Consider the following 520,509-nt stretch of genomic DNA (forward strand, 5'->3'; position numbering starts at 1 on the left):
TAATTTACAACTTTTATAAGTACCTCATTTTTCCTTTAATCATTTTCTACTTACAATAGCTATGGTGATTTTTATTTCCTGCACCTAAAGCTTACCCATATACCCATCTTTGCTTGAGCTCATTTAAAAGGCTTCTGGTTCCTTGTAGCCAAGTGATCCTAGTCTAAGATACCAATGGGGTCATTAAGAGTTGATGGTTGCAACAAGGGGATACTGAGGAGGTCAATGAGGCAAGGCTAGGGTTAATTCATTCAGCCAACACAGTTCACTCATCCCCTGCTCTGTGTCAGGGCCTGAAAATAAAGAGCTAGATCATGAGCATCCCTGCCCTCAAAGAGCTCAAAAAGCTACTTGGAGAGACAGATACATATATGAGTAAGTCATAGTAAAACATGTTATGACCTGTAAAGGAATTAGTTAAATGTAGTGAAAGCCTGGAGAAGACAACAATAATCTTGCCTCCCCAGGGGTATTAAGAGATGGCATTTGAGCTTGCTTTTACAACATGAGTAAGTCTAAAAAGAAGGAAGAGAAAACAGACCCACTATCTACAAGTCTTGGTGGACCCAGAGTAACTCAGTCACTTACTGACTTTTAACCCTCACAACATTCCCATAGATAGGCATTATTATCTCTCTCTCTCCCTCTTTTTTTTTTAATAAAAGAGGAGGCTCAGTCCCAAAGAGTTTAATAATTTGACAGTGTCACATAACTGAATATAATAGAAAAAACACATAGGATCTACTGTAGATAATGGATAAAAATGAAGCATAAGAATATTTATTTCAGGGTATGAAATCACCTGAAGAATCATTGGGAATGCTAAAGACTCCAGGCTGAGCTTTCAGGAGTGATTCCCAGGTCCTACTGGTGGGGGCCACCACAGGAGCTGTGGGCCTCCCACAATCAGAAAGCCGCTCTTAAAGCTGCTGACTCCAGAACCATGCCATCTCCTGCACTTCATCTCGGCACAAAGGGTTACCTTATGCTCTGCCTCTCTCCGTACTTAACTCAGTTCCAAACTCAGGTCTTACCAAGGTAGATCTGATTTGTGGTCCTAGCTGGAAACAAGTCTGGGAAATATGATTCGGTTTTCCAATCTCCAATTCAGGAAGACATACCAGAAGGCAGTAGCATGGGATGTTAAGTGAGCCAATCAATCATTTCTGCCTCATTCAGCCTGATAGGATTAAGAATATTGATTCATCCTTTTCCCATTCATAATATTGAGCAGAGCTCCCTGTGCTATACAGTAGGTCCTTGTGAGTTATCCCTTTCATAACTTATTTATTTATCTACCGTTTGGCTGTGCTGGGTCTTTGTTGCTATGCGGGCTTTTCCCCAGTTGCAGAGAGCAGGGGCCGCTCTCTAGTTGTGGTGCACAGGCTGCTTGTTGCAGTGGCTTCTCTTGTCTCGGACCACACGCTCAGCACGTGGGCTCAGTAGTTGTGGCTCCTGGATTTATTTATTTTTAGTTGGAGGATAATTGCTTTACACTTTGTTTTCTGCCATATATCAACAGGAATCAGCCATAGGTATACGTATATCCCCTCCCTCTTGAACCTCCCTCCCCATCCACCTCCTATAGGTTGTCACAGAGCAACAGACCATTTTAAATACAGCAGAGTATACATGTCAATTCCAAACTCCCTAACCATCCCTTCCCCCCTCCAACTCTTTTCCTCAAGAATAGATACATGTGAGACTCCCTGGTGGTTCAGTGGTTGAGAGCCCACCTGCCAATGCAGGGGACACAGTCCAATTCCTGATCCAGGAAGATCCCACATACCAGGGGGGAGCCAAGTCCATGAGCCACAATTACCAGTCCCACGCTCTAGAGCCTTCGGGCCACAACTACTGAGCCTGTGTGCTGCAGCTACTGAAGCCCAACAGCCTAGAGCCGGTGCTTGCAACGAGAGAAACCACCACAGTGAGAAGCCTGGTCACCGCAACTAGAGTAGCCGCTACTCACCGTAATAGAGAAAGCCCTCACGCACCAACAAAGACCCAGCAGAGCCATAAATAAATAAAAGTTTTAAGTAAAAGAATAGATACATATATAGTATAACCGAATCACTTTGCCGCACACCTGAAACTAAGACAAATTGTTAACCACTTATGCTCCACTATAAAAGAAAAGCTAAAAAAAAGGAATATTGCTTTAAAAATACTCAGTGAGTTCCCTGGTAGCCTGATGGTTAGGATTCTGGGTTTTCACTGCCATGGCTTGGGTTCAATCCCTGGTCAGGGAACTGAGATCTGGTGTGGCTTGGCCAAAAAAAAAAAAAAAAAAACAAACAAAGAACACTGCAATGATTGATAGTGCCAATCATGTGGACACCCTCATACACTATTGGTGGAAGTGTAAACTAACATAAACTTATTGGAAAGTACTTTGACAACATCTAGTAATATTAGAAACATGTATCTTTTATCTTTTAAGAAAACAGCACTTTTTTAGGAGACCATCCTACCAAGAAAAAAAAAGGAGCATAAATACATAAAGTTCAAGAACTCTTATTACAGTACTGTGGCTACATAAATCTGGAAACAACCTAATATCCATCAATAGGTGAATAATTAAATAATTGAATGATATATCCACACAGCAGAATACTATACAACATTAAAAGGAATTAGATGGATCTCTATATACTACACTAAAAAGATGCCCTTTATTGTTGTTGAGTTGTGAAAAAACAAGTTGCGAGAACTTTGTATAATATGATCTTATTTTTTGTTTTTGAAAATGGAGGTAAATGTCAGTATAAATATAGGGGAAATTGATAACAGTGCTTACTCTTGGGAACTGAAAGGGCAGAGGTAAAGGAATTGGACTTTTACACATTTTACTCCATATAATTTTTTTAAATGCAGTTATAGGTAAGATTTGCCTTTATTGGTTGAGATTTCCAGTATTTTTCATATATACGTATAGGGTGTGTGTATGTATCTTAGAAACTTTTTTGAAGAATAAACTATTTTCATATTTTTTAATTGAAGTATAGTTGACATAATATGTTAGTTTCAGGTGTACTACATAGTAATCTGACAGTCAAATGCATTACAAAATGATCTGTAAATCTGTTTTGTTTTGCTTTTGTTTTTTGAGACTCCACATGTGAGATTAAATAGCATTTGTCTTCTCTCTGAGTTACTTCACTTAATTTAATACCCCCTATGGCCATTCCTGTTGCTGCAAATGGCAAGACTTCCTTCTTTTTATGGCTGACTAACATTTCATTGTATGTATATACTGCGTCCTCTTTATCCATTCATCTATCAATGGACATTTAGATTACTTCCCAGAAATAAGAAAAACTGAAATGGGTAGTTCTCCAGTAAGTAATTAGGTCCATGTTGAGATCCAAATGTGCAAGGTCAGGAAGAGCTAATCTAGCTTGACTCTGCCCTGCTAAGTGGAAGAACAAGATGAGGGAGGTACACTTTTGGGAACTGCATGAACATCTGCAAGTCCATAGAGGGGAAGGTGTGCCGAGGTCCTTATGTCTCCCTAGAGATGAATCTGCCATGAGGGCCTAGGCATGGTTATAAGACCTACAGTTATGAAAATATGTAATATGATCCTTGTTCTCAAAATGTTTACCATACAAAACAGAATAATACCAATGAAAATTCATATCAGAAATCATAATTTTTATATAGATCTTTATTTTTTATTTTATTTTTTTTAGTTGCTCAGTCATGTCAGACTCTTAGCGACCCCAAGGACTGGAGCCTACTAGGCTCCTCAGTCCATGGGATTTTCCAGGCAAGAGTACTGGAGTGAGAAGAAAAGTGTTTTATAAATTAGTAAGTAGTTATACAGATCTTACTAATTTATAAAACACTTTTCTTCTCACTTGATTCTCTCAACAGCCCTGAGAGGGAGCCAGGGCAAGAGTCATGTCCCCATTGTACAGATGAGGAAGCTGAGGCCCAGAAGAGATAATGACTTGTTCAAAGTAAATATATCAACTGCATTTTACCAACTGCTTTTATAACCATTAGTTAATTCACTAAGGACAAAGCCAGGCCCAAGAGAAGGGCCTGGGGAGAGTGGTACTGAGTTTAGCTACTGTTTATAGTGTGTTCCTATGATGCATCCCATCCACCTGCTTGATTCAAGAACACCGTCCAACTCAACAACATGCAAAGGGCCAGTTACAGTCTATTCCAAAGGAGAAGGCTGTTCAGTACATCAGTGTAGGGAAAATGAAAGGATCACTCTACTCTGCTCTGTCCTCTTAGTTCTACTCCTGTGTTACTTTGCATTTCCTGACTTTGCACCAGTGTTTATATTATTGTATTCAAATGTTTTGTTTTGCTTTTAACTAGAATATTAATCTCCATAATGGCAAGAATGCTTAATTCTTTGGTGTCTTTTAACACTATGTCTCTTACTTTTTTCAACAGCCACTTTCAGTGAAACTACAACCTATAGGACATGTAATGGAAACAAGTTCCACACAACAATACTTATTCTTAATCTGAGCAATGTACCCTGATATTTTGTATTGTTTATACAGTTTCAGTTTTTACTTGACTCCCACATATAATCCAGGATTGGATTCTAAAACAGAAAAAAACATCAGTGAAAGAACACATGGAAGTCAAAGAAAATCTATAGTTTCATTAATAATATTGGACCAATGTTAATCTCAGTTTTGATAACTGTACCATGGTTATAGAAGATGTTAACATTTTAGGGAAAGCTGGGTAAAAATATTCAGAAACTTTCTGAAGTATCTTTGCAATTTATCTGTAGATCTGAAGTTATTCCAAAAGAAAAAGTTTATTTAAAAAAGAAAACAGATATGAGGGGTAGGAGGTATTGAAATGGGTGAAAGGGGTTAAAAGGTACAAACTTCCAATTATAAAATAAATCATGGGGATGTAATATACAGCATGGCAAATATGATTAATAACACTGTATTGTATATTTGAAAGTTGCTAAGAGAGTAAATCTTAGAAGTCCTCAGTACAAGATTAAAAAAATGTATAACTATATATGGGGGTGGATGTTTACTAGACTCATTTCACAACATATATCAAATACTAAATAATTGTGTTACATACTTGAAACTAGGGCTTCCTAGATGGCTCAAGTGGTAAAGAATTCACCTTCCAATGCAGGAGGCGCAGGAGACACAGGTTCAATCCCTGGATCGGGAAGGTTTCCTGGAGAAGGAAATGGCAACCCACTCCAGTAGTCTTGCCAGGATAATCCCGTGGACCAAGGAACCTGGCAGGCTACCGTCCATGGGGTCACAAAGACTCGGACACAACTGAGCAACTGAGCACACACACACATACACACCTGAAACTAACATGATGTTATATGTCATTATACTATAATAATAAATGCATAAATAAATAACTTACATAAACATGAAAAAACGTTCTAGCTTGACCATTTAAACTGATTTAATGACCCACTAATGGGCTGCAATTCCCTTTGAATGTTGTAGGTATTTGCTATCATTTTAGATAATGCTGGTGGGAATAGTTGTAGTGATCCATGGAAGTGCAGGATTGTTCATTCTCTGACTCTCATCACTCCCAGAGTGCCGCAGCCAACCTCTCTCCCAGCCCTTGGCCTTCTCTGCCTTGTCTTATGCTCACGTTCATCTGTATGACCTGTCTTTGAAGGGATCTCTTTGCCTGAATTCTCTGTAGACCTTGAAAGGGATACATGATGTATATTTATTAAATAAATGTTTGAAGGAATAGCTGTGTTTCAACACTCTTATTTGAGTTTTTCTGCCTCTTCAAATTGTAGGAAATCTTTATGTATACATAGAAATCTACTATAAAATCTTTTCTGAAAGCCTTATATAAAATAAAAATGTTCAAACTTGGCAGAAAGTCTTTCCTGACAAAAAACCTTCATGACCATCTTTGGGAATTTCAATAAGAAAGGAAGACTTTCAATTACAAAGCTCCTCTGAAGAAGGTTTAAACTGTTTTTTAACTTTTACTACTATTTTATTTCACAAGTGACACTCATTCACTACTGAAAAAAAAAAGATTAAAATGGATGAAAATAAAAAATGAAATCCTATAAGGTCACCTATAGTCCCACCATAAATAAGTATTACTAACATTTTAATATATAACTCCTTTTGTATCTGCATACGTATAAACAAATACAAATACTTTAAAAATAAATGGTCCTGTTTTCCATAAAATTTTAGAGGTATCTTTCCTCAGGTTGTTCCCTCATCCTGGAATGCATTCCCTCCTTTTTGTTTTCCATCTGAATATCTCCTGCTCATCTTTCTAGACTCAACACATGATCACAACAATGGGAAGCCTTTTCTTTCCTCCCTGCTTTTCTCTACCCTAGATAGATTAGGTGATACCTCTCAGGTTTTCCAACGGGCCTTAAGTTATCTCTTTATTACATTTTGTATTTTAATTAGTTTTTTACATGCCTCACTGTCCCAAGAGTCAGGGAGCTCCTCAAAGGCAGGGATAATGGCAAGAACAGGTTTTGTTGAATGGTGTATGGATGGATGAAGGAATAGAGGAATGGACAGCTGAATGAATGATGGATGGAAAGAGACACATGATTTTTCATCTGCTGTGGAGAATATCCTTAGCTTTTTGGCCTGTGGTCTCAGCCTCAGTTACATTGCCATGGAAGGGTCATTGGTAAAGAGAATATGGATGATTCAATCACCTTATTACTGGGGCTACAAAGACAACTCAAATGCTTGTGTTGAGTGCTTCCACAAGGAAATTTTCCAAATCCCATCAAAACTTTGAGCAAAGTCCTGGACTCTGGCCTCTCATTCACTGGAGAGGCAACAGACCAGCTTAGCCATCCCGAAAATTAAGCATCAGGGGACCAACTTTCAGTCTCAGTTACATGAGAAAATTGCTGTGCATGGCCTTGGATACACTGCTCCCCAGCCAAAATCCTCAGTTTTCTCACTTTACAACAAGAGGAGTAGACTAGATGGTCTCTAATTCTCCTTTCAACACTCACTTTCTGTGGTCTTGTGATTTTCTCACAACTGATCCCACTCAGAGAAGAAACAGGATAGAGGCCATTGCCCACCTTGACTAAGCTCTGCTCACTGCCACTACTTCACCAGGTGCCCTTGGGGAAAATCTTTTTACTTCCCAGGGCCTCAGTTTCTTCATCTGGAATGGGAAGATTAGGTCAGCTTTTATACACTGAATGTATGCTCTAGGGTGACTATAAATGCAATTTATTTGTTGTTGTTGCTCAGTCCCTCAGCTGTGTAAACTATTTGTGACCTCATGGACTGCATAAACCAGGCTTCCCTGTCCTTCATCATCTCCCTGAGTTTGCTCAAACTCATGTCCATCCAGTCAATGATGCCATCCAACCATCTGATCTTCTGTCATCCCCTTCTCCTCCTGCCTTCATCAGCATCAGTCTTTCCCAGCATCAGGGTCTTTTCCAATGAGTCGACTCTTCCCATCAGGTGATGAAAGTATTGGAGCTTCAGCTTCAGCATCAGTCCTTCCAATGAATATTCAGGACTGATTTCCTTTAGGATTGACGGGTTTGATCTCTGTGCAGTCCAAGGGACTCTCAAGAGTCTTCTCCAGTATTGCAGTTCAAAAGCATCAATTCTTCAGCGCTCAGCCTTCTTTATAGCCCAACTCTCATATCCAGACATGACTACTGGAAAAACCATAGCTTTGACCAGATGGACTTTTGTTAGCAAAGTAATGTCTCTGCTTTTTAATATGTTGTCTAGGCTGGTCATAGCATCTCTTCCAAGGAGCAAGCATCTTTTAATTCCATGGCTGCACCATGAAATCACCATCTGCAGTGATTTCAGAGCCCAAGAAAATAAAAGTCTGTCACCATTTCCATTGTTTCCCCATTTTTTGCCATGAAGTGATGAGACCAGATGCAATATTTTTAGTTTTTTGAATGTTGAGTTTTAAACCAGCTTTTTCAGTCTCCTCTTTCACTCTCATCAAGAGGCTCTTCAGTTCCTCCTTTGAGCATTTTGAGCATTACCTCACTAGCATGTGAAATGAGCACAATTGTGTGATAGTATGAACATTCTTTGGCAGTACAATGAAAACTGACTTCACCAGTCCTGTGGCCACTGCTGAGTTTTCCAAATTTACTGGCATATTGAGTGCAGCACTTTCACAGCATCATCTTTTAGGACTGGAAACAGCTCAACTGGAATTCCATCACCTCCACTAGCTTTGTTCATAGTGATGCTTCCTATGGCCCACTTGACTTCACACTCCAGGATGTCTGGCTCTAGGTGAGTGATCACACCATCGTGGTTATCTGGGTCATCAAGATCTTTTTTGTATAGTTCTTCTGTGTATTCTTGCCACCTCTTCTTAATATCTTCTGCTTCTATTAGGTCTGTACCATTTCTGTCCTTTATTGTGCCCATCTTTGAATGAAATGTTCCCTTGGTATCTTTAATTTTCTTGAAGAGATCTCTAGTCTTTCTCATTCTATTGTTTTCCTCTATTTCTTTGCAGTGATTATTGAGGAAGGCTTTCTTATCTTTCCTTGCTATTCCTTGGAACTCTGCATTCAGATGGGTATCTTTCCTTTTCCCTGATATCTCAGTTGGTAAAGAATCTGCCTGCAATGCAGGATACTCCAATTCGATTCCTGGGTCAGGAAGAGCTGCCAAAGAAGGGATAGACTACCCACTCCAGTATTCTTGGGCTTCTCTGTGGCTCAGCTGGTAAAGAATCCACCTGCAATGCGGGAAACCTGGGCTTGATCACTAGTTTGGGAAGATCCCCTGGAGAAGCCAAAGGCTACCCACTCCAGTATTCTGGCCTGGAGAATTCCATGGACTGTATAGTCCATGGGGTCACTTAGAGTCGGACACGACTGAGCAACTTTCACTTTCACTTTCTCTTCTTTTCTTAGCTATTTGTAAAGCCTCCTCATACAACCATTTTGCCTTTTTGCATTTCTTTTTCTTGGGAATGGTCTTGATCACTGCCTCCTCTAAATGTCACAAACTTCCATCCATAGTTCTTCAGGCATTCTGTCTATCAAATCTAATCCCTTGAATCTATTTGTCAATTCCACTGTATAATGGTAAGGGATTTGATTGAGGTCATACCTGAATGGTCTAGTGATTTTCCCTACTTTCTTCAATTTAAGTCTGAATTTGGCAATAAGGAATTCAGATCTGAGCCACAGTCAGCTCCCAGTTTTGTTTTTGCTGACTGTATAGAGCTTCTGGAGAAGGAAATGGCAACCCATTCCAGTATTCTTGCTTGGAGAATTCCACAGACAGAGGAGCCTGGCGTGCTGCAGTCCACAGGGTCGCAAAGAGTCGGATATGACTGAGCAACTATCACTCACTGACTCACTCATAGAGCTTCTCCATCTTTAGCTGCAAAAAATATAATCAGTCTGATTTTGGTACTGACCATCTGGTGATGTCTATACATAGAGTTGTCTTTTATGTTGTTGGAAGAGGGTGTTTGCTATGACCAAAGTATTCTCTTGATATAACTCTGTTAGCCTTTGCACTGCTTTATTTTGTACTCCAAGACGAAACTTGCAAAATGCAATTTTTGGAAGCCCCCCATAAAAACATTTATTTCTGCTTTATTGACTACACCAAAGCCTTCGACTGTTTTGATCACAATAAACTGTGGAAAATTCTGAAAGAGATGGGACTACTAGACCACCTGACCTGCCTCTTGAGAAACCTGTATGCAGGTCAGGAAGCAACAGTTAGAACATGGACATGGTTCCAAATAGGAAAAGGAGTATGTCAAGGCTGTATATTGTCACCCTGCTTATTTAACTTATATGCAAAGTACATCATGAGAAATGCTGGGCTGAAGGAAGTACAAGCTGGAATCAAGATTGCCGGGAGAAATATCAATAACCTCAGATATGCAGATGACACCACCCTTATGGCAGAGAGTGAAGAGGAACTCAAAAGCCTCTTGATGAAAGTGAAAGAGGAGAGTGAAAAAGTTGGCTTAAAGCTTAACATTCAGAAAACTAAGATCATGGCATCTGGTCCCATCACCTCATGGGAAATAGATGGGGAGACAGTGGAAACAGTGTCAGACTTTATTTTTTTGGGCTCCAAAGTCACTGCAGATGGTGATTGCAGCCATGAAATTAAAAGACGCTTACTCCTTGGAAGGAAAGTTATGACCAACCTAGATAGCATATTAAAAAGCAGAGACATTACTTTACCATCAAAGGTCCATCTGGTCAAGGCTATGGTTTTTCCAGTGGTCATGTATGGATGTGAGAGTTGGACTGTGAAGAAAGCTGAGTGCTGAAGAATTGATGCTTTTGAACTGTGACGTTGGAGAAGACTCTTGAGAGTCCCTTGGACTGCAAGGAGATCCAACCAGTCCATCCTAAAGGAGATCAGTCCTGGGTGTTCACTGGAAGGACTGATGCTGAAGCTGAAACTCCAGTATTTAGGCCACCTCATGCGAAGAGTTGACTTGTTGGAAAAGACCCTGATGCTGGGAGGGATTGGGGGCAGGAGGAGAAGGGGACAACAGAGAATGAGATGGCTGGATGGCATCACCGACTCGATGGGCATGAGTCTGAGTAAACTCTGGGAGTTTGTGATGGACAGAGAGGCCTGGTGTGCTGCAGTTCATGGGGTTGCAAAGAGTTGGACACAACTGAGCGACTGAACTGAACTGACTGAATAAAAAGAGAATATTTCATTTAAAGATAAACATTCAATGTCTCTGAGTAAGATTCCCTTTGTTGATGTTCTCTCCTCCGTTTATTCTTGGAGGCCACCATGTTGAGCTGAAATGTTTTGCTTTTACAAAAATCATTATGATTTGGAGCAAAGCAGTTCCTTAACTCATTGCAACAGTAACTACCAGCTCACACTGAATTTTAGAGCTGCAAACAAAATAATGGTTAATATCAAGACTACAACTGCTACTAAATTTTCTGCTGCTTCAGAACTTTTCATCTTTTATTCATAAACTGATAACAGTTTAGAGCTGTCTAAAGGTTGGAATTCAGTAGCAATGTTATATCAAATTTGAAGCTACTTTTCCATTAGAAAAACACCATAGTTATTACATTAATTATGACAGAAATATTGACCACCAATACGAAATTTCAACAATGAACAAAAATTTGGGAAAGCATTTCTCTCCATGTAGTAAAGGATTAATAAAAAGAACAGAGAGAAGACAGGAAGGAAATACATTAAAATGTTAACAATATATGACAAGTTGCTCAATATCGTTAGCCATTATGGAAATGCAAGTTAAAACTATGATGAAATATTACTGTTTACTTTTCAGAATGTAAAATATTAAAAAGACTTACCAAACCATGTGTTGGGCAAGAATTTGAAAGAGTGGTAATACATACAAGATTGGGAAATTGTTTCTTAAAAAAAATTTGGCAGTGTCTTAAAAAGTTAAATATATACCTACTAAATGATCTAGTAATTTTAACCCTAGATATTTTCTAAGAGAAAACATAAAAGCTATAGCCATAGCAAGTCTCACATATGCATATTCATACTAGTTTTATATGTAATAGCCAGATGTTAGAGATAAACTTTTTTTTTCCCATTTATTTTTATTAGTTGGAGGCTAATTACTTTACAATATTGTAGTGGTTTTTGCCACACATTGACATGAATCAGCCATGGATTTACATGTTTTCCCCATCCTGAACCCCCCTCCCACCTCCCTCTCCACCATCCCTCTGGGTCATCCAGTGCACCAGCCCCGAACACTTGTCTCATGCATCCAACCTGGGCTGGTGGTCTGTTTCACACTTGATAATATACATGTTTCGATGTTGTTCTCTCAGGTCATCCCACCCTCGCCTTCTCCCATAGAATCCCAAATTCTGTTCTATACATCTGTGTCTCTTTCTGTCTTGCATATAGGGTTATCCTTACCATCTTTCTAAATTCCATATATATGCGTTAGTGTACTGTATTGGTGTTTATCTTTCTGGCTTACTTCACTCTGTATAATGGGCTCCAGTTTTATCCATCTCATTAGAACTGATTCAAATGTATTCTTTTTAATGGCTGAGTAATATTCCATTGTGTATATGTACCACAGCTTCCTTATCCATTCATCTGCTGATGGGCATCTAGGTTGCTTCCATGTCCTGGCTATTATAAACAGTGCTGTGATGAACATTGGGGTACACGTGCCTCTTTCAGATCTGGTTTCCTAGGTGTGTATGCCCAGGAGTGGGATTGCTGGGTCATATGGCAATTCTATTTCCAGTTTTTTAAGGAATCTCCACACTGTTCTCCATAATGGCTGTACTAGTTTACATTCCCATTTTGGATAGCAGCCATTCTGACTGGCGTGTAAAGGTACCTCATTGAGGTTTTGGTTTGCATTTCTCTGATAATGAGTGATGTTGTGCATCTTTTCATGTGTTTGTTAGCCATCTGTATGTCTTCTTTGGAGAAATGTCTGTTTAGATCTTTGGCCCATTTTTGATTGGGTCATTTATTTTTCTGGAATTGAGCTGCAGGAGTTGCTTGTATATTTTTGAGATTAATCCTTTGTCTGTTTCTTCATTTGCTATTATTTTCTCCCATTCTGAAGGCTGTCTTTTCACCTTGCTTATAGTTTCCTTTGTTGTGCAAAAGCTTTTAAGTTTCATTAGGTCCCATTTGTTTATTTTTGCTTTTATTTCCAATATTCTGGGATGTGGGTCATAGAGGATCTTGCTCTGATTTATGTTGGAGAGTGTTTTGCCTATGTTCTCCTCTAGGAGTTTTATAGTTTCTGGTCTTACATTTAGATCTTTAATCCATTTTGAGTTTATTTTGGAGATAAACTTTTGACAGTGACGGGTATCTTGGTTGGAGCAATGGCTCTATGTGTGTATATGTATGTCAAAACTTACCAAATTGTACCAATGTTCATCAAAATGTGAATGGATAAACAAATTGAGGTATATTCTTACAATGGAATACTACTCAGACATAAAAAGGAATAAACAACTTAAGAATCTCAACAAATTATTCTGAGTAAAAGAAGCCAGACAAAAAAGAATATACAGCATATGATTTCATTGATAAAAAATTAAAGGAAATGTGAACTAATCTATAGTAGCAAAAAGGAGATCAGGTGTTTTCTAGATTTGGGAGAAAGAGCAGGAGGTAGTGATCACAAAGGGCACTTTGGGGGGTGGTGGATATGTTTGTGATCCAGACTGACAATGACTTCACAAATATACCTATATGCCAACACTTATCAAACTGTACACTTTAAATACATTCAAAGAAAAAACTACATATTAACAAAGTTATAAAATATGTTGTTAGGTATCATATTTATTGCATATATTATATCAATATCAATATATAAATAAAATATAATAATAAATATAATAAAATATCAAATACATTTATTTAAACTAAACTGAAGTTTATTTTATTATTAACCAGTTTAAAAAGAAAAGAAAAAGGAAATAAGAGCTCAACCATTCTCAGTACTTATTTGTGAGGAAAATACAATAATGTGCTTTACAAGTTTTGTGGAGGAGCTGCTCTATGGGACAACATAGACATATGAACCAGAAGTATTCATCAAACCAGCTAGCCCAAGTGGGAATGTTAATTTATGTGAGCTGACATGGTCCTGAGCGCATGCTGCTCCCTCAAACATCGAGTTGATATGTGCTGCCACCACACACAGACACACAGACACACACTACTGAATCTTCTGACACTTTGGGGCTTCTACAGACAGGACACATTCTGGTTGCTATATCTTGTCCCCTTGACTTTTTCTTGCACTCACCTTGCAAATCTACCTTCCTACATCAGCCAACACTTCCATTCTCCACTTCTACATCTGGTTCTGAGAGTGACTGGAAGGCCTTTGAATACACATGTGCAAGATAAGCAAGCTCTGTCCATAAGAAATTGAAAGAAGTCTGTTCAGTTGGAAAAACTACTTGTAATCAGTTCACAAAAGTGAAAATAGATTCAAATAGCAAAGATGAATGTATGTAACTCAGTTCAACTGGAGACTGCTTTTTCTGAAAGGCTGAGATAAAATTGGACTCCTCTTCTTGAGAGGAGTCCCTAATTCAACTACCTATCTTGTGAAATTCCAAAGCCCTCTTCAAGATTTCCATTTCTTCTCAGTGATCTTCTGTTACCATAACCACCTGGCCTCTGGTCTCCTGGCTTCACACCTCTTCCTTTGTTCTGCAGGGCATGGATCCAGACTCAATCCTATTCTGTTTCAGTTGTTCTGACATCCTCTGTTGCGCTGCAATTCAGTTCTGACTCTAAGCACCCAAAGTTATTGTCAGACTCCACAGCACACAGTCCCCAACAAGACTCCCTCCCCTTGAGACACCAGCAGCAAGTGGGGTCCTAGCCCCCCCATACTTCTGACCAAGTTGGCTACAAATCCAGACAGTTCCTAAATGTCCCTCGGGTTTTATAATCCAGTAAAATGACACAAAACTGAGGATAGCACTATACTTACAGTTAGAGTTTTATTATAAAAGATTCAAATCAGACCAGCCAAATGAAGAGACACATAGGGCAGGGTCTGGAAGGGTCCTGAATACACAGCTTCTGTGTGATCTCTCCTCATAGGATGAGGGCACCTCATCTTCCCAACATGAGTTCTTCAACAAGAAACGTCCACTGAGCTTTGCTGTCCAAAGTTTTACAGGAGTTTCGCTGATTAAATCATGGACCACATGCTTGAACTCAACCTCCAATCCCTCTTCCCTCCCTGGAGGTTGGGCTGGCTCAAAGTCCCAACCTTCTAACCAGTGGTGGTCTTTCTGGTGACCAGTCTCTATTCTGAAGCTACTGGAAGGTCCCACCATGAGTCCCCTCATTAACATGAACTCAGCAGTGATCCAAGGGACTCATGAATAATAAAGACACTTTAATCACTCAGGAAATTGCAAGGGTTTTAGAAGCTCCATGCCAGGAATTGTACAAATTATTTTCTGGAACTTCCAAATGGCTTGAGTAGTGCTGACCCCCATCCTATTCCAGTGATCCAAACACTGTCAAATCCAAGTCACTAAACACAGATAATTGGTGCATCCCATATCCACGGCCAGACTGCCATTCAGGTATAAGCTTGTGGGAACTCCTGTGAGTGAAGGACTCTTATCCCTGGGGTCACTGAGCTGGTAGAAAAGTCAGTCTAGCATCACTAGTGCCCATTTTTGCCACCACATGTAAAGAGCCTGCTTGAGAGTGGATGATTCAAAGGAAAAGAAAAGAAAAGAAAATCAAGAGATGGAGAGAGAACACAAATATGAACAACAAAGATTGGTCCCTGAATCCAGCCGTGTCTAACTAGATATCAGGGTTTTCCCCTTAGGGCAGTCTGGGTTAAATTTATGTCATTTGCAATTGCAAGAGCATTGACCAATACCTTCTTTCTTCCCCTTCCTTTTTATAAGCAATAAACCATGCTACTTTCTTTGTTTCATGCAAAGCAGCTTCCCCATGTCTAAACTGGGCATATGCTGACATCTGTGCTGGCAGGGCATTTCAGAGTTTTTGCAAAGACAGTTTCCTCCATATGAGATATGTTGGTGCCAACCATTAAGATAAACTTCTTTTCACTTTGTAACTGAAATATTTATGTATTCAAAACTGTACTGTATATACAGTTTCTTATCTGCTATTTTCAATAAACAAATATTTATATAAAAACTGTATGCTAGTCATATAGTAAGCAACTAACTCTATGTTGAGAATTTTCCCACATCATTCAAAAGATTTTTGTAAATGTCATTTATTACTAACTGGCAAAGAATATACAAGCATATAGACAGGTGTTTTTTTTCAAGATTTTCATTTTTTAGAGCAGTTTTAGGTTCACAGCAAAGTTGTGAACCCCTATTCCCATATAACCCCTGTTCCCTTACAGATAAGTTTTTAAACCTGTATTGTAGAATATTAAGCTTACTTCCAAGTTTAAGTTTTATGAATAATAATAGATACCTAATGCCATCTACATCTCTCATGATTTTCTTAGGATAGATTCCTAGAGGTAGAATTTTTATAAGAACTTCATTTTTATCCCCCAAAAATGCAGGAAAAAATTACCAGTTGCTTCTGTAAAACAGCATCTATCCCCTCTGACCCCATATAGCCTGGAGAGATCGGGCCTAAAGTGCCTCCAGATATCATAAGAATCACGTTCCTTGAGTTCCCCTTCTCAGCTGTCCTTCAAGAGCTGGGGACTGACCAGGCAGCAGGCAGCCTGTCAACCCGAGAGACCTCTGGAGACATAGTTCACATAACTGCTTGTAGAAATTGTTTGAAAAGAATGTCATTCAGGGTAAGCCTGAAAAGGAGCTGGATGCCAAGACAAGAAAGTCAAGGTTAATCATGACCCTATTTTCATTTTTAAGTCTCTTTTTCCCCTACTTTTCTTTATTTTCCTTAAGCATGTGTGGTTTATAATGGAAATTTTTAATTTATTGTCAAAAATAACAACAAAATGAGTTGCTCACATTCACTATGGGACTGGAGATAATCTGGCTCCTAGAAAAGCAGCTGTGAGCTATCTGGGTTGGCAATGCTTCCGACAAATCACTAGCTGACTCAGAAAAATACATATGCACGTTAGTCACCAGAAGAACAGGGTGAGTGCCTCTGGGGCCACCACAAAAGGCAATTGATGACAGTCTTCCAGACCTGGAAGAGGGCTCCAAACTGCAAAGTGTGAAAATAAGAGGTGAGTCTAAGAACAGTCAATGGGGCCTCCAAAATAAGGATTTTTGATTCCTTGCAACAACTTTCTAAGAGGCGGAGTAGACCAAAGATAAAGCCAGCTGTTCCAGGAAGTGATGACCTCCCCATCCTGTGAAGTGTTAAGGCCCACACTGGAGGCCAGCTGTCCTGGGTGGGATGGTAGGGATCCAGCTGCAAGGCAGAACAATGGTTCTTGATCATTCTGGTCTCAGGAATCATTTATGCTCTTAATTACTGAGGATCCCAAAGAACACGGTTTAAAAGTTTCTATCTATCAACATTTACCATATTAGAAATTAAAATGGAACATTTTAAATACTTATTACCTTATTTTAAAATAGCATTAGTGGGACTTCCCTGGTGGTCCAGTGGCTAAGACTCTGTGCTCCCAGTGCACGGGGCCTGGGTTCAATCCCCGTTCCCACATGCTGCAACTAAGAGTTCACATGCCACAGCTGAGTTCCATGTTGCAAATGAAGACTCTACATGCCCTCACAGCAAAGACGGAAGATCCCGAAAGCCCCAACTAAGACCCAGCACAGCCAAAAGTGGAGGAAGGAGAGATAGGAAGAATTGAGAGTAGCATTGAAATATATACGTTCAGTTCAGTTCAGTTCAGTCACTCAGTCATGTCTGACTCTTTGCAACCCCATGTATCGCAGCACGCCAGGCCTCTCTGTCCATCACCAGCTCCCGGAGTTTACTCAAACTCATGTCCATAGAGTCGGTGATGCCATCCAGCCGTCTCATCCTCTGTCATCCCCTTCTCCTCCTGCCCCCAATCCCTCCCAGCATCACGGTCTTTTCCAATGAGTCAACTCTGTGCAAAACAGATAACTAGTGGGAAGTTGCTCTATGACACAGGGAGCTCAGCCTGGTGCCCTGTGATGACCTAGAGGGGTGAGATGTGGGGGGGGAGCAGTGGGAGGGAGGTTCTAAGGGAGGAACACGTGTATACTAATGGATGATTCATGTTGTTGTATGGCAGAAGCCAACACAACATTGCAAAGCACTCATCCTCCAGTGATTAATAAAAATTAATATTTAAAAATAAAATAATGTTATTTATTCCTTTTATTAATACATTAACATAAAGAAAATATTTTATGGAAAGTATATTTACTCAAAAAAACTCTAGGAAGAGTAGCATTGCCTATTTTCTTTTCAAATCTTATCACTATCTAGTTCAATAGAACACAGCTGGATTATTTTATCTATTTCTATACTCAATCTTTTGCAATATGTTCTTCAAGGTTGGTTGCAAGGTGGAATCTGAAACCATATCACTGAACCTGGGATACAACTATGATAGGATACAATCCCTATGGCCAAAGAGATCACAACTGAACAATAATAAGAGAAAACACTTATTAAGTGCTTACCATTATCCAGTCATGTGTCAAGTACTCTACACACATTACTTCAAGCAACATCTATAAAGGAAATCTACCTATTTTTGTATATGAAGAAACTAAAACTTAGAGAAGTTATATACCTTATACCAGGTCACACAGCCTGGCAAAGGCAGGATTTAGAGCAATTTAGCCTAATTGTTCTAATCTTGGCTTATTTTAACTAGCATAATGTTTTTGAGGTTCATCCATGATGTACTTCATTCATTCTTAAGACTGAAAAATAAATATCCCACTGTATACATATATACCACACTTTGCTTATCCGCTTATCCATTCATCTGTTGATGGATGAATCATAGTACATTTTAAATAAACAATTACTAAGTTCTGTGATGGAAGCAAGCACAGGTTCTTAGAGGGAAGTAACAGAGGAGGAGCCACTGATCCAGCTTGGGCTGGGGCAATCAGGTGCTGGTGCCTGAGCAGTGACTTGAAGGATCGATGGGAGACACCCAGGAAAAAGACAGGAAAAGGGAGGAACCATGGCCTGGAGGTGTAAGAGAACCACAGCCAGCCCCTCTGGGCTAAGTCGGGTTTGTATGGAAGAGGGACAAGAAGTAAGGCTGGAGAGGCAACAACACTGATGTTTGCTGTTGCTGTAGTTCAGCCACTAAGTCGTGTTCGACTCTGTAGCCCCGTGGACTGCAGCATGTCAAAGTCCTCTGCCCTCCACTATCTCCTGGAGTGTGCTCAAGTTCATGGCCATTGGGTTGGTGATCCTATCTAACCATCTCATCCTCTGCCTCCCTCTTCTTTCTCCCTCAATCTTTCCCAGCATCAGGGTCTTTTCCAATGAGTCAGTTCTTCACATCAGGTGGCCAAAGTACTGGAATTTCAGCTTCAGCCTCAGTCCTTCCAATAAATATTCAGGGTTGACTGGTTTGATCTCCTTGCTGTCCAAATGATGCTAAAGAGTCTTTTCCAGCACTACAATTTGAAAGCATCAATTCTTTGATGCTCAGCCTTCTTTATGGCCCAACTGTAACATCTGTACCTGACTACAGGAAAAACTATAGTTTTGACTATATGAACCATGGATGTTACAGAGCATTTAAGACAGGCTGGGTACTGTGCAAAGTTTTTTAGATGTTTTAACTTATTTAAACATTACAGCAATCATCTTAAAAAAACAAAAAACCAAAAACAAACCCAGCACTTCTTGTGTATATTCTGAGGATCAGGCACTTTCCCTTCATTCTGGAATAAAAAGATTAGTTTTCATTCCAATCCCAAAAAACTGCAATGCCAAAGAATGTTCAAACTACCACACAATTGCACACATTTCACATGCTAGCAAAGTAATGCTCAAAATTCTCCAAGCAAAGCATTAACAGTACATGAACCAAGAACTTCCAGGTGTTCAAGTTGGGTTTAGAAAAGGCAAAGGAACCAAAGATCAAACTTCCAACATCTGTTGGATCATAGAAAAGGCAAGAGAATTCCAGAAAAACATCTACTTCTGCTTCATTGATGATGCTAAAGCCTTTGACTGTGTGGATCACAAAAAACTGTGGTAAATTCACAAAGAGATGGAAATGCCAGACCACCTTACCTGCCTCCTGTGAAACCTGTATGCAGGTCCAGAAGCAACAGTTAGAACCGAACATAGAATGACAGACTGGTTCTAAATTGGGAAAGGAGTATGTCAAGGCTATATATTGTCACCCTGTTTATTTAACTTACATGCAGAGTACATCATGTGAAATGCCAGGCTGGATGAAGCACAAGCTATAATCAAGATTGCTGGGAGAAATATCAATAACCTCAGATATGCAGATGACACCACCCTTATGGCAGAAAGTGAACAAGAACTAAAGAGCTTCTTGATGAAGGTGAAAGAGGAAAGTGAAAAGTTGACTTAAAGCTCAACATTCAAAAAACTAAGATCAGGGCATCTGGTCCCATCACTTCATGGCAAATAGATGGGGAAGCAATAGAAACAGCGAGAGACTTTATTTTGTTGGGCTCCAAAATCACTGCAGATGGTGACTGCAGCCATGAAATTAAAAGATGCTTGCTCCTTGGAAGAGATGCTATGACCAACCTAGACAGAATATTTAAAAGCAGAGACATTACTTTGCTGACAAACGTTTGTATAGTCAAAGGTATGGCTTTTCCAATGGTCATGTACATATGTGACAGTTGGACCATAAAGAAGACTGCGTGCCAAAAAACTGACTCTTTTGAGCTGTGTTAGAGAAGACTCTTGAGAGTTCCTTGGACGGCAAGAAGATCAAACCAGTCAATCCTAAAAGAAATCAGTCCTGAATATTCATTGGAAGGACTGATGCTGAAGCTCCAATACTTTGGACACCTGATGCAAAGAGCTGATTCATTAGAAAAGACCCAGAGGCTGGGAAAGATTGAAGGCAGGAGGAGAAGGAGATGACAGAGGATGAGATGGTTGGATGGCATCACCAACTCAATGGACATGAGTTTGAGCAAGCTTCAGGAGATGGTGAAGGACAAGGAAGACCGGTGGGCTGCAGTCTATGGGGTTGCAAAGAGTCAGACACGACTGAGCAACTGAACAACAAGGCACTATTCTTAGCGCCTTGTGTGCAATAATACATCTAATTCCCATGACAACTCTTGAAGTCGGTACGATTATCATTGCCATTTTATAGATGAAGAAGTAAGGCACAGAAAGGACAATTTTACCCAACGTTATGCTGGTAAGCAGGCATGTGAACCCAGATTTCAGCAGCCACGCTCATGATTTGACAGCTGCAAACATGAGGACAAGGTAAGGAATTTAGACTTTCATCTGGCAGGGCCACTGGACAGGTTCAGGCAGAATGCAACTTGTTCTGGTTTGCATTTTATAGTCATTCTAGCAGCTATATGGAGAGTGACAGGCAGGAAAGAGACTGGAGGCAGAGGCCAGTTAGTAAGCCAAAAGAAAAAGAATGAGAACAGGGCTAGGCAGTGCAAATACAGACAAATGGAAGGTTTTGAGAAATATGCAGGTCACAGAGTAGTCAGCCTATCGTGATTTACTAAAAAGGGGTCAGGGATGACTCAAGTTTCTGAGAAGATGATAGTGGAATCGTGGAGATGGGGGATGCATGGTAAAAACAAGTTAAGGAGAATCTAGGGGTGAAGATCATGAGATCATTTGGGACATCTTGAATCTTTGTATGCCTAGTGAGAGAGACCTGGGCAGGAAAGCTCCATGAAGGCAAAGACCTCTGTCTGTTTTGTTAATTAACATGGAATAGTGCCAAGAACAGTACTTGGCATAAGAAAACACCCAGTAAGATAAACCAATGTGTAGTTGCTGAAGTAAAGAATATGGGTCTAGAGGAGAAAAGGGTGTGATCTAGAGGTTAGGAAATTGTGTTGGGAGTTGGAGCTACAGAGATTATCAATAGAATGTAAAGTGAGGAGAAGTACAAGGACAGAACTTTGGGGACACAACACTTACAAGACAGGCAGAAAGAAACTAGGGGTACCCTAGATAGACTGATGAGTGGCCAAAGAGGGAGAAACTAGAAGGGGGTTGTCAAAGGCATCTCAGATTTTTAAGGCAAAGGAGACTTTGCACTGCTTCCTAGTTTATAAGACATACTTTCTCAGATATTTCTTTTTCTTTTAATTTTAGTACAGTATCAGTTCAGTTCAGTCACTCAGTTGTGTCCGACTCTTTGCCACCCCATGGACTGCTGCCTTCCAGGCTTCCCTGTCCATCACCAATTCCTAGAGCTTGCACAAACTCATGTCCATCCAGTCAGTGATGCCATACAACCATCTCATCCTCTGTCGTCCCCTTCTCCTGCCTTCAATCTTTCTCACCATCAGGGTCTTTTCCAATGAGTCAGCTCTTCACATCAAGTGGCCAAAGTATGGGAGTTTCAGTTTCAGCATCAGTCCTTCCAATGACTATTCAGGATTGATTTCCTTTAGGATGGACTGGTTGGATCTCCTTGTAGTCCAAGGGACTCTCAAGAGTCTTTTCCAACACCACAGTTCAAAAGCATCAATTCTTCGGTGCTCAGCTTTCTTTATAGTCCAACTTTCACATCCATAAATGACTACTGGAAAATCCATAGCTTTGACTAGATGGACCTTTGTCAGCAAAGTGATGTCTCTGCTTTTTAATATGCCGTCAAGGTTGGTCACAGAATCTCTTCCAAGGAGCAAGCATCTTTTAATTTCATGGCTGCAGTCACCATCTGCAGTGATTTTGGAGCCCAAGAAAATAAAGTCTCTCACTGTTTCCATTGTTTCCCCATCTGTTTGCCATGAAGTGATGGGACCGGATGCCATGACCATCGTTTTTTGAATGTTGAGTTTTAAGTCAACTTTTTCACTCTCCTCTTTCACTTTCATCAATAGACTTTTTAGTTCTTCTTCACTTTTGCCATAAGGTGGTGTCATCTGCATATCTGAGGCTATTGATATTTCTCCCAGCAATCTAGATTACAGCTTGGGCTTCATCCAGCCTGGCATTTCGCATGATGTACTCTGCATATAAGTTAAATAAACAGGGTGACAATATATAGCCTTGACATACTCCTTTCCCAATTTGGAACCAGTCTGTTGTTCCATGTCCGGTTCTAACTGTTGCTTCTGGACCTGCATACAGGTTTCACAGGAGGCAGGTAAGATGGTCTGGCATTTCCATCTCTTTAAGAATTTACTTTTTGTTAAATTTTTATTGAGTAAAAAGTACTTTTATTATAAGGTGCAATGATCTTAAGTGTGTTATGTGATGAACTTTTGCATCTGTGTAACCCCCATCTGGACCACAGTAGGGACACTCCAGCACTCAGATGTTTCCTTCACATCCCTTCTCAGTCACCACTCTTCTTCCCACTGGAGATAAGCATTCTTCTGGCTTCTATAATCTTCTATCAGTTCTTGAACGTCAATCAGTTCTTAAATTTCATATATATCAAATAATACAGTATATATTATTTTATATCTGGCTTCTTCCACTCAATATGATAGCTATGAGAGTCATTTGTAATATTTTGAGCTTTATTTTTTGGGGCTCCAAAATCACTGCAGATGGTGACTGCAGCCATGAAATTAAAAGACGCTTACTCCTTGGAAGGAAAGTTATTACCAACCTAGATAGCATATTAAAAAGCAGAGACATTACTTTGCCAACAAAGGTCCATCTGGTCAAGGCTATGGTTTTTCCACTGGTCATGTATGGATGTGAGAGTTGGACTGTGAAGAAAGCTGAGCACCGAAAAATTGATGCTTTTGAACTGTGGTGTTGGAGAAGACTCTTGAGAGTCCCTGGGACTGCGAGGAGATCCAACCAGTCCATCCTAAAGGAGATAAGTCCTGGGTGTTCATTGGAAGGACTGATGCTGAAACTGAAACTCCAATACTTTGGCCACCTCATGTGAAGAGTTGACTCATTGAAAAAGACCCTGATGCTGGGAGGGATTGGGGGCAGGAGGAGAAGGGGACGGCAGAGGATGAGATGGCTGGATGGCATGAGTTTGAGTAAACTCCGTGAGTTTGTGATGGACAGGGAGGCCTGGCATGCTGCGATTCATGGGGTTGCAAAGAGTCGGACACGACTAAGCAATTGAACTGAACTGAACTGAACTGAATTTGTTCTCAGGTATTTCCAAAAGTGTACTTCTCCAAAAATGTAACATCTACCTCTAAAGGAATTAAACAGGATTGTGCCTAGTAGCCACCCTACAAAATGGATGTTTATTGATTATATAGCTTTGGTTCAGTATCAAAATAATTTAATTCTTATAGAGGAATCATTATTCCCTTTTAGCAGAATTTAGTAATAGTTTGGAGGGGAGGGAAGAATGAAACAATGGTATGCTGGTAAACCAGTTTTCTAGGGGGGGGAAAGTTCCTGACTGGAGATCTAAATAGACACTCTTATAGAGAAAACAGGCAGAGGGCCAACAGGTACTCAAAAAGGTGTTCAACGTCACTAATTAACAGGGAAATGTAAATTAAAACCACAATGAGATATCACCTCATGCTTCTTGGAATGGCTGTTATCAAAAAGACAGGAAATAACAAGTGGTAGAGAGAATGTGGAGAAAAGGGAACCCTTGTGCCCTGTTGGTGGTGTATTTATATACATGGAGAAAGAAATGGCAACCCACTCCAGTGTTCTTGCCTGGAGAATTCCATGGACCAGGTGGAGCCTGGCAGCCTACAGACCATGGGGTTGCAAAGAGTCAGACACTACTGAGCAACTAACACACACACACAAATATATATATATATATAATAATACTCAGCCATAAAAAATAATGAAATCTTGCCATTTTTGACAATATGGATGGACCTTGAAGGTAAGCCAGGCAGAGAAAGACAAATACTCTATGATTCTATTTTTATGTGAAATCTAAAGAACAAAATGTACAAACAACAACAACAACAAAAATCTCCTCATAGATCCAGAGAACAGATTGGTGGTTAACAGCAGTGTTAAGGGTTGAGAAATTGGAAAAATCGTTGCAGGGGTAAACTGTATGGTGACAGATGGTAACTAGAGTTATTGTGATGATCACTTTTTAGTGTATATAAATATTAAATTATAACATCATGCTTCTGAAACTTATATATTGTATACCAATTTTACTACAATAAAAATTTAAACCATCTGAAAAAAATTCCTGATCTATAGTGTTTGCTGATTTTTGTAGTATAATATTCCCATTGTGGCGGATATCAAACTATTAATGGTTTAACAACTGGTCTGCAAAAATTTTGGAAATTAAACTATCAGCTTTCCAGCACTGACATGAGTCAGTTCTGTGCATACCACAGAGTGATTCACAGACTCTGAAACTCAGTCCAGCTAAGATTCTTGCTCGAGGTCTCACACTTGGAAAGATCAACCTTTTAAAACCAGCCTTTTCTGATCCTAATTCTTTATGCTTTTTCCCCCTAGATTCTTTAAAAATGAGTTGGCATCTACTGATGGATCTGAGACTTACTGAGGGGCCTCAAAATAATGCCTAAATTCATAATTTTATAAACTTTCATTTTCATTAGTCACCTACTAAGTGACTAATTATCCATTAATTAGTGGAATTATCCATTAATGGATAGTGGAATTATCCATTAATAAAATGTGATATTCATAAACTGAAATTGGGCTGCTATTAAAGATTATAAATTCAGGATTCCACTAAGAAGTCAGAGGCCAATCTTCATAGCCACACTTTGCCTCCTGCTGCTTATTATTTTTTCATCCAGATAGCTGGAATACTATTAATTTGGGGAATAGACTCCCTGTGATCAGAGTATTAAATCCTCATAGTAGTATTATCTTTGGTTTGTTGTGATGTTTCAATTGCTGATATTCTTTCTCTTTAATTTAAAATTACTGTTAGCTCCCCCTTTTTTGTTTGTTAAGGTTGTTAAGTGACACATATTTGCACCAGCAGCATTTTTGAGCTATAATTTTCTAATAATTAGACTTTAAGTATATATATACATCATGGTTCAATCATGACTCATCCAATACCCATGTGGCTGAAGCTGATGTAAACGTTATCTCTCTAAATTTCATTTTTGCACTCACCCTTCTGTGGTGATATGTGTGGTTGCCTCTGAAGTGGTGCTGTTTAAACAATTTGCAATACACTTTCAATATAAATACAGTTAAATTACAGGGTTATTATTAATTTACAAGGAGATAACGTTTACATCAGCTGTGTACAAAGCTAACTGGCCTTGGTCTTGCAACAATTTTTTGAAGAAAAACTGTCAAAGCAGTTGACAAAAACAAAAGCAAAGTGGGACTATATAAAACAAAAAAGCTTCTATAGCAAAAGAAATGATCAACAAAATGAAAAGGCAAGCAGTGGCACGGGAGAAAATATTTGCCAAACACATATCAGATAAGGGGCTATCTATCCAATACTTACACAACTTAACAGTAAAAAAGACTAATACTTTGATTTTAAAATGGGCATAGATGTGAACATCTTTCCAAAGAAGATGCACAGATGTCCAACAGGTATATGAAAATATGCTCAACACTAATCATCAGGGAAATGCAAATCAAAACCACAATGAAATATCACCTTACACCTCTTAGAATGGTTATTTTCAAAAAGACAAGAAACAACAATGGTAGAGAGCATTGGAGAAAAGGCAACCTTTGTGTATTGTTGGTGGGAATGTAAATTCAGTGGAAATGTAAATTGGTACAGTCAGTATGGAAAACAACACGGAGGTTCTTCAAAAATTTAAAAATAGAACTATTATATGATGTAGCACTTCTACTTTTGGTGATAAATCCCAAGGAAACGAAATCACTATCTTGAAGAGATATTTGCATCCTAATGTTCATTGTAGCACTATTTACAATAGCCAAGATGTAGAAAAACCTGAGTGTCTGTCAACAGATGAATGGATGAATAAAATGTGATATATATATATATATAGAGAGAGAGAGAGAGAGAGAGAGTGAGTGAGTTTTTAATTCAGCTGTAAAAAGAAGGAAATCCTTCTACTTGCAATATAGAGGGACCTTGATGGTATTACTGTAAGTGATATAAGTCAGATAGAAAGACAAATACTGCATGATCTCACTTATATGTGGAATCTTTAAAAAAAAAAAAAAGGTCAAACTCATAGAAACAGAGTACAGAATGATGGTTGCCATGGCTTTGAGTGAGGAGTAAAAAGAGATGTTGGTCAACGTTAAAACTAAATTTTTTTAAATTAAATGAGATAAGGAGATTGGGATTGACATATATAAACTTTATTACTGTTTAAATGCTAAATCATGTCCAACTCTTTGCGACTCCATGGACTCCATGACTCCGTCACTCCCACCAGGCTCTTCTGTCCTTGTCCCAGGCAAGAATACTAGAGTGGGTTGCCATTTCCTGCTCCAGGAGATCTTCCCAACCCAAGGATAAAACCCGCATCTCCTGCATCTCCTGCATTGCAGGCAGATTCTTTACCACTGAGCCACTAGAGAAACCTCAATATATATACTACTATGTACGAAATAGATAACTAATGAGATCCTATTGTATAACACAGGGAACTCTACTCAATGCTCTGTGGCGACCTAAATGGGAAGGAAATCCTAAAAAGAGGGGATATATGTGTACATATAACTGATTCACTTTGCTGCACAGCAGAAATTAATACAACATTATAAAGCAACTATACTCCAATAAGAATTTTTTTAATTAAATGAGATAATCATACACCCAAAATAAAGTAAATGATGTCTATTATTATTTTCTTTGTGTGGCCTCCTATCAAGTAAATTCATGAACCTCTTTTCCCTATTGCTTCTCCAAGATTTCACCAGATACATGAAAGTTATTTTGGCAGGTTGATAATATAATCTGTCAAGCAGCCAAAATATATCTATCCTAGAAAATCTGAGCGAACTCATTCTATTGTAATAACTGGTCACTCCTGTGGATTTATTTTCTTACCCCAAATCCAGAACTTAACAGTCCTACTCTTTTTCAGTTTGAAGATGTGCTATATGCTAGAAATAATTGGCAGGGTGTTAACTCTCTGAAGGAGCATGTTTTTAAGAGAAAGTCATAGTTTGAGGAAAGAAAAGACATGGGTAGGTACTAGGTATAAGAAGTGATGTTGCATAAGAAGAGAGTAACTTTTGTTGAGCACCATAATATGGCGATTCAGAGTGAGTGTCATGGAGAGTAGAGTGGTGGTTACCAGGAGTTGGGGGTGGAAGTAAGGGGGAGATATTGTTCAAAGGGTACAAACTTTCAGTGATAATATTAATAAGTTTGGGGATCTAATGCACAGCCTACTGATTATAGATAATAATGCTGTATCACATACTTGATACAGAGTGTATCTCAAATGTTCTTACTACAAAAAACAAATGGCAACAATATCAATGGATGAAGGTGGTGACAAGTACTATGATGGTAATCATTTTGCAATTTATAAATGTATCAAATAACATATTTTTACACCTTAAATTTGCACAATTGTTATTATGTGTCGATTATACCTCAATAAAGCTGGAAAAGTTTTTGTTTTGTTTTTTTTTAAGGTTGACGGTCACAGAGGCAAGTGATCTGGGTTGGAGTCCAGATTGGTAAAATCTAGCCTTCTCTGTGCCTGTTTCATCATCAAGAAACTGGTGATAATAATACCTAATAGTAATACTTAATACAGTTGACGTGAAGACTAAACAATTTAATACATGTAAAGTCCAAAATCATTGCAGATGGTGACTGCAGCCATGAAATTAAAAGATTCTTGCTCTTTGGAAGAAAAGTTATGACCAACCTAGACAGCATATTAAAAAGTAGAGACATCACCTTGCTGACAAAGGTCCATCTAGTCAAAGCTATGGTTTTTCCAATAGTCATGTATGGGTGTGAGAGTTGGACTATAATGAAGGCTGAGCACCGAAGAATTGATGCTTTTGAACTGTGGTGTTGGAGAAGACTCTTGAGAGTCCCTTGGACTACAAGGAGATCCAACCAGTCCATCCTAAAGGAAATCAATCCTGAATAGTCATTGGAAGGACTGATGCTGAAGCTGAAACTCCCATACTTTGGCCACTTGATGTGAAGAGCTGACTCATTGGAAAAGACCCTGATGCTGGGAAAGATTGAAGGCAGGAGGAGAAGGGAACGACTGAGGATGAGATGGTTGGATGGCATCACTGACTCAATGGACATGACTTTGAGTAAACTCCGGGAGTTGGTGATGGACAGGGAGGCCTGGCGTACTGCAGTCCATGGGGTTGCAAAGAATCAGACACAACTGCCTACTGAACGGAACTGAAAGCCCAAGTACCCAAGATATGATAAACAGCCAGTGAACGTTAGCTATTACTACCATGCATCAGGTTTGTTCTAGGCACTAGGGCACAGTGAAGTATAAGATAGACAAGGTTATTGCATTAAACAGCATAACTCCCAGGCAAGGGGTGTGCCAAATTTCTTGTTAGTTCTCCAGATCCTCTTTCCACACTTTTCCAGTCTGCTCTGTGCCTCCAGAACTGACTATGAGACCACATCAATGAGTTTCCTTGTCTTCTGGCTTCTAATAGTGTACCCAGGCTATCTACACTTTTTCCCAGGAGGTTATAAATTCAGTGGTTCCCATAATACCCTTGTTCAGGTTTGATAATTCACTAGAATGACTTATAGAACTCAGGAAAGTGCTAAACTTATTCCTACACTCTATTATAAAGGATACAAATGAACAGCCAGATGAGGAGGTACATAGATTGAGGTCTGGTACATAGTAACCTCTGCGCCCAGGGAGTCAGGCTTTGCCACTCCTGAAAACAAGGATGTATTCACCACCTCAGAAACTCTCTTAGTCTTGTGGTCCAAGAGTTTTTATAACCCAGTCTCTAGTCCCTATCACTTTCCAGGAAGTCAGAGACTGGGGATGAAAGGGGAAATAAAATTGATTGTTCTTTCTGCTGACTGGCCTCTATTCCAAAGCCACTTAGGAACCCCATTCTGAGTCATCTCATTAGTATAAACTCAAGTGTGGTTGAAAGGGGCTCCAATGAACAACAAAAGATAATCCGATCACTCAGGAAATTTTCGATGGTTTTAGGAAATCCGTGCCAGGAACTAGTGACAAAGACCAAGTACATATTTATTATACCATAATCTGTATGAAATTGTACACACATCCAAATTAGGACTCATTTCTCTTTTTTTTTTATTAAAACCTTTAAAAATATTTTTTCAAATTTCAGTTAAAAATGATATATTAGGGGGAAATGACATATTAGAGTTTCATCAACTTTTTGAATAAACTTTCTTCATTTTGTTTGCGTTCAGGTTTCTCAACCAAGTTTTGAAAATATATTTTAGAATCTTGAAATGTTTCTGTATCTACATGGTAAAATTCGAACAACTTTATAATGGGTAGGCTCTCTAACTATACTTTGACTCTTTAAAGAAAAATCCATGTTAGTACATGTGTTTAAACTACTACATCCACAAAATAATGCAAAATAGAAACAACTGTTATAATTCAAACAATTTAATTAGTATCCTCACAGAAGACAAAGCATCTATAAAATAAAAACAGGATGCTATGAAAAAGGGAAATAATGTCAGAAAACAAAAATATAAGTGCCAAAGTTTTTAACCAAAGTGTTGTAAGGTGGAAAAGAAACCTCCCATAAGATGGGGGGTGGACTCTTACACTGTTGGTGGGAATGCAAACTAGTACAGCCGCTATGGAAAACAGTGTGGAGATTTCTTAAAAAACTGGAAATAGAACTGCCATATGACCCAGCAATCCCACTTCTGGGCATACACACTGAGGAAACCAGATCTGAAAGAGACACGTGCACCCCAATGTTCATCGCAGCACTGTTTATAATAGCCAGGACATGGAAGCAACCTAGATGCCCATCAGCAGATGAATGGATAAAAAAGCTGTGGTACATATACACCATGGAATATTACTCAGCCATTAAAAAGAATTCATTTGAACCAGTCCTAATGAGATGGATGAAGCTGGAGCCCATTATACAGAGTGAAGTAAGCCAGAAAGATAAAGAACATTACAGCATACTAACACATATAAATGGAATTTAGAAAGGTGATAACGATAACCCTATATGCAAAACAGAAAAAGAGACACAGAAATACAGAACAGACTTTTGAACTTTGTGGGAGAATGTGAGGGTGGGATATTTCAAAAGAACAGCATGTATACTATCTATGGTGAAACAGATCACCAGCCCAGGTGGGATGCATGAGACAAGTGCTCGGGCCTGATGCACTGGGAAGACCCAGAGGAATCAGGTGGAGAGGGAGGTGGGAGCGGGGATCGGGACGGGGAATACATGTAAATCCATGGCTGATTCATATCAATGTATGACAAAACCCACTGGGAAAAAAAAAATAATAAAAATAAATAAATAAAAAATAAAATAAAATAAAAAAAAGATGGGGGGTGGAATCTGCATAAAATGTGAGACAAAAATACAAAGTTTAACATTTGACTAACAAGAGATCAAGAAAGACAGCAGATTAAAAAAAGAAAGAAGGACAGCAGAAATGGCAAGGACAAAATTGACAGAGAACTAACAGTAATGAAATATTTGGAGCTGAAGGACATGAGTCCTCAAGTTGGAATGTTCATGAAAGTCTAGCATAAGGAGGGACTCAAAGTCCATGCTCAGACAGATTGTTCTGAAATAGTAGAACCACAAAGAAAAAGAAAGGAAAATCAGGTCACCTGCAAAGGATGACCTGAAAACCAGAAGACTATCAACAATGCCTTCCAAATTCTGAGCGAATCTGACTACAACTGTACAATTTATGGAGAAGAGAAAATCACTGAGAATGAAATAATATCCACATGCCCACCATTCAAAGTAAGTACATGCTAACATTTTTTTCATTTTTGCTTCAGAAAATAAGTAAAAAATAGAGCACTCCATACTTCAAAGCAACTATCCTCACAAATTGGATGTGCATCTCCTAGTCTATATTTTCACACTTTTACTACCTGTATATGTAGCTGTAATCAATAGTGAGAGCTCTGGGCTTCCTAGGTATCAAAGTGGTAAGGAATCTACCTGCCAATGCAGAAGACGCAAGAGATGCGAGTTCGATCTTTGGGTCGGGAAGATCCCCTGGAGTAGGAAATGGCAACCGACTCCAAAATTCTTGCCTGGAAAATTCCATGGACAGAGCAGTCTTGTGGGCTACAGTCCGTGGCATCACAAAGAGTCAGACATGACTGAGCAACTGAACACACACACCATGAGAGTTGTGTATTTGAAAGGTATTTGAATTGAAATCTTGTGGTATATGCCCTTCTGCAGTTTGTTTGGCATCTTCTCTGTTCTATCTGCAGGCAATGTAGCTCACTGCCAGGGGCACACCCAGGCCTTGTGGGCCCTGAAAGTTAGACAGTTGGTGATGAGAGGAAGGGAAGCCCTCTTTAAGAAAAGAATATTAAATTGTGAATATAAAATTATATCTGACAGAAAATTTTTATTTAGAGTGAGAAAAAAAATTACAACAAATCACAGATATTAAACGCTGACACACCTGTTTATACTTTTTTGCCTACAACTTTATTTCTCGATAACCTCTTCATAGGACAATTATCTTATAATATCATTTTCAATAGAGAGAAAGATAAGTCAGTCTTGCCTTTTTTTTTTTTTTTTGGAAATTTATTTATTTATTTATTTATTTTTATTATTATTTTTTTCCCAGTGGGTTTGTCATACATTGATATGAATCAGCCATAGATTTACATGTATTCCCAATCCCGATCCCCCCTCCCACCTCCCTCTCCACCCGATTCCTCTGGGTCTTCCCAGTGCATCAGGCCCGAGCACTTGTCTCATGCATCCCACCTGGGCTGGTGATCTGTTTCACCATAGATAGTATACATGCTGTTCTTTTGAAATATCCCACCCTCACCTTCTCCCACAGAGTTCAAAAGTCTGTTCTGTATTTCTGTGTCTCTTTTTCTGTTTTGCATATAGGGTTATCGTTATCACCTTTCTAAATTCCATATATATGTGTTAGTATGCTGTAATGTTCTTTATCTTTCTGGCTTACTTCACTCTGTATAATGGGCTCCAGCTTCATCCATCTCATTAGGACTGGTTCAAATGAATTCTTTTTAATGGCTGAGTAATATTCCATGGTGTATATGTACCACAGCTTCCTTATCCATTCATCTGCTGATGGGCATCTAGGTTGCTTCCATGTCCTGGCTATTATCAGTCTTGCCTTTATGGTGATCAAAATTCACTCTCTGTAGCTGATAGTTTAGAAAAGTTTCTTTCTGCCTCACATATCATTATCTGTAAGGTCATACAAATTGTCAGGATTATTGTCGACTTTAGGAAAGCCTCAATTTTGCACTCTGACATTTTCCTTTTTCATATCAATCTGTTCTTATTTTGTGGATGTACCATCTTTTATGAGGATACTGATTAGATGATTCTTTTAAATGTTTATTTCATGTTTTGGTTTGTTCCCCTGAGTTATCTCTGCTTCCTACAGTATTATTATTTTATCTGTTAGCTTATCTTGTCCTAGTCATCTTTGATTGTCTATACACCCTTGAGAATGAGGAGAGAGGAGAGTTGCCTGTGACTTCTGTGTGGGAGGGTGGTTGGGAGGCTTAAAGCTTTGTTTCATAAATAGCAGGTAGAGAATCAGCCATTATATTTGGAGAGTCTAAAATCCAAACACCAGAGAAGAGTCCTAATTCATTCCCTTTCTTTAAAATAAACCACCAACTTCCTTGCAAGCTTTGGAGGGATATCCTGGCAACCAGATTCTCTGTACCCAGGGATGGGATGGGAGGACTGATGACTGTTTCGACTCTATAGCTCATGTCTATCATGAGGGTAATGGCGGCAAAAACATTGAGAACACAGCATAAAGAACATCCTCTCTTATTTACCTCTAAAACTCATCTATTTATAGAGGTCTATTTTACCATCTTCCTTTCAGGATGTGAAGGTAAATCTCAGGAACTGCTATGCCTCTGGAATTTTGCTTGAGAGCTGATCAATGCTTTCAGCAACAATGCCCTTCCTCCTCCATATGCTCACAGATCAGAAAACACTTCTCAACACTCATCTTACAAGAGTGTGAGCAGGGTGCAAAGATGTGACAAACACCAGTCCCACATTTTTAATAAAAACTGGGTCAGTCACAGACCTGAATAGCACCAAAACACAGCTGCTTTCTTCAAGTTTTTTTTTCCCCCTGACAACAAGATCTAATTATAAGTTGTAAGAACAACTACATCAGAAATGTTGATTATAATATGAGTGTCATCTTTGGCAGGTGAATTTTGCATTGACTATATAACTCCCATTTCAGAATCAGAGTAGCTTCCAATTTGACTTAGAAACACAGAGCCCTAAATCCATACTGTTTGCAATTTGCAATATAGATAAAAAGAGGGGAGGATATTCCACCATCATTCCAACACAGAGGCCTGGTCAAACTGGTTCTGTCTAGTCCCACTTTTACAAGGGGGTAAGGATTTCCCTTCAGGACATTATAACTCCTCCAGGAAGCCACATCTCCTCTCCCTATGTTCTGGGGCTGACAAGAGTCAATGTTGTAATATGTGAAAGGTCAGATGGGAAAGGAGAGCTTGCCATGACCTCCAGGGCAAAAGAACTCATTCCAAATCAGATGCTCAGGGGCAGCCTAATTCTGCAGGCTGTGCAGGGTTCACTCCAGAGAGCAGCATGAGGGACAGCTGATCACCAAAGCAGTTTCCACTTCATGGCTTCCCCACCTCCACCTCCCCCCATTTCAGACTTCGCCACATCTTCCTCTTCTGTGATCTGTGGTGAATGCCACCCCCACTCTCTTCTCATCCTACTCTGGCCTGTGGTCATTTATCTGGTCTCGGAGCAGAAAAAATCTGCAAGGCTGCAAACCAAACTTTATGTATGGAGCAGAATTTCTGGACTTTGTAGGTAGGTGACTCATGTCTATCACACAGGCCAGGAATGGGGATGGGAGCTGCTATTAGGGATGAAGTTAATAGGTCCGATGAACTCAGTGGTACTGGGAAGGCATGGGGAGGGAAGGAAAGATTGTATGTTATTTTTTTAAGATTTCCTGCTTTAGAGACTTCCCTGGTAGTCCAGTGGTTACAATTCTGCGCTTCCAGTGCAGGAGGCACAGTTTCTATCCCAGGCTGGGGAACTAAGATCCTACATCATGTGTGGCACGGCCAAAAGATTTTTTAAAAAGATTTCCTGCTTTAATCAACTTTTTTGATCACTTGACCAACTTTTAGTTTAGATAGAGGCCTCCTACTGTAACTAGCCACAATCCACCAAATATCTGTGAGGGTCAGCACTGTCTTACATGTTTTTCATTATTTCAATTCTTTTCATAATTCTTGCAAGGTTGGCAGTTGTATCTGCATTTATAAACAAACTGAGGCTGCTAGAGGCTGATTATTTCACTCAAGACAATCCTGCAAGCTAAATAATGGAATAAGAATTTGAGTATTAGTCATTTCCACTGGAAGACTAAGAAAAGACTGTGTGCAGGGTCAGACCAATGGGCTATCCAGACTAGAGTCTTTGTGATGACAGCAAGAAGAAAGTGTTGAAGAAAGGCTTACTTGCAATTCCTTAGCTCACAGGTTAGCTGTGTGCCCACCACATTCCTATCTATTTACATTCACCTATTAGAAACTAACATTTATTAGGTATTGACCATATGCCAAGTACTGTGCTCAACACTTGACACGTCATCTCATCTGCTTCTTGTTACCTTCTATAAAGTGAGAATCATTAACCCCCATTTTTCTGAGGAAGAAATTGATACTCAGAATTATTGTGTAAGTTTCCTGAGGTCAAAGAGCCATGCTTTGAATCCAACCTGGGGAAATTCCAGAGCCTGCTCCATGTAGCCTCCATGATTTGGAACCTGTGCCTCTTGAAGCCATTCCAATGGCCTCTTTAGGCTTCAGGACAGATCATTTAGTGACAAAATATAAGAAAGCCTCTGGGGACTTCCCTGGCAGCCCAGTGGTAAAGAATCTGCCTTGCAATGCAGGGGATGCGGGTTCATGCCTGGTCTGCATCCCCTGATCCAAGAAGACATGCCTTGGGGAAAATTAAGCCTGAGCACGGCAACTAAGACCCAACCTGATGCAGTCAAATAAGCAAATAAATTTAAAAAAAGAAAGAAAAGAAAGCCTTTGTGCCAATGCATTTCAGGCCTTCAGGATGTTATTCAAATGCTGAGAAGCTGGATGACATAATGGTGTCAGCATCTGAAAACATCTAGAAGAGTTTCCAATTACATTTGTGAAAATCTGCTTCAACTCACCACAGGGCAAGTGGAGCCGAAAGCAGACAGTCCTGTGCTGGTCTTCGGGCTTCTGGAGGCAGGGACTATCTTGTTCATCTGTTTCCATAGCCCCCAGCACAAGAACAAGCACACCATATATATATATATATATATATTTTGCCATTTGTTGAGTACTCACTATGGACCAGATAAACCCGCTTAATTTCTACAACTATCCTGAAAGGTAAATATTATTATTGCCATCTCACAGATATACAGACTCTAAGGTTTAGAGAGATTAAGCAACTTGCTGCTGAGTCACAGAACTAGTAAAACTCAGTCTACCTGAGAAGTCTTCTCAGACGAGATCAATCTGGAGGAAAGCATTTGAAGGAGAAAAACAAGAGACAAGGGGTTCTAAACAGCAGCACTAGGCCAAGTCATAGAGACAGGAAATATTGGTTGGTCTTGCTCAGACCTAATTCAATAGCAACCTTTTTTGAAACTCACCTTTATCAAACCTTTCCAAAACATTCAATTTTGTTTTCATAGAAATAATAGCTCAAAAAAAAAAAAAAAAAAAAGAAATAATAGCTCAATCTCTCTTTATATTCAGACTTCACAGATTTACACTTTATTTAGTTAAATTATACCATGTGTGCCTGGCAAAAATCAGTCTGTTAGCAAACATCACTGAATCCTGGTAAGCATCTAACTCAGTTGGCGCTGAGTTATTTAACTTCCTTATGCCATATTATTCTCGCTTGCAAAATGGTGTTGTTCTAAGTATTTAACGAGTTAATCTGTATTAAAAAACTTGGTAAGTGCTCAGTAAACATTGGATACAGAAGCACACATGTATACCTTCACTGATACATTTTCCAGAAGGAATGGAGGGCATCAATTACTTTCATGAGTTGGTTACATGGAGTTTTATTAGATAAGTATGCCTGTTAGGGATCATAGAAAATCTGCCCCCTCCTCCAAACACTGTCTTCTGCTCCCTGGTTTTCTAATTAAACATGTAGTTTGTCCTCAGTATACCTGACACATACCTTATCCAAGAGACTTACTCACAGGTCTTGTCTGAAGGCAAGAAACAGAACAACAGCAAGTTGCTCCTTCAACACCTGAATGGCTACCACAAAAATAAACAAATAACATCCACTTTATTCTCTCAAAGAGACACTTCAGTGAGTTTCTTAATCTCTCTGTATCTCTCTACAGCAGATACATTCTCAGGGCCATCAGGCTGCAAGGTATACACAAATTCCAAGAGCACCACTGTGGACAAAAAATACTACACTCTCTGGCAATGAAGGGCTCCCACTGTTGGCTCCATTCCCCAGTTACTGGCAGCCAGTCATAAGCATCCTAGCCATGTGACATCTTGCTAAAAAATTATAGCTAGAATTTAATGTACCCAGCTAGAGTCATGTGCCCATCCACGTGTTAACTTCTGCGTTCAAGGAAATGGGGAGTAATGTGGTTGGTTAGGCCTGCACCCCATGTAGAAGAGAAGGGGCAGACCTATGCAAACAGACATATTTTCTTAAAGTAAAGAATATTCTGTTATAAGGAGGATAGGCAGGCAGAAGCACCAGATCACTAACATAGGGTGAAAGATGGTTGTCAACCTCATTAGTCCTAGACCATTTCAGACAGTAAGAATCTGCCCAGTTTTAAAAGGCCTTTTAAGAAAATTAACTTAATAGTTCTAATACTTATTCACAGATTTCAGTCTCCTCACCTGAGGCTCTTCCTCAAATCCAATCTAATCTAAATTCCATGAGTTCCTATTAAAGGTATTTTTCTCCTTGTTTGTAAAAGTTTAAAAAAAATAGTTACACAAATGCTTTACTCCATAATCTAGTCTGAAGATGTTTTTGAGTAGGAATTGTTTTGTAGCCGAGTAAGACCCTATAGGACCTTCCCAGAACAGGACAGCCCATCACCCAATGTCCTTTCTCTGCCTCTTGTCTATAGGAAAATTTTAGCCTCCTTCCCCAAGTGTCAAAGAATACATTTAATCAAAGAAGTGAGGAAATGCAGAAAGAAAACAGCAAGTAAGACAAAATAATACTTTAGCCGTTAAGTATGGCTAAAAAGTCAAGGACCTTTAATTCTTCCTAAAGGGCTATAAGTAATATTCTGAGCCCTACCCTTTGAGCTGTTTTGCAGATACTGAAACTCCCACCAGGTAGAAGAAGTTATCTGTGTGCAGTCCACAAGCATGTAGACCTTGTGGGATGGAACCAAAAGACTGATCATGTTGATTCCCAACTACCTTACTGCCAACAAATCAGAAGAATGCCTAGGACCTGATCATACACCCCATAGCTCCCCTTCCTTCACCCTGTCTTTAAAAATCTTCTCCTGAGCACACTGGAGAAGCCAGGTTTTTTAAACTAGCTGCCTGGACTCCTTGCTTGGCCCCTGCAATAAACTGTACATTTTGCTTCATGGCAACCTGGTGTCAGTAGATTGGCTTTACTAAGTGCAGTCGAGTGGCCCCAAATTTGGTTTGGTAACAATTTCATCAATATGGTGCTACTTGGAGTAGCATGGCAAGAAGAGTCCAGAGAAAGAAAACTGTGATCATTTTGTGATGTCTGCCTACTCCAGGTTCTGGAATGGCGAGGGGGCCACACACTTGGCTGCATTTGCATCCCTGATTTTTATAATCCATCTGAAAAAAAAAAAAGTCTTCTTCCTTCATCCAGCACCCTTACTCAAACAGAGCAAGCATAGAGGAACTGTCAGGAAAAGTGGGATACGGACAAAATGCTTGTTAACTTCTCCAAAGTCCCCATTTAAATCTTGAGATCTATTTACAGGGTCAAAAGCTCTTCCTCAGTGAATCAGCAAAGACATTGAGTGTGATTAGCAGTTTTTGGATGCAAAAGAACATTTCAAACTGCTCTGTACCCTGCTTGGAGGTGCTGAGGTGCCATCTCAGGTGTCAGCAAAAAAAGATGTGAGAGAGAAAGAATTGTTACACCAGCAACAGCCCTTCCTTTCACCATGATCACATCACCCAAGGTGTGATCACGGACATCAGATGTGCTTTTACCAAATAGTGTGAGTTGACAACTAAAGAACAGCAAGATAGTCTGTTCTGCAAAAAAGTTTTTCTATTTATTTGCTCCATTGACTTTCAAGGGTCAGACTGAATTATCATCCTGAAGATTTTTTCTTTTTGGCCATGCTGTGAGGTTTACAGGTTCTTAGTTCCCCAACCAGGGACTGAACCCTAGGCTAAAGCAATGGAAGCGTCAGATTCTAAACACTGGACAGCCAGGGAATTCCCTCCACTATCTTTTTTAATACAAAAAAATTTCAAATAAATAAAATTGGAGAGAATAGTACAAAATATACCCATCATCCAATTCAATAATAATTAGGATTTTGCCACACTTGCCTTATCTATCTTCTTATTTTTCTGTGAAAGTACTTTAAAGCCCTCATTATTTCTCCTCTAGATACTTCATTTCACATTTCTAATATATGAATATTGTCTTATAAAACCACTCTGCCAGAAACACACCTAACAGGAGTGGTAATTCTTTGATATCATCTTATTCTTGGACTATATATCTAAAGAAATATATATTTTTATAGTTGGCTCATTAGAATCAGGATCCAGGTGAGTTCTATATTTTGTGTTTGATGGTTATATCTTTTGAGTCTTTCTAAATCTAGAACAATCTCTCCTCACCTTGCCCCAACTTTTTTTTTTTATTATTACTCAAAAATGGTTCATTTTTTATTTAGCTTTCTGACTCTGTGCTTGTGCTTTCAACACTTTCACAACGATCTTCTGCTCTTCAATAAGGAAAGCACGCTTGATCCTGTCCCGGACACATTTAGCACACACGGAACCACCATAGGCTCGGCTGACGTGTTTCTTCGTTTTAGAACTTCTAGGTCTCACAGCACGAACGCCTCTGAGTCAGCCTGGGCACACACCACATGAGGATTTTGGTGCTTTCCCAACCTTCTTGGTATAAAGGTAAACAATTCTATTACCAGGGGTTCGGGACAGCCTGGTTTTGTTAGAAGCTGTATTGTAGGACAGCCTACGACAGTACGTCAGACGCTGCACCATCCTGAATGCCTCTAGATGCCTTCCCCAGAAGAGGAAAAACCTTGCCCCAACTTTTAATTTTTCTTTATGCCATTGATTTCCTGATTAAATTAGTTCAATTGTTCTATAGACTATCCTATGGATATATTCTGAGTTTATCTGTTTATGTCCTTGTGGCATCACTTAAACTTGAGGCTCTACCTCCTGTATTTCATGTAAACTGGAGGTTAGTCCTAAAAGGCTTGTTAGATTCAGGTTCTGTTTTCCATTGGGGGGAATCTCAAGAAGCACATACCATCTGGTGATCTCACTGTTAGCAAGTTAAGACTGATCAGCAGATTCAGGTGGTGTCAGCTAGATCTCTCCATTGTAAACTTCTCCATAAGCTGTTTTTTTCTAGGGAAGGGCCAAGATGTCAGAGTAGGAAGGCCCTGAGCTCACCTCCTCCCAAATTACAACTGTTTACAGAGCAACTATGAGAACTACTTGAAGACTAGCAGAAAAGATCTTCTACAACTAAAGATATAAAGAAGAAATCACAATTAGATAGGAGGGGTGGAGCTGCATTATACTCAAGACCCATAACCCACAAATGGGAGGTTAGTTACAATGGCAGAGTTTCTTCCCAAGGAGAAAGTGTTCTGAGCCCCTGACCAAGGGTCCTGTAACAAGAAGATAGGGCCCCAGAACATGTGACTTTGAAGGCCATCAGGGCTTACTTTCAGGAGAGTCAGAAGGCTGTGGGAAATGGAAACTCCACTCTTAGAGGGCACACACAAAATCTCTCAGGCTCTAAAACACAGGGACACAGCTCTACCCACCAGCAGGCCAGCTGCGCGGTTAGCTGTGTAGCCTGGGAAATCCCAGAATTGGTGCCCACCAACTGGTGGGCCCATTCAGGTCCAGGGACTAATAAACTATAGGAAGGACTCCAACATGGCGCTTGCCAACACCAGTGGCCTCATGATAGAATAAGCTCCCCAAAATGTGATGGGAGGAAAAACCCTACAAGCAAAAATATTCTGCAAAGCTATCATTCAGGTTTGAAGGAGAGATCAAGAGATATACAGACCAGAAAAAGCTAAAAGAGTTCAGTATCAAGAAATGCACTAAAGTCCCCCATAAGCCTCTCATCTAATGCTGTCATCCTTTACTGATCTTTGCCTTAATCGGTTCTATCATTAGGATAACAAAATGGTGATTTTTCTAATTCTGTCATTCCTTTCACATTTATTAGCTGGGAACAGTCTGTATAGAAGAACTTTTCTTCAGTAATTAGGGCTATTTGGTCATCCTGAAATACAGACCGAATTGGAAAAGCAGGAAAATTCTTACTTATTTCTCTTAAATTGCTAATTTTCAGGGTAAGGTCCATGACCTAGTTACACCAATGTTACCCAAAGAGTTTGTTAATCTGTTTAAGATACTCCTCCACCCCACCCACTCATGAACTCATTAGGTTTTACATATTCTATGTATTTCAATCAAATTCAATCATTACTTTTTTTGTATACTTCAGTTATTCCATCTTTGACCAATTGGAGCCCCTTCATGTTAGCTCTTGAGTCCTTTTGATAAAAAGAATCTTTGATAACTTCATAGTTTTGGCTCATCAAGATGTGTAAACTTTATCTTGTATATGTACTGCCCCAAACTTGTAATCAGTCATCCAAGATCCTAATTCTTTTAAACAACGAATGCCATTTGGGGACCACAATCTGGGCACTAGACATTGCCCATTGCTCACGGGGTTTTAATATTTCTAGGCCTTTCTGAAAAGTATAGAAATAGTAGAAACTATCATAAGCAAATACTGATACGTCTAATTCAAATTTAGTACTCAAATTTATTTTTAGTAATGCTTTTGACTTTATATTTCTCTTCTCTTACACTAAAAATCTTGGTTCCTAAAAATATCAACATAATTATTTACTACTTTGTGCTACACTATATAAAAAATGTTGAAAACACTAATATAAAAACTTCTATTATACCTATGGCTGATTCATGTTAAGGTTTGGCAGAAAACAACAAAATTCTGTAAAGCAGTTATCCTTCAATTAAAAAATAAATTAATTTTTTTAAAAAGACTTCTATTAGCAATATAACGAAGAAGTGTTAGATTTCTTTACAGCTCTCTTTGCCCTTAAAATATACTCCACTATGTATGTATAGCGAATGTACCATATTTTAGAATCTCTTTAAATTTTTTCTCTCTGCAGTCACTTAATTAACTTCATATACAGTTAAGATCATTGTTTTGGGTTTGTTTTAAAATCTTAGGAATTATTATTTTAAATTAAAATTTGAATTTGTAACAAACATTTACGTGATTCCAATGTCAAAAATTCATAACAAATACATTCAGAAAAGTCTCTTTTCTGTGCTTGTTTTCCTCTGCCCTATATTTTGTTGAATTGTGCAAAATTGCCAAAGATTAATTATTTTATCAGCAAAGATGCAATTTCTGTGGTTGAGCCATATATAAATCCCCACACATTGTACAGAAAAGATAGCTACTATATGTATTATTATCCACTTTGTTTTTTTCACTTATATATTCTAGAGATCATTTCTCCTCCTTCATTCAGGTGCACTATCTTCCATGTGTGTATTGATGTACCATGATTTTTATTCAACCAAAACTCTATTACAAAGCATTCAGTTTCCAATCTTTTGCTATTAAAATAATGCCTCCATGGGAAATAGACATAGAGAATAGACTTATGGAAATGGGGAGAGGGGTGGAGAGGGTGAGATGTATGGAAAGAGTAACAAGGAAATTTAACATTACCGTATGTAAAATAGATAGCAAACAGGAATTTGTTGTGTGGCTCAGAGGCTCTGTGTAAACCTAGAGGGGTGGGATGGAGAGGAAGATGGAAGGGAGGTTCAAAAGGGAGGGGGTAAATGTATACCTATGGCTGATTCATGTTGAGCACTGACAGAAAAAAACAAAATTCTGTAAAGCAATTATCCTTCAATTAAAAAGTAGATAAAATTTATAAAAATGCCTCCATGAATAACCTTGTAAGTATGTCACTTCATATTTTAACTCAGTCCATATTTTAATTAACAGACATAAGTCCACCCTATCTATAAGAGAACACCCCCCTGCCACACCCAGCCTAAGTCATTCATTCTGGTAAAAAACTGTCCTGGTCTTTGGGTGCCCAAGAGCTCCCCTTGTGGCTCAGCTGGTAAACAATACGCCTGCAATGCGGGAGACCTGGGTTCGATCCCTGGATTGGGAAGATCGCCTGGAGAAGGGAAAGGCTACCCACTCCAGTATTCTGGCCTGGAGAATTCCATGGACTGTATAGTCCATGGGGTCACAAAGAGTTGGACATGACTGACCGACTTTCACTTGGGTACCCAATGCCTTTGAACAGCCTTCTGGTGTTAGGAGAATTTTCCCTTTCTGAGTTCCACAAAGTTAGAATGCAAGATACTCATTCCCCTTCCCCCTCCTTTGCAGTTAGGGCAAGGGCATGTGACTTCTTTTCCCCTAATCAAATGCATTTGTGTGAGATTCTGGTGAAGAAAGGGGCAGTGAGAGGGGAAAGCCTGCACAGTGCACTCCTTTTCCGGTGAGGGGTGGGTGGCAGAGCCAAGTGGTTTGGGGGAACTGGGGTGGTCTGTAAGGTTGAGGTTCCGGTGCGGAAGTTGCACTGATGCTTTCGGCAGCAGTTGTTGTTCAGTTGCTAACTCGAGTCCAATTCTTTGCGACCCCATGGACTGTAACCTGCCAGACTCCTCTCTCCACAGGATTTCCCAGGCAAGAATACTGAATTGGCTTGCCATTTCCTTCTCCAGGGGATCGTCTCGACCCAGGGATTGAACCCATGTCTTCTGCATTGGCAGGCATATTCTTCACCACTGAGTCACTTGGGAAGCCCCTTTGGCAACAGTGGCTGTACCTACAGTCAAATTGAGTTCTTGGCAGCATACAGTGGCTGAATGGTGACGGGGCAGTGGCCTCAGTCTGCTCATTAGGCCAGCTATGCTACTAATTTGGGGGGATTCTCTTGGAAACTTAGCCTCACAGTTGTTTCCTCCAGTCTTCCCAACAATTCTATGAGCTACCCATTATCCTCTGAATAAAACTCTTTTCTGTTCAATCTGCCAGCATCAGCTTCTGTTACTTGTGGCCAGGAAATAATTTATGCAACAAATCCTGGGAGTTAGACCAGTGCAGCTTTAGTACCACAGGGGCCTGACCATCCTCTGATTTGCACTTTTGCCCTTCCTCCTTCCTCCTCAGAATGCTTGTGCGTTCAGGGATAGAAGGTCTGTGGTCTAACAAAATTAACTGGGTCATCAGGAACCCAGAGCTCTTTTGCATGAAATCCCTTTGAAAATCTTATGACTTCAAAGTCATAAGAAGTAGAGGGACCTCCCTGGTGGTCTAGTGGCTGAGACTCTGCATTTTCAATGCAGGGGTCCCAGGTTCACTCCTTGGTCAGGGAACTAGATCCCACATTCCACAACTAAGAGTTTGTATGCCACAACTAAGATCCAGCACAGCTAAATATATATATATATATAAAAGAAGTAGAGAGTGCTTTCCTGTTAGTTAGAGGAGAAGAAGAAAGACAGATGTCAGTGGTGGGGAAGAGGTCAGCAGTGGCCCAGCAGACTTCCTGAGGTCAACAGAGCAGAAGGATAGTGAGACCAACAGACAGAACGGAGGGACTAAATGCTAAGAATCTTGCCCTCAATTCCTAGGCTTCTCAGGTGAATAACTAGGGCAGGAGATCTTGAAAAAAAAATACAATTTCTAGATCATATGATATATGATATCATTATATGTGGAATCTAAAAAATGGTACAAATGAATTTGTTTACAAAACAGAAATAGAGTCACAGATGTAGAAAACAAACATATGGTGACCAGAGGGGATGGTTGCTGTTCTTCAGTCGCTCAGTCGTGTCTGACTCTGTGACCCCACGGACTGCAGCACACCAGGCTTCCCTGTCCTTCACTATCTCCCAGAGTTTGCTCAAACTCATGTCCATTGAGTCGGTGATGCCATCCAACCATCTCATCCTCTGCTGCTCCCTTCTCTGTTTGACCTCAATCTTTCCCAGCATCAGGGTCTTTTCCAATGAGTCAACTCATCAGGTGGCCAAAGTTTTGGAGCTTCAGCATCAGTCCTTCCAATGAATATTCAGAGTTGATTTCCTTTAGGATTGACTGGTTTGATCTTGCAGTCCTAGGGGCTCTCAAGAGTCTTCTCCAGCACCATGATTCAAAAGCATCAATTTTTTTGGTGCTCAGCCTTCTTTATGGTCCAACTCTCACATCCATACATGACTACTGGAAAAATCATAGCTTTGACTATAAAGGCTATTGTCATCAAAGTGACATCTCTGCTTTTTAATACACTGTCTAGGTTTGTCATAGCTTTCCTCCTAAGGAACAAGCATCTTTTAATTTCATGGCTGCAGTCACCATCCACAGAGATTTTGGAGCCCAAGAAAATAAAATCTTTTACTCTTTCCACTTTTTCCCCATCTATTTGCCATAAAGTGATGGGACCACTTCTTTTAATTTCATGCCTTTAGAGTGGTATCATCTACATATATGAGGCTGCTGATATTTCTCCTGGCAATCTTAATTGAAACTTGTGATACATCCAGTCCAGCATTTCACATGATGTACTCTACATAGAAGTTAAATTAGCAAAGTGACAATATTCCAGGGAGGGAAGAGGGGGATAAATTAGGAGACTGAGATTGATATATATACACTACTATATATAAAATAGATAACTAATAAGGACTTACTGTATACTGCAGGGAACTCTACTCAATACTCTGTAGTGACCTATATGGGAAAAGAATCTAAAGAAGAGTGGCTGTATGCATACATATAACTGATTCACTTCTCTGTACGCACGAAACTAACGTAATGTTGTATATCAGCTACACTCCAATAAAAATGTTTTTAAAAAGAAGATAATGACTTAGAGTCATCTTGTGAGTGGACCCATCTGGATCCAGTGACAATCTACATGAGGCAATGTGTTAAAGCTACTAACTATTATCTCTCATAGATGGCAACTATTTCCCCCACTCAGTTTATCATTTGTCCTTTCATTTTGTATTTGCTGACCAAAAAGTTTTAACAGGATATACTTGATTTTATTGATAGTTTCTTTGTCATATTTTCCATTCGTTTTCTGTTTAGGTAACATCATCCCTTTCCAAGAATATGTTCAATATTATATTCCCTTTTAGTTTTTTGTTTGTTTGTTTGTTTTATTCATTCATATTTAACCCTTTATTGTATCTAGAGCTCATTTTGATATATGGTGTGATCACCATGTGTCTTAATGGTCCTAATGAATAAAGCTGACAGGCTAAAAACAAGGCAACATTAGACATGCTTTGCAAATTAAAAGAGAATGTTGTGCAATAATGAGATACCATTTTGTACCTTAAAAATTATCAAGCATTAAGAAAAAAAACCTCGTGAAGGTAAGCATGAAGGAAATGGCACCCTAAAAGTGTTGTTTTCAACTTATCCATTATGTTAAGAGCCTATAGTTAAATAGCAAGCAAGGTAAGAACAAAAAAAGAGGGAACCTGTTAATTAAAGGAAATTTATACAAACCAATACAAATGTGAACCTTGTTTAAATTATGATTCAAATAAGTCAAATTTTTTAAAAAAATGAGACAACTAGAATTTTAGCTCTGACTATATATTGATGGCAGTACAAAAATACCTCTTTGTTAGTTATAATAATCATGGATATGTTTTTAAACAAGTTCTTATCTTTTAGAGATACACACAAAAAGATCTGATGTCTTGGATTTACTTCAAAATAATGTAGTGGTTGGGAAAAGAAAAGAATATAAATGGGACAAGATTGGCTCTAAGTTGTTAATTGTTGAAGTTGGCTGATGGGTGCATGAGAGTTTATTATACTATCCTTTCTATTTTTACATACATTAATATTTGGATTTTTCCATAATAAAAGGTGAACAAAAATAGAGATTAAAAATATATAATGGCAGGGGGAATTGCTAAATATTCCCAGGTAGGTAATAAAGCTCCAGTTTCTCAGAGTGGCACAACTGGGCCAGATCATGGCCTCACCTAAGGTCCATGGAATTTCAAAAACAGCAAATCTTTACAGAGAGCTTTCTGGATGTCAGGCCCAATGAAAGAAAAAGGTCCTTCCACTGTGAAGCAGAAAGAGATGGGCAAAGTACCATTTACAAAAATAGCACACTGAAATCATTGTTCCCACAAAAAGTCCCTGAAGAGTCATCTAAAATGAACATCTGTCATTTGTGGAATTTTTAAAATATGTTTTAAAAAAGTCTTCTGGCCACACTATGCAGCATGTGGGATCTTATTTCCCTGACTAGTGTTCGAACCCGCACCCCCTGCATTGGAAGCACAGAATCTTAAACACTGGGTCATCAGGGAAGTCCCTAATGACCCAGTTTTTTTTTTTAAAGAAAAGAATAAAACAATCAGACCAGGTCACATTGCTGTTTAAAATGATCCATGAATCTTCTAATTGTCATGAGGATAAGGCTCCTTAGCCAGGCCTACCTCATGCCCCAAGCCAGCCCCTTTCCCAGCTCCATCTTCTGCTCCTCATCCGCACACACTTTAAACTTCAGCTTCGGTAAAGGACTTGCAGTTCCCAGAACATACCTCATGGAGTTTATGTTCTTCTGAGGAAGTTCCCTTCATTCATTCAACAGCATTGATTGGTCTCCTCATCTGGCCCAGGCCCTAGGCCATGCTCTGTCTCATCACCACCAGGATTGCCTTTTTCCCCCATCAGTTCATTCTCCCAGCCTCGACTTGTTTGTTTACATGTTTCCCTGAGAAACATTCTTCAAACCACTCAAACTGAACAAGGTGCCCCTCCTCTGTGCTTTCTATACAGAAGGATATAAGGAGGGCAGCAGAGGAGGAGAGGGGACATATTGTATTGTATTGTATTTCTCCCACTAGATTTTCAGGGCAAGGATAAAATCCTATTTAGGCAGAGTATGTGGTTTAAGGCCTGAGTCATATGAGAAGATGAGTAAATGCTTATGGAATAAATGAGTGAATGAATGAATGAAACTTCCCAACTAGCATGTAAACCCACAAAGGCAAGGATTTTTGTTGTTTTGTTCTGTTTTATCCTTAGCATCTAAGACAATACCCGGCACATTAAATATTTGTCAAAATAATTAAAGTTGCCTGTCAAAGAAAAACAAATGAGATTACATTAAGGCTCTTATGCAAATTTCCCATTTGCTGTAGTCAACCTATCTGTCATAGCAAAAGACTGATTCACGACTAAAACAGGAATTAGAGGCAAAAGGTGTTTTGGAGATCAAATGCAATGAAATGTTGTCCATACATTATTGAGTTAGTAACCTGGATTTAAAACCTATCTCTGGGATTTCCCTGGTGGTCCAGGTGTTGAGAATCCACCTGCCAATGGAGGGGACATGGGTTGGATCACTGGTCCAGGAGGATCCCACATGCCTCGGAGCAACTAAGCCCATGCACCAAAATTCCTGACCCTGCATGCTACAACTACTGAAGCCTGAGCACCTAGAGCCCATGCTCTGAATCAAGAGAAGCCACAGTAGTGAGAAGCCCACACACCACAGCTAGAGTAGCCCCACTCACTGCAAGCAGAGAAAGTCCATGTGCAGCAGCAAAGACCCAGAGCAGCCAAAAATAAGTTAAGGAAAAAAAAAAAAACCAACCTATCTCTTCAGTCAAGAAAAACCAGGGCATCTGTTTATTTAATTGTTTTTACATGTATTGTTTTAGAAGACACTAAGCAAGATGTTGATTTTACTTCACCTTAAAAAAAAGTCAGTATTTTGGGGACTTACATAGATTCTCATCTGACATAGATCACTTTCTCTGTGGCCATACAGCCTGTGGATCTGGAGAAATATATCCAGCACTGGGGTAGCACATGATCTCCTACATGTGAGACAGCTGGGACCCAAAGCCATCCGTCATAAATGACATCACCCTTACTGATCTAACTTAAAAAAAAACAACAACAATAGAATAATTTCTTCTTGCCCAAACCTTACTACAGTGGTTTGGACCAGCAACTCCATAGCGGGATGATGGGAGGGCTGCATGGACAAAGGACAATTGTTGGCCTCCCACAGCAGAAGAATGGTTTACAAAATGATCTTTCTTAGGAGCTCTGCCTGGGACTATTGTACACCACATGGCAGGTGCTCTGACATAAGTAAGGCCAAACTGGTTTCCATTTGGATTTATTTTCTTTTTGAAACCATCCTTATCTAGAACTGTCCTCTCTAAAAGTCACTAGAACAACAGGAGGGGACAGGGAGATCTTGAACTCCCCAGGGAATCAAGGCAGACTTTCCTTCCCCTTTCTTTACTCATCCATCTTTCCATGACTGCCAGCCTCTCGGACCTCATTTGAGAGGAGGTTTTATTGGTAAATAAATAAAATATTGCTTTCTTTCAAGATTCTGCCTCAAATAATCCTCACTGGCTTTCAATGAAGCAAAGTAGGACTCCTATTTACTTTATCCAATACACCCCTACATTCAACCTTGACAACAGCATGCAGTGAATTATCCTCTATAGGAACAAATAGCAGAATGGAACCTGACTCTTTTCTATCAGGCTGATTTTTGCTAATCAAACACATTTATTTTCTGAAACACTTTCACTGCCTGCTGAGAAGTAAGAAAGGATATACCTCCCAGAACACAACTTAGAAATGTGTAGAAAATAGATAATACTGAGGTCTTCATGTGACAATAATTTGTGGAGGGGCAGTAGGACCATTTTGGAGCACCATCATACACACTACACACCCTCTCCCTCCTAACAATTTCATATCATTCTATCTCACAGAAATGTTCATATCTGGGAGTAAAGACATATGAATGGCATTACTGATTGAATCACATGTAAGTGCCACATGAACTGACAAAAAGAGAAACTATATATTGTAATGCGATAAAAGTAAATTGCCAAATAATGTGTAAATAACATAAGATTCCAGTTTTGTTTAAAAAACCCACATTTTATTTATGTAGGTGCATATACCTATATATATTTATAGATGTAAAGAAAAAGCCTAGAAAGATACCAGAACCAAACTGTTAACAGTGGTTCCTTTCTCCAAGAGTATAACTGGGGGAGTTTCATTTTTTGCTTCATATACTCTGGTATTATTTAAGTTTATTTTTTAAATAAAGGAAATAAATAACTAGATTAGTGTAAGGTGGCTAACACTTACAGAGTTTTTATTTACAGAGTTTTTATTCTCTGTTGGGCATGTGATGGACACTTTGTATATCATTTTACTTATTCTGCAAGCCATCTGGAGTAGGTAATAACCATCCCTGTTTACAGACAAGAAAATAAGTTCAGAGAAGTCAGTAACTTGCCCAACCTAACAGTGTTAGTAAGTAGTGGAGTTGGAATTCAAACCCAGGACTTTCTAACTCCAAGACCCAAGATCTTCCCAATGGTCCCACAAAGCCATCTTCTGTGACATAGTCTTGACTCAGTAGATGGGCCATTGCCACAAGGCTGCTGAATATTAGGTTTACTATTTAAAACTTTTTTTCATGGAAATTTTCAAACATACACAAAAAGAGAAGGAATAGTAAAAATGAATCCATGTGCTTGCCATCATCCAGAGTCTACAATTATTAATATTCTGTGTCACTGTTTCATCTATTCCAACATACACTTTTTAGAAAGCATTTCATGCAGATTCAAGACCATGCCATTTCATCATTAATATTTCAATTTCTGAGTATAAGAACATAAAAAACATAATAGTATGTTGTAAATCCTCTATACTTCAATAAAATAAAAAATAAACCTTAGAAAAAATAATGGTGTAATAGATACTGCTATCAAAAATAATAAAGTTCACAATAATTCCTTAATAATATCAATATCCAATCTATGTAAAGTTTTCTAAATTGTCTGAAAAATATCTTTTTAGGTTTATTCAAAATTTGTCTCTTAAATCTTCTTCTCCTTGAATTCTAGTTTTTCCCTCCTTTTTATTTCATACAATTAATTTTTGAAGAAATTGAATCATTTGTCGTATAGAATTTCCCATCTTCTTGATTTGATTTCTCATATATCAATGGGGTCATTTAACATGCTCCTCTTTCCTTTATCCCCTGGAGAAGGAAATGGCAACCCACTCCATTCTTGCCTGGAGAATTCTTGCCTGGAGAATCCCATGGACAGAAGAGCCAGGCAGGCTACAGTCCATGGGGTTGCAAGAGTTAGACACGACTTAGCGACTAAACCACACAACCACAACTTTCGTTTACATTTCTCACAACATAATGGTGAGAGGCTTGTTAAATTCAGGTTCAATTTTTTTGGCAAGACTGTTTCTTAAGTGGTAATATATACTTCCTATTGCACCTTATCAGGAGGCAATAAATGTCTGTCCCACTTTTAGTAAACGCTAAGGTTCAGTAGTTGCCAACCTGGTATACACATTATAAAGTTCCTCATCAAATTTTTACCTAATAGTTTCAGCAGCCATTGATGATTTTTTTTCCTCTTATATCCATGATTTCATTAGGAGCTTAGGTTCATTTAAAATCCATAAGACTGACTTCCCTGGTGGTTCAGAGGTTAAGAATCTGCCTTGCAATGCAAGGGACACCAGTTCGATCCCTGTTCCAGGAAGATCCCATATGCCACGGGGCAACTAAGCCCACGTGCCACAACTAGTGAGCCTGAGCTCTGGAGGCCTCCAGCCCCAACTGCTGACCCCACATGCCACAACAACAGAAGCCCACGCACCCTGGAGCCTGTACTGTGCAACAGGAGAAGCCACCACAATGAGAAGCCCTTGCACCTCAACGAGAGAGTAGACCCCGCTCACCACAACTAGAGAAAGCCAGTGTACAGCAAAGGAGACCCAGTACAGCCAAAAAATTTTAAAACAAATATATAATATTTTTTTTAATCCTGTAAGGCTTAGGTATTTTTAAAAACCATCCTACAGGGACTTCTCTGGTGGTCCAGTGGTTAAGAATCTTCCCACCAGTGCAGGGGACACAGGTTCCATTCCTGGTCTGGGAAGACTCCACATACCACAAGGCAACTAAGCCCATGTGCTGCAACTACTGAAACCCGCGCACCCTGGAGCCAGTGCTCTGCAACAAGAGAAGCCACTGCAATGAGAAGCCCATGCACCACAATGAAGAGCATCTCCTACTTGCCACAACTAGAGAAAGCCTGTGAGCAGCCACGAAGACCCAGCAGCCAAAAATAAAATAAAAAAACAAATGAAATTTTAAAAATAAAAACCATCCTAAGATAGCAATAGGGCATCTTAGTTTTGAGGTAAGGTATCAAAAAAAAAAAGAAGAAGAAATCTCCTTTTATCTATTACCTATCATGGGTTTGGATTGTTTGTTTGTTTGTTTTTAGTTTGTTTTCACTTTTGGGCTCTTTTCACAAAAATGATTGTGTTTTTAGCCTTACTTTCCTAAAACCATCAGTATTCTGCAACCCTCTATCTTCCATGTGGGACCAGTTTGCTACTTAGATTGACAGTTTTATTAACCTATTATTCAGAATTTTTATCTATGCTTCAATCCCTAAATAATCCATAAAAAGTACGAAGAAAAAGGAAAGATATCCTGTTCCTCTATATAAATACTACAGTAAGTCAGTCAAACATTTCTGAATCATTTTCAATTTCATACCCAGGATAACTACCTGTACCTGTTTTACTTTAGAAAAGCTTGTTATTTTCAGTGATTTTAAATCTGTTATTCATTCTACATTCATTATTGCTTCTGTCCTGGGCCAAGTTTTGAAGCTAAAGAGGGGAAAAGCCCAGATTCTGTCCTCCTAAGATTCACAATCATCTACACTGATAAAATAATGTCCAGAAGGTTCTTGGGACCTGGAGAAGAGGCATCTGAGACTATGAAGTCAGAGTAAGCTGAGTTTTGAAGGATGAGTGGAAAGTAACTAGGGGAAGTGTATTCCAAGAAAAGAAAAGCCATACAAAGTCACAGAAGCAGGGAAGAATAGGCCCTTTCAGAGCACTGAACATGGTTTTGTATGACTGGGGAGTAAGGTTTACAGGAAGAGGTGGCCGTGGTAGAGCAGCAGAAGGGCCAGAGATGAACAGCTTTATCTGCTAAAGAGTAAGGACGTCTCTGAAGGATTCTAAGCATGAGAGTGGCGGACTCTGATTTATGCTGTATGTTTTTCTCCTCAGTAGATTTCTTTTTTTTTCTGTTGAGGTGCAATTCATGTAACATAAAATTAATCATTTAAAGTGAATAACTCAGTGGCATTTAGTACATTCACAGTGTTGTACAACCACAACCTCTGTCTAGCTCTAAAACATTTTCATCTCCCCGAAAGGAAACCCATACGCATTAAGCAGTCACTTCCCATTGCTTCCTCCCCCGAGTCCCCGGCAACCACAAGTCAGCTTTTTGGTGGATTTGCCTATTCCCTCAGTACATGTTTTTTCTGTTTTTTATAATTTTATTTATTTAGTTATTAAATTTGACTGTGCTGAGTCATCATTGCTGTTTTTTGTTTTTTGGGGTGTTTTTTGCTCAGGCTTTCTCTAGTTCTCATGAGCAGGGGTCTACTCTTCATTACGGTCCTAGCTTCTCATAGCAGTGACTTCTCTTATTGTGGGGCACAAGCTCCAGGCACACGGGCCCAGTAGTTGCAGCTCCTAGGCTCCAGAGCATGGGTTCAGTCTTTGTGACCCATAGACTTAGTTGCTCCACAGCATGTGGGATCTTCCCAGGCCAGGGATTGAAACTGGTGTCCCCTGCATTGCAAGGCAGACTCTTAACCACTGGACTACCAGGGAAGCCCATCCCTCGGTATACTTTTTATTCTAAAAATTATAAAAGTAATATGGATTCATTATAGAAGTATCAAAATACAAGTGAGAAAAGAGGAAAATATTGTTCATAATTTTAGCATTTTAGGTAACTTTTTATGCTCTGTATCCTTCTAAACTGTTTTCTCTGAGTTCCCTCTCCCCATGTACTTTACAGGTCTTGCCAACTTTTGAGATGGAAAAAAATTCTGCTCAAACCTCTATCTTATGAATGGGTGTGAAACCCAAGTCTCTACCAATATCACTGAGAGTTCCGGGGGTTTTGTGGAGGTGGGGTGGGAATATGTTTCTTCTGATTATCTCTAACTCTGATTTTTTTGCCTTGATCTCCACCACTTATTTCACCTGCTGGGTGTGAAATGTCCTGTCTACATTTCCACAACCCTTTTTCCCCCAAGAATATGGCCTAAACAAGGTCGTGTGTTAGCAAACATTTAGGGAAGATTTGGGAGCAAGAAAAAATGGCTTACACTGAAGTTTGACATAGAGAATAACTTGAAACTGCATACTAGAAAGCAGTTCTTTTAAGAGTCCATTAGTCACTTTCATCGCTGGAAAACTCCCACTGGCCAACCCTCCAGAGGTACTACAGTAGCACCAGCTGCCCAGTTCTCTCCTGGAGAAGATAATGAATATCTTTTCCATTTTCCGAAGTCAATTCCCTTAGCTATAAACTCCAGAGCCGTCATTTCCAGTTCCCTTTCTCTTTTGCACAAGGCAAGTTAATACGTCTTTTGCTGTATTCTAAATCACAAAGATAGAAGTTATCTTACTAAATCAAAACAGTCCCTCCCTATCTGAACTCTAGTGTCAGGTTGTCAAAATAATAACTTCTTTCCCCCTATCGACTGCATTTTCATTATTACTTTGTTATTTTAAATAATATTCCTTAAATATCTTTTGTTCCTAAATATTTTTCTATATCTTTTAAAATGTCTGCACACATCCTCTGTTTTTGGACATTTAAGTTGTTTACAATTCTTTATTATTATACAAACTGCCATGTTACATACTATATATATTTTCCTTATTATCCTTCTTATACCCTATATATACTTTATATCCTTACTATTATATGTATATCCTATCCTTAATTATTTCTTTGCTCTACATTCCTCGAAGTATCAACAGCATTCCTAAACTAAACAGTAAATCCTGTCATATATGGTTTTTTTGTTGTTTGTTTAAACTGTGTGCATGAGTTTTATTATGTTTTTCTCTTTTTGGTTTGTTTTTTGCTTTGGGGGCTTTTTTGGCCACACTACACGGCCTCTGGGATCTCAGTTCCCTGTCCAGGGCTTGAACCCCCCACCTCCTGCCACGGAAACATGGACTCTTAACCTTTGGACCACCAGGGAATTCCCTGTATAAGTTTATATATCCAACAATGTTTGAAATCCAAACTCTTGTTAATTGTACATATATTTATCCTTATTTTTTTCTTTACGGATTAAATTTGCATTTATTAATTAAATTAAATTAATTAAAATTTGCATTAAACAGTGAAGTTTAACTTTTTGTGTTTATTGGCCATTTGAGGTTTTTTCTTGTGTAAAATACATTTCCTGCTCAGTTGTATATCACATTTCTCTGTTATTGATTTGAAAAAGATCTTTGAACATTAAGGATACAAATCTTTGGTAAAGGATACTTTCTTCCAATGTCATTTGTCTTTTAAGTTGGTTTATGGTGAATTTTGCTATATAAAAGTTTTATGTTTTATATAACCACCACATCTATCATCTATGGGCTTCCCTGGTGGCTCAGAGGGTAAAGAATCTTCCTGCAATGTGGGAGACCTGGGTTCCATCCCTGAGTCTGGAAGATCCCTTGGAGAAGGGAATTGCTACCAACTTCAGTATTCTTGGACAGAGGAGGCTGGTGGCTACGGTCCATGTGGTCAGTCGCAAAGAGTCAGACATAACTGAATGACTAAGGCTTTCACTTTCATCATCCTTTATGCTTCCTACATTTTTCGTTGAAGGTGATCAAAATAATCTTCATTTTATCTTTGCTGTTGTTGTTGTTCAGTCCCTAAGTAGCGTCCTACTCTTTATCACCTTATGGACTGCCACACACCAGACTCCCTCATTCATGTCTAGTGAGTCAGTGGTGCTATCTAACCATTTCATCCTCTGCGATTCCCTCTTCCTTTTGCCTTCAATCTTTCCCAGCATTAGGGTCTTTTCCAATGAGTCATGTTAGTTGGCCAAAGTATTGGAGTTTCAGCTTCAGCATCAGTCCTTCCAATGAATATTCAGGACTGATTTCCTTTAGGATTGACTGGTTTGATCCCCTTGCTGCCCAGGGGACTCTCAAGAATCTTCTCCAACACCACAGTTCAAAAGCATCAATTCTTTGGTGCTTAGCCTTCTTTAAGGTCCATCTCACATCCATACCTGACCACTAGAAAAATCATAGCTTTGACTAGATGGACCTTTGTCAGCAAAGTGATGCCTCTTGTTTTTAATGTGCTGTCTAGGTTTGTCACAGCTTTCCTTCCAAAGAGCGTCTTTTAATTTCATGGGTGCAGTCACCATCTACAGTGATTTTGGAGCCCAAGAAAATAAAATCTGCCATTGCTTCCACTTTTTCCCCCTCTATTTGCCATGAAGTGATGGGATCAGATGCCATGATCTTAGTTTCTTGAATGTTGAGTTTTAAATCAGATTTTTCACTCTCCTCTTTCACCTTCATCAAGAGGCTCTTTAGTTCCTCTTTGCTTTCTGCTATTAGAGTGGTATCATCTGCCAATCTGAGGTTGTTAACATCTCTCCTGGCAATCTTGATTCCAGTTTGTGATTCATTCAACCCAGCATTTTGCATGATGTACTCTGCATAGAAGTTAAATAAGCAGGGTGACAATATACAGCCCTGATGTATTCCTTTCCTAATTTTGAACCAGTCTGTTGTTCCATGTCCTGTTCTAACTGTTGCATCTTGACCTGCATACAGGTTTCTCAGCAGACACATAAGGTGGTCTGGTAATTCTGTCTCTTTAAGAATTGTCCAGTTTGTTGTGATTCACATAGTCAAAGGCTTTAGCATAGTAAATAAACAAAAGTAGATATTTTCCTGGAATCCCCTTGCTTTTTCTAAGATCCAATAAATGTTGGCAATTAGAACTCTAGTTCCTTTCCCTTTTCTAAATCTCACTTGCACATCTGGAAGTTCTCAGTTCACATACTCCTGAAGCCTAGCTTGAAGGATTTTGAGCACTACCTTGTGAGCATGTAAAATAAGCACAATTGTTCAGTAGTCTAAACATTCCTTGGCATTGCCCTTCTTTGGAACTGGAATGAAAACTGACATTTTCCAGTCCTGGGACCACTGCTGAGTTTTCCAAATTTGCGGACATATTGACTGTAGCACTTTAATAACATCATCTTTTCAGGATTTGAAATAGCTCAGCTGGAATTCCATCACCTCTACTAGTTTTGTTGGTAGTAATGCTTCCTAAGGCCCACTTGACTTCATACTCTAGGATGTCTGGCTCTAGGTGAGTGACCACACCATCCAGGCCATTGAGACCCTTTTTGTATAGTTCTTTTGCATAGTCTTGCCACCTCTTCTTAATCTCTTCTGCTTCTGTTAGGTCCTTATTATTTCTGTCCTTTGTCATGTCCATCCTTGCATGAAATGCTCCCTTGATATCTCCAATTTTTTTAAGAGATCTCTAGTCTTTCCTATTCAATTGTTTTCTTCTATTTCTTTGTACTGTTCATTTTAGAAGGCCTTCTTGTCTCTCTGCTATTTTCAGGAACTCTGCACTCAGCTGGGTGTACCTTTCCCTTTCTCCTTTTCCTTTTGCTTCTCTTCTTCTCTCAGATATTTGCAAAGCCTCCTCAGACAACCACTTTGCCTTCTTGCATTTCTTTTTCTTTGGGATGGTTTTTGTCACTGCATCCTGTAAAATATTATGAACCTCTGTCCATAGTTCTTCAGGCACTCTGTCTAACAGATTTAATTCCTTGAATCTATCATCTCCACTGTGTAATTGTAAGGGACCTGATTTAGGTCATACCTGAATGGTCTAGTGGCTTTCCCTATTTTCTTCAATTTAACTCTGAATTGTGCAATAAGGAGCTCATGATCTGAGCTACAGTCAGCTCCCAGTCTTGCTTTTGCTGACTGTACAGAGAGATTCTCCATCTTCAGCTGCAAAGAATATAATCAATCTGATTTCAGTATTGGCCAACTGTGTGTTATCCATGTGAAGAGCCACCTTCTGTATTGTTGGAAGAGGGTGTTTGCTATGACCAGTGAATTCTCTTGAGAAAGCTCTGTTAGCCTTTGCCCTGCTTCATTCTGTACTCCAAGGCCAAATTTGCCTGTTACTCCAGGTATCTCTTGACTTCCTACTTTTACATTCCAATCCCCTGTGATGAAAAGGACATCTTTTTTTGGTGTTAGTTCTAGAAGGTCTTGTAAGTCTTCATAGAAGCATTCAACTTCAGTTTCTTTGGCATTAGTGGTTGGGGCATAGACTTGGATTACTGTGATGGTGAATGGTTTGCCTTGGAAACAAACTGAGATCTTGCTGTTGTTTTTGAGATTGCACCCAAGTACTGCATTTCAAACTCTTTGGTTGACTGTGAGGGCTCCTCCATTTCTTCTAAGGGATTCTTGCCCACAGTAGTGGACATAAAGGTCATCTGAATTAAATTTGCCCATTCCAATCCATTTTAGTTCACTGATTCCTAAGATGTCAATGTTTACTCTTGCCATCTCCTGCTTGACCACATCCAATTTCCCTTGATTCATGGACCTAACATTTCAGGTTCCTATGCAATATTCTTTACAACATTGGACTTTACTTTCACCACCAGACACATCCACACTGAGCATTGTTTCTGCTTTGGCCCAGCCACTTCATTCTTTCTAGAGCTATTAGTAATTGCCCTGTACTGTTCCCCGGTAGCATACTGGACACCTTCTGACCTGGGGACTCATCTTCCAATGTCATATCTTTTTGCCTTTTCACACTTTTTTGCATTTTCATGGGTTCTTGAGGCAAGAATATTAGAGTGGTTTGCCATTCCCTTCTCCAGTGGACATTTTGTCAGAACCTTTCCCTATGACCCGTCTAACTTGGGTGGCCCTGCATGACTTCATTGAAGTTACACAAGTCCCTTCTCCACAACAAGGCTGTGATCCAAGAAGGGGTTATTTTATCTTAGTGGTTTTTTTTTTAAAACTGTATTTATTATTTATTTGGCTGGGCTGGGTATTACTTGAGGCATGCAGGCTCTCTGATCTTGATTGCAGCATGCGAAATCTTCTAGTTGCAGCATGCAAACTATTTGTTGCAGCATGTGGGGTCTAGTTCCCTGACCAGGGATCAACCCAGGCCCCCTGCATTGAGAATGTGGAGTCTTAGCTACTGAACCACCAGCAAAGTCCCTGATTTGTCATTTAAAATTATAACAGCAGGTTTGAAATGTAGATTGTAAGGAAGCAAGATCAAAGGCAGAGGAAATATTTTAGGAGGTGATTACAGTTCTGAAATAAAACAGTGGCAGTGGAAACAGAGAAGAGGTCTGGATTTAAAAGATATTTAAGATGAAAGATCAACAGTGACTGATTGGATATGAAATCTGAAGTAAGGAAAGGAATTCAGGAAAATCACTAGGTTCTTAGTTTGGTGACATTTACCAGGACGAGGTAGGTTTGGTGGGGACTGGAGGAGAAGATAAAGGTTGAGTTCAAGTTGGACACCCAGGTACAGATAGGTAAGCCATCATGGATCTGGAGCAGAGATATTTGAGATGCAGATATTGATCTGGTGGTTATCATGGAAGACAGATAAGTGTGGAGAGTGAGGATACAAGAAGAAGGCTGGAAATGGAACCACAAAGAATATGTAATTTTAAGAGAAAGGAGAAGGAAGATGTCTCTAAGAAGACACAACCAGAAAAGTAAGAAAAGAATTTACTCTTAATCAGGAAAAGAAAGAGGAGGATAGACTTTCAGGGAGAGAGTGGCTAACACTGTCAAATGGAACAAAATTTTCCAGTAAGATAGAAGCTAGAAAGTACCCTCTGGATTTGCCAAGCCCTCCTTGAGGACCTCCACCAAAGCAAATGCTGTAGAAAGTTGAAGGTGAAATCTGATTGTGCTGTGTAAGATGCACAGCTTTATACCCTTCAATCCCTTTCCAAAGGCACCTCTTACCTCCTAGACTGCTGCTGCCTCTGCCCAGTTCCCTGGAGTCAAAGCTGGAGCTCCAGACTGCACTGGTTTGCTCCCTCACTCTCAGGACAAGTTACCACACCACAAGGGCACGGAATCTTGCTTCTGGAACCGGTGTCAATAGGCCAGATGATGCACCATAGAAGCTGCACATTGTAAGTATAGGAGAGTTATCCTGTTGTGAAGCAAACCTTGACAAATAGGAAATGGGAGAAGAGAATAAGGCAAACAGAGGCATTTTTCTTAGTCTTCCCCTTCCACAGACTCTTTCAAGATTATGATTTCTGGGACTTCCCTGATGGTCCAGTGGCTGGGACTATGTATTCCCAATGCAAGTGATTTGGGTTTGATTCCTGGTCAGGACCCTAGGTCCCACATGCACCAACAATGGTCAAAGATCCCGCATGTGGTAACTAAGACCTGGTGAAGCCAAATAAACAAATATTTTTTTAAAAAGATTATGATTCCTCTCTGTGACCATAACAGAGAATCACTGTGGCTCAAAGAATCTATCTGCTAAGATACCTTTTATTTCTCATCATGGCCTGGTGGAAGCAGTGCCAGCAAGGTAACACATCTTGCTGCATTGGTTGATGCTTTTTCTTCAGTTTTACCTTCCTAAATTTGTCCCTACTCCCCAAAAAAGAAGTAGCACTTTAATTTTGACCCCAGACTTTGTGATCCAGAGAATCTGGGCTAAGACATGGCTGTTAAATTGGTAAATTAACTAGGAAAGAGACTATTTAAATCAACTTTCCATTTGGACTGCTCGAACCAACAGAATCTTTAGTGCATATGCTCTGTTTTCTGATATTTCAACACAATGAAATGAGAAAGGGAATAAAAAGGAGGGCACTGTAACAGCATGAATAGCATTTTGGCTTGAGAAAGGTAGAGCTAGACCAGGAAGAAAACTGTCAAATTATTGGGCTTCCCTTGTGGCTCAGCTGGTAAAGAATTTGCCTGCAACGCAGGAGACCTGGGTATGATCCCTGGGTTGGGAAGATCCCCTGGAGAAGGGAAAGTCTACCCAATCCAGTATTCTGACCTGGAGAATTCCATGGACTGTATAGTCCATGGGGTCGCAAAGAGTCGGACATGACTGAGCGACTTTCACTTTCATAAAATGGAAAGGATATAAACATTAATATTAGATGACTGCTAAGCTCACATATTTCCCCAGGTCAGGTTATCCAAAGAGCATGACAATCTAGTTTTATCTATAAGTAACTATTAAAAGTACCTGTAGCCAGGGAGCTCAGCCAGGTGCTCTGTGACAACTTAGAGGGGTGGGATGGTGTGGGGTTGGGGTGGAAGGCAGGCTCAAGAGGAGGGGACATATGTATACTTATGGCTGATTCATGTTGTTGTGTGGCGGAAACCAACACAACAGCAACTACCCTCCAATTAAAAAAAAAAATTTCTTTAAGGTAGTTGCAACATCCAGCAAAATCCATCATCCACATTATGTCTCTTTACTTTGCTACAACAGAACCAGCCTTTAGCCCAGTTCAACTCAACCAGTATCTACCAGCCCCTGTCCTGTGGCAGGTAGTGCCCTGAGCTTTGTAAAGTAGAGCAGTTGCTGGGGCGGCGGGGGGGGGGGGGGGGGGGGCGGTGGTGAGGGGAAAGAGTCTCAGATGAATAAGATCCAGATTTACACTGAAAATATATAATCTCAGAGGCAAAAATATGATAAAGTGCACAGAGCATTAATATATAGGGTCATATAAAGCTTTTAAAATACAAATTTTATTAGTGCCAAGAAAAGGCACAAATAAAATTCTAAGAAGGTCAAAATACAGAGAGATTGTTAAGTGGAAAATAATGAGGAAGAAATTCACTGACAGAGGTAATACATTTGTTAAACATAATGTTAATAGTTGGCTATGGGGAAAAATAGGCGGATTATGAAGAGCAGAACCAAAGTCACAGCACCATGAAATAGTTGAGTAGACTGTGGAGTGATAGACCTGTCACTTTTGACAGGTAAATCCAAGAACTTTGAGAACCTCCAAGCAGTCATATAACATCTACCATCTATTTCCCCCATAAAATGCATACATAATGTTGAGTATGTAACTACAAAGCCATCATATGATAGGAGGAATGGACCATGAGCTGAGCTCATGTACCACCTAAGTGACTTGCTCCTTCATGCCCATATCCTAATGCAAAGGATTCAAATTAGCTCTCAGCAAAATGACACATGGACACCTTTTACTCAGGAACAGTCAAAACTCTGAATTAACATCCTCTTGAAGTTCCATTTGGCTGAAGTGTTTAGCATGACTCAGCCCAGAGAAGAATCCTGCTTATTTTAAGATAAAAAGAAACATGCTATCATTTGTTTGAAATTTTTTTAATATTTCTTCTATTTTGATGAAGCATGTTTGCATGAAGATATCCAAAGTTTTATCTTCTTCTCTCCTATCTAAACTAGATAAAACCTAGAGAAAACTCATCTGCAGATCAAGAAGCAGGACTTGACAGGTCCAGCCCTTCAGGAGGCCTGGCAGCCCTCTGGAAACCATGCGAAGAGAGGCCCACAGTAGCTTCCCCATCCATCCTGGGTCTGGGAATACTGCCCATTACAAGCCTTAGAGATAATCAGGACTCTACGGTATTGGCTGGAAAACACTCTAACTTTGATCACATCCCAGTTGTCTCTCCTGATGGCTCTGGCAGCCTTTAAGATGAAGAAGTGAAAAAGAGACTGCAGGAAGAAACAATTAAGATTGCACACACATGTGTGCACACGCACAAACACATAAACCAAAAACAAACAGCAGTCTCCATTGTTTGACCTGCTGCCAGAAACACTAGGCATGGAAAGAACAAGAAGCAGTTACCAAGAAGAATCCACAAAGCAAAGCCTTAAAGAGCAACTGACTAAGTGAAGCCTAAATAGTTTTTCAGAAGCTTCAGCTGAAGGCTTCAGTCAGCAGAAGCATGGATCAGGACAGTCAAGATTTGAGAAGAAATATACGCCAATTACACTCATGACCATTATCCTGGGATACAAATACCACAAATCTGATTTTAATTAAAAAAAAAAAAAAAGCCCTCTAAAACCAAAAAGAAAATGTCCTGCTTACTAAAAAAATATTTCCCTGTCCTTCTTGAGTGTGTAACACATTGAATGAATACTACAAAAAGAGTTAAAGCCATGTTTAAGTGGGTTGTCTAAATAATGAATTAAAGAGAGAAAACATTTCTTGTCAGTAATCCCTGAATGTCATCTCTAAAGGCCTTAAAATATAATGAAAATTCATAAACTATTAGGTAGCTGTTAAATGTCATCATTAGGAAAACTACATAGAAACATGGGTAAATGATCCTTAAATAAGGTTGAGTGGAAAAATTAAAACATAAAGCATTTGGAATTATAATTGTAGCCTGTATTTATTAAGGGTTTACAATTGAAATATACATACACATATGAGTGGGCTTCCCAAGTGGCACTAGTGGTAAAGAACATTCCAGCCAACACAGAAGACATAAGAGATAAGGGTTCAATCCCTGGATTGGGAAGATTCCCTATCGGAGGGCATGGCAACCCACTCCAGTATTCTTGCATGGAGAATCCCATGGACAGAGGATCCTGGCGGTCCAGTCCACAGAATCAAAAAGAGTCAGACATGACAAATGACTTGGCATATACACATGCATACACATATGGGTATGAATTAAATGGAGATAGTTGTATTAAGATACGAGATTTGGGATGATATTTTTTATTTTCTTGAAAATTTTCTTTGGGTATTATTATAGCAATTTATCAATTAAAGTAAATATAATCAAAGAATTAATTCTAAAGGAAACATGAAGTGATGAACACCCAAATGACTGCTGATTTCTGTCTGTCTTTCTTTTTTGAGTCACCCATTCTCTCTTTTTTTAAAAAACTCAAGTATAGTTGATTTACAGTGTTGTGCTAGCTGCTGTGCAAAGTGATTCAGTGATACACATACATATTCTTCTTCATATTCTTTTCCACTATGGTTTATTATAGGATATTAAATATAGTTCCCTGTGCTATACAGTAGGACCTTTTTTATCTATTTGATGTATAATACTCTGTATCTGCTGATCCCAAACTCCTAATTTATCCCTCCCTCATTTCCCTTTTGGTAACCATATGTTTACTTTCTATGTCTGTGAGTCTGTTTCTGTTTTGTAAATAGTCCATTTGTATCATTCACATATCATATAGTGAATGCCATATCATACAGTATTTGTCTTTCTCTGCCTGACTTAACTTAGTATGGTAATCTCTAGACCCCTTTGCCATGATGAAAATGGCATTATTTCATTCATTTTTATGGTTGAATAGTATTCCATACAATTGATCTTTTTTTCTTTTACGTTTTGTCATGTGTCCAAATTTATAATGGGAAAGCACTGACAGGAAATTTGACTTCTATAGAAAACAACAACAAAAAAATCACTCTGCAAACTTAAAAAAATTTTTTTAATCAGACAAAATGAGGGATTCGTGTTCAAAAGTTTGAAAACTTAATTTAAAGCAGTACTCATTTCTAACACAGGACAGGAAGGGTCTCTGATGTCCCTTCAGCCATCTGAAGGATTTCCACACAATGCCCGCAGTGTGGTGGGGAGCTCTGTATCTGGAGAACAGCTCCACCTCTTTCTAGCTGTGTCCTTGAGTGTGTGCTCAGTCACTGAGTCACGTCCGACTCTCTAAGACCCCACGGGCTGTAGCCTGCCTGGCTACTCTGCCCATGGAATTTTCCAGGCAAGTATACTGGAGCAGGTTGCTGTTTCCTACTCTGGGAGATCTTCCCAACCCAGGGATGGAACCCATGTCTCTTGTGTCTCCTGCCTTGGCAAGCGGATTCCTTACCACTGTGCTACCTGGGAAGCCTTGTGTCCTTGCTCAAGTTATTTAGGCTCTCCAAGCCTTAGCATCTTCCTTTTAAAAGGGGAGATATATATAACTCACTTCATAAGGATGAATATGCTCATTTCATAAGCAGGAAGATGCCTGCTTCATAAGACAGTGGTAAGATTTAAATAGGTTCAGTTCAGTCACTCAGTCATGTCCGACTCTTTGCAACCCCATGAATCGCAGCACGCCAGGCCTCCCTGTCCATCACAAACTCCTGGAGTTTACTCAAACCCATGCCCATCGAGTCGGTGATGCCATCCAGCCATCTTATCCTCTGTCGTCCCCTTCTCCTCTTGCCTTCAATCCCTCCCAGCATCAGGGTCTTTTCCAATGAGTCAACTCTTCTCATGAGGTGGCCAAAGTATTGGAGTTTCAGCTTTAGCATCAGTCCTTCCAATGAACACCCAGGACTGATCTCCTTCAGGATGGACTGGTTGGATCTCCTTGCCGTCCAAGGGACTCTCAAGAGTCTTCTCCAACATCACAGTTCAAAAGCATCAATTTTTCAGTGCTCAGCTTTCTTCACAGTTCAACTCTCACATCCATACATGACCACTGGAAAAACCATAGCCTTGACTAGACGGACCTTTGTTGGCAAAGTAATGTCTCTGCTTTTTAATATGCTATCTAGGTTGGTCATAACTTTCCTTCCAAGGAGTAAATAGGTTAAATAGGTTAACAGGTGGTAAAAAATCCACCTGCTGATGCAGGAGGTACAGGAGACACAGGTTCAATCCCTGGGTCGGGAAGATCTCCTCAAGTAGGAAATGGCAACCCATGCTGGTATTCTTGCCTGGAAAATCCTGTGGAAGGAGCCTGGCAGGCAACAGTCCAAGGGGTTGCAAAGAGTCAGACATGAATGAGTGACTGAGCACACATGCACCCAAGACTTAAATAATACATGGAAAGTAAAGCAAGTTCCTAACACCTTGCCTGGTAGGCAGTCCATGACTAGTAAGTGCTAGTTGCCTTGTCTCTCCGTTCCCTGCTCATAAATCCATCATAAAAAACTCGACCTACCTGTGACTAAGTTAACTACCAGGTCATTAATAATACTGTCTCCCACTTATTATCTGCCTACTTGGAGATTCAGGGCCTGGCACACGGTGGGTTCCCAGTAAAGAGATGTTTAGTGGACAGAGGGATGGATGGTTTAATTTCCGTCTTCAGATTCCTAACAGAAAAGATATTGAGTTTGCTCTGTATATTTCTAAAGACTACAACTGGGACCAGAAAGCACAGTGATCATCTTTCTTTCTTTTTTCTTTTTTTTTTTTTTTTGAGCAGAAAAAATGGGTTTTGCTAAGCAAGGATCTGGCTATTGGAGAGGAAGCCTTGGGAAGAACAGAAGTACAAAGGACGCTTCTCTGAGCAAGACACATACTCTCCAGGTCTTTGGACTTTGCAGTCAAAACTAGAGCCAGTTTCACAAAAATCAAGAAGAGTATTTTAATAAAGCTGTCCAAATATTGTAGTGTATGCTAAGTCACTAAGTCTCATCAGACTCTTTGCAATCCCATCATTGACTGTAGCCCACCAGACTCTTCTGTCCATGGGATTCCCCAGGCAAAAACACTGGATTGGGTTGCCATTTCCTCTTCCAGAGGATCTTCCTGACCCAGGGATCGAACCTGAATCTACTGCCTTTTCTGCATTGGCAAGCGGATTTTTTTTTTTTTTTTCCCACCACAGAGCTACCTGGGAAGCCCAAACACCAAAGAGGCTGCCTCAGAAACGATAGGTTCCTCATTACCATTCTCCGGGCTGGGAAGGATTGTTGCCATGGTTGCTGTTATGTTGGAGAGGGAATTCTAGCTCTAGGTTGGTGATTAAGATGAAAAACACTCCTTTTAGCTTGAGGTTTTGATTTCATTTGAGACTCTACTGACACCTAGAGGCTTATTTGTAAATATTACTACAAATCTGAGCCCATGGAAAGCTTTCTTCCTTCTCAGTTCAAATTTTTAACTCTACTTGGGCCTATAGGTGCTCCCTGTCTCCAGATAGTCCCAGGGGTGGAGTCTCAGAAAACTAAATATCATGATCATGCAACAGCACCATATCTTGACACGGCTACAGGACCAAGACAGAAACACAGTTACAGGAAGTTCTTTCTCCTTCCATCCTCAAGAAGGAAACAGGTCACACATGTGACCAAACAAGTTACCATGTGAGGTGGACCCATGAAAAAGCTAATGTGGGTGATCATGAAAATTGAATAAATAAAAACGAGGTGAGGACTTCCCTAGTGGTCTGCTGCTGCTGCTGCTGCTAGTGGTTAAGAAATCTGCCTGTCAATGCAGGGGACAGGGGTTCAGTCCCTGGTCTGAGAAGATTTCACAAGCTGTGGGGCCAGCACAAGCGGCACCTGCCCAAGTGCCACAACTACTGAACCTGCGCTTTACTTACTAAGAGCTGCAACTACTGAGCCCACCTGCCCTGGAGCCAGTGCTCTGCAAGAAGAGAAGCCAATCACCGTGAGTATTCCGCACACGGCAACTAGAGAAAGCCCACGCACAGCGTGAAAACACAGTGTAGCCAAAGACAGATAAATAAATGAAAACATTGGTGGGAAGGAGGGCTTTCAGGGAGGGATTGACATGAGAACTGGTTCTTAATGGAGAAATAACGCAGGAGAGCAAGGCAGGGTTGGAACAGATGGCAGTGAGTGTGTTCAAGAGCCTGGACTTCAGAGTCCAGTGGACTCACGTCAGATTCTGGCTTCTCCTCACTAGACATGACTGCAGCTAGTCTCTGAGAATCTCTGGCATCTGATTCTTCCTCCAGCAGAGGGGATACTCACACTTTCCCTGAAAGCTTGTATAGATTAGAGATAACGCATGTAATTTTACTTGCTTAGTTTGGGCACATAATAAGCACTCCAACAGCAGCTTGTACTGCTGTGGATTTGACACACTGGTGGACCTGGAGTGTCCAGAGAATATAATGTTAGACAATTTGACTGGGACAGAGTGATTGTGTAGAAGCATAAGTGACCTGAGGCATGTTATGTGCTAGACAGAACCTAAGACTAGAAGTCAACCGAACCTCAGTTTCAGTTCTTGATCTCATTTCTAAAACAAGCCACTCTCACTTTCTCTGAGTCTCTCTTTCCCATATGTGAAGTGAAATGTTAGTCATTTCTCTCCCTGGCCAAGTATCAGAATCATCTAGAGTGCTTTTAAAAATTCCAATGACCATACTGTACCCCAGACCAGCTAAATCTGAACTTCTGGTGCTGGGACTCCAGACAGTGGACTTTTTAAAAACAACTTTATTGAAGTACATATTTAATGCATTCAGGGACTTCCCTGGTGGTCCAGTGGTTAAGACTCTGAGCTCACAATGCAGGGGGACCAGATGGTTCAATCTCTGGTCAGAGAACTAGATCCCATATGCTGCAACTAAGAATTCACATGCTGCCACAAAGATCGAAGATACTGCATGCCACAACTAAGACCCAGTGCAGCCAAATAAATTAATTAAATTAAAAAATACATATTTAATGTATTCTAGTTTGGAAATACGCATACACCCATGGGTGCTTACCAGGTGGCGCTAGTGGTAAAGAACCCTCTTGCGTAAGAGACGTTGGTTCAATCCCTGGGTCGGGAAGATTCCCTGGAGGGTGGCAAAGCAGCCCACTCCACTGTTCTTGCCTGGAGAATCCCATGGACAGAGAGGCTGGGCAGGCTATAGTCCATGGGGTCACAAAGAATCGGACACAACTGAGGCCATGCACGCACACATGCATACACCCATGATATTACTGAGGCTTCCCCTGAGGCTCAGCGGTTAAGAATCTGCCTGCCAGTGCAAGAGACCTGGAGATGTGGGTTCCATATCTGGTCGGAAAGATCCCCTGGAGGAGAAAATGGCAACCCACTTCAATATTTTTGCCTGGGAAATAGGAACCCTGGAGGAGGAAATGGCAATCCACTCCAGTATTCTGGCCTGGGAAATCCCAAGGACAAAGAAGCCTGGCGAGGTACAGTCCTTCGGGCTGCAAAAGAGTTGGACACAACTGAGCGACTAAACCACCACAACAACATAGTAAGTCTTGATAAGTAGTTGTGTAAGTTCTCCAAAGTATTCTTTAAAATGGCTTCCCAGGCGGCACTAGTGGTAAAGAATCTGCCTGCCGATGCTAGGAGACACAGGAGATACAGGTTTGATTCTTGGGTCAGGGAGATCTCCTGAAGCAGGAAATGGAAACCCACTCTAGTATTCTTGCCTGGAAAATTCCAAGGGCAGAGGAGCCTGGTGGGCTATAGTCTATAGGGCCACAGAGAATCGGACACAACTTAGCAACTGAACAACAACAAATGATATTACCACGAAGATAAAGGTAACAAACATGTCCATCACCTTTAAAAGTTTCCTTGTGACCTATTTGTGTGTGTGTGGTAAGAATATTTAACATGAGGTCTCTCCTCCTAACATACTTAAATGCACAATACTGTGCTGACAACTATAGGTACTATGTTGTACAGTAGGTCTCTAGAATTTATTCCCCTAGCATAACTGAAACTTACTCATTGAATAACTCCCAATTTCCCCCTTCTCCCAGCCCTTAGCAACCTATTCTAGTCTCAGATTCTACAAGTTTGACTATTTTAGGTACTTCATATAAGGGTTGTTGAAAAGCAGAGACATCACTCTGCCTACAAACATCCATATAGTCAAGGCTATGATCTTCCCAATGGTCACGTGAGAGTTGGATCATAAAGAAGGCAGAGCACAACTGATGTCTTCGAACTGTGGTGTTGCAGAAGACTCCTGAGAGTCCCTTGGACTGCAAGGAGATCAAACCAGTCAATCTTGAAGGAAATCAGCCTCAAATACTCATTGGAAGGACTGATGCTGAAGCTGAAGCTCCAGTATTTTGGCCACCCTGATGCAAATAGCCGACTCATTGGAAAGGTCCCTGATGCTGGGAAAGATTGAGGGCAGAAGGAGAAGATGGCATCAGAGGATGAGAAGGCTAGATGGCATCACCAGTGCAATAGACATGAACTTGGGCAAATTCTGGGAGATGGTGAGGGACAGGGAGACCTGGCATGCTGCAGTCCATGGGGTCATGAAGAGTCGGACATGACTGGGCAACTGAACAACAACAATACAGAATTTGTTCTTATAATACTGGCATATTTCACTTAGAATAATGTCCTCCAGGTTCATCCATGTTGTCACAAATGGTAGGCCATCCTTCTTTTTTAAGATTGAATAATATCCCATCCTATGTATATACTACATTTTCTTTGTATATTCATCTGCTGGTGGGCATTTGTTTTCATATTTTGGCTACTGGGAATAATGCTGCAACAGGTATGAGAGTGCAAACACCTCCTTGAGATCTTAATTTTAATTCTTCTGGATATACACCCAGAAAAGGAATTACTAGATAATACGGTAGTTTTAGGGGCTTTCCATGTAGCTCAGTGGTAAAGAATCCGCCTGCCAATGCAGGAGACACAAGTTTGATCCCAGGAAGATCCCCTGGAGAAGGAAATGGCAACCCACTCAAGTATTCTTGCCTGGAGAATCCCATGGAGATAGAAGCCTAGCGCATTACAGGCCATGGGATTGCAGCATTGGACACGACTGAGCAAGCACACACCAGTGGTAGCTTTATATTTAATTTTTTGAAGAATATCTAAATTATTTCCCAGAGTGTAATAGCTGGATCATCTAAATTCCCAGCAACAGTGTATAAGGGTTCCAGTTTCTCCACATCCTCACAAACACTAATCTTTTGAGTGACTGTGTTTGTTTTTCAGTAGCCATCTTAACAAGTGTGAGGTGATATCACATTATAGTTTTTTTGTTTGTTTTGGTTTTGCTGGCTTTCTCTAGTTGTGGTGAGTGGGGGCTGCTCTTCACTGCGGTGTGTAGGCTTCTCACTGTGGTGGCTTCTTCCACCGTGGAGCACAGGCTCTAGGCACACGGGCTTCAGTAGCTGTGGCTCGAAGGCACTGGCTCCAGTAGTTGGGGCACACAGGCTTAGTTGCTCTGCGGAATCTTCCCAGACAAGGGATGGAACCTGTGTCCCCTACACAGGCAGGTGGATTCTCATCCATTGTACCACCAGGGAAGTCCCTCATTGTGGTTTTGATTTGCTTTCCCTGATGGTTAGTGATGTTGAGTACCTTTTCATATACCTTGTGGCCATATACATGTCTTCTTTGGAGAAATATATTTTAAAATTCTTTCCTATTTTTCACTTGGGTTATTTTTCTGCTACCAAGTTGTAGGAGTTTCTTGTGCATTTGGGATGTTAACCTCTTACCAGATAAATGGCTGGAAAATATCTTCTCACATTCCATGGATTGCCTTTTCACTCTTGTAATTATTCCCTTTACCATAAAGAAATTTTTAAATTTGATGCAGTCTCTACTTTCTCACTCCACACACAAAAAAAATTAAAATGGATTAAAGACATAAATGTAAGGCCAGAAACCATAAAACTTCTAGAAGAAAACATAGGAACTACACTTTGTGACATCAGTCTTAGTAATATCTCTTTGGATATGTGCCCTCAGGCAAGAGAAACAAAAAATAAACAAATGTGATGACACCAAGCCACAAATATTTTGCACAAGAAAGGAAACTATAAACAAAACAACAGCCTACTGAATGAGGGGAGATATTTGCAAATGATTTATCTGCCAAGGGGTTAATGTTCAAAATATGCAAAGAATTCATACAACTCAACATCAAAAAACAAACAACCTGATTAAAAATGGACAGAGAACAACAGATTAAAAATGGATAGGCATTTTTCCAAAGGAGACAGAAGGATTGCCAACAGGCAGATAAAAGCATCACGAATCTCTTTTTCTGTTTTGCATATTGGGTTATCATTACCATCTTTTAAAATTCCATATATATGCGTTAGTATACTGTATTGGTCTTTATCTTTCTGGCTTACTTCACTCTGTATAATGGGCTGCAGTTTCATCCATCTCATTAGAACTGATTCAAATGAATTCTTTTTAATGGCTGAGTAATATTCCATGGTGTATATGTGCCACAGCTTCCTTATCCATTTGTCTGCTGATGGGCATCTAGGTTGCTTCCATGTCCTGGCAATTATAAACAGTGCTGCGATGAACATTGGGGTACACGTGTCTCTTTCAGATCTAGTTTCCTCGGTGTGTATGCCCAGGAGTGGGATTGCTGGGTCATATGGCAGTTCTATTTCCAGTTTTTTTTAAGGAATCTCCACACTGTTCTCCATAGTGGCTGTATTAGTTTGCAATCCCACCAACAGTGTAAGAGGGTTCCCTTTTCTCCACACCCTCTCCAGCATTGGGACTCAGTGGGAGAAAGCAAGGGTGGGATGTTCTGAGAGAATAGCATTGAAACAAGTATACTATCAAGGGTGAAACAGACCACCAGCCCAGGTTGGATGCATGAGACAAGTGCTCGGGGCTGGTGCACTGGGAAGACACAGAGGGATGGGATGGGGAGGGAGGCGGGAGGGGGGATTGGGATGGAGAACACATGTAAATCCATGGCTGATTCATGTCAATGTATGGCAAAAACCACTACAATATTGTAAAGTAATTAGCCTCCAACTAATAAAAATAAATGAAAAAAAAACATAAAACAACAACAAAAAATAAAATCTAAAAAAAAAATGCATCACGAATCACCAGGGAAATGGCAAATCAAAATCACAATGAAATATCACCTCACACCCCTCAGAATGTCAACATCTATTATCAAAAAAACAACAAATAACAAGTGTTGGTGAGAATGTGGAGGAAAGGGAATTCTTGTGCACTGTTGGGAATGTAAATTGGTGCAGCCGCTCTGGAAAACAGTATAAAGTTTTCTCAAAAAACTAAAAATAGAAGTACCATATATGGAGAAGGGAATGAAAATTGAAGAAGGCAATGCAATCCACTCCAGTATTCTTGCCTGGAGAATCCCATGGACAGAGAAGCCTGGCAGGCCACAGTCCAAGGGGTCGCAAAGAGTCGGACACAACTGAGTGACTAACACTACTGCTACTACCATATAATCCAGCAATTCCACTTCTGGGTATATGTCTGAAGGAAATGAAAACACTAATTTGAAAAGATATATGCTCCTCTATGTTCACTGTAGCATTATTTATAATAGCCAAGATATGGAAGCAAACATAAGTGCCCATCAGTAGAAGAATGGATAAAGATACAGCAGAAAATTTTTTGTTGTTTAGTCTCTCAGTCATGTCCAACTCTTTGTGACGCCATGGACTGCAGCACACCGGGCTTCCCTGTCCTTCACCATCTCCTGGAGTTTGCTCAAACTCATGTCCATTGAGCTAGTGATGCCATCCTACCATCTCATCCTCTGTCATCCCCTTCTCCTCCTGCCTGCAATCTTTCCCAGCATCAGGGTCTTTTCCAATAAGTCTGCTTTTCCCAGGTGGCCAAAGTATTGGAGCTTCAGCTTCAGCATCAGTCCTTCCAATGAATATTCAGGGTTGATTAAATGTATCTGTTCATAAAAGTAAAGTCCGATGCTGTAAAGAACAATATTGCATAGGAACCTGAATGTTTGATCCATGAACCTAGGTAGATTGGAAGTGGTCAGACAGGAGATGGCAAGAGTGAATATTGACATTTTAGGAATCAGTGAACTAAAATGGACAGGAATGGGTGAATTTAATTCAGATGACCATTATATCTACTACTGCAGACAAGAATCCCTTAGAAGAAATTGAGTAGCCCTCACACAAAAGAGTCTGAAATGCAATTCTTGGGTGCAATCTCAAAAACAACAGAATGATGTCAGTTTGTTTCCAAAGCAAACCATTCAATATCACAGTAATCCAAGTCTATGCCCCAACCACTAATGCCAAAGAAGCTGAAGCTGAATGGTTCTATGAAAACCTACAAGATTTTCTAGAACTAACACCAAAAAAAGATGTCCTTTTCATCATAGGGGACTGGAATGCAAAAGTAGGAAATCAAGAGATTCCTGGAGTAACAGGCAAGTTCGGCGACGGAGTACAAAATGAAGCCGGACAAAACCTAACAGAGTTTTGTCGGTCATAGCAAACACCCTCTCCCAATAACAGTGGAAAAGTACTCAGTCCTTAAAAAAAAGAAAGAAATCTTATCATGTGCAACAGCATGGATAGACCTAGAGGATATTATGTTAAGTCAAATAAGTCGGAGAAAGGCAGATAATGTATGATTTCACTTATATGTGGAAACTGAGATAATGAAACAAATGAACAAACAGAACAAAACACAAACAGGAGTGACAGTAGCAACTGCCAGAATGGCAAAAGCAGCAACAGTCAAAGAAGCACTAGCCGGAGGGGAAGAGAAAACCAGCCAGAAGCCATCTGAAGCCAGAGAGATAAAGCTGTATGCCCAGATTCCCCCCGTAGAGAACATGGACGCATCCTTGCCCACACTTTCTGTGAGAAGCTTTCACTGACTACAAACTGCATTGAAAAAACTGCAAACCTGAATGACTTAAAAAACTTAAAAATATTGTCTTCAGGATGAAATAACACAAAGAACTTAAATGAACTGGAAGTAGTAGGGGACACATTAGAACTGTGGATCTCCTACAGTTTTATTGAGAAGTTGAAAGGGACCCATGTAATGAAGAAACTGAAGATTCTCTACATGTCTAATAACCTGGTGAAAGACTGGGCTGAATTTGTGAAGCTGGCAGAACTGCCAAGCCTAGAAGACCTGGTGTTTGTAGGCAATCCCTTGGAAGAGAAACATTGTGCTGAGGAGAACTGGATTGAAGAGGCAACCAAGAGAATGCCCAAACTGAAAAAGCTAGATGGTACCCCAGTAGTTAAAGAAGATGAGGAGGAAGATAACTAACACTACATTTTCCACTTTGTGTTAACTTATTTAAATGTCGTTAGAATAGATAAGTTTTGTATAGTTGTCTATTTTAAAGATTCTGTGTGGGGCAAATGGTTCTTAAACCTCTCATTCCTATCTTTTATTCTCTTAAACCTATTCAGTATTTCTCCACCACAACAATAATACCAACCTTATATGTTCTAGTTCTCTTTCTAGAAACTATACATTTCCCGTTTTTCCTTTGGTCCCAGTTACATACTGTGTGGCCCCATCTACGAAAACCTTTATAGTCTGGTCATTTTTAACAACAAAAGAATAAGTGTGTTGCTTTATTCAGCTTGTTCAGATTTTTTTAGGCCAGGCACTTAAATATATATACTTAACTTTTGAATCTGTAGTCTATCTTTCCTGAAGCTTCATCTCTTTAAGACTCAGAAGCACAAATGTGTCATGCCTTTGGTTTGGGAAGAGTTCCTCTTAGAAATACAGCAGCAGAATCAAGACACCAAAGTTGAATTGGAAAAGTTAGGGTGATAAAAGGAAAAATTAGTACCTTGATGGCCTTATAGCCCATGTTCTATTTACTTATCTTTTGTTCCACAAGTGTGTACATTGTCAACTGGAATTTACATTGTGTTGACCTGCACGTTCACTCAAGTCCTGCGCACCATCAGCCAGTTGTTCTGTGATCCAGGTCAGTGGTTAAAATGACTGTCATGATCGCTCTGGTGACCAATACTTTGGCCTTATTACACATGTGGACCTGATCTTAGGCAAACTTTTTTGGTTTATAGTTCCTCATTTGTTAGATAAGGAAATGTATATAAACAGTAGTTATATTTGAATTCCTAGCCTAAATGTTGACTATCCATACTTTTAAAAATTTGCCCTAATAACTTTGGTCTATTGACTCTCATGTTGAAAGAAGTAATTGTTGTAAAGGTATAGAACTTAGAAGACTGAATTTGGTACCTTTCAAAAAGTCAAATTTAGTATTTCAAAATATGCTTTTAGAAATGTTTAAGTTAAACAGCTCTAAAAATGAATTATGTAAATGACTGTGGAAGGAAAAGAGATGTCTCATTACAGAATCCCAGGCAAATGGCAATATTTTTAAAAACTGCCTCTTCTGTGAGGGATACTAGGTGATTTAACCTCAGAACTGCAAAGCAATAGCTGGATGCAGAGTTTAGAATTTATCATATAAGAACAATTGTCTTTGGAAAATGCAAGATATGGTAGTCAGTAATCCAGATGAAGTCTGTAGTAGGCCGTGACTGAGTCACTAATAGATTGCAAAAAAGAAGTCAAGAAACCCTCTGCCAAACTGTGCCAAAAGTCCCTCAACCAGAGACTATTAATGGTTGCTATTAATATTTCCCCATTTACATGTGTAAAACCAGTCAAAGAAACAAAAGTAGTCCTGGCTTTCAGAAGTTTTCAGCTATCATTTAAGTAGGAAGTACATGATTTCTCTGAATCACTCTGATCAAAAGGGACCACTGCTTTGACAATCAATTCTAAATAAACTCTAGTACATTTTTAGCTTACTTTTGTTCTTCCTTAGTTTGATAGGAAGAAATCTTTGCTCTGACTGGTTTAAACAGTCAGAGCCTTTGAGTATTTCTTTTCTGAAACATAGACAATGAGAATTACCCTTGGTGATATTTAAGGCCCATAAACTAAGAGGGAAGATGATCTTCTTTTCTTGTACTTTGCACTTCATCTAGTAGGTAAGTTTGAAGCCATGTTGCTATGCATGGATGTATTTTCAAAAGTTATGCTGGAAGTGAATATAATAGGGAATGAATGAATGACTTCATATTGAATTTATTTATAAAATGGCTTACACTGTTGATTTTTTTAATTCTATAGTACAGAAACTAATTTTCTGTTTCTCCTTTTTAAAAAAAATTAATTGGAGGCTAATTGCTTTATCTTCTTTTTTCTTAATGTCTTTTAATCACTGGTAGTTCTCAGAGAAGAGTAAGGTGATTTTCTGTACTCATTTCACACAAAATTTATAATTCAGTTTCACTCAACAAATATTTGAATGACTTCTGTGCATCCTTTTCTTTGAATCAGAGCCAGAATTCATGTCATTAGAAAACAAAAGATAAGGTATATGAAGAAGGTCAGAATATTCTTTCAAATAATTCTTTATGTCATCCTTTACTGCTGCAAATTTAGCTGATAGTAAATATTTTTCATTTATGCTTCTTGGATTAGCTATTTGACCTACTTGGAATGGATTCTTCTCTGTGTTCCTTGTTTAAAGCATAATGCCATTTTAGTGGATCATTCAATTTCTTCTATTCCTGTAGTGATGGAATCAGTGAAAGTGAAAAGTGAAGGTCTCTCAGTTGTGTCTGATTCCTTGTGATCCTATGGACTGTAGCCCTTCAGGCTCCTCTGTCCATGGAATTCTCCAGGCCAGAATCCTGGAGTGGGTAGCTGTTCCCTTCTCCAGGGGATCTTCCCAACCCAGGGATTGAACCAGAGTCTCCTACATTGCCCGCACATTCTTTACCAGCTGAGCTACCAGGGAATCTGTACAGTATTTTAATTCTTCACAGGAAATTTTATTATAGCCTACCGAGGAATTCAGCTTTCCTATGTTCCCTAACTCTAAGTTTATGTTTGTATTACCTAGTCAGGTCTTGAAAGATTTTTGTGTTTTTTGTAAACAGGAGTTTGCTCCTTTAAACCAGAGTTTCTCAACCTGGCACTATTAATATTTTATGCTGGATAGTGTTGCGGGGGATGGCTGTTCTTTGTAGTATGGGATGTTTAGCAGCATCTCTGACTTTTACCCACTAGATGCCAGTAGAATACTCTCCCAAGTTGTGACAACCGAAGTGTCTTTAGACATTGTCATCTGTCCTCTGGGAAATAAGGGTGGGACAGATTCGCCCCTGGTTAAGAACCTGTGCTTTGTAGCAACATTCCTTTTTCCAAAGTCCATTTGTTTTCAGTCTGTAATCATATGCTACCTGAGTTGTTTCAGAGAGGGTGATGTATTTGATAATCATGGATGGAAGGAAATAGACACTAGTGTTTTCTTTTGTAATGCTCTTTTTAATAATTTTTATGTAACATTAGAAACTCAGGACTGGAAGGCTCAACTTATGTTTTTCAGCAGGGTCTCCACTTTTATTGTTTAACATTCTTACTTATTTTTGGACAATAAGTATTAACCTACCTCTCCTTGCTATCAACAGAACACAACTTTATGATAGTTTTGCTTTGCCTCTGAAGTTTAACATTTTGAGTATACTTTAGAAAACAGATCATCATTCTTTAGGTGTTCTTGATTCATTCATTGTCCAATAATGCACAAATTTTGTAGACTGTAGCAGTCATTAAATAAGAAAAAATATTGTATAAAATTTGGTAATTATATATGAAAGTAGCTGGTGTAGACAGTGGTTTTGCATGTGACCAGAAGAATGTCTGGTCAAGACAACTTGGCTGGTAACTTGGTATGGTTACTGGATCCATTCCACAAATAGAGGTGGTATAAGACATGTTAATGTGGTTCCTCTGTAGAAAGAGAAATTTTGACTTGAATAGATACTTCTTCTGATACCTCTTACCAGTGGTCTAAAGTGGAATAAGGAGGAGTAAGAAATGAATCTTAACTCTTAACTTATCCTCAGAGTTGGTGATGTATAAGTTGAGTTGAAGGTAGTTGTCTCTGTGACCCAAAATCTTCCAGCTGGATATTTCTTAGGACTAAATGGAAAAAGCATAGGGCCTAGAAAGGTTGGTTTAAGTCATTAACTTTAAAAAAAAACTGGGAGGAAGTGTCAAAGTATCAATCATGAGTAGTCTGATTGTCTAACTGCAATCTGATTGTCTGTTCACAAAGATCTTACACTGTAAATATTGGCAAAGGGAGAAAAATAACCATTAAATTGAAAGTTATCTTTTAGCAGAAAGCAATTCCTTTGGCATGCATTTTCTTTATTTGGCCTGCTTAATATGTCTGTAAAAACAAATTCAGTGTAGCAGGGTTGGTGCTTCTAACACTTCTAACTTGACCATATTCCTTTATCTTCACTTTAGCATGAGTGTTTTTAAATAAAGTGCAATCAAAAAAATATTAAGGGTATGTTTTTTTAAATCACTGAGCTTTTAGAAATCCTTCATTTATTTCTCCATTCCTGCCTTATTATCAACCAATGACTACAAAGAAAAAAAATGAACAACTAGACTGAGTCTTACCTTTTTCTAACCTAAGATAAATTTTCACTTGACATTTGGAGGAGTCATAACTGGATTCTAGTTAATTTCCCATATTGGGCTAGTTAGAAGGGAACCAGCCAACCAAATTATGATCTAGCAAATTTAACAAGGAGGTGGGTGAGAAGAAGCTATTTTACAGTAGACTTGCACTTTAAAATAAATTGGATATTGCTGGAAAGTACTCTCAAAGGGCAGATGGATAAATACCTAGCCTGCATGTGGATATTAGAAAATTAAAGTTCATCCTTGCTCGTTCTAAGCCCACTGGAGCAGCAGTTGTGTGTCAGCATAATCAGAGTCAGGATTTCCCTGTTTCCCTAGTTGGTGTCATCTTCCATGTCTGCTACATCAACAGTCATCCCTCTAGGGGATTTATTAAGTAGAATTCTGTTACTCAGAATGGAAACTTTGTGAGTTATCTTTCCTACATCTAGGTTTTAAAAATTAATTTAGATGTTGGCTAGATTAAGTTGTGGCTAATGTTACAAGGGTGAGACTTATTCACTTTTTTGATCAGCAGGGTACCTGCCTCTGAGGTGCTATTGCCTAGAGGGATCAATCTCATCAAAAGACCAGTTAGTTGGTAGCCATAGAGAATATACACATATGCAGCTCCTTCTCCCAGGGTGTCAGTCATGGTCACAAGCATCATTCCAGAGTCTTTGGCTTCTAGAACCAAAGACTCCATTCTTCTCCATTCTGAAGAACATTTTAACATGTATTAATACTTTGGTATTAATAATCTTTTATATGCAGGAATTTTATAGCATGACTTTATGACTAAACTTATTGTTAAATTATTTAGAAATTTTGAGTTTCCGAATGTTATTTTGTGAGACTTGTTTTAAAATAGTAATAAATTGTGTTATTTAAAAAACATACACACAAACAGATTCATAGATCTAGAGAACAAATAGGTGGTTGCCCGAAGGGAGGGAGGGAGGGAGATGAGTAAAAGAGGAGAAGGAGATTAAGAGGTACAAACTTAAAGTTTCAAACTGAGTCACTGGGCTGAAATGTACACTGTAGGGAATATGATCAATATTTATGTAATATCTTTGTATTGTGACAGATTGTAATTAGACTTTTTGTGGTGATCATTTTGTAATGCATAGAAATAGCAAATAACTACATGTGTCCCAGGAACTAACATATGGGTTCAATTATGCTTCAAAAATAAACAAACTCTTAGAAAAAGAGATCAGATTTGTGGTTACCAGAGCTGGGTGATGTGACAAGGGGGACTGGTAGAAGGTCAAAAGGTACAAACTTCCAGTTATAAGATAATTACTAGGTATGTAATGTATAATATGACTAATAAATTAACACTGTTGTGTATTATATATGAATATTATTGAGAGAGAAATCCTAAGAATTCTTGTAACCAAGCAGGATCATATGGGGCCTTCCTGGGAGCAAATCTCTCCTCCATATCCTCTGCTTTAGCTCCTCTCTGAAATACTAAGATAATAGAATCTGATGCACATTTCCTGAGTTGTTTTACAGATGTGAAAAATCCCTACCAAATGGAAGATGTTAACTACTTGATGACCATGAGCACATAGGCCTAGGCCTAAGGATTGATAGTGTTAACCCCTGTGACACCACCTTGTTACCTCACCATCACCCAACTAGAACTGTGCATGAGCTGATCATACAACCGAGAATGCCCCTCCCTCACCTTGCTCTTAAAAATGGTTTCCTGAAACCCTGTGGGGACTTTGGAGGTTTTGAGCTCCACCCACCTGTTCTTCTTATATGGGTGCCTTTATAATAAAACTGCACTTTCCTTCACCACAACTGGTATCAGTAGATTGACATTAGCACATGGATGAGTGGACCTGGGTTTGGTTCAGTAACATTCTCATCACAAGGAAAAAATATTTTGCTTTGTATTGCTCTGAGATGATGGATGCTCACTAGATTTATTGTGGTAATAATTTCATGATATATGGAAGTCAAATCATTATGCTGTACATTAAACTTATACAGTATTATATGTCAATTCTATCTCAATAAAACTGGAAGAAAAAATATTTTTAAAAATTATGTGCAATCATAAATAAATGTACTATAGCCTGCACAGCTGGTAAAGAGTCTGCCTGCAAAGCAGGAGACCCTGGCTCAATTCCTGGGTTGGGAAGATCCCCTGGACAAGGGAAAGGCTACCCACTCCAGTATTCTTGGACTTTCCTGATGGCTCTGTTGGTAAAGAATCTGCCTGCAATGCGGGAGACTTGGGTTTGATCCCTGGATTGGGAAGATTCCCTGGAGGAGGGCATGGCAACCCACTCCAGTATTCTTACCTGAAGAATCCCCATGGACAGAGCAGCCTGGTGGGCTACAGTCCACGGGGTCGCAAAGAGCCAACATGACTGAGCAACTAAGCACAGCACATGATTGTATTGGGGTAATGCTAGTTCTGTGATAGATGATAGATAGATAAATATTATATAATGGCTACTGCTTATTGAGTAATGTCAGGCACTTTACCAAGAGCTCTTTATGTGTTATTTAACCTAAGGGGTAGGGATTTTACAGATGAAGAATAAGTTTAGAAAGATTTTCATTTGCCCAATACCATACAGCTAAAGGTGGGAGATAGAATTTTAACAGAGATCTCTGACATCCCAGTGGAAAACTGACTGCTACATTCTACCATTTCACATTAACTCCCACACATCATTCAAAATAGTTTCTTTTAATCCTGCCCACTTATAAGCAAATGTCAAGATCCTAATGCCTATCAGTGGATGTATTTCTGGGAACTTAGGAACTTATACACTATTTCTCAACAAGTATTTCTGGTTAAGATAGGTCAGTTTCTAAATATCATCTATAACTGATGTATTACTTTTTATTCAATATTTTTATACTGCAACAGTTGGCTACAGGAGCAGGAGTGGCCCCCAAACCAATGAGCAAGATGCTGCCATCTTGTGGCCTTGTTTGTAAGGCCAAACATGTAGTCCAAGAGTGAGGATTACCCAAGATAAAATTCTAAACACACCAGCCACTTTGCCATCCTTCTTTTGTCTTTCTACCTGTAACATCAATTTGTTTCTCCAAATATAATATTAAGAATGAATAAACACAACAACAAAAGAAAATAATACAAACTAAAGACAAAATAATAAAGTTATCCTCTCCTACTATTTACCACTAGCCTATTACCTTGATCAAGTTATTCAACTTTTCTGGGTTTGAGATTTTCTAAACTGTAAAATGCGGACAAAAACACTTACAGTATCGTTTTTAAAAAACTAAAATATAAATGTAAAGATCCTGGCAAATTGTGGCCATGTGAAAAATATTAGTTCATTACTCCCTCCCCCTCTTTCCTAACCCCTTCTCCTTTTCCTTGATTTCTAAGCTCTTCCCACTTAAGATATCTCAGTCTTCTGTTTTCTGTTCACTTTCGTAAGTATTTTCTCCATTGTTCTTTCTGTTTCTGACTCTACCCTTTAGCCACCCCCCATACACACACACACACACACACAGAACAGTGTCCATTAGTTAACCCTTACCGAGGTAAGGTCAGGCTTGCTAAACCTCTCTATATTATCCAGCTAGCCATCCCAAAACATCCCCCAACTGGGTTTAGCTGAGCAATTTTCCCATTACTAAAAGCACTTCATGATCCTGAGCCTGGAACTCTCAGATACTGCTTATCCCTTGACTCTGACCCCCTCACTCCAGCCCTGGGAAGCCTGACACACACACCTCAGCTCCCTCCTGATCTCACTGCCCACCACGCTCCCACTCCCTCAGATCACCCTGCTCTGCTCACTGGCCTCCTTCCATTGGCTGCTCCACTTGGCTGAAAGGCTGTCCTGGATATTCACACGGCTTAATCCCTCACTTCTATAAACTCCTGCTCAAACATCACCTTATCAGAGACAACTTCCTTGACGTTCTATATAACTATATAAAGAAGCGCAAGGACACAAAACCCCAGGCACTTTCCATCCCCTTCACTCTACTTTGCTTTATAGCACCTCTTACCACCTGTCTGTTACCACACTAGGGCAAAGGTGAATGAGTTGGTAGCTCCTTCTACGTGAGGCCAAGGTTCATTGAGTGGAAGGCCAAGATTCCCTTAGTGGGGTATTGGGTCCTCAGCAGTGGATGATTCCTGGAAACATGAATTATTACATACGCTAGCTGGTGATAACACATGTAAGATAAAGCTGTAGAAACTCAGTTTTCATTCTTGCTGCTGCCACTCCTAAGTATGTAATCCATCTTCCCTTCCTTCTTAGAATGTCCGCTTCTGGTTTCATTTGATTTTGGTGTTTATCATTTAGAGTAGGAATTCTAAACCCAGAGTTCATAAAAGGGATTTCAAAGGCTTCATGAACAACTTGAAATTACTGGCAAATTTGGGGTATATTTTTGTTTTCTGGGGCAAACGTTCAGGACATTGATAAGATTCAAAGAGCCTATCACTCCCTCAAAAAAAAAAAAAAAAAGATTAAAAACCATAGTCTTAGGAATGACAGCATAATATAGTCCTCTAACCTCTAACCTAATATGCATAATATTTATCATTCTTTAATAGTATCCTCTCTTTCTCAATAGCTAAACACCAACAGGAAAAGGATAGTATTTATTCACTGCTAGCAGACTGGCTGGCACCTACTGATTCTTAATAAGTACTTATTGAATGAATGAAGACTCCATGGTGATAAGAGCCTATTAATTAGACATTCTATCCATAATCTTCATTGAGCCAGATCTGCTCTGGGGTGGGCGGGGGGGTGCCCAGTTAGATCCAGTCAGATTCTGCTCACCACCTAGAGATAAGAGAAGAATTACTCCTACTGAAAAACATAAATATCATTTTTAACAGAGAAAAAGCCACCACAATACACACTGTAAGAGAAGTTGATTAAAGATGAAATAGCTAGTTGAGCATCAGAAAGGAAACAGTGAATGGGAAGTTATACAGAGTGAAATTCAGAAAGAGGTATTTCCCATAACCAGAATTCAAAGAGTTTATAATCCTGACAAAAATCAAGTTAGTCCAGTTAAATCCAATACTAGAAATTCAAGCACATGTTCAAACCAGTAGTCCCATCATTAAAGACAAAAGGAAGTAGAAAAACCAGTTGGTTGAGGTTTGTATTTCTTATAGATTAGGTATAGTGAAAAGGATTTCTGGTATCTGTATATTAACTTAGTTTTTAAGCTTTATTTTAAAAAAATACACTTTTTGACTCAAGTTATTAAATTGCATTTACTGTGTGTATATGTGTGTGTGTATTTTATAGGTTTTTATATTTTGCATTTAACGGATTTTAAAGAGATTTATAGATAGCAATAAGTACACTGTTTTTCAGGCAACAGCATCCTTCAATAAAGGGCTGAAACAGTAGCTCCAAAACAGTGCTTCTTTGGTTCTGCTTCCATTCATTCCACAGAAAAGCCAAAAACTGCCTTATTTTTTCCCAAATAGTTTTGTGAAGCTTCAAGCACACCTGCAGAGCACCTGTCTTCATAATTTTTTTCCAACTTGCTGTAGCTCTTGCTCTCTGCAGAAATAGAAACCCCATTCTTTCAATTAAGGCTTAAAGGGCAAACAGGCTTCTGGCACCTACCCAAAGTGTTCTGCAGTTGCTGGTGCCCACATGTGCCTGCATCTAGGCTAGTAAAGTCCGCTTGAGGCCTTTCCTTTCTAAACAGTCATTAAGGACTTCACAGTTCAGTTCAGTTCAGTTGCTCAGTCATGTCCGACTCTTTGCAATCCCATGGACTGCAGAACGCCAGGCCTCCCTGTCATCACCAACTCCTGGAGTTTACTCAAACTCATGTCCATTGAGTCAGTGATGCCATCCAACCATCTCATCCTCTGTCGTCCCCTTCTCCTCTTGCCTTCAATCTTTCCCAGCATCAGGGTCTTTTCAAATGAGTCAGCTCTTCCCATCAGTTGGCCAAAGTACTGGAGTTTCACCTTCAACATCAGTCCTTCCAATGAACACTCAGGACTGATCTCCCTTAGAACGGACTGGTTGGATCTCCTTGCAGTCCAAGGAGCTCTCAAAGAGTCTTCTCCAACACCACAGTTCAAAAGCATCAATTCTTCTGCACTCAGCTTTCTTTATAGTCCAACTCTCACATCCATACATGACTACTAGAAAAACCATAGCCTTGACTAGACAGACCTTTGTGGACAAAGTAATATCTCTGCTTTTTAATATGCTGTCTATGTTGGTCATAACTTTCCTTCCAAGGAGTAAGCATCTTTCAATTTTATGGTTGCAGCCACCATCTGCAGTGACTTAATAAAGTCAGCCACTCTTTCCACTGTTTCTCCATCTATTTGCCATGAAGTGATGGGACCTGATGCCATGATCTTAGTTTTCTGAATGTTGAGCTTTAAGCCAACTTTTTCTGAGGTGACTGGTATTTCTCCCAGCAATCTTGCTTCCAGCTTGTGCTTCATCCAGCTCAGTGTTTCTCATGATGTACTCTGCATATAAGTTAAATAAGCAAGGTGACAATATACAGCCTTGACATACTCCTTTTCCTATTTGGAACCAGTCTGTTGTTCCATGTCCAGTTCTAACTGTTGCTTCCTGACCTGCATACAGGTTTCTCAAGAGGCAGGTCAGGTGGTCTGGTATTCCCATCTCTTGAGTAATTTTCCAGTCTGTGGAGATCCACACAGTCAAAGGCTTTGGCATAGTCAATAAAGCAGAAGTAGATGTTTTTCTGGAACTCTCTTGCTGTTTCGATGATCCAGCAGATGTTGGCAATTTGATCTCTGGTTCCTCTGCCTTTTCTAAAACCAACTTTAACATCTGGAAGTTCATGGTTCATGTATTGCTGAAACCTGGCTTGGAGAATTTGGAGCATTACTTTACTAGTGTGTGAGGTGAGTGCAATTGTGCAGTAGTTTGAACATTCTTTGGCATTGCCTTTCTTTGGGATTGGAATGAAAACAGACCTTTTCCAATCCTGTGGCCAGTGCTGACTTTTCCAAATTTGCTGACATATTGAGCACAGCACTTTCACAGCATCATCTTTTAGGATTTGAAATAGCTCAACTGGAATTCCATCACCTCCACTAGCTTTGTTCATAGTGATGCTTCCTAAGGCCCACTTGACTTCACATTCCAGGATGTCTGGCTCTAGGTGAATGATCACACCATCGTGATTATCTGGGTCATGAAGATCTTTTTTGTATAGCTCTTCTGTGTATTCTTGCTACCTCTTCTTAATATCTTCTGCTTCTGTTAGGTCCCTACCATTTCTGTCCTTTATTGAGCCCATCTTTGCATAAAGTATTCCCTTGGTATCTCTAATTTTCTTGAAGAGATCTCTAGTCTTTCCCATTCTATTGTTTTCCTCTATTTCTTTGCACCTTCTCTTATCATTGCCAAAATCACCAGTGCCAGCTCCAAACTCTATTGAAACTTCCTAATGTTCCAATTCCACTAAAAATAATTAAGAGCAACCTCTATTTTGTGGTGATATTTAATTATTTTTAATAAATAAAAATCTATCCTTTACATACAAATATATTAATAGTACAGAGAGTTCCTATATACCCCATACTCAGTTCTCCCTATTATTAACATCTTACAGTAATATGGAACATTTGTCATCATTAGCAAACCAATATTAATATGTTATTATTAGCTAAATCCATATTTTATTCATATTTCCTTAATTTTTACCTGTCCTCTAGCTGTCCCAGGATCCCTTCCAAGATACTACTATCGCCTTACATTCCTCTTGGCTATGACAGTTTCTCAGACTCCCTTTATTTTTTATGATCTTGACAGCTTTGTGGAGTACTGGTCAACTATTTTGCAGAATGTCGCTCAACTGGGATTTGTCTTGTTTTTCTCATGATTAGACTGGAGTTAAATGTTTTGGGAAGGAAGACCAAAGAAGTGCCATTGTCATTACATCATATCAATACTACCAACATGACATTATTGTTCAGATTAACCTTGATCATCTGGTTGAGGTAGTGTTTGTCAGATTTCTCCACTGCAAAGTTATTTTCCCATCCTCCCCACTCCCCTGCCTTCCAGACTAGTCTCTTAGAAAGGAAATCAATAAGCACAACCCACACTTAACAAGTGAGGAGCTATATCTAGTCTCCTTGTATCTAGTATCTACACAAAATTATTTGGAATTCTTTTGACTGGAGATGTTTATATTCTCTCCCACTTATTTATTCAATTATATACATATATATCAGTATGATTTACAGACATTTAATTTTTGAGTTATAATCCATTACTACTTTATTGTATTGCTTAAAAGGCCTAGCTTTGGCCAGCTCCTTCAGTTGGCTATTGTGTCGTTTTGACATAGTTCCATCTTTTTTTTTTTTTTAGGACTTTCTTACTTTCTGGCACTACAAGATGTTCTGGTACTATAGATGCTCTTGTATATTTCCTACTCCAGTTTTTAAATCAGTCATTTCTCCAAGGAGCCCTGGTTGCTTTCATTGGAGCATGGCATTCATTAGAAACCAAGACCTGGATACTAGGTGCATAGCTGTTGGGGTATTCTACCTTCTAGGCCCTCCCAGCTAACAGAGTAAAGAAATACGTGTGTGTATGCTAACCCATATATATATGAAGTGAAGTGAAAGTCGCTCAGCTGTGTCCAACTCTTTATATTAAGTGTTAAGACTCCAGGGACTCTAGAGTCCATGGAATTCTCCAGGCCAGAATACTGGAGTGGGTAGCCTTTCCCTTCTTCAAAGGATCTTCCCAACCCAGGGATCAAATCCTCCCACATTGCAGGAGGATTCTTTACCAGCTGAGCCACAAGGGAAGCCCATATATATATATGGGCTATATACACATAAATATATATATACATATACATACACACATATCTATTTCTGTATGTAACCATATGTATCTATATTAAGTTGCACACAAGTTCATACTAATATCTCCAACTGCAATATACTTATAATTCAGAATTGTTAAATTACACCACTATTGGTACACAGCTTTTTCAACTAGAGTATAATGCTGATGCATGGCATTTTTACTTTTGCATTTAATTTTAAAAACTTCATTTACTTCCAAAGTTATTAATACTTCGGTTTCTCTCACTCACTCCCTTCAGTGAGATTGTTTCATAGATTTATAATATAGTTAGGTTATTTCATCCCATTCTTTATCCCATCTTGGGATCCTCCAATCTCCTAAATCACTTAAAAATTTTGCATATATTAAAGTTCTATGGGGGACTTCCCTGGCAGTCCAGTGGTTAGGGTCCATGCTTCCAGTGCAGGGGCTCAGGTTTAATCTTAGCAGGGAACTAAGACCCACATGCTGCGCAGTATGGACCAAAAAATAAGTAAGACAAATTTTAAAAGGTTCTATAGGTTATATGCATAGTATCATATATCCACCATTATAGTATTACACAAAGTGGTTTCATCATTGTAAAATATCCTCTGTGCTTGTTCAACCCTCCTCCCCACTGAATGCCTACTGATCTCTACTAATCTATTTTCTGTCTCAATAGTTTTGCCTTTTCTAAAATGTCCTTCAAGGACCTCCCTGGTGGTCCAGTGATTAAGAAACTGCCTAGCAGTTCAGGGGACTTGGGTTCAATCTCTGGCCAGGGAACTAAACTCCCACATGACACAGACAACGAAGCCCAAACGCCACAACTAGTAAACCCATGTGCCACAACTAGAGAATACATGCACTGCAACAATATCCCACATGACACAATGAAGATCCCATGTGCTGCACCTAAGATCCAACACAGCCAAATAAATAAATAAATAAATATATTTTTTTAAATGATAAAATGTCCTATAAGTAGAATCATACATTTTGTAGCCTTTCAGATCTGATTCTTCCGTTGAGCAGTATACATTCAAGATTCATCCATGTCTTTTCTTAGCTTGACAGCTCAGCTCTTAAAAAATTTTTTTGTTTTAATTGTAGTAGAATACACATAAAATTTACCATCTTGGGATTTCCCTGGTGGTCCAGTGATTAAGAATCTGCCTTCCAATGCCAGGTAAGCAGGTTCAATCCTTGGTCAGGGAACTAAGATCCCACATTCCATGAAGCAACTAACCCTGTGCACCACACTACTGAGCCTCACACCATGACTAGAGAGCCCAAGGGCCACAACTACTGAAGCCCACACACTCTAGAGCCCATGATCCACAAGAAGCCTGTGTGCCATAACAAAGACCCATCACAGCCACAAAAAATCAGAAAAAAAAAAAGAATTTACTACTTTAACCATTTTTAAGTGCATAGTTTAGTGGTTTTGAGTACATTCATATTGTTGTACAACCCACCATCCATCTCCAGAATCCTCATTATCCTGCAAAACTAAAACTCTAAGACCATTAAACAATAACTCCCCATTCCTTCTTCCCTCAGTTCCTGGCAACCACCCTTCTGTTTTCTGTCTCTATAAACTTAACTACTCGAGGTCCCTCATATAAGCAGAATCTTACAGTATTTGTCTTTTTGTGACTAGTGTATTTCACTTAACATAATGTTCTCAAGGTTCATCCAACTTGTAGCATACATCAGAATTCTCTTTCTTTTTAAGGCTCAATAATATTCCAGTGTACGTTTATACCACATTTTGCTTATCCATTCATCTGTAAATGGACATTTAGGTTGCTTCTACCTTTTGGCTACTGTGAATAGCTCAGACCTTTTTCTCACTGAACAGTATTCCACTGAATGGGTGTTTCTATTTAGTTGGAACTTTTTTTCAATTGTAGCCTTTTTACCTTATGACAGAGGCATGAATCCATGGAAGTTGAGCTGGAGGCTAATCTAAATGACAGAGATCATGATCCTTTCACCATTTCTTCTCCTTTCTGACAGTGGGTCACACCCTTGAACCAGGCTTGGCGACTCAGCTCTCTCTTAGGATGGCTTCTTTCCTAAGATACTCCAGGAGCCACATACAGAGTCCTAAAGTCCTGCTCCATCCATCCTCCAGCAATGCTTGAATCCTAAGGAGATACAGTGTAGGCACCAGCTGGGACCCCTGCTAAATAGAGAAAATGGAAGCACAAAGCAGGAGTCATTCCTCAGTAGCTATTATAGACCAAACTGTGTCCCCTCCAGCCCAAAATTCATATGTTGAAGCCCTAACTCCCAGTCTGACTATATTTGGAGACAGGGCCTTTAGAGAGGTAATTAAGGTTAAATGAAGTGATAAGGCTGGACCCCTAATCTGACAGAGCTGCTGTCCTTTTAAGAAGAGCAGAAAACACCAAAAATCTCTCTTTCTCAGTGAGACTACAGAGGAAAGCCATGGGGGATAGAGTAAGAGGGTCACCATTTACAAGCCAGGAAAAGAGATCTCATCAGAAACTAACCCTGGCACCATGAACTTGGACTTTCAGTCTTCAGAATTGTAAGAAAATAGACATCTGTTGTTAGAGCCACACAGTCTGTAGTATTTTGTAATGTCAGTCTCAGCAGATGAATACAGTAGCAAGGGACTTCCCTGGTGGCCCAGTGGTTAAGAATCAGAGGACACAGTTTTGATCCCTGGTCAGGGAACTAGGATCCCACAAGGAGCACAGTGTAGAAAGAAAGAAAGAAACAGGAAGATAGACTACTTTTGATAACATATCACTGAGGTAGAAGCAAAAAGATCTCACAAACAATTAATTATATGTAATAGAACACTAGATATTTTCCATTTTAAGATTCAATTATTGCTATGTGCTGTGCTTAGTCGTTCAGTCATGTCCAACTCTTTGCAACCTCATGGACTGTAGCCCACTAGGCTCCTCTGTCCATAGAGACTCTCCACACAAGAATACTGGAGTCAGTTGCCATGCCCTTCTCCAGAAGATCTTCCCAACCCAGGGACTGAACCCAGGTCTCCTCATTGCGGGCGGATTCTTTACTGTCTGAGCCACCAAGGAAGCCCAAGAATACTGGAGTGGCAGCCTATCCTTCTCCAGGGGATCTTCCCTACCCAGGAATCAAACCGGGGTTAACTGAAATGCAGGTGGATACTTTACCAGCTGAGCTACCAGGGAAGCCCAATTATTGCTATGGACTTCTCTAAAGTTATGTTTTGGATTTCTGGACCTGAAAGCTCAGTTTCTCTATACACTGGTACCTAAGCAAATCTCAGAGACAGTTTTGGATGAAGTAGAAAAGGACATCTTTATGACAGTAAATCCCCTACATAAAAACAAGTTCTAGTCTAAGAGCACATTTTTAAGTCAAATTTGTTCCTAAGTCCAACAAAATTAGCCTAGGTACCCAACTAACACAGTTGGCTATATAGTACTGTATTGTAATAGGTTTATAATACTTTTCACACAAATAATACATAAAAAACAAACCAACACAAGAAATAAACATTTTTAATCTTACAGTATCTTTAAAAGTACAGTACAGCTGCATACAGCAGTGGCATTGAGTGAACAGGAAAGAAGAGTTACTGACTGGAGGAGGAGAGGAGGTGGGACATGGTAGAGCTGAAGGACTTTCAGCAATAGATGTAGGATAAACTGTAATTTCACTCATGTCTGACATTGATGGCACAGGTTCTGGTTCCTTACTGGATTCAATTCTATCTTCCCTCTTGCTTCCAGATGTTCTGAGCTTGAAATAAAGTTACTGTACTACTGTACTTTACACAATATTATAAAGTACACAAAAGCACAACAAGTTGTAGAGGACACATGCATGACAGACATGTGAATTAACCTACATTACTGGACATGCAAATGCATGTTCATATCTTCGAAACTTGCAACTTCAAGGTTTGTAATGTAGGGGGACTTACTGTACTTTGCTAGGCAAAGGGGGACATAGGAGGCTTCTCCCTTGCAAAACATGTCACACCCTAGGAGGATTTGATCAGGAGTTTTATAACAATGCTTCCTGGTGGCTCAGATGGTAAAGAATCTGTCTACAATGCAGGAGACCTGGGTTCAATCCCTAGATTGGGAAGATCCCCTGGAGAAGGAAATGGCAACCCATTCCAATATTCTTGCCTGGAAAATTCCACGGATAGAGGAGCCTGGCAGACTTTGAGTTTCTCAACAAATTTATCTTCCCTTTAATCTTGCCTCAGGTGGTTTCTCAACTGCTCCTCCCTTGATTAGCAACTATTGCAATCCGCCCTTGGGACTCAAGGAAGGTCATGGAAGCTGGAGTCTGGCCTACAAGAAATGAGGGACAGAAACAGGCCTCCATATCCAAGACCTCCACAGGGCCTCTCATGGTTTCATTTCCTCTACACACAGGAAGCAATGTATAAAATCTTGTTCAGTCGCTCAGTCACGTCCAACTCTTTGAGACTCCTTAATGTATAATAAGACAAAATTGTTTCATATTTGATTTAAATAACTCATGGCAAAGATTACAGAGACTGTCACATTATAAATTTAGGACTTCATTTCTAAGAATCACCACTCAAAATAACTAATTTGTGATGGTTACACAATTTTGTGAATAGAATGTTGTCTTAGTCACTCGGTCATGTTTGACTCTTTGCAACCTCCTACTGTCCAGGCTCCTCTGTCCATGGGATTCTCCAGGCAAGAATAGGGGAATGGGTAGCCATTCCCTTCTCCAAGTTATCTTCCCAGCCCAGGGATCAAACTCGGGTCTTTGGCATGGCAGGCAGATTCTTTACTGTCATAGCCACCAGGGAAGCCTCATGAATAGAATAAAACCACTAAACTGTACACTTCAAAAGGGTGAGTTTTATGTTATGTGACTTATATCTCAATTAAAAAATTTGTAATAACTCTTTACAAGCACTTTATCTGTACTGTCTCATTCAGCCTTCACAACAAAACCCTTAGTTATCTACCATACTACTATGATGAGGAAACTGAAGCTCAGAGAAGTTTAGTGATTTGGCAATTTCCACAAGATCTCATAGTAAGTACAGAAAAGATGCAGACCTTCATTTTCAAATATTAAATCCAGTGCTTTCACCACACCTAGTATTATGTACTTTCTGCCTCTCATTATTACTGTAATGCATAGACAAAGTGGTTAAAATGTGGCCAACATTGCTGAGGAAGCCAGACTCTCCTAATTTTCAAATCTATGGTAGAGTCATTCTTTCTCATGAAGACACTAGTCTTGGAACTGGGATTTTGAGATCTGAGTCTGCAAGATGCAGCTCTGTCACCCATACTGAAATAGAAGGAAAGTGGGCAGGGGCACAATCTGTAGAAGAATGACAGAGAGTGATTGCACAGAGGTAAAGAATCTGCCAGCAATGGAGAAGCAGCAGGAGACATGGGTTCAAACACTGGATTGGAAAGATACCCTACAAAAGATTCCCAGAAGGAAATGGCAACCCACTCCGGTATTCTTGCCTGAGAAACCTCATGGACACAGGAGCCTGGTGGGCTACACTCCATGAGGTCACAAAGAGTCAGTCGTGACTGAGGGACTAAACAACAAGTTCAAGATGGCTAACAAGTCAACTTCCACTAGACCTCGAGCCTCAGTATACATTCTTCATGACACATCAGCAAGCTAAACGACACACCCACCAGTGCCATGACAGGTCTGAGGCCAACCATCAACAGCCAAGACGTGGGCAATTACCCAGTTCCTGGAAATCCCTGCCCTTTCCCCTGAAATAGCTGGAATAATCCTCCCACTCATCAGCCTATGAAATTACCCAACCTAGAAAAACTAACCAGACAATATTTCAAGGCCACTCTTGCCTTTTGAGATGGCCCACACTCTGTCTGTGGAGTGTTTCTCTGTAATCAAATCTACTTCTAACCTATCACTTTGTCTCTCACTGAATTTTTTCTGCAATGAGACTTCAATAACCTGAGCTTCATTAAGTCCTGAAACAAGGTGTCCGGTCTTAGTTGGAAGACCTTGGGTTTTGGCTGTGTTCAAGTCCTGGTCATGTAGGTAGTGTCCCAAACTGGGTTTTGGCTAGGTTGGAGTCCCAGCACATGGGTTCAAGTCCCAACCTGAGATGAATGGTTTCAATATCAACAAACATTTATGCTGAAGGAAATGGGGTGGATTAATTTGTGACCTCTTGTTTCTGAAAACAGAGACTCATATGATGTGAAACCCTCAATCACAAGTAATTGATTGGGTTTATTTTGGTCTTGTTCTTTAATTGAAACAATGACCAAAGTCCTTTAAATAACAATGTATATTATAATGTTACTACAATTTCTAATAAAGTCCAAAAGACTAGTTTTCTACATGGTTTTTGCTAGCAAAAGTGAATTATCAGCAGAGCAGTAAACAAAATTGGCAACTACAAATTGGCATTTGCCATCTATCTCTATAAGGATTAAATCATGTGCTAATACAGCTGCTCATTTTCAACACTTCCTGAAAGGAGTTCAGGGCTGAGAGAAAAAATGAGGCACCCTTTGCTTAGGGAAAAACTGGCAGAAAGGGTCTTCAGATAGTTAGATATTTTCAGGAACAGATATTATGAGCCCAATTCTTATATCTCCTCATATCTACAAAAGCACTAAAATCCTTCATGGTGATGACTGCTCCTCTTGACCAGCAGAAACCTTAGACAAAAAATATGTGCTTGATTGCATGTATTCCCCTCTTCACCAAAATCACATATATGCTGACGCTCCCCTGCCTCTTTGGAGCAGCTTCTCAGAGCTGTCTGAGGTGCTGTCTTCTGAGCATAGCCTTCACTTTGCCCCAAATAAAACTTAATTCACAATTCTCACATTGTGCATATTTTTAAAATCATCAAAATATATCCACAGTAAAGTCAAGTGACTTCTAGTAAAGGGGAGAGATGAGAGGTTTATACTCACAGACGTGATTTGAAAGCAACTTCTTTCAACAGCAGTGACCAAACATTAAGTTTAAATTTACTTTAAATTGTTTCCCGGTCAGACACAAACACAGGAAAGAGGAAAGGACCTCATTTGTCTACAGAGTTTGTGTGTTTTCTGAAATGATTTGTTTTTCTAATTCAGGGAATGTCTATCGGCACCACAGAAAATTTGACAGTTACAAAGAGAACTTTCATTAGTTGTAAATGGACAAATTGAGATAGGGAAACAAAGCTGAGGAGAACCACCAAGAATACCTTCCAAGTGCTCTATCACTTGAAGTTCGGGCTAATTAGTCCCCTCATTTTTATTTCTCTCTCCCTTCTCTCCAGCCTTAAGAAATGGGGACCTGTGGTCAACAGAGCCTGGGGGAGGCAGGACAGAAGCTGGAGAGTGCAGAGGTATCTGCACCCCTCTCCCCCAGCTAAACCATGTACCTATGTGTGCTAAGTGACTGTAGCCCGCCAGACTCCTCTATTCCAGGCAAGAACACTGAAGTGGGTTGCCATTTCCTCCTCCAGGGGATCTTCTTCTTCTCTTTTTTTTTTAATTTGTTTTAATTGGAGGCTAATTACAATATTGTGGTGGTTTTTGCCATACATTCACACGAATCACCCATGGGTGTACATGTGTTCCTCCAGGGGATCTTCTTGATCCAGGGATGGAACCCGGGTCTCCTGCGTTGTAGGTGGATTCTTCACCACTAGCGCCACCAGGAAAGCCCATTTTGCAGAATACCAGGTAGCTCTAGTGGTAAAGAACCCACTTGCCAATTCAGGAGACTCAAGAGACACGGGTTCAACCCCTTGGTTGGGAAGCTCCCCTGGCGACAGAAATGGCAACCCACTTAAGTATTCTTGCCTGGAGAATTCCATGGACAGAGGAGCCTGGCGAGCTACAGCCCATGGGGTCGCCAAGAATCAGACACGACTGAGTGACTTAGCACACACGCAGGCACGGTAGATGCCAGGCCTGAGGAATCGCAGACATTCCCTCCCAGCTGCACCCATAACGCGGCTATCCCAAATGGGCGAGCTGTTGGGAGTGGAAAGCGGTGGCAAGATCCGCTCTTTCAACTTTAAGCTAGCACTTTTGTCTCCTAAGCTCTGTGCCACGGTACCTCTCGGGTTTTTGTTGTTTTTTTTTTTAAACAAATCCACGAGGTGAGTCGTGTGACCCACAACCTTCTGAGGTAAATGTTACAGGTGGCAGGTGGAAAAAAAAAAAACAAAAAAACCCAACCCAGTGGCACACCCTTCTTCACACAGGCCAAACCTTATTTCTCTGTGAAAGCCACGCCCCTTAAACCAGTACCCAGCCCCACCCCACCCACGCCGCCCCACCCCCGGCCTCCACCGCTTCTCGCCTTCTCAGTCGTCCCAGAAATTAAAAACGAGGTGGTTGGCAGAAAAGCTCTTTAGGGGGTCTGGATTGCAGCTTGACGGCTTTACAGTTTTAAGAGCTGAAGAGTAAAACCCTCAAGGTTCTCATGTCAAAGCACCTGTTAAGACGCAGGGGGCGCGCGCCTTCCAGCTCAGCGCCGGGGACCCTGGGGCCCAAGTCTAGCCTCTCGCAAGGGCGCACGGGCCGTCGCGCGCCTGCGCAGTGGCCTCCGGACGCGCGCCGTCCCTCCACTCCCTGCCCCACCCGCGCCCGCTTCCAGTCCCTGAGGGAAACAGCGAGGGCGTGAGTGTGTCTTCTGCTGGCTGTTGGCCCCCTCAGACGGTGCCCTGGCAGAGCTCTCCTCGCGGCCCGTCGCCTCCCCGCCTCCCCGGCTCTGGCAACAAAACTCTAGCGCAGAGCCGGGGAAATGGGGAGGAGTCCTTCCGCGTGGCACCCCAGGGCCTCCCGCTGGTCTGGAGTCGGCCCGCCCCGAGGGGCGTGAGGAGGGGGCGGGGCTGAGGACTTAGGACTGGGGCCCAGAGACCGCCTCCTGCCGAGTCCGAGCAGGCAGCCCCGTCTGGTGCTGAGAGAGCCATGACCGCGCTACGGGGGCTCTGGCCCGAGATGCAGGATACCTGCACCTCGCTGGGGCTGATGCTATCGATCGTGCTGTTCATGGGTCTAGCCCGCGTGGTCAGCCGGCAGCAGCTGAACGGGCCCATGGCCCACGCCTTCGTCTTGGAGTTTCTGGCCACCTTCCAGCTCTGCTTCTGCACTCATGAGTTACAACTGCTGAGTGAGCAGGAACCCCTTCACCCCACCTGGCCGCTGACGCTAATCTACTTCTTCTCATTGGTGCATGGCCTGACTCTGGTGGGCACCTCCAGCAACCCCTGCGGCGTGATGATGCAGATGATGCTGGGGGGAATGTCCGCTGAGACGGGTGCGATTAGACTGTTAGCTCAGCTGATTGGTGCCCTGTGCAGCAGGTACTGCATGGGCGCCCTGTGGAGCCTGGGGCTGACCAAGTATCACGTCAGCGAGAGGAGCTTCGTTTGCAGGAATCCCATTCAAGTGGACTTGCCCAAAGCGGTCATCATAGAGGCTGTCTGCTCTTTTATTTTCCACAGCGCTTTGCTTCACTTCCAGGAGGTCCGAACCAAGCTTCGTATCCACCTGCTGTCAGCACTCATCACCTTTTTGGTCTATGCAGGTTTGTTATTTCCACAAAACACTGGGCACGTCCGCAGCTTCTATGACTTGAGACTCTTAAGTTCTTTGCCAGGATACATTCGAAACTACTACGCTTCTTTGATGTCAATATTGGTATTTCCGTAATTCATTTTGCAGCTCATTCTTTACCGATAGGGTCCAAATATCGATCCTCCATTCAGTGCTTTCTTTTTAACACCCAGAGAAAGCTACTTCTGTGCTGAAACAGAGATCATGTGAGATACTGCCAAGGGTTCAAATATCCTACAAAGGGATTGTTGTAATGGTAGAGCGGAAAGATAACATCAGCTACCTCTTGCACGGTTGGTATATAGATCCTTGCTGAGGCTCTCGCTGAAAAATGATCCTGGGTTGCGAAAGTTCCTTCTAATTTAAAGCACAAGCTACATGATTAGCTAGTAGTAAGAGTGGGAAGTAAAATTCTATAGTTCTATTTCTTAGTTATTTTTCTACAAAATTACTTAAAATCATTTATTTCCTTTCTAATTCATCCTGAAATGAACTTTTAATGGCCTATCAAGGAAGATGTGTTTTAAAATCAGAACTTGCTCGAAATCAAAGATTTTTTAAAATAATTATCAAGAAAATTCTTTGCGGGAGACCCAGGTTCGATCCCTGGGGTGGGAAGATCCCCTGGAGAAAGGAATGGCAATCCACTCCTGTATTCTTGCCAGGAAAATCCCATGGACAGAGGAGCCTGTCCAGGCTATAGTCCATGGGGTAACAAAGAGTTGGACACAACTGAGTGACTTCACTTTCTTTCTTTAATGTATAATAGGGTGATCAATAAAAAATTCTCAAATTAAAAAAAAAATTCTTGAGAAAAAAATAATTCTTGAGAAATCTGCTTTTTTGTAAATCATGTTTACCTTGACAGACCTCAGATATAGTGGATATTTTAAATAGAACAGGAAAATATTCTAAATAGGATAGGGAAATTTGAAAGGCAATGATGAAGCACATCATTTTAAATGACCATAACAGAATATTTTCACTAGAACTATATCTGAATTGTAAAATGTTTTGGAGGTAGACGTCTAATAAAAAGAACTAGTAGTAAGACTCTGCCTTCTGCGCATTGAAAGGGAAACTATGAGTAGAGACAAACCTTAAGATAAAGACTTTTAAACATATGCTCAACTTCCTAGGTAAAATGAAAGACTTTCCAATCCATTTCACCTTCTTTAAAAGCTAGTACCATCCTTTTTGTAGACTCAGATGGAAATGAGTGGTATAGGAAAGAAGGAAGGATATATGCATATTTGAGGGGTTGCTTATTAAAATTTTAAGTTTGGACTAAAGCAGAAACATCCCTTGTATATGAACAGAATCATCGCTTGCAAAAAGTTATGCCACAATTTAGCTCTGTACTTTAATTAGATGTGGTAATTTACATTTAAAAGATTTTTTAATAAAAACATTTAAATTTACCATTTACATTAAATGGTAAAACATTTAAAAGATGTTTTAGCGACTTCCCTGATGATCCAGTGGTTAATACTCCTCACATCCACTGCAGAGCTGGGGGCTAGCTCCGGTTGGATCCCTGGTTGGAGGATCTAGACTTCCACATGCCCCACAGGGGCGGCCAAAAAAAGAGTTTTAAATTAATACAATGTTATACAGAGTTCCTTATCCCTCTCTTGATAATCTATAAGTTGGTATTCTTCCTGTTTTTGTACCGTTAATACCTATTTATGATTTCAACAATAATACTGTATATAATATTAGCCAGTATCTATTTTATAAGTAACAAAGATTTTGAGAGAAGAGAAGGTAATATTTGAAATTATACATAAATATAAGGAGAGTTATTGGAAGACCCGTAAAATAACAATTTAAGATATCCAGAAGCGTTCTTTTCCTTCCCCTCAAATTACTGACATCGACATTGCTGAAATGAGGCTACTACTTGATGGAGGAGGAGGAGAGACTGAAAGGATCACTAGAGCAGTGGTTCTCAACATTCCCTCTGCATAAAACACTCCCTGGGGAGTGTTTTAAACATATTCATATCTGGGTACAGAGATTAAGATTTAATTGCTGTGGAAAAAACAAAATAAGATTTAACTGCTGTGTGAAGGGGCCTAAGCAATGGTAGATTTAAAATTTTCCCAGGTGATCCCAATATGAAACCAGGGCTGAGAACCACTGCTCCAGTCTAGATGTTGCTGGTCAGTTCATCATAGTCACTAGTCACATGTGATTATCAACTAAAATATTCCTCAGTCACAATAACAACATTTCAAGTACTCACTAGCCACACTAGTGAGTACCATACTGGACAGTGAAGAAAACTGCAGGGACAGAACCTAACAATTATTTATTGTTGTTTCAGAAATTGATTATTATGATGTTCCTTTTCTGCCAAATAAGGGAGATAAGAGTATTCACTGGGCAATGTGCAAGCATATAGGAAATTTATGAGTTTTGGTATTTAATCCTTACAACAACCCACTGATGAATAAATATACTATTCCCATTTTAAGTAAAGTGACTTGTTCAAGACCACACAGCTATTAATAGAATGAGCTGGAACCATGGTTCAGATTTATACTAAAGCTTATACTCATTTCATTATCAGCATTTCTACAGCATGCTCCTAAAAAGTAGCAAAAACATATACATACAATTGAATATTGTTCAGCCATGAAAAGGAATGAAGTTCTGATAAATGATACCATAGGAATGAACCTTGAAAACATTATGCTAAGCAAAATAAGCCAGACACAAAGAGACAAATGTTATATGACTTCACTTTATATGAAATATTCAGAATAGGCAAATTCATAGAGTCAGAAAGTAGAATAGAGGTTACCATGGGTTGGGCAGCAAGGAGGAATAGGGATTTTTTTATTTAATAGGTACAGTTTCTGTTTCAGGCAATGGAAAATTTTAGAAATTGTGGTGATAGTTGAACATTATAACCAATGCCATGACTATACACTTTTAAGTGGTTAAAATGGCATACGTTATATTTTACCATAACATAACAAAATTTAAGTTAACAAAGGATTGTTACCAAATAAACTTAGCAAACACTGGATTAAACAGATTTTCTAATTTAAGACTCACAGAGTTTTACTATGCTACTGTTTATCATGAAACTCCAAGAGAAAGATATGGAACAGTTTTTCAAATATAGGAATACTTTTGTCTAGGAGTGTGTAGTAGAAGAGAACATACTTTGGGAAATGCTGTACTAAGCCATATCACTCCCCATTATTTTCTATGGATATAAATCATAACTTTAGGTCAGAGTTATTTAAATAGAGTGAACTGTTTTAGGACTAGCTCAGTGTGTATCTCATCAGGCAGACATGAGGACTTTGCAGGAAGGAGTTAAGAATGGATAGGGAAGGGAAGGCAGGGGAAGCATTAGCTAAGTCAGGAGTTGTTACAAGTTACTTCAGTATGTCAGTCTCTCTCTCTTTTTTTAACTTCTAAAACTCTATTGGACTTCCCTGGTGGCTCAGCAGTAAAGAATCCACCTACAAGGCAGGAGACCACCAGCAATGCAGGAGACATGAGTTCCATCCCTAGGTTGGGAAGATCCCCCGGAGTAGCAAATGGCAACCCACGCCAATATTCTTGCCTGGGAAATCCCATGGACAGAGGAGTCTGGCGGGCTACAGTCTATGGGGTTGTAAGAGTTGGACACAACTTAGCAGCTAAACCACCACCACTAAGATAATATTAGTACTGGTTTGGCTAAGTTGCATGCTGGGATATTTCTTTAATCACTTGCATTTCAGGATACCCAGAAGTCACTAATACAGGTCATATCAAAAGAATGGATTATTTAAGCTTATAGAACATAACTGTTCAGCAACATAGCTACAGGCTCCTTGGATAGCCAATGACTAAGCATCTGACTGCATATTTATTGATTTAGCACCCTGCACATTTGTGCAGATGGAGGCCACTGATGCCTTTAACACTTATGTATTTATTGGCTTCCCAAATAAAGTGAGAAAAAGCTTTGTGATTTTTTAACATATTAGAACTATAAAACTATTAATGCAAATTTCAAGCAAGTCTTCCTTTAGGAAGATTTAGGTTTGGGGATAATTTGGTTCAATGACTAGGATGAGAGAACTGCATAAATTAATTAGATGTTGGAAAAAATCTATTTTACACATCCAAGTAGGTTGTCTTTCTTACTGTACCCTGTTCATTTCCTTTGCAGAACTTTTAGTTATATACTTGTTTTCTGATGTAATGCCTGTCTTCCTCCACCAGACAGTAAGCTTTATGAGTACAGAGACTAAAGCTGTTTTATTCATTATGAAATATAACCAGGACAGTATAGTGTCACCTGTTACAAATAAATACTCATTATTTTTAGAATGAGTAAAATGAATGAAATAGCAAATAGTCTATTCACTTAAAAAAATCAAAAGAAATAATACATATCTGGGTATTCCATATTTTATGTCTAAGAGCTTCCAAAATAAGCCTAATAAAATGTTCAAAGTAATTGCACTTTTACTCCATTCAGGAGCTTTTGGAATCCTTCTAAGTCATGAAGAATTTGGATAGATTATTTGTCAAAGAAAGGAGCTAAGTCCTTTATATATGTATATTTACTTTTAATATAATAACCATATGAAATAGGTTCCAATCTACAAATGAAAAACAGCTTCAAACAAGGCACAAAATATTTTGTTTTTGTTTTTCTCATGCCAGTATAATACAGTGGTAAAGAGCATAAGCCTCTTGGAGTTGGACTGTGTCCTTAGGAGAGATAATTTAGGTCTGTTTCCTCATCCTTAAAATGGAGAATAACACTATCGCTTCAGACTATCATGAAAAATAATGTACTCCAAGTTCTTCCCACAGTAACTGGCACAGATGTCTGGTCACTGGAAAGGGTGATTCCATTTATAGATTCCATTTATAAATTAGTTAATTGACACTCTAGCTTTTATACAAGTCTTGCATGATTTTAGTGTCATTCTGTCAGAGAATTTGATTTGCTTTAGGACTACTGAGAAACCTAAGTGCCTATAATTACCACATTTGGAACTCCGTCCTTTGACTGTCCTAATTTCACCAAGTTCACACTGTCCTCTGAGATTCTTAGCAGCCAGCTGGATCTCCCTGTCGATACCTCTTCTTCAACAGGTGTTATGGCTTCTTCCCTCCAGACATCAATACATAGTAACTAATTTTTCAGTCATTTTCTCCAAGTTCTGTGCCTGATGGATAATTCTTACTTTTTAAATAATTCATATTTAACTACAAAATACATGAATGTGTTCTTTGTAAAAAATGCAAACACCACCAATGAGACTCTGTTTTCCCAATGAGACTCCCAGTGCCTGTTGATTGCCGTCCTTCATGCCTGTCCCCTCTCCTTCCTGCCTCCTCTTCTCACCAGTGTAGTCCTCTGTGCATGCATGTCCTTCCCAACTCTTACATACGTTTATTGTACATATTGATAGGACCCTACAGAAACGATTATATGTGCGTTCATATTAAGATGAATCATACCTTACTTTCTGCAGTTTATGTTTTTTAAGTGGTGTGGTTCAGTGATACTATCTTGGATATCTGTGTTAGTAAAGAGATCTTTCTTATTATTTGAATACTGAACAGCATTCCAAATTAATAATAAAGTTATTTATTTAGCTATTTTCTTATGAATGAACACTTAGGTTTTTCCCAGTTTGTTGCTATTATAAATAAACAACCTTGTGTCTACTAGTATACAGGTACCAGTAGTTCTCTAGGACAGTGGTTTTCAACAGAACAATTTGAGCAACGTCTGGGAACATTTTTGTTTGTTACATAGGGGAGATGAATATGCAACTGACATTTAATGGGTCAAGGCTAGGAATGCTAAAAATCCCACAGTGCATAGGACAACCCCAACAAAGAATGATCCAGCCTAAAATATCAAAGCCAATGCCATCTTTTGGACCTTTTGTTGACACAATGGATTTCTAAATCAGTTAACTTATGCTTAATGCTTAAAATAACAATTTTTTTTTTCATGATTTTGTGGGTTAGATAGGAAATCCCCCTGAGATCATATAGCTGGACAGTTGGTTTCTTTGGAAGAGCAAAGGTGCTTCACTCATGTGTCCAGCGGTTGGTTCCAACAGCCATCTGAGATACCTCAGTTTTTTTCCTTGTGGCCTCTCATCCTCCATCAGCCTAGACCAACTCATGTACATGGTCAGTACATTGTTCCAACACAGCAAGGAGTAGAAGCCAATGATGCATTTATTGAGACCTGAGCCTAGAATTCAGTGTTGCCCCTCACATTCAGAATTCACATAGCATCACTTCTGCTGCATTCTATTTGTTAATGCAAGTTGCAAAACCAGTTCATACTCAAGAGGGAGGAACAGACTTGTGCATCTTAGGAGAAGCAGCATCTACCAAGTTACACTGAGCAGAACTGGTGATGGGAGGATTAGAAGACAAAGAGTATGAAGTAACTGGAGTTTTAGAGTGGTATAAAACCAAATGGTAGTGTTCTTAGACCTAATAAAAATACCAGAGACCTAATGGCAATACTGAAGCAAACTAATTATGAAGGTAACGGTTGTCTATTGATAAATGCCTTAAAAAATCACAGGTCACTTGTATTATCACTGCACATATTACATTATATTTTATTGTATAATCTGTGTGGGAAGATCTGTGTGAGTTCTTACCTTTCTGTTCATGGCGTCCAGAATATAAGAACTCAATAATTTTTTGTGGCATTAATTTGAAATGACCACACACTAACCAAATAATTCTGCTGGCCCCTGGCAGTTGCAGGCTCAACATTCCAGGATTTGACTATTCAAGAGTAGTTCTGAAGGTCCATGATGTGATGTCATTTATAATTGCTGAGGCATGAATATGAATTGTGCTGTGGGGCTGGAATGCTAGGAAAAAACTCTTAGCCATGGAGTGAACTCAGTTCATTTCTCAACATCTTTATCGCAACACAGCTTCAATGTTTTCAGCCTGTCAAGAGTGAAATCTTATGAAAAGGTCACTTAATTTCCAATTTTACTTCACGGCATTTTATAAAAACAGTTAACATGCTCTTGTGGTGTGTGTCCATGTAAAATTTGTAAAGATCTTTGATCTTTTGCTGTGGCTAAGTTAGAGGCAGATGAGTGTGCTCAAGCTTCCACATGGAACAACCACCGGAAATGTCTCTATCTCAGGGATACAATCAGGGTATGTTCTGAAAAGCTGAGCCACAGTTTTGGTGAGTACCACTGGACAGCCAGTCCAACCTCTTTTGCTTTTCCTCACTTGCTGTGTGGCCACAGCTACAAAATTCCTGGGCCCCATCTCAGAGAGAGACCCTAAGTGAAGAGCTGGACCCTAAGTCCTGAAAAGCAGGCAACAGTTAGAATTTGTGCTGATCTTTCATGATTACTCAGTCACTTCTTTTTTTATTAAAATTTTTTTCTGTAACCACTTTATTGAGGTATAATTCACATACCATTCACAGTCACTTCTTTAGGGCTCTGTTGACAAGTAAAAGTGGAATCAATGATAATGCTTTGGTCTATTTTACTTTTTGTTTCAACACCAAGGTTATTTCTGTTCAAGAGGATCCTGGGGTATTGTGCCCATTTTAACAACATTTTCATTATATTTTTATTAATTCAAGTTGATGAATGTTAAGAAGGGCAGCCAAATCTGTTTTATAAAACTGTAGGAATACTAACAGAGCAGGTTAACTTTCAATGTGTATTTCATAATATACTATAGGAAAAGCACTGGATGAAAATTCTTAATGTCCTTTGTCCTCCTGCCTTTTTTGCACCTGGCATATTATAATCTATAATCTATTTTTATATTCTATAATATGCCAGGTGATTCTTCAAAGGAAAATTACAGAATAAGAAAACTTAAATACCTAAAATAAAAGTTTTATTTAGTAATCCCTGTATTTCTAGTTACAAGAAAATGTAAGATATGTGGTTTGGTATCATTCTGCTTAATATGTATTACAGGAGGAAGTCTAACAGGAGCTATATTTAATCCAACTTTGGCACTTTCACTGCATTTCAAGTGTTTTGATGAAGCATTCCTTCAGTTTTTTATAGTATATTGGCTCTCTCCTTCTTTAGGTAAGTATATTTTTATTCAATATGATGAAAAGATTAGAATATGCTAAAATACGATATGGAATGTCACTGTAATATGTCAATTTTCAAAGCCAGAGTAGGAACAAAAAAGAAAACAAAAAAGGTATGAAATATTATGCCCAAAATAACATTTTATTTTGTGCAGTATCCTTTAAAACTGCTTTTGTCTTCAAAGAAACAAGTTAAGAATAGTAAGTTTGAAGTTTAATCTATCTTTAATATGCTCTCAGATATGAGGGCAAAGAAGTGAGGATTACTTCCATTAAAAAATAATCTTTTTTTGCTAAAGGAATTTGTTTTTTCAAGTTTGTGAGCTCCAGATAAAATACTATTTGGCTCATTTGACCCATTTTGTTGAAGAGCATTTCATGAAACAATACAGAACTATAATAAATGTAGTTTAAAAATTTTCCACAAATTGCATTCCCATTATTTCTATCTGGGTCAGATATGTAAAACTCTTCTTCTCAAATAGGTCAAATAACACAAAAAAGTTACAAAATAACTGTAATCATGATATGCATATCCTTATATAAGTTATCAGCATTTCTTGATTTTGTCTAATCACCTGTTTTAAGCCTGACTGTAATTCACAGCTATAAATGAATATGAGGATAACTGGCCTTCTATTAGTTCATTCTTCTTTTTATCCACAGTTTACATTTTGTTTCTTGTTGCTCATTTCTGTGGGGGGGAAAAAAAAAGGGTACCTGTAGGAGGGTACCTACAGAAGAAAACATTGGCATAACAGGTTTGAAGAGCCATGACACTTTACTCCTCCCATTCACCCTCCATTCCTGTCATTTAGGAATTTTCCTCACATTTAGCATCTGTTATGCTCAGTAATATCTATATTAAACATGAAGAATATCAGAAAGAAACTGTATTTTAAGATGCTAATAAAGGTAACTTTTTTTCATCTATTCATTACTAGTGTTTTCCAGTAACTTCTTCAAAGATAGATTATCTGTTCTTGATTTTTAAGAAGTAAAAAAAGGTCACTGTAGTTCACAAAGAAGTTAAAAAGGTCACTACCTGGACAGGTCTACTAATAGTTTTTTTTTAATATTTATTTATTTGGCTGCACCAGGTAATTGTTGCGGCACACGGGATCATTGATCTTCATTATGGAATGTGGGATCTTCTTTTTTCCAGTCATGGCATATGGGATCTAGTTGTGGCATGCCAACTCATAGGTGCAGCACGTAGGATCTAGTTCCCTGACCAGGGATTGAACCCAGGCGCACCCTGCCACCTCCTCCAAATTAATAAGATGTTAGAAATGTGACTATAAGGGTGTATATAGAATTAATTCTCTAGCTTATACATTTCATATAATGAAAATTAGCAGATTCTTTTTGATTCTATAAAATTGCAACTCCATTTTTATAAAGTTTTAAACGTAATGTCTTATTTTCTGGCTCTAACTTTATAAAGAAAATGTCAAATTTTGTGAATTAGATTGATTCTGATTTTTTTTTTTAATCTAAAGCTTCTGGTTGCAAAACAGGCTCATCTTTTAAAAATTTGTTAAGTTATCCAAGTATTAGTCAAACCTTAATTTCCTCTTATCAAACAGGAGTAAATTATCAAATCTGCATGTGATAAAAACACATTCTTAATTTAAGTTTAACTGATTTAGAGCATTAAGCCTACCTTTAATCAACCCTGAATAGTCACTGAAAGGACTGATGCTGAAGCTGAAGCTCCAATACTTTTGGTCACCTGGGAAAAGGCAACTCACTGGAAAAGACTCTGATCTGGGAAGATGGTTAGATAGCATCACTGACTCAACGGACATGAATTTGAGCAAACTCCAGGGGACAGGGAAGGACAAGGAAGCTTGGCATGCTATCCATGGGGTCACAAAGAGTCCGACACAACTTAGTGACTGAGCAACAATAGAGCTTTAAACCTACATACCTTAAGATAAAACCATTAACCACCACAGACTTCTCTTTTAGACAGTGACTTGAGTCCCATGGCTGTGCCCTCTGTTTCTGTTTCCCATTGAAAAATTTTAAATCTTTAGTATAAAAATGTTTTTAAATTACCTATTATACACATGCTAGATTTATCTGAAATGACCTCAAAAATGAAAATTTACTAATTTGATTTTTAAAAGCATATTTATATTCAAGTTTTAAAATGTCAACTGAAATTTTTGTTTCAGAAACTTTGCTTAATACAGTTCTAAAAGCTATTAATGGTTGAGATTAAAATGGGGACCCAAGTCGAGTTTCTCACTTAGCAAGCCAGTAATGGAGCTAGAAACAGAACTCCAGATCTTTCTATTTTATTTATCCTTTGAATTCATTATTTAGATCCTACTGGTTTTTCCAAGTATGTACTGTTTTTAATGATTCATGGTTGAAGAAAAATCATGTGAGAATATTAGACTTTAAAATATCTACATGATGGAACTTCCCTGTGGTCCAGTGGTTAAAACTCAATGCTTCTACCACAGGGGGCATGGGTTTGATCACTGGTTGGGGAATGAAGATCCCACATGTCATGTGTTATGGCCAAAAATAAATAAAATATCTACACGTTTTATGTAGAACTGGTGTAGCTAATTCTTTTAAACACACCTCTACAAGTCTTGTGGTAAATAATTGTATATAATCTTAAATTATAACCACGGATCATAAACTTCTTAAAGATTGTTTTATTTTACTATTTACTGTTTGTCTTTCAGGTATATTGCTGATGATTTTGATGTTCAATTTTTTCCTTCCATGGCTATATGACAACCACACAACTAATAAAAAGGAGTAACTATTCTAAAAGACTCAGACAATTACAGGACAGTCAAGCTGGATGTGATAAAGATTTTATCACCTAATATTCAACACTGGTTGCACTGGATTCGTCAATATTATCTTCCTTTGAAGAAGCTGCCTTAGAGTTTTCATCACTGGAACTTAAAAAAAAAATTACTGTGAAAATGAAGTATCCTGTGTTTCTCAGTTAAGGCTTGTTCTTTCAAGTGTGTATTAAATGCTGCTAGAAAAGACTACATTAAGTATAAATCTCAAGTGATAATTGTTAATTTTGATGAAAAAGAAACTTGAGTACAGAGTGAGAAGGGAAGGGTAGATGATGGTGGGACCAAGAAAGAGTATGTGTATCAGGTGTCATCTGAACGAGCAAGATTTTTAACCAAAGTACAACCGGTCATGCTTACAGAACTGGAGAGGGATACTTTTCAGCCACTACCTCGAACAATGATACCATCAGCAGTGTCATCTTTCAATAGGAAAGTTGCTATTAGAAGTAGATATCTACTGATACTCAAGGGGTTTCCTGAATTTTAAATATATTCTAATCTAAAATATTTTCTCTAAATAGGCAATTTCAGAAGCTTTAGGCAAGCTGTCATTCTTTAACAGACTTTACTAAAGCACTCATACAAAGTTTAAGCTTTTCATGTTCTCATTTGATTGTAACAGCTACTTTATGAAGTACGTAGGGCATGTATTTTTAATATCCGTTTTACAGATAAGGAAACTAAGTCTGGAAGGGAGTTTACTGCTCTGCCCAAGGTGAAACACAGTCAAATACCATCTTTAGACTTCTACTTCAATACAAAAATATCTTCTCAGTTATCATTAAGACTGAAGGAACACTGAAGATTTTGAAGAAACATTAAATATTTTATGTTACAGTCTCTTTTTTCAGGCTTAAAGAACCTTCAAGTTTTCCTCTATTAGAAGCTTTCTTTTATTAAAGTTCAGGCCATTAAAGGCTAAGTATGTTTTTCTTCAAAGGAATTCCATCATCAGGGTTAGAAATGAAAGCAAAAAGAAAGAAAAAGTGGCGGGGTGGGGGGATGAAATAAGACCTGTTTGAGTAATAATCAATTAAGCAACTGATAAACTTCCAGGTGATTTAACTGCTGCTTGATGATCGGCCTGTGATAGTCACTCTCCATAAACCTGCAGACTGAACTCAACAGCTGCAGGCTACCCAACAAGGCAGCCAGTTTGAGGGTCATGGACTTTGACTCTTGAACTTAACAAACACAGACATAGTAGTTTCTATTTTAAAAAGCAGAGTTCATAAAATTGCGACAATGGCTAAATGGAATTTCTGACGTGTTTCATTTGATCTGCACAGTATTTCAAACAAGCTAGCATTTGTAATATTTTTTTAAAACACAAAAATCCACAGTTCTAGCTTCTCTTGAAAAAAATAAAAAAGATGAGTCAACATTAGGCCTGAATTCTGCTATTACAACCACACAATATAACTGGTCCCAGGACTTCCCTGGTGGTCCAGTGGCTAAGACTCTGACCTCCCAATGCAGGGGGCCTAGGTTCGATCCCTAGTCAGGGAACTAGATCCCACATGCCTCAACTAGAGATCTCGCATGCCACAACTAAGACCCAGTGCAGCCAAATAAATAAAAAAGACTGGTCCCTTTAAAATAATCCCTTTGCCACTCCCTATGTCTTCCAAACATGAAGCTGAATTTCACTTGTTTCATGGCTTTTTCCATACATAATTTTTAAAAATTCATATCTTTATCATGAGACTGTGGTTTAAGAAAACTGAGTATTAACTTGTGAAAATACCCAGCTCTCTAAACTTTACTTCTCAGAATTAGAGGTTATAACTTCTGATGACATGATTTGCCCCTGCAGCCCTCTCAAATGGCAGCTTAGCTCTGTTCTCTGCTGCCTCTATTAATAACATCATCAGACCATGCCATCTTCTACCTGGGTACTCCTTACTGCAATTCTATCTACTGTATCTATTCTATCTACTGTACAACCCCCTCAATTCTTTCTTGATCTTTTAGGAATAGAGTTCCTTTCTCACTCCTTCTCTACACTACTCCAGTTACATTTTCTGGTGATTTCAATACTTACAAAGATGACCCTTCCAGTATCTTGGCCTCCCACTTCATTGGCTGAACTTGAAAGGCTCTCCAGTAATTTTTCCTTTCTCTTCTGCCTCAGCTACAAATTTGGTCATAACCTTGAGCTTGTCATTACGAATAACTCAGACTCTTCTCTGACCTCAAACACCTCTTTCCCCAACTACTAACCCCTCTCTCCAGCTCACTTCACCCTACTTTCTTTATCTCCAATGATACTTTGAACCCCCATGGGGAACTTGGGTCCACTGATACTACCACCTTTTCACATCTCTCTCCCCTATCAATTACTTTCTTCTGAAGCAGCTTAAATTACACTCTTGCATAGAATCTTAATTCTCTTGTTCCTCTAAATCCTCATACTCACATGGCTTAATCACAATATAATTAATTCCAACTGTCTACTTATTCCATGCCTGCCTCCATACATGAAATATAAGAAAAACTGGATAGCAGTAGGACAGTTCTTTCAAAGACTTGCTATAAACAAAGAAAATGTGGGTGGTATCTAAAGGGGGAAATTGGATCAAGAAAGAATTTCTTTTTTTAAGGTGGGAAAGATATTGGCATGTTTACATGCTGAGAGGAATGATGCAGTAGAGAAAGTGATGATGTCAGAAAGGGAGGGGAGATTTCCCAGGTTCAGTTTTTAATAGGTAAGAAAAGATAAAAGCAAGTGCGCAACTGAAGGGGCAGGCCTTAGCTAGAAGGACACACAGATGGTTCATAGTAACAAGACAGAAGGGAAGAATATATGGGCAGAAGAAGAGTTAGGTAAGCAGATGTGATGATGTGAGTCTGCAGAAGTTCAATTTTCCTCTTCCCATTTTTTTCTTGAAGCATTCTAGTCAAGCCTTCAACTCCACCATTCCACTGAAATTCTTGCCAAGGGTATCAGTGACTTTAATGTTGTTAAGTCAGCGTCTCATACTTCTTACATATCAGCAGCATTTGCTAGTTTATTGCTTTCTCCTTGTGAATCACTTCAGTTCCCCAAAATCATTGCCTTCTCAGTTTATTCTTCCTCCTTTCCTCCAAACTAAATGATAGCTTCCCAGGGCTCAGTCCTCTGAGATCTTTTCTATTTCTACTTACTCCCTTGGTAATTTTACCCAATCTTGTGGTTTTATAGCAACTGTATCATAACTGCCAAATTTCTATGTCCAGCTTATACAACTGTCCTGAACTCCAGACTCATATCCATCTGTATGGGCAACATTTATACTTTGTTGTCTAATATATAACTCAGTATATGCAGCTCTAGTTAATTCAAATTGCAGAGTGTATCCATTCTGTTGGTGGCATTTGTAGTTATTCACTATTAAATCAATGCTTCAATAAACATTCTTGTGCACATGTGTTTTTCTAAGGTAGTAAGCTTTCATACTTTTCGTTATGGCCTACCAGCATAGTTTGGTCAAGCCTCCATCTACTTACTCTTGCCCAAATTATTGCAATAATTTCATGTTTCTACTGCGTGATCCTATTAAAGCAATCAAATCATGCAACACCTCTCTATTTCAGACTGAAAGGCATATATTCTTTGATTTAACTATTACAAAACTGTTGGTATAAAACATTAATGTGCTGGGAAAAACTGCACATGAATCAGTGTGATTTCTGGGTATATGGACAGCACTGCCCTATTTTAGCAATCATTCATGAGCTGGTTCACATTATTTAAAAACACACTATAGCAAAACTGTATTAGACTGGTAGGGCTACTATACTTGACAGCATCCTACATAAGGAATAATTCCACAACTTCTTGCTTTTAAACACACACAAGATTCCACAACTTCTTGCTTTTAAAAGACACCATAAACAAAATGAAGACATGTCACAGACCAGGATATTGGAGTCTAGAATATATAAAGGACGGACAAGTAAGAAAAAAAATTAGGCAAAAAACCATAAAAGAGTCAAATGTACAAAGCAGAAAGGTGTTCAATCTCACGAATAATCAGGAACACGGAAACTATAATCATGATGAAACTCTATTTTCATATTCATCAGGTTGGCAGAAATTCAGAAGGCTGGCAATATAAAAAATTGATAAGGATAGAGAGAAGGAATTAATCTTACTTCCTAATGGTGGAAACTATTACTATAAATAGCCACCATCGTTTTGGAGAACAGTTTAGCAAAATCTAGCAGAGTTTAAGATTTACGTATTTTAAATGATGTTTTTTGGGGGGGATTAGCAGAAATTAACATTTGTGAGTCCTGCTGGTCAGAAAGGTACTTCTTATTGTAGATGTAATGAAATGAAAGCTACTGCAACGAACACACACACATGCATACAATCGTAAGACATGCATAGGAATATCTGCTGTGGCACTGCTTTAATAATGAATAACTGGAATCTTAAATGCCCATCATGAGAATGAATGAGCTGTGCTAGAGAGCTGCCTGTATCAAACTTCACAAAAAGGACATCTCTTTGGACACGTCCCTGTTGGCTGCATCTGGCCTGAGTTGTGGTACGTGGATCTTTGTCACATGGGACCTTCACTGTGGCACACGCATTCTCCAGCCGTGGTGTGAGGGCTCAGCAGTTGCGGCTTGTGGGTTCCCTAGCGGGCTCAGTTGTTGAGGCGTGTGGGCTTAGTTTCTCCATGGGATGTGGGATCTTAGTTCTCTCACCAGAGATCGAACCCGCGGCCCCTGCATTGCAAGGTGGATTCTTAACCACTGGAACACAAGGGAAGTCCCTGCCCATTCTGGACTTGAATGCAACTATTACAGTGCTAAGTAGGAAAAACGGCAGGAAGATTCAATTAGTTACAAAACATGCAACCCAATACTATGTAATGTTTACAGGATATATACACATGGAGCAAAAATGCAAACACATAGTTATGATAATCACCAAATTTGGGATACTGGTTACCTCTGAATAAATACCAAATTTGAGATAGTGGTTATTCCACTATTTGAGATAGTGGTTACAAAGGGAGCTTTAACTGTATGCGAATTATGTTGGTATGTGTTACATTAGTCTTTTTTTAAACTGAAGTATAGTTGCTGCTGCTGCTGCTAAGTCGCTTCAGTCGTGTCCGACTCTGTGCGACCCCATAGACGGCAGCCCACCAGACTCCCCCGTCCCTGGGATTCTCCAGGCAAGAACACTGGAGTGGGTTGCCATTTCCTTCTCCAAAGCGTGAAAGTGAAAAGTGAAAGTGAAGTTGCTCAGTCGTGTCCAACTCCTAGCAACCCCATGGACTGCAGCCCACCAGGCTCCTCTGTCCATGGGATTTCCCAGGCAAGAGTACTGGAGTGGGTTGCCATTGCCTTCTCCCGAAGTATAGTTGAGAACAATGTTATTTTCATGTGTATAGCATAGTGATTGTAATACAGATTATACTTCATTAAGTTACTGCAAGATAATGGCTATAATTCCCTGTGCTATGCAATGTCCGTGTTGCTTATCTACTTTTTAAGTGATATTAATAGCTCGTATCTACTAATCTCATCTCAAATTTGTTCCTCCTCCATTTCTTCCCTTTGGTAACCACAAGTTTGTTTTCTTTATCTGTGAATCTGTTTCTGTTTTGCATATACATTCATTTGTATTATTTTTCAATTGCACATATTTGATATCATACAATGTTTTTTTCCTGACTTATTTCATTAGACATACTATTCTCTAGGTAACATTGTCTTATTAATATGCCAAAGATATTTCATCACAAATTATTTATAAAATTAGGTAATAACTAACTTTTCCTTTACCTGCAGAGTTTTGCACTTAAACAATGAATGACAGTTATAAATTTTCTAATTTTGTGAAACTCTAAACTGTTTCTAAACTCTAAACTGACACACAGGGACTTCCCTGGTGGTCCCATGGTTAAGAATCCACTGTGCAATGCAGGGGATGGGGGTTCGATCTCTGGTCAGTGAACGAAGATCCCACCCTCCACTGAGGAACTCCCATGAGATCTGAAGCCTGTGAGCCACAACAAAGACCCCACATGCCACAACTAAGACTTGACACAGCCAAGTAAATAAATAAAAATAAATGACAATATGAAGCCCAGATCCCTATTCCTCAGATTAAAAAAAAATACATGGAGAAGGAAATAGCAACCCACTCCAGTATTCTTGCCTGGAAAAATCCATGGACAGAGGAACCTGGCAGCCTGCAGTCCATGGGTTACATGACTGAGTACGCGCGCCTGAGAGTTCAGGGAGATGGGTTGGTAGCAATAAACTGGTAGAACTAAAAATAAATACAACTGTGGGGGGACAGATTAGTTTTCTGGTAACGCCATAACAAAGTACCATAAACGAGGTGGTTTAGAATAAGGGAAATTTTCTCACAGCTCTGGAGGTCAGAAGTCCAAGGTCAAGATGTCAGGAGTCATGACCCCTCTTAAAGGCACTAAGGAAGGATCTATTCTGGACCTTTCTCCTAGCTCTGGCAGACTCAGGCATTCCTCCGCTTGTGCACGCCTCACTACAGCAGTCCATCTTTACATGGCTTTCCCTCTGCCTGTGTCATCTCTGTGTCCAAGTTCTCCCCTCAGATAAGAATGTGTCCCTCCAGTAATGTTAGATTAGGGCTCATCCTAATGACTTCATTTTAACTTGATTACCTCTGTAAAGACCTTATTTCCAAATAAGGTCACACTCCGAGGCGCTGGGTGTTAGGACTTTAACATCTTTTTGAGGGGAGACAACTCATGAACAGGGAAAAAAACTCAAGTTTCCCTCCTACCTCTGTCCCCTACCTCTCCGAGAAATAACTTTCTCATGTATCAGGTATATGCACATGACACATATAATCCCCACTGTAATTAATGGACCTTGGAGCTTACCAAGTATTGGTACACAGGCTCTATTTTTTTTAAGGGATATAGTTTTCCATTGTACAGAGGTACTGTAAATAGTTCACTCAGTGGGAGGAGGGTTGGGGACGGGGATGGGGGGGGGTGTGGGGGGGGAGGGGGACCCATGTACACCCATGGCTGATTCACGTCAATGTATGGCAAAAATCACTACAATATTGTAAAGTAATTAGCCTCCAACAAAAATAAATAAATTAAAAAAAATAGTTCACTCAGGCTTAATTATAGACATTGAGTTTATTTTAAGTCTTTTACAAATAAAGATACTATTCATATCCTTGTGCTTAGACTTATCCTAATGTGAAAATTTATCTTTTAAATAAATTCCTTTAAGTGAAGTTTTTGGGTCTCTCATGGGCATTTTATTTTTATACTCAGCAGGTGGTCTGAATATTTTTTTTAATTGGAGGACTTATGCGCACTTTCAATTTTGACTTATCTTGTGGCACAGTGGATAGGAATCTGCCTGCCAATATGGGGGACACGGATTTGATCCCTGGTCCCGGAAGATTCCACATGCCTCGGAGCATGTAAGCCCACGTGCCGTAACTACTGAGCTGCACGCTGCAACTACTGCCCGGCCTCCCTACAGGCTATGCTTTGCAACAGGAGAAGCTACCGCAATGAGAAGCCCTTGCACCGCAGTGAAGAGTAGCGCCAAAACTAGAGAAAGCCCCTGCAAAGCAACGAAGACTCAGCACAGCCAAAAATATTTTTTTTTAATTAAAAAAATAAATTTTGACAAACAGTATGTCCCTCAGTTTTTATAAAAATCTTCCTTAACTTTAATTAAATACAACCCCCATTTTTTTTTTTTATTAGTTGGAGGCTAATTACTTTACAATATTATAGTGGTTTTTGCCATACATTGACATGAATCAGCCATGGATTAACATGTGTTCCCCATCCCGATCCCCCCTCCCGCCTCCCTCCCCATCCCATCCCTCTGGGTCTTCCCAGTGCACCAGCCCTGAGCACTTGTCTCATGCATCCAACCTGGGCTGGTGGTCTGTTTCACCCTTGATAGTATACTTACAACCCCAATTTATAAAGTTTTTTTTCTAAGGTTTAGGCTTGCAGTTGTTGTTTGGTTGCTAAGCCTCAGTGTCTGACTCTTTTGCAACCCCATGGACTGTAACCCACCAGGTTCCTCTGTCCATGGGATTTCCCAAGCAAGAATACTGGAGTGGATTGCCATTTCCTTCTCCAGGGGATCTTTCTGACCCAGGGATTGAACCCGTGTCTCCTGCACTGAAGGCAGATTATTTACCACTAAGCTACTAGGGAAGCCCAGCTATAAATTTTGCAAGCCAGTATCCAAGGATCTTTTCTATTTGGGGTAATCTACCACTGTGAGAATCTGGGCAGGGGCAGTGCCCTTCCACAACAGAAGCTGAACAAGCCAGATATTCCTGTTTTCTGGCAACACACAGAGTGCCAATCAGGACCTTGTGGTCAGTCACTCAAAGACACAAAACAATTAAATCAGCCTAACACCCAGAGGAATCACATCTTACGTAAACCAGTTGGAGTTCCTAACCTTTTTCTGAGCCTGGTTTATTTCAGCTTTCATGTCCATTTCGTGAGCTACCAAATAGCCTTCTAATACTTTTTTTTTCCCCTGCTTAGCCAGTTTTGATTTACAACCAGAATTTAGGCTGGTAATTTTGATCATACTTTTATGAACATAAATTGATACACTATCCTCATATATATATTTGCATTATACACTATGAAGGTTGTATTTTGGGGTAATATGTATTTGCTTTTCTTCCTAATTCTGTCTGCTACTTACTACTACTGCTATTGATATGCCTGATGCAACCACCCTTTTCTCCTTTTTAATCTGTTACATGCAAAAGAAACTAGACGCTCAAGTATAATGGACTTGTTTGTAGAGCAAAAGTACAGACTTGCAGTGAAGGCCTGAAGGTCCTTTGAGAAAAAATGCATAATTTTATCACATCTCTTTTAAGAGCTCAGTGGAATTTTAAATATCAGGCATCTCAGATGTATTCTAAAAGGTGAGTTAACATTGTATTTGTAGGCACTTCTTTCTGTTATGGAAAGAATTAATTACTATTAGTAATAATTACCATTTACTGCATCATCTTTCAGGCACTGCTGTTAGTGATTCATATAAACTTCAAAATAATCCAAAAATAAAATCCTAAGAATTAGCCTTATACACTTTTATTTAGCCTCATCCCCAAGTTATATATTTCTATTTATCTTCTTAAAATTATTGTTAAAAACAATTCTAAGTTCCACTGCTCTCCCAAAAAGTTTTTCTGATTTCTCATCTGAAGTTATTAAGTCCCCCACATTAGATATTGGTTTTTATCTACATAGATAAGAGTAGACAGAGCAATATGCTAATGAAAATATTTTTCAATTTTACCTTCTTTGTCATGGGATGGCAACAATTCTATTAGAAGCCTCAGAAGGGATTTTCTTAGAATTAACAGAAGGAAATGGCAACCCACTCCAGTACTCTTGCCTGGAGAATTCCATGGACAGAGAAGCCTGGTGGACTACAGTCCATGGGGCTGCAAAGAGTCAGACATGACTGAGTGACTCAATGATAAGTCACAGAAGGTGGTACCAGATTCACCCATTCTAGAAATACTTGAAAAACATTACTTGTATGAGAATTAGCTATATAGTGATTCTATTTGAAATACTGCAGATAAATAAAACTTTATCTAAATATCTAAAATCTCTCTGAGCAATGAGTAATCACACTTGTCTTCCAGAAGTAAAGGGCTACATACTACAATCATCTGTGCATAATCTCTCGTCTTCAACAATACCAGCAAAGATCCCAACAATATCTCAAAATACATAATCAACAAACATTTAAAGAAAAGTATCAATATCTGACAAAGTAATCTAAGGAAGGCAGAAATCCACTGAGATATTTTAATGGATTTATGTTTTAAACAAGAACAGATGACCACTAACTAGCCTTAAGGATATTTTAGATGGCTCATATTATAGGGGGAGAATGTCTATGTCTTTTCTTTAAATTTTCTCTACCTCAAGAAATAGGAAACAAACCAATTCCAGCAACCCTAAAATTAAGTTCAAATAGAATCAAGAAATGTTGGTTTAAGGTCATTTAATGGACTAAAGATCACAGCACCATGAAAAAAAAGAAATGTTGGCTTAGTGATGAGTTTTTTAAAACAGCCTGATCTGATCTTTTCTTCTCACCTTCTCTTATTTTCCCAAAGCTATGGGTACAGCTCCTACCAATACAGAATGTTACAGTTGAATCTTTTTAAGTCATTCAGACATTGAAAGTCTAATCCTCTTATTTTACAAAGATGATGAAATAGGTCCAGAGGGTTTAAACACTGTCTGCCAAGTCAGAACTAGATGCTCCGTCTCCTGCATCTTAGCTGACTGCCTTATCCACAATACCACGCTGACCACAGCAGCGCCTACAGGAAACACGGTGCACATGATCTCAGCATTTTGTTGACGTGTTATCAAAGAGCACTTAATGTTTCACTGAAAGTCATGATTACAAGTATGTAAGCATGACTTTAAAGAGCAATTCAAATAGAATTTCTAGGAAGAGCCCATGAGATACATGGACTGCTTACTGCAGAATGGATAAATGTCTAGGACAGAATCATGAGTGCTACTGAGACTGTTAGCACAGAAATTTGGGAACTTCCTGTGCTGTTCACTGAAATTTTAACACCGAAAACCCTGCAGTAAAGAGAAAATGTGCTTCCTTTCAGCTGCTGGTAGATGGTAAGGCAGTATGGTATTTGGGAGCACAGGCTTAAAAATCACAGCTCCCTATCTATATGACCTTAAACATTACTTTACCTCTCTCTGTAACTGTTTCCTCATCCCTGAAGTGGGATCATAAAAGCACCTATACTTCATAAGGTGGTTAAGAATATTGTACACACAGTGCATGTGAAGAACCCAGGACAGTACAGAGAAAGTCTCTGTAAAAAGTGGCCAATTGCTTGCTTGTTTTAACAAATTCAGTATTTATTAGAGTCTGGTGAGAAGAAAGAATATTAGTTTTTCCAGTCTACCGTGCAAGATGAGGAAAACCAAGTAAAAGTGCTGAAAAGAACACTGGGTTGAGTGGTGACAAATTAGTTTAGTCACTAGTTAGTCAGGTAATTGTGAAGAGCTATTCTATTTTTTTGGTCATAAAGTCCAGGTATAAACCTGTAATTATAAATCAGCCTGAGAGGTATCTCTGAAAACTGAGAGTTTAAAAGTATGCTATGAGAAATCACTCCTGATTCAAATGGAAGAAGCAGAAATCCCTCTGCAATGTGTTATGACCTTGCCCTGTCTTTCAGAAGACCTATACATTTCTTACTCATTCCATGTTCACATTCTCAACAAAAGTCAAAGACCAACAAGAATCTCGTTTTTTGTCAAAACACTAATTTTTTAAAAAATGTTTCTCATTAATAGTTTTAGTCAAGAATGAGAGCACAATAATATAGAAAACCTAAATTTATTTGTTAAGCTATCACAAAGACAAAACAATTATCTGAAATACTTTGAGAACTTCATCGCAATTTCGCTTGTTCTTTTACAGAAACTGACCTGAGAGGCTGGAAATGAAAGGATACAACCTAAGCAGTTATAACAGAACAGAATGATGAAACATGGTGAAAGGAGCAAAGGCTAGGCAGGAGCACTTGTGTTAGTGGGAGTACATGTGGCTGGGCTATTTCTGAAGAGGCTCCCTAGAGTTAACTAACCTGGGTCCCCTATTAGTAAAAAGACCTTTATCCCTGTGGAAAGTGCAGAGATCAGGATTTCTCTGAGACCTCTGTTTTTTTTTTTAAGGAGTTAAGGGTATCCTTAGGCCCTAAGGAGTATAGCTTAGATTCAGCCTTTCTTTCCCACGCAGTCTACCTACACCTTCAAACGCCAGTGCATTTCCACCCCTTAGTCCTGATAGGTTTTGAGGATGCATAGAGTGAAGGTGGGAATCATAGGCCTACTCAGAGGGTACACCTAGACACAAAGGTTTGGGGTAAATCATAAACTACAAATAGCCCTCCTAGTTAAGTTCATCCACCTTTGTTAATAAAGGTCATAGTTTCTTGTGCTGGTGACAGCTTCTTGTCTCAGTATACTCTGTCTCAAGAAAGAACTGGTTCAGGTAAGTTTTGGAGAAAGAAAAAGACTTTCATCAACACCCACTCCACAGTGGAAGAGGCACCAAGTTCTCTCCTACAGTTATGAGCAGAATCTGAAAAACAAAAGGTTTACAGTGTTTATACTAATAGCTATTATTTATTAAATGCCTAGTCATGAGTGCCAGAGGACTTACATATATTATATTTCAATCTTTGCAATAATCCTGCCAGGTAGTTACTATCATCTTCATTTGTCAAAGGGGAAACTGAGAATTGTAGAAGTTATACTCCTTGTCTGAAGGCACAGAGCTGGTAATATGGTGGAGCTGTGATTCCACCACTCATGTGCCTTCCCCTCTACTCTATCTTGTGCATCGAGAGGTCTTAGTTTCATTATCTTGAAATTTTTAATACCCGCCTACATACTCGAATTATTTCTTATTCTCGGCTCAAAGGCAAATGTAATTTTAAATGATTAAAAATTTACAGACACCGTTTGGAATTAAGATTAATTAATTAAGATTAATTCTGGATAATTAATTCATTATCCAGATGAAGAACTTGCATAAACTTTATGACTAAAAATCTCTCTTTGCTCCAGCTGTAGCACAAAATGAACATAAAACAAATTATCAGCTCATTAGAAAGTTTGTGGCTATTTTACAGTTATTTCATCATAAAAATTGTATTACAAAGAATCCTAAGAATTCTCACCAGAAAAATGCTGTAACATTCCATTTGTGTAACCATTAGTGACATACCAAATAAGTTTCTCCATCTTATTAATAGAGTAGTTGGTATTCTTTGAATAGTCCCTTTTCAAGAAGAAATATGTTAAAGCCAGATCAAAAAATCTGTTTTCCAGTTTTAACAAAAATTACTGAAAAAAATCCATATACTATGAAGAATGTGATAAATAAGAATCTCAGCAATAAGGGAAGAAGACATATTGGTATTGAAAGATTTCCCATAAAGTATTATTTCAACAGTGAAATACTGATATCCAGAACTGTGAAATCTGAAAATGTATATTAACAGAGCTCCAACAATGTTAACACATACTTTAAGCTAACTGTAGAGGAGACACTGCTGATTTTAGATGATATGGCTACCAATGACAGAAGTAAATTGTCATAGAAATAAAGAGACATAAATCACAGAACTTTTAAGGTTATTTTCTAATAGTTCCACTGGCAGCAGCTGAGAGGAAAGCTGAGATTCATTATCACAATTCATGATTACTATAAGATGTTATATTCACAAAAGCAATAATCTGCTTTGTGAATTATTGCAGCAAATCTGTTTTGTGTTTTTGATGAGATGCTAAGGTTTCAAATATTGTAAGTGGGAGAAGTTGACTCAAGAGCAGAGCAGGACATGACCTCAAATTCTGCTACTCCCACATGAGTCAACCAGAGACATCTGCTTTTCAACAAAGGGTAATGTCCTTCTCTTGACTCACTGAAGATCAGTGTCTTATTCTTCCAAGTTCTCTCAATGCTGAGCAAAGTGCTTGGCAGCTAGTAAGTGCTCAGTAAATGTTAACCTGAACATTACCCATGCTGGCAGATCTTGATTTCTTAGGGGCAAAAACGACATAGTTTCAAGTAATTTCATAAATGGATTAAACAACATTTTCCCACAACTGCTAATTTGTTAGAGTTCTCCTCAAATCTGAAAGTAAAAATCAATTGTTTCACGTGATTTTCATGTTCAGTGACAGGGGAGAAAATACTCACCCTAAAGCAGCATCCATCATTTCAGTGATCAACGTCTGCATCCTCAAACTGTCCAGCAACCGTTGGTGCAGCATCCACCTCCATCCCATCTGAGGAAACAAGGAACCACTGAGCAGGTCTACTGAGCACTGCCCACAGTGAGGAGTCAGCTTAGATTTCAACCAGAAGGAAGCTAGCGCCCTCTGCTGGTCAGAGTTGCTATTTCTTTCTCTTGAAAATTGAAACTACCAAGGAACAGACTAAGAAAAATGCCACCTGTGGGTTTAGGCCAAGTTAAAATCAGTCTGTGTATTTCACTTTTACTTTGCAACTCTCAATCTCAGCACTGAAAGAACTCCAGGCAGGGACTTTCAAATGCAGCAAGCATCCGTTTTTCACTCTTCACAGAACTGCTAGGTGTTTTACCGTGTGACTTCTTGTTTTAAAAAAGCATGAAGTACTATCTAAGCTTACAACATAATTCAATAGAAAAGACTGAAATAAATTAGTAAAGTGAGATTCTTACTTTTCCCTGTTTTTTAATCTCATTAAAAAAAAAAAAAAAGATGGGGAGAACAAACAAAAAAAAGCCCTCTGGAAAGAGCTGTCTAAAGCTGTTTTCTCCACTTCTTCACCTCCTACTCACACTCAACTCTTTAGCCCACCACAAATTGGCTTCTGCCCACAGCCCACTGACATCCCACCACCCGGACATTCAGCAGGACATACAAATAAAACACTTATATAAAATTAACTCATCTTTCCACACAGAAAATACATCCCTTTCCAAAAGGATACTTCTTACTTGCCCAACCCAGAAACCCCTACCATATCTCTAACTTCTGTTGCTTCTATCTCTTAAATACCTCTCAAATTTGTTCAGTCTTTTGACATTACTGCCACTCCCTAATTAGGCCACTATCTCTCATCTAATTTAAATCATAAGCTACTTAACAGGGCTTCTCTTCTTTCCTCTAGTATTTCCCTCTGCAATTAATTTTTTGTATCACAGCCAGTCATCTTCTGAAACACTAATCAAACTAAAATTCTTCAATGGCTTCCCACTGACTTAAACACAGGTTGACATTCTTTAACACAGCTTTCAAGTTCCTTTACTATACAGTCCAGTTTACTATTCCACCTTTATCTGTTGCTATAATAGCTACCCATCACACTCAAGAAGTCCAGATATAATGAACTTTCAGTTCCCCAAAGCTGAATGGTCTCTTGATCCTTCACACATGACTGACACCCTGACCTGCCTCTCTCCCCAAACTGTATGTAATCCCTCTTCACTTGGTTCATTTTTATTTATCTTCAGACTTTGGCTTAAATGTCACTTACTCCATGAAGTTTGAATCTCTCCCTGACTGTCTGGCCTCTGATTCCATAGTTCCTCAAGCTTCCCCTTTATCTCAAATGCTGTATCACAATATACTATAACTACCTAACTAGTTAATTTCTTTCTCTCTCCACTAGAATGCCATTGATAGATAAAACTGCATCTTCCCTAGGCACTCCTGTATTCTCTCTACCTGCCACAGTAGCTCAACAAATACCTCTTACATAAACAAACACATGAAGCACTGAAATGCCACCAGTTGAAATTTCACTATGAATTTATCAGAACATCACGTTGCATACTGTGAATATATTATTTTAAAAATAAATTAAAAAAAAGAAATGGCACAGGTCAAACTAAAAAAGTGGAAACAAGAGTGATGTGGGTACCCAGAACTTAAGAAGACAGGAAATGGTTTAAGCTGAAGAAGTTTTATGTACAGGCAACTCAATATGCCAGTGAGGCTTAGGAATACAAGTCCAATCATCTCACTTTAGCAACAAGTGTTTGTGACCTTAAAGTCAGTTGCTATAAAGCATTAAATAAAAAGCTCTATAATTAAAAACAACAAAAAAAGCCTTCAGTGATGAAAGGTTTTTTAATGTCCAAGGGTACTCTTCAGCTAATCTCTGTAGTAAAAAAAGATGTATCTTGAATTCTTTCAGCTAAGATTTCGGCACAGCACTAGAGACCACCTGAGTCACCTAACCCTAAAGCGTGTTAGAGGCTCACCATGTAGGGCTTAAAACGGAGAGGAGACATAACGAACAGTAACGTAACCCACAGCCTAAATTATTCCAAATTAAATATCCCAGAACTTCAGGACCCTCAGGGCAGAACGCTATGTGCATGGAGATAATGATCACAACATTATGAGAGAAATGTAAATATCAATAAAGGAAAAATTATGGCAATCCTCTTTAAGAACATTCTGCATCACTAAAAATTGTAAGTGTTAAGATTCTGTAGCAATACAAAATACTGAACTGAATACATAGAGGATGCAAGAAATGCTCATAATAGTAACTGGCAGGTTGTTTTTACACATTAGCTTATTTAATCCCCTTACCACTGATTAGCTAGTTGACTGCAAACTAGGTATGTGACCTTTCTGTGCCTCAGTTTCTTCATCTATAAAATGGGGATCGTAACAGCATCTACTGTGGAGAAGGAAATGGCAACCCACTCCAGTATTCTTGCCTGGGAAATCCCATGGACTGAGGAGCCCAGCAGGCTACAGCCCATAAGGTCGCAGAGTCAGACACTACTGAAGCGGCTAAACAACATCTACCAGAGGGTTCTTGGAAGGAGTAAATGAGTAAATACATATAATGTGCTTCCATCAGGATTTGAGACATAAGAACACTACCTGAATATTTTCTTGAGGGTAGCAGGTACAAGATTGGAGACAAGTGGCGCAAAGACAGAGGTGTCTCTCCAGAGCCCAAGAGAATTTATATGGTGAAGATCAATGACACCGAGTGTTCTCAGAAGATTAGTATGGCGCAGTGAGGTGGAGGAAAGAATGATTTAAAGCAAAAAATTTCCTACTATAAATCCAGTGTGAGGAAAAAAGGACCTATGTTTGGAGCATAGCAGTAGTTATAGTAAGGAGATCTGAAAAGTCATATAAAGGAAAAATCCACAGCACTCAGCATTAGACTGGCAGGGAACAAATGATAAAGGCTGAGTCAAAAGAATACAAAACTTACAAATTTTTGCAAGTTAGGGAAAAAAGTTTTTAAAAATTTACATATAATTCCCATTCTACATATTTCTACATTTGCTTCCTACACCATAAAGAATTAATTCTAGGTACTCACCTTCATAATCTCTTATTGAATCTTCTGTCCGGACTCCAGCCATGTTATACTGGCTGCTCACAGACTGAGAAAGCATTCCTTCCAATCTCTCCAGTGTGGCTTGGCCTTCTGCTGTTAAATGGGATAATCCTTCTTCATAGGTATAAAATGTAGGGATGTCCCCCTGCCCTTGTTCTAAATAAATAAAAAGCTTTTAAGCCATTTTAAAACAGGGGGAAAAAAGACAATCAATAACGCATCTACTGAAGATAAGGCACAGTGAAAAAAGGCTTCAAGGAAAACATTCAACATTTATTCAACATACACACATCAGCCATCTGTTGAAGACAAAGATATACAGAAAATGTCTCTCCTCTCTAAGATGAGAAGGGATTCTAAGAGATAACAAGCCAGTATATAGCAATTCCCAAAGAATCAAATGTCCAGGGACTAGAAGGAAAAGAGGGTGTTCCTAAGGTTACAGAGTTTTATCCCAAGGTGGGAATTTTACGAGTCTTTTTAAAACATCAGAAATTCTGGAAAATACAAACAGGATTTAAAAACTAAATTACCCTGAAACTTCAGCAAAGATGAGGATGTATTTAGATATATATAAAGCAGAATCCCAGAAATGAGTCTGTCTCAGGCCAGGAAGTGGTACATGTGGAGGCAACAGCTTTAGGGAGCCAAACTGGTATCCATGAGAAAAGAGAAGAGAACAGCAGACACCTCAAGTAACAAGACTCTATACCAAGCTAGTGACTGTATTTTGCTCTGGGGAGGTAAAGGGAGATAATCTTAGATAAATTAAGTATGGTTCTGGGAAAAAGACATCACCTTGGCAATGAGGTTGTTTATGGAATATATTAAAGATGTAGATGATACAGGTTCCAAGAGGTGGAGAGAGAAGGCTTGTTTTCTGGGAGCAACTTCATCAACTTAAAAAGATTTTCCCAACTACCCACTATCTTATCATAGTCTTTCCTTCCCTTTATTTCTATTTTTTCCCCCCAGATGGGGGAAGAAAACATATCTCCTATGTTTTGTGCTCAAGCTTGGGACTCCTGTAACATTTTCTAACTTGACTGAGAGATGAATTGTGCCACTCACTTTTACTAAAAACTAAGTTACATGGATACTTCAGAGATACAAAGAAATATAATCCCGTACGCTATACAAATACATGTTTAAAATGAAACACACCTACACAAATGTTTTAAATACATACACAAACACTTAAAAAAATCCACTTCACTAACCATGGGCTTCCACATCATATTCGTCTCCATCATAATCATCTGAATCTTCATCCTCAGGATCTGGATGCAAAGCCTGGCATTCACACATTGCAGTGAACATGGCCTCCACTGAACAAGTAAATTAAAAATTTCTCATTAATTTTTTTCTGATTAATGTACAATAAAAATATAATAAGACAACCATCAGGGCAAATAAATTTAATGAGTAGACAAGAGGTATACTGGTGGTGATTTAGTCGCTAAGTTGTGTCTGACTCTTGCAACCGCAAGGACTGTAGCCCGCCAGACTCCTCTGTCCATGGGATTCTCCAGGCAAGAATACTGGAGTGGGTTGCCATTTCCTTCTCCAAGAGGTATAGAGGGTCACAGTATTTACAAAATATGCCAAATATCAAGGAAAATCAATCTTAATGGCAATGGACAAGCCATAAAATATTATAAGAGGTCTTTTTGAAATATTACTGAGATCTCTTCATGCCTTGTTGGATTTTCCAAGAAAAAGCATCAGAGTCCTGGTCAGACTGCTGGCATCAGGGTGAGGCGCTCTTTCCAGGTGTCCTGGCATCATCCACTTTGGAGTTGCCATGAGCCCTCTGTCCTCTATCCAGTGAGATTCACAGTCAACAGCACCAAGTCCATAAATAGCAGTTTCTCCATTCCCAAAACACACCAGGAACATGGTGTCTACTACACTCACCACATCTTTATATTAATAGGTATCTGGTCCTCAATGATATTACAGATGCTAAAATGAAGAAAAAGCAATAGAACAGAGGTAACGAGAGTGAGGGCTTCCCTGGTGGCTCAGGGGTGAAGAATCCGTCTGGCAACGCAGAAGACATGGGTTCGATCCCCGGACTGGAAAGATACTCTGCAGAAGGAAATGGCAACCCACTCCAGTATTCTTGCCTGGGAAATCCCATGGACAGATGAGCCTGGTAGGCTACAGTTCATGGGGTCGCAAAAGAGTCAGATACAACTTAGCTACTGAAACAAAAAACAGTAACAACAAATGAGGATGAAGGTAAGTGTGTGTGTGTGTGTGTGTGTGTGTGTGTGTGTGTGTATGTGTGTCTGTTTGTGAGATGGGGGCAGGGGATAGAGAGAATGCTTGGTACTTAAAGGGAAAAAAAATCAGTTCCACAGAATACTCACATGCTGATTTATCACTAGGCACAAATCTAAATTCAGCAATAGGTTCAATGTCATCATCACTATCTTCCTCTTCTTCATCAGCAACAGATTCTTTTGATTCTTCTAGAAAGTGTATTAAAAAACAGCTTTTTAATGATGTTTATGCTTGAAAATAGAATCTTAAAAGAATTTCTTAAAGGATGTTTATTGATACATCTAAATATTGCATTTTTTTACTCCCAATTATTAAAACATGGTTATTTTAGAGCTAAAAAAAGACTCTGGATAGTCTCTCTGATCTAGTCACACTGCACTTGAGGTTCTAAGGATACCAAGCCCCAACATCATGGCAGGGGTGAGGAAACCCAAACAGTCAGACCTCTAACAATTAGAGTCTCACTCTCATGTCTGTTTCTTTCACCATGAAACAATGGGTTCAGCAGCAGTCTGTAAACCACTGATGTGATTCATCACCAACAATTTACAGATAAGAAAACTAAGGCCCATAAAAATTGACTGACTCAAAAGATAAATTAATAGTCTGTTGGCAAGAAAAAACTACAAATGTTCAATAAAGAGAACCAGCTGGTAAAAGTGGAAATTGCTAAAATCACTCCAGATGTATATATCCTATTATCCAGCAACTCTTCATCTAAGTACATGAATGTTCCCTGAAGTACTTTATGTACTATAGAAAATATAAGAAATAAATGTTAATTTAAAAAAAGGAAATAGATATAACTTGATCATATTATGTTCAGTAGATAACATCTGAAAATGAATAAATGTGATTTATATGTATCAAAATGAAGGAATTTTAAAACATAATTGAGTGAAAGAACTCATTGGAGAATATATAATACCATTTACATTAAAGTTCTAATGACAAAAGAGAACCATTATATTGCTTAAGGGTATATATATACTCAGTAAAAATCTAAAAGCATAGACAGGAAGGTCACACATCATCTTTAAGAAAAACTCTGGAGACAGAATTAGGAAAGAAATGGGGATGGATATAAAAAAAGATTTCTATAGTATTAATATAATTTTATTTCTTTTAGACTAATTATGAAAAAATGTTAGAATTTACACTGGATATTAAATAATGAAAATTTTTTAAAAATATGCTGAACTTTTCAACATATGAATTATTTCATAATTATTTTTAAAAAGGTAAATAAAACAAATAGACCCCCAAACCACCAAAACATGTTCAACAAATCATCTTAAAAATACAACTTTTATTTAGCATATTACAGCTGCCATTTTGAAAAAATGTTAATTCTCCATATAGGTGGAGATAAAGCAGAAAGGCATTCAAAGTATATACTTTCTGGAAAGCATGCTGACAATATATGTTTAGAACTTTTTAATAAGGGGGTACCCACTATATATTTTTTAACTTTTATTTTTTATAAGTCACGCAAGTTCACTGAATAATGAAAAAATACAGATAAGCAAAAAACACAAAATTTTAAATGACCACTATTAGCAGCTTTAAGTAACAGATATAATAGAACTTTTCTGTCCTGTTTCTAATGTTATTAAATTGTTACATAAAATAGATGTGTCTTCTGTAAAATAGTAAAATACAAAAATATTGGACAGTTCTAAAAAATTCTTAGTAGTTGAATACATTATGGTACTACCAAACTTTTTCAATGCATTTTAAAATATGGTATCATACTATAACTATTGTTCTATAACTGAATGGACATCACTTTTCAAACCATAAATTCAAGCTGGTACAAAAATAATGGAAAGAGTCAAGATGGATTCCAAGTAAACAGTCCCTACCCCTCTAATACTCTCCCTAGAAATAACCACTATTAACACCTTCTTTTATATATCTACAGGTATCTATCTTAAGGCAGTAAAGAGAAATGTAATATAGCATTTTTACAATTAGGAGAAAAAAACCACTATGACAATCATTAATCATCTCATACTAAATCACAGTAGTGACCACCATACTCTGTCTCCTTAAACAAGTTCCCAAAGTGTTTCTAATGTGCAGCCAGGTTTAAAAACTAACAATTACTACAATGCCCTAATTATTCTGGATAAAATGGAGGCCCAGAGAGATGAAAATGACTTGCCTACCAAGTGAATGACACAGTTTTCTTATTCAGGGTGCTTTTCCTTTTAGCTAGCTTTATTCAAACCCGACCTAACTTTATCTTCTGACATGCCCAATGCCAATGCTCTACACTATGAGCATGTCACACCAGAATTTAAAACTGACTAACAAGAGTATCTCTAAAATTTCACACCTACAAATGAATGGCAAAAAAAAGGGCGGGGAGCGTGGGTGGTAGGTGCAGGGAGGGTGGATTCCCTGGCAGTCCAGCGGTTAGAACTCGGGTCTCTCACTGCCAGGGCCTTGCATTCCATCCCTGGCCAAGCAACGAAGATTCTACCAGCCTTGTAGCATGACCAAATAAATAAATAAATAAAATAAATAGAAATAAATAAACTTTAATGTCTATATATGAATGAATGAATGAAAGCTTTCAACTCAACATGACATATAAACTCTTGGTTATAAAATCATAGTTGCAGTTACTTAGATGGAAAGTGAACTTTGTATCTGAGGCCACCTCATCTGGAAGTCTCACTACAACACAAGGTCAACAGCTTTTTACTTTTCCTTACCCTCTTTCAAACTCCACTAGATTTTTATCTGCTTTTGGACACTTCCCAATGGCAAGATGTTACACCAAAAATATTTTCAAATTGCTAAATCAGTCATTATCACTTAATGAGGCAGGTGTGCCAAAAGTCTTAAAAATTATTAAATAATTAGTATCACACAATACTTGTATCTGTGTATCTTGTATCTGAAACCATACTAAAATCCCAAATTGGAGGAGCAATAGCTTAACAGGAGAATTCATGGCATTGTTTCTTACATGCTATTTCAAAGAAAAGCAAAGCACTATCTTCAAATCAAAAGTTTACTAAAGATGTAACAATAGTCTTTCAACTCCAAAGTTATTCATTCTCACAAAGGATGAACATATTAAACTAATATACTATATAAACTTCTTTAGTTATACTTAAAAAATCAAGCATAAGTTTTTATTTCATGCCTAACTTGTTTCTCACCCAGAATTCTTGAAACTCTTTGTGAAAGTGAAAGTGGCTCAGTCCTGTCTGACTCTTTGTGACCCCACGGACTATGCAGTCCATGGAATTCTCCAGGCCAGAATACTGGAGTGGGTAGCCTTCCCCTTCTCCAAGGAATCTCCCAACCCAGGTCTCCCGCATTGCAGGCAGATTCTTTTTTTTTTTTTAAGGCGAATTCTTTACCCACTGAGCGATCAGGGAATTCATTATGGCGAGCCTAAAAAATGGATTTTTTAAATCTTTCTTACTTCTTCTTTCATCAACCACACTAGATTTTTATGACTCTGTTGTTTCTTCCATCTGCAAGACCTGGGAATCTTGTACCATAGCGTTTCTCAATCTTGAGACTATTTGGACTGGTTAATTCAATTCTCTGTTGTGGGAGCCTGTCCTAGGAATTGTAGGATGTTTAGTAGTACCCCTGGCCCCTAACTAGATGCCAGTAGCACTCCTCTCCACCTCTAGTGATGCCAAAAATGCCTCGACAAAATGTAACGGCCAAATGTTGGGAAAGGGCAACATGTCCACCATTAAGAGCTATTTCTATAACAAAACAAAACAGGTTCTATCCGAAACTCTTAGAAGGGAAGCATACTGATCCACGCCTCTAAGGGTGCTAAAGATAAATGCCTTTACACAGAGAAACAATAACAAACTCAAGAGGAGAAACAAGAAATGCAAATGCATAAAAGCTAAGTAATTTTAAGTGCAACTATTAATATGTAGAAAGTAAAAGGCAGTGTGCAAATTATTTTACTGTGCTGAAATTTTGCCTAAGGAAGTATTATCCAAAATAAGTGAATGGCTTGAATACTACATTGATTATCATCAGTGACTGCTTTTTAAAATAGACTACCAAAGGAAGCTCAAGATTAAACTATACCATACATACCTCCAAATTTGGCATTCACCATAACATAGAGATGCTCTCGTGGATAGGCGTTTAGGTCCCTGGATACTGCATGCAAACTAATGGTGGGGTATTCCAGGGAGAATCCTAATCCAGAGCCATCTAACCAAGACAGGCGGCTGAAAAACATGTGTTAAGTGGATTATTTGGAGAAATTAAATCCTAATTTGATGTCCTAACATTTATAAAGGTTCAGCCTGGACACATATTAATATATATGTGAATAAATTCAAGCATATTGCTTAGAAATTTCCTAAAAGAAAATTCGCAGCAGGAATTTAGCTTCTTTAAGACAATTCTGTTATAGTTCACTTTGCCCTATCTAAATATCCAAACAGATTTGAAATGCTATTTTTCTTAAGTCACATGTGTGTTTCTATGCCTTTTTATGCTTGTTTGGAATGTCTTCAGGCATCTTCTTTGCTTTGGCAAATTTTCTTTGTCTGGGTAAGTCCCAGTCTTTCCATAAACCCTCTCTTCGATTACTCCAGTGCATAATGATCCCTTCTTTTCCTAAACCGCACTTAGGCTCAGTAATATACTCCTGAGCACCTAACTCTGTGTAATGATTTTTATATGCATCTGGACGGAACATGAGTTACTGGATGAAGCTTTAACATTCTTCAAAACTACTGCCACAGTGCTTAGCATGTAAATATGCAATAAATACCCAAGAAGCACTAATTTCTCCACTAATCCTACATTAAATAACATACACATGAAATGGCTGTAATAACACAAGTTGGAAAATAATCATCACATTGAAAAGCAGACTTTATGGAGCCTTTCATTTATTTTACAACTTAAGGGGAAAGCCACAAATAAGCAATGTCTAGTTATCCCTCAAAAGTGGTCAATGCAAATATTTTATTGTTTTAACAGAGGAAAAGTATCAGGAAAATCAGTACACTGAGTTTTGAGTAAGGACTGGTTGATTTTTTTGGTAATATTTCACCCATCTGGAACTGCACCATTTAGCAGGAAAAAAAGTCACGAAAAAGATGCTTAAGAACCCACAGAAAATGTTAATAAAATAAAAGCTAATGCACTATACTGGTTGCACAGGGCTGGAGGAAAATAGAAAGTGACTGCTAACGGGTGTCAGTTTCTTTGGGGGGGCAAAGAAAATAGTCTAAAATTGTGTTGGGAGTTCCCTGGCGGTCCAGTGGCTATGACTTAGTGCTTTCAGTGCTGGAGGCCAGATTCAATCCTTGGTCAGGGAACTAAGATAGCACAGGCTGTGCAGCATGGCCAAAAAATAAGTAAGAAATTAAAAATAAATAATACTGACTGTGTTGATGGCTGCACAACTCTGTTATACATTAATGATTTATTAATATATAACATATTCATGTATGTTATATATTATTATATGTATGCATGCCGAGTCGCTTCAGTCATGTCTGACTCTGTGACCCCATGGACTGTAGCCCGCCAGGCTCCTTTGTCCATGGAATTCTCCAGGCAAGAATAGTAGTGTGGGTTGCCACGACCTCCTCCAGGGGATCTTCCCCACCCAGGAACTGAACCCGTGTCTCCTGCTGCTCCTGCACTGCAGGCGGACTCTTTACTGCTGAGCCAGCAGGGCAGTCCTACACACACACACACACACACACACATACACACACACACACACCTAAATACATGGACTGCATGCTATGTAAATTAGGTCAATGAAGCTTTTATTTTAAAAAGAGGTTCATGCAATAAAAACCCCATATCATTCTATTTTCTATACCACTGTAACAAGCCTGGCGGTCTGATATCTAAGGAAGCAAAAACAAACACAATTATAGAACCTAAGACTTCTTGTGTGGGAACAATGAGAGCGCAGCAGTCTGAGAGCATTCATGCTCAATGCGAGGGGAGGCTGAGCTTTACACCTCAATCCCCCTAAAGGAAATCAATGGCTAATAGCACAATACAAGTGTGTAACACTTGACTCTCACTTATAAAAGCCAAGGCAGAATTAGATTGTGGTGAAAACTGTACAACTCTGTAAACACACTAAAACATGAGGAACTGCACACTAAAAAAAAAAAAAAGCACTGTCATTGAGAAAGGTTTCAACACACTTATTGAAAATGAAAAACTGGGAAGCTTTTTAAAGTAGTAAAAGCTCTAAAATAACTCATCCCATTGGGTCCAAAGAAGTAGATTTTATTATTGTAGTGAGATTGCATGTGCTCTATGGGCCTTTCCACTACTGCTTTTCTCTTAGTGTGGAGAAGAAATAGTGCTCAGGCATCACAGAAGTACTGCCAGTTCCTTATTAAAACTACATTATTTAAAGCAAATAAACTCCTTTTTCTCACCTCAGAAATCCCCTGGCATTATCATAATTCAGAAAGGAGTATTCCAAATTTCAGTATCAAAAATGATTTGAAATACTCAGAGCCACAAAATTTTCTTTGATGACTCAATTAGGAGATGGAAAAGCTGAAAAACAAGCACAGACTCAGTGCCTCTAAATTATGGCTTTCACTTTAAAAAGCACATAATAATTGCTCTGTAGTTCCTTACTGCTGGCAGAACAAATGCTGTCTCACCAGAGCATTTCCTGTGGAGTGCTCATAATCTTATATAGGAACATGGATTATATACTCAACAGAACAGAAGAAAGTTTCATTCAAAAGCAACATTTACTCTCATTATTAAGTTCTGATTTTTTATTTTCTTTTCATTTATTCTAGAAGAAAAGCTCTCAAAACCAAACTATCTAACTATACCCTGTGCTGGGCTTAGCTGCTCAGTTGTGTCTGACTCTTTGCAACCCCACGGACGCCGGGCTCCTCTGTCCATGGGGCTTCTCCAGACAAGAATACTGGAGTGGGTTGCCATGCCCTCCTCCAGGGGATCTTTCCACCCCAGGGATCAAATCCAGGTCTCTCCTATTGCAGGTAGACTCTTTACTGTCTGAGCCACCAGGGAAGCCCTAACTATACATCCAGTCCCAAAGAAACCATGAGTCACATGAGGGAAAAACAACAATCGGGAAGCCAGTCAAGATACAGAGGAAATGTTGTGCTATCCGCCAATGGTTCCGCACAAGAATTAACAGTGTACTTTATTCCTGGCATGGGGAAAAAGACAGGACAGAAAGGTAAGAGAGGTCTTGAATTTAGGTTGGCTTAATTATCTGGTTTAAAATTGATTTGGGAATAAATATAAAAAGAGCATTACTTATAAGTTTAAATTAGCTATTTTTAATTTAAATATTTTATTTCACTTGTTTCAAATGATCTATTTTGAATGATTCATGCCTCTGCTCCTTTCTTCCTTTGGACAAAAAGTCAAATTCCTATGAAAACTAAGCTTTGAAAATAAGTCCAAAAGAGTTCTGAATCTCTCAATCTACATCTGAAAAACTACCTAAAAACAAATCAGACCCTGTTCCTCTTCGCCTAAAACTCTCAAGTAGGTATCACAAAGCCTTGAGGCTATAAGCTAAGCTCGTGAACATGGCTCCCTCCTTCTCCAGCTTTACTCTATTTTTGGCCGTGCTGGGTCTTCGTTGCTGCACAGGCTTTTCTCTAGTTGCGGTGCGTGGGTTTCTCATTGCGATGGCCTCTCTTGCTGCGGAGCACCGGTTCCAGGGTGCACAGGCTTCAGTAGTTGTGGCTCCCGGTCTCTAGAGCACAGGCTCAACGGTTGTGGCTCAGGAGCTTCGCTGCGCGGCAGCATGTGGGATCTTCCTGGATCAGGGATTGATCCGTGTCCTCTGCACTGGCAGGTGGACTCTTTACCACTGAGGCATCAGGAAAGCTCCTTCTCCAGCCTTACCATGTTTCCACTTTTTCTCCACTGGTCCCTCAGATAAAAGAACTGCTTGACTGTGCCTATGTGTGTGTGTGAACACACAATATATATCCAGGCACACATAATACTGTTTCTCACCCTTGCCTCTGAGTATCCTGTTTCTTCTAATTAGAATGTTTCCTCTTAGACCCACCTCATTTACCTGGCTGTCAATCCTCATTTGTCACATCCTCTACGAAGCATTCCCAGTTTGTGGAGATCTTGATTCTGTCAAGATACGGGGACTTCCCTGGTGGCACAGAGGATAAGAATCCACCTGCCAGTGTGGGGGACACAGATTCGATCCCTGGAACAGGAAGATTTCACACGCCATGGGCCAACAAAGTCTGTGCGCCTCAACTATTGGTGCCCACGTGCTCAACTACGGAAACCTACGCGCTCCACAACAAGAAGCCTGAACACCATAACAAAGAGTATCCCTGCTCACCGCAACTAGAGAAAGCATGCACAAAGCAAGGAAGACCCAACGCAGACCAAAAAAAAAAAAAAGATGTGGAAGTGCTAGGTGGGAAAGAACAAAAAGGGGCAAGAATCCAAAGAGGTAAGGCTAATAATGAGTAAAGAGGGATGAAAAACAGTGTCCAAGGTACTGGTAATATTCTACCCTTAACCTTGAGGTGCTATGCAGGTGTTAGTTTAAATATAATTCCTTAAACATCTATTTATAATTCATATTTTTGTATATTTTATGAAAATACTTCCTTAAAGAAAAGATGTTAATAAAAAGTTGAAAATAAATAATTTTTTAAACAGTTAAAGAGCTTAAAAGGAGTCTGTACTTCCTCACTATGGTTATACAAGAGAATGTCCTTATCCTTACATTTTGGTGCAAGTATTTATAGGTGAAGTGATGACATGTCTGCAATTCAAAAAGCTCAGAAAAAAAAGAGAGATAAATGTGGCCAAATGTTAACAACTGATGAATCTCTGTGAAGGAGCTATGGCTATTTACAACACTTGCAACTTTTCTTTAGTTTTAAAATTTATCCAAATGAAAAAACAAGTATAGGACCTTCCCCTAATAGAATTTATATTATACAAGAGACAATACACTGGGAAGTCATGGAGAAAAGGGGGACTGTGTAGGGGCTAAGAATATATCTGTGTTCCACTTTCCATGCCTTGAAAGAAATTGCTCTCGCAAGATCTCTGAAGGTCTTTTTGTCAATACCCAACAGGTGCTTTTAAGATTTGATTTTATTTGACCACTCCTCTCTTTTTCCTCAAGTCTCTTCTTCTATAACATACCTTGTGTAGATGTGTTCCGAAGGTTCTATCCTTGGCCATCTCTTCTCAAGTATCTAATCTATCCATCTTTAACACAACTCTCCCAAAGAAATATGCTCATATGTGCAACTAATCCACACATTTGCAGACCAAACTCATTATCTGTACTTTACCCCAAACTTGACCTTCCTCACATCCAAATTTCCTATCTGTGACTGGCCAGAAACCTAAGCTTTGTTCAATGACGAAATTTCCTTCGAAACCAAGGGGTTCTTTACACCTTTTTGTGCCTGCTGTGGCAGGGAGAATTTTGGCCCCTATGACTCTCACATCTCCTGGTGTCACATCTGTGAATATGTTACATGGCAGAAGGGATTTTGTGTATGTAATTAAGGTTACTAATCAGTTCACAAGAAAAGAGAGAGATTACCCTGGATTATCTGTGTGGGTCCAACATAATCATGTGACTTCTTAAAAGCAGGGAATTTTCTCTGGCGGCAGACAAAACTGATACAGAATACAGAGAGAAGTAAAGGACAGGAAAGACTGAATGCATGACTGTTGGCTTGAAGATGAATGGAACCATATGTCATGGAAATGAGAACTACAATCTCAACATGTAAAACGAGTCTATGCAAGTAAAAAATGCTCCAGGTACCCAAATAAAAGGCCAATTCCTTCTAGGAACGGAAATGAGAGTTAAGTCCCTCTGGATACAACCCCAACCAGCGTGGGCTTGCAGGTGTTCCTCTCCCCACTCACACCTACAGAAGAAAACCTATACCCCCTTAACCAAGCTTTAAAAATCCTGCACAATTTGCTCTAAACCTACATATCCTACCCAGGGCAACACCTCCCATTCCTGATCATCGACGAGGCAGGCACTTCGATGACTCTTCTTCACTCAGGGCCTGGAAACTCAAAACCTTACAATGAGACCTTGAATAAAAAGCAGCCTCCAGTAAACAGGTGGGCAGAAAGCACAATGAATGAGGCGAACACCGTATGACGAAGAGACAAGAAGGCTCCGAGGAGAGGACACTGGAACACAAGAGTCTTCTCAGCAGAGGCACCTCCAAGGCAAAGCGGGGCACGCGCTCCCCCGGCCCACGGCCTCAGAGGTCTCCGTCTCCCCCACGTTACTCCGCACCGCGCCCGGCAGGGACGAGGCGCGCAGGAAGCCAGCCCTCGGAAACAGAGACCCTACCTTTCAGAGATGTAAAGGGTGCCGGTACCGAGGCCCTTCCCGTTCAGCACAGCCTCGGTGTCTGGTTGCTGCTGCCGTAGGCCCTCAGTCGACCCGGGCGGCGGGAAACTTCTGAGAAAGCTCATTACTGCAAGGAGCGCTGAGACACCGGCCAGGAGCTGGCTGAGGCACCGTAAACCCCTCTCGCCGCGTCCCGCCCCGGAAGCGGTAGCAATTCCCCCCGGAAGAGTAACTTAGTCGGCCCCGGAATTCGAGCTCGTGTACCAAAAAAATGAGACGTTCTAGGACAAGCTCTCACAGGCTTGAGAGGACTGTTTGTCAGGTTACGGCCTTTCCCTTCTCCCTCGCATTTCTAAGGCTCCAGGTTTGGAATAATGGAGCGTTCTCCCCACATCCTACTTCAGGATCGTCACAGCAACCCTGTTAGAGAGGAAGCACAGGAAATAATAAATTTCTTTTTTCTGCCGAAGGGGAAACGGAACGGTAAGGCAGGCAGTCCATTGCCTGAGGTTGCATAGGAATGAAAGACCACACTGATTTACAAGTCGGTCTCCTAAGTGGGTTCGGCTCTTCTCACCTGCGGCCGCCTCGTCTGGGCCTTGTTCATGTCTCAACAGCCACGCCCCAGACATCAGTTTAGGTCCTAACGCCGTCCTAGTACGCGATCCACATATCCCCCGTATCAGATGTGCAAACGAGCGCAAAGAGGTAATTAAACCTGGGTGAAGAGCTAGTTATGTCAGCAAGCATATGGGGCAATGAAAGGAAAATAATTAATCCATTAGATTTGGAATTCTTTATTTCTTCATTAGACACTGAAAAGCAAAGTATTAAGAGCTAATAAAAACTTTTTAAATAATCATAAAAGTAGCTAATGGTAACCGGGTATTAAGTGTCAGGCTCCGTTCAAGGCGTACGTGCTAAGTCGCTCCAGTTGTGTCTGACTCTTTGCGACCTTACTAACTGTAGCCCGCCAGGCTCCTCTCTTTACCCTTACTATTTCTTCATTTCCTCTTTGTGACAACTTTATGGCAAAGATGGAGCTGAAACGAGAACTAGTGGAAAGTAGTAGGAATAGATCCTGAGAGCCTGAGGCTTCTTTACTGACATGCAGACACACGGTGATGTCAGGACCTCTGTGGGAACTATCAGCTGGAACAGGTTTACATTTCCTTCCCTGTGGCCTGAGCTTCTTCACAGCTTGGCAACTGGGTGTGGAAGTTGAGCATCCCAAGAAAGAGACTGGCAGAAGCTGCATGGCCTCTTCTTACTTAGCCTTGGAAGTTACAGAGTGTAACCACAAGGATCTGCTGGATTTTTCATCTTTTTTTTTTTTTTTAAACGTACTTTGTACTCCTATACGCTTTGACTGCCTGCAGCCCTGGCTGACACCTTGACTGCAGGTTTGGGAGTGACCCTGAGGCAGAGGAACCCAACTCAACTGTGTCAGATTCACGGACAGACAGAAACTGTGAGATAACAGCTGTTGGGTTTGGGTGTGTCTTTTGTTTTTGTTTTGTTACGCTGAGGGGCAAGCAGGTATCTTAGTTCCCCAAAGTGAGTGAGTTAAGTCGCTCAGTTGTGTCCGACTCTACGACCCCATGGACTGTAGCCCACCAGGCTCCTCTGTCCATGGGATTCTCCAGGCAAGAATACTGGAGTGGGTTGCCATAGTTCCCCAACCAGGGATTAAAAACTGCGCCCTCTGCAGCGGAAGCGTGGATTCTTAACCACTGAACCAGCAAAGAAAGTGAAAGTGAAGTCGCTCAGTCATGTCGGACTCTGCAGTGGACTCTAGCCTACCAGGCTCCTCCCTCCATGGGATTCTCCAGGCAAGAATACTGGAGTGGGTTGCCATTTCCTTCTCCAAGGGATCATCCCGACTCAGGGATCAAACTCGGGTCTCCCGCATTGCAGGCAGACGCTTTAACCTCTGAGCCACCAGGGAAGCCCAACTAGGAGGTCCCAAATAGTGGTTTTTTAAAGTAACTAAGTTTTGGGGTAAACACAGCAATAGATCACTAATATGCTTACTAAAGAGAAGAGAAAGAACCTTGAACAGTATTAACCACTGTGCTGCTGCCTTAAACGCTTGACTTGGCAAGCTTATCCCTGTCCATGATTTGAATTAACCTGTGTGGATGATTACCAAATCTGTATCTCCATCCCAGAACTCTCTAATGAACTACAAATATTTATATACTATAGCCAGCTAGACATCTCCACTTGGAAGTGCTTCAGGCACCTCTCATTCAACTTATCAAAAACTGAACTTATAAACTATGGACTTTGGGAGACAATGATGCATCAATGTAGGTTCTTCAGTTGTAACAAATGTTGATTATGGGGAGGGTACACATGTGTGGAAGTGGGGGTATATGGGAATCTCTATACCATCCTCTCTAACCTGTTGTAAACCTACAACTGCTCTAAAAAATAGTCTTCATGAAAAAAGTTGAATTTACAGGAGTTCCCCACTACTCTAGTGGTTAGGATTCTGGGCTTTCACTGTCATGGCCCAGGTTCATTCCCTGGTCTAGGAACAAAGATTTCAAAAGCTGTGTGGTGTGGCCGCAAAAAAAAAATTGAATTTACAGTTTTCTCTCTCAATTTTGTTATTTCTCCAATGTCCTGTCTTATAAAAAAAATACCTCATTCCATTGAGTTGCTCAGATTAGAAGCCTGGAATTTATCATTATTTCCTTAATTTCTTTTACTCTTCATATCCAGTAATACAGTAATAATAACCATATTTATTATTATTTTAACAAGAAAATAGCAACTAACACTTATGGAGGGCTTATGTGCTGGGTACTGACTGTTTCAGGCACTTTGTCTCAACTAGTTTAATCTTCACAACATACCTAAGAAATAAGTGCTGTCATTATTCCTATTTTAGAAATAAGAAAACAGGTAAGAAGGATGAAGTAACTGGCCCAAGGTCCATAGCCAGTAAAGTGGCAGAGTGTGATTTAGAAACTAAGCTGGTGGGCAGCACAGCCTGCACCTTCCAAGGACTACATTCTAATGCCTCCCATCAACCAATCCTGTCACTTCTTAACTCCTGTCTCAGGAGTCAAGTGACACCTCACTCTTCCCCTACCGTTGCCCACTTGAGGCCGTGTCATCTCTTAATTAAACTACTGTAAGAGCCTCTTGAATGCAAAAGTAGGAAGTCAAGAGATAACTGGAGTAACAGGCAAATTTGGCCTTGGAGTACAGAATGAAGCAGGGCAAAGGCTAACAGAGTTTTTCCAAGAGAACACACTGGTCATAGCAAACACCCTCTTCCCACAACACAAGATAAGGCTCTACACATTGACATCACCAGATGGTCAATACCAAAATCAGACTGCTTATATTCTTTGCAGCCAAAGATGGAGAAGCTCTCTACAGTCAGCAAGAACAAAACTGAGAGCTGACTGTGGCTCAGATCATGAACTCCTTATTATCAAATTCAGACTTAAATTGAAGAAACTAGGGAAAACCACCAGACCATTCAGATATGACTTAAATCAAATCTCTTCCAATTATACAGTGGAAGTGACAAACAGATTCAAGGGATTAGATCTGATATACAGAGTGCCTGAAGAATGATGAACAGAGGTTCATGACATTGTACAGGAGGCAGTGATCAAGACCATCCCCAAGAAAAAGAAATGCAAAAAGGCAAACTGGTTGTCTGAGGAGGCCTTAGAAATAGCTGAGAAAGGCATTAGGCAACAGTTTCTTAGGTAAGACATCTAAAGTGCAAGTAAAGCAAAAACAAAAAACAAAACAGAAAAACTGGATGCCATCAAATTTATGTCAAAGGACACCATCAAGAAAGTGAAAAAATAACCTGCAGAATTGGAGGAAATATTTGCAAATCATTTATTTGGCAGGGGTCTGGTATCCAAGATGGACTTCCCTGGTAGCTCAGACGGTAAAGAATCTGCCTATAAATGCAGGAGACCCAGGTTATATTCCTGGGAGGGGAAGATCCCCTGAAGAAGGAAATGCAAACCCACGCCAGTATTCTTGCCTGGAGAATCCCATGGACAGAAGAGCCTGGCCGGCTACAGTCCATACAGTCCATGGGGTCACAAAGAGTCAGACATGACTGAGCGACTTTCACTTTCACTTTGGTGTCCAGGGTACATAAAGGACACCAACTATTAAGACAGATAACCTAATTTAAAAATGGGCAAGTGAGGGGCCTCTCTGTGGTCCGTGGCTAGGACTCTGCGGTCCCAACTCAGGGGTCCAGGCTCCATCCCTGAGTGAACTGGAACTCGTGCTGCAACTAAGAGCTCACATGCTGCTGCAGCTAAAGACCCCGCATGATCCTGTATGACGCGACCAAGACCCAGTGAGGCCAAAGACATAAAATAGATAAATGGGCAAATGATTTACTTGACAGAGTTGAAAACGTATGTCCACACAAAAACCTGTACACAAATGTTTATTATTTATAATAGCCCAAGAGTGGAAACAATCCAAATATTTTTCCAGTGATTAATGGATATATAAGATGTGGTATATCCACAGAGTAGAATATTATTCATCTATAAAAAGGGATGAAGTACTGATTCATTCTAAAATATAGATGAAAATATGCAACATGCTAAATAGAAGTCAGACACAAAAGGCCACATAGTGTATGATTCCACTTGTATCATATATCTAGAACAGGCAAATCCTTATAGACAGAAAATAGATTAGCAGTTGCCAGGGACTTGGAGAAGGGATGGTGAGTGACTGCTAATAAGATGGGATTATTTTGGGGGCTGATGACAACCGTGTGAATATACTAAAGACCACTGAATTGTACACTTTAAAATGGTGAACTTTATGGCATGCGAGTTATTGTCAATTAAAAAAAACAAGAAGAGGGCTTCCCTTTTGCTCAGTGGTAAAGAATCCGCCTGCCAATGCAGGAGATACAGGTTCAGTCCCTGGTCCAGGAAGATCCCACATGCCACTGAGCAACTTAAGCCCCTGTGCCACAACCACTGAGCCTGTGCTCTGGAGCCCAGGAACCCCACTACTGAGCCCACACGCCCCAGAGCCCATGCTCCACAACAGGAGAAGCCACCAGAGAAAGCCCGTGCACGGCAACGAGAGAGGAGCCTCCACTTGCCACAACGAAAGGAGAGCCTAGACAGCAACAAGGACCCGGCAGAGCCGAAAATAAATAAATTTTAAAGTAACAATAAGAAAGGTTTTAAAATAAAATTTACAAGTACTTTTATTCCATAAGCAAATCCGTATTATTAAATTCACAGGACAATCATCCTACACACAGACTGCTTCCAAGCCTTCTCTCCTCTTCCCATATGCCTTTTCTGGCTGTGGGTCCCTACCTTTCATCCTTGCTTCTTTGGCAGTTATCTGTTTCTGCTTGTGGAATCTCTCAGTAAAATTCCAGCCCTGCCTGCCTTCTCAAGCAGTCTGAACATGAAGCTAACTTTCTGATTTTCTAGAATTGAGCCAGCTTGCTTCTCCTTGATGGGGGTAAGCCCTGCCGTGCCATGCCATGCTAAGTCGCTCCAATCCTGTCTGACTCTGTGACCCCGTGGACTGTAGCTCACCAGACTCCCCTGTCCATGAGATTCTCCAAGCTAGAATAATGGTGTGAGTTGCCATTTCCTTCTCCATGGTAAGCCCTAGTTACCCTCAAAATTCATTCTTTTAAAAAATAATTTTAGACTTAAAATATGTAAAATATACTTCTAGGGTTCAAATTAGAGACAGCACAGGTTCTAAATAGGGTTCTATCATTGTTAATAAGTCCTTCCTCTAGAGTAAAAGCTATTTGATTGCATGAAATTATGGTATAGTTACTGGCATTCCACTAGCAAGCAATAATGCCAAAGAGAAAAGAAAATGGTCGTTTCAACAGAAAAACAAGAAACAAGTGCAGGGAAGAGGGAGGACTCTCTCCTATTGTAAGTTCCAGCTCTAACAGTTGTTCCTAATGATAGAGTTCAAGTATGCTCCTGAGAAGCCTACTAGTCCTAAAGTTTCTCTTAGAAATTTCTGACAATTCAGTGAGAGTTTTCAAATTTAGTTTAACATTTCAATAATCCATTTATTTTAAAGACTGCTAGTCAAGGAGGTAATAATGGAGAGGCAGATTAAATGGGAGACAGGATGACCCTTGTTTTCCATAAGGGAGATCTTTGTACATATAGAGAAAACAGAGAGGAATCTGTGAGATAGGAAGACCCAGAGGAGGCAACAGGGAAGGGGTCAGATCAAGGACACAGGCAAAGGGGATATGGCAAAAACAGAGGTGAGATCTGTTCCTTGGAGGCTGGAGAGAAGGACGGATGCTCGTGTGGATAAAGTAGCTCTGAAACGGTCAACAGGAATACTAAAGAGTGACTTATACCATGAACTAGTAAGCTCCTAGTTAACTTTGCTTTTGAAATATGACTTTATGTGCAAAATTAATATCACAAATATGAAGTCACATATCCTTAGAGTGTTTTTCCATTTTAGACTTTTAAGACCTTAAAGAGCTTATGCAAAGTGACTAAAGAATCAAAATGACACAAACCATTCACCTCATGCAACATTTAGTTTCACTAGAATATTTTCATTACTTTTTGTAATTCTACAACTATTAAATGATCACAGTAGAGAAGACCAATTCTCAGTTTTCAAAAGCAAAGAACTCTTTTATATTCTCTGGTCTCATAGCCTGAAAGGGATGTGGGCTGACAGTCATGTTCTGGACACCACCCTCAGCTCCAGAAAGGAGCTTTGAACACTCTCAAGTCTGTCACAGCACTGTCACCCTTGGCCTCAAACACAGCACCTCACCTCCATTTAACCAATTTTGTTTAAGTGAACATTTCAAATAAATCACTGAGAAGCACTGTAGCCAATCATTTCTTGCCAGCATAAATAAGTTTTCACTTCATTAAGTGAAATTCTGATCCAAGAAGTTCTTTACTTACTAGTTTATCAGTATTTTGTATCAGAACTGCAAATAATTAACTCTCCTAGTTTGTTGGGGAAAAAAATGAGTTTGTTGTGACTCCTACTGTATTTCAAGAGTAAGGAAAAATCTATGAAATCCAACATTTATAGATGAGAATTATACTGAGGATTTGGAAGGGCCCCTTAGAAGTCTAACCCCTTTTAAAATGTGTTTATCTATTAAACTCCCACCAAATGGCAGTTCAACCTAAACCCAAACATCCCTGATTGGTGAGAATTCACTCCCAATTTATTAAAGAACTCTGTAAAAAAGTATTTCCAAAAAATAAATGGAAAACTTTTGCCTTATGGCTTCTGCCCTCTGGTCTAGTTCCGCGCTTTCACAGGGCAACACAAAACAAGTCCAAGGCCTCTTAATGTGTCAGTTCTCCAGAGGCTGAAGATAGAAATCAAGAATAGCTTTCTAATATCTATAATTCACATCCTTGGCAAACAGCTATAACAATTATTTTGGGAAAATTGATGCACTTGCAAATTTACTTTCTAGATAGTAAGAGAACAGTTCATCTATTTTGGGGTGATAAAAACTTTCAACCTTCATCAACAGTTACAGAAAATTCTTAGCTTTCTATGTGCTACAAAGTTTAAAATAAACTAAATTTGCAAACACATCATGCTAAATACATCAAATTATTTAATTTTTTATTATGACAATTGACATATATTAAGTGAAAGAAATGACAGAAGTATTATAATAAAACATTTTGAAAGAAAAAAGTTACACAATTAGGCCAGTAGCCATAAAATAGCTTTTAGGCCTATCTTATAACACCAAGAGTTCTGATCAGACTGTAGTGAGACATTGAACATTTCATTAACAAAAATATTGGCACGAGCCACAACATATTTTGGTTGTCACTTACAGGAATATTGTATTCAAACAACTATGCACTGCAATTCTAACACACTAGGTGTTCATACACTGCAGTTAACCCCTGAAGCTTTAAGCTACCAGGAATTCCCGTATTTTCTATGCACAAAATTTACTTTGTGCGTTATTGGAATCACACTTCCAGTTTTCATGTTTTTCCCCCCCTTACACATGCAGTATGTCTTATGTGGCAGAGAGCATGCCAGCTTCTGTTTAGGTAATACCACATTCCTTATTACCTCAAGAGTTTTATGTTAATCTTGGAGTCTGCTTTAGCGCTCATCTCCTAGAAACAAAATAAAGCATTCTGAGAACGTATCTAGGAATATTTTTTATGCATAGGAAAATAAAGCATTTCATATAAGCATGTCTGAAAACCCAAGAGGCATTTTGATCAAACACTCCCTGGATCCTAGCTATTAGTTTAAAATGGGAATCTAACATATACCATCTACAAATTCTTATCTGGGATTTATATTCTTTGCCTGGAAATTCATGATTCCCAAGCTTCATTTCTGAATAGATGAGGATAGCAAAGAAACTGACATCCCACAGTAACTGGAAATAGATAAAGGTAACTTAGATAGACATTATGAATTTAATTCTTTACAAGAATACACTTGTGCTACAAAAGTGAGAAATCAGAATGGTACATTATCAGATGGCAAAAAGCACTGGTGTTTAAACAGAGGTATCAATATAACTTATTAAAAATGTGCCATGTAAAAGACTGCTATAATTAACAGCTCTATAAGATTTCAAAGTATTTATCAAATAAGAAGGGAATTTGACTTTGAATCTGATATCCCTTCCTGCCATGCCTCCAGCAGACAACTATTCCCATGGAATTAAGTCTACTGAATTGAGTCTACAAGAACCAAATCGAACAATTCTAGTTTTTACTTCTTTTACAGATTGAAAAGAAACAAAGCTGTGTTCCGCTCCCAATCCCCCCATCCCAGCACAGGGTACACCCTTTCAAGGTGTATGAAAAACCCCAGGCAGGTTTGGGCAAGCTACAACTCAGATACCATGATCAAGACGTTACTTTCATAATAGAACACAACACCAGACCAACATTGAGAAAACCCTAGTTAAGCATCACGAAAATCACACTTTAAGAAAATATCATTAACTGCCAAATTTGAGTTATAATAGCTGTTCTAAAATTGAAAATCCATTTACACTAAAATAAACTAGATCTATGTATGGATGTCTAAGTAGGTGTGTGTGTGTAATTTTCATGCAATGATCTTAAAGCTTTGGAGACAGGTTATTAGCCTAATTTCAAGGCTTGTCCATATAGCAGTATTGACATGCACCAGCTCTGCTAAAGGGCAGAATGAAAAAGACCATGGCACAAAATTTTAAACAATTTTAGGTTTAATTACATAATGCACCTGTAGATGTTCTAGCATAAACACAATTGTAAAAATCTACATCCTATTTTAGGGTATTTTCCACCTCCCATCCCTTAAAAGCTGTACAGTTATAAAAATGTGACTCTCAAGCAAAATAAACTTTTTTTCTTTTGTAACATACAAAATAAGTTAAATGATTCAGAAGGTTTTGAGCCATTGTCTCCCAATAACTGTGTTCTTGGCCATCCAATAAACGTGACATGCAGCTAGCTCCTGGTCTAAGACCAGAACTCAATAAATACACGTCAAACAAAACCCCAAACACTTAAATTAGATTTCTTTAGAAACTGATGAAAGTCAAGAAAATATATAGTTAGGGCTAACAATTCCATTCTTAACTTACATCATCCAGTGGCAAAATGAACAAGGCAGGTCACTCAGTCCTTAGTGCATTTTCTAGCTTGTACCGGTTTGGCAAAAAAAAAAAAAAATGCTTTTTTTTAAAAATGCTTTTTTTTCCTCATTCACAATGTCTAAGGAGATTAATTAATTTCTACCTAATAATTTGTTATGCCCTCTCATATAACTTATGCATAGGATAGACATCTTAGCTATTAAAATAAAAATCTTTATTAATTGAAATCACTACAATGTGCCAGAATTGGGTTTTCAGTATTTCCCAGAGTGAAATGGTATAAATATAAAATGAAAAAAAAATTGACCTTACATAAGCAAAATGAAAAAAAATTCACTAAGAGAAATCGTATTCTAATCAATTTCTGAGAGGGTTTACATGAATTTTTAAGTGTTGAGTGTACCGTCTAGGGTAGTTACATACCAAGTACACTACATTTTGGCTTATAATGACTGTTTGATTCCTGGGGAATGACTATCTTCATATATGTTACATAGTTACTTAGCAATTCTTGGCACTCAAAAAAATGTTAATGATAATTTAAGAGTGAAATATTTTGAAGACAAATTATTAAGTATACATATAACAAAATAACTCAGTTTAAATACATTGATAATAAAAGTTCTTGTCTTTCAGGATTGGTATAAAACAATGAAGTATATCAGCAGTTAGCTTGCCACTTCCAAGGTAGGATTACAGGTACACACTGGGAATGGTGGATAAAATAGGAATGGATTTTATTCTAAGGAGGTTTAATAACAGATATTAAACAGAGGACTAGGTAGATACAGAAGGTATGCAGTCTTGGCATTCTTGCTTCTTGGGAGAACCAGGATGTTAAACCAAGAAGAGGAACTTCACTATTTTTCTCTAGGCTTTCTGTAATTATGTTCATAATCTCACATCAGTTACAATTATGTTTTTTTTCTTGTGTCAAATAACTTCAAAGGGTTCATTTTTATTTCTTCTAACATCTAAGATATGTATATACATATTAATTTATATATATATATACATACATATATATGTTCATTCCATTTTAAAAAGATCTGGATTTTTGAATACTTGTCCTATAGCTGTGAGGCGATGCCATGAAATCAGGGACCTTGTTCACTGTCGGTGAAGGGCAGAGTTCACAACTTTTTCTGAATATTAAACTTGTAGATTCAATTAGATTCCTTTCAATTGTACAGTAGGACTAGAGAATGGCTCACACCTCTTATCCCCACAAACATAGGCTAAAAGGAATTCTTTGTGACAGAGAAAATTCCGTCAATCCCACTTAAAAATAGCTAACATTTCCCCTCTTTTTAAACTCTAAGCAGGCCTACATTTTTCTTTATGTACGTTCTTTGTGTATCATGGGATGGGTTCCATCAATCAAAAAGTAAAAACTGGAGTTCATAATGTGCTGTTAATTTGCTTAAAAATCTTTTTTCCAACAACTTCTTTAGCATTTGAAGTCCTTGATTCTTTGGCAGTCATTTAAAAAAAATCAGACATGAATTTATTCTAAATGAAACTCCTTTTTATTCTCAGAATCTGCAGCCTTGACCAACTGGAAAAAGATGTGCCAAGGAAATCCATCCTTAATAAATCAGGTATATTCTTGAAAATATCTCTGCCATCATTCTCTAGTACTGTGCCAACAACAGAAAATGTTTACACGAAACACTATTTCATCAGCACATGTCTACAAAACAAAAACATTTTATTTTCAGTCTGAGTTTTCACAAATTTCAATTCAAAGTTTCTGCTTTGTGAAAATTTGGCTAGTTTTTCAACCTTTACAGAAACTGCAAACTAAATATTCTGAGTACTAAACTACATCTCTCCTTAATACATTTGCTATAGTGGAGTTTGATATTGGGAGTCTGATTTATACTTCCAAAAAGGGGCTTTAGAGTATTAAGGGGTTCTATTATTATATAGCAGCTACTGGGAGCCTAAATCCATGGTCAGTACTCTAATTACAAGAATCCAAGATGTTCTAAACCCTAGATGAATTGCTGCTTTCCTGTACAGCAGTCCTAATGTCTGAATTAGGACCATTCCTAATGACTGAATTATGTCTTTGGATATAGAACATTCTCTTTTTCCTATATTTTGTTCTTTTTAACTTCTTCAAAGCATGTTCAGAGTTGGTATTTCAGCAAACACAAGACTCTTTGAGGGACTGAATCTAAACACCAAGCAGCAGAATTGTTTGTGAACTGTTCAACATTTCATCAGCCATGATTAACCTATCTGCATGATAATTTGTAACTATCAGGTGCTTGGATTGTACTCTCTGTAGATGAAGCAAAGTTAACCGATTTAATCAGAATATAAGGGGAATTCAAAAGGAAACACTCACTATTGAGTTCACAAACACTTAATTCAAGTTTGGTAAATAACAGGCAGCAAAAGTGGCATCATAACCCATGTCAGTGAGACATTTGCTAAATGGAATACTCAGTCTTTACTAAGATAAAAATTAACATTTTGCTGTCTGTGGCAGAAGGGTAAAAAGAACTTATTTCACATTAGGCATCCTGTAAAATAAATAATCTACCCATTTAACACTTCTTGTCGTTTGCTTAACTGAAGAGAACAGGTTGAAGCAGGAGCTCGTGTGTCCGGAGGTAGAGAGAGGGATTTTCTATACCTTAGTGGCTTTTCCCCGTTGCAGGACTAAAATGGTAGCAGAAGACGGGGGGCAGGATAGGCCACCTGCACATTCTAACCACTTACCATGCATTAATAGGAATCCTTCTATTGCCTCCTGTTTAATATAGTTAAAAGGCTCACATTCTTAACTGACTTTCAAATAAATGGGACAAACCTAACCAGAAAGCAGGCCTGGTAAGTGAATGTGGCTCCTTACATAGCCCTGCTTACTGTCTGGGAATATAAGTCCTTCACTCCCTTCTGGTGGAATATTGTCTCAAAATAAAAATCACAACTTGCTTGGAACCACATGCTACTGGTGCATCCTATTTTTAGGCTGCTTTCATTATTTTATTTTTTATACAGATTACATATACACTGCTAGAATCAAAGCAAAAATATTAATGGGCAGGTACTACAGAACTAAGGTGAAACAAACAAACAGGAACCAACAAGTGAAAAACAACAGCTATGAACTTTCAAGGCCAAAAGATAAGATTTAAGGGCAACACCTGTGAAGGGAGGAAAAGAAAGAGTGTGAAGTTTCTAGAGGTATTTATAATGCAAGTCTAATGCCAGCTTTTTAATAATAAAAAAGAGAAGTGCTTTATTATTCACTGACTAGCACATAGAATGCTTAATTTGCAAAGAAAAATCAATGAAGTTCCTTGGGCCAGCAGCAGATATGGTGTGTCCATTGCCGGCAACAGACACAACACTTGAAACAGAAAACCCAATCCCAGGGCAAAAGTATTCACAGAAGTAATGGCTGGAAGTTTCAGAATTTGACAGGCAAGGTTTAATCACAAGTGCTACACTCTGTACAACGTTATTTATGGCTCTGCCTGAAATTTTACAGCTGAAACAGAAACTAAGACAAAGTTCATATTTTAGTGTCAATTACATGTTAGATATTTAGTTAGTTACAAACCCCTATTTTCTTGAAACAAAGGGCTTATCTTTCTTTAAAATGTTGAGATGTTTGAAATGGATATAGCTGTTAAGTATATTGGTGGTTTTCAATCAACTCTATGTTGGTCATGTGACTATTAATGAATTTTAATAGAGGTCTAATGGCCAATGGCCAAAACTACATTCAAACCCTGCTAATATATCCAGGCAGATAGGAAATTCTAACACACACACACATATACATACACACACACGCACACGCACACACACACACACATGCTAAAATTCAAACTAAAAACCTCCCAAAGGAACTGCTTTGTTTGTAGACTTCAATTTGAAGTAGATACTAAGGGCAAGAATAGACCAGTTAAAATTCACCTGAAAATCCTTTCCCCTTCTTCAAATGTGCTAAAATACTGCAGTCAGCTTAGCATCCATCTCTTCATGTATGTTATGTATAGGTGTATTTCTTTGAAAATGATAATTCAGATATTTAAATATTAAGTGGCCAGAAAACAAGAGTTACATTATCTGCAAAGTTTACAGTCCACTTGGGCCTTAAGAAAGACCACACTCATTTCACTAATAACTCTCCACGATGGCATATTAAAGGCCACATCATCACCACTGCATAAAGCTGTTTAAAAAAATTTGCTATTAGCACAACCTGGTTGTCAAAGCTTCATTATACATTTCACTATACAAATGCTTTTCAGATGATTTTTTTTAAAAACAAGAAACTCCGCTATAACAGAAACTTAGGTTACAGTTTTTTACGATGGTATCTTTTTATCGGTCTCTTCTTTTTAAGTGTGGTTATCTTCAATAGTAAACAAGTTGATTTCATGAGTGCTGTTACTAAAATGACTTATGTATGATGTTATCTACAATTCTTAAATTGCAACAATACGGACTTGAACTTTTAAACAGTCTGTTAATCATCATCTATGCCATGAATGTTTAAATATAATATATATTTAATATGAAAAAGCTAAAAGCACAAGTGCTTTCTCCCACCCCTAATTCTGTTTTGGGCCCTCACAGATTTGGAATGCATTCTTATCCACCCTTTTCACAAAGTCAGGAGAGCTCAGGAAATATAAAGTCAAAAATATACAAATCTTTGTTGTTATAATAAGATTTTTTTTTCCCCATGACTGAAATTACCAAGGACCATGAACTTGGAAAAAGAAAATCAAAAGGAATTTACAGCAATTATTTATCTTCAAAGTTCAAAACTGGTCACTTCACAGAAAGACTTCAGGGTCTGTTGAAATTTTTCTTCTAAAAAGTCATTCTGTAGTGGAGTTTTCTAGGAAAAATAAAACAGCTTTTAATAACTGGCCCGCTGGTGTGAGAGCTACCGTGGAATAAATTAGCACAAAAATGGAAAAAAGTCTTATAACTGTTCACTGTTACAGACATAATCAACAAGGTCAGTCACTCTTAGAAGCTCATCTTCATCCTCTTCGGGTGCCCCTGCCTCCTGCCCACCACTCGTCCCATTGGGGGCCAGGCTTGCACTGCCTGTGCTGCTGTCCTTGGGGGTCTGAGGCTTCTCAGCTGGCTTGCCAATCAAGTTTTCAATGGCTTTGCCCGGACTCTGTCCATTGGTGGAAGGTAGGTCCACTAAGCTATAGTCCAATGGGCTCCCCACCTTGCCTACATTTTCAAAGTCCTCTTCCTCGTCACTGTCTATCCGATAGGGTTTTTTGGTGCTGTCTTGTTCTGAGGGCAGGACCCTGGGCTGGCTGTCATGGGCAGGTTGATCTGCATCTCCATGAGCATTGTCACAACTCTCCTCTTCATCTGTCTCGATCCGGTGTAGCCGTTTTCGGGATGGTTTACCTTCTTCCTCCTCATCTGCTTCGGAATACTCATCTGTGCTTCGACCCCGTTTTCGAACTGACCGCTTTGATTCTTTAGCTAGCTCATCATCTTCAGAGTTCTTGGACATATAGCTCTCTAGAATAAACAGCACATTTAAGCCATTGGCACAGTTAACCATTAACAGATATAAGTAATCCTCTTCTTCCTCCCATATTCATCCCATGTCCTACTTTCAGACTTGCTTGTACATATATATTTCCCTTCAGTAACTGGCCTCATTTCTCTCTCTTCTCATTCTCACAAGAATGCCCAATATGATTCATAGTATACTTTATCTATGATTTTAGGAAAGAGCAAAATCCTTAAATTAAATAAAGACAGGTTGGTCACAAACTAAGTAACTCCTTCCCACTAACCCTCAAATTAGAGAATTGTGTAAACATACCAATAAGGGAAAATTAAAACTAAACAATGCATCTGAAATACTGCACTCTCTTTCCATGTTATTAAATGTCCTTGGTAGCCCTTAAATGTTTTCTTTTGTCTGTACTTGATCTCACCTGGTCTCATGGATTTGCATACCACCCATTTGATGGTGACTCTCACATTTGTTTTAGGCAACCAATCCCTAAATTCCAGGCTCATGTATCAAACTGCCTACTCAACATCTATGCTTGGATTTCTAAACAGGCAGAACCAAGATCCGACACTTCCTCCTCAACCTTGCACAATTCTGGTCTCTACCGTCTTAGTTACTGGCAACTCAATTCTTCTAATCACTCAGTCATCCTTGATTTCCTTCTTTTCCCCACCTAATCCAATGGTAAATTCTGTGGGCTATACTCAAAGATATCCATAATCTGACTGCTTTTCACCCCTTTAGTGCTACTGCTCCAGTCTCACCCACCATCATCTCTCACCTGGCCTATTTTAATGACCCCCCCCCCACTAGACTCCTAGATTCCCTCCCTATGCCCTTTAATTTACTCATAACATAGATACCATATGAAAATGTAAGTCAGATAATATCACTCCTTTGTTCAAAATCTTCCAATCATTTCTCATTTCACACAGAATAAAGTCCAAAGTCTATACAATGGCTTACTGCATTATCTATCTATCCAACATGGTACTAAACGGAGCAAGACTCTATGGTCCTTGCCCCCCATGTCTTCTGCCTGCATTTCCACAGACTAAATTCTGTGGAAAACTTTAGTCAAAGAATAAGTTTAAGAATAAGAGAAATGAGAAAATGCAGAAACAAAGAAAAACAGTCAAAGGAGATCAAATAATAATAAAATAGTCATTAAGCATAGTCAAGGACCTTTAGTTACTTCTCAAGGGCTATAGATAACTTTCTGAGCCTCATCCTGTGAGCTGTCTTACAGATACTGAAACCCCAGATGAAGAAGTTAATGATGACCAGACTGTAGTTGTGACATGAGCTGCTACAATCCCAAGAACTGGCTTCAGAGAAACAGGAATAAACCAACCCTGGAATTAAAGATTAACTGTACCTAAAACAACCAAGAGGATGCTGGTCAGACCACTGATGACCAATTTGAGTTGACTGTGCTGTTTCTGCCTGCAGCCCCTTCCCTCAGCCTATAAAAGCTCTCATGGCCTGCTTGTCAGGAGGGGAGTCAGTCTTTCAACAGATGTCCACCCTTCCCACCCCTCACCAACCCCTTCCACCTCTCTCCAGTGCCTGGCATCTGAAATAAAGCAAACTTTGCTTTCCACCAACCTGGCCTATTTATTGGCTTTTGTGTGCTGAGTACCCAGACCCCACCTTTGGGTAACAGTCCCCACTCACCACAGGTGGGAATCAACTCTTTTTATAGGTCTTTATTCAAATGCTGACTTCTGAGGGAGGCATTCCTTTGGTACTCTATCTGAAATTCCAGCTACTCCCCCAACCCTCCCTTTCTACTTTTCTCCATAGCACTTATATCCACCTAATATATCTACTTATTTGTCATGGTTATTGTCTCTCTTCCCCCAACAAAAATAAGAGTTACATGAGGAAGCTATATTTTTGGTTATTCTTTTCACTGTTCTATTCCCAGTGCCTAGGACAGTAACTAGTTCATTAAGTATTTATTTTTAACAGCTGAATTAATGAATTTCTATTTGTCTTTAATGACACAAGAAGAGACACACATTCACCCAGATGTTTACCCTCCCGTCTTTAGTCTCCCTTACCCAAACATTTTTTTCCTTTACTCTCCTGGCTTGGACTCAAACTTAATTGACAAGGATCTATGAAAGCAAATTATCTTCAGTACAGATCATAAACAATGGAGAATTAAATATATAAAAAGGAAATGGGGGAAGGTGAAGGTTAGAATCATTTAAAATGAGAAGAACTCTAGAATAACTACAAAGACTAACTGGACATCACAAATTCATATTTTAGAACTTGTAATTCTGGTATGGTGCACAGCTAAAGCCATTAAGAAATAAAAGTTTACTGACTAAAGCTCACTGTCAAGGTGAAGAGAGACAGTGGACCCTCTTGGCTTGCAACTGTTCAGCTATTCAGGGCACAGGAGGTTATTTCAAAACGAGGGCCATAAATTATCAGGAAGCAAAAGAAATCTTGTTAACAGATCACAATTTTCTGACACTTTTCTAGTTTCAATGAAGAATTTAATTATTACAATGAAGAACTTAAAAATTAGTATCTTATCAAGTGTCAGTTATTTGAACTACAAGCTAACCAGGCATAAAATAATGGGTTTTATCTCAAAGATACTATGGGCTATATTAAATTTCTAAGAAATGGTACAGAATCATCAACGTGAGTTCACTTTAAAATCTGTACTGCTGCCTTGTCCTAATGTCTGTAAACTGGAGAGCTATTCCTTACCTTCACTATCTGAGCTAGAGAGCCTACGCTTGTGAACTCGTCTGATTTCTTTACCACGTCGTAAACTCTTCTGGGAACCATCACTTTCTGAATCTTCCTTGTAGTTAATTTGTCTCTTCTGGTTCCTTCTAGACCTTCTTCGCCGAGTTTCTACAAAATCATCGCTAAAGTCATCACTAAAGTCACTTTCTGTTTAAAAAAAAAGGGGGGGTGGATAGAAAGGAAAAAGAAGTCAAGTACAAATTTTAATTTTCAATTCCACCAAACAGAAATGTTAGTTTACCTTATAAAAATATAAAGCTATTATCCAGAGTTCAGTCATAACTTTTAAATGAACAGTAACTTTTATAAATCTCCAATTTTCTTCTTAATAATATGAGTACATCTCAAGGGAGTTTTAATGCCAAAGCTCACAAATATATCATACTAGCAGTTAACCTCAAGATTAAAAAATGTTTTATTGGGAATTCCCTGGCAGTCCAGTGGCTATGACTCTGTGCTCTCACTGCCAAGGGCCTGGGTTCAATCTTTGGTGGGGGAACTAAGATCCTGTGGCACAGCCAAAGGAAAAAAAGTTTTTCATAAACCTTGTCTCATACAACCTGGAGCTACCCAGCTGGCTGCCACCACCTTCCTTCCTGGTGGATGGTTGCTGTTCTGCCTCATGACAACCTGCTGTTCCTGTGAATACAGCTGCATGGCTACAGTCATGGCATCACAATGCACTGCAGAGGTTAAACTTGCTAACCACAGGAAACTGATGAGCCTGTTTCAAGTACACAACTGGGGTTATACCTCTGGCTTTTACCCATGCGGAATTAAAAGCTGCTGAATACAACTCACAGGGCTACTTTAACTCCCAAAGCACTGCTAGATAGCACTGTTCCTGTCACGTCATCTCTGATCAATAAACCAGAATCAGGCTGTGACATTATATCAGAGTAGTTTTCAGGAACGCTAACACATCTCACTGAATCATCACATCTAGTTTTGTTCTCTAATGGATTTCAAATATTCAAAAACTGCTAGCCAACAGTTTAAAGGCCAAATCTAGGACAAACTGAGTCAAAATAGTGATGGTAATAAGACTGAAATAAGAATCCATTAAATCCATACTGATACCAAAGAAATAAATACACAGGGCAGAACAGAAAGCTCTTTCTTATAGAACAGCAAGTAATAAATAGGAAGGAAGGAGTTAGAAAATCATCAACAAATGCTAAAGCTAGTGGGTGCAACATCTGATAAGGAACAAGGTATTTACAGCCTCAAAATATCTTGTATGAATTACTTATTAATTACAAAGGGAAAAGAATAGAGACTTGGAGGACATACAGTAATTATGTGATATTCTGGCCAAAAATGTATAACGAGAATCTAATCACAAGTAAACATAAAACCAAATGAGTTATATTTTACAAATTAACTAGTGTGTATTCTTAAAAAATGTTGTGGTCAACAAAGACAACGTTTCAGGAATATTACAGATAAAAGGAGACCAAAGAGACATGAATAAATGCATAACATAATCCTGAACTGGATCCTCAACCAGGAAAAAAATATTTACATAAAGGACAATATTGGGGTACCTGATGATATCTGAATGTGTACTATTGATAAGTTAATGGTATTTTATCAATATAAAAATTCCCCATTTTGATATTATACTCAGTTATGTAAGAAAATGTTCTTGTTTTCAGCAAATAATCACTGATAAAGGGGTCTGATGTCTCCACTTACTCAAAAGGTTTAGAAAAAAACATAAACAAAACAAAAAACTCCACAAGCCTGGCCCGAGTTGGGATATAATACTCCTGTCTGTAGCATTTCCTCAATAAGATGACAGCTACCTATCTGCCAATCCATTGGAGCATCTTATCTGTCGTGCCTCTCTTTACTTAATTAATAGGGATGAGCATAGCTATAAATAACATCAACCACTGATAACTTATAAAAACTAATAAATCACTGATTATTATCTAAATGTTAGAGATGATTAGTGATCTTTCTCTAACAGCTAGACATCTGAGGAAAAATGTTCTGAGATTATTAAAAACGATTCCCAAGAAACACTCTGGAGGTGAAGTCCAGGCCTGGAAACACAATGCACCAAAGGATTCATCACGAATGTAAACGAGTTCGGCATGAAGTGAACACATCTGTCCTATCTGTCTTCTCAGATGTGCTTTATGTGAAAGATTTAATTAGTGGCGAGTTTTTAAGAATAGAACACAAAGTTTCATCAGACAGCTTACATTACAATTGAACGGAATTTTATTTTAAGAAATTTTAGTTCCAGAAGTTACAAGAATTTCCTTAGTGAGCTGTGGATATGAATTATCTTTACCAGAGTCTCTGCTGTTCTCCTCAGACTCCTCCTCCTCGTCATCGTCAGAGCACTTTCTCTTTGGGGTCTTTCTCCGCAAACGCCTGCTCTGCCTCATGGGCCGGGAGGGGTGTCGCCTTAGTCTTCGGCTACAGAAATCAGTGTCGCTGTCATCGTTAGATGGTGGGTCTTCTTCACTCTCATCTGGGTTCTCATCAGATACAACAAATTCATCCTGAGATCTATCCAAGAGAAACCGGATGAATTATGATGGTACACTTAAAACCATGAACCCATTTTGGAGTTCTGAGTTCGAATTCTAACAAGCCCAGTGAAATTATTAAGCAATGTTTAATGGAAATATCTAGGTCATTGGATCAATTTCCCTGTTTATAAAATGAAGAGATGTTTTGCACCCATCTTTTTTTTTTTAGAAGGAGTTATGAAGATCAATTGATGCTGATTTTTGTACATAAATTGCTTTTGCCTCTTGGGAAGTACTCCATGTGCCTCAAATTCAACATGTCCAAAAATGAACTCATTATTTCCTAGCCTACTCCTCTCTTCTGTTCCCTAGCCTGGTATTTGGTACTATCACCCAACCAGTAATTCAAGGCAGAAACTTGGAATTTATCCCAATTTTCTTTTTCCCTGTTCATTTCTCATACCAGTGACTAATTCCTCCTGAGTCTACTTCATAAAGATATCTCAAACCTGATATCTTTTCTCAGTTCAGGGTCTCATATCCCATCTAAACTACTTCAGCAATTCCCCAAAGTCTCTTTAATTTCTATGCTCATTTCCCCTCAATAAATCCTACCAATGAATTCAAGGATGAATCTTTCTGAAACATAAACCTCATATTAGTCTGGTATTTAAAACTCTTCAGTGGGTTTTCATCATTCTTATGCAGGACAAACACAAAACTCCATCATCTGGTTTCTTTTTATGCCTTGGCTACATCTCCAGCAGGGCAATCTCTGCTGCTACCTTAATTCTTTTTATCCTGACAAACCAGGAGTTTCCTAAATATTCTGTGACATTTTATGCCTGGCTGCCCTGGACAGGATTTGTTTAGAATACTTTTTTTCTCTATACTGCTTCTAGTCCCCAATTCATCAATCTGCCCAATTCATTCTTCACATTTCAGATAGAGCTTTATTTCCACTCTTGAGGCTTTCCTTGACCTCGCTGGATTGACAAGGCCCTCTTCGGTACCCTGACTTATGTTTTAGTAGCAATCATGCAGGACTTTTCTGTGGTTTATATGTTTGTTTTCTCCACTAACAATCTGACAGGAGAAACTCTGTGGTATTCCTTCCATATATCTGCTCTGTAGAGAAGCTTCCAGACAGTATAGAAGGAATTCAGTATAGAATTACATGCCCCAACCCAAACCCCTATAGGTCACCAGAAAATAGTTTCTAATTACTTATACCTGTCCATTTCTCACATTTGACTGGGAACCAATGCAAGGTGCATGGGTTCAAGCCTTGCTCACGGAACTAAGATCCCACATGCTGCATGGCTTGGTCAAAAAATTAATAAATAGTTGTTGTTGTTCAGCCGCTCAGTTGTGTCCGACTCCTTGTAACCCCAAACATCCCTAAAACTTCGTTTTAATCTAGAAAGAGCCAAAATCAGCATTGTTGAATCTGTTTTAAGTACCCTGAAAACAAACCGTCTACATGCAGAACAAAAGCCCCATCAGGGCAGAGCCAAGTTTGGTTGGAAGCACTGTTCAAGCCTCGACCTAGGGAATGGGATCTACCAACAGACCACGCACCCATCACTGATCTTGAATTCATCCTCGCTCTCCTCTTCATCCAGGTTGCTGTCACTGTCCAGATCATTCAGTCGCCGGCGTTTCTTCCGGCGAGCAGCCGCTGCCCTCTGGGGTCGTTTATTTTCTTTTCTTTCTTCATCCAATATAGTAGAGATGTCTTTTCCACGGTGGCCTGTGATGGTGGAGATATCTTTTCCTCGGCCAACTCCTGAGTCCAGGGGCAGGGATGTAGGGTTGAGGGGAAGAGAGGGAAGGAGAAAGAAAGACAACTCTATGTTTATTAAAAGTTTCCCTTTAATATCTACAGATTGTCCTTAGCAGCTTTTTCATTTGACTTCATTTTCTTCCTAGAGCTATGTAATTTTCTCACAGCTTTAACTGACAGAGTTTTCAAGAAAGTTTTACATTTGTTTATCCTATTAAATGGGGCTTTCCAGGTGGCTCAGTGGCAAAGAATCTTCTTGCCACTGCACGAGGTGCGGGTTTCATTTCTGCGTCAGGAAGATCTCCTGGAGAAGGACATGGCAACCCACTCCAGTATTCTTGCCTGGGAAGTCCTATGGACAGAGGAGCCTGGTAGGCTATAGTCCATGGGATCACAAAACAGCTGGACACGACTTAGTAACTAAACAACAACAACATCCTACTAAACAGAAGTTCACTATGTAGAGAACTTCGTCCCAAAAAATTTTGATATGATTCACAGAAGAGTCATCCTTTTAAAGTATATAATGAGTAGGTTTTCAGTATAGTCACAAAGCTGTGCAACCATCCCCACTAAACCCAGAGCATTCTCATCATCCTCAAAAGAAACCTCATACCTATTAGCAGCAGTCACTCAAGAATCGCTTCTTGAAAGTTATTTTATGGACATGGCTTTAGAAAGAGACCAATCTTTTTTTTTTTAAACTGTGTTTGCCGGACAGAGAAAGTGAGAATTCAGCAGCAAAGATGTAAATAAGGCACAGATGTCTGGAAAAGCTAGTGACTTCTTCAGTTTGACTACAAACAGCCTACTTATTACTAATCCCAGTAGGAGTTTTCATAATAACCAAATGGAAATAATCATCTTCCACCCTGAAGTACTGGGAATTCCCTATATAGCCCTTTAATTATCTTCAAATACTTCTACTTTAATGTTAATCATTAAAGACTATGAAATTAATAGACTAGTTTTTAATTGAAAACAGATTCAAATTACTGATTTTTGTGACTGTAGCAGCAGTCATTTAAAAATGGAAAGATAAAGTTTTCTCTTTGGAAGCAGAAGTAAATTTTTTAATCTAGGGATGAAGAATTCTATTTCATATCAGATTATAAAATGATAATAAAATAATAAAATATAAAATAATTATAAAATAACTGGGCTTCCCTGGTGGCTCAGAGGAAAAAGAATCCACCTGGGTTCAATCCCTGGGTTGGGAAGATCCCCGGGAGGAGGGAATGGCAACCCACTCCAGTATTCTCACCTGTAGAATCCCCTTGGACAGAGAAGCCTCACGGGGTACACAGTCCATGGGGTCGCAAAGAGTTGAACATGACTGAGCAATGAAGCACAGCACACTTTTAAAACAATTAGTATGCTCTGAGTCTACACATTGGCACTATGTCCACGGATTATTTTGAATCTCAGTCAACATCAGTAGTGATCGTGATACACATTGAGGAGAATGAGAAAATATGCTTACTGCTCTTTGATTAATCAGAGATTTTAGTTAAGATACTGGCCAAGTGCGATGAAGAAAAGAGAATAATAAACACATACCTCCTCCATCAGCCTCTTTGATATCATCTTCTATAGCTTCGTCAATTGCTTCGTCAAACTCATCAAATCTAAAATACATACAACAATCACATTATAGCCTATCCTGGCATACTAGGACTAGGAAAACCGCCTCTAAAGTAAAAAAGGCCAGAATATGAAACTGCTCTCTGCTATTTTAGGGCTGTGGAACTTGGATTAGATCACCCCATACTCCTGTTAACTTCAGTTTCTTTGGTACAATAGAGTTTTATAAATTAGCATCTAATTCTAAGTTGCTGTTTTTTTACTTTTAAAGAGTATCTATACCAGACATCAACAAGTATTTTTTAAAGGGCCGGATAGTAAATACTTTGTAGTAACTACTCAACTCTGCCACTGTAGTGCAAAATCAGCCACAGACAAAAAGTGAATGAATGTAACTGTGTTCCAATAAACTTTATTTTTTAGACACTGTGATATGAATTTCATGTGATTTTCAAATATTTTTCTCCTTCTGTTTCGTTTTCCCAACCATTTATAAATATAAAAACCACTCCTAGGCCATGTGGTATACACAAACCAATAATGAGCTGGATTGGCCCACAGGTCATAGTTTGCTGACCCAATTATACAAATCATATGACAGAGTAAACTGAACAAACTTAGTATTCAAGAAATAATACTAAGTGTGAGGAATATATTATTGTTGCTCTCAATTATTATATTATCATTACTACTGAAAGTCTTATACAGTCAAAATTTTAAAACTAGGTCAATGTACTTTTTCTCAAAAGGGCTTTTGCTTCTACCTAAAGAAAAAAAACAAGACTAGATGATTCCTAAGATTTTTTCACATACAAAGCTCCTTTCACTTTAGAACTGAGGTGATGAAAAGACTTGTTGAAGACTATGCTAAGCACAGTAATTACTAGGCTCATGTGGCTATTTATATTTAATTAAAATAAAAAATGCTGTTCCTTACTAGCCATATTTCAACTGCTCAACAGTGACATATGGCTACTGATTTCCATACCACACAACAAAGAAATAGAACATTCCCATAACCACAGTAAACTGGATAGCATTGGATTAAAGTTACCCAGTGATTAACAACACAGATGAGACTAATAAACAAATACTTTGCCCTTTGGAGTTGAGAAATTCATTACAGCTACAGACTTCCTTTCTATGAAAATATATATACTTATAGAAACATAAAATTTTAAATATTTCAGAGGATTCACAAGTTTCAGGCTAAGAACTCTTCTTCTACAACATATTTTTAAATGCAACACTTTACCTCCAATATTTTCATATAATGCTATGAAAAACATCCTTGTAGATGTAGCTGAGCTTTTTCTTAAGAGGAATTCTGAGAAAGAAAAAAATCTGTCCATCTATTCATCAGGCTAGAAGAAGAGATACAGATCAAGCCAGATGCAAAGTTACTGGAAAAACGGGAATTCTCCCAAGGACATGATGCCGCTGTAAAGGGTCATAATAATCTACTTCCTTTTTTTTTTTAGTAGAAAATTTTTATTACGTTGCCAGGCAAAGGGGGCCACAGTTAACACCCTCAAATCTGTGTCCCCAACAATCTATTTCTTTGAGCCACTACTACCTTCTTACTGAGACACTGTGTTTTCTAAATTCAGAGAGTATCAGAACCTTTGAACAAAGGAAATTATATCAATAAGCAAGAAACACCCACCCTTGCCTAGAGGATCTAAGTCACTTTTAACACAAATAAAAAGTTTTGATTTACATTTCAGACTCAGAGTTTGCATAAGCTGTTGGACACAACACCCTACACTTTACTTTATCTTCATTGTTTTCAAGGAAAGAGGACCGTGTGTCAACCATGTAGTCTAGATATGATATGGACCCTTTCATAGTACTGCTTTTGCTTTGAGCCTTACTCTTCATTTAAATGTCATCTAAACTCTATCCTTAGTAAACTCTTCTAGTAAGAAGAGATGGCAAGAATACACAGAACTGTATAAAAAAGATCTTCATGACCCAGATAACCACAATGGTGGGATCACTCACCTAGAGCCAGACATCCTAGAATGAGACGTCAAATGGGCCTTAGGAAGCATCACAACAAACAAAGCTAGTGGAGGTGATGGAACTTCAGTTGAGCTATTTCAAATCCTGAAAGATGATGCTGTGAAAGTGCTGTACTCAATATGTCAGCAAATTTGGAAAACTTAGCCGTGGCCACAGGACTGGAAAAAGGGCAGTTTTCATTCAATCCTCAAGAAGGGCAATGCCAAAGAATGTTCAAACTACTGCACAACTGCACTCATCTCACACACTAGTAAAGTGATGCTCAAAATTCTCCGAGCCAGGCTTCAACTAGTAAGTGAACCGTGAACTTGCAGATGTTCAAGCTGGATTTAGAAAAGGCAGATCTTTTTCAGTTCTTTTGTGTATTCTTGCCACCTTTTCTTAATATCTTTTGCTTCTGTTAGGTCCATCCCATTTCTGTCCTTTATTGTGCCCATCTTTATATGAAATGTTCCCTTGGTATCTCTAATTTTCTTGAAGAGGTTTTTAGTCTTTCCCATTCTATTGCCTCTTTTTCTTTGCACTGATCACTGAGGAAGGTTTTCTTATCTCTCCTTGCTATTCTTTGGAACTCTGCATTCAGATGGACAATGTAGTTCTCCTATAATGCTTATTCTGATTATGTAAATTTGTTTCAACATGACTGACGTATTAGGAAATACTTCAAACATAACATGTATTTCATACTTGCTTATATGTAATTTTCTTCATCAGAAACACTAGGTAAATACAGAAAACTGCACCAGCTGCATAGGAATACACAAGACAAACACGTGCACATACCTTATAAATATCTACCGGCTACCTAATCTCATTACGTGTACTATAAGCTACAACCATCTGCACCTAGTATTAAAACTTTCTGGCTGATTTAAAAAATCCTTCATGCTGCTATACAATAAATTATAAACTGCAACTCTCCCCACAATCACTTCTGCAGACAAGCTTCAGGGCTTTTTCAACATAAAATGTCATTGTTTATTGTAGTATTTATCTCTTAACCATTTAACATGTGTCAAATGGTATTGCCATTTACATATATATTTTTTAATGTGTCAGTAATGAAATTTTTGTTTGCCTCTAACACCATATTTTCCATAATCCCTATGGCTTTTGTTGTGCGATTCTGCAACAATGGCAATTTTTAGGAATCTATTGGTTGTGTTATAGTAGAAGTGACTTTAACACTTGAACTTTCCATTACATTTGACTTCACTAGTTATAATAATTTTATTTAAAAAAAGGTACCTTTTCTTTTTCAAAGTCTTTCTTTTTTAAAAAAGAATAAGACAGACACCATTCCCATAAACATTAAGGATTTTACTCTTACTGATCTAATGCATTTTACAAGTTTTAACAGTAACAACAGAAACTACACAAGGGGAACTCTTTCATGATCACTGATGAAAGTTTATAAACAGGAAGCAAGCTCAAAGTTCTATAAAGTCAATTTTGCTTCTCATCTCGAGTTATTCAAGGACTTTTGTTGTTGTGTAACAATGGTCTAAAATAATAAAATAGCAGTTATTTATTATTTGAGTGAGACAGGGTGGTTCAGTAGAGAGAACACTAGATGAACAAACAATTAGAAGATAAGATTTTAGTCTAGGTTTAACTGCTAACAGTGACCATGGAGAAGTCTCTCTGTGGTGCATTTCTGAAGACAGATGGTAAAGCAGACGGCATTAACCGAGTCTTTCAGTAGGCACTGATGGAGCACTATGCTAGCTGTAAACAACAGACGGATGCATAACACGGACATGGTACTTCCCTTCATGTTAACAGTGTAGTGTAGGAGAGCAATATTAATCAAAAAATAAAAATCACAATGGTTACAACTACAGAAGTACTCTCAAGGAGAAGAACTGGTTGCTATAAGGGTGTATAATAGAGGGATTTGATTAAGAGAAGGTTGTTATTTAACAAGGTTAAAAAAATAGAAGGGAATTTCAAGGCAGAGTAATCAGTCTGTACAAAGGGACTGAAAAGACGCAGTGGCTAAGTTGAGAGTGAGGAAAAAACGAGGGTGAGGTGGGGCTGAGAAGCCAGGACAGGGTGGACTGCACAGGGCCTCTGCGCCTTGCTAAAGGCGCCAGTCCTTCCCCAGAGCTACAGAAATCGGGCAAAGTATGTTAGACAGAAGAGGACAGCATGGAGACATTTGGGAAAGATGATGTTGGCTGCTCTAAAATTCCGATTCTAAAGACAGTGAATAAGAAATATATATACAACTTCTAATGATTACTGTAATGGTAACAGCAAGGTTGTTTTAAAAACAGTTTCCACTCTTTCATTTCCAGATTTCATACCTGTAACTTATACACTTCCGTGTTCGTGTCGATCTCCTTTCAAGCAAGTTTGCTTTGGATTTTTTTGAATCTTTTTTCTTTTCTTCATGATCTTCAGAAAAATCTGGCTCCTGGTTTAAAAATATAGTAAATATACAGATTATTATGACAGAACAAAGTTCCTTGGAATTAATAGCTTTCTAAAGTCCATCTAGGCAGCACATATGAAAGGTTAAAAAAAAAAAAAGTCAAACGGTCACCTCAAAACTAACTAAACAGGGCAACACTCAGTATAGAGATTAAAAATAATACTGGTGGATCAAAGGATGAAAATACTTCTGCATCAAACTTATGCTTTTGTGAGTTTATAGTTACCTCTTTTAAAACAATCATGATTGGGAGGGGGGATCGGGATAGGGAATAGGTGTAACTCTATGGCTGATTCATATCAATGTATGACAAAACCCACGGAAATGTTGTGAAGTAATTAGCCTCCAACTAATAAAAAAAAAAAAAAATTAAAAAAAAAAATCATGATGAAGTCTACCTACTAATAACTAAAGTTAACACACATAAAATAGTCAAGAGATATGCTGAATAAATGAAATAATGGATTCAGAAGAAGAAAGGGCCATGGTGCTCCAGAAAAATAACTAACCAGACAGGTGCTTTCAGTGTGATTTAATTAAGCCTAGAACGAAAATGCATTTGAAATTAAGAAAATGTCTTCATTTCAGACAAGATCGGGTGCATTCAAGGTGGTATGGCTGTAGACTGTCTTCATTTCAAATGAAAACCATGTCACATATATTTTCACTTATGAGATACCTTTCTTAATTATAAATTAGATTAATAAATGCAAAACAATAATATCCCTTCAAATAAACCAAACTGTAAGAACACAAATTGGAGTTTCTGATAACCCCCAAAACTGGGAAATAAAAAACCAAATATCCCCGAACCATTTTTTAGTCACTTTACATAAACAGCACATAAAGAAGCTAAAAATAAATTACCCAATTTAGGGTAAAAAATCAGAACACAAACCCAATAGAGGTGAGCTGTAAACTTGTTTCAGATGTGATGTTACATTTTGGGGCTATCTGTGCACACATAATTTCAATTATAAGGGAAATGGGTGATTTTTTTGACAGTGCTAAATTTCATTTTTAATAAAATTGGTATATTATATATTTAAAACCACTCATATAACAAAGTAAGTTAAATTTTAGAACACTTTTGGCGGTCTCCTGTCTAAAAATACTATAAAGCAGAAACTTACTTGTGGAGGAATGATGTTTTCAATACTAATACCCACATACACCAAGCGTTCTTTCCTTTAAAAAAAAAAATGACAAAAGAAATAACAATGTAGCTTTGGAACATACTAATGCAATTATTTTTAATAGCATATAGGTAATTTCTCTGAATAGTCTAACTGGCTTAAAGGACTTCCTAGAGATATGAAATGTAAAACTTTTTTCTTTAAACTTCATTTTACTTCATCTTATACTGTATTCTTGCATTTCATGTTAATGTGGCTTGTTAAAAATTACTTAGAATACAAGTTTGTTTGACATGAACTATGAATCTGGACTATTTCTAAAGGTTGTTTTCAAAATTTTCTATAAAACTACCCTGTACACTGCTGACAGAGGGATATTAACAAATATTGTGTTAGTAAAAAAAAAAAAAGCATACAAAGTGAGATTTGCTAAAAGTAAAACTTATGAAAACATTACTAACATAGATAATACTAAAATTACAACTTTACAGTAATAGCAGAAGCTAGGTCATGAACATATTAGTTAATATCCATGAAACTTATAGTATTGGTATCTGTGGCAGGTACAAAACTTTCTAAAGGTATGAAAATCTCAGTTACAGAAGTGATTGATACCAGGCAATATAAACCTTGTAAATGAAATAAACAAGGAAATTTGATGAAAAGAGCCATGCTGTGACTCACTGATGAAGTGATTAGATGAAATGCCAACTCTGATCAGACAAACTGTATCTTTGTTATGCTGGAAGTTCTCAGCAGCACTGTATGTGAAAGATTCTAAGCCCATTCACTTCTTGTTTGCAGAGAAGAAAAGCAGCAACATAGTTATACATCTCTGCACTATATAGGATGCTTACAAAAAACATATCTTCAAAGCCAGTTGAGACTTTTCCAGGAAACGTAGATTTATGAACACTAAAGATACTTCCCGAGTTTCCCTTCAAAGAAACCTTTGTTGATCTTAATTCAAAAAGTTTTACACCAAAAACTGCTGTATATAACAGTAGTTTTCTCTGGTTTTCTGACAGTTAATTCCATTCACCAAGGCAACTGAGCTCTTGCATACACACACCACTGTATGTTCTATTAAACAGAAACATAATAGCAACCACTCTTCTTCCATTTGTGATGTCCTACATAGGACATTAATAATCCAGTTGTGTAGGTTCTTTAGAACATAACCTTTACTGCCCTATAAACTCTGGGCCCTACTAACAAGAATTTTATAGTCTTTTTAGAGACAGGTTATGAAGCTATTGGGCTTCCCAGGTGGTGCCAGTGGTGAAGAACCCAACTGCCAATGCAGGACATGCCTGAGACAAGGATTCAATCCCTGGGTCTGAAAGATCCCCTGGAGGACAGCATCTCCAGTATTCTTGCCTGGAGAATCCCACGGACAGAGGAGCCTGGTGGGCTATAGTTCATAGGGTCACAAAAGTGGGAAACAACTGAAACAACTTAGTACACATGTATGAAGCTATTAAATAAAAACTGGCATATAAAAATAATAAAATTATTTTAATCAAGACCCATTTTTAAAAAAACAGTACAGTTAATGAACTAAAAACTAGGAAAGGAAGAACAGTACTAGCTGAAATTAACAGGGAGGGCTACATGGATAAGTTAAAACTTCAGCTGTTATTAAAAATGTCTGACATGTTTCTAACCAAGTTTGTTGTGATATGAATTTCCTCTTTTATACTGCAAAAGCTTTATTTTCACTTGACCATTATTTCTCTTCTCAATTCAATGGAAAAAACAGTCATGCTACAGGTTAGGTCATGATTTACGTCAGACTTGGAAATCCAAAGGTAAATAAGACATGGTTCTTGCCCTCCCAATTATTTACCAACTGACTGTACTCCATTATGAACAGGTATAATGGAACTGTGAAAAAGGAACAGATTTTTGTCTAAAGAGCTGAGAAATTTGGAAAGACATTAAATAGGTGGTAATATTAATATCTGAGTAAGATCTTAAAGATAGGTACGATTTCTCCTCAAAAGCATTTTCTTGCTCAGTAACCTTACAAAGAGTCGGACCCGACTGAGCAACTGAACTGAACTGAACTGAACCTTATGGAAAGTTACATCTTCCATTCCATCTCACCACATAGCTCAATGATCATATTGGGCTCAGACCTTATTATGACCACACGCCTTCTAAGATTTCCATTTCAAGGAACCTGTTTTCTGGTTTCTACTGACTCACTTTCCAGCTGACTCCCTCTGGTACACTGATGCTGACAACTCCCTGACTCCAGGGGAACCTCCATCCATTGACCCTACTCTCTAGTCACTGTTTGGCATTCCCTTTGTATCCTTACTTTCCCCCTTACCTGGCTTAGACTTCATGGTCCATCATTATAAATACTCCTTTGCATACACTTTCAAATTCCTTGTCTTTTTCTCTCCTTCCCTCTGTTACATTACCTGGAAAATGCCAACCCTGATTAAATCCAACTCTGTGCTAGCAAAGCACTAGTAACAGTACTCTGGAAGTACAGAGCTATTTGAATTCCCAATAATTTCTGGCACCCAGTCCTGGAAGGGATGTTTACAAATCAGTTGCATGGATTTCTGAAACATCGGACATCGCAAAGCATCACAGTTCCAGTTCTATAGACAGTTGCTGGCTAGTTACTAATTACTCACTGACACATCCTTCTTTTTCATCATGCCAGAGCCATATACTATATACCTCATTTTGATTACACTGCCTAGCATAAAGTAGGTGCTCAATAAATGTTCAATATATGTTGACTAAAAGCACAAACAAGGGGAAAGATGCTCTAGCACTATGACACAGACAGTAAGCAAGGCTCCAGGCTGTTAGGATGAATGCTACAGAAATTGTTTCACAGATCTGAAACTGGATGAAAAAAAAAATGCTCACTATTTAGACGAAGTCCCCTGGAATTTACAGTTAATGTATTATTTACTTTAGAAACACATATTTTGCTATTTAGAGCTTCTAATATAAACATACATTAGGAGCTATAAATAATGAAGGCTATGTTAAACAGATTCTGGGGGTAAATGAGCAAACAACAGTAACAATTCGGTTAACCTGCCTTGTCAGAATGGTCTCTCAAATAGGATTTAGTGTGTGATCTAAAGGCACACACAATTACAGATGTCCTCTTAAAGGATAACATTTAAGTAAAGAGAAAAAAAAACAAAAAAACCCCCCAAAAATACATTTAAGTAAAGAGGATTATCAAGGAGAGAAAAGAAACTGGATGAACTAGAAAATGGGAGACCAATAGTGTAAACAAATATTGTGGCACATTTTAAAATAAATTTCTAAAATTTAAAGTATTTCTTAACTAGAGCAGCATATCCTAAAGTATAGGAGGCAAAAGTAAATGCTCACCGATCTTTCCACATATAAACCCGACAAGCATCATAGGCTCCCAAAGGACAAACAGATACAATGTATGAGACAAATTCTTAGTGGTTTACATTCTTGGCTTTTAGAAAGAATCCATTTTCTTCCATGTCCTTAAAGAATAAGCCTATTAGCTATTGACAATGTTATGTCAGATCAGCTTCAGAACATGAGAAAACTGCTCATTTCTCAGAAGAGCAGGTAGATTTCAAGAAGACTGAGTCCAATTTTTAATTATGACTTAATTATGACTAATTTGAAGCATCTTTAATTTGATCTCTTCCAGTGTCAAAAATTAGTGTGTTTAGTCATTCAGTCATGTCTGACTCATTTCAACCCCATGGACTATAGCCTGCCAGGCTCCTCAGACGAGGAATTCTCCAGGCAAGAATACTGAAGTGGGTTGCCATTCCATTCTCCAGGGGATCTTCTGAACCCAGAGATCGAACCCGGGCCTCCTACACTGCAGGCAGATTCTTTACCATCTGAGCTACCAGGGAAGCCCATCAAAAATTAAGACAGGAACAATTTGCACATCAAAACAGTCTTAATAACTGTATACAGGACTATCAGTAAAAGTGCCTAAATATAAAGGTATTTAGACAACTGATTAACCCAGTCCCCTGCATTAGGAGCATTGAGTCTTAACTACTGGACCGCCAGGGAAGTCCTTGAACCCATTTTTAATGTTCATCTTTGTACACAGTAATGTGTGTGGATTATGGAATGAGCAGACTGCCTGAAGGCAAACTAGATTTTTCAGGGTAATACTATGTGATAGCAGTAAAAGTTAAAGTAGCAACAAATGAAAGAGACACTGCTTAGATTTTTCTCGTATTATGAATACATGGGCATCAAGTCCTACTGATTAAGACCATGAAAATTCTCTTCAACCTCTCTACTTTATTATCATGATGACTGATCTAGTTCAGGTCTCACTGACTCCCACAGACTTTATTCCAATGGCCTTAATGCTAATTCCTCCTCCTTGCTGTTACCAGGGTATTTTTTTCTGAAATAAACGTCTGATTATGCATATCTCTCCTTTGATGGCTTTCCCACTGCCTCTAGAGAATAATTCAGATTTCCTAGCCAGTTAGGAGAAGCTGTTCACAATCTGGCCTCAGTTTCCTTTTTAGCTTCATCCCCCACCACTCTCACTCTCACAGTCACACTCTGTCTGTGCGTTTATTGTGCTCTTTGCCTGAAATATCCTTTCTCTGCATGTCAGTCTGTATAACCTCTAGTTACATTCCAAGGACTTCCCTGATAATCCAAGCTCTTGGAGAACTACAGTGCCCCTCCACAATGTTCCGATATTGCTCTAAATGTACTGCAATTTGTCTACTTATTTGCATCACTGGTTCATACGTAGAAGATAAGCTCCAGGTAAGTAAGAGCTTTGTTTTATTCATCTTTTCTCTTCAGTTTGGAACACGATAGGAAAGAATGAATGTTTAGCAATAGACTAATCAAAAAAGGTACATAAAATTATCAATAAATACGAACTTACCGTCTTGATTATAAGCTTCCTGTAAAGATTAAGCTCAACTCCAATCTTACCTCCTCCAAGGAGCCTTCTTCTAACCACTGCAATGGTCTGTCTGCTTTAGACCATACTGCAGGGGCATATTGGAAAGGCAACCATGGCTTACAGTCAGTAAGCTCTTTATTTCACCAATGCTAATTCTACCCACCCAAAGAGATGCCATGGGAAACTAAACTGTAGACCAATTCTTTGTGTTTTCTTGAACTCCCTATATACTTAGATACATATCCTCCACAATACTTGGGCCAATACTTATTCAGAGTAGGTTATGACAAAAACTTTAGATCAGGGACTGGCAAACTTCCTGTAAAAGGACAGATAATATATTAGGCTTGGGTAATATGGTCTCTGTTGCAACTACTCAACTCTGTAGCTGTCATGCAAAAGCAGTCACAGATAACATATAAACAATGAGCATGGCAAAGGTTATTTACAAACAATGAAATCAGAATATGTAATTTTGATGTGCCATGAAATATGACTTTTGTTTTGATTTTTTCTAATCATTTAAAAACAAAAAAAAAAGACCCAATCTTAGGTGGCAATATGAAAACAGGAAGTGGGCCACATTTGGCCCACAAGTAAGAGTTTACCAATCCCTGCTTTATACAGACACATTAGTCCATACTGGGAGATAATTCTGATGTCAAATTCCCAAGTGAAACATTAACACACATATCAAAGTACCTGCGTTCAGCACGCTCCTTCTTCTTTAAGGCAACATCCAAATCTTGCAATTGTTCTTCTAATTTTTCACACAGTAGTTTCTGAAAACATAAAACAGATGAGTGTCATCTTAAACACCTTTTCACAATCCCTTATCTCTTGCCTATTAGCTAAAGCTGCAGTGCTAAGACAGCTAATAAGGGGCCACAGAGAAAACAGTGACATGTTCCTTGTATTTAATTAAATAAAGAATGCCACTTCAGTTCATCCACTGAACTGAAGATGAGCAGGGTATCTTTGAAGTAACACACACGTTAAAGAAACTTACAGCTTTGTCAAGAAACATATTCTATGCCTATCTTGCTGGCAGTAATTAATGTTTAAAATAACATTTGGTTCAGCATATATACATGACAGTGATTTTAAAAACTTTATAAATATCAAGGCATTTTTAAGGAAGAACGTTACATATCCAACAAAATATAATGGTACCAATCACTTTTTTTTTTAAGAGAATGGAAAAAAAATTTACAAAATCATGCCAAATGGTTACTGGGTCAAAACAGAGCTGAAGAATATAATTGTTGGAGTGACGCTAAGTCAAATAATTCCACTTAAAAATGCAATAAAGACCGCCATCTCTTGGAGATTTTTTTTGAGCCATGCTGCACAGCTGTGGCATCTTAGTTCCCGGCCCAGGGATTGAACCCATGCCCTCTGCAGTGGAAGCAGAGTCCAAACCACTGGACCACCAGGGAATTCTCAAATTTTAAAGCAAAATGAGACTGGGCTTGTGAGAGAAAGGACCTTTTGAATAAAAAAATATTCTGCTCTTCAGGTTTTAAAAGAAATCCACTGAACCAAGATATGAGAGAAACAGAATCCAAGATTCTATTCATAGTACCATCATAATGGTCCATAATTTATAACATCATCTATAAAACTGACAAAAAGAAGGTAGGCAGAAATGAAAAAGAGGATGAAACAAAGGGATAAACAATAGGAAGAAATTATTTCTTCCCTTGTATATTATCCTCATGGAGGGGAGAGGTGGTTGTGCCTTTAACAAATGTGAGAAAAAATAAACCAGAGATTATAATTTTTTAAAAACAAGAGGTCCTTTGAGAATTGCTTTGGGGAAAAATAAAGGGAAGACCTATAAGATACTAATAAAAGGTAGTTTTTAATAAACAGCTTCTACTTTTATAGAAATTTAAAGAAGAGATAAACAATATCTATAAACTGAAGATTAAAATGTTTAGCGGCTGTCAAGAAATATTAATTTGAATATAAAAGCAGAGACTGGAAAACCAGAACTGTGTTGGGCTGTCATACATGCTGGCAAGGGGGGCAGAACCATTCTCCATCTGGAATAATCATTAGAGGAGGGCGAAGGCAGGCAGTGTGGTATCCACTGTCACAAGAGTCACACAGAAGGATCTGAAATAAACCACAGATTAATGTCAACCTATCTCTACGGGTAATATTCAATAACACAAGTTAAAATAAAGACATTTCTATATATCTTAGCATGATACTAAGAAATATTCTATATTATACTCTTTATCTGCATAAAGCATAATAATAAAAACCCTCAGTTAATTAGGAATCTAACAGGTCTTTTTTATTTGTTTTTGGGCCATACCACACAGCTTACGAGATCTTAGTTCCCTAACCAGGGTTTGAACCCTCGTTCCCAGCATTGCAAGGGGGATTCTTAACCACTGGGCCATCAAGGAAGTTCCCAAGAAGCATGTCTAATCCAGCATCATTCCCCTGCACATCTCATTCCCCTGCCACTCAACACACAACAGTGGCTTGGGATTTTTATTTGAAGATTATCCTGAAAAATCCAGCATATGAAATTAAACCATATTTCGGATCTTCAGTTTCCAATGTCATTCTCTCTGGCACAGTAACCAGCAAATGGGATTTTCAGAGCAGTTACTAAGACAATCGAATAAAAATCCTACGCATGTTCTAAGAAAGGTGCAACTTTCTCCACCTCCTGGATGTCATTTCTGCTTGCTTCATGTTACTTCTCACTTCTTCACACCTCTGTGTCATTGTCGTCTATTACCACCTAGTATGTGCCTAGTTAACGCAGTTGTGTGGGAGTCTTTGTGACCCCGAGGACTGTAGCCCGCCAGGCTCCTCTGTTCCTGGGGATTCTCCAGAATACTGCAATGGGTTGCCATGCCCTTAGTCAAAATGCATTCTTTCAATTTAAAAAAAAAATTAGGAAATGGTAGGAAAACAATACAAATGTTGATTTTTACTTGATTTAGAGGGCAGAAAAGACCACTATCATAAATCTTCTCTTTGCCTTTCTCCACTTAAAAATCTTGACTTAATTTTTACAGTTTGAAGATCATAAAAATATTCAGAAGGATCTTCTCAGTGTAATTTTGACATCTGTTCTTTTCAGAGCTGTATCTTTTCCTTAAACCCTTTGAAACTACTGAGATATGATAAACTTCACTGATTAATTTAGTTTCCAGATAGGATTTTCACATTTAGGAAGAAAACTGCAAGTTAAACCACAAATAGCTTTACCTCAGCACACAACAAGTATCAGGAGCTGTGCTGAGCAACTTTACATAACTTGTATCTGTTCTATACAACTCTACCTATGTGGAAGCATCTTTATGTCTCTTATAGGTAGAGCTTGCTTTCAAAGTCCAATCTATTCAAAACAGAACAGCTGGGCATAACAAGAGTGCTTCTTCAACAGGTTCTTTAGAAAGCACTCATAAACTGCAAAAATATATATGTAGGTCAGGAACTGGGTTTTCTGATTTAGGCAATCTCTGAAGAACTTACTTTCCAAATAAGAAAGTTCCATGTAAATCTGTCACTATTTTTCTGAATATATTTGGTCTATAATTATCCTCTTAAATTTTTTTTTAGAACTACCCATTTCTAAAGTTTAAAGCCCTACTGGGTTACTACTTGACTTTATTTACATGTTTTTACAGAAAGGCAACAAGCCCTTCAGGTCTTACTTATTTGAAGCTGCCACTTCAGAAATATCATTATAAAGTAACTTAAAGGGAAAGAACATTTTAAAGAAAAAACCAAAACAAAAAACAGAATAGGAATATTTGAATAAACTAACTGATCTGTGAGAAGACACTAACAGCGCATGCTTAAGTGGAGGAAACATCATTACAAAGCCAGGTAAGAATGAAAGCAAGATCCCGATCCTCCCTAGAATTAGGTTATTATCTGAGAATAGAAATAAAGGATTTTGCACACAAAAAATTGAAAGATAAGTTAAACTGTTTCAGACAACCATAGCATGGCAATAATCTGAATTCTGTCCATACAGATCAGGTACGTACTAGTTCAGGATGGTTTGGAAGGCCACATTTTTTGCACGGTTCATCATCATCTGCTAGGACGGCTTCTTCACTTTCCTTTTCTTCCTCCTCTTCTGAAGCTGCAGATGATTTTTCACTGTCAGACCCCTCACTTTCATCATTGCTGGAATATTTCCACCTGCCACGTGTTCGAGAGCCAGTCCATCGAACTTTGCCTTTGGGCTTTACCTTGTATAAAATAAAAGATTAGGACAATTTGATGTAATAACAATGTAAAAAAAAAAAACAACACACTTCTGATTACATATGCATTGTGGAATATTTAGTGAATATACAAAGAAGAAAAGAAAAATTACTGTAGTTTCATCAACAGATATACTTACTATTAAATTGTGGTATATATTTCCATTATTTTTTTCTACTTTTTGGGAGGGGAGAATTATAATGAACATTCTGTCTTATTAAATATTTGCCCTAGTGATAAAATATTCTAACATCGTGTGTGTGTGTGTGTGTTTGTGTGTGTATATTTTAGATATATATAATATGCCATCACATAGCTATATCTAATCCACAACTACACAGACATTTAGGTAGTTTTCCATTTTTTCACCTTCATAAACAATGTATCCTTGCAAATATGAAATTTTTACACAAACCTCTGTGGTTAGGATAAATTCCTGGAAGAGGATTCTGGGTCAAAGGTCATGCACTTTTCAAAGGCTCTATAATTGAACACTGATTATATTCTCACACATTGTTATATTAAAAATTTATTTCTCATATCAGAGAAATGGATCAGAACTGCATAGAAATTTCTGACAAACTTAAAAAATATATTATTCAGAGACTAACATTATAATGTTGGGAACTGCTTTCTACTGGTTGACTTCACAATATTTTAAGTCATATTTCAGTTCACTCCTACAGTTTAAGTCCTCATCAAAGACCAAAATAACTCTAACAGGAGGAAATTTTTTAAAATAAAAATTTAGTATTTAAAGGAACTAGGGACCACTTACAATTAAGAACAATGTTATCACTTAAATAAATCAAAAACAAAAGGAGCACTTTTTAAAAAAAGCAGCACTTTAATTATAACAAATTCTCCATAGGCTAGCTAAAGACTTGTACAAGATTTTGCTTAAAATAAGAGGCTCATAGAAGAAGAAAAAAAATTCTGGCTCTAAGACTTAATAATTGAAATGGGGAAACAGAGGCGCTCTCAAACACTGGCAATGAGAGGGTACATTAATGGGGCCTTTTCGGAAAGTAAAGAAGCAAAAGCTACCAAAACTTAAAATACATATGTCCCTTGACCCAGTAATTCCAATTCTAGGATTCTATTCTAAAGAAATACTCACTCATGTCCAAAAGGATCTTCAATGCAGCATTGCCTGTAACAGTGAAAAATTGGAAACAACCTAAATGTCAATCAATCAGGGGGTAGTTAAATAAGCTGAGGCACATCCACACTACGGAACACTATGTGGCCATCAAGAACTGAAAGCAGACTCTATCTACTGATACAGAAAGCGTTCAGACACACGTGGTTAAGTGAAAAACTCACAGAAAAATGAATTTATCTTTTAAGTGCATGGGAAATATTTACACACACAGACATGAATATATGGAAAAAAGAATGAAGGAGATGCAGCCCAAACCGTTAATGGTGTTTGTGAGAAATTTTCATTCTTCAAATGTTACAAGTTAGGTATTACTTGTAGAACTTACAAATAGAATATATTTCTATACTGCCTATAACAGAGAAAAAGTTTAAAAGATGATACAGTCTGAAATTTAATGTCTGGAGGTAACTAATAAGACATCTCAGATATAGGAAGAAAGGCTTCTGTTGTTGCTGTTGCTGTTTTATCTTTGAATGAGTTGTTTTAGCCAAAAGCAAAAAGCTACGAACACTTAAAGTCAAATATTTCTAATAAAAACTAAAGCTCAGAGTAGGAGAAATTTTACCTTGGTTACTTTAGAATTTGTATCCTTCTCTGCTTTTTTCAAATTTTCTTTTTTGTCTGTCTTTTGCAAAGCTGCTGACTCTTCTTCTACTTCATCTTCTTCCCCTCTTTTTTTATCAGCTTTCTGATCTCTGATTTCAGCCACTTTTGCTGTGGGTCTAGATATTCTTGGAGACCTCCTCAAAGTACGACCAACATTTGTTTTCTCTTCTTCCTTTTCTGTCTTCTCTTGTTTGGTTTCTGGCTCTAAAATTTTGGGAGGAGAATCTGACTTCTTTTTCCGACTAGATATCCTAATTGTTAATTTGATGCCTTCTTTCTGCCTTTCTGAGGTTATCTCTGTGTTTTCTGAGCCAGTGTTTTCTTCTTCAGGAATCAACTTATATTTCAATTTGCTTTTTTGCATAGAACCCTTTGTCTCAGAAGAATCACCTGTGCCAGAGGTCTGGGCATTGTCCAGATTATCCACTTCTACCTTTGTTGATTCAGAATCTACTTTTAGAATTTCTGGGTCTACTTTCTCCAGGGACTGACCTTCAAGTGAACTTGTATTCTGACACTCAAATTTGGAGGCTAGTTTCTCACAGTGGACAGTCACGTTAGATGACGGATAAGTTTCAGCTGCCTCAGGAGACCCAGCCTTTATTGATTCTACAGTTGTCTTTGGAACCTCCTCCGGTATTGGACTCAATCTTTGTGTGTCCTTATCAAGAAAAGTCTTTTTGGACTTTTCAAGACACTCGAGGACTGGTGGGCGCTTATCCTTTTTACTTTTGGGAGACTTCTCTTCAACTCTCATACTATAGGATTCAGTGGTAGATGAAGCAGTTTTTAAAGAGAGATCCTTTGCTATGTCAGCAGTCTCAAGAGAGGTTTCCATTTCTGAAGGACCAGTTTCCTCTATGTGCTCTTTCTGACTCTGGGTCTCTAAAACTGATATTGAATTATCTGTATCTTTCCCTAAAGGGACCACTTCTTTCTCAAGATCACCTATTTTTACACTCGCAATGACAGAATTTACAGACTCTGCTCCGTTTCCCTCCATGATGACACTTCTATCCTTAGACGGGCTGCAACTATCTTCCTTTGTATCATAAAACTTTGTCTCCATCTGTTCTGTCTTAAAATGTGGAGTTACCTTTTCATCACTAACTTCTCCATTTACCAGCTGTTTCCCTTCATGACCCAAAGCAGTGATTGTAGAGATCCTTTTACAAGTCTCTTCCTCTTGTTTTATTTCATCTTTCAAAAACTCTTTTGTTGGAGTAACTGATTTACACAAAGGTCCTTTGATTGGACTATCAAAATCATCACTCAGTTTAATTTCTCGTTTTTTTAGTGGAATCTTGGCCTGCTGGTCATTTTTAAGTTTCTCAGTTTCTTCAGTAGACTTTTCAGTAATTTCTTGAGAAGATTTAACATTGCCAACAAAGTCTAGCCTCTCAGGCTCTAACTTCTCCATACTACCTTTGATATCTCTAGAATCTGCTTTACATTCTTTCATTTCCACTTTTACAGGTTTGACATTTTCCTTGAAGGAATCACTTTCTTCTTTGATAATCTTTTTTTCTTCGCTTTCTGGCAAAGGTTTTTCTAGCTTCACTATGACTGGCAGTTTTACAAGTTCCTTTTCATCTTCTTTTTCTATTTTCACAGTAGTCTCTTCCAGAGCACTGGGTGTAGAACATTTTTCTGAATCTATTGGCTGCTCTTCACTTTTCGTCTTTGCACTTCCTTTCTGTTCCTCTAAAAATAAGAAAAAGTTTACATGAATCTAAGCATTCAAGATTATAAAATGTATAAGGCATAACATAAAATATATTTCCATTTGAAGTTTCTTTCTTAGAAGAGGTGGCTTTTGTCACGGGACATTTGACAACAAAAGATGAAATCAGACAGTAAAGAAAATACCAAACTCTGAAGTACAACTTTTAGATATTAAAAAACTGTTATTTAGAAAGACAGATTTCTGCTTTATACTTTTAACTTCAACGCTCTCAATGAAATACAAATATTTATACAGCTCAAATAAATTATTCAAGCTCAAGTGATGGCTCAAAACTATGAAACTAAGAATACATCATAATAAAACATTTCCAAAAGACCATATTTGTTTTAAAAACTGACGACTGTTCTCTACAAGTTACAGAACACTTCATTTCATTGAGGAAACATGAAAAAGGCAGTGCGGAAATGTTTTATGCTTTAATCAGGTTACAAAAGTAACAATTCTATACAGAAAATGGAAAATATGCCCACAATCTGAATACCTACAATTAGTATTTTATTTGAGAATACTTCTTCTAGTTTTATGTATTTTTGACAAAGTTGGAACCATGCTGCCCCATTTTCCTCACTGAAACATTAGCATTTTCTTACGACATGAGATGTCTTCAGAGAATTGGCCTTAACTGTGTAACACTCCTTAATGTGATTATATTACAATTTACTTTATCAAATGCCATTAATAAACATTTCAGAATTTAATATATTACAAAGAAACTATGTTTACCTGTTAACTCCTCTTTTTACCTTATTCGCTATATATTTACAACTTTTACAGAGTACCTAACTGTGCAAATTTAAGTATAATGAAAGCCGTATTTAGTAAAGAACACAATCTTTGAATGAGATTACAGACAAGGCATGTATGTTTTAAACTTGTGCTAAGGAAATCTGAGCCATGTTTTCAGAATTCATTAAGTACTAATTTTACCTATATTTCCCTCACGCTACCCTTGCAATGGGAAAACTTTGATTTTAAATGAAGTTTTACCAAGATAGGAATTAAAAATTTTTTTCTGAACAGATTCCTGCCAAGTTGATACAGCAGACAGTTTCAAAGTTTTCATGGAAATAAAATGTAATGGAGAGAAGTGAGATAAAGACTTCCTTAAACTAAGAATTCAGTATTACTTTTAAGAAGTATTTTTATTACAAATCACCCATTTTGTTTATGTTCAATCATAACTGCAAGTAAAAAAATTCAAGAACTGCTGATAACCACTGAGAACCTGAAATTAAAAGTACTGTTCCGCCCTCTTTACATGGTCATACACTAACTTAAAAATATGTATGCCACTAGGAAAATTAAAGGCATGGCAGGAATGATCTAGTCTGAATGTCTTGTTTCCCACTTATTAAGCAGGTTCAGTAAATTCCTATGCATTAACACTGGTTAGTGTATCAGAAAATCTAATTCAAGAAATATCTTGGATAATGATTAAAATACAGATTACCATCTTTATCAATAACTTTAGCTTAATACAAAGAGTATACAGAAATACAGAACACAATTTAATCTTTTTTAAATATATTTGGTTCAAAAAGCAACTCAGGATCTCACTGAGACTCTCACCAAAGGCAAAATGACACTGTGCTTTTGGGAAGGTGAATGATTAAGTCCTTTAAACTGATTCTGATCTGAGTAACAACATGACAAAATAAAATGAAGAGTAAGTACCATTAGGTTGAGACTCCCAGGTTCAGTAATCCTAACTCAGCTAGTGGTGTATCTCTGAATATCTTACAAACTCAGTGATCCTCACTTCTTCATGTACAAACAAAGAAGCTGACTAAATGACTATTAGTCATTATTAGTCATTATTAGTCAATAATTATTCTTCACTGACTTGTATTTCTCTTAGTCCCAAAATATTCAATACTTTTTTGGCTTAGCTCTTACAAGAGAAAAACATAACAACAATTACAACTGTAGCTCCTGTAGATCACATGGGTGTATCCCTAAAGCTGAAGACAGGAAAACCACAACATAAAATGAAACTTTAAGCACTATCATAATTGGTAAAAAGGTCATTTAGTTATATAAGCATTTTCAACAAAGTTTTGTCAAAAGCAAACTGTAAAGGAAGATGAAAATGAGTTTAAGAGACATGAAATTTGAAGTAACAAAACTCAAGGAAAAATTCACCTCCAAAATCACAATGCAGAAGCAATGTTGCTTGACAAACCTGAAGGGATTCAAGACAACTGTTAACCTATTCTGGGTTTCTAAAGCACATTCATTCATTTACTCAACAAATATTTACTAATCATCTATTATGTGCTCTCCCACCCGTCCCAACCAGAATCACTATATAATGAAACATTGAATGTTCATGTAAATTACAGTGAAGGACATTGCTAGTTGCCTATCCAGTATCTATTTTCTTTCTTACTACTACTACTAAAATTCTGATTTTGTTCAGGAAAGTACTTGCCTCTTCAGAAACCTTAAAGCTAAGGGTCATTTGAACCAGTTCTGGCCAATGAGACGCATAAACAAATCTATTGGGTAAGACTTACAGGGTTCAGTTGACCTATGCCTTCTGCCCTTTCCCCTTCTTTCTGTCCAGAGTCTGCACACAATACCTGGAAAGGGAACAATCAAAGCCACATGCTAAGGATGGCAGACTAGGAAGGGTACTTGATGGCTTTATGGAGCTGCTTAACCAGACCTAGAGTGCTTACCACATGACTTTTTATCATAAGAAAAAAATTTACCTCACACGTGTCAGAATGGCCATCATCAAAAGGAATACAAATAACAAACACTGGTGAGGATGTGAAGAAAAGGGAACTCTCGTATGCTATTGGTGGCTAAGTAAATTGGTGCAGTCACTCTGGAAAACAGTATGGAGGTTTCTCAAAAAACTAAAAGTAGAAATACCATATGTGCTCAGTTGTTCTGTCATGTCCAACTCTTTGCAACCCCATGAACTGTAGCCCGCCAGGCTCCTCTGTCCATGAGATTATCCTGGCAAGAATACTGGAGTGGGTTGCCATTTCCTCCTCCAGGTGATCTTTCTGACCCGTGGACTAAACCCATGTCTCCTGCGTTAGCAGGAGGATTCTTTACCACTGAGCCACCTGGGAGGCCCAGAAATATCTTATGACCCAGCAATTTCACTCTTGGGTATGTATCTGAAAGAAACAAAAACATTAATCTGAAAAGACTCATGCACCCAATGTTCACAGCAGCACTATTTATAACTGCCAAGGTACAGAAGCATCCTAAGTGTCCATCAACAGATGAAATGGATAAAACAGATCATAATATAACATTGAAAAAAATGCTGTAAATATATGTAATGAATACTACTTAGCCATAAAAAGAATAAAAGTTTGCCATTTGCAGCAACATGGATGGACTTGGAGGGCATTATGCTAAATTAAGTAAGTCAGACAGAGGAAGACAAATACTGTATGATTATCCCTTACGTTGAATCTAAAAAAAATACAACAGACTACTGAATAAAACAAAGCAGCAGACTCGCAGATAGAACAAATCAGTGTACCAGTGACGGGGGGAAAGCGGGGTGGTACAACATAGGGATAGAGCAGAAAAAAAGTGTTATTATAGGATTATATGAAGTCATGTGTGTTAAACTTTTGAAAACTGTAAAGCACTACAGAATTTTTAAAAATCTCTCAATTTGTTTTAAAAAAAGAAAAAAAATTCCATTTGAAAAAACATGTGGCCAAACACAACCCTGTCTGATTTCCTTTCCTCTTACTTTTGCTTCCTACTACTTTTTCTTTCCCATACTCACCAAAATTAATCTATATCATTTAATATATATTGGGCTTGTCATCTATTTAGTTATTCAGAGAGAACTAATCTCTGATGCTCTGATTTCTTTATAATTCTTTTCTTGTAAGACAAGACTTGAGAAGTTTTAAAACAGCATAGTGATTTCAGATTCTGCTCAAATGTTATATACTTATAGTGAGTATAAATTAACATAAACACTATAAAGAGCAAGTTGGAAATATCTACTCTAAAGCCTGAAGAAATATACTCTATAGTTTAGCAATTCTACTCAAAGAAAGTAAACTTACATAAAACTGAACAGAAATATGTACATAAATATTTGCTGTAGCACTGATATAAAAGAGAAAAATGAGAAATAATATCTCTCAAACAGAAAAATGAATAATCACTACAGAGCAAACAAAAGAAACGAAATTATAAAGATCAATATGGATAAATTTCAAAAACAGAAACATGAGTGAAATAGCAATATGCTAAAGTACAGGTGGTATGATAGCATTTGTAGAAGTTAAGAAATGCATAAAATAATGCTATATGTTGATGTGGCTACAAACATATTTAGCAAATTCACATGATTGACATGATTGTGGCGCTGCTTGGAAAATAAGGGTAGGGGGAATGGAATGGAAAATGAAGGGAAAGGGAAATGTTTTACTGTTCTATAAGTTTTTAAAAATTAAAAGCAAATTTTAAAAATATTTAAGTATCTCATATTATCATCTGTTTATTTAAAATATTTCATTAAAAATTAAGATTATGAGCCAGAGAAAACTTAAATGCTTTCCTGCTACTTTACATATTGGCCAGCCATGAGACCTTGGGATAATTATCTTAATCTAAGTTTCTTTGGATTCTTTAAAACTGAAGTCAGAATACCTAACTCAAGGAACTGCTATGGTTTTTTAAAAAATGGAGCCTGAAAACCACTTTACACAGTATAGTTTGGGAGTCATTGTGATGATGATAATACATTATTTGGCTCCTTCTTACAACAATCTTTAGTCACGTCAGAAAATTCCCTTAAGCAATCATCATTTTTAACCAGTCAACATTGCCTAGAGGGCCATTTCTATTTTTCTTTACCTTCTCATTCATTTTTTCCCACTTTGAAAAATAATTAAAATGTCAAATAACTAACTCCTAGGGTTGTTAATGATTACAGAAGGGTGCACTCAATGTAGGCATTGCTATTGTTACTTATTATATATGTTACTCGGAAAATCTTACATCCTTCAAGCTCAAACACCACTCAATTTTAGTTTTACCTGAGTGTTTCCCCTACAAAGAATTAACCACTGTACCTTCTGCATTTGTGTCTTGCTTTATATAGGCTTTTATAGCATTACTTATTACCCAGAATTACAACTGTTGGTTTATAAATCTCTGCCTTACTAGTGTAGTTTCACTCTGTGAAGAATCATGGATTATTACTTGGAGTAAGACACTCAAACACCTCCTGAATGTATTGAACACAACTGAAATGGCAACAAATTCTAGACAAATGTTGATAAATTATATCAAAACATTTTAAGATGTAACCTTTATAAATAGAAAGTCTTTAGGGTAGGTTATATGATAATATTTAATTTCAAATCCTTCAAAGTTTATCTGACCAACTTACATAGTAAGATTTGGGAAGAACATAACATTTAACAGATGCTAAAGAATACTGCATTGAAGAAAGATTTAACAAATATACTTACTTAAGAGACTAGTTAAAATACAAGAAAAAAACTAAATAAAGGTCCTAGAAGAAAATAAGCCATGATATGATCACAGAATTCACAAAAGATGAAATGTTCAAACTCTACTAGTAATCAAAAAAATGAAAATTTAAAAAGCAGTATGATTTTAATCAAACTAACTTGCAAAGTTTCTATTTATTATAACATTCAAAGTTTTTAAAAATATGGAAAGAAATGTGTTCATACACTGGTGGTTTTAGCATAAACTAGCATAACCAGTCAATAATAAATATTTGTTAAGTGCTTGCTTCATACTTGGAACTTTATTCTTTAGAGTTTTTAAAGCCATGGGAAAGTTCTCAAAGAAGAATGGAAGTACAAAAGTAGGACACAGGGACTTCCCTGGTGGTCAGTGGTTAAGAATCCGCCTTACAACGCAAGGGATGCAGGTTTGATCCTAGGCTGGGGAACTAGGATCCCACATGCAGTGGAGAAACTAAGCCCTCAGGCTACAACAAAAGATGCCAAAGTGTTGTAAGGAAGACCTGACGCGGCCAAATAAATACATAAATATATGTACTTTTAAAAGTAGGATATAAAACTGCATTTATCATATCAATTCTAATAAATAAACAAATCAGCAACTGTGCCTAAAATGAAGACTGGAAAGAAAGATACCGTAGTGGTGCTGTGATTTGGTCATGCGACACTAATTTTTACTTTTTTGCTTTATACTTCCCCAAGTTTTCCACAGTGAACATGTACTATGTTTATAATCAGATAAATGATCCAATTTGGGTCACCATGCTTTCTGGTTTAACTAGGACTGAGGAGCTTTCTAGGACCTGGGACTTGCTGTGTTAAAACTGAGACAAACCTGGACAAATCAAGTATAGCTGGTTACACTATTCCCATTCTTGGTGCTCTGCTTAGTCACTCAGTTGTATCTGACTCTCTGTGACCCCATGCACTGTAGCCCACCAGGCTCCTCTGTACATGGGATTCTCCAGGCAAGAATACTGGAGTGGGTTGCCATGCCCTCCTCCAGGGGATCTTCCTAACCCAGGAATTGAACCCAGGTCTCCTGCATTGCAGGTGGATTTTTTACCATTTGAGCCCCAGGGAAGCCTAGTGAGTTGTCATTAAAACTACGTATATACATTTTAATTACATATGTCATTAAACCGACATACGCACATAACTTATTTTGTTTCTTCTTTAATATTGATTTATTTGCACCGGGTCTCAGTTGCAGCATGTGAAATCTAGTTCCCTGACGAGGCATCGGACCTGGGGCGCCTGCATTGAGAGGAGTCTTAGTCATTGAACCACCAGACAGGTAAGTTCCTGTACATAGCTCTTTTGAAAATGGCATTGCTAAGTATCTTTCGAACCATTTCTGCTCACTCAGTATATCAACCTGGGTAAAATACACTGAACATTTTGCAAGATGGTCAATTAGAGCTTAAGCAACAAATGATAGCAAAGCAACGCAACTCTAATCTTGTGTCATACATTCAAAATTAATTCACAATAAACAGGCACAACGCACGTACCATAAGGAGAGCTCTGTGTCCGCTACTGAGGATACAGAAAGGAAAACTCAATCACTCAGTAACCTTACTGTACCTTCTTCTAGCAACAGCTATTTCACTCCTTTTTTACTCTCCTCAATACTCTAATCTTTCGGCCATGTTCCCATTTCCAGATGATCCTGTCTTCAATTTCAGACAGATGTCGTGAGACAGAAGCTCTTTACATCATTAGACCTGTAAACCTATACCTGTTAAAAAAAGCGACACTATTTTAAGCTACGGCCAATCCTCCGACCTATAGTTTGGTCCCATGCCCTCCAGCCTAAGAAGGAAGAGCTTTTTCTTTTTTTTAACCAAAATGGCTAAAGCCCTCACTTTATTTTTTTTAAATTTATTTATTTTAATTGGAGGCTAATTACGAAACAACGTCACCATATCACTTGTTTTAACGTGATTTCATTGGCCACAGTATGGAGAACAGAAGAAAATCAAGGACAGAAATAAGAACAGTTAGGAGATTATATCAAGAGAATAATAAAAGCTCTTTAAGGTCATGTCACCTTATTCAGATTAAAAGCTAAAATTCTCAACATACCTGCATGGCTTATTCTCTCAGATTCTTGAGTTCTTATTCAAGTATCACCTTTTCAGTGACTCCTTTTTTGACATCCCCCTTCCCAATCTAAAATTATACCACCTCTTCCCCCTAAATTATTCCACCTCCATAGCTCCCTGTTGTCATTTAACATACCAAGGATTTTATTCATTCATCTTCTTATCTCCCTATACTACTACGTAAGCACCACAAAGGTTAAAATTTGATTGGTTTTGTTCACAGTTTTATTCCTAGTACCAAGAATAGTGTATGACACACAGCATGTCCTCAATAGATATTTACTGACTGAAAATGAATGAAATATTACAGGTGAAATATCACCCATACCTAAGAAAGGAATTTATTCCTGCAACTGAATTTTTTCTTGGCAAAAGAATTTCACCATTTTTAAGACAATGACAGACTTCAGTTCCCAAAAGGGGCTCAAAATATTGAAATTATTATCTAAAATTTTTTATTTTATACTGGAATATAATTGATTTACAATGTTGTGTTAGATTCAGGTTTACAGCAAAGTGATTCAGTAACACATAAACATGATCTAACTAGTCTTTTTCAGACTATTTCCCATTTAGGTTATTATAGAATATTGAGATCCCTAAGCTATACAATATGTCCCTTCTGATTATCCATTTTATATATGGTAATGTATATATGTTAATCCCAAACTCCTAATATATCCCCCACCCCCAGCCTTTCCCCTTTGTTAATCAGAAGCTTCTTTTTTGAGAATCTGTTTCTGTTTTTTAAGTAAATTCATTTTTGCATTATTAAGATTTCATATATATAAGTGATATCACATAGTATTTGTCCTTTTCTTTCTTACTTCACTTAGGATGATAATCTCTAGGTCCATCCGTGTTGCTGTAAATGCCATTTTTCATTCTTTACTGTGGCTGAGTAATATTCCATTGTATACCCTGCATCTTCTTCACACATTTTTTTGTCAATGGGCATTCAGGGTCGCCTCTACATCTTGACTATTGTAAATAGTGCCGCTATGAACATCGGGGTGCATGGATCTTTTTAAATAATGGTTTTCTCCCAATATATGCCCAGGAGTGGGATTACTGCATCAAATACTATTTTTATTTTTTTAAAGGAACCCCCATATTGTTCTCCATAGTAGCTGTACCAATTTACACTGTCACCAACAGTGCCGGAGTGTTCCCTTTTCTCCAAAACTTTCTCCAGCATTGTTTGATATTGAGCAGCACGAGCTATTTGTATAGATAGAGATTAATCCCTCGTTAGCTGCCCATTTTTTGCAAATATTACTCGCCCCCCCCCATTCTGTGGGTTGTCTTTTCATTTTGTTTATGGTTTACTTTGCTGTGCAAAATCTTTAAGTTTAATTAGGTCCCATTTATTTTTGTTTTTTTCTTTTTTTTGGCCATGTTGGATGGCATGCAGGACCTTAGTTCCCTGGTCAGGGACTGAATTTATGTTGCCCAGAGAGTGGAATCGCAGAGTCTTAACCACTCAACTGTCAAGGATGACCCTGTTTTTATTTTCATTACTCTAGAAGGTGAATCCAAATAAATAATGCTGTGATTTATGTCAAAAAGTGTCCTGCCTATTTTTTTCCCCCTAAGAGTTCTATATTATCTGGTCTTACATTAAGGTCTTTAATCCACCTTGATTTTATTTTCATGTATTGTGTTAGGGAGTGTTCTAATTTCATTCTTTTTCACATAGCTGTTCAGTTTTCCCAGCACTACTCATTGAAGACACTGTCTTTTCACCACTGTATATTCTCTCCTCCTTTTTTGTAGATTAATTGGCCATAGGTGCATGGGCTTATTTCTGGGTTTTCTATCCTGTCCCTTTGATCTATATTTCTGGTTTTGTGCCAGTACCACACAACTTTTCTGACTGCAGCTTTATAGGATAGTCTGCTATCAGGGAGCCTGATACCCCCAGCTCCATTAGGCAAAGATTGCTTTGTCTACTTGAGGTGTTTTATGTTTCCACACAAATTTAAAAAATTTTTTTGTTCTAGTTGTTAAAAATGCCATTGGTAACTTGACAGAGAGATTGCCTTGGGCAGCATAGTTATTTTGGGTAGTATAGCCATTTTGACAAAATCAATTCTTCCAATCCAAGAACACAGTGTAATATATCCTTCCATCTGTTTGGTGTCATCTTTGATTACAGTCATCAGTGTCTTATAGTTTTTAGAGTACAGGTCTTTTGCCTTCTTAGGTAGGTTTATTCCTACCTAAGGAATAAAGTATTTTTTTCTTTTTGATCCAATGGTAAAGGAGATTCTTTCCGTCACTTCTCTTTCTGATCTTGTTAGTGTACAGAAATGCAACAGATTTCTGTGTATTCACTGATGAGCTATAGTAGTTTCCTGGGCTCAAAATATTGAAATTATCATTTGATATCTTACTGCTCTGCATCACATGACAAACAGGAGTTGTCCTCACACTTCTGTGTTAGTTGCTCAGTCATGTCTGACTCTTTGTGACACCCTGGCCTGTAGCCTGCCAGGCTCCTCTGTCCATGGGATTCTCCAGGCAAGAATTCTAGAGTGGGCTGCTATTCCCTTCTCCAGGGGATCTTCCTGATCCAGAGATCGAACCCAGGTCTCCTGCACTGCAGGCATATTCTTTACTGTCTGAGCCACCAGGGAACCATCATTTTATTCCATGTTAAAGGGATACAAATTGGTGCCAATCCTTCTGTAACTTATTTAAAAATTACATGGTAGATATCTGACAAAGGCATCAAGAAATATAACTATTACCTCGAGTTTTATATTAATCACTTCCTTATTTTGATTTATAGTTTAGTTTTACCTGTTTATTATTCTTTTTTAGGTCTCTTTAATCTACTCTTGCTCTTCCACCCTTTTTTTTTTTTTGCAATTTATTTGAGTCACCAAATCAAGAAATTTGATGGTGATGCAAATCTGTAATATCTGGATTTTGCTGAGTGCATTCCCATATGCCTTTCTTCTTTTTCTCCTGTAAATCACCACTTTAATCTATAGCCTTCAGCAGATTCACGTTTACCACAGGATACCACAGAATTTCTGTGGTAAAAGTACTATGGTGGTGGTATGTTCATTATCAAGAGGCATTACTGTTTAATCATCCTTTTGTGTTGTTAAAAGAGATGTTAATGCTCAATAAATAAAACCTTTCCTTAATAGGGAATGCAAAATGATGATATTCCCATTCTGTCAATCTTTCATCAGTGACTATAAATTATATAAAAATAAGTTTTACTAATGTATTATTTTGTTTTATGGTGGTATAGTTCATACTGAAAAGGCAGGATGAAAGCTTAATTCTTTCTGCTTAACAGGTTTCAAATTAATAATTTGGTCCCCACTGGTATCCTTCAAATTTTTCTATTAGTGTCATGATGAAATTTGTATCAAGATTTAAGACCTATTCAATGCGGCTTCCCTGGTGGCTCAGTGGTAATGAGTCTTTTTGCCTGCCACCGTAGGAGGCACAGGTTCGATCCCTGGTCCGGGAAGATCCCATATACTGCAGAGCAACTAAGCCTGTGCATCACAACTACTGAACCTGTGCTCCAGAGCCTGCGCTCTGCAACAAGAGAAGCCACCACAATGAAAAGCCTGCACACTGCAACTAGAGAGTAGGCCCCTACTCTCTGCAAGTAAAGAATGCCCATGCAGCAACAAAGACCCAGCACGGGCAAAAATAAATCAAGTTATATATATATAGTGTGTATATAGTGTGTGTATATATATATAATATAAAATACATTTTATATTATATATATAAAAGATATATTCTTCAATGTGTTTTCATTCACTATAGCTATTATCTTTATGATGCTTGTCCCACCTTAGACAGTGGAAACCTCTTTAAGTTGGTTCTTGAGGTTTTTTTGGCATGACTTTGATAAGAGTCTTTACTACCTGGAATGACACGATGTTTCTTGGCTCATAATACCCCAGAACTGGAATAAGCCACTTTTCCAAGAAGCCTTGATTTACTTTAATGGGAAACTGTACTCCAAGACCATAATCTGGGTGCTAAGGATGCTCACCGCTACTGGGTTGGCCATTGTTTTCTAGGTCTTTTCAGTAGACAAAGCTAGAAAATAATAAAAATAATCCTTGAGTTTCATAACAATATTTCCTTAACTTTCTATTTTACGTCTTATTTCTTCTTCCCACACTGAGAATCTTGGTTTTCAAGAATATCACAAATGATACAACTAGAATATCAATAACATTTCACACATATTATGCAGCTTTTCAGAATAACAACACCACCATCACCAAAGTAATTTAATGTAAAGGCCACAAGTTTTTGTATGTACTCTTCCCATTTTTTCTCCATTTGTTTTGTCTTATAGTTCCACTGTTCAAACACAAAGTTATTAAAGGCTATATGCTCTTTGCTCTATCTGTCATTTAGATTTAGTTACATGTAGTGAGGTGAAAGTTGCTCAGTGGGGTCAAACTCTTTGCGACACCATGGCCTATACAGTCCATGGAATTCTCCAGGCCAGAATACTGGAGTGAGTAGCCGTTCCCTTCTCCAGGGGATCTTCCCAAACTACTAAATTAATGCTCACCCAACATTCTTTTTCAAATCTTTATTATGAAATAATTTTATACATACAGATATCTTACAAAAATAGTTCAAGAACACCATCACCTTGTTTCCCCTAAGTTAACAACTTGTGCCCTCATAGCACACTTCTCAAAACCAGGAAATTAACTTTAGTAAAACACTATTAAACAGATGTGATTAAATTTTGCCAGATCCCCCCCTCCCCTGCCAGGTCCATTCTGTTTGAGAATACATGTCTCATTTTGTTCTTGGATTTCTTTAGTATCCTCCAATCTGTGACCATTCCTCATTCTTTCCCGACCTTGACAGTTATTTTGCAGAATACCTCTCAATCTGGTCTCATCTGATGTCTTCTCAAGATTAGATTAAAGTACATATTTTTTTATGAAAATTCTACAAAAGAGATGCTATGCATTATACCAGAGGGTACATGATGATGTAAATACCTTGATCATTTGGTTAAGGTGGTGTCAGCTGGTGATTCCACTGTAAAGTTAACCATTTCCCTCTTTGTAATAGGTAACTGTCATGGGAAAAACACTTGGAGATTATGCTAATATACTGTTTCTCCATAAATTTGTACCCACTCATTTTAATGTCTGTCAGAGATCTCACCTGTGACACTCACTATTGTAGTATTTCCCTACTGGTAAATTTCTATTTCTTTCATTCATTCCACACTGCAGAAAGTGTAGTTCCTGCTGTGTAGAAGGAACTGATATTCACCTGCAGGGAAAAGTGATCCCTTCTCCATGTATTTATTTACTCAATCATGAACTTACAGAAATGCAAAGTCATAGATTTAAAATCTATCACTGCATAAATCTGTTGCTAAAACAGTTCTGCTTTCACCACTGAGAGCTCTTTCCAATCAGCATTGGGTCCCACTGAGATGCTCAAATTATTTTCTGAGTACATCCTTAATTTGTGGCATTCTAAAATATTCTAGCTTATCTTGTATTTTTCTTGCCCATCCCCTAAAGCAATTGTCTCTATGGGGCACTAGGTCCTTTTAGTAGAAAATGATATTTTAAAATGAAAATCTTGAGGTTAAGAGTGCTCACTGTTACTGGGGTATCATTGTTCTCAGATTCCTCTCATGAACAGAGGTAGGAAATATATGTGTGTGTATATGTATGTATATGTGTGTGTGGATATATATTTATGTGTGTGTGTGTGTGTATATATATATATATATATATTAAGCCATACAAATGAATATATTTATATTTATTTCCATATCACCCACCACTGAGGTTTTGTTAGTCTTTTTGGCTATCTGAAGCTCATTCACTAGAAGATTCCTATAGAAGGACTCATAGAAAATAGATCTTAGATATCGATAGCAGTTTACATGCAGTCTCTATCTGGAAGTCATTTTGGCTAGACATAAAATCCCTGGTTCACATTTTTTCCCTTTACATATGTTATGGCATTTTCTTCTGGCATAAGGCCTTGCTTTCAAATATAGTGATGGCAGTCTGATATTCTTTTTTTTTTTTTTTTTTATTCTTTTCTCTATAAGTCACCTGGTCTTTCTGTCAAGACTGCCAAAGTACTTTCTTCAAAGCCGAAGGGTTGCCGGGCGTGGTGGCGCGCGCCTGTAATCCCAGCTACTCGGGAGGCTGAGGCTGGAGGATCGCTTGAGCTCAGGAGTTCTGGGCTGCAGTGCGCTATGCCGATCGGGTGTCCGCACTAAGTTCGGCATCAATATGGTGACCTCCCGGGAGCGGGGGACCACCAGGTTGCCTAAGGAGGGGTGAACCGGCCCAGGTCGGAAACGGAGCAGGTCAAAACTCCCGTGCTGATCAGTAGTGGGATCGCGCCTGTGAATAGCCACTGTACTCCAGCCTGGGCAACATAGCGAGACCCTGTCTCTTAAAAAAAAAAAAGAAAAAAAAAAAAAAAAGCCGAAGGGTTTTACTAGAATATGTCTTGATGCTGGTTTTTCTGGGTTGATTTTCCAAGGTCTTTAGTGTCTTTAAAATATGTAGTCTTACATTCTTTTTTTTATTTCAAGAAGTTATGGGAGGGGACATGGGTAAACCTATGGTTGATTCATGGCAGTCTGATATTGATGTTTGGTAGAAACAATGTTTGGTATTTGGTAGAAACCAATGCAATACTGTAAAGCAATTAACTTTCAATTAAAAATAAATAAATTAAAAAAAAAAGATGTTAAGCATAGTCTTTAGCATTTTTGTCTGTTTCCTTGCTTTGGTTTTCTTTTTTATGGACCTCTGTAGGATTTTTACTGCATATCTTCAACTCTATCTCTTTTTCTCAAACCTTCATTGACTTGCTTTTATTTTTAAAAACACACAACATTCCATCTGCTGTTGTTTTTTAGAGTAACAAAAAATATTTTACTAAAACATAAGATTTACAGAAATTTTCAGACAAGCCATACAAAATGGTCACAAGCTTTTTCTTGAAGGGAAGATTCTACACTTGACAGCAAGGTCACAATGTTATTAGTGAGGGCTGTGATGTCTGTTTAATGTTCCCATTTTGGTTCAAACAATCAAGCTTGTCCATCTACAGCGTCTAAATAAAGTTAGACTTGGCAAGAGAGCATATTCTAAAGAAATGGTTAGCTGCTTTTAACCAATGCACTTAGATCACCATAAAAAGGGGGAAAGGAGCCCATAAAATTAAAATAAAACTACCTTCCCCCCCACCAAAAAAAAAATAATAAAATGTAAAAAACACCCACACCCCTGCAGCTAACCTTGACAACTACCTTCATTCACAGTGCTTTATACTTAAACCATGATGGGAAATGAATAAAAGCAGAGAGGGGCCACTGCTTTTAAATGTTTTGCAGCAATCCAGACGTAGCCTCTGCTCATGCTTTACAACACTGAATCAGGACAAGACATAGATTTGCTAATGTGCATTTAATCACCAAAGGATTGAAGATGCCTGGGTTTTCATTCTGTAGTTTCTAAGACTGTATCCATTAAATGCAAACAAAAAAAGGAAGAAGTCTTAGCAGAACAGAAGTGATACACACTTGACAATCGAATCAATTTAAATTATTATTCAAGGCATACAGCCTAGTCCATGCTCTAGCTCTTTCTAGGGCTTGGGCTTCGTTGGTCTTCCACTGCTCTGCTACATCATTTGCTAATGGATCAACTGGAGTGGGAGCACTTAACAAAGCCTAAATCGATAGCAGAACTGTGCGAATCTGCAGCGCCGAGGATCACTTATCTTTCAAAATATCTAAACATGTTTTTCCCAACTTGTCTACATTAGGATAAATTTTGGTCATGAAACATACTTTATGGGCTGCTATTGGATATTCTTCTGGAAGGAATAGTTCAAGCTTAAAAACCCCTCCCTCAAAGGGGGAATCCTGAGGGCTGGCAATGACCACATGAAAATAACGGGCGTTGCTCTCATCTGGTTCTGCTTTAATGCTGGGAACTGGTTCTGCCAGCAAACGCTGGGTTTCCTTAATAATCCTGTGGGGGCAGCCCGGCCATCTTGTCTGGTCTCCGGCTCCGCTCCCCTCAGGCATGGGTCATCTGCTGTTTTTTAAGGGCACTAATTCTTGTGTTTGTTGACTCAGATATTATTTATGGATTTTTGAAAAAATCGTTAACTCTGCCACCTCTTCAGTTAGCATTTTCATACCTTTAGTGAAAACGTCTTTTGGTTAAGTTTTCATTTCTGCAGTGATGTTCATATGCTTCTTATTTTCTTTTGTTATTATAATTCTATGGGATTTGGTCTCAATCTTTTTTAGTCATTTTTATGTCAAGTAGATAGTTTTTCTAATTTTACTGCTATCAAGCTCTGCATTTTTCATATTAAAAACTAAAGTGAGTTACTTTATGAGATTATATAACTCTAGACCTCTCCTATACTTTCATTTGAATCTTTTTTTTTTTAAACTTGTCTCTACTGTCCCTGTTCTATTTAATTTAGATCCTATTCCCAGCAGACTGCACGAAGCTCTGTGTGGAGTTTAGTTCTGGAAGGGATCTTCGGCTGGAGAGGTTTGAGAAGTCATAACGCCCAGAGTACCCAAGTTCTGTTAAGATCTTAGTTTCAGATACTACAGTTTTTACTTTTGCTATCAGTATGTTCCTGTTATAGGGAAGCTATAGACAGTCAAAAACCATGCCCCTGACACGTTCCAAAGCTATGAATGACAACTTAAACTTCCACCTGCTGATTTAGTCATAACAAATTTAATCAGAAAAGAGAATTTCAACAGCTTCTCTAACCATGAAAGGGTTTTCTGTTCTTCTTCCTTTCCTCTTTGCTCTCTAAAGGAGGTAATCATTTCACAACAAATACAAGTGTCAAAGCATTATGTTATACCCCTGAAACAAATTTAAAACTGTATGTCAATTAAACTTCAATTTTAAAAAATCTGAAAATTCAAAAGTGGGTTTAGACTACTTTAATATTAAGTTTTACTGATATAGTCACAAACTGAATTTTAGGATATAGAAAAGAATTTGCCAAATCAGAAATATGGCTCATGATTAAAACCACCAAAGATATTTTAAATCATACAATCACTAGTAAAAGGAGAATAATCAGGATTTTTGCTGAAAGAAATATTGGTATGTACAAACATTATACCCTACATTAAAAGGCAAAATTACTTGGCTTTATGCAATGCTTGCAGCTAGGGGATGACTTTATGATTAGTTTCCTCAAAGCAGCAAACAAGGTAAGAACATACTATTTTCAGGTTCTAATTGAAACAGTAAAGGAAAACTAAAAGTAGAGAAAGAAAGGACAATAAAGAGAGCAAATTCTATACCCTGTCATTAAAAGGCATGTTATCAAGAAAAAGTATTAATCAAACGATGTTAGACTAAACTTCAATTGGTTTCTCTGCTTCTAGAAAAGTTAGGACTTGGTTCTGATCTTCTTTGGTTAGGATTTGATCTGCTCAGTTAATTGTATTAAAAAAGTCAATCAGGAAATCAAGCTATAATTATCATAGACTTAAGAATTTGCTAAGGGTGACCCAAAACAAAAAAAGAAAACCAATCCACACCACCCACACACACACACACACATACAAAATCGATTTAAAAATGGGCTTACTTAAAAAAGGACTTAAATATTCTCCCAAACAACACATACTAATATGAACATGAGAAAGTCTTCAACATCATTGGTCATTTTGAAAATGCAAATCAAAAACCATAAATACCACTTCACATCATTAGAATGTCTATTATTTAAACAAAAAAAAAAACAAGTGATGTGTAGGATGTGAAAAAATTGGAACCCTCATGCAGAACTGATAGGAACGTAAAATGGTGCAGCAGTTGTAGAAAACGATATGGCGAATCCTCAAAAAATTAAAAACAGAACTATCATCTGATCCAAAAATTCTACTCCAGGCATATATACCCAAAAGAAGTGCAAGCAGATATTTGTACACCCACTTTCATAGCAACATTATTTATAATAGACAAAAGGTAGAAGAAACTTAAGTGTCTAGTGACAGATGAATAGATAAAATGTGGTAGACACACACAAGAGAATATCAACATTAAAAAAGAAAAATTCTGATACATGCTACAATATGGAGGAATACTGAAGACATTAAGCTCAGTGAAATAAGGCAGTCACAAACGGACAAATATTGCATGATTTCTCTGAAGTGAGGTTCCTAGAGTTAGTCAAATTCATAGTCAGCAAGTAGAATGACGGATGCCTGTGGCTAAGGGGAGGGGAAAAGGGTAGTCAGTGTCTAACGGGCACAGTTTCAGCTGGAGGATGTAAGTCTGCAGATGAACGGAGGTGACAGATGCACAACAACACAAATGAACTTAATGCCACAGAACCGAACACTTAAAAATGGTTAAAACGATAAAAGTTTATGTTATGTATATTTTACCACAATAATTTTTTTAAAGTTCACTAATATTCTTTGTATTCTTAAATTAGTAAAAGATAATCACGTTTTGATGACTGGAACACTTTTATGTAAATTTTTTAAATGTTCAGTATAAAAGACCAAAGTACTCAATGGTTTTTTGCCTCTTTTTCTTTTTCATTAAATGATAGAAAAATCTACTTCCTTTAACAGGAAGAGTTAAAACTTTTCAAATTGAGGGAAATTCAATTGATATAGGTGGGAAGAAGAGTGGAAAAGAGAAGAAATTACAAAACAAAGAAAAACAAAACACACAAAAAAAACCTTGTTTAGTTGTTTCTTCCTCCTTTTTAGTCTCCTCTTCTTCTAAGCTGGGACTTTCCCGGGAAGAGCTGTCCTGTTGGCTAGAGTTCTTCAATAGTACAGGATCAATCTGTGCTTTCAGGAGCGCAAGAGTCTCAGCCAACTCGTTTCGATTTCTAAAAAAAAAAAGGAAAAACAGAAGGCAGCATAAAAATCTTTCTCCTGTTCTAAGCTTTGTGGTTGCCAATAAGGGTGGGGAAGGATGGGAGTTTGGGATTAGCAGGTGCAAACTAATTTATAAAGGATGGATAAACAACAAAGTCCTACTACATAGCACAAGGAACTATATTTAACATCCTATGATAAAGCATAATAGAAAAGAATATGAATATAAGAATATTATATGGATAATTGAGTTGCCTTGCTGTATAGAAGAAATTAACACAACACTGTAAATCAACTATACTATATAAATTTTTAAAAATATCTTTCTTCAGTTTTAAAATGATTTCAGAATAACACCTATTAGAAATTAACGTTTAAAAAAGAAAAACACATTAAGAACAGCCAAAACACTAGTACAGCTAACCCTAATTAACCTTAAATTTTTAAATTAAGTATTAGGAATGAATGCATATTAAAATAAACTTCGCCAATGAGGAATCTTAGACTGTATTTTTATTAGAATGGCAATTCAAATCTCTTTGGTTAAAAAGAACAGTAGGAACAAAATTAAACAAAAACCAAAGTTTGATAATTTTTTTAAATATGATGCAATCTCTCAGGAGTACAAAATCAAAGTAAATTCAATTTGAATAAAAATAAAAGAAAATCCCAAATAAGATACCAATCTACAAATTATCTATTTTTACTACCAAATCCAAAGGTATATATAATATGGTCAATTTTAATGCCACATATAATTAACAATAAAATAATAATTTAATCATAAATAATTATATATAATAATAATAATTCAAATTTTTTTCTTGCTCAGAAAAACAGTGTTAACAGCAGAAACAAAAAGGAAACCTTGGGCTAAGAGTTGGGAAATATAGTTCTAGATCTGCCACTAAGTTAATCAGCACCATGATCCTCCCATCTGTGTCATCAAAGGACTGTGCAGGCACATCTTAATTCTATGTAGTTAGTATCCAGATGAAATTATTTGTTTTCTTATCTGTCATGCCACATATGTCCTCTATCCTCTGTTTTCACCTCCCTTTCCAATTCCACCACCATTCTAGCTAAACACTATTGCTTGAAAGTGGGGACTGTCTTATGAAGTAGGCTCTAAAAAATATTTAATGAATAAATAGAATTCCTGTTCCTAAACCAAAAGGCTATGTATCCCTGGACAGGTCATATATCTTCAATAGACCTGAGTTTCCTTATCTATGTAAGACTGGATTCTCTTAAGTATTATTAAATTGGTTTCCAAAGAAAGTAAAAAATTGCCAGTGACAAACATCTTTCAGAAATTAAAAGGACAATCATTTTGCCATTGTCTATCAGAAAGAACACACATTATATATATTGTGCATGGGAATGACTATATGTTTATACATAGTATAACTATCACATTAGCATACACAATAAAATGAACAGTTTTAGACTTTTAATTATCTAATAGTAGTAGGTCATATCAGATGATGTTTCAAGATTGTGTGGTACTATACCCACTTTACAAAAAACAAAAATAGTTTCTATTTTTGAACTTCATTAGCCCAATCTGCTTCTAACCTAAGCCTCTATCCACTTAATGTTATTATCATCATATTTCAATGAGAATTTCATATGTATAAGTGCCCCAATCCATTTGTTATTTTCTGAGGTCATGCTGGAAACTGAAAAATACATTGAAGTATTTCACTATACCTTCTTTTAAAAGCTTTGAACATTAGAAGCATGCCAATACTTGCTAGAAAATCCATGTCAATTACTTCCAGTACTCTAAGCAACAAAAAAATGTGCAGAAAAGTTGATTAAAGAACTCTCCTAAAGGCTTTTAACCTGTCTATTACATTAAAATGCAAACCTAATAAAGCCATTATCTTATTAAAAACAGAAAACTACCCATTTGGATTTCTCCTGTTTCAATCTTACAATTAGATTTAGTATGTTAAATAATTTTTAAAAGCCCTAAGTTGGAGTGGAGGAAATTTTAATAAATATATATAGATTAAAATTACATCCAAATTTCTTACCACTTTTTACAGAACTTTTTAACGTAATTTTAAAGTGTTACCTTCCATTTACAGTTATTACAAAATACTGGTTTTACTCTCCATGTTTTACAACACATTTTGAGCCTATCTTACACCCAATAGCTTGTAACTCCCCCTACACTGGTAACCACTAGTTTGCTCTCCGTATCTGCCAGTCTGCCTCTTTTTTGCTTTATTCACTAGTTTGTTTTATTTTTTAGGTATTTGTCCTTTTTGACTTCACTTTGCATAACGCCCTTCAAGTCCACCCATGTTGCTGCAAATGGGAAAATTTCCTTCTTTTTATGGCTGAGTAGTATTCCATTGTGTATATACACCCCAACGGATTTATGTATATTAATTTTGTGTTCTGCAACTTTTCTAAATTCACTGTTGAACTCAAGTAGTTTTCTGGTAGCATTTTTAGGATTTTTCTATGAATAGCATCACATAATTTGCAAACAGTGGCAGTTTAATTTCTTCACTGTCAATTTGAATTCATTTCTTTTCCCTCTCTGATTGCTGTGGTAAGGATTTCCAAAACTGTGTTGATTAAAAGTGGAGAGAGTGGTCATCCTTGTCTTGTTCTTGACCTTAGAGGAAATGCTTTCAGCTTTTCACCAGTAAGTATGATGTTAGCTGCGGGTTTGTCACGTATGGCCTTTATGATGTTAAGATGCTCCTTCTATGTCCACTTTCTAGAGTGTTTTTATCATAAATGGACATTGAATTTTATCAAAAGCATTCTGCATCTATTAAGATGATCATATGGCTTTTATTCTTTGTTAATATGGTTCATGTATCATGTTGATTGATTTACATATACTGAAGAACACTTGCATCCCTGGGATAAATCCCAGTTGATCATGGTGTAGGATCCTCATAATGTTTATCAGCTTGTTTGTTTTGACTGTGCCATGAGGCATATGACACCTTAATTCCTTGACCAGGGATTGAACCAATGCTCCCTGCAGTAGAAGTGTGGAGTCTTAAGACTTTTAATTTTTTGCACTCAGTTTGCTAGTATTTTGCAGAGGATTTCTCAGTGTTCATCACTGATACTGGTCTATGATACTGGCCTATTGATACTGGCCTTTTTTTATGATACCTGTCTGGTTTTTGTATCAGGATGATATTGGCCTCACAGAATAAGTTTGGAAATGTTCCTTCCTCTGCAATTTTCTCCAATAGTTTCAGAAGCAAAGGTGTTAACATCGCTCTGGTGGAATTCATAACTGGCTCACTTTGCTGTATAGAGTAAACTAACATGGCATTATAAAACAACTATACTCCATTAAAAATTAATTACAACAGAACAAACAAACAAAAAATGGTTTGCTAAAATTTACATGTGAAGCCATCCAGTGGTCCTCTACAGGACCTTATAAAGGAGTCTGTGGATTCTAACAATTCAGTTGTTTTGCCCTCCCCCTCTCCATTGCTTTATTTTCTTTAAAACATTTCTTCATTCAGACGTATTAAATCATGCTCTCTTATGATCTCAGGTGTTTATACTTTTTCTTCAGTCCAATGTGTGTTTTGGACTAACTCCAATTATTATTTCAAAGACAACCAGATGTGCAACTGAAACTACCACAACATTGTTAACTGACTATGCCCCAATACAAAATAAAAGTTCAAAGTTTCAAAGACAAGCAGAGAATGGAAAAACAATGTGGTACATCCATGGAACAGAATATTATTTAGCTATAAAAAGGAATGTAGTACTGATTCTTCATAGATGAACCTTGAAATATTATGCTATCTCAAAGAAACCAGACATGAAGGCCACATTGTATGACTCTATGTACATAAAATGTCTGGAACAGGCAATTTTGGGAAACAGAAAGTAGGCTGGCAGCTGCCACAAGCTGGAGAAAGAGAGAATGGAGAGAAACTGCCAGTCTACAGGGTGTGGGGATTCTTTGTGGGGTGAGGAAAATGCACTGAAGTTAGATGATAGTGATAATCACATAACTTCGTGAATATACTAAAAATCACTGAATTGTATTTTTTTAAAAGTGATGGTGGCTTGGAGATGCATGTAAGGAAAAAGGAACATGTAAACACTGGATACATTTTACATAGAGAGCTGATTGGATTTGCTGATAGAATGTATGTGAAGTGAGAGAAAAAGAAAATGTGCCTCCGAAGGTTTGGATCCAAGCAAACATGGATGCTATTAACTGTGATAGGGGAAACATAAGGCAGTGGAAAGGTTAGAAGCTCAAGTTTTGGGCAGACTGACTGATTTTGACAGATTCTAAACTATCTGTACCTACAGTTAACCTAGACTTGAGTGAAATGGAACATATCACTCTAATTATTATAACACAAAATATGACTTTTCTTAAGGGATGTTCAGAATTAGAATTGGTAGTGATAAACAAAAGCAACTGTTCAGAAGCAATTGATCTGGTAGCACAATTAAAAAAAAAAAAAAAAACAGACAAAAAAACAAAGCCAAGCATAAGCATTGTCTTCTGCCAAGTATGGGTTAGATATCTGGATCCTCCACAGCACACTGGAGTAATCTCCATCACAGATCACATTTATGACACTACATTATCATTTCCTATTTCCCTCCAACAATATGGAAAGCTTAGGAATGGCATTAAGTCTTTTCCCTTTCAGAGCCCAGGAGAGTGATACAGCAAGTCTTTAGCAGATGTCTGTAATATATGATACCACTATTCACCAATAATATTCCATTTTTCTCATATAATTTCATATCACTGAGCAGATAAAAAGGAAGAAAACTGAGGACAACGGTATCTTAGGGGGTCAAGAAACTGAAAGAAGGCATTAATGCGTGACATTGACAGGAGTATAGTAATTACAGAAGTTAACATTAGTGAGTGAGTATTATGCTCCAGGCACTACTCCAAAATCATGACATGAATTAGTTCATGTAGTTCCAATATAATCTGATTAAATAAGTACTATTATTACCCCCATTTTAAGAAAGTGAGAACATGCAGAAAGATACAATTATCTGCCTATGATCAGAGTTAATTAGTATATATTAAAGGCAGAACTGAATTATAGAAAGTCTGACTTCAGAGACCATATTTTCAAACTCTGTGCTATATTAATCACAGAAATGCCTTGACAGATTTCCTAATTATGTGTACATGAAAACTCTGTACACTATTTAGGAAACAGCTTTTTGAAAATGACTATGAAATATTTATTAATATTTAAAATATTTTTAATGAGGTATAATTTACATCCTTTGAAATAAACAGATCTGAGGTGTTCAGCAAGTTAGTTCTGACAAATGCATATACCTGTATAATCCATATTACTATCATCCCAAAACCCCTCCTGCCCTGTCCTACTCAATTACTCTCCTCCACCAAAAGCAAAATGGAATCAGTTTCGAACACTGTAAGCATACGTGAGTTAATTCCAGAACTTAAATAAAATGGTATGTACTTTTTGACTTCTCACATATTATAATTCCTTAGCAACAAATCCACAGAGTTGCATGCATTATAGGTCATTTCTTTTTAATGCTAAGTAATAATCCATATATGAGGACTATTATGAACAAAGATGCTACAAACATTATCATACAAGGTCTTTCAAAACGTCATATAGTTGAAATCATACAGTTAATTTCAGATTGCCTCCTATTAACACGATTTAAATTTCCTCTATCTTTTCATGGCTTGATAGCACATTTGTTTTTTAGATGACAATATTCTATTGTCTGGATACACTGTAGCTTATCCATTCACCTAATGAAGAACATCCTGGCTGTTCTCAGGTTTTGGCAAGTTTGAGTAAGCTGCTACAAACATTCATGTGCAGGTTTTTGTAAGGACATAAGCTTTCAGCATCTTTGGGCAAATGCCAAAGAGGATGACTGCTGGTTCATACGACGATGTTTAATTTTGCAAGAAACCACCAAACAGTCTTTCTGACTGATTGTGTCACTCTGCATTCCCATCAGCAGTGAATCTAAGTTCCTGTTGCTCTATATTCTCACCACCACTTGAGGTTATCAGTGTTCTCGACTTTATTGTTGCTGTTTAGTCCTTCAGTCATGCCCGACTCTTCTGCGACCCCATGGACCAGAGCCCGCCAGGCTCCTCTGTCCACGGGATTTTCTAGGCAAGCACACTGAGGTGGGCTGCCATTTCCTTCTCCAGGGGATCTTCCTGACCCAGGGATGGAAACCACATCTCCTGCATTGCAGGCGAATGGGAAACCTGTTCTCGATTTTAGTCACTGTAGTAGGTGTCTAGCAATACCTCACTGTTGTCTTAATTTCCATTTCCCTGATTACATTGGGCATGGTATATCTTTTCCTGTGCTGATTTGCCATCTGTCTGATAAGGTCGTTGGTCCACTCTAAATCAGATTGTTTGTTTTCTTATTGTTTGACTTTAAAAGTTATTTGTATAATAATTTAAATAGCAGTGCTCTATCAGATATATCTTATGTAAATAATTTTCTCCCATTCTGTGATTTATATTTGCATTATGTTGACACTGTCTTTCACAGAGCAGACGTTTTTAATTTTAATGAAGTCCAGTATCATCAATTCTTTGATGGATTACACCTTTGGTACTGTAACAAACCTGAAGTCATCTAGATTTTCTTCTATGCTTTCTTCTTGGGAGTTTTATAGTTTTGTATTTTATATGTAGGTCTGTGATTCACTGTGAGTTAATTTTTGTAAAGGTGTGTGTCTAGATTCAGCTTTTTGAATGCGGACGTTCAGTTGTTCCAAGACAATTTGTAAAGACTATCTTTTCTCCACTGTATTCCTTTTGCTTCTTGGTCAAACATAAGTTGACTATATTTGTGTGCATCTAATTCAATGGTCCCTACTCTGTCTCAGTGATCTACCTGTCTATTCTCTTGCCAATACTAGATTCTTCATCATGGTAGATTTATAGAAAGGCACAGACTCAGGTAAGGTCAGTACTTCAACTTTGTTCTTTTATAACACTGTGTATTATAGGTCTTTTGCCTATAAATTTGAGAGTCAATTTATTGATATCCACAAAATAACTTGCTGGAATTTTGATTGGGATTGCAGTGACTACAGATTAAGTTGAGAAGAACTGATATCATTACAATATTAAGTGTTCTTGTACATTTGAACATGGAATAATGGAATTCTTTATTTCTTTCATTAGCTTTTCTTTCCTCATATAGATTTGTGCATATTCTTGTTAGATTTACACCTAGGTTATTTCAGCTTTAGGGGCACTGATGTAAATGGTACTGTGCTTTTAATTTCAGATATCATACATTCGCTGATGGTATATATCAAAGTGATTGACCTTTGTGTATTAATTTTTTGTCCTGCAACACTGTTACAACAATAAACTAGTTCCAGGAGATTTTTTGGTTGATTCTTTTAGATTTTCTACAAAGAAAATGATGTCATTTGCAAACAACAAGTTTTATTTCTCTGTTCCCAATGTGTGTATCTTTTATTTCCTTTTTTTACTGCACTAGTTAGAACTTCCAATATGATGTTAAAAAAAGGAATAGAGAGAGTAGATACCCTTGCTTTGTTCTTAATCATAGGAAAAACTTAAAGTTTCTCTTCATTAAATAGATGTTACATGTAGGTTTTTTGGTAGCTTCCAAAAAAAATAATTTAAAACACTCAACTAACAAATCCTTTAGATGATCCTTCACTTTTGTTGAAAGTCAAGTGTTGGAAACCTTCTAATTTTGTGTAGGATTTATCTTCTGCCTCCATAGGAATCAGTCTCTTTTTTAGCAGTCACACAGGATATTAGTTCCTGAACAGGGATTGAACCTGGGCCCACAGCAGTGGAAGTGCAGAGTCCTAACCACTGGATCGCCAGGAAATTTCCAGTACAATTTTTTAATCAAGGACGTTTCTGTCTCTTCCTATGTTACTAAAGACTTCTAATCATCAAACAGTGTTGGCGTCTATCAAATGGTTTTTCTGTTATGTATTGACATGATCATATGATATTTTCTTCTTTAGCCTGCTGATTTGTGAAAACTGATTTTCAAATATTGAACCAGTATTATATACCTGAGATAAATCCTACTTGGTCATATTATATATATATATATTTTTTTTTTTTAATGCATTGTTGGATTTGATTCATTAATACTTTTTGAAAAGTTCTATATTTATGTTCCTTAGAGATGCTGATCTATAATTTTTTCTTGTAATATCTTTGCCTGGTTTTGGTAAGGCTGGCCTCATTGAATGAATTCAGAATTATTCTCCCTTCTATCTTCTGAAAAAGACTGAAACCTGCAAGTTTAGAAAATGTTTTTTGATAGCATCTTATCAGTCTTCCAACAATTATTTCTCTGCAATATAAAACAAACAAATGTTCTCACCTCCATAAACTCAGTTCTACTACCCCATAATTTATATCCACTGATGCACGTTGAGCCCTTGAAAGAAATACTCTTACGCAAATCAATTCCTTAAATGTTTACAGATAGTTGTATCTCCCTAAACTTATGCTAGATCAAGTATTTTCAGTTTATTAAATCATTTTCTTGTGGTTCCTTCCATAAAGAACTCATTCTACTATATTGATATTCTTCTTAAGAGTTTGACATCCAATTCTAAATTGGATTCTAAATTCTCCAGGAAGAATCTTGTCAGTGACAAACGGAATGATGCCCTACATTGTTTGGGGTACCTAATGTATTTTAGTGACCACTAAGATCTCAATTTTGAGGAAAGAAAAGAATAATAGGGCTTCCCTAGTGGCTCAGGGGTAAAGAATCCACCTGCCAATGTAGGAGATGCGGGTTCAATCTCTGGGTCAGGAAGATTCCTTGGAAAAGGAAATGGCAACCCACTCTAATATTCTTGCCTGAGAAATTCTATGGACAGAGGAGCCCAGTGGACTACAGTCCAAGGGGTCACAAAAGAATGTCAGACTTAGTGAATAAACAACAAAGAATAGTAACACAATTCTTTTCACATTCAACCTTCACAAAAATATGAGATTTATATGGATGAAAAAAGCTCATTACATTTGTCCAAAATAGTACTAGTATGTTAAGTTAAAGTTAACTGAAATGCCATGTCACACAACATATCAAGAATTTATCAAAACTATGATACCTCCCTAGAAAATACACACATTAAATACAACTAAGAGCTACCGCTTACAATATAAGGAATTCCACAGGTGCATGAAGATCATCCAGAGATCCCAGAGCTGTACTATTCACCACTGCATCCCCCACTGCTCAGCACAGTGCCTACTACACAAGCAGGCATGCAATTCAAATCTATGACTTTAAGGAACAGTAGTGTGACAATCAGTTTTTAGAATCTGCCTTTAATTACCTGAAATCAGACTCAATACACCCAAAGTATTATTAAGGATCCCAAATATTACTACATATTTGGAAAAAGCTGGCTGGCAAATTTGCCCTTTTCTCTTCCTGCAGATAAACATTTCTCTTATGAAGTAACTAAGTTTGAACCTTTGGGGTTAGAAGTTGTAAGAAAATGCAGTAATTTAAAAGGTTAGGAGAAGGAACAAATTTTTATCAAGCATGTACTTACAGCCCTAGTATGACTTCTCTTATAGTCCTCAGAACAGCTTTACTGGGGAAGTATTACCAACTTCATTTTAGGAAAGAGTATGAGAGTAATTAAGCAATCTTCCTACAGATGATAAGCAGAGGAAACTAGATTCACTTATTAGCTATAAAATCTGTGGTCTTTCTCTTACATCATGCATTGGGATATTATCTACTTAAAACATCATATACTAGCAGTTGTTTAAAAGTACATATGACTGATTAATAATACTCATAATAATTTTTCTCTGTTGTAAGTTTTTCTTCCACAAAGCAGTTGTCTCAAACAACTATGCAAGTTTAATAAAGAAGACAGTAGAATGGTGGTAAAACATCATGAACAGAACCTTATTTAATGTATGTATTCACAGGGAGAGATGGTGAGTACATCTTATTTCAGGACCACTTTATTTTAATTTAGTAAGTTAACTATATGGAAAACCATATTATATGGTTTATATTTTATATAATATATGATGCTATTATATAATATCATATATGATATAATATATAATAACATATTTTATAATAATATGATGAAAGAATGGTCAAAAAACAATCCCCCAAGAGCTCATTCAAAGTTTATTCTTAGGGAATAAAACTTCAGCTTCCATGACCCAAACAAATATTATGAATTTCTAGAATTTTCTCTTCAAAACATTAATAAATGACCACTAACAAAAATCTGCTAAAATCCAAGCAAAATCAAAGATGAGTTAAAGTTAAAAGAGTCTTCATAAGCCACTGGACATATATCCATTAGTTCTCCCTACTCTAGTTATAAATCCTATAATATTTTCAAAATTAATATAAATTATGGAAATTAATACAACAAATTCTAAATAGTTAATTTGCAAAAACAGAAAATTGGAGACACAAAGATTCTGAATAACAATCCGAGAGTCACTAATCAATTTTTTTTAAAGTTTTATTTCAAAGCTTTATATTAAATTAAATGTTTCCATTTAAATATATTTATCAATACAAACATAAGAAATCAAGATTTTTAAAAATGGAATAGGACAAAAAAGCATAATGTTCCTCAGATTTCTTCAGACCTCACTAAAGAAATGTATGCATAGGAAAAACTGAAAATGTAGTATATTTTCACATGAAAATATGTGTCACATGAATTAGACAAATTTAAGAAGAATAAACAAATAATGCCTAATAGAAACCTACATAGCTAAATAAAAATCAATTAATGTTTCTCTGGGAATTCCCTGATGATGCAGCGGTTGGGATGCTATGCTTTCACTGCCAAGGGCTTGGGTTCAATCCCTGGTCAGGAAACTAAGATCCTACAAGCTATGCAACACAGTAAAAAGATACATACATATATATATATATATATATAAAATATATTTGTGTTTTTCTTATATTTCTTTCTAACAATGCTTTTCTCTGTGCATATTACCTATGCATCATTATTTTTTCGATTCCAGCTCCCTGAAGTACTAGGTATATGTCCTAGTGGACATATTGTTAAATGTATTTATTTATTTGACAAATAATTAAATTAAGTGTTTCCAATGCGTATTGTGCTGGGCACTAGGCTAGGTCCTAGAAATTCCTAACCCCATAAATGGAAAAGAATCACCAAGCCTCAGAGATTATATTCTGGTAGAGAAGAGATCAAAGTAAGAAACATGCAAATAAATGTAAAAAAAGTTCCAATGGAAGATACCTGACAATGCATTTCCATGAAGAGCCATCTTGATCATCTTGTTCTTCTATGTACATTCTGACATTGTGATCTTGATCCAACTGGTACCAGTACATGAGGCCATCTTTGTCACGGCCAATTGGCTGGAGACGCATGGTATCAGCATCCTCCTCGTTGATAATATTCTTGAATTTGAGATTGTCATCAAATTGACACTCACAGAGGTACTGGAAAATAGTCAGATTTAAATTACCCCATAAATGTTTCTCCATCACAATAAATGTGTTATGTCCAACCACGAAACTGATTCAGGGATAAGAAGAGAAAGAGTATGTCTGTCCATCTTTCACTTTCCTCTCTCCTCTTTTGTACACTTATTTTATAATAACCAATTTTAAAGGACAAATTTCTAATTTAACATACAATTTTAGTATTACATAAATTTATAGGTTTAACACAACCAGTGACCCAAAAATTAAGTTATATTCTAAAGCACTGAGTGTTTATATTAAAGTCTCCCAAATTGGTTCATGGTATATAATTTTCAATGACTTTCTCTTAAAGCTTTTAGATGAGCTTTATTCTTGAAATGGCTGTCTATTTTTGAAAGCTTGAGACATACATAATTTTTACCAAAGGCAGTCTTACTGATAACTGCCTCTGGAGAATTATCTTTAAAAAAAAAAAGAAAAGAAAAGAAATTCATACTGCCAGCACCAAAATGGATGAACTAACTTTTAATTAAAATTTTTGTATATGATTAGTGTATATAAAGTCAGATTTCTTCCCTGAATCTTTGATTTAGTAAATCAGTGAAAGATTAACCACAGTTTACCATATTTATTAGCAATGATTTTGAAGGCTGCCAACAATGCATAAAATTAATCTAGGGTAACTGTTTGCCATTATCCCTACAGGCAGAGATCATTAAACCTAGATATAAGTGTGTATTGAAAAACAACCAAAAATAGTAATTTAAAGAGGAGTTTTATCACCAAAAAAATCAATAAAAAAAAGAAAATTCTATTGTCCTTTTCCACTAACAATAAAAATTTCTACTTTCTAGTTGCTTCCCAATTCAACCAGAAGGAGTCAAAGTGATTTTTTATTTAAAATAATTTTAACAAATAATAAATTTATTACCTTTAAGAGTGCTAACTTGCATTCAACACTCATTTCAAGATAGCCTTTCTTCTCCATCTCCCATGCCCAGGTGCTATTAAACTCTTGGCATATCTGTCAAGAGAAAGTTAAAGTCTTAATACAGAAAGGCAATTTTTATTTACATTGGCAGTTTTGTTGTACAACTACGTTAACTGTTTTGTTACTACATAAAGGAAAAAGTTTACGCCAAACACAGTCCAGTCCAATCACACTCTGAAATATCTACTATTTATTTATTTTTTTTTTCTACTATTTAAATATATCAGAAGCGTTGACCACTACTACTGAATGACGACTGCATTCAGGGTAAGCATGACCTCTGCAGCTGTCTCCTTTGCTCTCAAGAATTTTATATACACTCTTGTGGCAGTTTCCCAAATGCAAGTAATTATCTGATTCCACCTCTCCAACAGGACAATAATTCATCTCTATGCCTAGACTAGAAGCAAGCTAAAAATAACATTCCAAGTTGTAGACACATTTTTATTCAAGTTACTCTCCAACTCGAAGTCCTCCTAATTATGGGTAAAGATTTCACTGCTTGGCTTCTATAATGTGGCATTAACTTAAATTTCTAGGTTTCTCTTTCCACACAAACATTTCAAGCAAACCAGAGACAATTTAACAGGATGAAGAAAGAAGATCTGGATAACCATTACACTTATCAGGAGAGATGCCACGGGCTCTATGACCTCTGTGAGACAGTTTCCTCAGCAATAAAAGGGGAGCAGTAGTAATACTGATCTTAAAGGTCGTGAAGTAGACATGAAAAATGACATAAAGTGCCTACAAGCTTCACACTTTTTTTCCAATCCAAGGAGCAAAGGGTATAATGAAGGCCCAGGGACAAGAACCAACAAAAGGCACAAGATTATCTGGTTGGGCAACTGGCTAGAAAGGCTGGGAGGAGAAAAACAAAAAGGCGAGTGAGACTGCTTACATAACCATCTCAATCTAGGAATAAAAGTAAGCTGGCCCTCCGGGGAGGGTTATTCTTTTACTCTCCTGTACCAGTGTCTTTTTTTAAACTAACTTGTGTAATAGAATTGCAGGAGATCATTGTCAGGATAGAAAATATAAGCAAGCAGTATGCCCAGGAACTCTATAATGGAAGATCTTTAAAGGAAGAAAGATCTCTCCATTCTCTGGAATACCATACTTCCTTTGACTGCTACAGCACTGCATTTAGCAGAGAAAAAATACTGAGACATAGAGAGTGAAGGAAATTTTTTTTGGAATACCACACAGGGCAGACCCTCAGGTGATTATAACAAAAGTAAAAGTCAACATATGAACAGATACTTTGCCAAAGAATATATATAACTGGCCAAAAAGCACAGAAGAAGATGACCAGTGTCCTCAGTCATTAGGGAAATGTAACTCACAATCACACTGCAATACTACTTCCTACATGTTAGGATAGCTATAATAAAAAAGAAGGAAAATAGCAAATGATTGCAATGTAAACTAGAGCAGCCACTTTGTAAAAGAAAAAAAAAAGGTTAGCAGTTCCTCAACAAGTTAACACTGAGTTACCACATGACTTGGCAATTCCATTCCTTGGTATGTACATATAAAAAAATGAAAACATATACTATACAAATGTTCATCTCAATATTATTTATAATAGCCAAAGGGTGGGGTCAACCCAAGTTTACATCAACTGATGAATGAATAAAATAATATGTGGAATATAAATACAATGGAATTTTATGCTCCATGAAAAGGAAGTATTGCTATACTGTACAGCATGGATGAATATTAAAAACATAATGCTAGGTAAAAAAAAAAAAATCAGATATAAAAGGTCACAGATTTTGGAGTGTTTGTATACAGAATTTCCACAAGAGTCAAATCCATATGGACAAAATTGCTAGTGGGTAAGTAGAGGGAGGAACAGTGGTTGCTAGTGGACTTCCTTTTAGAGTAACAAAAATGCTCTACAATTAAGACAGTGTTCTACTATTAAGATAGCTCACATACTTGTGAATATGCTTAAAAAACTGGATTGCATATTTTTAAAGGGTGACTTTCACGGTATGTCAATAATATCTCAATCAAAAAAAAAAATCAGAGGAACAGTCAACAACACAGACTAAAGCTTATGACTTGGATAAAGCATTTCTTGAGTGCTCTACTGTGTACCACACCCCTAAAATACTTTGAAGGCTAAAGCTGAGTGTGGGGAAGCTCAACTTCACCCAGAGGGGCTGAGAATGACACAGCTCCAAAGTGTAACCAACAACCTATTTACCAATGCACAGTCAATGGCTCATGGCGTCACTGATAGCAAACACAGCTGGACAACTATTGATTGTCATTTACTGTGTGAAAGGCAAGGAGAGAGAGAGTGAGGTAGATACAGAGATAATTAAGATACAGGCCTCTGCATCTGCATTACTTAGCTTCAATTTACTGACCTTCATTTACAGCGTTCAGGGTGAAAACCTTTGTTGAGCTGATATTCAGAGGTAAACATGCTATTCATTTTCAGTTTCTTTAAGCAATGAGGACTTATACTATGCTATTTGAAGACCTCCCTTCAAGGCCCATATAGCCATAACCTATTTTTACTCCCTTCCCAGGGATGCAGTGGTAAAATATACCCCTGCCACTGCAAGAGACACAAGAGTGTCGGTTGATCCTCAGGTTGGGAAGATCCCTTGAAGTAGAAAATGGCAACCCACTCCAGTATTCACGCCTGGAAAATTCCATGGACAGAGAAGTCTGGCAGCATACAGTCCATGGGGTCTCAAAGAGTGGGACAGGACTGAGCGACTGAGCACAGCACACTGCCACAACAGGGGAAATGCCACAAATGTAAAAAGTGCTACAAACAACACTTAAATAATTCTGATGCAGGACTACATAATCTCATCAGGGGTCAGCAAACTTCTAAGGGACAAACAAAATAATTTAGGTTTTGTGACCACATGGCCTCTTTTTCAACTATTAAACTCTGTTACAGTGCAAAAGCAGTTATGTTGCTAAGTCATGTTCAGAAGCTAAGTCATGTCTGACTCTGCAAATCCATGGACTGAAGCATGCCAGGCTTCCCTGTCCCTCACCATCTCCCAAAGTTAGCTCAAACTCATGTCCATTGAGTCGGTGATGCCATTCAATGATCTCATCCTCTGTTACCTCCTTTCTCCTCCTGCTTTCAATCTTTCCCAGAATCAGGGTCTTTAACAATGAACTGTTTCTTCGCATTAAGTGACCAAAGTATTGGAGCTTCAGTTTCGGTATCAATCCTTCCAATGAATATTCAGGACTAATTTCCTTTAGGATGGACTGGTTGGATCTCCTTGCAGTCCAAGGGACTCTCAAGAGTCTTCTCCAACACCACAGTTTGAAAGCATCAATTCTTTGGCGCTCAGCCTTCTTTATGGTCCAACTCTCCCATCAGTACATGACTACTGGTAAAGCATAGCTTTGACTATATGAACCTTTGTCAGCAAAGTAATGTCTTTGTTTTTTAATATGCTGTCTAGGTTTGTCATAGCTTTCCTTCCAAGGAGCAAGCGTTTTTTCATTTCATGGCTGCAGTCACCATCTGCAGTGATTTTGGAGCCCAAAAAATAAAGTCTGTCACTGTTTCCATTGTTTCCCCATCTATTTGCCATGAAGCAATGGGACCAGATGCCATGATCTTAGTTTTCTGAATGCTGAGTTTTAAGCCAGCTTTTCCACTCTCTTCTTTCACCCTCATCAAGAGGCTCTTTAGTTTCTCTTCACTTTCTGCCACTAGAGTGGTATCATCTGCATATCTGAGGCTGTTCCTATTTCTCCTGGCAATTTTAATTCCAGCTTCTGCTTCATCTAGCCTGGCATTTCCCATGATTAGTCTGCTTACATGTTAAATAAGCAGGGTGACAATACACAGCTTTGACATACTCCTTTCCCAATTTTGAACCAGTGCATTGTTTCACGGCTGGTAACTGTTGATTCTTGACCTGCATATAGATTTCTCAGGAGGCAGGTAAGGTGGTCTGGTATTTCCATTTCTTTAAGAATTTTTCAGTTTGTTGTCATCCACACAGTCAGAAGTAGATGTTTTTCTGGAATTCTCTTGCTTTTTCTATGATCCAACAGATGCTGGCAATTTGATCTCTGATTCCTCTACCTTTTCTAAATTGAGCTTATACATCTGAAGTTCTCAGTTCATGTACTGTTGAAGCCTAGCTTGAAGGATTTTGAGCATAACCTTGTTAGCATGTAAAATGAGTACAATTGTGCAGCAGTTTTAACATTTAGCACTGCCCTTCTTTTCCAGTCCTGTGGCCACGGCTGAGTTTTCCAAATTTGCTGGCATATTGAATGCAACACTTCCACAGCATCATCTTTTAGGATTTGAAATAGCTCAGCTGGAATTCCACCTCCACTAGCTTAGTTCGTACTAATGCTTCCTAAGGCCCACTTGACGTCACATTCCAGGAAAAGCAGTATTTTCTATAATACATAAATGAGTGAGCAATACCACTTTACAATACCACTTTATTTGTAAGGAAATCTGAATTTCATATAATTTTCATCTGTCAACCATTCTCCCAACCATTTCAATATATAAAAACCATTCTTAGTTCTCAAGCCATACATAAACAGGCAGAAAGGCGCGATTTGACACAGGGGCCATAGTGTGCCTAGAGGACCAGAAACTAGCTTTGTTTATTAGAGACTGTCTAGACAGTTATTCTTGGGACCTTGAAACAAAGGGATCCCTACTAGATTGGTAATTCACATTAACTCCCCAGGTTTCATCTGATTCTAACCAAGCAGCCTATATAGTTTGCTTTTGCATGCAATTCCTCTTTAGAGAATATTCCAATATCCAAAACATCCACATTTATCACCATAAATTATCGTTCCATAATACTGGTTTTAAGTTTGATTCTCTCTAAATGTGTTAAAGAGTGATTGTGTCTTTTTGTTTCCCCCTGTATGGTGCCTAAGGAACAGTCTTTCTGATACACACACAAAATCAATGTTCCATGCCTGCAAGGTTGAATGCCATTCAGCATGGGAGGTCTCTTGGCTGCCTGCCTGTTGTCATTCTAAAACTCCCTGTGTCTATTCTTCTTGACTTCTACAGAGAATAAACAAGGTTGAGAATGGAAAATAAGGGGTAGGGGGTGTGGGGGGCATTTAAAAGTTCACAGCAGCTTAACATGTGTAAGAAAGGTGGTTTGACGTGCCTATTCAGCAAAAACACAGACTTTAACTCAGTGAGATCATTAACATATTAATCTTAGACTCATATACACAATGGGAGCACCAGTAATTCTTCTCTTTCTGGCAGTTTAGAAGGTGAGGTATTAAAAAGGAGGAAGGGTGTAGAAAAACCGCCAAATTCTCAGCATGAACATCCAAATGTTGGCACTGAGAGACTAGACCAGCACTTGAATGGCTTCTATCAGCCTAAGGACACACCCCTGCTCTTTCACTGTTGTCTAGAAAAGTCAAGGTTGCCAAAAGGATTTATTGTTTGCTCCAGCCAACATCTGATCAGATCCTGGAGGACCTCTAAATCTCTCTTTTTTTTCCTTTTTGTCACGACAGGCAGCTTGCAGGATCTTAGCTCCCTGACCAGGAATTGAACCTGCGCCATCCCAGTGAAAATGACAAGTATTAACTACTGGACTGCCAAGGAATTCCCCCTAACTACTTTTAAAACAAACAAACTTAATTGTAAATCTTTCCTCTAAACTTTTGAGAGGTATATATATATATGTCCTACAGGACAGGCGTGTCCTTCTCAAGGACCTGAAATCCAATCCTTTTGTATGTAATCATCAGATTGAAGAAGTTGCAGGCACAAAAGGCCTAATCAAGCTGACTTAGACCAACTCTCATAACTGGCTTTTGTGATTTTTTTATTTCCCTAACCCAGCTCAACTCCTTTACTCTTTCATTCCCATCTCCCCAACTCCCTCTTCCTACCTTTAAAATACCAGCCACCCCTGGGCAAACTGAAATTGAGTTCAAGCTCCATCTACTAGAGAACTTACTGAATAAATCTGTCATTACAGCCTTTAACCAGTGTTCGGTTTTGTTTACCTTTGATGAGGGAGCCACTTAATATCAATCAGATGGAAATCTTTATTTTACAACTTAAAAACATGAAGTCTAAAGAGATTCATTTATCCAGTGATTCCACAAACATTTATTGGGTACTTGTTCTAAGGCAGGAACTAATCAAAGAGCTGGGACACCACGGTAGAGAAAACAATCAAACTGCCACGATGGAGCTTATATTCTAGGAGGTAGTCAAATGGGTGAAAATAAGAAAATATCAAGTGTAGACAAAACAGAACACTGTGAGAGAGAAAAGGTTTAGTGCTCAGGCAAGGCCTCATTTTAAAAAGCTTACATTTGACACAAAAAGTTGAGACATGACTGATAAACAGAAACCAGTCACAGAAAGACCTGGTGTAGGAATGTTTCAGACAAAAGAAACAAGCCGGCACAGAGGTCTGACATATCCAAAACCAGGAAAAAAGATCACTGTCAATGAAGCAGAATAAGGGGGAGAACAAAAAGAAAAGGAAACCAAAGGCCAGATTATGTAAGACAGGGTAAGAAATTAAAATCTGATTTCAGATGCGATGGGAGGATTTTTTACATTTTGGGGAGTGGGTAGTATAAGTGGTTCAGAATATTGTGTTAAATGCTGGAGAGGGTGTCAGGAAAAGAAAACCCTCCTACACTGCTGGTGGGATTGTAAACTTGTACAGCCACTATGAAAAACGTAAAGAGGTTCCTAAAAAAACTAAATATAGAGTTGCCATATGATCCAGCAATCCCACTCCTGGGCATCTATCCAGAGGAAATTCTAATTATAAAAGATGCACCCTATGTGCACAGGAGCACTGTTTACAATAGCCAAGACAAGGAAGCAACTAAACATCCATCGACAGATTGATAAAGAATGTGGCATATATTATATATACAATGGAATATCACTCATACGTCAAAAAGAGTAAAATGTCATTTTGCAACAACGTGGATGGGCCCACAGATTATCATACTAAGTGAAATTAGAAACAGAAAGACAAATACCATAGGATACATCACTTATATGTGGAATCTAAAATTTGACACAAATGAACTCATCTACAAAACAGAAAGAGACTCACAGACACAGAAAACAAACTTATGGTTACCAAAGCAGACAGCACGCATGCTCAGTCCTGTCTGACTCTGCAACCCCATGGACTGTAGCCTGTCTAGCTCTTTTGTCCATGGGATTTTCCAGGCAAAAATACTGGAGTGGCCACTTCCTTCTCTAGGGGATCCTTCTGACCCAGAGATGGAGCTCATGTCTCCTGCATTTGCAGGTGGATTCTTTTTTTATAGATGAATATTTTTTTTTTTTAATTTATTGACTTTTCAGTTGAAGGATAATTGCTTTACAGAAATTGTGTTGGTTTTTGCCAAACATCGACATGAATCAGCCATAGGCACACATATGTCCCCTCCCTCCATCTCCCTCCCCATCCCACCCCTCTGGGTTACAGAGCCCAGGTGTGAGTCCCCTGAGACATACAGCAAATTCCCACTGGCTACCTATTTTACATATGGCAATATAAGTTTCCATGTCACTCTCTCCAGAAATCTCACCCTCTCCTTCCTCCCCTGGCCCCATGTCCCTAAGTCTGTTCTCTATGTCTGTGTAGCCATCTGGAAGCCCAAAGGGGTTAGCAGGTTAGCAGTTAATTTAATTAACTCCTAAATGAGGAGTTTGGGATTAGCAAATATAAACTACTATATATAAAATAACAGCAAGGTCCTACTGTGTATCACAAGAAACTATATTCAATATCCTGCAATGGACCATAATATGTAAGACTAAGATAACCAAAAGAATATGAAGACTATGGCTGAATCACTATGTTATATGCAAGAAACAATACAAAACTATAAATCACCCATACTTTAATAAAAAAAAAAAAAATACTGTGTTAGTTTCAGGTATATGCCCAGGAACGGGACTGCTGGATCATATGGTAGCTTGATTTTTAGTTTTGAAAGGAACCTCCTTACTGTTTCCTATAGTGGCTGCACCAATTTATACCCTGCCCGCCCGCTCCCCACCCCTACAGTGTAGGAGGGTTTTAATATGATGAGATGATTTTTAATGGGGGAAAAATTAGGTCAGATATATGTTTCAAAAATGGCTGCTGTGTGTAAAATAGGTTGCAGAGGGGAAAGAACAGAAACTACAAAACTTTTAAGGCAAGAGACAATGATGACACGGACTATGGTGTAGTAGTGGGAACAGAAAAAACCAAATAGCTATATTTTGAATGGAGAACTTTAAGGACTTTTGAAAGAACAGATGTGGAAGGTGACTGAAAAGGAAAATCAAAGGTGACATCTAAATTCCTTGACTTGAACAAATGGAAGGATAAAAGCACTTTTAATGAAGGTATAAAGGAACACTTGAGGGAAAAGAGATGTCTTATACCTACAGAGTTTGAGGTACCTATTATATACATCTAAGAAATGTCCTTCTCAAATTTAGTGACTAAACTGAATCTGCATCAAAACTGAAGCTATGACTCCTGGTTCAGATCTTTCCACTGCATCCCATACAGTTTTCACTAAAACCTTTTCAAGTCTGAGTCAAGAAGAATTTTTTGGCTGAGCTCTGAGAAGTCATCTTTTTATCCCTAAGATTTGACAAAGCATGAGATACACAGCAGGCACAAAACAAATATCTAGTAAATAAACAAAAGATGTAGAAAAATGATGTTTTTACCTTAATTTAAAAATTATTATTTTAAATTAGCCATCAATAACTTCTGACTAGAATAGCAACAGCTAACATTTATTGTGTGTTTACCACATGCCAAGTACTATTCCAACCACTTTAAAATATTAATTCAGTCAATTCTCGTAAGTCTTTACATGGGTGTACTATTATCCTTAGGAGATTCTGTGCTTTAGCCAAGAAATAAGAGAAATAGGAATTAGTATCTCTAGTAATTTATAGTGAAATCAGTAATATATTTAAGACACCAATTAGGTCAGTTTTCACCAACCATATTATGGACAAAGGCTAGATTGAGAATTAGAAATCATGTAGTTTTGTTATTACACTCAAATTAAACCTCACCAAGTACCCCTGACCAAATATGTAAATATGTCCAACTATTTTATATATAATATTCTTTCCAGACGACTAAATGAAACATTTACTGAGTACATTTAGTATTAGAAAAGCAAAGATGAATTAACAGTCTCTGTGCTGAGAAGTTCAGAATTCAGAGAAAGTCATGAAAACAAGTAATTAGAGGGGAGAAGCAGTCACTGAGTCACCTACAAGCTGAGAAACTGATATATCTATGAACTACTATGAAAATAAAAGAGAGAAACCCTTCAGCCAATGGATGAAGGTGTGACACTTTTATTCAAGTGGTGACATTTATGCTAGGACCTAAAGGATGAATGAGGTTCTAACAGAAAAGGAGGTAAATAAATAGTACTTCAAGAAGAAACAGAACAGAATATGATAACCAATGGGGATGTGAATATTTTGGTATGTTCTGTCAACGTGAAGGCGAATAAGAGAGCTCTTTATGCTGAAACCTTCGAGTCCTAAATCTTGAGTGCTGAGGGGTGGGAGTGGGAAGAGACAAGGCCATGAAAGTAGGTCATTGCTCATAAATATGAGGACTCAACAAGCATTCGGAAGTACTGATGAAAAACAGTTCTGCTGCACTATGGCAAGACAGGAGGATAGAATCCAAGGTCAAGGAGACCCACTAAAGCCTGTTTTGCAATAACTCACAGAAAAGGTGATGAAGCTTGGCCTAACCCTGCAGAGGATACTCAAGAGAAGGCAGATTCACATTGTTAGTGCACGTATCTTACAAAAGCAACAAGCTTTATGCTTAATACGTTATATAGTAAATGTTTTACTCTTTACAATAGACCTTTCACAAATATTACTTCATTTGGGGTGGATGGCCCATAAAGCTACAAGATTTTTTAAAGCAAAACAAAGTCTGATCATCTTTCTATTTTCTACAGTATCTCCCAAGTTCATGATCTTACTGACTGTGGACACTAAATGTTTACACTATCAGTAATCTCTGATACAACTACAGAGTCAACTTACTATTTTGATGAGCTACCTGGGAATACTGCCTATAACAATGCATATTAAGAGTTACATATAGAATGGAAGGTTCTTTCATTCCTTAAAATATATACTGGATATATTTCAATGGCAAGATTTCTCAAGCAACGTGGTTTTAAAAATCAAAAGAATACCAAAATCCCAAGTAACAAGAGCACAGTCATGTATCAATTAATGGGTTTACTCCACAAAAAGGATAAATAGTTCTTTATCAGTACTTTGCTGTATATTAGACACTGTGATTGACATCAGGATAAGTAAGATGCTACAACTCTTGCAAAAGGGACTCAGTTGGACAGGCAGCTGGAATCTGTTAACCTACAAATATGGCACATTTACACAAGTCAAAAATTTGAGAAGCTACTCTCAATAGTCTATTCTGAAGGGCAGTAAAAGGTATCTTGCAAGTTTCTGGCAAAAATCCAGCAAGAAAAATCAAATCTCTATCACAGCTATTTTATATTCATAGATAAGAGTAAACCATATACCTAAAATACACCCAAGTGGAAAGAGTGTAATTGTTAAGTTCCTCTTTCCAAGAGACCTACTTTTTATCAATAATCTAAATAGGAAGGGAAATAAGGTTTTAGTATAAAATAGATTGAGATTAAAATCCAGGCTCTATCAACAGTGTGATCCTGTCAAGGTCAATCACCTCTCTCAATTTCAGGGTCTTCTGTAAAATGGAGGTTATCTTGCTAATAAAACTGATGAGATAAGGAAGATGTCTATCAGATCCTCATGGTGCCACAGCTACATATATAAACGCAAACCTGAAAATGGACCCAGAAAAACACGACAAGAACAAACTGGAACACAAGAAGAAAATAAAGAGAATTAAGAGCTGTTAGGAAGTAGACTGGGCTTTCCTGGTGGCTCAGTGGTAAAGAATCCGTCTGCAATGCAGGAGCCATAGAAGATGGGGGTTCAATCCCTGGGTCGGGAAGATCCCCTGGAGGAGGGCACAGCAACCCACTCCAGTATTCTTGCCTGAAGAATCCCATGGACAGAGGAGTCTGGCGGGCCACAGTTCATAGAGTTGCAAAGATTCCAACACAACTGAAGCGACTTAGCAGCAGCAGGAAGTAGATCAGTGTTCTTCAAACTGTACATAAATATTGTTTCAAGATACTTTTGTTTCAAATATATTTAAAATACCCAATATTTAAATAAAATTATTGGTGACTGATTTAATTGCCTACTTTTATTTTCTGGGTAATTAACCCTATATATAGGACACGACTGAGCGACTTCACTTTAACTTTTCACTTTCATGCACTGGAGAAGGCAATGGCAACCCACTCCAGTGTTCTTGCCTGGAGAATCCCAGGGATGGGGGAGCCTGGTGGGCTGCCGTCTATGGGGTCGCACGCACAGAGTCGGACATGACTAAAGTGACTTAGCAGCAGCAGCAGCAGGCTTTCCTGGTAGCTCAGATGGTAAAGAATCTGCCTGCAATGTGGGAGACCTGGGTTCAATCCCTGAGTTGGGAAGATCCCCTGGAGAAGGGAGAGCTACCCACTCCAGCATTCTTGCCCAACCATGGACAGAGGAGCCTGGTGGGCTACAGTCCATGGGGCCGCAAAGATTTGGACACAACTGAGCAGCTTTCACTTACAGGCTTCCCTGATAGCAGCTATCAGGGGTAAAGAATCTGTCTGCCAATGTAGGCGATGTAAGAGATGTGGGTTTGATTTGTGAGTGGGGAAGATCCCCTGGAGGAGGAAATGCCAACCCACTCCAGGCATTCCTGCCTTGGAAATCCTATGGACAGAGGAGCCTGGCAAGCTACAGTCCATGGGGTCGCAAGGGTCAGACACGACTTAGCAACTAAACAACAAACCCTATATTATACTGAATGGGCTGCCTTGTTAGGATCTGTATCCAATATGATAGTAAACACGTTGAAGTTAAGATTACTGCCAGATCAAGAGAAAATTCCCTGACTGTTGCATTTTTATATAGTGTGGAGATATATATGAATTTAATATATAGAGAAATATTTTTGTATATAAACATAAAATTCACCATTTTAGTCATTAAGTGTATAATTTAGTGGCATTAATCAATCACATTCACAATGCTGTATAATCACTGATATTTCTTATTTCCAAAAGTTTTTTTATTATCCAGACAAAAACTTTCTTTTGGCCACATCACCTGGCTTGTGGGATATTAGTTCCCCAAAGAGGGACTGAACCCAGGCCCTCGGCAGTAAAAGGGTGGAATCCCAATCACTGGACTGTCAGGGAATTCCCTTCAACAGAAGATCTTTAAGTTTTAAGCAATTAACTCCCAATTCTCCTCCCACTCTGTAGCACCTTGTAATCTCTAATCTACTTTAATATATGTTCTTTTGTGTCTGGCTTCTTTTACTTAGCATAATGTTTGCAAGGACTGCCCATGTGGTAGCAAATATAAGAAGTTCTTTCCTTTTTAAGGATGAAAAATATTGCATTGTATGAATGTATCACATTTTGTTTACTGATGGACATTTGGGTAGTGTCAACCTTTGGGCTCTTATGGATTAAGCTACAATAAATACTGGCATACAAGTGTCTGTGAGTCTGTTTTCGGTTCTTCTGAGTATACAGCGAGGTGCAGAACTGATGGGTACACAGCAGTTACATGTTTAGCTTTTTTTTTTTTGACTGTACAGCACACCATGTGGAACCTTCCCGACCAGGGATGGAGCCTGTATTAGAAGCACAGAGTCTTAACCACTGGACCACCAGGAAAGTCCTGTTTAGCTTTTTAAGGATGGGCCAAATGGTTTTCCACATCAGCTGCACCATTTTGTATTCCCATCAGTTTCAGCATCTCCACAAATTCATCAATATTTATTATTTTGCTTTAAGAGTTACCCTATTAGGTATAAAGTAATACTGTGCTTCTAATGTTCATTTCTTCAATGACTAATGATATTGATTAATCGCTATTTTTATGCAACTTCTTTCAAAACACATTGATACTAGAGTTATAGGTAAAGGAGCAATACTTCTGAGTATACAATGGAGAGGTTCTGAATAATACAAGTGTGCACACTTCGGGGGGAAAAAAAAAAACCTCTGGAGGGGAAAAGCAGGTTTCTGAAGTCTACTACAAGGGCACGCTTGCACAGAAGATTTCCCAGCCGTAATTAAGGCACTGATCCCTTCTGACTGGAACAGTCTTCAGATTTATTATCAACACAAAACATTCACTGGACCACCTGAAATTCAGAACAAAAACTAAAGCAGATGCAACTCAACAATTCTGTATCTACAAGTATAAATAATTCGGTCTAAGTTTCTGTCAATTTCCAAAAGAATGCCAGACACAGAAAAGAAGTAAAATTGTTACTGTTTTCCTGATAATTTATTTTTAATATTTAAACAACATTTGCTGGGTTCCAACTATTTGATAAGTACTATGCTGAGAGAATTCACACATACTTGCACAAGAACTGACTAAACTTACATACCTAGTAATCGGCAGAGTTCAGGTTTTTCCCCGTTAGAAATCCGGTGCTCTTACTATATTAACACATGCAGTTCACTCATGATGGTAAATCGTGGCCACTGAAGCACTGCGCGTGAGTAAACGTGTGTGCACCTAGCTGCTCAGTCATGTCCAACTCTTTGCAACCCCATGGACTGTAGCCCGCCAGGATCCTCTGTCCACGGGGATTCTCCAAGAAAGAATGCTGGAGTGGGTCGCCATGCCCTCCTCCAAGGGATCTTCCCCACCCAGGGATCAAACCCAGGTGTCCCAAACTGCAGGCAGACTCATTACCACCAGGGAAGCATGAGTAAATGGTACTCCTTAAAGAACATTTGCAGAGTTAAAAGCATGAAAATGCTTTCCAATATACAGAGCGTTAAGTATTCATTTTGTGGCACAAGACAAACCTATGTTCAATCCTTGCTTCCTCATCTACTATTTATGTGACTTTGGGAGTTATTCATTCTCCATGATCTAGTTTATGCTGTGAATTAAATGATACTGTATGTAAAATACCATAGGATCTAGTATATATTAAGTTCCCAAATATTAGCTCTTATCATTGTAACAAAAATGTAAGTTTTGGAGAAACTGAAACCCTCATAAATTGCTGATGAGAATGTAAAATAGTATAGTGACTATGGAAAACAGTTTGGCAGTTCCTCAAAAAAAAATGCCATATGACCCAGCAATTTTATACACTCCTAGGTACATAGAGAAGAAAAAAATTCATGGCCACACTTTTATATCAACATTCATAGCAGAATTCCTAATAGCCAAAAGGTGAAAAAATTCAAATGATCATCAATTGAAAATGGATAAATAAAATGTATTAACCATAAAATGGAAGAATGTTTTGCAATAAAAAGAAATGGAGTACTAATATATACTATATATAACATGAACAAACTTTCAAATCATTATACTAAATGAAGGAGACACAGAAGGCCACACACATTTTATGATTTCACCCATAAGGAATGTTCAAAACACACAAATTCATAGAGACAGAAAGGAGAGTGAGAGCTGGCCAGGATCTGAGAAGGAAGGGGCTGTGACTGGAACAGATTGCTAATGGGTACAGAGTTTCTGCTTGGGGTGATAGAAATGTTCTGGAATTACATAGTGGTATGGCTGGACAACATAATGAATATACTAAAAATCAATGAATATATTTTAATATGGAAATTTTTATGTTGTATGAATTATACCTCAATTTTAAAAAGAAAAACACAATTTAATAAACAAAGGCCAAAAAAATGAAACATAACAACCTTAGCTTATTTTTGAAAAATAAACACAGCCATATAGAACTATCTACCCCTTGTCAAAATATGTCCAAAATAACAAATGAAAAAAGATGGTCCTTATGACTTCCTAATAGATGACAAGCTGCCTAAGGAATAAAAGCAATGAGCCTTACTGAAAGTGCCATTCTGATTAAAGGTATCTATTGACAAAATGGGCTTCCCTGCTGACTCAGACTATAAAGAATCTGCCTGCAATTCAGGACACCCAGATTCAATCCTCCAACCAATAATGACAAAGAAGCTTAAGTTGAACAGTTCTATGAAGACCTACAAGACCTTCTAGAACCAATACCAAAAAAAAAAAAAAAAAAGTCCTTTCCATCACAGGGGACTGGAATGCAAAAGTAGTAAGTCAAGAGATACACCTGGAGTAACAGGCAAGTCTGGCCTTGGAGTTACAAAATGAAGCAGGGAAAAGGGTAACAGCGTTTTGCGAAGAGAATGCACTGATCATAGCAAACACCCTCTTCCAAAAACACAAGAGATGACTCTATACATGGACATCACCAAATGGTCAATACCAAAATCAGATTGATTATATTCTTCCCAGCTGAAGTTGGAGAAGCTCTATACAGTCAGTAAAAATACGACCAGGAGTTGACTGTGGCTCAGATCATGAACTCCTTTTTGCAAAACTCAGACTTAAATTGAAGAACGTAGGGAGTATCACTAGGCCATTTAGGTATGACCTAAATCAAATCCCTTACTAATTATACAGTGGAAATGACAAATAGATTAAAGGGATTAGATCTGATAGAATTCTTGAAGATCTATGGACAGAGTTTTGTGACACTGTACAGGAGGAGGTAAAAAAGCAATTCCCAAGAAAAAGAAACGCTAAAAGGCTGTCTGAGGAAGCCTTACAAATAGCTGAGAAAAGAAGAGAAACGAAAGCAAACGAGAAAAGGAGATATACCCATCTGAATGCAAAGTTTCAAAGAATAGCAAAGAGAGATAAGAAAGCCTTCCTCAATGATGAATGCAAAGAAATAGAGGAAAACAATAGAATGGGAAAGACTAGCACTCTCTTCAAGAAAATTGGAGATATCAAGGGAATATTTCAAGCAAAGATGGGCACAATAAAAGACAGAAACAGTGCAGACCTAACAGAAGCAGAAGATATTAAGAAGAGGTGGCAAGAATACACAGAAGAACTATACAAAAAAGATCTTCATGACCTGGATAACAACAATGGTATGATCACTCAGCTGTCACCTAGAGCCAGACATCCTAGAGTGTGAAATCAGGTGGGCCTTAGGAAGCATCACTACGAACAAAGCCGTAGAGGTGATGGAATTCCAGCCGAGCTATTTCAAATCCTAAAAGATGATGCTGTCGAAGTGCTGCAAATTTGGAAAACTCCACAGTGGCCACAGGACTGGAAAAGGTCAGTTTTCATTCCAATCCCAAAGAAGGGCAATGCCAACAAATGTTAAAACTACTTATTTTAAATGCTAGCAAGATTATGCTCAAAATCCTTCAAGCTAGGCTTCAACAGTACATGAACCAAGAACTTCCACATGTATAAGCTCAATTTAGAAAAGGTAGAGGAACCACAGATCAAATTGCCAGCATCTGATGGATCACAGAAAAAGGAAGAGAATTCCAGAAAAACATCTACTTCTGTTTCATTGACTACACTGAAGTCTTTGACTGTGTGGATGACAACAAACTGTGGAAAATACTTAAAGAGATGGGAATACTGGACCACCTGACCTGCCTCCTGAGAAATCTGTGTGCAGGTCAAGATGCAACAGTTAGAACCAGACATGGAACAACAGACTGGTTCCACACTGGGAAAGGAGTACGTCAAGGCTGTATACTGTCACCCTGTTTATTAACTTATTCGTACAGTACATCATGTGAAATGCCAGGATGGATGAAGCACAAGCTAGAATGAAGATTGCCTGGAGAAATATTAATAACCTCAGATATGCAGATGATACCACTCTTATGAAAGCAAAGAGGAACTGTAGAGCCTCTTTGATGAGGGTGAAAGAGAAGAGTGAAAAAGCTAGCTTAAAATTCAGCATTCAAAAAATGGAGATCATGGCATCCCATTCCATCACTTCATGGCAAATAGATGGGGAAACAATGGAAACAGTGACAGACTTGATTTTCTTGGGCTCCAAAATTGCCGCAGACAGTGACTGCAGCCATGAAATGAAAAGACACTTGCTCCTTGGAAGGAAAGCTATGACAAAATTAGCATATTAAAAAGCAGAGACTTTTGGACTCTGTGGGAGAAGGCGAGGGTGGGATGTTTCGAGAGAACAGCATGTATATTATCTATAGTGAAACAGATCACCAGCCCAGGTGGGATGCATGAGACAAGTACTTGGGCCTGGTGCACTGGGAAGACCAAGAGGAATCAGGTGGAGAGGGAGGTGGGAGGGGGGATCGCGATGGGGAATACATGTAACTCCATGGCTGATTCATGTCAATGTATGACAAAACCCACTGCAATGTTGTGAAGTAATTAGCCTCCAACTAATAAAAATAAATGAAAAAAAAATTAAAAAAAAAAAAAGCAGAGACATTACTTTGCCAACAAAGGTCCATCTAGTCAAAGCTGTGGTTTATTCAATAGTCATGTACGGATGTGAGAGTTGTACCATAAAGAAGCCTGAGCACTGCAGAATTGATGCTTTTGAACTGTGGTGTTGGAGAAGACTCTTGAGAGTCCCTTGGACTGCAAGGAGATCCAACGAGTCCATCCTAAAGGAAATCAGTCCTGAACGTTCATTGGAAGGACTGATGCTGAAGCTGAAACTCCAGTACTTTGGCCACCTGATGCAAAGAACTGACTCATTTGAAAAAGACCCTGACACTGGGAAAGACTGAAGGCAGGAGGAGAAGGGAACGACAGAGGATGAGATGGTTGGATGTCATCACTGACTCAATGGACATGAGTGTGCGTTAACTCTGGGAGATGATGAAGGACAGGGAAGCCTGGCATGCTGCAATCCATGGGGCTGCAAAGAGTCAGACACGACTGAGTGACTGAACAAGAACCATTATCTACTATAATCACTTTCCAAAGAGTTCTGCGATTATCTATTATCTTCCCTTTACTTTTGAGGGACAAATGAGGTTAATTTTCTGTGGAGTGGTAGATAGACACCCCAGAAAAGACACATTAGGTTATTTTCTACTAAATGTCATTATCCCTCTAGTACTGAACACCAGGAAATACTCTGCTTATCCAAATAAACATACTTATTTTTACATTTTAACATTTCTTAAAATCAAGAGCCTTTTAAAATCCATTGATCACTACATTCAGTGTGACAGTATTTCTTTTTTCACTGAAAAACTGTCTCTAAATCACTGGTATGGCATGCACCAAAGAAATCACAAAACTGAAGAAAAATAGCAGTAATAAATTACCATTTGTCTCTTAGAAATAATTCAGAGCTAAAGGAAATCAATTCCTTTAAAGGATAATTAATTAAAAATTAGCTTTTCTATTACATTTAGGGCCTTTTTACTGCTGCGTTTGGGCAGGAGGCAGGGTGGCAGGAATTTGTTGAATTTGTTGAAGGCACGTGTCTGTTTATCCATGGTAAGATGTCTTAACTTGCTCATGTGGTATCTAAAGTCATTAGCAATCACAGCAAACAGAGGAGTTTCATGGAAGCATAAGAGTTTATTGGCAGAGAAGTTTTTTTATGACTCACCAAGTAAAAGCAATGTGAAGCCCAACAAGGCCAAGGTCAATCCAACTAAGGGGTTAACATATCTCTGCAGAACTGCTATTTTAAATTTCTACTAACTAGATTTCTTTATTTTTAGGAGGGTAACTTCACCTTAAAAGTCACCAGCTAGATTTTCAGGTTCCTTTACATACTGGATGATATTGAAGCATATATGTTAGCAAGTCCAGGATAGAGCACAACAATGAATGCCCTTCTTGAGGTGAGCTGCTAGACACCTCTCTTTGCCTCTATCAGGTATCAAGACTTACTGACTCTACCTTCCAAATATTGATAGCTCTCACCTAAATCCTTTTCCTTCCATGTTGCTGCTGTTTACTCAGTCGTGTCCAACTCTTTGCAATCCCATGGACTATAGCCCGCCAAGCTCCTCTGTCCATTGGATTTCCCAGGCAAGAATACTGGAATGGATTGTCATTTCCTTCTCCAGAGGATCTTCCTGATCCAGGGATCAAACCTGCAACTCCAGCATTGCAGGTGGATTCTTTACCATCTGAGCCACCAGGGAAGCCCTTTCTTTCCATACTTACTGCCAAAATCTTAGTTCAGGCCTCTTAATTGGTTGGTTGAATTACTACAGTAACTTTCTTTCACATGAACCCTAGGCTTCCACTCATTGCCATTCTCCATAATTATAGTGAAATCAAACTATTGGTAATTTCCTAGCAAATTTCTGCTCATTCTACAGGTCTCAGTTAACTGTTTAAGAGAAACACAACAAGACACGGCGAACATGCCCTTGCTGACTGATTTGTGATAGCAGTGTCGTCTGCTAAACTAGGGTTGGAGGAAAAGCTTAGATTGGTAACATCTGCTATGAGCCAAAGACCAAGGTCTAACAGATGATGGATATTTGCTCTAGATTTAAACAGAATTTGCTCTCCATAATACAAATGTACAACAGTATCACTTTGAGAAAGATAAAAGATCAAAAGCCATGTTAACAGGGAAAGTAAAATTTCCATTAGAAAAATATCTAATGTAACCAATAAATAGAAGTAAGAAGTAAACACGGAGTTAATCTTATTAGCAGTCAAGTGAAAGAAAACTGAAATAATTTAAATAATTAATTCACCTAACATTGATGTATAAAAGCTGCAAAAAGCATTCAAGATGCTTATAATTTACAACAAAGACAAATATAAGGGGCAATACCAACAGTATTTTAAAGCACTAAATTCAGGAAGCCCTGGGCTTGAAAGCTGGCTCTGCCATTTCTAGCAATGTGAGATCTGTCTGGTTATTCAGTTTCTCAAAATCAACTACCTTGTGCATAAGAGGAGGATAATATTTAGTTCAAAAGCGAGCTATGTAAGGAAAGTATTAAACACAGTTCCTGGTACATAGTGTACATGCAATAAAAAATATATGGTAATTTCTATAATGGAGTTACACATAAATACATGGAGGAACATTTGGAATGTCTTCCTGTGAAAAGAAAGGTCTCAAGAAGAAAGTTAATACTTGAGGTTATATTTAAAGGATAACTGTTTGACAAGCAAACAAGTTCGTGCGAAGGCATCCTAGGCAGAAGATACAGTATATGCAAATACTCTAAGGAATGAAGAAGATCCCATGTTCCGTGAATGACACAGAATATGAGTCAAGTAGCAGGGTACACAAGAGAGACTGCCATTAGATGTGGCTAAAGAAACTGGCTAAATCATTAAGAGTTTTGAATGCTATGACAGAGTTTAGATTTTTAAGAGAAAGAGAATCACTAAATAACTCTTAAAGTGATATAACAGCTACTTTTAAACCTTTGTGTTTAATATGCCAGAATCACGGTTTGAGGTCACGATGTTGGTGGGGATATGAATACATCATGGATTCAATATGTATGAGAAGATCAAGGAATAAGATAATTTGGCTTTTGATACATGTTGAGTTTGATTTTGCTACAAGAAACAGTTCACTAGGCAGTCAGTAGGATATAATGGCAATGTTTGTAATCTGGTATAAGAGCCTGAAGTAGACTAAAGCTTTGGGAGTCAGTGTTTGATGAAACTTTTTCTAGCAATCAACTTTTAAGGAAACTGATTACTTAGCGACTCCATACAAATACATTTGTTCAGTCACTCCACATGCTTAGAGCTGGGTAAGTGGTGGTCCAAAAGATAGACATTGTTCCAATCTGCTTATGAACCAGCAGATAACTAATATGAGAGATACTGAAAAACAGGCAAAGGCAGCTCTGCAGCAAGTATAGATATGCTCTTTACTCATCCTTGTCCTTTTTATCTATCCAGCAGATGAATACCAAGTGGCTTTCTGGTATTCAAATTTCATAAAGAACAAAACTAAGAGAAATAGAGAAATAGATGGTTAATGTGCTTTCTAGGCCAGGTGTCAAAACTTTTTCCTGTAAACAGCTGATAGTATTTTAGGCTTTGTTGATCATATAGTTCATTAAACAGATCACTGACCATTGCACTGTACAGCTTGAAAACAGTCAGACCATACATAGATGAACAGGAGCAATGTCAAATACTAGTTTATTTACAAAACCAAGGAGCTACCTGGATTTGGCTATCATGTGCCAGTTTCTTCTCTAGACTATCAACAGTACTCTTAACAATGTAGAGAGAAGAATGGCTAAAATTCCTTATACAGCTTTTGACCACAGAAAAACTTGTACTTTGATTTTTAAATTATATTTCTAGCAAAACTATAACATAACTTTACATAAAGTTTATTATCAAATATTGATCAATTATACCCAGTATTGATACTATTACCAGGTTTCACATAAAATGTCCACGCCTGATGATTTAGAGAAGAAAACAATATACACAAATAATCATAAGGTTCATTTTTAAAACAATGATTTCTTTCTTACTGCCCATAAAGAAAACTTCATTGCTTTTAAGGTTACAAAGTCAGAAAAACCTTGGTTGGTAACTTAGTTTTGTGTCCTTTGCAAAGTTATTTATAATCACAGTTCATTCACTCAGCAAATAATTATTAAGCACCGATGTGTCAAGCACTGTACTATGCATGATATTTATCAAGGGTGAGCAAACTTTTTTTGTAAAGGACCTGACAGTAAATATTAGGCTTTGCAGGCCAGGAGGTTAAATCAAGAATCTTTTACTGGCATCTATGTAAGGAGAGAAAACATTTCCACATATTCTTTGATGAAATTTAAAATACAATAACTATATGTGATATACTAGGTAGTATATATACATTATGTTATGTGTAATATCTAATAATTAATAATTGTACAATTTTTGTAATTCATATATACTAATGAGATGCAGAGAATTATTTGGGGGTAGAGAATAGCTGACTTAATTGGAATTCAAAGTATTCACTCTTTCAAGAAACTGATTGTAAATGTTGTTTGTAAAAGAATATTCTTGACTCACAAACCTTTATGAAAATAGGCAGGGGGCCATAATTTGAGGGCTTTTGATGTATATGAAAGTGAATAAGGCATACAAGGTCTAGTTCTCATGAATTCTGATGAAGGATAGACATTTTTAAAAAGACAATTCCAGTTTTGTCATCTGTAAAATGGGGATATCCATCTATGAACCTACTCCTGCTGAGTTTGCGTTGAGTTCACATACAGAAGGTACTTTCTCCTTCCTTTTTTTATAAAGGACTGTATTCAAGGCCATAAAAATGTGAAGACTAAATAAAGTGGCCCAGACAGCAACAAACAGAATACAACTTAGATTCCGTAGAGTCATCACAGTAAAGACACCTCCATGTTAAGCGTATCTTCATTTGTTTTGTGATTCATATAAAGCCATCTATTTTTGCCTTCAGAATTTAAGAAACAACCTACCAGGTCAGTAAGCATGTTAAGAGATTTTGTTGTGTGGTAGAAGGAGAAGAGGAGAAGTGGACGACAGAGGATGAGATGGTTGGATGGCATCACCGACTCATTAGACATGAGTTTGAGCAAATTCTGGGAGATAGTGGAGGACAGGGAAGCCTGGCATGTTGCAATTCAGGGGGTAGCAAAGAGTCAGACACAACTTAGCAACTGAACAACATTAACTGAATTAATTAATATTAAGCTTTTACATATCTTAAAACAAGGTAATAATATAAGTTTTGATAGTATCTTCAGAATATATCATCTTTAACAGCCTTCTTCTCGAAGCCAACGTCAGACATTAGTTTTGAGTCCATTCATACGTTATTTCATTAAATTCTCACAATTCTGAAAGATGAATGTTAATATTTAATAACATTGCATTTTCCCCAGATTTACAGATCAATCAGCTTAGATTCAGACAAGTGATAAAAGTCTCCTGACATCAACAGTGCTGAGAAACCAAGAAGGGAGCACAGATTTTCTAACATCAGAACTCTAGATAGGGGCTTCCCTGCTGGCTCAGTGGTAAAAGAATCTGCCTGCCAGTGCAGGAGACACGGGTTTGATCCCTGGTCTGGGAGGATTCCATACGACAGAACTACTGAGACAGCACTCTAGAGCCCAGGAACCACAACTGCTGAGCCCACATGCCACAGCCACTGAAGCCCGTGTGCCCTAGAGCCCATGCTCCCCAACAAGAGAAGCTATTGCAATCAGAAGCCTATGTACCAAAACCCAGTTCAGTTCAGGCGCTCAGTCGTGTCCGACTCTTTGCAACCCCATGGACTGCAGCAGGCCAGGCTTCCCTGTCCATCATCAACTCCCGGGGTTTACTCAAACTTATGTCTATCGCGTCGGTGATGCCATCCAACCATCTCCTCCTCTGTCGTTCCCTTCTCCTCCCGCCTTCAATCTTTCCCAGCATCAGGGTCTTTTCCAAGAAGCACCAAAACTAGAGAGAGCCCATGTCCTGCAACAAAGTCCCAGCAGAGTCAAAATAAAAAATATTTTAATTAAAAAAAAAGTTAATGGAGAGTTTATAGTTATTTAAATAAAATAGTAGCGACATTAGCATATCAAAAAAAGATAAGGGAAATATACATTTATATATAAGAGTGTGTATGTGTGTATAAACTTTACAGGGTAGCAAAAGTCTTAAAAATCAGGCGGAAAAAAGGACAGTAAACATACATATGAAGTTAGCAAATCCCTATAAATATCTAAGTAGAAAAATTATTTTTTAATACGAAAGAACGAAGTATGTTCTCCTACATGATAGGATGAAATTAGAAATCAAAAACAGTTTCCTGTTGGGGAAACTCAGAAACATTGGGGAAATTCAGAAACGTGGAAACAACATACTACTAAATAACCAATAGATCAAAAAAGAAATCAGAAAGGAAAAGAGAAAATACTTAGAAATGAATGAAAATGAAAAACAATGTGCCAATTTATACGATGCAGCTAAGCAGGGATTAGATGGAAGAGCTGAAAATAAATATATTGGAAAAAAAGGAATACCTCAAACTGATAACCTAAACTTTCACTTTAAGGTAAGAAGAACTAAACACAAAGCAAGTGAAAGGAAGAAAATAATCAAACAGAAAAACAACAGAAATTCAATTAAACCAAAAGTAGTAGGTTCTTAAAAAGATAAAATTTTACAAAGCTCTAACTAGACTGACCAGGAAAAAAGAGAACACTAAATCAGTAAAAAGAGGAAAGAAATGAGGAACATTACTACAGACTTTGGAAAAGTAAGAATTGTAAGTGAATGCTATGAACAATTGTATGCCAATAATCCCCTGGAGAAGGGAATAGCTACCCATTCCAGTATTCTGGCCTGGAGAATTCCATGAATTCCATGGCCTGGAGAATTCCATGTAGCCTGGTAGGCTACAGTCCCTGGGGTCACAAAAAGTTGGACACAACTGAGCAACTTCACTTCACTTCAAAACAGTTAATCTAGTATGAACAGTTTCCTGCAAAGGCACAAATACTGAACTTGACACAAGAAGAAATACAAATCTGAATAAACCAGTAACAACTAAAGAGACTGGTTTAACAAACAAAAAAATTTTCAACAAAGAAAAGCCCAAGCCCACATGGCTTCACTGCTCAATTCTAATCCCTCACAAACATCCATAAAAAAAATAAAAGCAGAGGAAACATTTCTCAATTCAACATTAGACCAGCATTGCCCAGATTTTAAAACCAAAGATACCTCAAGAAAAAGAAAATCGATATCTATTATGAACATAGGCACAAAAATCTTCGAAAATAAATTAACAAATCAAACCTAACAACATATAAAAAAGATTGCGGTCCATGACCAAATGGGATTGAATGCAGGATTGCAAGGTTTCAACATGTGAAAACTAATCAATGTAACACACTACAGATCAATAAAGGACAAAATTCACGTGGTTATCTCAATAGATGCAGAAAAAAACACTTGACAAAATCCAACAGCTTTCATGAGAGAAATACTCAACAAACCAGGGGGGAAAAGAGGATTTCCTCAACTGATAAAGGACATCAATGAAAAACCCTCAAATAACATACATACATAATAAAAGCTGAAAGACCAAAAACTTTCTCCCTAGGATCAGGAACATGACAAAGATGTCTGCTCTCATCATTTCCATCCAACAGTGTATTAGAAGTTCCAGGAAAGCAATTACACAAGAAAAATAAATAAAGGATATCCAGACTGAAGAGGAAGTAAATGTTTGCAGATGACCTAATCATGTACATAGAAAATCTTAAGAATTTACTATAGAAAAAGCTATTTGAGCTAATAAATGACTTTGGCAAAGTTGCAACATATAAGACCAATATACAATGATCAGTTGTATTTCCACAACACTAGAAATTAATGATATGAAAATGAAATTAAGAAAATTCCATTTACAATACCATCAAAAATGGCAAAATGCTAAGGAATAAAGTCTAAGACCAGAGTTCGAAAACTGCAAAATAATTTTTTTAATTTTACTTATTTTTAGGCCACATCACATAGTACATGGGATCCTAGTTCCCTAACAATGGATTGAACCTGTGCCCCTGCATTGGAAGTGCAGGGTGGCCAAGGAAGCACCCACAAAATACTGTTGAAAGGAATTACAGACTTACATATTTTGAAAGACATCTCATGTTCATGGATCAGAGAACTTACTATTATTAAGAAGCCAATACTCCCCAAATTCATCTACAAATTATATACAATCCCTATACAAATTCTAACTGGCATTTTCGCAGATGTTGATCCTCAAGGATAAGCTTAAGGATAAGGAAATGAAAGTGATGCAGAATAGCCAAAACAATTTTGTAAAAGATAAACAATTTAAATACTTGCCACAAAGCTACAATAACCAAGACGATATGAGTGTGCTGTGTGCTTAGTCACTCAGTCACGTCCAACTCTTTGTGACCCTGTGAACCACAGCCCACCAGGCTCCTCTGTCCATGGGGATTCTCCAGGCAAGAATACTGGAGTGGATTCACATGCCCTCCTCCTGGGGATCTTCCCAACCCAGGGATCAAAGCCAGGTCTATCACATCGCAGGTGGATTCTTTACTGTCTGAGCCACCACAGCAACCAAGACTATATGATACTAGCATAAATAACAACATCAAAGTCAATAGAATGAAGACTTCAGAAATAAACTCTCACACTCATGGTCGACTGACTTTCTACAAGGATGTAAAGGCAATCCAGTGAGGGGAAAAAATAATGTTTTTGACAAATCATAACAGAACAAACAGATATCTATCTGTGAAAGAATATAGCTGAACTCCTATCTAAGAGTATATTCAAAAATTAAATGGGTTAGATCTAAATTTAAGAGCTAAAAGTATAAAGGCTCTCAAAACATAGGATTAGATTTTCACGATCCTGTGCTGGGCAATGACTTCTTATATATGACACTGAAGCACTAGCCACAAAGGAAAAAAATTGGAGTTAATCTAAATTAAAACTTCCATGCATCAAAAGACATTACACAGAAACTGAAAAGATAACACACATAATTGGAGAAGATATTTGTGAACCATAAATCTGTTAAGTGTCTAGTATGCAGCATATATTAAAAAAAACCTCAAAAACAAAGACAGTCAATTAAAAGATGGACAAGGATATGAACAGACATTTTTCCAAAGAAGACACACAAGCACATGAGAAAAAGGCTCAACATCATTTAGACATTAAGGGAAATGCAAATCAAAACCACAATGAGGTAACACTTCATCTCCACTGGGATAAATAAAATCAATCATTTGATAACAAGTATTGGTAAGGAGGGATGTGGAAAAGTTGGAGCCCTTATAGGTTCCTAGGGGAAATGTAAATCATTGGAGCTGTTCTGGAAAAAGTCTGGTAGTTTCTCAAAAAGTTAAAAAATTACCATATGACCTACCAATTTTACCCTTAGATAAATATTCAAAAAATTGACCACATCTACCAAAACACTTGTTAACAAATGTTCATAGCAGTTATAATAGCCAAAAGACAGAAAGAAGTCAAATATCATAAACTGATAAATGGATAAAATGTAGTATTATCCACATAAGAGACTATTAATCAGGCTCAAAAAGGAACAAAGTTCTGATACATGCTACAACATAAATGAGCCTTAAAAACATTATGCTAATGGAAAGAAGCCAAACACAAAGGCTACAAATTGTAATTCTATTTATATGAAACCTCCAGAATATGCAAATCCATAGAGTCAGAAAAGAGATCAGTGGTTGCTAAGGACTAGGGAAGGAGGAAGTAACTGCAGATGGGTATGAGGGTTTCTTTCTGGGGCAATGAAGAGGTTCTGTTTTAGATAATGGTGATGGTTGCACAACCTTATGATATACTAAAAAACACTGGACTGCACACTTTCAAAGAGCAAATTTTATGTTACGTGAATATATTTCAATTAAAAACACTCAGAATCTGTGGTTATGACCATAAAACTTAAGGGTTTTGAAGTCATCTTGTTCTAATTTCCACATTTTATGAAGAAACTGAGATACAAGGGGGGCAAAAGTAGATCATCCATGGATCCAAAGTTTGTTAACAGCAGAGCTGAGATCAGTCCTGGGTGTTCATTGGAAGGACTGATGCTGAAGCTGAAACTCCAATACTCTGGCCACCTCATGTGAAGAGCTGACTCATTGGAAAACACCCTGATGCTGGGAGGGATTGGGGGAAGGAGGAGAAGGGGACGACAGAGGATGAGATGGCTGGATGGCATCACTGACTCGATGGGCATGAGTCTGAATAAACTCCGGGAGTTGGTGATGGACAGGGAGGCCTGGCGTGCTGCAATTCACAGGGTCGCAATGAGTTGGACATGACTGAGCGACTGAACTGAACTGACACATACTATGTGATCTCAAAGAAAAATGACAACTTTGTTGGGTCTTGTCTGTACCTTAACTAAGTTGACTAGGACGATTTTAAGGAACAGCTGAGAGGAAACATGAAGAGTCCTGAGCACCGTGTTTGGCACAAAAGATATGGAACCCTCTAAAATCTTTAGGACTCTAGACCAGTGCATAGTTGCTGCAGAAGTTATAGTAATCATATGGATTTCTGGTTCATATTTTGCAACTTTTAGGAGAACATTTGAAAAGTCAGAGCACATTATGAAACATAACATCAATTTATGCTAGATAGAATAATATTTCAGAGAAGGTGATTTATAAATATTTACCTTGATCAAGTATTTTTCCCATCTGTCTGCTGTAACAGATTTGCCAATCTTCCTCATCAACTTCAAATGGAGCTCCACCAATTCTTTCGGTACTTAAAAGGAAGAAAAAATACTGTTAGTCGGCGAAATAAAACATTTCTAATGAGATTATTGGGGGAAAAAAAAGAATTTTCCTGAAAGATGACTACTTTTTCAATACAGATGTTGATCTAGTTATCTTTTAGACCTCTGAATCAGAAAAGACTACACTAGGATAAGAAACAACTAAAAACCACTTTCTTAAAGATAAGCAAGAATATTCACGTTTTCTTTCAAAACATCAACAACTGAGAGTGAACTCTAGAATTCCCTGGTGGTCCAGTGGCTAAGGCCCCATGCTTCCACTGCAGCTTGATCCCTGGTTGGGGAACTAAGATCCCACACGCTGCACACAGCCAAAAAAATAGGGGGAGAAAAGGAGGGGGTGGTGAACTCTAAATGTAGACATTTGGGTGATGACGTATCAACGCAGGGTTCATTCATTTTACCAAATGTACCACGATACTGTGGAATGTGGACAGTGAGAGAGGTTGTATTAATATATTCCTAGGGGAAGAGCGTATATATGAACTCTCTATACTTTGTGCTGAATTTCTTTGTGTGAATCTAAAACTGCTCTAAAAAATAAAGTCTATAAAAAAAATCAAGTAAAAGCAATTAACCATACCATTAAAATTTCTACTGTATGTTTCTCATATTTGGTTTCTTGACTATGACTGCAAACCAAGACATGGATTCACAGAATTAGAAAGGGATCAATGAATATAAATTCCTATTGATAGGTATCTCAGAAATAGAGCCTAATCGTTTTCAAACTATTGCGGAAAACTATCCTTCTGATCTATTCCTTACCTAATGTGCTAAACTCCTCTAAAACATCCCTATAAATCTTTGCTTGACAAGCTTTAGGGACAGAACATTTACTTAACCTTAGAAAATTCTAATGATTAGAAAGTTACCCTTATAAAAAGTAAAACCTCTGCCTACTTACATCTTCCTCTCCCTGGCCTGGTTCTTGCTCTTATTTTCTAGTTTCAAAGAAATTATTTTTCAAAAAATTATTTTTCAAAAAATATATTTTCAATTCCTCTTTTAATAGAACCTTCAAATATTTGAAGATAGCTATATTTCTGCTTTATTGACTATGCCAAAGCCTTCGACTGTGTGGATCACAATAAACTGTGGAAAATTCTGAAAGAGATAGGAATACCATTCTCATTCTCTTGAGAAACCTGTATGCAGGTCAGGAAGCAACAGTTAGAACTGGACATGGAACAACAGACTGGTTACAAATAGGAAAAGGAGTACGTCAAGGCCATATATTGTCACCCTGCTTATTTAACTTATATGCAGAGTACATGATGAGAAACGTTGGGCTGGAAGAAGCACAAGCTGGAATCAAGATTGCCGAAAGAAATATCAATAACCTCAGATATGCAGATGACACCACCCTTATGGCTGAGAGTGAAGAGGAACTAAAAAGCCTCTTGATGAAAGTGAAAGAGGAAAGTGAAAAGTTGGCTTAAAACTTAACATTCAGAAAACTAAGATCATGGCATCTGGTCCCATCACCTCATGGGAAATAGATGGGGAGACAGTAGTAAGAGTGTCAGACTTCATTTTTTGGGGCTCCAAGATCACTGCAGATGGTGACTGCAGCCATGAAATTAAAAGACGCTTACTCCTTGGAAGGAAAGTTATGACCAACCTAGATAGCATATTAAAAAGCAGAGACATTACTTTGCCAACAAAGGTCCGTCTGGTCAAGGCTATGGTTTTTCCAGTGGTCATGTATGGATGTGAGAGTTGGACTACAAAGAAAGCTGAGCGCCAAAGAATTGATGCTTTTGAACTGTGCTGTTGGAGAAGACTCTCGAGAGTCCCTTGGACTGCAGGGAGATCCAACCAGTCCATCCTGAAGGAGATCAGCCCTGGGTGTTCATTGGAAGGACTGATGTTGAAGCTGAAACTCCAGTACTTTGGCCACCTCATGCAAAGAGTTGACTCATTGGAAAAGACCCTGATGCTGGGAGGGATTGAGGGCAGGAGAAGAAGGGGGCGACAGAGGATGAGATGGCTGGATGGCATCACCGACTTGATGGGCATGAGTTTGAGTAAACTTCGGGAGCTGGTGGATGGTCAGGGAGGCCTGGCGTGCTGCGATTCATGGGGTCGCAAAGAGTCGGACGTGACTGAGCAACTGAACTGAACTGAACTGAACTGATATCTTCCCTAAAGTTTTCCCTTTCAACTATGTAAACAACCAGAGTTCCTCCAAATATCCTCTGGGCATGAGCCTGATTATGTGGTATAAATGTATTAATTAGACCTGAGGGAAATAAAAGACACATACATTTAGCATTTCCCAAATACTGCTAGTAACCTAGGAGAAATTACATTTATTCTATCTAAAAAGTTTCCATAATCAAATATATTAGGAAAATGCTGTATCAAAAAATATATACTTATTTTTACTATAGAACTTCCTGAAGCCTTTACTGATTATAGTCTTACGTGCAGTCTTATATTCCTATCTTGGATATAGTCTGCAGCATTCTCTAATATATTTGGTCATGGAATCTTTTTCTGTGAAACATGTAACACCTTGCAGTATACAAGGGCTCTGAAGTACAGGTTGAAAGGTGACTAATTTTTTTTTTTCAGTTATTATTTCAGACTCTTTATTCTCCACTAAAGTCACTTCTAACTTGAAATGACCCTGAAGTATAAAAACATTTTCCCATTCAACAAACGTCTGTGAGTCCACCTATATTAGTAAGCAAGAAATAGTAGCTACCTTTAATAAACCTACTTGAGGGACTCTTCTCAGAGGGGTAAACAGTGGGTGAGCTGGAGGTAAGGGGAAGAAGCACAGGGGGGATGATTAGAAACAAGTAAACTGACAATTAAACTCAGCCAAGACCAGAATGTATGGGACTGAGGGTACAGTGGAGAAAAGGGGGGAAGGACATTGCTTACCAAAGTAATAAGACATAAGAGGCTGAAAAACAAAGTGAGCATGGAACTGGAAGCACCCAGGTAAGGGGCATGATCATGTAGAACCTTATAAGGCCAGGCTACAAAGTTTACATTTTATTCAAAAGATACAAGAGAATGCTCTATAATTTAGAAAGCTCTCAAAAACTGAACTGCAGGAAAACAGATTGCTTTTATTTGCTTATTTGTTTTAGGTAGTGGTATGCAGGGTAGAGACTAGATATAAATTCAGGAAAATATCAATCCAGAAAGATGGTAGAAACCGGAACTAAGGCAGAAGTGGTGCCAAGAGAAGTGGGGGAGACTTGAGATATATTTAGGACAGAAATAACAAAACTTAGGGATTGACTGCACAAAGTGAAAGAGTCCAGAAAAACGGAGGCATTGACAGGCAACTGAGTACATGCCAATGACAACAGATCAGGAAAAGACCTGGGCTCAATTCTTAGCTCCACTACTTAAGATAAGGAGACCATGACCCTGGCCAAGTTCTTTCAACAATGATTCTCAAACTCCTCATCTGTAATAAAGAGTTGAACCGGCCATCTTAAAGTTTTAAGAACACAAAACATCATATAAAGCTGAAATACCTTTATTTTCATTTCTGTCATGATATTTGGGGATCCAAGGTCAGTTTCAATTGCTTCTTTTTCCTTTTCCCCAAATGCAGTAGTACCTTTCAACATCTCAAACCTGCTCCCTATTTCCCCCCATTTCTCCAGGATATCATTGCACCTTCTCACTTCAGAAAAACAGGTATGGATACTCTGTTGTATCCAAATCAATCTACAGAAAAAAAGAAAAAGTACTGCTTTCATGCCACTTTCCAGTTCATAAATATCTCTGATGGCCCCTAATAAACTCACTCAGATTTCTCACCAAGGCCTCAGAGTCCCAACATTCAGTCTCAACCTAATTCTCCAATCCTCCTCTCTCTCTTCTGCACTAAAATCCTTGATTCAAATCATTCTGGCCTGTTCAGTATCCACTAAGCATACTCAGTACACAACCCATCTTGACTTTATTCAAGCGCTCTAGTTTACTGTTTTCTGCCACTTGCATCATATTTATCTTTTTATGTCTGGTCAATAAAAGCCCCCAAAGTCTCTGTGATACCTTTACAATGATTCCAGCAACATTTTGTCCTTGGAATGCCTATGCCTATTATCTTCATCACTCATTTATCAGTTGAATAAAAGCTCTGCACTCGTGTTCTATGCATATCTTCCACATCACAGACAAATGAAATCACAAAAAATTTTGATACAATTGGTACCTATAAAATTTTTTAAATTTTTAAAGAAGTCAAAATAAATTTTATTTTAAAAAATCCAAAAGGACAATAAATATATAAATAAATATGATTTCATCTCACTTTGCAAATATATTCATTCTTGATAAAGGCATATAGAAGTAGATTATATATTACTTGCCTTCCTTATTAAAGCATTGGCTCTTTCACAGCATTATCCAATAGAAATACAAAATGAGTCACACAATTTCAGAATTTCCAGTAGTTCACTCATAAAAGTAAAAATAGGTCAAAATTAATTTTAATATTTTATGTTAAATTATAAAATTTAACACTATATAACTGATTATTTCAACATACTATTGTCATTTAAAATTTCAGATTTTTACATTTTACCTACTTATTTTTTAGTTGAGGTATAATTGACATATGACATAATATTACTTTCAGGTGTACATCATAATGATTTAATATTTCTTAACTGCAAAATGATCACCACAGTAAGTCTAGTTAACACTCAACACCATACACTGTTATAATTTTTTTTCTTCTGAGAACTTTAAAAAAAATTTTATTTATTTATTGGCTGAGCTAGGTCTTCACTGCTGCATGTGGACTTTCTCTAGTTGCAGTGCACGGGATTCTCACTGCAGTGGCTTCTCTTGTTACAGAGCACCAGCTCCAGTGCTTAAGGGCTTCAGTAGTTGTGGTACAGGGGCTTAGCTGCCCCGTGGCATATGGAAACTTCTCAGATCAGGGGTCAAACCTGTGTCCCCTGCATTGGCAGGCGGATTCTTAACTACTGGATCACCACGGAAGCCCTTATGAGAACTTTTAAGATCTACCTGCTTCAGTTCAGCTCAGTTCGGTCGCTCAGTCCTGTCCGAATCTATGCGACTGCAGGGACTGCAGCACGCCAGGCCTCCCTGTCCATCACCAACTCCCAGAGCTTACTCAAACTCCTGTCCACTGAGTTGGTGATGCCACGCAAACAAGGTCATCCTTTGTCGTCCTCTTCTCCTCCTGCCTTCAATCTTTCCCAGCATCAGGGTCTTTTCAAATGAGTCAGCTCTTCACATCATGTAGCCAAAGTATTGGAGTTTCAGCTTCAGCATGAGTCCTTCCAATGAATATTCAGGACTGATTTCCTTTAGGATGGACTGGTTGGATCTTGTTGCAGTGCGGGGATTCTCAAGAGTCTTCTCCAACACCACAGTTCAAAAGCATCAATGCTTTGGTGCTCAGCTTTCTTTATAGTCCAAATCTCACATCTATACATGACTACAAGAAAAACATAGCTTTGACTAGATGGACCTTTGTTGGCAAAGTAATATCTCTGCTTTTTAACATGCTTTCTAGGTTGGTCATAACTTTTCCTTCCAAGGAGCAAGCATCTTTTAATTTCATGGCTGTAGTCACCATCTGCAGTGATTCTGGAGCCCAAAAAAATAAAGTCTGTCACTGTTTCCATTATTTCCCCATCTATTTGCCATGAAGCGATGGGACCAGATGCCATGATCTTGGCATAGTCAATATAGAAGAAATACATATTTTTCTGGAACTCTCATGCTTTTTTGATGATCCAACAGATGTTGGCAATTAGATCTCTGGTTCCACTGCCTTTTCTAAATCTAGCTTAGACATCTGGAAGTTCATGGTTCACATACTTTTGTTGAAATCTAGCTTGGAGAATTTTGAGCATCACTTGCTAGCAGGTGAGATGAGTGCAATTGTGCAGTAGTCTGAGCATTCTTTGGCATTGCCTTTCTTTGGGATTAGAATAAAACTGACCTTTTCCAGTCTTGAGTTTTCCACTGCTGAGTTTTCCAAATTTGCTGGCATATTGAATACAGCACTTTAACAGCACCATCTTTTAGGATTTGAAACAGCTCAACTGGAATTCCATCACATCCACTAGCTTTGTTCGTAGGGATGCTTCCTAAGGCCCACTTGACTTCACATTCCAGGATGTCTGGCTCTAGGTGAGTGATCACACCATCATGGTTGTCTGGGTCATGAACATCTTTTTTGTATAGTTCTTCTGTGTATTCTTGCCACCTCTTCTTAATAGCTTCTGCTTCTGTTAGGTCCATACCATTTCTGTCCTTTATTGTGTCCATCTTTGCATGAAAAGATGCAAAGATGGGCATAATTTTGGTATCTCTAATTTTCTTGAAGAGATCTCTAATCTTTCCCATTCTATTGTTTTCCTCTATTTCTTTGCATTGATCACTGAGGAAGGCTTTATTATCTCTCCTTGCTATTCTTTGGAACTCTGCATTCAAATGGGTATATCTTTCCTTTTCTCCTTTGCCTTTCACTTCTCTTCTTTTCCTAGTTATTTGTAAGGCCTCCTCAGAAAACCATTTTGCCTTTTTGCATTTCTTTTTCTTGGGGATGGTCTTGATCACTGCCTCCTGTACAATGTCACAAATCTCCATCCATAGTTCTTTAGGCACTCTTGTCTATCAGATCTAATCCCTTGAATCTATTTGTCACTTCCACTGCATAATAATAAGGGATTTGATTTAGGTCATACATGAATGACCTAGTGGTTTTCCCTAGTTTCTTCAATTTAAGTCTGAATTTGGCAATTAGGAGTTCATGATCTGAGCCACAGTCAGCTCCTGGTCTTATTTTTGCTGACTGTATAGTTTCTCCATCTTTGGCTGCAAAGAATATAATCAACCTGATTTAGGTATTGACCATCTGGTGATGTCCATGTGTAGAGTCTTCTCTTGTGTTGTTGGAAGAGGGTGTTTGCTATGACCAGTGTATTCTCTTGGCAAAACTCTGTTAGGCTTTGACCTGCTTCATTCTGTTCTCCAAGGTCAAATTTGCCTGTTACTCCAGGTATTTCTTGACTTTGTACTTTTGCATTCCAGTCCCCTGTAATGAAAAGGACATCTTTTGGGGGTGTTAATTCTAGAAGGTCTTGTAGGTCTTCATAGAACTGTTCAACTTCAGCTTCTTCAGCATTATTGGTCGGGCATAGACTTGTATTACTGTGATATTGAATGGTTTGCCTGGAAACGAACAGAGATCATCCTGTCGTTTTTGAGATTGCATCCAAGTACTGCATTTCAGACTCTGGTTGACTATGATGGCTACCCCATTTCTTCTAAAGGAATCTTGCCCACAGGAGTAGGAAAGGGTCATCTGAACTAATGCTGCCATTCTGGTCCATTTTAGTTCATTGACTCCTAAAATGTCGATGTTCACTCTTTCCACCTGTTTGACCACTTCCAGTTTACCTTGATTCATGGGCCTAATTTCAGGTTCCAATGCAATACTGCTCTTTACAGCATCGGACTTTACTTCCGTCACCAGTCACATCCACAACTGGGTGTTGTTTTTGGTTTGGCTCCATCTCTTCATTCTTTCTGGAGTTATTTCTCCACTGATCTCCAATAGCATATTGGGCACTACCAACCTGGGGAGTTCATCTTTCAGTGTCCTATCTTTTTCCCTTTTCATACTGTTCATGGGGCCCTCCAGGCAAGAATACTGAAGTGGTTTGCCATTCCCTTCTCCAGCGGACCACTTTTTGTCAGAACTCTCCACCACGATCTGTCCGTCTTGGGTGGCCCTACACAGCATAGTTCACAGTTTCATTGAGTTAGACAAGTCTGTGGTCCATGTGATCAGATTGGTTGGTTTTCTGTGACTGTGGCTTCTACTGGCTTAGTAACTTTCAAATATGCAACACAGCATTATTAACTGTAGTCACTATGCTGTATATTACCTTCCTATAACACGCTCACTTTGTAACTGTTAAGTTTGTAACTTTTGACTGTCTTCCTTCACTGTACACTTTTGGGGGATACTCAGTATTCAAAACATTATCATTTCATCCTCACAGCACATCTCAGTTCACACCAGCCACATTTCAAGTGCTCAGGAGCCACATACAACTAGTGCTGCTGCACTGGATCACACAGAGCAAGCGTATTTAAAACTAAAATTTATAAATTGTAATTTATAATATATAAAATTTGTAACTATAAAACCCCATAATTTACTAACAATCTACTTATTTCCTTTGTGGTGATACAGCTGACATATAACATTATATTTAGTTTCAGGTATATAACAAAGATTTGATATTAAAAATTACTGCAAAATGATCATCACAATAAGTCTATCTAACATCCAATTTACTTATACTTTTTGTTGCAAACATAACTGATAGATTAATAACCTTATGGACACCTGTAGCTCTTAATATCTTGTCTGTTGATAAGAAACAGACAAGAATTTCAAAAGAAAAATTAACCAATATAATAGTTAAATTAAAAATATTACAATTCCCATACTTCACATTCTCTAAAACAGTGCTGTCAATATCTGCACTTTCCAAAACAGTAGTCATTAGCTGCATGTGCCTATTTAGTACTTGATATGTGGCTAATAAAACTAAGGAATTTAACTTTTCTTTTTTTTTCCCCAATGGAACTTAACTTTTAATTTTAGTGATTTTTTAAATTAATTTAAACAGCTACATGAGGCAAGTAACTAGAGTTTAGCACAGCCATAAATTACCAATCATATTTTTTTAAACATATGATCATTCTCTTAACACACACTTTGACAATCTGTAAATTCACTTATTTGTCACCTAGAACATTTCTTAATAACTTAATTTTGGAAACATTAGGAATTATTAACTTCTAAGAATTATCTATTAACCAGATTCAAGTCATTCTGAAAACTACAAATTTTGTCCCAACTGAACTAAGTCTCTGCCTTTTCACATGATAGATTTGATACATAACTTTTAATGGACCTGTTTCTTTCACAAGGCCTCAGGAAGGTGAAAGATTCTGAAGCAAAAGAAAAGGTCAGGTGATGTGTGAATTCATGGAGGGTCTGCCAAAATTATGCAGGTATGGAAGCAGCAGTAAGTGGCAGAATCCCAGAACATATTACTGATCCACTCCCCAAAGACATTCTGTAGCTGACATTTTCCTAAGCACCTTTCCAGCACCAAGCCTTATGAATGCTGCTGCTTCTGTGTTTCTAGTTTTATTATTGACAATCCTGCTTTTTTAATGGTAGAAATTTACAGCTGCTCTTAATAACTAAATGACATAATTCTTCTCATTTCTCAATGAAGTCTTTTACTTAAACATCCTCTATGCTTATAAACAGAGACACACTTGGAGTCACAAAACAGTTGATTTTATGTAGGCCACTGATAAAAGGACATTGATTTCAGATACAGGGATTTAAGTATAAGCTTACAAAAAGCTTTTACTTAATGCCAGTTTCTATAAACTCTGTTGGGGGAGCACAGTTTTAGACATAATGAAACTGGTCCCACAGTCCACTTGATCCTCGAAATAACTATTATGTTTTTACATACCTATCTTCAAAAGTTCATTTAATCAATCGTCCTGAAGTTTTCTGAAGATTAAAAATAATAATAATAATGGCTCAAGACTGAACTGTAACTCAGGTCACTATCTGAAAAGCTAGTTTAGAGATGCAAGATGCCAGATGCCAGGTAATATAAATCACTAAGTGATTACCATAATGGGAAAAAAAAAATCCAAGAATAGTTCTTACGTAGGTAGACAAACCATGGGGTATCTAACGCTCCATTTAGGTTTTAGGTTTCATTGAGAATCATACCACTGATTTGATATAGGTAGAGACACACACCAAACATGGCTTAGATTATTCCAGAATCAAAACTGTGAAAACATCTCTGCTACAAAGTAGTCAGTCCGTCAGTTCAGTCACTCAGTCCTGTCTGACTCTTTGCAACCCCATGGACTGCAGCCCGCCAGGCTTCCCTGTCCATCACCAACTCCTGGAGCTTACTCAAACTCATGTCCATCAAGTTGGTGATGACAAAGTAGTCAGTGTATCTACTACTACAAACATCAGCATGACTGGAGATCTGATAACCAGCATTCAGCATTTCGTCCTAAAGAAGGTAGACGTTTATGGGGAGCAAAGGCCTCTAGGTAAGATGAAGTGAGCCACCTTCACAATCTTTAAAGGGTTACTCTTTCCTTATGTATACTTAACAAACAGCATCCTTGCAGAGGGAGTCTAAGGTACTTGAGGCAATGGCTTCCAGTAACATATGCCTCCAACTCTCTCATCAGATAATACTATTTCCCTTTTCTCTTTTCTTTCTAATCAATTAAATAATCATGGGAGGAAGGAGGGGATAGGTAGGGAAGAAAGGCGAGAAAGATTCAAAACAAATTTTAAGAGAAACAGTGATATCAAAGTATTTAAGGAGGAGGAGGGATTTTCCCTCAATATTTTTTCTTCCAATTATTTTAAATCTAGTAAAAATTTGAAAGACTAATACACCCTTCACCTAAATGCACTGTCAACATTTTAGGAAAACATTTTTACACAGGATAAAACCATCAGTGAAAAGCTGTCTAATTGAGAAAATACCATAAAGCAGCAGCCAATTAAGCCAAGGAAGGGAAGAACGTGCCAGGCACACGGAAATGCCTGTAGAGAAGTTCTGTGGCAACTAAAACCATGCAGTGTGGTAGGAAAGAGAAAACGGTGAACAATGTCACCGAAGAAGTGAGCAAAGGTCATTATCTAAAAAAGCCTTGGGAGCAATGTAGCGTTTCGATTTTGAGTGTAATGAGACATCAAGGGAGGGATTTAGGAAAGCTTCCTCATCTAAGTTTTCTGGCTTTTTAAATATTTATTTATTTGGCTCCACCAGGTCTCAGTCGCGGCAAGTGGGATCTAGCTCCCTGACCAAGGATTGATCCTAGGCCCCCTGCATTGGGAGTCTTAGGCACTAAACCACCAGGCAACTCCCCTGACCTAAGTTTTTAAAGGATTCTTCTGTGTCTGGGGTCTGCTTCATAATAACCTAGGCAACAGAGGACAGAGTTATAGATGACACAAAATTACGAAATTTCACCGAACCTTGGTGATGAGCATGTGAAACTTCATTATACAACCTTTTAAATTTCTGTAAGTTTTATATTTTATATTTAAAAAGATACAGGGGCTATGGAGATTACTTTGATTGTTCTCAGGAATGAAACGGAGCTTCGGGGTGAGGGCAAGAGGGATACTACTAATTAGGAAGCTACTACCATACTCCAGGCAAGAGATAATGATGGCAGGACTACCTTGGTGGTCCAATGGTTAAGGCTCCATGCTCCCAATGCAGGGGACCTGGGTTTGATCCCTGGTCAGGGAACTAAATCCCACATACCACAAGTAAGATCAAAGATCCTGTGTGCTGCAACTGGCACAGACAAACAAAAAAGATAATGATGGCATAGACTAAGGTGGTAGTAAAAAAGATGTAGACAAGTACCATCAAGGAAAATTGCAAAATCTTGAAAATTTCAAAATTTCTAACAAGTACCCTCACCAATCTTAATCTGAGAAAGTGACTATTATTTATCTTTTATGTAATTCCTATTGATTTGTTCATTTTTAAAAGCAGAAACCACAACTTTTTGATTAGTCATGATTTAGAAAGGCAACATATACACATAGATATTTAATAATAAAGTCAAATAAATTTACGTGTACCACCAAGTCTTATTTCTCATATTCTTCAACATCTCAAATGCTCAAAAGAAACAGTTGCTTAGTTGTGTTCGACTCTTTGTGACCCCATGGACTGCCCTCCACCAGGCTCCTCTATTCCTGTGGTTCTCCAGACAGGAAACTGGAATGGGCTGCTATTCTTTTCTGCAGAGGATCTTCCCAACCCAGGGATCCAATCCAGGTCTCCCACATTGTGGGCAGATTCTTCACTGTCTGAGCCACCAGGGAAGCTCGCACTTAATATACAACTAAGTGCTCTTTAAAACTATGTTACATGTATGTAATGAAAAGCAAGAGAAAGAGTCAAGAAGTGCAAACCTCAATTTTTTCATCCATAAATAGAGTTGCACCAGGTGAACTAAAGACTTCCAGCTCTAATATTCAATATCCAAATCTAAGTATTGAGGTAGGCATTTATTTGCCTTAGAATAACACAGCAGTAATCATAGGATTTAGCATTTTTGAACTGAAAGTACACTCTCTGATAAACTAGAAAACTTAGCAACTAAGATGTGACGGTAATTGCCCAAGATCAAAGAGAGCAGAAGGATGATCCCAGATATCCGGCCTTCCAATCCAAGCCTCACTGTGACGTTTCTTAAAGTAGCAAATGGATGGAGGAATGGCTCAGAAGACCTAACTTATGAATCAAGCACCTTTTTGCACAGCTCAGTATCTGGGTTCTTATCTTGGGTTGCTCCTGCCTATGCACTCTGAGGCATTAAACATTTCTAAAATGTAATCCAGCTAAAAGGCTGCTGTGACAACAGAAAGACTATTACTACTCCTCCCTATCCACTCTTCCATTTTTCAACAGAACCGTGAACTTCCAGATGTTCAAGCTGGTTTTAGAAAAGGCACAGGAACCAGAGATCAAATTGCCAACATACACTGGATCATCGAAAAAGCAAGAGAGTTCCAGAAAAATATCTATTTCTGCTTTATTGACTATGTCAAAGCCTTTGACTGTGTGGATCACAATAAACTGTGGAAAATTCTGAAAGAGATGGGAACACCAGACCACCTGACCTGCCTCTTGAGAAACCTGTATGCAGGTCAGGAAGCAACAGTTAGAACTGGACATGCAACAACAGACTGGTTCCAAACAGGAAAGGAGTATGTCAAGGCTGTATATTGTCACCCTGCTTATTTAATTTATATGCAGAATACATTATGAGAAACGCTGGGCTGGATGAAGCACAAGCTGGAATCAAGACTGCCGGGAGAAATACCAATACCCTCAGATATGCAGATGACACCACCCTTATGGCAGAAAGTGAAGAGGAACTAAAGAGCCTCTTGATGAAAGTGAAAGAGGAGAGTAAAAAGGTTGACTTAAAGCTCAACATTCAGAAAACTAAAGTCATGGCATCCAATCCCATCACTTTATGGCAAACAGATGGGGAAACAGTGAAAATAGTGGCTGACTTTATTTTTGGGGGCTCCAAAATCACTGCAAATGGTGACTGCAGCCATGAAATTAAAAGACGCTTACTCCTTGGATGGAAAGCTATGACCAACCTAGACAGCATATTAAAAAGCAGAGACATTACCTTGCCAACAAAGGTCCGTCTAGTCAAGGCTATGGTTTTTCCAATAGTCATGTATGAATGTGAAAGTTGGACTCTAAAGAAAGCTAAGCGCCGAAGAATTGATGCTTTTGAACTGTGCTGTTGGAGAAGACTCTTGAGAGTCCCTTGGACTGCAAGGAGATAAAACCAGTCCTTCCTGAAGGAGATCAGTCCTGGGTGTTCATTGGATGGACTGATGCTGAAGCTGAAATTCCAATACTTTGGCCACCTGATGCGAAAAGCTGACTCATTTGAAAAGACCCTGATGGTGGGAAAGTTTGAGGGCAGGAGGAGAAGGGGACGACAGAGGATGAGATGGTTGGATGTCATCACCAATTCAACAGACATGAGTTTGGGTAGGCTCCAGGAGTTGGTGATGGACAGGGAGGCCTGGCGTGCTGCAGTTCATGGGGTCACAAAGAATTGGACACCGAGCGACTGAACTGAACCAACTGAGATGTAATTTATATACCATACAGTTCATCCTCTTAAAGTGCAGAAAAATCAATGGGTCTTGGGGTGTTATACGATCGATGTTTAATGCAAACAACATAAAATTATCTTAACCATTTTAAGTGTATGTTACAGTGCCATTAATTACATTCACAATGTTGAGCAACCAAGACTGCTGTTGCTACTTTCCCATCCATTTTTACAGTTAAAACTTTTGAGGACTTCCCCTGATGATGCAGTGGATAGAAATCCACCTGCCAATGCAAGGGACATGAGTTCAATCCCTGGTCCAGGAAGATTCCACATGCCACAGAAGTCAACTAAGCCCACGTGCCGTAACTACTGAGCACCAGCACCTCAACTACTGAAGCCAGCTCGCACCAGGGCCAGTGAACCACAACTCTTGAGCCTGCACGCTACAACTACTGAACCCCACACACTAGAGCCTGTGCTCCGCAACAAAAGAAGCCACTGCAATCAGAAGCCCATGTACTGCAATGAAAATTAGTCCCAGCTCACTGTAACTACAGAAAGCCTGAGAAAGCAAGGAGGACACAGGGCCGCCAAAAACAAATGAATAAGGATTTATTTAAAACAAACAAAAACTTTTGAAACAATCACTTCACTTCCAAATTGCTTTTTGGAAAATTTACAACTATAAAAAGCAAAGCTCACTACAGTTTATACTCTCAATGGCAGTAATATATATATATTCTCAATATAATCTCAATGGGAGCAATACTGCAACCAAGGGGGCAAAAACTGGTCCTGCAGGAGGGTAAAAAAATCTCTGATAATGGTTTATGGTTCTCCACAACTTAACCCTATAAGACAATATCTTACTCCTTAGCATTTAATTTCTCTTGCTAGGGAGAAATTAATTTTAAACTTTTCTCTTTAGAAATGTGATCATGGGAAAAAAAAGGTTGAGAAACACTGTGCTTTAGAATTCAAAAGCAAGCATTGTTACTGAAAATGAAGACCACCACCTTCAGACAACGCTCAACCTGCAAAACAGGCAGTATCCACTGAAACCAAAGCCAAGCTGTAAACTGCTTTCCTAACCCACAAGACCTGATTTTATCTATAATGCTAAACAAAATACTGGGGGAATTACATTATAGTTTTAATATTTATAATAAATAAAGCAAAAAATCAAGCACACTAGCTAAAAAATTGTTTTCATTTATCCCCAAATTTTATAATTCAGAGAGACTAAGAACTAAGCATAAACAGGAAAAGAGAAAGAAAATAAAGGCAGACTCTTTGATGTCATATAGTCTTAGGAAATCAGTTTAATGTTTCTTTTAAAGATTCTGCAGATATGAACTTAAAAGAATTCTATTCCTTTATGAAATTTGTTATCTTCATTCCTTCCTAACAAGTGATCAACTTATACTTTTCTTTCAGTCAACATTCATTCGACAAGCAAAAGTAACTATATAAGTAACATACTATGTCATCTTACAGGTTCATAAATCTTGGCAGAAAGCATAACAAAATGAATTCACTGTAATTTCTACAATTATTTCAATAAATGGGAAAATGTATATGAAAACACTTTATAAGCCATAAAGCAATATACAAACCAAAGTTACTGTTATTCACCACCAGATGGTGATCATGTCTTATTTAAAGCAAATGCTGACACCTTATTTGGGGGCCAGCCAGCTGACTACTAAAAATTATTAATAACTAAATCAGGTTGTCTAAATAAAATGCTGGTGATTTAAGTATGTTCCACTGAAACATCAGCAAAACATAACCCATAAAGACCAGGTTCTGCATAAAGATTTCTAAAGGCACTGATCTGTTCACATTAACATTTGATAGTTACAATTTAAGGAAAAAGACAACAGGGCATGTTTTCTGACAGTGTCTCATGGGTTATTTAACCATTCAGACAACCCTGATTCACCCCAATGTGTTATTTTAAAGCAAATTCCAGGTATGATTTCATCCACAAATATTTCATTGTGTATCTCTAAAGGATAAGGACTATTTAAAAATAAGCATAATAATCTTACCACTTAAAAACTGGAAATTCTGTGACATTAAAGAATTAATAGTTTTTTTATCTTTTAAAAAATCTTGAATTAACCAAGAAGTAAAATTGTATTTTATTGTTACCTCTGTAGCAGATGCTGGCAGCACCTCACCTTGAACCCCTCACCACTTACATGATTCGAGTACAGGCCAAACTGCAAGCATGTGCAAGTCTTCACATGAGGGTTTCTCTCTGACTACAAGGCGGGAAGGTTAAGTGGTTTTTTTTTTTCCATTTATTTTTATTAGTTAGGTTAAGTGTTCTTGAGAGCATCCCTAAACCAGTAACCAGCAGAGCTCCTTAACTCCTCTGGTGGGATCAATGTGAGATATGATCGACACTGTCTTTTACCTCAACAGAAAAATTTAGTCCTAGTTGCTGATAAAACACATTCCTTATTGGCTTATTTTCCCCTTTCCCAGGATCACTCCACTACTCTCCCCACTGATGTTTCCTGGCATAAATTTCCAAATAAACTATTTGCACTCACAGTTTTGTCTGCTGCCAGGGAAATCCAACACAAGACAACCTCTTAATTCTGAATGAAAGCTATGGACATCCTAAGAAAATGTAAACATAAAAATTTATGTAAGCATGTTCATATATATGTGTTAGTATGCTGTAATGTTCTTTATCTTTCTGGCTTACTTCACAGAGGAATCGGGTGGAGAGGGAGGTGGGAGGGGGGAATCGGGATGGGGAATACATGTAACTCCATGGCTGATTCATGTCAATGTATGACAAAACCCACTACAATACTGTAAAGTAATTAGCCTCCAACTAATAAAAATAAATGAAAAAAAAAATTTATCTAAGTATGTTCAAAGAGTTTAGAAACAACCCAAAAGGCATACAAATATCTCAGTTTAAAGAATCCTTCCTTCCTACAGGTTCAGGATAGCTGAGATATTAAATATGTTTTTGAAAGTGTTTCACTGAGACTCTTCAGCTATGTTGAAAAACTAACATCCTCACCTCTTACTCTTCACTACTGCTATAGAATTATCATTATCTCAGTATTTAGTTCTTATGTGCACAAAATCTAATCTAACTGAATGAAAGTACAACTGTTGACTTAATTTCCACACTTTAAAAAGAAAAATAAAATTTCCTAGAGTGAATGCTTTACTAAGACTGGGTCCCTTACAAAGTTACAGTTACAGTTCAGTCGCTCAGTGGTGTCTGACTCCTTGCCATCCCATAGGGTGCAACACACAGGCTTTTCTGTCCAAAACCAACTCCCGGAGCTTGATCAAACTCATGTCCATCAAGTCGGTGATGCTGTCCAACCATGTCATCCTCTGTCATCCCCTTCTCCTCTCGCCTTCAATCTTGCCCAGCAACAGATTCTTTTCCAGTGAGTCAGTTCTGCACATCAAGTAGCTGAAGATCTGGAGCTTTAGCTTCAGCATCAGTCCTTCCAATGAGTATATAGGACTGATTTCCTTTACGATTGACTGGTTTGATCTCGTTGCAGTCCAAGGGACTCTCAAGAGTCTTCTCCAGCACCACAGTTCAAAAGCATCAATTCTTCAGCCATTTGTTTCTTTATGGTCCAACTCTCACATCCATACATGACTACTGGAAAAACCATAGCTTTGACTAGATGGAACTTTGTCAGCAAAGTCATGTCTCTGCTTTTTAATATGCTGTCTAGATCGGTCATAGCTTTTCTTCCAAGGAGTAAGCGTCTTTTAATTTCATGGCTGCAGTCACCATCTGCAGTGATTTTGGAGCCCAAGAAAATAAAGTCTGTCACTGTTTCCATTGTTTCCCCATCTATTTGCCATGAAGTGATGGGCCCAGAGCCATGATCTTAGTTTCCTGAATGCTGAGTTTTAAGCCAACTTTTTCACTCTGCTCTTTCACTTTCATCAAGAGTCTCTTGAGTTCCTCCTTGCTTTCTGCCATAAGGGTGGTGTCATCTGCATATCTGAGGCTATTGATATTTCTCCCAGCAATCTTGATACCAGCTTGTGCTTCATCCAGCCCAGCGTTTCTCATGATGCACTCCACATTATAAGTTAAATAAGCAGGGTGACAATGTACAGTCTTGACGTACTCCTTTCCCAATTAGGGACCAGTACATAGTTCCATGTCTGGTTCTAACTGTTGCTTCCTGACCTGCATACAGGTTTCTCAGGAGGCAAGTCAGGTGGTCTAGTACTCCCATTACTTTAAGAATTTTCCAGTTTGTTGTGATCCACACAGTCAAGGGCTTTGGTGTAGTCAATAAAGCAGAAGTACATGTTTTTTTGGAATTCTCTTGCTTTTTCTATGACCTGAAGGATGTTGGTCAATTTGACCTCTGGTTCCTCTGCCTTCTCTAAATCCAGCTTGACCAGCTGGAAGTTCTCAGTTCACATACTGTTGAAGCCTCGCCTGGAGAATTTTGAGCATTACTTTGGTAGTGTGTGAGATGAGTGCAATTGTGTGGTAGTTTGAGCATTCTTTGGCATTGCGTTTCCTTGGGATATGAATGAAAACTGACCTTTTCCAGTCTTGTGGCCACTGCTGAGTTTTCCAAATTTGCTGGCATATTGAGTGCAGCACTTTCACAGCATCATCTTTCAGGATTTTAAAGAGCTCAGCTGGAATTCCATCACCTCCACTAGCTTTCTAAGGCCCACTCAACTTCACATTCCAGGATGTCTGGCTCTAGGTGATGGCTCACACACCATCATGGTTATCTGAATCATAAAGATCTTTTTTGTATAGTTCTTCTGTGTATTCTTGCCACCTCTTCTTGATATCTGCTGCTTCTGTTAGGTTCAAACCGTTTCTGTCCTTTATTGTGCCTAAGATGGACAAGTCATGGTGGAGAGTTCTGACAAAATATGCTCCACTGGAGAAGCGAATGGTAAACCACTTTGATATTTTTGCCTGGAGAACCCCATGAACAGCATGAAAAGGCAAAAAGATAGGACACTGAAAGATGAACTCCCCAGGTCAGTAGGTGTCCCACATGCTACTGGAGAATACAGGAAAAATAACTCCAGAAAGAATGAAGAGACGGAGCCAAAGCAAAAGCAATGCCCAGTTGTGGATGTGATTGGTGATGAAGTAAAAGTGTGATGCTGTAAAGAACGATATTGCCTAAGAACCTGGAATGTTAGATCCATGAATCAAGGTAAACTGGAAGTTGTCAAATAGGAGATGGAAAGAGTGAACCTCAACATTTTAGGAATCAATGAACTAAAATGGACCAGAATGGCAGCATTTAATTCAGATGACCCTTTTCTACTACTGTGGGCAAGATTCCATTAGTAGAAATAGAATAGCCATCATAGTCAACAAAAGAATCCAAAATGCAGTACTTGGATGCAATAGCAAAAATGACAGAACAATTTCGCTCATTTCCACGACAAAACATTCAATATCACAGTAATCTAAGTCTATGCCCTAACCAGTAATTCTGAAGAAGCTGAAGTTGAATGGTTTTATGATGATGTACAAGACATTCTACAACACCAAAAAAACACCTCTTTTTCATCAGAGAGGACTAGAATGCAAAAGTAGGAAGTCAAGAGATACCTGGAATAACAGGCCAGTTTCACCTTAAGAGTACAAAATGAAGCAGGGAAAAGGCTAACAGAGTTTTGCCAAGAGAATGCACTGGTCATAGCAATATCCTCTTGCAGCAATACGAAAGACAACTCTACACATGGACATCACAAGATAGTCAATACCGAAATCAGACTGATTATATTCTTTGCAGTCAAAGATAGAGAAGCTCTATACAGTCAGCAAAAACAAGACTGCGAGCTGACTGTGGTTCAGATCATGAACTCCTTATTGCCAAATTTAGACCTTTATTGACTAAGCCAAAGCCGTTGACTGTGTGGATCACAATAAACTGCGGAAAATTCTGAAAGAGATGGGCATACCAGACCACCTGACTTGTCTCTTGAGAAACCTGTATGCAGGTCAGGAAGCAACAGTTAGAACTGGACATGCAACAACAGATTGGTTCCAAATAGGAAAAGGAGTGTGTCAAGGCTGTATATTGTCACCCTGCTTATTTAACTTATATGCACAGTACATCATGAGAAATGTTGGGCTGGAGGAAGTACAAGCTGGAATCAAGACTGCTGGGAGAAATATCAGTAACCTCAGATATGCAGATGACACCACCCTTATGGCAGAAAGTGAATAAGAACTAAAAAGCCTCTTGTTGAAAGTGAAAGAGGAGAGTGAAAAAGTTGACTTAAAGCTCAACATTCTGAAATATAAGATCATGGCATCCGGTCCCATCACTTCATGGCAAATAGATGGGGAAACAGTGGAAACAGTGGCTGACTTTATTTTGGGGGGCTCCAAAATCACTGCAGATGGTGACTGCAGCCATGAAACTAAAAGACGCTTACTCCTTGGAAGGAAAGCTATGACCAACCTAGACAGCATATCAAAAAACAGAGACATTAGGTTCATCTAGTCAAGGCTATGGTTCTTCCAGTGGTCATGTATGGATGTGAGAGTTAGACTATAAAAAAAGCTGAGCGCCGAATAACTGATGCTTTTGAACTGTGGTGCTGGAGAAGACTCTTGAGAGTCCCTTGGACTGCAAGGAGATCCAACCAGTCCATCCTAAAGGAGATCAGTCCTGGGTGTTCACTGGAAGGACTGATGCTGAAGCTGAAACTCCAGTACTTTGGCCACCTCATGCAAAGAGTTGACTCATTGGAAAAGACCCTGATGGTGGGAAAGATTGAGGGCAGGAGGAGAAGGGGACAACAGAGAATGAGATGGTTGGATGGCATCACCGACTCAATGGACATAGGTTTGGGTGGACTCTGGGAGTTGGTGATAGACAGGGAGGCCCGGCATGCTGCGGTTCATGGGTTTGCAAAGAGTCGGACATAACTGAGCGACTGAACTGAACTGAGACTTAAATTGAAGAAAGCAAGGAAAACCACTAGACCATTCAGGTATGACCTAAATGAAATCCCTTATGAAGTGACAAATAGATTCAAGGGATTAGATCTTATAGACAGAGTACCTGAAGAACTATGGATGGACGTTCGTGACATTTTACAGGAGGCGGTGATCAAAACCATTCCCAAGAAGAAATGCAAAAAGGCATAATGGCTGTCTAAGGAGGCCTTCTGAATAGCTGAGAAAAGAAGAGAAGTGAAAGGCGAAAAAGAAAAGGAAAGATACACCCATCTGAATGGAGAGTTCCAAAGAACAGCAAGGAGAGTTAAGAAAGCCTTCCTACGTGATCAATGCAAAGAAATAGAGGAAAACAACAGAACAGGAAAGACTAGAGTTCTCTTCAAGAAAATATGAGATACCAAGGCAATATTTCACGCAAAGATGGATGCCATAGTCTTTGTTTATGTGACAGCATATGACAGCAGTGCCCACAACTTCATTCTTGAAACCTGGCCGTCCTGTGACGCCGCTTTTCTGATTGCTCCTCTTATTTCTTTGTCCTGTATTGGATTCATCTGCAGGCTCACTTCTGCACTTTCCCTGAAAGCTGGTTCTATTTTAGGACTTCATTTCTTTAGTTTAAGTTATCTCATCCATCTCTTTGTTTTAACTTAAATATGTTGTCTCACTCTGCTGGTTATGGATATGTTCAAGTATCAGAAAACCTAACCAGAGTGGCTTCAAAAATATGGGGTTATTTTTTTCTCATATAACAGTAAGTCCAGACTAATGAGTTATTAGTCTGGTTTAGTGGTTCAACAAAGCCACCATACTAAACTTTATGAAACACCCAAATATTCCATGCTGTTTCTAGCATCTAGACCTCCGTATATGCTGTTCCCTCTATCATCAACTCACCTCATCTTCATCCTCAAAGTTGTTTGGTTGTCATATCTTAAGAAATCATTCTTTTATACATTCCTTGATTATTCTTTTATCAGGATTAAGTGCGCCTGGTGAACATTATTCTACTTATAATTCACACTGTATTATAAATGCCTTTCTGATTACCTCTATCCCACATTAAGTACGCCTCTATCTTCAGCACCTAGGACAGTGCCTACCACATACCATACGTTCAATAAACACTTGTTCAATGAAAAGATGATATGGACTAAAAATTTTTATTTTAATAGAGAAATGCGAATCAAAATTTACAGTGAGGTAGCACCTCACACAGGTCAGAATGGCCATGATTAAAAAGTCTACAAATAATAAATGCTGGAGAGGGTGTGGAGAAAAGGGAACCCTCCTATACTGTTGGTGGGAATGTAAACTAGTACAGCCACTATGGAAAACAGTATGGAGGTTCTGCAAAAAATTAAGAGTTGCCATGTGATTCAGCAATCCCACCTCAGGGCATATATTCAGAAAAAACTGTAATTCAAAAAGATACATGCACTCCAGTCTTCACAGCAGCACTACTTACAATAACCAAGACATGAAAACAAAGTAACATAAATGTCCACAAACAGATAAAGAAGATGTACTACATATATACAATGGAAACTACTTAGCCATAAAAAAAGAATGAAACAATGTCACTGGCAGCAACATGGGTAGCTGCTGCTGCTGCTAAATCACTTTAGTCACATCCGACTCTGTGCGACCCCATGGACTGCACCCTACCAGGCTCCTGCAACCCTGGGATTCTCCAGGCAAGAGAACTGGAGTGGGTTGCCATTTCCTTCTCCAACTTGGGTAGAGCTAGAGATTATCATATTAAGTGAAGTTAAGTCAGAAAAGGACAAATAACATACAATATTACTTATATGTGGACTCTAAAATACGACACAAATGAACTTACCTATAAAAGAGAAACAGACTCACAGACACAGAGAACAGACTTGTGGTTGTCGGGGGTGGGGCGTGAATTGGGAGTCTGGGATTAGCTGATGCAAACTATTATATAGAGAATGGACAAACAACATGGTCCTACTGTACAGCACAGGGAAGTACATTAGATATCCCATGACAAAGCAGAACGGAAAAGAATATGAAAAAGAATGTGTGTGTGTGTGTGTGTGTGTGTGTGTGTGTATGTATGAGTGAACCACTGTTATATAGCAGAAATTAACACAATGTTATAAATCAACTATACTTTGACAAAACAAAATTTTAAAATAATTTATTCAAAAACATACTCTTCTCATAACCCAAGGAACTGACTGATTAGCAAATGAATAAACAATAACACACACTTCTTGCTCATATTTAAAGAAGCAGATAGAAAAAGAGATATATTTCTAAAACCTCTAAAGGAAACACAGCAAACAGAATGTTGCCAATGTGCGTTTATACCAACCAATCAATTCTACCCACACTATCAATTTCAAGTTGCCAATCATAAACTGTCTTTTATGAATGATTAAATTCCCTAATGCAATGAGAACAAACTAAGATAAGCAAAAAACAAACAAACAAACAAACCAAAACACCAGAAGAGACTAAGACTAAATAAACAGTCTTCCTGTAACCTTCTTCCTAGTCAATGACCCCACTTTTAGCTTCAGGCAACCACTGATCTGCTTTTTGTCAGTATACATTTGACTTTATTCTAGAGTTTCACACAAATGGAATCATATAGTATGTCCTCATTTTGTTTGACTTTTTAAACTCAGCATAATGTTTTTTACAGTCACTCACATTTTGCCTATGTTAGCAGTCCACACCTTATTAATATGAGTAGTATCCCATTCTATGAACATATTTGTTCACTCAATCATCTGATGAATGTTCAGGTTATTTCCAGTCTGAGGCTATTGTAAGCAAAACTGCTATGAACATTTGTGTACAAGTCTTTGTGTGGACAAACATTTTTATTTTTCTTGGGTAGACAGAAGTGAGAACTGACTTCTTCTGTAGTATGGTGGCACAGTGGTAAAGAATCTGCCTGCTAATGCAAGAGATATGGGTTCAATCCTGGAGTCGGGAAGATCCCCTGGAAGAGAAAATAGCAATCCACTCCAGTATTCTTGCCTGGAGAATCCCATGGACAGAGAAGCATTGCCAGTTACAGTCTATAGGGTTGCTAACAGTGGGACACAACTGACCACACATGCACTCACACACAGTGTGTGTAGGTTTAACTTCATAAGAAACTCACAAGCGTTCTGCTAAAATGGTTGTACCATTCAACCTTCCCACCACTATTATGGAAGACTGCCAGTTGCTATACATCCTCCCCAACATCTGAGGTTGTCGGTCATTTCCAAAGAATGCATCTTTGCATGCATTTCTCCATGTGGAGAAATGTCAGTAGCATCCAGTTTGTTGACAACACTATTCATGTCCTATATTAGGACTGATTTCCTATCTAGTTGCACTATCAATTACTGAGAGGAGTACTGAAACTTCCAATTTTAACTTTAGATTGTATATGTATCTTTCAACTCTGTCAATTTGCTTCCAATATTTTAGACCTCTGTTATTGGCGGGGGAAAGACACTGTCAGAATCATTACATCTCCCTGACAAAGTAACTCTTGCAACATTATAGTCCATGTTCTGGAGTTTCCATTTTCTGATATTAGTATAGCTATTCCAGCTTTCTTATGATTAGTTTTACAGAGTATAGCATTGTCTATCCTTTTTATTTTTCACCTGTGACTCTGGATTTTTGTAGCATACAGTTGGGTCTTATTTTTTCATCCACTCTGACAATCCCTTTTATTTAATTTTAATTAATTTTTATTTAAATACCACAGGTGGCTAGTGGTGACCAGACTGGAGAAAGCAGGTTAGGCCAAGGGTTAGCAAACTACAACAGGCAGAAGGCAAATGCAGCCCATTATCTGTTTCTGTGCAGCCTGTGAACTAAGAACGCTTCTACAGTTCCTAAAGGTTGGGAGTAAAAAAAAAAATCAAAGAAAAAAATAGTATTTTGCAATGCATAACAATTACATGAAACTCAAATTGCAGTGTATATATAAATAAAGTTTTAGTGAAACACACTCATACTTATTAATTTATATACTATCTATGGTTACTTTTATTTTTCCTATGGGGCTTCCCTGGTAGCTCAGACCATAAAGAATCTGCCTGCAGTGCATGAGACCAGGGTTAAATCCCTGGGTTGGGAAGATCCGCTGGAGAAGGAAATGGCAACCCATTCCAGTATTCTTGCCTGGAGAATTCCATGGACAGAGAAGCCTGGTGAGCTATAGTTCATTGGGTTATAAAGAGTCAGACATGACTGGACAACTAACTAGAACTAGATTTTTGCTACACTGGCAGAACTAAAGAGTTTCAAGAGACATTGTACTGATCACAAAGCCTAAAACATTCTCAATATCTGGTTTTTCAAAGAAGTTTGCCAAACTGTGATTAAAATCATTTGCATTTAATGCAATTATTGATATAACTGGTTTTAAATCTACAATCTTACCATTTATCTTCCATATATCCCAACATTTCTTTGTTCCTTTCTTCCACCTTTTCTTGTCTTCTTTGGGATTAACTTGGCAAACTCTAGCATTTCATTTCATATCTGGTTGAATGGCATACTTCTTTATTTTAATATGTAGTGGCTGCTCTGGGTTTTACAATACACATCTTTAACTCAGTAGACTGTACCATCAATGATACCTCTTACTTCACAAAAAATGTGAACACCCACTCCCTTACAACACTGTGGTGTACTTCCATTTCCCTGCTCTCATCCTTAATACCTTGTATATCATACATTTTACTACTACAAATATGTCATAAAACTTATGACTTTTCTTTATAAACAGTCAATTATCTTTAAAATTAGGGGAAATGTATTTTATACTCAAATATATTTATGATTTCTTGCACTCATCATTTCTTTGTCCAGATCTAAGTTTGCATCTGATCCATTTTCCCTCTATCTGAAAGATGTTTCTTTTTTTTTTTTTTTTCCCAAGTGATTATATTTTATTATTTTAGTGTTTATGAATGCCAAACTTGGACAGGATCCCCGAACCGAAAACTTGGTCCTCACAAGATGTAACTATTCCTCCGATAACGAAAACAAATTAAACCGTACTGTCGGAAAAAACAGAAATATGTGGCATAGGCTTCTGAGTGATCTTGAAAAATGAGTTACGATGTGTTTCAACTGTATGGAGGAACATTCTCGTATCTACCTAGAAACATTTGGCAAAACAATTGGCCTGGTGCTACTGGGGTTGTTCTGCCTCAAAGGGGGATAGAGGGTGCATGATAGGGTGCTTAAGACTCACAACAGCCACAGAATCACTTGCACAGAATTAACCAAAATTCAATACAGAATAATATAAAAGAGTAGAACAATGTCAACAGTTATTCAATGCCTGGAAAGCAAGTTGTAAGCTAAGAACAAATAACTTGGCAGGAACAATAGTAAACATGTTTATAAGACGGGAGATGAAAAAACTTCGTCATTCATAGATGATGTCTTGTGCACAAGTACATTAGTTACCAGTACATTAGGGAACAGCCACAAAACTAACAAAGTAAGACTAAATCCAAGCTGCTTAGCTTTCCACCATTCTCTTGAGTATTAAACCCAGCCCACCTTTGGCCACTTGCAGAGGTGTTTTTTCTTCTTTATTCTCAATGTAAATGCTTGCTCCTTGGGACACCAGCAGTTTTGCTTCTTCCACTCTCTCTTCATCACAGGCTAAGTGTAGAGGAGTGTTACCCTCAGTGTCTTGGATGTTTGTGGAAGCTTTGTAGTACAGAAGAATATGAATCATCTTCAAGTTACCCTTGGCTGCTGCCCGGTGCATTGCTGTGGCCTCATAATGGTCCTTAGCGTCTGGATTAGCTCCACCTTCCAGTAACATCACAGCAATCTCATGCCTGTTTTTGGAAGCCGCATAATATAGGGGAGTACAGCCATTTTGATTGACAGCATTCACTTGAGCACCTTTTCCCAGAAGGGCTTTGACAATCTCATCTCTGCCAGCAGAAGCAGCAATATGAAGAGGAGACCAACCTGCATCATCTTTATCATTCACTGGCACTCCAAGCTGCAGCAAGAATTCAACAATTTCTGTATGTCCAGCTGAGCATGCCCAATGCAATGCTGTTCTGCTGTCCTGGTCAGTCCTAGTGGCCAGGGACTTATCCGCCAGGATCCTCTCTTTTAATTCCTCCAGCTTCCCGGTGTAGGCCAGGTTGCAGACCATTAGGTTAGACACACACCCCTCCATTTCGCTTTCCCAGGATCACGGGGCAGCCAGACCCACCACCTCCTCACTTCGCAGGCTCCGAGTGCCAATCTGAAAGATGTTTCTTATAGTAACTTTCAACTAGCTAGTAACAAATTCTATAATCTTGGCTGAAAATGTTTCTATTTCACCCTTGTTTTCAAAGGAAATTTTCCCAAATATGAAATGTTTCATCGTCTCCTAGTTTACATAGTTTCTGATGAGAAGTCCTTATTGTTTCTCTACATAATACATCTTTACCTTTGGCTGCATATACTCTTTTTCATCCCTGTTTTTAGAAATTGCTCTTATGGAATTTTTGTGTGGATCTACCCTGCTTTGGAACTAAAACAACTCAACTGGAATTTCATCACCTCCACTAGCTTTGTTCGTAGTGATGCTTTCTAAGGCCTGCTTGACTTCACATTCCAGAATGTCTGGCTCTAGGTGAGTGATCACACTATCGTGATTATCTGGGTCGTGAAGATCTTTTTTGTACAGTTCTATGTATTCTTGCCACCTCTTCTGAATATCTTCTGCTTCTGTTAGGTCCATCCCATTTCTGTCCTTTATCGAGCCCATCTTTGCAGGAAATGATCCCTTGGTATCTCTAATTTTCAGGAAGAGATCTCTAGTCTTTCCCATTCTGTTGTTTTCCTCTATTTCTTTGCATTGATGGCTTAGGAAGGCTTTCTTATCTTTCTTTGCTATTCTTTGGAACTCTGTATTCAAATGGGGAATAGCTTTCCATTTCTCCTTTGCTTTTCGCTTCTCTTCTTTTCACAGCTATTTGTAAGGCTTCCTCAGACAACCATTTAACCTTTTTGCATTTCTTTTCCATGGGGATGGTCTTGATCCCTGTCTCCTGTACAATGTCATGAACCTCTGTCGATAGTTCATTAGGCACTCTATCAGATCTAGTCCCTTAAATCTATTTCTCACTTCCACTGTATAGTGCTAAGGGATTTGATTTAGGTCATACCTGAATGGTCTAGTGGTTTTCCCTACTTTTCTCAATTTAAGTCTGAATTTGGCAATAAGGAGTTCATGATCTGAGCCAGTCAGCTCCCAGTCTTCTTTCTGCTGACTGTATAGAGGTTCTCCATCTTTGGCTGCAAAGAATATAATCAATCTGATTTCGGTGAGTTGAGCTATTTCAAATCCTGAAAGATGATGCTGTGAAAGCGCTGCACTCAATATGCCAGCAAATTTGGAAAACTCAGCAGTGGCCACAGGACTGGAAAAGGTCAGTTTTCATTCCAATCCCAAAGAAAGGCAATCCCAAAGAATGCTCAAACTACCGCACAATTGCACTCATCTCACACACTAGTAAAGTAATGCTCAAAATTCTCCAAGCCAGGCTTCAGCAATATGTGAACTGTGAACTTCCAGATGCTCAAGTTGGTTTTAGAAAAGGCAGAGGAACCAGAGATCAAATTGCCAACATCCGCTGGATCATCGAAAAAGCAAGAGAGTTCCAGAAAAACATTTATTTCTGTTTTATTGACTATGCCAAAGCCTTTGACTCTGTGGATCACAATAAACTGTGGAACATTCTTCAAGAGATGGGCATACCACCCTTATGGCAGAAAGTGAAGAGGAACTAAAGAGCCTCCTGATGAAAGTGAAAGAGGAGAGTGAAAAAGTTGGCTTAAAGCTCAGCATTCAGAAAACTAAGATCATGGCATCTGGTCCCGTCACTTCATGGCAAATAGATGGGGAAACAGTGGAAACAGTGGCTGCCTTTATTTTGGGGGGCTCCAAAATCACTGCAGATGGTGATTGAAGCCACCAAATTAAAAGACGCTTACTCTTTGGAAGGAAAAGTTATGACCAACCTAGATAGCATATTAAAAAGCAGAGACATTACCTTGCCAACAAAGGTCTGTCAAGACTATGGTTTTTCCAGTAGTCACGTATGGATGTGAGAATTGGACTGTGAAGAAAGCTGAGCGCCAAAGAATTGATGCTTTTGAACTGTGGTGTTGGAGAAGACTCTGGAGAGTCCCTTGGACTGCAAGGAGATCCAACCAGTCCATCCTAAAGGAGATCAGTCCTGGGTGTTCACTCGAAGGACTGATGCTGAAGCTGCAACTCCAGTACTTTGGCCACCTCATGCTAAGAGCTGACTCATTGGAAAAGACCCTGATGCTGGGAGGGATTGAGGGCAGGTGGAGAAAGGGACGACAGAGGATGAGATGGCTCGATGGTATCACCCACTTGATGGACATGGGTTTGAGTAAACTCTGGGAGTTGGTGATGGACAGGGAGGCCTGGCGTGCTGTGATTCATGGGGTCACAAAGAGTTGGACACGACTGAGCGACTGAACTGAACTGACCCTGCTTTGGGTTTGTTCAGACTATTGGATCTTATGAGTTCATCATTTTCATCAAATTTGGAAAATTTTGAGCCATTACTTCTTATAATACTTTTGGTTCCATCCTTTGAGAATGTCAAATACACTTTGTTGAGCTTACCTGGTATCCCACAGACCAATGAGCCACTGACTATTTTCAGCTCTCTTTCTCTGGTACTTTTTAAGATTAATATATTTTGCTGTATCTTCAAGTTTACTGGTCTGTTCTTCTGCTCTGTCCAATCTACTGTTAAATCTGTTCAGTTAACTTTTTACCTCAGATAACCCTTTCTTTCCTCCTAGAAGTTCTATTTGGTTCTTTTTTATGTCTTCCATTTCTCTAGCCATTATGTTCATATTTTTCTTTACATTTATTAGTTACAATTAGCTATTATTAATTTATAATTTATTTTTAATATAAATATATTTATATTATAGCTGTCTGCTAGCTCCATCACCCCTTTCATTTCTGGATCTATTTCTTTGAACTGACTTTTCCCCTGGTTATAGACTATCTTGGACATGTTTCTTGCAATGTCTAGGAATTTCTGCTTAAATGTGGGAAAATATGAGTCACACTGTTGTTTCTGAGTGTTGGCAACCATCAGAGAGTTGGGCTTTGTTTTAGCAGGTTATTATTTAGAGATCTATTTCACCCCCCTGAGGACTTTTCTATCTTTACAACATGACAAATCCAATGGGTTCGCCACTGAATGTCTTGGATGTGCCAAAAGATCCTTCACTCTGGTCAGAGTTAAATGTCTCCTGCATAAATTTGGTAAATATTCTGCTAGTAATTCACTGGATGTTCACTGTCTGGCTTTACAGAGTTTAACTTTATGCATTCACAACCTAGTAGTCATTAAAGACTCAAGGTAGCCCATGTAAAGATTTCTGGAGCTTTAAAAAAAATATTTATTTATTTATTTGTTTATGGCTGTGCTTGGTCTCCATGCTCCACAGGCTACTCTCTAGCTGCGGGTCACAGGCTTCTCACCGTAGTGGCGTCTTCGGTTGCAGAGCACAGGTTCTAGGGCACATGGGCTTTGGCAGCTGCAGCACACAGGCTTAGTAGCAGTGGCTCCCAGGCTCTAGAACACAGGCTCAACAGTTGTGGCACAAGGGCTTAGCTGCTCTGTGGCATGTGGGATCTTTCCAGATCAGAAATTAAACCTGTGTCTCTTGCATTAGCAGATGGATTCTTTACCACTGAGCCACCAAGGAAGCCCCTTGGAGTTCCTTTGATTGCACAGTTCCTATCTTTTTGGAACCTTATCATGCAACTTGTAGCTGCCCAAGCCTTGCCAAAAATCCAGTCTGTGCCTCCTCAACTGAGCATGGCTTACAGGATCATTAGGCTTCCCCTCCCTGCTTCTTCAATTCCAAAGTTGCTTCCAGGCAGAAAGCCACGGTAGTTGTAGAACTCATATTCTTTATTACCCCCCTCTCAGGGACCACAATCCTACTCTGCCTTTGGTGTAATATCTAATAAAAGGCAGTTCATATATTTTGGTCCAGTTTACCAACTATTTGTGACAAAGGAGTAAAGACTCCTTATTGCTCCATTATCGTCAGAGAAGAAATTCCAAATTTTTTGAAACAAAATTAATGACAAATATATCTGAGCAGACCATACAAATTCAAAGAAGAATGAATTATAAATGGATCTATTTTTCACATGTCAACTACTTAAAAGGAAACAATAGGGGTGTCATATGTCGGTTTCTGAAATTTCCAAAAAAAAGCAAGAGGGAACACTGGATCCTTAAAACAACTTTAAAGATGAATATTGTTGTCACTATTATGAAGAGACTCACAAATAAATAAATAACTTGCCCAAGACACATAAATATCAAGTGGCAAATCTAATATTATAAGCCAGCGCTGACACTAAACACCACGTTTTCACTCTATGTCACATTGCATCCCATTTTTTCTCAACACAAATATGTTTTAAGAGATTTGGTTTGCCCAACTGAATTTATTAAAATTGCCTGTGTTTTACTTAGCAAAAGTTACTATTAACTATCAATAATAATATTTGATCAATATGGGAAAAACATTACTATAGTGAGTTGAGAATATTTCATACAGAAACAATGATACAAACAACTGAATTTTTAAAAAACACCAAAAAATAATGAAACACCGAATAGCATAGGGAACTCTACTCAGTACTCTGTAATAGCCTATAAGGGTAAAAAGTCTTTAAAAAACAACAACAACGACAAAAAACTCCCCTGAGAACTGATTCACTGTGCTACATACCTGAAACCAACACAACATTGTAAATCAACTATATGCCAATAATCTTTTTAAAAAAGAAACAAATGAGAATAAAACCATAAAAAGAAAGAAAAAGCAAAGATACAATATCATTTTTAGCCTATCTGGCATTTGGACAAGTAGCTATGCATTTATTTAAATCTAAAATTGGCATTTAAAAATAAATAATTTGTGGACCTTTGGTTATGATTCACTCAAGCCAGTCAATCCATAAGGAATCCATAATGGAGGTACATTACATCAAGAGAGTGGGCTGTCCCTTCTTCACAAATCCCTTATTTCATGGATAGACACTATGTTCACTATTTAATTTTGGAGACTGCCTATAATGGAAGTTCCTTTAAAATTTTATTCGTAAGACCCAGAAAGTGGGTTAACATGCAATAGGCACTATATGCACACTTGGGAAATGAAAGGTCCCAATATTTTAATTCTCAAAATAATGGAGGTACATTGCACCAAGAGAGTGGGCTGTCCCTTCTCCACAAATCCCTTAAAATGACAGTAAAAAACAAACAAACAAAAAAACCAGAGAGGGAGGAAAAATAATAGGCTTGTGTTTCCAATTAACATGGAGCAGCAGAAATTGTATTTACCTGAAACAACCAAATAACAGAACAGAATATATAAAACAGCAGCACTCAAGACATCACACAAGAGGTGAGAAAAGACAGTGAACAGTGATACATAAAAGATTGGAAACAAAGACAATGAACACTGCAATCATCCCAGTTACTTCTGGGGCAAAGAGAGAGGACCTGGTCAAAACCTGGCAATTTCCCTGTTAAAGAGGTGAGGCTGGGAGTCAAAAGGCAAACTGGAGATAGGAATTAGCACTCATGGAGTAGTGATCAAAGAGGTGAGAGGTAGAGAGACCACTCTGGAAATCTGCAAACAGCCCTTTCTGAGTCTTCAGCAAAGTACTGATCAGTGTATATATGTGAGGAAACTACCCAAGGTGAGGGAAAGAATCACTAAAAGGACTAGAGGAAATAATGTGCCCAGCACCCATACAAGTCTTATATGTCCCCAGTAGCCAAAATAGAAAAAGGTCATATTTCAAAGAGGATTGGTTAGAGAAGAGGTCAGTAAATTATATCCCATGGATCAATCTGGTCCACCTGCTTCTGTATAGCCCAAGAACTCAGGATAGTTTTTACATTATTAAAAAAAACTTAAAAAAAAAAAAAAAGTCGGGGACTTCCCTGGTGGTTCAGTGGCTAAGACTCTCTGCTTCCAATGCAGGGGGCCCGGGTTCATACCCTGGTCAGGGAACAAGATCCCATGTGCTGTAACTAAGTCTCTGTAACTAAGACCTCATGCAGTCAAATAAATAAATATATATATATTTTAAAAAAAAAAAAAAAGTCACGTGGTAATATTTCATGACAATTGAAAGCTAGATGAAATTCAAATTACAGTGTCAAGAATAAATCTCACAATATCCTCATTCTTTTAAATACTCCCTATGGAGTACAGTGCTTGCAAACTATAACAGAAGGGAAAGGTAGCTGCAAGAAAGATGGAATAGCTCACAAGGCCTAACATATTTACTATTTTACTACAGAAAAATGAGTCTTGCGTCAGAAGAAAATAAATTCTGCAATAAACACATATCCTGTCCTCCTAAAAAAGCTTAGAAGAAAGATATTAAATAAACAGTTTCAAAGTAACTGAATCATGTCCAGAGTTTAATAAGACTATTATATTAACAAGTGTACAAAAATATCTAGCATCTAGCTTAGTTAAAATTAACAATGTCTAGTATCAAATCAAAAATTACCAGACACAAAAACGAAAGCAGAAAATTAAACCTATCATGAGAAGAAAAGAACAATTAAATCTGACTTAGAAGTGACTCAAAGAATAGAATGAATAGACAGGGACATGAATAGGTTTTATATAAGTTACTACAATACATTGGTTCAAGAAGCTACAGCAATGACTGAATGTGTTAAATGAAAACATGGACAATATTTCTTTAAAAAGACATAAATAAAAATTTCAGAGAGGAAAACTACAGCATCTGGCGTTAAAAATACAGTAGGGACTTCCCTAATAGTCCAGTGGCTAGGACTCTGCACTCCCAATGCAGGTGCCTGGTCAGGGAGCCAGATCCCACATGCCGCAACTGTGAGTTTGCAAGCTGCAACCAGAAGATCCCGCATACCACAACTAAGACCCAGTGCAGCCAAATAAAATCAAAAGGCACAAACTTCTAGTGATAAAACAAATGTCATGGGGATGTAACATTCAGAATACAGAACACAGGCAATACTGTAAGAACTTTAAATGATGACAGATGGTAACTAGGCTTATCACAGTGATCATCTCAAAATGGAATTAATATCTAATTATCTAATCACTATGCTGCACACCCAAAACTAATATTGTATGTCAACTATACCTCAACTAAAATTTTTAAAACACAGCAAATGAAGGAGGTCAGGTTCCATTTGACGATGCAGAAAGATCCTGAACTCACCTCCCATGAAACAACAAATCCACAACTAAATACAATAATTCCCTCTGAAAGAAAACTGAAAACTAGATGAGAGAATCTCCATAACAAAGGATAAAAGGACAGCAGTGACACGGGTAGATGAAACAGAGATACTCCAAAGGAAAAACCACACCTCACCCACAATCCACAATTGGGAAGGATCACAAAGGTATGGCTATTTTCCCTGAAGAGCAAGGGATTTAAGTTTCACATTGGGCATGCCAACCCTCAGATTTTGAGTAGAGGAGCCCCCCAAACACCTGGCTTTAAAAACCAACAAGAAAGACCCCCCTAGGCGTCCAGTTTGCCAAAGAAGGGGACATGGATTTGATTCCTGGTCTGGGAAGATCCCACATGCTGAGGAGCAACCAAGTCTGTAAGCCACAACTACTGAGCCCACTGAAGCCCGCATGCCTAGAGCACAGGCTTTGCAAGGAGAAGCCACTGCAATGAGAAGCCGATGAACCAGAGATGAAGAGTCGTCCCAGCTCACTGCAACCAGAGAAAGCCCACACACAGCAATGAAGACCCAGCACAGTCAATAAATAAATAAAATTAAAAAAAAAAAACAACAACAGGAAACAAGGAATATGTCCACGAAAACGACAGAATGGCAACGAACAACCAAAAAAAGCTGCTCCTAAGGGGACTGCACACAGACTGTGTCAACTGAAAAACCAGTGCATAAACACAAGCCTGAAAATACCCGGGCCAGAGGGGAAGGGGATCTACTTACTAATTTTGAAGCATCTATCTGAGAGGAACCACTCGGGATGCTTCCTAGGGACGAAGATGCTGGCGGAAGCCATTTTGGAAATCTCCATCTAAACCGGGGGCCCTCAATCCCCAGGCCAAGGACCAGTACTGGTCTGTGGCTGTTAGGAGCCTGGCTGCACAGAGGGAGGTGAGCAGCAGGCCAGCGTGAGAAGCCTCACCTGCAGCTCCCCACTGCTCACCTTATCCCGTGAACCACCACCACCTCCACCACCCCCCACCCTCCACCCCCTTTCCCCCACTCTACTCCATTCCATGGAAAAACTGTCTTCCGTGAAACCAGTCCCTGGTACCAAAAAAAAATTTTTTTTTTTCTTTTTTTTAACCAAAAAGTTTGAGACCACTGATCTTACCTGTTAACATCAGTGGGCATGGCCCACCAAGAGCCCCATTCCTCTTGTGCCTCCTCCAGGCCTGAAAGCCAGCCAGATGGAAACCCCTCCTACCAGCTCCTGGCAGCCAGACCCCACAGTCATTCTCAGGACCACTGCCACCCACCGCGCGGCACAGCAGCAGCTCGACCCTGACACCGCAGGAGGGCGCAAGCAGCCCCCACGCGGGTACCCAGAGCACCAGCATCTGAGGGCCGGCAGGACTGCACTTCTGAGCACCATAAGGCGTCTCCTGCATGAGGCCACTCCTTCAAGACTGGGAGAGGTAGCTGATTTACCTAATATACACACAAGCAGAGAGAATCAGGCAAAATGAGGAGACAGAGGAGTCTGTTCCAATCACAAGACAAGATAAAACTCAGAAGAAGAACTAAACAAAATAAAGGTAAGCAATCTATCCAATGAAGAGTCCAAAGTAATATTCATAAAGGTACTCACTGAACTTGGAAGAAGGTATGAACAAGTGAGAACCTCAACAAAGAGAGAAAATATAAGAAACTACCAAACAAAATTTTTATAAAATGTTATAATTGAACCAATAATAATAATGAAATGTTAGAGGTTCAACAGCAGACTGGATGAGGTAGAAAAATGAATCAGTAAGTAAGAAGAAAAACGATGGAATTCACCCAGACAGAGCAGAAAATGAAAACAAAAAAAATTTAATGTAAATTGGTGCAGCCAGTATAGAAAATAGTATGGATTTCCTCAAAAAATTAAGAATAGAACACTATATGACCCAGCTACCCTACTCCTGGGTATTTTTTAAAGGACATGGAAACACTGATTCAAAAAGATATATTTCCCCGCCCCCCCAAAAAAGATACATCCCTATGTTCACTGCCATAAAAAAGGAAATCTTGCCATCTGTGACAAGAATGGACTCTGAGGGCATTATGCTAAGTGAAGTTAGTCAAAGACAAATACTGTATGATTTTACTCATATATGAAATCTGAAACAAAATAAAATCCAACAAACAAAATAAAACAAAAACAAACACAGAGAGAGAGAGCAGAATAGTGGTTACCAGTGGGAAAGGTCATTCGGGGGGGTGGGCAAAATAGGTGAAGGGGGTCAACTGCATGGTGGGTGTGTGTGTGTGTGTGTGTGTCATTCGGGGGGGTAGGCAAAATAGGTGAAGGGGGTCAACTGCATGGTGTGTGTGTGTGTGTGTGTACACTCAGTCATGTCTGACTCTTTGAGATCCCAAGGGGTCAACTGCATGGGTGTGTGTGTGTGTGTGTGTGTGTGTACACTCAGTCATGTCTGACTCTTTGAGATCCCAAGGGGTCAACTGCATGGGGGGTGTGTGTGTGTGTGTGTGTGTGTGTGTGTGATGTCTGACTCTTTGAGATCCCAAGGGGTCAACTGCATGGGTGTGTGTGTGTGTGTGTGTGTGTGTGTGTGTGTGTGTGTGTGTGTACACTCAGTCATGTCTGACTCTTTGAGATCCCAAGGGCTGAAGGGGGTCAACTGCATGGGGGGTGGTGTGTGTGTGTGTGTGTGTGTGTGTGTGTGTGTGTACACTCAGTCATGTCTGACTCTTTGAGATCCCAAGGGCTGAAGGGGGTCAACTGCATGGGGGGTGGTGTGTGTGTGTGTGTGTGTGTGTGTGTGTGTGTGTGTACACTCAGTCATGTCTGACTCTTTGAGATCCCAAGGGCTGAAGGGGGTCAACTGCATGGTGTGTGTGTGTGTGTGTGTGTGTGTGTGTGTGTGTGTGTGTGTGTGTGTGTGTGTGTGTGTGTGTGTGTGTGTACACTCAGTCATGTCTGACTCTTTGAGATCCCAAGGGGTCAACTGCATGGGGGTGTGTGTGTGTGTGTGTGTGTGTGTGTGTGTGTGTGTGTGTGTGTGTGTGTACACTCAGTCATGTCTGACTCTTTGCATGGGGTGTGTGTGTGTGTGTGTGTGTGTGTGTGTGTGTGTGTGTGTGTGTGTGTACACTCAGTCATGTCTGACTCTTTGAGATCCCAAGGGGGTCAACTGCATGGGGGGTGGTGTGTGTGTGTGTGTGTGTGTGTGTGTGTGTGTGTGTGTACACTCAGTCATGTCTGACTCTTTGAGATCCCAAGGGCTGAAGGGGGTCAACTGCATGGGGTGTGTGTGTGTGTGTGTGTACACTCAGTCATGTTTGAGATCCCAAGGGCTGAAGGGGGTCAACTGCATGGGGGGTGGTGTGTGTGTGTGTGTGTGTGTGTGTGTGTGTGTGTGTGTGTGTGTGGCTGAAGGGGGTCAACTGCATGGGGGGTGGTGTGTGTGTGTGTGTGTGTGTGTGTGTGTGTGTGTGTGTGTGTGTGTGTGTGTGTGTGTGTGTGTGTGTGTGTGTGTGTGTACACTCAGTCATGTCTGACTCTTTGAGATCCCAAGGGCTGAAGGGGGTCAACTGCATGGGGTGTGTGTGTGTGTGTGTGTGTGTGTGTGTGTGTACACTCAGTCATGTCTGACTCTTTGAGATCCCAAGGGCTGTAGCCTGCCAGGCTAGTTGCTATTTCCCCACTGTGAGTGTATGGTAACAGACGGTAAATAGATTTGATACTCTGTAGTGCACACAGATGTTAAACTATAATGCTTTCAATTATAAAGCTGTATAAGCGAAAGTTACATAACATGAGAGAAAAAAAATAAAAGCCCTACTTTAAAAAGGTGGGAGGTGAGAGAACACAAATGTAACACAGAACAAGCAGAGGAAAAGAAACAGTAAGTAGCAGAAATCAATGAAACCAAAAGCTGGTTCTTTGAGAAAAACTAAAATGACTGATAAACCTCTATCCAGACTGAGGCAGGAGGGAGAAGGACACAAATTAACAATATCAGGAATGAGGTGTATGACAGACATGAAAAAGGTAAGAATATAATACTATGAGCAAATGCATGCTGATAAATTTTGTAACTTCAGTGAAGTGGAAAAATTCCTTGAAAGAAACAAATTACCAAAGCTCATCCAAACAGACACAGATAACATGAATAGTCCCATATCTATTAAAGAAATGAAATCTGTAGTTTAAAGCCTTCCCATAAAGAACAAACCTAGATAGTTTAATTGGTAAATTGAGCCACAGTTTTAAAGAATACCAACTCTATGGAAATAATTTCAGAAAACTGAAAAGCAGGAAATACTTTCCAATTCCTCCCATGAGGCTAGTTTTATCTTGATATCGAAATCAGAAAAACACATAATGAAAGAAAACCACAGACTAATATCCCTCATGAACATAGATGCAAAGTTTCTTAACACAATTTTAGCAAATATATAAAAGGGTAATTGATAAAAGAGGAGAGAGAAAAAGTTGGCTTAAAACTCAACATTCAAAAAACTAAGATCATGGCATCCGGTCCCATCACTTTATGGCATATAGATGGGGAAAAGATGGGATTTCCCTCATGGTCCAGTGGTTCAATTCCTGGTTGGGGAACTAAGATCATACATGCTGCAACTGCTGAGTCCATGTACTCCAGAGCCTGCACATCACAACCAAAGATCCTGCATACTGGCATAAAGATCCCACATGGTACAACTAAGACCCGACACACCAAAAACTAAATACAAATAAATATTAAAAAAAAAAAAAAAAAGATCCAACACCCACTTCTGATAATCTGGAAATAGAAGGGAACTTCCTCAACCTGAGAAAGGGCATAGTGAAAAATCTGTTATCAACATACTCAATGGTGAAAAACTAAATGCTTTCCCCCTAAGATCAGGATGATCTCAGGCCAAGAACATCCTTAACTACCACTTATATTCATGACTCTTCATGTAGTTCTGGGAAGAGAAAGAAATCAAACATATGCAGATAGAAAACAAAGACGTAAGACTGTCTTCATTTACAAACAACAGGATCATGTACAAAGAATCTTTAAAAACTGAGACTTCCCTGGTGGTCCAGTGGCTAACAATCGGTGTTCTCAATGCAGGTGGCCCTGTGTTCAATCCCTAGTCAGGGAACTAGAGCCCACATATCACAACTAAGAATTCGCAAGCCATAACTGAAAAACTCCCACATGCCACAACTAACGATTCCGCATGCCACAACTAAAGATTTCATTTGCCATGACAAAGACTGAAGATTCAGTGTGCCCCAATAAAGACCCGGTGCAACCATATAAATACTGCCTTGTGCAAAAGTTAACTGTAGTAATCTGTGCATTGTTGAACTTAGCTGTATAATATCGAAATATATTCTTCTTAAAAAAAAATACATTTTTAAATAAATGTGGTTATGGTGTACATCATTTTAATGTGCATTTCTCATTTTATGTATTTTTGCTAATGACTTATTATTTATATTTATTTTAGACTACAGAAATGATGTTAGACAAAAAGTAAATTCTAAAGATTTTTTTAAATTCAAGTTCAAAATGGCTCATAAAGCAGCGGAGACAACTCACAACATTAAACAACACATCTGGCCTGGGAACTGCTAACAAACACACAGTGCAGTGGTGGTTCAAGAAATTTTGCAAAACAGACAAGAGTCTTGAAGATGAGGAGCGCAGTGGCCGGCCACTGGAAGTTGACAACGACCAACAGAGAGCAATCATTGAAGCTGATCCTCTTGCAACTACGTGAGAAGTTGTCAAAGAACTCAAAATAGACCATATGGTCATTTGGCATTTGAAGCGAACTGGAAAGGTGAAAAAGCTCGGTAAGGGGGTGCCTCGTGAGTTGACCACAAATCAAAAATATTGTCGTTGTGAGGTGTCATCTTCTCTTCTTCTATGCAACAATGATGAACCACGTCTCGATCAGACTGTGACGTGCAATAAAAAGTAGATTGTATATGACAACAGGTGATGACCAACTCAGTGGCTGGATCAAGAAGAAGCTCCAAAGCACTTTCCAAAGCCAAACTTGCACCAAAAAAGGGTCATGGTCACTGCCTGGTGGTCTACTGCAAGACTGATCTGGAACAGCTTTCTGAATCCCAAAGAAACCATTACACTTGAGAACGCTCAGCAAATCAATGAGATGGCACCAAAAACTGTACTGTCTGCAGCCGGCACTGGTCAACAGTATGGGCCCAATTCTTTTCCACGACAGTGTCCAACTGCACATGGCACAACCCAACCCTTCCAAAGTTGAACGAACTGGGCTATGAAGTTTTTTGCCTTATCTGCCATATTCACCTGACCTCTCGTCAACTGACTACCACTTCTTCAAGCACCTTAACAACTTTTTGCAGGGAAAAACGTTTCCACAACCAGGAGGAGGCAGAAAATACTATCCAAGAGTTCATCAAATCCCAAAGCACGGATTTTTACACTACAGGAATAAACAAACTTATTTCTCATCGGCAAAAATGTGTTGATTGTAACAGCTCCTACTTTGATTAATAAAAATGTGTTTGAGCCTAGTTTTAATGATTTAAAATTAATGGTGTAAAAGTGTAATATTTTGCACCAACCTAAATAATTTTTTTTTTAAAAGCAAGGAAAGAAAGAAAAAAGCACATCCTAAAAAATTTTAGAGCTCTGAGGATTAAGAAAAAAATTATAAAAAACTTTCAAGAAGAAAAAGAAACTCACAAAGGAACAAGAATCAAACTGGCAGATATCTCATCAGTAACAGTGGATGCTAAAAGATAAAAAGAGTTCTGGGGGGAAATTATTTGAATACTGTATTCAATTTAAATTACCAGTAAGAACAGAGGACAAAATAAAAATATTTTCAGACATGCAAGAACTCAAGTTCACCTCTCAGAAATCCTGTTTGAAAAGAATGTACTACAACAAAAGAATGAATGTAAGAGGAAAAATGTGGGAATCAAAAACAGTGGTGAGTAAATCAACTACTAAAACATACAGTCTAAATAATTGTTGAGAAACATAAATAAATGAATGACAATACGGACCTAAAATCCCAGGTAATTAAAACACGGCAGGTTGGTTGTGGGACTGAAAGGCATGGTCAGGGAGGAAGCCTGTTAAGATTTTTACATTGCTTGAGTTATTAAAGCAAGTTACTCTGTTCAAGTATCAACCGTAGAGAGAATGGAAAAAAAACTCTCAACATCAATTTCCTTTAGATACAATTATTTACATTATTGTAATTCTAGCTTAAGAAGTATTCATAATTTCTTCAAGGGGTAACATTTTGTCTTTCAAGATGATAGTGTCATCCTTCACTAACTAAACGGTGTGAGACCAGACTCAAGTAATAATACAGGTTTGAATTACCACATGGTGTCTAACAGCATGTGTAAAAGTTGAAGAAAGATCACTCCTAAAATGGAATTCAACTTAAAATTTCTGTTAAAGAATCTTTCAAGATTAATCAAGAATGACTCATCAACTATAAACATAAAGGACACATTTATTTAAGTACTTCTCATCTATATAATGGACTCAACCCACACTACATATTTAATATATCTATTTATTTAGAACAGCATTTCAATTTATTTGAAGTTCCATCTGCTTACTTGTGGGGAGGGGAGAAGAAAACTGTCTAACAACTAACAAATCTTTACTCAGCAGAACACATTAATCGCTAATATTACAACAAAACTTTTTTGCAAATGGAAATGACAGACTCAGTTAAAGAAAGCTTTACTTAAAAGAGAATACAATTGGGCATCAATGCCAAGCCAGTTTAATAAAGCTAATTTTAATTATTGTAAGTACATAAATAAGGCATTCTATAAAAATGTCCTTAACAAAATGCTAAATGTATATTTAACATACATACAGCAACTTAAATATATCACAAAAAAGAGCTATAAAGTAAGTTATACTGCCATAATCTGTTTATTCCAGAACAAGCTTTTAGTAAGCTATAAAATTAACATGGCTAGTTCTTCAAATAGTGCTCACATACGAAGTCTGAATTTATTTAAATAGGGAATCACACCATCCCCACATAAACTGTTGGCTTTTTTGGCCATTTCCTCAATAATGAAACTATCAATTACCCACTCAGAAACCTAGGAATCATACTAAACATTTAGTCATACAAAAGATCTTTTTGGGTTTCCCTTTCTTTTGGTGGCTCAGAGGGTAAAGCATCTGCTTGCCATGCAAGAGACCTGGGTTCAATCCCCAGGTCAGGAAGATCCCCTGGAGAAGGAAATGGCAACCCATTCCAATACTCTTGCCTGGAAAATTCCATGGACGGGGGAGCCCAGTAGGCTACAGGCTCAAAGGGATCTCAAAGAGGCGCACACAACCAAAAGGTCTTTTTACTCGAAGATCCTTCACAATAATCTGATCATTAAATCCTTATCAAATCTATGTGCAAATCTATTATCAAATCTATAATCAAATCTATTATCTGGCCTTTCTTCTCACTCCCCACAGCCACTGCATAAATAAATAAATAAATAAATAAGATTCTCTAGCTGATTTTCCTACTCTCAAGCCTCCACACTGCCTTTCCACACTGCCTTTCAACAACTCAAAAAATTGTAGTTTTACAAGTAAGAATTTCGAGTTACCCCTGGTGGAGATGATATAAAATGATTCCGAGAAATAGGACTAAAAAATTTTTTTAAGTAAATAGCAGAAGAGAGATGACTTTTCCCTGAGATGTCTTCAGAAAAAAAGAAATATGGATTTCTGAACTATACTCTGAAGATTCCTATAAACATTAATAAGCTTAGAAGACAGAGGTTAATACAAGCTTCACCATGCACTTACAATCTTGTACAATCATATATCCTAAAGAAAAGAACTGAGAGATTACACAAAGATTTTCCATCTCAGGCTTCTAAAGTACTATTATAAAACCGAAGATAGGGACTTCCCTGGAGGTCCAGGGACTCTGTGCTCTCACTGCCAAGGGCCCAGGCTCAGTCCTTGCTTGGAGAACTAAACTCCTACAAGCAAAAAATAAAAAATAAATTAATTAATAAATAATAATAATAATACCCAAGATGGAGAGGACCTGGGGGAAATGTGGAAGGAAGGAAGGAAGCAGGGAGAGAGGAAGGAATGGAGGAAGAGAGGAAGAAAGAAAAAGGAAAAAAAAGGAAGAATGGAAACAAGTGGATAGAAGGGGATTCAGCAGTATAATGGACCCTGGAACAACAGGGCTTTGAACTGCATGAGTCCACCTACACAACATATTTCTTTCACCACATTACTATACCATCTACAGATGGTTTAATGATATGTGATTGGTTGAATTCGCCAACATGGAATTCCATATAGAGACAGCTGGTCAGCTGTGAAGTTACATGTGGACTTTCCACCACATTGAGGGTGGGCATCCCTAATCCCCTGTATGTCACTCAAGAGTCAAGTGTATCTATCCATATAAGCAATACCCAAAATGAAAAGGAGAGTTACACTATGACAAATCTCTAGCAAGCAAAGAAAAAGAAAAACTAAAAGTACATCAAACAGTCATCATTACCTACTTGACATACATGACATCTATTCATTCAACCAACATTTGAGCATCTACTATATGCTAAGTGTTAAGTTAGAAATAAGTGAATAATGTTAGAACAAAGTGAATAGAGCAAAATTAATTCTTTATGGATACTAAGTCACTGACATCTTGCCTTTATTTCATACACTTTTTTTTTTACTTTAAAGAAAAAAAAAATACTTGTAAGAAGCTTATAACTCATTTCCCAATGTGATTTTCTCACATGGTTGGAAGTTCCTCAGCCACTAATCTTTTGGAAAGCTAATGCCTAAAGTTTCCTAGATATACCATATTACTTCACACTTTCATGCCTCTTCCCATGCTGTTTACTATCTGGAATGCTTTTCCATCTCCTATTCAATCATCCAAATTTTCATAATTATGGTGATGCTATGATATCTCTGGAAAATTAAGGTATTTGCACTTTTATATTATCAAAGTACCTCCTCCCTTAGGGCAGTTATATATGTAACTGTTTGCATTTCTAGATTCACAAAAACATGACCATGAAAACATGATACAAATACACGCTGTCTACAAGAGACATCCTGTACAGTCAAAGACACAAGGAGGTTAAAAGAATGAAAAAGTATGTATTCTGTGAGAAGTAGTAACCAAAAGACAGCAAGAGAGGCAATATAGAATTTAAGACAAAATTTGAAGAAAAGTACCAAGACAAATAGGTGAGGACAGACATTCCTTTATTACATATTAGACTACGGGATTTCCCTGGCAGTTCTGTGGTTATGACTCCGGCGTTCACTGCCAAGGGCCTGGTTCAATCCCTAGTTGGGGAACTAAGACACATGTACAGCCAAAACAAGAAAGAAAAGAAAAAAGAATCATTGATGCTAGAACCCCAATACTCAGAGACTAATTTTACTGGCATGTGGTAATGTCCAGGCATCAGTATTTTTCAAAATAATTCCCCAGATGATTCTAATAAGCAGCCAGAAATAGTTAATTAAATCACCTAATTGTAATATACCACTGAGATAGAAGGAAAAAAATAAGACCACTTCTTTATTTAGGGTAAATGGAAGTTGTAACAGTAGGGGAATCCACCCAGAAGGCTTTTGATGACATGCTTACAGCTACAGGAGATGGAATCTTAATTTTAAAAGATCCAAGAAGAGAATTAAGAGTTGACCCTTAAATAATATGGGGGTTAGGGGCACTGACCCTCCACAGTTAAAAATCTGAATATAAATTATAATGATCTCTCCATATTCGCAGAGTTTCTCAGGTGGCACAGTGGTATAGAATCCACCTGCCAAGGCAAGAGACACAAGAGATGCAGGTTCGAGCCCTGGGTCAGGAAGATCCCTGGAGAAGGAAATGGCAACCCGCTCCAGTGTTCTTGCCTGGAGAACCCCATGGACTGAGGAGCCTGGTGGGCTATGGTCCACAGGGTCACACAGAGTCAGACAGGACTGAGAACGTACATGCATGCTCCATATCCACGACTCCTCCGTATCTGCAGTTCTCCATCCACAGATTCAAACCAGTCCTGCATCACGCGGTACGGTAGTATTTACTACTGAAAAAAAAATCCCCATGTAAGTGGACCCACATAATTCAAGCTCATGTTGCTCAAAGGTCAGATGTATCTCTAAGGCTATTTCATTGTCTTAAGCAATGATAAATAGATGTTCAGGAAATAAATTCATGTTCAGGACAAGCAATTGTTATCTATGAATTTGTATTTTTTAACTTTCAATTTATTTCAGTAACTCATTAAAATACAAATTTTATAATAATGTTCACACTAATAAATTGGAACTTTCCAAAATAAAAAAGTATAAATGAGTAGAAAACCATTGCTATAATCTGACTCAGAAGCCTAAGTGTGAACGCTCACACCACAACCATGATACTGAAGATCACATTACAATCCTAAGATCCTACTTGAGAGGACAGTACAGTTTTCAATAACCAGGGCTTTGAAGCCGGATTTACCCGTTTTTAAATTCCCAGGACATCATAAACTATCTTTTGTACCATAAAAATTTTGTACCAAATTTTTCTCCAACTCCTTAATACTGTGTGACTTCAGGCAAGTTACCGCTTCAAGCAAGTGGTAAAGTAACCACTCTTTAAGACTCAGTTGCTTTATCCATAATGCAAAAGTAGCAATATAACAGCAATACAGAGTTGTTATAAGGATTAAATAATCTTGGCAGAAAGCCTGATTCAATAATAAGTTTTAATAACTATAACATTATTACTAAAGACACTTTACCTATAAAATTATGGTAAAGATGCATACTCCAAAGCCCCTTTTGTCTTCTTTTTTTCTTTTAATAATTTAAGCTTGTTTCTATAAAAGGCAGGAATGAAGAATATAATTAAGGTTGAAAGGGAGGTCCAAAATATGGGAAAATAAGAAAGAAAAAGGATGAGACATAGATATCATGGTGAATCAAATCAGATAAATGTAAGAAAAGAAGATAGGTTACAAAATGAAAGGGTCATCAGGCAGAAAGCAAGACAAGGACAAACCAGTTGATTACAGTCAAAATTTATAGAACAAAAATTCTCTAAATTGAGGAATATTATAGAATGTCTGGATTCACAAGCCAGCCCAAGATAGTATTACTGGAGATGTTTCTTTTATGATTCTAATAAAGTAAAGCTTGGTAAGACTTTCATGGGAGTATAAATTAAGCTCCATTATATTTCTGATTAGACAAAGTTCTTCAATGTGTTACAATCTTGCTATATACCAAAACTCCAAACACAAAAAAGCAGATTACAATTTGGAATAATTCATTCTATCTAATTTTTTTTTCCTAAAAGACTTCTAACATTTAAACAATGAGGAAATGGTACATATTTATTTGCAGAACCAACTGTGAGGACACTTGAGACAAAAGGATCAGGAAAAGTATCAAAGTAAATTTCCTGATACATCCAGAATTTCAAATGCCAAAGTTTTACAACCAATACTCTGTTAATTTCCCTGTAAAATACTGATTCTCAAGACACATAAAATCACCCACTAGTAAGAAGGCTATTTTCCAGTATGTTCTCCCCAACCCTCTGTGCCCTAGGTAACCTAAGTAAATCTTTTAAGTTCTACCTTCAGTCAATACATACTTTCCCATTTAAGAACATGGCATCTTTGTTCACCCAAGTTTATCCTCACCAAGAAGATCTGGGTCTCTACCTCCAAATCAGATCTTTTTTTTTTTTAATTAATTAATTTATTTATTTTATTTTACAATATTGTATAGGTTTTGCCATACATTGACTTGAATCTGCCATGAGTGTACATGTGTTCCCCATCCTGAACCCCACTCCCACCTCCCTCCCCATCCCATCCCTCTGGGTCATCCCAGTGCACCAGCCCCAAGCACCCTGTCTCATGCATCAAACCTGGGCTGGTGATTCATTTCACATATGATAATTTACATGTTTCAATGCCATTCTCCCACATCATCCTGCCCTCGCCCTCTCCCACAGAGTCCAAAAGACTGTTCAACACATCTCTGTCTCTTTTGCTGGCTCACATACAGGGTTATCACTACCTTCTTTCTAAATTCCATATATATGCGTTAGTATTGGTGTTCTTCGTTCTGGCTTACTTCACTCTGTATAATAGGCTCCAGTTTCATCCACCTCTTTAGAACTGATTCAAACGTATTCTTTTTAATGGCTGAGTAATATTCCATTATGTATATGTACCACAGCTTTCTTATCCATTCATCTACTGATGGACATTTAGGTTGCTTCCATGTCCTGGCTATTATAACAAATCAGATCTTAAATCAGTACACACGAAGCCAGTGTTAACAGCAATATTATAACAATTCAAGCCTCACTGCCATCAGTATGTCACTTGGCCCGTGTCCCAGCCTTGCCTTAGGATAATTAGATCGAGGAAGCCATGGCTATCCTTGGGTGAAAGAATTTAATTCAGTGTAATGTCTTCATCAACCTGTTAACAGAAAAGCTTTTAATATTTATTTGGCTGTGCCCGATCTTAGTTGCGGCACACAGGGTTTTTAGTTGCAGCATGCAAACTCTTAGTTGTGACGTGTGGGAATCTAGTTTCCTGACCACGACCCACTGCATTGGGAGAGTGGAGTCTTAGCCACTGGACTATCAGGGAATTCTCCAGAAAAGTTTTTAGATTCACCTAACCTAAGAGAGAAGAGCAATAAAAAAGGTGTGTGTAAAATTAGATAAATATTGAGGAAACTACTGCTTTTATTTTTCATTCACAAGACACTCTACACACTTAATTAGTATTATTCTGGTTTTAAAAGTGTTCTCAAACACAAAGAAAATTGTCTGAGAGTTACCTTCATTCACAACTGTTTTTTTTCCTGTAAAGGGCCAGACAGGAAATACTTTAGGTTTTGTAGACTACACATTTTTGTCACTATCAATCACCTCTGACACTTTAGTGTGAAAGTTACTATTAACAGTATGTAAACAAATTAGCATGGCCATTAACCAATAATACTTCATTTACAAAAACAGCCAATTGGCCTGGAAAAGGTCAGTTTTCATTCCAATCCCAAAGAAAGACAATGCTAAAGAATGCTCAAACGACCACGCAATTGCACGCATCTCACATGCTAGCAAAGTAATACTCAAAATTCTCCAAGCCAGGCTTCAACAGTACGTGAACCGTGAACTTCCAGATGTTCAAGCTGGATTTAGAAAAGGCAAAGGAACCAGAGATCAATTGCTAACACCCGCTGGATCATCAAAAAATCAAGAGAGTTCCAGAAAAACATCTACTTCTGCTTTACTGACTATGCCAAAGCCTTTTGACTGTGTGGATCACAATAAACTGCGGAAAACTGTTAAAGAGATGGGAATACCTGACCACCTGACCTGCCTCTTGAGAAACCTGTATGCAGGTCAAGAAGCAACAGTTAGAACTGGACATGCAACAACAGACTGGTTCCAAACAGGGAAAGGAGTATATCAAGGCTGTATATTGTCACCCTGCTTATTTAACTTATATGCAGAGTACATCATGAGAAATGCTGGACTGGATGAAGCACAAGCTGGAATCAAGATATACAGGGAGAAATATCAGTAACCTCAGATATGCAGATGACACCACCCTTATGGCAGAAAGTGAAGAAGAACTAAAGAGCCTCTTGATGAAAGTGAAAGAGGAAAGTGAAAAAGCTGGCTTAAAACTCAACATTCAGAAAACTAAGATCATGGCATCCAGTCCCATCACTTCATGGCAAATAGATGGGGAAACAATGGAAAAAGTAACAGACTTGATTTTGGGGGGCTCCGGAATCACTGCAGATGGTGACTGCAGCCATGAAATTAAAAGACGCTTATTCCTTGGAAGAAAAGTTATCACCAACCTAGACAGCACATTCAAAAGCAAAGACATTACTTTGCCAACAAAGGTCTGTCTAGTCAAAGCTTTGGTTTCTTCAGTAGTCATGTATGGATGTGACAGTTGGAATACAAAGAAAGCTGAGCGCCGAATTGATGCTTTTGAACCGTGGTGTTGGAGAAGACTTATGAGGGTACCTTGGACAGCAAGGACATCCAACCAGTCCATCCTAAAGGAAATTAGTCCTGAATATTTATTGGAAGGACTGATGCTGAAGCTGAAACTCCAATACTTTGGCCACCTGATGCGAAGAACTGACTCACTGGAAAATACCCTGATGCTGGGAATGATTGAAGGTGGGAGGAGGAGGGGATGACAGAGGATGAGATGGTTGGATGGCATCACTGACTCAATGGACATGAGTTTTGAGTAAGCTCCGGGAGTTGGTGATGGACAGAGAGGCCTGGCGTGCTGCAGTCTACGGGGTCGCAAAGCACTGGACATGACTGAGCAACTGAACTGAACTGGCCCGCTCCTGCATTGGACTATCACAGACTAGGCTTTAACTTCCAATTGTATGCATTCATTTTAAATACTACATCTAATTAAGTGGGACACAGAATCTGGTTAACTCAAGTGCTATCATTAACCAACATGGCATTCACTTTCCAACTATCAATGGAAAGAGTGTCATTCTCGTACTCACTCAGTCGTGTCCAACTCCTTGCGACCCCATGGACAATACAGTCCATGGAATTCTCCAAGCCAGAATACTGGAGTGGGTAGCCTTTCCCTTCTCCAGGGGATCTTCCCAACCCAGGTCTCCTGCACTGCAGGCAGATTCTTTACCAACTGAGCTACCAGGGAAGCCCCCTCTCATACGGTGGGTAAATGCTTATTTAAAAGTTTACTTTAAACAAGATTTAGTTTTAGAACACAACATGGTCTTATAATAAACTTAGAAAAAACCATTCATCTCATAAACACTACCCCTGCCCTCAAGAAACTTAAGAGTCTCACAGGCTAGACCATGTGCAGAAGGTGTTGTGAACACAGTGTACATGTGGAGTAGAAAGCTGGAAATGGTTAACTTGAGAGACAGAGGAAGCAGAATAAACTTCACATGTATATTTGGTCCTTAAAGATCAGATTAATGATGGGCAGGAGTACAGTGAGCAGGAAAGGAAAGGGAGAAGAATATTCAACTCAGATAGGATGATGAAGAAAAGGCATTAAAGATGTGAAACAACCAAACAACCTTTCATACCTTCAGACTTGGGAGACTTGGGTGGATGATGGTAATATTCATGGTGAGAGATAATTCAAAATTAAAAATAAATAAAGCAGCAACTTGATTTTTTCTTTGATAAAGCCTCTTATAAGACTAATTTTCTTAATTCTTTTTTTTTTTCTGGAGATATAATTGACATGTTGTTTAGTTGCTAAGTTGTGTCTGGCTCTTTTGTGACCCCATGGAATACATATAGCATGCAGACCCCTCTGTCCATGGGATTTCCCAGGCAAGAATACTGAAGTGGGTTTCCATTTCCTTCTTCAGGGGATCTTCTTGACCCAGGGATCGGACCCAGGGATCGAACCTGCGGCTCCTGCATTGCAGGTGGATTCTTTACCTCTGAACCATTCAGTGAAGCCCATGATTGACATACATTATATTAGTTTCAGGTGTACAACATGATTCAATATTTATATATATTGTGCAATGAGCAAAAGTTAACATATATCACCACATTGTTATAAATTTTTTTCCTGCAGTGAGAACTTTTGAGATGTACTCTCTTAGCAAGTTACAAACATATAAAACAGTATTATTAACTATAGTTACCATCTTATACATTATATCTCCATGATTTATTTTATAACTGGAATTTTATACCTTTTGACTACTTTCATCCATTTCACTTCTGGTATAAGACTACTTTTAAATATTTTTTTTTTGATTACTGAAGACATACATAATTAGTACTGAAAGTAAAATGTGGAAAAATACAAAACACAAAGAAAAATAAAAACCTATTAATCACACCATCCAGAAAATTATTAAGATAAAATTGTACAAATACAGAAGAAAAAAAAAAAAAGCAAAGATAGGATAGGTACAAAGCTAAGCAAATTATATAACAAAGTTCATGAAAAATATGAATCATTTCAGCATATACAGTATACTTACTTGCCCATACAATAACTTAAAAAAAAATCATTACTTCATTGTCTATCTTTGCTGCTAAACTGTGAGCTCCATAAGGGCAAGGATCTTATCTATTTTGCTCATTAATGTATCACTTGTGTACAGTGCATCTAGCACACAGTACATAATCAATTGACAATTGCTGAAAGAATCTATAATCCTTTTTTTTTAATGAGGCTCCAGATTATTCTCTCAAGCAATAGATATTTCAAAAATTCTAAAATTAAAAGTAGAAAACACATTGATACCCTTTGTAACGGGATCTGCCACAAAAGTAAAAACAGAAAACAAAAATAAAATGAAACATACTTAGACACAGCAAATTAAGACTACTAAAAAAAAAAAAAAAAAAATTATGACTATAACCATCAAGGATAGAGCCAAAGAAATTTTAAATCCAGGAACACACATAAATATCTTTCTTGAATACATGATTCATGTTAACATGTACGTTGGGTCTGAATTGTTCCAACTTTTCCACACTGTATGAGGCTGTACATCTCACCATAAAGTTATCAGAGATAATTTCAGTCCATTAACTTATAGACTAGAATTCATAGACTAACTTCAGTTGATAAAATCCCACAGAAAAAAAGTAAGTCTTTGAATGGTGATAGTAACTCAGTCTCAGTTTTGCTACTTACTTCTTACTAGACTAGAAAATTCTTAAAAGAAGGGTACAGGACTTCCCTGATGGTCCAGTGGTTGGGAGCCCATCTGCCAACGCAGAGGACATGGGTTCGATCCCTGGTCCAGGAGGACTTCCCATGCTGTGGAGCAGCTGGGCTCCTGCACCCTAACCGCTGAGCTGGCACTCTAGAGCCCATGAGCTGCAACCGCTGAGCCCACACACCCAGTGACTGACGCCTGCTACACCTACAGCCTGTGCTCCGCAAGAGAAGCCCGCGCATCAGCAGACCCGGCACACTACAACTAGAGGAAGCCCACACCCAGCAACAAAAACCTAGTGCAGCCAAAAATAAAATAAATAAAGTTTTTAAAAAGGAAAGGTTTCATTTTTTTCTTTAAATAATCACCATAGGGAATTCCCTAGCCCAGTGGTTAGGACTCTATGCTCTCATCGGCAAGTACTTGGGTTCAAACCCTGGTCTGCAAACTAAAATCCCACAAGCCGAGTGGCCAAAAAAAAAGAGGGTATTTTTCAAAATAAATAATCACCATAATGATTACTGTAATTAAAATATAGCAAATATTCACTACACATATAAGCAAAAGAAGTAGCTAATAAATGCCTGTCTTCCTTACTGAGAATTTAAAAACACAGATAAATTTCAAGGCAAACTTCTTAGTAATTAAAACAACAAGAAAGTCAGTTTTCATTAACAGGCCCAATTTAGCCAGAAAATTCCTTCTGTCCCTAGTACCTCCAGTTCTGGGAGAAGACCAACAACCTCTCTCCATCCTCTATAACTTTTGATTACCACAACTCTGTGATATACCAAAAATGATGAAGAAGAAATACTTCTCTCTCTTTCCCTCTAATAATAAAGAACATCTCTTCTTTCAAAGGTAGAAGAACTGAAACTGGACATTTCAACCAAATAAGGCTCTGGTTCCAGCAATGCTACCACCAACAGTCTACCACTGTGGATCCATGCAACTCCTGGCACATGTACCTGGTAAGATCTTTTGCTCAAAGTAACAGATGGAGACTCCAGTTACAGTAAAGTCATCTTTCTAATTTATGAATGAACCTAAAAACTACTGTCACACAATTCAGTTATCACTAACAGAAGAGAACATATTAAGTTACAGTCACAACTCTAGTTAAAACAAAAAAGTATATCCTTTTATAAATACTTGACATTTTGACCATAAGAGTTCCAATCTCAAATCATTTAAAAAAAACTCAAAACACAAATCAAACCTAAAATTGCTCTAAAAATTAAAATTTAAAAACCCCACCAAACCAAAAACCTAATTATTCAACTTATTTAGTACTTTACAATAACCCAGTCAACCATATACATACACAGCTCAGTAGACTGTTACTGCATGCATGCTAAGTCGCTTCAGTCGTGTCCGACTCTGTGTGACCCCATGGATGGCAGCCCACCAGGCTCCTCCATCCACAGGATTCTCCAGGCAAGAATACTGTTAATAGATAAATATAACTTCTCAATCAGTACCCATACTAAGACTACCTTTAAAGGATGGAAAAGTATATTTTCCTCTTGAAGAAGAAAGTCCTCTGGAGAAGAGGGAATATACTGGGGAGCCTAGGATGTTGGTAATTCCACAAAGCCAATGTCAACTTTTATTCATATTCATACCTCCGGATCAACCACCACTCATCAAGAGGACGCTGGTGAAGTCCATACAGAGCACCGAACTGTGAGGGCTACATTAGACGGAGAACTGGGAGGGCTACAGTGTCAGTTGGCACACCCTTTTCCTATTCTAACTAATATCACTATGAAATCTAAATAAGATTCTAGCGAAAACTATATAAGCTTGGGCACTGAACAGCTGAATCAACCTTCTGAACCTTAGTTTCTATACTTGCCAAATGGGAATAACAGTACCAACCTCAGAGTGTAGCTATAAGGAATAAGGAGATGTTTGCACACAGTAAATGCTCAGTAAGTGGTAGCTATTATTATATGCTTAAGACTAAAAAAGTAGTTTATAAAACCAAATTTGGGACTTCCCTGGTGGTCCAGTGTCTGAAACTCTGCACTCCTAATGTAAGGGGCCTGGGTTCGATCCCTGGTCAGGGAATTAGATCCCAAATGCCACTAAAAATCCGTCATGCCACAATGAAGAGTGAAGATTCTACATGCCACAACTAAGGCCCAGTGTGCCAAATAAATAAATATTTTTTAACTAAAATAAAAATTAATAATTGACACTGTAGGGGATAAAGGAAGCATTCTAAGTTGAAGCCATAATGTCAAAATAAGACTTATAAACAAAAACTTAAGGGAAAGGTCATAAAGTGCCTAAACAAGAACAATATAGAGAAATGGTCTTCTCCAAAGATGTTATGGTGTTGATATACCTACCACAATAAATGACTAGGTGAAAAATATTTAACTGGCAACTCAGAAGAGTATACTTTACAAACTTTTTAAGGTATAATCACACCAGGAAAAACCAAGTTTTATACAACAGGATTCTTTCAACAGCACTAAGAACTGCCTTTTAAGAATATTAAAATGTATACAGCGCAAAACTCCTTTGATTACAACAAAGACTATCTCCCAAGAGCACAAAAGCTCAACATTATACTGTGCGTAAAGTCCTTTCTCACCACATGCTAAAAATTAACATTTTCAGTCCAACTGCACTTTTGTGTCTTTTACCTCATAAATACCTTTAATAAAATTTGTAACACAAAAGTATTTCAGGAATTCCCTGGGGTTCAGTGGTTAGAACTTGGCACTTTGACTACAGGGCCCAGGTTCAATCCCTGGTAAGGGAAACAGAATACCAACGGTGTGTAGTAGGGGAAAAAAAAAAAATATATATATATATATATATAAGTACTTGGTTTATGAAATGACTTTTGAAACATTTCATTTGATCCTCAGATACTAACTTTTATTTCCTCAAGAAACCAAGGTCCACAGAAATTAAGTAATTTGCCCCACAAACTACATATTAATATTACACTATTCAAGAGGCTGATTCAGCTGTCCTGAGATAATCAGCAAAACATTTAGTTCAACTATATCCAATGTCTTTTAACTCTTTCTAGTACACCACAACTCCTTCTCCAAGACTGTCCAAACATTCTTAGTTGGAGCAGTATTATCAATTATTACAAGTAGGTTAACCATCACTAAAGGCCTGAAAGTCTCCTCTCTGCACAGCATTTCACCTGCAGAGACTTCATTTGCCAAGTATCTTGAACTGTGTGACACTGATTATTATTCTTAGATCAACTGATGACAAAATCTATTATCATAGTTGAAACTTTACCAACAATAATGCGTGGCTGAACCCACTGGTATATTCTCTTGGCATGCATTATTTCTCATTTTTAACTTAGCTAGTCACCCACTATTCAATACTAGCTAGAAAGTAACATGAAGTATTAGACTGACCCTGATATTTTTTTTCTTGTTTCTAACAAAAGCCAAATGCAGAGGCCAAAACACTTATAAGGAATGGAGAGTCAAGCAATCTTATATACCACCCAAAATACAGTGCCATGACATAAAATTTATGCCTGCATTTCAACTTGGTTGAAATATCATATATTCCAAAAACAAGTTACCAGCAATCCCTTTCCTCAAATTCCCACATTTTTCTTATAGGTACATTACCATCATTTCCCAAGATATCCTAAAGGTAACTTACAAGGCATACACCCTTCAAAATGACTATTTCCATAAAAAATGTAAATACAATTTGATAACCATCAAAGTGTAACTACTATATTGGGGAGTTTAACTTTTTAAGAAATTTTGCAAGAAGTCTTTATATAATGTAACCTTTTGCTGGCTGGAGCTTTTTAATGGTGGAGGAGATTTGGGCAGGTAAGGAGAGATATTTGCCTGTACCATAATTGTTGTATTCATGTGAGTCTTTGGTAGCCACAACATAATTTACTCTCTAGGTAATATTTTGGACAACTTCACACTTGGGCTCTCCCTAGCAATGTAAATGTATTCTGTTAACAGAAACTCCATTCCCATGGAGAATTGAAAACACCCTGATTTCTTGAAAAGGAAATAGCTATCTGTTTTGCACAATACCCAGTCCACACTGTGGCCACCTAATACGCATAAAAAGGGGAAAAAAGGACCTATTTGGACAACGTTTCTTCTTCAGCCACGGGCTGTTCCCAGATAAAGGCTATGCTCAGAGTACAACAACAACAAAAAACCCTTCTCTGAAAAAGAGAGGAAAGATCGGGAATAAACAGGGAGTGAATGAACGCGCTCAGTGAGGGCTGAAGGCAGCAGGCGCGGCGCGGAGATGCTCCAGCGAAAAGAACCAGCAGCAGCAAGCAGCAGCAGGAAGTTTCAATGGGGCCGGGCAGAGCATGCGCCCTGCACCCGCGCGGTGGCCTTATGTGGAAGGAGCACCACTTGCGAACACCAATAATAGACCGGCGGCACCAGAGAGAGAAACATGAGCAACAAGCACCTTCTTCAACTGTTTCCCCCTCCGTCTGAGCCCCTCCTCCATCCTACATACTAAACACCCCACCCTACCCTTCAAATGGGAGGGCGACTTCTTCTTCCCCTAAGCCTTACTGCCAGGATGAAGGGGGAAGGGACTGGAAAAGTGGAGAGATGCTTTTCTATTATTTGGGGGGGGGGGGGGGGGGGGAGGCAGGGAGGAGGAGGAAAACTATGGGGGAGGAGAAATTAACCCTCTGCCCACCAAAGCGGAGAAGCAAAAACGACTTCACCACCCCCCGCAAAGTGAGAATGTTAGAGGACCCCCTTCCTATGAAGGAGCAGCAAACCTCCCGACTCATAGGAAGGAGTTTTGGGGGTTAAAGCGGCCCTGGAGGGGAAGGGAAAGGAGACCGGAGCCGACTCTCCCTCGGGGGAGTTCCCACTAGAGGGAGGGAGAGATGAAGTGTCCTCTGGCCCCCGCCCACCCAGGTGGAGGGAGAGAAAGGGGCGCCCAGAGAAGACGAGCCCAGCCTCCCCCGAGATAGTAGGGAGGATGGTGGGAGGAGGGGAGGGAGCGAGGGAGGGGTAGAGGAGAAAAGCGCAAAGCTGGCCGGAACCTGCGCTCCCCTTCCTCCGCCGCCGAGAGGGAGAAGGGGTGAGGGACCCGGCCCCCACCGCGGGGTAGCAGCCCCGGGTGCGGCCGACCAGCACAATGACCCCCCCCCCACCCCCCGCGCCCAGCCCAGACCCAGACCACGACGCCCCCACCTCTGCTGGGCGCCGGGCGGAGTTGGCCCTACGGGGCCTCCGCCCCGCCTCCCCACTGCCCGAGACCCCCGGGGGCTGGGCGGAGGAGACGGGCCGCGCGGAACTGCGCCTCAGCGGGAGGACAGAGCCGCGGAGGCCCGGGGTGTCTGTGGGGAGCAGAGAGAAGGAGCAAGCCAGGGCCGCTTCCCGCCGGGCGTTCGGGCCCCCTCGCTTACCTTCTCCGTTGCCGACGTCCGGCGGCGGAGCTTGCAGCACCCGCTCGAGCTCCGGGAACGGCAACTCAGGCAGGTCGAGCAGCGGCCCGTAGCGCTCCAAGAAAGAGCAGACTACGGCGAAGTTGGGACACGAACCCGGGCAGCCCGGAGGAGCCATCGCCGCCGCCGCTGCCGCCGCCGCCGCCATTTTGAACTGGAGGATGGAGGAGGAGGAGGCGATGGGGGGGTGAGGGGAGTTGGGGTGCCGAGGAACAGCAGGGCAACCTTACAGACGACAGGAGGCGCTAGCAAGTGGGCGCCCCTGCGGATCCGGGCGTCTCAGGCACGGCGCCGCGATCCCACAATACAACGGCGGCCCAGAGCAGTCGAGAACCCAGTCAGACGGAGGAAAGAGAGGCGCTCCGTGCCTTTCACTTTCCGCCCTCTTCCCGCTCCTCCCACTTCGGGCTTGCCACTGCCTCGTGTGACAGGGGGAATGAAAACAAGGGCTGCGGGGCAGGGAGGCGGGGCTGGAAGCTCGGGAGGCGGGACTTTTGGGGGCAGTGACCAATAGACTTGAAGGGGCGGGGCTTCGCTTGAAGACTGGCCGAAACATTCTTTTCCGGGCGGGGCGAGTCGGGGGGGAGAGCGTCTAGCGGAGACCGGCTGAGCAAAGGTGAGAGGTAAAGCGCGGAGCGGTTTGAGAGGGTGTCGGGTAAGTTTGGGGGGCCACTCGTGGGACTGCAACTGGCCACCAGATGGTCGGGAAGCTGAGGAGGGCGAATAAGAAGGAGAAAAAGAGCAGAATAGAAAAAAAAAAAAAAAAATCACAAAAACGATTCTGAGGAAAAATTGGAAAGGGGAAAAGTAGAGAGGTGCCCTGAGTTGGGAATTGGGATGGAAGCTTTGTAATGAAGGAGTCTCTGTGAAGTTTGCTGAGGTACAAATACTGCACCTGCTTGAAAGCAGTGTCTGAGAACTGGGGGACAAGGGCCTGATGGAACGAGACTCTGCCGGGATCTCCAGTCTGAGGAGCTGGGGCCTTGGTAGGAAATCCGGGGTTTGAAGGGACCAGCTCTTCTCAGGGAGCAAAGTTTGAGAGGATTGGGCCCTCCTGAGTTTGCCAGGGTGGAGGGCGAGGGGCCCTGTTAAGGACTGAGATCTTAGGGACCAGTCTCTGTAGCGGAACCAAGATCGAGGGTGGACTAGGACTGCACTGCACCTGGTAGGAAATTTGTTGCAAGGGCAAAAAGTTTGTTAGAAGACAGAGTTCTGCTTCGTTGGGAGAAGGAGTGAGCTTCTTTGTGGGAGCTTCTCCCACAAAGAAGCTCAGAAAAACCATAAGTAATGCAAAGCAGAATGCAGCTTGGGATATAATGTGCATTATGGTTAAAAGTCTGGACTTGGAGTACAGCAAGACTTGAGTCCTAACAGAACCGCTTCGCGACATTGGGGAAGATTTTTTCATTTCTTTGAACCTGTGAAGTTGGGGGGGGGGGGGTGGACGGGGACGGTAGTACCTACATCATAAGATTTTACTGTATAATTCACAATAAATTGATTAGCACAGTGCCCTGGCACATTGTGAGTGAAAGTCGCTCGGTCGTGTCCGACTCTTTGCGACCCCATGGACTGTCCAGGGAATTCTCCAGGCCAGAATACTGGAGTGGGTAGCCATTTCCTTCTCCAGTGGATCTTCCAACCTAGGGATCCAACCGGGGTCTCCTGCATTGCAGACGGGTTCTTTACCAACTGAGCTACCAGGGAAGCCCCTGGCACATTGTAAATACTTAAAAAATATTCGTTGCTACTATTGAAGAAAATCCCTAAAATTTAGATTGAATTCAGTTGTTTGTAATTGATAGTTTACTACTTTGAGCCAAAAATTGCAGTGTGCATTTAAAATTTATATAGTATCTACTTAATAAAAGAATTTCAAAGTATAATATAAATCATAGGACAATTTATAATTAAAGGAAAATAAAGAAATATATGGCATCATCAACTCAATGGACATGAGTTTGAGCACATTCCGGGAGATAGTGAAGGACAGGGAGGCCTGGTGTGCTGTAGTCCTTGGGGTCACAAAGAGCCAGACATGACTGAGCAACTGAACAACAAAAAAAGAAATATATAGGCAAATAATTATATTGGGAACAGAGAAAATGATTACACATTAAAAATTAAATTTTGTTCCACATTTCTAGGTAAAAAAGGGAAGAACCATAACGTTCTATGTCAGACTACTAACTAAGGAAAGAATTCTCATTTATCAAGACAAAAAAAATTTTATATTATAAGAGGAATTTATTAACTAGAATACTGATTCTTAATCCTGAATAATATACCAACCCTTTTTAAAGGAAAAAAATGTTCTTTTAAAATTTACAAATACTCTTGAGAATTCCAGTTTAAGAAGTACTGATTAAATAAAGTCTACACAACAATGTGATTGTACTTCATGCCATTGAACTATGTGCTTAAAAATGGCTAAAATGTTAAGTTTTATGTTATGTATATTTTGCCACAATAAAAAAGTTTTTTAAAAAAGAAAAGTCTCACTTTAGGAATATTTCTATGGTGATGAATTATCCTAGCAAAAGAGAAGTTTTAATTTAATGTGTGGTAAAATGTTATAAGCAACACCAAAATGAAACAGCACTAAACTAAAACATACATTGTATAACACAGGGAATATAGCCAGTATTTTATAGTGAATTTAAATGTAGTATAACTTAAAAATTGTGAATCACAGTGTTGTGCACCTGAAATATATAAAACTATACATCAATTATACTTCAATTTAAAAAAAAAATTAAAATATATTGATAGAACTCTCAAACTCCCAAGAGATACTCTACCTGGGCTCCTGAACTCATCAGTTTTGAAAGATACAAAAATCTTCATAAGATTATAACTTAATTGACCGTAAATGAAAGGCAGGTACACAATATTAATAAAATTGTATCTTTATGAATGAATTTTGATGGGGAAAAAAACCTTCAAACCAAAAGAAAGACTTATATCATTTAATAACACTACCCCTGCCTCTTTCCTTTCTATTTCTTCACTTTCAGCTTTTCCAGCACCTTACCTGCTCTCTTGGGATTGTAAAAATAACTTTCAAAAAAACAGCTTTATATAATTTTTTCTCTTCTCAATGCTGACACTGTTACTCAAGGGGGGCCTGATAAATAAGGTTAGAGTTTCTGCCTTTTCTAATCAAGATTGGCATTAGAACAAAGTCCTTGGGCATCAAAAGTTATATCCACCCAAAAGATAAGAGATGTTTCATTACAAAGCAAGGTTTAGGTCAGATGTTCACTAAGTCTATTCTTAGAAAAAAATAAATAATAAGCACCCATAATACCACATCTCTTCTTTCCTTGGGCCAAAAGAATTTGTGGGTTATGGGGAAGAAAAAAAAAAAAACTTAGTTTTTCATTCAGAATTAATAACCAGTTTATTCAAAATACCAAAAAAAAAACCAACAAATGCTCATCAGAAGAATGGGTAAGTAAATTGTTATATAATCTTTCAACAGACTACTGCTCAGACTGATACACACTGATACATATTACAACATTCATGAATCCCAGAAGCATTTTGGGTGAAAGAATAAAGAAACAAAAGAGTACGTACTTACAATTTCAACAACATGAAGGTCTAACCAATATGTGGGAATAGAAATTAAAAGCTACTTTTGATCTTAGAAGGGGATTGATTAGAAGGGTGCACAAGGGAAATTTCAAGGTACATTCGGTATCATGTTTGGCAAGTTTATACATTTGTGAAAGTCTTTGAACTCAATAATATCTGCACTTAATTGAATATAATTATGCTTTAATTTTAAAATTTAATGACTTAGCCTTCAATTTTCTCAAATTACATTGATAAGAATCTGCCTTGTAACAGAATAATTTACACATATTTCCATCTCACCAACATACTATCTTTGCATTTGTTGCACAATTTTTTTTTAACAGATATTATAAGCCTGTCAAATGTATATTGAGGTGAATTGGATTCGATCATAGAGCCAGTTTGGGAATTCCTAGTTAGTGATGAACAAATTTACTTGGTGAAAGTCGCTTAGTCATGTCCGACTCTTTGCAACCTCATGGACTATACAGTCCATGGAATTCTCTAGGCCAGAATACTGGAGTGGGTAGCCTTTCCCTTCTCCAGGGGATCTTTACTTAGGTTTGTTAAAACTCACTTTTAAAACAATACTTTTAGAAGTATGTGTTATATGTAATGAAAAAGCCAGTGTCAACAGATGTAAGAATCTCATGTTCTTCAAAATAGCTTCTTAGGAAAATATATGAAAATAAGAAGTAATATAAACAAGATTTAATCCAGCCATTTTCTGTTTCTTTCTCTTAATGATAACTGAATTCTCTGTTGCATAGAATTCTATTCATTGAAGAATCACTTTTGGAAGTGTCTTACCATCTTTTTTCTTAAGAGTTAGCATCTGTCTATTCTTATTTCTTAAAAGCATGGATGAAATTGATGAATTATTTCTCAGGTGAAATGATTATTTTTACTGGAAGAGAAATTATGTTGGCTTTTTTGTAGAAATGTATAAGTTTTTCCTAGTATTAATATGGAAGTGCAAGGAACCCAGAATATCCTAAACAGTTTTTTAAATGATCAACAGTGTTGAAGGTTTCACCCTTCCTGGTTTCAAAAAAAAAGAGAAAATTTTATAGTTAATTGCATGTCTTCTCTCTCTAGTGTAATACTAACTGTTCATCAAGAATCATGTTTTATAAACTTATGTCTTGCTCCCATAGAACCAAAAACAGTGTGTTTATGTCCTTTGTTATATAATGCATTTAAAAATGGATTAGTAGTTATTAATATTAGGTAGAAATATCACTTGTTATTGTCTTTATTTGGAGATTAAATACAGTTTAAGGACAGGTATGAGGTACCAAATTAACAAGGGGTGAAAGTGAAAGTGAAGTCACTCAGTTGTGTCCCAACTCTTTGCGGCCCCATGGACTGTAGCCTATCAGGCTCCTCCGTCCATGGGATTCTCCAGGCAAGAATACTGGAGTAGGTTGCCATTTCCTTCTCCAGGGGATCTTCCTGACCCAGGGATCAAACCCAGGTCTCCCACATTGCAGGCAGATGCTTTAACCTCTGAGCCACCAGGGAAACAAGTGGTAGATGTGGTTAATTTTGTGTGTCAGCCTGGCTGGGCTATAGTACTCAGTTAATCCAACCAAACACTAATCTAGGTGCTGCTATGAAGGTGTTTTGTGATCTAGTCAACATTTACAATTAATTGAGTTTTAAATAAAGGAGATGATCCTCAGTACTTTTGGAAGCCCTCATTCAATTAGTTGAAAGACCTTAAAAGGAAAAGTGAGGTTTTCTTGAGGAAGAAGTAACACGTCAATACTGCAGTGACAATTTCTGCCTAAGAGTCAGCAACCTGCCAGCCTGCCCCCACAACTGCATAAGCCACTTCTGTGAAATAAATCTGTTAATATATATGGTCTACTGGTTCTGTTTCTCTGGAGAACCCTGAGTGATACAAGCCCCTTTTAGTTACTGTACTTATCAATGCTAGATGATTTTCTTTTTTTCATTTATTTATTTATTTGGCTGAATCAGGTCTTTGGGGGCATGCGAACTCTTAGTTGCGGCATATGGGATCTAGTTCCCTGACCAGGGATCAAACCCAGGCCCCCTGCATTGGGAACACACAGGCTTATCCACTGGACCACCAGGGAAGTCCTAGATGATTCTTTTTTGAAATGTCTCTTTATTGAGATTCTATATTCATTGAGTCATTGTCACCATAATTTTTAAAACATTACATTAGTTTTAAGTATAGTGATTCAGTGCTTTCACAAATTATACTCCACCAACAGTTATTACAAGACAATGGCTATGATTCCCTGTGCTATAGAAAGTCTGAATTTGGATTCTTCCCCTACATTGTTGTTCTTAGTTTGGTTCTGTTTAGTCACTTGCCTAAACTAAATCTGGAATTCTGTCTCCCATGGAATGTGTAGCCACTGAAGTCTATATTAAGGGCTTTTCTTTTTTTCTTGTTTTGTTTTGTTTTCTTTCTTTTTTTTCTTATTTTCTTTCTTCTTTTTTTCCTTTTTCTTTTCTTTTTTTTTTCTTTTCCCCCTTTTTCTTTTTTTTTTTCTTTTGGTCATGCCATGCGGCTTGTTAGAACTCCCTGACCAGGGATTGAACTTTGGGCCTGAGCAGTGAAAGCACCAAGCCCTAACCACTGGACCGCCAGGGAATTCCCCTTGATTTCATTGTTAATCTTGGCTTCCTAGGGGTCTCCTCTGTGCCTGTATAGCATAGTGTCCAGCCAAAGATTAATCAAAAATTGTGTTCAAACATCTCAAGCCAATAAGAGTTACCCTCTCCACTGATCCAATCTGTGTGCTAGGGAGTACATCCAGTGTTCAGGCTGTTTTCATTTCCTTCCTGGTACTCATATTCTTCTGAGTCCTCCAGAGCCCCATTACCTCTTCACTTTGTATGCTCTGTAGGCTCCATTAGCCCAGACATTTCCATGATTTAGGCCTATTCCTGTCTTTGATGCATATGCTCACAGCCTTTGTTCCACTCTGGATACTAGAAAGCTTATCCAGCACCCTTGGGCTGGATCACCTCTGGGAATTCCTTTCAATCCTGGCCTACTCTGACAATCCAACTGTTAGCTCCAAATAGGCTCACAATAATGTAGAAGCAGAGCCACCTGCCATCCATGTTTATTTGCCATTGAGATCACCAGGTTAACTGATCATGCTCTAAATCCTCTGCCTTAGCAGCAAGACTTGGTTTTCATGTGCTGCCCCAGTCAAGTTGAACCTCTGAGCCAACAGAACTGATGTAGGGGTATGGGTGTACTCCCAGACAAGAACAACAAAATATCTTACTGTTCTTATCTGAAATTCACTAGTTTTCACAAATAGGCATTTCTTCAGTTTGAAGTATGTCTATATTTCTGGAGTGCCAAATCATTATTTTGACATTTTTGTCCAGCTCTACTTCCTTTGGGGGAAAGGATTTGTCAACCTCCTCATTCCATCATGCTGAGGTAAATCTCCACCTTTAATTTTATTTAATTACTTTTTAATTTTTTGGCTGCACGGTATGGTTATGTGTGATCTTAGTTCCCTGACCAAGGATCAAACCCATGCCCCCTGCATTGGGAGTGTGGAGTCTTAACCACTGGACCACCAGAGAAGTCCATTCACCTTTAATTTTATCTTTCAAAAAATATCCTGAGAATTCCCTCCAGAGTCTGAGAGGTAACTGTAGTATCTAGTTTCCATGGTTGGATGAGTCAGGATCCCAAGAATAACATTTTACTTTTTAGGCCTTTACAGAAGAAGTGACAACCACATAAATGGGAAAGAAAGATGCTTCTTAACTCATAGAGGACCAGGGCTTACTATATTTTGTATATAGCATTATATTTTAAAATATATTCTATTTATAGTATAGCTCCAGTATTTTGGAGCTATTTCAAACTTACTTTAAAACTGATTAATTATATTTTTCCTTTAATTTCAGAGTTCAGTTAAGTTCCTTATGTCATCCCCTGAAATTGCTTCGCTCTCATGGGGGCAAATGAAAGTACAAGGCTCTACAAAAATCTATAAGGACTGCAAAGTGTGGCCAGGGGGAAGTCGGGATTGGGATTGGAGAGAAACAGGAACTGAGGTAAGCTATTAGTGTTTGGTTGAAACTGTAAGGCTGGCCAAGTAATTTCCAAACTCCTAAGCCTTAATGACCAAGTTCCAAGTGAAAAGTAGCTATTTCTTTCATTCTCTCCCTCTCTCTTTTTCTCTTGATATAATACACATACCATTAATATCACCATTAAACTTTTAAAATATGAAATACAATTGACTTTTTGTCATAACCTTGCACCATAACTACCATTACTAACTCTAGGACATATTTATCATCCCAAAGGAAAGCCCATAACCATTAGCAGTCACTCCCCTTTCTTCCCTTTCTCCAGCTCCTGGCAACTACTACTTTCTGTTTCCATAGATGTACCTATCCTAGACATTTCAAATAAACAAATTCATTCAGTTCTCTTAAGTACATACCTAGGATTGGAAATTCTAGGTCATATGGTAACTCTGTGATTCACCTTTTGAGGAACTGCCAGACTGCTTTCCAAATTAACTGTACCATTTTACATTATAGATGTTAGGAATGTATGATGGTTTCAATTTTTCTAAGTTCCTCCTCACCAACACTTACTCTTATTTGCTTGGCTTTTGCTTTTATTACACCATCCTAGTTAATGTGAAATGTTATCTCATTGTGATTTGAAATTGCATTTCCATTATATTACACGTCCTCCAGTATTCTCAGTGTACCATGCTCAAAATAGTCTCCATTCTGTGAGTGGAGGTTGGTTAAAAGAAGGGAACCCGCAACTCACCCTCCACACTCACATGGGACTTGGCTTCAGCAATAGATAGCTGCAGGCAGTATCAGAAGCACTGATATCCTGATTCTTCCAGGAAGAAGGTCTTATAGCTGGTAGCACAGACAAGGAATAGCCCTTGACTGTAGCAAACTGAAGTGAGTTTCCACCTCAGTGGACTAGGAGGGGGGAGGCAGGTAGCAGTCTTTCTTAAAGTATCAGATTCTCACCTTTCCTACCAAATATTTCTATTTTTTTCTTAAATACTTATTTCTTAGTTTGCTCTTTCCTCTTTGGGCCTTTCCAAAGTCTTTTAAAAAAATTTATATATTTATTTGGCTGTGCAGGATCTTGGTTGTAGGAACTCTTAGTTGCAGCATGTGGGATCTAGTTCCCTGACCAGGTACTGAACCCAGGGCTTCCTGCACTGGGGTAGAGTCTTAGCCACTAGACCACCAGGGAAGCCCCTTTCCATAGTGTTTGAATGATTGGGGTTAAAAAAAAATCTTTTTAGGTTGTTTTTTGGTTTGTTTGTTTTAATAATTTTAAGCGTGGTTAGTAGAGCTCCTCATGCTCTAATCATGGAAGTTGATCCTTCCATTTTGAAGGATAGTTTTGCTGGATATACAATTTGTGGTTGTCTTTTTCTTACAATACTATGAAAATGTCATCCCACTTTTTTTGATGTTACTGGTTACTAATGAGAAATCAAATGTTATTAAGGTTTCCTTGGACTTGACAAAGTCACTTCTCTCTTGCTGCTTTCAAAATTCTCTTTAGCTTTTGACAGCTTGACTATGATACATCTGTCAATACATGCAGATCTCTTTGAGTTTATACTGCTTGGAATGTATGGAACTTCATAAATGTATAGATTGTTGTTCATCATCAAATTTGGGAAATTTTCACCAATTACTTCTTCAAATATTCCTTCTGCCCCTTCTGTCTCTCCTCATCTGTGAAAACTGTTAGGAGTATGTTATGGGGGCTTTCTGTGTGTTTTTCGTAGAGGTTTTTGGTGTCCTACAGGTCTCTGAGGCTCTGTTCATTGTTTTCATTCATTTTTCTGTCCCTTTTTTCAGATTGGATCATCTCAATTTACGTATCTTTTAGTTTTGCTGATTCTTGCCTACGGTTATGCCCCTTTAGTGTAATTTTCATTTCAATATTGTACTTTTCAGCTCCAGAATTTCCTTTAAAAAATGATTTCTGTTTATTGTTATTCTCTAGTTAGATACATTCTTCTTCTTCTTTTTTTTTAGATACACTCTTACACTATTCTTTAATTCTTTTAATATGTTTTCCTGAAAAATAATGACAGAAGTTTCCTTATATGCTTCAAACCAGTAAGGGTTCTACTTTGGGTTAAGGGGCTCTGTATGCAATTTGGGGTATGCAGTCAACATTTAGCCAGACAGTTTAAAATTCTGCTTGATCCTTGCTTATGAAGACTCTCAAAGTTACCCAGAATTGTGACCGTAGGGCCTTCTCAGGTCATTTCTGGGCATATGCACAACCCTGGACATGTGTATGGCCTTTTCAATACCAAGGTTCATATCTGAGCTTTTCAAAGCCTCCTATAAACATCTCATTTTTGTATTCTTTCCGTGTTAGTTTTTTAGAACCTCTCACTTGCCCTGTCGTCTACTGCCTCAGGCAGCTGCATTGTTAAACAATTGTCTCTGTTTTTGACAACCTTCTCCAGGAGAAAAGATGGTTTGCACTGGTGAGCTCCAACTTAGATCAAGTAAAGTCTATGAGTGGGGTCTTCCATGGAACCACCAGACGGGTTAAATAATGACAGTTCTCTAGGAATGGGCATTTGAAGGAGCTTTAATGCATTATTCTATCTTGGGTGATTGCAAAACTGGGGGTTTTCACTATGATTCCAGGTTTTTGCTATTCAAGGTGACCACAGAAGTGAGAATGGGGTAGTGGGATGTGTTAAAGACCCCATTATTGAGTTATTGTTAATTTCTCCTTTTATGTCTGTTAACATTTGCCTTATATATTGAGGTGTCCCTATTTTGAGTAATACCTATGTTTTTAAATTTGTTGTTTCTTTTTCTTGAGTTGATCCTTTGATTATTATGTCCTTCTAACAGTATTTATTAACTTTTATAATTTTTATTATTTTTTGGCTGCACCACGTGGTATGCAGGATTTGTGTTCCCCAACCAGAGATCAAATCTTTACCCCCTTAGTGGAAACTCAGAGTCTTAACCACTGGAGCACCAAGGAAATCCCAGCAGGCTTTAAAGTCTACTTTCTCTGATATAAGTATTGCTTCTCTGGCTTTCTTTTGATTTCCATTTCCATGGAATACCTTTTATCATTCCCTCATTTTCAATTTGTATGTGTCTCTAGATCTGAAATGAGTCTCTTGTAGGCAGCATATATATGGGTCCTGTTTTGCATCTATTCAGCCAGTCTGTGTCTTTTGATTGGAGCATGTAGTTCATTTACATTTAAGGTCATTATTGATGTATGTCCCTAATACCATTTTGTTAATTGTTTTGGATTTGTTAGTGAGGTCTTTTTTCCCCTTTCTTCTTTTGCTCTTTTCTCTTGTGATTTGATGACTGTCTTTAGTGTTATGTTTGGATTCCTCTTTCTTTTTTGTGTGTATATCAGAGATGTTTGTTTACTGTGAGGCTTTTATATATTTATATATATATATGTACACACACTGCTAAGTCACTTCAGTCATGTCTGACTGTTAGTGACCCTATGGACTGCAGCCCACCAGGTTCCTCTGTCCATGGGATTCTCCAGGCAAGAATACTGGAGTGGGTTGTCCTGCCCTTCTCCAGGGGATCTTCCCAACACAGGGGTTGAACCCACATCTCTTGTCTCCTGTACTGGCAGGCGGGTTCTTTACCACTAGCGCCACCTGGGAAGCCCATATCTATCTATCTATCTATTTATCTATGCTTGTTTTAAATTGTTGACCTCTTAATTTCAAATGCATTTTAGATAACCTGTATTTGTACTCTCCTCCCCTCACAATTACTTTTTGGTGTTTTTTTTATTTTTTGGCCATGTCACACCACACGCAGGATCTTAGTTCCCCAACCAGGGATCAAACTCGTGCCGCCAGCAGTGGAAGTGCAATCTTAACCACTGGACTGCCAAGGAGGTCCCACAATTACGTTTTTTGATATTATATATTTTACATCTCATTGTTTTGTGTCTCTGTTAGCCATTTATTGTGGATACAAATAATTTTACTATTTTTGCCCATTTAACTTCCCTAGTAGCTTTGTGTGTGGATGATTTCCTACCTTTATTGTATGTTTGCCTTTACCAATGAGCTTCTCCATTTCATAATTTTCTTGTTATTAGTTGTGGCCTTTTCTTTCTGCCTAGAGTAGTTCCTTTAGTGTTTGTTGTAGAGCTGGTTTGTTGGTGCTGAATTCTTCTAGCTTTTGCTTATCTGTAAAGTTTTGGATTTCTACATTGAATATGAACAGGAGCTTCGTTGGATAGACTATTATTTGGTTGTAGGTTTTTCCTCTTTCCTCACTTTAAGTGTATCGTGCCACTCCCTTCTGGCCTATGGAGTTTCTGCTGAAAAATAATCTGATAACCTTATGGGAGTTCCCTTGTATGTTATTTGTTGCTTTTCCCTTGTTTTTAATATTCTCTCTTTATCTTTAATATTTGTCAGTTTGATTACAGTATGTCCTAGTGTGTTCCTCTATGGGTTAATCCTGTATGGGACTCTGCTTCCTAGACTTGGGTGACTTTCCTTTCTCAGGTTAGGAAAGGTTTCAGCTATTATCTCTTCATATATTTTTTTCAGGCTCTTTCTCTCTTCTCTTTCTGGGACCCTTATAATGCCAATAAGTGGGTATAATGTTGTCTCAGAGATCTTTTAAACTGTCCTCATTTCATTTTCTTTTTTCTGTTTGGTGGTGGTGATTTCCACTACTCTGTATTCCAGCTCACTGATCCATTTATCTGTTTCATTTAGTCTATTATTGATTTCTTCTAGTGTGTTTTTCATTTTAGTTATTGTTTATTAATTGTTTGGTTTTTCATTTTAAAATTCTTTGTTAAAAACCTCTAATTTCTCATTCTGTGCATCCGTTCTCCTCCAAAGTTCTTTGATCATCTTTAAGATCATTACTCTGAACTCTTTCTTAGGTAGATTGCTTATCTCAATTCTTCCTCTAGGGTTTTATCTTATTCCTTCATCTAAAACATATTCCTCTGTCTCCTCATTTTTTCTACATTGCTATTTGTATTTTTAAGTACGTGGTAGGTTAGTTATGTTTCTCTACCTTGGGAAAAAAGTGGCCCTCTATAGGATAAATCCTGTGTCCCAGAAGTACACTCCACTCTAAAGGACCAGGGGCCAGCTGGTCCCAAAGTAGTGTCTGGCCTGCATTTACAGACTCAGTTTGCAGGCTGCAGGACTGACTGTAGTTTTTCTTAGTTCTGATGTCTGTCCCTTAGAGAGTTAGCTGGGTCTTGGCCCTTTGGTGTGCAGGCTTTGTCTAGAAGCATGTCCTGTGAGCTCAGGAAGTCTACGGGCAGCACCTGTCTGCTGAGAGGTGGGGCCGTGTGCCCAGCCAGTCTGTTGCTTGACCTCAGACATCCTAGCACTGAAGCCTACAGGCTGTTCTGTGGGACCAGGTTTTGATGTGTGAAGGCATCAACCTCCAGGAGAGCTCATGCAAATGAATGTTCCCTGATGTTTCTGCCACCAGGGTCTTTGTCCCCAGGGCCTCCCTCCCCCCACTCTCCAAGAGACCCTCCAAAACCAGCAGGTAGGTCTGGGCCAGTCTTCTATCAAATTACTGCTTTTGCCCTTGGTCCCAGTATGTGTGAAATTTTGTGTACACCCTTTAAGGGTGAAATCTCTATTTCTCTCAATCTTGAGGCACTTCTGTGTTCAAGTCCTGTTGGCCTTCAAAACCAAGTCCTCTTCATGGTGCTGGAATCCTGGACTGGAAGGCCTTACACGGCACTTAGAACTCTCACTTTTGTATGTAAAGATGTGTAACATATTTATTCTCCATTTTGTGGGTGGTGTACCTGGGGAGGTATGGAATTCAATTATATTGTGAGTCCACCCCTCCTAGTGGTCTCATTGTGGAGCCTTCATTTTGAAATGCATGCACTCATTGTTGTGATCCAGACACCTAGTTTATTACCTACCTGGGTCTTAGGAATATTCCTGGGCTGGTAAAAGGAATGGGAGGGCTTTGAGATATAGAAGGGACAGAATAAGAGAAGGCTGAGGAGTAAGAAGCTATAATGTTTGTGAACCAAATGACGCCACTGAATTGTTTCATAAAGCTAGAGAGGTGTAACAGTAGACAGTGGTATGGTTGGCAGTGTCAGTTTACATTTATTTAGTGGACAAGGCATAGCCACTTCAGATACTGAAGCAGGAAATTGATGTGACTGACAATGATTTTCCAGACTATGCATTTAAGATATATTGGAGTACCAATTTATGAGTGTACCACATTGGAGAGATTTTTTTTCTTCAAACATGGATTTAACACCATATACTATATTTTTCCCATATAAGACTTCATGAGTTAATATTACTTTTAACCTCATTCTGCATTTAAGGAAGCTTAGTAAGCACAGAGGTTATATACTTGGAGAGGTACAGAGCTAGAAAAATATGAAATCAAATGGTAAATTCAGGTCAGATTCTAACTTTCTTTTACTCCATCATGATTCTTATAACTTTAACATTAAAGACTATAAAACTGTGACGGTACCATTGTTGATAATAGCAAAATGGGAAAAGTTTGCTGTAGGTTTAGTTTTCATCTTGTTAAGTTTCATCTGTCAGCTGAATACATAAGAGGAGGTGTTCTAGAACTAGTTGAAGAGAGAAGAACTAGGAAAGATGAGAGGAAAAGCTGAGGTGTTGACTAGAACTCATCTGCATAGGAGCAAAAGGACATCAAATCAAAGCTATTACACCTCAGAGTTCTCATCTATAAAATGGAGATAGTAATATTACCTACCTCATAGAGCTGATCTAAGAATTCATGTACTGTGCTAGATATGGTATAGGCATTCAATAAATGAAGCTGTATATTGTTAAGTTAGTAGTAGTGTGGGTGGCTATGAAACAGCAAATTTGAAAACTATTAGGAAGGTGAGAGAGTCAGATTGGGAGTTTGGAATTAGCAGATGCAAATTGGTATATATAGAATGGATAAATGACAAGGTCCTACTGAAGAGAACAGGGAACTATGTTCAGTATTCCGTGATAACCCATAATGGAAAAGAATATAAAAAAGTATGTATATACATATGTATAACTGAATCACATTGCTGTACAGTGGTAATTAAAACAAGATTGTAATTCAGCTATACTTCAAAAAAACTTTAAAAGGTGAAATTTGCACAATAAGGCAGTTTATTAGATTTAGCAGGCAAAAAAGAAGTCTGGCATGGATAAATGGGTACATGGTTGTGCCATTTATTGAGATTGGGTATATGAAGAGGAGGAACAGGTATGTCTGTGTTTGAGACAGAGGCTGGGTGGATAAAATGAGTAATTCTTTGGAATGTGTTGAGTTTGAACTTACATTAGGGCATCTAGATAGAGACTTATAACAAATATTTAAATGGATAGGTCCAGGCACTGTCACATTTTAGCTAGATACCTTAACCAAGTTATATAGCCTGACTGTGTCTCAGTTTAACCATTTCAAAATGGAGGATAATAATGTCTGTTTGTTATGGGTTGATGAAAGAGTAATACATGGGTTGGGAAGAATAAATTTTAAAAATGCATGCCACTTGCCATCATGCAAATTCATTCTTTCTCCCACTCAGTATTTCTCAGTGTAATTCATGGATCTCTTACATCAGAATCATCTAGAGGTTTGTTTAAAAGGCATGTTCTGATCTCCCTCACTCCTCCCAACTACTAAATCATAATGTCTTGAGGATGGGCCCTGGAAAATAATATATTTCACTTGGTTGGTTTGAATACTAAATATGTTCATCTTTGTAAAGCATCTGCCACAGTACCTGTCACATAGGAGATACTTGATTTTTTGTAATTTTTAAAATTTTCTTTTCTTCCTTAGTTACCAGAAAATTATGTGCTTAGCACATAACAGTGCTCTACACTATTAGTTTCTCCCAATATAACTACAGAAATGATCAAATTACTTCTAAAAGTCTTAGAAACACTCTGATTTGTACATCAGATGCTGCTTAATAAGGAATCCTTGAGGGGATTAAGAGCCTAGGAATGTTTAGGGGATTTCTTATTACTTTGGACTACTTCAATTGTTTTTTTTTTTTTTTTTTTTTACTTCAATTGTTTATACCATGAACTGATGGAAGTATTATCTCTAGTTATTTTTTATACTCTAAATATATAGTAGTAGTGCTATTCTTTTTTTTTTGGCTGCACCACACGGCTTATAGGATTTTAGGTCCCCAACCAGGATTGAACCTGGGCCCACAGCACCAAAAGCATAGACTCCTAACCTTTGGACCACCAGGGAACTCCTTTGTTCAGCTGTTCTTTTTAATGAACTTAGTGCTGAACAATAGTAAGTATTTATTATCAGGCCTATAGACCAAGCTGGAGCAGCTCTACCCCCAGCTACAGCTGGCGCGTTGGCTGAGTGCTCCAGCTGTCTCTTATCCACCTTGGACCAGGGAGCTAGCCAGGACCTGATCTTTCTTCATGGGACTATCTGAAGCTCACAAATAATTGCCACTGAGCAAGTATATTTCAAGACTTTGCTTGCCTCAGGTTCACCAATATAAATTTCCATGTCAGTAGGACACAGAAGTATATTCTGCCTACAGTAAGAAGGCAAAAGGGGTGAATATTTGCTGAACAGTCATCCAGACTATCAGATGTTTAGTCATATGTTATACATCTGCATATGAGTTGTTCCTTGGGCAGCTTAAGCCAAACATATCCAAAGCTGATTTCATTTCCTTTTCCCTACCACCACCACCCCGCCCCGAAAATATCTAGGAACTTTCTTGTATGTTTTTCCATAATTCCATTAATGGAATTACTGTCTACACAGTCACCTAGAAGAGAAATATCAGATACAATTTTTATTTCTCCAACTTTCTCCTCCACCACATCCAACGAAGTATATTTGTTGATTCAACCTTGGCAAAGTCTTTCAAATCTGTTCCCTCTTAGTGCCCAGAGCTCTCACCTGGGCTGTGGAATGAATCTCCTACCTGATTCTCCTGCCTCTTATTCTATGTTTTTGAGGTTTATCTTCTATTATAATTTCTAAAACATGAACCAGTCGTGTCACTGCTCTGCTTAGAAAACTTCCAAGGCTTTCCCTAAACCTCAAAACTAAGCAAACACGCCTCAGGATATGGTTTAGGGCCATTAAAAAAAAAAAAAGTGATACAGTTCCAATGTTTTTTTTCAATTTCATTCCCTATAGTTCATAAAACACATGTGAAGGCCTACCTATTCCATACCTAATACCTACTCTCTTAACAAACCTACCATGATCTTTCATTTTCCGTAGTTTTGCTAGCACCATTTCCTTTACTTGAAATGAACTACTCCCCTTTGTACCTGTTGAAACCTTATACATCCTTCAATTCCTAGCTTTTGTGCCGTCTCCTCTCTGAAGCACTTCCTGATAGTCCGTGTGAAAATGAGCTGCTTACCCCATTGTCAGTGTCTCGGCTGTACCAGCTGTGTGGTACTGAGTGGGCACTTACCTGCCTCCCTCATGAAGTGGTGAACTCCCTGAGGGCAGGAGCTCTGCACTTAGCACCGTGCCTGCAAAGGAGGGGCTCAGCAAACAGGGGCTGCATTCACTTCTTCATAATAAATGTGGTTAGAAATCTTTTTTACACTTTGTGACATTCCCTCTGAGGTAGGTTAACGCTGTGATTCCTTTTTTTGATCAGTTTAAAGGGGGTAGGAGCAGATTATATAGTAATTGCAGGATGGAAATATAAAAAAAAAATTATTGTCTTCAACCAGTGTCCTCAAAATAATAATTACTACCACCTACTCCCAAATCTCTACCAATCATTAAATAACTGCTGTTATTTAATGCAGTGCCTGGTCAAATATAGTTTTTCCAGGGTCACACCACTAGTAATTTTTGGAACCAAGATTTGAACCTGAGTCTTACTATAAAGCCTATACTTTTCTCCTATTACATACTGTCCTCACTCATTTCTATCCTAAAGCAATAACTGTCTTATTGGAGAAGAGTTTTCTATGTAGAAACATGCATATGTCTTTCATTTATGTTAGGCTGAAAGGGGGCAAGGAAGAAGATATGACAAAAATGTAAATTTAAAAGAAAACCAGGACTTCCCTGGTGGTCTCATGGTTAAGAATCTGCCTGCCAATACAGGGAACATGGATTTGATCCCTAGTTGGGAAGATCCCACATGCGTCAGGGCGACTAAGCCCCTTGCCACTACTCCTGAGCCAGCACACCCGAGAGCCCATGTTCCGCAACAAGAGAAGCCTCCGCAGTCAAGCCCGAGCACTGCAGCAACTAGAGAGTAGCCCCCGCTCATGTCAACTCAAGGAAGCCACGAGTACAATAAAGACCCAGTACAGCCAAAAATAAATAAGTAAAGCCAAACCCAATTAGCAGGCACCCGAAGAGAACCAGAGGAAATGTGGAAACTTTAAGCTATTTTCCTGATTTTTTAAAATTGAAATATAGTTGATTTTACTGCACCTTTCAATTTTAAATAATATGAGACTTACAGAACAGTCATGTGACTTACGATAAATACCTAGACAACCTTTCTCAAAATCCTCAAGTTGTTAATACTTTGCCATGTTTGTTTTTTCTCTCTCATCAGATGCACAAACACACACATTTCCCCCCAATCATTTGAGTGTACATGGCAGATATTTTAGCATTGCTTTCCTAAAAACATAAACTTTCTCCTGCATAGCCACAATATCATTCTTACAACTAAGGATATTCTCCTTGATATACTAGTATACAGTCTATTTTCATTTCCCCCAAAATGTCCTCAATAGTTATAACTATTGCTGATTTTGTGGTTTTATTTTAATATATAATATAGGCAATAGGTATAAAGTGTAACATAATTCTAAGTCTTGTCCATTTGACCAGACTAAAGGTTCTTGTGCTCAGGACACGGCTACCTAAGGAAGTACAGTTGAGCTGAGCTGTCCCTAACCCTTTCTGCTTTTGTGCTTGTTTTGCTGGTGTTTTCCCATTTGCCTTCTAAACCTGGGTGACATGGAAAGTCTATGTTGAATCTCTCCTTCCCCTTTTTCTATTTTGAAATATTTTGAACCTATATAACAAATTTGAAAAAAATAATAAACACTTGTAAACCATCAGCCTAGATTTACCAGTTTTTAATATTCTGGCACATTTGCTTTTTTTGTCTCTCAGTATCTTTCTCTCTTTCTGAATAACTATATTTGCTGAATCATTTGGAACTAAGTACTGACATTATGACACATAACTCTGAATACTTCAGCTTATATCTAATAAAACAAAGGCATTCTGCCTTATATAATGTTACACTCAAGAAATTCAACATTTATAGAATATAAAATAATATCAACTCCATAATCAAGTTATAACAACTGTTCCAATAAAATAATATCTTTTGTAGCTGGCTTTCGTTTCCAACCCAAGATCCAATGAGGGCTCATGCACTGCATTTTGTTGTCATCTTTCTTTAGTCTATCAGTATACAGATTTATTGATTGAGTATAATTGACCTATAATACTATGCAAGTTCCAAGTACCCAACATAATGATTTTATATTTCTATACATTACAAAATGATCACAATAAGTCTAGTTACTGTTACCTTACAAAGTTTTTATATTATTGACTATATTCCCCGTGCTGCACATTTTATCCCCATGATTCATTTATTTTGTAACTCACCTGTTTCTCTGATCTCCCCTACCACCTCCCCTCTGGCAATTACATGTTTATTTTCTGTGTCTAATTTCTGTTTTTTGTTGTTGTTGCTTTTGTTTGCTCATTTGTTTTTTTTTTTTTTTATATTCCACATATAAATGAAATCATTTAGTCTTTGTTTTTGTCTGACTTATGTCACTTAGCTTAATACCCTCTAGGTACATCCATGTTGTCACAAATGGTTAAGATTTCATTCTTCTAGTGTTTTCATTTTCTTTGCAAAAATACACAGAAGTGGAACTGCTAGATCGTATAGTACTTCTATTTTTAATATTCTGAGGAACCTCCATATTGTTTTCCATAGTGGCTGTACCAATTTACATTCCCAGCAGTGTACAGGGTTCTCTTTTCTCCACATCCTTGCCAACACTTGTTATTTGTTGTCTTTTTGATAACAGCCACTCTGACAGATCTGAAATGATATTGCATTGTGGAATTCTCTAGGCCAGAATACTGGAGTGGGTAGCATTTCCCTTCTCCAGGGATCTCCCCAACCCAGGGATTGAACCCAGGTCTCCCACATTGCAGGATTCTTTACCAGCTGAGCCACAAGGAAAGCCCAAGAATACCTGAGTGGGTAGCCCATCCCTTCTCCAGCAGATCTTCCTGACCCAGGAATCAAACCGGGAGGGATCAAATCCAGGTTTCCCGCATTGCAGGCGGATTCTCTACCAGCTGAGCCACAAAGAGAGCCCAACAGACACATGAAAAGATACTAATAGCTTTCCTCCAAGAGAAAACAATTAAAATTTCCATAACATCAACATGTTATGGAAAGCCTCCTAAAGAAGAGGAACAAAGACACTCACTGAAGGAAGACAGCCTTAGTGGTTTGCCCAAGGAGACTGATGAAGCAGAGGGGGAGCTGGTGGCAGAGGATGGCTCAGTGACAGGCTGACGCTGCAGTCACAGGCCTCTACACAAGGCTGTGAGTAATCACTCGCCAAGGCCTGGAGCCACAGGCTGCTGCAGTTATCTTTCATGTCACCCTGTACATTTCACCCTGAGCCTGCAGTAAAGCACGCAGCAGCCAAATTGGGTTCCACTGATCCTGCAACCCTGCTGGGCTCCTGCTGTCCCTAGTCTCTGAATCTCCAGAGGATGACGGTTTTGCACTCTTTCATGACCTTTCACTTCACTGAGCAGTGGGCTTGTTTCGTTATACTAGCACGGTCAGCTCTGACAGCCTAGGAATCACCGTGCTCCTCAGAGTAGATGCTATTCTTTGTTAAATGAAGGAATCATTCAGTATTTCAGATAAATGCATTTACTTAAGGCAAGTGAAGCTCTCCAACTCTGAATTATAATTCTGTTAAATATTTACCTTGGTCATTGTCCCAGAACAAACATTTTAAGTTCTTTGTATCGTAACTGTTCAGCTCGGGGTGGTTCTAGGATTGATCACAGAGCTGTGGAACTAGAAAGAGCATGTAATCCAATTGTTTTACATTCTTTAAGACCCATATCAGAGGCTTCCCCAGTAGCTCAGTTGGTAAAGAATCTGCCTGCAATGCAGGAGACCAGGTTCAATCCTTAGGTCGGGAAGATCCCCTGAAGGAAATGGCAACCTGCTCCAGTACCCTTGCCTGGAAAATTCCATGGACAGAGAAGCCTGGCGGGCTACAGTCCATGGGATTGCAAAGAGTCAGACACAACTGTTTGAGTAACTTTCACTTTTAATCAAGTGAAAAAAATCCCCATTTTTCTTTTGCCTTTTAAAAATGTATAAACCTAAATTACTTCAGAAATAGAGACTCTAATCCCTGGTCTATTCTGATCTCTGTGGAGAACAGGGCAAGCTGGAGGCAGAGACACTGTTCAGAGCCACCTGGGCACTAGCTCTGCATCTTTGCCCACTGTGAGGAAGTAGCCTTGCTGCTCATCAGTTTGGTTCACTTTGACATGCAGCTGTTCTAATTTACAACACTGATATTCCCTTAAGCCTTAGTGTTAATTCCTTAGGAAGATGTTGATGAAGTCAGTCAAAATATAAAAAGGTGTTAGTGTGAGAGCCTGGCTACGTTATCTGCTCTGGAACACTCACTGGCTGAGTGAAGAGTGTCAGCAGTAGCTGCCCCACCCCACAGGGACTCAAGAGACAGAGCGCGAGCCAGCAAGGATGTGCTGCGTCTGCTCCTGCTTTGTGTAGCCACCTGGCTTCTGCTAAATGTTGTTTCCTTGGCTAAATAAATCAGGAAGCAGTGAGAACCTCTGTGTGCCTATATATGTTCTTTTCCTGCTCATCTATAACCTACCTATAGTTAAAAAAAAAAAAGTTTATTTGGAAATAATTTCAGACTTACAAAAAGCTACAGGAATATTAGAAAGAATTCTTGGACTCTTCCAGTGGTCAAATGGTTAAGACTCCATGCTTCCATTCCGGGGGCACAAGTTCAATCCCAGGTCCCCCAGTCAGAGAAGTTCTACATGCCATGTGGTACAGGCAGGAAAAAAAAAAAAATCTCATTTTACCCAGATCCAAATGTTAACAGTTTATCATATTTTTATAGATATAAACCTTTATTTTAATCTGATATCCAGTTATGGAATCGGATGATGGTGGTGATTGAGTCGCCAAGTGTGTCCAGCTCTTGCAACCCCATGGACTGTAGCCGGCCACGCTCCTCTGTCCATAGGATTTCCCAGGCAAGAATATTGGAGTGGGTTGCCATTTCCTTCTCCAAGAGCTTATCATATTTTATCATCCTCTTCTCCAATAGACACTTTTTTCTGAACTGTTGTAGATATTCTATTTAGGAGTAAATACACACAGGTATTTAACTAAATTCGAAGGGAACTGTCCTTAGGTAAAGGACATTAAGAAAAACTAGGACCTTCTCACAACACAGTGATGAAAATCAGGAAAATAACATTGATACAGTAATATTATCTAATATACAGGCCTTATTAATATTTTGCCAGTTTACCTAATACACGTGTTACATTTGTCATACTAATAGAATCATACAGTATATAGTCTTTCGGGACTTACATTTTTCACTCAGCATAGTACATTTTGTGTGCTGTGTCGCTCAGTCATATATGACTCTTTGCAACTCCATGGACTATAGCCCAACAGGCTCCTCTGTCTATGGGGATTCTCCAGGCAAGAATATTGGAATGGGTTGCTATGCCCTCCTCCAGGGGATCTTCCCAACCCAGGGATGGAACGCAGGTCTCCTGCATTGCAGGCGGATTCTTTACCATCTGAGCCACCAGGGAAGCCTATAGGTATCGATGCTTTGTTCCTTTTCTATTGTTCAGTAGTAATCCATTCTTGGATTATAACAGAATCTGTTCGTGAACATTTGGGTTGCTTCCAGTTTGGGAGTACTACAAATAAAACTTCTATAGATGACTGTAGTTAACAGTGCTATATGATATATGTGAAAGTTAAGACTAAATTCTAAGAGTTCTCATCACAAAAGAAAAAATTATTTTTTGTCTCTATATGAGATGATGGATGTTAACTAAACTTATTATGGTAATCATGTCATGTTATGTAAGTCAAATCATATGCTATACACCTTGACTTATACAGTACTATTTATCAGCTATATCTCAGTAAAACTAGAAAAAAATCTAGAGTAGGATATCTTGCTTCTAACTAGGAAATAAGAGTTAACAATGCCCCCCACCCATAAAAAGCTGCTGTGAAAGTTCATGTACATGTTTTTGTGTAAATGTTAGTTTTCATTTCTCTAGGATAAATACCCAGGTGTGTGATTGCTGAATCACATAAGCACATAGTTAAGAAGATGCCAGACTGTTTTCCTGCTAGAACATGAAGAAAGTCATATGCAGTCAGACTGGCGAGACAGCTGAGAACTTACAGATGGACCATGTTAAGGAGTTTGGCAATTATTCTAAGAGCACGGAGAAGCCAGTGAATGCTATTAAGCAGAGGAGACATTTGAATGGTTTTGTGTTTTGCAGATTCCTCTAGCTACAGTTTGCCCTACAATTCCTCTAGAGCAACTTGAAGAATGGATAATTGGAAAGGGCCAAAGTGGTTTTATGGACACCAGTTAGAAAGTTACTGCAATAGGCTAAATAAGAAGTAATGGCAGCTTAGACCAGGGTAGTGGCAGCAGAGACAGAGACGAATGGACAGGTCCAAGAGATAATAAGCGGAATTCCCTGGTCCACTGGCTAAGAATCCAACTTCTGATTGCAGAGGGCTCGGGTTCAGTCCCTGGTCAGGGAATTAAGATCCCATAGGCTGTGCACTATTGCCAAAAAGAAAACTAAAAAAATGAGATAATAAGGAAGTAAATTATTCTGTCCACTCTTTTAGGGAAAATGTTTAGTATTTCAACATTAATGTTTAGCTGTAGGCTTTTCTTAAATGTCTTTTACCGAAGGACAGTTCCCTTCTAGTTATTTTTAAAAAACTATTTTATTCATTTGACTGCCAGGTCTTGGTTGTGGCATGTGGGATCTAGTTCCCTGACCATGGATGGAACTCAGGCCCTGTGTTGGGAGTGCAGAGTCTTAGCCACTGGACCACGAGGGTAGTCCCTGTAAGTTTGTACCTCGTAATCCCCCTCATTTATTTCACTCATCTCCCCCACCACCTCCCCTCTGACAACTCTGTTTATTCTCTGAGTCTATTTCTGTTTTGTTTGTTCATGTTTTTAGATTACACATCAGTAAGATAATATAGTACTGGTCTCTGACTTATTTCTCTAAGGATACCCCCATCTAGGTCCATCCATATTGTCATACATGATGTTATTTCATTCCTTTATGGCTGAGTAATATTCCATTGTATATACGTGTACCACATCTTCCTTTTTAAATTAATTTTTATGGGCGTATAGTTGCTTTGGGCTTCCCTGGTGGCTCAGTGGTAAAAAATCCACCTGCCAATGCAAGAGACATGGGTTCAGTCCCTGGGTTGGGAAGATCTCCTGGAGAAGGAAATGGTAACCCACTCCAGTATCTTGCCTGGGAAATTCCATGGACAGAGGAGTCTGGTAGGCTACAGTCCATGGGGTCGCAAAACAGTCGGAGACAACTTGGTGAGTAAACAAGAACGCAGCTGCGTTAGTGTTGTGTTAGTCTCTCACTGTACAGCAAAGTGAATCAGTCACTCACAAATGTAAACCCACTCTTCTTTAGATTTCCTTCCCCATGAGGTCACCACAGAGGGCGGAGTAGAGTTCCTTGTGCTCATTAGTTATCTGATTTATACATAGTAGTGTGTATATGTCAATCCCAATCTCCCATTTCATCCTACTGATCCTTCCCCCACAACATGTGGTCATTAGGATTAGTTCTTTCAAGTTTCAACAAAGTTGCTCCTTAGTTTATAGTATTCTAATGAAGTGCCTTAAACTAGAAGGTTAACTTGTTTCTGTTCAAGTCCCAACTCTGGTACTTAGTGATTTGTGTCATCTGGTATATATTTGTGATCTTTAGTTTCTTTATCAATTATACAAGAATAGATGCTTTTGTGCTATTATGCAGAGCACATGGAATAATTTCTATAGGTGTTTTATGAAAACTGCAACTATAAACATGTAAGATATTATTTCAAGATTTAATTTAAAAAATACTTATTTGTTCTTCTTATACCTTTATAAATTTCAACCCTATCTCCTCTAAAGCTTTCTAGACTGAAAAACTCTTCTGTCTTTGGCAAATCTGTTGTCTTCTTGGTGTTTTAGCAGCTCTTTTCTAAACTACCTCTAACTTATGACTAGAATGTACCCCTTCCACAGCCACCGCATCAAGGCATATTCCAACTCATACTTCAAGATGCAGTTAGAACAACACGTCTTCCATGACAGTTTTCCACTCATATTTATTCACTCCCCAGTAGTGGGCTGGCATTTACCAAACTTTTAACTCCTGTATCCCCCTGGCTGATGTGGGAGCAGTTCAGAAGCCACCATCCTCTAATGTTAGCTTAATGTTCATTAATAACCTTACCTTAAATACCCCTGGGAGAATCTGGGAAGACTTTACAGAGTGACAGGTATTGGTGGGTTTTAAGGCATCAGTCCAAGTTTTCCTGGAGTCAAGCAGGAAAGCAGCTCAGCACACGGAAACAGAATGGCACCTTCCAACTTTTGGCATGGTGTGTGCACATGCTTTCTTCTCCCACTTCCTCTCTTTCCATTCACCCATCACTCACACTCCAGTCAAACGGAACTACTTGTAGTTCACTAGGTTGCTCTTTCCCCTGAGCCTTTTAGTTCACGCTGTTCCTGTGTTTGGTATGCCTTGTTCCCCTGATTTCCTTTAACCTGGCTAATTCCTGTTTTTCCTTTAAGTGAAAGTTGCTCAGTCATGTCTGACTCTTTGCGACCCCATGGACTATATAGTCCATGGAGTTTTCCAGGCCAGAATACTGGAGTGGGTAGCCTATCACTTCTCCAGGGGATGTTCCCAACCCAGGGATCGAACCCAGGTCTCCTGCATTGCAGGTGGATTCTTTACCAGCTGAGTCCCAAGAGAAGCCCAAGAATACTGGAGTGGGTAGCCTATCCCTTCCCCAGCGGATCTTCCCAACCCAGGAATCAAACCGGGGTCTCCTGCATTGCAGGTGGATTCTTTACCAACTGCGCTATCAGGAAAGCCCATCTCAACTTAAATGTCACCTCCTCTGGGGTGTCTTCCCTGACCCCGTGGCCTGACTCTGCAAGTCTGAATTAGGTTCCCTTTCTCTATGTTCCCACAATACCCTGAACTTACTTCTTTGTAGCACTTGTAAAACTACTGAAATTTCTTTGTAGTTTTCCACATTTTTTCACTAGACTTAGAGCTCCATAGGGCAGCTTCTGTTATTCCCAGGGCCCAGGTGATACTCTGCATAGAGTAAACCTCAGTAAACATTTCTTCAGTGAATGAATGAATTTCACAAGAATGCTGACTGCAAAGAAAGATTTGGAAAGCTGGCAGCTGACGAACATTCTCTTTCCACATCCAGCATTCTCCTGGCGTGCAGCCTGCAGACGTGGAGGAAGTTGTGGAGAAGGGTGTGCAGATCCTTGTGATTGGCCGAGGGATGAGTGAGGCCTTAAAGGTTGGTATGGGGAGCGCAGCGTTCCTGAGGACTTTCAGTACTCTCTCGGGTCCTTACCTTTCTCTTGGAAGGTCAATCTATGTATCATGCACCCCCATTTTTGCTGAGCCAGTGGATGGCCCAGGATGAAGGAGTGGCTGAGCCTACTCTTCCTCATCAGGGTTGGTCTCTCCAGTCTCGACGTAACCAAAGGCTGGTGTTGTTTTCAACCATTTTCTAGAAATTCCTCAATCTTGGAAATTTCTTAAGCTCTATAGCTATCAATATTTGGCTCTTCAGAGTTTTATAGTATCTTTCATTACTTACAGTATTTAAAATTTTTCTTTTCTTGGGCACATTGAAGTTAAGTTTTTTTTCCCGTTTTCAGAAAAAAGTTTGTTTTTATTGTACTTACAGAAATAATACATGCTTGTTGTGAAAAAGAGTCAACACAGAAATGTAGTATTAAAAAGGTGAAAGATCCCCCTTCCTAGTCACATGTGATGTACATGTAACTGCGCCAATTCTCTCTACTCATCTACTAATATATACTCACTTATGCATACTGACATCCATGCTTTTACATAAACAGGATCACAGTATATAGACTGTTCTGCAACTTTTTATTCATTTGTTATTGCATTATAGACAGCCTTTCACATAAGTTTATAGAGATCTACTTCATTCTGTCCCTTATAGACATGTCCTAAAATCCAGTTCCTTACTGATGAAGGTGCCTTTCTATTTTGTAATCTAGTTTTTTTTCCCCCCTCCATTAAAATGACTCCTATCCATAAGGCTACTGTTAATATAAAACTGTTCAAATATATGAAAAAGTAATATAGGACATTTTAAAAACATTTCACTGAGAGTTCCTTCTAACAGAGTTGAATTAAAGTCTATTTAAAATAATATTCAGGACAAGTCAGAGTTGAGAAAATATCCAATAATAGCTGCCACTATTGAGAATCTTTTATATAAATTCATTCACAACTATTTATTCAGCACCTTCTGTGGGTCAGACACTGTTTGAGTTTCTGGGGACAACAAGGTAAAAAAGGTTCGTGGCCTCATGAATAATAAAGATGTAGACAATTTCAGATCATAGTAAATGCTGTGAAGAAAACGATGACTTCTGAGGGCTGTTCTAAATGAGGTGATCAAGAAAGGCCTGAGAGCACATTTGAGCTGCAGTATATGTACATTCATAAAACTTCATCCTCACACCAATACTTGTGGTTTTAAGTATTATTACCCCATTTTATAGGGGAGGAAATTGCAATGACAGGCTTTCAAAAGGTCTCTTGGTTATTGCATGGCAAAGTTAGAATTTAGACTTAGGTTGGATTGACTCAAACATTTAACATTTACATGCTAGACATTTTACATACTTTAGCTGAATTTTTCTCATACCAACCCTGTGAATTAGGTGGTATTACCGCTATTTACACACATGGAAAAAAAGGCTCAGAATATTTAATCACTTGCTGAAGTCACACTGCTAGTAAAGACTTAAACTCAAGACTGGCTGGCTCCAAAATCCATGCTCTTTCCAGTTTCCATTTCACCCGAGCTGTGTGCACATATTGCAGGATACTTCTGTCAACCTCTTAGAAGACACTTTGACTCCTTGGGCTCACTGCCAAATTTTTGGACTGGTGACATGCTGGGTGATTGGGGAGTGTCAGTTGTCAGTGTCCAATTCTGTGGAATATATTTGCCTCGCAGCAGGAAAGGAAACCCTGGGGGCCTTTCACCCTGATTTACTCTTTTCCCTTCTTCCCAGGTACCCCCATCAACCGTGGAGTACCTCAAGAAAAAAGGCATTGATGTGCGGGTCCTCCAGACAGAGCAGGCAGTGAAGGAGTATAATGCCTTGGTTACCCAAGGCATCAGGGTGGGAGGGGTCTTCCATTCCACCTGCTGATGGAGCCTTCAGAGAATAAATGACTAAACAATGACGCCTGAGACTGTCACTCTTCCCACTCTCCACTCCAGCCTCCCTAGCACTTGAGAACAGCTGCCTGTACCAGGTCCTGGGCTAGGCTCTGCAATGCACGGATGACTCAGGCAAGGCCCCTGTCCTAGGGGGCGGGGAGGCGGGGACAGAGGAGACAGCTGTTTACCAAAGTTTAATACTGTGGTAAATGTTAGGCCAGAAGTAAATGAAAAAAAGGCATATATGAAAATAAAGCCAAAAATGAAGAAAGCCTTCTGATGTGAAGTTTGAAAGCCAAGGTTTCAGTACATTAAAATCATATTGTAATTGATACTTTGGAATGTTTAGTCATCAACCAATTTTATTAAGTACATTGTATACCAGGCAATGCTATAGTTCCAAAGAAACATCAATAAAAAGTCTTACGTTCATCAAGTTTCTATTCTAGTGTGCCAAATAAATAAGTGAGCAAATACCTATTGTAAATAGAATCTGTTTAAAGAAAAATAAAGCTATTTTATTTATAAAATAAATTTATATTTATAAATGTATAAATATAAATTTATATATTTATAAAAAATAAAAAAATAAAATAAAAAAAATTTTTTAAAGCTATTTATAAAAATAAAGCTGTTTAAAGAAAAATAAAGATAAGAAAAAGAGTGATGAGGCTACTTCAGATATGTGGAAAGGGAAAATTTCTTTGTGCAGTAACATGAGCAGAGCCCTGAAGCAACACTTCAGTAACAATGAAAGGACCCATGCCTTGAAACTCAGGTTCTAGACAGGCTGTTCCACTAACTAAACCTGAATCTTGCCAGTTCTCTCGGCCTCAGATTCCCTCACTATAAAATGATGGAACTGGACTATGCCTTCTAATGGCCCCTACTGGCATGGATAGCCTTGGTTCTATTAAATACCAAGTGACCTTTCGAAAACCTTACAAGAGACTAATAGAATTATTAATAGTTATCAGCATTGCCTTATTTTTCATTTTTCCCCCTCTTGAAAATAAAAGTTACGAGTATTGGCTTTGGTGTCCAATAGCCTTGACTTTGACCTGTGGCTTCCAATGCCATTCACTGGTTGGGCATTTATTTAATTTCTCAGTGTTTCACTGTTCTCATGTCAGATAGGGATAATATTAGTACCTGAAGTCATCACAGGTGTTAAGTGGGGTAATTCACAGAGTCTTAGCACTCTGCCTGGCATGTACTAAGGACTCAATAAACTGAAACCATTGTCATTATCTTTCTCCTAAGGGGGCTGCTGTGTAAAGCTAACTGGTTTTATCTTATGGTTCTTAATATAGCAGCTTATTATTTCATAGATTCCTAGGATGTTGGTGCCCAAAGGAATTATCTACTCTTTTCACTCACTCATTTATTCAGTAATTCTCCTTCATACTCATTTACTCAAAGTCTTTAACTAATATTCTTATGACCAATTATTGCTGGATAATAGGGGTATAGGAATGAGTAAGTCATAATTCCTGCCCTCAGGAGTTACCTGAGAGAGAAATAAACAAGACAATGATACAGTGTGTTAACATTATAATAGTTATAACATCCAGTGGTGGCACAAACGGGGACTAACTTACCCTACCAGAATAGGAGGAAGATTAGGGGAGACATCACTAAGAATGTAACACAGGTCTTAAAGAACAAGTGGTTCATTTATTCACCAAATATTTGGGAACTTTTCAACAGACATTAACTAGGTATGCTATTGATCATGGCCATAGCTGAATAAAACTGCTCCACCCCCACCCTTGTTGAAGACACGGCCCGGAAAGTTCATTTTTGCTCCACATGATCCTGTCACCTGACTGGCCACACTGGGCATCCGACTTAAGGACAGCCAATCAACTTAAGATGTGGCTTGGCAAGAAAACATGAGCTGAGATGATTGCCATGGAAAGTGATCTTTCCAAGTTTACCCAGCAAGAAAGTGGCAAAGGCAGGATTAGAACCCAACGCTGTGTCTTGATCTCTTTGTACCACCTTAGGAGACCCATAGGAGATAGATTCTCACAGACCTAATACCCAGCCGAGAGTCTGAGAAGGTCATGCTCAGTGCCCTTTCCACAACCAACTGTGTGTCAGATGACAGGGTCTTTCTAGACCCCAGTTCCCTCAGCTCGGAAAGCCAGATACATATAACGAGAAACTTTTATGTCTGATAAAAATTCAGACTATTTTTCTGGGTGATGAGATAAAAGAATTTATTTTTTTGTCAAATGTAAGATAAGACAGCTCCAGTAGGTGTTGAATTAGGTGTAGGTGTAATTAGGTGTTCCTAAGTGAGTTGTCTCTACATTAAACATAACTTAGTACAAACTTCTTAAGAGACAGAAGTACCTGGCAGTGAAGTTATTAAACTTTGTATCAAACCTGCAATAGCCCCTACTTCTGAATCTCTTCTGCATGGTCAGTGCTGGAAATTCAAAGAACTGGGAGAGAAGCTCTTTTTCCATGACACTATACTGAGTCCCATGTCTTAGTCACACGCCCTTTGATTCAATCTGTAAGTTGCGTGCACAGTCCTCGCTCTGCCCACACTTAATTTCTCCTACCTTGAGCGGTTCCTGAGAAAAGTCTTGTCACGTGCTAGGTGTGTACCTTCTCCTCAATTCTGTTTGCTAAGGTCAATTATGTCAAAGACAAACATACAGTCCTTTCACAAGTCCGACTCTCAGGGCTGGCTTTTGCAGGCATGTCATGGTACTGTCAACCTTGCTCTGGACTCATGGACTCATTCATTCTTTCCTTGCTTGGTATGTGCCAGGCGCTACGCTGGGGATACAACACATTCTTACTGCCCAGCTCTTCACACACTGGTTGGGAGAAACAGACATATAAACAGAGTGATGATGCAGAAGTTGCACACTGTCACAAATCTACCTGGAGACAGGTTTTGTTGGTCTCAGAGTAATCTGAACATTTACTTGACTTACCAAAACTTTTTACATGGATATATATTTTTTTTAACATGAAAATGCAGGTTACTGGCTTTTCTGGAGGAATTAGAAAATCTGACCAGGCCCATACCTATGAACAACTGAACAGCTGAGTGGAGCTGAACAGCCTTCGTCAGACAGAGAATCTGCTGATTCTTCAGTCTATCATTTTCCTACAGCCACTGACCCACTCCTTTTTTAAAATTGCATGAGTATTATTCTTTTTCATGACTTTGAAAACGAGGCATTTATTAGCTTTACAAAGCCACTTACCTTTTTTTTTCCCCCTGCCTACCTGCTTCAGGGGTTGGCATTTGTGAACCTGCAATAAACACAATGGTTGAAGAATGTATAGAAGGCTGTGGGAACATAAAGGCAATGCATCAAGCTCACAGGAGACACAGACAGGTTCCAGAATAAGGCTCACTCCTGAAGAATGAAAAGAAAGGGACCACAGGAGACAATCTGAAGAGCACACTCCAAGGTCCAGGTGTGAGGCAAGAGACTGCGTGGTGACAATCAGGAATAACTACAGATAATCCTCTACAGCGGGAGAACTACAGAGAATGTTGGGGACACGGAGTATGAGGCTGGAGAGGACAGCAGGGGATGAAGATTCTTCAAGGACTGATTAGACTTCATCCTGGAGCCAAGAAGTGACCCACTTAAGGAGGTTTAAGCAGGTGAATGAATGTGATCAGATCTGGATTTTGGAAAGATTACTCTGGCACCTGTGTGAAGAGTGGGCTGAAGGGGAAAAGATTTGAGGCAAGCAGTTCGTTAGGAAACTAATCTCACACTTCTAGAGTGATGATGTAGGCTGCATCAAGACAGACACATTGAGTAAAGAGGACTGAAACATTTAAAGCAGCAGAATCTCAAGGACGTGATGGCTAGTTTTATACGAAGTGTAAGGATAGAGTCCAGTGTGACAGTTTCCAGCTTTGACCAGGTACATGGTTGGCCACTGAAAATGCAGAACAGACCCCTGTAGAGGCCTGATTTCCAGACTTGCTTCTACTAACTCAGTCTCTCTGGTTGCACGGTCACTTATAAATGAGGGTGCCACACTAGAGCCATCTCTATGCCCCCTTCCCAGGTCTTTGTCAGAAAGATCAAGATTCTCATAATTCACAGAGAAGTCGGAGAAAGAAGAACTTAAAAGGCTGAGCTCTACCCCTTATGTGATAACTTGAATTCCTTTAGGACACACATGTCAGGAGCTTGTTCAACCTCAGACTGAACACATTCAGCATGGAAAATTCCTGATCTCCTAAGATAACCCATTCAACTCTTAACAGTTTTTAAAAACTCATCCTGCTACTAAGGCAAAATTTGCCCCTTTGTGTCTCTTTACCTTTGATGTGAAAAGTACTATTTCGGGTCTTAAGACCTAGGATCAAATTCTGCCCTCGCCCCTTAGGAGAAAGACATGACTCAAACTCTCAGTTTCCCCACCTATAAAATGGGGAATAACTGAGAAAGATTTGTATAAAAGGAGTAGTGTACCTGAAAAGGATTCAGCATATTTTTCCCTTGGAAGGCTTTCTATAGCTATGGCATGGAAGGCTCAGTTAGCAGAAACGGTTCTTGATGTTTTCACTCGTGCTTCAACTCAGTAATCATCATTAGGTGCTTGTGTCGGGGCCATGGGATGACTCAGCCTGGCTTTAAGCTTTACTTCATCTCCAAGGCAGGCAATTTTCTTTAGGACTTCCTGTTGACACTGATGGCACGTCACTGAGATGTACTAAGTAAGTGAGCACACAAGAAAAGTAAATGCCACTGAGGTGATCTTCTTTTGGTCTCTCCATAGCAGTTATGACCTCCAGGAGCCAGACCACCCAGGTTCTAATCCCAGCTCTGTCATTTACCAGCTCTGCGACCTCGGCCAACGAGGCAGCTCCAACACTGTAGCCATCAGAGACGGAGCTGAAAGTGCTGTTTCTTAGAGTGGATCTCTCTTTCCCATAATCCTGGCTTCTTTAAATTATCTCAACTTCAACTGCTTTAATAATAATAATAGCACCTACTATTAGGTTTATTATAATAGCACCTACTTCATACTGTAGTTTTGAGGATTAAATGAATTAATTCATTAAAGGGTTTGCAACACTGCTGGGCATACATTAGGTGTGTTAAACTAAAAGTCAAATGTGCTTTGAATTCAAATTCCAGCTCTGGCTCTCAGTAACTGTATGCTCTTGTTATTTTTATTAGCTTTCCAAGCACCAAATATGATCGAGACTGGCCAGAGATTAAGATTCTGCCAAGCATTATTTAATTAAACCCATTCAACAACCCATAAAGTATAATTATCTCTATTTTACAGATAAGAAAATTAAGGCACAAGAGAGATTTGTAGGTTCTTTTCCATATACCTCTCCTGATGTGGTATAGCTCAGACCTTTGGACTCATTTTGGATCTGAATGAATACAGGTGTTATTACAGTATTCCTACCAATGACCTAACCTGTCAGACGCACTTGGCTGTTACAAGGATTAAATGACAGGTAAAGAACACATCACAGGCCCTCACATGGTTCACAGCCTTTACTGTCCTTACACCCCAGCTGCATCTTTAACTCACATGCAGCTCCAACACTGGAGTCATCAGAGAAGTACTGGAAAATGACTGTGCTTCTTACACTAGATCCCTCTTTCCTATAATGCTAGTTCCTTTTCTAAAATACGGCCCATCTCTCATATTTTGGTCCTAAGGATAATGGCAGGCAAGATCAAAAATTTTCCTGAAGAATGAATGTCCATTCAGTTCTTGGCCAGCCATTGCCTGAGTTAAGGAAGGAGACTCTCGGCAAGATGATGAAGTCTGGGGCCATTCAGGAACTGTCGATAGTAAAAAAGCAAAGCTGTGAAAGCTGCTTTGGAGTTGGCTCTGACAAACAGACTATTGCTTTAAGAAATAAGATTATGGCTCCAATAACCGGTTCTTTGGAAGTGGCTAGAAAATTGGATCTTTTTGTTTCACACCTGAAGAATGCAGACATGTAGTATAAATGTTGAACCTATAGCCACACAGATTCCCTGAAGGACCAGGGACTAGAGCAGCTTGGTGTCTCAACTTTATTGGGGGCAGGGCTGTGGAGGTTGGGGGTGGAGGACAAGATAGCCTTGAAGGTTTCTGTGTTCTTAATTAATGCAAAATAATTTATCCAATGCTTGATACAGATGAGACTGCATGGGTCACATGTTCCTCCTTATGCCTATATACTATTTCCAGGTGAAATGCTCCAGGCTTCTGGCTCACTCTGATCCCAAGAAGGGCCTTCTAGGCCACGGCTGTAAAGACTGCTTGTGATTCAGCGTCTTGCAGGTTTGGGCATTATGTAAACTTTTACAGACTTGCTGAAGGGGATGGTGCCCTCGATGCTGGTTTCCACCTGGGGTGACATCTCACCACCTTCAATCCAGGGGGATTTTGGAATGCGTGAACTGGAGTTGTAGGCCAGCAGCAGCCTCACTTCCACCTGGCAGGGTTCTAGAAAAAAAGACAAAAATCCTCAATGATGGGGCAACGACCAGGAATTGGGATGAAATGTCAAGTAAGAGCAAGATCAAAGATGGAGACAGCAGGGTTTCTTTTTTTTTTTTTTGCAGCAGGGTTTCAAGAACATTTTTCACCTGTCTGCATCCCTCCCTTCCCCCACCTGCAAAACAAAAACAATTTTCCGTGAGGCTCTTCCTAAGCTACAGATGTGCTGCTGCATCTCTGCCACCGCCACCTCCTCCTCAGGTCTGTTGGGCTCCCTGCAGCTCAGAGCCATGGCTGCTGAGATACTCAGAAAGCAAGTGAAAAACCCTCTTGCACAGAGGCCTTCCAGCCTCAAAGACAGAGGGACACGAGGTATGTGCATGTGGCCAGTTCTTGTGCCCAGATAACCACGCTCTTTCTGGGCAGCTGATCTCAGACCTGAGGGCTGCGTGCAGAGTGCACTCTGCTGCATCAGCGGAGAAGAAGCCATTCATCTGGAAACAGTTCGGACAGAAAACACTCATTACTGAATAGGAACACATTTCAGGGACCTAAAATCATGTCACTGAACCTTCCATTCTTTCATGACATGACATTATAACAATGATCTGGTGTCTGCACCTGGCAGGCCCAGCAAAAATAAATAAGACCGCCCTTAAGTTGCTGTTTGGCTGAGGAGACAGAGACAGTTGTGCAGAGCACAGTGCACACTCGAGTCTGTAAGAAGTACTGAGGAAGGAGCCCAGGAAGGCTTTGCAATGGAACACCTACTCTGTGCCAAGCACATAACTCCAGGAGATCTCACCCTGCCACACCATGGAAGAAAGAGCGTCACGATCCCAAAAAAGTCCCAAGGTTCTGAGAGGTTCTAAGTGACTGCCCAAATCCACACTAATGACAGAATTTGAGCTCAGTTCATAAACTGAAACACTAATCTTTCTATTAACCATGTGGCTTCAATAAAGAAGAGGGAAAGGATTTCAGAAAGACCTAATGGCAGGTGCAGAGGACAAGAACACCGCTAGCTTGGGTGTCATCCTCGATCTTGTGTGACTGGGTAACCTCCTTACTTCATGAAAGGTGCAAGTTTCAAAGATGAGCCCAAGGGTAAGGGGTTTAAAGGGCAGCAACAAGGGCTGATGGAACAGAAAATGAACAAGGGCAGAGGTCCCAGGACTTCTCAATGCCTCCCCAGACATGTTCCTTGTTATTTCCAGACTTCTCCCTAGGGATCAAAATAGAGACGAGATCACTGTCTTCCAGGAAGGGAGGGCTGGCAGCCAGCCAGAGCAACCCAGCCAAGCCCAGACAGCAACTTCAGCAGGACCATTTACCACGGGCCCTTTCACCAGCCTTCATGTCCCTGTAATGAAACCAGCACTGCTCTCTGGTCCGAGGCTCCAGTATCAGCTCTCCCAACAGGCTCTTCTCTTTTGTCCTAGATGGCTACTGCCAACCCTTGAACCACAACCCAGCCCTGGCTCTCACAGCACTTTCAGGAGCCAAACGCTGGTAAGGTCAGACAACTGAACCCTACCTGGTCATTAAGCCTTCCCTCACCAGCACATGTGAAGAGTGGCAATTCAAGCCACTGCCATTAGAGGAAGGGAGCAGAGAGAAAAAACAAACAAAAGATCGTCTGGGGCCAATCATGCAACCTGTTTATCATCCTTGGAAGAGTATGTCTTTATGAGGTATATATTACCACTCCACAGTCTTAAAGGAAAATGAGACAGACAGGTTAAATAACTTTCTCAGGATCACAGCAAGTAAGGCAGAATTTGGAAACTTGTCTATGTGACTCCAGGCCTGGCAGCATCCTATCTCCCAAAAGACAGGCCCTAGGTAGGGAGCTGAGGGACTAGATGGAGGAGCCCCTTCCCAACACCAGGCCTCATCTCCTGGGTTAGGAAGAAGAAAGTGCTGGCACATTCAGAATGAGAACACATTTCACTTTAGTATCCCAGGCCAGATGGGAGGATGGTATAGTGAAAAAACAAGGCACTTAGGAAATCTGCATGCAGGCCTCCAAGCCACTATCAATCGGCTACGTGGGGCTCCACTTATGCACCTACAAAATTAAGAGCAGAATACTAACTCCCACCACAGAGTTATCTAAGAATTAAATGAATTTTTATTGCAAACTTGAAACCCTACATTCCGTTTTCATTATTTGTTGAGCATTTACTACATGTCAGGGACTAGGGACATAAGATATAGAGGTACTGGGAACACAAAGGTAAAAGTGGTGAGCAAGTTTCCTGTTCTCAAGCAGCCCACATTCTAATTGGAGATAAAGTCAATAAATGAATGAGGAAACATCTGACATGAGTAAGTGCTGAGCAGAGAATTAAAACAGATTTTTAATTATGACTAGGTAGCAGCCTCTCAAAGGAGGTAACCCTGAGTGAATTATAATTTTTCAGGCTCAGGACAGCCCAAATTGTATGCCTGGTTCATGCAGTGAGCTGCTGTATGACCAGGGACAAGTCAATACACCCCTTAAAACCTTTCAAGCTCTTCTGAGCTGTAATATGCTGTCTTGCCTCCCTCAGCCTTGGTCCCTGCAAAACAGTGCTGTCCCACAGCATTTCTTTCCCCATATCTAGGATCCCTTCACCAAAAGAGATCAGAATAAGGAACTCTAACTTCCTGTAGACTTGCACTGTGGCAAACAGTGCAGAACATTCCAACAGCAAGGATATGGAGCGAGGGACGTTCAGGGAGGCAGATCCTGGGAAAAGCTTCCTGGCTGGAAGCTCCCTCAACTGTGACAGGCCCACTGGACCTCCAAAAGGGCTGCTCCCACATTCAATAGCACTGTTTCCTCTTTGTGAAAACTTTATAAAGTCATCTACACCCACCTAACACCCTTAATTGGGGGAACCACTAATAATGGCAATAAATAATTATGCATGTATTCAAAAATACAGTGAAAGAAAATTCCAGAAGGCATTCATCTATTTCTAAAATAAACCAAATTTGCTGGTATTGAACACCATCTCCAGTAACAACCATACTTCTGAATCATCTTCAACAATTTAGGCGACACCACCGAGACCAATTCTCTCCCACATTTTAGGTTCTGCAGACTGAGTCTCTTTCCAAAGTTTCCAAAGCGCCTTACAGATTGTGGAAATTGAATGTCATTGCATTTGTATTCTCTCATTTTATCCTTTACAAATTAAAGAAAAATACCTATGTAGCTTCCATGTTATTTTCTCAGATTAACAAGTTTCTACTCAGATGCTGTAGGGCGAAGTATGAATAGATCATCTTTGCACTACCCCACAAACCAGCCCATGTGGGAAGGAAAGGCACTAACAGTTGTCACTGTACCTCTTCTGGGGGAATGAAATGAACTGTTCATATAACAAAAAGAGTGATTTTAAATTATTGGTAAAAAAAAACATAAAACTGCTTAATTTCCAGAAAGACTAGTCCTCGGAATTAAGTAGTAGATTAAGAATTGTCATCTTAATTTAGAAGGTGAGGAGACAAGATTCAGAAGGGAGAGTAGCCTGTCCAAGGTTTTGCAGCAAGTCAATTACAAAGTTACGATAAGAAAATAGTCTCCAAATGTCTAGCCCACAGTTCTTTCCATGAGACTCCATTCTATCGTAATCTTTTGAAAAAATTTTGTGCTGTGTATAATCAAAGCAATGCAGCAAATTAGTCTAAATATGCCCAGCTTGAGCTTGTAAGCGCCTTAGGAAATCAAGTTCAACCCTCAGCAGGCCTGGTTCAATCACGTATTTTTCAAACTATAAAAAACAAATGCCTTGCCCCCCACGGACTCCTTACCTGTCCAAGCAGTGTGGGAGAGGAACACCTGAGTGATGAGCCGGTGCCGCCCTGGGCCAGGATTCCGAAAGTCTGCCGGCTTAGGGTGGATCATCTGAGCCTGGCCATCTGGATATAAGACCTAAGAGGTGACAGACATGAGAAAAAGAGCCAGAAGAGCCATGAGCTTTTAACAAAATCGCTGGTGACACCTGCTGTGAACCCCAAAACAGGAGGAAAAGATGACACCATCCTTCATAAGAAACTGCTCCTTGTGGGGAGGACAATACTGTCAAAATCTCTCTACCCTCCCCCTAGTACAAGCCAGTGTGTGATAAATCTTTCCCGAATTTATGGTGAATGAGTGAAAGAAATAAGGTGCCTCTATGAAGTACATGGATAAGTTAAAATATTAATCCTGACGTGAAGAGCCTTTGCAGGCACTCCCTGCTTCTTCTGGCTCTGAGTCATATCATGGCCCACCATCCATCATCAACTATCAAGTATTAAGAATAATTCTGGAACCTTGCTGGTGGTCCAGCAGTTAAGAATCCACCTGCCTATGCAGGGGACATGGGTGCAATCCTTGGTCCAGGAAGATCCCACAGGTTGTGGCGCAAACTAAACCTGTGCACCACAACTAATGAAGCCGGTGTTCTGCAACAAGAGAAGCCATCACAACGAGAAACCCATGCACCACAGCCAGAAAGTAGCCCCTGCTTGCTGCAACTAGAGAAAGCCTGCCCACAGCAACAAAGACCCAGCATAGCCAAAATTAAGTACATACATACATATTTTTAAAAAGAACAATTCTGTAACGTTTCACTAGATCATAAGCAGCCAGAAAGCTGTTTATCTCTTTCTACAGAGATAGTGCTTCATGAGGGGTCTGCTCAAATCACGGGCCAGTTCTTCAAGTCTCACAAGCTGCCAAAGAGCTCTCCTCAACACCGAGGGGAGCTTCACAGTTATCTGTGTAGAGGGCCTATCACACTGCACAGTGCACAAGTGAGCTGAAGGAGCAAATGAAGCACATCCTAGAAACACACAGGACCTGGGCTTTGGGAATGTACTGATGGGGTCAAGTAGGGACTGCACAAGTCTCTCAACTATGAAACTCTGGGGAGGCATGTCTCAGCCCACTTGCCCCATAATCTCATCTGTCCAGAAGTGTTGGGGCATGGCAGCTGAGCTGGACAACGCTTTCTTACTGTCAGAGCTGTCCAGCGACTGAGCAGTGACTTCCCCATCTTCCAACCTATGATGGCATTCAAACAGTTTGGCCATGCATGTAGTAAAGCTACTCTGAAGGTGATTTTTCAGTAGAGTCTAGCAGATGAACCTTAAACAATCTACCTGTGATCTCATTTATGCACAACTGGTCAGTGAACTTTTTCCAGGAACAATGTGAAACAATGGTTCTCAACCCTGGCTGCACATTAGAATCACCTATGGGCTCTTTTTTTTTCCTTTTTAATTGGAACCTATGAGCTCTTAAATAAAAAATACTGGTACTCATGAGTTCTACTCAAGATTCTGACTTAAACTGGAAGCCTGTGCATCAGTATTTTTTTTAACACATTCTGAGTAATTCGAATGTGGAGCCAGGGTGACGCTAACGTTGGGAGTGAGAAATAAAACACTGCCTGCCATTTCAGTAAGCAAAGGATTTTGAGCCATCAGGGACAGCAGCCACCCTCCACCCGTGAGCCCTTGGAGAACACAGGGCAGAAACAAGGAATGCCCACCACCTAGCAGTCATCGGACTGCAGTCACACCCATGGTACAGCTTGAGGAAACTCAGGATGAGAAAACAGGATACTGGCCCCAGATAGCTGAGGTGCATATCAAAGGAATGATTTCAGCGAGTCCAGATTCTTCCATCTTCCCAGATACAGAAAAGCGCTAAACTCCTTGAGATATCTAGTTTTCTTTTACGAACAGTAATCTTTCATTGTGACTACCTGGTGTTGCTGCAAAAATTCCTGTATAACCTAGTTTCCCCCACTTCCTCTTCAGAACAGTTTTCTCAGCATTAATTTGAGATGCTATCTCCCAGGCTTGAAGCCCTAAGAACACCCGCTTAAAAAAAAAAAACCTAACTCTCCAATTCTAGGCTGTGCATTATTTTTTCAGTCAACAGAACAAAACAAAAAAAGCTGGCAGCACAACTTCACAGGCAGCTCAGAATTAGTTCTCTGTAGGTCTCATAATTTATAAGAATTCCGGATGGAAAGTCAGAAGATATTTTTCCTCTACTGTTACCGTAGGCAAATATTACCATCTCCAGGGCCTGATTCATCCTTACTCTCTTCCAGGAAGCTGACCCTGCCTGCTCCAAGCTACTTTTCTGTACTTACTGCCAGTGTTTATTCATATTCCCTCTGCCTGGAATACCTCTATCCTTTGCTCTTAATCATCCTTTCAGACCTAATCCATGCCACAGTATCTCCACAAGGTCTTTCTTTTCTTCAGCCACAAATTAAGGGTTTCTCCCATAGCATTCCTTATCTGAATAACTTATATATACATATATACACAGATATGTATATATGTATATACATATATATGTTGCAGGGAAGAAGCCAATTCTGACTCCATGTCAGAAACTGTTTCTTTGACTTGCTTTTATTATTATAATTATACTCAGTAGCTTGCCTGGAGGACCCTGGCCTTCTGCTTGACTGTAAACTAAAGTGCTTTTGTTCAGCTCATGGAGAGATACTTTGTCCTTGTCCACCTGTGAATAGGAGAGAATAACACACCCTTCTGAAGGCTGGCCATTCCATTGGAGATGTTTTGCAAGACTGGAGACCCTTTCACTTTACTTCCCCACTGCATCTCCCTCTCTATTATGCCTTTTAACTTTAGTTCCTCATTGCTTCTTTCTCTCTAATTTTTGAAAGAACCTGGCATCCAGACCTCAATAAGATGGTTATCTTGAGGCACTAGCCTGCTACCTTCTTGGTCCGCCAGCTCCCTGATTAAAGTCTCTTCTTTGCCTCAAAACCTTGTCTCTCAGATTCACTGGCCTGTCCTGCAGCAAGCAGAGCTGTTAGGGGAAGCACACTGACTGAAACCGCCCACCCTGGCCAGGCACCATAGTAACCATTTGCATGAGCTGTTTTAGGACAGGAGGTCCTGGTAAGGAACATGGAACTAATAAGTCACCACCAACCGGAAGAGCTGGGGAAAGATCAAAAGGAGACACCACATGTCCGACCACCTCCCAGAATCCTCCATGGCATCCATCACGGCTGAACAAGGCGGGCACCACTAGGAAGGACTCTGAGTCAGAATGACTAGCTAAAGAATCCGGAAACTAATCCCATCACCAAAAACCTGAGACTGCAAGTCACATGCAGAGCTGTTCTCCTGGGTTCCCTGACCCTCCTGCTCTCCACCCGGGCGCCCTTTCCCAACAAAATCTCTTGTTTTGTCAGCGCATGTGTCTCCTCAGACAATTCATTTCCAAGTGCTAGACAAAAGCCCAGTCTTGGGCACTGGAAGGGGTCCCACTCCTTGCAACAGAGCGAGCTTGGACTCAGTAACATATGTATTTTTTAAGTATACTGATGAATTTTTTATAGAAGCCAAAAATTGAAAATAACCCTGTAGGAAAGGAAAAATAATTTCCTCTCTACCCTTCTAGGTTCTTGTCTGAGACCCTTCTATAATAAAGGCGGATTAACAGGAGAAAAACAGAAGCTTAATAACAAATGCATACATATATATATATATATATATAAACATATATATATAAATACATCTTTATATATAAAGAAGAGACCTAAGAAAACTGAGTCACTCCTTAAAACTGCCCAAGCCATCACCTTAAATACCATTTTCAGCAAAAAACAAAAGAAAGATGCTGAAGAGAAAGAGAGCCTGTTACATGAGGCCATCAAATAAAACACAATGAACAAGGGTAAGGTTGTCAGGCAAATTTAAGTTGGCATACTCTCCACTGATATGAGCTTCTAGAGATTAGCCTTCCAGATACTAAGAGGGAGACAACTTACAAATGGCGATTTCCCTTACAAACGTAAATTCTCCTCTCAAAAAGGGCAATTCTGTTTCCAGAGATTCACCTGTGTCTACAGACTCTCAAAAATAATCACTACAAAGAATCTTTGGGCCCAAAAGACTTATTTTGGGGTAGTATATTCTGTCCACCTTCATTCCCACCTTTGAAACTTCTAAGGAACTTCACAATCTAGAAACTGAGTCTGTTAAGTCAGTCCATTATCTTACTGAATCAGTCTTAGTCTTGAGAACAGGTCATTTTAAAAGTTGTGTCTCATTTCAGGAGGCTATGTTGCAAGTGGCTCCCAAAACTAGATCTATGTTGTGGGAGCAATCTGGTATTTAAAAAGAAACCAAAATATTCTTAATTCATCCTGCACCTGTCTGAACTGATGGCTGTTTTACAACTGCCTGTCCACTTGTCTGTCTCTCACTGAAACTAAACATCCTGAGGGCAGGAATTCTAATTCACTTGCCGAGCACTTAGCATGTGCAACAGAGTAAACATTACTGCATGGATGGAAAAAAGGAAAGGAAGGAGAAAGGAGGGAAGGAAGAAAGGAGGGAAATGGCAAATGGGTAGGACTCCTTTGGGGCTCAACTACGGAATGTTATAAACTGATTAGTGTCTATACTGAATCTCTCCCATCTCTCTAGTACATCTATCTAACTTGGGAAAAATACTCCCTCGGACAGCTTTTTCCCCACCCATAAATTTTATTCACCAAGCTGACCTAACCACAGCCTGCATGAATTTGCTTATTACAATTTACTTATAGTCCTAAAAATAACAAGTCTTAACTTCACATTGTAAGAACAGAAGGGGCCCTGCCATTTAATGAACCCATAGTGGGGACCAAGGACTTTTCACATTAATACATCACTTCATTTCAACGTTACCATTCCTACTTAGTCAGTTGTAGAACCTGACTGAGATGCAGAGTTTAATGTAACTTGCTCCAAACCATATTCAGCAGTAGAGCTGGGAACTGTGCCCACATTCTTGTCCATAAAAGCATCTCTTCCCTCTCCCCAGCTTCTGTCCCTCAGGCAGAGATTACAGGGGGTGCTAAAGGAGAAGTTTCAACACCAAGTCAGTTCTCCATGGGAACCAAACCTGACAGACCTGGACCTTCACAGTGTTCTGAGGATCCTGCACGTGTTCCAGGGTTGCATCAACATCCAGGGCCACCACCAACCCAGATGTAAACCTCAAAGGGTTGTCTGACTCGCCTGCTGGCTCAATAATGGTGGCGGAGGCTTTGTGGATCTGTAAACAAGAAGAAAATACGATTCTAAAGCCAGGTCACCCCTGGGCAACGAAACACGATCTCCTTATCTAGTGGATGGACATATGTTAGTAAAACAGAAGCAAGGCCTGAACTCAGCTGCTCCACTAAGGCAAAGAAGATCCCCAAGGTGAGCAGTTTTGATTCTCTGGACAGACCTGCGCTGCAGGGGTCAAGATACCGACATAGACACTGACCTGCTCTGGAAGGGGGAGGTGTAGGAAGGCACTCTGCCGCAGCATGGTCTGCAGAATTTTGACCACTTCTGCAGGTTTGGATGTCATGAGTCGGGGCATGAGGTCAAGAAGTTTGTCCACAAAGCTGTCCTGCAGGTGGGGCAAATCAGCGATGAAACACCTGAAGGAGCAAACAGAAGCAACTAGGAATTCATTCACCACAGGCTGACTCCTGAACTTCTACCAGGCCCTGAGGTAGGAAAAGTGATGAACTGGAGGAGTTCATGGCTCCTGAGGAAAGCCACGCACCTATATAATTAAGCTGCAGTGACAAAGTCATCATAATAGCCGTGTTTATTAAAATGTGCCAGGCAACCTCTTGAGTGTTTTATACCATCTTATTTAATGTAGCAATCCTGTGTATTGTTAGAAATATTATTTTCCTATCATATATTCATTAATTAATATAAAAAATATGTTTAGGCCCTATCAGGTGGTAGGTACTATTCTAGACACTGGGAACATAAACACCGAGCCAAAGAGAAGAAAAAGTCTGTTTTAATGCAGCTTATAACCACTGATAAGAATACTGAGACTCAGAGAGGATAATGCTGTACTGAGGCTTAAAAAAGTTAGGTAACTTACTCCCAGCTCTGAATGATTCCATGGTACTTTGCTTTGTAAAAGGAGATAGTTAAAAAATATTTCACTGAGGGGGTGACATCAATACTGAGACTCAGAGGCTGAATTAAGGAAGAATGTACAGCTCTTAACACATTCTCCTCTGTGGCAAATCAGAGCTGTCATCTTTCCAAAAATCTCTTCAATCCAACTGTGCATAAACAGACTCTCCACCTTAAAGAATCTAAAGCTATGTTTAACTAAATCAGTTTGCTGTACGCCAGAAATTTATACAACATTGTAAACCAACTATACTTCAATTAAAAATAAAAATCTAAAACCAAAAGTAAGGCAGGGACTTCATAGAGATTTGAAGTCAGGATCTGAAGAGTCAAGCTAGACTGTATTATTTACTAGAGAACAGGGCTTCCCTGATAGCTCAGCTGGTGAAGAAGAGTCTGCCTGCAACACAGGAGACGTGGGTTTGATCCCTGGGTTGGGAAGATACCCTGAAGAAGGGCATGGCAACCCACTCCAGTATTCCTGCCTGGAGAATCCCCATGGACAGAGAAGCCCAGCGGACTACAGTCCATGGGATCACAAAGAGTCAGACACGCTGCTGCTGCTGCTGCTGCTGCTGCTAAGTTGCTTCCGTCGTGTCCAACTCTGTGTGACCCCATAGACGGCAGCCCACCAGGCTCCACCATCCCTGGGATTCTCCAGGCAAGACACTGGAGTGGGTTGTCATTTCCTTCTCCAATGCAAAAAGTGAAAGTGAAGTCGCTCAGTCGAGTCCAACTATTCGTGACCCCATGGACTGCAGCCTACCAGGCTCCTCCGTCCATGGGATTTTCCAGGCAAGAGGACTGGAGTGGGGTGCCATTGCCTTCTCCAGAGTCAGATAGGACTGAGCGACTAAACACAGCACAGCACAGCATAGCCCCTAGTGGTGAGGGCAGTACTGCAACCTAGCCCTGTAGGAAGCTATCATCATCCAAATGAAAAAAGCCTGAAAAGCAAAGAGTCTTTCAAACCTGTAGAGTCAGGTTTGGTAAAGTTCAGGGGGGTAGGAACAAGGAGTGGAAGAATGAAACGTTAGATTTCAAAAGTATTACATTTTAAATTCTTATAAATCCTTCTTCCCAGTATTGAATAGCCAGCATACCACACGTCTGGTCACTACTTTGACTCCTACTGTTTCACCAAGCCTTCCACTCATTGACTGCATCAGTTTTAGCCAATGAACTTCACAAAGAATCCTCAGAAAACGTATCTAGGCTATAAAATAAAAGCTACCTACAGAATCATGGAACAATATTTTGTAGATAAGAGAGAAACACTGCAACTTTCAGAACCACAGTGAAAAAAATAGGCAAGTTGTTACTTTTGAGTTTTTCCACATAATATTTGTCCTTTTCTGGCCCAGCTGAGTGCTGAATCAAAACATTCAATAATTTCTGATGTTTTTATTATTATGCTGTATGTTTAGCTAACTTAGGAAGTTTACATACCAGTAAAGAAAATACAATTATGTCTCAGTATTTGTGGCAGATTGGTTCTAGGACCCCTAGTACATACCAAAATCCATGGATGCTCAAGTCCTTTACATAAAATGGAATAGTACAGTCAGGCCCTCCATATCCATGAATGCAGAAGCCGCTGATACTGACAGCTAACTGCATACAAATTAGGGCACACTGGCTACAAGGGCTAAACCAAGGATTCTGGTTGCGATCACTCCTGTTTCCCTATAAATGCAATTCTCTATATAAGCAAGATTTAATAAGCTAGAAGGTGATCAAACACTTACCTCTGAAAAAAGTCTACTTCCTGTAAAAATTTTTCACACATTCCGAATAAGGGGTCAACTCTGTAGAAGAGAAAAAAACAACAAAACAAACAAATAAAAACCCATGTTATTTGAAATCTGAGAACTGAGTCGTAAAGACCAAAGTCCCAGAAACTGAAACTACATGGAAAGACAATGAGCATATTACACTAAAAATTCTATTTCTCTTAAAGGACTCCTAAAGGACCTGCAGGGAAACATTTGTCAGCAACTCAAGACCCAATTAAAACAGTGCAATGCTCATTAGGCTCCATGAATATTCAAAATCAAAGACTATCACAGGCACACTGGGCACCAGATTGGGTTCAGATAGAGGGCAGGGCAGTGCAATGGCACATTCCTCCGTGCAGCAGCCCAGGCGGCAGCCCACAGAGCTCCCTGGGAGTTCTGACAGCTCAGGTTCAAGGAGATGAGATCTACATCAGGCCAATGTGGAGGCCATTTTCACGGAGAAACCTCATGCCTCATGGGTGCTAATATCTCTTGAAGTAACCCACAATTATACCTTCCAGGGCACCTAAAGGGATATGCTCAGTTGCAAGAACCACTGCACTCAGTGAAGGCCAAAGCTTTGGCGTCTGCAGCAGGCAATCAGAGTTCACTGACAGTTCCTTCTTGTTGTTGCTGTTCAGTCGCTACGTTATGTCTGACTCCTTGGCGAACCCATGTACTGCAGCCACCAGACTCCCCTGTGCATGGAATTCTCCAGGCAAGCACACTGGGATGGGTTGCCACTTCCTTCTCTAGAGGATCTTCCCAATCCAGGGATCAAACCTGAGTCTCCTACACTGGCAGGCGGATTCCTTACCACAGAGCCATCTGAGAAGTCCAATAGTTCCTTCTAGTCTATATGTAATTTTCTTAGAGATCATTTTTACCACAGCAGAGTCATCTAGTAATAGAGATGATGTGATCAGGTTTCCGGGAAACAGACTTGGAAACCAAAGGTCACATTCTCACGCAAAATGGAAAAAGATTTTGTTACTACTTTGCACACAGACATAGACTATATTCTTTCCTCTCTATCTTGGCTTCTTTGGCCTCACAGTACTTTGAAGTTAAATGTATACCTAATTTAGCCCAGGCAACATGCCAGGTCAATGTAACTTACTAATCAAAGAATAGATTTTTCCTTTAATCTTTGTGCATTTTATTTCTTGTAATTTCTGCATGCGGATGTTCCATTTATTTTCATTAATACATCATTAATTGAAGGAATACAGCTCCAGTGAATAAAAAGCAAACACTCGTTCCTTATATAAAAACATGTAAGAGGGACTCCCCTGGTGGTACAGTGGATAAGAACCCACCTGCCCATGCAGGCGACGTGCACAACTACCAAGCCTGTGCTCTATAGACCTCGAGCCACAACTACTGAGGCCCACGTGCTGTGCTGCAACCACTGGGGCCCGGACGCCGCGAGCCTGCGCTCCACGCCACGAGAAGCCACATAACTAGAGAAAGCCCTCGCGCAACAACAAAGGCCCAGTGCAAGTAAAGAAAAGTAAGACTGTGGGACCAAGGTTCTTAATAATCCAGCGTTTTCTGAAACAAGCAGCTCTTCAATAACTATTGGTTGAATGGATATATAAATGATAAATGGCAAATGGAAATGTATTCTAAAAGCAACATTAACCTGAATTATTTTCCTAAAAAGTGTGTAGCACTTGAATCTTTAACTCTGAAAAACTATCAGAAGTGGAACTGAAATTTGCTAGTGAGGTTAACCAACCAAAGACCACCAAGGATGACAGGGCTAGAGAGGACAACTCCAGCTAAGTAGAGGCTGACCTGAAAGCAAGTTAGCCACGTAGTACATTTTTTGGCCTGCCTACATACAACCAGTTTGGAGAATTTCCAAGCAGTAAAATATGAAAAGATTTGAGAACTCGTTCCAAACTCCCAAACAGAGTAGGCAGCCTCACCTACATGGTACATGAAGTAGGCCTCTACCACTAAGAACCCCCCATTTTCAGTGTAAGAGCAAGGCCCACTAGGGAAAACCAAACACTGACCTGTAACTGTTAGGTAAGCCGATACCAATTACCAATTTAAACTGGTCTAAACTTTCACTTATAAGTATAAAAACACAATGAAAAATTACTAGATGTTATAAGGATGATGAGGAGCTGACAAGGAAACCAAGAAGACCTCAATGAGAATATCAAGGCAAGAAAGCACAGAAACCTTTTTTAAAAATTCTAATAAACAATCTCAGTAAGACTGAAGAGACGATTTGAAACGATATTGCAATGATAAAGCAAGAAAAACTGCTACAAAAAAGGTACAGAAATAAACACTAATACTGAAATCAATTCAACAATTGAACGCTAGAAGGAAAAATGATGAAAACCGAAATAGTAAATTAAAAGAGCATGCTGAGGAATTTACTCAGAATATAAAGTAGAAAAAGGAACTGAAATTATGAGAGAAAAGATACAATGTAGGAAAAATAGAGCCAGGTGATACAATATCCAGTATGACACACTGAAGTGGATAGAAGAAGAAGTAATTAAAGAAATGATAGAGGGGAAAAAAACTCTGAGATAAAACAGAGCTAAGACTTCAAAGTCCCACTAAAGGTCAGTAAGAACAAGCAAAGAAAACACAGATATATTCAGAAATTTCTGAATTCTAAAAAGAAAAGTTTGCAGCTTTGAGAAAAATAAGCTAACTACAAAGGAAAGAGAACAAAACAGATATAGTAATATTTAGTTCTGAAAGAACTCCATTCACATATGAGAGCAAAAGAAAGTTTTAGATATGCAAAGTCTCAATGAGTACACTACTTATCTACTTATTCTGAAAAACAATTACTAGTGAATGTGTTCCAGTCAGATACACAGTGAATTAGAACAGGGAATTTTAAAGGGCAACTGTGGGACTTCCCTGGTGGTCCAGTGGCTAAGATTCTGAACTCCCAATGTAGGGGTCCTGGGTTCCAACCCTGGTGAGGGAACTAGATCCTACATGCTAGAATTTAAAGATCCTGCATGCAGCAACCAAGACCAAACAGCCAGATAAATAATTTTTTTTTTAAAGACAATTGTAGTACAAAAACAGCAGTGGTGGGGAAGTTGGAGCTAAATAATTTTGACAATGTACTTATAAAGACTGATGCAGATTTTAAGAAAGAATTCATAAAATAAGACATACATGAAAAACTGTAATTCAACATATTGGACAGCACAAGGAACTATAGCCAATATCTTGTAATAACTTTTAATGAAGTATGATCTGTAAAAATAGTGAATACCTGAAACTAATATTGTAAATCAGCTACAATTTAAAAAAAGGATAATCTGAAACTAAATTCTAAATTATTTAACAATGTGAAACTAGAAAATAAAAGTATACTTAAACTTGTATTTTGATTAAATGTGGTTTTGATAAAGGTGATCATAAATTCTATTTTCTAATGCTAATAAATATAAGGTCAATCAATTTACTAAAAATATAAGAGTAAAAATACTATTTATTCAACTAAAAAGAGCTAACATTTATTAAGTGTTTATTCTTAATGTTTCAGGCAGTATTTTAAGGGCTTTACATATAATAATTCAATAATCCTTACAATAACTTTATGACAGAGATTCAGGTACTAACATTATCCCAGTTTAACTTACAGGAAACAAATTGAGAGACATTCTTAAGTACCTTGCCCAAGGTTACTAAGTTTGCAAATGGTGGAGTTAAGATCTGAATCTAAGCTATGAGGCACCCCAGCCCTCTGAACCATTATTATGTTCTACTGTCTCTAATTTGAAGTTTAAAACTTGAATAGTACAAAACCTCCAAACCCCTGGAAGAAGAGAGAAACAAAACAATCAATCCAGCAAAAATCAAGGAAAAAGAAAAAGGAGCAGGAATGCGTACAAATGGAAAATATAAAATAACACAGCATGAGGGACTTCTCTGGCGGTCCAAAGTGGGGGGCGTGGGTTTCATTCCCGGATTTTACATGCCACAGAGCAGCAGCACAGCCAAAAAAAAAAAAAAATGAGCAAAGACCTAATATATTGGAATCTTATTAACAACATGGCAACGTGAAATATCGTATTGCTGGATGAAGTAAAAATAAGGCACAACAGACAAGTATGTTATGATTCAATCTATATTAAACATACATATTTATAATCTAAATGGATACTTAGGTGTTTTACAAGGGGTAGATTACCAGAGAACAAAATGTTCGCTTAATCTGCAATATTGAAATGTTTATAATAATTCTATATAAACTGAAAAGGAGATCCATTTTCTTTAATAAAAAAGTGTAGATGCTATCACAAGCACTTATATTTTCTCAGCTACAACCGGCACACAGCAGGGATTTAACATTTGCTAAATGAATGTATGGCTATCTCTAAGATTAAGGTACCACCTGACCTTATCAGGTCACCATCAAGATAAGCAAAGAAATAAAACAACACTCAGAATGTTCTTCCTTAAAAAAAAAAAAAGAATGTTCTTCCTAATGTGTTTTTAGGTGTTTACTTAAACACTCATATATTTGTTTCTCTACATGATTTTTAGTCTAACACAACTAGTGGACTGAGCATTAAATGTGTCTTCTGTCTGATAACAAGTTCCCTAAGTACATATTATATATATGAAATCTTTGGTGCCATCACTCTTGTTTTTTTTTGTTCTTTTTCTTTTTTTTTGTTTGGTGCCATCACTCTTAAGATGCACTTTTATGAAACACCAAGAAACAAAAAAAAAACACTTTCAATCAAACTATAGAACATCATCAAAATATCTGATTTCAGAGAAGTTAAATTTTTTAAATGAACATTTCAGGATCAATGAAATATAGCAATATAGCAATTCTCATTCTCAGAAAGTCTAACAGCTACCATTATAATGAACTCTAACTATGTACCAAGTACCATGTTAATGCTTTTACACATTTTACCCCATTCATTCTTCATGGCAGAAGACATTAAGAAGAGCTGGCAAGAATACACAGAAGAACTATACAAAAAAGATGTTCATGACCCACATAATCACGATGGTGTGATCACTCACCTAGAGCCAGACATCCTGGAATGCGAAGTCAAGTGGGCCTTAGGAAGCATCACTATGGACAAAGCCAGTGGAGGTGATGGCATTCCAGTTGAGCTATTTCAAATCCTAAAAGATGATGCTGTGAAAGTGCTGCACTCAATATGTCAGAAAACTTGGAAAACTGAGCGGTGGCCACAGGACTGGAAAAGGTCAGTTTTCATTCCAACCCCAAAGAAAGGCAATGCCAAAGAATACTCAAGCTACCGCACAATTGCACTCATCTCACACAAAAGCAAAGTAATGCTCAAAATTCTCCAAGCCAGGATTCAAAGGTACGTGAACCATGAACTTCCAGATGTTCAAGCTGGATTTATAAAAAGCAAAGGAACCAGAGATCAAATTGCCAACATCCGCTGGATCATTGAAAAAAGTAAGAGAGTTCCAGAAAAACATCTACTTCTGCTTTATTGACTATGCCAAAGCCTTTGACTGTGTGGATCACAATACACTGTAGAAAAGTCTTAAAGAGATGGGAATACCAGACCACCTTAACTGCCTCTTGAGAAATCTGTATGCAGGTCAGGAAGCAACAGTTAGATCTGGACATGAAACAACAGACTGGGTCCAAATTGGAAAAGGAGTACGTCAAGGCTGTATATTGTCACCTTGCTTATTTAGCTTCTATGCAGAGTACATCATGCGAAACACTGGGCTAGATGAAGCACAAGCTGGAATTAAGATTGCCGGGAGAAATATCAATAACCTCAGATATGCAGACGATACCACCCTTGTGGCAGAAAGTGAACAAGAACTAAAGAGCCGCTTGATGAAAGTGAAGGAGGAGAGTAAAAAGTAGGCTTAAAACTCAACATTCAGAAAACTAAGATCAAGGCATCCAGTCCCATCACTTCATGGCAAACAGATGGGGAAACAGTGGAAACAGTGACAGACTATTTTTTTGGACTCCAAAATCACCACAGATTGTGACTGCAGCCATGAAATGAAAAGACGCTTACTCCTTGGAAGAAAAGTTATGACCAACCTAGACAGCATATTAAAAAGCAGAGACATTACTTTGCCACCAAAGGTCTGTCTAGTCAAAGCTATGGTTTTTCTAGTAGCCATGTATGGATGTGGGAGTTGGATTATAAACAAAGCTGAGCACCGAAGAGTTGATGCTTTTGAACTGTGGTATTGGAGAAGACTCTTGAGAGTCCTTTGGACTGCAAGGAAATCCAACCAGTCCATCCTAAAGGAAATCAGTCCTGAATATTCTTTGGAAGGACTGATGCTGAAGCTGAAACTCCAATATTTTGGCCACCTGATGCACAGAACTGAGTCATTTGAAAAGACCCTGATGCTGGGAAAGATTGAAGGCGGGAGGAGAAGGGGACGACAGAGGATGAGATGGCTGGATGGTATCACTGACTCAATGGACTTGAGTTTGAGTAAACTCTGGGAGTTGGTGATGGACAAGGAGGCCTGGCGTACTGCAGTTCATGGGGTCACAAAGAGCTGGACATGACTAAGCGACTGAACTGACTGATTCTCCATGGAAACCTTATGAGATAGATGCTGTCATCATCCTTATTTTACAGGCAGGGAAACAAGGCACAGAGAGGCTGAAAAAAAAAAAACCTGTCTGTGATCAAACAATGAGTAAGTAGAAAGGTCAAGATTTGAACAAAGTAGTCTCACAGCACCAGACAGTCTCAAAATTTGTCTTGGCTGCCTGAGACAAAGCACTAGTCCCTTCAAAAGAGAAAACAAAATGGTTCAGGCACTAACTTCTTAAAGAAATCTATCAGGGATCATATAGTACACTTTGCTGCCAGATGAAATCTTATGCTCTGCTGTAGGCAATGGAGAGCCACTGAAGGGTTTTGCCAGGGATCTAATCTGATCTAAGAATGGAATTTGGAATATCTCAAGAAATGAAGAGCTTGCAATATCCCTTAGGTGAAAAGTAACACTGAAAGTGTTAGTCCCTCAGTCATGCCTGACTCTCTGTGACCCCATGGACGGTAGCTCCCCAGACTCCTCTGTCCATGGGATTTCCCAAGTGAGATTACTGGAGTGAGTTGCCATTTTCTTCTCCAGGGGTTCTTCCTGACTCAGGGATCAAACCCAGTTCTCTTGCATTGCAGACGGAATCTTGACTCTCTGAGCCACCAGGGAAGTCCATCCCTTAGGTAATCTTTCCTAAATATAAGTTCACGCATCATTAACCTTGGTGAGATCTCCGAATGCATTTTCAGGTGTCTTTAAAAGGACTGGGCCACCCTTGTTTTGCCAACCACACATCTTACCCTCGAGCAGTCCGTGCTGTTACTATAAGTTGCAAGGCTTTGGCCTGCAGCCTCATGTGATGGATAATCACCACCTGCTTGTTCTCCACGCCACTATACATGAACTCCATTTTATAGGTTTCTTCCATGATCTATAAGGAAAACAGCAGCACAGAATTCTAAGTGAAACTAGATCTGAACAGAGGTGTTTTTTTTTTAAGGCCTCTGCTTTAATTCTGAGCTGAGATTTTTAAGTGCCTATGTTGACAGAAATTGATATAATTTTGAGAGAAATTAATATATATGTGGAGAGAAATTAGTAAGTCGTGAAAAGAATAAATTATTTTGTCAATTAAAATAAACTCATCTGGTAATATTATTCAGTTGACGACAGACAGATATGAAAGTTTACATACTGATAAAACTATAAAGCACTGCTTGTAACTCTAAAGCAAACTCACTGTGCATGGCAGCAAATGGATATGTACAGAAACAAACCTCAAGAAAGGCCCTCAAGAATTTATTGTTAGGAACCATGACCCAGCTGTTAGTCATTTAGTCTGCTCCATGAGCTGGGTCTGTCAGAGGGATTTTAGGGAGGGAATCAGTACAGAAAACAGTATCAGTGATCTCAGCTCAAGCCCAGGGTATCTTAAGCTCTTGTTCCATTCTATCCAAGGTAGCGACTCCCCTCTAATGATGTTTCTCTTTCCTTCCTGTGTTTTTTGAAGGCACTGAGTCAGAGAAATGACTCCAGGTTCTCCTATAACTGACAGTAAGATATATTTCCTAATGACACAGTGCTTCAGTTTCCTTAACTGTAAATGCAGAAGACACAGCACCAACATAATAAAATTTAAAGGATTAAACGGGGCATGGAAGGTGATTAACAGTAACTGTCACATGAAAGTGAAGTATTAGTCATTCAGTCGTGTCTGACTCTTTGTGACCCATGAACTATAGCCCGCCAGGCTCCTCCAGCCATGGGATTTTCCAGGCAAGAATACTGGAGTGGGTTGCCATTTCCTTCTCCAGGGGATCTTCCTGATCCAAGGATCGAACCTAAGTTTCCCATCTTGCAGGCAGACTCTTTACCATCTGAGCCACCAAGGAAGCCCAACTCTCACACAGAAATGGTAATTCCTCTCTGTCTTCCAGGATACTGCTCCCTGGTCCAATCCCTCCCAACATGGCCCATCTCCATCTCCAGTCTGTAGTCATTAAGTTCTACTCCCCTACAAGCCACATGGCAGGTCTGAGAGGGGGACTAGAGATCAAGCAGACTAGTGGAAAGAAAACAGACTCTGGGTATCAGAGGATCTGAGGTCAAGTCTCTGATTTACTACCTTTAGCTCTCTGATTATAACCTTGCTGAGTGCTGTTTCATCTGTAAAATGGACTCAATACTTATTGCTACCCAATGGGATCTGTGTGTGTGTGTAGCCGTGCCATCGGAGAAGGCAATGGTAACCCCCTCCAGTGTTCTTGCCTGGGGAATCCCAGGGACGGCGGAGCCTGGTGGGCTGCCGTCTATGGGGTCGCACAGTGTCAGACACGACTGAAGTGACTTAGCAGCAGCAGCAGCTGTGCCATGCCCCTTTCAGGATCTTAGTTCTCTGACAGGGACTGAACCCGCGCCCCCTTCAGTGAAAGCACAGAGTCTTAACCACTGGACTGCCAGGAAGTTCCACCTAATGGGATTATTATGAGGATTAAGTAAAAGAGACTTGAAATCATTTCGTGAACTATAATGTAACAATTATAGTCACCATCATTAGCTTCCTACTGGGTCATAATTAGTCATATATAAACTTACTATTAGGAAGACATAACCCAGAAGAGTTCCCAAATGCCAATATCCAAAAATGAAAGGAAATTGCTCAAAACTAGAAAGAAAGACACTTAAGGCAAGTAAAATTAAATTCTACTTAATGAACTGAGGAGAAACATAAGGACCTTTAAATATTCAAAAGATGGTTAAAAGAAATGAGAGAGATGGTACAAGCTGAAAATATAAACAACCTCAAACTGAGTGCAGCTACATTTTCAGATGAAAGATTCATAATATTATAAATTAATTTTAGTATATCTGAAATTTGTTGTTGTTTAGCCACTAAATTGTGTCCAACTCTTTTGCAACCCCATGGACTACCAGGCTCCTACAGCCCACCAAGCTCCTCTATTTGTGGGACTGCCCACGCAAGAATACTGGAGTAGGTTGCCGTTTCCTTCTCCAGGGGATCTTCCCAACCCAGGGATCAAACCTGCATCGCCTTCCCTGGCAGGCGGATTCTTTACCACTGAGCCAACAGGGAAGCCCCCATTTCTGAAATACAAATTAATAATATTTTAGAACACAAAAGAAATCTTAGAAATCGGGGAGATTAAGTAACCTGCTCTGTATCGCCCAGCAAATCAGAGGCAGACATGGGAACAGAACCAAAGCCCCGTGACTCGAAAGCCAGTGCCGTGTCCCCTAATTATGCTGCTCCTCGTATCACTAACTTCTGTCACAGGCTGAAAGTGGGGAGCCCAGCAGAGCCTTGTGAAGTCCTCTGACCCTAACTAACTTAGAGAACACAATTTCTGGACAAATACCTATCTGAGGAGAAGGTCTCAATAAGCTTACCTGTTTTGCTGCTGCTGAGGCCAAATCACTCTGCTTCAAATATAAAGGGGCAGCCACATTCCACAGCTTTTCCTGTAGGGCCTGACAAGTCAGCAGAGGACAGGACACAGAGATCAGAAAGACTGCCATATCATTTGAGACTTAGGTGTTTGTTTTGCTTTGAAAATTTACTGTGATCAAGACTTTCTCTCAGTCTTAATTTTTTTTTTTTTTCCAGTCTTACTCTTTTAAGCCAATAAGCCTTACCTGTTATGACAGAGTGGAAACCAATGATTTGGGCCAAATGCAATCCTCCCCATTCAATTCTTGGCCCAAAGTCCCCATGCCCCAGACCAGAGAATGCAAGCAGAGTGCAGGAGACATGAAGGCCTCATCACAATGTCCAGGCAAGCTAGGCTTCTGAGGCTCTGGGACCTCCTAATCTCAAAGCCCATAGACTACCCTGACAGCCCAGACCCCTTGACTTGATTCCTTTTTCTTTGCTCTATGCCCACTATCTGTGAACAGCCCCATCACCTGACCAACATACTCAAATAAAAAATCAAGACGCTTTCCTAGATTCCTTGCTCTCTAACTCTCTATATTCAAAACTATCACTTAGGGCCATGAATTTTACCTTTCATCTCTCTTCTCTCCTATCCATCCATATGGCGTCTCATCTAAACCTCTGCTATAGTCTCTTATTTTCACAGTCCTTCTTAATTATAGACATAATGACAGTTCAGAAAACCTAGACTTACACTGTACAATAGAAATATAATAACATAAGCCATGGATGTGATTTTACATTTTCTAGTAGTTACATCTCTGAAATTTGAAAAAAAGACAGAAAAATAACAATAACCAAAAAAAGTAAAAAGAGACAGGTGAAATTAACAATAGTTTATTTAACCCAGTTTATCATATCACTATGCAATCAATATTTTAAAAATTATTAATGAGATAGTTCACATTTTTTCATACTAAACCTAAGAAATCCAGTGTGTATTTACACTAACAGCACATCTCAATATGAACGTTTAAAGTGCTCAACAGTTACAGGTACCTAGTGACTATCAGACAGTGGCAAGTCTGGAGTAAAAAAATAGAAATTTTTAAATTATACTACTAAATTATACTACCACTAACAGAGTTACTGTTTTCGAATATTTGCTTCCAATAATTTCTCATATACATGTTTTTTATATAGTTGTAGTCAGAAATCAGAGTAATTTTGTATGCTTTTTGGGGTGTGTGTGCACTAAGTCACTTCAGTCAGTTCTGACTCGTTGTAATCCTATGGACTGTAGCCCACCAGGCTTCTCTGTCCGTGGAATTTTCCAGGCGAGAATACTGAAGTGGGTTGCCATTTCCTCCTCCAGGGGATCTTCCTGACCTAGGGATCAAACCCGCGCCTCTTAGGACTCCTGCATTGGCAGGTGGGTTCTTTACTACTAGCGCCACCTGGGAAGCATTTGAGTACGTAACATTATATCACATTTTGAAGTAATCTCTTCTCTTTTCCTACTAAAGAAAAGTAGATTCTTTTCAAAGGCCTTTTTGTATTTCAATGCAGAAGATAGCAAGCCAAGGAAGAAGGAAGAAGACCAATGATGACATGGCACTCACTATGTACCAGACAATAGACCAAGGGTTTTCACATGCTGCTTGCTACCAATTCTCACCTGGGTAGAGTAATTATTAGCCTTGTTTTATAGAAACTTGGAAATGCCAAATAACTGTGTAAAGGGGCATAAAGGAACTTTTGGATGTAATGGAAATGTTCTATATCTTAACTGTGCTAGTGGTTACAAAGATATATACATTTGAATGAATCTATCTAGCCAATTTAGGACTGTTTAAATCCCAACCTACTTCAGTGTACACATCCATCTTCACATGTATACATACACCTACATCACCCTAAAATCACATATCTTACAGTGTATAATAATTTCTGACTCCTCCATTTATTCTGACTTTGGTCAAATATCACTAACAGCTTTGAAGACTAACAACACTTAGAACTAAAGCCAAGGTAAAGTCTTATCAAGTGAGAGGGCTCTCCTAAATCAGAAGTCTGAATTAATAGCAGAACTCTGCTGCAGAAGCTGACAGCTATTGAGCTAGTTTAATTGGTTTTCAACTCAGTAAACTGAAACAGCTTTTTGGTACTAATTTTGGTACTAATTTGGTATACACACACACATACATATATATACATGTAATCTACCTACCTAGTATGAAATGCCAGCAAGTTGGCCCTTTTAAGAGCAATGAAATCAACCTTTGACTAATTTGACTTTGACAAAATGAAATTAGCATTACAAATATATATAAATTTATATAAGATCTTTGCTAATCAAATGATTAAAAAACAGTTAAAATCCTTGGGATTCTAATGCAACTGATTATCCAATCTGCTCCAATTATATAATAAAAGAATTCTCCCAAATTAAAAAATTAAAATTCCTATATGAGTTAACAATTCTTTAATTAGAGATGAATGTAATTATACTTCAGAGTACATAATTTCCCCATTGCTAAGCAGTTGCATAAGACCATATATTTTTCCACTTAAGGCCTCAAACACTGCTGAATCCATTAAAGTGCATTCTTAGCATCATATTCAAGAACAAAATGGATTCAAACCAACCTTAATGAGAAGCAGTTGACACCTAAGATAGGTAGCAGAGAAGTCAGCTACTCCTGCCAATTCAGACTGAAGTTCTCCAAGCCTTTGCAGATCCCTGCCATAAATAAAACCCCAAGTCAAACAGAGAACAAGGATAATGACAACAATTAGAGATCATGTCAAAAGCATTTACCATTTTATACCTAGCAAATTGGTTAAAAAAAAAATTTTAAATGACAGAACCCAGTGCTGAAGTGGTTATAATGAAACTGGTTCATTTATATTTTGATAGCAGTTTAAGTTGATATAATTCTTCCGGAAAGTAAAACTGTAATACACTACAAAGGCACACATATAATCAAATTATTTGATAAGTAGTTTTATCCTGAGAGATAGCAGGGAAATATTCAAAACAAATGAAGTGTTTTATGCCCCACAATATTCATTGTTATATGGACTATTATAGCAAAACACAGTAATTATTTAAATATTTAATGGTAGAGGAATTATTAAATAAATTACTGTACATCCAGTCAATGGAATATTCTACAAGCATTAGAATATAATATGGTAATAAGGTATATGATCTCAATTATATAAAAACTATATATATATACATACATATATACACACAAACATAAGAAAAAGACAGCAAACTGTTTTCTAGATAGAGGAATTAGGGTATTTTTGTTGCCTTCTCCCAACTATGCTTTATTTTCCAAATGTTTTATACAATGGACAGGTATGTTTTTTTTTTTTTAAAGATTTTCTTGATGTCTTTTTTTTTTTTTCTCTCTCTCTTTTTTTTTTTTTCTTGATGTCTTTATTGAATTTGTTACAATATTTCTTCTTTTATGTTGTGGTTTTTTGGCCCCAAGGCATGTGGAATCCCAGCTCCTGGACTAGGGATCAAACCCATACCCTCCGCATCGGAAGGCGAAGTCGTCACCGCTGGACCGGCAGGGAAGTCCGACAGGTATGTTTTATATCATCAGAAAAAAATTTTTTTAAATATTGTAGTGGGCTATGTTGGCTGCCTACCTAATTTATGCTCTACTTCTTCCTAATAATGTGAACCCTTCCTACTTCCTACTAAGTGAACCCTGATTTTGTTCAAGAGATGTCCCCAAACCTAGTTCTAGGTAGAGTCCAACTGGATTAAACCAATTGGTACATGTCATCTCCCTGGTTATGTGACCTTATCAGTCCTATTTGGAAGGAAAGGTTTCATTCTTTTTTTTTGGCTGTGATGTGTGGCATGCAACAATCTTAGTTCCTGACCAGGGATCAAACCTGTGCCTCCTGCAGTGGAAGCGTGGAGCCCTAGCCACTGGGACCCCCAGGAAATCCCCTGGAAGGACTCATATTTGAAACTTGAAGCAGGTTTGATGGTGGTCTCCGAATCACTCATGTTCCCGCTTTCTCTCTTACTAAACTGAATAAGAATGTTTTATAGTCCTGATTACCAATAGCAGCCATACTATAACTCTAAAAGAAAAAAGCCTTGGGATAAAGCAAATGTTGAAGACAAGAAAAATCCAAAGAGGCAGAGAGAAACTGGATCCTTAATGATATAAATGAACTACTTAACCATAGCATACTTAGAACTAACAATCCATCTCAAGAAAATTCATAGAAAGCTGCCTGGTTTTTTAAGATCCATATCAAGATTTCATATAGTAATCATAACTGTGGGAAACCTAAAGATTTGGCTAATGAGAGAAGTTAACTCAGGGCTGCTATAATATATCAAGTTTCAGAGCAGTCTGTACAAAACCGTCCACTGTCCTCTTATTTCGGGCAACTTTCTGATAGCTAGTGCTGCCTCCTGAGGACCTTGGTACCAAAAAGGAGATGCCCCGGAAAGGGGCGAAGAGGGAATTATTTCCAAAGTGACTGAATAAATTGGGGTCTGTGGCTTACACTATTGTCTCTGAGTTTTGGTGGTTTGAGCTGATCCTGGAGAGCCTGCTCATGTGTGGGAAATCTATCACAATAAATGGCAAGACCCTGTACTAGCTAACCACACCTGTAAAATGGTATTTTGGTGGCCAGCTGGTCTCTCCCTTTTTGCACCACTAATACCTATCTTGCAAAAGATGGCCCTGAATCATTCTACTTTGGAACCATATCATCTACACACAGATTCTGCCTTCTCTTACATTACAGAGAACACTGACAAGCTGACTATACATTAGCTGACCGTTCCCAAGTGTTAAGTCATTCTACCATCCTTGGACCGTAACGATTACTCTTGAGTTGCACAAAACAAGATGCTACCCAACTAGCTACAGGAAATCTGAACTATTATACAAACAAAAATAGAAATTTTCTAGCCCTGCTCAAAACATTCTGTGTCCCAGTGTTTCCTCCCTGTATCTTTTTATGCCCACAATCCTTAGGAAGCCTCAGTTCAGACATTCATCAGGAGACTATAAATGGAAGGGTTAAGTCCCCTCTTCCATCATCTTCTTCCAATATAGTAAGTACAGAAAACCCTGTACTTAATGTATTGTGTGGGAAGCACAATATTGCCTGCCTTATATACCCAACCAGGCTGTAAGATCCCCAGCAACAGAGACTATGTCTTGTCACGACTGTGTCCCTTTTGCCCAGCACAATGCTTGACATACGATGGGTGATGAAAAACCATATAACAAATTAATGAACCCAGGCTCCCTCACTCATTGTAAAAGTTGGCTAACTCTCATATGATTGTTTTCAAATTCAATGAAACAATGTACATAAAACACTTAGAAGAGTGCATACATAGTGGGCACTTAATAGAAAACAGCTCTTGCTATGAACAAGGATAGCAGAGCCTTACAAAGGATCAAATCCATGAGACTGAAGATGAGGTATGACCAGAAGAAAATGCCATCTATAAAAATCTTAGAAGTTTTCCTTCCTGGTTAAGCCACCATAACTAAAGTTTTCAACAAATACTTACTAAGCTCCTATAAAGCACCCAAAATACAGTGGTGAACTCAAAGTTATGTCAAATTCTAAAAACAAACCAAAAATTCATCCCCCAGGACCGTCACTGAACTATAGTAGTGAGGTGAAATCTTAGTTGGGCGACATGGCTGCTTAGATTACAACAAAGGACAATGTGTATGACGGTGAATTTTATTTGTTTGATACTAGCACTAAGAAGTAAATGACCACAATCCTAATCAGAGAAACTTCTGTATGAAATTTGGACTAACAGTTCACTTTTCAACAACTATAGAAAATGTAAATTCTGAAGAATCCCAGGGGTCATCTGATCTATTCTTCAAGGATATAAGAATCCCCTTCACTGCTACATATCAGAGAGCATCAGTATTAGAGTCAAACAAAGCTAGACTTAAATCTCAGTTCTACTTCCTAACAAATTGCTTCATTTCCCCCAATTTCTACTTCTTCATGAAATGGTTTACAATATCTAACTGCAATAATGTTTGTAAAACATAGTAGGTGATCAGCTAACTACTGTACCATCTGCTTTCCTTTCCAAATTTTTCACCATCCTGGCCACCTTTCTCAAGAATGCACTTAACGAAAAACACAGTGCCCAGGACGGACCACAGCAGTAGAACGGTCCTCTGACCAGCCCACAGCACAGCAGGACTGTCACCTCACAAAGCCCAGGTCATGAGGGCGACTCCAACCAGGGTGTTTACTGAAGTCAAATACCAGTGATCTACCTAGTGGAGGGCCAGGGTGGATCTGAAAGGAATACTGTATAGCATCTTTGTGTTTCTGTTGTATGTGGGTGATTTGGAGATTTATCTTTTTTTTTCCTTTGGTTTTTTTCCAAATATTGTTTAATAAAGTTTCATTAGCTTAAAAAAAAAAAAAAAAAGCCAGCATTGCAGCTGATGACCAAACTAGCTCACTTTCGTACATTCTGTAATTTCTTAATGCCAGCTGGTTAGTAAAGTGTCAAGGATAAAACTTAAATGTTTATTTAGGTGTGGCTAAGTCGGAAGTAGAGTTTATTTTCCGAGGCTCAGCGCCAACAACTTCAGTTGCAGCCTCTAAATTTAATCACCTTGGTGAGGAAGCAGATGAGAAAGAAAATGTGATTGAGGCAGCACTTCAGGGTCAGCAAACTTTTTCCATAAAGGATCAGATAGTAAATATTTTAGGCTTTGCCATCCATAGTGTCTCCATGGTAACTACTCAACTCGACCACTGCAGCAGGAAAGCAGCTGCTAAATGCTGTATCTCAATCAAATCCTATTTACAGAGACAGACAGATACTGCCTCTGCTAAAAGCAAATGGGTTTCATTTCTTTTCAGATCATGCAGGACATTCCAACAGAGCCTGACAGTCTGCTGATTGTTATCAATATCCTTCCCTTCTTCCTCAGTCACCATGTGCTAACTAAGCACTGGTCACTTGGAACAAAAACTATCTTTCCTAGCTCCTCGCAGCTAGATATAGCTATGTGACTTAAGTTCTCCTCAATGAGACACAAGGAAAATTAGAACATGCAACTTTGCGGGAAGTGTCTTTAAAGGGAGTGCTTGTAGAAATGATGCCCTTCTACTCTTTCCTGTTTCCTCGAGGCTGGATTATAAAGGAGACAGTTAAAGTTTGGATCTTCAGGCAAAGGCCACTTAATGCTGAAGATGGAGAAACAAGAAAGAATGAGTCTAGGTTATCAGCCACCTCAGCTGTCTGCCTATGAGAAAGAATTAACTTTTCCTCTTGTTTAAACCACTACTAGTTGCATTTTCTGCTACTCAAACTAATATATATATAAAGGTAAGAAAAGCTGAAAACAGCTTCTTTGCTAACTCTTTCTAGTTTTGTACTAATCATCAATCTAGTCATGAACACAAACCTTTTCTTTGTAATATGCTTAAACCACAATCTAATCCAAAATAAAAACATCATAAAATCATGTCAACAGAGTCAGAAAAACCAGCCTATAACCAACATTAGAAATCATAAGGGTCAAGCCAAGCATAACAACATTAACTCTGTCAAAGGAAAGGGATGATCAGTCACCTCACCTGATGGTGAACTCTAGTAGCTCCTGGGTTCCCTGAGGGTCGAGGTGCTGAAGACTGTATACCCTTTCAAGGCTCTGCTGCAGGAACTGATGGGAAGGATCCTCATGAGGTGTGATATTGGGAGAAAGACCTGATGACACTAGTTTTCTACCTGGTAACTAAGCACACACAGTGAGGTTACAGCATCATCAAACTCTGTGGCTCAACTTCTGCTAACACGAAGAAACCAGGGGAAAAAATGTGAGTCAAACAAAGAAAAGGAAAAAGAGCTAGGTAATTCTGTAAATAATCTTTTTCTTTTTCTTTTTCTCCTTCCTCAGCTTAAATGGGAGAAAGGGAAACAGAGAGAGAAAATGAACATGGTCTACCGAATACAGCCAGCCACAAGCTGCAAGGAGAAAAAGAAAAGAGAATGGTATAATATTATTTTCTATTGTTAATTGAAATAAATGGGCTAACCACACAAATGAGACTAAAAATTAATGCCATGTTTATTTTTAACCTTTATTGATCATTCACTTCATAGAAGACTGATGATTTATTCCCAAGTAAATTTTTGTATTAAAAAACATTTATAACATGCTATAAAAATGTTTTATATTATGATAATTGATAATTATAATTCTTGTTCTTACTGTTAAAAGTGGCTACCTTTCAAGAAAAGGATGAGAAAGAGAGCAAGAATTTCAATTTTAACTTAGTATCTTCTATATAGTTTAAATTTTCTAACCATATACATATATTATTCTAATTTAAGTCATTTAGAGTTATTTAAGTAGGGATAAGTAAATTCACGTAAAGAGCTTAACAAAGTGCCTGCACACAGCCCTCGGTGTTTGCTATCATCATAAGTATGGTTCTGATACTGATAATTTTTTCTTTCTGTAACTCTTAGGTTTTTAAAATAACATTTGATTATTAAAAAATAAACTTGAGAATGATAACTTCATGTAATTATTAAAATGTAATAGGATCTAATCCTTGATTTAAAATACGCTGTTCCAAAAAATAAAAAAATAAAATGCGCTGTTCCAGAAACTTCCCTGGCAGTCCATGCTTCCAAAGCAGGGGGCATGGGTTCGATCCCTGGTCAGGGGTCTAAGATCCCACATACTGTATGAGGTGGCCAAAAAATTTAAAAATAAATAACATAAGAAATGTTTCAGGCTTCTTCTTGCCTAATATAACACAGTCAATAACCCAGGTACAATCAAAAAATGAATCTTCTTAAAAGGTAAAGGATTCAGAAGCAGGAGTACAAAATAAAAGAGAAAGAATTAATGAATGTGTTTTCAGAAAATATATAGTCTGCTTTCTGCTATTTATCACAAAGGACTAAAAATCAAAAAAAGCAACAACACAAAGAATAGATGTTTTCAACATACCCTCAAGGCAGGAACAAGATGAGAAAGACTGTCTCGGAGGTAGGCATAGTGCCTGAAGGTATGATCTGAGAACAATGCAGGCATCGTTGGACAGGTTTTAGCAGCATTGAAAATAAGAACCAAAACTGCAATGTCTGATAAATATGTGGGTTAAGTAAACTTGAAAGTATTGAAGGTTGAGTCTGGCCAGAATTTTGTGCCTCTACTTCTAACCCCTCAAATTCCTACTAAATGACTACAATTTTTCTAACAAACAAATGCAGATTCAAAGAGCTACACAACCTCACACCAAATTTTCCCAATTACCCACCCCCAATTACCAAAGAAAGGTTATTTTAAACTATGTCTGTTGATGAGAATACTAACAAATACAAACTTTGGTACAATACCTACTAAAGTATACACTAGCACAATCTCTTTGAATAATAACTTGATACAAGATTACAGGTTTCCCTGGTGGCTCAGTCAGTAAAAAATCTGCCTGCAATGCAGGAGACCCGCCTGAGTGCAAGAGACTCGGGTTTGAGCCCTGGGTCGGGAAGATACCCTGGAGAAAGAAATGGCAACTCATTCCAGTATTCTTGCCTGGGAAATCCCATGGACAGAGGAGCCTCGTGGGCTACAGTCCACGGCGTTGCAAGAGTTGGACACAGCTTAGCGACTAAACCACCACCCTAAGAGACTTATGAATGCTGAGTAATTCCACATCTCAAAATCAAATAGAGAATCATTCAAATAATAGCAAATAATCAGAAACAATCTAAATGTCCAAAACCAGGAGAACAATTATACTTCTGTTTCATCAATTTGATGGAGTATCATGCAATCATTAAAAATTACATTTATTAAAGATGTTTAGTGCTCGCTTTGGCAGCACATATACTAAAATTGGAACGATACAGAGAAGATTAGCATGGCCCCTGCGCAAGGATGACACGCAAATTCGTGAAGCGTTCCATATTTTTAAGTTCCTTCTGATAAAATTTCATGGCAATGAAAAAAAAAAAAGATGTTTAATATTCTATCAGAAGCATTTTACTATAACTGAAAAAAGTAGGCTCCAAAATGTATAGGGGATATGATAGCAGCTGTCAAGAAATGTTTTTGGATGAAATAAAATGTTTAAAAAAATAACAGCAAAATCCCAAATCCAAGCTTTTAAAAAGGGAGAAGGGCAGGTGGGGAGGCAGGAAGGCACCTCTTGGGCTCTAGGGCTCTAAGCTCAACCTGGTCACCACCTGGTTGCAGAGAGGCTGCCTCCCCACCTCCCTCTGGTCTGTCCCAGCCTCTTCTAGTACATCCACTCCCACTACCCAGGAAGGCCGTGTGGGGAGTAATCGCTGCTTTCTCTTTCCCTTTCCCATACCCACTCCTCCGTCCATCCGCAGTGCTAGACCCCCACCTCAGCCATGGCCAGGCTCAGGGTCCTGCGGGGTCCTGTCTGAAGCCAAGCCAAGGTGTGGATGTGTTCCATGAAGACCTGTGTATTATGACAGAGAACCTGCTCGGGAGCTATTTCCCCAAGAAGATTTCTGAGTTGGATGCATTTTTTTTTTTAATCCATTTTTAAAGGAGCTAACTCTCAATGAAGCCAACTAGAGCAATCTGAAGGCCCTGGTACGCAGGCCTGATCCAATCAAAGAGAAAGAGAAGGAGGAGGGGAAAAAAACAGCAGGAGAAGGAGGACAAGATGAAAAGAACAAAGAGGAAGATGAAGACAAAGGTCTTCCATGATGTAGCCTAGTAAGCTGCAATGAGAAGACTGGAGTCCTCCTGCAGCGTGTGAAGCCTGATATCAAGGATGTTGCTGAGAAGCTAAACCTGGTCACCACCTGGTTGCAGCTGCAGATACCTCAGACTGAGGATGCGAATAATTTTGGAGTGGCTGTTCAGAAGGTGTTTGAGCTGATAACTGCCCTTCACACCAAACTGGAAGGCTTTCGCACACAAATCTCCAAGTACTTCTCTGAGCACGGTGATGCCGTGACCAAAGCAGCTAAGCAGCCCCACGTGGGTCTTCTCGACAACTGGTGCAGGGGCTGGAGGAGGCAGAGTACCAGGATATCTGACTGATGGTCATGGAGCTCTGCAATGCTTACGCTGTGTTATACAACATCATCCTGAAGAATTTTGAAAAGCCCAGGGAAGAAATGAAGGGAATGATCTATTGAGAGCTTCCTCTCATTCTGTGATGGGTCCAGCAGAGACCTTCTGAATTTTACAGGGAACTCCACACTTTCCCTACCCTCTGCATGTTGAGGTTGCTTCCTCACCTTGCTTCCTAGGCACAATAAATACAGTCATACCATTGCCAAAAAAAATAAATAAATAAACAAAAAGGGAGAAGGAAGCACACCAAAATATTAACAATTACTTTAGCTAGTAAGACTCTGGCTGTTAAATATGAATTTTTTTTCCACTTTAAAATTTTTTCTATGTGTATTAATTTTTTAACAGAGGGAAAATCAGAAATTAAAAATACAAGATAGGACTTCCCTGGTGGTCCAGTGGTTAAGACTCTGAGCTCCCAAGGCAGGGGGCATGGGTTTAATCCCTGATTCAGGAACTAAGATCCCACATGCCTCTCAGAGTGGCCAAAAATTAAAAAGAAGAAGAAGAAGAAGAATGTACAGCTACTATATCAGCAGCAGACTGCTTACCTCCAGACTTCTTTTACATTGAGAGAAAAACAAACAAACCTGTAATTAACATTTAAGCTACATTTGAGTCAATCTCTGTTATTTGAAGCCAAACATACTAACATTATACTTTCAAAAATGTTTAGCTTTTTTTTTTTTTAATGTGAAGGGGGCTTAAATTTCAGGGCACTTTAATACATCCTGCGTAATTTGTAGTAACTCCTAGCCCACAAGTCAGATGAGCTGAATTTCAAACAGCCATAGCATTGCACCTTTAGAGGTAACGTCAGGGATGTACCTTTCTTAGAGTCAGGCATTTGTTAGCACATCAATTACACAGGTCTTTTTAAAAATTGTCCAAATGCCCTATGAAAATTTAAAAAGAGAATTAAGAGAAAACAATGGTCATCCCCAACAGCCAGTTATTTGGCTGGTTCACGTCTCTTAATAAATACCTCCTTAAACCTCACCAAAGGTGTGCTACAGAGTGAAAAGAAGCGTGGAAGAGTATGGATGCATTGATGTAAATATATTCCCATTAGTGGAAAACAACCTGACTACATGCCATGCTGCCCAAAGCTATCACAACACCCCTGAGCTTGTATTAGAGCTAGAGAATTCATGTACCCTAACTCAGCCCATCCTCTCCTTCAGGCTGCAAATCAAATGAAACATGGAATAAGAAGGGGAAAAGTCCACAGCCTTTAAAACCAAATATGCCTGACTCTCTATCCCAGATTTGCTGCTTAAGAGTTATTTAACCTCTCTGGATCTCAGTTTCCTCATCTGTAAACAGGGAATAATAACCTCCTTCCAGGGTTGTTTGGAAGATCAGTGATAAAATATATGAAGTATTTAAACAGCATGTGGAATATAGTATATTTAAACAGTAAGTGGAATATATATATGTGGAATATAGGTATTCAATAAATGGCTAAAAAATTAGTAGTAGTATTCAATGGCAAAGGTGAATTACTGTGAATACAGAAACGAAAGCTGAGGAAAGTAATTATCACTAGGTTTCCTCAGGATATACTTTTAACTAAAAGAAATGAGAAAGAGAAAACAAAATCCAAGACCTTCAGACCACCAAAGCTACACTGCAGAAAAAGAGGCCAAAATTTCCTGCTAAGTCAGCAGAGGATACAAGCTGGATCATCCATGTCTGGTTCAGCTGTGTCAAAAAACGGGTGGGTGCTCAGCAGCTCAGGCACCAAGGGAAGCACCAGGGTTGGATGCCGACTTCCCAGAAACTTTAAGCATCTGAAACAAACAGAATGAGAGCCCTCTTTAGTAAGTTAATAAATGCTTTAAAAAGCACCAGGAACTGGAATCAGAAAACATAAATCGGAATTACAAATTCTCAACCATCTACTTTTGTGACTTCTGTGACTTCTGGTCATTCAATTATTCTGGAACTCAATTAATTCATCTAAAAACTTGGTTATTATAGAGATAAAAGAGCTGATATAGCAGATATTTCTCAAAGTTATTTAACTAATAACCATTTCCCCCAACTTCACTGCCAAGAGACCCTGATTTTACTCAGGCATCAGATAGGTAGTAAAGTACTCAATGAAGGTAGGCTCAGCCCTAGGGCTCAACCATAACTGGTCTAAACTCATCAGGGCAAAATGACTGAGGATGGTGATGATAGCTACGAAATAAAAAGATGCTTGCTCTTTGGAAGGAAAGGTATGACAAATCTAGACAATGTATTAAAAAGCAGAGACATCACTTTGCCAACAAAGGTTCATACAGTCAAAGCTATGGTTTTTCTGGCTGTCGTGTACGGATGTGAAAGTTGGACCATAAAGATGGCTGAGTGCCAAAGAATTGATGCTTTTGAATTGTGGTGCTGGAGAAGACTCTGGAGAATTCCTTGGACTGCAAGATCAAACTAGTCAATCCTAAAGGAAATCAACCCTGAATATTCACTGGGAGGACTGATGCTGAAGCTCCAATACTTTGGCCACCTGATGGCAAGAGCCAACTCATTGGAAAAGACCCTGATGCTGGGAAAGACTGAAGGCAAAAGGAGAAGGGAGGGGCAGAGGATGAGATGGAAACTCTGGAAGATAGTGAAGGACAGGGGAGCCTGGTATGCTGCAGTTCACGGGGTCGCAAAGAGTCGGACCCTACTTAGTGTCTGAACAACAACAACATCATGGCAATCCCAATCCCATTTTACAGTGACTGGTTTGCAAGTAGTCAAGTAACCTAGTTCTGGTCAATGGAACAGGAGGTCAACTCTGCTGGGGAATTTCTCAGGAATGTTTTCTTAACCAAATGAAAAAAAGTGCATGCAAATAAACATATCTATTAAACAGAAACAAACTTACAGATATAGAGGACAGATTTGTGGTTGCCAAAAGGGGACAAGGGTGGGGTAGGAAAGGATTGTGAGTTTGAGATTAGCAAGTGGAAACTATTATATATAGGATGGATACACAACAAGGTTCTACTGTATAGCACAGGCAACTATATTCAATATCCAGTGATAAATCATAATGGAAAAGAATATGAAAAATAACATACGAATATAACTAAATCACTTTGCTATATAGCAGAAAGTAACACAACATTATAAAGCAACTATAATTCAATAAATTTTTCTAAGAAAAGAAACAAAAAAATGCATAGAGGGAATGCCCTTTTCTCTCTTTCTTAAGATACTGTCTTATGAGACAGCCATTTTGCAACTATGAGAAGAAAGCCAACAGAATAACAAACAAAAAAATCAACCAGAGTACTAATTGTGTTAAACTGTTGAATGACTAACCCTGAAATCAACTCTCTGACTTTTTTGTTAAGCAAAAAAACTAGACAGTATTTAAGCCCCTTTTAATCAGATTTTCTGTTACTTGTAGACAAAAGCATTCTAACTGATTTACTAGGTGAAGTTCTAAAATCAGAAGAGACCTGATCTGAAACAAGAAACTTAATAACTATGTGGCCTTGAACAGATATATTTCTTACCTACAAATGAGATAAAATATAATTACCTTATACAGTTGCTATAAGGATTAAATGAAATAATGAAAAGTATTAGCAAAGTGTCTGCCATTATATAATAAGAACTCAATTAACTATTAGTTTAGCTATTATTAATTGGCTATTAGTTAACTACTATGATTACATGAATGCCCTTTATAAGACATAAAAAACTACATACGTGCTGGTATTTAGGCATTTTTCTTATTTTTAATAAATTTCCAGTGTAGGAGGTGTGAATTAAAAAGAAACACAGAACTTTATTTAATGCTCTCATTGAGTTTATAATCTGAGGCAATGATAACTAACACTACAAGGTAATGAACTACTAAATGACAGTTTGATATCATTTTCTTTCCACCTGTCAAAGGCAGAAGAGATCACCGTGACCAGAGAAAGTTTCACAAAGGAGATGAGTCTTCACCAAGGACTGGAAAGTAAGATCAGTGAAAGAGAGAAAACAAACCCTATGAACAAACTGATAGGAGTATGGGGTATGAAAGGCATCGCATTCAAAACACTTGATACTGTAAGGAAAGTACACTTTTCCCCAGTCTTGATTTCTTTCTGTGTGGAAAGAACTTAATTCACTAGTTTTCTGACCTCTCTCAGCCCCTTTACTCGCTATGCCTCAGGGGACATTGTATCCCCACATCCCAAATGACTGAGTGCTCCCTGAAGGCAATCAAGAAACGCACAATGAATTGAGCTGAAAAAACATCAAGAAATGCGAAACAGAAAACCAGATAATAGAAATATTACCTATAGCAAGATTTCCTGGTATTTTTAACTTTTAGTATATCTTGATTTGGCCTGATTTGTACCTGATTGGACCCATAGTTTTTCTAATTTTGGTAATAATTTTTTAAAATAAATCATATATTTGGAGTGATCTCATCATGTAAATTCGTTGAAATATGTGGAGTACAACAATGAACAGTTTATAGTAAATGTTCCAAATAGGAAAAGGAGTATGTCAAGGCTGTATATCGTCACCCTGCTTATTTAACTTATATGCAGAGTACATCATGAGAAACGCTGGGCTGGAAGAAGCACAAGTTGGAATCAAGATTGCCGGGAGAAATATTAATAACCTCAGATTTGCAGATGACACCACCCTTATGGCAGAAAGTGAAGAGGAACTAAAAAGCCTCTTGATGAAAGTGAAGCAGAGTGAAAAAGTTGGCTTAAAGCTCAACATTCATAAAACTAAGATCATGGCATCTGGTCCCATCACTTCATGGGAAATGGATGGGGAACCAATGGAAACAGTGTCAGACTTTATTTTTTGGGGCTCCAAAATCACTGCAGATGGTGATTGCAGCCATGAAATTAAAAGACGCTTACTCCTTGGAAGGAAAGTTATGACCATCCTGGATAGCATATTTAAAAGCAGAGACACTACTTTGCCAACAAAGGTCCGTCTAGTCAAGGCTATGGTTTTTCCAGTAGTCATGTATGGATGTGAGAGTTGGACTGTGAAGAAAGCTGAGCGCCAAAGAATTGATGCTTTTGAACTGTGGTGTTGGAGAAGACTCTTGAGAGTCCCTTGGACTGCAAGAAGATCCACCCAGTCCATCCTAAAGGAGATCAGTCCTGGGTGTTCATTGGAAGGACTGATGTTGAAGCTGAAACTCATGCGAAGTTTGGCTACCTCATGTGAAGAGTTGACTCATTGGAAAAGACCCTAATGCTGGGAAGGATTGGGGGCAGGAGGAGGAGGGGACGGCAGAGGATGAGATGGCTGGATGGCATCACTGACTCGATGGACATGGGTTTGAGTTGACTCGGAGTTGGTGATGGACGGGGGCCTGGCGTGCTGCGATTCATGGGGTCGCAAAGAGTCGGACGTGACTGAGCGACTGAACTGAACTGAACTGATGCAAGTAGCTCTTCAAACAGCAATTCATGAACAGTGTTAAGCCTAATTCTAAACTAGAGGTAATCCAGGGAATCATGATTTTCCATCTGAAGATCAAATACTTACCCTCCCTCTAATCTTCACAATGATGGTAATAGACAAAGGAGTGACTAACATCATATAGGAGGAAAAGGGAATCTACAGACTCATCTCTGTATCTCCAAAAGTTACCATAGGGCTTGGCACAGAGTAAGCACATGGCAGGTGTATTACATTTGCTATGTGGACGGATGGACAAATGAATAACCTAAAATATGATATTCAGTTTAGGAACCAGACTCTTAAGGGTATGGCTAAGTTGAATCAGGTTTCTAAAGTGAAGGCAAAATTGAAGGCCGTATCTCAATCCATGATGATCCACTGAATAATGTCAACACTGTCCATTTAACACATTATCAGACTCAGCAAGCAAATGAGAAAAAAAAAAATCCTTACTTCCATATGGAGTCCCTATCAGTAGGGTACTTGGTTAAATTTTTTAGCAGCTCCACCAGTGCAAGATGAATCCCTTCTTTGGTTGAAACATTAGTACAGCATAGGAGTTCATGAAGAGCCTCTCTAATATCTCTAGATGAATCCTTAAAAAAAAAAAAGGTAACAATAATAATAAAAGCAATCACTATGGATTAGCTATTTATGGAGGACTGTACAAGTTAAAGTGGGAGTATAAGGCAAACAGCCCCTCTCAAAGGGGAGGGGCTAGTAATTGAAAAGACTTCACAGAGGAGGTAAAATCTGAAATGATATTTGAAGAATTCATCCATTTGTTCATTCATTCATTTGTACACTCAACATTTACAGAATACTTTATTATACAGTCAACATTTATCAGTACCTACTATGTACCAAGTGTTAGGGATAGAGCCATAATTAAAATCGAATCCCTGCTCTCAGGAGCTTCCTTCCAGTGAAAAGACAAAAATAAACAGCTAAAGGACTGCCCTGGTGATCCAGTGGTTAAGAATCCACCTGCCAATGCAATGGACACAGGTTCCATCTCTAGTCTGGGAAGATTCCACATACCTCAGGGCAACTAAGCCCATGCATTACAACTACTGAAGCCTGCATGTCCTAGAGTCAGTGTTCTGCAACGAGAAGCCACGGCAATGGGTAGCCCAAGCACCGCAACTAGAGAGTAGCCCCTGCTTGCTGCAACTAGAGAAAGCCCATGCGCAGCAAGGAGGACCTAGCACATCCTAGGTAAGTAAGATATGAGAAACTATAAAGAAGGTTAAGGATAAGAGTGCTAGGACTGGAGGGTTATTTTATGTGGCATGATCAAAGGGAACAGCAAACATAAAGGCTATGTTTGAAAGGCAAAAGCACGTTGAAAAAATAGCAGTGTGGCTAGGGCAGATAAACAAAAAAAGAGGAGGTACCAGGTGATGTCAGAAAGTGGCCTCTTCCCTCCCCAATACCTTCTGCTCAACCTCACTAAAATGATTAGAAAAGGTCACCAACAACTTCTTAATGCTAACGTAAACAGACACCTATCAGTTTTACTCTTATTGATATCTTCATAGCATTTTTTGCCAGTTCTTTGAAACTTTTTAACAAAGACAATTTGAAGCATCTATAAATAAGCAGAGACAAGAAACCCCCCAGTCTCAACTATTAACTCACAGCCAATCATGCTTCATCCATACCTTTAACCACCCCTCCCAAATTATTTTGAATCCAGTCAGAGAAATCATAGCATTCTGTTGGTAAATATTGCCATAATACTTCTTTTTTTTTTTTTTATAATACTTCTTTTTAAAAATAAGTCTTTATTTTTTTTAAAAATCCATAAAACCAATACAATGCCTAACATTTTAATAATTCTTTAATATCAAATATCCACCCCATAATCAAATTTCCCCTACTCAAAAAGGTTTTACTTGTTCTAATCAGGCTCCAAGAATGTTTACCCATTGCAGTTGGGTAATATGCCCCTTAAGTATCTTTTAATATGTAAAATCTCTTTACATCTCACTTTTTTTACCCCTTGCAATTTCTCCCCTGTATATCTTGAGATGGTAGTTTGATTTACAGGCTTGATCAGAATCAGGTTCAATTTTTTTATAAGACCACTTCACAGGTGGTACCGTATACTTCCCTCAGCAACTATATATTTCTCCTTTGTGATATTACTAACCATTGAAGATCACTGCCTAGATCTAGTAATTCATTAAAGTTGTAAAACAATGATATGTAAATTCTATCATTCTTGATTCATTAACTGGAATACTTCTACAAGAGAAACTTCCCTTTATCACCTAGCTGGTTGTCTTGAAGTTCCATTTGTATAGGAAAAGGAAGGATAAATGCTTGATTCCTTAACTTACCAGTTTTCAAAATAATGAGTTGATTACTATGCATCTTCCAATGTGACTAGTGACTTGCTTTACTTAATTATTATAAAATCATGGGTTTCATATTTGCAGTTGTAATCTTAATGAGATGTTTCACCTTTGGCCAGTGAGAGACTATTTAAGTCATCTCCTGGGTCTTTTGATAGGAGCCTAAAGGTGTTTGATAGCTAATATCTGCTTTCTGTATGACAAGGCAGTACAAGGTTATCTTGTTATGTTTCCTGCACCACACCTGGAATCAGCCATTTCTCTTCTGCATTTTGGTTACTTTTAGCAGGAAACGGGATCTCCAAAGCAATTTTTTTTAAAGTCAGGTTTATTGATATATGTTTTACATTCTATAATAAAATTCATCCTTTTTAGTGCACACTTCCATGAGTCTAACAAATCCATATAGTTATGTAACCACCATCACAATCACGATATAAAACACCTGCATCACTCAAACACTTTCCTAGTGTCCCTCTGTAGTCTAACCCTCACCCCAGTTTCTAGCAATCACTGATGCATTTTCTGCTACACTTTTGTCTTTCCAAAATGTCATATAAATGAAATCACAGAGCATGCTGCTTCTCCTGCCTGGTTACTTTCACTTACCATAATGTATCCATGTTGTTACATGTATCAGCAGCTACTCATTTTTAATTTTATTTATTCATTTTAACCAGAATGACTGCAGGGTGCTAACTGATTTTTTTGTGGGTTGTTTTTTTTTTTTTTAACTTTATGTATTTATTTGGCTCCTCCCAATTCCTTGGATATATCATATCCACTTTTACCTCTGGATCCTTAAAACACTGCTCCCTCTTGGTACCCTTCCACCCCACTACCATCAGTGCCACGCCTTCCCAAGAAAATTCTTTATATACCTGAATCTAATATAATATAGCAAGTCAACTATACTTTCATTTAAAAAAAAAGAAAGAAAATTCCTCATTAAGTCCTACTCCTTCAAGTATCCACTACAGCATTCCTTCTTTCTTCCCTATCTTCCCAACCTTACCTCGGCTAACTCAGATTAGATACTCTGTGTTCCCAGGGCATGCCATCCTTTCCTGATCATAGCATTACTAAGCTTTATTCAAATTTCCTGTTTAACAGTCTCCTCCATCATGAAGGAGCTGTGTGATCAGAAAGCAGAATTGTGCTACCTCTTCACTATTTTATCACCAATGTCTGGCAAAAAAAAAAAAAGGAAAGAAAGAAAAGCAGCACTCAGTAGGTACTGATGAAGAAATGCGTAACAAACTGTGATCATTCACCTCTAACACAGCCAGGACAGTGTCAAGCTGATCCTCTCGAAGGGTGATATTGTTAGAGATTTTTCTCATGGTATGTATGGACTGTAGACGTACTTCCTCAATTTCATCATTAAACATGTCAACCAGGAAATCAAGGCACTTCTCAGCAAAAGAGGGTGAAGACTGGGCCAGCATGCAGAGTGCCTCCACAGCCGCAATGCGGACCTCTAGAGAGAAGGGAACAAACAAAACTGTATGTCAAGTTAAGACCCATGGATGAAATGCAAGGACTCCTCATTCAGGCTTGTGTTTCCCCCTTTACTCCTCTCACTCTGCAAACTCTCTCTGGGAGATCTCCTCCAAGTCTGTAGATCCTGCCACTGCCTTCACAGGGACCTACAAACAAGGACGCTGGTACCACAGAACTGAGGTTTAGATCTTAAATCCACAGACATGTGATCAAGTCACATGCCTATCTCCATTAATTTAAATTTCTTGAAAACTCAGTTGTCTTATCTCAATATTCCAACCACAGTACTTTTTAAAAAAGCACTTTTCAAACAGCATTATTAAGATCAAAAAAGGCTCAAGTATCGTTATTCTCAATCTAGAGATAAGACTCAGCAAAGTGGATAAACTTGCCTCAAAGTGAGAGCAGAGATAAGACTAGTACTCTGGTCTGCTAATTCTAGACTAGTGTCATGTAGGGGTTAAGGGTACTGGCTCTGGAATGACAGCGGTCTCACAGTGAATTGCAAAAAGTAATCCATCCACTAACTTGGACGGTGATCTTGAATAAGTAACTTAACTTCACAGCACTTCAAGAGAATACTCCTTTTCTTACAGAGCAGTTAGGAGGAATAAATGACATAATGTGGGGAAAGCACGTAGCACACTGTCTGGCACATGTTAAAGGCTCAATAAACATTAACTATGATACAGGTACAGATCTTGTAAGCACCTGAAAACCGAGGCATGTCCCCTATCTCTTTATAAGCTCAGAACATGTAACAGTGAGGCCACTGAGTCCAGGAAGCCCTTCCTTCATTCACTGACAGTGCACCCTGAACATGCACTATATGCCAGGCCCTGTGCTGAGTGTTGGGATATAGAGATGAGAGAGGAGTAAGTTACAGACCGTGCTCACAAGGCTTCCACACATGCCTGTTTCATTCCAATGATTCCCACTGGGTTCTATAACATAATGTACAGTTTCAAAAAAGCCTTCAACTGCAGTTAAACCCTCAAATATAGTTCAGTTTTTTGTATAAGAAAGGTTTTCAGTTCAGTTCAATTCAGTCACTCAGTTGTGTCTGACTCTTTGGGACTCCATGAATCGCAGCACGCCAGGCCTCCCTGTCCATCACCAACTCCCGGAGTTTACTCAAACTCATGTCCATCGAGTCGGTGATGCCATCCAACCATCTCATCCTCTGTCGTCCCCTTCTTCTCCTGCCCCCAATCCCTCCCAGCATTAGGGTCTTTTCCAATGAGTCAACTCTTCGCATGAGGTGGCCAAAGTACTGGAGTTTCAGGAAACAGTGTCAGACTTTATTTTTTGGGGTCCAATATCACTGCAGATGGTGACTGCAGCCATGAAATTAAAAGACGCTTACTCCTTGGAAAGAAATTAATGACCAACCTAGATAGCATATTAAAAAGCAGAGACATTACTTTGCCAACAAAGGTCCGTCTAGTCAAGGCTATGGTTTTTTCAGTGGTTATGTATGAATGTGAGAGTTGGGACTGAGAAGAAAGAAAGGTTTTACAGACACTTAAAAACAGAATTACTACATTAAAGGGAGATGACTCAGATTTTTCTTGGTAGTTATAAATTCCTCCTTTTCATCAGAAGGGAAGGATTTGCTCTGTATCACAATAATATAATTTAAACATGAAATTGCTAATAATTACAAAACAAGACAGAGATGGACCCAAATATTTTAAATGCTGACCCTGCTTCCAAGGGCTTTATCGGTTATGCAGCACTGACTCATATGTAAGTCCAGCAAGTGTTATCAAGGGAATCACAGAAAAACTTCTGATCAACATGAGGTAATCAGAATGACCTGACCTGATGCAATTCCAAGCAGAAGCAAAGACACTTGGTTTTCTACTTTGCCATGCATAGCTCAGCTACAGGTAGCTAAATTAACATTTCCTACTGAACTTTTTGGAATGTTGAAAATACGTGACAGTCTCCTTAAGGATCCAGGGCAGAGAAAAGGAACTAGCTTGCTCCAGAAAAAAAAAAAAGATTGATCCTCTGGTATCTTAACATGCGTAATCAGGTTCTAGTTTTGTTACTTACCAGCTTCACATACCATCTCCTAGCCACCAAAGACTAGAGTAGTCTACTGCCTCACACAGTGATGAATGGTACAATGGAAACTCACAGGTCATATTAAGAAAACGCAGAAGAGGCACACAGTCTACTGAACAGGATCACAGGCAGCATTCTGGTAAGTGACCCCTAAAATAGTACCAGATGGAGTTGCTGGGCCAGAAGAAAGAAAAAGGGCCTTCCTACACAGAGGAAGCACATGTAAAGGCCCAGGAAGGAGGGAGAACATGCAACAAGAGGACTAGAACTGTGTGATACTATTGATACACTAGAGGCTACAGCCAATGAAACAGGCTCCATTTCACCCAGCAAATGTATCCCTAAGACCCTGACTGACCCAGAATTTTATAAATATGATTAGAGAGCTGCTGTACCTGATGCTCGTTATGATCTCCTCATTTTCCAAAGTCAAGTGCCTTTAATTAGACCTTAGTGACAAACTAAAAACTATAGAAATAAACCACATAAACATTAACTGTGATTAAATTCATTTGTAGAAACTAAACACAGCAAAAATGCTAGTAGAAACAAAATAGATTCTAGCTATCTGCCTTAGGATAAACTGGATTTTAATAACTGGAATTCCTTATTATCTAACACTATTTAAATTTTTCATTCATATATCAAGTTCATGGGGAAAAAAAGCAGAGGCAGCTTTAATTTCCATGTATATAGAAAGCCTTAAAGCAAACTGAATAGAGTAACCCAATTGTTCTATCCATTAACAGAAAAACTGTCTTTCCAAAGTAATTTTCTCACTCTTCTAAGAGATTCTGTTCTAAGGTTATCATTTTTGTAGGCATTTTAAAGACCTCAGTTCTAATCCTCTGACACAATCTTACTATAAAATTTGGACAATCAACATTATCTCCTTAGGTATGTTAGCCTAACTGAAAATATGATGTTGGAGTCACTCAACTCAAAGCACTATGTGTGATATATGTGAGATGGACAGCATCACACTGTGGACATGCTAAGAGCTTTGCAAGGGCTTCTATTACTGGTTAAAATGCAATAACAAAGCCAGATTAATCCTTCTTTCTGAAACAACTAAACAACTAAAAACAGACAAAATATATCAAAGAAAAGTATTCAACACATCATATGTCAGGCAGTAAAAGGGAGTGATCTCTGAGAGACAGGAAATAAAAAGAGGTGAGCTCTGTGATTATACCAGTTTACTGTCTGTAGAGTTCCCAGGTTGTAGGTCTCCCTGAGTTCAGAAGACAGAGCTGGGAGTTCAGAGGACAGAGCTGTGATTAGAGTTAGAGGGCAAAGTACAGAATGGAAAGAAGGGCACAGACAGAGCAAGCTTGGGAGACCTGCAGAGGGTCCTCCTAAGTCTTCAGTCAATTTCTGATCTGTGAAGAAACTACCCAAGGCCTGAGAAAGAACCTCTCGAGGATTTGAGGAAACAATCTCCAAAATTCACACATGGTCAAAAAGTTTTTTCAGAAGGGTTTGTTTTACTAGTAGAGAAAAATAACCCTGAGGCTTTGTGCTACTCCAGCCCACCTAAAAAAGCTTAAAAATAAAACCTGAGCTAACTGCTTTCTAGAACAAAGCTCAAGAATACTTACAGGAATATAACAATGTTTAGCACCCAATAAAGTAAAATTCAGGGTGTCTGGCATCCAATCACAAATTACCAGGCATGCATAGAAGCAGGAAAATATAATCCATAATGAAGAGAAAAATCAACCAATCAAAACCAACCCAGCAATCACAAAAGTAATAGAGCTAGAAGACAATGACATTAGAACAGTTACTGCAAATACATTCTCTGTTGACAAAGCTACAGGAAAGAGTAAACATATTAAGTAGCGACACAGAAGACATTAAAGAAAAGAAACTTAAATTATAATCAAACTTCTAGGGGTGACAATTAAAATGTCTGAGGTGAAAAATATACCAGATGGAATCAATATCAGATTAGACACTGCAGAAGAAAAGATTAGGTAAGACAAAACAATAAACATTATTCAAAATGAAACAAAGAGAAAAAAGACTAAAAAGTGGAAAAAAAAGAACAGAGCACCTCTGAGTTGCAGGACAAACTCAGTAGCCTAATATATATGTAACTGGGAGACCCTAAAGGAGCATGGGTTCAGGAAAATATTTAAAGAAATAACAACCAAAGATTTTTCAAATTTGATAAAAACTACAAACCCATAGATCCAAGAAGCTCAATAAACTCCAAGCATATGAAATATGAAGAAAATTATACCAAGGCATATCATAATTAAATCATTTAAAACCAGTAATAAAGAGAAAACCTTAAAAACAGATAGTAAATAAAGATACACTACATACAGAAAAACAGAAATTTTAAATTACAGCAGGGCTTCCCTGGTAGTCAAGTGGTTAAAAATGCACCTTGCAATGCAGGGTCCAGGAAAATCCCACATGCTCTAGAACAACTAAGCCCTCAAGCTGCAATTAATGAGCCCATGGGCCTAGAGCCCATGCTTCAAAACAAGAGAAGCCACTGTAACAGGAGCCTGTGCACCACAACTAGAGAAAAGCCTCTGCACAGCAACAAAGATCCAACAGTCAAAAATATAAATAAGTTAAAAAAAAAAAATGACAGCAGACTTCTCAACAGAACTGAAAAACTGTGGAACAAGATCTTTAAAGGACAAAAAAAAGAACAAATAAATAAACCACTATTAATCTAGAATTGGATTCCCAGGGAAATGTCTTTCAAAAATGAAATGGGACTTCCCTGGTGGTACAATGGATAAGAATCCTCCTGCCAATGCAGGGGACACAGGTTCCATCCCTGGTCTGGGAAGATTCCACATGCCAAGGAACAACTAGGCCTATGCACCACAATTACTGAGGCTGCTCTCCAGAGCCCGTGACCACAACTACTCAGCCCATGTGCTGCAACTACTGAAGCCTGTGTGCCTAGAGCCTGTATTCCGTGACGAGAAGCCACTGCAATGAGAAGCTGGGGCACTGCAACGAAGAGTAGCCCCTGCTCACTCCAACTACAGAAAGCCCAAGTGCAGCAATGAAGAGCCAGCACAAGCAAAAATATGCAAATAAATAATAAAAGAATTATTTTTAAAAAATGAAGGTGAAATAAAGTCTTCAGTGAGTGACTGTGAAGATCAAGTGAGACAATCTGTATCACTCAATACAATGCGAGTGACATAGCAGCCACTCAGTAAGTGGGCACTGGTATTATTATGAAGTCATTCTTACCGTACATCTCATCTTCCAATCCATGAACAAAGGCTCCACAAGCTCCCGACTCAATCAGGTTCACAGCCCCCGTATCTATCTCTTCCTTGGGAGCGTCATCTCCCCACTTCCTGCCGCTGGAAAACTCCCCCGAACTGTACAGTTCCTTGGCACGCTCATGTGCAGTGCGTTTCCTCTGCAGAAGAGAACAGTTGCCACTTGCTGAGATTCATGAGACAATAGTCAAGTTGCACACCAAGAACATGAGAAAGCGGGAAATAAAGACTGCTCTCGGGGGCTCCCCTGGTCGCCTAGTGGTTAAGAATCTGCCTGTCAATGCAGAGGACATGGGTTCAGTCCCTGGTCTGGGAAGATCCCACATGCCATGGGGCAACTAAGCCCGTGCACCTACTAAGCCCAAACTGTAGAGCCCATAAGCCCCAGCTACTGCAGCCCACACACCTGGAGCCCATGAGCTGCAACAACAGAAGCCCCTGCTCTCCACAACTAGAGAAAGCCTGTGTAGCAATGAAGACCCAGCACAACGAAAAAATAAAAATTTTAAAGTAAATAAATATATCTTGAAAAAAAAAGACTGCTCTCTGAAAGTTACAGTAAAAAAAAAAAACATTCAATAGCCATCAGAGCAGAGATATGCAAATTCAACTTGAAGCAAAGACAAAGACTCTCTGGTCTATCATAGTTGATAGTAATCTTATCAAAGACAGTAACTTTATTAAGGGGCTTCCCAAGTGGCTCACTTGGTAAAGAATCTGCCTGCCAATGCAGGAGTGTAGGAGACCTGGGTTCAATACCAGGGTTGGGAATATTCCCTGGAGGAGAAAATGGCTAACCACTCCTGTATTTTTGCTGGGATAATCCCATGGACAGAAGAAGCCTGGAGGGTTTACAGTCCACGGGGTCACAAAGAAGTCCGACATGACTGAGTGACTGAAGACACACACCCACAGCTTTATTAAAAAAAACACAAGAATATTCATCAGAGAGGTGGTTATGTTTGCCATGGCAACACAGGGAAGGGAGAACTAGAGAGGTTAAATAATGGCAGTATCCCTCTAAGCATCATCCTGCGTAGACAATACTCTAGTCCTAGAAAAGAATTGTTTTCAAACCATAGGACTATGCTTTATTTGAGCAACATTATGCTCACCAAGCAAGCCTCTAGTAAATTTACTTCCTACATAGGTTGCTTAAGGGGAGATATACTAGTTGGCTAAAGTAAATACTGAGTCTACTTGACAGTTACAGTTACCTTCATAAATGAATAAACTGGCATTCTGCTTTATTTTTTTAATTTATTTGGGTTCACCAGGTCTTTTATATATATTTTTATTTGTCTGCACTGGGTCTTAGTTGTCCCATGTTTGATCTTTGCTGCAGCATGTAGAATCCAGTTCCCTGACAGGGATTGAACCCTGGCCCCCTGCACTGAGAGCTCGGACTCTTATCCACTGGACCACCAGGGAAGTCCCCGGCAATCCGCCTTAGATATCAGATTCTATGAATCTTGCTGGAGTGAGACCACACCCTCACGGCTGATCATCTCAAAGGCACTGATGAAATACAGCACTTAAGCCTACAGGGATGTGGTTGCGACCCATTTGTATCTTGCAATGTATCTTAGGAACCCTTGAATTACCCATCCCTCATCATTCACCATGAGCATGTCCTTCTTTGCACTTCCACTCCAGTATACACAAAGAACACTGACGCAGTCACTGACCTCAAATGAAGGGAATGCCCTTCAAGAAGGCCATAGGGCAATGTTTCATGAAGCAAAGATATCAACTCTTCAACCATTCCTAAGAATTTATCTTATGGAATAAATCAAAAGAAAAGATCTAAAATCCACGGAGGTAATACTCTCTATATGATTTATAATGGTGGAAAAATTTAGGAGAAACTATAAATGTATAACAAAGGGCTACAAAATGATGATACATCTACTTAATGGGATATTCAGTTCAGCCGCTCAGTCATATCCGACTCTTTGCGACCCCATGAACTGCAGCACGCTAGGCCTCCCTGTCCATCACCAACTCCCAGAGTCCACCCAAACCCATGTCCATCGAGTCGATGATGCCATCCAACCATGTCATCCTCTGTCGTCCCCTTCTCCTCCTGCCCTCAATCTTTCCCAGCATCAGGGTCTTTTCCAATGGGATATTACACAATCAGTAAAAACTATAAGGTAACAAAATGAAAAAAGAATGTAGTGGTAAAGGTAAAAAGTAGACTACAAAATTATCTGTATATAATGATTCAATGTTTAAAACATGCATAAGAAACAGCTGAATACAAATACCTCAAAATGATGTGTTAAGAGTAGTGGGAATATGGGTAAACTGTTTCCCTTTTCCTTCTACTTGTCAAAGATTCTGATTCCTTATTAACACTTTTATAACTTAAAACTTAAGATACTGACAATAAATGATCCTATCATATTTTCAGACTCGTATCTGTTCCTGACAACTATGTCAGAGAACCATCAGTTAGTTTAAGGGCATTCTGTTACTGTTCAGAGTAACAGGATCCTGCTACTGTATTCTCATGTAAACTCTTCCATGAAAATTGCTATTGAAAGGAGTTCTAAGATGTCATACAATCTAACAAAATAAGACCAGATCTTTGTAGTTTCTAAAACAGAAAGTTAATCTTGCCTCTTCTTTGTAAAACACAACCCGAGAAAAGTATCTCATTAAGATAATTTAAGATGTAATGAAGTAACTTGTGATTTGGGTCAAGTTACTAAGAATTTGCAGGAGGGCAGAGCAACCCACTCCAGTGTTCTTGCCTGAAGAATCCCAAGGACAGAGCCTGGCAGGCTACAGTCCATAGCATCGCACAGTCGGTCACGACTGAAGCGACTTAGCACCCAGCACTAAGATTTTTAAATTAAAATGTAATCTAGTCACCCTACATTAATTTAACAAATTCATGGGCTGTAAAATTGAATCAACACAACCTGACATACAGCTCCACTGATTTTGGTTTCAGAAACCCAGTTTAAACAACAGAGAATTCAAGTTACCCTCAGATCTGACATCAGCTTCTTGTCAAGCGTCTGTTCCAAGAAATGAGAACTGACTTGCTCCATAGAGCCCTATAAAAAGGAAGAATCCAGAGCAAATTAAACAACTATTAAGACCCAAATATTATCTTAAAGTTCAGTTTGCTGCCAACTTAAGAGCATAAAGATAACATTATTCTTGATAGTAAAGATCCCTATGGATTTTGAATCATCAGGAAAATAATAAAACCATTAGCAGCAGCAGCAGCGGCACCAATACAGAGCTACTAGGTGTCAAGCATTGCTCTAAGTCCACATATTACATAATACACATATTAACTTATTTAATACTCACTACAACTCTATGAAGTAAATACTACTATTAGTCACAACTTATATAAGGTGAAAAGAAGGCACAAAAAGATGAAGCAACTCATTCAAGGTGATAAAGAGTGTAAATTATAGAGCTGGGCTATAAACCCAGGCTCCAGAATCCTTTGCCTTAACTACTACTATCCTTTTCTTTGCATTCTATTCATTCATTTGTCCATTCATTCCTTAAACAAATACATATTTAGCAACCATTTCTTTATATGCCTAGAGTTACCAGGAAGAGGAATACAAATACAAAAAGATATCAATTCTGCACTCAACAATTTCACATACTAGTGAGGAAAACTGACAAGAGATAACTGCATTATGGTATGAAATTTTATAAAATATCTGAAAGTTTTCATCCTGCTATAAGTCAAGCAGAATGGACTCTATTCGCTTTTTGTACAAGATGGACTTAAGTCTAAAGCCTATCATTTCATTTACGTTCTTGAAAGCCTGGCTTCTGCTTTCCTCTAGAGCTTACTCTTGTCACACATCACCCAAGTTGAACACTCCCTCTTACCAAAACGTACCAAACTGCTTGCAGTTTAACATGATATTGTAGTTTAGTATGATATTACAGTTCAGTATGATGTTAGTATGCATGATAGTGGACTCATATATTTCTGCTCACATTTTCTCCTTCCCTACTTCTTTACTTAGCTAACCCATACTCACCTTTCAAAGTCAACTAAGAAATTACCTCCTCCAAGAAGCTTTCTGCGCATGTGTTAGATGCTCTTTCCTAGAAGTACCAATAGTATAACTGATTGATTGCCTATGTCAATCTACCTGACCATCCACTCTTTTGAAGACACACATTATGCTCAGTTTGTTGAATTAATGAACATGTAGTCTAAAGACTAAATACAGTTTACTGATTACGGGTTTGTCTACTCAAGAGTTGGAGCAGCAGAGTTTACCTCTTGGCTTGCACAGAGGAACTAGTAAACCAGCAGGACCTCAGCTGTACAACCACAGCTCCCGATATACAACTGGACCCCCACGAGGAAGGAATGCTACATGGGCTTTAGAGCATCAAGTATCATTACTACCCATGTGGCCTTGGAAAAATTACACTTTCCTAAACCTTAGTTTTATTATTTATAAAATGAATAATATAATATCTACCTCAGTTTAAAAGAACTAAAAATTATTTGCAAAACATGAATATATATGAGTGTAAGTATGTAGGCATCTATTCACGTGTGCTAGCGTATAAGGAAGTGGGTGTATATGCATGTGTATATGGATATGCTTTTATGACTAAAAGCTTAGTAGGCTAGGAACTCAATAAATAGTAATAATTATTATTAGTAGTAAAATTAGACTATTAATTACTTTTGAAGTATAAACATAATAACATAATTTAGAGTTGATTGGATTTGAAATTACTGAAATAACATAAAGCACTTGACTCAAACTAGACTCTAAGTGAAAACTTTTTAACTCACCACTGTAATTCATTATTCATATAGCTTTACATACATAAATGAATTTTAGATTCTATAGGGTACAAAACCAAAAATTTGAATGACTCTGCTTTAAGGATTACTTTTCTAATCTGACTACTCAGATGACAATATATTATTGAATTATTCCTCTTAAACATCTCCTCACACACACATAGCACACTGCAGATGCTCAGTACATGTTGACTGAAAGAATCTGATGACTGAACTGTTCTGAATGTTAAAATATCCACAAATCAAAACAACGCTTTAAAATGTGAATTCAAAAATAAAATCACTAAAAGCTGGCTTGTTTATTATGGACAAGCAATATAATATATAAGCAGGAAAAAATGAAATCATCCAAATTCTTTATTTTTCCATGAAAATGCTTCACAAACGTCTTAGCAGTTACCCCCAAAATACTGATCGAAGTATTTGTGTCCAGTACAGTCAAGGCCAAACTTTTTAGCCAACAATCTTACTAAGACTAGCAGAGTTGGAGGTCCTCAAAAGAGCAGTGATCAAAAATAATTTCAGGCTTTCTTGCTGTGACACTAATATAAAGTTTTATAGATGGTTATATATATGTTTATACGTTGTAACCATCCCACCACCTTGCATAGGGTAGTATTTTACAAGTTATACACATTGTCACAGACAGGATCTCATTTGAGCATCATGACAGCCCTGTGAGGTAAACCTGAGAAATATGATAAGCCACTTGACAGATGAAGAAACTAAGTGACATGTCCAAGACAACACAGGTGTAAAATAAAGCTGAGTGTTACACCAACACTCCTTCTGTAAAACGGCTCTATCTCTGAAAAGTTAAAAAAATTTTTTCATAAATGTACTAGGATCCCCAAAGCCAAAACAGTAGGAAAGAGCGAGGCTAAAAGTCAGATTAGCAACTGAATCTCCTTCTATAACTTCCTATCTGTCTAAGTTAAATATTTACTTAGGCTCTCAGAGAATAATGAGATAAGAATAAGAATAATAAGAATAAATGACATAATGTAAGTGGCCTTATAGCAAAGTATGTAGGCCATATCAGGTGCTTAGTAACAGTGGCAGTTATTTTTACTATTATGGTCCTTTTTCTCTAGACTTTGGCTGTCTAATATGCTAACGAGATTAAATAGGATTATCTTTAAAATTCTTTCTAGTTCTAAAAGACTCTCTATGGGGAAATGAGCCTTTTCTATTTTAAGAAACATGAAGCTTTATAAAAGTGTATTCCACTTGTCCCTATCTAGCTTCTCAGAATGTCTGTACAAGTGTAACAGGTAATATGTTCATTAAATAAGATGCAACTTACCAATAGCTTTGCAGCTTGAACTCGAACCATCCAGGAGCCATCACTGACCATGTGACAAATTTTTCCAAACGCATCATCAACTAAGCGAATTTCTTCATTAGAAGAAGGGATTGGGACAATGCTATATTAAAATAAACCAAAAATGACAAAACATGAACCTAAAATTACAGGTTCAAAAAGCTGAGAATGACCAATGACAACTGACACACAAATAGAAATAACTGAATAATTCAAAACTTAGAATGATGAAATGCATTTCAGAGTAAACAAATCTCTCCAGGATTTCTTTATTTTTATTTGCACTGCAAATCTGTGTCTTAAATAAAAAGTATTTCACACCAAAAATTCAAAGATTTATGAGATACCACATAGTATCAACTACCACAAAGTATTTTATGTGGTAACAGCTACCACAGAGTACTTTATATCTTTAAGTTTAAACCAATATAAAATATATTTACATATCTGGTCCTAAATAAAAAGACAATTTCCAAATAGCAGTCTTTTTTGGGGGGGTGAGGGGTCTATAGCTTTATTAACTCATTCTGCTTTTTCAATTTCAATGTGTTTAATGAAGAAGAAAAAAACACTGCTTTTTCCTATAAAAGGAGTTCTTCTATAAAACAGAATAAATAATACCTATTTCTCCACATCAAAGAATCACTATGAGAATAAATTATTTAATTACTGTGAAAAAAAATTTTTTTTAACCAAACTGCACAGCTTGTGGGATCCTAATTCCCTTGGATCAGAGATTGAACACAGGTCCCAGCAGCGAAAGTGCCAAGTCCTAACCACTGAACAACCAGGGAATTCCTTATGAAAATATTTTTAACCAGGACAACAGTACATAAGGGATCATTATTCTCAAACTTACCTGGTATCTTTAGCTGACTTTTGTATTAACTAAAATGGGCCCCAAAGCATTTTAAAGACTTTTTTAAGGGGTGGGCAGAGGTGGAGGAGATAGCATTTGAGAATAGCCATCTATCTCTTCATCTATAGTTGAGGAAGCTGGGACCCAGAGAGATGAAGTACCTTTCCTAACATACACAGAAAGTTCAAGGCAGAGCTGAAAAGCAAGGCCCAGGCATCCTGATTTTCAGGGCCCATGCTTTTCTCCTATTCCACACTGCCTTCCAACATTCCTTTTCTGGAGGTAGGCTTTTTACATAGTGGGAGGAAAGAAAATGGCTTAGCAGTGAACAGAAGCTGGCTGACACCCATACTGACCTTTCAGGATAGAGCTGACTGACAACCCAGATTAGCTGGACTGCAGCACTGCGCACTTGTTCATAGTCATCAGAGAGCAGTTTACAAGCCTGCAAACAAGGATTCCAGAGTCTGTCAGTTCTGTGTCCTCCCAGGTGATGTTCAGACTACTTTCAAAATGAAGATAAAGCAGCTGGACCAGGATGCCAGTCAAAATATGTACATATGGCTTTAGCTTCTTCAACCTTTGCACAGTCTGTGTACCCTCCCACCCCATGTCTGAAAGGAGAACCAGAGACTGACAGCCCAAAAGCCAACTAGAATAGCATCAATCCTAGCAAAGCTTGGTCGGAGCCCACAGTGCTACCCTTATAGGCTCAAACACCAAAGGTGAGTTTTCCCCCTACCTGTAAATTCAGAGCACAAAAAAAAAAAAAAAAAAAAAATTCAGAGCACAAATTTCTGACTGACAGCCCACCTGAAAACTCAAGCACTCTAAATAAATGTACAATTTTAATGCTAAGCTGCCAAAAAGAGGCCAAATTTTCCTGTTTTACTCTGGTCTGAAATGGAATATCCCTACTCCACCTATAGTCAAAGCAACACCTTAGACTGCAACAACACCTAGAACTACGGCTTTTGAAATTTTAAAATCTTATACTCCATGCTCTGACTATAACATGCTACTCTATTGGTTCTTCCAAGGTCATAACTTACCCATCATCCCTGCTCTTCATCCCACTTGAGCTACCTATCTGTTTAAGCAAGGTCTCTCAATCTTGCTACTATTGACATTTTGGATTGGATAATTCTTTGTTGTGAGGGGCTGACCTGTGCAATATGTTTAGTAGCATCCCTGGCTCTAGCCATTAGTCATAGCACTGCACCCTCTTCCTCTCCCAAGCAACTGCAATACTCAAAAATACCTCCAAAAAAAAAAAAAAAAAACTTCTACACTAAATAATCAACGCAGGAGACATGGGTTTGATCCCTGACCCAGTAAGATCCCACGCGCTGCAGAGCAGTGAAGTCCCATGCACCACAACAACTGAGCCTGTGCTCTGGAGTCCAGGAGCCACGAATACTGAAGCCCACAGGCCCTAGAGCCCGTGCTCTGCAACAAGAGAAGCCACTGCAATGAGAAGTCCGTGCACCGCAACTAGCGAGTAGCCCCCGCTCACTGCAACCAGAGAAAATTCCACGCAGAAACGAAGGCCCAGCACAGCCAAAAATAAATAAATAAAATTATTAGAATAAAAAATACCTCCACACATCACCAAATATTCCCTGTGGCGGGGGGGGGGGGGGGGGCAAAATTACCTTGGCTGAAAACCACTGCTTTAATTCCATCTTTTCTGTCCAAATAAACCGCCTTCTCCTTGCTCTATACTCTTTCTTACTTCAGTCTCCTGAGAGCATTGCCTGCGTCATCACACAGGATGCCCTCTTCACTTGTGCTACAGCTGCTCCACAAACCTAAGACTTTTAAGGGCAGAGGAGCACTGGCAAAGAAGACCACACTCTCTAGGGGATGGGTGACTCATGACCTCAAACCTTATTAGCTGTACTCTGAAATAGCTTACACTCTGGCTCAACTTCCATTTCCCAAGGCAGCTTTTCTTAACCTTCCCCTCAGGACTTCTATCCCACTAACAGCCATAAGGCGACCTGTGTACCTGAGAAAAATCAAGGTTCTCAGGCACAAACCCACTCAGCTTCTCCATACCAGTTACAAGCTCATTTATTTCTGTATTCTCCCCCACCTTGTTTTCTCAATATCTTAGGGAAAAGGGTCCTTTCTAGTTCCTAATCCTATTTTTGCTATGGATCCCATCACTTCCTCACATGACCATCCCTTACCATCCTCCAAAAAGATCTTCCTTGTGACTCTCTATGATAGCATCCTATAGCTTTACCTCACAGCAATACTCATATGCTATAACTGTGCTTGCTTATTTATTAATTGCCGTCTTATCTACGAGACTGGGAAGGGCACAGGTCCCATCTAACATGCTTGGCATTACACAGCCAGCATTAGGTTCTCAGTAACATTTGCTGATGAATCAGCTCATGAATCTGATTTTCTGCCTCAAGGAACTTACTCTATCATTTACTCCCCTCTGCCTCTTTCATCATAACACTTATTGTTGCTGCTGTTTAGTTGCTAAGTCGCGTCTGACTCTTTTGTGACTCCACGGACTATAACCCACCAGGCTCCTCTATCCATTGGGTTTCCTAGGCAAGAATACTGGAGTGGGTTACCATTTCCTTCTCCAGGGGATCTTCCCGACCCAGGGATTGAACCCAAGTCTCCTACATTGGCAGGCAGATTCTTTACCACTGAGTCACCAGTGAAGACCACCATAAACTAGCTCTCCCAAAACACTAGGTCTCCTTCCAACATATAAATATACTTAGCAACTATCTGTAAAATATGACAACGACAAAAAAAAAAAAAAAAAAAAACCTTTATCCTATGCTCCCTTCTACCAGCTTCCACCCCACTTTAACATCAATCAAGTTTCTTCACTCATAGTCAATAATCACTTTAAACTGCCTCACCTCAACAGACCCTGATCTGGCGCTCCCCAATCACACCACTCTACTGAAATCGCTCTCTCTAAACTCACTAATGGCCACTTTGTTGCTTAGTCTAATGACCAGATTTCAGCCCTATCCTAAATGCCCTTTCACCAGCATTTTAACACTGTTGACTACGAGAATGCCCTCCTGCCTCTTCCGGAATATGTTTTTCCTCTTCCCCCATCAAGCTGCTCCTCAGTTCCATTCGAGGGCTCCTTCCTTAAATGTCTGGCCTTGTCCCTGGCTCCATCCTTCATTTCTTCCGATTTTCTTCCTCTCCCTGAATACTGATGACTCCAAATATTCACCTCCAGCTCTGATCTTTCCTGAGTTCCAGACCTGAAATCCTCCTCATGAGTATCCCATCAACTTCTCAAATTCAACATAATCAAAAGGGAACTCAGTATAGCAACTACTGCTGCCTATCTCAGAACCTCCCCCAGCATTCCACCCTCACTCTCTTGAGGTCCTCAGCATTGCTTGCCTAATTAACCAACACAGTTTTATGTCACTAAACACCTGAATCATCTGACTAACTCTTCTTCCTCTGTGTCTCTACAAGTTTCCTTTAATTATTTGGTTTCCCTCACAGTTTTCCTACAGGTCACACCATCATAACCATTCTGAACTCATTCTATTTCATTTGTAAAAGAACATACTTGGTTTACACAGCACTCATACTGGTTGGGTTTATTATCAGCTACCGCTAAAGGCTTAAAACCACTCGACAGGCTAACAAAATCTGGACTCTGAGCACGGATTTAGACTTCTTATCTCTGGATACATTCAATTATTCTACAAGAATAACTGTAAGGCCTTTTAGCTGGCACTCAATCAGCTTGTCCTAATGATACTATAACTTTATTGTGCTTTTCCTTATCAATGCTACAATAATCATGTGATATCTTTTCATCTGATCCCATGGTCTTGGTCATCCTCCTCCAGAAATACTTCAGTTTCTCAAGCGTGGTGCCCAGAATTGACTTCAGGTTTGAAGTCAATTTCAATCAACCAGACATCAGCACGACTACCACTTTCCTTACTCTGAGCTCTGTATACTCTGGTATTCACACTAAGCTACTGAAATCCTCCTAAATGTCCTCCTCACATGTACCAGTGCTATTCATTACATATCTCCATTCTCTTCTTAGAATGTATGTTGTGGATACATCATCACAACTAATACTGCCACTGTTAGCCAGATGAAGCTCTATGTTTTCAAATTCTGACAACCACTGTGATCCCTCCCAATTTCACAATACCTTCACCTCCCTCCTTTCAGACAGCAAGCATTTAAGGTACCTGATTGTAAATTGTTTGGTGTAACTTTAGTCCTCTTTCATGGAGCTGCAACTAGACAACAAAGATACAGTTTAAGTATTTGGAAAGGGAAAGTCAGTATTTCCAAAGTCTCCCCTCAATCTCACATATTTTTCCCCATTACATCCCATTAACATGGTTCCCTTTGGCCAAAGTCAGTGCTTTATAAATAAGAAATCTGACACCTGGACTTTTCCATAGAAATGCTCAAATGCTTAATAAATCTAACCCATGGGCTGTCCCAAGGGGATACCAGGAAGAATATGAAATAATGATAAGGAGGCTGAGGAAGAAACGGTTGACACCATCTCTCCCTAAGGAGCATTCCTCCCCCATAACTTTCACCTATGCTCTTGAAATACAAGGGTGCAACATGTACCTATTGTACCACGGTACCAAGTAACATCCCTCCCATGGACCTGGGATACAAGCTGTACCTTCCAGGTTTCAGAAATGCAGGTAAAAGCTACCATAGAAGCCCACAAGATAAGCAACTGTTATAAAGGAATGTGTGTCTTTGAGTTCTGTGATGCCACTAACACCTTCCTGAGAGTGTGGATAAAGTGTACCCTGGGGGATTCAGAATGTATCTATCCAGGGGGCATTAGCCATTAACTTAAAAAAAAAATGAAAAAAGAAAAGTACAAATAAAAAACAGACTCCATTTAGTTTCCATCATCATGTTTACCATGGCTTTTATAGCTGCTGTTCTGACACGTGGGTCCTGGTCATTAAAGTAATCCCCTATAATCTTCTGGACATCTCTGACAGCTAGGCCTTCTGCATCTTTTGTGACATTTTTCTCCAAAGAACCAAGATTTCCAAGTAACTGCAGACACTTATTTCTTACACCATGAGAGGTATCTGTCAGGTGCTATGAAAAGAGAAAACAAAAGGACATGATCAAGATATCTTAAAAATAAACAAAACACAGAAACAAAAGCACTGCATCAACTTCAGGAATGACTTCAAACACTACAGTCTCACTAGTCAGGTCTCATGTTTTCCTTTTTTTTTTTTTTTTTTGAGGGAGGGGTTGTTTGTTTTGGTCATGCTGTGTAGTTTGTGGGATCTTAGTTCCTCAACCAAAGATTGAACCCAGGCCCCAGCGGTAAAAGTGGCACTGGACTACCAGTGAATTCCCTTCATGTTCTTTGAGTATATATCTTCCAAAAAGAAGCATGAGTCCTGAAGACTCCCAGTTATTCAACATCATACTCCCAACAGCAAGCACCTGGCCTTGTAAACAATAGGTTACTTTAAATGTGATCCCTTAAACTGCATTTTATTTACTATCAATCTAAAAACAGAACAAAAATTTTTTAATTTTAATATCCATACAGAAACACGGAAAAATATTAAATGTACAGTTCAATAAATTTTCACAGAACACACACAGATAAGCATCTAGATAAAGAAGTAAACATGAAAAATGCTGATGTCCCATCCCAGTAACTACTCTACCACCATCGAAAATAGCCACCATCACCAAAGCAATCTTGAGAAAAAAGAACAAAGTTGGAGGAATCATGCTCCCTGCCTTTAGACTATACTACAAAGCTCCCATGATCAAAACAGTATATTAATGGCACAAAAACAGTCACAGAGATCAAGGGAACAGAAGGGAGAGCTAAGAAACGAATGCACAAACTTACAGTCAATTAATCTACAACAAACGAAGAAAAAATATACAATGGGGAAGACAGTCTCTTCAATAAGTGGTGCTGGGGAAACTGTACAGCTACATGTAAATCAGCTGTTTCATGAAATCAGAACATTTCCTCATACCATATACAAAAGTAAACTCAAAATGGATTAAATATATAAACATAAGACCAGAAACCATAAAACTCCCAGAGGAAAATACAGGCAGAACACTCTTTGACATAAATCACAGCTTTTTTTGTTGTTGTTGGATCTCTCCCCCAAAGCAAAGGAAACAAAAGCAACAATAAACAAATAGGACCTAACTAAACTTAAAAGCCTTTGCACAGCAAAGGAAACCATTGACAAAATGAAAAGACAACCAAGTAAATGGGAGAAAATATTTGTGAATAGTAAACAGCTTATATACCTCAATATCAAAAACAAACAAAAAACAAACTCAAACAACCTGATACAAACTGAGCAGAAGACCTGAATATACATTTTTCCAAAGACCTACAAATGGCCAATAGGCACATGAAAAGATGCTCAACTGAGCTAACTACCAGAGACAAGCAAATCAAAACCATCATGATATATATATCACCTTACATTTGTCAGAATGGCAATCATCAAAAAGAATACAAATAACAAATGTTGGCGAGGATGTGGATAAACAGGAACCCTTCTACACTATTGGTGGGAATGAAAATTGGCACACCCACTATGGAAAACAGTATTTTTCAAAATATTAAAAATAGAACTACCGTATGATCCAGCTATTCCATTACTGGCTAAATATTTGAATAAAACAAAAACACACCTTGGAGAAAACACATGCATCCAATATTCACAGCAGCATTAGATACAAGACCCAAGATATGGAAGCAATTCCAAGTGTCCATCAACAGAAAAATGGAAAAAGAAGACCTAGTGTATGTGTTTGTGTGCACACATATATACACACACAATGAACACACACAAACACATATACACATAATGGGATATTACTCAACTGTAAGAAAGTACCAAATTTTGCCATTTGCAACAACATGGATGATCTTGGAGGGTATTATGCTTAGTAAAATAAGTCACACAGAGAAAGACAAATATTGGATATTATTGCTTATAATGGAATCTAAAAAAATAAACAAATGAATATAACAAAACAGAAACAGACTTACAGAGAGCAAATTAGTGGGAATCAATGGGAAGAAAAGGAGAAGCAAAAGAGGAGTATGAGATTAAGAAGTACGAACTACTATGTATAAAATGAATAAGCTACAGAGATAAAGTGAAAGTGAAAGTTGCTCAGTTGTGTCCAAGTCTTTATGACCCCATAGACTATACAGTCCATGGAATTCTCCAGGCCAGAATACTGGAATGGGTAACCGTTCCCTTCTTCAGTGGATCTTCCTGACCCAGGAATCAAACCGGGTCGCCTGCATTGCAGGGGAGTTATTTACCAGGTGAGATACCAGGGAAGCCAAAGATAATATAAGGATAACTATCAGAAGAAGGGGACTTCCCAGGTGAGGCTAGTGGTAAAGAACCTGCCTGCCAATGCAGGAGACATAAGAGATGCTGGTTCAATCCCTGGGTCAGGAAGATCCCCTGCAGGAGGGTATGGCAACCCACTCCAGTATTCTGGCCTAGGAAATCCCAAGGACAGAGGAGCCTGGGGGGTTATAGTCCGTGGGGTTGCAAAGAGGTGGACCCAACTGAAGCAACTTGGCACGAATGCACACAACAGAAGCAGAAGAGATTGAGAAGATGTCAAAAACACACAGAAGAACTTCACAAAAAAGATCTTAATGACCTCCATAACCACTATGGTGTGGTCACACACCTAGAGCCAGACATCCTGGAGTGTGAAGTCAAGTGGGCCTTTGGAAGCACTACTACAAATAAAGCTAGTGGAGGTGATAGAATTCCAGCTGAGTTATTCCAAATCCTAAAAGATGATGCTGTAAAAGTGTTGCACTCAATATGCCAGCAAATTTGGAAAACTCAGCAGTGGCCACAGGACTGAAAAAGGTCAATTTTCATTGCAATCCCAAAGAAAGGCAATGCCAAAGAATGCTTCAACTATCGTACAACTGCACTCATTTCACATGCTAGGCAAGGTAATGCTCAAAATCCTTCAAGCTAGGCTCCAAAAGTATGTGAACCAAGAACTTCCAGATGTTCAAGCTGGATTTAGAAAAGGCAGAAGAATTAGAGATCAAGTTGCCAATATCAGCTGGATGACAGAAAAAGCAAGGGAATTCCCAAAAAACCACCTACTTCTGGTTCATTGACTACACTAAAGCCTTTGACTGTGTGGATTACAACAAACTATGGAAAATTCTTAAAGAGAAGGGAATACCTGACCACCTTACTTGTCTCCTGAGAAACCTGTATGCAGGACAAGAAGCAACAGTTAGGACTGGATATGGAACAATGGATTGGTTCAAAATTGGGAAAGGAATACATCAAGGCTGTATACTATCACCCTGCTTATTGAACTTATATGCAGAGTATATCATGCAAAATGCCAAGCTAGATGGCTCACAAGCTGGAATCAAGATAGCCAGGAGAAATATTAACAACCTGAGATACGCGGATGATACCACTCTAGTGGCAGAAAGTGAAGAGGAACTAAAGAGCCTCTTGATGAGGGTGGAAAAGGAGAGTGAAAAAGCTGGCTTAAAACTCAGCATTCAAAAAACTAAGATCATGGCATCCATCACTTTATGGAAAACAGAAGGGGGAAAAGTGAAAAAGGTAACAAATTTTATTTTCTTGGGCTCCAAAACCACTGTGGAAAGTAACTACAGCCATGAAATTAGAAGATGCTTGCTCCCTGGAAGAAAAGCAATGACAAACCTAGACAGCATATTAAAAAGCAGAGACATCACTTTGCCAACAAAGGTCCCTGGAGAAGGAAATGGTAACCCACTCCAGTATTCATGCCTGGAGAACCCCATGGACAGACAAGCCTGGTGGGCTACGGTCCATGGGGTTGCAAAGAGTCGGACACGACTGAAGCGACTTAGCACATAGTCAAAGCTGTGGTTTTCCCAGTGGTCGTGTGTGGATGTGAGAGCTGGACCATAAAGAAGGCTGAGCACCGAAGAATTGATGTTTTTGAACTGTGGTGTTGGAGAAGACTCTTGAGAGTACCCTGGACTGCAAGGAGATCCAACCAGTTCATCCTAAAGGAAATCAGTTCTGAATATTCATTGGAAGGACTGATGCTGAAGCTGAAGCTCCAATACTTTGGCCACCTGATGCAAAGAGCTGACTCATTGGGAAAGAACCTGATGCTGGGAAAGACTGAGGGCAGGAGAAGGTTATGACATAGGAAGGGATGGTTGGATGGCATCACTGACTCGATGGACATGAGTTTGAGCAAACTCTGGGAGATGGTGAAGGACAAGGAAGTCTGGCATGTGGCAGTTCACATGGGGTTGCAAATAGTCAGACACGACTTAGTGACTGAACAGCAACAACCAACTATAAAAATACTGAATCACTGTGTTGTATACCTGAAACTAATACTGTAAATCAATTATAATATTGAGATATACTAATGCAATATTAAAAAACAACTAAAGTAACCATTATCTTGACTTCTAACACAAAATTTTGCCTATTTTTATAATTTATAAAATCAAATAGTGCTACGCTTCCTTTGCTTACTATTATGTTGGTGAGAATCATCCATAGTATGGCATACAGCAATGGTTGATTCATTCTCATTACTATAAAGTATTCCATTTGTGTATACCCCATAATCCATTTATCCTTTCTACTGCTGATAGATATTTGGGCTATTTCCAGTTTGGGGTTATTCTAAATATAATGTTACTATAATTATTCTTGAATGTGGTTTTTGGTATACTTTTTCACATTTCTGTTGAATATACAGTTGGAAGTAAAACTGCTGGGTCACAGAAAATATATATGTTCAGCTTAAGAAGATACTGCCAAATACTATTCCAAAGTGGCTGCACTAATTTAAGTAATTTACACTTTCACCAGTCATATGTAAATGTTCCAGATATGATACACCTTTGTCAACACTTACTACTGTCCATCTTTTTTTAGCACTTCTCATCCCACTGTTATTGAAATAAACTATTTGCATAATGCAGTAACAGGAGCTGAAAAGACTTTAGTGAAATGACTAGTCTCAAAACTAGGCAAGAAATAACGTAAGAAGAAGTTGGGACATCTTGTGCCAAAAAGCAAGAAAATATCAAGGACTAACTGAGTCAGATCAAAAAGACAAAGAAAACAATCTGTAGGGGTTCCCACTGTCAACATTTATATCAAAAGTAAGCAATCAAACAAATCCAGAATGTAGGATATTCGACAAGACCAACAATCTGGTTTCTTCAATAAAACTACGGTATTTAAAGAAAAAAAAAATGGGGCACTGATATTGATTAAAAGAAATTTAAGAGACTCTCCAAATATAACATATGCTAAACCAAAAAAATAAATAAATAAAAATAAAAAAAGATATTTAATGCAGTTAAGAAAATTTTAATATGAATTGATATGAGATGATGTGGAATAACTTAATAATTCCATCATGGCTATATTAAAAAATATCAGTTATTATTAGTTAGAGATACATACTGAACTATGTATGATTTAAATAACATATCAGGGATTTACTTTAAAATATTACAGCAGGCTACAACAGAAAGTGAGAGAAAAAACAGATGAAAAAGATTGCAAAATATAAATAATTGTCAAATTTACACCAAAAACTGCAAAGAATAATTTGAAAATTTCCGTATTATAAAATATATATAAGTTGAAAAACAAGACCTAGCTTCAAATTTCAGTTCTGACTCTATATGTGTAACACTGATCAAGTCACTGGACCTCTCAAGAGTCTAAGTTTCTTCATTTATAAAGAAGGAATAATAGTACTTCCCTGGTGGTCCAGTGGTTAAGAATCTACCTTGCAACGCAAAGGACATGGGTTCAATCCCTGGTTGGGGAACTAAGATCCCACATACTGAGGGGGAATTAAGCCCACGTACCACAACTACCAAGACCAAGGGTAGGTTCCACGTGCCGCAACGAAAAGATCCCACCTGCCTCAAGTAAGACCAAATACAACCAAATAAACAATTAAAAAAAAAAGAATCCATCTGTCAATGCAGGGGACATGGGTTCGATACCTGGCCAGGAAGATTCCACAGGCCGCACGGCAACTAAGCCCATGCACTACAACCACTGAGTCGACACTCCAGGGCCCACACACCATGACTACCGAGCCCCTGCGCCATACTCAGAAGCCAACACACTCGAGGGCCTGCATGTGGCAACTGCTGAGCCTGCCTAAAGTCCACACTCTGCCATAAGAGAAGCCACCGCAATGAGAAGCCCACACACCAAAACCAACAGTAAGGAGTTGCGTGCCAGAACTAGAGAAAGCCTCAACACAAAAATGAAAACCCAGTGCAGCCAAAATTAAAACAAACCCAGCCTGCTTAAGAAAAGGGAAGCAGGTGGGGAAAAGGGCAGGTGGTGGCAAAAAACAGAAAACAGAAGAATCAGAGGTGGGCCACCTGGATGAAACAGGTCTGCTGATCTGGAATACACAAGCATGAGTTTTCTAGTGATAGCTGTCTAACAAGAGGCAATCTGTCCAGAAAGGTACTGAGCATCTGTTGATGGTCCACACCAGAATGCTCTAGAAGACTCCTGAACTAAATGGGACCTAGACATTCTCACAGAAGCTATGTTCTGTAAGAGGGTGGGCAGGGCAGGCAGGCTTACTAAGAGGAGAGAACAAAGGAAATCCAGTAAGGAAGGGCAGGTGCAGAAAGGTGGGGCTCTCAGAGAGGGACTGTCTCCTTATAAAAATGACTCAATAGAACATTTGAGATCAGAGTTAATTCATGTCTCCAAGTTATTTAGGTTAAAGAAATGTGAAACATAAACACTCTTAAGTGTTCACAATGCTCAAAATTATCCAACACAATGACACAGTGAAACTGAGAAGAGAAATTTCCAGATATGAAGCTGACAGCGACACTGTCACAGTTAATAGAGCAATGTTGTTTATTTGTTTAATAAACTATTTTTATTTAGCATGGAAGCATCATTTGTCATAACTGAACGGTCAACTGAATCACCGTCCCCTAGAAGGTTGCTACCATTATTACAAACCCTTTATTTGATTTTCAAACAACAAACTCAAGTCTTCTAGTTCCTATTAAGGTAACCAAGGCAACAATGACGCATAACCAGCCTGTTACTGCACACTGAATGTTAGCCTCAAAGAAACGGTAAGTCTAAATCACACCCTTAGGGCAGCAATTAGTTTTATGATATCCTTCCCCCACAGGTCACTACTTACATCACGGATATCATCACTAATAGATGCCTAGTGCCTGCTCTGCAGATGATGCTATTTTGGTGCTATACCTAGACCATGAAAATACCATCATTTCTATATTAATGGAGTAAGCAAACCACATCCCCAGTAAGACTAATCCACGTCAAAAATAAGCTAAACCAATCAGTTTAAAAGTACTGTTAAAGAATAAAAAAATTAATGATTAAGTATATCAAGAAAATCCAAGAATGAGGTTAAATAAGACAAAAATAACTTACTGACTTTTTCAGTTTCAATATGGATTTTTTTTTCTTTTTTGGGGGGAGTTGGGGGGGGGTGGTGGTTGCTGAGCACTGAGCAGCTTGTGATATCTTACTACCCAACCAGGGATTGAAGCTGGGCCACAACAGTGAAAGCACCGAGTTCTAACCACTGGACCATCAAGGAATTCCCATCAACATGGATTATTTTTAAGCACAGATAAAAATTTAACATACCAAGCAATGGAAATTATTCTAAGAGACAACCTCTCCTAACAAAAGAACACACAATATTTGCTCAGGTGGTATTTGATAAATGTTAAAATGTTGCCATGCTTCTGTTGCCTGAAGAGCTTAATGTACTTCTGCCACAGAATTAAAGGAACAAAAAAGAAACAGAGAGACCAGAAGAGGTGAGATAGAAAAAGAGAAACAAAGAATTAAACTAGGCTCTAAGGAAGCCATACATACAAAAATGACAAGATATTTATTCCCTAGAAAAATCTTCACAAATAAAAAAGTAGAAGACCTCCAATTTCAGTTATGCAGATTCTACAGAAGACTTAGTAATTTCCTGGCCAAATTTAAATCTCATCATCTATCAAATGAGGATTAGCTGTACAATAGCTCAGCTGGTGAAGGGTATGCCTGCAATGCAGGAGACCCCTGTTCGACTCCTGGGTCAGGAAGATCCCCTAGAGAAGGGACAGGCTACCCACTCCAGTATTCTTAGGCTTCCTTAGTGACTCAGACGGTAAAGAATCCACCTGCAGTGTGGGAGACCTGAGTTCGATCCTTGAGTTAGGAAAATCCCTGGAGGAGGGCACGGCAACCCACTCCACTATTCTTGCCTGGAGAATCCCACGGACGGACGGAGGAGCCTGGTGGGCTCCATGGGGTTGCAAAGAGTGACTAAGCATAATACAGCACACAGTACCTCAAAGGATTTCTGACAGAATAATAATTACTGACAGAGATGAATTTTGAGATGTTAAGAATACCCAGAAGTATGACTTTCTTCCTACTATGAAACAAAAAAATGGAAGATTCATATCTCATATTTTAAAAATATACAAAAGAACAATATGAACTTCAAAAAATAATAAGGATAGAACAGATTATAATATTTTGAATAAATAGGAGATTGATAAAAAGGGAGGGAGGGGAAGAGAGGGAAGGAAAACTTTCTTACAATAGCATGCCAAGTAAAAAATATAGATGGAATAACAGTGTTAGAATATCACCATTTTGCAATAATCAGAGTTATAAATGACTCAGCAAGATTTATTAATAGTTGCTAAAATAGAGAATAAAAGTTTGATGGGGAAGAGGACATTTACATTATCTCACAGTATCTCCCCACAAATTACTCATTAATAACAGGAGGAAATAACTCTACAATGAAAAACCTGGCAGACACTACCTTAACCAAGTATCAAAGTTAACACCAATAATGAGTCAGACCTCGCGTGTGCTTTATGATATGATGCACTGAGGACACAGTATTATTTATGTATTATTCCCACCAAAACATGTAATTTGAATCTAAACAGAGGAAATGCCAGATAAATCCAGGTTGAAAGACATTCTAGGGATTTCCTGGTGGTCCAGTGGTTAAGAATCAGCCTTGCAATGCAAGGGACACCAGTTTGATTCCTGGTCTGGGAAGATCTTACATACTGTGGAGCAGCTAAGCGTGTGTGCCACAACTACTGAGTTTGCGCTCTAGAGCCTGAAAGCTGCAACTGGAGAAAGCCCACACACAGCAATGAAGACTCAGTGCAGCCAAAAAATAAAATTAATAAATAAATATCTTAAAAAGACATTCTATAAAGTAAACAGCTTATACTCAAGTTAAGGTCATGAAAGATAAAGAGAGCCTGAGGGACCTTTCCAGATTAAAGAAAACAGGGACATGAAAACTAAATGCAATGTGTGATTCTGGACCAGAAAAGAAAAATTTATATAAAATATAATATAAAAGACAATAGGTAGAATTTGAATCAAGTCTAATACTACTACAGATTAGCATTACATCAAAGTTAAATTTCCTGGGAATTCCCTGGCAGTCCAGTGTAGGATCCCATGTTTCCACTGCAGGGCGCATGAGTTCAATCCCTGGTTGGGGAACTAAGATCTCACAGACCACGCAGTCAAAAAAACAAACAGACAAAATCCAGAGTTAAATTTCTTGATTTTGAAAACTGGGTTTATAAAAATGATTTCCTCCTTAAGAAATAAAAATTTAAGTATTTAGTGGAAAAGAAGCATAATGTCTGCAATTTACTCAAATGGTTCGGTAAAATATATACAGAGAGAGTGAAAGTGAAAGTTGCTCAGTCGTGTCCAACTCTTTGCAACCCCATGGACTATACAGTCCTTGGAATTCTCCAGGCCAGAACACTGGAGTGGGTAGCCTTTCCCTTCTCCAGGGGATCTTCCTAACTCAGGGATCGAACCCAGTCTCCCTCATTGCAGGCGAATTCTTTACCAACTGAGCTATCAGGGAAGCCCCCAACATAGAGAGAGAATGATAAAGCAAATGCAGGAGAATGTTAATGACTGACGAATCAAAAAGAAGGGTATATGGAAATCTCTTGTACTATTTTCACAATTTTTTTTTAGTAAATTTGCAATCGTTGGGTTATTTGGACTTTGTCACACACCCAACCAAATGCTTTCCCAGAATTCTCTGAGTGAAAGGCACCACCATCTAATCTGGCACATAAGCTGGAAACGGGAAATATCCTCAGCAATTCCTTCACCAATTATCAAGTCCTGCCAATCTTACTTCCTAAATATTTCTCAAATCTATCCATATCTTCCCATCTTTCTATTACTTTAATTCAAACTACAATAACCTTTCATGCAGGCTACTACAGTAACATCCTTTACTATCTGAGCCACAAGGGAAGCCCAGTGCAATAACAACCTAACCGGCTTCTTGTCCAATAAGTTCTCTGGAACATATCTGGCTTTTCTTAAAATGTTTCTGTTTGGTTTTGGTACTAAGGTTACACTAGTCTCATAGAATCAGCTGAGAAATGCTGCTTCTCTTCTACTTCTTAGGAAAATCTGTGAAGAATTGGTATGAATTCTTATTTAAAATGTTTGATTCAAACCCATCTGGGCCTGAGCTTCTTTTTGTAGGTAAGTTTTTGTTTTTTTCATTACTAATTTAATTACTTGTTATAAGTATATTTGGATTGTCTACTCCTTCTTGGGACAGTTTTCGCAGTTTGTATCTTTGTAGGAATTAGTAGGAATTTGTGCATTTTACATAAGTTATCTAATTTATCGGCATAAAATTGTTCATAGTATTTTTTTATAATCCTTTTCATTTCTATCAGGTCAGCAGAAATAGCCTCTTTTCATTTATGATTCTAGCACTTTGAGCCCTCATTTTTTCCTTTCCAAAAATAAAGGTTTCTCAATTTTGTTGCTCTTTACAAAGAACAAGCTTTTGCTTCTTTGATTTTTCTCTACTGTTTTTCTACTCTTGATTTCATTCATTTCCACTTTAGTCTTTCTTATTTCCTTCCTTCTGCATGCTTTTATATTTAATGTGCTCTTCTTTACCCAGCATCTTAGGTGAAATAATAAGGTACTAGAATGAGACCTTTCGTCTTTTTTACTACGGACACTAATTGCCATAAATTTCCCTCTAAGCATGCAGTAGCTGCAGCCCAGTTTTGGTACGCAGTGCATTCATTCACCTCAAAGTATTTACTAATTTACGTGCTGATTTCCTCTCTAACTCACTGGTTAAATAGGAGCATATTGTTTAGTTTCCACATATTTGTGGTTTTCCTAATTTTTTTCTGTTACTCATCTAATTTAATTCCATTATAGTTGGAAAACATACTCTGCATTATTTCTATTAAAGGGGGGAATGTTATTTTAATGTGAATCATATCTCAAAGATCACTATGCCAAAAATCATAGACAAAATAGCATTATGCAATAGAAACAGTAACTATAGTTATGAATCATAGACAGCCTTTATTTACTTGAATTTGCAAAAGCTTGTGGCAGATCTATACCCAGTTATGAGCCTCTACAAATGGTGAAGAAATCCATATGAGAAAAAAATGGCACAAAAAATCCATATGAGAAACTAGAAAAGAACATGCAAAGTTCATTCCCAAGACAGAACCAGAGATCAAATTGCCAACATCCATTGGATCATCGAAAAAGCACAAGAGTTCCAGAAAAAACATCTGCTTTACTGACTACGCCAAAACCTTTGACTGTGTGGATCACAACAAACCGTGGAAAATTCTTAAAGAGATGGGAATACCAGACCACCTGACCTGCCTCCTGAGAAATATGTATGCAGGTCAAGAAGCAACAGTTAGAACTGGATATAGAACAACAGACTGGTTCCAAATCGGGAAAGGAGTACGTCAAGGCTGTATCTTATTTAACTTCTAGGCAGAGTACATCATGAGAAATGCCAGGCTGGATGAAGCACAAACTGGAATCAAGATTGCCAGGAGAAATATCAATAACTTTAGATATGCAGATGACACCACCCCTGTGGCAGGAAGTGAAGAAGAACTAAAGAGCCTCTGGAAGAAAGTGAAAGAAGAGAGTGAAAAAGCTGGCTTAAAACTCAACATTCAGAAAACTAAGATCATGGCATCCGGTCCCATCACTTTATGGCAAATAAATGGGGAAATAATGGAAACAGTGAAAGTCTTTATTTTGGGGGGCTCCAAAATCCCTACAGGTAGTGACTGCAGCCATGAAACTAAAAGACGCTTGCTCCTTGGAAGAAAAGCTATGACCAACCTACAGAGCATATTGAAAACAGAGACATTACTTTGCCAGCAAAGGTCCGTCTAGTCAAAGCTATGGTTCTTCCAGTAGTCATATATAGATGTGAGAGTTGGACTATAAAGAAAGCTGAGTGCCGAAGAATTGATGCTTTTGAACTGTGGTGTTGGAGAAGACTCTTCAGAGTCCCTTGGACTGCAAGGAGATCCAACCAGTCCAACCTAAAGGAAATCAGTTCTGAATACTCATCGGAAGGACTGATGCTAAAGCTGAAACTCCAATGCTTTGGCCACCTAATGAGAAGAACTGACTCATCTGAAAAGATCCTGATGCTGGGCAAGATTGAAGGTGAGAGGAGAAGGGAACAACAGAGGATGAGATGGCTGGATGGCATCACTGACTTGATGGACATGAGTTTGAGTAAACTCTGGGAGTTGGTGATGGACAGGGAGGCCTGGAGTGCTGCAGGCCATGAGGTTGCAAACAGTCAGACACGACTGAGCGACTGAACTGAACTGAACTGAAGACAGGACATACCATTTCCTTCTTATCAAATTAACAGGTTTACATCTTGCTTTTAAAACATTAATATCCAAATGCTAGAATAATATGTGAAATTATGCACTCTCATATACTGTGGATAGGCTTAAACCAGCATACTGTAGAAAATAATTTGCCAAAAGTATCAGAAGCCTTAAAAACAAAAATTCTAAATGCTTTCATCCAGTAATTCTACTGTGACAATGTATGTTTAGGAAGTAACCCTAGATACAGGAAATACTTTAGACTAATCACATTCACTGTGTGGTATTACTTACTATTTTAAAAAATGGCTACAATATAAATGTCCACTATTAAGAGAATGGTTAGGCCAAACTATGGCTTGATTACTGGACAAAATATCATGCATCCATTAAAAATATTTATAAAACATTTACAATATAAAGAAAATACTTCTGTCATGTTAGTCAAAAAGCAAAACTGAATATAGAATATGATTATAGCTATATGAGGAAAAAGAAAGCAAACAATCTGTATACAGAAAAAATGTCAGAAAGGATACACCAAAAGGCTAATAACAACAGTTGCCTTTACATAGTGAATTATGAGTGTAGTTCTTTCTTTGTACTTCTTTTCAAATTTCCATGAGTATAAATTTTTATAATTAAAGATTTCTTTAGAACAAATTTAAGAAACTATTGCTTCAAGCAGATTAATCCACTGAGCAAAACACCTCTCTCATAAGCACAACCTCCCAGATACATATATTCTCTCACATAGAAGATGTACTTACTCTCTCAAACATATAATTCCTAGTTTTCTTCCACTTAAGCTTTTAATACTGTACTTCTCAAAGTGTTGCAGGCTTTTTCATTGTTGTCATTGTTTATTAAGATAAATTAAATACTCTTTCCTGGGGTTCAGAAATAGTTTTCTAATTCCATGAATGTAACCCTTCCACAATTCAAACATATTGTCTCCTTATATTCTCAAAACAAATTTATCAAAAAGATTAAAAGTAAAGCCAATTCTACAAGGTTTAGGAGCTGGTGCTATGCACAAAAAGAAGCTAATTTAAAAAAAAAAAGAAACTAATTAAAAGTTCCAAATTAAAAAGAATTTGGCTTTGGAATCAGAAAAGAGTTTATGCCCTGGTTCTGCAACTTCCTAAGTATGAAAACATGGACAAACTAAACTCCTTCAACCTCAGTTTCCATGTTAGTAAAAGAGATATAACAGCAGTTCCCTAAAGGACTATGAGGAACAAATGAAAGTATCATAATTCCTAACTGTTGACAGGTGTTATGCCTGAGAAGCGGGTCTAGGAGGGAAAGATGGAATGGCTTTCACTTATTTTATTTCTGTATTAGTTAACTTTGTTTTTAACAATGAGCATACACCATAGGAATAAAATTACTTTTCTTTCAAAAAGGTAAAAAAATAGTACCATAATAAGCAGAGAACATGTGTTAGGCATGGAATACATGGTAATTCCTGTAATTATTTTCATTTCTTTTGGGACAGTGAGGAAGTTCATTTTATAACAAGTTACTCAACTTTATTCCTAATCCAACATCAAGAAACAAACAAAAAATGAAGCAGTTCTTAAAGCTATTTAAGAGTCTTTGGCAATTCTCAGTTATAGACTTAGGATGGAGGTAAGCAGATCTGACAGCTCAGGTCACTTCTCCAGATAATGCAAAACTGTTCAATAAAGAGGCAACCCTGTGTCTAACCATTATATTCTTACCTTGCAGGCTACATCAACTAATCGCATCTGGATAGCTTGATTCTCTGGGAGTTTAGTGCCAATTGCAAGCAAAGTGTCCAACAGTTGAGCAAGGACTTGATGAGACTCTAGAAAGGAAGATGGAAAGTTAGGTTTTAGAATTTCAAAAGGAGATTACTATAGAAACTAAATTTACTTGGGTATAAAGAATGCAGATTTTTGTCAGCTGAGTTCTGCTGTTTGATTCTTGATTCCCCTCAACTAAAAGCTAAGTTCCTACAGGGATCACGTCTAAAAATTTGAGTTCTCCACAGGATGCGACATAGTGCTCCAAAAATGTTCAGTGCTTGACTAATTCAAAGGCTTTTCACTGCCTTCAAAATAAAGTCTAAATTCCTTAGCAGGACACACATACATACTAGTCCCTCCATGATGCCTAGTTCGCCCTACTTTATTAGCCTCATCTCTTTCAGATTTCCCTAGCTGCCTTTTCCCCAATTACTTACGATTCCACGTCCCCCTGTCTTTGCTCAGGCCCACTTCCCTACCGAGAATGCTTTCATCTACATCCTGCTCCATCCTCAGCCCCACTCCCCAGAGAGTACCTCCTAATCTTGAAATGTCACCTCCTGTATGGTGCTTTTCACTTCTCCCCTAAAAATATTGACCATTTCTTCGTTCATGTTTCCACTGAACCCTTTACATAAACTGCAACTTTATGATACCTATTTGAATATCAGACAAAACCAGGAAACTGAAAGATCCTTAAGGGCAAGGACTATGCTTTATTCACCTTTGTATTCTCAGAACCTAGTATGCCTCACTACATGCTCAATGGATGCTTAATAAATGGGAAAACAGACAATTCCAAGTAAATCACTATCAATCACCTTAACCAGATTCTCTTCTTTGTTCCAAAACATGGTTCTATGGTTCTACGCTAGTGGTATACAAGAGGATCTAGGAGGCGTGCAGAAAGTAATTTTTATGATAATAACCTTGTACAGACATACTTTGTTTTATCGTGCTTCATTTTACTGCACTTTGTAGATACTATATTTTTTATAAATTGAAGATTTGCCTCAATCCTGCTTATTAAGCAAGTCTTCTGCACCATTTTTCAACAGCATTGCTCACTTCATGTTTCTGTCACCTTCTGGTAATTCTTGCAGTATGTCAAACTTTCATTACTACATTTGTTACGGTGATTTGTAGTCAATGATCTTTGATGTCACTATTGCAAAAAGATTACTACTTGCTAAAGGCTCAGATTACGGTTAACATTTTTTATCAGTACAGTATTAAGGTAGTACATTCTTTTTAGACATAAAGCTATTGCACACAATAAACTATAGTGTAGTATAGACATTACTTTTATCTGCACCGAGAAATCAAAAACTCGGGTGACTCGCTTTACTGCAATATTTAATTTACTGTGATCATCTGGAACAGAATCTGCAATATCTCAGAGGTATGCATGCATATATTTTAAAGAACAAAATAAAAATTATAGTTACTATGTTGATGACATTAATTTCCTTTTACTATTACTAATATAGTCTCTTTAAATTAATTTTATTTAACAAAAAAAAGAACTGTCCACTTAAGAAAAACATTAAGAAATCCATAATATAGATGTGAAACAAATGTCAAAAATGATAATGATATATAAACAACTAAAGCTTAAAAAAAATAGCTTAAAACAAACAAACAAACAAACAAACAAAGCTTATAAAACACTGGGAAAATCACCTCTTAAAACACTTCCAGTAAGATACACTAGATCGAACACCTCTGTTTATCACTAATTCTTTCTTAAAACCTCATTAACATACAAAGAAACTATAAAAGTATAAACTTACAAGGACTAAGAAAACAGAAGAGGAATAGTAAGCAGATGAGAAAAGCCAACAAATTTTTTCAGAGATGGCAAGCAAATGAAAAAGTCTATGGCAAAACTGAGAAATCTAATACTAAATGCCTACTGAGGAGGGCGTCACAACAGAGCAAATAAATTCCAGCCATATGCCAAGCAAGACTCAGGAATCATAGATTTAAAAGAAAAGAAAAAAAAAACCAACCACAAAACACCCCAAAATGGAGTGAGGCATGGATTTGTTTAAAGTTTCTATAAGAAGTAGCTGGACCTCCACCTCCTTCCCTATGCTATACAAGAGGTTAATCAACCACTGAAGTAGAGTTTTTTTCCTCTAAAAATTAGGACAAAAAGGATCTAATCTGGCAGATGCTAGGTGAGGAAAGGAAGGACATATAATAAAGATAACATATAATAAATATAAATATAACCAATCTGACCACATGGATCACAGCCTTGTCTAACTCAATGAAACTATGAGCCATGTCGTGTAGGACTACCCAAGATGGATGGGTCATGGAGGAGAGTTCTGACAAAACGTGGCCCACTGGAGAAGGGACTTCAGTATCCTTGGCTCGAGAACCCCATGAACAGTATGAAAAGGCAAAAAGATAGGACACTGAAAGATGAACTACCCAGGTCGGTAGGTGCCCAGTATGTTTCCAGAGATCAGTGGAAAAATAACTCAAGAAAGAATGAAGAGACAGAGCCAAAGCAAAAACAACACCCAGTTGTGGATGAGACTGGTGATGGAAGTGAAGTCCAATGCTGTAAAGAGCAATATTGCATAGGAACCTGGAATGTTAGGTCCTAGAATCAAGGCAAACTGGAAGTGCTCAAAGAGGAGATGGCAAGAATGAACATAGGCATTTTAGGAATAATCAGCAAACTAAACTGGCCTGGAATGGGTGAATTTCAGATGATCATTTTATCTACTACTGCGGACAAGAATCCCTTAGAAGAAATGGAGTAGCCATCACAGTCAACAAAAGAGTCTGAAATGTGGTACCTGGATGCAAGTGCAAAAACGACAGAATGATCTCTGTTCGTCTCCAAGGCAAACCATTCATATTACACTAATCCAAGCCTATGCCCCGACCAGTAACGCTGAAGAAGCTGAAGTTGAAGAGTTCTATGAAGACCTAAAACACCTTCTTAAACTAACATCCAAAAAAGATGTCTTTTTCATTACAGGGGACTAGGATGCATAAGTAGGAAGTCAAGAAATACCTGGAGTAACAGGCAAATTTGGCCTTGGAGTACAGAATGAAGTAGGGCAAAGGCTAACAGAGTTTTGCCATGAGAACTCACTGGTCACAGCAAACACCCTCTTCCAACAACACAAGGGAAGACTCTACACATGGACATCACCAGATGGTCAACACCAAAATCAGACTGATTATATTCTTTGCAGCCAAACATAGAGAAGCATACAGTCAGCAAAAACAAAACCAGGAGTTGACTGTGGTTCAGATCATGAACTCCTTATTGCCAAATTCAGACTTAAATTGAAGAAAGTAAGGAAAGCCAGTAGACCATTCAGGTGTGACCTAAATCTAATTCCTTATGATTATACAGTGGAAATGACAAAGGGATTCAAGGGATTAGATCTGATATACAGAGTGCCTGAAGAACTAGGGATAGGGGTTCATGACATTGTACAGGAGACAGGGATCAAGATCATCCCCAAGAAAAAGAAATGCAAAATGGTTGTCTGAGGAGGTCCTACAAATAGCTATGAAAAGAAGAGACGTGAAAGGCAAAGGAGAAAAGGAAAGATATACCCATTTGAGTGCAGAGTTCCAAAGAATAGCAAGGAGAGATAAGAAAACCTTCCTCAGTGATCAGTGCAAAGAAATAAGGGAAAATAACAGAATGGGAAAGACTAGAGATCTCTTCAAGAAAATTAGAGATACCAAGGGAACATTTCATGCAAAGATGGGCACAATATAGGACAGAAATGGTATGGACCTAACAGAAGCAGAAGGTATTAAGAAGAGGTGGCAAGAATACACAGAAGAACTACACAAAAAAGACCTTCATGACCCAGATAATCACGATGGTGTGATCACTCGCCTAGAGCCAGACATCCTGGAATGTGAAGTCAAGTGGGCGTTAGGAAGCATCTCTATGAACAAAGCTAGTGGAAGTGATGGAATTCCAGTTGAGCTATTTCAAATCCTAAAATATGATGCTGTGAAAGTGCTGCACTCAATATGCCAGCAAATTTGGAAAACCCAGCAGTGGCCACAGGACTGGAAAAGGTCAGTTTTCATTCCAATCCCTAAGAAATGCAATGGCTCAAGCTACTGCACAACTAAGAATGCTCAAGCTACTGCACAACTGCACTCATCTCATACACTAGCAAAGTAATATTCAAAATTCTCCAAGCCAGGCTTCAACAGCACATGAACCATGAACTTCAGATGTTCAAGCTGGATTTAGAAAAGGCAGAGGAACCAGAGATCAAATTGCCAAGATCCGCTGAATCATCGAAAAAGCAACAGAGTTCCAGAAAAACATCTATGTCTGCTTTACTGACTATGCCAAAGCCTTTGACCTGTGTGAAAAATTCTAAAGAGACGGGAATACCAGACCACCTGACCTGCCTCCTGAGAAATCCATATGCAGGTCAAGAAGCAACAGTTAGAACTGGACGTGGAACAACAGACTGGTTCCAAATCGGGAAAGGAGTATGTCAAAGCTGTATATTGTCACCCTGCTTATTTAACTTCTATGCAGAGTACATCATGAGAAATGCCAGGCTGGATGAAGCACAAGCTGGAATCAAGATTGCCAAGAGAAATATTAATAATGTCATCTCAGATAGGCAGATGATACCACCCTATGGCAGAAAGTGAAGAACTAAAGAGCCTCTTGATGAAAGTGAAAGAGGAAAGTGAAAAAGCTGGCTTAAAACTCAACATTCAGAAAACTAAGATCATGGCATCTGGTCCCATCACTTCATGGCAAATAGATGGGGAAATAACGGAAACAGTAAGAGTCCTTATTTTTGGGGGCTCCAAAATCACTGCAGGTGGTGACTGCATCCATGAGATTAAAAAACGCTTGCTCCTCGGAAGAAAAGCTATGCCCAACCCAGACAGCATATTGAAAAGCAGAGACATTACTTTGTCAACAAAGGTCCGTCTAGTCAAGGCTATGGTTCTTCCAGTAGTCATGTATGGATGACATGTGACAGTTTATAAAGAAAGTTGAGTGTGGAAGAATTGATGCTTTTGAACTGTGGTACTGGAGAAGACTCTTGAAAGTCCCCTGGACTGCAAGGAGATCCAACCAGTCCATCCTAAAGGAAATCAGTCCTGAATATTCATTGGAAGGACTGATGTTGAAGCTGAAACTCCAATACTTTGGCCACCTGATATGAAGAAATGACTCACTGGAAAAGACCCTGATGCTGGGAGAGACTGAAGGCGGGAGGAGAAGGGGACAACAGAGGATGAAATGGTTGGATGGCATCACTGACTTAATGGACGTGAGTTTGAGTGAGCTCTGGGAGTTGATGGACAGGGAGGCCTGATGTACTGCAGTCCACAGGGTCGCAAAGTGTTGGACACTACTGAGGGACTGAACTGAACTGATAATAAAGAGCTTAAGAGATAATCAACATACTGAAAATGAGACTCCCTCCCTAACACTCTTCGGCTGCTTTGGCTAAAAAAAACATGGCAGTCAGGCATCTGTCCTCCCAGCAGGAGAGTCAAAAGTTGACAGGCCCACAAAAAACAGCAGAAGGCACTACTATTTAACAGTCCTCCAAAGACACATAGGATCATGTTAGAGTGGAGCCTACCAGCTGACCAGCCCCATCCATTCACAAAGAACTCCCAATCAGCTTTTTAGTGCCTCATCCTAAACTTCAATGCAAAGCCAAAGATGATTAAGAAAAGTCTCCACAAACACAACACTGTAGGGGACTTCCCTGGTGGTCCTCCATGCTTCCAAAGCACGGGGCCTGGTCCAACCCCTGGTCAGGGAACTAAATCCCACATGCTGCAACTAAAAGATGGGGCATGCCTCGACAAAGACTGAAGATTCTGCAGGCAGCAACCAAGATCCGGCCCAGTCAAACAAGTAAAATGGAAAAACAAAACAAAACGAGCACAACAGTGTAAATCAATTATATTCCAATAAGAATATAAGAATTTTTTTAAGTTGAAAAGATTAAAAAAGGAAAGGTAAGTCTCCAATATGAAAGAGGTCACAAAGAGAAAAAAAGGTACTAAGAGAAAACAGAAGAAAGGTGAAGAAATCAATACCACCATACTGCTCTAAAATTTATTTCTTCAAAAAGATGATTCTGCATGACAACCATAAAAAGACAGCTAGACCTTTTTGAACTTAACTCTTTTTTTTAAATTGTTTAGTTTTTATTTCATAATCAGAAATTTAACTTTGCAATCCAGCTAAACTTGGAGGGGGATAAGGAAAATATGGAACCCAAAGAACTGTAACGAGAGCACAAAGATTATGGGATATTTCGAGCAGATGGGGGTGAAGGGGTGCTCTCCTGGGCTACAGAGGAATGATCTGGTGGTTAAGTAAAACACAAGTCAAATTTATTAGATTTGTCCACAGTCAGCAATGGTGATCTTCCTGCTGGTCTTGCCATTCCTGGACCCAAAGCGCTCCATGGCTTCCACAATATTCATGCCCTCTTTCACCTTGCCAAAGACCACATGCTTGCCAACCAACCACTCAGTCTTGGCAGCGCAGATGCAAAACAGAACCGTTTGTATTGGGGCCAGCATTTGCCATGGACAAGATGCCAGGACCTGTATACTTCAGGATGAAATTCTCATCATCAAATTTCTCGCCATAGATGGACTTGCCACCAATACCATTATGGCGTGTGAAGTCACCACCCTGGCACATAAATCCTGGAATTATTCTGTGAAAGCAGGAACCTTTATAACCAAATCCTTTCTCCACAGTGCTCAGAGCATGAAAGTTTTCTGCTGTCTTTGGAACTTTGTCTGCAAACAGCTCAAAAGAGACACGGCCCAAGGGCTCGCCGTCGACAGCGATGTCAAAGAACACGGTGGGGTTGACCATGGCTAGACAGCAAGGAAGGCTCCGGGGTGGCGGCGTCTGCAAGGCCTGAACTTAACTCTTGACTCTAATAAATCACAAATCTAATCTATATCTTAAATCCTGGTCTCTGTGCTGAGTTCCAGGCCTACATTGTAACTTCAGGTTAGATGGACAATGCCACAAGAATAAATGAATCCTCCACATTTCTTCTCTAAACCACCCAGTTCATCAAAGCAAATTCCACACAACCACTAAATTATCCTTATAAAACTAGACTTGATCATTTCATGCCTTGTTCAAGGAGAACTAGGTACCCACTGCCTACAAAATAGCATTTAAAATTCTCAGCACTCAAGACTGCTACCCTTTGGCTTCAGAACATTTTACCAATGTTTTTCTTCCAAAAGCCCCTTACTTCCTTCCTATTGATCTCTCAAACAACTCAGTTCTTCAAACATCTCTTTTACTTTGCCAGTCTTCTACCTTCTATCATCATGTTCCTTCTTGGTACCACTCTTCCCCAAATTTGGAGGATTTGGACTTTCCAAACCTACCTTTTCACTAAGCCTTTCTCGAGACCACCAGTCAGCACTGATCCCATTCTCTCCTCTGCTCCCACAGTATGTTAATTATACCTCCTCTAAAACAAGCTTGACATTATCATTAGTGGTGTAGCATGTACTAGAGAAGCAATGCTTGCCAAAGAGTTATAAAATTCAGGCATTTGATGAACTTAAAGACTTCTGGTCCAAAGTGCAGACCACAGTCTTGGATTTGGTAATATTAAGACTGATAATTGGGAAACTCTTAATTTTAAGCCGCAAATACAAAGTGACTTCAGCAGTCACTTTAATTCCCCGGAGTTCATCTTCCTCAGCCTTGAAATAAAGGGTTTGAATTAGATGAAACTTATGGCCCCTTTCAATTCTCTTCTATGACTCTAGGTGGGTCAGGAACAGGAAACCAGGAAGAGTCCTAGACCAGATCTCTTAGAGACAATTAACTAAGAAACATTAGAATACTTAAAGTACAACAGCTATTTCCATGAATACTAATTAGTTTGGCTATAATGAGTTCTGATTTAAAACTAAGTCTCTGTCATAATGTTTCTGTCTTAGATGTAGAGTGTTTTTAGTTAAATCTCAGCCCATAAAAGAGCCCCACACTAAGCTCTCAGTTCTGCCACCACTTTTAGCCAGACCAACTCATTTCAACTCATCTCAGCTCTCTGGGACTTAACAGTCTTGTCATCTGCAAACTGCAGCAATTAGACAAGATGATCACTAGAAGGCCATTTATATCTCAAATAGTCTATGACTCTATGAAATCCCCAATCATAAAGTAAGAAATTCTTCCAAGGATAGCTCATATAAGAACTTTCCACGGAAAAAAAAGGATATTGAGGCAATGTAATTGCTTTGGTGCTTTTAAAAGAAGTATTTTTTTTGCCACTACCTACAAGAGCAAAGAAATATCTATTAGTATTTAATATATTATCAACACCCTAATTTTTATGAAGGTAATGTATAAAAATGGGAAAATTATATATAATGTTAAGTAAATATACTAAAAGATAAAATAATACACTCACTGTAAGTACAACCATATAAAACTTATGTAAGTAAAAGGTAATATGTAAAACAAATAGTTTTATGGTAGCAGTAGGAATATTTTTAAATTTTTCCCTTAATATCAGTACATTGGCCTTTCAATAAATATCAAAAAAAGCTTTTAAGGTTTGATTGTTTCCTATGAATTATAAGTCTGGGGTCAAAATTCAATACAACTAAAATTTAAATATAAAGTTATTCCTAACAAAAAATATTTTCAATTTCAACCAATGGGCCATTTATATTTGTACCATTAGTTGTACAATAAGTGAATTTAGATTATCTCTTGAGTTCACTCATAACCTCCTCAGTTTATAGAATAAACTGTTGTCTAATATTTAAATAGTCATATTTGTTTAAATATGGATACCCTAAAATGAAATAAAACTATTTTTTGAAATTATGACCAATTCAAACAAAACTACAATATTATCAGAAACAGCAGCAAAAGATCTTTTTATTTAATTTCAGAATAAGTATCAAAGCAATGAGGCACTAACTCTATTAGAAAATCTTATACATAAATAAAACAAGACAAATATAATAAAAAAAAAAATTCTTATGGTGAAACAGTTTTCCTTTTTACCTAAACACTGAGAAGTTTAGTGCACATCAACAAGGAACAAATAGAAAAGGCAACAACATATAGGAACTAAATGGTGGAGGACTCCATGACCGGGGGGTGTGTGGGTGTGTGTACTCAGTCACTCAGCCATGTCTGACTCTGCAACCCCATGAACTGTAGTCCACCAGACTCCTCCATACATGGGATTCTCCAGGCAAGAGTACTGAAGTGGGCAGCCATTCCCTTCTCCAGGGGATCCTCCTGACCCAGGGATCGAATCTGTGCCTCCTGCATCTCTGCCGGTAAAGGCAGGTTCTTTACCACTGAGCCACCCAGGAACCCCCTGCTGGGATGGGAGGCACAGTCAACAAAACATCAACTCTGTTACAGACTCCTAACCTTGAACAAGTCAGTTAACTTCTCTGAGCTTCAGTTTCCCCAGCTATAAAATAAGGACAATAGTATCTATCTTATGTCATATGTAAACTACCTTAGGTATATGGCTGTTAGCAGAGGTCAATAAATGATAGCTATTAAGGGACAAACCTGTATTTTAACTCTAAGGTAAATATATGTACATGGTTTTACTGAATCATCCTCAAATTTCTTTTCAATAACCACCAATACAACAAAACTTTGCTCTACACTCTATATAAAAGGAACTAAAGATTTCTGCTGTAATTATACGACTTTTATTTATTTATTTGGTTGTACAGTGAGGCATAGAGGATCTTAGTTTCCCAACCAGGGCTGGAACTCCTGCCCCTTCAATGGAAGTGCATAGTCCTAATCACTGGATCACCTGGGAATTCCCTCTACAGCTTTTTTTTTTTAATTTTATTTTTTTTCAGTGGCATGATTATTTTTATTTTATTTTATTTTTTTAATTTTTATTAGTTGGAGGCTAATTACTTCACAACATTGCAGTGGGTTTTGTCATACATTGACATGAATCAGCCATGGAGTTACATGTATTCCCCATCCCGATCCCCCCTCCCACCTCCCTCTCCACCCGATTCCTCTGGGTCTTCCCAATGCACCAGGCCCGAGCACTTGTCTCATGCATCCCACCTGGGCTGGTGATCTGTTTCACCATAGATAATATACATGCTGTTCTCTCGAAACATCCCACCCTCCCCTCTACAGCTTTTAAACTGCAACTTACTTTCATTCTGCAGGATATTAATGGCATCATCCATAATGCAGTCTGGTGAAAATCCTGCAGTCTTTGACAGTAAACCCAACAATGATGCAATTTTCAGTCTCACAGATGGATCATTCTCCTGCAACAAAAGAAGCTATTGTTACCTTGATGCTCTACTCTCTGCTAACCAAAAACAGGAACGTGAGAAATATCTCAAAAAGATTCAATGATCCAAGTATTCTCAAGTCTTATTTCTGAAAAATTAGCTATATATGCTTTGGGGGAGAAAGTTTTTCTCAATCTGTATGTTACATCCAAATAATGCAACATGAATGAGAATATTTTCACCCTTCCCGATGTTATTAATTTCTAACCAGATGTATGCTTCTGGGACTAAAAGTACCTTTCTTCCGCTGTGTAGTCACACTCGGCACGAGCTGCAGCAGCCTGCGCCGTGAACACTGGCGCTCCAACACCGCTGTCAGCGCCGCTGTTTTGGAGCCTCCAGAAACGGTGCTGCAGCTACCGCTGCCGTCACCAGAAAATCTCTGCTCTGTGTTTTTGGATCACTAGATCCAGATCAGAAGTCCAAGGCAGGTAGATCTAATTGTCTGAGTGTAGGTCCGAGGCCTGGGCCTGGATCTCGGTACCAGGGCAAAAGAGACTAAGAAATGATTTACTGGGCTTCCCTGGTGGCCCAGACGGTAAAGAATCCACCTGCAATGCAAGAGACCCAGGTTAGATCCCTGGGTCAGGAAGATCTCCTAAAAGAGGGATATGGCAACCCACTCCAGGATTCTTGCCTGGAGAATTCCATGGGCAAGAATTCCATGGGCAGAAGAGCCTGGCGGGCTATAGGCTATGGGGACACAACTGAGTGAATGGTGGTTCAGGGGTTAAGAATCCACTTGCCAATGCAGGGGACACAGGTTCAATCCCTTGTCCAGGAAGACCCCCACATGGTGCAGAGCAACTAAGCCCATGCAACCCCAACTACTGAGCTTGTGCTCTAGAGCCTGCGAGCAGCAGCTACTGAGTCCATGTGCCACAACTACTGAAGTCCAATCACCCAGAACCTGTGCTCTGCAACGAGGGAAGACACCACAATGAGTGACCCGCATATTGCAACTTGGGAGTAGCCCCCACATGCCACAACTGGAGAAAACTCATGCACAGAAATGAAGACCTAGAGCAGTCAAAAATAAAATTAATTTTTAAAAAGAATTATGGATTGGAAGAATCAATATTGTCAAAATGGCTACACTACCCAAAGCAATCTATAGATTCAAGGCAATCCCTATCAAGCTACCAACAATATTCTTCACAGAACTAGAACAAATAATTTCACAATTTGTATGGAAATACAAAAAACCTTGAATAGCCAAAGTAATCTTGAGAAAGAAGAATGGAACTGGAGGAATCAACCTGCCTGACTTCAGACTCTACTACAAAGCCACAGTCATCAAGACAGTACGGTACTGGCACAAAGACAGAAATATAGATCAATGGAACAGAAAAGCAAGCCCAGAGATAAATCCACGAACCTATGGACAGACCTTATCTTCGACAAAGGAGGCAAGGATATACAATAGAAAAAAGACAACCTCTTCAACAAGTGGTGCTGAGAAAACTGGTTAACCACTTGTAAAAGAATGAAACTAGAACACTTTCTAACACCATACACAAAAATAAACTCAAAATGGATTAAAGATCTAAATGTAAGACCAGAAACTATAAAACTCCTAGAGGAGAACATAGGCAAAACACTCTCCGACATGAATCACAGCAGGATCCTCTATGACCCACCTCCCAGAATATTGAAAATAAAAGCAAAAATAAACAAATGGGACCTAATGAAACTTAAAAGCTTTTGCACAACAAAGGAAACTATAAGCAAGGTGAAAAGACAGCCCTCAGATTGGGAGAAAATAATAGCAAATGAAGCAACAGACAAAGGACTAATCTCAAAAATATACAAGCAACTCCTGAAGCTCAATTCCAGAAAAATAAATGACCCAATCAAAAAATGGGCCAAAGAACTAAACAGACATTTCTCTAAAGAAGACATACAGATGGCTAACAAACACATGAAAAGATGCTCAACATCACTCATTATCAGAGAAATGCAAATCAAAACCACAATGAGGTACCATTACACGCCAGTCAGGATGGCTGCTATCCAAAAGTCTACAAGCAATAAATGCTGGAGAGGGTGTGGAGAAAAGGGAACCCTTTTACACTGTTGGTGGGAATGCAAACTAGTACAACCACTATGGAGAACAGTGTGGAGATTTCTTAAAAAACTGCAACTAGAACTGCCATATGACCCAGCAATTCCACTTCTGGGCATACACACCGAGGAAACCAGATCTGAAAGAGACACGTGCACCCCAATGTTCATTGCAGCACTCTTTATAATAGCCAGGACATGGAAGCAACCTAGATGCCCATCAGCAGACGAATGGATAAGGAAGCTGTGGTACATATACACCATGGAATATTACTCAGCCGTTAAAAAGAATTCATTTGAATCAATTCTAATCAGACGGATGAAACTGGAGCCCATTATACAGAGTGAAGTAAGCCAGAAAGATAAAGAACATTACAGTATACTAACACATATATACGGAATTTAGAAAGATGGTAATGATAACCCTATATGCAAAACAGAAAAAGAGACACAGATGTACAGAACAGACTTTTGGACTCTGTGGGAGAAGGCGAGGGTGGGATGTTTCGAGAGAACAGCATGAACATTATCTATAGTGAAACAGATCACCAGCCCAGGTTGGATGCATGAGACAAGTGCCCGGGCCTGGTACACTGGGAAGACCCAGAGGAATCGGGTGGAGAGGGAGGTGGGAGGGGGGATCGGGATGGGGAATACATGTAACTCCATGGCTGATTCATGTCAATGTATGACAAAACCCACTGCAATGTTGTGAAATGGTTGGCCTCCAACTAATAAAAATAAATGAAAAAAAATAAATAAAAAGAATTAACGTAATATCTAGGTTAACCAGTAAAAGAGGTATAAAAAAATGTATAATTCCCAAGCTAATAAAAAGCAGTGAAGGAGAGAATTTTTTTAAAAGAGCCAATGCAAAAGGCAGTGAGAACTGAGAGAAAAAAAAGAACATTAAGCAGGTAAGATAAATAGAAGGCATTTCATAAGAGGATAGATTTAAAATCATATATTTCAATAAACACGCATTATAAAGAACTAAATGTTCCAATTAAAAACTAAACACTGTTAAGTGAAATTTCTCAAAAAACTAACTATATGCTGTTGGGTCACAAAATAAAAAGTGATTAAAAAAAGATTTGAAAATAAAAGGTAGAAATAGGTATATCATGGAAACTTTAATCAAGAGATAGCTGGTATTATTATATAACATTAGACAAAGCCATTATATGCTGACAAGGTTATTCGTAAAGAATCTAAAAGAACCTACACATAATTTATTAAAATTGTTAAATGACCTTAGCAAAGTTGTTGATATAGGGTTTAATAAACAAAAAGCAACTGAATTTCTGAATATCTTCTATGTACTACTTAAAAATAAGAATTTTTAAATGTATCATTTACAATAACAAAATATTAACTATCTAGGAATAACTAACAAAAAGATGTACAAAACTTCTACACAGGAAACAGCATTTAAATAATGGACATACCATGTCCATTGACTGTAAGACTCAATGTTATAAAATGTCAATCAGCAAATTGCATCTTAATTACAGAATTAACGCAACCCTAATCAAAATTCCGGAGAAGGCAATGGCAACCCACTCCAGTATTCTTGCCTGGAGAATCCCAGGGATGGGGGGGCCTGGTGGGCTGCTGTCTATGGGGTCGCACAGAGTCAGACATGACTGAAGCAACTTAGCAGCAGCAGCAGCAATCAAAATTCTGATAAGAAATTTTATTTTCAGGCAGATTTTCACAAGCTGATTTCAAAATTTATCAATAAATTAAAAGACCAAGAATAATTAATATATTCTTAAAGAAGAACAAAGTAGGAGAAGTTACCCTACCAGAAGTCAGAATTTATAATAATGCTATGCTAAGACATAGCATAGTGTCTATGCTATGCTAACACATAGCATAGTGTTGGAGAAGACTCTTGAGAGTCCCTTGGACTGCAGGGAGATCCAACCAGTCCATCTTAAAGGAGATCAGTCCTGGTGTTCACTGGATGGACTAATGCTGAAGCTGAAACTCCAATACTTTGGCCACCTCATGCAAAGAGTTGACTCATTGGAAAAGACCCTGATGCTGGGAGGGATTGGGGGCAGGAGGAGAAGGGGACGACAGAGGATGAGATGGCTGGATGGCATCACCAATCGATGGGCATGAGTCTGAGTAAACTCCGGGAGTTTGTGATGGACAGGGAGGCCTGGCGTGGTGCGATTCATGGGGTCGCAAAGAGTCGGACACGACTGAGCGACTGAACTAAACTGATGCTAAGACAGCACAGTACTGGCATAAAAATAGACAAATACACTAGGCAGAAACACAAACAATGCATACTAAGATTTGTACAAAAATGTTCATGGGAATACTTCTTTTAATAACTAAAAACTGGAGACAATCTAAATGTCCATCAATAATAGAATGAATAAATAAATAATGGTATATTCATACAATGAAGTCTTACACTGTGGTAAAAATAAATGAACTATAGCTAAAGTTAACAACAAAGATAAATCTCAAGATAGAATTTTGAGCAAGAGTTACACATAGAAAGATACACACAGAAAGTAAAGGCGGGAAGGAGGAAGGAAGGAAGTGTGGGTTGCATTTAGTACAGGTTTAAATGATTTAAAAAAAAAAAGAAAATTTTAAAGGAAGCTTTTACCCTTAAAGTCAAGAGAGTGATGGTTATCTTTGGAAAAGTGAGGAGAAATAATCAGAAAGAGTTTTGGGGGACCTATGAGAGGCTGATTATATTGCATTTCTTAAGCTGGATGGCAGTCACATACTGTTTTCATGTTGATCAATAGGCTATATGAGTTTTTTCTACATAGTCTTTGTGTTACAGTTCATAATAAAAGTTCTAAAAATATGATAGTTACTTAGATTACTAGGGTAATAGTGGAAACAGGGAGGGAGATGGACTCAAGAGATGTTTAGAAGGTAAAATCAACATGAGTTGGTAGGAAGGGAATATGGGGAGAGGAAAGGGTGAGGGTGGTATCTTTCTTGGGTTTCTGATGTAAGGGTCTATATTGATGGTGGTACATTTCCTGCTATAAGGCAGACTGGAGAATGAATGGAGATACCAAGTTCAGTTCTGAATACAAATAAAAGTCAATTCTTTATGGACTTCAAATCACTGAAATAACATCATCAAATCAAGTAATTGTCTTTCAGAGACAATGCACTAGTCAAATACCCTAATTTTGTAGTAAGAGAGGACAGAAAAGCTACATAGTCTTTCTACAGTCTGGAATGGAGTCACAGACCTCCAAACATAGGGAGCAGCTGAGAAAGCAGAAATACTAAGTCTGGCAAATAAGAGGAAGGCAAGAACGAAACAAAAAAGAATGAGAGTATATGACCCAGTAACATTCTTTCTTCATCTGGATACTTCACTCAAGTTTTTCTACTTTCTGAAATTATCCCCATAACTAAGCTTACAACTGCCTCTGTCAAAAGCCTCTCTAATAACTGCTCTTCTCACCATTAAAATTGTCCTTGTTCAGGCTTTTCTCATCTTGCTATAGACTTAGCAGTCTCCTAGCTGGTCACCCTAACTCCTGTCTTACCTGGCCCTCATTCAATTCCTCCATCCACCATACCACCCCCAGAGTGATATATCTGAAACAAAAACCCACAAGGCAGAATTCAAGAACCTTCTATTAGATAAGATTTCTAGTCTTATTTCTTAAAGAGCTCTCAATGTAAAATCGACACCAGCCCAACTATCTGTATCTCTTCTAATGTGACAGAATATTTCACATCTCCAAGTCTTTGCTCACAATTCTTCCTTCTTTCTAAAATGCCTTTCCTCTTGCTTTCCAACTAGTCAAAATCTGTTTTTTAAGATTCACCTCAAGCATCACCCTAGCTCAGTCGGTAAAGAATATGCCTGCAATGCAGGAGACCCAGATTCAATCCCTGGGTCAGGAAGATTCCCTGGAGAAGGAAATGGCAACGCACTTCAGTATTCTTGCCTGGAGAATGCCATGGATAGAGGAGCCTGGCAGGCTACAGTCCATGGGGTCACAAGAATTGGACACGACTTAGTGACTAAACCACCATCAAGCATCACTACTCTATGATGCCCTTCTAGATCTATGCTCCCACGTAAAACTGATTACCTTCTTCTTTAAAAGTTACATCATAACCTGTCCCAGGTTTCATGATACCTGTAACACTGTATTGGGTTTCCCTGGTGGCTGAGTGGTAAAGAATCCACCTGCCAAGGCAGGCAACATGGTTCGATCCCTGGGTCAGGAAGATCCCCTGGAGAAGGAAATGGCAATCCATTCCAGTAGTCTTGCCTGGGAAATCAAGTGTGTAATTATCCATTTACTGTCTAATCTACCCCATCAGACTCAGATCAGGGATCGCATGTTAATCTCTGTATCACTAATATGAAGCAAACGCCTGGCAGAATTAGTATCCAGAACATTTTGAATGAATGAAAAAAATGAGTAAATTAATAACTCTAGCCCTTAACTATCTATATATCACATGTATTATTTGGTCTACCAACTATACTGCTAGTCCTTAAAGGACAAAGAACATGTCTCACCGTTCTATAACATCCTCCACAGTAACTAATACAGTAGAATAAATGGAAGAATCCCTCATATGAAATAAGTTCAGATACTGCTACTTGGCCACAGAAAAATTTGTAGTAGAAAAGCAGAAGCCAAAGTAGTTATCCACTAAAATACAAGATACCACATTTCTGGATAAAATAGAAGAAAGATAAATAAAACACTATGGTCATCAATATATATCTGGACCAACTTGTTTTCACTCATTAGAATCAATAGAATCTGCTAGACCTTTGGGGCTAGAATCTACTAGACTAAGGTAAGCAGCAAGGCCTGGTTAAACAGCTTAGGGTCTGATATAAGAACACTTCTTCTAGAGATGGTATCAGTAATTTTTTAAAAGGAATCTTTTTATTATTAATTTTTGGCCATACCACAAGGCATGCAGGTTGTTCCCCAACCAGGGCCCAAACCCATGACCCCTGCAGTAGAAGCACAGTCTTAACCACTGGACCAACAGGGACATCCCTAAAAAGAGTCTTTACTGTTAGAGATATAAACTGAAATTTAAGAGTAAAATGATATGATGCTAGGAATTTGTTTTCACAAGAATCTGGTGCAGAGAGTGAAAGTGGAGGAAATGGAGGTGGACAGTAGGAGTTGGGGTGGGGGTGAGAATAAAACAAATCTGGACATGAAATGATAATTGTTGAAGCTGGATAATAATTACATGTGAATTAATTAAACTATTCTCTCTAACTGTATATAGATTTCTTCCATAACAAAAAGTTGAAAAAATATTCCATACAATCTGGAGATTCTACCCCTGGGAATTTATCAGAAGAAAACGAAAATACTAATTCCAAAAGATATGAGCACCCCTGTTTGTTGCAGCATTATAACAATAGCCAAGATACGGAATAATGTATAGCATCGGGAACATAGTCAATAACTAACATCTTTGTATCGTGACAGATCATAACTCGATTTATTGTGGTCATTTTGAAATGCACAGAAATACTGTATCACTATACTGAGTAGCAGGGCCTAACATAAGGTTGTAGGTCAGTTACACTTTAAAAACAAATTCATAGAAAAGGAGATCAGATTTGTGGTCACCAGAAGAGGGGGGCGGGGGGTGGGGGTGCAAGATAATAACCCAAGGATCGAACCCAGGTCTCCTGCATTGCAGGCGGATTCCTTACCAGCTGAGCCACCAGGGAAGCCCAAGAATACTGAAGTGGGTAGCCTATCCCGTCTCCTGGGGATCTTCCCGACCCATGAATTGAACCGGGGTCTCCTGCATTGCAGGTGGATTCTTTACCAGCTGAGCTACCAGGGAAGCCCTTAATTATACTTAAAAAAAAAAAAATGAATCCATAGAAAAGGGGATGAGATTTGTGGTTACCAGAAGCAGAGGGGGGCAGAAGGGAACTGGATGAAGGCAGTCAAAAGGTACAAACTTTTAGTTATAAGATAAGTAAGTTATTAGGGTTGTAATGAATAACATGATAAATATAATTAACACTGCTGTATGTTACATATGAAAGCTGTTAGTAGAGTAAATCCAAAGAGTTCTCAATACAAGAAAAAAAAATTTTGTCTATTTCTTTAATTTTGTATCTATATGAGATGACAGATATTCATTAAATGTACTGTGGTAATCATTTTATGACTTACGCAAGTCAAATCATTATGCTGCAATGTTAAATGTAAATAGTGCTGTATATCCATTATATCACAATAAAGCAGGAAAAAAAACGTCCCATATTGTTCAAGAGAAGCTTACATCCTCATACAAGGAAATGGACAAGGAACAAAATAAATGAGACAATTAAATACAATATTAGAAGATGGTAAGTGCTCTGGAGAAAATAAAATCAAGGAAGGGGCTAGAAAGTGCTAGAAGTGGGATATGCAGTTTCAATTTCAAATAGAGGGATAAAAGAAGACCTTAATGAAAAAGTAACAGTTGAGCAAACACTTGAATGGAGTGTGGGAAACAGACATATGAACACCTGAGGGAAGTGTTCCAAGCAGAAGGAAAGATAAGTGGAAAGACTGAGAAAGGAATATGCTTGACAGAGAAAATGGCAGACCAGACCAGGGTCATGTCAAGGAGAGGGGTTCTAGGCTGAGGTAACAACATGGAAAAAGACACTGACTTCTGAAAACACACAAGGTCTTTGGAAAACTGCAACCATTCTTATTAAGCTAGAACATTATATACGTGAAGAAAAGGACTTTTTAGGTCATACATAAAAGATTTAAATAAAAATAGTTTATAAAAAGAAGAGACTAAAGGGAAAAAGATAAGAAGCAAGGAGGATCTTCAGTACATATACATCCTGACTGATGCAAATATGAAGTACAAATCATCTATAAGTATTCTTAAAATTTTCAAAAAATTTAAAAAATTTTAAATTTAAAAATTTTAATTTTTAAAATTAAATTTTAATAATTTTTGATTAATTTTTAAATAATTAAAATTAAAAATTAAAAAATTTAATTTAAATTTAAAAATAAAATTTTAATTAAAAATTAAAATTAATTAAAATTTTAATTTTTAATTATTTAAAATTAAAAATTTTTTATTTTAAAAATTTCAAAAAATTTTCAAAAAATTTCAAAAATTTTAACAAAGTCTATTGATCTAACTTCCAGTTCATAGTAAATATATGAGATAGAGGAGCAAGTTAACCAAGGAAGTAAACAAATTCAGAAAACAAGACAGTTTGCAAAACAACTGACCAAATTTCTTTAACAGGTCATGTCACCAAAATAATAAAAACTGTTCCAGTTTTTACAAAAAGCAAATGCCAAGTGTGGACACAGTTTGCATTCTGATTTGAACAAATCAACTATAACAAGATATTCTGGGAACAACTAGAGAAATTTGGGGCTTCCTTGGTGGCTCAGTGGCATGGAATCTGCCTGCCAATGCAGGAGACGTGGGACTGATCCCTGGGAAGATCCCCTGGAGAAGAAAAGGACAACCCACTCCACTATCCTCTGTCGAAGGGAAATTCCATGGACAGAGTAGCCTGGTGGGTTACAGCCCATAGGGTCACAAGAGTTGGACACAACTTAGTGACTAAACCATCACCACCAGAGAAATTTGAATATGAACTATTTGTTAGATGATATTAAGGAATAACTGAATTATACTGAGGTGGTTATATGGTTATATCTTTTTTCAGTGTACCTTTTTAAGAGATATTTAATAACTGTCCAGGGGAAAATATTATGATACTTTAACAAAAACTTCAGGAAAGCAAATAAAGTAAATTTGACAAAATATTAGTAACTATTTAACCCCAAAGATGGGTTATTTGGGAGTTCATTACAGTACTGTCTCTACTTTTCTATAAGCTTAATAATTTTCATACTAAAGTTTCAAATTCTAAGTCATCTGTGATTCAAATATTTACAAATCATTTCTTCTTTTACCTCGGATCTCACAAACAAAAACTGAAAAAGAAATGCATTTGGTGAATTTCATTTTCTCTTTAAACTATTTTCTGTATTTAATCATGTAAGAGTTGATGCTTTTTTTTAGCCTATGAACACAGAGAAATAAAATGATATGTAACTTAAAAAAAAAAAAAGAAGGGCTACTGCAGTTAAGATATTGGGGCCCTGAATTACAGCAGTAACAGCAGAGAGAGGACCGTATACCAGAGGCAAATCTGGTTACAGAAGAGTCCTGGTTGAAGTTAACTCCTCCTCTGTGCGCCAATGCACTCTCAGTACCCTCAGCAATTTGAGGCATTTTATCATTCACATCTGTTTCCATCTAGCTGCTCTAAGCTTCTAAGGATAGGATCTTTTTGGATCTTTTGGACCGTTTTTATCTCGGTATCCACAGTGCCTAGCATATGGAAGATACTCAGGAAAAGATTGCTGAATGAACACCTTATTTATTGTGCCATTTTAATTCATTCTGCAGATATAATACAACTCTCATACATACTGCCATCAGGTCCCAAGACCTTCTTACCTTGTAATAATGTTCCAAGAGAATCCTGACGACTCCCTCCACGCTTTCTGCCTCAACAGGCTTCCTGGCAAACTGAAGCAGGTACTGCAAAGCATCTGCTGGGGAGGTGGCCTTACACAGATCTATGTGGAGTGCGGCAGATTTACTTGGTTTTGTCATCCGGAGTTTCTTAGTAGCAACCTCCTCCTGTTGTTGCTGCAAGAGGATAAGGACGATAAAACATGAAAACCTGGCTGAAAACAGAGTCTGCAAACCTAACTTTGCCTCATTTGATGAAAATTAACTTTTCCTACACCAAATAATGTATTTGGGAAATAGACCTAGTCTAAACAAAAAAGCAGCATTATGAACCGGGAAAAGAGCCAACTGGAGACAAAGTTGAGTCCCAATTTTGCTTTTCACCAGCTCCAGTGGCTTTGGGCAAGTCATTTCATTTCTTCAAGTCTCAGCTTCTTTCTCTGTAAAGTAGGTCGATAATATTTTGTTGTGCCTATCTCTTAGGATTGCTGTAGCTTCGGGGTTAACAGGACACACAAAGGATCTGTTCCACTCTGTAATAGAACAGAAATCTCAATTCAACAAATATATTCAGATTGTGCTAAAGCACTTACTAGACTCACCTTCCCTCCTGAGAAACCCAGAACTGACAGGAACAGTCTACAGCTTACACTATGGGAAAAAGTCTTCTCACAACAGATGACTATTTTCACCCAAATCATTCTACCTTTATTAGAAGAATGGACCGTGTAGGGGAAAAATGCATTGCCATATGCCTAGCAAACTGCAGCTACTTAATAAATGTTTACTAAATGACTGATGTGGAATTACGTGAGATCCAACTCTGCTGCTCTCTTCTAAGGATGTCATAATTCCCAGTTTCATCATCTATAAAATAGGAATGATGAACTACCGCTAGTCTTTCTCAATCCTCATTTGAACCACAGAACACACAAAATGAGCTGAATAACTATCTTCTTGATTCTCTCAAGAATAGTGCATAACTAGAACTATTTCAGACACATCTGTTTACATATGAGTGTCCAAAAGTTTGTGTAAAAGGGAACCTTCATTCCAGGGCGTAGGTAGATATAGAGAGGATCACAACATAAGATTAAAGTTGTAATCAATAATTTTCCTTAACACTTGATGCATCATAATGATACCTTGAAAAATCATCTCTTTATAAAAAATTACACCTCCACAAAGACTAAAGAGTCGGATTATTCTAGATGGGAACATGGCACAGCATGATAATAAGACTAAGGGCTTTAAAATCAAAGGAATTTGAGTTAAATTATCACTTGGTAGCTAGAGGTCTTCTCCTTCTATAAAAAGGAATACAACACTTACATCACAGATATACCTGAGAAGTCTAAACTACAATGGCTTTATTGTACAAACATCATATGCACCACATTCATCAATTCTCTCTCTCTCATCTTCATGGCAGAGGAAAAATAACAGAAGCACTAAGATCTCATTTCATTACTCTGTGGTAACCATTCACAAGCAATGAAGAGAAAAAATGAGCTCTTAAAATCCTTACCCATTTCCATCCTATTCCACACAAATTCATTCTTCAGTGTTATCAGCAGTTAGGCCAAAAAACTATAAGATTTTTTTCCCTAAGGAGCACATGAGGAGAAGGACAAACCAACATCTGCTATCATTCAACCATCAATGTTTTAGTGCACCAGGCCCTACGGTCTATCCAGGGAACAGAGCTGAACCAAGCGTTACCTCTGCCCTCAAGGAGCCCAAACTGGTAGGGAGAAACAAATACTAGTAACTTCAGTAGCACTGAATGATAAATACAAATAGACGAGTGCTACAGAAGGAGGGGAGGAGAGACTAAAGCAAAAATGTAAGTCCACTGGGTGGAGAACAAAAAGAGAGTGAAGAATGACATCCGTTCTATGTAAAAGAGACAAGAGACACAAAAGTTTGGAAAGGTCCAAACACATGGCGTGCTGGAGGAGGGGTGAGTAGTCTTGGTAAGAGGGAACAACAGAATAAAGAAAAGAAGTGACACTGCCCAACAAAGTGAATGTACTTAAAGTCACTGAATTCCACACTTAAAAGCAAGCTACGGAAGAGGGAGCTCTGTAAAGCTTTCCTGAATATTGACTCATTCTAAAAGTTCAAGAAAACGAACTTCACATAAAAAGGAGCAACAAGAGTGACAAGGTAAGTATCAAAGTTATTTTCAGAAAATAAACAAGAATAAGAAGTCAACTAACTTCCCTACACACAATGGAAATATGCCACCCACAAAAAAAAAAAAAAAAAAAAGGCAGTGAAGGAATATTGTTATATCACGAAGGGCAAGGGAGTTTGGCTAGTTTTCACAAAAAGTAGTTGTAAAAGAGTAAGAAAGACTTGGTTTGTCGATGCAATTACCTCTCTGTACTACAATCTCAGATATGGTGCTCCACATCTCCCACTTGCCTGCGAGTTCCAACAGGACAGGGACCCTTAATGTGTATTGGATTTTATAGCTCAGCACCTTTCACCATACCTAATATTGATACATAATAACCACTCTTTAATTCAATAAACTCTTGTTGAAGAATGAAATAATAAATACTAAATGAAATACTTAAGGATCAGCGTCCTGCTGCATGGTCTAAATCTTGCTAGGCCACAAGTCTATGGATGGGAACCTGCTATTGGCTGGCATTAACCGGGGGCTTTTCAGAAATACAGATTATTGCCTTGCCTCCCCCAGCCAATTCATTTACTAAGTAGAATCTACATTTTCACAAGAGCCCAGGTGATTTGGATACACAAAGTCAGGGAAGCAGGACACAAGGTATGACTTGGGATCAACCTCTACTTTAGCGATCTCTCTGAAGAAATACATAGAGAATCACTGACTGCCCCTCAGTCCTGAAACAACTCCAAAGGAGGATGGATGGTACTGCCCTCCCTTATAGGTGAGCTATAAAAGGGTGGTGGTGAGCTGTTCCACCAAAGAAAATTTCAACCCCTATGAAGCCTGTGACCCTCGCCTGCTGTGACTGGGTCTTGAGGATTCCTATAGACTCCTCTTCCAACCCCTTAGAGCGCTGCATACAGCCAACTTGACTTTGGGTGCTTTTTTGGTAATGGGAGTTGGGAGGAAATTTGTCAATACCCCACAAGAGGTCTCAAAGTCCTCATTTGTAAAAGGAGGATGCTAATGAACTGTGGTGTTTGGGGAAGCCTCTTGAAAGTCCCTTGGACAGCAAGGAAATTAAACCAGTCAAACCTGAAGGAAATCAGTCCTGAATATTCACTGAAAAGACTAATGCTGAAGCTGAAACTCGAATACTTTGGCCACCTAATGCGAAGAACTGACTCAGTGGAAAAGACCCTGATGTTGGGAAAGACTGAAGGCAGGAGGAGAAGGGAACGACAGAGGATGAGATGCTTGGATGGCATCACTCACTCGATGGACATGAGTTTGAGTAAACTCAGGGAGTTGGTGATGGGCAGGGAGGCCTGGCGTGCTGCAGTCCATGGGGTCGCAAAGAGTAGAACACGACTGAGCTGCTGAACTGAATGAAACATGAATAAAATGAGATAACAGATAAGATACTTCAGTAAATTGTAAGGTGCTGTTTGCTTCTTCTAATAGTTTTTTTTAGTGTCAGACTGCACATGTTAATACTGACAACAGCAGCGGCCAACGAACACGCCCACTACAGTGTAGTCCGAGAGGGAGCCTACCAAAGCTCTGGTAGCACGGGCACCCTACCCAGCTCTGTGGCGCCTTCTGGCAAAGTGTCTGGGGCGTGGATAACCTTCCCCTTTCCCAGACCAGTCCTGGGACCTTTCCTTCTAGAGCTTACCTGAACCACCTTAGTGAACTCCTCATAAACCCGCTTCTTCAGATGGGCCGCCATGGTTGTCCTTCTCAGCTTCCGTACCCGACGAGGCTAGCAGGGGCAGAGGATACGGAAAAACTTGCCCAGAAGGGAGGAACCAGATGCTGTCCCACAAGGCAGTGGGGTTCCGGGAAAGAGAGGCCGCTTCCGGCCGCTCGACTGCCTTGTGGCTGTGCGTCCGGATTTAGCGACCTACGCCTGCTGCGCGGGAGGAACGGAAACCGGAGCCGGAGCGTAGCACAGGGGGCGGGGCTTCTGGCAGGAGGAGGCGGGCCGGAAAGGCTGGAGGAGCCAACGGGAGCTTTGGGGGGCTTTCTGTTGGGTTTGAGTGACGGAGAAAATAACAGGGTTTGGAAACTGAGCGGGGGAAGGGGGGGTAGTTCTACAGTGTAAAGGGCAGAGGTGGAGCTATCCAGAGCTAGAGAGAAAACCTGGAGCTGTGTGAGGATTCGAGAAGGCAATGGCAACCCACTCCAGTACTCTTGCCTGAAATATCCCAGGGCTGGAGGAGCCTGGTAGGCTGCAGTCCATGGGGTTGCACGGTGTCGGACATGACTGAAGCGACTTAGCAGCAGCAGTGTGAGGATTCTGACTCAGAAGATAACATAAAAGAGGTCAAACTGACAGCTCCATCATCCATTGGTGTTCTCAGTGTTTGCTATCAGTCCCGTGTGCTCGCCTTTTGATCGAGCTGTTGCTCAAAAACTGAGTTTGCCTTCTGGTTGGTGTCAAGCCTGAAGACCCAACTAACCAAAGTTCCAAAGAAGTAAAGACATATTACTTGCAGCAATTAAGGAGAGCACAAGCAATCTTCCCCCAAAGCAGTGTCTCCAAACAGCAAAATTGGGGACGCTTTAAGCTAAGTGTTAGTCGCTTGGTGGTGTCCAGCTCTTTGAGACACCATGGATTGTAGCCCACCAGGCCACTCCATCCATGGAATCCTCCAGGCAAGAATACTGAAGTGGATTGCTGTCCCCTTCTCCAGGGGATCTTCCTGACCCAGGGATCCAGCTCAGGTCTCCTGCACTGTAGGCAGATTTTGACCTACCTCAGAAGCCTAAGGGTGCATGCATATTCATTCATGAAGGGGCTTGAGCAGAGGAGAATTCAGCATTGGATTGGGACAGAGGTCTACAGGGCCCAAGCTTTAGTTGATTGAAGTCAGGAGGGTCGACATCGGCATTCCATCTTCCACGTGAGTGGGGAATACTAGTTCTTACAGAACTCAAAGACATATATCAGATTGTTACATATATCTTTTAAGGAAAAAACTGGTTTTTGACTGCAAGGAACAAGAAAACTTGTTTCTTTTGTTCCTGCATTCCCTCACTTCTCTCAAGATAATTAATTACTGAGACCTGTTCAAGGACAAGCATTGTGGTCAGGCTTAGATCAAACAATGGCTTAAGCCCAAAATGGCTTTTCTTACATCTTTTTCTAGGCACCCCCCCCCACCCTATCTGCTTACAAAGTTGTATGCCACCCCTCCAAACCTCTCCTGGCGTAGGGTACTTCTTCCTGCTGTCTCACTCCAGTTGTTGAAAAGCTACCTATCCTTTAAGGAATCAAGCCATCATCTGATAGCTAGGGGAGAGTGGAAAGAATTCTGAGGCCAAGGATCAAGCAACAAAGCTTCAGATCACACAACTCAGATGAGATTTGAACCCAGCCAAAACTCTGACGGGGACGTGAACCCATGAGGTGGGACTTGAACCCACTGTCTTTCAGTTAAAATTGCTCACCTTGTATCAGAACTTACTGAAGCTCAGGTTCTTTATGTCTCAGCATAGAAAGATTTCAGCAAGAATCAAAGTGATAGGTAAGCAGTGGATTTATTTAGAGAAATACACATCCCATAAACAGAATGTGGTCTTTCTCAAAAGGCAAGAGCAACCCTGGGAGGAACAGCCTCCACAGACAAGAGTGGGTGTCAACTCATAAGATGAGAGTCCCTGAAATATGAGGTGATTAGTTTTTATGGCCTAAGTAATCTCATAGACTAATCAGTGGGAGGATTACTCCAACTATTTGGGGGCAGGGATGGAATTTCCAGGAACTGGGCCACCACCCACTTTCTGGCCTTTTATGGTTGGGCTCAGAACTGTCATGGTGCTAGTAGGGGTGTCATTTAGCATATGCTAATGTACTACAATGAACATATAATGAGGCTCCAGGTCTACTGGAAGGTGAATCTTCTGCCACCTTGGACCTACTTGGTTCTAACCAGTTTATGTTTTATCCTCAATAGTTATGTCATTATTTTTATTTGTTTGTTTGTTTTTTGGCTGTAACCTGTGACTTGCAGCATCCCATTACTCTGACCAGGGATTGAACCCAGGCCACAGCAGTGAAAGTTTGGAATCCTAACCTCTGGGCCACCAGGAAACTCCTAGCTATTGTCATTCTTTTAAAGGTTGTGCCCTGCCCCCTTCCCTTCTGTTTCACTACAGCGGGCACTTAATGAACAAGTAGCCTCAACTACAATTGCAGTAACACCTGACCCAACAAAGAGGTAATGACAGTGGAATGAAATAATGCAGAAATATTTTGCACTATAAAGTGTAGGTCACATGAGGGTGTTAATAAATCCAAGGTCAATGTTTACATCCTGCATTATGCTTTAGCTGTGCCAACTAAAAAGATGCACAACCTGACAGCTGTGAGCTAAGTTTTATTTGGGGCAAAATGAGGACTACAGCCCAAGAGAAAAAGGTATGTTTGTTCAGTTGTGTCCGACACTTTGTGACCGCATGGACTGTAGCCAGCCAGGCTCCTCTGTCCATGGAATTTTCCAGGCAAGAATGCTGGAATGGGTTCCATTTCCTTCTCCAGGGAATCTTCCCGATCCAGGGATCAAACCCACGTCTCTTGCATCTCCTGCGTTGGCAGGCAGATTCTTTACCAGCTGAGACTCCAGGGAAGCCAAGAGAGAGCATCTCAGATAGCTCTGAGAGACTACTCCAAATAGGCAGTGGGGGGAAGGTCAATATATAAAATTTTAGTGAAGGGGGAGTTCACTGCAATCAATCAAGTCACAAATCAAGTGGCTAGTTTTTCTGCTAGTCACAAGGAACTGATATCACTAAGGGGGGTTTAGTGCTTTTTGATAAGAGGAGATGCAAGGAGTCAGTCAGTCAGTCAGTTCAGGGGCTCAGTCGTGTCTGGCTCATTATAACCCCATGGACTGCAGCACACCAGGCTTCCCTAACCATCACCAACTTCCAGAGCTTACTCAAACTCGTGTCCATCAAGTCCGTGATACCATCCAACCATCTCATCCTCTGTCATCCCCTTCTCCTCCTGCCTTCAGTCTTTCCCAGCATCAGGGTCTTTTCAAATGAGTCAGTTCTCCATATCAGGTGGCCAAATTATTAGAGTTTCAGCTTCAGCATCAGTCCTTCCAATGGATATTCAGGACTGATTTCCTTTAGGATGGACTGGTTGGATCTCCTTGCAGTCCAAGAGACTCTCAAGAGTCTTCTCCAACACCACAGTTCAAAAGCATCAATTCTTTGGTGCTCAGCTTTCTTTATAGTCCAACTCTCACATCCATACATGACAACTGGAAAAACCACAGCTTTGACTAGACAGACCTTTGTTGGCAAAGTAATGTCTCTGCTTTTTAATATGCTGCCTAGGTTGGTCATAGCTTTTCTTCCAAGGAGCAAGCATCTTTTAATTTCATGGTGGCAGTCACCATCTGCGGTGATTTTGGAGCCCAAGGAAATAAAATCTCTCACTGTTTCCACTGTTTCACCATCTATTTGCCATGAAGTGATGGGACCAGATGCCATGATCTTAGTTTTCTGAATGTTGAGTTTTAAGCCAACTTTTTCACTCTCCAGTTTCTCTTTCATCAAGAGGTTCTTTAGTTCTTCTTCACTTTCTGCCGTAAGGGTGGTGTCATCTGCCTATCTGAGGCTATTGATATTTCTCCCAGCAATCTTGATTCCAGCTTGTGCTTTGTCCAACCCAGCATTTCTCATGATGTACTTTGCATATAAGTTAAATAAGCAGGGTGACAATATACAGCCTTGACGTTCTCCTTTCCCAATTTGGAACCAGTCTGTTTTTCCATGTCCAGTTCTAACTGTTGCTTCTTGACCTGCATACAGATTTCTCAGGAGGCAGATCAGGTGGTCTGGTATTCCCATCTCTTTAAGAATTTTCCACAGTTTGTTGTGATCCACACAGTCAAAGGCTTTGGCGTAGTCAGTAAAGCAGAAATAGATGTTTTTCTGGAACTCTTGCTTTTTCAGTGATCCAACAGATGTTAGCAATTTGATCTCTGGTTCCTCTGCCTATTCTAAATCCATCTTGGACATCTGGAAGTTCACAATTCACGTAGTGTTGAAGCCTGGCTTGGAGAATTTTGAGTATTACTTTGCTAGTGTATGAGATGAGTGCAATTGTGTGGCAGTTTGAACATTCTTTGGCATTGCCTTTCTTTGGGATTGGAATGAAAACTGACCTTTTCCAATTCTGTGGCCACCGTTGAGTTTTCCAAATTTGCTGGCATATTGAGTGCAGCGCTTTCACAGCATCATCTTTTAGGATTTGAAATAGCTCAACTGGAATTCTGTCACTTCCACTTTGTTCGTAGTGATGCCTCCTAACGCCCACTTGACTTCACATTCCAGTATGTCTGGTTCTAGGTGAGTGATCACACTATTGTGGTTATCTGGGTCATGAAGATCTTTTTGTATAGTTCTTCTGTGTATTCTTGCCAACTCTTCTTAATATCTTCTGCTTCTGTTAAGTTCATACCATTTCTGTCTTTTATTGTGCCCATCTTTGCATGAAATGTTCCCTTGGTATCTCTAATTTTCTTAAAGAGATCTCTAATCTTTCCCATTCTGTTATTTTCCTCTATTTCTTTGCACTGATCACTGAGGAAGGCTTTCTTATCTCTCCTTGCTGTTCTTTGGAACTCTGCATTCAAATGGGTATATCTTTCCTTTTCTCCTTTGCCTTTTGCTTCTCTTCTTTTCTCAGCTATTTGTAAGGCCTCCTCAGACAACCATTTTGCCTTTTTGCATTTCTTTTTCTTGGGAATGATCTTGATCACTGCCTCCTGTACAATGTCACGAACCTCCATCCATAGTTCTTCAGGCAGTCTGTATATCAGATCTAATCCCTTGAATCTATTTGTCACTTCCACTATATAATCATAATGGATTTGATTTGGTTCATACCTGAATGGTCTATTGGTTTTCTCTACTTTCTTCAATTTAAGTCTGAATTTTGCGATAAGGAGTTCATCAGATGCAAGGATTGGGATCATGAAATCAGTTCCTGAACATACCCAACTATCTAAAGAGCTGTCCCAACAGTTTCACTGGAGCACAGAGTGCCTAACGCTCTGTCCTAAGCTCCCTTCAGGGAGTGTCAAAGGTCAGCAGTTGCAGCAGCACAGGCAGATGGCAAATGCCCTTGTTGTTGTTGTTCAGTCACTGGCAAATGCTCTTGGCAAGTGCCAGTTTTTAATTGACAGATGTTTGTGGTTTCATTCTTTGAAATGAATTAATGTAGGATGCTTATAAAAAGAAGACTGTGGTAGGCAGAGAAGAGTCCAAAAGGCTGAAAAGATGGTTTTTACCCTCAAGGTTCTACAGTCTAACTGGAAAGGGAGACTCCCAAACTGATCATTAGTGGGCAAAGTGTGCTGGATAACAGAGCCAAGTGCTTCAAACAGACCTAACTTCAGGATGCCTCAGGGAAGTTTTACAGAGGAAATGATTTTAATCTGGCTTTAAAATTTTCCAGAAAGAAAGAAAGGCATCTCAGACTGAAGAGACAAAGAGACTAAAGAGACAAACACAAATATGTCCAGTGAAATGAAAGGCACTTAGCAAACAGTGCCTTTAATTAATGTTAGTGGCTATTATTTTTTTTACAAAATATTTGGTTGTGCTGGGTCTTAGTTGTAGCATGAGGGATTTTCCATCTTTGTTGCAGCATGTGGGATTTTTTGTGTGGCATGCGGGATCTATTGGCTTCCCTGAGAGCTCAGTTGGTAAAGAATCTACTTGCAATGCAGGAGACTTCAGTTCAATTCTTGGGTTGGGAAAATCCACTGGAGAAGGGATAGGCTACCCATTCCAGTATTCTTGGGCTTCTCTTGTGGCTCAGCTGGTAAAGAATCCACCTGCAATGTGGGAGGCCTGGGTTCAATCCCTGGGTTGGGAAGATTTCCTGGAGAAGGGAGAGGCTACCCACTCCAGTATTCTGGCTTGGAGAATTCCATGGACTGTATAGTCCATGGGGTCACAAAGAGGCGGACATGACTGAGTAACTTTCACTTTTTACATGGGATCTCTTAGTTGTGGCATGTGGGATCTAGTTCCCTGACCAGGGATCAAACCCTCATCCCCTGCTTTGCCTAAGCATGGAGTCTTAGCCACTGGACTACCAGGGAAGTCCCAGCTATTATTATTACTGTTACCATATTTGATCAAAAATAAGCTGCCAGCGATTGTAAAACACTAACAAAATTGCTGAAATTAAAAACAGTGGTTTCATATTGCTTAGTTTTATGTATACTTACTGAAAATAGCTGACTTAAACTTCTTTAGACAAAGATTTGTTTCCTGTGTCATCCTGCTGTGTTTTTAAAGATACCATAAATGACAATTAAAAACAACACTCACACAATTCAGTTGAAATGATGACAACATGAATTGCTATGACCCAGTCTTGCAGTTGCTGTTGTTGTTGTTTAGTTGCTTAGTTGTGACTCTTTGCAGCCCCATGGACTGTAGCTCACCAGCCTTCTCTGTCCATGGGATTTCATAGGCAAGAATACTGGAGTGGGTTAACGTTTCCTTCTCTGGGGGATCTTCTTGACCCAGGAATTTCTGAACCACATCTCCTCCACTGGCAGGTGGATTCTTTACCACTGAGCCCCCATGACCCAGTCTACACGTGAACAATTGGCCAACAGCAATCTTAAGATGTGTCCCAATTTCAGAGACAGGAAATGCACATTTATGCATCACTGATACAAAGGATTATCATTGTTATTATTAGATACAAGCCTGCAGGAAGGAGTTTGGTGCACTTAGAAAAACAAAGGGAATTCAGTTCATGTTGAGAGTAAACTGCAAAAAGGAAACAGAAAGGAATGATGGAAATAAAGTTGAGAAGCCAAGGCCGGACTGGTATAGAAAACAAGAATATTCTGCTTTCCTTTTGAAATGAAAAGCTATATTGAACTGATGACATTTTCCTTTGACCTTCATTACTGTACATGAAAATACTATGAGGCACCCAAGTGAATCCCTTGGGCTTCAAATAAGGTCTTCCTTGCCCCTATTGTATAACGTCCACCCAATTTCCCCTTGGAAATTGGAGTCGATCACTCAGACTAGTATAGTAATTCCTTCTCTGCCTGTTGGCTCAACAAGAAGAGCCCAAAATGACCAGGGCAGTGTCATTATATGTTTCAATGTAATGGAACAGTGACTCTGTTCTTTAGTGAAACTACTTCTCCTTTGGAGACTAAGTACTCCAAATCCCCTGAACATAAGAATTCATAAATGAGTTATTACATGTAAAAGTGACAAGAAGCATTCCTACCTCTCAGTTCTGGAATCATATATTCTAACAGTGGAAGAAACAGTACATATTTTAGTTGTTGACATGAGGCACATACCACAAACCTGTAAGACAGCTTCCCAACTCATAATATGTTGTCTCTCAGCTCCCACAATTAGGTCTGCAAGAGCTTGTTACACTTTTTTTTTTTTTAAATCATAGCTACATATGAATGATGGGATACCTGGCAAGACCAAGAAATTTCTTTGCTATATTTTTTTTCATTATAAAATAAGCTTCCTAGTCAGAAGCAATGTGTGAAATACCATGAAAATGAATAAGGTATCCATGAATGGTAGGGTGGCAGCAACATTACAGTTAGATGTTATTAGTCAGGGTTCTCCAGGAAAACAGAACCAACAGGATTATAGAGATAGTAAAATATTCAAATAAACAGTATACCATAGACTGAGAGGCTTATAAACAACAGAAATTTATTGCTCACGGTTCTGGAGGCTGAGAAGTCTAAGGATGAGGGTGCTCTCAGATTCAGCGTCTGGTGAGAGCACAATTCCTGTTCATAAACAGCTGTCTTCTCTCCATGTCCTCATGGTTAAAGATGTAAAGGGGCTCTCTGGGATCTGTTTTATAAGGGATCTGTTTTTATAAGCCCATTCATGAGGGCTCCATCCTCATGATCTTATCACCTTCCAGAGGCCTGACCTCCTAATACCTTCTCATTGAGGGTTAGGATTTTAACATATGAATTTGGACATGAGGCAGGGAGTCTATAGCAGTAGGAAACTCAAATCTGAATCTGGGATATGTATCTATTCCTATGAGGTAAATCACCTTTCCTTCCTTCCTGGAAAGGATCTAGCATAGGTAGAATAATTTTTTTTATGGCCTCAGTTCTTCCCCTCTCTGTATTTAAATCCCTTTGAAGCTGTTTCCATTAAGAGATGGAATCTATATCCCCACCCTTTGAATTCTGCTGGCCTTGTGCCTGGCCAGTAAAGAATAGCAGAAGTATTAGTAACAGTGTGCTAGTTTTGAACCTAGGCCTCAAGTTCCACCCACACACCAATTTTTAATGTCTTTTGCTTGGTTTTGGAACCCTACCATTGCCATGAGAATAAGTCCAACCTAGTCTGCTGGAGCGTGAATGACAACATGGAACAAAGCCAACTTCACCCAGCTGAGGCTATTTAAGATCAGCCCCACCCTAGCTGATCCACCATCTGACTACAGATGCATGAGTGAGACCAAATAAAACCAGAGAACTGCCTAATTTATAGGCTATGAGAAAGAATTAATGGTTATAGTCTTAAGGTATTAAGTTTGGGGGTCAGGAGGTTGTCATATGGTTAGAGACTCTCTAAGCTGCTAAATTGCATAGAATCAGCTGGTAAGGAGACAACAAACCCAAATGGATTTAGGCAGCTTATTATTCACAGTGTAGCAGACAGCATGAACTTCATGTTTGTATTGGTTCCCCTTGACCTTTAAACACCATAATGGTGATGCAGGTCAATGCCATACACAGTACATCTGCAAAACAGATGAAGGACACTGAGTTTAGGAAACCCTCAATCTTAAAAGAGGGAATGCTAGCAAACCTGCCCTTTGAAGGGGACAGTATCTTTTTATTTTTTCCTAACTTCCTTTTATTATACTGGTCAGGAACAAATCTGCCTTCTAATCCAATGTGAGACATTTTTTAAAAAAATTTGCTGTGCTGGGTCTTAGTTGCAGCATGCAGGATCTTCATTGCTGCACTGAGGATCTTTTAATTTTAATTGAGGCATGGGAGGATCATAGTTCCCTAACCAGGGATCAAACTTGGGCCCTCTGCATTGGGAGCACAGAATTTCAGCCACTGGACCACCAGGGAAGCTCCTGGGAGGCATTTTTTTTTTTTATCACCATGAAATGTCTCCAGGATTGGAAGGTGATACTAGCTTTATTGGGCTTCCCTGGTGGCTCAGTCTGCAATGCGGGAGATCCAGATTTGACCCCTGATTTGGGAAGATCTCCTGGAGAAAGAAACAGCAACCCACTCCCGTATTCTTGCCTGGGAAATTCCATGGACAGAGGAGCCTGGCGGGCTACAGTCCATGGGGTCACAAAAGAGTTGGATGAAACTTAGCAACTAAACAAGAACAATGATGAAGTAAACCTGCACCCTAACCCTAAGCAGCTTTGCAAACATCCTCAAACAAAGCTGTTCATGACATTTGCTTAGTGATGCCAGCATTTCTCCCAACAGTTTGTTACAGCTCAGTACAGCTAACTGATTTGCAGGACTATCAAGTTACCACCAAGTATCTAGTCCCCCCGTGGGAATAATACTGTTATCAGGGACTCAGTGTTGGCCTCTGCTGTTGGACATTCATCACTGACTACATCAGCTTTGTTGAGAAGAAGTTTATACCATAGAGCCCATGCACAGACTCCACCCTTGCCATCACGGCCACCTTTCTCATGACTCCACTGAGCTGGGGAAAGAGGTTGGCTGGCATGCAGAGGTTGGATCATTCTGTTCTATCATTTTTTTAAAAAGCCTCTTCTACAATGGGTGCCCTCTGGTGGGCATTCGTAGGAAACACAAATGTTTTCACCATTCCAAGACAATTCATCCTTATACCAACATCCTGGATCTTCTTGTCCCCAGTCTTCTGCTGTCATATTTTCCAAGTCTTTGGCCAACCAGAAAGGGGCCTGAGCACACTGTACCTAGATATGGGCCTTCAGGACATTAAGCACAGCAGAAAAGGGAAAAGAATGAATGGAAAGGGGGTCAGGGAAGACAAGGAAAATAAGCAGAAGGAAAAAAAAAGTGCTCCAAGAAACTAATGAGACCTGAAAACCTGACACAGTGCTATGAACTAGGATGTCCTCATGAGGGCACGCTCAAAGGTTTTACTGTATGTTTTTCCTTTGGATTATAATGACGGTTATATTTGGCAATGACTTTTAAGTTTTTCTCCTCTGACTGTAATTTTATTTAGTTAATGCCAGCAGATCTGAAAAGTCTCATGTTATTGTTGTTTAGTCACTAAGTCGTGTCTGACTCCTTTGCAACCCCATGGACTGTAGCCCATCAGGCTCCTCTGTCCATGGGGTTTCCTAGGCAAGAATACGGGAGTGGGTTGCCATTTCCTTTTCCAGGGGATCTTCCTGACACTGGGATCAAACCCGTGTCTCCTGCATTGGCAGGCAAATTCTTCACCACTGAGCCACCAGGGAAGCCCAAATAGTCTTGTATAAATGTAAGTGTTAGTCACTCAGTCGTGCCCGACTCTTTGTGACCCCACGGACTGCAGCCCACCAGGCTCCTCTGTCCATGGGATTCTCCAGGCAAGGATACACATACCCCTACAAATGAAGAGAGGTGGGTTTTGCTTTTTTTTAATTGAGGTATACTTAATTTACAATATTGGTTTCAGATGTACAGCATAGTGATTCAATACTTTTATAGATTATACCCCATTTAGAGGAATTACAAAATAATGACATTTCCCTGTGTCATACACTGTATCTGCTACTTATTTTATACATAGTAGACTGTATGTCTTAATCCCATACGCCTATGTTATCTCTTCCCCTTCCTCTCCCCACTGGTAACCACTAGCTTGTTCTTTGTATCTGTGAGTCTGTTTCTGTTTCATTATATATATATTTGCTTGTGTTAGTTTTTAGCTTCCAGATACAAGTGTTAACAGAGTATTTGTCTCAGTCTGTCTGACTGATTTCACTAAGCATAACACCCTATAGGTCCATCTAGATTGTTGCAAATGGCAGAATGTCATTCTTTTTTTATGACTAAGTAGTATTCCATTGTGTGTGTGTGTGTGTGTGTAGACACACAGACATCTTTTGTACCTATTCATCTACTAAACACTTAGGTTGCTTCCATATCTTGGTTATTGTAAATAATGTTGCTATGAATATTGGGGTGTACTCATGTTTTGTTTTCTTTAGATTATATACCCTGGAATAGAATTAATGGGTCATATGATAGTTCTATTTTTAGTTTTTAAAGGAACTTTCGTAACATTCTTCATAGGAGTTGCACCAATTTATATTCCCACAGTGTATGAGGGTTCCTTTTTCTCCACATCTTTGCCATCATTTGTTATTTGTGATCTTTTTGATGACAGCCATTCTGACAGATCTCAGGTGATAGCTCATTGTGGATTTTTTAAAAAATAATTTTACTTAATTATTTGACTGTGCTGGGTCTTTGTTGCTGCACAGGCTTTTCTCTAGTTGTGGCGAGCGCAGGTTACTCTCTAGATGTCGTGCACAGGCGTCTCATTGCAGCAGCTTCTCTCGTTGTGGAGCACAGGCTCTAGAGTGTTTGGGCTTCAGCAGTTGGGGCGCATGGGCTTAGCTGATCCTCGACTTCTAGGATCTTCCTGGACCAGGCATCAAATCCATATCTCCTGCATTGGCAGGTGGGTTCTTTACCACTGAGCCACCAGGGAGACCCTCATTGCAGTTTTGATTTGCATTTCTCTAATAATTACTGATGCTGAGTATCTTTTCATGTGCCTGTTGGCCATCTGTTCATCTTCTTTGGAAAAACATTTATTCGGGTCCTTTGCCCATTTTTTAATTGGGGTTTCAAAGTCCCTGATGCTGGGAAAGATTGAGGGCAGAAGGAAAAGAGGGCATCAGAGGATGAGATGGCTGGATGGGATCACCAATGCAATAGACATGAATTTGGGCAAACTTTGGGAGATGGTGAGGGACAGGGAGGCCTGGTGTGTTGCAGTCCATGGGGTTGCAAAGAGTTGGACATGACTGAGCACACACACAAACACACACACACACACACACACACACACACACAGAAGCGCGGCAGGAATAGGGAGAAAAGAAAGAGTAGAAAACAAATACAATCTACTAGTGAAAAACCTCTAGTGATAGGGTGATTAAGACACTTTTAAGAATAGATATGCCCAATATTAAATTTGAAGTTGTTTGCATTTCTGTGTGGTAAACTCCCTTCCTTTTATTTGCCTGTTATGTGAGCAAATAGCTGGTGCGAGTGGTATCTGTAAAAATTCAGGAAAAGATTTGACTGTTAACTCTGGGTAAGCATTGTATAGAACAGCACAACAGGTTAAGAAATCTAGTTGATCCCGATGCTGAATGAATCTAGCAGGAGCAGAGAACCAGAACTGACCTTAAGAAGACAGGCCCTCTGGGAATGTGCAGAAATCTTGGGGAGGACATTGATCTTTCCATAATTCATAAAAGTGAGATTTTAAGCAATCCTAGTTAGATCTTATAGAGCAGAGTGTCTCTCTGGAATCAAATCTCAGAAGTGTAATTACTGATCAAAGGGTATGAACGTTTTTTGGCTCCTTATGAATAATGTTGAATTGAATCATGACACAAAGTTCAAATAGACATTTAGGATTTTTCTACTTTAAACTGTCAGCCATATTAAATACAAAAAAAAAGAAAAATACGGAACAAGCTTTGAGAATAAAAAATATATACAAGCAGATGCAGTTACTGAATTAAAATGCTCACTGAAAATAACTATGTTCTGAGAAATTTTACGTTTAAATTTGAAATTTCCTGATTCAGTGTTAATTCCCTACAGCTTGGCAGTTAAACTTTACCTTCAGTCCCAGGGAACCCAGGATGCATGGTAGTCAAACTAGGTAGGAAATGTGGGCCATCTACACCAGACCTGAACTTGGAGAGGATGAAGGTGTCTTCCTTAAAGTTACCTAATGTCTTTGGTTATGAAGTAGAACCTGAGTGAGTCTCTTCTTTAAGTGACTTAGTGAGGATGTGTTCTCAAGTGAAGGGCGGGGGGCGGGGGGGAGGGTAGTGAGCGAAGCAGGGCAAAGTCAAAGAAGACCACTAAACAGGAATGTGGTGTCCAGCAAAGGCTGACTTCAGCCTGATCCCCAGGAGCTCTAAAATAGGAACCGCATCAGACCTGTTCCTCCTTGAGGTGAGGGATCAGTCTTCTGAACCTCCACACAAGTGAGATGGCAATTCTTTCCTAGAGCAGGTCTCAAAATTAGGGTGCATCAGAATTACCTGGGGGACTTGTTAAAACAGACTTCCAGAGTTTCTGATTCAGTAGATCTGAGGTAGGGACTAGTGAATCTGTATTTCTAACAAGTTCCCAGGTATTGGGGGTGCTGCTGGTCTAGGAACCACACATTGAGAACTGCTGCTCTACAGAAGAGGACACTTGTGAGGTTTCAGCAGCCAACACTCACAGCACCCAGGAGAGAAGATCTGAGCCGCATCGATGTCGAGTACTAATGTGGCATCTTCCTCATGAAGGCAGACACCAGGGCTAGAAGACTGGACCACAAGCTGAGGCTGGCTGGATTACATTTTTAGGTCTGACTGTCTAGATTCATGACACCCTATTACTTTCTGCTGTCATCCCACATCTCCAGCCAAAGCATGGTTGAAACATTCCAACTCATCTCCACATTGCTGTTAGACTTCAGGGAAGGGTCTGGCAGGTCCATGAGACTTTACAGAAGAAACAGCTGCACCTCAGTAGGCAAGTACAGTGGAGTCAGTTGCCATGGATGGAAAGAACCTCAAGAGGGAAACAAATATTTGGTGGCAAAACTCAACTAGACCACCATGGAAATTTCTGATGTCTATTTGGTTTTTTGTTTAAATTTTATTTATTTGTTTTTAGCTGTACTGTGTCTTCATTGTGCACTGGCTTTCTCTGGTTGCGGCAAGCTGGGGGGTGGGCTCCTCCCCAGCTCTCGTGGGCAGACTTCTCCTTGTGCTGGCTTCTCTGGTTGCTGAGCAGACCTCCAGAGTGGCGGACTCAGTAGTTCTGGCCCACAGGCTTAGTTGCCTTGCAGCATGCGGAATATTCCCAGACCAGGGATCAAATCCACGTCCCCTGCATTGGGCAGGTGGATTCTTAACCACTGGACCATTAGGGAACTTCTGTCTGTTTTTTGTTTTTGTTTTTGTTTTTTAATTTAAAGAAAGATGACTCTTTAAGGCAACTTTTAATTTCATACTTCCCACCAGAGCCCATAACAAAGAGCCCCGGCCCCTGGGGATCACCACCAGCTGAAGCTGAATGTATAGAAGTAGTCGGAGACCTTGGCTGGTAACGGACTGTTGTGTGAATAGCATACCTGGTACCCTTGGGCCTTAATGTCCATGTTCAGGCAGTCCAGGAGGTCACTGATATCCAGGGCTGCCTTCCAAGGCCCGAATTTGACCACTGACCTTTTGTTCGCCTCCAGGGAGCGCAGGGCGTCTGCGCAGTTGGCATCCTCCTTTTCGTTTCGTACCAGGCACACCAGGACTCGGGAGCAGCGCGCCGCCACGGCCTCGGCGCGCGCCAGGCGCACCATGAGCTCCAGGTTCTCGCTGTATCCTGGCACCTGCAGCAGGAACTGCTTCCGCGCCACCTGCTCGCCGAAGATCTGGGGCGTGTCCTCCAGGTGTTTGATCAAAGGCTTGATCTCGTAGTACTGAGCCTCGCGGTACACCTCCGGGATGTGCTGGGTGGGCAGCTGCCCACTGCGCAGATATTCCAGGATGGGTCCAAAGTAGGTGCCGCAGCGATCGATGAAGAAACGTCCCTCGGCATCCAGGCAGGCCTTGGCGGGGCTGGAGAACATCTCTGCCAGCTTTGAGCCTGGGAACTTCCTCAGGGTGCCCAAGGTGGTGGTATAGAACTCACCCCCCACGTTCAGGTCCACGACCGGAGATTCCTGGGGGGGGGGCACAAGAGGCAGAATGACCAACAGCGCCACCTCCGGGGAGTTCATGATTCATTTTCATCCAAAGAATAATACCCTACAGAATTTAGGGGAGCCGTAAGAATTGGCTTCAGCTTACTGGAATGTCCATCTTACAGGAAAGGGGTTCTATTTATGCTGTAGAGCTACAGAGAGTAGGCATTTTAAGGAAGGAAAATATTTTGGTTTGAAATAAGAATACCGAATTCAAGCATTTGAATTTTCTCATTTAGGTCACAGAATATTAGTGGAGGAAGCTGCTGTGGAAGCAAGCTGCAGGGAGAATACTGCTAAAATGTGTGGCCTGTGGCAAGACTTTTCCCCTCCCTAGGCCTCAGATTCCTTATTCATAAAATAAGGATTTGGAGCTTTTGTGACATGAGGTCCTGACAGGAATGCTTAGATATAAGACATAGTGTGTTTTTTGTTTTTTTTAAGGCATCGGGAAAAGGGAGAAATACATTTTCAACCTTTTAGAAAGGTTAAAAAAACCATACATGAATTCAATCCAGGAATCATTTCTTCGGTACTTACTGTGTGTCCACAGCCTGTGCTGGGAATGGTGATAAAAATTCTTATTTCATATAAATCAGAAGTTCTGGCTAGCAGTTGGCATGACATTAACAGAATTTGTTTGATGGGTACTTTTTCAAAATAAGGGCCCATGGGATTAAATAACAGGAATGTCCTTGGTGGTGACAAGGTCAGTAAAGCCAAATACAACAGGTGTAAAACTGCCTCATAAATGGTAACGTATGGTGCAAACATAAATTAGATTTAACTGTTCATCAGAATTTTTAGAGGCCTCTTCTCTCGGGCTGAGCACTAAGAATGTGGGTAAGACCCATGCGGTATCTGCCTGGAGACGCCCACAGGCCAACATAGACAGGGACTTAGACATAGAAAGGGGACTGAGGGTCAGGCTTCATTTGGGGGACATTAAGTGCTGCCCCACAGACCTAACAAAAATACCCGAATACTCCATCAGTGATTATTACACATGGGGTGATACATCAGTTACTACCCTACAAACCAGCTTCCTAAACACCTTTCATCATTTAAAATCCATTCAATAAAACATGTGTGCACCTACTTTGTGTCAGGCAGCTGGAACAAGAGGAACAAGCGGACCTCCCCTCACAGTCTTCTAACTGTGCAAAGTTACTAAGTCCACCTTCACACTAATCCTATGAGGAACGTATTAAATCCCCATTTTCCAGATGAAGAAACTAAGGAGGTGAAGTTTAAGTTGCTTAAGATCAACCAGTTATTAAGTGATAATGTCACAGGATTTGAACTCAGATCTGACTTACCCCGAAGCTTGCACTTAGTCATTACAGAAGTTAATTTCCAACCTTCGAACACCTCCACTCTTCATTTCCCAGTCATCCAACAAAATGTAGGAAGAACCTATTCCACCCAAGCCCTCTCTGAAGCAGATGAACATGACAGAGTTCCTGCCCTTGAGGAGCTCACAGGGGAGAGAAGGAAACAGATGGTTTCGATGTGTAGGTGCTGAGGGGGAAGACTCAAAGGTAAAAGGGATTGGCTCTTTCTGTGGACGAGGGCTGGAGGTTGTCAGGGAAGGTCTCCTAGGGGATGCGATGGATGTGGGTGTGGTAAAAATCTGCAGTGTTGGGGGGGGAAGCTGGATTTCCAAACTGGAGACTTGACTACAGGTCATTGCAGGGCCAGGGGTATAGGAATGTCCTTCAGTCTGATTGAGGTGTGACTTCCTTTTCAACTTGTCTGTGGGCTCTACCTCTAAGATCAAAGTACTGGAATTAAGAGAGCTCAAGGCAGCCAGATTTCGGGGGAAGAACCAAGTTGCCATAGCAACAGTTCCTGCCAAGGGACAGTTATGCTCGCTGGAACGGAGAGGGGAGAAAAGAGGATGCATTCTGACAGCAGCCAAACAATTCAGCCTTGAGAAAAATAAGCCCAGGACCTGTGACTCTCTCCTTTTCCCATAAACCTCCAGGCTCCTTGGCAAGGGTGTTTGGTTAACCCGAAGGTGGTTCTGTAAAGGAGGCGGTTAAGTGAGAAGTTGCAGACTCTAACCCCTGAGTGGACTGGTGATGGATTCTTCTCACTCCTCTACCACTGAAAGCTCGCAGGTGCTCTTAACATCCCCACATTGCAGGGAAGCTCGGAGAGAAGGATCACCCAGTCAGGAAGTGAGAAAGTCACTCTGCTGTGTCATAAGTTGCTTCCGTCTTGTCTGAGTCTTTGCGACCCCAATGACTGTAGTCCATCAGGCCCCTTGGTCCATGGGCTTCTCCAGGCAAGAATACGGGAGTGAGTTGCCGTGCCTTGCTCCAGGGGATTTTCTTGATCCAGGGATTGAACTGTCTCTTATGTCTCCTGTATTGGCAGGTGGGTTTTTTACCACTAGCGCCACTTGGTATAAGTGGCAGCTGGGATCAAATCCATGTCAGTCTGACTGAGGACAGTATGCGTGCTCTACTCCCACCCTCCCAACATCCAGTCCCACTGCTGCCAAGTTATTAGCTACGTTCCTGGGGCATCTCACTTCCTTCTCCGGGCTTGAGTGTGTTAGTAGCTCAGTCATGTCTGACTCTTCGTGACCCCATGGATTGGGGCCCACCAGGCTCCTCCATCCATGGGATTTTCCAGGCAAGAATACAGGAGTAGGTTGCCATTCCCTTCTCCAGGGGATCTTCCCGACCCAGGGATCGAACCTGGGTCTCCTGCATAGCAGGTAGACTCTTTACCATCTGAGCCACTCTGAGCTTAAGCTTAGTGATCTATGACATAGGGAGGCAAAATGGATGAAGAGAACTCTGAGTTTCTTCAGCTCTGAAAGTTTAATGAATCCAATTACTGCAAATGTTGTTTCTGAAGCTCATTTCCAGATACTAAACAAAATAGTCCCCTGCCCTGATATCTTCACCCCCATCTCTTTATCACCCAAGACCTGGGTCCTGTCCCCAAGCTTCTTAATTCTGTCCCTTTTCTCTCCTTGTTTTCTAAAGACACCAAACCTCTTTGGGAATCCCAAACCTCCTACGTCATTCATGAATACTGCTGTATTTGTTTCTAGCAGATAAAGACTTCTTTCCCATCCCTCTTCTAGACTACCAGCGCTTCCTCATGGCCCCTCTTCCCCACCTGTTCTACCTAGTCACCCTGGTGAAGCATTCCTCGATGGGCAAGCCTGACCTGTGTGCAGGGGCTGGGGAAATGTGGGTATCAGGCTAGTGCTGGTACACAAGGATGAATCAGACAGGCCCAACTCTAACCCCACCAAACATTCATATGTTTCCTTAGGTCACTCTTAGTCTAGTCAGTGGAGGGACATCTCCAGTCATATGTCCCCAAGCCCCAAGATCTCTCCCCACACCACAACTTGGACATTTTCCCACTGCATCCTGTCTCAGTCATCTGAGCCAGAAACCTAGACTGTAATCTTGCACTCTGCTCATGTTCTCAACCTCCCCACACACAGTCACTAAATCCTGGTGATTCTAAATGCCTGGTCAGATCCACGGCTCCTGGCTCCCTGGAATGTCCTCACCCAATCCAATATCAACTCTGAAACCAGAGCAGTTTCTCTGAAGAGCAAATCTGATCTAGTCACCACCTGCATTAACCACTTCAGTGATCCCACATCTCTTTAAAGGTAAACTCCAGACTCCTTAACAAGGTTTACAAGACCCTTTGTAACCCCAACAATCAACTAGCAGAGCCACATACTGGTCTCCCATTAGGAACCAACCAGAGCACGCTGGGCCCCACTGTCCGCAGGCGTTCACTCCGCTTACCGCCCACTGTCCCGTCACTCAGCCCACTCAGCCTTCAAGTTAATTGCTCCGGGAATTTTCTGGATGGGTTGTCTGCTTGTGATTTCAGAGGCCCGTGTACTTCCCCCGTCATGATAGTTATCTCTCTCTTGCAATTTTGTTCCTTCATCTGAATCCCCCACTAGTGTGGAAGGCTCCTAAGGGAGGATTATCCCAGATTCATCTTCACGTTACCAGTACATAGGGCAGGGCTCCCCACACGAGGGTGCTCAACGTGTCTGTTGAATTGAACCCCACTTACCCTCAGCGCTGACTTACAGGAGCGCCTGGGGTTCTCATAAAGGCCAGTCTTGGCCTACTTCGCATCAAGCGCCGCCCTGGCTTCCTCCCTCTTCTGATAATTAATTCAGACATTTATTGGGCACCTTGGGTGGCCACGCCTCTGATCAGGTGACTTTGTCAACAGCCAACAACAATGAGGCTGTCATCACCTAACTGGTAAATGCCAAAGTCGCCCCACGGCTGGATCTGCTTTCCCTTCCTACAAGCCTTGGAGATGGCACCTAGCCCGGGAGAGCTGAGAAGGTTCTGATACTAGAGTGCCCTGGGCTTTTTCTTGACAGTCCCCTTCGGTCCACACTCCCCCCTCCTCCCCACCCCCAATCCTAGGAGGAAACAGGCGCAAGCGGGAAGACTCAGGAGCCAGCCAGAGGGCAGGGGTTCAGGTTGCAGAAGGGGTGCGGTGGGGTGGGGGTGAGGGGACGGTACTCCGGCCCGCCCCCACTGGGGGCTTCTCCCACCGGCAGGAGGGGTGGGGCAGGGAAGGAGGAGGGGCGAGCCCGAGGGGCGGCGAGGCGAGACACAGAGCCGACGGGGAGGAGACCAAAGGCAGCCAAGCCGGGAAGAGGGCCACGAGGAGCGGCCGGACCGAGCCGGAGCCGGCCCCGAGAGCGGGGCGCCGCAGGAGAGATCGAAGCGGCAGCCGCAGGCCGAGAGGGGCGCGCCCGAAGCAGGGGAACCCAGACCTGCGGGGAGGGAACGGTTAGAGGGCCCTGGAAGGAGTGAGGAAAGGGAGGGCCGCGGGCCCGGAGCCGGGCGGCTCTGCACGCCCGCTGCGGGCTTCGCACTCACCGTCCGCCGGCCCGCGAGGGGCGCGGCCCGGCCACTCGGCCGGGAGTCGGGCGCTGAGGTCAGGCTCATCTCCCCCGGCCCCGCGGGCGCTGGCCCAAGCGGGGTACTTGTGGCCGGCCGAAGTGCACCTGGCTCCCGCCCGGGGGGTGGGGGAATCCTACCCAGGGTGTGGTGAGAGCCCTGATTGGGCTGCAGTTGGCGGTGACACCTTAGGCTGGTCACTGCCCCTCTCTTGTCTGGGTTGCTGGACAACCAAATGGGGAAGGGAGAGGGAACTGACGTTGACGCCCTGGACACTGTCCACTCACTACAGCCCTGGGGGTGAAGGATGAGAAACACCCATTTTACAGGTAAGAAAAGTGAGTCTCCAGGGGAGAGTGGATTATATAGTCACCTGAGATCAGCTGCTGAAAGTGCAGCACATGCTAGGTACCTGCTGTGTGTGTTATTTTGCTGGTAAAACATAATCCTGGTGATCCGGGATTATTAATATATTATTATTAAAGAATCTGCCTGCCGATGCAGAGAACCTGGGTTCAATCCCTAGGCCCCCCCTGGTCCGGGAAGATTCCACATGCCCTGTGGCACCTAAGCCCAGGGGCCACAACTAAGCAAAAGATTTATTTACTGTACTCTGGAGCTTGTGAACTGCAACTGCTGGAACCCACGGGCACTAGAAGTCCTCCCGTCCCAGCTAGAGAATACCCCCCTCCCCCAGCAACTAGAGAAAGACCCTGCACAGCCACCAAGACCCAGTGCAGCCAAAAATTAATAAATAAAACTTTAAAAAATTAAAAAGAACTATTAAAAAAAAACATAATCCTTATGAAGCGGGGCATAACTCTTGTATAGTATAGGCCTGCAGAATGACCTTCCAAAGAGGACAATATGGAAAGAGAGGGGAATAGAAGAGTAAATGCACAGTGGAGAAAATGACAGAGACAACTTTGCCAGGTGATTATCCAGGTGATCAAGGTCAACAGCAGGAGTCAGAAATTATGATGATAATGTGTATCCTTGATAGAGTGTGATGAAAATGGCACTTTGTCTCGGTGATCCTCTTCCCCAAAACCCATGCATCCATGCATGTTAAGTCACTTCAGTTGTGTCCAACTCTTTGCAACCCCATGGACGGTAGCCTGCCAGGCTCCTCTGTCCATGGGATTCTCCAGGCAAGAATACTGGAGTGGGGGGCCATGTCATCTTCCAGGGGATCTCCCCAATCAAACTGGGTGTCTCTCGTGTCTCCTGCACTGGCAGACAGATTCTTTACCACTGCACCACTTAGGAAGCCCCTCATGATTTATTAAGCAATTAAAAACAAACATCAGAGCAGTGTATACTATGGGAATTCAGTAAAGACATAAACATAAACCTCATATAAATGTATATCTATTTATGTGAACACATGGGCTTCCCTGATGGCTTAGTGGGTAAAGAATCTGCCTACAATGCAAGAGACACAGGAGATGTGGGTTCAGTTTCTGCATCAGGAAGATCCCCTGAAGGAGGGCATGGCAACCCACTCCAGTATTGTTGCCTGAAAAATCTCATGGATAGAGGAACCTGGCAGGCTACAGTCCAAAGGGTCGCAAAGAGTCAGACATGGCTGAGCACAAGGACACACGTGTGAACGTATACTTAGAAAAGTGTAGAAGGATGCACAGTGGATGTTACTGTTGGTTATTCTGTACGAATGGGATAGAAATAGAGAGGGGAAATTATTGAGTAAGAAATGGTTTTCTTGGGCTTCCCTGGTGGCATTCAGTGGTAAAGAATCCATCTGCTAGTTCAGGAGACAGGTTTGATCCCTGATGCGGGAAGATTCCACATGCCACAGAGCAGCTAAGCTGTGTGCCACAACTACTCAGCCTGTGCTCTAGAGCCCAGAAGCCACAACTTCTGAAGCTCTCACGTCCTAGAGCCTGTGCTCCGTAAGAGAAGTCACTGCAATGTATTGTGTACACCACAACTAGAGAGTAGCCCTGCTTGCTGCAACTAGAGAAAAGCCCATACAGCATCGAAGACCTAGCTCAGTCAAAACAAGCAAATAAATCTGTAAAAAAGAAATGCTTTTCTTAATACATATTTATATTAAGCCACTAGTTGCAGTGAACATGAAAAAGTATGAAAGAGCAAAACAAAAGAAAACACAATAACATAGGACAAGTGCAAGGCAGCCCAAGAGGAAGTCAGCGTTCCAGTTTGAGGGGTCTGGAAAGCCTTCATGGAAGAGCTGGCCCATAAGCTGGGTCTTGAAGCGGGGAAAGCTTTGTTGAGAGAAGCCTGCCAGGGACTCCTCCCAGCGGAGGGGTCAGCTGTGCCAGGGAAAGGAGGGAAATGAAAATGATCATGTGTTGAGCACCCGTACTGAACACAGGCTCTTGTATAAGTTCTTCCAAGCAGTTAGACTTACTCTACAGATGAGGGAACCAAGGGAAGTTCAGTGAATGGCTAAAAGGCCACACAGCTGGTAATGGACAGAACCAAGCTTAAACTCCATGTTTTTCTCACTCCAGAATTCTGTGACTGTAAAGAATTGCTTTGTATCTGGGTGCTGTGGTCTGAACATTTGTCTCCCTCCAAAAGTCACATTGAGACCTAATCATCAATGTGATGATGTTAGGTGGTGCCTTTGGGAGGTGATTAAGTCATGAAACAATGGGATCAGTGCTCTTATAAAAGAGACTCCCCCCCCCCCTTATAAAAGGGAGCTCTCTGGCTCCTTCCTTCCACCATATGAGGACTCAGAAAGAAGATGGCCATCTATGAACCAGAAAGTGGGCTTTCATCAGACACCAGGTCCACTGGCAACATGACTTCTACTTCCTAACCTCCAGAATGGTGTGAAATAAATGTTCTTTATAAACCACTCAATTTCCAGTATTTTTGTCATAGCAGCCTGGACGGACTGAGACACTGGGTCTGAGAGTGTACCTTAAATACTATGACTTGCAAATGGGATTGAGCCATGGGGAGGCAGCTGTGACCTCCTCAAAGCAGGCGTCCCTGCCTGCTGCATCTGGGCTAGGGAGCCTCCCATGGGCCAGGCCGGCTCTGCCCAGCACATGAAGCCCCTTCCCCTCACGTTGTCTGACTCCTCCCAGAGGGCTGATCAGCTGTATGGGCCAGGATGATTCCATGGGGAGGCTGAGTTCTGAAAGGTCATCACCACAGAAAGGAGGGCTGGACACTTGGAGGGGCAGTGGGCACTTCTGACAGCATCAAGAAGCCTGGGCCCCATTTCCAGTTTCTCCTCCAGCTCCAGCTGCCCTGAAACAACCTACATTCCTATACTTTCTTGAACTTTGTTTATGCTGTTCCCTGTGCTCAGAATGCCTTTCCTCACCAGTTCCTTCTCTGGAAAACTCCTACACAGCCTTCAAGACCCAAGTCAAATAGCCCTCTTCTTCCTTTTATATCCATTAGCACATTTGACCCTCACCATTCAAAATAGGAATTAGCACCTCTGTTTTACGTATGAGAACCCCAGGGGTCCCAGAGGTGAAGTGCTTCTTTCAGAATCCTTCAGCACCAGGGCACAAGAGACCAACCAGGTTTCCAGCTGCGGCTCTGCCATTCACGTGTAACCTTGGCCAGGTCCCTGCCTGTCTCTGGGCCTCAGTTCTCTACCGGTAACATGGTGGGGGCTGGGATATTGTTTGAGACCATCTCTGTGGAATGGTCTTGCTTAATGCTATGGCAACAAAGGAATTCAAACAGTACCTTGGCGTTGCCTAGAATTGGATCTTGTTTCCGTTTGGCCTGCATCCAAGAGCAAGCACTGCTTCCCTCTGCCCTCCTCTTTGTTCTTCTTCCTGAGACAAAGCTGCCAGCCCCTCTCCTCTCCAGGCTGCTGGGCTTCGGGCCAGCCGGCCAAGTGGCAGCTGGGACTCAGATGAAAGAGCCCTCACAGGGCCGCCTGTGGCAGAGTGCCCAGCCCAGCCCAGCCCAGCCCAGGCCTGGCAGCCCTGGGCCCAGCTGTCGTTCGGAGCATCCTGCCACCACTCCCGCACAAGGCTCCCTTTGTGAGTTCTGCAGTGGGGGAGACCCCTGCCAACCCACAAGGACCCTCTTCCCTTCCCTCCGCCCTACGCCCTTTGAGGAATATCCAGGTCTTTACAGAATGGTCCAGGACTGAACCGGACGGGTCTGACTTTGGGCCAGGTTCTTTGGAGAGTTTTATTTCATCTTCAGAACAAATAGCAAGTAGTGCTAGTCCCCTTTAGAGATGGGGAAACAGATACCTGAGGGCCTACTATGTGTCAATCATGGTGTCAGGTACTGGGAGTTGGACAAGGGCCTGTCTTCCTTCCCTCATTCCTTTCCTTCTTTCTTTTCCGAACACTCTCTAGGAGTGTTTCTTATTTATTTATTTATTTTTAAAGAAGTCATGAGAATTCCCTGGTGGTCCAGTGGTTAGGACTCTGTGCTTCCACTGCAGGGGGCATGGGTTTGATCCTTGGTCAGGGAACTAAGATCCCGAAAGCTGAGCAACACGGCCAAACAAATATAATACAATAAAAATAAATAAGTTTTTAAAAATTAAAAAGAAATCATGTGTGGAGGACAGAGGGCTTCTCAGGCAACGCTAGTGGTAAAGAACCCACCTGCCAATGCAAGAGACAAAAGAGATGTGGATTCCATCCCTGAGTCAGAAAGATCCCCTGGAGGAGGGCATGGCAACCTTCTCCAGTATTCTTGCCCGGAGAATCCCCATGGACAGAGGAGCCTGGTGGGTTACTGTCCATGTGGACGCAAAGAGACACGACTGAGCGACTGAGCATGCAATACAATACCTGTGCCGTCCAGCTTGCGTCTGAGTCTGGCCACCGTGAGGCCTAGAGATCAGAGGACAAAGGGAGGTGGGATCAGACTCTTTATTCCCTGGCTCCCTCCCTGCCAGGGCCGTGTGGGTCAGCTGTGTCCCTCAGGCACCCTCACCACACCCTCTCTGTGGTTCTGGTAGCCACTGTCTTCCTTTCAGGCCCCACGGTTAGCTGTCCTGAGGGACGGCACTATTCCTTGCTTCTCTCCTCAGCCCCTGCCATCTCTGCAGAGTCCCTTCATGGACCTCTCCTTGAATTCCCAGTCTGAGGAGGTACCTGTGTCCTGTCTGTGTGTGTTTTTCATGGTGTGTATGTACTGCACGGGGGTGTGTGTGCACGTGCATGCATTAAATGATGCATGCATGCATCATTTCTATGCCAGTTGCTCAACAATTCATCAAGAGCTGGTACAGGAAGGGAACTGATTTTTACTGAGACTCCAGGCAGGGCATTTGATATACACAGTTGGGTTTCATTGTCACAATTCTGTAGTGTTTTTAGCCACATTTTAAGGAAGATAAAACTGAGGCCCCAACTGGTAAAGGGATTTACCTAAAGTCCCACAGCTGCTGGGCAGTGGACCCAAGATTTGAAAATCGTCCCATATCTGGCTTCAAAATCTGTGCCTTTTTCCCACCTTGGGTCCTGCTTGCCAAAACGCCTGGTTCATTCTCATCCTTTAAGGTCTTAGCGTAAGTGTTACCTCTCCCAAGAGGCCTTCCTTCACCACTCTGTTGGAAGGAAGTCACCACTGATATTCTTTTTTTTTGACATGTACACACTGCTTAATTTATTTAATTTATTTATTTATTAATTTATTTTTGGCTGTGCTGGGTCCTCGTTACTACACACAGACTTTCTCTAGTTGTGGAGAGCAAGGGCCGCTCTCTAGCTGCAGCCCTTCCGCATGAGCTTCTCATTGCAGTGGCTTCTCTTGTTGCATAGCACAGGCTTTAGGTGCACGGGCTTTAGTGTTGCGGCATGGGGACTCAGTAGGTGCAGTTTCTTGGTCTCTGGAGCACAGGCTGAGTAATTGTGGTACGTGGGCTTGGTTGCTCTGCAGCATGTGGAAACTTCCCGGACCAGGGATCAAACCCATGTCCCCTGCACTGGCCGGCAGATTCTTATCCTCTGCGCCACCAGGGAAGTCCTGGTGTTCTTTTTCATAACACATTGTGCTTCTCTTTCACGGTGTGTATATGTTTGTTTATTGAATGTCTCTCTCTCGTTAGATTCTAAGCTCCATAACAGAAGCCAGGCTCCATACCGGTTTTGTTCACCACTCTCTTCCCAGTACCTAGCACAGCTGCCTGCTTTACACCAGGCCCCAGATAAATATTTGTTAAATGGAAAACGGACAAAGAAAAGTGAACAAGCATTTTTTAAGTGCCTGCCCAATGTCAGGCATTTAATGTGGCTTATCTCATTTCCTCTTCACAGCTATTGCATGAGGTTATTGTCCCATTTCTCTGACTGAAGTCAGAGAGGGAATGAAACTTTTCCAGAGTCACACAGCCTAGAGCTGGGGTTCAAACTCAGGTCTTCCTGGCATCACAGCTGTGCATGTCCCCCAGTGCCCCGTGCCCTTGGCACAGCAGCTCACAGTGGGGAAGAGAAGGAGGGACTGATCAGTGGAACCTACATGAATCATTCTTGGACAAACAGAAACTTGGGGGAACAAATAGTCACTGTGGCAGCCACTCCCCTGGGACCAAGCATTCCCAGGCCCTCCCAGCCCAGAAGCAATCCTCTTTCCTGTTTGCCCTCAGGCTCTCAGCCCAGTCCTACCTGGTCTGTGATCTTCTCCAAACACCCAATTCCTTGCCTTTCTTGGCAGGGCTGCCCATGGCTCACCAAGTTCCCAAGGACAGACTCTGAACACCGGGTGTGTGCCCCAGAGCTCTGCATGCGGGCCAGTTCAACAGCTGGTGCTAAAACAGACAGGGGGGCCTTCTGCTGTGTCTCCAGGACCACGTGTCAGTCAACTGGCACCTGGGAGGATCTTTTCTTTCCTTCCTCCTTTGCTCTCAGACCTTGTCCACTTTCCTCTTTAAAATCATCATTGTCACCAAATGGGGAACTTCTGAGATCCTGAGTTATGTCTTTTGTCGTCACCTAGGTAATGGTTACATAGGCGTGTTAACATTTTGTGAAAATTACTTGGGTGCATTCCTCTGTATTTGAGTTATACTTCAGTTTTTTTTAAATTTTATGTATTTATTTATTTTTTTAGCTGCGCTGGGTCTTGCTTGCTGCATGCAGGCTTTCTCCAGTTGCAGCGAACGGGCTGCTCTTTAGTTGTGGTGCACCAGCTTCTCACCCTGGTGGTTTCTCTTGCTGCAGAGCGTGGGGTCTAGGGCACATGGGCTCAGTAGTTGTGGTACTTGGGCTTAGTTGCTCCCTGGCATGTGGGATCTTCCAGGACCAGGGATCGAACCTGTGTCTCTTGCATTGGCAGGCAGATTCTTAACCACTAGACCACCAGGGAGGTCCCAAAAGATTTTTTAAAAAAAACCATTGCTAAAAAACAAGTACAACAACAAACATTGCTAACCATTCCTGCCCTTGGCTCCTCCCCCACCAGACCAGCTGTGAAATGGGGATCATCTTTCCAGCTGTTCTCCCTCAACCCTCCCCAAGGGATACCCAGAGACCCTTTTAATCTGAGGGCTTCTGACGGAATCCTGCCCAGCAAAGATAGTATAGATCAGCATAGCTGACATGGACAGTGCTGCAATTCCTGGGACCTCCAGAGTCAGTGGATTCTCACTCCTGGCGGGTGGCGCCTCCCTCTCTGAGCCATTAGTTGGGTCCCCGGCCTCTCTCTGGTCCTGTCTGAGAGCTGGATGTCCTCCTATCTCTTCCCCAGATCTTGTTTTTCAGGTCATGCTGGCAGCTATTGGCTTGCAGGGCCAGTTTTTTGGGAGCTAGTTACTATTTACCCGCTGTCACTGAGAAGAGCACATCCTGTAGCCTGTGTCCGGGACCTCTGCCGGCTCATCCTCCTTGGGTTCCTGGAGAAGAATTAAATGCATCCTATCCAACTCCTCCTTCACCAGCTGCCCAGCCCCAGGGTGCAGGCCCCACCTGATTACCCCAGACAGGCACTTCCTCACGCAGCCCCAGGACACCCTAACCCAAGGAAGGGAGGGGGGTCGCCCACTGAGCAGTTCGGGCAGTGGTGGCCGAACTTCCAGCAGCTGACACCAGGGAAAGTATCAGGCCAGACTTCTGGTGGCAAACCACAGAAGCCAAGGCCAGCTCCTTAAACCAAAAGGAAATTTCTTTAGATGATCAGTGTTCCCTGGGCTTCCCAGGTGGCGCTAATGGTAAAGAACCCACCTGGCAATTCAGGAGGCAGGTTTGATCCCTGGGTCAGTAAGATCCCCTGGAGGAGGGTATGGTAACCCACTCCAGTATTCTTGCCTGGAGAATCCCCATGGACAGAGGAGCCTAGAGGTCGCACAGAGTTGGACACGACTGAAGCGACTTAGTACGCAAGCATCAGTATTCCCAGGGGATGGGCTCAGGTGGCCCAGCGGCAGGAGCCTGGCCAGGACCACACTGCAAAACCGAGTGACTTCCACTATCGTGGTCACAGGAGGGCCTCCAGCTACACCAGGGGCAGGCAGAAGAGGAATCCAATCATATGGGCTTCTGCAGTGTGAGCCGGGACTAGGAATTACTGCCCTGGCAAGACTTTGATGAGAATGTCCCCTACAGGGAGAGCATGAGGCTAGTGAGGAAGGGGTAGAGGCTAGACATGAGGTTGACAAAAGAGAACAACAAGACAACTTTCTCTTAGCACAGTACTGAACTGAACTTGCAGAAGACTCTGAGTCAGGGGAGAGGCAATGCCATCCCCATTACACCCATACCCACGAACAAAATTGGAATCATACCTTTACTATTATTATTTTGTCACATCCCGTAGCATGCAGAACTTCCCCGACCAGGGATCAAATCTGCACCCCCTGAAGTGTAAACACAGAGTCATAACCACTAGATCCCCAGGGAAGTTTGAATCATACCATTTTAAAGATGAATTTAAACATGTACTTATTTTTTTTCATCTAGTGTTGTGAGGATTTCCCCCGTTTTATTAAGGGCTCTATAGCTAAGACACTGAGCAAAGAGTGTGCACCTTTTTTGAGGATCTGTTCCTTGTTGCCAAATGACTGGGAAGGCCGTACGCCCTACCTGGGCACACACGGTGTGACTGCTCCTCAGTATGTTTTTGCCTGCTACTCAGAGGCTGACCTCCACCACCCACCCCCAGAAGATTGCCAGGGAGTGCTGGTGAGGCTGAAAATGCAAGTTGGCTTATAGGCAGGGCCTGAGAACCACACCACCGGAGTCTTCCTGAGATCTGATGAGCAGTTTTTTCTGGACTGATCCAAAATGCCAGCTGAGGAACTCATCCCACGTTCTGCTCCATGTCTTTTCTTTCTCTCCTCTCCTCCTCCTTCTTGCTCCCTCTCCCCTTTCTCTTTCTTTCCTTTCTGTGACTTACCTCAAACTCTAGTCATTAAAAAAAAAAAAACTCTAGTCATTTTGCTTTCTTTCCCTCTCTACTCTTTTTCCTTCACCTTTTAACTCCTCCCACTCCCGGAATGAATTCAGCCTTGTTTCTGTCTCTTTTCTCCTCTCCTCTCTGTCCTTCACCCACCACTCCTGATGCGTGAGTCATAATTTCCCCAGGGAGATAAGCTTTTCCTTGATGGGCCCTGATTTGAATGAAGGGTGAGTTTGCCTCCCACAAAGGGCAAAGCTAACAGAATTGGGAGCTGCTTGGTAACCAGGGTGACTCAGCGCTTCCAGGTTGGGAGACGCACAATCCATCAAGATTTCCTTAGAGGCTCTGTCACCCTGGGGGCCTGCTCACTGTGCCTGATGACTCATCAGGGCAGCCTTGGCTTGTTGGCAGCAGGCTCTGGGTTGGGGTGTCACGGTTTATGACGTTGCTCCAGGGAAGAGGGCAGATGTTGGGGGCCCGGCAACATGGCCACACGGCTCTGTTTCTCATTGTGAGTTCTCATATCACAATAATCGGGTAGGATGTCTATACAAATTCAGGTTGCCGGGCCCCAGTGCACTCTTATTAAACCAGAATATCTGGAAAAGAGGGTCAGAAACCTTCCTGTGAAAAGTGATGCACAGGCAGAACAGTGTCTAACAGTGTCTGTTAGATTTTTGAATGCACACACCCTATGTCTCAGCAACTAGCAACCCATTCCTCAACTTTCTGCGTGATTTGTAGCAGCTTTGCTTGTTATAAAACACTTGGGAACAGCCAAAATGTCTATTAGTAGAGAATGGTTAAATAGATGATAACATCTCCTACTGTGGAATGATATTCACTGTTTAAAAAAAAAAATGGGGCATTTGTAGAGCCAGAAAGTAGATTTGAGGTCACTCTAACCAGGGGTTATGGAGAGAGGGGCCGGGGAGCATGAGGAGTTATTGCTTAATGGATACAGAGCTTCTGTTTCTGGGATGATGAAAAATTTTGGAAATAGTGATGGTTGCACAATATGGTGAATGTAATTAATGCCAGTAAATCATGCACTTAAAAATGGTTAAAGTGGAAAATTTTCTGTTTTATACACAGACACACACACATAATTTAAAAATGAATGAGGTAGAATCATATGCAATAATATGGAAAGTGAAAATGGAAATTGCAGACAAAGCTGATCATAAGAAATAAAATTCTGTGTGTATGTGCACATGTGTGCCAGGAAAAGACAGTAAAGAATCATATCACCCTCTTAAAAGTGTCACTGGAGGTAAGATTGGTGGGACACATAGGAGAAGGAAGATTCTTTGTCCTTTCTGTAATATCAAAAGTTAAGTGCTGGTCATCAATCAAAATGTCCATTATTAAAAACTCTACAGACAACAAATGCTGGGGAGGGTGTAAACAAAAGGGAACCCTACTGCACTGTTGATGGGAGTGTAAGTTGGTACAGCCACTATGGAGACCGTACGGAGGTTCCTCAGAAAACCAAAATTAGAGCCATCATATGAGCCAGCAACCCCACTCCTGGGCATATATCCAGATAAAATCCTAATCCAAAAATATACATGTAGCTCTGCGTTCATAGCAGCACTATTCACAATAGCCAGGACATGGAAGCAACTTAAATGTTCATCAACAGAAGGATGGATAAAGAAGAAGTGGTGTATATACACACTGGAATACTACTAAGCCATAAAAAGGAAAAAAGAATGCCATTTGCCACAACCTGGATGCAGCTAGAGATTATCACACGAAGTGAAGTAAGTCAGAAATAGACAAATACCATATGATATATCACTTACATGTGGAATCTAAAATATGACACAAATAAACCTATTTAGGAAATAGAAAGAGTCTCACGGACACAGAGAACAGACTCCTGTTTGCCAAGGAGGAGGAGTTGAGGGAGAGATGAAGTTGGGGTGAGCAGATGGAGCTATTATATGCTAAGGATAAACAAAGTCCTATTGTATAGCACAGAGAACTATATTCAGTATCCTATGGCAAACCATAATGGAAAAGAATATAAAAAAGAATGTATATATACGTATGACTGGATCACTTTGCTGTACGGCAGAAATTAACACAACATTGTAAATCAACTAAAATTTTAAAAAGCGCTGGGATTATAGGTCATTTTGCTTCCTTTTTGAAAGTGTTTTTCATACAAACAATGTAAACACACTCAGCAAAACAATTCCATCCTTGCCCTCAAAGAGCTCGGAATCAAGTTGGGGAGATGGGTACAGATCGAGGTAATCATAACAAAACACGAATTGTGGCAAGGCCTGTGGAAGTACAGAGGAGGGGGTATCAGAGAAGGCTTTCCGGAGAAGGAGACATTTTGACTCTGGTCTTCAAAGACCTCAAGGAGTGAGGCAGACGTGGAGTAGAATTCCTCTGGTGGAAGGAAAGGCAAAGTGAGAGGAGATATGAGGTTTGAGAAGTGGCCATAAAGCCCAGGAGCTGACATGCAACTTGCCTGTTGGAAGCGGCTGGAGCATGAAGAATTCACCAGGGGAGGGACAGGTTTGTGTTCTGGGCGTATCCTCTGGCGAGGTCTTTTCTAGGTTGAGGTTAGAGACAGTGTTCTCAGGCCAAGGTTGGAAACTAATAAGACCTAATCAAAGACTTTTCCATTCACCTCAGAATTTCAGCTGAGGCCTCAAAGGCCAGAGCTGCTGAACTTAAAATGAGTTCAGAACTCAGGAGGCGGGGAGGCGGCAGGGCTAAGAGCCATGACCTTAGTTACCTGCCTGTCAGAGAGAGAACGTCCCCCAGGAACCCCACAGAAGACTCTCTTCAAAGAGATGTCAGGGCATTCACTCTGCCTGTCCCCCAACCCACACCTCACCAGGAAGGGGAAGGACCCTTTCTCCCCCTCAAACCAGGGGAAATAGGCTTTTGGAGAACTATTTGGGGAGCCTTAGAGGGGGGAGGCTGTGGGATCTGGTGAGTTGGGGGGTAGTTCCTAGGCAAGGGGCTGCACTTCCAGCTGTGTGATTCTCTTAGGGCACATGTAGAACCCAGGTAAGGAGCAGAATGAGGCCTGCTTGGGACTTCCCTGGTAGTCCAGTGGTTAAGATTCCATGCTTCCAATGCAGGGCGCAGCAGGCTTGATCCCTGGTTGGGGAACTTAAGATTCCACAAAGAATCAGGAAAAATAATAAATCATTAAAAAAAAGAAAAAAGAATGAGGCCTTCTTAGAGAGGACCCTGTTGAAGAGAGCTTCCACTTAGGGGACTCCCACAGAATGAGGCTGGACTTGTGAGGAGGGATGCAGAAGCTGAGGGGCTATAAGCAGCATGAAAGAGGAAGTGCACTTCTTTTTTTGGTGCTGGAACTGAATGGTGGTGTCTCCAAGGTAGGTCTCCAAGGAGCCTACCAAAAGTGCTCATGAGGGAAACTGTCAGCATCTGGAAACTGCCAAGACCAGAAGTACTGGAGAAGACTCTTGAGAGTCCCTTGGACTGCAAGGAGATCAAACCAGTCAATCCTAGAGGAAATCACACCTGATTTCATTGGAAGGACTGATGCCGAAGCTGAAGCTCCAATCCTTTGGCCACCTGATGCGAAGAGCCAGCTCATTGGAAAAGACCCTGATGCTGGGAAAGATTGAGGGCAGGAGGAGAAGGGGACGACAGAGGATGACATGGTTGGATGGCATCACCAACTCCATGGACTTGAGTTTGTACCAACTCCAGGGGATGGGGAAGGACAGGGAAGCCCGGCGTGCTGCAGTCTATGGGGTCGCAAAGAGTCAGGCACTACTTAGGGACAGAACAAACGAAAGACCAGAGGGCAGTGCCATGGGTAGACCTTCTTGGCTGTGACTTTTCCGCCCCCTCTGCCCCCAACTCTGGAGAGTCAGAGACAGCCCAGGAAGGAGCAGGAGGAACAGAAGTTTCGCTGGGGAGGGAGACTGCCTGGTGCCCTCCCCAGCCAGCGGGTGTCCCAGCCAGAGGGAGCTGGATCCGGGCAGGTTTGCTTTAACGCTTGCCCCAGCACTTCGATTACCTGATTATAAACGGGAGACTCGGAGGGAGGTGGGAGGGGGGAATCAGGATGGGGAACACATGTAAATCCATGACTGATTCATGTCAATGTATGGCAAAAACCACTACAATATTGTAAAGTAATTAGCCTCCAACTAAAAAAACAAACAAACACAGCATTATTCACAAAAACCAAGCGATAGAAGCAACTCAAATGTCCATCGATGAATAAATAGATAAACTAAATGTGGTGATGTATACACACAATGGAATGCTCTTCAGCCTTAACAAGGAGGGAAACTATCACGTACAACAACATGGACGAATCCTGAGATATCACGCTAAATGAAATAAACCCAGTCACAAAAAGACAAATAAATAAATAAATAAAAATCAAAGTAAAAAAATAAACGGGAGACTCTCGGAAAGCTAGGAGACCTGCCAGGATTTCATCCCCGGAAGAGTAAAGCGTGAGTGCGCAGAATCGGTTCTAAAGGACAGGTGTCAGGCAAGAAAGAAATCGGCTCCGTGATTTCCAGCTGTTGAGTCAAACTCCTTCTTTAATAAAGAGCTCGGAAACATTAACGACGCCTGACTAGCGAATTGGGTCTTAGAACGGTTTTCCTCCCACTCTCTTCCCATCGTTCAACCCTTTTTATCTAAACGAGACGGACAATTACCTTTTGGAAACGCGTGTGTTTTCCGCCCAGGGACCCAGAGGCTGGCGCAGGCGGAGCCGCGGTTCTGGCCTGCCCCGCAGCGCCCCCTGCTGCCCGGAGCTGCAGCAGCCGTTCCCCCGCCTCGCGTCTGGCTCCGGCTGGAAGCCGCCCAGTTTTCCTGGAGTCTGCAGGGTTCGAGACGACGCATGCCTTCGTGTATTGCATGGTTACATGAGAGGTGTACGCTTGCCACCGGGGTGAGAGCCTATCTGATGGGGAGGGGGCTTATCCGGTCAGAAAGGTCAGCCGCGGAGTGTGAGGCTGGGCGAAAGGGGTGAGATGGGAAGTGGGGGAGTAAAGATTTGGAAAAGCTGCTGTGGAGTTCCAAATTGGGAAAGGAGTACGTCAAGGCTGTATATTGTCACCTTGCTTATTTAACTTACATGCAGAGTACATCATGCGAAACGCCGGGATGGATGAAGCACAAGCTGAAATCAAGATTGCCTGGAAAAATATCAATAACCTCAGATATGCAGATGACACCTGCATATGGCAGAAAGTGATGAGGAACTAAAGAGCCTCTTGTGAAGATGAAAGAGGAGAGTGAAAAAGCTGGCTTAAAACTCAACATTCAGAAAACTAAGATCATGACATCCGGTCCCATCACTTCCTGGCAAATAGATGGGGAAACAATGAAAACAGTGACAGACTTTATTTTTTGGGGGGGGCTCCAAAATCACCGTAGATGGTGACTGCATCCATGAAATTAAAAGACGCTTGATCCTTGGAAGAAAAGCTATGACCAACCTAGACAGCATATTAAAAAGCAGAGATATTACTTTGCCAACAAAGATCTGTCTAGTCAAAGCTATGGTTTTTCCAGTAGTCATGTATGGATGTGGGAGTTGGACTATAAAGAGAGCTGAGCGCAGAAGAATTGATGCTTTTGAACTGTGGTGTTGGAGAAGACCTTTGAGAATCACTTGGACTAAGGAAATCAAACCAGCCAATCCTAAAGGAAATCAGTCGTGAATATTCACTGGAAGGACTGATGATGAAGCTGAAACTCCAATACTCTGCATGTGACTGAGCAACTGAACTGAACTGAGCTGTGAAGTTTGGGAGAAGGGGGGTGATGTTCTTGCTACTTTGTGTCCTTGGACATTTGCTCAAGCTGGTACCTCTACCTGGAAAACATTTCCCACTTTTCCTTTTCGTTGTTGTTTTAAGTACTTAATGTATTAATAAATATGAGAGAATGAATTATATAAATATCCATGTACCCATCACTCAGCTTGAGAAATAAGACCTAACAAATAGAAAGTACCTGTCTATACCCCTCTTTCATCCTCCTTCTTCCCAGAGATGGCTCCTTAAATTGCTGTTTTCATTTCCATTTAAGTTTTTATTTACTGTATGTTTGTGTGTGTCCAGTTGCTCAGTCATGTCTTACATGTGGGTCTTGGGACTCCAAGGCCCTGCTGCTCCCTCAAATAGCTTTCTTAGCTGGTCATTTGACTCTTGATGCCTCAAAATCCTCCATTCAGGGGACTGTGGGCTTTTTTTTCCCCCCAGTTTGAAAGAGCCTCTATTTAGTTCAATGCCTCAATTTTCCAGGTGGGAAACTGAGGCCTGGAGAGGTGGGGTGACTTGCTTAAGATTCCCCAGTAAGTTAGTTATGGCTTTTCTCTTTTTAAAGATTTTTTTAAAAAACATTTGTTATTTTTTTAGCGGCTGAGTTGTGTCCGACTCTTTTGCAACCCCATGGACTATAGCCCCCTAGGCTCCTCTGTCCTTGGGGTTTTCCAGGCGAGAATACTGGAGGTGGGTTGCCATTTCCTCCTCCAGGGGACCAGGGATTGAACTCAACGTCTCTTGCATTGACAGACAGGTTCTTTACCACTGAGCCACCACAGAAGCTTTTTTTTTTTTTTTTTATAGGAACCATTTTTAAAGTCTTTATTAAATTTGTTACAATATTGTTTCTGTTTTATATTTTGGTTGTTTGACTGTGAGACATGTGGGATTTTAGCTCCTCCACTAGAGATTGAACCCACACCTGCTGCATTGGAAGGCAAAGTCTTAACCACCAGACCACCAGGGAAGTTCCAGATGTGGCTTTAAGGAGACTATTTTCTGATTAGTAGTACTGGTTGTTCCCTCTACCTGCAAGACAGAGCTTCCAGAAACTGAGAATATTCAGGTCTCAATATGTTAATGAATATTTCTTTTCCCCTGGGGTGATAGCCATGCTTGGAAAGAATTCCTGACCCCTTGACCATAGGCATCCGCTGAAGATCTCATTGAAATGGAGATTCAGGAGATCCTGGGCAGGGCCCGAGACTCTGCATTTCTGGTGAGCTCCCTGGTGCTTGGATGCTGCTAGGCTGCAGAGCATACTTGTATAGTCGCAGGGGTCTAGCTCATTAGCTTGTTTTCTTCCTGGTACGTCGCCATGTGATATGGTCATATTTATCTGTGCATATGTTCATTGTGGATTTCTTCTCACTAGACACAAACTGCCTGAGTGGGGTGCCTTGTCTGCCTCATGCCCTGTTATAACCCCAGACCCAGCACAGCGCAGACACAAAGCGGGCTCTCGACACAAGAAGTCCCCCCAGTGATAGAGGAAGTCTTGCGCGAACTTTATCCGGTTTTCTCCTGACTCCTCCTGGTAAGGCTGGGGGCAGGAGCACACAGTGACTTGACTCCATATGTTTCCCAGTAGATCAGAACTGGAATGACAAACAGCCTGAGGTCCATGGACATCAATCAGGTGATATGAGGGTGTGTATTTTGTGTGTGTGTTTTGTTGGGGTTTTTTTGGCAGCAGCCTAAGGCATGTGAGATTTTAGTGCCCCCGCTAGGGGGCGAACCCTTGCTCTCTGCATTTGTAGAGCAGAGTCTTAAGCACTAGCCCACTAGGGAATTCCCATGAGTGTGTGTGGGTATATGAGTTATTTTTAAAGCTCAAAAACTTGTCACAGCCTAGGTGTGAGCCCATTCTGTAGCTGCCTGGGCTCAAGCCCTGCCACGCTTTCTTGGAGTCTGGCCGCTCCAGAGCACGACTTGATCAGCTTATCCCTTGCACAACATTCACATGGTGTTCCTGGCCTGGCTCTTGGGGGCCTTGACCCCAGTCCATCTGGGGCCAGTTCAGGTTTTCAAACTTGGAGTGGTCAGGTAACCTGAGGGTGAGGTCACAGGAAGCTCTGCAGAGGCCATTCCAGTAAAGGGGCTCATTCAGCCTCAGCTTCCCCACCTGAAGGCAGGAGGGAAGTCTGGGGGAAAAGGAATGGTGCTTGAGGTCTAGCCTCTGCTATCTCCTTGTTCTCCATTGCTACTTCCACCTGCAGTGGCCCAGCCGCACGAGATAACCTCCCAACCCTGAGACACGGCAGGGGCCCCTGAGCCCAGCAGACCCTTCTGGAACCAAGGGCCACCTCTCCTGCCCCTCTGCATCCCCTGAGAAGACCTCACGCTCTTGTCCTTTCTTTCTTGCCTTCCTCCTCTCCCCACTCCTAGAACTTGTCTGAGTCCGGCCTGTGACTTAGTTTCCTGATACCTGGAGCCAGCTGGCAGCGGCTGAATCAGGAGCATTTTATCTTTCATCTGCCAGGTGGGCCTGGACGCAGTCTCTGCCGGTAGCCTGCTGGCAGGATGACCCTGGCTGTGCAGACTCTCCTGCCCCCCTTCACAGGGCTTCTTGGTCTGTCCTGCATTTGCTCACTCATGCAGCTCATTGAGGGGCTTCCTTGGTGGCTCAGATGGTAAACAATCTGTCTGTAATGCAGGACACCCGGGTTTGAGCCCTGGGTCAAGAAAATTCCCTGGAGAAGGCAGTGGCAACTTACTCCAGCATTCTTGCCTGGAGTATTCGATGGACAGATGAGCCTGGTGGGCTACAGTCCATGGGGTTGTAGAGTCGGATAGGACTAAGTGACTAACACACACACAGAGTTCATTAATCCCCCTGTTACCAGTTTGCTCACTCACTCATGGTGCAGTGCCCCTTCCATCCCTGGGGCCATGTCCATGAGTGAGTCTGGGAATGGACGAGCCTGAGATGGGATTATGATGCATAGACAGGGGCAGAATGACACAGTGGGCCACAGGGGGGCTGTGCTTTGGTGGAGTTCCCTAAATTCGAGCCATAGAGGACTTAATGAAGACCAGCCCCGCTTGTTAAGTAAATAGGGAAAGGGAGGCCCAAGAGGCCGCTGCTGATGGGGCCCTCCTGCCCTGCCCACCACCCCCGCTCAGTTCTCCCAGCCCTGTCTGCAAGCAGAACATCATGTTCTCCAGACCTGAGTCAGTGACCCTGGAGCTGGGTTAACGAAGAGGACACTAGACTTGGGTAATGATATTCTTAGTGACCCACACATGGATTCAGAAGGAATTATACAACCAGGACTGGAAGGCCTTTCCCTCAGAGATCTCCAAACCCTTCACTTTATAGTCGTGGACGCGAGGGCCCAGGAAGCCCGGTCACAAGTGGACCTGGAAGAAGCCCCAGGACCCAAACCACAGTGTCCAGCCTCCTGGTCTCCAGCTAAATCCACTGCCCAGCCATCCTGGATGTTCAAATACCAAAAAACCATTTGCCAGAGGAAAGACATTTTAAGAATGTTTTCCCTTCCCTGGCAGTCCTGTGATTGGGACTATGCGCTTTCACTGCGGAGGGAGTCGGTTTGATTCCCTGGCCGGGGAACTTCGTTTCCCAGGCGGCATGGTGTGGTGTTTTCCTAGAAAAGTGAAAAAGCAAACAAAAAGTATGTTAGGGCTAAAATGAATTAATCAAATGTTTACTTAAGTAATCTATTAAAATTATATTTTTTCACTTTATTAATTTAGAAACTTGCTCTTTTCCACTCATAGGTTAGGAAATAGTTTTATGCAAATTCTCCATGTGACTGACTGGTGGAGTTACTATCAGGCTAATGCATCTTCTTTTTAAATTTGTTCTTAATTGGAGGATAATTACTTTACAATGTTGTGTTGGTTTCTGCCATACAAAAACGTGACTCAGCCATAAATATATATATGTCCTGTCCATCTTGAACCTCTCTCTCTCCAACCCTCCACCCCATCCCACCTCTGTAGGTTCTTTATGCATATATATATATGCATTTGGCTGCATCAGGTCTCAGTTGTGGCACACGGGATCTTTGTTACATCATGTGGGATCTTTCATTGCAGTGCATGGACTCTCTAGTTGGGACACACAGGCTTAGCTGCTCCACTGCATGTGGGATATTAGTTCCTGGACCAGGGATGGAACCTGTGCTGTTGCAAGGTTGGATTCTTAATCACTGAACCACCAGTGAAGTCCTCCAGCTAATGTATATTGCAAACTGTTTACATAACATATTGAGAAAGAGCAGTGTGTATGAGGAAGACTGCCAGGACAGGAATATGGCGTACCTCTCTTAGGATTCTGGAAAAGAGCCTCCCCTAAGATTCAGGCCCATGAACTGGTTTTGAGCACCTGCCAGGCCTGGGCCATGTGTGGCTGCAGCCACTTGGACTCCCTCACTGGGTCAAAGGCCTCACTACTGCCTCCTTCCAAGCCAGGGACCCTATTTTTTAAGGTGACTGAACATTATAACCAAGGACTCTAGAATGCATCAGAAAGTGAGTCTAATGGTCATCGGTCAGCCAGCATCTACTGAGCATTTGCAGGGCTGAGCACCAGGATAGGTACAAAGGGAACTGAAGTGTGTGCAGCAAGTCCTAGAATGGAAGAACAAAGGAGAGATTAGGAGCTTAGCATAGGAAATCAGAATGGCCAGGAGGCAGTGCGTGTTTACTGAGATTTTGCAATATATCAGGTATTACACACAAACGTCCTCTCTAATCCTCATAACTGTTAATATCAGTGGGCAGGATTTACCACTAATTCCAGTTTCTTTTTGTCTAAAAGCTAATAGTGTGCATCTTAAGACTAATTACTTGACCTTCCTAGGCTTCAATTTCCTCCTCTGTGAACAAAGACTATCTACGCCATAGGATTATTGGGAGAATTGACTTCTGTTCTAAGCACTTTGCATATATCAGCTTAGCTTAGGCTAACAAATCCTCAGTCAATGCTTGCTTTTATCATTATTACAACATAGGAGGAAGTTGAAACTGAGAGAAGTGACGACTAGCCCAGGGTCACACAGCCAGAGGGAAGAAGAGGTGGCCATGCTCTGTGCTCTGCTCACAACCTGCAATACGGAAAGGGTTATGAGTGGAAGCTTTGCCCTCACCACAAATCCGTGGCTGGTCTTGGCTGCCCTCTGTGCCTTAGAGAGGCAAGGCCAACTGTCCAATGCAGGGTAACTCCAGGTCATCTGCAGCCCTGTGCCTGGCCAGCCCATGAAGGGGGCTTGCAGAGAGGAACAGCAGTCACTTTCTTCTGAGGCCTGGAGAGCTGGGTTGGGCCTCCTGCCGTCATGTCTGAGTCTCAGTTTCCTCATTTGGAAAGGGGGACACTAATGTTTTTCTGCTCAATCTGCGGTGTGACTAAGCAAGTTAAAGACTAGAGGATGGTTTTGACACACTATACTGTTGTGCTCATATAAGCAGAGTTAAGGCCCATCACTTTTGGATAGGGTGGATGTTTTGATTTCACGGGGGAGGGGGTGGCGGGCTGTAGTGAGTTAGATTCCAGTTCAACGTAAAGACGAACAATCTCATGGCTCCGGCCATAGGAGTAGAAGGAAGTGGTCCAGTGGGTGAACGCCAGTCAGGAGCGTGCAGAGGGGGCCCTGCCCTGGAGGGGGGTTGAAGGTGGCCTCGTTGAGACAAGATGACCTCCCATGCTCTTCTCCTCCTCCCTCCTCGTATGCTGGGGCAGAAGGGACTTAGTAAATCTTTCCCCTCAAAGTGGAGTTGCAAGCAGGGCCTAACTCAGAACTCAGAAGGCCTTGTTCAGTTGACTCTGCCACTAACTTGTGCAACTTTGAACCTCTCATTAGGGTTCATTTTTCTAATCATTATTAAGTATAGCAAACGCAGTTTGCCAACTGTGAAAATGTGGCAACGCAAGGGATTATTATCTTATCAAGATTGTTGGCTGAAACACTGGGTCAATGGTAAAGACGAAGCTTTATAACTCATGGGATTACAGGCTAGAGCTGAGAGGGACCTCAGTATTAATCCAGCAACTGCATGGATAATACATCTGGGGACTACATTTTGTGATTTACAAAGCATTCTGTTTAGCCTTGTCTCCTTACAATAACACCTCAAATCTACAGAAAAGAAGATGGATCCTGTTAACTTGTATAACTTAGGTAACTTCACATATCAGTCTAGAATCCTAACTGGGGGTGAGAGAGAGGTGGTCCCAGGCTGGAATCCCAGCCTCAATGGCACCATGGGCAAGTTACTTTAGCTGTGTGCACCTCAGTTTATTCATTGGTAAAATGAGAATGTTAAAGCACTCATTGTACGGCCCGGGTGAAAGAGCTCAGTGTAATCCTTGATGCAAAGTGAGTGCTCTTAATTGTTAACTAACAAACGATGGCAACACATGACTGAGAAATTGCAGAACTGGACTTCTGGCTCCCATCTGATAGCTCTTTGCCCCACACTAAGCTGTTTCATTGCATGACCCTCTTCCCTTGTTCATTTCACAGCTGAGGCACCCAAGTTAAAGAAGCAAGTTGGGCATTAAGACACAGATAGCCAAGGGGCAGCTTGGTCTTAGGTGACCTGAGAGAATGAACTGTCGCCTGGGGGTCAAGTGCACCAGCTGCCAAAGGAAAAGGCTGCCCTCTAACTGGCTCTGCAAGCTGATGAAGGAGGAGCCGGGCTCTTACTGAGGCAGTCACGGAGCACTGAAATGACAGTCATAAGTCTGGCAGTTCTGTTCCTGGGCAGATGGATCACCTGATCCAAGGACTGGCTTAAAAGAGGGCTGTGTTGACCTACCGGCTGGTTCTTGGCATCCTGTCAAACTGCTGTGCATACTGACATAAAAATAACAGCCTGGAAACAGGGCCGAGGCAGTCTGCGGGACTCCGTTATGGGAGATAAAGCCACCATGCAGGTGCTGGCCAAGCGCTACCCCAAGAACTGCCTGCTGACCGTCATGGACCGGTACTTGGCCGTGGTGCGCAACATGGAGCAGGTGGTGATGATCCCCAGCCTTCTGCGGGACATGCAGCTGAGCGCACACGGGCACCAGGCCCAGGCAGGCGCCTCCGACCTCTACAGCTACTTCACCATGCTCAAGGCCATCCGCACGGATGTGGAGCACGGGCCGCTGCCCCGGCAGGAGTGGCGGGCCAAGGCGGCAGGTGGCAAAGCCAATGGAGCTGAGACTGAAGCTGGAGAGACGGAAGAGGCTGAGGAGGAGAGGGTGTTGGGGCAGCTGGACCTGGAAGCCCAGCTGCACCTGCACTTCGCTAGCCTTCATCACATCCTCACCCATCTTACCCTGAAAGCCGAGGAGGTGACAAGGAGATACCAGGAGAAAACGGGACAGGCCATGTAGGAAAGGTAATGGTGGCCGTGCTGATGTCCACCGAGGGGCATTCCAGGGGAGGAAGGGAGCAGTGGTGAACCCAGGGGGAGAGGGCGAGCCCGGCTCTCAGACAGCCACCCTCACTTTCGGGCATTGAGACCACAACCCAGGAAGGCCCAAGGCCAGGCCTGTCTTATTCTCCTTCTGACCCAGAATTGGTGAATAATGATGGTGAACTATTATGGAAACATAAGGAAAAGTGGTTGGTGTGTGCATGCCTTATGTCCACTTGTATGTATCTGTGCATTTATTAGTAAGTATGCAAATAACTTCCCTAACAGTTCAGACGGTTAAGAATCTACTTGCACTGCAGGAGACCCGGGTTCAATCCGGGTGGGGAAGATCCCCTGAAGGGCATGGCTACCCACTCCAGTATTCTTGCCTGGAAAATCTCATGGACAGAGGAGCCTGGTGAGCTACAGTCCACGGGGTTGCAAAGAGTCAGCATGACTGAGCGACTAATATTTTGCATCACTTCATGTGAATATTTGGAGCTGTATGAACTGAACAAGTGTGTTCTCACCATTGACTTCTTTAAGAAGCTGATTAAAGCCAAGGACTCTCTCCCCAGGGTCCAGGCATATAGACATATATATGTGGAGAAGGCAATGGCAACCCACTCCAGTACTCTTGCCTGGAAAATCCCATGGACGGAGGAGCCTGGTAGGCTGCAGTCCATGGGGTCGCTAAGAGTCAGACACGACTGAGCGACTTCACTTTCACTTTTCACTTTCACGCATTGGAGAAGGAAATGGCAACCCACTCCAGTGTTCTTGCCTGGAGAATCCCAGGGACTGGGGAGCCTGGTGGGCTGCCGTCTATGGGGTCGCACAGAGTCGGACACGACTGAAGTGACTTAGCAGCAGCAGCAGCAGCATGACTGTACATGCAACTTCAGAGAACATGCCATCTACCAAGGCCCATCCATGAATTCTAAAATAAGAACCTCTGATGTCACATATTCATAATAGCTTCTATCTGAGCACATAATAAATGTCAATATAGTCCCTACATGCTTGAGATAGGATGAACTCATTTAATCTTCATAACAATTCTAGGAAGATAGGTTTTATTATTTCTATTTTATAAATGAAGAACCTCATCCAAGGCACGTGTTTACTCGGGTGTTGAATGTGAGTTTTGTGTGTGTGTGGCACTGCTTCTAACATTTTTTCAAGTTATGGGATATGGAGAATTATATTTATATGGCATCTGGGGATATATGGGTGAGGCTGCTGGGGTACATGAGTGAGGCTGCTCACCATAGTCCCGCAACTAGCGGAGGTGCTCTGGCCATCCCAGGTTGCAGCCAGCCAGGCAGAAAGTTAAAGGACCACCGTGTGGACACTCTAACTTGTTCTAGGCACACCAGTGAAAAGGCACGCCTACTGGGAAGCCCATTTGAGAGGACATATACATATATGTTGGGATCCGAGCCCAGAAGGGCTGGGGCTGTGAGATGTAGGTGAGCAGGAAGCTAGACAAGCAGGTGGTGCCACAGAGGGTGGGAGGAGGGAAGGGGACCTGGGACAGCCGGGTGGGTCACTCCTGGGTGAAGACTGGGAGAAATTTGGCCACAACACCTGCCGGTTTTGATCCTGTGTCACATGCCAGCCCTGTTCCCATTAGCTGGCTTCATTAGTGATAAACCATGCCCATGTCCATGGGAATCTCAAAGCACCTGATGTAGGTTTCTGGGCAGAATCTTTATCCTCTTTTTACCTGTAAGGAAATTGAATCCAGATAGTGGAAGTGTCTCACCGAAAGTCACAAAGCTGTTTAGTCGCTAAGTCGTGTCCAACTCTTTTGACCCCATGGACTCTAACCAGGCTCCTCTGTCCATGGGATTTCCCAAGCAAGAACACTGGACTGGGTTGCCATTTCCTTCTCCAGGGGATCTTCCTGACCCAGGGATTGAACCTGAGTCTTCTGCATTGCAGGCAGATTCTTTATTGCTGAGCCACCAGTCAAACCCCACATAATTGGCAAGGGGATAAAAAAAGCAAGAGTGGCCCCAGAGCTGGGCATTCTTTTTTTTTTTTTTTTTTGGTCTTTGTTGCTGCGTGGACTTTCTCTAGTTGCAGTGCATGGGTTTCTCACTGGGGTAGCTTCTCTTTTTTTACAGTAAATGTGAAAATACTTGGAAATTTTTATTTTCGGCTGGACTGGGTGTCCGCTGCTGCATGCAGGCTTTCTATAGCTGCAGTGAGGGGTGGCTGACTCTAGCTGTGGTGTGTGGGCTTCTCACTACAGTGGCTTCTCTTGTTGCAGAGCACGGGCTCCAGGGTGCACAGGGTTCGGTAGTTGCACCACACGGGCTCAGCAGTTGTGGCGTGCAGGGCTTAGTGAGGTCTTCCTGGATCAGGGATTGAACCTGTGTCCTCTGCACTGGCTGGCGGATTCCTAACCACTAAACCACCAGGGAAGTCTGACCTGGGTGTTCTTTCCATCAGATTTACTCTCTGCCATGTTGTGTTATCTTCATGATTTTCCGAAGGCCACTCTGTAATGATGGGTAATACACATGGACCCTAAAAACACAGTCTAGAGAGTTCTGCTCCAGGGATTTTCCCAGCCATTTTCCCTTTCCCTACCTTAAATCTGGTCTTCCTAGGTGGCTCAGTGGTAAAGAAATCTGCTGCCAATGCAGGAGACTTGAGTTAAATCCCTGGGTCAGGAAGATCCCCTAGAGAAGGCAATGGCAATCCACCCCAGTGTTCTTGCCTAGAAAATCCCATGGACAGAGGAGCCTGGGGGCTATAGTCCATGCGGTTGAAAAAGAGTTGGACATGACTCAGTGACTAAACAACAGCAACTTCAAACCTACACCTAAACTGCCAGCTTCAACCCGGTGTCCCGCTCCTCTCGAAGCTCCCTGAGGGGCCTTTCAGAGGTTCTTCTTGAATGAAAGGGGGCTGGGTCAAGAGCTCTGGGTTCAAGTTCTGATTCCACCACTAATGAGCTGTGCAGCCTTGATTTTGCTCACTTCTCTGGGTTTCAGTTTATTCACTGAATAATAAAGGTATTATAAGGATTGGCACTTGAATAGTTTTACAGTTTAAAATTACTTGCATATCAATGATCTAATGGAATTACAATCCCCTTTTACACATAAAAAAAAAAAACTGGAGGTCTGAGAGAGAAAATGAGTCTGAGGTTACTCAGGAAATGGCCAAGCCAAGATGTGAATGGCCCAGCTCACATCTAATTCCTTTCCTCTACACTACGGATTTCCTTAGCACTTTAGAATTCTGCAGCCAGGGCTGGAGGTAAGAATTAGGGATGGCAGAGCAGTGAGATTCGTCACTCCTTGACCAGCCAAACCTCCTGGAAGACAAGGGCAGCGAGTTCTACGCTGTGACACACTTCAACACACTCTAACTCGTTTTCTGTGGTGGCCGAACAGAAGTTAAAAAAAAAAGAAAGGTGTCTAGCCTCTTGTCCTGGCTCTGCACTGACCTATGTCCTGGACAAGTTATTTCACCTTTCTGTAGTTTTCCTGTTAGTAAAAGGTAGAGATGAAGCTAGGTGATGTATTGCAGTTCTGACAACCAGGTTCTTCTCATAGTGCTGAAAGGCCACTAGGGTTTTCCTACAAACAGCACCATTGTGCTTTTTCAATGGGTCTCCTATTTCAACAGACATGTGACAGTACTTTAATGGTGTGAACTTATACTGACTTGTCTTTTAAAATTTGTGCACCCACAGCTTACTCCACGTGATAGAAGGCAGTCTCTGTGATGAAGACATGGAGCAGTTTGCTAGCCTGATGATGGCAAGACCAAAAAGACCTGAACCTGCAACTACAAGTGAAGATGATTTGGATGTCCGGGATTCCTACCTTCCTCTGAGCACCAGTTTATGGACCCATCACTGCGTCAGTGAGGCTGCCTGCTGCTGTTCACGACTCCTCGCTCCTCTTACTAGCTTGGGGCGGAAGCCAGTGATTCATGAGGGACCCCGTCTGTCACCTGGTCAGTGTACTACAGCAGAAATACAAGTTCTAGCATCTGACTAATCGAGGCTCACTTCCTTCTCTCTTGGCAGTCATTCACTGCAATCATGGGCAAGTTATTTAACCCATCGTGGCCTAAATTTCCTCATCTATAAAATGGAGACAGTGTTCCCTATCTCATGAAGTTGCTTTGAAAATTAAACAGTAAGTCAAAAGCATCTGGCGTGTGAGAGCGGTTATTATAGGTCTCTTTCTTCTCCCACCCTCTCCTTGTTATTTGTTCTAGTCCTCCCTTACTTTCCACCCTCCAGAACTAAGCAGCAGAGTCCTCAACTCTGAGTGGCTCACACTCCTATGCCTATTGAGCAGAGGTAAACTATAAACTTATTTATTGCAGGAGCAATAAAAATAACTTGTATTTGTACGTATCTTTATTAACTTCTGAAGTACTTTCTCAGACATGATTTCACTTTTAACAAGTAGGACTCAAGAGGAGAGGTGGAACCATGTGATTTTGTCCATCCGCTTATATTCATACTGCCACCTAATCTGAAATCACATGTAAACAATTTTATTAATCTCCAAAACCTAATCTGATTATGAAATCTGAGCTTAGAAACAAAAACTTTGGACAAGTTTTTGGACTTGATAAGCCATAAAGAGTAAAACGTCATTCTAGTTAGGTGGGATCTTTTACTTCTAATCCACTGTAGACGGGCTTCTCTGGGGGCAGAGATGGTAAACAATCTGCTTGCAGTGCAGGAGACCCGGGTTCAATCCCCTGGAGAAGGGAATGGCTACTTACTCCAGTATTCTTGCCTGGAGAGATAAGCCATAAAGAGTAAAATGTCATTCTAGTTAGGTGGGATCTTTTACTTCTAATCCACTGTGGACGGGCTTCTCTGGGGGCAGAGATGGTAAACAATCTGCTTGCAATGCAGGAGACCCCGGTTCAATCCCCTGGAGAAGGGAATGGCTACTTACTCCAGTATTCTTGCCTGGAGAATTCCATGGACAGAGGAGCCCCGAGGGCTAGAGTACATGGGGTTGCAAAGAGTCGGACACAACTTAGCAACTAACACTTTCACTTTCCATTGTAGACAGTGTCAGCTACTGAGCTCACTTTCCCCAGGATGTCCCAACTAAGAGCAGAGACTCCTTTGCTATATCAGTCTCCTAGCTATTCTCCTGGTCGTGAGTCTCTTTTAAACCACCCTCTATGGTGTTGTAGAGAGCTCAGCAATATAACCATGACCGTGTTATCCCTATTTAAAATTCTTTAGTGACCTTCCACTGCCTAGCATCGAGTCAAAATTATTCTACATGACTCACAAAACCTTCCATCATCTGGCTTGCTTGGTTCACTCTGCACTAGAACTGGCAGGTGAAACTCTTCTGTAAAAGGCCATATATTAAATATTTCAGGCTTCACAGACCATAAGGGCTCTGTCATAACCACTCAAATCTGCTGCAGAAGGAAGTAGCCGTTCACATGTAAACAAATAAGCCTGGTTGTGTCCAATAAAACCAGATTGGCAGTGAGCCAGATGTGGCCCACAGGCTATTTAGACTGCCAACTCTGAATCAGAACTAAACTCCATTTTAAAATCTGCCAGATGTCTTCTCAAAACTAGCTAAATGACTCAAAACTAGCTAATTCTCTGATGAACTGTTTTTTGACAAAAAGGAGTCAGAGTGCTTATAATGACCATTTTAATCACAAGGTGTTAACGTTAAGAGATTAACATAAACTTCAGATCATAGAAACAGTTTGACAAAATACAGAAATAACCGGTATCGATGAAACCGGAGCAAGTGTTTTGGAGACTTCAACGCACTGGATGGAATTCTTCAAAAACTTCCCTGTAAGTCTTCTTATCTATAAAAAGAAAAATCACAAAAGATTGTAAAATCATGTTTAAAAAATCATACTTCCTGAAGAAACATTAACACTTAATATTCTTATAAGAACTGCTTTATTTTCTAGTCCTCAACCTAGCTTCCCAACCAGGCATTTTGTTCCACTGAATGAAGAACTGCTTTGAAAGAATCTATGAGGATGATACCAAGGCCTGAACCAGGGTAGTGACAGTGGCGGAGAGAGAGTTCAGAGTTGAGAATTATGTAGGGATTAGAACGGTAAGACTTTATGACTAATGAGAAATCAAAGAGACAGACAGCCATGAAGATGATCCCCAGGCTTCTGGCTGGAGCACCCAGGTGGACAGTAGTGCCATTCACTGAAGCAGGACACAGAGGTACTCAGTCAGAAACTGGATATATGAATTCAAGAGAATTCTGGTCTACAGACAAAGAGGCAGAAATCAACAGAACACAGAAGGAACTGAAGTCACAGGCGAGGGAAAGATTAACTAGGAAAAATGGTACAGAGTAAGAAAGAAGTTTTCTACAATGAACTTGAAATACCTTTTTCAGGAAAATCCTCTGGATGTGACTTTATATATGAGAACATATCGTGGTCCCTCACAGCATACATATAGTCTTGACGTTTTAAAAGATAATATCCAACAAAAACAAAGGAAGTAATATATAGAAGCTGGCGATGCAAACCTGAAATTGAAACCACAAATTCCAAAGAAAGCAAAAAATCAGTCTTGTGTGTTAAAAATCACATTTTTAATGTTTTAGATACATAGTTTGTAATTTCTTCCTACATTAAAAAACAAAAAAAAGCTGTTGTATATGGGTATTTTGAACACACAGCCATGACCTTGGAACATCTTCCTAAGGATATCTGGCAACTACGAAAAGCAACATTTTGTCTATAAATGTAATTATCAACAAATCTAAAATTTTTTAAATTCATGTTTTAGAAGTTTCTTCAAGGAAAAAGGAGGATAAGCACAAAAACTTGAATGGTAGACTGACACAGAAAAAAAAAAAGTCTTCTTTTTCAATAGGCTAACTTTAGAATTTAGACCTACACTAACTTGCATTCCAGGACGTGTTCAGGACATGACAAGTAGAGGCTAAAGCCCTCTACAAATGGTCTAAGAGCAGTTTGGTTTGTCTCCATATACCGATTTGTATTTATATATCTAGTGGTTACTAAAACAGTACACTATACCATAAATACGTCTCATTCTCTTGTATCGTCTGAATTTTGTAATTTTTCAAGTATTACCTACTCAAAAACTATCTTAAAAAAAATCATCCTCCTGGGACTTCCCTGGCGGTCCAGTGGTTAAGACTCCATGCTTCTACTGCAGGGGGTGTGCATTCGGATTTCTGGTCAGGGAACTAAAATCCCACATGCTGTTCATTCAGCGTGGCAAAAAAATAAAATCATCCTATTATAATAAGACTGGAGAGGATCAAATCACATGATCTAGCAAAGCCAAAATTTTAAATGTGAAGGGGAGATCCAAAGGTATTGACTTTATATAATTTTTTTTTTTTTTTTTTACAAAAGGCTAAGTGTAGATTTTACAGCTATGCCTCAGAATTTTATTTCCAGCTGTTTTCTTACCCCACACATGCTTTCATTCCTATAGTTTTATCTATTATCCATGTACTGGTAACCCATTAGTAATGCCCAACTCAGATACCTATCTGAACAACAAATATATCCAAATATTTGACAGATACGATACCTGAATTCTCCCAAACAAACTCAGTTCCTTCCTATTCATATCTCTTTTTCCTAAAACACCATTTACCCAGAAATCCAAGTCCTGCTAATAAGCATACCAATTATCATTTTTTTTCTACCCTCATTCTTTACATTCAGTCACTGTCGATTCTACCTGATAAATATTTCCTTTGCTCACTTCAGGGAACTCATGCTCATTTATATAACTGGTTTACCTTTCATCTCATTTTCTACTCCACATTGATTCCAGCTTTTACCCTGTCACTAGCGGAATTTTTACTAAAACACAAATCAGTTTGTCAGTCCCTTCTTCAGTTATGGTTAACAAGACCCCAGTGTCCTGCATGTGACCTCCCAGGCCCTTCATGAGCTGACTCCTCCGCCTTCATCGTCTGACACTCCCTCGTTTGCATATTGTGCCCAGCAATACTGAACTATTTCTAATTCCTCACATAACCTGAGCTCCTTCATGCTTCTATACACTGTGTACTGATGACTTCTCTGCCCTGCAATGTCCTGATCCTTCAAGGCTCAACTCACACATCACTTCTGCTAAGAAGTCTTCCTAAAACTTTCCTGGAGTTAAAAGGATGAATTCATCCCTCATAATATGTAAACTGCTATAGCAATTATTTTTCCCTCTACTACCAGGCAAAGTCAGTATTTCACTCACCTTTGTATATCAACACACAGACAGCACTTAATAAATATACAATAAATGGATGAATGGCCTTGGGCAAATCAATTTACTACCTCTAAAATAAAAGATAATACCTAACCGTTTTTCACAGTAGTTATTAAAAGTGTTTTGGGAAAAATTGTAAAACAATACAAATACAAAATATCACTATGACCTGGGATTGGACAGTGCTCAGACTATTTTGCATTCTCCCTTATCCCGAAAGGGACTTCCCTGATAGCTCAGTTAGTAAAGAATCCGCCTGCAATGCAGGAGACCCTGGTTCAATTCCTGGGTTGGGAAGATCCCCTGGAGAAGGGATAGGCTACCCACTCCAGTATTCTTGGGTTTCCCTGTGGCTCAGCTGGTAAAGAATCCACCTGCAATGCAGGAGACCTGGGTTCGACCCCTGGGTTGGGAAGATCCCCTGGAGAAGGGAAAGGCTACCCACTCCAGTATTCTGGAGAATTCCATGGACTGTATAGTTTATGGGGTCACAAAGAGTAGGACATCGAGAAATTTTCACTTCACTTCACTTTACCCAGAAAGGAGCTTCCCAGGCGGCACTAGTGGTAAAGAACCCACTCGTCAATGCAGGAGACATAGGAGATGCAGATTTGATTCCTGGGTCAGGAAGATCCCCTGGAGGAGAGCATGACAACCGACTCCAGTATTCCTGCCTGGAGAATCCCCTGGACAGAGGAGTCTGGTGGGCTGCAGTCCACGGGGTCACAGAGAGTCGGACACGACCGAGCTGACTCGGCACTGACTACACAGCGCCTACCCCCGCCAGCCACGCCTTCCCCCAGTGAGCCACCTGCAGTGCGGCGCACCAGGGCGCTGCGCGCTCCCGCCTGCCCCCGGACTACACAGACCCTCTGTGTTTACCCACACCCGGCACAGACGACTTCAATGGTATCAGTGCCCCAAACCCTAAAGGCATGGCTTGGCCTCTTCTCAAGTCTTCACTTCTCTAGCCTCTTCTCTTTCAGCAGTGGTCTCTCTCCCACCATATACACCATCCCTTCACAATCATTTTCCTCTTTTTTCCTTTTCTCAGTTGACCTAAACTTGAAAGCCACAGTGCTCTTTGAGGAACACAGTAAACTGCTCTTATGTTAAGACTAGAAATCAATACAGATTTAGTTTTGCAGACTACACTTAGATACTAAGTAAGTCTAAATTTAGGGCAGGTGAGTGATATCCAGAAATAAGGGTTTAAAAATAGGTGATGGGAGAAAAGCTTAAGAAAAAATTGTATTTAATATTTTCTGTGTACTTGAAAAAGATCTGCACAGCTTGATTTCATTGACTACCTAGAGAATGCCAGATACTCTCCACGGCCACAGCTGGAAAAATCCACCATGTACTCCTCCTTCCCCATTCCTCCTTCTCTATTTGCATAAATTTGTATCAGAATTCATCTTTTTCATAGATGTGCCCACCCGGTTTGTAAATCTCTGGATGGTTCTCTATTTCCTTGTTATCTACACACTCATTCAATAAATACTCACTGAGCATTACTATTCGGCAGACATTGAATGAGATAAACACAGTATGCATTCAATAAATGCTGCTGAGGATAATGATTTCAATAAAGTCCTCAAGGCCTGAATTTTCCAAAGCAACAAAGGAAACACAGAGAACTCAGGAACTCTGATCCCTAGGCCTGGGCTAAGTGCTTTACATTCATCATCTCCCCTAGTTCTCAGTCACACAAAGAGGTAGATACTATCCCTATTTCACAGATGAGGAAACTAAAGCTCACAGAGATAAGTATCTTCTCCAGAATCAAATGGTGAGTAGGGAGGAGGAGGTGCATCAAATCCAAAAGCTTGGGTTCTTAACCACTATGTTCTTCGGTCTCCCAGAAAAGGCACAAAACATTCTTTGACAACAACAAGGTGAGATTAAGTGATACCAACTTCAAATTTCAGCCAACCTTTTCTTCTTCTGGAACACCATCTCTCTGATCTGAACCTTCTTCAGGCTCCCAAAGTACTGCCTGCTCACCCAGCTATCAAAATACCTGTCACGCCTAGACTCACACCTACTTGTCTCACTGACCCAATTAGGAGTTCCTCAAGAGCAGGTCAGTATTCCTCCTCCCATACCCAATGTGTAACACTGCCTGGCACAGAGAAAAAGCTCAGTTAAGACTGAACAAATATATGGTAAACTGTGCAACAAGAGCTAAGGAAAGGGAAACCCGTCAGCATCTTCTGTGTGCCAGGCATATTTACCTATAGATTCTTACTTCTCACAAAAAAATTTGCAAAGATGAATTATTCTCACTTTATAGGTAAGGAAACTTAAGCTCTGATCAAGTAACTTGCCCAAAGTGACAGAAGTGGGAAGCAGTGGGGCAAGGCCGTTTAACTTCAAAGTGGACCTCTTTCCATTACACCAAGTCACAGGCCTGGGCAGGTGTGGAGTGGTGATAGAAAGGAAGAACACTCCACAGTTCCTAGTGGCAGAAATGGACAAAGACTGCAGTGGGGTCATGTCCACGGCAGATGGGATTTCAAGTCTATCTGAGCCCTGGAAATGCTGACATCTGGTGGGTTGGGAGTCAACCTTCAGGCATACATACACCTGGAAGGCAAAAGAGGCCCAAGGGAGGTAATTTCTGGTTGCCCAAAAGAGTGTAAGCTGTTCAGTCGTGTCCGACTCTTTGCGACCTCATGGATTGTAGCCGGCCAATCCTCTGTCCATGGAATACTCCAGGTAAGAATACTGGAGTGGGTTGCCATTTCCTTCTCTTGGTTGCCTGAACCATTAGTATTAGCTTTCTTCCTAACTGGGCTTTTTGGCTCCAGTTTCTAACAAAGTTGACCTTTTAAAACACAAGTCCAATCACTGCGTTTCCTTCAGCAGCTTTCAAAAAAGTATGTAAGGTTCCTGTCTGTCTGGAGAATAAACTGCCACAATCTACCTAAATCTTTGTTGCCTTATCACCCTACTCTGACTCACTCATCATCAACTGCCCCCCATTCTCATGCTCTTGTTCCCATTCACTCTCACTAGCCTCCCATGGCCTGGAAGGCTCTCTCCAAGTATTCCTCTGACAGATCGTGGCTAAACTAAAAAATATCTCTTACAGAGTTTCCCTCTTTTTCCTTAGGAAATCCACAGACTTTAGCACAGCTAATGTGTCTCTTGGGCTTCCCTGGTGGCTCAGAGGTAAAGAATCTGCAGGTTCCATCCCTGGGTGGGGAAGATCCCCTGGAGAAGGAAATGGCAACCCACTCCAGTATTCTTGCCTGGAGAATCCCATGGACAGAGGAGCCAGGCTGGGCCCATGGGGGTCGGAGTCAGACACGACTGGGCATGCACACAGTGTGTCGCTTATTATCACGGTTGGTCTCTGACAGGTGGACACGCACTTACTGGGAAATACAGCCCAGTGATTTACAGCCTGCTACTCAACGTGAGGTGCCCAGACCAGCAGCGTCTGGGAAACTGGGACCATGAGCAGAGCTCTCTCCAGGGCTAATGAATTATAATCTGCATCTTAACAAGACCCTCAACTTATTAGTATGCACATTAAATCTGAGAAGTGCTGGTTCTCAAAGTAGACTCTTGGGGTTTACAAACAGACCGTGCTACTTACGACCTTGGTCAAGCTGCGTTAACCTTTCTAAGGCTGTTTCCCCACTGTGGCTAATACTCCCCGCTCTGTCTTACCCCACGGCGTGTGATGACTAAAAATGCTATAATGCATGTAGTGTTAGTAGAGCACTGGATAGACGGATCACTCATTTTTGCACCCTACAACGCGAACTGAGAGGGGAGCAAGCAGTTCCGTCCAGGGTCCTTCACAGACTCACTGCGAGGTCGTGGGTTGCACTGCATCTGTTTCCTGAAATGGCCAGATTCTGAGAAGCTCAAGGGGAGCGGATACCTGAGAGAGGCGAGACGGGGCCAGTTAACGCGAAAAGGCCCGGAAAAGCGGAGGCACCTCAGGCAGCCTAAGGCAGAGCCGGCCCTCAGCCCTACGACCCCAGCTCCTCCCGGCTGATCCCGTCCGCGCAGCCCTCACCGGCCGACAGCACCGGCCTCCGCCGGATCGCGTTATCAATCAGGCCGGAGCAGTAGCCCAAGAAGCCGGCGAAGGCGAGCCGCGGGTCAGTCAGTTTCGGCGGCGGCAGGCTCCGGGCCTCATCAGGCAGGAACTGTAAGGGCGCTCGGGCCTGCCGTCCAGTCATCATGGTGACGCCGTTTCCACTTGAGGCCTGGACTCAGGCCTTCAACTACAAAGAAAACCACCAGGACCACTGCAGAGGCCCAGGCTAGAAGCTTTCACCTCCGAGCGCCGGGCTGAAGGGCATGGCGCAGGGCGGTGCGGCACGCAAAGCCTTCCCCGGGCGCGCTGCTGCCGGAACCGCGCGCGCGCGGTTCCGGGCTACTAAGTGTCCCACGTAGCTAGTCTCCCGGCCGGCGCGAACGCCACAAGTAGAAGTTCAGGGGCTAGGTACCTATCGAGCAGTACAGGAAACGAGCCAAACCCGGAGAAGACTAGGAGACGTTGCTTTTTTTCACCCAGTCTCCCTTGCCCGCTGGAGAAGGAAACGGCAACCCACTCCAGTGCTCTTGCCTGGAAAATCCCATGGACAGAGAAGCCTGGAGGGCTACAGTCCACGGGGGCGCAAATTGACTGAGCGACTGATACACACCCTTGCCCGCAATTGTCTCTGCTTCCTCTGCCCTAGAATGTTCCTTCGGCCAAGAATTTATTTCTGTATCCAAAACCCCAAGTGGGCTTGATGGGAAGTTTTAAGCAGCGTAATTAATTGACATCAAATAAAAACTAGTTTTCTTTTTCTGAGTTTCCCGTCGTTCATCTGCATAGGAACACACCCTTCACAAAGTCTAAAATTAAGGTCCAGCCAGCCATAAAGAATTAGGAGAATCCCAGGGCTGGATCATTTAGCTATATTCTCGAAATTCGGTCTGGGTCTTCAGGTCCTTACACGTCGCTGAGGCACGAAGTGTTTCCTGAAGATGTGAAGAATGAAGAAAAAAAAAAAGAGAGAATCTATAATATTCTGTCAAGTAATTCTACAGTCTCTGGTCACCTGTCTTCAACTCCGATCTTTGAAAAGCTCTCTGTTTAGACAGCCATTGCTTATAAGGAGCTTAAATGTCTTCAACAGTTTACTTAGAAGCATGCTGATTAAACCAAAGGTTAACGCAAAGCCGTGTGCCTCAGGTATTGATTTCGATTTCCAAAGTGGGAGAAATAAGTATCAGCTAATAAAGGATGAGACTTTTATGCCTACAAAAAGGACTCCCAGATCTGTAACATTTAAAGTTAGGATCTTCCAAAGGAAGATATTGGAAGTTTCTCGGAAGGCAGCAAATGTTTTAGGAAGTGCAAGCTGTTACCTGAGAATCTGCCTTATGTAAATTCTAGTATGACATATGAAAGAGGTATTTTTTTTCCCCACAGTCTTTCATTTTATTTATTTAGCTGCGCCTTGGTTGCTGCCAGCGGATTTTTCTCTAGTTGTGGGCCAGGGTTTAGTTGCCTATCAGTATGTGGGGCCTTAGTTCCTTGACCAGGGAGCTAACCTGTATCTCCTGAATTGGAAGGTGGATTCCTAACCAGGGATGTCCTTGCACACTCTTTTTAATTTTTTCAAACCATAGTGTTTCTTTTAAAATCATATAAAAAGAGTGAAAACCATCAAAAACCTACCTTAGGATTATGTTAATTTTGAATATTAGATGGTCTGTTAGGCAAACACAAATATTCAATATTGCTTACACATTCTTCTCCAGTCTTCTCAGTCCACTCTCTTAAGACACTTAAGACATACAAAAACAAAAATACAAAGAACAGTATAACAAATACCCATATGCTGTCACCCAGAATTAATTGTCATATTTGTCAATTAAATTGTCATATTTATTTTAAAAGGAAATAAAACACTATATAGAACCCTTTCCCATCCTCCTCACAGACAATCATGAGTTTAGTGTACACTCACAGTTCACTTTTTATATTTTTACATATACTTAGTATGTATTATGGTTGGATCTCTTTGCAGTCCAAGGGACTCTCAACAGTCTTCTCCAACACCACAGTTCAAAAGCATCAATTTTTTGGCACTCAACTTTCTTCACAGTTCAATTCTCACATCCATACAGGACCACTGGAAAAACCATGACTAGACGGTCCTTTGTTGGCAAAGTAATGTCTCTGCTTTTTAATATGCTATCTAGGTTGGTCATAACTTTTCTTCCAAGGAGTAAGCGTCTTTTAATTTCATGGCGAGACTCTTGAGAGTCCCTTGGACTGCAAGGAGATCCAACCAGTCCATCCTAAAGGAGATCAGTCCTGGGTGTTCATTGGAAGGACTGATGCTGAAGCTGAAACTCCAATACTTTGGCCACCTCATGCGAAGAGTTGACTCATTGGAAAAGACCCTGATGCTGGGAGGGATTGGGGGCAGGAGGAGAAGGGGACGACAGAGGATGAGATGGCTGGATGGCATCACTGACTCGATGGACATGAGTTTGAGTAAACTCCGGGAGTTGGTGATGGACAGGGAGGCCTGGCGTGCTGCAATTCATGGGGTCGCAAAGAGTTGGACACAACTGAGCGACTGAACTGAACTGAACTGAATGTATGCTTTAAAAATTTTTTACCTAAATTTTACGATTCAGTATTTGTTTTCTCTCACTTTCATCATTCCACATGTTTTGAGATCCATCCATGATGATGTAGAAAGATCAAGCTCATTCCTTTTGATTACTGTATGATATTCCATTATATAAGTAAGTTACATTTTAGTCACCCATTACCCTTTTGATGGATATTTAAGTTGTGTTCCATTTCTTTTTCATTTACTTAAGACTGTACTCCAAAGTCTAGGGTCTAGAGAAGCTTTGGGGCATGTGAACCAGGACTAACAGACATACAAGAATATTATACTACAAGGAGAAATATCCATTAGTAATAGCCCCAAACTAGAAACATTTAAAATGTCCATTAAGAGCAGAACAGATAAACTGTCATGTTTTCATTCAAAGGTATATCCAGTATGAACTTAAAAAAAGAGGATCATGTTAAAAAAAAATTAAGAGATCAGAGGAAAAGAGATGTTAGAAGACAATAAATGATTCCATGTATAAAGTTCAATATTAGGCAAACATATACTATTTATAAATACCCATATTTGTAGTAAAATTATAAAGAAAAGCATGAGCAAGATTAACACAAACATTTAGAATATTTAGTTACCCCTGTGGTATCTTCTTGGACCAGGGATCAAACCCATGGCCCCTGTGTTGGTAAGTGGATTATTAACCACTGGACCACCAGGGAAATCCAATAACTTTTTTTTGGATAAATTAAAATTTTAACTTTTTAAGTTGTGGTAAAAAAACATAACATTAAACTTATCATCTTAACCATTTCTAAGTGTATAGTTCAGTAGTGTTAAGTATATTCACATTGTTGTATAACAGATCTCTAGAACTTTAATCTTGCAAAACTGAAACTTTCTACCATTGAATGCTAATTCCCTTTACCTCCTACCCCCAGCCCTTGGTAACTACCTTCCTACTTTCTACGATTTTGACCACTTCGGATACATAGGAGTGGAATTACACAGTCTTTGTTATTTTGTGACTGGCTTATTTCATTTAGCAGAATGTCCTTGACGTTTATCCATGTTGCATGTGACAGGATTTCCTCCTCCCCCCTTGTTTTTTGGCCTCAGCACATGGCTTACAGGAACTTAGTTCCCCAACCAGGGGTTGAACCCCAGCCGGTGGCAGTGGAAGCGTGGAGTCCTAACCACCAGACCGCCAGGGAATTCCCAGGATTTCCTTCCAAGGCTGCATTATACTCCGTTGTAAAATATATATGCAACATTTTATCTATCTGTCCATCTGTTGATGTCCATTTGGGTTGCTTCCACCTCCTAGCTATTGAGAAATAATGCTAAAATGAACACAGATGTGCGAAAATCTCTTCAAGATCCTACTTTGAATTCTTTTGGATATATACCCAAAAGTGGGATTGATGATTCATATGGTAATTATGTTTTTGATTTTTTGAGGAACCTTTATACTGTTTCTCCACAATGGCTGAACCATTTTACATTTCCATAGTGCTTAAGGGTTCCACTTTCTCCACATCCTTGCCATCACTTCTTATTTTCCATTCTTTTGATAGTGGCCATCCTGTAAGTGTGTGGTTTTGATTTGCATTTTTCTTATGATTAGTGATGTTGAACATCTTGTCATATGCTTGTAGGCCATTTGTATATATTTGGAGAATTATCTATTCAGTCCTTTGTCCATTTTTAAATTGAGTTGCTTGGTTATTTTTGTTGGTGGGTTGTAGAAGAGCCCTGTATATTCTGTATATTAATCGCTAATCAAATATATGATTTCCAAATATTTTCTTTCATTCCATAGGTTGCCTTTTCACTCTATTGATTGTTTCTTTTGAAAGTGAAAGTTGCTCAGCCGTGTCCAACTATTTTGTAACCCCATATGGACTATACAGTTCATGGAATTCTCCAGGCCAGAATACTGGAGTGGGTAGCTGTTCCCCTTTCCAGGGGTTCTTCCCAACCCAGGGATCAAACCAAGGTCTCCCACACTGCAGGCGGATTTTTTTTACCAGCTGAACTATTGGGGAAGCCCTGTTTATTTTGAGGCGTAGCCCAATTTGTCAACTTTTGCTTTTGGTGCCTATGTTTTTGGTGTCATATCCCAGAAAATCACTACCGAATCTAAAAAAAAAAAAAAAAAGAAAATCACTACCGAATCTAATGTCCTACAGCGTTCCACCTATGTTTTCTTCTTGGAGTCATCTTCCTGGCTCTTACATCTCTCTAGATACTAGAATATAAATTCTTGAGTGCAGGAATGTCTTTCTTGTTCACCTTTTGATTTCCAGCACCTAGCACAGCACATGACAACAGGAACTCAGCAAATATTTGAAGCAATAATGAATTGCTTTTCAAACTTTAGGAAGGATTAAAAGGGGGTAATGAAAGAGACACATGCCGGCTCGCTCCGGCCCGGGGCCGCCCCGCCCCGCTCCGCCCCCGCCGGCCGGGGTGCTCTAGGTGCCGCGCCGAGACCCTCTGTACCCGTGCGAACATGGCGCTGCAAGCGGTGCGGAGCGTGCGGGCCGCGGTCGGCAGCCTGCGCGCCATCTCGGCACCCAGCGCGCCCTGCTCGCCGCGGCCATGGGGACTGCGGGCGGGTGCAGTCCGGGCACTGCGCACCGGCCCTGCTCTGCTGTCGGTGCGGAAATTCACAGAAAAACACGAATGGCTAACAACAGAAAACGGTGTTGGAACAGTGGGAATCAGCAATTTTGCACAGGAAGCTTTGGGAGATGTTGTTTACTGTAGTCTGCCTGAAGTTGGGACAAAGTTGAACAAACAAGAGGAGTTTGGCGCTTTGGAAAGTGTGAAAGCTGCTAGTGAACTCTATTCCCCTCTATCAGGAGAAGTAACTGAAATTAATACAGCTCTAGCAGAAAATCCAGGACTTGTCAACAAGTCTTGTTATGAAGATGGTTGGCTGATCAAGATGACATTCAGTAACCCTTCAGAACTAGATGAACTAATGAGTGAAGAAGCATATGAAAAATACATAAAATCTATTGAGGAATGAAAATGGAACCCCTAAATAAACTACTTTGAAACAACTTAATCTAGCATAGTTGTCTTAAATTAGTGGTGGATAGATATTTAAAAAGCAACTTTTAGCAAAAGAAACTACTTGTAACAATGTTTCCTGAAGAAAATACCCCTTAACTTTCTAATGCCTTCAGATAAACACTGTGTATCTTTTCCACAGCATCCTGTGATTTTTAGGCTAGGCTCCAGTTATAATATTCAGAATTCCTGAAATTATCTCTGATAAAACTAATTATAAAAATTATGTAATTCAAGGATAACATGGTTATCTTATACCTTATATGACATTGTTACTTGCTTACAGCTATCCTTGGATTTGGGTCAAAATGATCTTCCCACTAGAAATAACTGCCAGTGGAGAAAAGTTTGTTAGTTGTATAGTGTCCAGTGAAGAATATTACTGTCTTAATTTTGCAATATACTGTGTTTGCTGGTGCTATTTTTATACAGTGAAGCAACAGCCTTGCAGGAGAATAAACAATTTAATAATAAAATATTCAACTTCTTAATCATGAAAAAAAAAAAAAAAAAAAAGAAAGAGACACATGTACCCCAATGTTCATCGCAGCACTGTTTACAATAGCCAGGACATGGAAGCAACCTAGATGCCCATCAGCAGACGAATGGATAAGGAAGCTGTTGTACATATACACTATGGAATATTACTCAGCAGTTAAAAAGAATTAATTTGAATCAGTTCTAATGAGACGGATGAAACTGGAGCCCATTATACAGAGTGAAGTAAGCCAGAAAGATAAACACCAATACAGTATACTAATGCATATATATGGAATTTAAAAAGATGGTAAAGATAACCCTATATGCAAAACAGAAAAAGAGACACAGATGTACAGAACAGACTTTTAGACTCTGTGGGAGAAGGCGAGGGTGGGATGCTCAGAGAGAACAGCATTCAAACAAGTATACTATCAAGGGTGAAACAGATCACCAGCCCAGGTTGGATGCATGAGACAAGTGCTCGGGCCTGGTGCACTGGGAAGACCCAGAGGGATGGGATGGAGAGGGAGGCGGGAGGGGGGATCGGGATGGGGAACACATGTAAATCCATGGCTGATTCATGTCAATGTATGGCAAAAACCACTACAATACTGTAAAGTAATTAGCCTTCAACTAATAAAAATAAATGGAAAAAAAACACACCCGTCATGTAGTACACTTTCAGCAGAAAGGACCACAATGTGGGACCTCCCCTGTGTATCCTTTGAAGGGTTGTCACAATGGGAATAGAATGTCATTATATGGTTTCAGAGACCAACTGGTAAGTTAGAGGAAGAAAAATATGAATTCAGCACTAAATGCCCTAAGAAACAGCTGTGCACGTGGAAGGGGATGCTTTACATAATGGTGAACACCTTGACACTGCCTAATCAGCTAGCTATTCGTTCAGGAAAACTGTAAAAAATGAATCCTGAGTGCTCTTCTGAGAGGCTCTAGGATTCTGTACATAGGTATACTATGGGTCCAGTCCTTTTTATAGTTGTCTTATGTATATAGTATACTGTTTTTAGTTCTGACTCCTACATACAAAGTAGAATAGTGTTGCTTATTAGCCAGTTCTGCAAGGATTTACCTGCTACAGTTGCTGATGGACAGTACACTCTGTGCTTCAGACAGAGGAAATTAAGGTGATAATAGGATGAAGCACTCTTTGCTTCAGATGGAGAAAATTAATTTGATAACAGGATGCTCTGTGCTTTGGACAAGCTGGTCCCTTACAGTTAGATGTGTATCTTAGCAAGAATTTTAATGAACCCAGATTCTTGCATCTTCCCATACACAGAAAAGCACTAAAATTATTGAGATGTCTGTTCTTCGTGACTAGCAGTAATCTTTTACCAAAATGTATACTTGTCTGCATGTATTCCCTAGCCCAAAAGTCACATATATACTTGAACCTCCCCCTTCCTCTTCAGAGCAGTTCTCTCAGAGTTACTGAGAAGCTGTTTCCTAGGCTACAGCCCTTACTACGGTCCCTGAATAAACCTGAAACAACTCCTATGTTGTGTGTGTGTTTCTTCAGTCAACACTTCTGAGACTGAAAAAACAAAACAAAACATTTACTGACCTTTTTATAAAGTGGAGATGCCAAATACGGGACTTTATTGTGAGAAACTAAAGGCTATATTGATTCAGGTTTTTGAGGTTTGTAAAATTGTTCTAATTTCAGTTGTCATTAGCACAGTAGACTGTTTCTTTGGAGCACAAAAAAGCAGGTAGGTGGGCCAAAAGAATTTTTTATTTTTACCATGATCATACTGGAAGAGTAATTTTATCTAACTGCTTAAGAGTAAAACATCTTTTTCAAAGATTTTAATAGAATGTTTTTTTCTCCCATTAAATGCAAATCGAAACTGCATGGACTACACATAGGGGGCAATTCTCTCTGACACTGAAGTGCTCCCTTCACAAACAGTAGAAGAGGGCATCTTGTTCCCTCCCAGTTCTGGCTCTATCTCCTCAACCTGAGAAAATATACTGTGATCAAGAATAACAAGTCCTTCCCACTTTTCTTTTCCTTCCACTTGTTAAATTTTGGTACATTGCATATGAAATTAAACAGTAAGTAAAAAATGGGCTTCATATATATCTTATTTGTTTAAATTTTGATAGTAACTTTGCTTGTTTTCACTTACAGATTTCAGTACATTTTGAAATGTCATTTTGAAGTTGAATCTTGAAGTGCAGATAATCAAGTGTCAGGGTGTAAAAGTCAGCAGAAAGAGGAAAGGAAGGAAGTGGCAAGAAATGAATGGAAGCAGAGGTAGGAAATAGCATGGCACACCGGGAATTCTAAGTTGTTGGGACAGCTGGAGCACATGGTACAATGGGGAACTGTGGTGAGGAAAAGAGGCTAGAGAGGCTGGGCTTCCCCCACTCCTTTGGCAAAAACCCCCATCTTTATCTCTGACTGAGACTCAAAAGAAGACTTGGAAAATAGAGTGAATTTAAGAGATGGATAACTCGATTAGCATCCCAGGATTCTACTGACCTTGGACTCTCTCTGGTCTTCTTAGGGGGACAATGGGTAAATAAAATGTGAAAGTTCCCAGTGACAGCTAGATAAACGTTGGCTGAATTGGAATGTGCTGCAGATATTAGGCAATCTGGGGTCCTGGTTAAAGTATATGAAGTACTCTCAAGGTAGGGGGAGGACTAGATCGGGCTGGGAAAAGAAAAACACTTAAAAGACTGTTCACACAGGAAGGTTTAAGGAGTGACCCTATTGAATCTGGAGTACTTGCTTTTAGAATAAATGAACTGCAGAAGATATCCTTAACTCAATGTAAGAGCAGAGTGGTTTATAATCTCCGCTGACAGGCCGAACAGTTCATTAAATATTCTGTCTTTGTGAGTAGTGTCGATGCATAATCAGCACCTCCTGGAACAAGGTGTACAGAATGGGGATTAGTGCACACCATTTGCTTGTGTGCACACCAATAGGAAAATGGAAGAGCTGGAAATAATCCAGAAAGTTTTTTGTGCAGAAATACAAAATGGTATTTTATTTATACTTTCCTTAGCACATGATCTTAATTATGCTTTATAGCCTGACGATGGTTATCATAGGCTACAGATAATCATGCTGTTGATCAGACTCCCTTCTTGCCTAGAGTAAGCACAGCAATCTCAATGACAATTTTAAAAGGGGAAGGCGAGATTTGTTTCAGATGTATTTCACTGCTTATGGAGGACAAGTGGCTTCTCACCACGGTGACAATCAGGTTGCTAGGCTGGACAAGGCCAAGTTTACAAGAATGGTCCTCCCACAGATTTACTGAAATGAATGGTTCATGCTACCAGCAACTTTCTTTAAGTTCTCATTAATTTCCCATGAAATAATTGCTTGGAATACATCCAAGCAGTTCCTTTACTCAGTGCTTCTTTGTCTTGCCGACAGGAGGGTCAGTCAATACTGAAACGTACAGTTTGAACCAAGCATATGTGATGCCCACTGCACAATACACTGAGGTCAGTAACAAAGGGATAAATGGGTACTTCAGGTTCCAGGAGGTGAAAGGGAATACAAATTCACAGAAGACTTCCAGAGGTCCCAGGCCAAGGAGGTAGAAAGTTTCCATCCAATTAAAAAGAGGTTTTTCTTTTCTGAAGAAAAAAAGGAGAGAAGTCTGACTTTAGATGAGTCATTCTGCCTTTGCAAACATTTCTGAACTAAAGTTGCCCAGCTGCACTGTCTTGATGTGAAGTGCGACTAAAGCCAGAGTCAAAAGAATGCAAAAAATTTCACATTTAGAAAAAAGTGATAAAACTGTATCATTCTATTAACTCAACAATCTGAATTATCCAATCATCATCTATGCTGGAGTTGCTGAGGGAGAACTAGCTATGCATTTGGAAGAGGAAAGGGGGCTGGATACTGTGACATTGGAATAAGAATATAGTAAACAGTACATAATTTTTGTTTGGTAAAGTCATATAAAATGTTAACCATTTTTTATTGTAATTAAGTAGTATTAAGTATATTGATAATGTTGTATAACCATTACCATCGTCCACTTTCAAAACATTTTCAACACCCCAAAAAGAATCTTTGGAGGCAGTAAAGCAGTAATAGCTCCCTATCCAGCACCACCGCCACTCCCACAGGTCCCTGTAACCACTAATTCACTTTCTGTCTCTATGAATTTGCATAGTCTAGATATTTCATGTAAATGAAATCATATGATATTTGTCCTTTTTGTGTCTGGCTTATTCAGAGTGATGGAATATGGGTAATTTCTCCTGCTATTGCTGATATTTTGTAATGTTGTGATATTACCACTAATACTTAAAAAATTAAAATGTAAAAGATTTAATCATTTAGGAGTAAACATTTCACAAGAGTAAAAAGAATTTTAAATGTACTTCTTTAGATTACCTGAACAGAGTCTTCAGTGAGGAAATACTATAGATGGTAAACAGTAACATGAGTAAGATTTTAATGGGAAGTTCTGTTAAAAGAATAAAAAGGTACATATGATAATTAAGTTGGTAAGAGGAAGGTTTATGATATTTAAGGGAATATAATCATAATAACACAGCTATATAGTGCTAGGAATGCTTTTTGAGCTTAACTATGCATTTTTGTGACATCTAAAGATACTGAGAATTAGGGATATATTGGAGGTTTTATTTAAGAGAATGGATGAGCTCTCTCTTTCTAAGAGACTTTAAGGTAGTTTAAATCAGATAGCATTGATCTGTAGGCTCTGATGTAAAGGCATGACAATCAAATAGATCTCTCTTAAAAAGAAGCTATTTACCTGGTGCAGTGAAGAGCAGAGGGAAGAGGGAATAATGTCCTGTTGTGGTCAGAATCAGAAAAATCGAAGCATCTACTGCTTTTCCCACTGATAAGAGGCTAAAAATAAAAATTCTTATAATAATTCTTAGTGTAATTAATTAAAACATCAAATGAAGCTTATACTTACAAATAGTTATATATATATATGTAATATTATTTCTAGAACTGGCTTCGCATAAAATAACATACTGATCTTTGCTACAAGTCTAATTCCATTGAGAATATTAATTTTTTTAGTGGGAAACTTGAAGCAATACATAGAAGAATGTACCACACTGGATCATGGAACATTCAAAAAAGAACCTTCTCTCTCTGAGTAACTGCCTCCTCAAAGAAAGGAATATTATGGGGTTGGGAGCTGCCTAATGGTGGTAGGCAGGGAAACTGGACTTTAAAGTTTTATTTCCAACCCTATAGCTCTTCTCTAGGACAATGCCCCACATGTGCTGGTGTTCAATTAGAATTCTAACTAAAGACATTAGGAATTTTGCCCTATTTTTTACTTTGGAAATTCCAAATTGCTAAATGAACTCAGACAAGACATGTACTGATCTGACATATTCACTTAATGTTCTTTCAGAGCTTAAATGATGTCTCTCAGGATTTAAGAAAAAGCTTAAGAAAAGGGCTAATTCTATTACCATCTATGTAATTGGGTTTCAGTTGTATACAAAATGGACACATTGTGCTTTTTTTTTTTTTAAGCATGGCACAGTGAAAAGAACTTAAGATTCACCATTGTAAGAGTCAGGTTAAAGTCCTAACCCTGCTATTTGCTAGCTGTGTGACTTTGGATAAGTCAAACTCTGAGCCCCAGTTTCTATAGATATAAAGACAGGGGATAATCATTTATCCTAATTATCTTATAGGCTGTTGTGAGGCTCAAAAGAAAGAATACAAAAGCACAAAACAAAATCCCAACAAACAACAAAAACAGCTCTGAGAACTCTGAAGCGCTGTGTGTATGTCAGGTATGATTCCATGGTGGACTCACTCCTTACTGTGACTAAACAACAGCCAACAAGCAACTGTGGGTGTGATGACATCAAAGGCCTGTTTTTCTTCATACTCTGCTGCCATTCAAAATCCAGCAGTAACAGGCTGGCACCATGACACCTAATCACCACAGGACCCCTTACCAAAAAATGCAGCAACAAGACGGGCAGTTGTGCATGCCTCAGAACTTTCACAGGTGCAAGGATCCCAAGTTAAGCATCCCCATTCTGTCCAGGTATAAGTCTGTTCCCACACGTCTTTGCCTATCCCACGGAACATGTCAAAGGACAGATCAAACGGAAAACAATAGGGTCACTGTGAAATATGCCAGAAGTGCTGACTAAGTGAGCTTACCTCATTGGGAGAACTGCGAGGAGAATGGCTTTTTCATGGACATGCCAACCGAACATGAAGGAGCTCAAGGCACAAAGAATTAGACATCGGAGAAAGCCTCTGGGCCCTTGAGGTTTAAACCAAAGACAGAAAATAGAGGGCTAGAAACAACAGGCAAAGATAAAAACTTCAGTATCATTTAAAATAGGCTTTACTGAAACATTGTTAGGTGAATATAATTTACATCATCTCTGAAAAACAGTAGCTCATTATTCTCCATCAAACTGAGATAGTTTGCTTTGTGAACAGTCCACCAAAAGTTAACATAGAAACACTACTCAGAAAAAGGCATTTGGAAATATATATTTAACTCATTAAAATTAATTTTACTCATTGAAATTAATAAGGAAAGATAATTAAGTTCTAGGATAGCCAGTATAACCCCCTATTACACCTTCATAATTAGTTAACTAATAGTCATTGAACTTATTAGGTCAAACTACAAAAGTTCACCAATATTGTGGAGCTAACAATAAATTAAATCTTAGCATATTAATAAACAAACACCAGGGACTTCCCTGGTGGTCCAGTGATTAAGACTTTGTCGTCCAATGCAGAGGGTGTGGGTTCAATTCCCACATACCTCGTGGCCAAAAAACCAGATCACAAAATAAACAATTTTGTACCAAATTCAATAAAATTTTAAAAATGGTCCACATCAAAAAAATCCTAATAAACAAACATCTAACTCTGTGAGCCTGGAGGAGTGTAATTTACAAGCAATCCAAGGCCTTCCACATGCAGCTTACAAGGCTGAAATTTTAGGAAAAAGTTTAACCTCAGTTAGAATATGTGGATAAATAGGCCAACAAAGCTTAATTACCTACCAGTACTGCCATGCAATTAAGCAGGGTCAGGTGTCTTGTGAGTAGGCTTGATTATTCAGAAACAAAAATTAAAACTGAGTGTAATTAGATATGACTGCGTTATTTATACTGACTTCTACTAAAATTATATCATGAAATTGAGTTCATCATGATCACTAACAAAAACAACTTTGAATGATGCCTATAACAGCATCTGACACATGTAAGATTCTTATTTGATGCTCAAACAGCCACTGTGACTATCTCAGCTCATTATCAAGACAAAATATCCAAGCGGTCCAGAAAAATTCAGACTTTTGATCAGGTCGCCACGGATGAAAACAAGAACCTTTTGTCTTTACTACACTGTCCTTTTTCTCCACGGTGTAGTCCAAGTTCCCTCCCCTGGGCTTTTCGTTCTTCATCTGATGGTGAACAGATGGTCTGTCAGCCTCTCTCGAGGACCTCTCTCAAAGAGGCTTTACTAGTAATCCTTCCTTATGGTGTTCAAAGTTACCCTAAGAATTGCTAGGAAATGCCTCAATCTGCATCAGGATTACAGCCATGGAATTTATCCTACGGTTGGGAAGACTTGAAATTCAACCAGCCACACAAAAGAAAAGGACAGAAAACTCAAGAAACGAGGACCACGTGTGAATTCTTACCAACATGGCAATCAGAGTGCAGATAAAGGTGGCCAAGGGCGTCACTGAGGGAAGGACTGTGTGTTGGAACTGCTGAACTAAACCACTTGTCATTGAGGCCTTGGGAATCTTGTTGGGGTCAAGAAGTTTCAGTTCTAAACCTACAGAGCAAATAGATGTTTTGTTTTGATCAATGGCACACCATGTGTTATGTGGCTTCCTTGGTGGCTCAGCTGGTAAAGAATCATCCTACAATGCCGGAGACCTGGGTTAGATCTCTGGGTTGGGAAGATCCCCTGGAGAAGGAAATGGCAACCCACTCCAGTGTTCTTGCCTGGAGAATCCCACGGACAGAGAAGTCTGGTGGGTTACAGTCCCTGGGGTTGCAGTCCCCGGGGTTGCAAAGAATTGGACATGACTGAGCAACTGACACTTTCACACCGTATTTTACCGATCAGTTCCTTGAGGAAAAAAACAATATGCTACTAAATCTTATAGACTGCTTCAAGGTCAAGATTTCATTAACTCAGTCCCACAATATTCTACCTAAAATGCCCCTGGTTTACAGTGTGGTTATCTGCATTGGAACAGAAAACCTCGCTGGCAGGTAGTATGGATAGCAATTCGCTCTCATCTCTAAAATGAAGCAAGCTTTCTCAAATACTACCATGTCACAACCCAGCTTTGAATCCTTCCTCGACTGGGATAAAGTCCATATTCCCAAGCATAGACCACAGTATCTTCCATGATGTAGCACCTCCCACCTTGCCAGACTCATCTGCTTTACCTTGTTAAATATAGCTTGCTGCAAGGAGCTGACATACCCCTCAGACACCCGTGTCCCTTTGCACAGACTACTCCTTTTGCATGGAATGGCCTACTCACTTCACAGAGCTAACTCCTAATTCACTCACCTAAGAAAGCTCCTAACTCAGAACATAAAGCTGATTTTCTTGTGGGCTAAGGTGGTCTGTTACACATGCTGCACTGTATCTGCTTATATGTTCATTTACTCTCCTACACCAGGTTCCTTAAAGGCAGGAGTAACAATTTATTTCTATGCCCAGCATATAACATTCCAAGAAATACTTACTAAACGAACCAAGTCCGAGGATAACAATGCAAGCTCCAGCCCGAACAAGCTAACAGAAGAGTCAAAGACGGTCTGAGCACCTGAATGGCCCCATCTAATGCCACTGAAAATTAGTGAAATGTGAGAAAAGTGTAGACTACTAAAATACCTGGTATTCATTCACCTCTTCCCTTTTCACTTCAGCCTGCAGATTCTCTCTTAAAGCTAATAATTACCTGCCTGAAACAGAACTGCCTAACCTGCCAATGGCTTTCCATTCACAACATCCTTCAGGAGACAGATATATAAGATGAGGTACAACAGTTTCCTGACTCAGATAAGGCAAGCAGCCCCTGTACCTCATATTATGCCAGTCATTTAAAGTTTTTAGAAGTGTTAAGAACTTACTTTATAAGATGCCATATATATCAAGGCTGGGCTCAGTGGGTGAGTGAGAATACCAAATTATAATTTCCCGCAAGTACATGTCCAAAACAGTAATAGCAGCTGCCATGCATTAAGCACCTGCCATATGCCAGGGGCTTTGTAGCCATTACTTTTAGCTCCTTGAGGCACAAAAAGATGAGTGCCTAAAAAAGATGACATGCCTAAGGTCACACAACTTAGGTGGAAGAATCAAATCCAGTAGTCTGGTTCCAAAGCCCCTGCTACTGACAGCCTGGCATGTCTTTATTGTTGCATTTGCTTCTCACAATAAGTTGTTACATTTTAAAGGTTGTAAACAAGCAACAAAACACCTTATGTGGCCTGCAAAGCCTAAAATATTTACTGTCTGTCCGGTTACAGAAGCTTGCCTGCCCTTCTCTTGATCCTGCCATTTCCCGTCAGGCTAGGCTGTATTCACAGATGAAAGAATGTGAGTTTTTCTACAGTTAGTTATTTTCAGAACCGTCTGAAGGTATAAATTCCTTTTCATCACATCTCAAACTTAAAAGCATAGCCTAAGTTTTCTCTTTCTTTTCATCTCATGCTGAATGCATGCCTACCATTTCCCCTATTGCTTTTATACCCAGAATCATAACTTACACATTCTTAAAACGCTTCTTCACATTTTTAAGTTTAAAAGTAAGGTTATAACTGCTGAAGAACGTTTTACTTAAGGTAAAAATTACCTTTTAAAAATGTCTAAATATTTCATTCCCAAGGAAAGGAACAACAATGTCACTGCCACAAAGAGCTTTTATAAGCAATGTAGTCTGTTTCCTGCACTGGAGTCTCAGTCTCAGAACCACTTCTCTGTTTATCCTGAGAGCTGAAACGTGGGGTTGGAGAACAAACAGTTCAGCCTCATTCACAAGACAAAGCAGGGTTTTTTTTTTCCATTTCTCAACGTGACTAGCTCTTGCAATCTTCATAGTCTAAGTAAGAAGGCTTAGGGAAGTCCATGCAGGTCCAGGGGTTAGGACTCAGTGCGTTCACTGCTGGGGCCCAGGTGGATCCCTGGTTGGGGAACTAAAGACCCACAAACCATGTGCAGAGACCTGACCCCCCCCACCCCCGGCCAAAAAAAAAAAGCAAGAAGGTTTGCTACCATACCGATGACAGACAGCACTTTATCCAAAGCACTGTACAAAGCCCAGAAGTTTGGAGCCCAATATGCGTGGCAGAGGCCCCTCTTGAAGGGGAAGAGTCGGGAAAAGACTTGAGGCAGTTGGTTCTGTTGAAAAGAGATTAAACAGTGATCAACCTTTTCTAAATTAAAAAAGACAACTAGGGTACTATCTGTGGCATTGTGTGAAGAAAGTTATGAGGTCTGAGTTCGAGTATTTGTTCCTTCAAGGAAGAAGTTATGTGATCTGAGCAGTTCACAGAACTTCTTGTTGTCCAACCTTCTCATCTGTCATGTGCAACAAGGTATATCAAAGTACTCTGAATACCAGTCCGATGCTGTGTATAATATATAATACAATAATGGAAGAACTGATAAGGGGCAAAGGAGAACACAGACTGCAGCTTCATCAAGTTTACTGAAGAAATGGGGACGATGCAGAAGGCTTGATGAGATAATGCAGTGTTTCCCAGTTTTAGCAGCAATTAAAATTAACAAGTTGAATTCAGTGCAAGGAAAGAAGCAAAAAAAGGAAAAACACCTGCTGAACATCTGCAACATATTAGGCACCTGAGAATGTTTGCTGTCAGTGACTGGGAAAACACTGAGGACTGACTTGGGGTCACAAATAAAACATAGCAAACAAGCAAATAAACAAATCCAGAAATCTGTGAATACTTACTAGCAACTCTGTGTGAGTGTGCGTGTTTGTGAGGTATATTGTTAAACACACAAATGTATGCACATACGTATTTGCATAGGCCCAAAAATGTCTGAAAGAATACCATCCTATCTTTGAGAAGTCACAGTTGGAAGGAGTGAAACAGGAGTAGTTGTGTTTATTTTATATATCCCTGGCTTTATTATTTTTTCTAAACAACAACAAACATGTCTTCTTTATAACAAATAAAAGACTTACCAAGGCTAGAAAAGGACCCAGTGAAACAGCAGAAACTAGGAAGACAATCAATCCCAGGGAAATAAGGCGGACAAAGCTGAAGCTGTTCCATCGGATGGATCCATCTACAGAAAAGACCATTATCATTAACCAGGAGCATGGAGAGCCACAGCTTATATAACATGCCCAAATTAGCAGTAGCCCATGACAGTATACCAATCTTTATGATGTGGCAAGAACACAGAAAAGAATGGGTTTTTACCCATTTTTATAGGATCAATAGTTGAAAGATATCTGCTGTGCCTCATAAAACCCCCTCAGAGGACTTCCCTGGTGGTCCAGTGGTTAAGACTATGCTTCCACTTCAGGGGGCATGGGTTCAATCCCTAGTCAGGGAACTAAGATCCTAAGTGCCATACAGTGTGGTCAAATAAATAAATAAAAATTAAAAAGCAAGCCCCTAAGTCAAGACAAAATAAAAAAAAAGAAAAATAACACAATCACTAAAACTTGCCTGGTTTATTTGCAGTGAAACAGTAAGATCGCAGCAAATATACACCGTAAGCTGGTGCTACATAGAGGTAGATGTGCTTGAAATGTAGGAGAACAGCAAAGAGAAATGCTCCTTCCATGTGCCTTTTCTAGGAGATTGAAAAGGGAAATATCAATTCAAAATTCAGGGTAGACTAAACACAATAATGTAGCATCCTGGACTGGATCCTGGAACAGAAGAAGGATGTTAGTGGAAAAACTGGTGAAATCTGAATGTACCAATGTTGGTTTTTCAGTCTTGATGAATGTACCATAAGATGGTAACATTACAGGAAAATGAGTGAACGGGTATACGAACTCTTATTATATTTGAAAATGGTTAAGATAAATGGGTGAGGGGAGAAGAGAAATAGGTGAGGGAGATTAAGAGACGAAGTACAGTTGCAAAACAAATGAATCATGGGTATGAAATGTACAGTGTGGAAAAAGTAGTCAGCAACTGTATCTGTCATCTCAGTATGGTGACAGATTGTCACTAGACTTACCATGGTGGTCATTTTGAAATGGATAGAAATATTGAGCCATTATGTTATGTAACAGCAACTAACAGTGTTGTAGATCAATTATTACTTCAAAAACAAACAAACTCATAGGGAAAAGATTAGATCTGTAGTTAACCAGAGGTGAGACATGGGGGAGGGAGAATTGAATAAAGGCAGTCCAAAGGCAAAATTGTAGTTACAAGATAAATAAGTTCTAGGGATGTGATGTACAATATAATAAATGTAACACTGGTGGTGTTTTAGTCTCTAAGTCATGCCCAACTCTTTGTGACCCTGTGCACTGTAGCCCACCAGGCTCCTCTGTCCACAGGATTTACCAGGCAAGAATATTGGAGTGGGCTTTCATTTCCCTTTCCAGGGGCTCTTCCTGACCCAGGGATCAAACCTGCATCTCCTGCTTGGCAGGTGGGTTCTCTACCAACTGAGCCACCAGGGAAGATCAGTATAAGGAGAACAGAAGGAATTGATTCCAACTAGCTTTTACACTGAGCCTAGTGGGCTCATAAATTCATTATTTCAACAAATATTTATTAAGTACTAAGTTTGATGCTGATGTGTAAGATACATCGTCGTAACAACACACTATAAATTCTCGCTAAGGAACCCAAATAATTTAATTACCTTCACCCTCTTATAGTTATACAATAGCTGGAGCTGATTTCCAGAGAGGATCTGGGAATCATAGTATGAATAATTATAGATAAACTATGCTAACAAAGAATCACTTAAATCTTACATTACATATTAGGTAACGTAGAGTACAACTGGGCTGAAGGCAGCAAGTAGTACCTGATCTAACAAACTACCTAGGAGAATTAAAGGCATTCTGATTTGGGGGGGCGGGGGGAACAACCCTCCAAACTGAATTGACTATGACTAAAGAAGTCTGAATTCTACCTACCTCACGGGAATTTTGGAAGGACCAAATGAGATAATGGTTCTGGGGTTCAGCAAAGAAACTGCCAGAGGGACCGTGTGAAAGGCCAGGTTCCTCCTTTCACTGTCTCATCAGGTGTGGTCTAGAACAGATGAATCAGCAATGGTAAGGCAGAAACAAAGGGATGCTTCTAAATCTCTCCACCAGTTTTATTATTTATTTAAGATTCAGAGAAAGTCCAGCTGGTTCTACAGCTAAACTTTAGTTCACTTGTTCAACAACCATTCACCCTTCACTCATTGAACACCAATTATGATCTATGTATAGTGTGGCTTATAATGGTTAAAAGAAAAAAAAACTTATCCAGACATTCATAGTTGACAAAGAACTTTAAAACAGATTATTGAATTTGATCTTTCCAAAGTCCCTGTGAGGTAAGTGGCCCCATTTAATAAACAGAATGTATTAAGGGTAAATTTTATCTTATGGATGAGAAAACTGAGGCTGAGAGGGTTGAAAGACTTGCCTTGGGTTGATGGTTCCCAAACCTGACGGTGTGTTAATATTCCCTGGAGATTCCTAAAACCCAATCCCAGAGATGAGGAGACTTCTAGAAATCTAAATTACCTGCTTTCCTCCTCTAAAGAAAGGAGGATAATTTTAACAACTTCACAGAATAGTTGCAAGGTTTACTCAATAAGATATTATATATCATGGACCCAATCTGACGCAGCCAATGCTTTTGAATAACTTATCTGAGTCACATAGCTTGTTTGGGTTATTCAGGATTTCAACCCAGGTCTTCTGGTTCCAAATCCCATACTTTCCATTACACTATGCTACATGGTTCTGATGGGTAAGGCCCCACCATCACAGTTACTATTCTGTATAAACTATGGAAGACTTCATTTCTGGACAAATGATCCAAAACAAATATAGAAACTCGAGTTTATTTCAGGCCTGCCACACCCTAACAAGTTTCTAGAGTATAATTTTCTCATCTGTAAAATGGAGAAAAGTATTACTAAAAGAGAAGATGGAATTTGTGAAAAATACTTAGCACTTGGCAATGGAAAACAATTGGTCAAATAGATTTACCTATCACCTTTACAAGCTAAAAACCAAACTAATAGAATTAGCCTATTTTGTGTTTACCTGAAAGAAGCGTGCAATGGAGAGCAGCATTAATCCAGATAAAAAACCATTGTACTGGAAATGAATATCTGGACGTAGGTCAAGGAAAGAAAACAGAGGATACCAAATTCACAGTGAACTGTGCCAGCAGACTGAGTATCAAAGTCACAAGTACTTACTTTATAGGTAAATTAAAGACAGCAGTATTACTACCAGCTGGGAGTTTGCATAAAAGTGTTTTGCATAAATTGCAAAATTCTAGACAAACTTTTAAATTAAAATTTACGTTTAAGAAGAAAACCAGGAAACTTTCCCATATTTTCTGTAAGTTAAAGAATGAACAGCTAAAGGAGTTTTTTGTTTTGTTTTGCCTTCTAGTATCAGGGATGAGAAAGGAAGGGACCTAACAGCTACTGAAAGCCACTTCATGCAGCATTTTGTTGTCAGTGAAGTATACAATGAACCTGTGAGGTAGTCAGAGCCCAGAGCATTACTCTACTTATGGCTTATCACCGCTCGAGGACAAAACTGAGACTTGAGTCTATATCAGACTTAAACCAAAGTGTAGGTGCTCTCACCTACACCTGGCTATGTCTATGAAAACTAGAAATCTGGCTTCTGTCATTTGGATTTTAGTTACATTCACACCCTTTGGATTTAAGAACTTTGCCTATTAACATGGGGTAAGCCAAGATGGGAGAAAAGTATGAAGGCTTGTTTCCACATGCAATACTGTGATAGGCCCTTTTCTACAAAAGGTATTTAGAATAATATAAACTATTTCAGATATGTATATGAGATTAATCTAAAGACAGTTAAGTCCCAGTATATTGCTTTCCTAGTGATTTACCTGGTTCTCGAACGTCATCACTAACTTTTCAGGGACAAAGTGCTCTACAACCAGAGGGCGGTAAAGTTAAGTAGAGACCACACTTTGGGGAACTGACTAACCCATCCCACATCCACTTTCAAAAGCAGCTCACATTTCAGAATCATCATTACAGAAAGAATTAATCTTATACTTTAGTACATATCAAATAAATAAGGGAACAGTGCATAAAATGTCAAGGATACGGTCTACAATTAACAACCCGAAGTTCCACAGCAGTAGTACTGACAGAATAAACTTCGGCTTCTCTGTAAGTTCTTTGCCTGCTTTTTTCCCATCAATGCATTTACAGCACCTAAATCGGAACATGAGGAAAGAATCAGAAACAACTTTTATCTTCATTAGAACATTATAATACTTTTACAGAGCACTCTGATATACTCTGTTGTGTTTTACTAGCCATTCCTGAGAAACTGTCCATGCCATTCTTTTCTTTTTAATGTGGAACTATTTTATTTTGAAAATGAATGATTGAAAAGCAACTTTCAGGCTGAACAGCACTTGGAAAACTCAGGTTTATATCAATCCAAATATGAAGGAAAAAAAAAAGGAAGGAAGAAATGGAGGAATGAGGAGAGAAAAGATGAAGGAAATAAAGCTACTATTTATGGAGCACTCAGTATATCCTAGATGCTTTCACTAAGAGTATAATAACATTTACTTCCCCAAGGACCATGGAAGGTTTTCTTTTTATTTATGTATTTTATTTATTTATTTTTAGGTTTTTTTTTTTAAAAAGGAGGAAAGAGACTCCAGGAGACTTTCTTGTAGTCCTTCAATATGTCTGCACCCTATCACAGCTCAATGTTGCCAGTTATCAACAGGGAAGAAAAAGAAAGGCAACAGCATCCAGTTGTGGTGATGTGGACAACTTTTCAGTTAAAGTGCCCTTAGGTGTCACCTTTCCCAAGTAATTCCAGGGGGTTACAAAAATTTTAGTTGCTTCCCTTTCAGTTCATTAGAAATAAGGATTGGGGTGTCCATGCCTTTCCTGAACCTAAAAAGGTAGTAGCAGAAACAAAGTTCTCAGGGGCCAGTTCCATGTCTTTCTCAGCTACGCTGACTTGAAACAAAGTCTTCATTTAATAAAACAAATTAAAAAACCATCCACCAAAAACCCCAAAGAATGTTGAAAACTGAGAGGACACACACTATTTTAGTCTTTAAGGCTAAAAAAATGCAGACCAGGGTAACACAACATTCTAAATTATATGTCATCAAACCAGCCAAATTAAGAATAGGCCGGCGAGAGTTTGGGAGAGGGTGGTGGAGGGGATAGAAAAAAAAAGAATAAAGACACAAACTTGCAGCTTTCAACTACCCAAATAATTTTTAAAAATGCCTATTAAAAAATGTATGTCATTTAAAGGTAAAGAATACAGTAATTAAGTGATAATAGCAGGTGACAACAGTACCATCCATTTCTATTTTGTAAAAATTATATTCAGACACAAAAAGAGGTTGAAACAACAGGCACCAAAATGTTGATAGTGACAGCAGTAAGTGGAGGAATATGGGTTCCTTTTAACTTTAGTGAAAGTGTTAGTCACTCAGTCGTGTCCGACTCTGTGACCCCTATGGACTGTAGCGGGCCAGGATCCTCTGTCCGTGGAATTCTCCAGGCAAGAAAATTGGAGTAGGTTGCCATGCCCTCCTCCAAGGGACCTTCCCGACCCAGGGATCGAACCCAATTCTCCCACCTTGCAGGCAGATTCTTTACCGTCTGAACCACTGTATATGCGCTCTTTTCCAAAATTTTGACAAGGATGTACTATTCTATGAAAAGATCTTTTAAACTGTGTTTCATTTGAATACCAGCAAATCCTGAAAACAAAGAAAGCTAAAAGTGAAAGCAGACATAACAAAGATGCAGTTGGACAGGGGCTAGGAAAAGGTGTCCTGCTTTTCCTCCCTGGAGCCTGAGTTTCTTCATAAATAGAGAGAGTAACCTTATAGGGTAATTGAGAAAATTAAGTAAGTTACTAATCTATACATAGTGCCTTGTTTGAAGCTTTTAATCTTAGTTAGCTGTTCTCTCTTACACTGTAGATGGAAATGAACTCTTCCTTCCCTCTGCCTGCATACACTTTCCCCGGGAGCGTGGATTTAAACATTTTGAGTTAAAAGGAGTACATGATATATCACCTTCTCCAACTCTTGCCAGGTCATACACAGAATGAAAGTCAGGGAACCAAACAGGAGTTATTCCGTAAACATGAGCAGAGGTTCAAATATCCCCGAGGGACTCTTTCCTGAACGAGGCAAGAGGTTCACTGGAGAAGGCCACATAAACAGAAATGATCTATTTATGACAACGGGCACTAGTTACTGCTCTGTCACAATCATATGAGTAGGCTTAAGTATTAGGACAGAATAGAGACCAACAATGACTGGGAACGCACTGCTTGGAAGTCACTGTGCAAAACATTCTACATATATGTATTCGACTACTTAAAAGTAGCTTATAAGTAAAAGATGCAAAACATCAAAGTGTATGATATAAACACAGCTTAAAATTAACGAAGAGTCTTTGTGAAGGAACAAATCCAGAGACTGCAACTAGAAGCACTCAGTAAGATTTCTTGAGTTTACCAGAATGGACACTCCACTGGTGGTTAGCACTATGCATGTGTGTGCGTGAATGTGCTGCGTTGTGTGTGTGTGAGTATCCTAAAGGATAGGGTAGGTCACAGCAGCATGTGGTGGCCTGCTACAAGGAAGGAAAGAGAGGCCTGTAGAGCCATCCTGGGTAGGAGAAGTGGTATTGGAACTCTCCTTGGGCCTACTTTTCACAACATTCACAAATTTCACAACATTCATCTTGTACTATTTCTACCTTGTAACCCCACCTTAACCCCCATTTTTTCCCCCACAATATTCAATTAGACTGCTAGCTGTAACTACTCATTGTGCAGTTTAAAACACAACAGTTATAAATGTCCCAGCATTTGCTATTATATGAACTTCGTTTGCCCACAGTGAAGAACAGCTTAATACTATTTAATACCATTTCCTCAACACATCTTCCACACGGAATAGCATTCTCAGACTTACTCATGGACAGCATACACAAAGAGTGCATCTGTGAAGATGACGGAAAATCTCTGGAAGAGTAAGGTCCTTGAGCTGGAGTAATTCAGATTACGGACATTCAGCATCTCTTGATCAAAATATTTGGCAACATGTGACAGGGCATACTCAAACCATGCGAAAAAGGGGGGGTAATCCAAGGTCCACTCTGAAGTTGCCTGTGGTAAAAATAGAAGACAGAATATATCCTAAGTAACTGAATAAACAAGATACAAAGACTGGAAATTTTCATTCTCTGGTCTTCAAAAAAAAAAAAAAAAATAACCCACACATAAAATGAAATTACACTTAAAATATGCCATAAATAGAAAAATTTCTATATTAGGACTGAACAGAACAGTAAAAGTCATTTCCTAACTTATTTAATATAGTCTTCAAGTTCCTTACAGTCAACTGTACTTCAAAAGAAATTAATCTGAAAAAAAAATTAATTTGAAAACTTATAGTAGTGAATTTGCTTATGACATGGTTCTAGACATCTAAATATAAAAAGGGAGCTTTACTGTTTAGTTGCTAAGTCGTGTCCAACTCTTTTATGACCCCACGGACTGTAGCCTGCAAGGCTCTTCTGTCCATGGGATTTCCCAGGCAAGAATACGGGAGTGGTTGCCATTTCTGTCTCCACAGTATTTTCCTGACTCAGGGATCAAACCCATGTCTCCCTCATTGGCAGGCGGATTCTTTACCACTGAGCCACCAGGGAAGCCCCGAAAATGGAGTTAAGGCATAACAAATGATTCTTTAGCTTGGGTTTAAGTTACGTCCCAGAGTCACAATTTCCCTACCTGTAAAATGAGATACTGTGAGGACTAAATGAGATAATATATATGAAATATATTTATAAATGACAAAATGCTACACTGATGCTACTTATCTTTTGCTCCACTAGGTTATAAGACCCTTTAGAGCAGAAACCACTCTGTCATTTCTGTATCTTGAACACTTAGTAAGTTTCTGATATATTAAGAATCAAATAGTCATTAGTTAAATGAATAGTCCCTAATGATTAAATGCCTAGAGAAGGAAATGGCAACCCACTCCAGTAATCTTGCCTGGAGAATTCCATGAACAGAGGAGCCTGGCAGGCTACAGTCCACGGGGTTGCAAAGAGTCAGGCATGACTGAGCAACTATCACTCAATGATTAAATGAAAATATAAATCATATGAAAACTATATAAACTATACAAAAACACATAAACTATATATAAGCTTTATGGTACTATATTTTGGTATTTTTGTTTCAGTTTCTACATTCATAAAACAAGAATGGTAGTACTCACCTCATAAGTTATTGCATTACATCTTACCTGTGTGTGTGTGTTTAGTACTGCATCAGACACAAACTATCGATAACTATTATTATAATTTACAAAAGTGATTACTATTTCCATAACTTGTCCTTAAAACTAAACCCAGATCTTATACCTAAAGAGCTGAGATAGCAATTATCTCTCTACTCTGCACCTGTTGCTCTTTTCAATCAAAAGCACCTCTCCTTCTGGAAGTGCGCTAAGGGTTCGCTTGGTACTAACTTGGTGCCCACAGCAAATATTATTTAGGGTCTCTCCTGTGTTATAAAATGAGGCAAGAGACACTCAAATAACTTGTTAGCTCTTTATTCCTGATGAGGAAGAATGAAAACTTTAGATCCTAATAAGAAGCAGCCTGTTCAACACCCCAGGCAGGCATAAAATGCAAAAGCCTCGGCCCTGATCCAGCCCAGAGGCTCTCTGTATAGGGCGCTCAATCTACAAAACTACCCACTAAATTCTCCCTTATGAAATGTTCCTTCTCTAATCTCAAATCTCCAATGTGGGATATAAACAAGATGAGCCACTGGAAAATGGAAAGAAATATTAGAAATTTTATTTTTTAATCTTCTTAATTTCTTAATTTCTATTTTTAAAATATATTAATACAGTACTACTTTTATAAAGACATATTGGGTATAAATGCTCAAAAATGACTTCTTGCTAGGGTGCAGATATATCTATTTTTTAACATTGAGCAATTACTAGTCTATATAATTCAAGAAGTTCAACAGGAATTTAGACTTTATTAACATCTGTGGTTTCCAGCCACAGTTGCCATGTCAGAGCTCACGCTACCCTTAAAGAGCCATTTATCTTACTGGAAGTCTAAAAGATTTTCCTACTTTATCGACATACTTATTATTCTAAATAAAATGGGGAACAGGAAGCGTTAGAAGGACTGAGAAAAGGAACAGGTACTGCCTGGGAGACGGTCATTTTCCCAAAACGGTGTCCCTGTCCTTTCCTCTCTAACCCCACACCACCTCTGATCCCCTCTCTCTGCCGCTGCTTCTCCCCGCTGAGACTTCCCACGCCGAGCCCAGAAGGTCTCCTGACCTCAGGAACTTCCCGCTGGAGCCATCCTCTGACCTAAACAGCTTCTGGGAAGCCAAGAAAGCTATTAGCTCACATTTCCTCCCGAGTGACCAATGCTGTCACTTACATGTGGGAGAGCTGGGGCTCATATTCTGTGTCTCCTGACTCCAAATCCATTAGCTCAGGAAGCTACGAGAACAGCTAAGACCCTCACTCAGTGGAGGATGGTGACTACATGTTGACCACAGGGGGCGGTCTCAGGCCCCGGGAGGACAGCAGAGCCCAAGAGGAAGAAGAGAGACTCTCCCGCTCAGCCAGTGCAAGGCTGTCACAACAGAAGCCGATGAAAAGTCATGGCTCTTTGTTGACTACAGCCCTCCCAACTTCCTTTTCCCCTCTTTCTAAGAGCTCTCCTGCCCGTGCTGTGCAGGAACCTTGCCACAGTTGCAGACCCTGAATTGCAATTTTCTGTTGATTTTTTTTTTTTTCTGTTGATTTCCTGTGTGTGTGCCTGTGTGTGTGTTAGTTGCTCAGTTGTGTCCGACTGTGCCACCCCATGGACTGTGTAGCCTGCCAGGTTCCTCTGGCCATGGGATTCTCCAGGGAAGAATACTGGAGTGGGTTGCCATTCCCTTCTCCAGGGGATCTTCCCAACCCAGGGATCGAACCCAGGTCTCCCATACTGTGGGCAGATTCTTACCATCTGAGCCACAAGGGAAGCCTCTGTTGATCCTAAGTCAGTCCATTTTTGCTGGAAAAATAACTGTCAGTCTACTTGCTTTAGGTCAACAAAGATTCCAAACAATTGTGTTTATTCCACAAATATTTACTTGGGTACTTTTGTCTTTCCCAACCAAGGGACCAATCCGTTTGAGGTCAGAGCAGAAAGGAAGGTTAGAAGCCATGGCTAAGGAAGCTTCTACAATGCAATCCACTGCTCAATATCTACTCTCCTCAGTATGACAGAAAGACCCTTCCAGACCCACAGCAGACACCTCATCATCCCTCTGTGAGCCTCACTGACAACTGAGTTTTGCCCCCTGTTGATTTCTTTCGTTGTTACTGCCGAGGAGAACAGGAAGAACAAAGAAGTATACCATTACTAGAATCTCTTTTCATACAAACCTCTTGTATCTAAAATAAATGAATATCAGGTGACAGCTCTGGCATAAACATATTTCAGGAATACTAAAATAATAGGTAGTAGTGAAAATTATAGGAGTAAAGGAGAAAACATCCAGAAAGAATGATAGAATATTAAAAGAAAAAGGAACCACAAAGAGAAGTCCAGAGGGAACCAGCTTTTGAAAGAGTATTTAGATGCAGAAGAGTTAGCAAAGGAGAGCAAGAAGGAATAGTCAGAGATAAAAGGAAAAAATGGTGAGCAAGGGACTGCCTTTTCATTTATAGGTTGAAGGTTATTATATTAATAATGCTAATTATTAAGAAGCTTTAATAATGTTTAATGAGCACTTTTACTCTCAGTACGTCATATAAGTTATATTCACTTTATCCCAATAATTATTTATTATCACCTAATATTAAAAGTTGGCAATGCTGAGGCTTTAAGCAGTCAAGTAGCCTACCCACGGTTGCCCAGCACAGGTATTAAGCAGCAGAGCTGAAAGTCAAATATAGACAGTCTGGAACGACAGCCCAACCTCTTGACTACCAGGCCACACATAAAGTCTCCTCACTGGTTTGCATTATTATTTACTTAAAGTTCCTTAGCATTCCTATGAAATACTCGCAGTGTTACTATGTGAAGAGGTATTTGGTCAATTAGCTCAATTATTCTCAAGCTTTTTCAGTACAAAGGACTATTATGACTTGACCTAAAAATCCAAAAAGCAACAACAAACTCAAAGAAAGAGTTTAGAAGTTGTCTTAAAGAAAACCTCCCTGACATCAGAGTGCTGTTTTTGATCAAGTCATTTCTGAGCTAACGTCTGTTTTCCATGAAGTATCAGATGTTAAGTTAGTAAGTCATACCAGAAATAAAAATACAGACATGGTTTTTATAATAATGGGAGAGAATGGTTTGTATATTGCCAGATACCGACACATCACATTTCATTATTCCTGTCCTCATAAATCATAAATGTTAGGGAGAGACAGGATCTTAGAAATAATTCATTCCAAATCCTCATGTAGCTGACGAAAAACCAAGGCTCAGAGAGATGAAATATATTTTCTAGGTGGTGCAGAGCCAGGCCTAGAATCTAATTTTCCTTCTTTCCCTATCCAATATTCTTTCAAGAAGGATGTGGCAAATATTATAATTCCCCATGTAAAATTTGGGAAACTCATTTTGAAGTCAAGAGGTCACCTAATAGCGCCAGAGGGCAGAACTGAATGAAACTGACTCCTCCTAAAACCGAGCTCCCTTGCAGAATTTGTGATTAACCTCTCTATCCAAAACTATTTCCTTTCTTTTTAAAAAACTTTATTTTTGGCTGTGCTGGGTCTTCATTACTACATGAGGATTTCTCTAGTTGCAGCAAGTGAGGGCTACCCTCCAGTCGCGGAGTGCAGGCTTTTTCTTGCAGTGGCTTCTCTTACTGCAGACCATGGACTCCAGGGAGCGTGGGCTCAGTAGTTGTGGAGCATGGGCTTAGCTGCTCTGCGGCATGTGGGATCTTCCCGGACCAGGGATTGAACCCCTGCCCCTACATGGGCAGGTAGACTCCCAACCACTGGACCACCAGGGAAGTCCCTTTATTCCCTTTCTTTTCCCACCACATTCTCCTCAGGAATTGAGGAGTATCAAAGCGGGGACTGAAACCAAACAAAATCTTGTGGGGTCTACTCAGGTATAAGATTCTCCATGGCCCCACTTCTTGTTTGGCCTTCCAAAGAGCAAACTCAAGGAGTTAATGATTAGAACAAGTCACAGGACTTTTAGTTCCTCCTGAAGGGATACAGGCAACAATTGGACTCGTATCTTTGAGTTGTTCTGAAGAAACTAATACCCTCAATTGGTGGATGATGGTGACTACATGCTGACCACAGCACATAGACCCCAGGCTGGAACCAGAAGGCTGATGATTTAAGATTCCCAAAACATCACTCTATGACTTTCCCACCAACCACTCAGAAAAATATGCATGACCTGATCATGCACCCTGTGACCCTCACCCCCTACTGCTGCCTTTAAAACCTCTTGCCTGAAAGCGACTGGCGAGTTCAGGTCTTTCAAGCACAAGTTGCTCCTTCTCTTTGGTTGGCGCCCTGAATTAAACACTGTATCTTCTTTCACCATAACCCAGGTGAGTAGACTGATTGGTTTTGTGTGTGCCAGGCAAGGCGGCCCTAGTTTAGTTTGGTAACATGAGGAAAGAATACAATTTTTATAAAGTCCATTCAACCTAAGATCACGGGAAGAACTCTTTTAATTAATATCAATGATACTTATATGATTTCACATATCATCTTAAAAAAAAATCAAAGGGTGAAAATTAACAACTTACCTCATAATACCACTGTGATATTGGCAAACTGTGGGTGATAGCAAGCCAGTTTCGGTGTACTTCAAAATCTGTGGAATGGCTATTCAAAACAACCAGATGAATAAAATGAGAGTTCAAAATATTTATCAGTTTCACATTTCTAAAATTATGCTTTTAAATGGATCAACACCCCTTACATACTCACAGTTCACTATCCTATAAAGACAAAAATAGGTACTATACAAGCCTGAAACACTTCACTTACTTAGAGGCCAGACTTCCTTCTGGAAAAGCTGGGGAATCTCCTAAGTGAAAAGGGTCTCTAAGTTAACCACGGGCTGACCTAAAAGCCCAAGCTTTTTCTTAAGGGATGCCCTCAGGCTATTGCTCAGAGAGGACTTACTCTTGTTCACTAACAATGTTAGTAAGATTCATGATCTGGAAAAGGCCTCACATAAGCTGGATCTTCAAGGATGAGTAGGTAAGTTCATGAGACAGAAAAGGTGGGGGGAAAAAAATGGTCCTGTCTTTCCCATATTTCCAAATACTGTTTACTAGTCTCCTTCTCACTATATATAAATATATCCAAGTATGTGCCCTATAGGGGAGGAAAACTGTTTTCCCTTCAACCCTTCTAGGTTCTGTGGCTAACCTAAGAATTAAATTGACAAAAGACAGAATAAAAGGAAAAAAAAAAAGATAATTTAAATCATTTCTATTTACTTATCTATTTTTGGCCACACCATGGGCAAATGGGATCTTAGTTCCCTGACTGGAGATTGAACCCACGCCCCCTGCAGTGGAAGCACCCAGTCTTAACCAATACACCACCAGTGAAGTCCCCAAAAAGACAATCTGAATTATTTACATATGTACAGGAGTCCCAGAAGATATGAGACGAGACTCATAAGGTGGCCAGATGATTGAGGCTCATCTCACTATTCTGAGAGATATGGAGAGGGGAAGGGGGCTAGGCTTCAAAGAGAGAGGAAGGTAACTTTTGGGAAAGTGAGAAGAGAAAATGTTTGGCACACAAAGGTTGCTCTGCCCCAAGAGTAAGTCTTAAGCGAAAAAGTCATCTCTGGTAAGAGCTACCTTCCAGGTACAGGCCCCCTTTCTAATGTATTCCCTTGAAAGTAACTTGGACAGCTTTCAGAGCTTCTCCTGTATCTGCAGGTCCTCAAATTAATAGGTCCCCCCAAACCCTTATGCCAAAGAGGCATATTTTGGGGTGTATATTCAGCCACCCTTTGTTCTTCTTTAGCAAAAGCTTATTTTTCTGTTTGTTCACTCCTGTATTTCCCCTCCATATCTTGTACAGCACCTGATAATGTGTGTGGATGGGCTCCATACATTCTTGTTGAATTAACCACTCACCAGAGTCAATGAGTTCCACAGCAGAACCTGATTTACACTTTCCAATGTTTCATACAACATTTCTACAATAACAACTCTGTGATGAGTTTCCTAGCCAATCTCCTCCACATCTCTTTCATGGCTTGCCATTTCAATATTCATCAAGCCCAGGTTCCCTTATGTTCAGTTCTTGGTCTTCTTTCTATACAGGTTACTCTGCTCTGGACAATCTTATTCACACTTACTGCTTCCACTATGAACTGTGGAGTGATGACTCCCAAATCACATATACAACCTTGGTCTCTTTTCTGAGTTCTAGGAGAGACATCTCCAACTTCCTGCTGATGGTATCTCCCGAATCTCCTACAGATTTCTCAAAATCACAATTCACAAATGATCTTATGATCTAACATTTCCATTTCTAGATATATACTTGAAGGGGAGCAAAATGTGTCTCTTTGGCAAGAGGATTAATTTAAGCTAATTATTTTTAAGAAACAGAAGACTCAAGAATCCTTTTTACCACCCTCTTAAGTGCCTAAAGAATTTATATAAAGGGCTTTGTTCCTGGAATAGAGCTATCACCACTGATACTGGTCAAGAATATGGGCTAGGTGTGGTGGAAGAAATTCATCAGAGCCTAAAGATCAGAGTCCACTCTGTCCCACTGTCTCTTCATGGCCCAGCAAACATTTGTTTACCAAACGTTTGCTTTTCTATCTCCATGTTGACTGCCTTTCTCCCCTTTGAAGTCCCAAACCACTACCCTTAACATCCGCTTGTCTTTAGTTGAAGATAGTATTTAAGGTGGGGGTTTCAGTCATTTTGGCAAGTTACTCTGTTATCCTGAGTCTCTCCCATGTACATGCTGTTACACTTTTGTTTGATTTTCTCCTGTTAATCTGTCTCATGTTAATTTAATTCATAGACCAGCCGAAAAAACCTGGCCAGAAGGGTAAATGAAAATTTCTTCCTCCCCAACATACTCAATAGAAATGCACACATATGTTCAACAAAAGACATTTACTAGGTACGTATTCAGGCCTCATTACATGTCAGAGACCTTTCCTGATACCCAATCTAAAGTAAGTCTCTGGGACTTCCAGAGTATTGGCAGTCCAATACTTAAGACTCCAAGCTTCCACTGCAGGAGACATGGGTTTGATCCTTGAGTCAGGAACTAAAATATCAGTGCTGCTTGGCATAGCCAAAATAATAAATAAATAAATCTACTTTAAAAAGTACTTTATTACCATCACTTTAAAAAATAAATGAGTCTTCCCTGTTAGTCTTCTTATAGGATCTCATTTTTTCCCTTCATTACACTTAACGTAAGCATTGTTATGTAATTATACACTTGTGTTGATCTGTTTCTGGGACTGCTATCCTTACTAAACTACATAGGAGTTCCCTGGCAGTCCAGTGGTTAGGACTCAGAGCTTTCACTGCCACTGGGCCCAGGTTCAACCCCTGGTCAGGGAACTACAGTCCGGCAGGCTGTACGACGCAGCCAAAAAACCCAAACCAAACCAAAACTACACTCTGTAGTGTTAGAGATCATATTCATTTTTTTCCTCCCCTCTAGTACCCAGCCTCAGTATCTGGTTCATAATATAGCACTTAGTAAACATTTTGGTCCCCTTCATGGATCACTGCCTTGCCATGGCAAAGGGGCTTGAGTAACTTAATGAAACTATAAGCCATGTTACGCAGGGCCACCCAAGACAGACAGGTCATAGTGGAGAGTTCTGACAAAACGTGATCCACTGGACGGAATGGCAAACCACACCAGTATACTTGCCATGAGAACCCCATGAACTGTATAAAAAGGCGCAGGGACAGGGAAGCCTGGCATGCTGCAGTTCATGGGGTCGCAAAGAGTCAGGAGTCGGACACAACTTGGTGACTGAACAACAACAAAAACATTTTGGTAAATACTTTTGCATTTATCCTGCAGCTTCCCTCTCACATCCCAGAGGCTTCCTGTTTGAGAAGTAGACCATCAACTACAACTCACATTCTTAATCCTGGACGAAGAGCTGTATTCAAAATAACCACGCTGAAGACACATTTCTGGGCTGAAGTAACTAAAGCAAGGAACATCGATTTATATGCACAGTTAAAAAGAAAAATTCCCTTTCACTCTGATTTGAGAGGAACTTTCTTCATATTTAGAAAGATTTTTTCCAATTTGCTTTTAAAAGGAAAAGATGCTTTTTTATTTCAGTTCTGCAAAGTTCAACTGCCAAACCCCTTCTTTTCCCAAGCTCCTGTAATTCATTTTGCTAAACCTACATATACACTTCACTGCTTATATATACATCAGTATGCGTTTACATTCTATACACACAGCTCTTTCATATCCAACAAGAGGTCACCAAGATCTTGAACTAAAGGATACCAATAAACCAAATCCTAAAGTGGGAACTGGGGTAGGGAGATCCATAGGGAGAAAAGGAAAGAGGGGAAAAGTGAAAGGAGGAAAAATTAGGATGAACAGAATGTGGACGCCAACATTAATAAATATTGAGTACCTACTGTATACATCTGGTGGTTGTTTCCATGCTTTCAGTCTTGGTTTTGCATCCATGTGTCATGCACTGGTCTAAACCTGAGGGACCTGCCCTGTCTACCTCATCCCTTACTGCCTTCAGTCACAATGGGCCCTTTCTGTTCCTAGAATACTCAGTTCTTTCTTACCACAAGGCCTTTTCACTTACTCTTTCCTATACCTGGAACTACTTTTCACATTGCTTATTCTTCTGCACCCTACAGCTTTCAACTCAAACATCATCTCCTAAAAGAGAGTATACTCTTGCCGGGTAGTCGCTCTCTACCTCTTTCACAGACCTCATCACAATCTGAAACTTTTCTGTTCGTCCATCTGCCCCCACCAACTCCTTCGAGGACAAGGACTGTAAATGTCTTCCCCAACTGCCTCTCCAGGACTTAGAACAGTGCATAATTAGCACAGGAGGCAGTTGATAAATATTGTATTTGAATGAATGTTGGAGGTGGATACTGTTTATCTGCATATTAAGGAAGAGGACCCTGAAGCCCAGAAACACAAAAATCAGTGCCAGATATGACTCCAGCCATCCAGAGTTATGCTCTGGTCACCAGATTCTAGTGCATAGGTAAAATAACAACTAATGGGCTGAGTGGGAAGCATAGCAAAGTGTAGCAGCGACCTCACGACTTCAAGTTCCCTTTCCTCCTCTCATTCACGCTTACTCTCGCCCGTCCTGACCGACCACGGGGCCTCCCCGCCCAGCCCCGGGCCGTGTGGGTCCCTTACTAGGTAGGGATGAGAAGGCATTTGAGGAGCGTCACCCCGAGCGCCAAAGCCGAAAACCAATTGCCACCGCCGGTCGCGATCCCGAGAGCCGCCATTGCTACGGCGCCGCCAGCTTTCAATCAACTAGACCCGCCTCCGCGACCCCGCGCTTGCGGGGAAGGCCCTCGGAGGCGGCACCCGCGAGCTGCGCGCATGCGCTTAGCCGCTCAGCCGCTGAGGTTGAGGCCGGAGCTCGGGCGTTTAAAGCTCCCGCTCGCGGTCCCTTCACGCCCCGCCTCCTGCCCCGCCCCGACGGCCTGCCGGAGTCTGCGCGGTTTCCAGAGCGACAAGTTAAGTTTCCCAGGATGTTTTTTCTGTTTTGGTTCACAAAAGTTTGTTGGGTGTCTGTCTGCTCTGGTTGTCGATTTTGCCTGTCGTTGGGAAACCTAGCTGAGAGAAAACTATTTTTTCGTAGAGCCGTTCATGTACTAATGGAAAGAATTGTAATAGCAGATAAAAGTACCTCAGGATATTAGAGGCACCTAAAGCGAACACCTAGAGTATTATTAGCTCCAGGCAGAAAATGGCCTGGGCAGAGATTCCGACGGGAAAACTTGGGGAAGCACCTGCCTGAGGGGAGCCCGCTGTGGAGCCTGACAAAAGTCTAGTGCTTCTTTCTGTGCACTTGGGGACCTTGCTCAAGT

The 520,509-nt window shown here is 39.6% G+C and overlaps 11 protein-coding genes, 1 non-coding gene and 5 pseudogenes across 19 annotated transcripts; 7 read left to right on the top strand and 10 right to left on the bottom strand.

The window, feature by feature from the left end:
* Positions 1–39,571: 39,571 nt before the first annotated feature.
* Positions 39,572–40,015, bottom strand: LOC122705620 (annotated as a pseudogene).
* A 34,232-nt stretch (positions 40,016–74,247) lies between these two features.
* On the top strand, positions 74,248–74,846 carry LOC122705631 (annotated as a pseudogene).
* Positions 74,847–96,471: 21,625 nt separating this feature from the next.
* On the top strand, positions 96,472–109,819 carry AQP11 (aquaporin 11). The gene is made up of 3 exons (XM_043875435.1): positions 96,472–97,441; positions 105,438–105,554; positions 108,271–109,819. Exons 1-3 carry the CDS (start codon positions 96,823–96,825, stop codon positions 108,348–108,350), a joined length of 816 nt encoding a protein of 271 aa, XP_043731370.1. The 5' UTR covers positions 96,472–96,822; the 3' UTR covers positions 108,351–109,819.
* Positions 109,820–119,789: 9,970 nt separating this feature from the next.
* Positions 119,790–138,204, bottom strand: CLNS1A (chloride nucleotide-sensitive channel 1A). 2 transcript variants are annotated; one of them, XM_043875449.1, is made up of 7 exons: positions 137,990–138,204; positions 131,719–131,855; positions 127,716–127,817; positions 126,561–126,668; positions 125,323–125,433; positions 122,179–122,267; positions 119,790–120,552 (listed from the first exon to the last, which is right to left on the bottom strand). In XM_043875449.1, the coding sequence occupies exons 1-6, from the start codon at positions 138,112–138,114 to the stop codon at positions 122,200–122,202; spliced, it is 651 nt and encodes a 216-aa protein (XP_043731384.1). In that variant the 5' UTR covers positions 138,115–138,204; the 3' UTR covers positions 119,790–120,552; positions 122,179–122,199. The 2 variants fall into 2 exon arrangements, with proteins under 2 accessions (XP_043731384.1, XP_043731375.1); XM_043875440.1 differs by having other exon boundaries at positions 125,323–125,496; positions 137,990–138,203.
* Positions 138,205–145,590: 7,386 nt separating this feature from the next.
* On the bottom strand, positions 145,591–296,920 carry RSF1 (remodeling and spacing factor 1). The gene is made up of 16 exons (XM_043875457.1): positions 296,486–296,920; positions 239,192–239,283; positions 210,981–211,073; positions 209,859–210,064; positions 198,426–198,580; positions 178,291–180,035; positions 176,338–176,544; positions 174,329–174,433; positions 173,015–173,094; positions 167,386–167,440; positions 166,125–166,234; positions 161,767–161,834; positions 160,002–160,209; positions 158,237–158,457; positions 155,890–156,078; positions 145,591–153,152 (listed from the first exon to the last, which is right to left on the bottom strand). Exons 1-16 carry the CDS (start codon positions 296,670–296,672, stop codon positions 152,587–152,589), a joined length of 4,287 nt encoding a protein of 1,428 aa, XP_043731392.1. The 5' UTR covers positions 296,673–296,920; the 3' UTR covers positions 145,591–152,586.
* On the bottom strand, positions 194,372–198,409 carry LOC122676149 (annotated as a pseudogene).
* On the bottom strand, positions 264,509–266,587 carry LOC122676143 (26S proteasome non-ATPase regulatory subunit 10-like). Its single transcript, XM_043875482.1, has one exon. It carries the CDS (start codon positions 266,197–266,199, stop codon positions 265,519–265,521), a length of 681 nt encoding a protein of 226 aa, XP_043731417.1. The 5' UTR covers positions 266,200–266,587; the 3' UTR covers positions 264,509–265,518.
* A 122-nt stretch (positions 296,921–297,042) lies between the features above and the next one.
* Positions 297,043–324,799, top strand: AAMDC (adipogenesis associated Mth938 domain containing). 3 transcript variants are annotated; one of them, XM_043875518.1, is made up of 5 exons: positions 297,043–297,140; positions 304,025–304,174; positions 309,611–309,670; positions 322,764–322,859; positions 324,625–324,799. In XM_043875518.1, exons 2-5 carry the CDS (start codon positions 304,043–304,045, stop codon positions 324,763–324,765), a joined length of 429 nt encoding a protein of 142 aa, XP_043731453.1. In that variant the 5' UTR covers positions 297,043–297,140; positions 304,025–304,042; the 3' UTR covers positions 324,766–324,799. The 3 variants fall into 3 exon arrangements, with proteins under 3 accessions (XP_043731453.1, XP_043731458.1, XP_043731446.1); XM_043875523.1 differs by having other exon boundaries at positions 297,055–297,179; XM_043875511.1 differs by lacking the exons at positions 297,043–297,140; positions 309,611–309,670 and adding an exon at positions 303,531–303,545.
* A 5,955-nt stretch (positions 324,800–330,754) lies between these two features.
* INTS4 (integrator complex subunit 4) lies at positions 330,755–430,176 on the bottom strand. Of its 2 annotated transcripts, none has more exons than XM_043875470.1 (23): positions 429,953–430,176; positions 426,120–426,314; positions 415,409–415,526; positions 405,159–405,265; positions 390,567–390,752; positions 389,861–389,911; positions 385,997–386,085; positions 384,764–384,884; positions 381,638–381,709; positions 378,607–378,781; positions 373,074–373,279; positions 369,893–370,035; positions 365,690–365,805; positions 361,904–362,037; positions 360,519–360,676; positions 355,533–355,626; positions 352,898–352,978; positions 350,290–350,420; positions 342,935–342,994; positions 340,525–340,684; positions 340,156–340,308; positions 335,034–335,154; positions 330,755–331,235 (listed from the first exon to the last, which is right to left on the bottom strand). In XM_043875470.1, exons 1-23 carry the CDS (start codon positions 430,004–430,006, stop codon positions 331,057–331,059), a joined length of 2,904 nt encoding a protein of 967 aa, XP_043731405.1. In that variant the 5' UTR covers positions 430,007–430,176; the 3' UTR covers positions 330,755–331,056. The 2 variants fall into 2 exon arrangements, with proteins under 2 accessions (XP_043731405.1, XP_043731409.1); XM_043875474.1 differs by having other exon boundaries at positions 340,165–340,308; positions 429,953–430,174.
* Positions 362,593–364,074, top strand: LOC122677198 (annotated as a pseudogene).
* On the top strand, positions 362,762–362,868 carry LOC122677555. The gene has a single exon (XR_006335834.1). It is a non-coding gene; the product is annotated as a U6 spliceosomal RNA (small nuclear RNA).
* Positions 411,395–413,514, bottom strand: LOC122676155 (annotated as a pseudogene).
* Positions 430,177–442,297: 12,121 nt separating the features above from the next.
* KCTD14 (potassium channel tetramerization domain containing 14) lies at positions 442,298–464,461 on the bottom strand. 2 transcript variants are annotated; one of them, XM_043875524.1, is made up of 2 exons: positions 464,213–464,461; positions 442,298–445,263 (listed from the first exon to the last, which is right to left on the bottom strand). In XM_043875524.1, the coding sequence occupies exons 1-2, from the start codon at positions 464,414–464,416 to the stop codon at positions 444,601–444,603; spliced, it is 867 nt and encodes a 288-aa protein (XP_043731459.1). In that variant the 5' UTR covers positions 464,417–464,461; the 3' UTR covers positions 442,298–444,600. The 2 variants fall into 2 exon arrangements, with proteins under 2 accessions (XP_043731459.1, XP_043731460.1); XM_043875525.1 differs by lacking the exon at positions 464,213–464,461 and adding an exon at positions 450,186–450,407.
* A 7,581-nt stretch (positions 464,462–472,042) lies between these two features.
* LOC122676216 (thyroid hormone responsive) lies at positions 472,043–476,879 on the top strand. The gene is made up of 2 exons (XM_043875526.1): positions 472,043–472,681; positions 476,415–476,879. Exon 1 carries the CDS (start codon positions 472,206–472,208, stop codon positions 472,674–472,676), a length of 471 nt encoding a protein of 156 aa, XP_043731461.1. The 5' UTR covers positions 472,043–472,205; the 3' UTR covers positions 472,677–472,681; positions 476,415–476,879.
* Positions 476,880–478,357: 1,478 nt separating this feature from the next.
* Positions 478,358–485,339, bottom strand: NDUFC2 (NADH:ubiquinone oxidoreductase subunit C2). The gene is made up of 3 exons (XM_043875527.1): positions 484,996–485,339; positions 479,089–479,232; positions 478,358–478,540 (listed from the first exon to the last, which is right to left on the bottom strand). Exons 1-3 carry the CDS (start codon positions 485,162–485,164, stop codon positions 478,491–478,493), a joined length of 363 nt encoding a protein of 120 aa, XP_043731462.1. The 5' UTR covers positions 485,165–485,339; the 3' UTR covers positions 478,358–478,490.
* Positions 485,340–489,987: 4,648 nt separating this feature from the next.
* On the top strand, positions 489,988–491,136 carry LOC122676248 (glycine cleavage system H protein, mitochondrial-like). Its single transcript, XM_043875528.1, has one exon. It carries the CDS (start codon positions 490,080–490,082, stop codon positions 490,599–490,601), a length of 522 nt encoding a protein of 173 aa, XP_043731463.1. The 5' UTR covers positions 489,988–490,079; the 3' UTR covers positions 490,602–491,136.
* Positions 491,137–494,121: 2,985 nt separating this feature from the next.
* Positions 494,122–519,985, bottom strand: ALG8 (ALG8 alpha-1,3-glucosyltransferase). 3 transcript variants are annotated; one of them, XM_043875529.1, is made up of 13 exons: positions 519,827–519,985; positions 515,194–515,272; positions 509,339–509,532; positions 506,470–506,579; positions 505,417–505,484; positions 502,844–502,970; positions 502,351–502,454; positions 501,419–501,539; positions 498,811–498,950; positions 497,301–497,440; positions 495,910–496,007; positions 495,525–495,597; positions 494,122–494,752 (listed from the first exon to the last, which is right to left on the bottom strand). In XM_043875529.1, the coding sequence occupies exons 1-13, from the start codon at positions 519,919–519,921 to the stop codon at positions 494,521–494,523; spliced, it is 1,581 nt and encodes a 526-aa protein (XP_043731464.1). In that variant the 5' UTR covers positions 519,922–519,985; the 3' UTR covers positions 494,122–494,520. The 3 variants fall into 3 exon arrangements, with proteins under 3 accessions (XP_043731464.1, XP_043731465.1, XP_043731466.1); XM_043875530.1 differs by lacking the exon at positions 519,827–519,985 and adding an exon at positions 519,067–519,790; XM_043875531.1 differs by lacking the exon at positions 498,811–498,950 and having other exon boundaries at positions 497,301–497,406; positions 519,827–519,965.
* Between the last annotated feature and the right edge of the window lie 524 nt (positions 519,986–520,509).

The sequence above is a fragment of the Cervus elaphus genome, chromosome 2 (assembly GCF_910594005.1).
Source record: "Cervus elaphus chromosome 2, mCerEla1.1, whole genome shotgun sequence".
NCBI lineage: Eukaryota > Metazoa > Chordata > Mammalia > Artiodactyla > Cervidae > Cervus > Cervus elaphus.

Bases quoted from the DNA above. Each gene is read 5' to 3' on its own strand.
- AQP11 (XM_043875435.1), top strand. From the start codon at position 96,823: ATGACCGCGCTACGGGGGCTCTGGCCCGAGATGCAGGATACCTGCACC. The intron at 97,442-105,437 runs GTTTGTTATTTC...TATGTATTACAG, and splicing joins CACCTTTTTGGTCTATGCAG to GAGGAAGTCTAACAGGAGCT. The intron at 105,555-108,270 runs GTAAGTATATTT...TTTGTCTTTCAG, and splicing joins TTGGCTCTCTCCTTCTTTAG to GTATATTGCTGATGATTTTG.
- CLNS1A (XM_043875440.1), bottom strand. From the start codon at position 138,114: ATGAGCTTTCTCAGAAGTTTCCCGCCGCCCGGGTCGACTGAGGGCCTA. The intron at 127,818-131,718 runs GTATGTATGGTA...TACACTTTCTAG, and splicing joins GGTGAATGCCAAATTTGGAG to AAGAATCAAAAGAATCTGTT. The intron at 122,268-125,322 runs GTGAGTACCTAG...TTGTTTCCTCAG, and splicing joins TTCAATAAGAGATTATGAAG to ATGGGATGGAGGTGGATGCT.
- LOC122676143 (XM_043875482.1), bottom strand. From the start codon at position 266,199: ATGGAGGGGTGTGTGTCTAACCTAATGGTCTGCAACCTGGCCTACACC.
- RSF1 (XM_043875457.1), bottom strand. From the start codon at position 296,672: ATGGCGGCGGCGGCGGCAGCGGCGGCGGCGATGGCTCCTCCGGGCTGC. The intron at 166,235-167,385 runs GTAAGTTTCTGC...TTTTTAAACCAG, and splicing joins AAAACATCATTCCTCCACAA to GAGCCAGATTTTTCTGAAGA. The intron at 160,210-161,766 runs GTATGTGTTTAT...CCCTGGACTCAG, and splicing joins CAAAGAGGCTGATGGAGGAG to GAGTTGGCCGAGGAAAAGAT.
- AAMDC (XM_043875518.1), top strand. From the start codon at position 304,043: ATGTCATCCCCTGAAATTGCTTCGCTCTCATGGGGGCAAATGAAAGTA. The intron at 304,175-309,610 runs GTAAGCTATTAG...TTCTGCCACCAG, and splicing joins GGAGAGAAACAGGAACTGAG to GGTCTTTGTCCCCAGGGCCT. The intron at 322,860-324,624 runs GTTGGTATGGGG...CCTTCTTCCCAG, and splicing joins GGATGAGTGAGGCCTTAAAG to GTACCCCCATCAACCGTGGA.
- INTS4 (XM_043875470.1), bottom strand. From the start codon at position 430,006: ATGGCGGCCCATCTGAAGAAGCGGGTTTATGAGGAGTTCACTAAGGTG. The intron at 362,038-365,689 runs GTATCCTCTGCT...CATATTTATCAG, and splicing joins AGACATGGATGATCCAGCTT to ACATTGCAGTTTTGGTTCTT. The intron at 342,995-350,289 runs GTAAGATGTGTG...TCTCTTCTACAG, and splicing joins ACAGCACGGACTGCTCGAGG to AGTTGACCCCTTATTCGGAA.
- KCTD14 (XM_043875524.1), bottom strand. From the start codon at position 464,416: ATGCAATACACGAAGGCATGCGTCGTCTCGAACCCTGCAGACTCCAGG. The intron at 445,264-464,212 runs GTAATTGTCCGT...CCCCCCCCCCAG, and splicing joins AACACACGCGTTTCCAAAAG to GAATCTCCGGTCGTGGACCT.
- LOC122676216 (XM_043875526.1), top strand. From the start codon at position 472,206: ATGGGAGATAAAGCCACCATGCAGGTGCTGGCCAAGCGCTACCCCAAG.
- NDUFC2 (XM_043875527.1), bottom strand. From the start codon at position 485,164: ATGATGACTGGACGGCAGGCCCGAGCGCCCTTACAGTTCCTGCCTGAT. The intron at 479,233-484,995 runs GTGAGGGCTGCG...TTTCAATTTCAG, and splicing joins GAGGCCGGTGCTGTCGGCCG to GTTTGCATCGCCAGCTTCTA. The intron at 478,541-479,088 runs GTATTTCAAGTT...TTCTTTTTATAG, and splicing joins AGAGGATTTTCCTGAAAAAG to ATAAGAAGACTTACAGGGAA.
- LOC122676248 (XM_043875528.1), top strand. From the start codon at position 490,080: ATGGCGCTGCAAGCGGTGCGGAGCGTGCGGGCCGCGGTCGGCAGCCTG.
- ALG8 (XM_043875529.1), bottom strand. From the start codon at position 519,921: ATGGCGGCTCTCGGGATCGCGACCGGCGGTGGCAATTGGTTTTCGGCT. The intron at 506,580-509,338 runs GTAAGTCTGAGA...GTTCCGATTTAG, and splicing joins TTTGTGTATGCTGTCCATGA to GTGCTGTAAATGCATTGATG. The intron at 505,485-506,469 runs GTATCCTTGACA...ACCTACGTCCAG, and splicing joins CGGGTTGTTAATTGTAGACC to ATATTCATTTCCAGTACAAT.